The sequence below is a fragment of the Macaca nemestrina genome, chromosome 3 (genome assembly GCF_043159975.1).
Source record: "Macaca nemestrina isolate mMacNem1 chromosome 3, mMacNem.hap1, whole genome shotgun sequence".
NCBI classification, from domain to species: Eukaryota; Metazoa; Chordata; class Mammalia; order Primates; family Cercopithecidae; genus Macaca; species Macaca nemestrina.
This window is the reverse complement of record NC_092127.1, coordinates 73,864,976-74,441,691: the sequence shown is the minus strand read 5'-3', so window position 1 is coordinate 74,441,691 and position 576,716 is coordinate 73,864,976. Positions and strand designations below refer to the sequence as shown.

The window sequence follows — 576,716 nt, the reverse complement described above, 5'->3', positions numbered from 1 at the left end:
ACACCACTGCAAAGGCCCCAGTGCAGAGGTGTACTTGCTGTTTTCTTTCTTTTTCTTCTTTCTTTATTTTCTTTCTTTCTTCCTTCTTTTCTTTCTTTCCTTTCTTTCCCTTCTTTCCTTCCTTCCTTCCTTCCTTCTTTTTTTCCTTTCTTTCCTTTCTTTCCCTTTCCCTCCCTCCCTCCCTCCCTCCCTCCCTCCTTCCTTCCTTCCTTCCTTCCCTTCCTTCCTTCCTTCCTTCCTTCCTTCCTTCCTTCCTTCCTTCCTTCCTTCTTCCTTCCTTCCTTCCTTCCTTCCTTTCTTTCTTTCTTTCTTTCTTTCTTTCTTTCTTTCTTTCTTTCTTTCTTTCTCTCTTCCTTCCCTCCTTCACTCCCTCCCTCCCTCCCTCTCTCCTTCCCTCCTTCCCTCCTTCCCTCCTTTCTTTCTTTCTCCTTCCTTCCTTCCTTCCTTCCTTCCTTCCTTCCTTCCTTCCTTCCTTCCTTCCTTCCTTCCTTCCTTCCTTCCTTCCTTCCTCTTTCTTTCTCTCTCTCTCTCTCTCTTTCTTTCTTTCTTTCTTTCTTTCTTTCTTTCTTTCTTTCTTTCTTTCTTTCTTGAGACAGAGTCTCGCTCTGCTGCCCAGGTGGAGCGCAGTGGCGCCATCTCAGTTCACTGGGAGGCTCACCTCCGCCTCCCAGGTTCAAGTGATTCTCCTGCCTCAGCCTCTTGAGTAGCTGGGACTACAGGTGCCTGCCACCACACCCAGCCAATTTTTGTATTTTTAGTAGAAACGGGGTTTCATGGTGTTAGCCAGGATGGTCTCGAACTCCCAATCCTGTGATCCACCCGCCTCAGCCTCCCAAAGTACTGGCATTACAGGCATGAACCACCATGCCCAGCAGTTTCTGTTTTCAAAGAACAATAAGTACAGTTAGAGTGCAACAAACAATACAGAAAATATGAAGAAATAAGGTTAGAGGTTGGCAAAGGCAGATTGGGGACAGTCTTCAGTCCATATTAGGAATTGCGGCCTTTATTGTCTGAGATACAAAGCCATTACACATTTACAGCAGAAAGGTGATATGGCCTGATTTCCTTCTTCAAGGATTACTCTGGCTGTGTGTGGAGGATAAGCCATAGAAATGACAAAATTGAAAACCAGGACACTAGTCCTGAAGCTACCTGAATACATCATATGAGAGGTGATAGGGTTTGGACTGGGTAGGAATGATAAATATGGTGAGAAGTACTGAAATTCTGATTATCTCTTAAAGGTAGAGTTGATAGGATTTGTAGATAGATGAGCTATGGACAATAAGATTGAGGGGTTCAGTTCGATTCTAAGTAACTGGAAACATAAGGTTGTCATTTATTTAATAAGATGAAAAAGAATATGTTTGTGTGAGTGAGGTGTGTGTGTGTGTGTGTGTGCACTGTGTAAAATGTCAAGTTCAGTTTTAGATATAATATGTTTAGAGTTGCAATTAGACGGCCAAGTCAAGAGGTGAGTAGGAGCTGGACACATTTGTTTGGAGTTCACCTGAGTTTAGTGCTAGAGGGTAAATTTGGGAATCCTCAGCATCTAGATGGTATTTAAAGCCCCGGATGTGGATGAGGTCACTTTGTAGTGAGTAAAGGGGGAGATGTTCAAGGCCTGAGCATAGGAGCATTCTGAGATCTAGAGGTTGAGAGGATGGATGCAGCAAGAAAGAGACTTTGAAGAAAGGGCTAATGATGTAGACAAAAGATAAAAAGTACTAACCATGTCACATGGTTTATCTGCTAGAGATCTAGTAAGATGTGAGATAAGAAAATATCAGCTGGGCATGGTGGCTCATGCATATAATCCCAGCACTTTGAGAGGCTGAGGTGGGAGGATCCCTTGAGCCCAGGAGTTTGAGACCATCCTGGGCAATGTGGCAAAACCCCATCTCTACCAAAAACCCCACAAAAATTAGCCTGGCATGGTAATGAGTGCCTGTGGTCCCAGCTACTTGGGAGGTTGAGGTGGAAGGATCACTTTAGCCCTGGAGTCAGAGATTGCAGTGAGCCAAGATCATGTCACTGCACTCCAGACTGAGTAACAGAGTGTGACCCTGTCTCAAAAAAAAAAAAAAAAAAAGAAAGAAAAAAAGAGAGAAAAACAAAGAAAAGAAATTATCATTAGATCATTAGTTGTGTCAACAAGGAGTTCACTGGTGAGAGTGGCAAGGGCTGTTCCAGTGAGAGACCTGGCCAAAGGCTTACGTGAGTGAACTGAGTAGGGTGGAGGAGATGAAGGAATGATTTCAAGCATGTAAACTGAAAAGATAGGCTATTACTTATTGAGTGCTTAGGATATCTAAGCATCTCTCGAAGGACTTTATATGAATTTACTTTCTATGAGGAAGTTATGTGTATTAGCTACAATTTTTAGACAAGGAAACCAAGTTAACAGAAAGCCTATATTACTTGTATAATAACATATAGTAAGTGATGGAGCAGGGACTTTTTTTTTTTTTTTTTTCTGAGTCTCGCACTCTGTTGCCCAGGCTGGAGTGCAGTGGTGCGATCTTGGCTCACTGCAACCTTCACCTCCCGGGTTCAAGCAATTTTCCTGTCTCAGCCTCCCAAGTAGCTGAGACTACAGGCACCTGCCATCACGTCTGGCTAATTTTTGTATTTTTATTTTTAGTAGAGATGGGGTTTCACCTTGTTGGTCAGGCTGGTCTCAAACTCACGGCCTCAGGTGATCCATCTGCCTAGCCCTCCCAAAATGCCGATATTACAGGCTTGAGCCACTGCGCCTGGCCAGAGCATGGATTTTTAACCCAAGGAGTCTAACTTTAGGAATCTGGCTCTCTGTTATAGCAGAAGAATCTCTACAATTAGTTCCATAACTTCCTGATACTAAGACTACAAAAATGAAGTGTTCCTTTTCATATCATCAATGATGATACTTCCATCAAAATTTTCTGCAACCATTTTTCTTGCAGGTGACGCTTATCTTCACCTTTCTTTTTCTGCTGGAGGGAAACAGGGAAAGTGGAGTGCTATTGCTTGAATGGGTCTCCTCCAAAATTCAGGTGTTCTCAATGTGACTGTATTAAGAGGTGGGACTTTTAGGAAGTGATTAGGTTATCTACGTTCCCCTGTCATGAATGGAATTAAGACCCTCATAAAAAAGACTTCACACAACATTTGGCCCTTTTGCCCTCCTCGCTTCTGCCATGTGAGGACACAGCGTTATCCACTCTGGAGGACACAGCAACAAGGCACCATCATGGGAGCAGAGAGCAGCTCTCATCGGACACCAAATTCCAGCACCTTGATCTTGGACTTTTCAGCCCCCCAGAACTGTGAGAATATATTACCAGTTACAGACATTTTCTTATAGTGGCACAAACTAAGGCAGGAAGTAATATAACAGAAAATGGTAAAATAATACAGCCATGAATGATGAAGTTTAGATGAAGATACAAACATTTAATAATCTTATGGCTTTCTTCTCCTACTAAAAACAAAACACCACAGGAAAATTTACAGTTTAGATTAATTATGGAAGGAAATAAAAAATGCACTGAAAATATTCATGATTACTACTGTTACAGGATGTCTTTGGGGTGTGGATTTTCTGGCCGAAAACTTCTGTGTCTGTGGCGCCTTTGCCTGCATCCAGGAAGAATGAGGTACAAAGACAAGCGAAGAATGAATAAGGGGAAGATGAGCTTTATTGAGTGTTCGAACAGCTAAGAGGAGACGCGCAGTGGCAGTGGGTAGCTCCCTTCTGTAGGCAGGTCATTCACCCAGTGTTCGGTTCTCAGCAAAGGGAAGACCCTAGAGAGGGTGGCTTCTCTCTGCCCACTGGTCATCCCGATGTCTGCAGCTCTCGGTAGAGAGGAGGCCCGGGAGAGGGTGGCTCCTCTTTGCTTGCAGGTCATCTCTGCAGCTCTCAGCAGAGAGGGTAGCTCCTCTTTGCAACTGGTTGTTCCATCCTCTCTCTGCCCTTTTCTTCTCTGGCCATCCTCTCCTGTGCTCTGGCTTAGTCCAGAGCTTTTATGGACCTCAGAGGGGAGGAAGTGCGTGCGGATTCATCCATGGATGGCCACGGACTAGTGGGAAGAGGCACCACGAGTCCCCACTCCAGTCCATGGGACTAGCAGACTGCCCCCACCCTTTAGGCCCTCCCTGGCCTGAATGTGGGGCCTTACTGGGGACCCACCCTTTTCCACCCCTTTTCCATCCAGAAATCAGTCTGCCTCCCGATACCATTCATGGCCCCTAGGACTGGGCCTCAACGCCTGCTCTGAGATCGGAGCACACTCCAGGAGTGGAGAGGGGCCAGGCAGCGGGAGCAGACACCCACGAGCCTGCTCGGGGGATTAGGGGTGTCCTTCTTGGGGCCCCTAAGGGTGCAGGCTGCAGAGATGCCCGGTCTTGCGCCTGGAGGTTGGCTTCAGCTGTACCCAGAAGGGCAGATCCTGCCTGCTCCTGGCCCCCTCCAAGAGCAGAGGGAGGCTCAGACCCACGGCTGCAGTTTGGGTGGGGCTCCTGCCTGTTCCGTAGAGCAGGAGGCCTGGGTCTGCAGCCACAGCTTGGGTGGCTGCAGCGGCACCCGGGGAGCTCCCGCCCCAACTCAGAAGGGCCAGGGCTCCCACCAGCTCCATGGAGTGTGCAGCCTCAGCACACCTCCCTGCTGCGGCTGGCATGATGGCAGCAGCCACTGCCATCACTATGTCCCAGGCATCATGGATACCAAGTACCAGGACAGACAAAGTCATCATTCCCTTAAAGCTTATAATCTAGTGAAAGCAGAAAAAATTAAAATATTATATCACAGTGTGACATTTTGTTGAATATTACATTAGTGCAGGTGCAGGTACAATGGAACACCAAACTGAAGGCCTCAGCTGATCCAGACCTGGGAAGATTTCCCTCAGCAAACATTGTGTAAGTTGAGATAAGAGGAACATATGGACTACTAGGTATATACTCTGTAAAACTCTCAATGTGTAGCCTTTAGATAGATATATGTATAGATTAGAGTGAGAAAACCCATGGGCCAAATCTGGTCTTCCAGGTTTTTGTAATCAAAGTTTTACTGAACACAGCTTTGGACCTGCAATTACACATGACTGCTTTCTCAACACAGAGGCTGAGCTCAGTGTCCATAAGACACACAAAACAGAAAATATTTATTATCTGGCCCTTTATAGAAAAAAATGCCAACTCCTGATATAAATAATTTACTCGTTGCATGTATAATTATTGTAATTAATGTTTTCAAGGAATATTTATAAATATTTGTGATTAAGTTATTATATTTAAAATATTTTTAAATTAGTTTCTCAAATGAATTTTTTTTTATTTAAAAAATATGAAAGCAGTGAGTGAGCTTTTTATAAGGCAATTATTAACCAGTGCTTATTAGCTGTGGCCCCCTTAAGATGGGATGAGCTCTCCAGGTCATCACTGCCCCTGCCACTCCTTGTTTTTCCTATATGTGACTCCTTGTCACTAAATTATATTATTTTTCTGGACCCTCTAGGAATTTGAGTTTTGACCCAATGAAAGTGAATCCAAGATGAAGTATGTCTTTCTAAGCAAATGCCAGGAAAGATAATCAATGGAAGTTCAAAGATTAAAATACAGTCTGTTGTCAGAGGATCTGGTACATGCAAATGATTCTTTTTGTATATTCTAACAAAGTTAAATCCTCATCATTTTTATTATTTGTTTCAGAGAATTACAGGGACTGAGATGGGAGGTTCTTATCTAAGAACAAAAGCAACTCAAAAGTTTCCCAGGAAGGATAGAGAGATAGATATTTTATTGGTTCTCCAACTTCCACAGAAGCAGAAAAATATTGCCTCAGTGAAAGAATAATGTAGGAAGTTAGCAAGAACACATCTAAATTAAGTTTCATTCTAATAAAGATGATAGTTCTCATGACCAATACTGTCTTTGTAATTTTACCATTATCTGTTACATTGTCTCCTCTGTTTCCTTCTAGTTGTTTCAGAGAATAAAGAGTTAAGGGAGGGACAAAAAAAAATCACATTCCATTGTGTAGTGGAGTAGAGGAAAAGTGTCCAGCTGGGAGAAGAATCGCTGCAGAGAAGGAAGCAGAAAGATGAGCTGAGAGAGTAAGGGGGGTGTTAGAAGTCAACATGGGATAACAAAGCCATCTGGGGTTTGACTCACTGCAGGAGGCTGTATATTGCATTGTACATGAACAACAAGAGTAATATTTTGCTGACTCTGGGCCTGAGGTAGGCTCCTTAAAGTCTCTGTGGAGAAAGAGGCCCCAGTGTGTGGGCTGGAAATTAATTGATCCCAGGTGCAAAGAAAATTGCAAAAGTGTAGGACATTGTGCTTTTCTTTGAAAAGCCCAATGTTTGGCATTTAAATTGTGTCATCTGAGATGTTGTAGAAGATATGATTCCTTTATCAAATCAAATACAAGTAAATGGATATCCCTAAAATTGTAACTTAAAGTAATGCACTAAGACACAAGTATCCAGAGTTCACTTGAGCCTAGAAACCTAAAATAATTTTCTTTTGGAAAATGTAAATAACAGCCAATTGGGGAGATAAGGAAATGAATTGTAAGAGTCAAGTCACATGTTTTAACCTGTGAATAGGCTAATGTGTAATTTTTTTAGAACTGCTTTATTCCCTATGTCAAGATAAGAGTGGTAATGCAGATTCATGTGAGAGCTTTCCCAGATTTAGTTACTTTTACTTTGTTAAGAAGTTTTAAGATGTTCCACGATTCTTGCTGATTTCGTGCCTTGTTTCCTTCTCCTTTTATTTAGTCTTCTCATCTTTTACTTTTTTGTATTTTTTTCACCTCTTACTGTAAGAAAGTAGACAGGATATGGAATAATTTGGCAAATTAGTTGACAGAGTAGGAGGTGCATGGGAAAACCAAACCAAACCTAGTCTGGCTATTTTCTCTTCACTTTATCTTTTATATTAAGTTGAACTTTATGAAACTACTGATGTTTTAATGGTTTTGACCTATTAAAGAAAAACATATTCATATGGTTCAACCTACTCAAAAATACACCATGTCATTCCTCTTCCCAAGATTATTTAAGTTGCTTCCTGTGGCTACCAATGTAAAATCCACACTCTTTAGCTTGGCTTTTCAAGAGGACTCATCAACAGGCCACAGCAATTTTCTACAATTCCCTAATCCAGTTAAGTTGGCGGCACTCAAAATCCACTTCCTTTACAAAGCTTCATAGCTCAATGTAGTAACTGATTCTTTCCTTCCCCAAGCACCTAGCATTGTGTATACATGTATGCTGTAGCATACAATGCACAACTAATCATGTGCTTATCTTTTGGTTTTGCAGTACTCTGGAACATGCTATCTCAAATGTTTCTACTTTAATCATAAATTAAAATGCAAACTGCTTATGGGCAGAACCATGTCTTAAGCATTTTTAAAAAATTCTATCTATTCTAATATCTTACAGCACAATTGGAATTTAATTAAATATTTTTGGCTTTTTTGTCAATTTATTTTTGTTGTGGTTGATTAATCAAGATTTAGAGAACCCTGCCCAAACTGATATATTCTGGGGAATTTGAAAAATGTAAAGGTATTATGTGGGCAGTTTCTTTTGCTAATTTATGCTTTTTCTGTATACTTTAAGAAAATATTATTTAAAGTTCCAATACTTTGTTAGAATCTGGATTCCAAACTTCAAATGTAGTTGTTTTTGCTCAATGATCTTAAGCTCAAGGGAATTGTGGTCAAGGTGTGAGAAGTGCATTTGTACTTGTGAGAGCATCTCAGCCTACTATGGAAAGAATTCCTTCACATAAATTATGCAAACTGTCTAAAAGAAGAAAAATAAACCACACCTCATACAAACACTGAACTCAAGGAAAAGAGGCTCTGTGGGGGAAAGTTAATTTTAGGCAACCCACTGAATAACTTTTCTTTGTGTGACAGTGGGATGGATGCACAGGGTACAGGGGCTGCCATGTGGCAGGTAGGGACTGCTGCAGAGCTGGCAGCGGCCCCAGGGTGTGACTGGCATGGGCTGTCTTGAAGCAGCTGGGAGCAACAGGAGGTGGCCGTGGTGGGCGTATGGCTGGCAGGAAGATCGCCATACAGCTGGCAGGGGAAACTGTGAAGCAGTAACCTGGCTGAGGCTGCTGTCAGAAATCCCAACCAGGTACCGACCCTGCTTAGAACTCTGTGAGAAATCAAGGGTTGATATCAACTGATGCTAAAAATAGTCAGCCAGGCCACATGAACTGGAACAGAATATTTCGTGCATGTGTCAAATGACCTTCTTTGCCACGAATACCCATTACTGGTTATTTTCATGGCATCTTGATTTTTTCCTTTGAAAAAAATACCAGGAAACTACAACCATTTGCAGCCTGAGGACAGTTTTCACCGATAGGGACCCTTGAATCTATCCCTGTAAATGCCTAATTAAATGTTACGTCTCAACCAATAATAAGCCAGGGAAGCATCTGGCTCTTTTAACAAAGGTTTAGGATGGCAATGCTCAAAGGTAACTTTCATTTTTATAGAAACAAGGTTGTAATCGAATATTAAAGAAAGGTCACCTTTGCTGGAAATTCACATTGGTGCTTTGCAATTGTTTTAATCCAAAGTACATCCAAATGAAAGAACATTAGGGCAGCCAAGGTTAGTGTTGGGCTGCTCTGGTACACACACAAACACACACACATCCCTTCTGAATGTATCCAGTGAATTTGCAAAATGTTATGTGAAGAACAGTACAATCTAATAACTGAACAAAGAGCTGAGCAAAAAGCACAGTTAGAGAGTGCTTTGCCTTTATTGTGCTTGATACTGTCCACAAAAGTTTCATTTTAAAACATTCATTTTTAGCAATAGGGTGTGGATTAGGAATTCTCATGTTGGCGGTGAAGGGAACCATAGAACAATCCAGAGTTTAAGAAGATGAAACTATTACTCTGAAGAATAACAGCAGCGTTATTTTTAAAATAATTATTTCTCTCTTTATGTCTTCATTTTTCACCATTTTCTTTAGTTTTTTTTTTTTTAATGTATTTGATGTCACCTTAACCCTATCACTAAAATTTTAAGGCATCTCTTCTTGATAATATCACTTAGCCCCGTTTCAAACAGCAAGTAACTCCTAAAATAGTTTTTTGTGAGAAGCAAAGTTTTGGATGTATGAATATGATGAGCAGGGATTTGGGTACATTTTGAAAAAGGGAGCATCTTTCTCATTTCTGGCTCTGCTGGCAATTGAAGTCATTTTGGATATTACCTGCTTTGTGTTTTAATTTATTCTGCAAGATAATGAAGGATATTCTAATATAATATTCCTCTACTATATTCTTAGGACTGATAATATGTAAAACTAGAACTTTCAAATTATCATGGGCTCCTTTAGAGTTTATAAAATTAAATAGCCCATTTTTCTAATACTTTTTATACCACTCAGTAAATAATATACAGCTATAAGATTGTCCTTCTTTAAACTTAATCTACCATTTTTATTAGTGTGTCAGTTATAGACCTGAATATATACATTTGCTTATTTTAGTTTAAAAGTAACAATTATTTGGTTGCATGCATGCTAGAAGAATATTGAAAAAATACGGAGACGATTGCCAGATGTTTACTGCTAATTGCAATTTTTGTTAAAGCCATGTTATTTTATTTAATGTCTTAGGAAGTCCTAAGCAATGCTCACGGCTGAACGACGCATTGCAATATCTACAAGTTTTCCGCCTCCCTCCCCCACCGCCCCCACCTTCTAACTGTAAGAATAGCAGCTTTCTAACATTACTACTTCGGAGGAAAAAAAAATGCCTCTTAAAACGATGTTGTATTTATAAAATGGTTCTTTATAAAATCTTTTCAGATAAATAGTTTTGAAAGCTGGATGAACTGGATTTTGATTATTTCATGGGTCTCCTTTTTGTGTACAATATATGTAAAACTGTTCCCATGAGAACTCATGATCAGGATGACAAAGAGCCTTCGAAAGAGTAAATAGCGGTTAAAGTTGATAACTTGGAGTCAGCGAGTCCTGAAGTGGAAGCCCAGCTCTCCTTACTCGCTGTGCACCTCTGAGAATTCTTAACCTCGCCTACGCGGTTATCACTGACAAAATGGAGTGGATAATAGAAGCCTCATTACAGGGATATTATGACAGTTCAATGATGTAATTAATGGAGGGACTTAGCCTAAAAGCTCACAAACAGTGACACAAGAAAAGAACCGGGCAGCGGTGCTAGGAACCACATCCTTTTCTTCTAAGCCTATGGCCTGTTCCCACATTACAGTACCCGGCTTTTATCTTCAGGAATTCCAATTTCATTTTTCTCAGCCGATGTAGGCTGCTCATTAGTATTTCTGGAAATAATAGTTTCTGTGGAGGCAATTCCCTGAGAAGCAAAATGAAAGAAAGCAAACAAATCAACAATCACAACGGATCTAACAAATCTATGGAAAAAAAATAAAACTGTAACAAATAGCCTGCTTTGTTTTTCAGGAAATTTGCACCAAAATGATTTGTTTTTCCCTGTTACCCAGGCTGGAGTGCAGTGGTGCGATCTTGGCTCACTGCAACCTCCACCTCGAGTTCAAGCGATTCTCCTGCCTCAGCCTCCCGAGTAGCTGGGATTACACGCATGTACCACCACACCTGGCTAACTTTTTTGTATTTCAGTAGAGATGGGATTTCACCATGTTGGCCAGGCTGGTCTCGAACTCTTGACCTCAGGTGATCTGCCCACTTTGGCCTCTCAAAGTGCTGGGATTACAGGTGTGAGCCACCACACCTGGCCATAAATTTTCTTAAATGTACTTTCAGCTTCTTTTATAATGCCTATAGAGGCCTAAAGATGACTTAGGCTATACTATAAACTGTATATAGACATTCCTGAGTCACATTACAAACTTCTTATTGATTTCTTGCATTGTGATTAAGAAGAAATCTACTGAGTTCCTGCCACACCCTGACTCTGGTGCTGTGTGCTGGGGATTAAGCGGTCAGCAGGAAGGGACTTCTCTGCAGTCTTATGGTTTGCAGTGAAGTGGTGGAGTCAGAGATGAATTGTGTAATTATGAGTGTGAAAAGTATGGGAGGGGAAAGACTGATAATATAGGCATGCAGCAAGGGAATTTACTCTAATTCAGCTTGGTCATATATTCTCTCTGGAGTAGGTAATATATGATTTCAACCCTAATAAAGAGACAAACTGCCTCAGAGACAGGTGGCTTTCTTCACTAGTAAAATAATTTTATTGAGCCTTTATCACAAAGAATTACTTTAAAAAAATTCACTGCTGTTATTGACAGAGAATATTGGATTTTTTTTTCTTTGCTAAGCAGGATCGAATAATAACTGGTTTGATGACCAATTGTTTTTGGCTAATAATGTGGTAGGTGCTTTACAGGATTTTAATACAAATTTGTGAAGTATTATTTTCATTTTGTACATAGAGGAAACATGATAGACATAGAATTAAAGAACTTTCTAATGTCACACAGGTAGAAAGTGGTGGCGAAGAGATCTGTCCCAGGTCTGGTACTCCCAACGATGACAAGTTTGTAATCTCAGAATGATAGCACACAGTTAGAGCAAGTGAACTTATTAGCAGGAGGGAACCATTTCTATTGTTCTGTTTTTTAAAATCAGTCTTCATGATGAATATAATAAAGATTAAATTGAATAAAAAACCGTAGGCTCTCAGATGAAAACAATGCTTGAGCTGGTTACTAAATGAGAAGGTGAGAATGTGGACTCCACAAGAGCAAGGACTTTTGCTTGATTTATTCACTGATGAACCCAAGTGACTAGAACACTGCCTACTGCTGAAAATTATTTGTTGAATTAATAAAATGACAAACGATAAAAATTAGCCCAAAATGAAAGAATCATTTATCATTGTGAGGAGAAAAGATGTAGTACTTGTTTGTATTTGAAGTTTTGTTAACTTCTCTCAAATTTTTTGAATCATGTGAGACATAGTGTCGGACCAATTTAATTGGTAAAATTACAGATTTAGAAATTATGTAAAGCCTTGATAAAGGATTTTGATTTATCACTCTCCCACTAATGAATAATGGGAAGAAAAAAAATTGCTTGATATGTAATGGGATAGGTTTATGTTTTAAGTGAAAATATGAAGATGGAGTAGAAAGTTGTGTCTATGTGGAAAAACTGACAATAATTTTAGGGATTAAGAGACAGTTTTATGGGAATGCCTCTTCACACTGAAATATATATATATATTTTTAATATCTCTTTCCTGCATGAAAAATTTGAGGACCTGGGGAAGTTCCAGGAGTAATGAAGCACTCAGAACAACATACTTTCATGGAAAACTAATTAGAAACATAAAAATAGTCCTGCTAAAGTGAAACATTACCATATATATTAGATATACATACCATACATATTATATATACCATATAATACCATGTCACACAGAAAGTGGTGGTAATATTATATATATATTTATTTTACATATACTATATAGTTTGAGACATAGTCTGACTCTGTCACTCAGGGTGGAGCGCAGTGGCATGGCCTTGACTCACTGCAACTTCTACCTCTCGGGCCCAAGCAATTCTCAGACCTCAGCCTCCCAAGTAGCTGAGATTACACGCATGTGCCACCTCGCCAAGCTAATTTTTGTATTTTTAGTAGAGACAGGATTTTGTCATGTCGGCCAGGCTGGTCTCCAACTCCTGGCCTCAAGTGATTCACACACCTTGACTTCTCAAAGTGCTAGGAATATTACCATATTTTAAAGAAAATTATTAATTGCCATTAGAAAGCATGGTCCCAGATACTGCACCTGTATTTATTTCATCACCGATTCATTCAATAAATTGTTATTTGTGACACCTAACATTTGCCAAACACTGATTCAGTCCCTTGAAATAGATCACTGAACATAATGTCCAAAGGTTCCTGATCTTACGGAACTTATATTCTTAAAGGGGAAAACAATATACAATTAAAAAAAAAGAAAATTATATAGAATTTAAAATATGTGTCGTAGAGAAAAGAAAAAGGAGAGTGGGATAAAGCATATTGGGAGAGATAGTGGGCGGGCAGTTACAATTTAAGTAAATTGGTCAGGGCAGACCTTACTGAGAAGATGATATTTAAGAAGAGGAAGGAGAACAACAACAAACACAGTGAGGAAGTCAGCCATGCAAATATCTGGGAAGAGCATTCCAGACAGTGGGAACAGACAGTGGAAGGTTCTTAATGCAGGAGCACACCTGAAATGTTTGAGATAGAGCAAGAGGCTGCAAGAGCAAGAGAGAGAACAGGGGGAGGTGAGGTTTGAGAGGAAGGACAGCCAGGTCAGGACTGTGGCATTGTAAGGCCTCAGGCATTTATTGGGTGCAACCTAGGGAGACATCTGAAAGTCTTGTGGAGTGATGGCATGAGCTGACCTACATTTTTAAAGGATGATTTTGTAGGGCTTCAATAGTGGAAAAGGGAGAACTAGTGAGGAGACTCAGAGTTTGAAGGCAAGAGAGGATGGTGGACAAGGGTGGTTGTGGTAGACATGGTGAGAAGTGATCAGAGTATGGGCATATTTTAATTTATTGATAAATTGGTTGTCAGAATTAACAGAAAGAAAAATTGCTTTCGAAGAACTGATTTTAAGCTTTTGATATTAAATTGAATTTTGGTAAGCATGAAATGTAAAACCAGCATGAACTCTGCTGTGGTTTGAATGTGTCCCCCCAAAAGCATATATTGGAAACTTAATCTGCAATGTGGCAGTGTTGAGAGGTGGGGCCCCTTGGGAGGTGTTTAGGTCAGGAGGGGTCCACTCTCATGAATAGATTAATGCTGATTCTAAAAGGGCTCAAGGCTGGGAGTTTAATATCGTTGTCTCTCTTACCCTGTTTTTGCTCTTCTACCATGGCCTTTGCCAAATGCCGGCCCCTCAATCTGGAGGTTTGACTTCCCAACCTCCAGATCCATTAAGCCAATAAATTTATGTTCATTGTAAATTACTCAGTCTCAGGTATTCTGTTATAGCGGAACAAAATGTATTAGGACGACCACCTCAATTTGTTAAGGAACTTTAATTTTAATGGAAATATTTTAAGTAGTTTAATCATCTCAGATCATTGATTTCACCAGTGATTTTTTAAACACATTTTAATTGTAGAAGGACAAATAGAGTATGCCTAGGATTTAAATCCTGGAGGTAGATTAGTATCAACTTTGGAATACATTTTAAAAAGTATTAGATGTCAGATATTCATCCAGAACAATTGGCTGAGACTCTCTGAAGGTGGTGCCTGGATGCTAATATGTTTTAGTTGAAAAGTTCCCCTGGTGATTCTAATATGTAGCAGATTAGAAAGCTTGAAATATTGCTCATTTGTACTCAGTCAGGAGAAGTATTGCCCCCTGAAGAGGAAGAAGTCCATAACTTGATCTTGGTATTCCAATAACATAGGTTTAATTTTTTCTGAATAATTTAAAAGCAAAGATTCAAGCACCCAAAATATTTTCTTTTCCACTTAGCTCTCATGCCCAGTAACAGTAGCCATTTATAATAGCTTTTTAGCTAGAACTCCTAGAAATTAGTGCTTGCTCTCAGGAGATACACATATTAATTCTGAAAGTGATATTGATGCCAAGCCTAGCGTGAGGAAGGAAGCCATGTTAATCACATGGGTTTCAGGTCCATTAGAAACACCAGAGAGGGAGAGAAATTCCTTTTTGCCAAATGGAAAATGTCAAAAAATCAGCAGGGTAAAAAAGAATTGGATTTTCATGCTTCTAAGAATGAGGAAAATATAAACAAAATGGAGACTAAAAAAAATGCAAGTTAATTCTCCCAAATAAGTTAATTTAGTATGTGTCCATCATTAATTCAAGGATATTACCCTTTTAATATTACCATTTATTTAAAATAAAAATGTCCTCTTCTGCTTCAAGCTTCTTCTGAATCATGTCATCTCTCTACCTGCTGTTCCACAATACTGGTCTAGGCTTGGTAAACCATGAATCTGTCCATACCTGCTGGTTTAAGTCTTTGAATTCAGAGTCCTTCTGTTCTTTTCTGCTGTTAATTCTTTCTACATCCGTCTGCTCACTGGCAATGTTAAAAGATGCTGTTAAAGGAAAAATACAGACAGTGAGATCATTTTTGAAATATTTTTCAGAGCAGAATGCATTTTCCTCACTAAATTATATAAGATATAGTCATTGAAACCATACCTATTACATAAATAAGTTAAATCTTTAGTATGAACAATCTTATTAAGGCTTGACAATCCAAATTTACACCAAGAAGTATAACTTCATAATTACTAAGACAAGGAAATCTAATCATATGAGATAAATGTTTTCTAGCAAAGTGGGTTATATGAGAACTGTTGTACAAAGAACCACAATGTATCACTATCTTTGAGGACAAATAATCAGGATGAACTTATACATATCCATAACATAAATATATAATACAATGACATATACAATGGTCATATACAATGTGATATATACACATTGACTTAGCCGAAAACTTTAATCATAGGAGAATATCATATGGCATTTGACTCTGACGCATATGGGATATTGGAGAATACAACCAATAACACATGTGCTGAACAATATAACCCTCTCATCAACTGAGATTTCCCAGGTATTCTAGAACACTCTTTTCACTGTATTCCTGAGCACCCAATAAATCACTTTTCTGCTTCCCTTAGCTGGGTGTGGCGGCTCATGCCTGTAATCCCAGCACTTTGGGAGATGGAGGCGGGTGGATTGCTTGATCTCAGGAGTTCATGAGCAGGCTAGGCAACATGATGAAGCCTCATCTCTTCCAAAAATACAAAAATTAGCCAGGCATGGTGCTGCGCACCTGGGGTCCCAGCTACTCAGGAAGCTGAGGTGGGTGGATCACTGGAGCCCAAGAAGTTGAGGCTGCAGTGAGCCGCAATTGCACCACTGCGCTGCAGCCTGGATGACAGAGTGAGACCCGATCTCAAAATCATTAATAAGTAAAAGTAAAAGATCTGCTTCACTTTTCCTTCCTTATTAATATATTATAAAAAGTGAATAAAATTGCAGCATTTAACATCAGACTATGGTATCTAATGATACTCCATATAGTACCATATTTAGCATAAAATTATCTGTAAGGGAAAAGCTCCTCAAATTTGAGCTATTAGGCTTCATCATACATATAGATCTGGAAGCAATAACTCATTTAACTTAAAACAAATTGTGCACTTGTGGTTTCAGCCAACTTTGAATCCTGCTTTGGTCACTTAACCTCCCTGGGCCTCAGTTTTACTACTTGTTAGATTGGGATAATAATAGAACTTACTTAGAAGATCGTTGTGAGGAATAATTGAGTTAATATATGTAGAATACTTAGAATAATGTCTGGCATAGAGTAAGTGTCATATAGCTACATGCTATTACAATGTATTTGCTATTATCAAAATTATTAGTTTGGTACTATGTAATGTGATTCCCCAAGAGATCAATTTTGACATTTCATAACAAAAGGAAAAAGAGTTAATTTAGTTATTTAAAAGCTTTACTTGTAGATAATATTGCATTACTTCTCCCATGCCTTGCTTAAGATCTAAAGAAATTAAGCATACCACAGTAAAAAAGGAACATGTAATTAATAAACATATATAAAGAATGTTCCATGGGTTTAAAATATAAGCTTGCCCCAAACTGCATATCTGGAAAATACCTATCAAAATCATTCAGAGAATCTGGCTCTTGGAATGTGATTCATTACAGTTAATTGACAAATAGTGGATGGCATTGCTTGGTTAAAGAAGTGCAAAGATAATTTGAAATGCATTGCCAGAAATGTTCATAGAATGAAATGCATAAATAAAAATGAGGAGTATTGTCAGAGTTTCTCATTTTCTGCATAGAGGAGTTTTAGATTTGATGACATACCTGATAGTCAGTATAGAAAGCTCTAGTTCATATTGAAATTCAAACTCTTTTAAAAATAATTTTAATTAAAATTCAAAGGAGTCTAGGGAATAATATCATTAACCTTTTGCTGCTAGAATTCAAGGGATCACTTTTTAGGTCAATGTGAATAATGAGTTAGCTAGTCTCATCCAAATGTCCATTTATACAGCTCCCCAAGCCAAGAGCAGGATTATTAAATCATCAGCCATTTGGCAGTCTTCGCCAAAAGAAAAGTGCCAAATGGGGGTTTTAGGTCATGACTGTCTTCAATTGACAATGCTGCACGACAAATTTAGTGAAGCATTTTCTTGATTTAATTCATTGCTATCTGTAACTGACTCATTCAAAAAATTCTAGAAATAGTTAAAGGCCTGACAAAGAAAGGAGAGAAACAGACACAAAGAAAAAGGTTGGGAAAACAAAAATGTATTTAAAAACATTTATCAGAGTTCTCTGTAATATGATTGATTGCATCTGTGTTTACACTTTGTGACTGAAAAATAGTTAGGGGACTAGTGGTAATCACTTGTCAAGTTATTGTGAAATTTCAAATTTGAAACAAAAAAAGCCAAAAGAAATTGAAAGAAGTGTGAGTGTTTGAGGAAGACTTTTTTTTATTGGAGTTGATATATTCCTAGATAGCACATAGGAAGTAACCTGAATAAAAGGCAAGAGGGAAAACAAGATTATGAGGAAGATAAAGATTATCAAAATTAGTGAAACTATGCTGGTAACCAGAAAAACTGATGGAGAAGATCAAGGAGAGAAGTTTGAACCAATAGTGCTATAAAGGCAAGTAAGTTTCTTTCCCCCTCAGCACAACTAAGATATTTAATAGAAAATGCAGTCTTTGTTTCTCAGAAATGTACAGAGGATTTTCAGTCATTAGCAGAGTTGAGGAAATCTGTCCCTGGCCCCAAGAAAAGCCGAGGCAATTGATGTCTAGGGACTGAAGTGTCCAGCATACCTTTTGTGGACAGGCTACTGTGAAGAGTGTGGGGTCTAGTCTTCCCATATTCAATACTGCTATTGTGGCAGAGTATCTGATGGCATTTTTGAAATTATCATCTTCCTGTCGATTTATATTGGGACAAATGCCACTGCCAGAGTACAATCTCTGAGAAACTATGAACTTCCAGGTAGAAAACTGAAAGGGGCTTGAATATACAGCTGATTTTATCTTTTTTATAAAAAGGAAGATTAGCAAGATGGCCGAATAGGAGCAGCTCCAGTCTCCAACTCCCAGCGCGAGCGACACAGAAGACCGGTGATTTCTGCATTTTCAACTGAGGTACTGGGTCCATCTCACTGGGGAGTGCCGGACGATCGGTGCTGGTCAGCTGCTGCAGCCCGACCAGCAAGAGCTGAATCAGGGCGAGGCATTGCCTCACCTGGGAAGTGCAAGGGGGAAGGGAGTCCCTTTTCCTAGCCAGGGGAACTGAGACACACAACACCTGGAAAATCGGGTAACTCCCACCCCAATACTGCACTTTAAGCAAACAGGCACACCAGGAGATCATATCCCACACCTGGCCGGGAGGGTCCCACACCCACGGAGCCTCCCTCATTGCTAGCGCAGCAGTCTGTGATCTACCGGCAAGGCAGCAGCGAGGCTGGGGGAGGGGCGCCTGCCATTGCTGAGGCTTAAGTAGGTAAACAAAGCTGCTGGGAAGCTCGAACTGGGTGGAGCTCACAGCAGCTCAAGGAAACCTGCCTGTCTCTGTAGACTCCACCTCTGGGGACAGGGCACAGTAAACTAAACAAACGCAGCAGACACCTCTGCAGACGCAAACGACTCTGTCTGACAGCTTTGAAGAGAGCAGTGGATCTCCCAACACGGAGGTTGAGATCTGAGAAGGGACAGACTCCCTGCTCAAGTGGGTCCCTGACCCCTGAGTAGCCTAACTGGGAGACATCCCCCACTAGGGGCAGTCTGACACCCCACACCTCACAGGGTGGAGTACACCCCTGAGAGGAAGCTTCCAAAGCAAGAATCAGACAGGTACACTAGCTGTTCAGAAATATTCTATCTTCTGCAGCCTCTGCTGCTGATACCCAGGCAAACAGGGTCTGGAGTGGACCTCAAGCAATCTCCAACAGACCTACAGCTGAGGGTCCTGACTGTTAGAAGGAAAACTATCAAACAGGAAGGACACCTACACCAAAACCCCATCAGTACATCACCATCATCAAAGACCAGAGGCAGATAAAACCACAAAGATGGGGAAAAAGCAGGGCAGAAAAGCTGGAAATTCCAAAAATAAGAGCGCATCTCCCCCGGCAAAGGAGCGCAGCTCATCGCCAGCAACGGATCAAAGCTGGACGGAGAATGACTTTGACGAGATGAGAGAAGAAGGCTTCAGTCCATCAAATTTCTCAGAGCTAAAGGAGGAATTACGTACCCAGCGCAAAGAAACTAAAAATCTTGAAAAAAAAGTGGAAGAATTGATGGCTAGAGTAATTAATGCAGAGAAGGTCCTAAACGAAATGAAAGAGATGAAAACCATGACACAAGAAATATGTGACAAATGCACAAGCTTCAGTAACAGACTCGATCAACTGGAAGAAAGAGTATCAGCGATTGAGGATCAAATGAATGAAATGAAGCGAGAAGAGAAACCAAAAGAAAAAAGAAGAAAAAGAAATGAACAAAGCCTGCAAGAAGTATGGGATTATGTAAAAAGACCAAATCTACGTCTGATTGGGGTGCCTGAAAGTGAGGGGGAAAATGGAACCAAGTTGGAAAACACTCTTCAGGATATCATCCAGGAGAACTTCCCCAACCTAGTAGGGCAGGCCAACATTCAAATCCAGGAAATACAGAGAACGTCACAAAGATACTCCTCGAGAAGAGCAACTCCAAGACACATAATTGCCAGATTCACCAAAGTTGAAATGAAGGAAAAAATCTTAAGGGCAGCCAGAGAGAAAGGTCGGGTTACCCACAAAGGGAAGCCCATCAGACTAACAGCAGATCTCTCAGCAGAAACTCTACAAGCCAGAAGAGAGTGGGGGCCAATATTCAACGTTCTTAAAGAAAAGAATTTTAAACCCAGAATTTCATATCCAGCCAAACTAAGTTTCATAAGTGAAGGAGAAATAAAATCCTTTACAGATAAGCAAATGCTTAGAGATTTTGTCACCACTAGGCCTGCCTTACAAGAGACCCTGAAGGAAGCACTAAACATGGAAAGGAACAACCGGTACCAGCCATTGCAAAAACATGCCAAAATGTAAAGACCATTGAGGCTAGGAAGAAACTGCATCAACTAACGAGCAAAATAACCAGTTAATATCATAATGGCAGGATCAAGTTCACACATAACAATCTTAACCTTAAATGTAAATGGACTAAATGCTCCAATTAAAAGACACAGACTGGCAAACTGGATAAAGAGTCAAGACCCATCAGTCTGCTGTATTCAGGAGACCCATCTCACACGCAGAGACATACATAGGCTCAAAATAAAGGGATGGAGGAAGATTTACCAAGCAAATGGAGAACAAAAAAAAGCAGGGGTTGCAATACTAGTCTCTGATAAAACAGACTTTAAACTATCAAAGATCAAAAGAGACAAAGAAGGCCATTACATAATGGTAAAGGGATCAATTCAACAGGAAGAGCTAACTATCCTAAATATATATGCACCCAATACAGGAGCACCCAGATTCATAAAGCAAGTCCTTAGAGACTTACAAAGAGACTTAGACTCCCATACAATAATAATGGGAGACTTCAACACTCCACTGTCAACATTAGACAGATCAACGAGACAGAAAGTTAACAAGGATATCCAGGAATTGAACCCATCTCTGCAGCAAGCAGACCTAATAGACATCTATAGAACTCTCCACCCCAAATCAACAGAATATACATTCTTCCCAGCACCACATCATACTTACTCCAAAATTGACCACGTAATTGGAAGTAAAGCACTCCTCAGCAAATGTACAAGAACAGAAATTATAACAAACTGTCTCTCAGACCACAGTGCAATCAAACTAGAACTCAGGACTAAGAAACTCAATCAAAACCGCTCAACTACATGGAAACTGAACAACCTGCTCCTGAATGACTACTGGGTACATAACGAAATGAAGGCAGAAATAAAGATGTTCTTTGAAACCAATGAGAACAAAGACACAACATACCAGAATCTCTGGGACACATTTAAAGCAGTGTGTAGAGGGAAATTTATAGCACTAAATGCCCACAAGAGAAAGCAGGAAAGATCTACAATTGACACTCTAACATCGCAATTAAAAGAACTAGAGAAGCAAGAGCAAACACATTTGAAAGCTAGCAGAAGGCAAGAAATAGCTAAGATCAGAGCAGAACTGAAGGAGATAGAGACACAAAAAACCCTCCAAAAAAATCAATGAATCCAGGAGTTGGTTTTTTGAAAAGATCAACAAAATTGACAGCCCACTAGCCAGAATAATAAAGAAGAAAAGAGAGAAGAATCAAATCGACGCAATTAAAAATGATAAAGGGGATATCACCACCGACCCCACAGAAATACAAACTACCATCAGAGAATACTATAAACACCTCTACGCAAATAAACTGGAAAATCTAGAAGAAATGGATAATTTCCTGGACACTTACACTCTTCCAAGACTAAACCAGGAAGAAGTTGAATCCCTGAATAGACCAATAGCAGGCTCTGAAATTGAGGCAACAATTAATAGCCTACCAACCAAAAAAAGTCCAGGACCAGATGGATTCACAGCTGAATTCTACCAGAGGTACAAGGAGGAGTTGGTACCATTCCTTCTGAAACTATTCCAATCAATAGAAAAAGAGGGAATCCTCCCTAACTCATTTTATGAGGCCAACATCATCCTGATACCAAAGCCTGGCAGAGACACAACAAAAAAAGAGAATTTTAGACCAATATCCCTGATGAACATCGATGCAAAAATCCTCAATAAAATACTGGCAAACCGGATTCAGCAACACATCAAAAAGCTTATCCACCATGATCAAGTGGGCTTCATCCCTGGGATGCAAGGCTGGTTCAACATTCGCAAATCAATAAACATAATCCAGCATATAAACAGAACCAAAGACAAGAACCACATGATTATCTCAATTGATGCAGAAAAGGTTTTTGACAAAATTCAACAGCCCTTCATGCTAAAAACGCTCAATAAATTTGGTATTGATGTAACGTACCTCAAAATAATAAGAGCTATTTATGACAAACCCACAGCCAATATCATACTGAATGGGCAAAAACTGGAAAAATTCCCTTTGAAAACTGGCACAAGACAGGGATGCCCTCTCTCACCACTCCTATTCAACATAGTGTTGGAAGTTCTGGCTAGGGCAATCAGGCAAGAGAAAGAAATCAAGGGTATTCAGTTAGGAAAAGAAGAAGTCAAATTGTCCCTCTTTGCAGATGACATGATTGTATATTTAGAAAACCCCATTGTCTCAGCCCAAAATCTCCTTAAGCTAATAAGCAACTTCAGCAAAGTCTCAGGATACAAAATTAATGTGCAAAAATCACAAGCATTCTTATACACCAGTAACAGACAAACAGAGAGCCAAATCAGGAATGAACTTCCATTCACAATTGCTTCAAAGAGAATCAAATACCTAGGAATCCAACTTACAAGGGATGTAAAGGACCTCTTCAAGGAGAACTACAAACCACTGCTCAGTGAAATAAAAGAGGACACAAACAAATGGAAGAACATACCATGCTCATGGATAGGAAGAATCAATATGGTGAAAATGGCCATACTGCCCAAGGTAATTTATAGATTCAATGCCATCCCCATCAAGCTACCAATGAGTTTGTTCACAGAATTGGAAAAAACTGCTTTAAAGTTCACATGGAACCAAAAAAGAGCCCGCATCTCCAAGACAATCCTAAGTCAAAAGAACAAAGCTGGAGGCATCACGCTACCTGACTTCAAACTATACTACAAGGCTACAGTAACCAAAACAGCATGGTACTGGTACCAAAACAGAGATATAGACCAATGGAACAGAACAGAGTCCTCAGAAATAATACCACACATCTACAGCCATCTGATCTTTGACAAACCTGAGAGAAACAAGAAATGGGGAAAGGATTCCCTATTTAATAAATGGTGCTGGGAAAATTGGTTAGCCATAAGTAGAAAGCTGAAACTGGATCCTTTCCTTACTCCTTATACGAAAATTAATTCAAGATGGATTAGAGACTTAAATGTTAGACCTAATACCATAAAAATCCTAGAGGAAAACCTAGGTAGTACCATTCAGGACATAGGCATGGGCAAAGACTTCATGTCTAAAACACCAAAAGCAACGGCAGCAAAAGCCAAAATTGACAAATGGGATCTCATTAAACTAAAGAGCAAAAGAAACTAAAAAACTAAAGAGCACAGCAAAAGAAACTACCATCAGAGTGAACAGGCAACCTACAGAATGGGAGAAAATTTTTGCAATCTACTCATCTGACAAAGGGCTAATATCCAGAACCTACAAAGAACTCAAACAAATTTACAAGAAAAAAACAAACAACCCCAGCAAAAAGTGGGCAAAGGATATGAACAGACATTTCTCAAAAGAAGACATTCATACAGCCAACAGACACATGAAAAAATGCTCTTCGTCACTGGCCATCAGAGAAATGCAAATCAAAACCACAATGAGATACCATCTCACACCAGTTAGAATGGCAATCATTAAAAAGTCAGGAAACAACAGGTGCTGGAGAGGATGTGGAGAAATAGGAACGCTTTTACACTGTTGGTGGGATTGTAAACTAGTTCAACCATTATGGAAAACAGTATGGCGATTCCTCAAGGATCTAGAACTAGATGTACCATATGAAAGGATTATAAATTATGCTGCTATAAAGACACATGCACACGTATGTTTATTGCAGCACTATTCACAATAGCAAAGACTTCGAGTCAACCCAAATGTCCATCAGTGACAGATTGGATTAAGAAAATGTGGCACATATACACCATGGAATACTATGCAGCCATAAAAAAGGATGAGTTTGAGTCCTTTGTAGGGACTTGGATGCAGCTGGAATCCATCATTCTTAGCAAACTATCACAAGAACAGAAAACCAAACACCACATGTTCTCACTCATAGGTGGGAACTGAACAATGAGATCACTCAGACTCAGGAAGGGGAACATCACACACCGGGGCCTATCATGGGGAGGGGGGAGGGGGGAGGGATTGCATTGGGAGTTATACCTGATGTAAATGACGAGTTGATGGGTGCAGCACAGCAACATGGCACAAGTATACATATGTAACAAACCTGCACGTTATGCACATGTACCCTACAACTTAAAGTATAATAATAATAAATAAATTAAAAAAAAAAAGAAACCAAAAATAGAAAGAAGGAAAATAAAAGAAAAATTTTAAAAATACTTAGCTTCGTGTAACCCACTCACAACTTTGGTCAATGTATGAGCTAGAAAAAACGGTAAGGGAATTTGAAAGAGTCTTCAAGTTCCCAGTAGAGGATGGGAGCAACCTAGCTTTGGAACTATGAGTGAAGTGGTTCTTTTCTGAGTCTTAGGTGAAGATTACAGTATAATGTTAGATCTTTGCATACACTGAGATTTCTCCATAGTCATAGACTGTTGGTCATATACCCTCAGGACACCAAGAAAACTCTTTAACCCAGCCACAAGATAAATGGATTATTTTTCTTTTTTACAATTTTTACAAATATTGTTTAATAAAGCAGGTACACACTACGTCCATTTAAAATGCATAGCCCAGGCCAAAAATTACAAATAAAATAAAGAAGAACAGTATTCTGTTGTATTCATTTCTGCATGAAAACTTTTTAAATTGTTAATGAAAATTAGAACTGCTCTGGGGTCTTCTGACAAGATTTTTTGAGATGGAGTCTCGCTCTGTCACCCAGGCTGGAGTGAAGTGGCATGATCTCGGCTCACTGCAACCTTTGCCTCCCAGTTTCAAGCGATTATCCTGCCTCAGCCTCCCAAGCAGCTGAGACTACAGGTGTGCACCACCATACCCAGCTAATGTTTTATTTTTTTGTACTTTTAGTAGAGATGGGTTTTGACATGTTGGCTAGGTTTGTCTCGAACTACTGAGCCTGAGCAATCCACCTGCCTTGGCCTTCCAAAGTGCTGGGACTACAGGCATGAGCCACTGTGCTTGGCCCTAACAAGATTTTTAAAAAATCTTAAAATGCCTTTTCTTCTGTGAAGCCATCTTTGGAGTTAGGCATTACTCTCACCTTTTCTGTTGTCTTGACTTCAACCTGATATTCCTCTTCTTTCTTGAAGTAGCTTCAAGTTAAGAAAAGGTCATTTTTCCTCAGTCCAGTTCTCTGAAAAACTTCTACCTGCCACTGAAAGTCATAGTCCAGGAGTAAGCCATCACATGCTAGAACCTCAGGGCCAACTGGAAAGTCATTATGAACCCTTGGATTGATCTATCTCATTTATCACCAAATGCCCCAAAACACATGGTCCTGAGAAAGGTAGCCTCTCTGTGCACACGTGTACTTGTTCAAAAGGAGATGGCAATACGCAGGGGGCTGGGCTTGATCACCAAAAGTCAGCACAATGAAAACAAACAATAATGGATAATGAACATTAGAATTCAAATTAGCAGCTGTTTTAAAAAGATTGGGGTTCCAGTTTTCAATTTCATTTTGAACACCACATTACAAAAAAAAAAAAAAAAAAAAAAATTAAAGATTGAGGGGAGAAGAAAAATAAAAAGAATATCTAAACTGTTGAATGTTGGTTCCTGATAAGCTTCAATCATGTCTTCTTCCTCCACTCCCAGTTCTTTCGAAATATGATTATCAGCGCTTCTCTGACTTTCAAAGAGAAACCCGAGTAAATTCATTGGAACGCTCTGTCTTTGACAGTATAATTCTTTGAGTTTCTTGAGATGTGTTGTCATTTTCTCTTTGAAGTGAATCTCACTGCTATCCTGTCTAATGACTTTGAGTTTAATGTATTTTGTTTCCTTCTTATCCCCCAAGTCCTCAGTTGAAGGTTTTGCCTCCTGGTCAGACATGGTGACAGTGGTTTCACCCAGGGGATCTCCACATGCCAGCAGCCTCCGGTAGGCAGAACCTCACTCCAGGGTTGACAAATCCATTTTCCTTCCCCATGGTACATCGCAGCAGCCATAAATGAATTCTTTCTCTATGTGTCCTTAAGTTCAAATAAAAAGCTCAACTATGAAAAAAAAAAAAAAAAGAAAAAAAAAAAAGGAAGATTATCATGTTGCAAAAGAAAGAAAATTGGGAGTAAACAAATGGCTGCTGAGTAGAAGGACAGGGCTTATTTTCTTTTCCATGATTTAAACATTAAGAATGTGTCCCTTGGTTTGGATTGAATTACTTGGAAAGGATAGAAAAGTGACACAGACACTTGGCAATCTGATAGTAGGATTTTAACCTAAAAGTGGAGAGAGGAGAGAGAGAAAGAGAAACCCTTTGATTCAATGAAAAACAAAAGGCCAGAATACGTTAATTACAAGAACTAAATTTTGTAGAGTACTTTTTATAGACTGCAACACCATTAAGTATTATATGTTTCTTTTATGTATTAGATTGTTCAATCATCTCTACTAAATTACTGGATAGGTTTTTTTCTCTTTCATTTTTTTCTTTTTAAAAATATTCACATATAAAGGAAGAAAGTGGAGTCTGAAGAAATTAAGAAACATGATCAAGATCATACTGCTGATAAAATCTTAAAGTCAGCAGTCCAACTCCCGAGCCCATGTACCTAAATACATGGATAGTACCTAAATACTGTCCTCTCTGATATAGGTATGTCACAATAAAAGGAGCAATAATAAAGTACCAAGTAATTCAGGTAAAAAATGTTGAAAATATTAAGAGACATCCAAATAAGGTGAGCATATAGTAAAATAAAGGTGAAATTTAGTTAGAGTTAGAATTTCCAGCCAGATGGAGGAAATGAAATATACACTTTAAGGAAAAAAATGAAAATGAAAGTGACCAAAAATATACAAGTTTCTACAGTTATGGAATTTTCCAGTTATGTGGATCCATTTAGAAGACAAATTCTAGAAGGGTAGATTTGATCTTTTTATGAGTGATTGTATTGTTTGCTATGACCAGCATAACATGGCCATGTAGATTGGAGTAAACAACCAAAATTTATTGTTTCATAGTTCTGGAGGCTAGAATTCCAAGATCAAGGAAATAGCAGGGTTGGTTTCTTCTGAGGGCTTTTGGGGACAATCTGTTCTATTACTTTCTCCTAACTTCTAGTGATTTGCTGGCAAACTTTGCTGTTCCCTGCTTGCAGATGCAAACTTCTGCTTCATCTTTACATGATGTTCTCTCTGTGTTTGTGTTTGTGTCCAAATTTCCCTTTTTTATAAGAACACTAGTCATAATGTGTAAGAGCCCTACTTTACTTCTGTATGACTGCATCTTAACTAATTACATCTACAATGACACTATTTCCCAGTAAGGTCACATTTTGAGGTACTGGATGTTAAGACTTCAACATATACATTTTTCCTGGGACACAATTCAACCAATAAATATGGGCTTGAATAATATTTTTATTTATCAGAATGCAGAATAAGTTATAATTGGAAATACTACTCTGAACTCAATTGTGACCATCAAATAATGGTGATTACATATGTGTAGTATTGGAAGCAAATGGTGGCACCTAAAGAAGAGAACAATGCATCACATGTGTAGTTGAACATTCAAGAAGGCAGATTTTAATAAGTAATATTAAAGATATTTAAGGAATCTTCTGTCCTGAGACTTTAAAAGGAAAAGTGACTCGGCAAGGATTGATAATGCAAAAAAAAAAAAATTAAAATATTATAATGGATCCCTACATTGAGAGGTAAAAGTTGGCACTGGGGGAGACAGAAATATAATGGCATTACTCTTTCTAGAAAGAGCTTTCTGAAGAACTCAAGTTTACAGCATAGAGCACCAACTAACATTAGATTCTGTTGATTTAAAGTAAAATTTGTCATGTACAAAGCATGGAAATTGGATGACATGACCAAGAACTAGTATTAAAAGTTCTATAAACTTGTATAAATTATGTGAAGAAATCTATAACTGAATAAAATGTGGCTTCAACAAAAAATGTCAAAGGTACCCAAAGGCTTTTTTAAGGCATGTGAAGAGCAAAGAGAAGACAAAAGTATGAATAATTCCTCTGCTTGGGACAGATGGTATAATGTTAACAGACAACAGGGGAAAACAGAAGTCCTTCACTCATGTTGGATTTTTAGCTATTTTGTTATAGAAAACAACCCTTCCACTAGAGAGGGTAGAACATATATTGACAAGTGGGAATTGAATGTCAAGTGAGGTGATACAATTGATAGAGTAGACCTGGTGTTCCACAGGATCCAGACACACTGTATCATAGGTTTCAAGGGAAACTGGGGAAGAGATGTCTACATGTCTGCTTCTGATACATTTTGAAGACTTGTAGGAAATGAAAGAAATGATTAAAAAAAATTGGAGGCAGAAAATAACATCCTGGTTTCTAACAAATAGAGGGCAAATAATGGATTATCTGTATTGCAGATTAGTGAGCTTGAATTAATTCCATAGCAAGATCTACATGACAGAAATTTGACAAACTTTGGTTGTCCATGTCTTATGGTTTTTCAGGCTCTGGGGTTCTTAGCAGAAATCATAAGGGACTGCGGTGATAGTGAGGAAGGATTATCGGGAGAGGCTGAGTACCTTCACTAAGATCCCAATCAAAACATCAATGTTTTCCTTTTTTCAGATAAGACTCTGGCTGGGGAGAACAGTTCTACATTTTTTTTAATTATGAAAAAAAACCCACCACAAAATAGATTACTAAACCCTTGTTTTGTGGACACTTGGAGAGGATTTCAGTAAGCACCTCTACCTATAGTGATTTGAAGGAGGATTGACAATGGGAATTTTTCTTTCCCTTTTTTTCTTTTCCTTCTCATTTTTTTCTTCCTCTACCTTTCCCTCCTCCATTCCTAATTCCATCTTTTGCTTTTGTCTTTCTTCTCCTAACTTATTAAGATTTTGAGGAAATATTCTAAACATGTAGAAAATTATTTCCTGTAAGACATTGACTGTAACTTTTGATAACCTTGTAGATGAGACAGAAGAATGGAAGATGAATGTTTTTATAATTAGGTAAAATTTTAAATAGTTGATTAATTGGATGCAAAGTTTGAAAATTTAATAAGATAACATAGAAAGGTATCTCAAGTAAAGTCCCAGAGCTCTGTTCCCTTTATAGCAATACCCAATATTTTAAATTAATAACTATTTCAATTAATAAAGCATACTGATCAAATTCATGTGCTTTACATGAAGCTGTGAATAATAACAAGTTTATTTTAAATTTACTTCTTTTACAGTTTCTCGGCAAGCTGGAATGGGACTATAACTGATATATCATGACCACACCAGCTGAGGGTGTGGAGTAGGTCACCCATTGGGGATGGAAAAGGGAGGCTTCAGCCATCCCTCTGGAGAAGAAACCAAGTCAGTAATCTGCAGGAAGGCCCATCTGGACACATGAAGGTCACTCTCATGGCCACACAATAAAAGCCAACTTCAGAAGCCATTTATGCCAAGAGAGACTCTAAGGTACCTACACCAGCTGGAGGAGCAGATGAAAGTGAAGAAGTGCTGCGCTACCACAATTATGCCAATGTGCACCCAACCATGAGCAATACTTTCATTCTGTCCTTGAGGCTCCCAGCTTCTGACACAAATAAGCTAGGGAAATTTTAAAATGGGAACAGATGAAGTAAGAAGGAAAGATTTTTGAGAATTGAAATAAGATCTGAAAGGAAGTTGTAAGCATTGATTGAAATATTAATACATTAATTGCATTAGACCATCACCTCAATGTATGTTTTGATCCATAAATGGCCATAACTATAAGTGGCAAGATTAAGTAGTCACTGTCAGTAGGATTAGAATCCCATAGGTAAGTTTAATTTTGCTAAATATAAAAGAATCCTCTCTCTTTCTTTATCTTTAACTTACCTGATTTGATACTGTTCCATTTTATCTATCTCTATTTAATAAGCAAAGCACATTGAACTGTACCTGGAACTTTGTAAGTGCTACATAAATTACAGTTTTTATAAATAGAAGTCCTATTTTATAATATGTTACCTAAATCACACGTGGAAAATTACAGTCAGTTTAAGATGAAAATTGGTAAACCAGGGTATATCGCCCCAAAAAACTGTCCAAGATAACAAATATAATTCTTGCCCTAAGAACAGAGACAGTAACACTACCCAAATGGCTCAACTATACAACTGCTGTGTATAAAGTAAACGTCGGGGAAAGGAGCAATGATGTGGGTGCTGGGAGAGAAAGACAATCCATGGTTTATGATAAATGAGGAGTGAACAAAGCCAGACATCTAAGCATCCAACTTTGTTATGGGAAAGCCAGAAAGAGTGGACTTCCCAGTGTAGCTTAAGAAAGGTGATTATTTTAGAATATTGCATAAATGTATAAAGGAAAAGAAATGTAGTAGAATCAACTACATGCAAAATTAGGGGCTAGTTATGACAATGGGTTTTAGAGTGGCATGATACACAGTGTGGCACTATGCAGATGTGGATTGAAAATCAATAATTATCTTAATACATATCAAGTTGTTTATTAACTATTATTATGTAATGAGTTGGGTTAGAAAATACAAAGGAACAAAGGCAAAATATGTTCTCTGGTAACTTACACTTTAGTAAAAACATAAAATACAGAAATAAATTGCACTATTATAAAGGAAACATGTGCTGTGTTCAACAAAGGCACAGACGGGAAGGAAGTATCAGGAAAGGTTCTCAAGAAAAGGAGGTAATTGAATTTATGTTAAGAAGATGAATATGTTTCCTCCAAATTAACTAGGAAAGGTCTTTCAGATAAGCGGCTATCATAACATAAAGCACAAGAAAGTTATCTTATTATGAAACAGTGTGGAAAATTCAAAATGCCTGGAATTCAGTACTATTGGACTATAAAAGTTTACCAGGCACATTATCTGACTTCAGATTTTACTTCAGATCATGGTGCTGGCATAAAACTGCATGGTACTGACATAAAAAAGACACACAGGCTGATGGAATGGAATCCAGAACCCCAAAATAAATCCATATATACACAGCAAACCCATTTTTGACAAACGTGCCAGGATCATATCATACACTGGAGAAGGAGCAGTCTCTTCAATAAATGGTGCTAGGAAAACGATATTTCCATATGCAGAATAATGAAATGAAGCCCCTATCTTTCACCACATACAAAAATCAAATAAATATGGATTAAAGACTTCAATCTAAGACCTCAAACTATAAAACTACTAAAAGAAAACATTGGGGAAACGCTACAGGACATAGGTCTGGGCAAAGATTTCTTGAGCAACACTTTAAAAGCACAGGCAACTAGAGTAATAATAGACAAATGGAAACACATCAAAGGTGTGGTGGCTCATGCCTATAATCCCAGCATTTTAGGAGGCTGAGGCAGGAGGCTCACTTAAGGCTAAGAACCTGAGACCAGTCTGGTCAACAGAGCAAGACCTTGTTTCTAAAACAACAAAAAAAGCTAATGTGGTGCTGCATGCCTGCAGTCCCAGCTACTTGGGAGGCTGAACTGGGAAGATTGCTTTAGCCAAGAGTTTTTAGGTTGTGGTGAGCTATGATTGTACCACTGCATGTCCAGCCTGGGTGACGGAGCAAGACCTCCATCTCAAATAAATGATATATAGATAGATAAATAAATAAATAAATAAATGAATAAATAAATAGCTTCTGCACAGCAAAGGAGGAAACCAACAAAGTGAAGAGATAATTCACAGAATGAGAGAAAGTGTTTGCAAATTATGCATCTCACAAGGGATTGATAACTAGAATATATGAGGAGGTCAAACAACTTAGTAGGAAATACATCTGATCTGATTTTAAATGAGCAAAAGATGTCAATAAACATTTGTCTAAAGAAGACATACAAATGGCCAACAGGTATGTGAAAAATGATCAATATCATTAATCATCGGATAATTCAAATCGAAACCACAGTGAGATTTGATCTTACCCCAGTTGGAATAGCTTTTATTCAAAAGAAAGGCAACAACAAATGCTGGTGAGGATGTGGAGAAAGGGGGACCCTCATATACTGTTGGTAGGAATATAAATTAGTATACCTACTATGGAGAATGCATGGAGGATTCTCAAAAAAATCTAAGAATAGAACTATTACATGAGTCAGCAATCCCACTGCTAAGTATATACCCAAAAGAAAGGAAATCAGTATATTGAAGATATATCTGCATTCCTATGTTTATTACAGCACTATTCACAATAGTCAAGTTTTGAATCAACTTAAGTACTCATCAACAGGTAAATGAAAAAAAAATGTGTTTTTTTCCCCCAGATATCAGAGTAGAGGCTTTTTAACATGCCTCGGCCACCTAGAAATAGCAAGATAGTTTATAAAGATCAACTCCATGATCTTTAATTAAAGAAGGAAAACAGGCTCCACCAGAATCATAAAGGACAACCCAGATAATGGGGAGAAACCATCTATGACAAACCCAGAGCCGATATACTTAGCAGGCAAAAACTGGAAGGATTTTCCTTGAGAACTGGGGCAAGACAAGAATACCACTCACACCACTCCTATTGAACACAGTAGTCAAAGTGTTAGCTAGAGCAATAAGGAAAGAGAAAGAAACAAAAGGCCTCCAAATAGGGAAGAAGTTAAACTACCAGTGTGTATAATATGATTCCATACCTAGAAGACCCTGAAAACTCTGACAAAACACTCCTGGAACTGATAAATGACTTCAGTAAAGTTTTGGGATACAAAGTCAATGTACAAGAATCAGTAGCATTTCTACCCATCAATATCGTTCAAGTTAAGGACCAAGTCAAAAAAGCAGTCCTGCTTACAATACACACACACACACACACACACACACACACACCCCTAGGAATACATTTAACTGAGGAGGTGAAATATCTCTACAAAGAGAACTGCAAAACACTGCTGAAAGAAATTATAGATGACACAAACAAACGGAAAAGCATTCTCTATTAGTCTGTTCTCATGCTGCTAATAAAGACATACCCAAGATGGGATAATTTATGAAGGATAGAGATTTAATAGACTCTCAGTTCCACGTGTCTGGGGAGGCCACACAATCATGGTGGAAGACAAAGAAGGAGCAAAGTCACATCTTACATGACAGCAGGCAAGAAAACATGTGCAGGGGAACTCCTCTTCATAAACCTATCAGATCTCATGAGACTTATTCACTATCATGAGAATAGAATGGGAAAGACCTCCCCCCCGCTCCATGATTCGTTCATCTCCCACTGGGTCCCTCTGATAACACATGGGAATTATGGGAGTTACAATTCAAGATTGGTTTTGGGTGGGGACACAGCCAAACCATGTTATATTCCATGCTTATGGATTGGAAGAATTAATACTGTTAAAATGTCCGTACTGTCAAAAGTGATCTACAGATTTAATGCTATTCCTATCAAACTTCCAATATTATTTTTTACAGAACTGGAAAAGACTATTGTAAAATTTATATGGAAACAAAAAAGAGCCAAAAGAGCCAAAGTAATCCTAATAAAAAGAACAAACCATAAGCATCACATGACCCAACTTCAAACTGCAGTGTAAGACTAGAGTAAGCAAATCAGCATGACACTAGTACAAAAACAGCCACGTAGATCCATGGAACAGAATTAAGAACAAAGAAATAAAGCCACACACCTACAGACATTTGATCTTTGACAAAGTTGACAAAAATAAACAATGGAGGAAGGATTCCCTATTCAGTAAGTGGTACCGGGATAACTGGCTAGCCAGATGGAAAGAATGAAACTGGACTCCTATTTTTCACCATATACAAAAATTAAATCAAGATGCATTAAACATTTAAATATAAGATGTCAAATTACAAGAATCCTAGAAGGAAACCTGGGAAACATCATTCTGGACACTAACCTTGGCAAATAGTATTTCTCCTCAGCCTGCAGATGGCCTATAAGTTTTGGAGATCAGACTGGCTCCCCTTGCTCCTCAGCCTGCAGGCAACCTATTGGGAAACCTTGTGATCATGTGAGCTAACACTTAATAAACTCCCATATATATGTGTGTGTGTGTGTATATATATATATACATATACACATATACATATATATTCCATTAGTTCTGTCCCTCTAGAGAACCCTGGCTAATACAGATTTTGGTACCAGTAGTGGTTCCAGAGGAAAATAATATTAAGGATTGAATTTTTTCATTGGTTTGGGGGTTTCTGGAGTTGGCTGCTTAATATGATTAGACCCCAAAATGCTAAGGATTCTACTTCTAATAGTATGGAGAACACTGATAGTCCTTGGAGTGAACTGTTTAGAGAGTTACACAAAATAAACGCATTTCACACTCCTGATTCGTTCCTCATGAGAGGCAAGGAGGTTAGTGACTCTATACATAATACTTTTGACCATATGTGGAGAATCAAGGAACATAATGAAGCTGGTTGGTTGCTCCTAAGTTCAGTGGACAAAATGAAAGAAAATGAGGAACTCAGGGATTTTATCTCCTAGCTTCGAAAGCAGATACTGAACCTCTGAACCTCAAATCTGCTAAGACTGCTCTGAGTGAGTCTTATTTCCTGTAAAGAGAGGGCTAAAACTGTGGAAAAACAGACACAAGCTCTTATCATGCAAGTGGCTGACCTGCAACAAAAAGTGCATGCACAGCCTCACCTGGTGTCTACTGTTAAAGTGAGGGCATTGATTGGAAAAGAATGGGACCCTGCAACTTGGAATGGGGATGTGTGGGAGGACCCTGATGAAGCTGAGAACACTGAGTTTATAAACTCTGATGAAGCTCTTTCACCAGAAGAGACAACTTTCCCATCCCCAGTAGTGGCAACATCCCCTTCCTGACCCATGCTGCCAGCAGCCTTTCCACCTTTGTCTGTGGAGATAAACCCTGCACTGCCTGAGGCAACGGCGATGGCCTCCCCTGAGACAGTTGCCAGGCAAGATAATGTTGATTCTCCTCAAGAGCCACCCCCAACATACTTGTTTCCTTCTAGGCCTATAACTAGACTAAAGTCGCAGTGGACCCCTAGAGGTGAGGTTCACAGTGTAACCAACGAGGAGGTGCACTACACTTGAAAAGAACTGCTTGAGTTTTCTAATTCATATAAACACAAATCTGGAGAACAGGCATGGGAATGGGTATTAAGGGTATTGGATAATCATGGAAGGAACATAGAGTTGGATCAGGCTGAATTTGTTGATTTGGGCCCACTAAGTAGGGACTCTGCAGTTAATGTTGCAGCTTGGGGAGTTATAAAATGTTCTAATAGTTTATTTCCTTGGTTAGCTGAAATATGGATTAAAAGATGGCCCATTGTGAGTAAACTGGAAATTGCTGATCTCTTTTGGTTTATTTAATGTAAAGTAAAGGATCCAAAGGCTTAGGGAGATTGGGATGGTGTAGTGGATTAGTCACCTTAGACCTACTCATCCCAGCTGGGAGGGTCCAGAAGACATACCTTTGACCAGTGCCTTGTGAAATAGATTTGTGAGGGCAGCACCTGCATCTTTGAAGAGCCCTGTAATTGCTCTTCTCTGTATGTCAGATCTAACAGTGGGAACCACAGTCACTCCACTACAAAATTTAAGTACAATGGGAAAAATTGGATCCCAAGGTGGCAGGTGCCAAGTGGCAGCACTCAACTGTCAAAGGCAAGGTGGGCTTAGTTATCGTAATGGACAGCAGAGGCAAAGCAGCAATCAGAGTAGTCTTACTTTTCTAGAGCTCTGGCATTGGCTAATTAATAATGGTGCTCCTAGAAGAGAAATTGATAGTAAGCCTACAGCATTCCTACTTAATTTATACAAGCAGAAAATTTCTAGGTTGAATGGACAAAGCACTAATTTGAATTATAAAAACAGAATCAAGGCCCCTTAATCAACTTCCAGACTTGAGCCAGTTTACAGACCCAGAACACTTTGAGTGAAGGGGAGGCTGGGTTCCCTTGAGGAAAGACCCCACTACATTACTGACAATTTATGCAGTGAATCTTTCTTCCATCCTTCCCCAAGGAGACCTCTGGCCTTTTACGAGGGTAACTGCACACTGGGGAAAGGGAAATGATCAGATATCAGATATTTTGGGGACTACTGGACAGTGGCTCTGAGCTGATGTTGATTCCAGGGGGCCCAAAATGTCATTGTGGTCCACCAGTTCAAGTAGGGGTTTATGGAGGTCAAGTAATTAATGGAGTTTTAGCTCAGGTCTGACTTACAGTGGGTCCAGTAGGTCCCCAGACTCATCCTGTGGTCATTTCCACAGTGCCAGAACAGAATGCCTAATTGGCATAGACTTTTCTTAGCAGCTGGCAGAACCTCCACATTGGCTTCCTGACTGGTAGGGTGAGGGCTATTATGGTGGGAAAGGCCAAATGGAGCTTGATCTGAGGTAGAGCTGCCTCTACCTAGAAAAACAGTAAATCAAAGACAATATTGCATCCCTGAGGGATTGTGGAGATTAGTGCCACCATCAAGGACTTGAAAGACACAGGGGTGATGATTCCCACCATTCAACTCTCCCATTTGGCTGTTCAGAAGACAGATGGATCTTGGAGAATGATAGTGGATTACGGTAAGCTTAATCAAGTGGTGACTCCAATTGCAGCTGTTGTACCAGATATGATTTCATTACTTGAGCAAATTAATTCATCTCCTGGTACCTTGTATGCAGCCATTGACTTGGCAAATGCCTTTATCTCCATTTCTGTCCATAAGACCCACCAGAAGCAATTTGCCTTCAGCTGGCAAGGCCAGCAATATATTTTCACAGTACTACCTCAGTGTATATCAACTCTCCAGCTTTTTGTCAATCTTATTCTGAGAGTCCTTGATCACTTTTTGCTTCTGCAAGATATCATACTGCTCCATTACATTAATTACATTGTAGTGATTGAATCCTGTGAGCAAGAAGTAGCAAACACACTGGACTTATTGGTGAGACATTTGTGTGCCACAGGATGGGAAATAAATTCAGGAACCTTCTACCTCAGTAAAATTTCTACGGGTACAGTAGTGTGGGGCCTGTTGAGATATTTCTTCTAAGACAAAGGATAAGTTGCTCCATTTGGCTCCTTCTACAACCAAGAAAGAGGCACAGTGCCTAGTGGTCCTAATTGGATTTTGGAGGCAACACATTCCAATGCCAACCAGGTGACAATACTTCGAAGGGCTGGGGTGAAGTTCTTCAGAAGGCTATGTATGCTGTGAATCAGCATCCAATGTATGGTACTGTTTCTCCCATAGCCAGGATTCATGGGTCCAGGAATCAAGGGGTGGAAGTGGAAGTGGCACCACTCACCATCACCCCTAGTGATCCACTACCAAAATTTTTGCTTCCTGTTCCTGTGACATTAACTTCTGCTGGCCTAGAGGTCTTAGTTCCAGAGGGAGGAACGCTGCCACCAGGAGACACAGAATAATTCCATTAAACTGAAAGTTAAGATTACCACCTGAACACATTGGGCTCCACTTATTTTTAAGTCAACAGGCTAAGGAGGCAGTTACGGTGTTGGTTGGGGTGATTGACCTGGACTATCAAGATGAAATCAGTCTACTACTACAAAATGGAGGTAAGGAAGAGTATGCATGGAATACAGGAGATCCATTAGGGTATCACTTAGTATTACCATGCCCTGTGATTAAGGTCAATGGGAAACTATAACAGCCCAATCCGGATAGGACCACAAATAACCCAGACCCTTCAGGAATGAAGGTTTGGGTCACTCCACCAGGAAAAAAACACGACCTGTTGAGGTGCTTGCTGAAGGCAAAGGGAATACAGAATGGGCAGTAGAAGGTAGTCATCAATACCAGCTGGTCAAGCTGCACATGACCAGCTGCAGAAATGAGGACTGTAATTGTTATGAGTATTTCTTTCTTCTTTTATTAAAAGCATGTTTGTGCATATATACAATGTACTAAGAAAATATCTTCATTTTATTTCTTTTCTCCTTTATTATGTGACATAAGATTTATTGACTTCACATCAGCATTTAAGTATTGTTAACTTTATGTAGCAGTATTTGGGTTGGGGATTGGTGCATTGGTGCATTTCTGGTTTTATGAAGGATAGTTGTACTATGTTAGGCATAATTATGACCTTATTGTTGTCATTATTTGAGGATTATATATGCTCTCAGGAGATGTGTATGGGTGCAAGTTGACAAGGGGTGGACTTGTGATGGTTAATACTGAATGTCAACTTGATTGGATTGAAGGATACAAAGTATTGATCCTGAGTGTGTCTGTGAGGGTGTTGACAAAGAAGATTAACATTTCAGTCATAGAGCTGGGTAAGGCAAACCCACCCTTAATCTGGGTGAGTGCAATATAATCAGCTGCCAGCGTGGCTAGAATACAAGCAGGCAGAAAAATGTGAAAGGAGAGACTAGCTTAGCCTCCTAGCCTACTTCTTTCTCCTGTGCTGGATGCTCCAAGTTCTTCCGTTTTGGAACTCGGATTGGCTCTCCTTGCTCCTCAGCCTGCAGATGGCCTATTGTGGGGACTTGTGATTGTGTGAGTTAATACTTAATGAACTCCCTGCTATACATGTATCTATTCCATTAGTTCTGTCCCTCTAGAGAACCCTGACTAATACAGTTGGTAAAACGTATATCAACAAAGAATAGGTCGAATAACAAAAAGATCCGCCAGTTTCTTCATCAGCACTGTCTATTCTTATATACAAAAGAGACAGTGGGAGCTAATATTTTACTTGAAAACAGTTCAAACTTTGAAATATTTTCATAAGAGGTTCATTTGTCTTTGGAATTATTTTATTTGTGTTAGGAAAAACAGAACATATGTGCATAAAAGTAGAAAAGAAACATATTTGCAAGCCAAAGTACAATCTTTAAATAAATTAAGGAGGACAGAAATAATCAGATATCAATGTCTAACCAGAGGCATCTCCTTATTCTCATATTAACAGTAACATGTGCTCAAATTTACAATGACTGATGTTTGAATCTAATCTGCCAGTACCTTTTGGTATATGTTCCTTGTTTATGTCAACTTAAGTTCTTTATCACAGGAAGAACAGAATAATAGAACAGATTCCCAGGGCAATGCTGAGGTTAATAAAAAATAAGTCATAAATATACAACATGAGGGAAAAATATGACAGGTAGGAGCTATTCTAGTATATAAGCTATTTCTTTCTCATTAAAATGTCCTGAAATTTTAAAGATGAAAATTCTTATTGCAAATGCCTTTTTTTCATTACTAAATAAAGTCTGGTAATTTTACCTTATAAACTGGATTGAAAGGTTCTATGAGTGATCACTGACAGAAACTGTGGTAATGGTTACCACGCGTCTCCTCAGCAGAACCCTAGTGCTACTAAGTGTGATTTTCCTTTCCCTTCTCAGTGATAGAGGTGTTTTCCTAGCTGATGGAATTAAAGGGGAAGAATTGTGAAGGATGTGACACTAATCATCCAGGGAACTGGGGAAAAAAAAGAATCATAGTATTCTTTGCTGCTCAGGGCCATTTTTGCTCACCATGTCTTATATTACATCCATTCTATGATTTACAGGCATCTCGGTTTCATCCAGAGAGCCATCTGGATCAAAACAGTAATATTGCCGTGTTGACAAATGCCACAAAACCGACTTTCTTCACAGGAACCAACTAGAATTTCTGCTTAGTCACACTCAGACCACAAATGAACATGATTAAAATCTCAGAATGATCTTTAAAGCCCACAATGGCTTTCTAAGGGTATTAGCTAGTGTTTCACTGGTACACCAGGATCACGTAACATTCCCCAGCATCCCAGGAGGGACCTCTTGAAGGGAGAAGTGTATGATTCACATGCTCAGCTAGGAGATCAAAAGAGTTTTCTGGATATTGAATATTTGGTAAATTCTAAAAATCTGAGACAGAAAGATGGCCTTAAGGCAATAAAAAACAATACAATTTTGTTCCTCCTCGACATTATATAATCAAACACTTTGGCATTTGTGTGTGAAACCCAGAAAGCTGCTTAAATTTTAGGTCCCTCGAAGGGCTAGGAGCTTAGCATTTCCTTCAGCTACGATCAAGGGAGGAAGAAAATTGAAGGAGCTATTTTTCCTGTGTCATTATTTGTTCCCAATTAATAGTCATAGAGATATGAAAAGGGTCATGTAATTGAAGAAGTCCATGGTATGGAGAGTTACTGAAAGAATTGCCCAGCTTGGAATCTTCATCAGCTTGTCAGATCTCTCTCCCTCTGATGTACTTTCATAGTGTACTCTAAGAGACCACTGTGTAACCTTCACAGGCCAAACATCTACCCAGCAGCACATGATTAAACTCTCAAACATATATAAAAAGAGCTCTGCTGGATATTCTCCTTTCAACCAGCCAGTATTTCAGGCTTCACAATGTAATTTATTTTTATAACAGCTTGCATTATAAGAAAAAGGCCGTATAACTGGAGGAATAACCAGAAGTAGTTGAAGAAAGTGAATATTGCAAACTTCATCTCTTCCTGGAACTAGTAGCAGTTCAAAATTTAGTAATGTTTGTTGCAAATTTACATTAATTCCAAAGTACCTACCTTGATCAAAAGTACAGGTTAAAGTCTAGCCCCAAAGATGATATTGTTGAGTGTTATTTCTTATGTGATATAAGAAGATGAAAGAAGTTGCTTTCTTATAATAATAATAACAACTTATAATTATTAATAAGTACTTGTAGTGCAGGTAGGAATAGCATAATACTTAATTGGAATGTAATCTATAAGAGAGTGGTTAATCACACAGATCCTGGAGTCTGACTCTCCGAATTCAAATCTCAGCTTTTTAGTTTTTACTAGCTGCCTGACCTTGGGCAAGGCATTGCACCTCTCCAAGGCTTAGGTTCTTTATCTTTAAAATGATAATAGCAGGATTTTAAAAATTAGGTACAGGATATTGTGGGAGATCAAGTCTTGCAAAGGATTTTAGGCAAACCTGATAAGTTGTAAGTACTTAACAATCGCTACTATTGTTTTTGATAGCTTAATCACTACCACCATTGTTCTTTGGATATAAAAATGTTTAAAAATGTTATTTAAGAAATAGATCCTTTGAATTGGTTTTCTTTTTTTTTTCTTTTTTCTTTTTTTTTTTAGTGAGGGAGTCATCCAAAACCTTGAAAAGCTAACATTGACATCAGCTTTCAGTAAACAGGGCTACATCACAAAATGTTTTGCAACTATGTTTAGTTTTCATTGTGAAGGCAACTGGAGTTCACTGAAGAGCTTTGAGCAAGGACGTTTTAAGATATCAGGCTGTGAGAGAGGAATTTCAGGGTGGTGGCAGGGAAATTAGTTAGTCATAACCAGAGAGAAAGAGTTAATAGCCAGCTGCTATGGGTTCTTTGGATACTAAGGTTATCAGAGGTTTGATCTTTAACATGCAAATCAAATTAAGTGCAAGAGGAAAACTTGCAAATTGATGGTTAGGTAAATCTTTATAGTCATGATTGCTTATTATCTAAGTATTCATTTTTAAGTCAATTTTTCTGTTCTGAAGTTTTTTTGTTTTTTAAATGTTTATAATGACATTAGAAATCTAAGCAAACAAAATGTGACTTTCTTGCTGGACTACATCAATTAACAAGCATCAAGTTTGCTATTGTTTTTACCAAACCATCTAAAACTGAAATTGCAGAGATATCTCATAATTGATCACAAGTATTTATTATTTTATTTTTGCAATCACAACAATCTCTCAAGGTTGTCATTAAATATTTCTTATTTTAAAGAGCAAACTCAGCTTCAAGAAATATTAAAATTTTTTTCAGAAAAAATATATTAATCATATCGAAGGCAAGGGAGACTGATGACCACTGGCAGAAGCATATGACCAGTGATAGTTTTACAATAAGGTAAGAAAAATAAATTTTCCTTATTAAGGGAATTTTGCTGAAATACTCACATAAAGGCACTAACCTTCATTTTTAATTTTACTCCTGGCATGTGTAAATATTTCCACTTTAAAGAAAATAAAGGCATCCCTAAACTTTGTCCTGGTATCTGGGAATGGGTGGTTTTAATGATTCACAGAATATTTAGGGGTGAACATAAAAACATTGAAAAAATATATGTTACTTATGGAATGCATAGATACATAGGTGTGGCATAAAGCTGTGTGATTGAAACAGATTTAGGATAAATTTATTCAGATAGAATTTGAATGAGGGGACAAGCATGGCAATGGCTTCTAAGCAGCTGTTGAGAACTGTAAGTGTTTTTCTTTCACTGTTGGAGAAAAGAAACGTGAACTAGAAAAACTTAGAACCTGTAAAAATTAAAACTGAATCAATTGAATTACCTGAGCCTAGATTTTACTTGGGGCTTGTTTAACTTAAGATTGAAATCATAATTAAAAAACAAACAAACGGTAAACTCATCATTCTCTTACCTTTCATGTGTGTGGGTGCTCCCTTTTGTTTAAGCATGCTCAAATCTTGATGAGTTTTTAGGACAAAGAAACTTAAAAATCTCTGGGAAATTAATATCAACAGCACAAAGAAAGCATCACAGAGTCTTTGGAATTGATCACAGGATGAAAACTTCTTAGTTTTAGGATTTCTTGAGAGGAGTTTCCTGCCAAAATATGAACAATAAGTTGTTTTAATTAAGGTATAATATGTTCTTATAGTTAGTGAGAGAAGAGTTATATTTTTCTTCAGGAACCAATAAAACTACAAAAAGTATTTCAGATGTAACACAAAAAATTGCACACTGTAATACATTGGATTTATCGAAAGCAGAACAATGATTTGAAATAATAACATATCCTTGAGACAGTGTAGTAAGTTTGTTTTTATACATTTGGGGAATAATGATATTTTTAAAGAAGGCCAGTATTTTAAATGTGCCTGAAATTAGATCTTGCAGTGGTCAACAGTCGATGATGATGTACAGCTCCCCTACTTTTGCACATAGGGAGAAATGCAGGGCTACCCATCTGACCATTATTACATTAAATGGAAGTATGAACATGATTTATGAAGTCTAAGAGCCCCTTTTATCTTCCCTCCCTCCCTTTCCTCCTTCCTTCTTGCGTACATTTTTAAACTGTTGCCTACTTAGAAAAAAATCTTAGTGGATTCTTTTAAAATTGATTTTTCTATTATGAACACTATACTAAGCAATTTTAACTTTATCCTATAGCTAATGGTATCATTAGAGACTATTGAACACGGGAATGTTCTGGCCATGAACTGTTGGGTGGATTGGTGGGATTACAGTCTGGAAGGCAGGAGGCCTATTGTAACTGGCCACACATGAAAAATTGGGGTTTGGATAGATTAGCAGCAGTGAAAATAGAAGGAAGAAATAGTTTTCAAAAGGAAGAATCAAAGGAGCTTGCAAATTGACTTTTGCAGGAGTGAGAGCTGCAGTTGTAGCTAAGGATTCAAGTGTCCCCAGTAAGGAAGAGTAAGTGATGAGAATATATACAATAGAAAAGAAAGAAAGTAAAATATTAAAAAGAGCAGGTAGTGGCATTGGATGTAATGTGAGAGAATAAAAAGAAGGAAGTACATTTTAAAAAGAGACATTGCATTGTGGGGGACCACCTTATTATTTTGCTTAGCTTTTCACATAAGAAGAGGTCTTGGTGATGACTAGGGATGATGCACTGTCAAGATTGGGGAAGCATTCTGTCCTAGGTTATTTTGATTTGTTTCAACCAATATTTATAAGATGTGATAAAAAACGATAATGGTGAAGGTAAAAGGTTGGTACGAGAAGATAAGACCTGGCTGTGTTTTAGCTAATTCTGGTTACTTCTTTTCAAAATAAAGTGCGATTCTTTTCTTACCCCTCTGAGTGTGCATGCATGCATGTCTGTGCCGTGGGTTTTGATTACAAAAATTGCAATCGTAACTAAACCACTGAATGCATACTCAGTGCCAGGAACTGTGCAAATCACTGATAAGCATGATCACATTTATTATTCACAGCAACCTTTAAATGTAGCAACATTATTATTCCAGTTCTATAGATGGGGACCTTGAATCTCAGAAAGATTAAAGAGATTTGCTGAAGTTCCCAAAGTTAATAAATGGCAGAGCCCAGATTGAAATCTAGGCGGACTGACTCCAGAATCTTAGTTGTTAACAAATGTACTTTACTCTCAAATTTTATACTGGCTCTGAAAAAAATGTACATAACCTCTTGTAAAAATTTCAGAAAATAAATATATTTTCATCTTCAGCTTTTTCATATCATGTAGAGAGTAATGGATTTATGTAGCATATTAAAACTTTAATTAATGTAGACAGAATATGTACATAGCCTAGATTTCTGAGGGAAAATGTGATAAAATTTCCTCCTTCCTTTCTAAGAACACATAACATAAAAACATCAAAGCTTCCACGTATGCATTTAAATGAGTAGTAGTTGTCCTGAGATGATTTATTCATTGGGCGGAACGTTCCTGGTTGTATTATTTAGCACAAGGAGGTAAAAGTTTTTTTCCCCATTTTTCTCCGCAAGTTGATCTTTCAGACATGAATTACCTTTTACTCCTTCTCTACAGGCAAATTTCTATTCATTTGACAAGATTTACATCAAATTGGATTCCCTAATAATTCCAGGGAATTAGAGGCTCTCTTTATGGGATTATCTAGCACTCTTCATAAACCTCTCAGAACATGTTACTTTGAGCAATCATATCTTGAGGGCAAAGAACTTCTATCTTATCCATTACTTGATGCATAGTAGAAATGTATTAGAAATAGTTGAACTGATGAATAAATGAAAAATAGATGTATTTCAGAATACTACTGTGAGCATTTCAAGCCTGAGTTTAATAGCCCTTTGTTCTAAAGAGCACAAATGACTTTCGAAATTCCTGAAGTACAATAGAGATTTGGGGAACAAAAGATTTCATTTGTGGTCCAAATGAAACTCTTAAAGTAATTTTACTTGAAAGTCATAATGTGCACTGCCTGACTACGTTTTTTAAAAATACGACTGTTGATGTTGCTTTCTTCAATTTTTTCTTTCCAATTCTGAATCTGTTCTTGATTGCCCTGAGTATCATCTTGCTGTTCAGAGTGAGTGTCCAATTATACTTAATTGCATCACTTTTCACAGTTAAAATTTCCACCATGACCAATTTTTCTGTGTTCCTGGATAGCTTTATGAGTAATCTATTATTTTTCTAATTTCCAATTTGAAATAATGACATGCTCCATTTGCTTCTTATGTTTGTCTAATGTATATGTCTGTGAATATCAATTGCCTTTATTCATTCTAGCAAAATTGTTTAATTCACTTTAATTATAAATTTGCTATGTTTTTGGTTAGACCAAGCACACTATAAGATTCAACAGTTTTTTCTGCTATAACAATTATATTTCTCAGATGGCAAGTTATTGTGTCAGAACAATCAAATGACCTGAGATAGTTAGCCAAGGGGGATAACGGATGCAAATGGAGGGTGTATTTGGCACACATAAGTGATTTGATTGTCTTTCTTTGCATCTCAAAGAGAATAAATTTCATATACTACCAGGCAGAAAAGATGAAAGGAGCCATTTCTACACCCTCCTATTTTAAATAATGTATTAAGTTTAATCCTGCAAATTTAGTAAAATCAGTTTTTCTGAGTGAAGTTATGCTTTTCTACCTAGAAGTAGAGAAGAACCCCAGTTCTGTACTTTCTATTTATGGATAGAAAGGACCTTGTTTAGCAATGGAATTTGAGTCAAGTGTTAGTATATGAGATAGCCACAAAATTGACACTAAATTGAATTCACTGCATCTCAGTGTCTTCAACCTGAGAGGCAAATAACCAACCATGAGGCAGTATATCTGCAGTTAAAGCAGCTTCTCTTAAAGGATTACCTACTGCACATAATTTTGTCCTTTGCCCAACTACATGAATATTAGAGTAAGTTACAATAATTTATAATCAATTATTTCAACAAGCATTTCCTAAACTCTATCTAAATTCCCAGCACTATAGCAATTTGTGGAAGTTATAGCAGTGAATACAGCAGACCGAGCTCTCGGGCGGCTTGGAATCTATAGGATCTTGGGCATCAGACAAATTAACACAAGTGGCATCACTACAATTAGGGAGACATTTAGAGAGCTAATGAAGTCCAGCTAGAGTGACCTACCCAGGGTCACAACTGGGAGGAGGTCAAGTTGTTGGAACCGAACTGTCGATTCCCTCCTGGGCAGGGGTGGCTGCGAAGGACCACTGACACAAGATTCACAGCAGAGAGTTATTTATTACTAGCGCGCTAGGGTCCCAAGCTCTAAGTTGGCCCTGGGACCCTGACTGCTTGTTACAGGCTGTTTATATAGGCAAACACAAGTTCAAACACAGCTTATGGTGCGAAATTCAAACAAAGCTTTAGGCGCGTGGTAATTGGGTCTAGCTATGGCCTGAGCAAGGTGTCTTGTTCTAATTGGTTAGAGCAGGACCTTATGAGGTTTTTTCTTCTGGAGTTGTTGATTCCGGGAACTTCGAGGCAGGGTGGGACCCCCGGAATTGGCAGGGTGGGACCCCATGAGGTTGTTTCCCGGAATTGGCAGGGTGGGACCCTATCAGGGTGGGACCTTATTGAGGCAGGGTGGGACCCTATCCAGAGCCACCTGGTGTTATTTTTTTCTATATGAGGCCAGTTTCTAAGTTTTATGAGGCCTAGTTTCATTCCCTCCTCTTTTTGTGTCAGAGGCTCAATCTTGAGCCTCTTTTTCAGTCCTGAGGGTCTGGTATTGTTGGGTCAGAACCATAGCATGTAATCTATTTTTAATAAGGGTGAGTAAGTGGTTGAGTATGCATGGCCTGAAAGTCAGGATGAGCGTGAGCAGGATGAGGGGTCCTAAGATGGTGGAGATTAGGGTGCTAAGCCAAGGGGATTGCTTGTACTAATTTTTAAATTAACTTTGTTGAGATTTTTTTTCTTTTTTTCTCTTGTCTAATCTTTCTCTCAGTTTTGCCATAGAATCTTTAACTACTCCTGAATGATCTGCATAAAAATAACATTGCTCTTTTAGGGCTGCACAGAGCCCGCCCTCTTTCAGAAAGATAATTTTTAGTCCTTGTCGGTTTTGTAATATAATTTCAGACAGAGAAGTCAAGGACTCTTTAAGTTTTGTGATAGATTGTTCTATGGTTTTAAGGTTTTTATCTATGGCTACTTTAAGTTGTTGCAGATGATGGTTACTATGCACTAGGGCTGCTGTCCCGGTCTTAACTTTAGCCGCTACCTTAATTCTTAATATGTCGGCGAGGATGAGGGAGATTAAGGGCGGGGAAGTGTTTTGAGGAGCTTTTAGTTGGGGCTTCTCCGATATGGAAACCGGGGGCTTTCTAGCTTCTAATAAAACCTGGTCTGGCTTTACTGCAACAGGGGCAGTGTCTGGATTGACTAATAGTCTGATTTGGAGGGGAATTTTAGGCGGGTTGTGCTGGTATAAATAGAGACCTTATATTAATTTTGTTGTTATTTATCTGTTATCAGATTTTGCCGCATCTTTAAACTTGATGCGAACCAGGTTGCAATTTTCTGAATATCGGGTTGTGGTACAGGGCTGGACAAAGGGCATAGTTATATACTAAGGTTTTGTGGCTTATTTTTAATTTTTATTATTAGTAGTTACACAGGACCAGTTTTTGCAATACAAGTGAGTCAGATTTCTACAAGTTTTTTTATTGGTTCTGTCTTGCATCCGGGACAGGCATAAAACCTGTTCCGGCTGATGGACATTTTTCTAGCCTGTCCTTTTTATTCTTGTCTATCCTGAGGAGTCCTAATAGGACTCCTGTGGGACCAGTAAACCGGGGGCCTGTGTCTTTTATCTTTTCTGCTATATATATATATATATATATTTTTTTTTTAGGTTGAAATAGAGGTCTGGAAACTAAGTCTTTATAGGAGTATTCTTGGAGGTCTTATTTAAGACCTCTTGATTACTAAAATTAATTATCTGTCAGGTCAGGCTAAATGGCCGGTGGGGGGTTAGCGTCAAAAACTATACTAGAGACGGTGCAGGGAAGAGGGGCAAACAATAAGCAAGGAGTTAGATACGAGAGAGTCTTATCTTGAGCGGGTCCGCGGAGCATCGGAGTTTCCATGTCTTAAGTGGTGTTGGTCCAGACGTCTCTGGAGCAGCCTTGGCGTGGGATGTGTGGATCTAAGTGGAGATTCCGTCAACCTTTATGGCTGTGGGTGTGGTCAGGAGAACAATGTAGGGTTCTTTCCACCGAGGCTCTAGTCCTTGAGTGCGATGCCGTCTAACGTAGACAGAGTCTCCCACCTGGAAGGGGTGACTGGTCTGTGGATGTCCTGGTTGGTACAGTTCTGCCAAGGGGGCCCAGATTTGGGCCTGTACTGCTTGGAGTCCTTTTAGCCGGGCCTGTAGGTCAGTCTTAGGATCGGAGGGGGAGAAGGAATTAAGCAAGGTTGACAAAGGGGGAGGTCCTCCGTAGAGGATTTCATATGGAGTGAGCCTAAAACGGTTAGGTGTATTCTGGGCCTTTAACAGAGCTAAGGATAGGAGGCATCTCCAATCTTTTAAACCAGTCTCTAAGGTCAATTTAGTAAGGGTCTCTTTTATTGTTTTATTTATTCTTTCTACCTGTCCTGAGCTCTGGGGTCTATAGGCACAATGTAATTTCCAATTAATCCCCAATATCCTGGCGAGCCCCTGACTTACCTGAGAAACGAAGGCTGGCCCGTTATCTGACCTAATTACCTTGGGAAGTCTGAATCTAGGAAAGATTTCTTCTAAAATTTTCTTGGCTACTATGTGTGCCGTTTCTTGCCGGGTGGGGTAGGCTTCTACCCATCCTGAAAAGGTATCTACAAACACCAGTAAGTACTTATATCCAGCATAGTGAGGTTTTATTTTAGTGAAGTCTATTTCCCAATAGACTCCTGGGCGGTTATCACGAGTTCGTTTCCTTTCTGGCACTCGGGTAGCCCCAGCGTTTACTTGCTGACAGACCTTACAGGCAGATGTCACTTGTTCTACGAGGGTACTTGTCTTTGGGAATAGAAAGTCAGTTTTTTTAATCAGTAATTTTAGCTTTCAATTACTCAAGTGTGTCCAGGCATGCATCTGCTGGATCATTGCCAGGGCCTCCTTGGTCAGCATTGGGGGTTCGTCAGTGCTGCCAGCAGTTATGCTCCCGGGATTTTTCTCTTGGCCCAGCCGTGGGGGCTGAGCCTCTTCAGGGACCCCTTCTGGGGGTCCGGCAGGTGACACAGGGCGGCTGGGCTGGGGGCTGCCCTCAGGACTGGGCTCTGTGCCTTTTTGCAGGGAACTTTCCGAATGGAAACTCTGGTTGCTGTTCTCATCATTGAGATCCAGCAGGATGAGAGGGCCACCCCCTCGGGGACTGCGCCCCTGCCCCGACGTTCCCGGCCACGGGATCTCTTTGCCCCGCCACCTGCCCGCCTTCGCTCCTCCTCCTGGGGGTCCACCACTGGCACTCACTTGAAGATACGAAGGGAAGTGTCGCCCACAGTCACTTATTGCTTCTTTTATCTCCGGACCTTCTCGATGGTCGCCATTACCTTCTTGATGTCATCTTCGGCCCGGCTCCGGGTCTCGGCCCATACGGTCCGGCCGGCCATGCTGGCGGGGCTGGGGCCGGAGCCGAGCCCGCGGCGGGGCCGCCTCCTGTCTGGCGGGCTCAGGCTTGGCACCAGGCCCGGGCGCCGCACTCTCGGCCTGCCGTCCCCCCGGGAGTTGGCTGCGCCCTCTTTCGTCCTTAACGCCTCCGCGAGTCCCCTGTTCTTTGCAGTAGGCACACTGGTCTTTTTCCACTTTTGGCCGCCTCCGCTTCTTTCCCTCTTTCCCTGGTCCTTTCTTTCTCACAACTGCCGCCAGGATTTTTGTTAAATGCTTATCTTTTACTTGGTTCTTACGATCCTCTCGCTCTATCTGTTCCTTCGCTAACCTGGCTTCCCTTTCCTTAGGGGTTTCTTTCTTATCTTGGCCAAATTTGTGGGGCGTTTTCCTGCCCCTTTGAGACCTGCCAACAGAGCCTGGCGATAGATTCGGAGACTCTCCCTACCTGGTGCCGTTTCATAGTCCTAGTCCGGGCGGGTGAGGGGAAATCCCTCGTCTATTTTATTGGGAAGTTGGGTTGGGAGGCCACCTGGTCCTGGCACATTTTTCCGGGCCTCCAAGAGGACTCGCTGCCTTTTTCAGTGGTTAAGAGGACCTGCAGGAGTTGCTGGCAATTATCCTAGGTGGGCTGGTGGGTGAGGAGAATGGATTCTATTAACGAGGTTAGGGCCTGAGAGTCTTGGGAAAAGGAAGGGTTATGGGTCTTCCAGTTATAGAGGTCAGAGGCAGAGAAGGGCCAGTACTGGACTGTGTGACTGACAGTACGGAGGGGAAAAAGGGAGGATTGCTAAGTGGAAGGGCCTTCTGGGTCCTCAGTCCGCCGCAAGCGGAGACGAGGAGGTGTCGGCGGCGGCGTCCGAGGGGTGAGCTTGGGCGGGGCTGGAGGAGGAGATGGGGTGGAGGGAGGGGCCGAGGGAGAAGTTGGAGAAAGGGTAGGGGTCGAGGCGGTAGAAGAAAGAGCTGGGGACAAGACAGGGGGCAAGGGTGAAGCGTAAGGTGGAGGTCCCCGAAGGGGGTTTTGAGGTGGAGGAGGCAGGGGGTCGAGAAGGAGGAGGTCCCTCTGGGGTTCATCTGGGAGGACTGGCTTATGCGGGTCCGGATCCCGATTCTTTGGGGCTTCTAAGGCAAGGAGGGTAGATTGGGATGGGGAAGGGGAATGGAGGAAGGGTTTCACCCAAGAGGGAGGATTTCGGACCAGATCCTCCCAAATAATTATGTAGGCCACCTGGTCCGGGTGTCCGAGTGGCCCAGGATCCATCACTGTTGCTTTAACCTGTAAGATAATTGGGAGGTCAAATGTTCCGTCCCGGGGCCACCCAACATGGAGGGTAGGCCACTTGGACGAGCAGAATTTTCGCCATCGTCCCTTACGGACTTCTATGGAGAGGTTGTGGGCTCGAGCCCGAACGTCAGGGAAGTGAGTCAGGGTCAGAGAGAAAGGAGTCGTCAACGTCTGTCTTATTTCGTCCACGTATAACAAGGACAAAACAAAAGTAACAAAAACAAAGACCAGACAAGTAAGGAGAAGCCGCGCGGCCAGAGAGTAGCGCCACAAGATTACAAAATATTCAGACGGCAGGGGCGACCTGCTTACGGATTTGAGGAGGCTGACCGAGTCATCAGCCTTCTCCCAGACTACCGCCAGGGCGTCCCCCAGGGCGTGAGTGGGAAGGTGCCGGACACGTCTGTCCCCCTTCCCCACTTAATTCAGAAGGAGTACTCCCCAGAGTTCAGAGTTAGCCGGCAAGACAGACAGAACAAAACGAAAGTACCTGGTAGGTCCGTTCAGTCAGCAGTCCGTGGCCCGGGCCAGATGGGTCTCCGCCAGATGGGTCGGGGGTCCTCGGACGACCCCACTTCCCGGCCAACGCACCAAATGTTGGAACCGAACTGTCGATTCCCTCCTGGGCAGGGGTCGCGGCGAAGGACCACTGACACAAGATTCACAGCAGAGAGTTATTTATTACTAGCGCGCTAGGGTCCCAAGCTCTAAGTTGGCCCTGGGACCCTGACTGCTTGTTACAGGCTGTTTATATAGGCAAACACAAGTTCAAACACAGCTTATGGCGCGAAATTCAAACAAAGCTTTAGGCGCGTGGTAATTGGGTCTAGCTATGGCCTGAGCAAGGTGTCTTGTTCTAATTGGTTAGAGCAGGACCTTATGAGGTTTTTTCTTCTGGAGTTGTTGATTCCGGGAACTTCGAGGCAGGGTGGGACCCCCAGAATTGGCAGGGTGGGACCCCATGAGGTTGTTTCCCGGAATTGGCAGGGTGGGACCCTATCAGGGTGGGACCTTATTGAGGCAGGGTGGGACCCTATCCAGAGCCATCTGGTGTTAATTTTTTCTATATGAGGCCTAGTTTCTAAGTTTTATGAGGCCTAGTTTCAAAGTCAGGTGTTGAATGTCTGCCCCAAACCTTATCAAAATGAGTAAAAGCACTTAAAGCCCTAATCTACCCACTGCACGCAGTAAAAGACACAAAGGTTCCAATATCTACATATAGTGAAGTGTCAGAAAGACTGAAAGTTAATTTCCTACTTTCAAGACTTAGAAACAAAGTAAACACCACTTTCTGATCCTCAATTTTCTCATCTATAAATTAAAGAAATCTACTGTATAGTGTTCATATATTCAATAGTGTTTTCTACATCACACTCAACTAATGATGGCTATTCATTTTAGCAAGACTGTGTGTGGACTATTCAATAATGCAAGATTTAAAAAAATGTAGAATTTTTGAAACAGATTTTGAACAAGCTCTTTCCTACTTGAATTCAGGTCAGTATAATTTCTAAATTTAGAGCCTATGTTTTGAATAATCTGAGATACCAATACGTAGAAAGCTAGGGAACAGCCTACATGGAATAATGATCATTGTAGCCTCCATCCTTTCCCCATTCCACAACCTCCTTCTCTCTCTCTCTCTCTCTCTCTCTCTCTTTCTGTCCATCTGCCTTCTTCACCCTCTCTGTCTTTCAGCACTTGGAGTACAGTTTTGCTTGTAACTGCTGAGGGAATTATTTGCAGTCTTTTTTGAGGAAAGGGAAACAAGAAGAAAGCATGGAGAAGAAAGGGGAATTTCAAGTTCAAAAGGTCCCTAGTTTGTGCTCATCTGTTCTGAAATTTGAGAAGATTTAACTCTGAGTGTTCCCAACAACCTTTCTGGTAGGCAATGCATGTAGCAAATGAATGCATGAGCAGAAACCATATCCAACAAAACAAAACAAAAATAGATAAACTGAAATTAGAGAAAACCAGATGAAGCCCCGTACAGATTTTCTTTATGATTTTGGTAATATATACCAGGCTACTAGGCACAACTGAATAAGCTGGTCAATTGGTAGCAGCAAAATCTTTATCCTAAAGTCTTTATGTTTAAAATTATTTTCACATAAATGATTTTTTGTCTCTTGATTCAATTTTCAGCGAACATGTTTTAAAGCAAATGTGTTAATTATAAGCAAACAGGGCTTAAAATGCCACTATTATGAGCATATTTTTTTTCAGAAGATTTTTAGACTTTTAAGAGATAACATTTTTTAGGAGATAGAATATATTATTTCAATTTTTCTCTGCTCTTCACATTTTTTTCTCCTTAATGTAATCATAAGACAAATATATAGTGTCAAACTTCGTAGGCTTAAAAACAATCTTTCACCTGTAAATTCTTTCTCAATTTTCTATGCCCAGTAAGAAGAGATTTGGGCTATGTCACCAGGAGAACTGGGATTATTAAATGACATTTTCAATTGTTAGAGTTCTGTGTGAGTTAGAGACACTGAATTTAGTGGGCTCAATTTTAATCTGTTTTATAAGAAAGTGTCACTTTATATCATGTGAAAAAAATACTTCCTCAATTGGGACACAAAACATCAAAGTACTTCTTTGAACCTTTCAATATGTCTCCTAGGATAAAAACAAAAATCCTGTTTTTACTTTTCACATCATACAGACTTTTTTTTTTCAATCTGCCACCTAGATTACTTACCATTTTTATAAATAACTGACTGTCCTAACATTTAATATTCTTGTTTTAATGTTTACATGTCATGAAGACAAAGCATTTGAAATCTGTATTAAAAACTAATCTTTACTTAGGGTACATAAAACGTGTTAACATTTCCAAATAAAATATGGTGCTTGATATACAAGATTCATGTAGAATTGATTATCCAAGAGCATCTTGAAAAACCCTTAGGATTATGATTTTACTTTTCTCTAATCCCTTTTGATAATGGAGATAATGCAAATAGACATTGAAAGTTAATAACATCATCATATGGTAGAGATAGGCAATTTAGCAAAAGCACATATCACTATTTTCCATGAACATACACATACAAAGCATTTGCAGCCTCCACATTACCTGAAATCACTAAAAGCAAAGCAAATAATTTAGGAAAATGTTATGTATTCTACTAATCAGTGCCTTGTTTTCATTGTTTTCCGCAGTTTTTTAAATCTAAATGTCTTTTTCCCATGTAGGATTGATCTTTTAGAGTTAAGTTGAAGACTCTGAAACTGTCTCTTGTTATTGTTTGCTACTTAGAGCTATTTCCCCAAAGGATTGTAATCAGTTTCCTTCTAAAGAATATGTGATGTTTCAAAGAGAATGGCAGACAGAAAATTAAAAAAAAAATACAAAATGGAAATACATAAAGTAGGTTGCAAATTGTCTTATCAACTTTGGCCAATTAGTCTGAAACAAGCTCTAAACCCATGCTCTCAGAAATGTCGAATCTATATTTGTATCAAAAAGTGGTTCAATTTTAATCCATCTATATGCCTGTGATTTAGAAAAATAAATAGAAGACACGTGGCAACAAACATTGCAAAATGACTTTATTTACAGCTAATCAATATTGGGCAACCACATGGCTTTTTATGTTTTCTGTTATACCTGGCTCTAAAAGTACAAATATAGAACAGCCATAGATAGAGTCTGAGTTGATATGTCAATAATAAACATGTATGTGTAACACTGATGACTTTCTGTTTAGAGATAGGTAATCTGGTAAGTTTCTGTACATTTAAATCATTTCTTTAAAATTAATGAAATCACTGGATATGATAAAACTAGTTCATTGTTTCATATTCCAATGTATATGATTCTGTAAGTAATTCTAAGACCTAAGTATATGACCGTCTAAGTAATTCTAAGTAAATAGATATATGTAGTTCTAAGAACCAGCTATATTAAATACTGTCCTAAAAGTCTAATATAATACATTTGCATGTCTATAGATAGAATTTCTATGTGTTTACTTACACTGTGTATACTTATATACACACAGCTGTAAATTGGTAAGTACATTTTGAATAAAATTATTATATTCATATTTCATAAAACTTACCCTTCTTGAGTTTGCTGTGTCAGTGAAATTTTACTTTTGTCAAACTCTTCCAAGTCAGAGTCATTGTTTAAAGGAATATATTTTTCCTGCTTGTCTGCTTCCATCATTTTCATTTCTGAAAGTCTTGATTCAATAATCTCTGAAAGTCTGTGTAAATTCTAAAGTGATTTAAAAGCTATGCCTATAAATTCTATTTGTATCCTAGAATAACATTTAGGAACCAACTTTGGGGTAGACAGCTTGTTAGCCTGAGCTTCCTAACTTAGTGTTGAGCCTGCAGCCCAAGAAGCCTGTGGAGTTTTTCTGCAAAAAGTTCCTCCCACTTTAACTGCAGGTGGGATTTCAGTTTCACCTTCACAGGACTGGATGTGGGGAGGGCAAAGGAGAGAACAAGTCTAGTGTTGCATTGGCCAGGAAGTGGGGTCGTCCGAGGACCCCCGACCCATCCGGTGGAGACTCATCTGGCCCGGGCCACAGACTGCTGACTGAACGGACCCACCAGGTACTTTCGTTTTGTTCTGTCTGTCTTGCCGGCTAACTCTGAACTCTGGGGAGTACTCCTTCTGAATTAAGTGGGGAAGGGGGACAGACGTGTCCGGCACCTTCCCACTTACGCCCCGGGGGACACCCTGGCGGTAGTCTGGGAGAAGGCTGATGACTCAGTCAGCCTCCTCAAATCTGTAGGCAGGTCGCCCCTGCCGTCTGAATATTTTGTGATCTTGTGGCGCCACTCTCTGGCCACGCAGCTTCTCCTTACTTGTCTGGTCTTTATTTTTGTTACTTTCATTTTGTCCTTGTTATACGTGGACAAAATGGGACAGACGTTGATGACTCCTTTGTCTCTAACCCTGACTCACTTCCCTGACATCCGGGCTCGAGCCCACCACCTCTCTGTAGAAGTCCGTAAGGGACGATGGAAAACATTCTGCTCGTCCGAATGGCCAACCCTCCATGGGGAGTGGCCCCGGGATGGAACATTTAACCTCTCAATTATCTTGCAGGTTAAAGCAAAAGTGATGGATCCTGGGCCACTTGGACACCAGGACCAGGTGGCCTACATAATTATTTGGGAGGATCTGGTCCGAAATCCTCCCTCTTGGGTGAAACCCTTCCTCCATTCCCCTTCCCCATCCCAATCTACCCTCCTTGCCTTAGAAGCCCCAAAGAATCGGAATCCGGACCCGCCTAAGCCAGTCCTCCCAGATGAACCCCAGAGGGATCTCCTCCTTCTTGACCCCCTGCCTCCTCCACTTCAAAACCCCCTTCTGGAACCTCCACCTTATGCTTCACCCTTGCCCCCGTCTTGTCCCCAGCTCTTTCTTCTACTGCCTCGGCCCCTACCCTTTCTCCAACTTCTCCCTCGGCCCCTCCCTCCACCCCGTCTCCTTCTCCAGCCCCGCCCAAGTTCACCCCTCAGACGCCGCCGCCAACACCTCCACGTCTCTGCTTGCGGTGGACTGAGGACCCAGATGGCCCTTCCACTTGGCAATCCTCCCTTTTTCCCCTCCGTACCGTCAATCGCACGGTCCAGTACTGGCCCTTCTCTGCCTCTGACCTCTACAACTGGAAAACCCATAACCCTTCCTTTTCCCAAGACCCCCAGGCCCTAACCTCATTGATAGAATCCATTCTCCTCACTCACCAGCCCACTTGGGATGATTGCCAGCAACTCTTGCAGGTCCTCCTAACCACTGAAGAAAGGCAGCGAGTCCTCCTGGAGGCCCGGAAAAATGGGCCAGGACCAGGAGGCCTCCCAACCCAACTTCCCAATGAAATAGACGAGGGATTTCCCCTCACCCGTCCGGACTGGGACTATGAAACGGCACCAGGTAGGGAGAGTCTCCGAATCTATTGCCAGGCTCTGTTGGCGGGTCTCAAATGGGCAAAAAAGCGCCCCACAAATTTGGCCAAGGTAAGGACCATAACTCAGGAAAGGGACGAAAGCCCGGCAGCCTTCATGGAAAGGCTTCTGGAAGGGTTCCGAATGTATACCCCATTCGATCCAGAGGCCCTAGAACATAAGGCTACCATAGCTATGGCATTCATAGACCAAGCTGCATTAGATATCAAAGGAAAACTCCAAAGGCTAGATGGAATCCAAACCTATGGATTACAGGAATTGGTTAGGGAGGCAGAAAAAGTGTATAATAAGAGAGAAACCCCTGAGGAAAAGGAAGCCAGGTTAGCGAAGGAACAGATGGAGCGAGAGGATCGTAGGGACCGAGTGAGGGATAAGCATTTAACAAAAATCCTGGCGGCAGTTGTGAGAGAGAAAGGACCAGGGAGAGAGGGAGAGAAGCGGAGGTGGCCAAAAGTGGAAAAAGACCAGTGTGCCTACTGCAAAGAACGGGGACATTGGATCAAAGATTGCCCCAAGCATCCTAAAGACCAAAAGAAACCTGCCGCTGTCCTCACCCTAGGTGAAGATAGCGAATAGGGGTGTCAAGGCTCTGGAGCCCCCCCCGAGCCCCGGCTAACTCTCTCTGTAGGGGGGCATTCCACCACCTTCTTGGTGGACACAGGGGCCCAACATTCAGTTTTGACAAAGGCAGACGGGCCCCTGTCTTCCCGCACATCCTGGGTCCAGGGGGCAACAGGGGGAAAATTACACAAGTGGACTAACCACCGGACAGTTAATCTTGGACAAGGAATGGTGACACATTCCTTCTTGGTGGTACCTGAATGCCCCTACCCCCTCCTAGGGCGAGATCTTCTGACCAAGCTCGGAGCCCAAATCCACTTCTCCGAGACTGGGGCCCAAGTATTAGATCGGGACGGTCAGCCCATCCAAATTTTAACTGTGTCTCTGCAAGATGAGCATCGGCTTTTCGACGCTCCGGTCATCACTAGCCTCCCCGATGTTTGGTTGCAAGACTTTCCCCAAGCTTGGACGGAAACGGGAGGACTCGGGCTAGCTAAGTATCAAGCCCCAATCATAATTGATTTAAAGCCCACGGCGGTGCCCGTGTCTATCAAGCAATATCCCATGAGCCGAGAGGCTCATATAGGAATTCGGCAGCACATTAACAAATTTCTAGAACTCGGAGTGTTGCGACCTTGTCGCTCACCCTGGAACACTCCTCTTCTGCCAGTAAAAAAGCCTGGTACTCAGGATTACAGGCCTGTCCAAGACTTGAGAGAAATTAACAAAAGAACCATGGACATCCATCCCACGGTCCCCAATCCTTACAACTTACTCAGCACCTTAAAACCAGGCTATAACTGGTATACAGTATTAGATTTAAAAGATGCTTTCTTCTGTTTACCTCTGGCCCCCCAAAGCCAAGAACTCTTTTCCTTTGAGTGGAAAGATCCTGAGAAAGGAATTTCGGGCCAATTGACCTGGACCCGGCTTCCCCAAGGATTCAAGAACTCTCCCACTCTCTTCGATGAGGCTCTTCATTGAGACTTGACTGACTTCCGGACCCAAAATCCAGAAGTGACTCTACTCCAGTATGTGGATGACCTCCTCTTGGCTGCTCCTACAAAGGAAATCTGTATACAAGGTACCAGGCATCTACTCCAGGCACTGGGTAAAAAAGGATACCGGGCATCCGCCAAGAAGGCACAGCTCTGTCAGACCAAGGTAACATATCTGGGGTATATCCTGAGTGAAGGGAAAAGGTGGCTCACCCCTGGGCGCATAGAGACAGTGGCTCGCCTTCCACCACCACGAAATCCCAGGGAGGTACGTGAATTCTTGGGAACTGCTGGGTTCTGTCGCTTGTGGATACCTGGTTTTGCTGAACTGGCCGCCCCCGTTTATGCACTCACCAAGGAGAGCACCCCTTTCACCTGGCAGACAGAGCATCAATTGGCTTTTGAGGCACTAAAACAAGCACTCTTGTCTGCCCCGGCCCTTGGGTTACCGGACACCTCAAAGCCCTTTACCCTCTTCCTGGACGAGAGGCAAGGGATTGCCAAAGAGGTCTTGACCCAAAAATTAGGGCCTTGGAAAAGACCGGTAGCATACCTGTCTAAAAAGCTGGACCCTGTGGCGGCCGGCTGGCCCCCGTGTCTTCGTATCATGGCAGCCACCGCTATGCTGGTCAAGGACTCTGCTAAGTTAACTCTTGGGCAGCCACTGACTGTTATTACCCAACATGCTCTAGAGGCCATAGTGCGGCAGCCCCCGGACCGGTGGATAACCAACGCACGCCTAACCCACTACCAGGCCCTCCTACTGGACACGGACCGCGTCCCGTTTGGCCCTCCGGTCACCCTAAACCCTGCTACGCTGCTGCCGGTACCAGAAGACCAACCAAGCCCACACGATTGTCGGCAAGTACTGGCTGAGACCCATGGAACACGGGAAGACCTTAAAGACCAAGAACTCCCAGACGCGGATCACACCTGGTACACAGACGGCAGCAGTTACCTTGACTCAGGTACCCGGAGGGTGGGAGCGGCGGTAGTAGATGGCCACAACACCATTTGGGCACAATCACTACCTCCTGGCATGTCTGCACAGAAGGCTGAGTTAATAGCACTAACCAAGGCCCTAGAGCTGTCCAAGGGAAAGAAAGCTAACATTTATACTGATAGCCGGTATGCCTTTGCAACGGCTCATACTCATGGAAGTATCTATGAAAGAAGAGGTCTCCTAACCTTGGAAGGAAAGGAAATCAAGAACAAAGTTGAAATAACTGCCTTATTAAAAGCCCTTTTTCTTCCTCAAGAAGTGGCTATAATTCACTGCCCCGGGCATCAAAAAGGACAGGATCCAGTCGCAGTAGGAAACAGACAGGCTGACCAAGTGGCCAGGCAAGCCGCCATGGCGGAAGTACTGACTCTAGCCACAGAACCTGCCGAAACCAGCCACATAACTATTGAACATACTTATACCCAAGAAGACCAGGAAGAAGCAAAAGCCATAGGGGCTATAGAAAACAAAGACACTAAAAACTGGGAAAAAGGAGGAAAAATAGTCCTTCCCCAAAAGGAGGCCCTGGCAATGATCCAGCAGATGCATGCCTGGACACACTTGAGTAATCGAAAGCTAAAATTACTGATTGAAAAAACTGACTTTCTAATCCCAAAGGCAAGTATCTTCGTAGAACAAGTGACATCTGCCTGTAAGGTCTGTCAGCAGGTAAACGCTGGGGCTACCCGAGTGCCAGAAGGGAAACGAACTCGTGGTAACCGCCCAGGAGTCTATTGGGAAATAGATTTCACTGAAGTAAAACCTCACTATGCTGGATATAAGTACTTACTGGTGTTTGTAGATACCTTTTCAGGATGGGTAGAAGCCTACCCCACCCGGCAAGAAACGGCACACATAGTAGCCAAGAAAATTTTGGAAGAAATCTTTCCTAGATTCGGACTTCCCAAGGTAATTGGGTCAGATAACGGGCCGGCCTTCGTTTCTCAGGTAAGTCAGGGGCTCGCCAGGATATTGGGGATTAATTGGAAATTACATTGTGCCTGTAGACCCCAGAGCTCAGAACAGGTAGAAAGAATGAATAGAACAATAAAAGAGACCCTTACTAAATTGACCTTAGAGACTGGTTTAAAAGATTGGAGATGCCTCCTATCCTTAGCTCTGTTAAGGGCCCGAAATACGCCTAACCGTTTTGGGCTCACTCCATATGAAATCCTCTACGGAGGACCTCCCCCTTTGTCAACCTTGCTTAATTCCTTCTCCCCCTTCGATCCTAAGACTGACCTACAGGCCCAGCTAAAAGGACTCCAAGCAGTACAGGCCCAAATCTGGGCCCCCTTGGCAGAACTGTACCAACCAGGACATCCACAGACCAGTCACCCCTTCCAGGTGGGAGACTCTGTCTACGTTAGACGGCACCACACTCAACGACTAGAGCCTCGGTGGAAAGGACCCTACATTGTTCTCCTGACCATGCCCACAGCCATAAAGGTTGACGGAATCTCCACTTGGATCCACGCATCCCACGCCAAGGCTGCTCCAGAGACGCCCGGACCAACACCACCTGAGACATGGAGACTCCGACGCTCCGAGGACCCGCTCAAGATAAGACTCTCTCGTATCTAGCCCCTTGCTTATTACTAGCCCTCCTTCCCTGCGTCTCTGGCAGTAATAACCCCCACTGGCCATATAACCTGACCTGGCAGGTAACTGATTTTAGTACTCATGAGGTCTTAGATAAAACCTCAAAAATTGCTCCTATGGGGACTTGGTTCCCTGACCTCTATTTCAACCTAGACAAAATAGCAAAGATAGATGACATGGAAGGGGGAAAATGGAGAAAACAGGCTAGAAGGGTGTCCGTAAGCCGGAACGGGTTCTATGCCTGTCCCGGATTCAGGACAGGAGAAATGAGAAAAACTTGTGGAGAAATAGATGCCCTGTTTTGCGCTAGTTGGTCCTGTATAACTACTAATGATGGAGAATGGAAATGGGCCACGAAACCCTGGTACATAACCATGTCCTTTGTCCAGCGCTGCACCAGAACCCGATATTCAAAAACTTGCAATCTGGTCCGCATCAAGTTTGAAGATGCAGCAAAATCTGATAACCGTTGGATATCTGGGTTAATATGGGGCCTATATTTATACCAAAAGCCACTGTATGGAATCCCTATCCAAATCAAATTAATAGTCAACCCTATCACAGCCCCTGTCGCAGTAGGACCAAACCAAGTTTTATCAGAAACAAGGAAGCCCCTGGTTCCGGCACCAAGAGAGCCCCAACGAAGAGCTCCTAAAAGCACTTCCCCGCCTTTAATCTCCACCTCCTCTAAATACACACCCTCAGCCCAAAACGTCACCCACGGGCCCCTTGACCTGGGAATAGGTGACAGGCTCCTAAATCTCATAAAGGGCTCCTATTTCACTTTAAACCAGACAAAGCCAGAATTTACCTCCTCTTGCTGGCTATGTCTGGCAACAGGCCCCCCTTACTATGAAGGCATTGCCTCCACTAATAATTTCACTAACTCCGCCAATCCTACTGGATGCGCATGGGAACAACAAAGAAAACTAACCCTGGCTGAAGTTTCTGGGTCGGGAACCTGCATAGGCCAAGTGCCCCCTAGTCATCAGCATCTTTGTAATGTAACCTTGACAGTACCCAGCTCCAATCACTATCTGGTCCCCTCCGAGACGGACTGGTGGGCTTGCAACACTGGGCTCACCCCCTGTGTATCCACAGCCGTTTTTAGCAGTGGCACCCACTATTGCGTGTTGGTACAAGTTGTTCCCCGAGTATACTATCACTCTGGAGACTCCTTTGATCTCCGGTACGAGCAAAAAACTCATACTAGACCAAAGAGAGAACCTATCTCCCTCACCCTCGCCGTCATGTTAGGAATTGGGGTAGCGGCTGGAGTTGGGACCGGGACAGCAGCCCTAGTGCATGGTAACCATCATCTGCAACAACTTAGAGTAGCCGTAGATGAAGACCTTAGAGCCATAGAACAATCTATCACAAAACTTGAAGAGTCCTTGACTTCTCTGTCTGAAGTTGTATTACAAAACCGACGAGGACTAGAAATTGTCTTTCTGAAAGAGGGCGGGCTCTGTGCAGCCCTGAAAGAGCAATGTTGTTTTTATGCAGATCATTCAGGAGTAGTTAAAGATTCTATGGCAAAACTAAGAGAAAGATTAGACAAGAGAAAAAAAGAGAGAGAATCTCAGCAAAATTGGTTTGAAAATTGGTACAACCAATCCCCTTGGCTTAGCACCCTAATCTCCACCATCTTAGGACCCCTCATCCTGCTCACGCTCATCCTGACTTTCGGGCCATGCATACTCAACCGCTTACTCACCCTTATTAAAAATAGATTAAACATAGTACATGCTATGGTTCTGACCCAACAATACCAGACCCTCAGGACTGAAGAAGAGGCTCAAGATTGAGCCTCTGACACAAAAAGAGGAGGGAATGAAACTAGGCCTCATAAAACTTAGAAACTAGGCCTCATATAGAAAAAATTAACACCAGGTGGCTCTGGATAGGGTCCCACCCTGCCTCGATAGGGACCCACCCTGATAGGGTCCCACCCTGCCAATTCCGGGAAACAACCTCATGGGGTCCCACCCTGCCAATTCCGGGGGTCCCACCCTGCCTCGAAGTTCCCGGAATCAACAACTCCAGAAAAAAAACCTCATAAGGTCCTGCTCTAACCAATTAGCATAAGACACCTTGCTCAGGCCATAGCTAGACCCAATCATTTTGCGCCTTAAGCTTTGCTTGAATTTCGCGCCATAAGCTGTGTTTGAACTTGTGTTTGCCTATATAAACAGCCTGTAACAAGCAGTCGGGGTCCCAGGGCCAACTTAGAGCTTGGGACCCTAGCGCGCTAGTAATAAATAACTCTCTCCTGTGAATCTCGTGTCGGTGATCCTTCACGGCGACCCCTGCCCAGGAGGGAATCGACAGTTCGGTTCCAACACTAGCAAGATAAAGGACTCACATGAGGGGAGGTGATGTGAAAGCAAATATCAATCAATAACCAACAACCTGTTTTGTGAATTTTGATCTAAAGTTTCCCTTCATCTGAAACTGTTAATAAAAAAGAGTCAAAAAAATTTTTAAAAGGGGGAATGACAGTGTCACTTTATTATTTAATTAATTTATTTATTTGACGTTTAAGTTCATGGTTACCAGTGCAGGTTACATAGGAAAACTTGTGTCATGGGAGTTTGTTGCACAGGTTATTTCATCACCCCAGTATTAAGCCTAGTACCCATTAGTTATCTTTCCTGGATCTTCTCCCTCCTCTCCCACTCCACCCTCTGAAAGGCCCCAGTGTGTGTTATTCCCTCTGTGTGTTAATGTGTATTACACACCCTAAAAGACACAGGCTTCAGGCTTCCTTTTTGTTTGTTTGTTTTGACGGAGTCTCGCTCTGTTGCCCAGGCTGGAGTGCAGTGGCGCCTTGAGGCTCACTGCAAGCTCCGCCTCCCAGGTTCACGCCATTCTCCTGCCTTACCCTCCCCATTTGCTGGGACTACAGGTGCCCAGAATCACGCTCTGCTAATTTTTTGTATTTTCAGTAGAGACAGGGTTTCGCCATGTTAGCCAGGATGGTCTCCATCTTCTGACCTCGTGATCCGCCCACCTTGGCCTCCCAAAGTGCCAGGATTACAGGCATGAGCCACCGCACCAGGCCGGCTTCATTCTTAATTCTGTGGCCAAACACTAAACAGCATTCTTGAGCCAGATTTTTTTTCTTTCTAGATCAGGCTACTGTAGTCTCCACGTTCTGTGATGTCTTTTATTCAAGTAAGAATGCAAGTCCTTTCAGGTATCTTCAAAATCTTTATTTTGATATGTAACTCTGGCAATAAAGTATTAGTACCTATGTGTTGGATGTAAATAAAGTCCATTAATCATTTGTTTATCAAAAAGATTCAGAAAATTAGTAGGTTGTTCACATGTGGACAATATTCTTATTAATCTATTAGTTCTGTTCATTTTGCAAAGGGTAGTTACTTGCACAGGCAATTGCCATCTCTTCATCTTTCTCTTAGAGAACTGGTTCTCAGGCTGGAACATTACATTCACTTGGGGAGTGTTTAAAAAATATCAATGCCAGGGCCTCAATCCAGATGAATTAAATCACAAATTTTGAAGGTAGAACCATGTTTATATATGTATATATATGTGTATATATATGAATTCATATATGTCTATGAATTTTGAAGGTAGAGCCCATATATATATATGAATTACTCTGAATTATATGTATATATATACACATATAATTTTCTAAGTAATTCTAAGAACTAAGTATATGGCTAAGTAATTATATATGTAATTCTAAGAACCAGTTAGTATTAAAAAATACTGTCCTACAAGTCTATTTTCAGTTTATTCGGTAAGGTTTTTGGTTGCAAAGATCATAACCCTTACTGGCTTAGACAAAGGATTTTAGGTGTGATAGAATTTTGGGACCAAGCTTTTGTCCTTTTCTGGGAATGTGAGCTGGATATGGTGAACTGAATGATTATAGAATGGTACTCCTTGAGTATGAAGTGAGTATGTTCTCTGTGTGAGAGAAGGAATAAAACAGCCATCTGGTGATCTAATCAAAAGGGTTGGCTATGATGGAGACTGACCAGCTATTCACCAAATTGTTTCTGTCTCTCTCGGACACATAGCTAGATGATATGCAGTTATGTACGGCTGTAGGACTGAGTTCCCAATGATGAATGGTGATGAAAAAGTGCTTCCGACACTTTCAAATCTGAGCATAAAGCTGTTTTATCTATTCACTTGCTCCATTGAACACACTGAAAACTTAGAGGAAGCTAGAGTTAGAATATGCAAGGAGTTTGTAAATTTTTGCATAGAAGGCAGCTCCCAGGAGAGCCATCTTACCAAAAACACAATGGGCGACTGTGTGAACAGCAGATACATTTTTACTGTGGTCAGCCACTGAAATTTTGGGAATTCTTATTTTAACATTTAGCCTATCTTCAGTAATACGCAGAAGAAAGTATCAGAAGATGAATGCGATATTCAGGTCTCAGGAAGAGAAAGATTAAGAACTGATGTGAGAATTCTAGTAGCAGCAGTTTGCTGATCTTGAACGTGGAGCACTACCTTTAATGGAGCTCCAACAACTGCCAGCCCCCATGATACTTCATTTTCAACTTCTTTTTTTTCTGGAAGCAAGAATCTGAAGGATTCATAGTTAATCCACTGTCAACTCTGGATCAGTTAGTCAGCTGTGGGTGGTGGAAGAGAGCACACTTTTGGAAAGACAGAGAGAGTCTCCTTAAGTATGTTTCATATACTTAAGTAGGGTCAAGACTCTCCCCTACACATTCATGTAATTTTTTTCTGTTGTATTTCAATTACTGCTTTTATTATTTCTATAGTGCTTCTGTGTAAAATCCCTCAAAGCTTGTATGAAATTACTAGAACAAAAATAAATGTATAGATAATACATAGATCAAGGATTCTATTTCTTTCCTCTTTTTAAGTTAGCAGTGCCATTTATTTCTCCACAGGCCTTTGGCATCATTCATATTCTTCAACCTCTTCATAGGTTTCTAACAGTAGTTCACTGATCTCATTTACACGTTTTTCATATATCCTGAAATATAATTATCCTCCCACCATGAGAATTTAATTCATTTACAACAACCCAGGAATTCTCTTACAATCTCTTCTTACATATTAAGTTTATTTCCTTCTTATCATGCTGAACTTCATTCTCCTTAACAGGGAAGATAGAAATATGATGACAGAGAAAAAGTGCCTCATGTTGTCCATCAACAGTATATCATAGGCTGCTGAAAACCAGCCTTTGTATTTCTTTTTTTTTTTTTTTTTTTTTTTTTTGAGACAGAGTCTTGCTCTGTCGCCCAGGCTGGGGTGCAGTGGCCGGATCTCAGCTCACTGCAAGCTCCGCCTCCCGGGTTTAGACCATTCTCCTGCCTCAGCCTCCCGAGTAGCTGGGACTACAGGCGCCCGCCACCTCGCCCGGCTAGTTTTTTGTATTTTTTAGTAGAGACGGGGTTTCACCGTGTTAGCCAGGATGGTCTCGATCTCCTGACCTCGTGATCCGCCCGTCTGGGCCTCCCAAAGTGCTGGGATTACAGGCTTGAGCCACCGCGCCCGGCCCAGCCTTTGTATTTCATCATCTTTCTTTATTTGAATTTAACCAAAAGAATGGACATTGTTGTTCAGAACAATTCTTTAAAGCCTAAACTCATTAGGAGCTTTAGATACAATAATATTGGTCTTACTGGCTTATGTAATCTTTCTACTGATCTTTAAGAGCACTTTCCCCACCATTTTTATATATAAATTTTACAGTGTGAATTCATCAGAACACATTGTATGTACTTTTTCTGGCTTTATTTAGGTATTTTTTTTTCTATCTTTCTCAATCGGATCATTTATGGTTGAAAAAATAAATATTATACTTCTGAGAATCCCTAAGTCACCATCTATGACAGAATCTCATATCATAAGATCAATACTATCTCTTTCCTAAATGTTTGAATTTCTGCCTTTAAGGATACATGTCTTCATCTTCTCAGTTATTACAAACTCTTAAATCATGTGGTTTCTTTTTCCTTGTTTTATTGTTGCAAAGAGAAGGAATGGCACTGTCTGAGGAAGGAACTATCATTTTTAGATTTTCTGCCTTGGAAATATAATTGTTAATATATTCAGAGTCACTAGCCTAGCTGCAAAACTAGTTAAGAGCATATAAAAATAAAATGTCAAAATGAGAATGACAATTTTTGAATTCACATTCATAGGCCTCCATCAACCAGAATATGTAGATACTTTCATTAAATGATGAGCTTATTCTTCCTCTGCAGTCAAATATATATACAATGTCAAATTATAATCTAATGACATTGGGCAAATTGAAATAAGTTGGGTGATTTTTATTATTAGGATCATCATTCCATAAAAGCCGGATGAGTCAACCTTACCAAGAAGGAAATATCTATATATTTGCTTTGGGAAGCTGAAGAGGATCTCTTGAGCCCAGGAGTCGGAGGTTGCACTGAGCTATGATTATACCACTGTACTCCAACCTGGGTGCACACTGACACCTTGTTTCTAATGCACATATCTGTACCTATATATAAACAATATATATAGACACATATTTCATATATATATGAAATTTTTCAGGCTAGTATTTAGGACCCCCTAAAATCTTTGGATATGTTTGTGGGATTTTGGTTCTATAATTGTATTTTACTTATGCATTTTAACTTATAAATTATAAAAAATTAGTTATAAAAACTAAATTGTATTTTCAAGGAATTGGTCATAGTTGAAAACAATTTTTAATTCTCAAGTTAATGTTCTAAATTGATAAAAACAGACTACAATTTTCAGAAGATATGAAGACAACAGTTTCGTATCTGTCTCTAAGCCATTTATTGCCTTATTAAAAACAAAACCTTTTTGGGGTTATTTCACTAGGCAATCAGTCATAAATTACCTGTAAAGGCTAGTTTTTTATCCAAGTCCCAGGGTCCGATAAGATTTACTTAGAAATCCATAACTATGCAGAAATATGAAAATATTTTCTTGCTTTCCCACACTCCCTAAGGCAAATTTACCTATCTCTGCTTTAAGCATTTATGTGCTGATAGTTTAGCTCTCCAAAAATAATGCTGTTTTTCTATTTTCAAATTTTCTGTGGCTCTATACTCCCTGATTCTTGCGAATTTCACTTCAACACAAATTAATTCTTATGCCTGGAGAATTGGCCTGGAGCAGTGTTGTTTTTGTTTTGTTTTGTTTTCAAGATGAATTTTTCAGCAAAGCATATCAGATATTTGTTAGGAACTATATATTATTAGTGAAATAAACTCCAAGGATTTCCCAGATATTTGGAAGTTGCCAGTGGTTTCTCACTTGTGTACCAAGGGTACATTAGATGGTCTAGAATACTTGCATAATACTATTATATCAATTTATCTTTTAATTTATTCTTAGCCATATATTTACAGGTCAATTTTCATAGGCCCAAAAGAATAAAAAATTTTCATGCAGGTAAGTATCTTCTTGAGATACTGTTTTCTTGTCCAAAACACCTTCTTTTAAATATCAAATGAATATTTATTGCTCTAATCCAGAATTTAGCTCCATTCCAACTAGTCTTAGTAAAACTTAAACAATTTTATTGACTTTCCTAAATTTATACTTGAGATTACAATTACTCTTTGACACCACCTGACAAAACTGCCACATTTTCCTTTTCCTTTTCCTTTTCCTGTTCTCCATGATGACGTTGTCAAACATACTCTACTTTTTTTCAATACTCTCTTGTCTGTATTCACATCACAGAAAATCAAAGACTTAATAGGTGAATAATCCTAACTTGGGGAAGAAAGAAAAAATTGCCTGTAATTGCAATCACTCTTACTTCTTTCCTTTTTCTTACAGTGTTTAATAATTCATTGTTATGTGCCAAGGAACTACTAGATTCTGCTACTGGGTTTACAGTCTAGTAGTCAGGGAAAAATACAGGTAAATCGGAAAGTCCCACATTATGTGATAATGTTCTGACTTATAAGTGGGAGCTAAATGATGAGAACACATGGGCAGATAGAATGGGACAACACACACTGGGGCCTATTGCAGGGCAGAGGGTGTGAGGAGGGAGACAATCAGGAAAAATTACTAATGTGTACCAGGTTTAATACCTGGGAGATGAAATAATCTGTTTAACAAATCCCCATGACACTAGTTTATGTATGTAACAAACATGCACGTGTACCCCTGAACTTAAAACAAAAGTTAAGAAATATTAAAAATACTATATAGAGGTGTGATTGAGTTTAAGATACTACCAGAAGAGAACTCTAATCAGATAGGTAATCCAGGATTATTCTACTGTCTGTAATGCATGAGCAAAATCTTGAAGAATGAGTAAAGATTAGCCTGGAGAGTGGAGTGAGAAGTTCTAACCAGATGACTTGGAATTTGTGTAGTCTTGGGTACAAAGGAGCATGAAAGTTTTCTGTTATTTATTTTTGTCCCTGAAGAATGTAAATATTTATTTATTTAAATTCTCAGTTATTGTTTGACTGAAACAAAGGGAATATATGGGATATTGGTTCCAGTAGATGAAGCTAGAATCCACAGGTGCTGACATAGGTGTTTCACAACTGGAGGAGATGTTCTTTTTCCTATCTAAAGCTAAATCCTCTACCACTATCTTTGATCTCATTTTTCCTATATTGATCAAATATCCCATCTTGGGTCTTTTCTCGTTTTCCTATAATGACTTTGCTTGCTTAGCATAAAAATATACAGTCATGTGCTACCTAACAATGTTTGAGTCAACAACTGACTGCATACACAATGGTGGTACCACAACATTATAATAGAGCTGAAAGGTTCTTATTGCCTTGTGATGTCGTAGCCACTGTAGAAGTGTAGTGCAACAATTCATTCAGGTGTTTGTGGTGATGCTGGAGTAAACAACTGTGCACTGATTTTTACCGTTATTTTAGAGTATACTTCTACTTTTTAAAAGAGTTAACTTTACAGCAGCTTCAGGCAGGTCCTTAGGAGGTATTCTAGAAGAAGGCATTGTTGCCATAGGAGGTGACAGCTCTATGCATGTCATTGCCCCAGAAGAGCTTCTTGTGAGACAAGATGTGGAAGTGGACGACTGTTATTGGTGATCCCGACCCTGTGTAGGCCTAGGCTAATGCATGTTTGTGTCTTTTTTTTTTTAAAGTTTAAAAAGCAAAAAGTAAAAAAAAAAAAAAAAGAAAAAAGAAAAAAGTGTATAGTATGAAGATAAAAAGAAAGAATATTTTTGTACAGCTGTAAAAAAGTGTTAAGAGTCAGAAAGTTAAAAATATTAAAAATTTTATAAAGTAAATAAACTAAGGTCCATTTATTATTGAGGAGAAGAATTTTTAACAAATTTAGTATAGCCTCAGTCTACAGTGTTTATAACATCCACGGTAGTGTACAGTAATATCCAAAGCCTTCACATTCATTCACCACTCACTCGCTGACTCACTCAGAGCAAATTTCAGTTCTGTAAGCTCTATTCATGGTGCACCACTTTAAAAAAATCTTTTATACTATATTTTTAGTGTACATTTTTTATGTTTAGATATGTTCACAAATACCATTGTGTTATAATTGCCTACAGTATTCAGTGCAGTAACATGATGTACAGGTTTGTAACCCAGGTGTGATAGGCTATATTATATACATAGGGGCGTAATAGGCTATACTATATAGGCTTGTGTAAGTACACACTGTAATATTCAATTATTAAATCACTCAACGATGCATTTCTTAGAACATATCCATAGGATTTTTAAATAAGGCTGTAAAGAAGGAAAGCTATGAAGTATTTTTTTTTTTTTTACCCTGACTGAAATCTCTGAAACGTTTGACCATTTTTTTTTCTCTCAATGCTCCTCTGATTTATTTTTACATCTCTACCTTCTCAATTTTCTTGAAGAGACTCCTCTACTTTCACTCACTCACTGAAATCAATACAGCTCAGGATTCTATCCTTAGGCCTTGATCTTTTATTTTTTTCTTCTTCTAGATACATCATCCACATACCATGGCTTCAACTACCATTTATATTCTAATAGCTAGATTCAGCCATTCTGTCTGTCTGTCTGTCTATCTATCTATCTATCTATCTATCTATCTATCTATCTATCTATCTATCTATCTATCTATCTATCGTCTGTCTGTCTCTACCTACATATTCATTGACTACTTCTCATGCACCTCCCATTGTTATATATACCAGGGACATGGTGTAAAAAATGTAAAGTACCAGATCTATGGAAAATTACAATCTAGAGGATGGGAACTAATAAGCACAGCATACAGCATTCCAGGGTCATTAGTGTCATAAAGAGAAAAATGTAGGGGAAGGGGATAGTTATGGGTCGTGGAAAGACTTTGTGAGATAGCATTTTAATAGAGAAATAAATAATACAAGGGACAATTGTATTTAAAAATCTGGCATGAAAACTTTCTAGGCAGGGTGAACATCGAGTTCAATAGGAATATTCTTGGCAATTACCACAAACATCAGGAATGCCATTGTGACTGGAGAATATACATACATAGTGATAAATAATAGGAGTTACGTTGGGAGAGTTAGGTAACTAAGAATCAGATTTTGTATAGCCTTATAGCTCTCTCTCTCTCTCTCTCTCTCTTTCTCTCCATATATATATATATATATATATATATAAATATGTTAATCTCTACATATATGTGTCTGTATTAGGGTTCTCTAGAGGGACAGGACAAACAGGATAGATGTGTATATGAAACGGAGTTTATTATTAAGGATAGATATATATATATATGAAAAGGAGTTTATTATTAAGGAATATTGACTCACATGATCACAAGCTGAAGTCCCACAATAGACAGGCTGCAAGCTGAGGAGCAAGGAAGCCAGTCTGAGTCCCAAAACCTCAAAAGTGGGGAAGCCGACAGTGCAGCCTTCAGTCTGTGGCCCAAGGCCTGAACCCCTGATAAACCACTGGTGTAAGTCTAAGACTCCAAAAGCTGAAGAACTTGGAATCTGATGTTCAAGGGCTTCTATTTTCCTGATTGTCTCCCTCCTTCCACCCTCCGCCCTTCAACAGGCCCCAGTGTGTGTTGTCCCCCTCTATATGCCCATGTGTTCTCATCATTTAGCTTCCACTTATAAGTGAGAACATTATCACATAATGTGGGATTTTCCAATATACCTGTATTTCTCTCTGGCTACTAGACTGTAAATCCAGTAGCAGAATCTAGTAGATCCCTGGCACATAACAATGAATTACTAAACATGGTTAAAAAAAAAAGGAAAAAAGTAAGAGTGATTGCAAATACAGGTAATTTTTTTCTTTCTTCCCCAAGTTAAGATTATTAAGTAGTACTTTAAATGTGACTTTAAACTTCCTTTGAGCCAAATTACCTTCAGGATGTGATTGAGTCCCCAAAGAATGCCTGGTTCATGATTGATACATTACATAATGAAGCACATGTGGAACACGGAGAGAACTTTGCTCCTATTTTCTTGAACTTGTCACTATTACTACTACTTGCAACAACTACTGTGTTGAGTTCCTGCAGTGGTCAAGGAAAACATCTGAAGACTATATGTGAAACCTGACAAACATATAAAAGTATCTGACCATATTCTCCCACGTATATTAGATCTTAACTTTTGTGAATATTCTCCTGTCTCGTACAATATACATTTTTTATGTATTGTATTAAAAATGTAAATCAGAACTTAGAATATGCCTAGATATAGTATCTTAATAAACTTCCCTTGTCAAGTGATATGTCTATTTCTGCCTTGCTTAAAGGGGCTGCAACTATTCCCTGCCATGAGAAAGGTGTTTCAAGAGAAAACACTTTTCCTCAAATGCCAATCCACATTCTTCATTATCTTGAGTTGTAACCACAATCAACCCTTTCTGTGCCTAACATGAATGGTTTTATGATTTAATCAACAGAGACATGAATGCAGGGGTGCTTAGGAGCATTTTAAATGGAAATAATAAATACAGGGCAGAACCCAAGAAGGTTCTGAAGACACAATTAGTTGGTCATTTGGATTACTTGCATTCTCCACATATACTTTACTTTCCATCCCCTAATAAACACCTGTTGTACTAGGAAAGATTCTCATAGCATGAACCATTATAGAATATAAATAAACCAGTCCAGAGAAACTACGTTGGCATTAGGCAATTTTAGAATTTTGTGCAAATGCAGGAAATTGTTGGATTGGTGCAAAAGGAGGAATTGCTTGATACCTGAGTCCTGGATCTAGAGCTATTGAAAACACTTAATCTGAATATCTGAGCAGTGAATGAATATCCTTAAGTTGTAAAAAGGATGGTTATATTGTTAGGATTTGTAAAATATATATTATTTTGTGAAAGATAGAAGGAAGGTTATATTTTAATACTGATCAGCCAAAGCATAGACACTATCAGAGACACTTGTTTGTTTGTTTTCTGTTTTGAGTTATTTTTTGTGGCTATTTTCAGCATCAGTGCGTATTTTTGCTTTGGGAAATGCCTCACTGTGTGCAGTATTGGTAGAAACAATGCCATATCCTCTCAGGAAAAGTCATTATGAGGGAATGATCCTACTTTTCTGTCACTGGTAGAAAGGGCATATGGACCCTAACTGATTGAAAGCTCATGTCTGGGACTTGAGATGCAAAGGTAAAGGATGAGAAACTGGTACACTGAATAGAGTGCTTTTAATAGAGCCTGGTTGCTGTATTTCTTGTTTGTTTATCTTCTAGAGCTGCCCTTGTTCCTGCCTATTTTATAGACCAGTTCTCCAGTCTTCCTATTGATTTTATGAGCTTCCATGTGGTCTTCCTTTACATTTATTCTTGCTTTTGTTTTCATTTAAGACAGCCTGATTGGCAACTTCTTTTCTCATTGTAAAGAAGTCTAAAGACTATCTCTTCATTTCTCCCATATTACTCGACTACCCTACTATCCCCATCCCTTCTCCCTGTAGGGATACTTCTAAATGCTGAAGAATAAAAATCCTGACCTCTCCCCAAATGCATAATATATTTACAAAACAAACTAAAGTCATTAAATTATAAGCTGAGCTGCAATTACTTGGCCCACTCCTCTACTGATCCTCTTTTATTCCCTTTTTTAAGAAACACCTGCTTTTGGTATGAAATATTCATTAGTGGTTGTGACAACACTTTTCACCTGTATAGAAAAGTCATGGATACTTGTGTATAGTTTTAATTTATTTCATTTAAAAGGATAATTATTCCTTGTACTTTCTTCTTTTAATTTTAAAAAAATTGACACATAATAGATCTACATATTTTGGGGGTAAATATGATAAATTGATACATTCATATAATGTATAAAGGTCAAATCAGGATAATTGGATTATCCATCGCCTTAAATATTTATTTTTTGTTTATGCTAGGAACATTCAGATTATTCTCTTCCAGCTATTTTGAAATGTACAATAGATTAATATCAACTATAGTCACCCTGCTGAACACAAGGTCCTCTTACTTTTCTCTAACTGTATCTTTGTATTCATTATTCTACCTCTTTTCTTATCCCTCTCCCCCCCACCTTTCCTGGCCACTGGAAACCACTAATCTAACTCTCTATCTTTGTGAGATAACACTTTTTTTAATCTCCCACATATGAGTGAGGTAGTGTAGTATTTGTCTTTTTGTGCTTGGTTTACTTCACTTAACATAATGACTCTCATTTTATCCATGTTTCTGCAAATGACAGGATTTTATTCTTTTTATGGTGGAATAATATTCTATTGTGTATATATACAACACTTTCTTTATCCACCCATCTGTTAATGAGCATTTAGGTTGATTCCATATTTTGGCTATTGTAAAAAGTGCTGCAGTAAACATAGGAGTGCAGATATTTCTTTAATATATTTATTTACTTTCTTTTGAGTATAGACTCAGTGGTGGCATTCCTGGATCATATAGTAGTTGTAGTTTTTAGTTTTTTGAGGAACCTCCATTCCATTCTCCATAGTTGCTGTGCTAATTTACATTCCCACCAAAAGTATATGTGGGGTCCCTTTTCTCCATATCCTTTCCAGTATTTGTTATTGCCTGTCTTTTGGAAAAAGGCCATTATAAGATAGATAGATAGATAGATAGATAGATAGATAGATAGATAGATAGATAGATAGATAGATAGACTAAATACTTATTACCTATGGAGTGAAAACAGATCTCGTTGTAGTTTTGATTTATTTTTCTCTGATGATTAGTGATTATATAGTTCAGATTTTCATTCCCTCCAAATCTCATCTTGGAATCTGACACCCCAAATGTTGAATGTGGGGCCTAATGGGAGGTGTTGTGTCATAGGAGCAGATCCCTTATGAATGGCTTGCTCTCTCTGTGGTAGTGAGTTCTCACTCTTTTGTTTATGCAAGAGGTGGTTGTTTAAAGGAGCCCAGCACGTCTTGCTCTCTCTCTTGCTCCCTGTCTCACCATGTGCCAAGCCTGCTCCCCCTTTACCTTTTGCCATGAGTAAGAGCTTCTGAGGTCTCACCAGAAGCTGAGAAGATGCTGCTGCTATGCTTGTACAGCCTGCAAGTCTGTGAGCCAATAAACTTCTTTTTTAAAGACAAACTTCTCAGCCTTTAGGTATTTCTTTGTAGAAACACAAAACAAACTAATACAATGACATTGAATATTTTTTCATATACCTGTTTGCCATTTGTGTCTTCTTTAGAGAAAGGTCTGTTAAGATCTTTTACCCATCTAAAAATTTGATTATTTATTTATTTGCTACTAAGGTGTTTAGGCCCCTTATGTATTTTGGCTATTAATCTCTTGTCAGATAGTTTGCAAATATTTTCTTCCATTCTGTGTATTGCCTGTTTGTTGATCATCTCCTTTGCTATAGAGAAGTCTTTTAGCTTGATGTTATTCTATTTGTCTATTTTTGCTTTTGTTGCTTGTGCTTTTGAGGTCTTTCCCAAAAACTCTGCCCAAACCAAGTCTTGAAGTGTTTCCCCACTGGAAATTTCTCCTGGTAGTTTCATAGTTTCAGTCCCTTAGATTTAAGTTTTTAACTCATTTTGAATTAAAGTTTTATATAATTAAAAACAGGAGTCTAGTTTAATTATTCTGCATATGGTTATCCAATTTTCCCAGCACTATTTATTCAAGAGACTGTCCTTTCCCCATTGTATGTTCTTGCCACCTTTGTGGAAAATAAGTTAGCTGTAAATTTGTGGATTTGTGTCTGGGTCCTTTATTTGTTTCTATTGGTCTATGTGTCTGTTTATATGCCAGTACCATGCTGATTTGGTTATCATCACTTTGCAGTGTAATTTGAAATCAGGTAATGTGATATGTCTCCAGCTTTGTTCCTTTTGTTCAAGAGTGCTTTGGCTATTTCAGGTCTTTCCTTGTACCATATACATTTTAGGATTTTTAAAAATTTCTTTAAAGAATTTCATTGGTATTTTGATAGGGATTGCACTGAATCTGTAAATTGTTTGGGGTACTATTGTCATATTAACAATATTAATTTTTTTCCAATCCATGAGCATGGAATATCTTTTCTTTCTTTGTGTGTGCCCTCTTGAATTTTCTTCATCAGTGTTTTATAGTTTTCTTTATATAGATCTTTACTTTTTGGGTTAAATTAATTCCTAAGTATTTAGTACTTTGTAGCTATTGTAAATAGGATTGGTTTCTTGATTTCTTTTTCAGATTGTTCTCTGTTGACATATATGAATTCCACTGATTTTTCTATGTTGATTTTGTGTTGTGTAATTTTGCTGAGTTCATCTACCAGTTTTAACTTTTTTTTTTTTTTTTTTTTTGCTTTGTTTGGTGGAGTCCTTAGGCTTTGCTAAATGTAAGATCATGTCATCTGCAAACAAGGCTAGTTCAGCTTCTTCCTTTCCAATTTGGATGTCTCTTCTCCCCCACCCCCCCCTTCCCTTCTCTTCCCTTCTCTCTTTTACCTAATTCTTTCCCTTCTTTCCTTCTTTTACTTAATTCCTCTGTCAAAGACTTCCAGTATTACATTGAACGAAAATAATAAAAATGAAGATCCTTGTCTTGTTCCAGATCTTAGAGAAATGGCTTTGATGTACTGCACTCAGTATGATTTTGGCTATGAGTTTTTGCTGTATGGACTGTATTATTTTGAAATATGTTCTCTTTGTACCCAGTTTGTTGATTTTTTTTAATCATAAAGGGATGTTTTATTCAATGCTTTTTTCAGCGTCTATTGAAATGATCATATGGTTTTGTTGTTGCTTATGTTAATGTGACATATCAAGTTTAATATTTTGCATATGTTGAATCATTCTTGCAACCTTGATATAATCCCACTTGAGTATGGTGAATGATCTTTTTAATGTGTTGAACTTGGTTTGCTAGTATTTTGTTGAGGCTTTGCATTTATTTTCATTAATTATATTGGTCTATAATTTCCTTTTTTTATTGTGTCCTTTTCTGGTTCTGATATCAGAGTAATTCTGACTTCTTAGAGGAGTTTGAAAATATTCTATCCTCTTATTTTCTTTTGGCAGCATGTAAGTAGAATTGGTATTAGTTCTTCTTTAAGTGTTTGGTAGACTCTATCAGTTTATTTCTCAGATCCTGGGCTTTCTTTGATGGGAGACTTTTTATTATGTATTATGGCTTCTATTTCATTACTTGTTTTTAGTTTGTTTAGATTTTCTAATTTTTCATCCTTCAATCTTGGTAGGTTGTCTTGTGTCCAGAAATTTATGCATTTTTTTTCTAGGTTTTCTAATTTGTTGGCATCTGGTTGCTCACAGTAGTCTGTAATGGTTCTTAGTATTCTGTGGTCTCAGTTGATAAGTCTTCCTTTTTGTTTCTGATTGTATTTATTTGGATTTTCTCTCTTTTTTCTTAGTTTAGCTAAAAAGTATATTTTTAAAACTCAGTTTAAAAATTGATTTGATCTTCTGCAGTTTTTAGTCTTAGTTTTATCTATTTCAGCTCTGACCTTTATTTTTTCTTTCCTTCTATTGTTTGGGGGTTTCATTTTTTTTCTCACTTTTATAGTTCCTTGAGGTGCATTGTTAGGTTGTCTATTTAAAGTCTTTTTACTTTTGGTTATTGCTATAAAACTCCCTCAGTACTGCTTTTGCTGTATCCCATAGATTTTGATAAGTTGTATTTCCATTGTCATTTGTTTCAAGATATTCCTAAATTTCCTTCTTAATTTATTCATTGACTCATTGCTTGTTCAAGGGCATGTTATTTAGTTTCCATGTGTTTGTTTTGTGTAGTTTCCAAGGTTCAAACCCTCTTGTTATTGATTTCTAGTTTTATTTCATTGCAGTTACAAAATATATTTGATATTATTTCTACATTTTTTTTAATTTGTTGCAGCCTAAACTGTAGTTTACCCAGGAGAATGTTCCACGTGCTGATGAAAAAAATGTGTATTCTGTAGCAACTGGGCAAAAATGTTTGTAAAGGTTAATTAAGCCTATTTAGCCTAGTTTGTAGTTTAACACCAATGTTTCCTTGTTGATTTTCTGTCTAAATGATCTGTCCATTGCTGACAGTGGGGTATTAATGTCTCCTACTATTATTGTATCACGGTCTGTCTCTCCCTTTAGATTTATTAATGTTTGCTTTATATACTTGAGTGCTGTGATGTTGAATGCATAGATATTTAAAATTGTTACATCCTTTAGCTGAATTGACACCTTTATCAGTACACAGTGATCTTCTTTGTCTGGTTTCTCAGTCTTTGACATGTAGTCTATTTTATCTGATGTAAGTATAGTTACTTTTGCTCTTTTTTGGTCTCCATTTGTATGGAATAACTTTTTCCATACTCTCATTTCCAGTCTATTTGTGTCTTTATAGATAATGTTCATTTCTCGTAGACAGCATATAGTTGGGTCTTGTTTCTTTATCCATTCAACCACTCTATGTCTTTTAACCTGAGAATTTAGTCCGTTTACATTCAGTATTATTACTGATAAGTAAGGAATTACTGTAGGAATTTTGTTGATTTTTTTTACAGGTTGGTTTGTAACTCCTCCGCTCCTTTTCTCCTTTTTGTTGCCTTCTTTAGGGTTAAATGATTTTCTCTGGAAGTATGCTTCAATTCATTGCGTTTTATTATGTGTGCATCTATTATAGGCTTTTGCTTTACGATTACCATGAGGTTTCCAAAAAAATCTTATAGCTATAAGAAGTTATTTTAAAGACATGATAACATCTTAGATGGCAAAAAAATAATAGAAACAAATGAAATTTTAAAAAATCATCTGCGAATTAACATAATTCCTCTCACATTTTGATTTTTGTGTTGTCTTAATTTGATATTTTTATATTGCCTATCTCTTGATAAGTAACTGTGCATATTATTGCTTTGGATAGATTTGTGTTCTGGGCTTCCTTATGAGCAGATTTTCACCACAACTACAGAATTAGACTCTTCTGGGGTTTTCTGTGCACTTAATTTTACCAGTGGGTTTTATACCATTTTTTGTCGTTGTTGTGTGTTTGTCTTCATGCACATTAGTGTTTTCTTCTTTCAGATTTAAGAACTCCCTTCAATAATTCTTATAAGATCAGAAGGGTGGTGATACATTCTCTCATTTTTTATTTGTCTGGGAAAGACTATCTCTCTGTATTTGAAGGATAGCTTTGCTGGATTTTGTATTCTTGGATGACAGTTTTTTTTTTTTTCCAACAATTTTAAAATGTCATCTTACTCTTTCCTGGCCTGTATAATTTCCTTTGGGATGTCTGTTGCCAGATGAACTGGAAGGATTTAAGAAAATATGTTATTTGCTTCTTTTTAACTTGCTGCTATTAGAATATTAGAATCCTCTCCTTTTCATTGACCTTTGAGAGTTTAAGTATTGCATATCTCGGGGTGGTCTTATTTGGACTTATTTGGGTAGAATCTATTTGTTGTTCTCTGATCTTCCTGTACCTGGATATTTATATCTTTCTCAAGTTTTAGAAAGTTTTTTCTTTGTTATTTTCTCTTTAAATCAACTTTCTTAACCTTGCGTTTGCTCATCTCCCTGTTGAACACCAACAATTCCTAGACTTGGTTTTCTGAGATATTTTTCTATATTTTGTATGTGATATTTGTTGCTTTTCATTCTTTTTCTTCTTTCTTCTCTGTGTATTTTCAATTAAATAGGCTGCCTTTGAGCTCACAAATTCTTTCCTCTCCTTTATCCATTTGGCTGTAGAGAGCTTATAATAATTCTTTTTCAGTTCAGTAAATGTGTCAGTTCCAAGATTTCTATTTGATTTTTTAATTATTTCAGTCTCTTTGTTAAATTTCTCTGACAAATTTCTGAATTAGTTTTCTGTGTTATCTGGAAAATCAAATCACTGAGTTTCCTTAAAACTGCTAATTTTACATTTTTGCTTAGAGAGCTCACATATCTCCATCTTATTAGTCTTCATCACTGGTTTCTTGCTTTGCCTATTTGGAAAGGTCATGATTCTCTGTTTGCTGTTGCCTCTTGCAAATATATGTTTATGCCTTTGCATTGAAGTATTAGCTATCTATTCCTGTCTTCTCTGTCTTATTTTTGACTTTTCCTGGATATGTTTGCTTAGAGACTCTTTGTAATTTTTGAATTTCCTTTCTTTCTTTCCTGCTAGGTCATTACCTCATATTTGGCACTAGATGGTGGCGTAAGCCCAGGTTTGCCTCAGCTTTAGTAAACAATCAGAGCACTCCCTGCCCTGAATGAGGGAGTTCTCAAAGGGGATATCCTGGCAGTGTAGGAAGGCTTCTAGGAGTTTGTGACAAGCGGACCTTTGGAATGTACCTCCTATAGTGTGGTACTATTGAACAGTCACTCTGATTGGATATTTCCTTTACCCAAGTTATAGACCAAATTTTCCAAGATTGGGAATGGTAGTCCCACCTCCACCTTTTGTCTCTGTCTTCAGTGGTATTTCTCACTTCAGGCACTGGTAATGATTTCCATGGGTTGAGGCAACAAAAGGTCTCCTGATATGGGAAACTGGTTGTCCACCTTGGTCTCACTTTTTCCATTGTAGAAATCAGGAGTTGACGGAAATTTTTCTGTGTGCTTGGTACAGGGCAGATTGTGGGGCTGGGCATCAATGGTATAGAAGTTCAGTTCTCTTACCATCTGCTTGGAGTTTTTCTTCACTTTTCTGTGGCTCCAGGAACTGTCTCATCTTTATATTTCAGTTCTAGGATAGTGCTGGTGATAATCTCAGTGTTGTATACTTGGTTTTGGTTTTCTGTGGGGAGGAGCAAAGCCAGCTTGCTTTTATGCTGCCACTGTGGGACTGGAAGCTCCCCACATTGCACACTCTTCAATGCTTTATTACCTCTATGTGGCTGCTCTCTAAGGCTTTATCCTGTCTTTTGGTTTCTAGCTTTTGCTCTTCATGTTCTCCAGGCCACTTCCACAGAGTTCCTTCATTTCATTATTTCAACAATTACCTTCATGCTTTGTCTGAGGCTTATCTTTTCACATGGTATGTTTCTGTTTCCATTTGGGCATTTTCTCATCACCTTTTATTCAGATGTCCAAATCTAAATATGAATTCAATCCCCATAAAATTCTCTCTTCCTAACCACAATTGTAGTATTTGTTAGCTTCATCATTATCCTCCTTATGCTCTGGACTTCTTTGCTCATCACACTTCACCTTAGATTATTTCACATGTATTCTCACCACTTTACAAAAGATAGGACACTGAAGCTGATAACTGGTTCTAGCTGCCTTTGACTCCCAATTTGTGTCTCTCCAATCCATCCTGTTTATTCAGTAAAACTCGTTGTCCTTAAAAGACATGTTCACACTGTTACTGCTCTGTGAAGCCCATAAAGTTATCAGATCCCTACCTCAGAAGTCAGACCACCTCAACAACAGGTGGATGGCACTTACTAGTCTTTTACTTGTAATGACGCTATTTCCTCTTCTGCTAAACAAGAATGATGACAATGTTTTCTCTGCCCTCTGCAAGTAAATGATGTGGGAGTACTTGAAAGAAATGTCCAGAGCCACATTTATAAATTATTATTATCATACTGTCTTTTGGCATCACATTAAGTTTATACTCTTCTTGCTTTTGCTCTATATGTTTTTTTCTGTGTTTCCTAGTCAACATTTCTTCACTACTTCTGATAAGGAACCTTTTAGGAGAAGCTTCTCACTGACTCAAAACTTATAATAAAGGTCTTATCATCCTTTTATTTTTATTTGGTTTTTCCCTTTGTCTGAGTTATTATTCTCTTTTATATACGCTTGCCAAGATATACTGTTATGTTCAGTTCAACCTTTATTTCCTCCATGGGCATTTTCTATAGCATTACTCTCATACATTTCTTCCTTTTTAAAACTACTATTGCTAATCTGTTGCAATACTTATTGTAACAGGTAATTACTCTTTTGTTGTTATTATTATTCTAGTTTTCTCTTTAGCAACTACCACAGTTTGGTGAGTATGGTAGGTGCTCAATGGTAGTTTTGATTGACTGACATAAGTAGCAAGTGTTATATAATATAGAAAATATAAATCCTTCCTTCACGTATTTTATACCTAATTTTTTTTTTTTTTGCACAAGGGATGATTCAAAAATTGTATTACATTAACAAAACAAAAATTATTACATTAGAAATCTGAAATTGCTAAATATAGACATGCCAATCTTTATATTCAAGTGAATCACAAGGACAAATCAGCCTAAATAATAAATTAGAAGTCTACAATGTTCTTGTGCCACTTGGCAATGAGTCTCATAGACACAAATTGATACCATGGACAGATTTCTTATTAATCATGCTTCACCAGGTCATTGGGTTAAACATTTAAATAATAGGCTAATAGGAGTCTTGCTGGCAATTTAATTCCTGCTTTCCAGGCTCTGGAAGACAGAGTCTCTCCCCTCCTTCCCTGGAGGAGGTGAAGTCCATCAAAATGTCATTATTCTACATGTGTAACAGAGTAATTTCTCTTGGTTTCTACATAGGTAAAGTTACAGTTGGCACTTTGTGATGAAGTGTCACTGATTGATCCTCATAGACTGATTCCTTTCCCCTCCTTACAACAAAGATCCCGTTTTTAATCACCTTACTGTGTACTTCCTTTGCCTTATCCATTATGCAAGGAGGTCAGCTAGTAACACTCAATATGACTAATTAAAGAAATAACTCCAAGGTAAAGTGCACAGAGGCACTTTGGTAATTGCTATGATATCCATAAATAATAATGACAACTAATGAGACCCGTAATAGCTTTGTAAATAGTCATTTGCCCACTCACAGGAGGTGAATAACAATTTACACTGAGTGAGGAGAGTCAACTCTCATGGGTCGTTGGCACATTTCTTTTTCTGCTTTCTGTAGCCAACTCTTTTTGGCATTTCAGGAATTTCTGGAGGGGTTTGACTTATAACCCGGCTCTAAATGATAGCACAGTGTTTCAATGCATGGAATGAATAGCATGTTCTTTGCGTGGGCTACTTTATTTTTAAAATATTTAGTTAGGCTAATTTGAAATATCTTTGGAGATGGTAAGAAGAGTGGCCATATTAAAATACAAAAGAAATTTAGAAAGTTGTTACAAATAGAATTTTCTAATTCTATAGCTAGAAGGAGATTAGAGGTTACCTAATAAGAAAACCGAAGTCAAGTAAGGTGAATAAATTTGTGTAAGAACTTAAAACTTGTTTGTGCCAGAGTAGGGACAAGAAGATAGAATCTCTGGACCTGTGCCAGTTATCTTCACAGAGCAGATCTCTGAGGGCTTTGAAAATCATGAGTAGGGGTGTGGCTTGAATTGGGTTGTGAAGCCCCCTTGGTGATGTCATATTACTGTCTAGTAGCTAAACTGACTACAAATAGCACACTGCTAAAATAGAAACATAAAATCAGACAGGTGAAACAAATAGCCAGAAGTACATCAAAGCAGGTATCACAGTGAAAGACCTGAGGATCACTTTCCAAATTCAGGCGGAAGCTTCTCACTCTGACTTAAAAGCAAGGAAACAGACAAATACACTTCGATTCTGGATAGTACTTTGGTGCCTGGAAAATCGCTCTTCCTTCGGGACTGTTACGTCTCTTGAATAATATTCTACTTTCTAAGGATAAAAACCCAATTCCTGAATGTGGTCTTATCTTTTCCCATATGCTCAGAGTCGCCATCTTCCTCCTATTCAGGACTTTGTATCTGCTTAGCTTTTTTTTTTTTTTGGTCTGGGAAAGTTGATCTCATTCCTCTTTTGCTAGTTAATACTTTTTAATCTTTCAAATCTTAGATCAAGTGGTATTTCCTAGGGAATATCTTCCATGATTTTGACAGGTAAAATCCATCCCTTTATTGTAGACTTCGACAACATCGGGAATTTTTGCAGCAGCTGTCACAGTTGCAGTTGAGTACTTGTTGTCCAGTTTATTTGATAAATATGGATCTCCATCATTAGGTGTATTAGTCCGTTTTCATGCTGCTGATAAAGACATAACTGAGACTGGGAAGAAAAATAGGTTTAATGGACTTACAGTTCCATGTGGTTGAGGAGGTCTCACAATCATAGCGAAAGGTGAAAGGCACATCTCACATAATGGTAGACAAGGGAAGAGAGCTTCTGCAGGGGAATCTCCCATTTTTAAAACCATCAGATCGTGTGAGACTTATTCACTATCACAAGAACAGCAAGGGAAAGACCCACCCCCATGATTCAATTATCTCCCACTGAGTGCCTCTCACAACACGTGGGAATTCAAGATGAGATTTGGGTGGATACATAGCCAAACCATATCACTAGGTTTCAAGTCCCACGAGACCAAGACACTGTCTGTTTTTACAAACTGTTTTATTACCCTTCCCTAGAATGTGCCTGACACATTGTAAGTACTTAGTTTGATTAAATAAATACATGTATGAAATGAAATAAAAGAGAGAATCATTTTAGAGAGAAAGAAAAACATTGCACATTGCTTTGTGAGAAATGCTGGATAGATTGTCTAGAGAGAGCCCATTTCTGTCTTACTCACTGCTGGATCTCCAGTATCTGGCTTTTTACAGGTTCACCTGACACCTGAGCTTGCAAGATATATCTGGTTATTGAATGGTTAAAGATTTCTATGTTAGGAGGTAAATGTAGCTGTTGACTAGAGTTAAAATTCTAAAAGTGTTAGCAAGTGTATTGGTCAGTGGGAAATTGATTAGTTTTGTGAGAGGTTTACTTATAAAATGATTCCATATGCCACCTAGACTCTATATGTTGGTGGGAATGGATAAACACCAGCTCAGCTAGTTTCAGAATTACAAGCTTGAGTGAAGTTCCCACACTCTCTGCAAGTTCTAGTTTACATCTGAGGGAGAAGTTTGTGAGTGAGGCTTAGGCAGTCCCATTTGAATTCTATTACCCATTCTCATTTATTAAAACTTAAGGAAGCCTTCAACAAATGGTACTGGGACAGCCAGATATCAACGTGCAAAAAAAGGAAGTTAGACCACTTACCTTATGCCATGTTTGAAATTAACTCAAAATGGACCATAGACATGTATAAGAGCTGAAACTATAAAACTCTTAGAACATAGAAGAGTACATCTTAGTGACTTTGGATTAATCAATAGTTTCTTAAATATGGCACCAAAAGCATAAGAAACAAAGGAAAAAAATAGATAAATTGTACTTCATTGATATTAAAAATTTTTTGCTTCCAAGGAGAAAAGACAAGCCACATAATGGAAGAAAATCTTTGTAAATAACATATCTGATAAGGAAATTGTATCCAGAATAGATAAATTACCCTCACAATTCAACAACAAAAATGCAAATTATTCAATTAAAAATGGGTAAAGTCTCAACAAAGTAGACACTTAAGGACCTTATCCTAAAATAATAAGAGCCAGAACCATGTATGACAAAACCCTTGCCAGCCTCATACTGAAGAGACAAAAGCTGGAACCATTCCCCTTGAGAACCAGAACAAGAGAAGGATGTCAACTCTCACTACTTTTATTAAATATAGTACTAGAAGTCCCAGCAACCAAAATCAGGTAAGAGAAAGAAAGAAAAGTCATTCAGATGTGAAAAGACGTTCTCAAACTATCTCTTTGTGCTGACAAAGTGATTTTATATCCAGAAAACCTGAAATACTCTGCCAAAAGGCTCCTAGAACTAATAAATTACTTCAGTGAAGTTTCAGAATACAAAGGCAATACACAAAAATCAGTAGCATTTCTATACAACAATAACATTCTATCCTAGAACCAAATCAAGAATACTATCCCATTTACAAAAGCCACGAAAAAATTAAATACTTAGGTCTACATCTAACCAAGGAGGTGAAAGATTGCTATGGGGAGAACTAAAAAACACCAATGAAAGAAATCAGAGACACACAAACAAATGGAAAAAACATTCCATGCTTATGGATTGGAAAAATTCATATTGTTGAAATGTCTATTGTGTCCAAAGCAGTCTAGAGATTTAATCCTATTCCTGTCAAACTACCAATGACATCTTTTACAGAAGGAGACAAAAATATTCTAAAAATTTGTATAGAACTAAATAGAGCCCAAATAGTCAACATAATATTAAGCAAAAATAAACAAACAAAAAATAAAAACAAACAAATAAAACCCCCCCAAAAAACTGGAGCCATCACATTGCCCAACTTCAAAATATATTACAAGGCTGTGGTAACCAAAACAGTGTGGTACTGGTACTAAAACAGGCACATAAATCAGTTGAACCAAATTGAGAACTCAGAAAAAAAAGCCACATACCTACAACCATCTGATCTTCGACAAAGTTCATAAAAACAAGCAAAGGTGAAAAGACACTTTAGTCAATAAATCGTGCTTGGATAACTGGCTAGCCATATGACAAAGAATAAACTGGACCCCTACCTATCACCGTACACAAAAATCAACTCAAGATCAATTAAAGAAGTAAATGTAAGGCCTTAAACTATAAAAATCCTAGAAAAAAAATGTAGGAAATACCCTTTTTGGTATCAGCTTGAGAAATAACTTAGGGCTAAGTCCTCAAAAACAACTGCGACATAAACAAAAATTAACAAGTGGGACCTAATTAAACTTGAGGGCTTCTGCTCAGCAAACAAAACTATCTACAAGGTAAACAAGCAACCTACAGAATGGGAGAAAATAAAAACTATTCATCTGATAATGATCTAATAATATCCAGGATCTATAAAGAACTTAAAAGAAATCAATAAGCAAAAAAGCAAACAACTCATTAAAAAATGGGCAAATATGTGGACACTTCTGATAAAAAGACACATGAATGGCCCAAAAACATATTAAAAAAAAAAAAAAAGCTCAGTATCTTTAATTATCAGAGAAATGCAAATTAAGCCACAATGAGACACCATCTTACACCAGTCAGAATGGCTATTATTAAAGAGTCAAAAAACAAAAATAAAAACATACAAACAGGTGATGGTGAGGCTGAGGAGAAAAGGGGACACTTGTATATTCTGGGTGGGAATGTGAGTTAGTCCAGCCACTGTGGAAAGCAGTTTGGAGATTTCTTGAAGAACTGAGTTGGACTACCATTTGACCCAGCAATCCCATGATCAAGGATATACCCAAAATAAAACAAATTATTCTGCAAAAGGACACAGGTACCTGTACGTTCATTGTAGCACTATTCACAATAGTAAAATCATGTAATCAATGCAGGTGCTTATCATGGTGGATTAGATAAAGAAAATGCAGCACATATACACCATACAATACCATGGAGCCATAAAGAAGAATAAAATCATGCTCTTGCAGCAACATGGATGCAGCTGGAGGCCACTATCCTAAGTGAACTAATATAGAAACAGAAAATCAAATACCACAAGTTCTCACTTATAACTTATAAATGGGAGCTATAAACATCAGGTTCACTGACATAAAGATAGGAAGAATAGAAACTGGGGACTAGTAGAGGAGGAAGACAGGAAGAGGGGCAAGTGCTGACAAACAACCTACTGAGTATTGTGTTTACCACCTGGCTGGTGGTTCAGTCACACCCCAAACCTCAGCATCATGCTATATATCTTTTAAATAAACGTGCACAGGTACCTCCTGATTTTAAAATAAGAACTACATAAAAATGGATAAAGGGTTTGAATAAATATTTCTCCAGGGGAGATTTATAATGGTCCAATAAGCAAATGAAAACATGCTCAATGCCATGAGTGATTAGAAAAATAAACAAGCACAATGAGATACTCTCTCATACTCAAAGATAACCAAGATAAAAAAGACAGACAATAACTGGTGTTGGTGAGGATGTGGAGAAAATGGACCCCTCGTACACTGCTTGTGGAATTGTAAAATGATGTAGCCACTTAGGCAAACAGTCTAGCAGTTTCTCAAAATGTAAATAAGAACAGGCGATTCCAATCCTAGGTATATACTCAAGAAATCTGAAAACATACATTCACACCAAAATTTGTAAACAAGGATTTATACAAACATTATTTAAAACACCTCAAAGGTGAAAACCACCCAAATACTCATCAACAGATGAATGGATAAAGAAAATGTGACATATTTATGTAATTAAATATTATTCAGCATTTAAAAAAATGAAGTATTGCTACTACAGTGTGGATAACCCTTGAAAATATTATGCTCAGTGAAAGGAGTCAGATACAAAGTTCACATATTAAATGATTACTTTTATATGGTACATTTCGAAGAGGCAAATCCATAAAGACAGAAAGTAGGTTAAGGGTTGTAAGGAGCTGTGGTGCAGGGGAATGAGAAGTGAATGGTATTGGGCACAGAGCTTCTTACTGCGGTTATGGAAATGTTGTAAATTTAGGGTGTGATAATGGTTGTACATCTCTTTGAATATACTAAAAAACACTGAATTGAGAACTTAAAAAAATGAATTTTATGGGATGTGACTAACCTCAATAATGTTATTAAAAAATGAACTAAAAAACACTCAAGTAAAAACTATAAGAACTTATACCTATGTGCATTATTCACATTATATTCTAAAGTTATCTATAACTGAAAGTGAGAAATGTTATGCTTTAATATAGGCCATTTTTAAACATTCTGGAATTTGCACAAAATTTATTTTTAGATTATTTTTGCTCAATATATTTGCATTTACTACTTACAAAATGAGACATTTAGAACAAAGATTACCAGATATGACTATGAATTACAGTCACATAGAACACTAACATCTAAAAATTTTAATCATGAAGTATTTCAAATATAAATTCAAAAGAGTATGTTACCACACTGATGTATGTTTACCTGTGAAAAGGATTTATCACTCTATGCTTAGCAAAAGAAGTTTTGTCATAAATGGAGGCTGACTTTCATCAAGTGCTTTTTATCTGCCCATATTAATATAATCATGTTTATTTTTCTTCAATCTGTTAACACGGATTCCATTCTTTGATTTTTTTTTAATGGTAAACTCTCCTTGCATTAAAGTTAAAGATTAAACACATCACTGCTCACCAGAGTATAAGTGTGTGCTTTCTTTTATATACTTCTGGTGGATGTTGGAAAGTATACTGGGGAGCACTAGAATGTGACCTCCACGATATCAGAGGCACACTATCTCCAGCCAGCCAGCAATCAGAGTCTTGTCTCTGGTGGTGAACTTAAAGTGTCTTCTTTCGGAGATGATTTTATTTGTGCTTTTTCAGGATACATGAGGCAATCTTAACTAAGGACTAATGAGATTAATTTTTTTTTCTCGGGATTTTGGAGCTTAGATGTAGTATGAATTCTAGTGACAAACTCATATGAGCTTGTGGCTGGGAATTACAACGTGAAGATGATAAGTATTTTCACATTTTCCCCTGGATAGATTTTTTTCAGACTCACTCATAGAAGGCATCACCCTGTTTCTGCTTTTGAATAATAATAATTTGAATAATAATAATAATTTGAATCTTTAGATTCTGTGGTTTCTTAAAACTTAGGCAAAGTTGTTATGGCAGAAACTGACTCCATTACTAAATCACCTCTCTAGATTCACAGTTCTGCATTGTTTTAGCTTTAGAATAATTTCGTTTACTTTCACATAAGGTAAGACATTCACGAGAGCTTTGTTTGTTTTTTCTATTACCCTCATCTAGGATACTTTTAAGTTTCATAGTCCTCTTAGATTAGATATACTGATTAATTATGTGTGCAAAACCTTATCAATACTGACTTTGTTATTAATGGACATTTATACCTTTGCTTCTCTTATATTCAGAAAGATGTAAGATGGAGCCTTGGTATAATCAGAGAAATGCAAAGACCTACGTTCCACAAATCTGTTGCATTTAACACTATTTCTATAAGATACTCTGATAACAGAGGATCTCATCGTGAAATAAAGCTGGGAACCATTGCATACCAGAGCCTAATTTTACATTTACAATGAACATTTGCACAGTAAAAGTCCCGAGAAGTCACACCGTAAATATCACTGTTTTATGTTGCTTAATATTTTTATTAAAGCCTATTAATATTTGAGGAAAATAGTATTCTGTAGAATAAGATTTCTTATTTTACAAGTGAAGAAACAAAATCTTAATCAGACTTATGGATAGATACAATTAGGACAGAGTGAGGAGGAGAAATAAAGTCATGCTCTCAGTTAATTTATCTTGATCCACACTGCACATAGCTTATATCAGAGAAGCAAGTAGGGATGCAAAAGAAATGGGTTACAGATGACATAAATATGCATATATTTGTAATTAGTAAGATAACTTAATAAGTTCCAGCATATAAAAGGCTTTCCAAAAGTGATCTCTAGTATACTTGGACAGTCAGCAGGGCAAGATAAAAACATTACACTTTAGATTGGTGGTAATAAAAAGATCATTCAACAAAGGCAATGGAGAAGACCAGAGTACTCACTTCTCCTCCTTCTTATTTTGACCAATTGACCTATTATTAACTACTTGCTAAGCAGGTATTTGAAAGGACACAAATGACCTCTATCTTAATGGATTCTTCGATGTGGAATTAATGTTCAAAGACATTTAAATTCTGTACAACAGAAAACTACTTTCTTCCTTTTATTGCTTTAAAACCTCTGCTTATAAGCATTAAGGAATTGATTATCTTAATCCCATGAAGACAAAAAATTTAAAGTTAAAAAAAGGAAACTATTCCGTCATATTGTAGAAATCTTTTAAAAGTCAGTCTACCATGACAAACACCTTGACTATTTTACCTTCATATCTTGCCACTGCACAAACTGAATTTTATTTATTTTTCACCAATATTATTTAAACATTCTCACTTAATAAAAAAGATCTGAATTTACTCCTTTTTGTGTCACCGGAGTCTTTTAACAAATAAATTCTCAAATAAAGTCCATATAGAATGCGTTGGTGAAGAAGATGTAGAGAATTTGCAGCTCAATTTTCTTAGCCGTTCTCTTAAACATTTAGCCCCGAGTCATGCAGACACCTCCCCAAAACCCTTAAGACTCCACACAAACACTTTGAAAGACTGTAGAAATCTTACTGGAAAGGGGTCCCAATCCAGACCCCAAGAGAAGATTCTTGGACCTCATGCAACAAAGAATTCGGGACGAGTCCATAGACTAAAGTGAAAGCAAGTTCATTAGGAAAGTAAAGGAAATAAGAATGGTTACTCCACAGGCAGAGCAGCAGTATGGGCTGCTGCACTTAGTATACTTACAGTTATTTCTTGTTTATATACTAAAGAAGGGTGGATAATTCATGAGTGTTCTGGAAAAAAGGCAGGCAACAAAAAAAAAAAAAAAAAAAAAAAGAGGAGCTCTGGAACTGAGGACTCCTCCCCACTTTAGACCATACAGAGTAACTTCTGGATGTTGCCATGGCATTTGTAAACTGTCTTGGTGGGAATGTCTTTTAGCATGTTGATGCATTATAATTAATGTATAATGAGCAGTGAGGGTGACCAAGGTCTCTTTTATCTCCATCTTGATGTCAGTGGGTTTTGGCCGGCTTCTTTATTGTATCCTGTTTTATCAGCAAGGTCTTTGTGACCAGTATCTTGTACCGATCTCCTATTTCATCCTGTAACTAAGAATTCCTAACCTTCTGGGAATGCAGCCCAGTAGGTCTCAGCTTATTTTACCCAGCTCCTATTCAAGATGAAATTGCAATGTTTCAAAGGCCTCTGACAGAAACAGATGAGAAATCTGAAGTTCTATCGATGCTCTCCCTTTCCCTTTAAGGTTCATCTCCTAGTAGTTCTGCATAAAATTGCAGAAGGTGCTATTTTCCATCCACTACTAAGTCAGCCTTCGTTATAATCCCCTCTTAGCTCTTACTGAGTCCTGTCTGCTATTCTCAGTCAAACCTTAGATGTCCATTATTTTCCCTTCATCAAGAGAACCCCAGGACTTAACTCTTTTACAGCCTAGAGCAATACTAAACCCATAGACGGTTCCAGGATTCCACACTACAATGCTACCTAAATTCTATTAACTCACAGCATTTATGTGTATCTGACTTGAAAGACAAGTATAATCTGAAATAAATATGTTACAAGGAAAATAATCACATTAGATGTTAAATATGTCTGTTTTCAGACCAGAGAGGAGAAATGTAATTTATATCTCTGCAAGATTTCCTTAATGAGCACATTATTTTTCCTAGCCTTGTCTATCTGAGTCTACATCTCACCCTGTAATTAGCCCTTCACCCTCTACTCCTTTATCCTTTTACTAGGGAAACCCTTGATTAAATAATTCATCGTCTATGTTCAGAAAAGTTAGAATTGTTCTGGCTAGAACCAACACCAGGGGTGGGCAGACTTCAGCAGAACAGTGAAAACTGGCTTTAGTCATTTCAAGCCTTCATCCCTTTAAAATCTCCATTTCCCTCAGACCCCAGGTTTTTATCTCTTGTTAAATTTTGGAAAGTAAAGACACTCACAGAAATATAAACACTGGCTGGATGTGGTGGTTCACCTCTGTCATCCCAGCACTTTGAGAGGCTAAGGTGGGAGGATTGCTTGAAGCCAGGAGTTTGAGACCAGCCCTGGAAATATAGGGAGATATTTTCTCTCTTAAAAAAAAAACAAAACAAAACAACAACAACAACAAAAAAACCCCGGCCAGGCGCATTGGGTGGATCACTTCAGATCGGGAATTTGAGACCAGCCTGGCCAACATGGTGAAACTCTGCCTCTAATAAAAATACAAAAATTAGCCAGGAGTGGTGGCTAGTGTCTGTAGTCCTAGCTACTCGGGAGGCTGAGGCAGGAGAGTCACTTGAACTCGGGAGGAGAAGGTTGCAGTGAACTGATATCACCCTACTGCATTCCAGCCTGGGTGACAGAGCAAGACTCCAGTCTCTAAATAAATAAATAAATGATAAAAATGAAAAAAAAAAAAAAACCCAAAAACCAAAGAAAGAAATATAAACACTGACAACACACAAGTCATTTCCAGAGACAGAATCTACATTATTATTGAAGAAAAGAAATATTTTCCAGATGACTCTACAATATGACTTTTCCCAGCCCACAATGTATATAACATTTAAAACAATTTTTAAAGAAATTTCAATCTCTCATTCTTAAATATTTCAAACCTGCAGACAATCTATTAAAAATTACTATTTGCTGTAGTGATTAAGATATTTTAATGAAATAAAATATTATAAATACATTTAAAGTCCAAGGTAACAGCTTTGTCAGTGTGTTTATTTCTAGTGAGTGTGTTTATATTTTACTGCATGTGGGTTGAAAAAAAGTCTCACCTTCTCTAATATTCTGGTTCCAGTCCAAGCCCTAGGGCCTTTGGTTCCTATTACTAAACCTTTCCAGACAATATTTACCTCTGGTTTGTTCACAGTTAATTGCACAAAGAACCTAGAAATAGGAGGAGGGAGTATCCAAACTTACTGTGACCCCAACTTGTGCAGGTGCTTTACCCATCTTTTTATATTTCATCCTAATATTCATTATATAAATGGAGAAATTGGGACCCTAAGAGTTTAGGGTCTTAAACCAGACCTCATGCTTGTAAAGAGCCAGTATTTGAAACTTATTTGGCCTTCTTGCCAAGCTGGAAGAGAAATGTGGCATCTCTACTCTCTAGAGTAGGTTTATTATTTAAACTATGAAGTGAGTAATGTTAATGCTAGTATTGTTAAATGAAGGCTAACTCTGTAATGGAATATGTATATCACTTTAACAAGTACCTCACCAATGCATTCTGAATATTGTTCACAATAGAATTTTCCATTTCTAAATGCATGACCAATTCAGAGAGAGAGCTCCAAAATTAATTTGATAGTCATGATGAAAGCTTTGGGACTTTTAATATAAAATATAGATTATCAAGATTGCTACCATAAAAACAAAGAAATTCTTACAGATAACTAGCCACGAATTATGGATGGACCAAATGGGATGTATGGAATGATAAATTTTTAGTAGACTTTGACAATGATATGCACATAATTTTAAAAGATAACATCTTGAAATATTACTATTTTGGGGTCTTCTAAGACTTTGAAATCAGTGTTGGAAATAAGTTAATATTATGTATTTATTCTATTTTCAGGAAAGCAGTTTGTAACATGTTTCTATTGATATTACCCTTAATGTAACTTTCGCAACAACGAGCTATTCACGTTCTGTTGTTTTGATGATCTTAACTAGGATCTAATATCTGATATTCAGAGGATACTGTAATATTGGCCCTACAACTTAATGAAAAACAGCATTACTTACTTTTATTTTTCCAGAGGCAGCTGGAACTCAACAGCTGAGTGACTAATAAAACATGGCATCTACTTTCTAATATAGAAACAAGAAAGTAAAGCTACCAAGCGTTATTGTAAACTGGGTCACAGTCACATAACATGTTATCTGAAAAACCTGAGTGGTGCTGCAATTAATGAATCACCTGGAACTATAACTGGGCTGAGGTATTTTTTTTTTTTTTGACCTAACCTATTTTTCACAAAACTAAATGCAAAGCTTTGCAGAAAGGAAACAAAAATGTCATGCCATCATTATCAACATATACACATCATATAAATCAAGTATTGAGTAGTGGAGGAGAAGGGTAGGTAACAGAAGTAATATGTATTGAGTGCTTATTTTTTTTATTAACATGTACTGTGACTTTTATATAGGTGCCTTATTTAACCCCCACAAAAAAATCTTGTGCATTGATATTATGATTCCCATTTTACTGATGACGAAACTGAGGTTTATAATGTTTAAGTGATTTCAGCAGGTAGTACATTATATGAATGGGGTAAAAAGTCATTCCGTTTGACTCCAGGACCATATTTCTTCCCAACAAACCTCAGTGCCCATGAATGAACAAAACATTTTAAAGGATGAATATTCCTTGGGTTCCCCAAAGAAGACATTTTGACATAGAACATGGCCTGCAAAATGCTTGTTTATACTCTTAAAATTAATGCTTGTGGAAGGGAGAAGATGAAGCAGGAGTGAGCAGAGAGAGAAGTCAAGCTGTGACACAGACCCAAGCTAACGGAGGTCATAGGAGCTTTGGCAAGTTTTTCACTGAAGGAGGGTCTGGGTGGCCTCTCACAGTGTCCACCTCAAAGTTACCAGGTGCGCTAAGGACTTCCCAAGAAAACTGATTAGTTTAAAAATGTATAGAGGATGACAGTTTTTTGCATTTGTGAGATATTTCAATGGATTGGCTAGTTTACCTTTTATAAGCTGAAACTGCAATACAATTGATTCACTGTAATAGTAAGAAACAAGAAAAGGAGGCCAGGTGCAGTGGCTCAGGCCTTTAATCCTAGCACTTCGGAAGGCTGAGGTGGGTTGATAGCTTGAGCCCAGGGGTTCGAGATGAGCCTGGACAATATAGTGAGACCCCCACACGTACAAAAAGTAAATTAGAAAAAAAAAAAAAGAGAAACAAGAAAACATATTTTCTGTTTCATCACAAGTAGATTGTTGAGCTTAAGATAGTGTTGGAAAAAGTATTTTCTAAGATAAACTAGAAAGCTACCTCTCCAAGAAAATTGCCAGAAAGGCAAAGCAATAAGGTGAATAACACTGGCCAGGAAGTGTGGCTATACTGTCAAGAAATTCTGCCTAGCTAAAGAAAATTACCAGGAAATGGTGGAGATACAAGTTCTGAGGATAATGCGAATTTGATTTCAGTTGAGATTTTGGTCCTTGAATGTACAATTATTTTGAAAAATGGCAATATGATACAACCATTATTTATCTGGCAAAATGCATTCTAGAATGAGGATTTTTAAAAATTAGGCATTTCCCGGAATAACATCAAATTCATAAAATGCTTTATTGGTAATGTAAACATGTCTGTTTAATTTTTTACCTGTTAACTTACTGTTTTCTGCTTATGCATTCGTTGTTTTTGCAAACAGTACTTTCAGGTTATTGTATTACTGCTATCTTAAAGTTTCTGTTTCCTCACATATCTGTATTCTTTCATTCTCTCTTATTTCCACTGACTTTAGATCTCCTTCATTCTGAGAGACAAGAGCCATGAAAATGAAAGAAAATAGAAAAGGGTTGACAACAAGATCCAAAGAAATATCTCCTGAACATAAGTAAGTGACAGTTTGGAAAGAGCACCAAGAAATAGGATAGGAATCACTTTGTCTTGTGTTTATTTAACTGCCTGTAAAAATCACTGCAAATGAAAGCTAGGTACCAAGGACAGCTTACATACCTGGCACTCAGCAGACTCTCAGAAAATAGTAAGTGAACACCAATTAAAAGACAAATAAATCCTGTGTATGGCACTATTAGAATGTGTTAAGCATTGTTTATGGCCACAATTCAAAATTATTAGAATCGGGAGGGGACTATTGAGATGTCTGTGGCATTCTCTGTGTGACTTGCAAGTTGAGAGATGATCACCTGTGATAACTGCCAAGGATGTTACACAGATAGTAGCTATGTCTTCTTAGTTAAACTCTTATTTCTTGAGGTATCTATGTTAATATAATTATTAAAGAAATCTACCTACCTAAAGTCCTATAATTGCATTCCATTGTAAACTTTAGAAGAGCTTAGATACCGTTTCTTGAGAATAATCTAGGGACAAAAATTTCTGGTTGTTTTGAAGTAGAAACTGGGGGAAGAAAAAAGCCCAGCTAAAAACAGAACACATCTGTTATTGGGAGCAGAGTCTCTCTTGATCCTCACTGCATCATTTTCCTTGATCTTCGTGACTTGGAAAGCTTAGTCTCAGAGCTGAAGCCACAGCCACTGCACAGAAAGAGATGAAGATGATGAGCGAAAACGTTCTATACTTCTGGTGAAAAATAGACTCATAGAGGAAATTAAAAAACAGGCATTAAAGCTAGAAAAAGGTCAGATAAAAGTTATAAAACTGCTATAGGTAGTAAGGGAATTCTTTTGTAATTGATGAAGGGATACGTTTCCTTTAAAACAGTAGTTGGAAAGAAATGATATCCTGAAGTTTATATGCTACTCATTACCTGGACAAATGGCCATATGGTTAGTATGTTACTGACCAATTCATTCCACTGACTCTTGATTGATGTGCTCTTCTTTAATGCATGCATGCATTCAACAGCTCTTTCTGGGAACATCCCATGTAAGTCAGTAACTGTACTCCATGATGGGAATCTATTTGTGAATGAGACTAAAACCTTTCTTGTCTTCTTAAAACTTGGAACCTACTGCTTGGGTGAGTGTTAGTAATCCTATGAAAGAAAATTGAGCCGTGGACATACTAAGAAATATTATCTTTTAAAATATCAGTTCTGTCTGACTGAGGCTCAAGGTCACCTTGGTTTAGTCATTTCCTTTCTTTGAATCCTACTTACTATGCATATGTCCTTATCTTTCTGCATTTATTAAATAAAAAGACTTTTATGTATATTTAAAATGTTGTATTTTTATTTACTCTATTATCTTAAGTGAATCAGGCTGCTTACAGTGCGCTACCTGGATTTCAGTCTCAACTCTGTAACTTAATATCTATGTGACCTTGATAACATACGTATATCCTCTGAGTTTTGGCTTCCCACCCATTAAAAGGATATAATAATAGTACTTATGCCATGGGTTTGAGTATAGGGTGAGGTAGTGCATGAGACTCGGCATCTTTTCACATGTTTATTAGCTATTTATGATTTATCTTCTGTGGCATGTGTATTCTTGTACTTTGCCAATTTTTTGATTGAGGAATCAGTCCAGTCTCTAAATCCAAGTTGAATTATTTGGGAGATGATTTTCATGCCTACCTTTCTCTTTTTCTAGGTGACTGATGTGGGCCTGAGCCAGGGTGTACGCTGGCTGGTTCTATGAGGAGGGGAAGAGGAAACGAGGGTAACAGATCCACTGTAATACTAGGTTAGGCTGGATTCTGACTCCCATAATGAGGAGATCTATTAGTTTATGTATGATCTATCTATTAATTACCTACCTATTGTCTGTCTATATGCACACACATATAGACATATGTGTATATATACACATACATAGACATATGTACTGTCTATATACATATATATGTGCATATATATGCATCTACAATTATTTTTGCTATTTTAAATTAAGAGAAGGAAATGAACTGTTTCAAAGTAGTATGATAGAGACTTTTGTTGCTAGCCAAAAGGAGAAAAAAGCCTGGAAGCAGGATCAACTCTAACAAGCCCCCACAACACCATTTGAAATTATATGTTGTATTAGGCTGTTCTGGAATTGTTATAAAGACACACTTGAGACTGGGTAATTTATTAAAAATAGAGCTTTAATTGGCTCATGGTTCTGAAAGTGTTACAGGAAACATGGTGCTGGCACCTGCTTGGCTTTTACAGAGGTCTCAGGAAGCTCAGAATCAAGGCGGAAGGCAAAGAAGCAGTAGGCATGTCACGTGGTGAAAACACCAATGGGAGGTGCCACACACTTTTAAATGACCAGTCTCGCAAAAGCTCACTCAATATTGCACCAAGACAGCACCAAGCCATGAGGGATACATCCCCATGATCCAGACACCTCATACCAGGTTTCACCTCCAGCACTGGGGATTGCAATTCAACATGAGATTTGAGCAGAGACAAATATTCAAACCATATTATATGTAATGTTATCATATTACATGTAATATTATCATATTATATCAAATATTATTTATACAGCCAGGCACAGGGCATGCACTTGTATTCCAAGCTACTCAGAAGGCTGAGCCACGAGGATCACTTGAGCCCAGGAGTTCTGGGCTGTTGTGCACTATGCGTATCAGGTGTCTGCACTGAGTTCTGCATCAATCCTGGGAAGGTGGGGGAAGGTGGAAGTGGGGGACCACCAAGTTGCCTAACAAGGGGTGAACTGGCCCCTTTCAGAAATGAACCAGGTCAGAAGTCCTGTCCTGATCCCCAGTGGGATTGCACCTGTGGATAGCCATTGCACTCCAATCTGGGCAACATAATTAGATCCTGTCTCCAATACAGATATACAATTTATATAGATATTCATTTAAGTGAGTGAGAAGTGTATGGAGTAATTTTGGAGTCTTGTTAATTTCCTAAAAATAGGAAATTAATGCAATGTAAAATGAATCTACGTTTTACAATTCTGTTTTCAATTGTCTGTTTGATGGAAGCAATTATAAAATACACTTTGTTTTAATGTAATGGCTTCCTTAGATACCCTATTATAAAAAGAGGCATTATAAGATAGTATTACATTTGTCATTCATTGCCCTTGCTGTTTACATTTTATTATTCTGATTACTTTGAATACTGATGTGGAGGAATATTCTTTACTTCCTTGGTCTAATGCATTAATATTAAGAAGTTTAGCAATATTACATATTTAAAATAGCAGTCTAACATTTGTTACATTGTGTATATGCTACACCAAAGTTTGCTAATTCTCTACTGAGTTACTTCAAAATAAGTATACTAAAATAATATATGAGATCTACAAAAAATATATAGTTGGTAGTAAGAAAGCATTGGTATTTTAAATCCTTAACCCCTTATCAAATATTCTAGACATTTGTGTTTTTCAAAAAAATCTAATCTTCTACTACAACAGAAAGACTTTAATTCATATTCAAGAAAATTTTGAAACCTTCAGTAACATTTTCAATTTTCAAATGCAAAGTTTACTATACCAAACCATATGTTTATTTTTTCACCAAATCGGCTAAATAGGGAACACATTGCTAGCACTAATTTATCCAACTCAGTGTTTAGACTACATAATTGAATTCTTCTCAATCAATTTACAGGTGTGTATAATATATTTATAGTGATTGAAACATTTTAAATGATACACGCTTAGTTTATGAATATAGCTCAGTATGTAATAAACTTTTATTTTTTAGCATTTTTTTTAATCTGGAGGCTGAAGTTTTTATCATTTTAGTATGTTCCTTTCAATTGCACACCTGAAACTTAGTAAATATGAACACATTTTAATCTCCCCTTTGGTTATGTGTTTTATTCTTTAGATGCAACAACGAAGTCTTTAAAAAAATCTCATTTCTGAGCATATAAGCATCTGGAAGACAATTGAGTTTGTAAAAATTGCAGATTTTTATTGTCTACACTTACTACAAATTTATCAACCTAAAATGCACTTACCATTACTTAAGTGAATCAATTGTAAAACTAAATTTCAAAAGTGCCCTTAACGTAGAGAAAAACCACATTCAGTGAGCTGTAGATGACCATTAAAGAGGGCATTTTTCCAAATACTCTTTATGACATTGTGTTCGTGTTCCTTAATGTCTCTTCAGGGTAACTTACTTGCTTATAGTCACTGTAAATTTTTTTTTCTTTGAAATAGTCAGCAGATACAGTATGTTAGATTAACATAATTAATAATATTATATTTTATGTATAGTGCAACTCCATACAAAACCTTTGCAGTAGAATTAACACATTCATGTGCTTAATGATGATAACATACTGTTGGATAATAAACAAGAAAATATTTAATACTTTCCCAAAATGAGAATAATTGTAATAATGTGAACTAAAAGATTGGTAAACAAAGGTTGATATTTTGGTAGATATTTTGTAGATATGTTGTAGATATCTACAAATACAGTAGATACTTTGGTAGAAGTGAATATTAATTTGCATAATATAATATTTGATAAACAGTGGCATTCGTTCCAATTAAGGAACTAAAGGAAATAAATTTAGACAACTAGTATTACCTGCCATGTGAACTGGGGTTTATTGTGTAATAATGGGGAAAAAAGCACCATCATTCTTTCTGCAGAATCAAGTAGTGAAAGACATGACAATATTTGAGATAGCCCCTTTCAAAAAAAAAATAAGTCTAATACATGTATATAATAATGCACTTGGAACAGTTTTATTAACATATAGGAAAACTAACTTGTGTAATACAATTGCTATTTTCTATAATCATACAGCTGCAGAATGGTGTCCATATACACAAATATATCCTAAATAAATGTGTGTTTCTAATCATATATGGATCAGTCAATAAAATATAACAGATATACCAGCAAAATCTGTTTGCTATGTGTTTATTTTGGTTGTCAAGGATAAATAACACTTTTTGTTATATATTTAGTTTCCTTAGTACTAGGAAAAGTGATACTTAGCATAATTTTACTGGTATACCCTGTTAAAGTTTCCCTATGATTTACTGTCTCCAAATTTCTTGTTCAGTCCTGGAATTCTACAATGATCATTGTGATAGAAGGTACTATACCACTTTTTTTTTTTTCCAAAGATGACTGACTAGGGGTATTGGATGCCAGTTCTCCTCAGAAAGAAGATCAAAGTTGTAGGTGGATGGTCATGATCTGAGTGGAAGGCTGAAGGAAGAGGTCCAGGACCTGTTGGAGAGCCCGTGGAAAGAAGCTGGAGGACAGAAAAGGAAAGCAAGAGTCTAGCAGGGATGGACCACTGAGGAACTCAGAGTCCCGTGGAAAGGGTAGGTGGCAGTATTTCTCTGTGCTCCCTGCACCCCTGTGACAATCTACTGACTGCCAAATTGTCTGAGAGTCCCTCTACCCTAATGTTCCCAAGTAAACCTTTTGGTGACAATTTGGGATCTTCTCAGGGACAGAGCACCAGGTGGCCAGCTCCTGAAGGTGTGCTGGCACTCCCCTCAGGTCTGAACTGAGATGGTGGGCACTATACTGATTCTGCACCCATTGTGGGTGACTATCTCACCTGGGAAACCTCAGCCCTTGTTTTGCTGCATCATCAGATTCCCCACAAACACACCCTAGAACCCGCTCTGACTTTGGCAACCATGGGGCACTAAGTGGGTTTCTGGGGAGCGGCAGAATCTCTGGAGATCTAGTGTCAGAATCTCCGGGCAGCCTCAACACGGGCTGCTCCCATGGGAGTGGGTAGTACAACCTGCCAAAGCCTCCCTTGGGACAAAATAAAAGGGCATGGCATCAACAGCTGAAGGGGGTGTAAACGATGGCCAGGAATGAATACGGAGGGGAGGTTCTCTCCCACTCCTCCCAACCACTGTCGCAGACACAGCAGAGACTTTCCTTGCTGGAGGCTGACACGAGTGCATTTTCACTCGTGAGGCAGCCTTTTCAGCACTTTTTGTGGTGGCTGCGCCCCCACTGAAAGTGAGCCCAAGCTGCATGGACTTGCATGAAGGGTGGACCCATTTCCCTGACCTATAGAGAGCAGCAGTGTCTGGGTAACCGAGAGCAGAGAAACCGCACAGCTCTGCTCTGGAATGGAGGAAGTGGCTCTGCGTTGAACCCATTTTGGGGGTAGCCACCAGAGGAGGATTTCGGGGGACCTCAGTTGCACTGCAGCTGGTAGCCAAAGGACAATGTCAATATTAATCAAAGGTCGCAAGCCCTGCAACAGGAGTTTAATGGGGAAGAAGATCGCATTCCTCCCTGGTCAGAACAAGCAGCTGGTGCATCCACCCTCACACCGCCTCTTCTCAACCCACCCCGTGAGACCTCAGTGTATTCCAACGCAATCTCACCCTGCTATCTCTCCTCAACCTCTATCGGGGCAGGTGCCTCCGCGCATTATTGGGCTGCCCCAGGGCAAGCTGGCGCTTACTCTTATACGCCACCTACTGGACTTCACACTGAACTGCACCACCAAATAAGAAACCTTTCAGAAAGGCGTATGCTGGTGTAGAAGATCAGCTTCCTGAGACTTTGGCACTCTCAGCCCTGTAGAGAATAGTGTGTCAGATCATATATTTAATATTTTGCTACAGCAAGAGGCATTTGAGAAAGCCACGGCACAAAAGCTATCCATAACCAAAGAACCCATACAGAACCTTGGCCTTCTGAAAACACCCAGAAACAAAGCCAAGCAATCATACACAATCAATATACACTACAGTCATATGCTCAAGGAAAAAATACATAAACGAAAGTCTCATCCAAGCAATAGCAAATTCAAAAACAATAAGCAAGAGCTTCTTTAGATGAGAAGGAATCAATGCAGTAATTCTGGCAGAACAAAGACTCAGGGTGTTTTGACACCTTCAAAAGATTGCATCAGCTGTCTAGCAATGGATTCTGACCAAAATGAAAATTCTGAAATGACAGATAAATAATTCAATATATGGATTGCAAAGAAGTTCAATGAGATTCAACAGAAAGTTAAAAGCCAAAACACACACAAAAAAACCAGAAAACATGATTCAGGATAAGAAAGATGAAATAGTTTATAGATTTATATATATAAAACAACATATATATAAAACACTTCTGAAATTATATATGCTTTATAATTATTATATCAAATAATTATTGAATTATTACAGTTTTCAATGATATATAATTAAAAAATATAAATGCATATTGAAAGAAACTGAATATTATTGCATATATATGATATATATATTGAAATAACTGAATGAAATTAGAACTAATAAAATCATATACAGAATTAACAAAACACAAAGTTGGTTTTTTGAAAGGATAAACAAAATTGATAGACTACTAGCTAGATTAACCAATAAGAAAAGAGAAGATTCAAATAATGACAATCAGAATTTATAAAGGTGGCATTACAACTGACACCACAGAAATACAAAAGATCACTATAGACCTCTATGAACAGCTCTAAGTACATAAACTAGAAAACCTAGAGGAAATGAATAAATTCCTGGAAACATATAATCTCCCAATATTGAACCAGAAAAAAACTTGAAATTCTCGACAAATAACATGTTATGAAATTAAATCAGTAATAAAAATAATTACTAACCAAGAAAAGCCCAGAACCAGATGGATTAACAGCTGAATTCTACCTGACATACAAAGAGCTGGTACCAATATTTCTGAAACTGTTCCAAAAAATTGAGGAGGAGGGATTCCTCTCTAATTCATTCTATGAAGCCAGGATCATCCTGATACCCAAATCTGGCAAGGACACAACAGCAATAACAAAAAAACACAGACCAATATTCCTGATGAATGTAGATGCAAAAAGACTCACCAAAATACTAGCAAACCAAATCCAACAGCACCTCAAAAAGATAAATTATTATAGTCAAGTAGGTTTTATTCTAGGGATGCAAGTTTGGTTCAACATACATAAGTCAGTAAATGTCATTCACCACATAAACATAAAATAAAAAACATGTGATCATCTCAGTAGAAGCAGAAACAGCATTTAATAAAATCCAGCATCCTTTTCCGATAAAATTCCTCAACAAACTAGGCATTGAAGGAATATACCTAAAAATAATAAGAGCTATCTATGATAAATCCACAGCCAACATGATACTGAATGGGGAAAAGTTGAAAACATTCCTGCTAAGAACTGAAAAAAGACAAACATATCCACTGTCACCACTCCTATTCAACATAATACTAGAAGTCTTAGATAGAACAATCAGGGAAGGGAAATAAAAAGCACCCAAACTGGGAAAGAAGGAATATTAACTCTGTTACAGATGACATGATCTTATACCATGAAAATCCTAAAGATTCCTTGAGAAGATTCTTGGACCAGATAAACAACTACAGTACATTTTCAGAATACAAAATTAATGTTCAAAAATCTGTTGCATTTCTCTAAGTTGACAGTGCAGAAGCTGAGAAACAAATCAAGATCTCAATCCCATTTAGACAACTACATACACACACACAAGCATAGGAAAATATTTAACTAAGCAGGTGAAAGATTTCTGCAAGGAAGAACTAAAAAACTCTGATGAAAGAAACCGTGGATGATACAAACAAATGAAAAAAATCCCATGATCATAGACAGGAGGAATCCATATTATTAAAATGACCATATTGTTCAAAACATTCTACAGATTCAATGTAATTCCTATCAAATTGCCAGCAACATTTTTCTCTGATTTAGAAAAGACAATTCTAAAATTCATATGGAACTGAAAAAGAGCCTGAATACCCAAAGCAATCCTAAGCAGAAAGAACAAAGCCAGAGGCATCACATTACCTGACTTCAAATTATATTACAAGTCTAAAGTAACCAAAACAACATGGCACTCTTACAAAAATGGACACATAGATCAATGGAACCGAATAAAAAACCCAGACATAAAGCCACATATCTACAATCAACTAATCTTAGACAAAGTCAATAAAAATGAATAATGAACATGGGACTCCCTATTCAATAAATGGTGCTGGAAAAACTGGCTAGCCATATGCAATAGAATGAAACTAGACCGTTATCTCTTACCATATAAAAAAATTAACTCAAAATAAATTAAAATTTTAAATGTAAGACCTGAAACCTAAAACTTCCAGAAGCAAACCTAAGAAAATCTCTTCTAGATATTGGCCTAGGCAAAGAATTTATGACTAAGACCTCAAAAGCAAATGCAGCAAAAATAAAAATAGACAAATGTGGCTTAATTAAACTAAATAACTTCTGTACAGCAAAAGAAACTATTGACAGAGTAAACAGACAATCTATAGAATGGGAAAATATATAAGCAAATTATGCATCTGACAAAAGACTCATATCTAGAATCTATAAAGAACTTCAACAAATCAACAAGGAAAAAAATCCCACAAATAATCCCATTAAAAATGGGCAAAGTATATGAACAGACACTTATCAAAAGAAGACATACAAGTGGCCAAGAAACAGAAAAATTGTTCAACAACAGTATGCATCAGGTAAATGCAAATTAAAACCCCACTGAGATACCATCTCATACCAGTCAGAATGGCTATTATTAAAAAGTCAAAAATTAACATGTTGGCTAGGATGCAGAGAAAAGAGTGCTTAAGCACTGTTTTTGGGTTTGTAAATTAATTTAACTGTTATGGAAAACAGTATGGAGATTTCTCAAAGAATTAAAAATAGAACTACAGTTCCACCCAACAATCCTACTACTGAGTATCTACCAAAGGAAATTAAATTGTTTTATCAACAAGATACCCGAACACATATGTTTATGGCAGCACTATTCACAATAGCAAAGTCATGTAATCAAACTAAGTGTCTATCAGTGAATGACTGTATAAAGAAAATGCACTGTTTATATATATATGCGTGTATATTATATATACATTAGATATATATTTATGTCTATCTATAATATATATACACCATGGACTACTACACAGCCATAAAAAGAATGAGATAATGTCCTTTGCAGTAAGATGGATGAAGCTGGAGGCCATTATTCCAAGTGAAATAACCCAGAAACAGAAAGTCAAATACCATATGTTCTCACTTACAAGTGGGAACTAAACAGTGTGTACACATGAACGTAAAGACAGAAACAATAGACAAGTGAAAATAGATACAAGTGAAAAGCTACAAAACATTATCTGCTTTTTTTCCCCTTAGTATTAAAAAAATATGAACAAATAAGGAAGCAAACTAGTTGGCCATTTGGGATATTATTTGCCCAAAGTGGAGAGGGTGGGAGAGGGTTAAGAGCTGAAAAATTGCCTGTTGGGTACAACGTTCACTATTTGCATGATGAGTTCACTAGAAGCACAATCCCCACCACTATGCAATATACCTATGTAACAAGCCTGGATGTGTGCCCCCAAATCTAAAATAAAATTAAAAAAAAAAACCCAAAAAATTACCCCAATTGCTCAAACTAACTTACTTTCTTATTTGTTTGTAAGTGTTTTTAAAACATTGAAGGAAAAAAAACAGAATTTTTTTTGTAGATTTTCACTTGTATCTTTTACTTGTTTTATTTATATATAGAATTCTTTTAAATTAAATTATTGATTGATAGATTATTACTTGGTATATCATGTATGGAAAATAACTATCGCCAATACCAACTAAAAGAAATGTCATTTGTTTAATCATGTAAATGCTATGTTGAAACTTTTATCTCTCTCTTTTTACTTGTTTTACCATTGAATTTAATGATTTGGATTCTTTCTTCTTTCTCATCTGAATCTGAAACCCAGAGCTATGCAGCAGAACACTAGCCTTTGGGAAAATTAATAACCATCAGCGCGACCACGAGTAGGTTCCAGGTCACCAATCCAATCCTCTTTGGTTTCCTCCTAAAAAGACAATTAACAACGACAAAATAACCCCCTTCTAAAATTTAACAACAAAAAATTTAACGACTAAAAAACAAAGCATCTTATTTTGCAACCCTCTTCTGTTTCTTTCCTCGGGCTCTGAGATGTGAGGAGCATCTCTTGTCTTCCTGGGTCCTGCTTCTCTTCCAGGGTTCCTAAGCCTTAAGAATCCTCCACTTGTTCTGGCTGGTCATGCCTCAGGGCCTCCTCTGTGTCTTGAATAATTAGGCTGATTTCTGGGACTTTCCTTGTGTTTTGCTTGGCTTAATCATATACATACTTTCTATAACCAGTACCTAAATGCAGTCCTTTAACATGACCCACATGACCACTGTTTTCCCATGCTGTTTCTTATTGAATCCAATACAGCTTTTCTTACTTGGTTTCTCTGTGAATCCTGGCTTTCTGTAATTCTGAGGGGATATATCCTAGAAGTTTCTGCCTTTAAAAAATGTTGTAAAGGGAAATTGGAAACAATACAATTGGCACCCTTATTGGAACAGTGAAGAGGTCTGCAATAAATCTGTAGAACTTATTGCTGCAGCTTTGAAGCTTTGAAACAGACCAATTTACTTTCCTTTCTGTAGGGTCTAATTCATTAGACTCCCGCTATAAAACTTTTATTGGAGAAGTTGAATCATAAAGTCAACCAGAAAGAAAGGATTTGGTGATGAGTGGTATAAGTGTCATAATGCAAAGGATAAAATGCTATGCACAAAATAAAAGCATTTATTTACTGCTTTTAGAAGTGAAACAGCTTAAAAAAGACAAGACTGCATTCCCAGTGATGATAAATTTATGTTTTGCAAACTTTACAATGGTTTGGCAAAGTGGCAGGCCTGCTGTATTGGAGACATGATTACTATATCTGTACCTCTATAACACACACACACACACATATATAAGCATACATTTTTGTGTGAATGTGCATATATGTGTGTATGCATTTCATATACATATATAGACATACTGTATATATACACACTATATATAATATATATGTATGTTCTAACTAGGGCAGAATACTTGGAAATCAAGAAATTTCTCCCTCTTTTATAAAATTTAGGGTAGATATAAGTCTCCTTCCCACATGCTTCTTGCTTAGCAGATAGATTTGATTAAGATGACTATCTGAATTATAAATAAGTGAATACTTTTAAAAAATAAAGGTAAAACCAATAAATTGGTTTGTTGGTTGACAAATGGATAATCAACCAACCAATCAAATATTAGTTGTAATATCCTGTCAATGGTTATACTCTCTTTCTCTCTCACTTTTATTTTATACTAAATATCACATTCTTTAGAACTGGAAAGGAACAAAAGGCTAGGATTTTAGACTCTTTTATAATTTTCTGGAAAACTCCAGTTATGTCTATTGAAGACTTAAAAATATGTGAAGGTTACTTCTCCAAGCATATCATTCCAATACCCTATTTACTAGAAAATATTTTCCTATTGAAGTATTTTAATGGGAAACATTAAATATTTTTCTATTTCCTATTAAAAGAAAATTTGCCTTTCTATAACTTCTATTCTTTTTTTTTTTTTTTTTTTTTTTTTTTTTGAGACAGAGTCTCGCTTAGTCGCCCAGGCTGGAGTGCAAGGGCGCGATCTCGGCTCACTGCAAGCTCCGCCTCCCGGGTTCACGCCATTCTCCTGCCTCAGCCTCCCGAGTAGCTGGGACTACAGGCGCCCGCCGCCTCGCCCGGCTAATTTTTTGCATTTTTAGTAGAGACGGGGTTTCACCGTGTTAGCCAGGATGGTCTCGATCTCCTGACCTCGTGATCCGCCCGCCTCGGCCTCCCAAAGTGCTGGGATTACAGGCGTGAGCCACCGCGCCCGGCTATAACTTCTATTCTTTTATGCAGTAGATTCTTGATATCAATATGTTCTCAAAACCTTTTCTTCACTTGCTATGACTTCATTTCCCTTGTCTACACTCAAGCTTTTGTTAAAAAACAGTTCAAGTCTTTTCATGTGCTCCTCATTTATGGTTTCCTGATCCTTCACCATCCTGTTTTTTTTTTTTTAAATTCATCTTTTTATTAATATTTGTTGGGAGTCTAATATAATGTGGCAGAGAGCTCCAGGCATAGGAAAAGCAGCAGGGGATAGAAGAGAGTCATTTTCTCATGGAGTTGATAAGATAGAAGAAGCAGAAAAATAATCAAGAAAACCCTCATATGTCAGTTGTTGGTAAGTGGTAGGGAGAAGAATTAAGCAAGAAGAGTAGATGAAAGTATAATGGCGCAGGAGGCTGTGAAGACCTGCCTGATAAGGTGATATTTAAACAAAGACCTGAAGGAAGAGAGAGGATGAGCGATGCATATATCTAGGGAAACTGTGTTTATGCATAGAACAGAGAGCATGAAGGCTCTGGGATAAGAGCCTGCTTAGCATGTTCAGAGAAATCTAAGGAGACTGATGTTGACTGAAGATGGTCACTTGAGGGGGAAGTGATAGGAAAATTGGTCAAAGAATTGGAACTAGTCTATGGAACCAGACTAGTTATGGGAACTAGTCTGTAGGACCTCAAGTTTTAAGCAGAAAAGGCTATTAGTTTATTTTGAAAAAGATGGTGGGGTCTTCAATTAGCATACCAGAGTTGGAGATGACAGGAATTTCTTAGAGTCCGAGTAGTCTTGGAGATAAAGCTGACAGGATTTGTCAATAGACGAAGGTTGTGGAAAGAAGGAGATCATGGCTGACTGAAGTTTTTAGCCTGAACAAATGGACTTGTTCTTTCTGGAAATGGGTAACCCAGTTTTCTTAGGTCAGAAAAATACTAAAGTTGGGCTACAATTCCTTAACAGCTTATTCTTTGATAGTGTAAACTTCACTCAAGAACTTTTTATGTCCTAGGTGTGATCTGTTTGGTACAAAATAAAGCAATCATTTTTTATGATCTAGATTTATTGTTATTTTATCTCATGATCTAGATGTACTGTTATTAGTGTACAGTGATATTACATCATCGTTTGTGGATGTCTACTATTTTTCATGTTGAGTTTACCTTTAGGTTAAATCCTGGTCTAATTTTCAACCCCAATCTGTGTGGCAAGGGATACATAGCTGTTTATCAAATATATATCCAGGGATAGATAGCTGTTTATCAAATATATATCAAATATAGATAGCTGTTTATCAAACAGCTCAACTACAGTTCTCAGCCTCTGTTGTAGTGAAAAGTAGCCAGATGACTGAATTCTAGACAACGGAACATGGGCAGAAGTGATGAACATGACTTCTAAGCTTATCTTTCAAAAATCGTTCACTCAGAAAGCCTCCACTCTTTTCTCTCATAAGGCTTTCTCATTGACACAAGATAATCCAGGAAGATTTTCAAGGCAGATTCTCTGTGTAGAGGAAAACAGTTCTCTCTTCCACTATTTGTAGTATATGTGAAAGAAAAAAAATGATCTTTTGAAAAATGATACTGCTAAGAATTTGGTATTAATCCATTACAGCAGCTAGGAGCACCTTAACTATTTGAAAATTGGTAGCTTAAGAAGGGATGTTATAAATAAAGGTTAACATTTGCAACATTTCCCAGCAGTGAGAGTGGCTGCTAATGAGAACAATGAAATGAGAGATTGGATATTAGTGGCAAAACGTTGGTGAAATTGTCCTTTATGATAACTTGAAAAACAGATCAAATGCCTCCAAGACTGTATTTCTAAGGAGAAAGCTACAGGATAGGATGTTTTTTATTTGTAATAGAAGATATTAGAAGAAAGAAATGGGCTTGCCCAACAATTAGTTGATTTTGTAGGCAAATATATAAAATGAAATAAATACTCCAGATATCTGAGACCTCAAAAGTTTGAAAAATCTAAATTCTCCTAAACCTCAATGGTATAATATCGAGAGAAAACTTTAGTTTAAAGGCCCCATTAAGATTCAGCCTTTTTAAAAGAGTAAAATTGAATATTACTTTTACATATAAGCATGATGCCTCTGGAGGCTGCCATTAAACTGAGGAAGGGAGAGAACTCCAGAGACAGAGAGAGGGAGTAACACAGAGAGAAGGAGTGACTGGTGCAAGAAAATGATGGAAAAAAGTAGATACAAGAGCCAGGGCTTGGAGGATGACCACTGGCCCTCAGAACTAATGGAGGCAACTAGATTAGATACCTGCTAAGTTTTTGAGGTAAGTATATTGGCAAATAAATCATAAGTCCAGATTATAAGGGAAAATGTGCCTAGAAGATAGAGATGGTCATCACTAGTAGCTCCAAATCACCAAACTCCAGATCACCAAATGATCAAGGGAGCTCCTTTCAGAGAGCAAAATCAGCTCTAATCAAGAAAACACATTTCCACTGCAGGCATCCCCTGCCTTGCCAGCAGAAACACATAATAATTATCGTTAATTAACAACCATGTGTTATCCATCCTTCCAATTTCCAAATGGGAATGTCTACTGTGGATATCATGCCCCTGGTCCACCATTGTATACCTGCCTGTGATGAGAGAAGATGACCTGCCCATGGATTGCTAGATCACAAAAAGCCATACCTGGACCTGACAAAGAGGCTGATGTATAACTCAGAGATTTTCTACATTAAGCTGAATGAAGTGGACAGACAGGATTTTGTGCTGTTTTCCTTGAGGAAAGGATGACTGTGTTCTATGTATGGAAGAATGTAATGGATATTTGGTGACTAGAAGGGTGGACTAGGACAGAGAATGTCTAGTTATTTATCAAACCTATTTCCCTTTCCTTTTGGCATAAAGCTAGACTACATTTCCCAACCTCCCTTCAGTAAAGTCTGCCTTATAATCAAATTCTGGTCAATGTGGTATGTTTCAGACTGCTATGAATCATTCTGAGGTCCATAAAATACTCCTGAATGATTCTGATTCCCACTTTCCTTGCCTTGCAGGCTGGTCGAAGTCTAGAGTGACAGTGAAAGCTACATTTGCACTTAAGGACAACGGAGACTAGAGCAGCTTGATTTTCTAAATAACGACATGGAGTAAAATTTCCTCCCTTGCCCATTCTTCCTCCTCACTGATTAGATTTTTATGTGAGTGCAAAGTAAACTTTGATTGTGTTAAGCTATAACTTTAAAAATTTATCTTTTATAAAGGATACTAGTTTGAAAAATCTTTACTAAAACTATAGTACTTGGTTTGTTGGGTGTTTGAACCTAAGACAAATTATTTATGCCGAATCCAGATCATAACATCGCCTGAGATTTATGTCTCTTCCGATATTTTCCATATACAATTTTCTTAATGATAAATTTCAGATCAAGGCCCATAAACCCTAATGCCTTCAGCATCTAGACAGTTATAAATGGAAAATAGAAGGCAGTACATCCCAAGGAACTAAAGAGAACATGCCCTACCTAAAGGCAACACAGTAATTTAAAAAACCTACTGGCTAGTGTACTTCAAAGACTGCAATATTCGGACCTTTGATTTGCTTCTCTATTTGAATATTTTAATAAAAATTTTCTTGCACAAAACTGAAGAGTGAGCCACTCAATTTTTTTTTACACAAACATGTATTCATTAACCATATTCTTTGAGTGTGTTATTTCAACTGTTTGCCAATTTACTGAACTTCATTAGTTTGTGGTTCTTATTTCTCTTATTCATTTATAAAGATATCAAGAGAAACATTGGCTCATGGCTGCTGAAATCCAGAAAGATGACTTACTTACATCTATATATTTGGGGCTCCAAATGTTTGAAATATCTGAAGACCTTCAACATATAAACCACATAAATAATTTGAATATTCTATCTCATCTCAATTTATTCACTCAGATTTCAGGGGAGATGGAACTGTGAATCTGGATTCTTGACCAGCTCCATAAGCGATTTTTATGATTTAGTTCTTCTCATTTATTGTATTTTTCTAATCTAGAATCCTAGCATGTAAAATTAGATAATGTTTACTATAAAATGACTGTGTCTTTAAATTAAAAGTTGCCAATCTCTTTTTTTGTAAAAGATCCCACAGTGAGTATTTAGGCTTTGCAGCCCATCCACAGTTTCTGACTCATATTCTTCTCATTTTACATATTTTAAACATTCTTTTAAAAATATAAAACTATTAGTTCATGATTGTATGTATAAAAAGAGGCCCTGGCCCATGGGCCATGGTTTGCTGATACGAATTCTCTTCAAGATGTCTATGTACCTTTCCTTACATGAATGGTTCCTAAGTTGTATTCCATGAAATTGTAACCCTGAAGGATGTATAAGCCAACAATTCTCATTCAAATAATTGGTGGAAGTACTGTACATTATTTCATCCTTATGAAGATTTACAAAGTAAATCAACATAGTAAATGCTCATATATAAAGATGAGAGTTGTCTGATCAATTAGCTCCATTTTTAGTAGTACTTTTTGAATACAGAATCCTTTTCTTTCTCCACAGAGTTCTCATTAATGTCTTGAAAATTTAATGTTAAATCACATGTATTGAAGAATAGTTGAAGAATTTTAGTGTCTATAAAATACTTCAAATGCTCTTTTCCAGGATCTTAAAATCTTGCCCATGACTAAATATTGTTAAGCTTAATAGTCTACAGTATACAGAAGATACTTTTTAAATCCACTTTCAAAAATTGAGTTGATATTTTTAAATCTCTGGTTTTTAAAAACTTTTTTTCATTTCCATTACTCCTCAATAAGAGCACCTAAACAGTTTTATGCTATTCTTTTTCTGTATAATGATCTACTTTGCAGGTTTTCTCAATGGTCCATCCTTTATAGGCAATTTTAATTTAGTAACAGTTCAGTTTTCTCTTCAATTTCTTTAGTAATTCACCTTAAACTTTGGGTTCACTTATTGGTACTCTATCTTTAAGCTCTTATTCTCAGTGTTTACTCAGGAAAAATGAGATTCAGAATTCCATAATTTGGTCAACCATGTAAAAATAGTTGACAGAATTACAATTTTAAAATACTTATATATTGTAGGTAATCATCTTGTTATTGCTTTGTTATTATCTGTAACTATCTTGTGGTTATAGAATGTTATATTTTTAAATATACTTAATCTTATATATATTTAATTTTATATGAAGCCAACACATTTGGAACATATTTTTAAAAACACATATTTTGTGTCTATAAGTAGAAAAGCAAAAAGTAAATAATTATAGTGAACACTCTTAAAGTAGCTGCTACGTGCCAGCTACTGTTCTGGGTGTGTATTTTAATTAATATAATACTCACAATGGCCCCAAGGGATAGGTGCTTTTATTGTTTGCAATGTTAAGATACAGAAATTGTAGCATAGTGAAGGTAAGCAATGTGCCTGTGACACACCACATATTTAGTAATTGGTAATGTCAGAATTGGAACTGTCACTCTGGCTTCAGAGATCCATAAAATGTGTTATGTTGCACTCCACTTCTTCCAGTTGAAAGCATTTTAAATAACTTGAAGGACCTCGTTGAAATCACAGGAGCTTGATACGAGTTGGTTCATTTCAGAGAGTAGCACAAAAACTGATAAATCCTTGCATTATTTATTTTGATTGAAGGTATTTGAGAATTCTATGTGTTTGTATGTGTGTCACCTGTGACAAAGGCACTATAACTTTTGTTATCTAAATCGATTGCATTATTTCTTTTAGCTTTGCCGTGATGCTGAAATGGGATCCAAGTGGCCTCAGAGTCTCATCTACAGGGAACATTACCAATCTCTTCAAGACATAATTACAGGCTTATATATGCTTAATTTAATTAACAGGTTAAAGACTTCTGTGTAAAAACTGTGATTTCCTGGCAACATTCTGGAAGCATGCAAGAGAGAATTACAATTGATCTGGACTTTAGAGTTTCGTGTATAGACTGCTATCTGAAGGCACAGAGAGAAAATCATGTCTACAGCTTCGCCCTGTAGAGTGAAGTGAGCTTATTTTAGGTAACCCAGACAAATCAAAGTCTGTACATTTTGCACCTCAAATGCCAAGTGGGTTACCATAAGCCCATCACCCTCAATACTCCCCACCACATACTACTCTATCTTTGACTTGTGATCTATTCTCATCAGCAAACAAGATGGGAGAAAAATAAAAATACATGCAAGGTAAGATTTGCTCCCCTGACACACCCTCATATCTTGTTCTGGGTCAAAAACAGTTGAAGTTTCTTCCTGCTTTTCTGAACACATTGCTGATAATTGTACAACTCATAGTAAATTTTCTCTCTTACACCAACACATGTGATCTGGAAATGGCCATTGGTGGTCATAGGAATGCAGTCATTATTCTTCTGTATTCTTGCACATTGGTTTCCGATTTCTCTTTTCTGCTGTGTATTCTTACCGTGTTGCTAGTGTTGTATTTTTGGCATATTATTTAGATTTCTGGAAAGACTTATGAAATTTAAGGATGTGAGAATGGAGCCTTAAATAATTCAGAATATTCTAGAAATAATCTTGTTTACATGGATATACCTGATTATGTGGGGATATTTTAATTCCACTTGAATTCAAATGAAAAACTGCCAAGGCTTTCTGACATAACAATTTCACCTGTCCTTTTTCTTGGCAGTATTTACACAGACATTTTAAACATATCATTAAACAATTAGCATTATTCTCTTTGTCAGTAGAAAAAAATATATGAAACTCAGGGCTTCAATAGTCAAATACTAAGACAGTGATCTTTTATTCCCTTCAATAAGTTGAACTCTTTTTAATTCTAAGCCATGCACTGTCACCACACTAATTGCATTGTAGATAGACAGTTCTTAGCTTTGCTCTGATTATAAACAAATGTATTGGTAGGAAAAAAATGCTGTGAGATCTTTAAATTAATACAAAAGAACAATATCTGATGTAGTTAAATTTTTATGTGTTTAGAGTTGCTTAAATTTGTCTGTCTGGCAAAGTGGGAGCATGGTCTTATTAAGCCAGAATAGGTGACTTAGATATACACACATAAAGACTCACAGAAAACAGTCAATACTCCTAAACCCAAACATCCTTGAAAATGTATATTTTGAGACTGTGAATGACAGAATGACAGTAATTTTTATACTTAGAAATTTGTACTTAGAAATTTTATACTTAGAATTTTATACTTAGAAATTAATATCCCACCAGTGTAAAGATGTAAGATCATTTAACACTCACTTTACTTATTTTGTGCCAGATACTGTGTTCTGCATGAGAGATCCAAAAATGAAAAGACATTTCTCCTTTTTATAACTTACATTTTATCATATAGATAGACATGTAAAATATTACAGTACAATGTAGATTCAACAATAATGGTATAATGGAAGAATATCAAATCACCTTCTGGGATTACAGTTTAAATATATTATCATTAATACCCAGATATTGATGGCCTAATGCCAAGGGAACCGGGAGATTTTTTGAAACTACTTTAAGCTGGAGAGCCATGTGAAATCTTGTAAAGTTTAGAAGCTTGATATTTCTGTATTTTAGATATAAAGGAATAGGGGAGGAAAAGTAAGTGAACTTTCACAGCTAGGTTGCTTGAGGTCCAGTTTTATTATGTAAGTGAATCAGCAACTCCAGTTCATACAGAAAATTGGTTGAGGAAGGGACAAAAAAGTGTTCTAGGCAGCATTACATACAAAGGCCTGAAGATGTAAAAATTATAGTAATTGGAGAATTGCAAATGGTTTGTTGCTACTAGAATTAGGAATGTAATTTTTAAGAGATTGTAAAATAAAAAAATAATAAAAAACAGAATAGTCTGGGCTGGGTGCGGTGGCTCACACCTGTAATCCCAGCACTTTGGGAGGCCCAGGAAAGTGGATCATCTGAGGTCAGGAGTTCACTACCAGCTTGGCCAACATGGTGAAACCCTGTCTCTACTAAAAATACAAAAAATTAGCCGGGCATGGTGGTAGGCTCCTGTAATCCCAGCTACTCGGGAGGCTGAAGCAGGAGAATCGTTTGAGCCTGGGAGGCAGAGGTTGTGTTGAGCCGAGATAGCGCCATTGCACTCCAGCCTGGGCAACAAGAGCGAAACTCTGTCTCAAAAAAAAAGAAAGAGAGAGAGAGAGAGAGAGAGAAAAGAAAGAAAGAAAGAAGAAAGAAAGAAAGAAAGAAAGAAAGAAAGAAAGAAAGAAAGAAAGAAAGAAAGAAAGAAAGAAAGAAAGAAAGAGAGAGAGAGAGAAGGAAAGAAAGAAAGAAAGAGAAAGAAAGAAGGAAGGAAAGAAAGAAAGAAAGAAGGAAAGAAAGACGGAAAGAAAGAAAAGAATAGTCTGGTATACAAAATCTTAGCTTATAAAACACTTCATAGAATATATCGTGGCGTTTTCAAACATTTCATTTGGAGGAAGATTTAGAGTTTTTTAAGGGAAGAAATGTTATAGTCCAATGTACAAGCTATGTAGACTATCCCATCAGTAGTGTGGTGTATGATTTAGAGAGAAGTGAAAGTTCCCGGCTGTAACAAAGGGAGATAATGAGAACTTAGAGAGAGTAAAAGAGTGTTGAGAGGTGCGATATGAGGCTGAAAGTTAAGGCTTAATATTATGTGCTTTCTTGACATCTGGCAAAATCAGAAAGACCTTGAATGGCATACCCACAAGTTTTCTCTTACCTTTCTGCTCCAGTGGATAAGGCTTTCTAGTCAAAAATCCTCCTGATTAAATGGACTCATTGCAGTTTCTGCTTATCCCTGAGTAGCGGGTTTTAGTTCCCTATCTGCAGAGGAATTCAGACAAGCCCATCACATCTTCCTGTGGGAACTAGCAATGACCTCTCTCTATTGGTACTCCAAAACCTGCCTCCCACAGCCCCTAATTGTTCACTGTGTTCCTAAGTGCAAGCCCCTGTGGGTCTGCATGGCATGGGATGTCCTCCTCTCTGGGCTGTGAGTACAGTTGATCTCATCTGTCTTGTGTTGAGTGTTATGTGTTCAGGCATTTTTCACAACCCTAGGGTAGGAATCTCTGTCTCACCAATGGGGTGAAAAGAGGACCTCAAAACAATTACACGTGGAGAGTAGTGGTCAGAGCTGTGATGTCTAGTAGCCTTTAGCCACATGCCACTATTGAATGCTTGATATGCGGCAAGTCCTAATTGTTATGTGCCATAAGAGTAAGACTGAGTATGAACACAATAATATAAATATCTCAGTAAACATTTTTATATTAATTGCAAGTTGGTATATTTTACATATATTGTTGTTGAATAAAATATTAAAATGTTTCATTTTTATAATATTCTAAAGTGATTACTGGAAAACTATAAATTATATATGTGGCTTCCATTTGTGACTCATGTTATATTTGTACTCTGCAACTCTGGTTTAGTGAAATGTATTCAGGAAGAGATGCAGGGTAACTTGGGTGTGTGGAAGAGAGAGATTTCTAGAAAGGACTAAAATGTTGGTCTGGTTGGGTGTAGTCATTAAAAAGACAAAAAGATTGAGGAGGAGCCGAAAGTGGATGATGATTTTGCATGTGCTCATTTGAGATGTCAGGCAGATATTTAGTTGAAGATAAACAGTGTAAAGTGGATAATAGGTCTGGAATTCCCGAGGAAGCTTGGGCTGAAGATACAGATTTGGGAGTTGCTAGCTCTGGCATCTAAAGTCATGAATAAATTTCTAGAGCTAGAATGTAGAGCAAACTGAAAAGGTGGATGGTATATATTAAAATGCATAAAAGGGTTAAGTAAATTAGTACTGCTGAACACACTTGAGTATAGGTTAATTATCCTCTAGTGATTACCTACTAGGTGCCAGGCTTTGGTGATATATGAGATTTTAGACATTAGGAAAACAATAACATTTTTTGAATGGAAATTAATCACTTATATAAATATCTTATTTCAGGCAAGAAATGTTGTGTATCTGCAGTTTTAAAGATGCAGAAAACAAGCCGGGCAGCGGTGGTTCATGCCTGTAATCCCAGCACTTTGGGAGGCCAAGGTGGGTGGATCACCTGAGGTAAGGAGTTTGAGACCAGCCTGGCCAACATGGTGAAACCCCATGTCTACTAACAATACAAAAATTAGCTGGGCGTGGTGGCAGACACCTGTAATCCTAGCTATTCGGGAGGCTGAGGCAAGAGAATAGCTTGAACCCAGGAGGCGGAGGTTGCAGTGAGCCAAGATCACACCTCTGCACTCCAGCCTGGGCGACAGAGTGAGACTGTCTCAAAAAAAAAAAAAAAAAAAAAAAAAAAAAAAAAAAGGCAGAAAACAAGAGTGTTTGATATTAATAAATGTAATGGAAAATATATTTAAATATAATAAATCATTTTTATTTGTGGCAAAATCTTACTAGAAGGAGGTGACATTAGAGATAAAGACTTGTGGAGAATTCCGAAAAATTTTCTTGTAATTTTATAGCACTGATTCTTTATAATATATGCCTCTATTATATATGTGTCTCCATATGATACATATGCTGTCATTAAATTTTGTGACTTTGGTTTGAGGAAGTTGCAGCTCTAGATCTGATATTTTTGATAGAATATGTGTTAGGTTGCAAAGAAATTTAAGAGAGCAATATAAAGAGAAATACAAGGGAGATATTCTACTGAATAGATTGACAAAGGAATAGATAGGAGAAAAAGGAAAGAGACTTCAGTAGAATGGACTCAGATGGCACTATTTTACTGTCAATATTATCAGAAAAACAGCAAGGAGAAGTACAAAATTTATTTTTTGATAGTGATGAGGAAGACAGTTTCCCATTTTGACGATATATAATTATATGTTTAAGATTTATATGTTTTATTTTAAAAGGAGTAGGAAAAACATATTCTTTTTGATAAACAAAGAGAGAATGATTCAAATTTTACATGTTGTTAACACATTCCCACCCAACTGCATCAGCATTGTGCTAAGTTATTTAAATGTATTTTCAATTAATGCCTACAAAAACCCAATGAATAATTATTGTCTATCTTTTACTAACTGGCATAGAAAAGCTCCACAAACTGTCCAAGGCCACACAGCTAGTAGCTAGTAAGAGGTAGAACTGGGGTGAGAATTCAGACATTCAAAGCCTGTTCTCATAACCTTGTGGTTATACTTGTTAAGGGTTTAAAATTCAGGGAGTATGTATACAGTGAAGAAAGATAAAAGAAAAGATAAAGAATCAACGATTGATTAAAGCCTTGGATTTCAGAGGAGAAAAAACATGACTCTAGTGACCATACCAGCAGTAGTATTTATTCCGAGGAAGTGAGAACCAATGATACGCTATGCATGTACTACATCTGTTTTTTTTGTTTGTTTGTTTGTTTTTTTAACAATTTCAGTAAATACAGAGTTCTTTCTCTGCTTTTCCCACCCACCTCACTGGCTGACATAGAAAATATAATTTGGGAGATCAAAAACTAGTTGAAATTTCTCAGACACCATATATATGCATATACATTTGCATTATACACATATAATGTGTGTGTGTGTTTGTGTGTGTGTGTGTGTGTCCATAGCTAAGCTGTGTTCTTATTGTTGAAAGAAAATTCTACTTGCAAGACTAACAGATTTTTTTCTTTTTGGAATAATGGGCCAGCATTATTTTTGAGGTACTTCAATAAACAAAACAATTATGTTTTCTAGCCACCAGAAACTGAGCTTTTAAGATATCTTTCCTCCTATACATGTTTTGTGTTGTCTGTAATTAAAAATAAAGCAGTTCTCATGGTAAGTGTGTCACATTATATTAAAATAGTGAGACAGAACAACAAAAACTACACAGGGTCAATGGATGGGTTTGTTAAAATCGAGAGCTACAAAATCTTGTATTGGACTAAAAGCTATTTTTCTAGAAAAAATGTGATAAAAAGAGTATAATTTTTTCTCACTAGCATTCTTTCTTGTTGTTTATTTAATTCTCATTGGGCCATTGTTAAATACAAACAAAATTTGGTTTGGGATCAGTTTTGTAATATAATTTTTGGAGACTGTTACTTGATATGCATACACATTTTGATAAAGACAATAATCAAATATTGTTTTTGCCTTTATCAATGTGAGGTCATCAGTAATTATATCTGTGAATTAGGCAACTGGATTATAAAAAAAGAAAGGAGAGAAACTAGCTTGCTTTAGAATTTTTAAAGAAAGTATGTCATTTAAAGTGGTGAAGAGAACATATAGGATTCTAAGGTGTTGTTATTTCACAGCGATGAGGTATCTATCCCTTTTCAGAAATATTTATTGAGAAACTTCTTTTGCTTTATGGCCCACCATGCTGTTTTTATTGTGGCTTTTGTCAAGACCCCGTCTCTGTATTTATACTGACTATTGAATAGATAACACTGAAAGTTAGTTTGACACCTTATTTGAGAGATTAATATACTACTCTACTTAATTGCTTTGCCTACAGTTTGTGATGCCTTATATTCATTGGTAGAAATTAAAAGAAAGTTTAAACAAACAGCCTGAATTTAGCCTAAGAACTAAAATTCTCCATTTCTGTAACTTCATTGTAATTACTTTTTTATTTATAGATAGCTTAAATAAATTTCATGACTACTAAAACATATATTATTTAAGACCATGAGATCAAATTTATTTAACATTTTAAATAATTACATGTATTAAAATCTTGAGTCAATAATTCTAAAATAGCCAGTGGGTAAAAATTGGGAAAAAACAGCAAGATATTCTTAAATATTAAATTTTTCCTGATTAACTATAATCTCACAGCCCAGAGCTCCTCCTAGTAGTTTATAGTAAGATGAAGATAAATTATATAATTAAAATTTATTTTGTTGTCTTCACTATCAACCTTCATGAGAAATATGTTCACACTGATTAAAGTAACCAAACTGAAAAGACTAGTTGAGTTTGGGGAAAATTTTGCTCCCAGATATCTGTAGACAGCTAACTGATATTGTATACATTATTTAGAAAACAATGAAAATGGCATAAAATGAGTTACACTTTTAAATGCCAGGTGATGGGTGGGAGAACCTTGAGTTACATAGATGGTACTTGAGATGTAAAAAAGTTTCCCTTTGTTCTATAAATATTACTTTTATTCCACTTGAAAAAAAGTTAATCTCTATTTTTAAAAAGAAATAATTATACATTGGAGGAAACTAATGAATAAATCAATCAAAGGTTAGAGCTCTACATGCAGTTACTGTGATTTTAGTGTGCATAATAAAATGCTGTGAAGCACACACTCACTTACGCAATAATAAGGTGGAGAATTGAGCCTCACAGTTAACAGAGAGGAACAACAAAAGTATATGTGATTGACATTCATATCCATGAAAAGCCTTACATGTTTTGAAGAGGGTCAAGATCCTTTCGCTGAGAAACAACAGGAAAACAAACAATCTTAATGAAGTATAAATGTAAAGTTGGATGCTGACTACCCCAATTAGGACACATAAATTTGATGTGTTTGCTTAAAAATCAACAACAAACAACATACAGAAAAATACAGATCTTTGATTTGCTATTATATTATTGCAAGCATAATTTCTCAAATTACAAGAAAAAGTAGTATTATCTACAGCCAACAGAAAAATTACTCTGGAGGAAGCAGAGGTTGTTGGGTAATGTTACCAAAGTCAGTTTGATTTACTGTTCTGTTGAAATTTTACCTTCATGTATTACTGAAAAGTTTAACAAAATATCAATATACCATCATTGACAAATGAGATAAAAATGCAACTAGCCTTACAATAACCTCCAAATAAGAAAATAACCTATAACTCTAAGACAGAAAGAACATTACTTCTCCAGAAATTAATATTTGGGTGGTGTAGCTGAGAAATTGGGTTTAGGTTAGAGAATAAGTGATGTTTGAAGAGGTAAGATTTGGATTATACTTATTTTTTAATAGGCATTAAAAACATAATCTTCTACAATAGTAGATGTACTGGCATATATGAAAAAATTCATGCTTTAAAAAGATTGACATATACTATGTAGAAGGCACACTGCCTCACTATATATGCAAACACACCTTGGTGTTTTCATTCCATATTTTATCAATAAAGCTTTATTTCTACCTCAGATAGTGAAAAATATATAAATACTATATCATTGTCAAGGTGGAAATATCTAGATTATTAGTATGGTAAGTTTCTGGACCCACTTAGAGATGGCCTTAGACTTAATAGTGGTATTATGCAGCTTCATACTCTTCTTTTTCCCCAAAAACTTTAACAGATTTTGCTGGAATCATAATGACAAATTCAATTGGAAAGACATGTGCTGCCAGATAAAATAATATCAGTGAATATGGAAGATAAAATAATATCAGTGAATATGGAAGCTCTCAGACAGTCTCCTCTTACAGGAGGAAAATAAAACACATGGGAAGCTCTAAGTCAAGAAATTAATAGAGAGGAGTCACTGCAGAAAGAAAATATGTGGGCAGATATAATAAAGAATAATTACTCACAATAAGAGTATGGGGTCACATAATTCCTTCTCATAATAAAAGCAAAATTGTTTTTAAGTTCCCAAGGGGAAAATGTTAGCCCTTACTTCAAATACTGAGTTACGACTAACCTCATTTACAGATACCTCACTCATTTTTTCCTTAACGTTTTAACTGGTCACTTGTATATAATCCAGATTATCAGGCGTATATAGAGCATCTGAAACCTTATGCTTAACATAGGAACTGGGCTGTGCTATGATCTATACACTAGAAACTGGATAATGCCACAAACCCCCACATTATCTCCCAGAAGCTTACACAGGGACTGATGCTAGTAATTGTCAATGCGTGCATATATAACAGTTTTCATTTTATGAAAAAGGCTGAAGGAAATTTATTCACACAGTTCTTTGTTGACAATCACAAGTGCTTAAGAATAAAGGTTGTGGATTTTTTTTTTTTTTTTTTTTTTAACACTAAAAGTATCTTGAGAGGCTTGGTTCTTGTCTCCAGTGCTATCTCACTTTCTGCAGTTCCTGTCTCAGCCATGATGGCAGAGGCTGTCCCAGTCTGTGTAGCAGTTTGGATAGTTCCACGTTATGATCTCGGTAGTAATTAGAGAGGAAAGTTCTAGACTGGAAAGAAAAAAAAAGAACTTGAAAAAAGCTCTTCGTTTCATCAAACAGGATTTTGTAATCTATATTTCTTTTTTTTTTTTTTTTTTTTTTTTTTTGAGACGGAGTCTTGCTCTGTCGCCCAGGCTGGAGTGCAGTGGCCGGATCTCAGCTCACTGCAAGCTCCGCCTCCCGGGTTCACGCCATTCTCCTGCCTCAGCCTCCCGAGTAGCTGGGACTACAGGCGCCCACAACCGCGCCCGGCTAATTTTTTGTATTTTTTTTAGTAGAGACAGGGTTTCACCGTGGTCTCGATCTCCTGACCTTGTGATCCGCCCGCCTCGGCCTCCCAAAGTGCTGGGATTACAGGCGTGAGCCACCGCGCCCGGCCGTTTTTTGTATTTCTTAGTAGAGACGGGGTTTCACAGTGTTAGCCAGGATGGTCTCGATCTCTTGACCTCGTGATCCGCCCGTCTCGGCCTCCCAAAGTGCTGGGATTACAGGCTTGAGCCACCGCGCCCGGCCTGTAATCTATATTTCTTAAGGAATATATCTACTACAATATATGTGTCTACAACATATTATATTTCTTGTATTTTTCCTCAAATATCAGTTATTTTTACCCTTTGAAAATATTTGGCGAATGTGTGGCTACAAAATAGAAACAGGACCAGGTGTATCTTATGCGGCTTATCTGTCATTACAGCACATATTCATTGTGGGATATATGAAGTCTACACAGAAAGAAAAAACGATGACAGGAGTATAATACTAGAGATAAATGAGATAAGGACCGCATGAGGAATGAAATTTATAGAAGTAAGATAGATAAACTGACATACATTTTTTGAAAATTGGCTCATAATATAAAAATTAAATGTGAGCATAATCATAAAAACTAAAATTCACTATTACAAACAATAACTTGCAATATTATGCACAATTTTTATACATTTACTCAGAGCTGAAATATATTTTTTTAGTCACTAAGAGCTTTGGGCTTCCAAAATATTATAAGGTCTCTGAAACCTGATCCTTTTTACAATGCTCATGTTTCTAATCATGTTGCAGAGATGGGCCATTATTAGAGAAATGCTAAAAAAATATAAAACATATGAATGGTTTTAGTTCTATAGTTATCTTTCATCTACACAGATTTCTGGAAAACAGGACATTTGTAATTGGACTTTCTTCCCGGGTGTCATTTATCTCATATTATAGCCCAACTGGCAGCGTTCCATCTGTTTGATAAAATTAGAGATGAACACTTTTTCTGTTGCTGGCATAGGTAACAATGGCTCCTTCATTGTTTTCCGTTTGGTCCAAGTTGCACCATCTCTCTTAATCCCTCCTCAATATTTTAACACAAATGGTCTTTTTCCACATAAAACTCCCTTAGCAACTTTTGTGTATACTGTGAAAATGGATTTAAGACAACTACATTTCATCTTGGACCATTCACCAGGTATTTCATTATGTTTCTTCCCTTAAACCAGATTGTAAACACTTCACATTTCGGATAAGATGTTTATAGTAGTAGTGGGAACATTACATTTATTTCTTGGTAGATTAAAGTGATTTCTGAAACCCTTTTGAAATTATTGAGTTCAAAAATGTAGCTTAAGGACCTTCTGGTACATCTATTTCCATAGTAACCCATGAATCATCTGCATCGCCCTTTGCCCACCTTGCCGTAAGAGAAATATGTATGATACCTGGCTGAGCCAATTGCTGACTGGTTTTCCAAGCCTGTTCTACAAGATAAGGCATTTCTTCTCACATCCTCACTTCTATTGAAATATTTTCCTGCCATTTTCTGGTTTCGTTTGTCATTGTTTTATATTTTTATGTCCCTATTACAAATCAGTGGATATAACTAATTTATTTATCCTGTAATAAATCTGGGTTCATAACTGTTTTGTCTTTGTATTCTTTCCATTGCTTAGTCCAGTTCCACCTGTGATGTAGGCCTTGAATATCTGTATTGAATATATAATAATGATGCTTTAATATTTTATCCAAAATCACTTGTTTAGTAAACTAAGTGCTTTACATTTGGAAATGAGTCACTTTTTAGTAAATATTTATGTTTGAATTGCATTCAAACAGCAAAGAATTTCTAGGAATGTATATTAATCCTTAATACCTATCTATCAATCTATATCTATCTATCTATCTATCTATCTATCTATCTATTATCTATGTATCAATGATCTCTATCATCCTCTAAGTATATACAATTATTAATTGCAAAGAAAGAGCAGAGAAAGAAAGGAAGCAAATTTCTTGTTACTAGTTTTGAAATAGCTGTTTGCAAATATTTTTGCTAGAGTAATTCAAAGATTAAGAAAATATTACCTCTGGATCCATAGGTGGATATTTTCGTCCTTTGCTTTTTCCAAGGCATTTTGTCTTTCCTCCTTCCAGTAATTGACACCAAAAACCCTTTTGGGGATCAAACCTACAATACATAAAACATATAATGATTACAAATTGTGTGCAGAATTTTCAGTGAGACAGCCTCACCAATTGAATAAAGGAAATGTATTTTTGTATGCCCATTGATTTAATTTAATTCATTTTTCCAGATATTTATTTAGCTGATTTGAGAGAGGCTAAACTGAGATGAAAGAAGCTATATATTATGATGCATTTTAAGTAACTATACTCTAATGAAAAAAAGAAATAGATCCTTAGTTTAATTTTACATTAAATTTTTAACAAGTTCCTTAGCTTACCTATGAATCCATAAAAGATCAAAGACCAATAGCTAAAATTACAGCCCATATATAAATGAACTTTAGGATACTTTATTTACTTATGGAGGTGATTTCAAAGATATGTTAACAGATTTATTTGAAATCATTCACTGGTATACATTAAAGGGGTAGAATGTAATGTAGGTATAGTTCTGTGAATATAAATGTGAATTAAAGCTTTCAATTCAGAAAATATTGCATTTTTTTATAGTTCAAAATGCTTACACTTTTCAAAAAACAAATTAGAAGTGTAAAAATAAAGTGGAAGATTAGACAACCTCTTGTTTCTCTTGTTGAACGCAGATACTCTGTTAGATAATTCAGGTACCCATATTCTTAAAGAAAACTAATGCTGTTTTGCTCCCATAGCTGCACTGAGTTACAAAAGAAAGGATGTGTGGCCTAATCCTTTTTTAAAAGTCAAATATATAAGAATTTTTGTTTAGGACTAACAGGAGAGGAAAAACGGAAGAATGAACCAAATAAGAAGGGAAATTTTAAGTTCATTACTACGGGACTTGCTGCATGCATAAAACATCGAAAAGGTTTGCGTTTTTGTTGCTCAGCAGATGTTTTAGAAGGATGAAGCATAATTGACTGGGATGTAAAGTTAATTAGTTGCAGAATATTTTGTTGCCCTGGGCCCATTCCTATAATACCGGTGCACCTGCAATTTGCTTCTGCACATATGTGAATTCATTTAGGGGGAGAGGGAAGTTTTCTTCACAGTTCCCTGCCCAACCTATTATTGGAGACCTGAACCTTGCAGTCCAAGTTGTCCTAGTACATGTTGTAAATTAAAATTAAATACATCACTAGTTAAATGGATAAAAGAAAGACAGAGTCATTTCCAACCTGGACTTTTCAATCTGCTCTCTGCCTATCACAGTCCTTTCTCCTGTTTTCATTAATTTCCCAAGAGGAAAGACAATTCAGCGTGCTGTATAAAATGAGATGAGGAAGTTGGCATAACAGTGCCCCTAAACATTGTTTTCTGCCTCAGGATGAGAATAGTTAACTGCATTAAGGTAAAATACAACCCTGGCAGCAAAGCCAACATATTTATACACATGCTGAGAGCATCTCCTTTGCTCTCAGGTAGGGCCTTGGTCTCAGGATGGGCCGTGGTCTCTCCTTGTTTTCCACAGTAGCTGTTGTGAGGCACAGCTTAATACAATCAGAGAAAGGAGAGCCATCCAGAATACTGAAAGTCATTTTTTTTCTTAGATAGGGTTGTCATAACCTTGAATCTACATGATTTTGCTGTACTGGTTTCATTTATTGCATTGGCAACTTCATATGCCTTACGTCTAACAAAGGACATTTATCCTCTCTAAGTTACATCAATTCATTGCTTTATGGTTTTACTTTAGTAGGCATGAAATTGTGAAATTAACATGCAAAATCTTCCTCAATATAACTGTTAGGCAACTTTTAGCACATGAGTTGGTTGTGGTTTGAGTTTTTTTATTCTATGGTTATTACTTTTTGTGATGTGTGAGACATATTAAAACCATATATTTTGTACTTGTTTGTAATCTCTCCTTCAAAAGTGTAATTTTACAGGTTTATTGAGCCATAAGCAATTATTTGTCATAAACAGGATAGAAACATTACCTCAACTACTGCTGAGAGGCAGGGAAAAAAGGCCAACATCAGTAACTATTAATACAAACATATTATAGGAAGCTTTGTTTACTTAATTAACATGAATATGCCTTGTGTTGTTGTTATTTCCATGTGTAGGTAAAAACTTCATTAAGGTTGTTTTAGTGGATAAGGAACAACCCAATCTTATTACTGCTTTTCCTGTTCCTCTGTTAGCCTCTCTAATTGTCTAATTGCTGATTCTAATCTGCTGTGAAATGGGAAATTATACAATTGCACTTGTTAGAATTTTATCTAAAATTTAACAGGTTGTGTATCAGACTTTGTGGGAGAGGCTTTTATGAGTAAAGTATAATCTCTTTTAAGGTGTCTTTTGGCTGCTTGTTTTTGTTTGTCATTTTTCTTCTTTTACATTTCTCCCCATTTTTAATTATAAACATATATGGTTTTATTTTCCCAAGATGATAGCAATCATATCTCCCATCCCACATTCTTTCCCACTGGTGATGTTGCCCCACCCCATCAAGAGGTGCTGTCTTGTTTTTCTCCCCTTGGATTTAGACTGGCTTTACTGACTATTATAACAAGTAGAATATAGCCTAAGTTAAACTGTGTGACTTGCAGGTCTAGGTTAGAGAAGGACTTGGCTGTCTTGGACCACATGCTCCCTTGACTTATTGCTCCCTCTTGGAACACAGCCACCACAGTGTGAGGAAGCCAAGTCATCCAGGAGGCCTCATGGACAGTCACCAACCCACTGATCTCAGCCTTTGAGCCATGCCAGTCCAGGATTCAGAGATGTGAGTGAAGGAGACTCCAGATGATTTCAGGTCCCAGTCATCTGAGTCAAAGTCAGATATTCAAGTCTTCCAGGCTGTGGCTCTAAACATCATGAGCAAAGACAAGCCATCCTTCTGTATCCTGTCTAATTCCTACCCACAGATTCCATGAGCATAATAAAATAATGGTCATTATAAGCCACTAGGCTTTGGGATGGTTTGTCATGCAACAATAAATAGCTGGAACAGTATACATGATTATATTTGGTTATAAATAATTCAATAAATACAGAATAAAACACGAATATACTCATTTCCCAATTCTGCCCTAAATATTGCATTTCATTTCTAAACTGTAAATTATGTGAAAAAGGAGACAATATCATTTTCACCTTTGTAACCTAAATTTCTAGGACACTTTCTGCACAGGTAGGCAAGTAAAAAATTTACTTAATCAAACTGGTGCAGGGAAAACTCACAAAAAGAAGAATTTACAATAATATAAAATATACTTTATAAAATAAAGTATCTCTGGTATTTAAAAGAGAAACACTACATGGCCGGGTGTGGTGGCTCACGCCTGTAATCCCAGCACTTTGGGAGGCCGAGGTGGGTGGATCACGAGGTCAGGAGATCAAGACCATCCTGGCTAACACGGTGAAACTCCATCTCTACTAAAAATACAAAAAATTAGCCGGGCATGGTGGCGCCCGCCTGTAGTCCCAGTTACTCGGGAGGCTGAGGCAGGAGAATGGCGTGAACCCGGGAGGCGGAGTTTGCAGTGAGCCAAGATCACTCCACCGCACTCCAGCCTGGGTGACAGAGCGAGACTCCGTCTCAAAAAAAAAAAAAAAAAAAAAAAAAAAATTTAAAAATAAATAAATAAATAAATAAATAAAAGAGAAACACTGCATGATTGATGAGGAGATTCCTTTGATTGCTTGTAGGTAGCATAGGATGTATAAATTCCAGCTAGTATTAATGATGTTATATATACACCTACCAGTGATAATTTATGATGGCAAATAATAGAAATGAAATCAAGCATGACAATAGACTCACGTTAGTGCTTCAGAGTAATTATAATGAGGTGTAACTCCCAGAAACTTCTGGACTTCATCCATCACAGTAGCTGGGTCAGATCTCAGCTGCTGTCCATCAATAATTAGCAACTGTAAAGTCAGAAATAATCACTTTCTGAAGAACAAAATTAAATTGAATAGACTGTGATGCCTTCCTTTACCTGGTGTGGCATTCATAAATTAGATCAGTGTGGATGGGAAGCAAATATGCCCTACTTAGAATACATTTGAATGTTTATTATTCTTCCATCTTTCCACATAAACAATAAAGTTTGCCATAGGCATCATTTCTTGTGAATTATCAAGTTATAGCCCTTAACTTGCTTTTTGTAAATCAGAAGTAAACATAGACACTTTCTTGATTTAGTACTTCAGTAGAAACATAATTTTCCATTTGTTGTGTGATCAGATAATCATCCAGCCTACCAAATTCCTATTAGTAACCCTGGAGCTTAGGGCTCAGAAATAGTGGTCATCCAAATGAAAATCACTCATCTAATCTTAAAAAAACAAGACAGAGGGAGGAGGGAAATGTTGGTCCCTGCCTTACTGATCATTGGATCACTGCCCTAGAATATCATAATTGTCAAAGGAATACTGGAAAAGACCAGGCACAGTGGCTCACACTGGTAATCCCAGCACTTTGGGAGGCCCAGGCGAGTGGATCACTTGAGGTCAGGAGTTCGAGACCAGCCTGACCAACAAGGTGAAACCCCATCTCCATTAAAAATACAAAAATTAGCCAGGTGTGGTGGCAGACACCTGTTATCCCAGCTACTTGGGAGGCTGAGACAGGAGAATTGCTTGAACCCAGGAGGCCAAGGTTGCAGTGAGCCAAGATCGCGCCACTGCACTCCAGCCTGGGTGATGGAGCGAGACTCCGTCTCCAAGAAAAAAGAATACTGGAAAAAGGTCAATGGTAAGGCCCAGCTACTAGCATTTCAACTTACCCTGAGCTGGAAGACAGAATGTAAAATTATGCTTTTTTCATTATGTCTCTGCCAGGTTTTGATATCAGGATGATGCTGGCCTTATAAAATGAGTTAGGGAGGAGTCCCTCCTTGTACCTCTGGTAGAATTCAGCTGTGAAGCAGTCTGATCCTGTCTTTTGTTTTTTTGTTTTTGGTATTTTTGGTGGTAGGCTATTAATTACTGCCTCAATTTTAGAACTTGTTATTGGTCTACTCAGGAATTTGACTTCTTCCTGGTTTAGTCTTGGGAAGGTGTATGTGTCCAGGAATTTATCCATTTCTTCTAGATTTTCTAGTTTCTTTGCACAGAGGCATTTATAGTATTCTCTGATGATAGTTGTATTTCTGTGGGATCAATGGTAATATCCCCTTTATCATTTTTTATTGTGTCTATTTGATTCTTCTCTCTTTTCTTCTTCATTAGTCTAGCTAGTGGTCCATATATTTTCTTAATCTTTTCAAAAAACCAGCTCTTGGATTCATGGATTTTTTGAAGGGTTTTTCGTGTCTCTACCTCCTTCAGTTCTGCTCTAATTTTCTAATTTTACTTATTTCTTGTCTTCTGCTAGCTTTTGAATTTGTTTGCTCTTGCTTCTTTAGTTCTTTTAACTATGATGTTAGAGTGTTGATTTTAGATCTTTCCAGCTTTCTGTTGTTGTCATTTAGTGGTATAAATTTCCCTCTTAACACTGCTTTACCTGTGTACCAGTGATTCTGGTATGTTGTCTCTTTATTCTCATTTGTTTCAAAGAATTTCTTTATTTCTGCCTTAATTTTGTTATTTATCCAGTAGTCATCCAGGAGTAGGTTGTTCAGTTTCCACATAGTTGTGCGGTTTTGAGTGAGTTTCTTAATCTTGAGTTGTAATTTGATTGCACTGTAGTCTGAGAGACTGTTTGTTATGATTTCCATTCTTTCGCACTTGCTGAGGAGAGTTTTACTTCCAATTATGTCGTCAATTTTAGAATACATGCTATATGGTGCGGAGAAGAATGTATATTCTGTTGATTTGGAGTGGAGAGTTCTGTAGATGTCTATTAGGTCCACTTAATCCAGAGCTGAGTTCAATTCCTGGATATCCTTGTTAATTTTCTGTCTCATTGTTCTGTCTAATATTGATGGTGCAGTGTTAAAGTCAACCACCATTATTTTGTGGGAGTCTGAATGTCCTGTAGGTCTCTAAGCACTTGTTATATGAATCTGGGTGCACCTGTATTTGGTGCATATATATTTAGGACAGTTAGCTCTTCTTGTTGTGTTGATCCCTTTACCATTATGTAATGTCCTTCTTTGTCTTTTTGGATCTTTGATGGTTTAAAGTCTGTTTTATCAGAGACTAGGATTGCAACCTCTGCATTTTTCTTTTTCTTTTTTTGGCTTTCCATTTATTTTGTAAATATTCCTCCATTATTTTATTTTAAGCCTATGTGTGTCTTTGCATGTGAGATGGGTCTCCTGAATACAGCACACCAATGAGCCTTGACTATTTATCCAATTTGTCAATCTGTGTCTTTGAATTGGGGCATTTAGCCCATTTACATTTAAGGTTAATATTGTTATGTGTGAATTTGAATCCGTTATCATGATGCTAGCTGGTTATTTTGTACATTAGTTAATACAGTTTCTTCATAGTGTCATTGGTCTTTATATTTTGATGTGTTTTTGCAGGGCTGGTGCAGGTTTTTCCTTTCCATATTGAGTGCTTCCATCAGGAGCTCTTGTAAGGCAGGCCTGGTGATGACAAAATCCCTCAGTATTTGCTTCTCATTAAATAATTTTATTTCTCTTTTGCTTATGAAACTTAGTGTGGCTGAATATGAAATTATTTTTTCTGTTTGAAAATTCTTTTCTTTAAGGATGTTGAATATTGGTCCCCACTCTCTTCTGGCTTATAGGGTTTCTGCAGAGATCTGCTGTTAGTCTGATGGGCTTCCCTTTGTAGGTAACCTGACCTTTCTCTCTGGATGCCCTTAACATTTTTTTCTTCATTTCAACCTTGGAGAATCTGACGACTATGTGTCTTAAGGTTGGTCTTCTCATGGAGTATCTTAGTGATGATCTCTGTATTTCCTGAATTTGAATGTTGGCCTGTCTTGCTAGGTAGGGGAAGTTCTCTTGGATAATATCCTGAATTGTGTTTTCCAACTTGGTTCCATTCTTCCTGTCACATTCAAGTACACCAATCAGTTGTAGATTTGGTCTTTTCACATAGTCCCACATTTCTTGGGGGCTTCTTTCATTCCTTTTTATTCTTTGTTCTCTAATCTTGTCCTCACACCTTATTTCCGTAAGTTGATCTTCAATCTCTGATAGCTTTTATTCTGCTTGATTGATTCAGCTATTGATACTTGTGTATGCTTCACAAAGTTCTCATGCTGCATTTTTTCAGCTCGATTAGGCCATTTAGGTTCCTCTCCAAACTGGTTATTCTAGTTAGCAGTTCCTGTAATATTTATCAAGTTCTTAACTTCCTTGCATTGGGTTACAACATGTTCCTTTAGCTGATAGGAGTTTGTTATTACCCACCTTCTGAAGCCTATTTCTGTCAATTCATCAATCTCATTCTGTGTCCAGTTTTGTGCCCTTGCTGGAGAGGAGCTGCAATCATTTGGAGGAGAAGAGGCACTCTGTTTTTTGAAATTTTCATCATTTTTTACTGGTTTTTCCTCATCTTCATGAATTTATCTACCTTTGATCTTTGGGGCTGACAACCTTTGGATGGGGTTTTGTGTAGGAGTACTTTATGTTGATGTTGATGTTTCATATGGAACCAAAAAAGAACCCGTATAGCCAAGACAATCCTAAGCAAAAAGAACAAAGCTGAAGGCATCATGCTACCTGACTTCAAACTATACTACAAGGCTACAGTAACCAAACAAACATGGTACTGGTACCAAAACAGATATACGGACCAATGAAACAGAACAGAGGCCTCAGAAATAACACCACACATCTACAACCATCTGATCTTTGACAAACCTGACAAAAACAAGCAATGAGGAAAGGATTCCCTATTTAATAAATGGTGTTGGGGAAACTGGCTAGCCATATGCAAAAAATTGAAACTGGACCCCTTCCTTACACTTTCTACAAAAATTAACTCAAGATGGATTAAAGATTTATGTGTAAGACCTAAAACCATGAAAATCCTAGAAGAAAACCTAGGCAATGCCACTCAGGACATAGGAATGGGCAAAGACTTCATGACTAAAACACCCAAAGCAACGGCAACAAAAGCCAAAATTAACAAATGGGATCTAATTAAACTAAAGAGCTTCTGCGCAGCAAAAGAAACTATCGTCAGAGTGAACAGGCAACCTACAGAATGGGAGAAAATTTTTGCAATCTATCCATCTGACAAAGGGCTAATATCCAGAATCCACAAGGAACTTAAACAAATTTACAAGAAAAACACAATCTCATCAAGAAGTGGCAAAGGATATGAACAGACACTTCTCAAAAGAAGACATTTATGCGATCAACAAACATGGAAAAAAGCTTATCATCACTATTTATTAGAGAAATGCAAATCAAAACCACAATGAGATACCATCTCATGCCAGTTAGAATGGTGATCATTAAAAAGTCAGGAAATAACAGACGCTGGAGAGAATGTGGAGAAATAGGAACGCTTTTACATTGTTGGTGGAGCATAAGTTAGTTCAACCATTGTGGAAGACAGTATGGCAATTCCTCAAGGATTTAGAGCCAGAGCTAGCACTTGACCCAGAAATCCCATTACTGGGTATATACCTAAAAGATTATAAATCATTCTAATATAAAGTCACATGCACCTGTATGTTCATTGCAGCACTATTCACAATAGAAAAGACTTGGAACCAGCCCCATGCCCACCAATTTTAGACTGGATAAAGGAAATATGGCACATATATACCATAGAATACTATGCAGACATAATAAAGGATGAGTTCATGTCCTTTGCAGGGACATGGATGAAGCTGGAAACCATCATTGTCAGCAAACTAACACTGGAACAGAAAACCAAATACCACATGTTCTCAGTTATAAGTGGGAATTGAACAATGAGAACATATAGGCACAGCGAGGGGAACATCACACACTGTGTCCTGTCAGGGGTGTGCGGCAAGGCGAGGGATAGCATTAGGAGAAACATCTAATGTAGATGACGGATTGATGGGTGCAGCGAACCACCATGACACATGTATACTTATGTAACAAACCTGCATATTCTGCACACCTACCCCAGAACTTAAAAGTTTTTTTTTTAAAGATCAATACAAAAAAAATATATGGATGCCTTTTTTCAAATCCTTATTTCTTGGTCTATCTCATGTTCCTGTAGCCATTATAACACCCCCCATTTGGCAGCCTAGTGAATGACCTTCTTTCCTTATAAGGGTCATACAGAACAAACATCATGTAGTTATCTGCATGTGGTGTTTCATAAAGTTGTTGTCTAACTGGCTGTTGTACTGGTAGTTGAGAGTTGTTGCCTGTAAATCACATGATGTCTCCTGTGGAGAACTTATCACTCTGAGACTAGCTACTATTCAAAAGAAGATTGCAAGAATGTGTTTTAGAGATATTTATCATGTTAATAGTATTAATAAAATTAAAAATGTAAAATGCACACTTCTTCCTTACTTATAATTGTCTCTGATTATAAATCACCGTCTGTGGCAATGTTCATTCACATTTTCTGCTTGTCAGTGCAACACAATCATGATAAGCACAAGAAAGTAATTTCAGGACATTATGATAAAATATAAAATTTCAGGACATTATAATAAAATAAACAGAAGAAAGTAATTTCAGGACATTACCTGAGAAGTAGCAAAGTAAGTTAGCCATCTTTCTATGTGGACTGCATACCATCCAGGTACTAGGCATCTTCTCTGCAAAGTTTTTAAGTCAGATGGAGCCCAATGTCCTGCTGAAATAACTTCATAGAAATTGAACCTCAGAGCAGCTGGATCTTCATGTGATCGTTGGTGCTTTAACAAGAAAGTCAATTGTAAAGTTAGTTTTTTCCATGCCTGTGTAGATATGCATATGTGTATAGGTGAGCACATGCATGTGTGTGCTTGGTGTGTTTGTATAAGTGTGTGTGTGTCCTTTACGTCACAAAAAATAACAAATTAAATACTTAATTTTAGAATAAAAAAATGAACGAAATGAAATAGAAAGACAACTGCATACACTGGAACACCCATTGGCATACTGCTTATTTTAAAGTAAGTTAAAGTATAAGCCTTCACTATATATCAAGTGCTTTGCACATAAACTTGTAGTTATACGTCTAAAGTGGTTAGGTGCAAGGCAGAGATAGGATGTGAGGATTTTCTTCATGGATATTATTAAGAATGAGAAGATGTCAGAGACCAGACAAATCAAGCCTGATGAAAAAATTAGATTTTGCAAAAACAGTCTTTTTAAGAGTAGTCATCCATGTTTCTTGGGCCATCATTTCATTACAGCCATTCCTTCAGATTCTCACATTTTCCCAATACCCCTGTGTAGCAGGTGCTATGGGTACAGAGAAAGCTGCTGTCCATTTCTCATGCTTGTTTAGGTGTCATATTCATATTGATGTCACCCAAGGTCCTTTCTGTTTGCTCTCACATGGGTTTCTACCTAAACCTGCTAATTTACGAATACTGCTTCACTTCTACTTTTCAGTATCAAATCCTGAGTCACATCAAACTATCATTGGTCAAACAGGAGACAGCCCAGCTCAGTGAGAGATAAATTTAACAGTCAATACAATTTAACAAGCATTATTTAAGCTTCTTTCCAGAACAAAGATCTGAAATAGATCCTGGAGATAAAAAGATATAAGACACAACCAGTCTCTTCAAAGAAATCAGATCTAGTGTGGGAGACAACAGATAGGAATAAAGTTGTATATCTGACATATTTGATTAGAGGTGGAAGTTACTTGCTGTGACAGCCAGATCAGTAAGTGATTAATTCTGACTCCAGCATGAAAGGAGTTTTCAATGGTTGAAGCTTTTGAGCTAAAATGTAAGGAGAAAGATTGTGAGAATCAGAAAAAAAACAACAACAAAACACCAAACACAGATGAAAACTAAGAGGACTTCATCATCTAAGGTAAGTTTGAGCGAAGGTAGATGAGGTGTGTGGGAATAAGTGTTGTGAGACTTCTGAAAGTGAATTTGAAGAAATTCTAGCGTAGGGTAAAGGTGGAAGTATACGGGTCCCTGCTTATAACTGTGTAATGGCTGGCCTTATGTGTGAGTGATGGATCTTATGTGCTAGTTAGAAATAAAAATAACTAGAAAAGTAAAGATGATTAGGAAATGGTGAATGGTTAAAGAATAATTAATAAGTGGCACACACTTTTGAAGTCCTCTCACTGTTGTATATTTATTGATATTTTTACATGTGTATACCTTATGCTGAGTATATAGATTATATAACTCATTTTAACAAAATGTGTAGAAATTACATAATTTCAATAAAGAATAAGAAACACACTACACACATATTTAATACAGTAATGCTAAAATGTCTACCTTAAGCAGTGATAATATGAAACTGTGCTTAATCTGTTCTATATTGACTTATGCCAGTTTAGCACCAACTTTTCTTTATTTCCTGCAGCTAAGTAGATTAGCATAAAAATATGACCATGAAGTCACAAAGGGACATATTTTATGGAAAAATAGCACTATAGCTCCTCTGCGAGGTCCATTACAAAAATGTGGGGTAGAAATTACAGTGGCAGGTGACATTTGTAGGAGTTTCTGAATTATACCTGCTGAGCTTTGGATTTATGGTATTTACTGAATAGACGGAACTAGCTAAGTAATAGGCTACATTATTTTGAAATGTGGAGCAGTGTGGGGCCCTACTCACTGCAATACAGCAATAAAAAAGTATTATCAGAAAAAATAATTCCTTTCAAACCTGTATGTATGTTCAAAGAATTTATTTGAAAAAGCAAGCTCAGAGAGGCACACACATCATAAAGATTCGCTTTTATTGAACTGGTTTAATCTATGTGAAAAAAAAGATTCACTTAAATCTGCTCTAAGTGGTGACCATGCTAGCGAAATGTTCGACGTTTTCCTCAGTTGTTTAAATTCAAAACTTTAAGGCTTCACATTTTAATGCTTTTGGTCTACTGAAAAAATAAGTTTATCTTGCTTTGCAATGAGTGTTCACAAAGTGAGAAAGACATAATTCTTGTACCTTGTGGGAAATACTGACTCATGGATTAGATAAATTCTGATGGTAGTTTATAAATTTTGCTTCCAATCTAAGTTTTAGATCCCAACTACTTGCCTTCCAGTTTGCAATGTCACATTTTTCTATACATCAGTATTTGTTTTCAGTAATACATTTTTTATTAAATAAATTTTGAAAAATCAAGAAAAAGAAGGAAAAAAATGAAATTACTTGTTATCCTACTACACCCTTCAAAAATTCCCTTTTAGTATCCTTTACTTTGATATTAATTTGTATATGCACTCAATTTGTGCATACACAAAATGCACTCACAACGTTGGGATTTTGGTATATAATACAGTGTCACCATCATAACTTCAAGATTACCAACTTGTATTAGGCCATCATTGCTGTAGGCAAATTCACATTTCTGTTATCAGCTTTATCCCACCACTGTATGATGATTTCATATCCTCTTTTTTCTCCTCTTCTCAAACTGCTATGTCCTGAAACTATCACCGTCTTTTCATCAGATTAACTCATTCCAGGCTTATCAAAGGAAGGAGAGGCCATCATAGTCACTTCAATTTTTCTATCTCAGGCCTTTGGATTTACCAGTGTCTACATTCTTCCCCTCTTCTACCCCTTAAGTTTCAACCCAGGGATTCTTAAACATAGGCCTGTTGATAGAATACAGTGTGTCTATGGATTTGGATCAGCAAAAGAAAAAAAAGAAAAACGACAAAAATACTCTTTGTGCAGGGCGCGGTGGCTCATGCCTGCAATCCCAGCACTTTAGGAGGCCGAGGCGGGCGGATCACGAGGTCAGGAGATTGGGCAAAACACGGTGAAAACCCGTCTCTACTAAAAAAACAAAAAATTAGCCGGGCATGGTGGCAGGTGCCGTAGTCCCAGCTACTTGGGAGGCTGAGGCAGGAGAACGGCGTGAACCCGGAAGGGGGAGGTTGCAGTGAGCCAAGATCACGTCATTGCACTCGAGCCTGGGCAATAGAGCCAGACTCCATTAAAAAACAAAAACAAAAACAAACAAACAAAAAGCTTTTTGTTTTCAGTAATTACTGAATGGAATGAATGTAGACAACAGCCACAGTATTTATTGTACTGTGGTTGCGATTTTATCACCAATAAAAATCAGTTATTTTATATCCCATTACTGGTGTCTTAGATATATCAAAATGTTGCTTATGGTCACTACTATTTCAAAGTTATTATAGTACTAGACTCATCATTAGAACTTACCATATAATGATTTAATTAAAAAGTTTGTTACTGATTGAAAAAGTATTTCACATTAACATAGCAGTTTATTTTGTATATATATTTAGTTTCATGCTTTTAAAATATATTTTTGAAACACTCGTAGGAACCATCAGACAGCTGGAAGAATCCCAACACAAGAAAAGTTAAGAACTCGGAATGGAGGCAGGGCTGCCACTGGTCTCACCATCTAAGCCATTTCCTATAGCCATTCTTTCCTGTATCTTCACAGAGTTAGTTACCTATTTTCTCCTCTGGGCCTTTAACCTCTCTTTTTCTTTGGAAATGACTTATCAAATCACCACTACCACAGACGATGTTTTCTCAATTCCACTTCTACTTCTATGTAATAAACCAGTGTCCTGTTTTACCCCTTCAAAATCACGTTTTTGGAGTCTTTTCCAAGTGCTGCCTCTATTTCTTCACCCCCAATTACTTCTTTCTTCACCAAAATCCATCTGGCTTTGCTCTTTTTTACTCTTTTGGTAAGGGCTCCACTTCCCTCCACATCTTTCGCTTTGCCTAATGGTTTGATTTTTTAGCAGTTTTTGGAATTGTTGCCACCCCTCCATCTAGCAGTACTCCCTTCCCTTCGATTCAGTGCCACTGCACTCCTGAATATTTTTTTCTTCTATTTTGGCTATATTTTCTTATCTTTCTTGGCACCTCATCCTGCTCTGCACTTTTCATCTCTAAATTCTTTCCTTAGGTGATTTCACCATTTACATGGCCACGGCTTCATACCTCTGCTTCACAAACATCTGTCTCTAACTCAGACCTCTTCCAGAGTGTCAGGTGACTTTACTGTTCTTTTGATAATGAAGGGTTTCATTCACCATGATCATAATCTACCCTTTTTTAGTCCCCACCACCCACCCCACCCCACCCCCTCCTGTATACTGCAATGATTCTTTTTTCATGGGAATGTGTGGCCATCATCTAGGTGCCCAGATTGGAAATTTGTTTCATCCCTGACACTATGTTCTCACCAAATTCTCTTGGTTTTAATGTTTAAATATCTCTGAATACTTATTCTTCATTCAGCTTCTACTTAACATTTTTGTCTACGCCACTTCCATATCTCAGTAGGTCTATTGCAATAGACTCAAGTGTGATTTTTCCAAAGAGTCATTTGTCCTATTCCAGTTTCTTCAAATAGCAGATAATTCTATGTATTGTAAGAGAAAATCTGGTAGTCACACATTGGCTACCGTTTTTCAAAGGCTTTCAGTTGCTCACCAAATGGCAGCAGCCAAATGGTTCTAGCCCTAGTTTGCCTCTCAGCTTTGAGTCCTATAGGTCTCTACCTAGGATTTTCCCACAAGCCACATGAAATTCTTTTAGCTTTTTAAATGTGCCATGATTCTTTATATCCAATGTATTTAACATATACTATATCCTCTACTCCACCTTCCTTCTATTCTCACTCAGGGAATATGTACTTGTCCTTCAGTTTTAGGTCTTAAGTTTATTTTCTTACACCATGCTTTCAGAGCACCTCTACATACTTCCTCACAGTATTTAGATAATGTTTAATTACATATCATCAGGATTATTTAATATCTACATATTAGACAAACAACTTTTAATTACTATTTTGTTAATTAAAACCATAGTTAAATGTTACTGCAGAATATTCCACTTTAATATGACACAAATCTATATTGATGGACACTTTCCTCTTGTTATTATTTTTGTAGATAGTACTGCAATGTTCCTAAATATTTGTCCATCCTTTTGAAGTTTCCCTTATGATCTATTACAGAAGGGGAATCACATCACTGAAAGATCTTTATACCCTTTTATGGAACTACTACCAAATGAATTTTCAGAAAATATCCCAAGTGTACCTTCTATTGGAACACTTGAGAACCTTTGTAATCACTCTCTTGCCAGCATAGAAAAACATCACAATTGTTGTCAAGATATTAAAAAAGAATGGGCTGGACTTGGTGGCTCATGCCTGTAGTTCCAATATTTTGGGAGGCTGAGGTTGGTGGATTGCTTCAGCCCGGGAGTTCAAGACCAGCCTGGGCAACATGGTGAAACCCCATCTCTAAAAAAAAAACAAAACAAATAGGCAGGTGTGGTGGTGTGTGCCTGTAGTCTCAGTTACTTGGGAGGCTGAGGCAGGAGGATCACTTCAGTCCAGGAGGTAGAGGCTGCAGTGAGCTATGATCATGCCAGTGCACGCCAGCCTGGGTAATAGAGTGAGACCTGGTCTCCAATTGGGTTGATTATTTTTCACATAAATTGTTGGACAGTTTTTTGTGTATGTGTGATTGTTTAGCTGTGCCTTTTGTTCATTTTGCTCATTTTTCTACTGTGATATTTTATTTATTTATTAACTTGGAGGAAACTTTTACAAAATAAAGGCACTATGCCATTTACCTTTTATTTGTTACTCTAGATACTGACTTTTAAATTTGTTAACTTTTGATAAATCAACATTCTACATGTTTCTATAGCTTAGGAAATCTATTAATTCTTTGATGATGTGTGATTTTTAAATAATTATTTTATGCCTGAAAGTCCTTATTTCTCATATTTTTTTGGTGGGGGGTTGGGGTTCAGAAATTCTTATACTTGACTTTTCATATGTTTGGGTTCTATTCTGGTTATTTGTCACTGCCTCCATTTAAGCTATAACAAAATGCTTTTAGCAGATTTTTTTACTGACCATACCTGGTACCAAGAGTATGCCCTGTCTGAGGGGTCAATAAGGATGGCGATGATCTTGGCTTTGGGGACAAGAGATGCAGCTCGTTTGGGAGCTTCCTCCGAATGGAAGTAATTAGCACTCTTTTCAAACAGAAAGTCACTTGTAGTATTGGATGGTGTAGGGAAAAAGTCCATATACCTGAAGGCAGAGAAAGACAACTAATTAATCTGAAAATAATTTTTCTTGCCATACTCTGAATGTGAAATAATTGGAACATTTTAACATTCATTTATAGCTATTTCTGATTATTATGCTGTTACAGTTTAAATAATAAACATTATATACACATTGAATGTGAAGACAACCCAAAATATTCCTGTTCTAACGACCCATTTTGGGCGTGGGGAGGAGTGAGGTGAAATACGTAGGCCAATAAGGGTCAAAGGAAAAGTACTATACATTTGGGCTGATCTTCTGTGCTATAAAAAGCCAATTCAAGAAATACCATTTGCCCGTGGCAAACAGCAAATTACACTATACTGTTTAGTTGATATTAAAAAATAGTAAATTTATGTTTGCAAATTTGAATGCAGAAATTCTTCAGTGAGATTAAAGTTCACAAGACAGAAAGATGTGTAAGTCTGAATAGCTATAAAATACCAACCATTTTAGGGCATGGCGGTTCTCTTCCTTCTGAATTTCTTCATAATTTGTAGTATATGTAGCAATGTGAACACAGTATAGTCTATCTAGAGTAATTAAGGGGCTATTTCCTGCCAGTTGATCCTGTGGTGCCTCAGTAGGTTCCCTCCTCCATATGCTGTCAGAATGCTCCTCTGCGTGCGGATTATGGAATCAATATGTTCTGAGGTTAATTCAGTACAAGTCTTTAATTATGTGTGTAACCCTCCTTACAGCTCATCACTTCTCTCACCCTCAAATGTTCTAGAAATAAATAATGAGAGCAATTAAGAATTCATATAAGACACTTATTTCCCTCTTTGACATTTGTTATTATGTTTCCCAAATGCGGAGTGGTGAAGAGTCTCATCTATATTCCTGCTAAACAATTTGTGTTCCATTTGGGCTCACAGATCAGAGAAAATTGCCGTTCTGCTTTTAATAACCTGCATGCAATTCCAAAGGTTATTTAGTCTTTTTAAAGTAAGGTAGGATATAATCTCCTAGATGCAGAGCTGACACATCTCTAACCACAATGGCAAACTTGATCTGCTCACCGGTATTGCACCTGCCCAACCCTGATCCTAGCTGTACCTTAAAAAAATGTGTCTTTCATTGCAAACAAGTTCATGCATGATGATGACACACAAACTTACATGCTGCAGATGTGTGCATTGAGGGGAATTTTCCTCAGGTGAGATTTGCTTTATTTACCTGTGAACTAGAAATTAAATTCAGGACCACGTTTTCTTGAAAAATTGGGATAGAGCTAGAAAAAATCACCAGAGTGAAAATCATTTCTAATATCAGGTTTATTCTATTTTAGTTTAGGGGAAATACTGTGATTTTGTTTTTTTCATAATTTACCACGTTACTTAATATTTATTTTATGTACGTGTGTGACTAGAATTGATATGGTTTTGAAACTGTGCTGTTATTATTTTCATGACAAGTATCAGTCTATATTATAACAAAACTTATAGGTTTATGTGGTTAATGAAGATACATGTCACGAATTATAAAATAAAACAAACTACTGATTTATTTGTTGCCTCAAACATTGTTGTGAAAACAAATTATGTGTTCAGAAAAAAAATTAGGCACAGTTAAATAATGCTATGCTTAAAAAGAATTTTAAATACCCTTATGAATAATTCTGATGAAATATATCCCATAATGTTCTTTATTCAATCATATTAATTTAGCAGAAAAATATTATCATTATTGCACTGTCCAAATCACATTATAGGCAACACTGATTAAACATATCATCATTATAAATTAATTTCTAATTCACTGTGGTAGAATTGAGCATAACAAATTTATCCTGTAATTATGCAGATGCCACACATACATCTGTAATTGCTCTGCAGTGATTGAGCATGTGTTAATAATGGAATTTATTTTTCGTTACTTTTCTTACCAGTCTAATCCCTTGTGATAGTTGTTGCCATTAAAGAACTGAACTTCCTCAAATGTCTTTGGACTAGGGAGATTGCTGATGATTGAAGGATGCATTAGAAGAAATAAATAAAGTGCAGTTGTTCCTATTACAAAAAAAAAAGAAGGTAAAAAGTTATATGGCAATAAGAGACAAAATATTATTTTAGCATATTTTTGCTCAAAAAGGAATATTAAAATAATCAACTATTTCCGGTGTCAAAATGATTTCCTTAAAATCTATTAGGTGCATTCCATGCAGTCACAATCTAAGTGTTCTATTATTAGTCTGACATGATTCTGTTTATCAAAATGCCTGATTTAATATTAACACATGGCCATAGTGAAGCAGAATGATAATGCAGTAGTGTGGCACTGTGGAAGTCATGCAGCTCAACTTTCCTCCTGGAGTCAGGTGAGTGGCTAAAGCATGAAGGGCATGGATCCCTCTGTCTCCAACTTTATCGTTAAGCACAGTACCTTAACTGGTGGGTCTTCAATTAGCATTGAAATTCAGATGAATGAAATCAAACTATTCAACAGAAGTTGACATGCTACTCTGTGTATGATCTGGAAGTAACTCTTGATTAAGAAAACACATTTGCTACCCTCAATGAACTTAAAGTCCATGTGTGGACTTGGACAAGTACACAAGTAATTGTGATGTAGTGTGACAGGTGCCATAATGAGAGAAGACCAGAGTATATTTCCAATATATGAGAAAATGGGTGATTTAGACTTGGGAAATCAGTGACAGATTCTGGGAGGAAATGTACTGTAATACTGTTCCTTAAAACATAAGTGTTACACAGTAAGGTTGAAAGAAGAAGGCAAGACTCTCAAAAGATGGCTGCTTCAATGACTTCTCTGGAAAATATGACAATCAAGTCTGATAATTGGAGCACTAGATGGAACAGACTAGCTGATAGAAACCACCTGTGTGCACATTGCAGAAGTCTCAAATGTAATCTCTGAACCTTATTTCCCTCAGAGCCAGGCCAGAGACTGGTGGTTATAGCAGAAAGAACTCATGAAGTGACTGGGTCATCATAACTCTCATAAATCAAGACTTTTCTTCTTGAAAAGGTAAAGTGTTCTGTGATACATTGGAGTGAGCAGCATTTGTTAGATGTCCTAGCCCTTATGTTAGATGTTAGATATCTGCAGAGCTGCAGACAAGCTACATAGGTGGGCTGGCAGAACAACTATCATTGCAACTGGAATCTGGAAGTAGAGAAGGCCAGCAGGTAATTGGCATTTTGTTCACATATACCTTAAGCTCATATGAGCAAAGGCTACTGCGCTTTGAGTATTAATGACATTGTCGCCCTTTTAGATCCTCACAGCTTTACATGGCCACTAAGAATTAATGAGTAGCTAAAGGAAAGAACGTAACAACAGATCCATGGGGACCAACCACCTTGATGGAAGACATGTTAAAACACCTATAATGAATGACTCTGTGAAATAAGATGGCAAAATTAATAAATGCCCTAGGGAGATGTAATTACCAATTTTAAAAGACTTTTAAGGAATAACAAGTATGAAATTGAATTATACAAACTCGATTAAAAGAATGAAGGAGACAGAACTGGTTAAGAACTAAATTAGAATCCTAAAGTTTAGACAGGAGAAATCTCTCAACCACACTGAAAAATACAGATTTAATAGTTATGAGGGATGAGGGGCATCCTCAAAAGCTCATCTGGTTTACTCCTAAATATAACAGGAGTTTAAAAAGGAGAAAATATGAGAAGAGCAAAACCAAAAAATGTTCTAGGGAAATGAATTAGCAATAGAGTAGAAGCTGGAAGGAAACATGAAATCCAGAAGTGTTCTTTTTAAGTACTTTTTAAGATAACACTTTCATGGGGGGGTGCGTGGAGAGAAAGAGAGATTTGAGACACACAAGACAAATGAGAAAACTGATAGTTTAATATTCTGAAGGTATTAAATGTAGATGAATGCAGGTCACATATAAAAAATATTCTTTAGTTGTTGTTGATTATCTAAATATAGATACTTTATAGCCTCACTCGGTAGTAAGTAGAAATGTTTAATTACCCTGATGGTCACAGAATTGTACCCAGATCTCCCCTGGCCTACAGAAAGTCAAAGCCTTTATGTTCTGAACTCTATACCTTCATGCCTCCAGGATGTTGAGGGACATCAAGAGGCATCTGATAAGGAGGAGAGAGAAAGCACTCTCAAATAGAAATAGAAAAAATGTGGCTTGATATTCATATAATCAGTCATAAAATCTGGGCCCACTACCTCAAAAAGTACATTTAAAAACTTATCACCTAAATTTTCATCTATCCTTGACATTCATTTTTTATCAATTTATTTTACCTCATTTCATTTTATATCAATTTCTTTAATATAAATATTTCACGGAAGAAGAGAAAAAAATCCTATACTAATAGAAACTATTCTATTTTGTATACAATCAACTCCTTATTTCTGATGTACCGAGATAAGCCAGACAAATCATGAGACATTAATATTGACAATGTGAACATTGATCTTCTGAAAGATCCAAGGCCAATGAATTATGCTCTTATAATTGTTGTGCTAAATGTAACCCTATTAGAATCCTCTTCTGCATTGACAATACCAGAATTTGACTCTGAATGATGAAGGATGAATATCTGTTCAAGGGCTCACAAGGGACTATGATTTGAACTTTGAGTCTCTTAAGTCTAAAGTCTCTGAGTCTATGTCTATCATCTCTGCCTGTTTCTCTTCTCCATTTCCTCATTCCCTGACCCAATTTCAGCCCACAGGAATCTATCTCTTCTAGGATTCAGCAATGGCAAAGTGAAATATCACGTCTTTCCATTCTCACCTCATAACAACTGAGTAAATAGCAATTTGGGAACCACTTTTATACCTCATGCTTATTGTAAGAGACGCATGTGCCACGTTTAAGTCATAGAAAGACAACTGTGCATCTAAGGGCAGATTGACAGCATTTAATTGTGAACCCTCCGCTGCAGTGAATTTATAGTCTCTGACTGCACTGGGTGTTTTGCCAACTGAAGCAATAAGAACAACAAACTATGACTTCAGACTTCTACAATTGGATTTTAAGAATACTATAACCATTTTTATATTAGAATAATATTTTCATAGCCTATGAAAGATTATTACCATCTGATTCCTTTGTTTTAACATCTGATTTGTTTGTTTGTCTTAGGAAAGCCAAAACCAGTTAAAAGCTTTATCATTTCCATACTGGTAGGTCAAATATGAAAATCTAAAGGTATAGTTTAATGTCTTTATGAATGCAAACAACAAGAAGGAAAAATAGATTTATAGTTACTAAGCTGTAATTTTCTCACAGAACTAAAATATAATAACATCAATGATGAATGATAAGGGATATGTCTTTCTATTAGATTTTTAACACAATTTTACAACACAGGGTTGTTTTATATCTTTAGTAGTCACTCCAGAGTTAGCAATGCTGTAAGGGAGTTGGTAGAAAATTAATGTACATTTTAAGCAACAACAAAAGTGATCTATCTGAAAATATATGTTGCTCTTTCCCCTCCCTGCACATGTGTTAACTTACTGTTGTAATACAATTTATATTCCTAGAAGAAGAAAAGATTTCAACAACCAATATTTAATAGTCTGGAAATTTTGCCCACAACTTTTAAAATGATCTACTTACTTGTATTACAAATATCTTCATCTGGGCCAGGCTTATTTATTGAGACTGTTTTCTGTTATGGTTTGTGCACTCACTGATGAAAATGCTTCTTCTAGTCAAAGTGGTGAATTCAAAATACAGCAACTCAATAAAAACTTTAATTAATCAGGACATGAGCAAAGTGTATAAAACTGTCACATACTGAAGAAAGTATAAAATATTCTAATTGAAAGTGTCATCTCGTTGGTGAAATACTTTCATTCTCTTTTACTGCATTCTTATGCAGTTGTCCTTCAGTGCATGAGAAAATACCAAGGAAAAAATACTTGATGAACTTCAAGTGTTTCAGAAAGTAAGTCCATACCATGCTAATACCTAATGATTTTTTTTTTTTTAAAAATCACACATGTAAAATATTTGAAAGTAATCATGGCAGTGGCTCTGAACAAAAATCAATTCAGAGGCTGATGTACCAGATAAAATAGTTTGAATCAAGCCAAAACATGTTTTTATAAATTGCTATAGAAATTAATTAAATAAAGCCAGAAAAGTAAAAATTTAAAGATGAAGTACAACTGTGACATATAAGTTCAAAGTTTTCCAAATTTGACATGTATATTGAACAGTTTAAAAATTCATAAAGAATTTAGTGTTTAAGACTAATTAGTGGGCAACATTAAGATCCTCTTGAGGTTCACGGTATAAATGTGATTCATGGAGATGAAAAGCAGTTCGAATAGTAAACTTGCATGGATAGCTAAATATTTCACAAAGAAAAATCTAATCTGATAACTCCATATAACAATATATCTCATAAAATATTTTTAAAAAGGATATAAGTAGCACAATTGGCTCCTTTTACCTGTTTTTTGTGGACCAATTACTAGAAATTTTGGTAAGTGGTCACAAGTTTTCTCTCTGGACCAGATGTCTTTGTGTCGTTTATCATCACATGGATTCTGCAAGAAGGAAGAATAAGTGACCTTACAGAGTAATCACTATCTGGCTCTGTTCTCTAAAAATTGTTCAAAAGATGGAATCGAATTGTTGCCTAATACCTTAGAGCTTGAAGTTAGACCTCACTCTGGTTCTCTGATTTCCAAGTCTTTTAAAAATAAAGTTATTGGCACCTTCCTTATCTCAAGGCTGGGACTCGACCTCAAGTCGCTCCTGGTGTTATCATCTTTCAGTGTTTGGCAAGGCTCTAATCCCTGTGCTACTACTCTATTTCTTGGTTTATGTTTTATGTCCATATATCAGAGGACTTGACTTAACCTGGTTTCATCATAGTTACTCATATTACTGTGTTCTCCCTAATCACTCCTATTTTTTCTTCCTAGAGGCTGAAATGTTATCCTTGAATTCCAGACTTGGCCAACTTTTCTTTTTCATTTCATTTCATGTTTTGATTCAGATACTCCTATAGTTTGGTCACATCTTCTAAGCTGATAGCTTCTAGATCAGTATCCAGCCTCTACCTCCCTCCTGAGCTCTGAACTTAAGTTTTTATATTGCAAATGTATGATTTTTGTATAGATATAGTGAGGAAATTTCATACTCAACATACCCAATGTATCCACTAGTCCAATATTATGCCCATCTAACCTACAATTCCATTGCCAGTTTTTATTTCATTCTATCTGGCTGACTCTAATTTATTATCAAAATCATTACACTTTTGAGAATTAAAAGGGTTTTTAAAATTAAAAAAATAAAATTTTTGAAATATTTATTGACTGCCATATTGGTTTTATTATATTGGTGACCTAAACGATAATAATATTCAAGATGATTGTCACAAGTAAAAGTATTTTTTAAAAACATACACATTGGAAATTAAAACATTCTATTTTTATATTTATTATCCCAATATTAACAATGAAACAAGAAAGCATTTATAGTTCATATTTCTGCATATTTCTGTACTTTAGTCAGTTCCTTTTTCACGTAATTTTTAATTTTGTGGCTACATAGTGGGTGTATATATATATATATGAAATACATGAGATATTTTGATACATGCATACAATACATAATTATCACATCAGGGTAAATAGGGTATCCATTACCTCAAGCATTTATTATTTCTTGTATTACAAATGTTCTAATTTTATGCTTTTGGTTATTTTAAATGTAAAATAAATTATTGTTGACTAGTCACCTTGTTGTGCTATTAAATACTAGATTTTATTCATTCTATCTAACTATATTTTTGCATCCATTGACAATCTCCATTCCCACCACCTCCACTTTCCTTTCCAGTCCCTGGTAGCCATCATTGTACACGCGATCTCCATAAGTTCAATTGTTTTAATTTTTAGCTTTCACAAAAGCATGAGAACATGTGAAGGTTGCCTTTTTGTGCCTGGGTTATTTCACTTAATGTAATATCCTCAGGTTTCATCCAGTGTTGAAAATGACAGAATCTCATTCTTTTTCATGGCTGAATGGTACTCCATTGTGTAAAAGTACCACATTCCCTTCATTCATTTCTCTGTTGATGGATACTTAAGTTGCTTCCAAATCTTGACTATTGTGAATAGTGCTGAAATAAACATGGGAGTGCAGATATCTCTTCAATATACTGATTTCCTTTCTTTTTCCTTTTCTTCTTCTTTTTTTTTTTTTTGACACAAAGTTTTGTTCTTGTTGCCAAGGCTGCAGTGCAATGGCGAAATCTCAGCTCACTGCAAGGTTCAAGCAATTCTCCTACCTCAGCCTCCCGAGTAGCTGGGACCACAGGCATGTGTCACCATGCCTGGCTAATTTTTTGTATTTTTAGTAAACACAGGGTTTCACTGTGTTAGCCAGGATGGTCTCGATCTCCTAACCTTGTGATCCACCCACCTCAGCCTCCAAAGTGCTGGGATTACAGGCGTGAGCCACCATGCCCAACCAATTTCCTTTCCTTTTTACAATATTTTTACTGACCATGCTGTTAGATTGCTGAATCACATGGTATTCTATTTTTAGTTTTGTGCGGAACCTCCATAGAGGCTGTACTAATTTACTTTAGTTCTCTTGTACTAATTTACTAACTGATGTACTAATTTACATCTGTTCTCCATAGTGGCTGTACTAATTTACATTCCCACCAACAGTTTCCAAGTGTTCCCTTTTCTCTACATCTTAACCAGCATTTGTTATTACTTGTCTTTTGGATAAGATATGTTTTAAGCGGGGTGAGACGATATCTCATTGTAGTTTTGATTTGCATTTCCCTGATGATCAATGATGTTGAGAACCTTTTCATATACTAATTTGCCATTTGTATGTCTTCTTTTGAGAAATGTCTATTTAGATCCTTTGCCCATTTTTAAATCAGATTATTAGATTTTTTTTTTTTTTTCCTGTAGAGTTGTTTGAGTCCCTTATGTATTCTGGTTAAAAATCCGTTGTCAGATGGGTCATTGCAAATATTTTACCACAATCTTTGGGTTGTCTCTAAACTTTATTGTTTCCTTTGCTGTGCAGCCTTTCAACTTGATGTGATCCCATTTGCCCATATTTGCTTTGGCATGGACTTGTGGGATATTGCTTAAGAAATCTTTGCCCAGACCAATATCTTGGAGAGTTTCCCCAATGTTTTGTATTAGTAGTTTTATAGTTTGAGATCTTAGTTGTAAGTCTTTAATCCATTTTAATTTTATTTTGTGTATGGCAAGAGATAGGGGTCTAGTTTCATTCTTCTGCATATGGCTATCCAGTTTTTCCAGTACTGGTTACTGAAGAATCTATCTTTTCCCCAGTGTATGTTCTTGGCATCTTTGGTGAAAATGAGCTCACTGTAGAAGTATGGGTTTATTTCTGGATTCTCTATTCCGTTTCATTGGTCTATGTGTCTATTTGCATGCCAGTACCATGCATTTTGGTTCCTACAGCTCTGTAGCATAATTTGAAGTAAAGTAATGTGATTCTTCCTATTTTGTACTTTTTGCTTAAGATGGCTTTGGCTATTCTGGGTCCATTGTGGTTCCATGTTAATTTTAGGATTATTTTTTGTGTTTCTGTGAAGAGTGCCATTGGTGGTATTGATCAATTCTTTAGATACATCTTTCTTTAATACTATGTTGCCAAAGTTCTTCTGAAGAATGATTGTTTTCAATATATTATTATGTTTTGCTTTTCTATAAAATTGTCTGCAATCCTTCTCAAAGCTGCATTTCATAGTTAATAAATGTGAAAATGCGGACACTCAAATTACTCTTCTCTGTAAGCCACTGTATTTTTAACTGGAGAGAGAGTTGAGATAAGCTCCTTCCCTTCCCTTCCCTTCTTTTTTTTTGTTTTCGATGCAGTCTTGCTCTGTCACCCAGGCTGGAGTGCAGTGGTGCCATCTTGACTCACTGCAACCTTCTCTTCTCAGGTTCAAGCGATTCTCGTGCCTCACCCTCCGGAGTATCTGAGACTACAGGCATGCACCACCATGCCTGGCTAATTTTTAAATTTTTTTAGTAGAGATGGGGTTTTCCCATGTTGCTGAGGCTGGTCTGGAACTCCTGGCCTCAAGTGATTCTCTGGCCTCGGCCTCGCAAAGTACTGGGATGAGCATGAGCCACTGTGCCTGGACGGTAAGCTAATTTTCAATTCTAATTTTTAAATATTAAAATATCTAAATATTAGAGACCAGGTATTTTCACAATTATTTTCTGTTAAGAGTGTTTTTCTTTGACAAATACTTTTAAATATAACACTTGTCAAGTGAGTTTTCTCTAATTATGATTCTTTTAACCATTTTGTCAAATATAGGTGCAGCAAAATCATAGACTTCTCAATATCATTTTATTCTAGCACAGAATATAATTTTATCCAATTAAAATAGGGGATCCATTAAGAAATGCTTAGGCTGATTCTTCCCAGTATCACTATGTAGACTAAAGGGACCGGTATCACCCTGGCGTTCTGTAGAACCTAACACTGGCCCACTATATTGATGACATAGTATTTGGACCTGACAAATAAGTGGCAATTACTCTGGCTGCCTTCATAAAACACATGCACCTCAGAGGATGGAAGACAAACATACAAAGTTTTAGGAGCCTGCCACCTTTTAAGCTTTCAGGGGTCCGGACATCTTGAGCACACTGGGACATCCTGTTCATAGCACAAAGTGTAAGTTGTACATTGCAACTCCTACTGCTAAGAGGTAGCACAGTGCTAGGAAATATTTTTCCGTGCATTTATTGAGTGATATAGATAGCTTCAAGTTTAGGATGGAGCCTAGAGCAAGAAAGGGGTATGCAGTAGGTAAGGCTGAAGTACAAGCCACCCTCACACTTGGGCTTTATATGCCAGAAGATTCATGATACTATGGCATCAGTGATATAAATGGATGCCATGTGGAATATCTGGCAAGTACTTGAAAAGAATCACAATGTACACTTCTAAGGTTCTGTAGCAAAGCATACTATCTGAATCATATTTTGCAAACCACAACTCTTGTATACTGCTGTATACAAGAAGAGAGTGCTATGGAAGAGAGTGTTTGTCATGAGTCATTAATGTGATCAAGTGGCCATAACTACCCACCATGAACTGAATAGTGATAGACCCATCAAATAATAAGTTCAGGTATGTCCAGCAACAATTCATTTGAAGATGGGAAAGGCTGATCCAGGGGCCACTTACAAATCAGTGGCCCATGACTCTATGTCACCTGTCACTGTTGCACTGATGCTTCTCCATCAGCTCATTTTTAGTTTCATGAAGGGTTCCTATAAGCTGCTGATAAAGAGGAGAAACCCAGGCTTGGTTTGCCGTATGTTGGTACTTCTATGTTAGTAGAAGACAAAAATGGACTTTGGTGGCACTACAGTTCCATTCAGAGGTGTTTCTAAAAATTGCTAGGTAATGGAACTCTCAGTTGTCAGAGTTGTGGGCAGTGTACCTAGTCATCTGCTTTTTTGTTGATAGACTCATAGCCAAAGGTAAGGATATGACAGACTAATGAGCAGAGATGAATAAATGGCATAGAATGGACAGGCCAGACAACTTGAAGGAACAAGCTAGGAAAATTAAGATAGGAAGTTCTAAGAAAGAGGCATGTGGATGGACCTATGATAGTGTTCAAAATGTGTGATAATCTTTGCATTATACATTAATGTACACCAGAGAGCATTTTATGTAGAAGAGGCATTGACAACCAGGAGAGCAGTATGATTCAGCCAGGTTACAACATTCCTACATGTTGCCTAACCTCTGTTGTCAACTAACCCAGAGCTAATGCAAATGGCTCATGAATAGAATAACCATGGCAGCACAGGTGAAAGCCATGCATGGACCTCTTTCTCCTGTGTCTGTTGTAGTTACAGCCACTGCTGAATATCTGAGCTGACAGTAACAGCAAATACTTTCAAATCTCAAAAATAGCATTATCCTGCCAATTAGTGAAACATTGATTATATTGGATGCTTTGATAATGAAAAGGGCATGATTCACCTACATCATGCTTGTTGGTACTTTCATATCCAGTTATAACTGTAAATGGGAAAGTACGACAATCACTGTCTGGTAAGTGCCACATGGGGGTGCCAGAACAGACTACCACAGTGTACTCCTTATCTTTATCTAAATGCAGCCTTTCTCCTAAAGAAATTTACAAGAGGAGAGTTAGTGAGACATACTACCACTGCTGCTACTTCCTCCATTCCTAAGACTATCTGACCTACCCAGTATTTCTTCTAGGCTAGCAGAAATGCTAGCCAAAGGTGGGGAAATACAGAAAAGGAGACAAAATGGGAGAAAATAATCACCGATTTCACCTTTGGGACCAAAAGCAGCAATTGTGTTATAGTTTCTCACAATAATTCTCCTCTTATAAATTTCCCCAGGCATGAAGTTTATAGAATCATGAGAAAAAATGTGTCTGGATGGACTGAACATAACAAATGAAATTGTGCATTGTAGAATAGAGTGTGGTGGATGCTCTTTTCTCTGAAAGCATCCTCTTTTCAAACTAGTGCAAACTCTCCACTCCTTATCTGAACTTTGCCAGCTGCTATTGTCCCCAGCTGGGGGATTAAGAATTCTCTCTGGTTAATAGAAGCCACCTGACTGCAAATGAAGCTCTGCATCCCCTCTCACTCTCGGGGGATGGCCCACCTCCAGTGGATGCAGGGGTACAGAAGACTGACCTGCTTGCCTCAAGGTGAGACAATTTGCCTGTGACTAGTTTGCTCCCTGCAGATCAGGTAAGGCTAGGCTTTACCAGAGATGACATCCTTGCTCAGCTCTTTTCCCTTCTTTTCAGTTCCACATTTTCCCTTGTAGGTTTTTCCTGAAAGCATTTCTTAAATCATTTGCAATGGCATCTCTATCTCACATTCTGCTTCTAGAGAACACTACCTATGACAATGGCTATTCATATTCATACTCATAAATTAAAAGATACTCTTGACTCAAATACATTTCTATCCCTGCTCTCATTGGAACAAGGCTGAAGTACAATATAAAAGGACCAGTAATGTATAGTGACAACCATATTATGTTAGAATTTACCTTGGAAAAAATTAGGTTACAGATCCTGGATTTTTCTACAAATGCATCTATGGAAACTGTGATAAAAGGAATTAATTACAAGCCAGTAAACTTGACATTCCTTATTTAATTTACATAACTGAAATTTTGTTTTAACTGGTATCTCCATTTTCTGCCATCTTTTTATTCAGTGTTCCATCTCATATACTCCATATGGTATAGTTTTAGTGCAGCTAACCATATTTTTCACTGTGGAACAGAAGGCTGAACTATCTATTCTTTATTTCTTCAATCGACAATGAAACATCCCCTATTTAGCTTATTATACAGATTCCCAGCTAGAGAGTATATGTCACACTCTTTCTTCAATGTAGCTTTCTTCATATTAATTTCAGTCCAATGGAGAGTGAGCCAAAATAATATGAAGTACCCTCAAAGATAAAGCCACACTCCCTGGATTTCTCCCTTCCAACTTACCACCAGTTGTAAAAGGGATAGATTGTAGCATGTAACTGACCTCAAGTGGAAGCCATATATTGAAGAGCCTATCAGTCTGAGGCCCTGGGTGATCATGTGGAGTGGAACTGTCTGCAGCTCCTAGATTACCTGCTTACTTCTGGACAGTTACATGAGTGAGAAATACATTTTCATCTTATTTAGCCAATGTATTTTGAATGGCATAATTGCAGCAACATCACCTAAACGCTAGCTCATTGTGTTTCAAAGTACTTGTCTATGAGAAAGAGCTTGTGCAAGAATGTGAATCAATGCACTGCTTGTTTCAAAAAGAACATTCTGTTACAAGATAAAAACAAAATTTCAAGGAAAGCAACTGGTGTGCTTAGTGATATAGTTGATTTCTACTCTGGCACCAGCTTCTTGTCTCATGGTGAATCAGCAACAACATAATCCAAACAGGCTATTCATGGACCACATTTTGAGTAGCACTATTCTGGGTTAATAATTGCCAACATCAACTTAATGCTTCAGTTATACTGTATTCACCACTGTAGAAATTCTCATGTTTGTACCCTAATCATTGAATTATTTCTCCATGTGATGCTCATATTTTTCCCCAAAACTTTGACTACATTTCTAGCTTAAGCTAATATCTACCATAAACCTTCCCTATTTATTTTAGAGGGGTAGCGTAGTGCAGTCATTAAGAGCTTGAGCTCATGAGGGAGACTGCCTGTGCATTAAGCAATTTTCCCAAATTCTCTGGATCTCAGTTCCTTATTTATAACATAATTATTGATAATATTTATCTCATATGGTTGTTGACAGCATTATATGTTATTTAAAATGGTTAAATAATGCTGTATATAAGAGTAATTATTATTTGATTCCACATTTGCCCTTCTTTTCTTATTGTCCGGATTATTTAGGCAAGATTAGTTAGGCAATTGGAGCAAGAGAAAGAGTAAATCTCACTGATGGATTGCTTTGCTACAGGTGTTCATCTTCAGAGCAGACTTCTTAGTCCATTATCAGAATGTACCAGCACCATGTGTGGCTGTCTGTCCATAGAATAAGTTTTACTTGACATAGTCAGATCACTAGACTTCTGGCATCTGTGAGTTACTTTGTAGAGAAATAGCTTGGAGTATCCTTAGCCGACTTGAGGATATAGGTTGCCTTACTAGATGACCCGAAGACCATTATATAATTCTAATTTAACACAAATCTGTGTATACTTGCTACCTGGTTCCTGTAACTCATAAAGCCAATAGTTTCAGCACCGCTTACCATTCAGATCTCAACACAAATATCAACGCATGAAAAGTGGCCTTCCCTGATGATAATAGTCAAAGCTTCTTCCCACTCTTGTCTCTTTCTGAGTTTCCTGTCATATTTTCTTTGTTACATGTCAGTACCTAAAATTATTTTCTTTGTGTATATGTTTGTAGTAATTTTATCTAAATAAGTATAGTTATAGTTTATAATAATTCTCTCTCAACTAGAATGTAAGTTCTCTGAAGGTGAGGCCTCTGTCTTCTTTATTGCTACAACCCAATACTTAAGAAATGCTGAGTGAATATTTGTAGAATGACTGACTTAGGACAGGCACAGTAAACATTTAGGAATCGACATAGACTAATTTTGATATATGTTTGAAAACAAACATAATGTTAACTGTATAGACATTTAGCATCTAAAACTCCTACAACAAACCATACACAATCCCCAGTGCTTTCTTTCATGGCAATCCCAGAAGCTAGTTAGTGAATACACCATCACTTTAGAACTTAAACATTATTTCTCTCATATTGTTATATAACTACTTGATTTATAAATAACTTCATTTCTGAACTGCATTTTTAGATACAAAGCAATAGGAAGGTGGTTCTCAACCTATACTTCCTGAATTTCCCCACATATAACCCAGCAGAGAAAATCTCAGAGTAGGTGTTCACTTCATTTGCTCAAATGAAGATTTCTTTATGCTTAGCAAAGGCAGAAGAGTGGACTAATTGATTATTCAGTGCCGCTGTTGAAAGTCAAAGTCTTATTTGTGAGATCTTTCTCGGTTCTATATGTTCCGCTCGGCCACTTATCTTCTCTATTGCAGTGCACATGTCTTTGGCATTCTGATTTCTGCTTGCAAAACAGGTGAAATAAAATGTTCACAGAAATAAGCAGATTTAATGTAAGACTTGAAAAGAGTTGTCGTTGTCTCCAACACACAGAGAGAATATGGATAAGCATATTTTTGGGGGGAAGAGGATGACACTAGTTAATATCTATTTATACTTTCCCAGAAAGTTGGGATGCTAAGCTGTTACAATACATGCTGTTCCAAATTTTTTATTACTAACAACTTAATTTACATTACTTCAGGTTCTCCTATCGGTGTGTTCCTCAATCTAGGCGGATTGTCTTTCTTTGTAACTACACTCCTTCTATATTATGCTATTTTAGGGATTTCCAGATGCCCATTTCTGTTTTCACCTCTCTTCTTGGCATATTTTTCCTTTTGTCTGTTAATCAAAATTTTATTAATGGATGTTTGTATTTTCTATTTTCTGGAAATGTTTGTTCAGACTTTTCTTACTCTGACTTTTCTCATACTGTATGAAAATCTGAATACCAGCAAACATAATGTCTAACTTTTATTGATCACCTTCTATGTTCCAGGCACTTGATTGACGTAGATTATTTCTAATCTTCAAAGCAACCTGGCAAGACAGATTTTATTATCCCTTCTTGATAGCTGAGAAAGCTGAGATGCAAGGTGTTTTATTTAGGCCCTGCTGAAGGTCACACAGCAAGGTAGTTTCAGATTTAGAATCCAAATCTGGCATTGTCTCTGCAATTAAATTATGTGTGTGTATGCACGCACACATGTACATGTGAAGTTTTTGACAATGATTATGAAGGGTAAAGGATCTTCTCCCAAAAAAGCTAAGCATTTAATTGCACTTTCTTACTTTGCTCTATTTCTGTTGTTTTAATTTTTAAGTCAGAAAATTAGAAAGCAATTATTTCCCTTTTCATTCTGCAATCTGATTGTTCCCTGTATAAATGAAACTGCAATAGATATTTACTGGTTTAAGTATCTAGCACTGTAGATATATTTAAACTTCAAAAAAGAAATTCAGTTGCAATTGCTTTAGGCAGTCTATGGTTACAGTGCCAGTCCAGTGAAAATGCATGTAGCTCAGCTGTCACACAGGTACAGGCGATGCACGTGGTTTTTGTATGTAGAATATATAAGGCAAATTTACATTTAAGTAAACATAAACAAGCAGGCAGAAGATTTCCTGAAGCAATGAACAAGACTTGGAAAGGGCAGTAAAATCTGATGAAATTATGTTCCTTACAAGGGCAGAAGCATCCTTGGATATTTCCCTCCAAATAAGTAAAAACTGCAAATTTGCAATCAAGCTAAAAAGAACATGGATTGAAAGAATGTCATATCATTTACCTTATTATAATTCCATATTTTTATAGAATACGTTAAAATAACTTTTGTTCTTATTATATCTAGTTACTCAAAGTCTACATTGCCTTTTTGCTACTAAAAATTTGCTTTGCTTACTATTCTCCACATCCTTCACTGGCAAGGACACCATGGAATTATCAATTCAAGATTGATTATCCCATCCAGGTCATGTGCCTATTCTAGATAACTAGGACATTTCTAGACCTTAATATATGAAACTTTAAAAATGTGCAGTGCTCATGATAGAAGGATTATTTTACTAATTACAAACATTTCAGAGGCCATTGGTTTGCTTTTCATTTCCCTTTTGCTATTCTCGACTGTTTAAAGAAGAATGCTATAAAAGGCATCTTTTAAAACATATTTTTCCTTTACAATTGGGCTGTGTTGTTTCTAAATTTTTTCTGGTTATTGAGTCTTGCCCTGTGTATGTCTGTAAAATGCCTTTTCCAAGTTGTATTGTACAGGGTGGTGACTTTCAAGTTTTGTCTTTCAATATCATTTAAGCCTAACATAATCCAGGTACATTGATGAGGAAGTGTAATAGATTAAGGGCGCTTATTCTCAGTGCTCCAATCGACAAATCTTTATGGAAAAACTGAGAGACATCTTTATGAAGGCTTGGACTCTCCTTGTTCTCCATGTAAAATCCATGCAGTCCCTCAACTTCTTGGGAAAGCGTTCGTCGTGTGAGTACACTGATCTATAATAAACGCACTCGTTACAGAACTCCTGTAGCACTTAATAGACTGATTTCTCAAACTTTTCTACCAAGTACCCTGAATTACAGAGGTTTATAATGCCAACCTCTGGGGGTAGGACTGGATGGAAAGGAGAGTGTGGTTCTGTGTCTGTCTAGAGTGACAGCTTCAAGAGTGCTGCTTTAGACACAAAGTGTTTCCAATTTATCCTAAATGTCTATCTATTCTTCACCATATTATACTCATGTTTATTTAAATAAGTTAATACTACTGGTATTTTCCCATGAAGTAGTCTCATAGTAAAATTGACCCCAAGGGAAGGTGGCATGTTTACTTTCTGTAGTTCTATCTTTTTTTTTTTTTTTTCCTTTCCTTTTGAGAAGGAGTCTCACTCCATCACCCAGGCTGGAGTGCAATGGCGCGATCTCGGCTCACCGCAACCTCCACCTCCCGGATTCAAGTGATTCTCCTGCCTCAGCCTCCCAAGTAGCTGGGACCGCAAGCACACGCCACCAGGCCTGGCTAATTTTTGTAGTTTTAGTAGACACAGAATTTGACCATATTGGCCAGGTTAGTCTCGAACTCCTGACTTTGTGATCTGCCTGCCTCAGTCTCCCAAAGTGCTAGGTTTACAGGAGTGAGCTGCTGCACCCGGCCAGTTCTTTCTTTAAACTAATGAGTGTGTACTTTTGAATGTAATCCCTTATGTTATTATTTATGTTTTAATGAATATCCTGGCAGGGAAAAGAAAGCCAACTCAATAAAATGAACTATATTTTTAAACTCTTATGAATCAGTTGTTCTAATATAGTACTATTCACTCATATATGACATTGAATTTATCAAATGTTTCTGTAAGGCACAAACAAAAAATTCAGTTTCCTTTTTCATTATTATACTTGGATTTTTAAGCTCAAATATATTTTATGATGATTTTAATTTAGAAAGTATTGTCGCTTTATTTTATTTTTAAGGGAGCTATCTGCAAGTAATTTTTTTATGACTGAACCTCAATAAGTGGTTTGTGTGGGGAATTTGATACTTGACAAGAACATGTTTGCAATTGATTACCAGGGAAAACAATCCAAGACTTAAGTCATCATTTTTGGATGTCAGAGTGTCTGACAGCCTCATACAATCAAAATGTGGCTTCAGTATAAATTAAAGAATCAAAATCATGAGAAATTATTGCCATCTTTGGTGGAGGAGATATTCCTGAAAGCTATAGAACTTACTATTGTTAAGTTAGGAAGGAAAAGATAACATGGCAAAATATAAATTTAAATTTTGATTAGGAAAAAATATTTAAGATAATAATGAAATCTGTCCTCTCTCATCTGTGATGTGATAAAAACTATACTGACTTAATTTCACTGAAAAGACTAAAAGATGAATGAATTAAAGTGAAAAGTGCTATTACAGAACTCCTATTCCTCAGCAATGGGGGTAATTAGTCACAGATCACTCTTTCGTTATTCTCAGTCTCACTCACTCCTACTTCGAAGGTCTTGCTTTTCACAACCATGAAGCTCTTCTGGGCTTCCCTTTCTCATAGGTAGATATTGTCCTATCTTCAGCACCTCCCTATTCTTCCCTGTCCTGAGAAAAGGCTTCTGGTGTAATCTTCATTGACCAACATTTTTTAAAGTCACTTCACTCTCAACTTCAGAGCCTAGAGCTTGTTGTACCTAATTGCCTACCAAATTCAAATTACACTGGCAGCATTCAAAGCTTCCCCCACTGACTTGTACCTGCTTCTATAGGTTACTTACCATTACATCGCAACTTACTATCTGAGAAACAGATGTACCACTTTTATTGTTCTTTGTACACACAGCCCTTTGCTTTTGGTTATTCTTTAATGATATTTTGAAGACAGTGGCTATTGTACTATGCTAGGTTCCAGGGTGCAAATATGAACCAAAAATGTCTCATTCTTCAAGGTTTGCAGGAACAGGTATATGACAGGCAATACCTTGTGGTAAGTGCAGTAATATAATTATAAATAAGTTACAAGGTGGTAAAAAGAGAAATAAATATCAAGACAAAATTGTAACACTATTTTGTTCACATAACAAGCAGTTATTGTGGCTTATAAGTTCCATGAAGGCAAGAACTTTCTTTTGATTATGTAGGTACTTCAAAAGCATAGGTTGACTAACTGTCAGCTCCTTCTAAAGGAAGGAGTTATCCCTGACATTTCATTCGACATAGAGATTTGATGATAATAGTATATTTGCTTTTTCAATTGTAAAACCATCATCTTTTGGTTGAAGTTACCCTGGAGGAGGAGTCAGAAAGCCTAGGCTTTTGTCCTGACTTGTTCCTAATAAGCCATGTGACTTAGAACAAGGCATTTCACTTCACTGTGTGTCATCCATTTTCTCTCTACAATGAATAGGTTGAGCTAGATGTCCCTAATTTCTCATTCTGCTCTTACAGTCTTTAATTCTCTATGTCAGCATTCCTTCATTGCTTCAACAGACACATACTAATAAAACCTATAGTGTGTAAGTCACTAGATCTTAAGATTTGTTTATGTCACAGTTATTCAAATTTCATCATTTCTAAGCTGGGGCTGGATGTCTTGACAGCTAGAATCAGCAAAGTGATTAACCATCTAAGATTAGTGCTCTGTGATTTACTTTCCCACTTCTTTAACCCTGGAGACATTGGCATGGAGAGAGAAAACTTCAGCTCTTTGAGCATTCTCCTGGTCACACAGAAAAGCAGGACTCCACATCATGTTTGGCATGTTTGTTGATAGTGAGACTCTGGAGTGATGGAGTGAAGACTGGAACTGAGCGAACCTGACAGTTTGAGAGCTTAAAAGCATCGATTAGTTCATGTGTAAGAATCTGACCTTGTAACTTCCTCCATATTGTGGTTTTGGTTCCTATAATGGGAATTATAGGAAAAAAAAAAAAGCAAAAAATAAATAAATAAAAAACAAAAACAAAAAAGAAAGAAACCTTATTCTTTCACCAAAATAATAGTGATTATTCTACCAAAATAATAAGGGACATGAATTAATAGACACCAGTGAGTACAATTTTAAGAATCTTACACACTAAGGACTAAACTGACAAGGATACAGTCTGGGAATTGCATTTCATATGTGTCCTCAGTACACATTCCCATATTAATCACCTTTGCAAGAATCAACTTTCAGTGAGAGATGAACACAAATGCATTTTGTGCCGTACTTATCAGGCTACCCATTGACAGATATTCATATTGCAGTTTTTAATTAGGTGACAAAGCAGCTTCACATATACGGTAGTTGGTGCTAATGAAAATTTACACGAGGAACCAAAGGAAATTAAATAGATGTGAATATTATTATTTTTCACTTTTTCTTTTATTTGTGGTAACAAGAATGTGTGAATTGAAAAATCTAAAGAAAGATAATGGTTGACTTAGTTTTAAACATGAAATATACTGAGTAAGAAGTCACACTGGTAAATACAAAAAAGCACTTTAATGTTTTATTTGACACTTTGTAACAATAACAGAAACACACTATATTTATCTATTCTAGCTCTCTAGCATTGTGATGAATGGGCCATAAAAAAACCTACCAATTGATGCTAAGTAAAATAAAACTAAGTTCATATTTTATAGAGAAAAGGGTGACAATGCCTATTTTAAATGGCCTATTATAGATATGAATATGAAAAGAAGAGATAATCACCAGGGAAACAAACTCAGTATTATGCACTTTATTGTTACTTCACAGCTTGAAGATTTTTTGACACGATGTGTTTGGCGAAGTTTATTGGATTTGCTGCAGTAAGTCAACTGTTCTCAAAATCTCATGTATCTGAATAATTCTCTCTTTAACTTAACTACTCTATTTTCTATTCCTTGTTTTTCTTCTTAAATATATTTGAGAATATATGATTTTTAGTTAACAAAAATGTTTGTAACTTTAAAGTTTCAGTGAAAAGTAACCATATAAATAATATAATTCACATAATAGCAAAGGGAGTCTTTCAGTAGGAAAACATTTGCTTATGTATCATTTAAGTACTCTTATAGAAAACTATATTTTGATAAATTGTATAAAAATTCCTAAACGTATATAAACAACAGCAATGATGAAAATTTGCAAACTCTACGTTATCTTTTCTGAGCTATTCTCTCTGTTATGATGAACTTCCAAGGAACTTACCCCTATGATATCATGTGAAATTAAAATTATCAGCACTGGCAAATTATATATAAATATATATTTCTTATATCTTCCAAGAATGATATGATTTCTGAAAGAATAATCCCATACTTTAATTTCTGATTTCCATTTACACCCCTAATCTACCAGCACTGTATTCCATATTTAACAAACCTTCAATCAATACTTAGAATCATCATGTTTTCCAAATCATATTGGAGCTGGCATATCTTTGATTATATTTATTTTTTAAGAAAAGTGTCACTGATATCCAAACATATTAATAAATACAATTATCTTAAAAAGTTCAAACAATATCAAGAAATTCAGTTCATCATTTAAAAAAAACTTTTTCCTTTTTCTACAGATAGAGGAAGAGTACAGATGGAGCTGGAGGCCATTGAAGGATTCTTTCTATGTAAGCTGTCTAAAATCTTTGTTAATTTGTCTGATTTTTACTATTACTGTACCATAAATATTATAGATATATTTTATATAAACATTTGTGACAAAAGAATTGATTTACCATCAATAATTTATCAATTTCATAAAAGTGTGTGAGATCTTTTGAATAACCACCATTTGTGGGACACATGCTTTGTCTTTATACAATTCTATTTTGTGTGTGGATATATGCTCATAATAATTATGCTTCTATCTATTTATCTGTCTTTCTAAATTGCATATCAAATGGTAGATGGTCAAGTAACTTATTGGAATGGTAAATAGAATGTGTAGTTCAATGTAAACACAAATAGTAAAAAGCTGCTTAATAAATTATCAGAATATAATATGACATATGATAGCAATCAGTTTTAAAACACATTTGAAACATATGATAGTGAATAATGAGAAATCTCTCCACTGGCTTTAAGAAAAAATGTATTTTGTTCTTTGCATGCCCTAGAACATCTAGCCTTACCTTACACATAACAGATAGACAATGAACATGTGTTGGATGCATTTCTGACAGTGTAGACAGAGAGTGGCATGTAATATGATTTATGAAACAAAGAGAAACAAATAGTCTTGAAGAGAGGGAAAGAGGATGACAAAAAGTCTGTTTCACAGTAATTTCTCATTAATGGTGATGCTACTTTCTCAACCGACTGCTTGGCAGGGGATTATCTGATCTGCTCTCTGCAGCCAGCCTATTGATTTTGTGGGTCGATGTAATCTGATGCATAAAGAGGCAAGAAAATGGGAGGCAACATTGTCCTAGATAACTGCCAAGAAGCAGATAGTTTACATTTGATGCATCCAGGCTAAGTGGCCCCATATGAAGTTGAATTATTAGTAAAAACAATCCTAACCCTGACAATTCTCTTTTTCAGTAGTTCTACTGTTAGTGAAATATTTGTTACATTTAAAGAAAAGAGAAGATAGGCTTGAGAGATTAACTCTATATGGATACAAGGTAAAATTGCTTTTCCTTTCTTATATACACAATGTTGTACATATACATATCAAAGTCTAATTATAAGTCTTAGATTCCCGTGGCTCTAGGTTTTTATTTCTCTAGATATCTACTGTCTAACCATTTTACTGCTAGTTAGTGCTCACACTGCATGCAAATTAAAATGATTAGCTTGGAGGAGACACCAACAATAAAACAACATCTTCAAAGCAAAAATTTTAAACCAACCAAGCAACCAACCAAACACCCAGAAAAGCAAGCAAAAAATGCAATTTATAAAATAAGCAAAAATTGTTGAGGAAGAGAATAAAACTATTGTATAAAAGAGGATTTGCAGTTAAATTCCAGTTTTAATATGTCCAGCAGAGTTCTTAACACAAATTATACATTCACAAATTGCTAGTTTCTTTCCTTCCACCCCAGGAGAGAATGTTAAATGTTACCTGCCATAGAGGGTCTTTCTGCTCAGGGAAGAGCTCAAAATACTTGTGGGCCAGCTGCACTGGAGGCAGAGTTTGCAATTTCAGGTTGGTCCAGCTCTGCACAAAGTTGGCCAAGTTCACAAAGGTATACAACCCTAGGCGGTCATTTCCATAGTTTGATAAATGGGTCATGAAAATGCTGATCTGAAAGATAAATAAAAATGACCACAAAAATATCATATGCTTAAGCTCAAAAGTAGCAGTACAAGCCCCAGGCAGCACTTCGCCTCACTTTGGAATTTCACAAGAAGTACAATGATCTTTTTAAGTGGAAAGCCACACATTTAATTTTAATCACAAAATAACACTTAAACTCACTTTTAAAATTAAAATTGAAATTGAGAGTGTCATTTCCTCACTGTTCTTCAGAAGTATAGTGTTACTTTGCATCTCACTTTTGCTTATTGTGGAACAAATACCATCAAATTCAATCTAGTAACTTTCAGACCAGTGAAGAACTAATATTAGACCTGTTCTAAAATTAAACAAATTTTCCAGAACTTTTCTGGTGTAGATATGTGTACAGGTTGAAATAGAATCAGACTCAAGAAAACGTGTTTCTTTGTGGTCTTATTAAACAAATTTTATTGCAGTAGAGACTGTAAATGTTTGCACAGAAACTGATTGCATTTAGCCAGAAACTCTTCCCCATTCATTAATCCTTTTACAACTTTTCATACCCCAATATTAACCCTAAAAATATCATGGCATTTCAGTGTTGTTCTTTTGTGTATCATAGACAAAGAAAAAGTGAAATTAGATTACTTGGTATTGAAAGAGCAACCAAAAATTCAAATGTTATTACAAACATTATCTAATATTTAGTTAATTAGGCATTGTAGCAGGGATTTTAAAAAATACTAAATAAAAGAGAAATTGCAAAATTCTGATTTAAATTGCAGAGATTGTTTATGCAACTCATAAAAAAGAGAGTTCATTACTTTGTGACAAGCATAATTTTGTATTTGTTCCTCAATCTCATAATATTTTCAAATTTAATTATCTTAAAAATTCATTTTACTATTTACTGTATTGATCTATATTGTAAATGTTTTATAACAACCCAAATATTATAATGAAATAATTTATTAACTTTATTAGAAATGCAAGGCTAAAATAAGGTTATAAATAATAATATTAGAACAAATGTAACATCTGAAGATGAACAGAAAAATAATATAGAAGAAAAGTCAAGTGTCTCATGGCTAATATTTTGTATGAAAACTCGCTGACACTTTTTTTAAGGGTTTATGTTTCTTGGTATGGTTATTTGGAAATAAAATGGGTTTGCAGAACTATTCCAATGTTAATTTTATTGACACCTGGTTAGATATTAGCCATGCAATAAAGACTATACGCAGACCTTCTGTTCCCATGATCTAATATGTCACTGGATAATTGTAAATGTCTAAAGAGGAGGTCTTTTATCTTAAAAAATAATAGAAGCATTACCTTGTACCAGAATTTAGAAAATCTACTCTGGCAAGGCACTGTAAGTTAAAACCCCTCTATGCGTTAAAGACACCTAAACGTTAGTTGATAAAATGGTCTTACTTGAGATTCATATGGAATCATTTAAACAAATACAGGCATATATGTCACTGATCAATATTACACTGACCAATCTGATAGATATCAATTCATTGTTTGAATGCCCTTTTTATTGTAGAAAACACATTCTCTATTATGTGTCATACTAGAATACTGAAAAAAATATCTGAAGGAAACCTGTTAAAATGATCAAAGTCACACCTCATCATGGTAGAAGGTAGAGAAGAGAATGTGCCTTTAATGTCCCTAACTTACATAAAATCATAGCTAAAATTCATATAGTGCTTGCTTACTATGTACTAAGCAGGATTACAAGCCCTTCACATAGATGAAATAATTAAATCCTCTCAACGCTGTTACAGGTAACTACTGCTATTGTCTCCTTTTACAGATGAAGAAAATGAAGCACAGAGCAGTTAAGCAACTTGTTCAAGTTCTACATCTAGTCAGTGGCAGAGTAGGAATTTAAACCCAGGCAGCCAGATTCCCAATTCCGACATGTAACTGAAACTTTCGCCAAAATATGTATATACATTGAGTTTGACATCCATCATTTTTTCCTTTTGCCCTTTTCAACAACAACAAAAAAGCAAGACAAAGAACATATTTTTATAGAAGGCAGTAGAAAACTATGTAAGTATTATCTTGGCAGCTTAAAGTTTTTATTTTTCTTTTTACATTGGAATGAAAAAAATAGTTTGGAAACCTTAAATGAAATCTTTTAAGACAGTGAATTATAGCATCTGAGAAGAATATTACTAATAGGCTGCAAATTTATCTTTGAAGACAATATCACTGCTATCATATTTCTATTCCATTTTTTATCCTTGGAATATATTCAAATATTTTATTTGAATCATCAAAAAAGACAATAGATATTTAAAAAATATTATTTATTTAATTTATCTAGGTAGAAATTTAAGTTAAACCCCTTAAGTTAAGCCTCTTAATCCCTTTACATTTGAGTTAAACCTCTAAATATTATTTGACAATGATTTTAATTGAGATTCATATGGAATCTCAAGTAAAATTTAAAACATTTAAAAATTTTAAATGATTCCATGTGAAGCTCAAGTAAAATCATTGTATCAACTAATATTTAGGGGTTTAACTTAAATTTCTACCTAGATAAATTATATAAACATAACACTATCCAATGTCAAATTGGCCAATCTCTCACCCTTAAATTCTTTTATCTCAAATAGAAAGTTCCCTCTTGGCGGGACTTAGTTACAGAGTTTCTGTAACATAGCATGGTATCAGTAGTTGATGACCATATAATTGCCACTGTTGTCATGAGAACTTCTTGATAATCACCACAAAATAATATGCATTTGATCCCATTAAGTATGCATTTATCTCATGTCACTGCTGTAATTAAGAAATAAGACAGTGTAAGTAGCATGCTTCAGGATAATTATGGTTTCCCAGGACTGAAAATAGTATGAAAACCAGGCTGCCAGCTAAATGCCTGAAGAAATATAATAATGTCCTAGAAATCTACCACCTGCCCTCTTAGCATTGTTATTTTAAGAAGGAATTGTAAGGCACCTGTGAGAGTCTAAAGTCTGACAAAATTATAAATAAGAATATTACTTTGAGAGTATCGTAAAGAGTATTTTTATATCATAAGCAGATGTATATTATCATTTCGTTAGGGTATTAATGTAGACTTTTAAAAGATTTTTGTAGCAGAGTGATTTTAAGTCATTTTTCCAGAACATTCTTAGGAGGATAAGCTTTGTTTGATGACAAAAAAAAAAAAAAAAAAGGGTAAAACTGAATGCAGGGCAAATGGAAAATTTGTCTTTGAAAGAAAGCAGAGTCTGGAGATATGTGGTTCTAAGCTGAGGCATGCTGCTGCATTTAAATTTTCCTTTACTGAGAATAAAAACAAGCACCCTGTCCATATTGGTTGCAATCACTGTTGTATGGGACAACATGTGCACATGCCTTACTGGTTAGAAACAAATTAGTGCTGGTATATGGTCAATTGGTTGCACTTTAAGAAAAACAATTCTGCAAGCACAGCTTAACTGTGCATATCTGGCTTGCTAAAATCACCTATTGTGCAGACAGAGCATTTTAAGAGTTTTAGCATTTCTGGGCAAATGGCTTCTTTAAACAAACAAAATAAAACCTATTTCAGAGAGTGTTAAGTGTATAAGACAAATTAAAAATGGATGTTGTTGAGGCATAAATAAGAGAATTCAAAAGACATGTGGTATGAGATAGCAAATAATTTTTCACAGACTTATGTTGCTACTATTTTTTACTGTCTATTTTGTTTTTTAATATATTTATTTTGATTATTATTTTCTTATTGCATATTAAAAATAATCTGTTTCAATAGTGTACTCCCAAAAGTATCATCTGCGGAAAGTATGACAGTACTACATGGATAAAAATGGTTTATATATACAGCCTCCTGAACCTTGAAATATTGCCGCTCAGAGATATGCATTGATTCAAACAAGCAGAGCTTCATCTTTCATATGAAAAGGACAGGAAAGGACATCTTGTTCAATGGACGCATTGGAGAATAAGATATTCAGTAAGTGCTAATTTCAGTAGGCCAATTGCAGCAGGCTTTCCAAGAGGGCACCGAGGTCTGGGTGCCATTGCTTCTGTCATCAAGCACTCTGGACTGCCTTTATCTTGTTGTTGGCACTTCTACCTATGTTTCTCCCTCAACTCTCAAGGCTCTCAACTTCATTATAACCAAACATAAAACAAGTCTAAACTTTCTTATCTGTTGTAAAAATATACAAGCAACGTTATGGGCACGTTCATAGTCTATTCATTAGAAATATAAGCAGTTTTTCATAACCTGATTGTCAGATACAATACATATATTCAAAATGTGGGAAGACATTACCTATGAAATAAATCTGTTTAATGATGTATCTAAAGTTCAAGGAAAAAGGAAGCTTTACGTATTATAATGTATAAATCTTGATGATAGGAAATTGAGTAAATATAATTGAACTTTATGGATAATCCTTAACTGTGGGTAAACACACTGTCATAGGACAAATGGAATGGTGGTAAATAAATTAGGCAACTGGTTATCCCCCTGAGTGTTTAATTAAAAATTATACAATTAATTGTTCTTTTTAACATTTTGTTTTTGTCTTATGAAGCTGCCAATATCCAAAATATAAGAAGAGAAGAAAAAAGGGAAGATCAAAATAAAAGTGAAAGGTCTTATTTTATCCACAGAATGAAGCATTACTCTCCAAGTTGAGTTAGAATATTTTCACTGCCAAGACCAGAAGAGTTTCCTTGCTTTTGCTACTCGTGTGACAAATAGAATGGTATTGTAAACTGTATGATCACGAATATCAGTAGCCAGAATATATTATACAGCATTTTTAAATTGGAATTAAAAATCATTTTTAGAGCATACATTTTTAGTGAAAGTACACATTGAATATTTGGGTATTTAGTCCTGTGCCTTACAGTGCCTTTAAAAGTCAAATCATTTACAGAATAGTCAGATATTTGGTTCCTAGGAAAAAAAAATGCACAATCACAAACACAGAAGGAAACAACAGCTTTGCAGAGCTGTTGGATAGCTGCTTTGCAGAGCAAGGAGAGAGGCACCCTGTTTTAGGGCAGCTTGCTTTGTGCTCATGCTGCAGCACAGTATTTTTCAAGATAGGTATTAAATATTAGCAGGCAGTTTCCATTTTTGCTTCTGTGGCTTTGACAGCGTGCTGCTTTTCAGAATAGTTCAATTGTGTTTAAAAATATGTCCATTAGCTTGTTAAATTATTGATTATGCTTTTAGTTCTCATAAAATGTGAAGGTAGATGGAATATAGGGAAATACATCCCTGATGGCTCATCTGATGGGCTTTGGCATTGTACTCATATTTTTCTTATAAAAGGTAATTTTGTGTCTTTATTTTATTCTAAAAATAGTCTGGAACCACACAAGGGATATTAAGAGTCAGACTAGGCTTAGCATTACTAATATGAGTCCCAATAACACTTCTTGATTTAAACACACATAACTATTGGTAATAATTGTAGGCAACCCAGTTTTAGGCAACTCTTCAGGCCTGGGCAACTAATAACTTGGTAAACGTTAACATCTATGTTCTTAGATATCAAAAGTAAGGAAAGTTTGTCCAAACCTAATATAACTATATTAATCTTTCGCTCAATCTAAAAATGGCTCTCAGCTTGTAGTCTACTATTTGGATACATCACTTTGTTTTTTTAAAAACGAAACACTCCAACGAATCATTGATTAATGATTGATCTTAACATATTATGTTGTTGAATGTTAATGTTAATTTACTTATATAACTTTACAAAGTGGTTTTATGTGCACTTTTGTTGTGTTACTAGGAACTAAGAAACTATCTTATTTATGAGAAAAGGAAATGAGGATCAAGGGTTTCAGGTGGCCTATCTGAGGTTATATAGGGAATTCTAGCAAATCCGGCATTCAAAGTAGTCAACAAGCAGATTGCACACTTAATAATTTGTTAAGAGAATAGTTCTTACATTAAGTGTTATTAAGACACACACACACGTGTGTGCGCAAAGCTGGACATAGGAATTTAGAATCAGTATTCTTTCTTATTCCATGGTTCTCCCAGAACTTTGGTGACAAATTCATCAAACTTCCATCTATTTTCTGTTTCATCTTCTATTATTTTATTTACCTGGTAAATTTTATTTATAACAACTCTATATTGCAACTAATGATATTTCTTCATAAGCTTTTCCTAGAATGGATTAAATCTAAAATATCACTTACATATTTTTACTTTTTTGGAAATGAAAATAAAATTTGATATTTCAATATGTATATCTATGCACACACATACATTTCAGCTGATTACTGACTCTAGACACTTCAAGATAACAAGTACTGAAGAAAGAAATGATTGCTTCACTTGGAAATATTTTAATTCTCTTGCAGCACTAAAAGCAAATGCCAAGCTTTTTCACAATGGAACATAATAATAGATTTCCACTAAGAAATGTGTTCTAAAAATAAAAAGTAACTCTGATCTTCCAATTTCAAAGAGATACACTTTATTAATTTAGGTAGATGTTTCAAGATTTATTCCTCTAAGAACTACATTTAGAAGGAGAAATAGGCCAGGTGCAGTGACTCACGCTTGTAATCCCAGCACTTTGGGAGGCTGAGGCTGGCAGATCACCCAAGGTCAGGAGTTCGAGACCACCCTGGCCAACATGGTGAAACCCCGTCTCTACGAAAAATACAAAAAGTAGCCAGGCATGGTAGTGGGTGCCTGCAGTCCCAGCTACTCAGGAGGCTGAGGCAGAAGAATCGCTTGAACGCTGGAGGCAGAGGTTGCAGTGAGCCGAGATCACGCCACTGCATTGCAGCCTGGGTGACAGCAAGACTCTGTCTCAAAAAACAAACAAACAAACAAACAAACAAAATGAGAAGTAAGAGAAAGAGGAGAGGAAAAAGAAAAAATAAAGAAGGAAAGAAAATGGAAGAAAGAAAGAAAGGAATAAGAGAAAAGCAAGAAGAAAGAAAGAAAGAAAGAAAGAAAGAAAGAAAGAAAGAAAGAAAGAAAGAAAGAAAGAAAGAAAGAAAGAAAGAAAGAAAGAAAGAAAGAAAGAAAAAGAAAGAAAGAAAGAGAGAGAGAAAGAAAGAGAAAGAAAGAAAGAGAAAAAAGAAATGAAAGGAAAAAGGAAGGGAGAAAAGGAAGCGAAGAAAAGCTCCAGAATCAAACACATCTCACCATGTGTAGGTCAGATGAGCAGTAAAAAGGTTAGGCTACTAAGAATTGTTTAGTTCATGTCTTTAAATCTCCACTTACAATAAATTTCAGTTATTGATCTTTCCACTCAGGCTACTTCCCTAAGCACAGGAGCTCTATTGCTCCATGTGACTTTCATTGTGGTTTCATATAAGATGCGCATCATCACAAGCATTTATAATTAATCACTATTCCTAGTTGATGTTGTAACATCCCATATCCTTGACTGTTAAAAGGAAATATTTTTTTGGGTGTGTGAGAAACTAAGTTTTTGGTTATTAATTTGGAGCGGGCTTCATGAAGAAAATAATAGCAATGAAAGAGTTAAAAAATAAAAAAGGATATTGATTAAAATATTCCAGAAGTTTGTATTTCGTAAATCTGAAAATATAAAAAAATCAGACTGCTATAATATTCATATTGTTTTGATTTGCACACAATGGAACAATACAAACATGAAATTTGGAATTAGAATGCCTATGCCTGAGAACTGGCTCTTCATTACTGTATCAATTAACTTCTCTGAATCTCAGACATCTCTATGGCTAAATGAAAACAATAATTTAGTTTACAGGTTTGTTGTGATGCCCAAATGAGTTGAGGTATGCCAAAACATTTTATAAAATGAAAAACATTGTATATTATCACCATGGATATTCAGTTAAAATAAATTTAGAATAATTAATATATCAAATATAATGTAACTTATTTTATTTATATCTAATAGATAATATATTTTGTAAGCAAAACCAGTGTTTCTTTGTTCCTCTGCTGTCATTCGTATATACCAAGGCCTATGATGATATAATTTCTGGTTAAACCAGAAAATTTTGGATACATGTATACCAGAGTGAAAATGACTAACTTTGATACCTAATAAATGAAACTCTTTTGTAGTCTTTGTGTTATTTTTAAGTTTTATTTCATTTTTAATTGATAAATAATAATTGTGTATATTTATGAAGTACAATGTGAAGTTTTGATACATCATTGTGGAATTATCAAATCAAGCTAATTAGCATATCCATTACCTCAAATATTTACCTTTCTTTGTGATTAGTACATTTAAAATCCTCTTTTAGCTATTTTGAAGTATAATATTCATTATTATTCACTATAGTCCCCAGGCTGTGTAATAAGACACTAAAACTTAATCCTAATACATGCAAGTTTTATCCATCAGAATCACCTCTGACAGCTGCAGTTAAAAATCAATATAGGAAGAGATTGTTAAATGGAATCCTTTGTTTCATTTTTAAAAGTTCAATTAGTAGATTTGAGAAGCAGACACTACTCAAGGGTAGTATGATGAGGTGATGCCTTGTTTTGCCCCTCCTCTACACACCTAAATCAAAGAGCACCCCCATCCGTCTTCCCCATTCCCTTGCCCTTCAGGCTACTCACTACCTGACATATTATGTATTTGTTTGGGTATTTATCAGCTATTCTCTCAGTCTCACGTTACATTTTAATCTCCTTGAATACAGGAACTCTGGTGCTGTTGTTTACTGCTGTATCTTCAATGCATAGTAAAATACCTGGCATATAATAAGTATGCAAAAAATATTTATTGAATGAACAAATAAATCCTTGATAACATACACTTCTTTGCCAGCAGAAAATATGGAGTAATTTAATAGCTTTCCAGTTATTCCCCAAGGTCTGAAAACACGAGGGGAAAAACAAAACACTATCCTAAAACCCTGAAAACAGCTGGCATTTAACAGGATACAATGAATTGTTAAATTACATTTTTTATTTGTGTTTGCCATTTCCATTATCAGACTAAATGCAACTGAAGTTCCATTCTGCATCTGATTATTTACCAGTGTCCCAGTTTTCCCATCATAATATTTGGTTAGTGCATTATTAACAAATCAGAACTGTTTTGATTCAAGACCGGCTAGGGTGTAAACACCGATCTTCCTGAATAGAGATGTTGGGCAGTGACTTTGTCAAAGCAGCAGTAAATAGGGCAGCTGTTCTAACTGAGAACAGAAGGCTCCTGCTATATTTCAGTGAGCAGACGCTTTACTCTCCATTTTTCTTGTACATTAATAAAGGCTTAGTCATTAAAAGGCAACACATGCTCACAACCATATAGTTGTTGCATATATTTGTGTTTTGTTTTCTTTTAGTAGGCAAGTCAGAACTGGGATTTTAGATGTCCTGGCAACTGCATTTTAGAATACCCTGATTTTCAACAAAGATCTCCCAATTTTATATGATGGGAGACAACCAAAGCTGCTTTCCATCTGAGTTATTTACCATTACTGTTTTTAAGAGATTAAATCTCCCTTTCAACCATGTTGCAATGATGCCACATAAAAGTCACTGAAGTGCAAATTCATAACCCCAGGAATCATCATGGGCAGTTCAGCCACGGGGTGGAGAAAACATGTCCATTAGTAATCAGTGTAAGCTTCACTGACAGCCTCAAATAGAGTTCAACAGTTTTCAGTGAAGAAAATAATGTCACATTTAGTTATTCAAGCAATCAACCAATTGAGAAACATTTATTAAATGCTTAATAGGTGCCTGACAGTATATAAGAAACTAGAGATATAATACTAAATAAATTATCCATAGTTTTGCCTAAAGATGCTTAGGGTCAAATGGGAATACAAAAAAGAGAACAGCAGATTATGATACAATGTGAAATGGAAATTCTATTGTTCTATAATATCACACAGCTGCTTGGGGCAGGGCACTGATCTAAGACTTGCAGAGGTCTTCTTGAAACAGAAACATGGGAACTAAGGTCTCAAGGAAGAGCAGAGAAACTTAAAGTGAGATGGTGGGTTGGAGTAGGAGTGGGGCTGAGATTATGGATTAGACAGAAACGCATAGTGAAAAGCAATTGGCAACACAGTGCCTTCTAGAAACTAAAAGTTATACAATGTGGTTCATGAAAGGAAAAGAAAGAGACAAGCTCATATAAATCTTTTAAACTGTTGAGGGCTTGGACTTTAATCCTAAGAGCAATAAGGAACCATTGAAGGATTTTGAGTAGGGAGGGATCACAGTCAGATATGGATTTTACAAATTCTTAGATCTTGACTGTCTTATGAAGAAGAGTGAAGACTGGAGGTGGGGAGTCATTTAGAAGGTTGCTGTAGGTGTATAATTGAGAAGTGATGACTAATTGAACAGTGACAATGGGAAAGGAGGGAAATTAAAAAGGAGATTCGAAATATGTTAAGATATTGAATCTCCAATGATCTGTATTTGATTTGATGTCAGGGATGAAAAAAAAAGGAAAGATCAAAGGGATACTCAGGTTTCTGGCTTAGGTGACTGGATAGAAACTGGAGTAATTTCACCTAAATAGAGAACAATAAAGTGATGAACGAAACAAAAGATTGAGAGGAACAGAAACCTCAAAATAGTGACTATCAGGAACCACACAGTGAGCTAACAAGGGAGGACAGAAACATGCTGCGGCTGCTCTGAGGGTCCAGATGAGCCCATATAAATTTATACAGCCTCTAATCTGCATGCTATTCTCCAGCAGTACACCAATGAGAAGCCAGTTATAGGTCTGGAGGAAACAGACAGCTGAATTATTCTAGCCTTGAGTATTTGCCAAATAAATGGAATCAAAGAGCAGTGGCATAAGAGACATGTTTGTAATGATTGGAAGACATGGATTGAAATGATCTCCCAATGTGCTTTCTTTACATTAGTAACAGTTTCAATCTTCCAAAATATACTTTTATAATATTTTAAACAATTCAGTATGACTACAAGTAGATCATACTAAAAATATGTTTACATATTGAAGTGTACATTTTAAAGTTTCTACCAAAGTGCATTAGGAAGCATTGACAATTACTTAGACATTTTTCTTTAATTCTACAAAACTCATATACTTTCTGCTCCCTCAAATGTCAAGGGAGTATTCTGATAAGTGACAACAATGAAGGAAGGGATATGCAGTGTGTTGTTTTAAAAGAAGAAAAAAAAGGATCAAAATTTTCTCACACGTTTCCTCTCTTCCCTCTCCTATTAATAATTTAGAAGGATTTTTTTTTTTTAAGTTTTCCTCTGGATCAAACAGCTTTTCATGACAAAACACATGAATTTCTTGTGGATCAGGGTGACACTAGGGAAAGTATCTTCACTCGAGTTATTTTGCACATAATTTCAAGCAAGAAGATTCCCCTCAAAGCAAGCGATCTCAATGAGTAAGAGGCTTTATGACATGTGGGCCTCAAGGGGGCAAAAAGAGTTGAGTATACTTGTGCGATAGGATATGGGTAGAAAACATCACTGTTATGATTCCTGAAGAACTTCATAGGCCTCCCTGAGAAGTGCAGCATTTGAGTGTCAGCCACACTGGACATATACTTAGTGAACTGGTGTTAACTAGTCAGTCAGTTATTAATAAACAGACTCAACATGACCAGGGAACAAATTAGTGAGTTTGAAGAGAGGTAAAGAGAAACTTCCCAAACTAAAGTACAAAGAGAGAAAAAAAAAAACGAAGAAGACCACAGAAATAAACATACAAGAAGTAAGGGGCAATATCAAAAGTTGTAATATATCTGTAATGCCAGAATAGGAAAAAAGAGAGTGGAGCAGGAGAAAATTTAAAGTAATGACAGCTGAAAATATTCTAAAATTAATGACATAAAGCATATCACAAATCCAGGAAGCTCAGGGAACACCAAGCAGGATAAGTACCAAACAAACATACAAAAACAAACAAACAAATAAACAAACAAAAACATACCTAGAAAGCCAGAGGAAAAAGAAACATTACCTATTGACACACAAGGACAAGAATTACAGGGAATTTTTCATATGAAACCATGCAAGCAATAAGAGAGTGGAATAAAATATTTAAAATGTTAAAAGCTAAAAACTACCAATCTGGAATTCTATATCCAACAAAGTTATTATTCAAAAGAGAATGAGAAATAAATACTCATAGACAAACAAAAAACAGGAATTTCTTTGTCAGTGGACTTGCCCTGAAAAAAGAAAAGTCAGATGAAGCTTTTTAGGCAGAGAAAAATGATACAGTTCAGAAACTTAAATCAACATGAAAGAAAATGTGTTTAAAGGAATAAAGGTAAAATTATATTGTTATTCTTAATCTAAAAGATGACTGTATACAGCAATAAAAGTAATGCATTGGGTGAGTATAGCATACACGTAAGTAAAATGATTAACAGAAATGGCCTAAGAAATGACAAGGAAGCATTGGGGATCTTGAGTTATAAGGGACCTGCACTACAGCACTATCTGGGAAACAGTATACTGTTATTTTAAAGTTGTCTAGGTTAGTTTAAAATGTATATTGTCAACTCTGGGCAATCAGTAGAAAGATTAAAATAATATATAATTGATGTGCTAAAAGAAGAGATAAAATGGAATTCTATAAAATGTTCAATTAAAACCAGAAATGTCAAAACAGAAAGAGCAAGAGCAAATGCAAAAAGTAGAAAACAGATACAACTGGTATAAATAATTCAACCGTATCAATAATCACTTTAATCATAAACTGTCTAAATACATAAGTTAAGAAAACAAACAAGATCCAGATATTTGATGTCTATAAGAGTGGTCCCCAACTTTTTTGACACCAAGGACCAAGAAGACAATTTTGACAACTTTTTCATGGATGGTTAGAGTAGGGGGAAGTAGGGAGTGGTTTCGGATGAAACTCTTTCACCTTAGATAATCGGCAGGCATTAGATTCTCATAAGGAGCCCGCAACCTAGATCCCTTGCATGCTCTGTTCACAATAGGGTTCATGCTCCTATGAGAATCTAATGCCACCACTGATCTGACAGGAGGCATATTTCAGGTTGTAGTGCTAGCTCGCCCTCCACTCACCTACAGGGTTGGGGACCCCTGGTCTGCAAGACACTCCCTACAAAATAAAGACTCATATGAATTAGAAGTCAAGAGTTAGAGAAAGTCATGCCATGCTCACACTGATCAAAAGAATGCCAGGGTGCTTATACTAATTTTAGAAAACCCCACTTATAATGAGAAAGATTATTATGATAATGAGTACATTTGCTGCCCAGAGCTGACGCTGGACTTTGCGCACTCACTCATCTGTTCATACACACATTATTACGCTCTCATATCGAACTTGAACACACTAACTTGCACACTTATCCACACATGCATGTGTGCACCCATACCAACTCCAAGCTGCTGGGGAGGCAGGAAGAGATAGCACTGGGAGGAGAAGAAAAAACTTTATTTGTGTTTATAATTGCAGTTTTTAGCTTGAAACATCTATAATCTTCTTATAACTGAAAACTGCTAGAGAATTATAAATTCTGGCTAAGGGATCTTACAAAATTCCCTACTTTAGAGGAAGTAGGGTTCAATGTAGCACACGTGAGAGTTCTCAACAAACTTATATACCATATACGTTCTAATAATAGTTCTTTAAGTCTCCACAGTGATGTAGCACCTTTAAAAATGTTTTGTCTAAACATCTCAACAGAAATAATGCTTATATCTATGTTAAAACTTGTTTTAAGAAAGGTTACACCAATATTTACTTCTAATGTTGACTTGAATTAATTTTTAAAAGTATTAATTTCTCATTTGAAAGTGCATTTTTTGTCTTTATTGCCTTTTAGTAAAGAAGTCATAGAAAGCATATGAATGGTTCTGCGGCTTATGCTAAATGAAGCATGTTAGAATAAATCATTTTTTGAAATACATGATCGACACTATCAAAATACATATCATGATGTTTAAAAATAGAGGTATTAAATTTTTGATTAAAGTGAACCAGGCGGCTAAAACGAATTTGGTTTGGAGGCCGACCCTATTTTGAGATAGTAAGCTCAGAGTGGTTTTGCACTTTATATATAAGACGATCTGAGAAACTAAAATTGTTTTCTTCTGTATTTCCCTCCTGTCTGCCTTTTTCCTCTTTTCTACTCTCTTGTATGCTGATATAAATATGGGTTTTGCTAGTCTCAGTCTTTTTATTATACTAGCAAAATGTTCGATAATTTCCGAGTTGTCAAAATCTGATCTGTATGCCAACAGGCTATATTTTTAAATACATGAATAGCATTGTGAACAAAAGTGTTCCTGTCAACTGTCCATTTCCCAGTACTAAAACATCTCCATCCTTGGTTATCTGTCACACAAGTTCTTTGAGATTTGAGTGTTGAACATGTGTCACATGCTGACAGTCTACCATTACAGATTATAGTCTGCTATTATAGATTAAAAAACATTGTCCATTCACTGCTGCTGGATCTCCTAGAATATTTGGACATAGTAACTCAACAAACAGCTGCAGTAACAAATAATTGCTGAAAGCTAGATTTTGCGTTGACAGAGCACCAATTTTAATAATGACAAATGGTCTCAGAATTCCATGCTTTTTATAATATATTCATGACCTTACTGGTCCTGAAACAAAGTAATTTGTATGCCTGAAAATTGTTTCTGTGCCTTAATTTGGTGCCCTTATAGATTTCTCGTATTTTTTATGTCAGTTTATTTGACAAAAAAGTTAAATGTTTTCTTAGTAATATTTTTTCAATGAATGGTCATACAGGCAACATATAAGTGGATTTTTTTTCTTTCTCTTCTGTATTCCCATAGGATTTTAAGCATGGATTTCTGATACTGTTTATTGTATTTTAAGTAATTAATTATTTCTTCCACTAACTGTGAGCATATCTGGATCTGAAATAAATTTTATACATTTTTAAAATAAATTTTATACATCTTTATCTTGGGCTCTGTATAGTTTCTAGTGAAAACAGAGCAGGAATCACAAACTCAGTTGCATGTAAGGGACAAGCAATCAAGTTATAACTGAGCAGGTAAAGCCTATGAATTAAAAAAATACAAAAAACAGGTACACATTTCTAGAAAGATCACATTCATGTTTGAGACAATAGGGAGTAGTGATGTCAATATCGAACTAGGGAAGTCACCTTTTGCTCTCTACTCTCCAACAGAAAGTTATGCTATATTTCAAAAGATTTCATGTAAATTTTGCTAATATGTTTACAATTTTAAAATGATGAATAATATATTTGCCAAAGAAAACATGCCTGTTAGGTGAATTCAGGTCATTGGCAGACAGTTTTTCAAACTTTGAAGAAAGTATTTGAAAAATATAAGAATGGCTAGGTGCAGGGCATCACTGTCTTATGTGGTAGAAAAAGTCAAGAAATGCTGAGTTATGTCGCTGTCCTACTTCTTCCTTCTTGGAATATAGTGGAACTGAGTGTACTTCAAATACTTCAAAGTATAGAGGTAATCCTTGAATTCATTGAGGAACTCTTTGGATGGAGGCAGAAAACACTTTACGGTAGCTGTTTATTGTTCATCTGAAAGTTATTCATTATTTCTTGTGAAAATATCAAATTGCCAGTTAATGATGGTGAGAAATAAGTATTTATGATACAGCAATCACGTTTTAAACCCAATATAACAAAAAAAGTTTGTGTACCACCAAGTATTTTCTAATTTGTGAAGTACTATAGACATTTTAAAAAAATCTGTTTACAGTTTGTGGTTGTGCTCATTATCACGTAGTTTTTTATAGAACCAATCTTTGCTGATGGGAAAATTTATTTCTCTTATTCTGAGATACTATATGCTGCTTTATTCAATAAGAAAATAAGGAATAAATAATGAAGAAGTGATGGAGAGAAAAAAAATCCAGCAAGTACATGATGCTGGGTTATTCAGATTTCCTGATCTCCTAGTCTGCTTGTTGGAAAAATAACAAACTGAATTTTTGAATTCTTTTGTGGGAGTAGAGAGGTCTTAGCTTTATGAATTGCTTGCAAACGAACGAACTCACAGGAGAACAGAGAAAACTGAAAAAGGTAAGACGGAGTTATGCCATTTAGTGAATATGTGAAATTATCTAGCAGATATACCTATGTAGTTTCTTTTTAAGAGATACATAATGGCCACTAATCCATTGTGAATTACACTTTGGCTTTCAGATTGTGAAAACAACAATGCAGTAACAAAAGAGGCTAATGTAAAATCCAATATTCCTCAATGTGCTAAAGATTTATTCTTAAAGAATCTGAATTCAAAATCAGGTTTTAAATGAGAGAAATTAGATTATTTATAAAGACCTTTAAGAATATCTGGGTCTAATGTGAGACACTTTGGAAAGCAACAGCAAACTCTTTGTTTAGTGTAAAAATTGATAGACTCAGAAATAAAACATGATTTTTTTGTGATACAGAAAGAAATCAGATAAATAGAAATTAGTACCCCTGTGACTTTTAATCTGAATTATATTAAGAATCAGGGAAGGGAAGATTATAATGCTGAAGAAGAGTTCAGGGCTTAAGTGTCAGAATTGTTTAAGAGGATGTCTGCCTGGTCATACATCTGTAAGTTTTAGTGCTGAGTTTTTGATTAACAAGGATAAACTGACATTCAGCTGCAGCTACACAGAAGAGGTTATGCGATTAAAACTTATAAGCATTGATGTCTGCTTGTTGGCACAAAAACAAACAGACATCCACACACAGATCCACTTAATAATTATTCTATGAAATCCCAAACTATCTAGCTTAAAGTAATTTGGCATTTAAAATCCTTTAAATGTTAGTTAATACATCTGCTCATCTGGAGCACATTCAATTTATTTATTAAAATAGAGTTTGTTTTCCCCATGCAACTTAATTTTTTCACCCTTTAGACTACTGGTAAGCAGGAGAAGGCGACATTTACTAACAAATTTTCCACTTTGCAGTCACTAGATAATTTCAAGTTTTTCTTCACTGTCTTTAATGATAGATAAAAGGAGATAGATTCTTCTTATCGAATTGGTTGTCCTATTAGGTCTTATAATTTTTGCATTTAAATATTGATACCTTCGGCGTGCCGAAGTGGGAGGATAACTTGAGGTCGGGAGTCTGAGACCAGTCTGGCCAACATGGCGAAACCCTGACTCTACTAGAAAAATACAAAAAATTAGCTGGGCATGGTGGCACATGCTTGTAATCCCAGCTACTCAGAAGGCTGAGGCAGGAGAATCACTTGAACCTAGGGACAGAGGTTGCAATGAGCCACGATGGTGCCACTGCACCCCAGCTTGGCGACAGAGGGAGACTCTATCTCAAAATTAATTAATTAATTAGTTAATTAAAAAATATATAAATTGATACCTTTCCTTTGTATATTTCTTCAAGAACTCATCTTAGAATGTAACTAAATCTTACTACAAGTGATACAATTCCAGGGAGAACTAATATACCTGAGAAGTATAAACAGTTTAGTTTCAACCTGCTCATTCAGTATGGCTCAAACTTAAAAGCATTTATTTACCTGGTTACTGATGGAAAGGACAAGTGAAGTTTAAAAATGTCAATTCGCTATCACTCACAAAGTAGCTCTTATATGCTAGTCTTTGCAACTGCCTTATAATGCTCATTTAATGGATGAACTGGTCAAGAAGTTAAAACTCAGAGAAATTGCATAACTTACAGCAATGCATTAGGCTTACAACAGAGCAGTTTGAGATTACAAAGCTCATGTTCTCAACCATAGTTCTAAGTACACTGCACCATTTTTTAATATCTCCTTGTTAATCCATAAATTATTTCTTACATTTGATACAAATTTTATCCTACCTCTTTAATTTTGTTGTCCTTGTCACTGCTTATATCAGTTCAATGAGTAGCCCATGACTCTGGCCGTAAGAAGTACGGTATCAGTATTTCTTCTGTTGAGACCATGGGAGTCTATGATAGGTAGTGGGTTTTAATCACATAGTCATTTTTTTTTCTTATTTCACTTTTTTGATACTTTGGGAATCAGAACACTAACATATTTGCATTTTAGCTTTACTTTCCCTTATTTATTCTTATTTTTTAAAGGTTATTTCCACCTCCAGGTTCTCATCTATACATCCCTGCTTAGCTATCAGTTCCTCATATATATATGTAGGAACACTAGATATTACAATACTTTCTTAAATGACTACTTCCTTGATGGTATAAAATACACACATATGTATTTCCAAACCAAATTTTTATATTTTACAAAAGCGCATGTGTTTGAGCAAAAGAAAAGCTGCCTACTTTGCGACCAAGTTAAATACTTAATTCATAATTCTGTTTTTGGAAAACAGGGATATTCTTTCAGGCTGCCTTCCCAAGATACTTGTGAATTGTTCATTTTAGTGCATTTTACATTAAGTGGATTTTGATCCCACTTACTCTAGACAGGTGATGAATATACAAATTATATAACTGGTTATTGCTTATCAAATATTAAAGAGATGTCAAACAAAGAAGTGGAGAGTAGAATGATGATGACCTTGAAGAATATATTAAGTAAAGTAGTCAGAAGACCATGATCATAAAGTCTATGCTGAACATGAACACACTGGCGGAGATAATAAAACTTGTGTTCACATTAGGTAATAAAGTATTTGAGGTTAGGCCATATTTGGAACAAAGCACAAAACTTTGGTTCAGCAAAGGTGCAGCAAGGTTGATAATCCTTATGGAACTTTACAAAGATTTTTAGAAAATGTCAAAGCAAACATCAATCATAAGCTTCTTTCAGAAACATTACGTGCTGTCTTCAAATAAAGCAGCTGCACCTTTCAGGGAGACAGCCTTGAATGGGGGGAGAAAAGTACAGAGCTTGATATTAGATGCACCTGTGTCTAACTTCTGGCTTCATCGTTTTCTAACTGTTGGCTATGGGGAATTTTTTTTATTTTCTCAGAGCCTCAGAGACTGCATTTGTAAATTGGGGATAATGATACAGTCATAACGCTCTGCTGTGAGAAGGAAAGTACTTGGTTCACAGTGAATATAAAAAATGTGTTTTGGAATGTATAATATATTCACATGATGGGACAAAGTTGGGCCTGAAAAACTCTTGGTGCCTTTCTCAAGCTATTCTTTGGAAACCCCAATGCTTTATATCACTCCAAATTTTTATTTTACCCATGGATAAGTCTTTTCATTATTTTAATGCATGTGTACAAATTTTGAGTAGTTAACAATGGAAAGCTCTGTCTTATAAAGTCTCTTGACATCTTTTTTTGTAGACTCCCCATTTGTACCATTTTCCAGGTTGTATTTTGGAGAATAAGGATATTTATAAATCTAATGCAATTATAGTTATCACAATGACTGTAAGTTAAGAATATAAATAAAATATTAGAGCAACTTTAAATAAATAATAACAGGTGGCAAATCGCATGTTATTAAAACTTCATTAATGCACAAAGCCTTGCATATACAACTGCCTTATTCCTTAATAGGAAATACTTTAGGACAAATCTCTAAACACCTTTTTTTCTCATGTCATTATCACTAATATTTTCACTAAATATATGGAGATTGACTACACTGCATAAACTTTCCTTCCACAAAAATAACAGTTGTTATTCCAATCTTAGTATAGAAAGCAGTGCTAAGCAATGGTTAGAGATTTCTGCAAGTTCTTTCCCAATATGTCCAAACTCTAACTTTATCCTCTCTCTCTTTTTTCCTGCTTCTTCAGAATAGAATAGTGTACTCAAAGTTAATCCTCTGTGTTCTAGTGGTACTCTCATTTGTCCTCAGAAATTTTTTCCTATTAATTAATCACTCCCTGCTCCTTTCTTAAGATACACACAAATTTATTCTCCCACCTCTCCACTATCAATTTGCCTACAATCATATAGTGGCTTTATGCTAAAATAGGCTAAAATTGACTTACGCCCTGGAGCTGTTATGCAAACTTTCTGCTACCTCATTCTGACTGATTTCTTCAAATTCCTTCATGTTTTCCCCAGGAACTGACTCATTAGTTCTTTTGTATTTGGCTTTGGGTTTGACCTTACTGAAACACTCTCCTCATTTGAAAGTCACTAATGACTTCCTAGTTACTAAATTTTGAGGGATTCATCTTACTTGACACTTCAACTCCATTTGACAATGTTGACTTTTCCTTTGTCTTTGCAGTGTTCGTCTGCCACAAGTGATAATAAACTCTCAGTTCACACTTTGGTTCTCCTTTATTGATTCTTCTTCTCTTCACCCAAAAAGTCCTCTGAGTTCTACATATGACTTTTCTTTTTTTTTTTTTTTAATAATATCCTCTCCTAATATTATTATAGGTCTTAGCTTCCATTCCTGTCTTAAAGCATTCACAACTACTTTCAAGGCTAAAAATTGTAGTGTACATGTGCAATCTGAAATGAAGACCTCTTTGACTGAATATCCTTAGATCATTTCACATTCTTCTTAATTTCTTGGTTTTCTTTCCAAACCAACTCTTCCACAAGATCAACCAGTTCAGAATCTCTGTTTTACTCATTTCTTTCCCTTGTTCTAGATGCCCTGTCAGTTACCAGTCCTATTGATTCTACCCTACCATTTTTTCTTGCTGTACTTTTTTCCTTCTTTATTTGTATTTCCATCATTCTAATACGGAGTCTTTTTAGGTCTCTTTATCTCTACTGCAGGAATCTTCTGATTGGTCTCAACTTCCATCTTTATTGTAGAAATTCATTCAGCACCAAACACTGCATTAATCACAGTCAAGCATAACTCTGCCTTTCTCTGACAGAAATGTTCACTGCTTTCAGTACTTTCTCATTAAAGTTGAAGTTGCTTCAAAACTATTTGAGGCCCTTCACGGTCTAACCTTAACCTTGAGTTCCAGGTGTTGACTCTTTGATACAAAAACATTCTAATTGCCATCTTTCAAACATAACATTCTTTACACCTTACACATGCTCTTGTCTGGAAATGTGTGATCACATTTCCAATTTTATTTTTGGAAATACTATATCTTCAAGCCCAACTTATGAATAATTGTAGCACTTCACTCTTCTCTTAATGCCTACACCATACACAAGGTTTTGGGATTTTTGTTATATTAGATGAACCATATAAAATTGCCATTTTGTAGGACAAAAATGGTAGAGAATGGAAAATTTTACCTGGTGAAACCTAGTATTTTTCCTATTGGATTGGAAGCTCCTTGAAATTAGAATTGAGTTTTATCTATCCTTATAAATTCCCTGGCATACTGATATTTATAATCACTCAATATTTATTTTTGGAATTTAAGAGTTGGTAATACATACCAAGTACATTATTTATACTTGGATGTATTGTAAATAATTTACTTAGTACTTTTGGCTTGCTTATATTTTTCTACACTAATTGTTTTTAACATTTTGTGCTTTGATATATAATGTGCATGCAGAAAAGTAAATAAAAATTGTTTCTATTAGCCGTAGTATCTATTTGTGCAAGTTGTCTCAACTTATTCTTTTTTAAGAAACGTAAAATGTTATCTTTCTTTTGCATACAAATTTTACCTAAGTAGCCAATATTTCTGACCATCAAAGATGTCCTATTTTACATCCCTACCACTTAAGTTTTTATGATAATACAAGTAAACTCTTTCACATACATTGTGCCTCTCACAACTAACTCATTATTTGTGTGTGTGTGTGTGTGTGTATGCATTGAGTTAGAAACGGGTATACCAGAGATAAGAGGGGGCCCAAGAAGGAACTGTACCTGCTGAAATGCTGAAATGTGTCTCTATCTACTTCCTAATTTTCTTTTTTTGTTGGGATGGGAGCTGGGAGGGCAGATTATTTATTTATTTCTTCTTCTAAAAAAAGGGATACATTTGCAGAACATGCAATTTGTTACATAGGTATACGTGTGCTATGGTGGTTTGCTGTACCTATTGACTCGTCCTCTAAGTTCCTTCCCTTCACCCCCCAAATAGGCCGTGGCATGTGTTGTTCCTCTCTCTGTGCCCATGTGTTCTTAACGTTCAGCTTCTGTTTGTGAGTCAGAACATGCTGTGTTTGATTTTCTGTTCCTGTGTTAGTTTGCTGAGAACGATGAAGATGATGTTTTCCATCTTCATCCATGTCCCTGCAAAGGACATGATCTCATTTCTTTTTATGGCTGCATAGTATTCCATAGTGTATATGTAGCACATTTCATTTATCCAGTCTATTTTTGATGGGCACTTGGATTGGTTTCATGTCTTTGCTATTGTAAATAGTGCTGCAATAAACATACATGTGCATGTGTCTTTATAGTAGAATGATTTATATTCCTTTGGGTATATACCTAGTAATGGGATTGCTGAGTTAAATGGTTTTTCTGGTTCTAGATCCTTGAGGAATCACCATACTGTCTTCCACAATGGTTGAACTAATTTACATTCCCACCAACAATGTAAAAGCATTCCTATTTCTCCACAGACTTGTCAGCATCTATTGTTTCCTGAATTTTTAATAATTGCCATTCTGACTGGCATACAATGGTATCTCATTGTGGTTTTGATTTGCATTTCTCTGATGATCAGTTATGTTGACCTTTTTTTTTCATATGTTTGTTGGCTACATAAATGTCTTCTTTTGAGAAGTGTCTGTTCAGATCCTTTGTCCACTCTCTGATGGGGTTGTTTTTTTTATTGTAAATATGTTTAAGTTCCTTGTAAATTCTGGATATTAGACCTTTGTCAGATGGGTAGATTGCAAACATTTTTTCCCCTTCTTTAGATTACCTGTTCACTCTGATGATAGTTTCTTTTGTTGCCTGGAAGCTCTTTAGTTTAATTAGCTCTCATTTGTCAATGTTGGCTTTTCTTGCAATTCCTTTTGGCATTTTAATCAGAAGTATTTGTCCATGCCTATGTCCTGAGTGGTATTTCCTAGGCTTTCTTCTAGGGCTTTATGGTTTTGGGTTTTATATTTAAGTCTTTAATACACCTTGAGTTAATTTTTGTATAAGGTGTAAGGAAGGGATCCAGTTTCAGTTTTCTGCATATGGCTAGCCAGTTTTCCCAGCACCATTTACTGAATAAGAGATCCTTTTCCCATTACTTGTTTTTGTCAGGTTTGTCGAAGATCATGTGGTTGTAGATGAGTAGTGTTATTTATGAGGTCTGTGTTCTGCTCCATTGGTCTATATGTCTGTTTTAGTACTAGTATCATGCTATTTTTGGTTACTGTAGCCTTGTAGTATAGTCTGAAGTCAGGTAGCATGATGCCTCCAGTTTTTGTTTTGTTTTGTTTTGTTTTGATTAGGATTGTCTTGTCTATTCGGGGTCTTCCTTGATTCCATATGAAATTTAAAATAGTTTTTTTTTTCCTAATTATGTGAACAATGTCAATGGCAGTTTGATGGGAATAGCATTGAATCTATAAATTACTTTGGGCAGTTTGGCCATTTTCATGACATTGATTTTTCATATCCATGAGCATGGAATGTTTTTCCATTTGTTTGTGTCCTCTCTTATTTCTTTGAGCAGTGGTTTGTAGTTCTCCTTGAAGAGGTCATTACATCTCTTGTTAGCTGTATTCCTAGGTATTTTATTTCTCTGTAGCAATTGTGAATGAGAGTTCATTCACGATTTTGCTCTCTGCTTGCCTATTGTTTCTGTAAAGGAATGCTTGTGATTTTTGCACATTGATTTTGTATCCTGAGACTTTGAAGTTGTTTATCAGTTCAAGAAACTTTTGGCCTGAGATGATGGGTTTTCTGAATATAAAATCATGTCGTCTGCAAATAGAGACAACTTGACTTCCTCTCTTCCTATTTGAATAGGCTTTATTTCTTCCTCCTGCCTGATTGCACTGGACAGAATTTCCAATACCAATAGGAGTGGTGAGAGAGGGCATCCTTGTCTTTTACCGGTTTTCAAAGGGAATGCTTTTATCCATTCCCTTACCCAAATGGCTTTTACTCATTCCATATGATATTGGCTGTGGGTTTGTCATAAACAGCTCTTATTATTTTGAGATACGTTCCATCAATACCTAGTTTATTGAAAGTTTTTAACATGAAGAGGTGTCTAATTTTATCAAAGGCATTTTCTGCAGTGTTAAGAGGGAAATTTATAGAACGAAATGTCCATATCAGAAAGCTAGAATGATCTCAAGTCGATACCCTAAATTCACAATTAAAAGAGCTAGAGAAGCAAGATCAAACTAATCTAAAAGCTAGCAAAAACAAGAAATAACTAAGATCAGAGAAGAATTAAAGGAGATAGAGACTTGAAAAATCCTCCAAGAAAGTCAATGAATCCAGGAGCTGGGTTTTTGAAAAAATTAACAAAATAGATAGACCAGTGGCTAAACTAAGAAAGAAGAAGAATGAGAAGAATCAAATAGACATGATTAAAAATAATAAAGGGGATATCACCACTGACCCCACAGAAATACAAACTACTGTCAGAGAATACTATAAACACATCTATGCAAATGAACTAGAAAGTCTAGAAGAAATGGATAAATTCCTGGAGGAATACACCCTACTAAGACTAAACCAGGAAGAACTTGAATCCCCAGGTAGACCAATAACAAGCTCTGAAATCGAGGCAGTAATTAATAGCCTACCAATCAAATAAAAGCCTAGGATGAGAGGGATTCACAGCTGAATTCTACCAGAACTACAAAGAGGAACTGGTATCATTCCTTATGAAACTATTCCAAACAATTGAAAAAGAAGGACTCCTCCTTAACTCATTTTAAGAAGCCAGCATCATCTTGATACCAAAATCGAGAAGAGACACAAGAAAAAAGGAAAACTTCAGGCCAATATCCATGATGAACATCGATGTGAAAATCCTCAATAAAATACTGGCAAACTGAATCCAGCAGCACACCAAAAGCTTATCCACCACGATCAAGTTGGCTTCATCCCTGGGATGCAAGGCTGGTTAAACATATGTAAATCAATAAACGTAATCCATCACATAAACAGAACTAAAGACAAAAACAATGTGCTTCCTAATTTTCAAAATGATCAAGCTTGCCTGACAGATTTACCTTAAGAATACAGTATCTTATATTTGAAACCTAACAAAGCAATAAAGAATGTGATTCTAATACAAAATATTAAGTAATATCAAAATTCTCCATATATTCACATTCATGGGATTATAGTATGAATTTTTCTGGGAATTAGAGGCTTTGATACCATTTAGCCATTGACAATTATGAACATCAGTCTCTGAACATTGGACTCAAACTTTGAGAGCATTCATCTGTATTTCTTTCAGTAGAGGCTGAGAAAAACACATTAATTAGTGTAGTTTTGTATTATTATTATTATTTATTATTATTATAATGGATTTTTGGGTGAGGGTGAAAGTATCATCACCTGCTGTTAAATTATTTGCTTTTGATAAAATACTGAATTTTAGAAGAACACATATTATTATATAAATCAACCTTGTCTATATAGGAGATGTTCACATTGCATGAAAACTCTTTGCAAGAAAATACAAGCCAGCAGCTATTTTACATGGTATTTTTAGTATCACTGTACTTGTTTTTTTTTTTTTCTATTTGCATGTTTTTGAACATTTATGATTTTGTCACCTTCTCTTTTTGTTTCCCAGAAGTCAACCATGTACAACTCAAGCTTTCTTTCTTCCTTATTATTTTTTCTTAATAGACTATTATTTAGATCAATTTTAGGTTCAGAATATAAATGAGTGGCAGGTACAGAGATTTTCCTTACATCTTCTGACCCCACACTTGCATAGACTATGCCATTATCAATATTCCATACGATAGTGGTACAATTTTTATGACTGATGAACTTACATTGACATATCATTATTACCCAGAGTCCACAGATAGTTTACATCAGGTTTCATTCATGGTGTGGTACATTATGTAGATTTAGACAGATGTATAATGGCATGCATCTACTATTATAGTATACAGAATAGTTTTGCAGCCCTAAAAATCTTCTTTGTTCCACCTTTTCATCCCTATCTTCCCTCTAACCCCTGGCAGACATTGATCTTTTTGCTGTCTCTGTAGTTTTAACCTTTTCTAGAATGTTATGTAGTTGAAAATCATGCAGCCTTTTAAGATTGACCTCTTTCACTTAATAATATACATTTAAGTTTCTTCCATGTCTTTTCATGGTTTGATAACTCATTTCTTTTTGGCACTTAATAATATTTTACTGCCTTGATTTACCACAGTATATTTCACTATCCATCTATTGAATAATATCTCGTTTCTTCCAAGTTTTGGCAATTGTGAATAAAGCTACTGTAAACATTTGTGTGCACAATTTTGTGTGGACAAAAATTTTCAACTTTCAGTGGTAAATATCAAGCAGCATGATTGCTGGATCTTATGGCAACTGTATGTTTAGTTTCATAAGAAACAGATATACTGTTTTCCAATTAGCTATACCATTTTGCATTCCCACCAGCAATGAATGCGAGTTCTTGTTGGTCCACATCCTCACCAGCATTTGGTATTGTCAGTGTTTGATATATGGGTAATTGTAATAGGTGTGTAGTGGTATTAACCTGCATTTCCCTGATGACATGATGTGTAACATCTCTTCATATACTTATTTGCCATCTGAGTATCTTCTTTGTTGAAGTGTCTGGTAAGATCTTCAGCCCTTTTTAAAATCTGGTTGGTTGTTTCTTTATTATGGAGTTTTAAGAATTCTTTGTAATAGTTAACAGTTGTATATTTGATGTGTCGTTTGCAAATATTTTCTCCCAGTCTGTGGCTCATCTTCTTATTCTCTTGATGCTGTATTTCTCATAGTAGTTTTTAATTTTAATGGAGTCAAGCTCATCAATTATTTCTTTCATGAATCATGCCTTTGGTGGTATAGCTAAAAATTTATTGGCATACCCAAGGTCATCTAGGCTTTTAACCATGTTATCTTCTAGGAATTTTATAGTTTTAGGTCTTAAATTTAGGTAGGCCTATAATCCATTTTGGGTTATTTTTGTGAAGGGTGTAAGGTGTCTAGATTTATTTATTTATTTATTTGATGTGCAGTTGTTCCAGCACCAGTTATTGAAAAGATTATATTTTTTCATTGTTTTACCCTTTCTTCTCTATCAAAGATCAGCTAACTATATTTATGAATGTCTCTTTCTGGGTTTTCTATTATCTTCCATTGATCTATTTGTTCTTTCATAAGCTCACTGTATTTGATACCTGTAGCTTTATATTGCGCCTTGAAGTCGGGTAGTGTCTGTGCTTTAACTTATTCCTCCTCCTTCAATATTTAGTGGGTCTTTTTGCCTCCTCATATAAACTTTAAAATCAGTTTGTTATTACTCACAAACCACTTTTGGGGATTTTAATTGGGATTGTGCCGAATCTATAGATCAAATGGGGAGGAACTGGCACCTTGGTAATACTGAGTCTTCCTATACACATAGAATAACTCTCCAGTAATTTAGTTATTCTTTGATTCATTTTATCAGAGTTGCATAGTTTTCCTCATATAAGTTTTGTACTTAGGTTATTAGAATTATACCTAAACATTTCATTTTCAGGGTGCTAATGTAAACAGTATTTTTTTTTCCAAATTTCACTTGTTTATTGATGGTATATAGGGAAGCAACTGACTTTTGTATATTAACTTTGTAACCTGTGACCTTTCTATATTCACTTATTTCCAGGAGGGTTTTTTTTTTGTCAGTTCTCTCAGATGTTTTACATAGACAATCATGCCACCTGCAAACAAAGACAGTTTTATGTTTTATTTTTCCTTCCCAATCAGTATACCTTTCATTTCCTTTCTTTGTTGTATTGGCTGAGCTAGGTTTTCTAGTACAGTGTTCAAAAAGTGTGGTGAGATGGGACATGCTTGCCTTCTTCCTGATTCCTGATTTCAGTTGGAAAGCCTCCAGTTTCTCAACATTAAGAATGATGTTACAGATTTTTATAGATTTTTTTTTTTTTTTTCAGATGGAGCCTCACTCTGTCACCCAGGCTGGAGTGCAGTGGTGCAATCTGGGCTCATTGCAACCTCCGCCTCCCAGGTTCAAGGGATTCTCCTGCCTCAGGCTCCTGAGTAGCTGGGACTACAGGCGTGTGCCACCATGTCAGGCTAATTTTTTTTTTATTTTTAGTATAGATGGGTTTTCACCATGTTAGCCAGGATGGTCTGGATATCCTGACCTTGTGATTCACCCACCTTGGTCACCAAAAATGCTGGGACTACAGTCATGGGTCACCATGCCCTGCCTAGATTTTTTATATTAAGTTGAGAAAGTCTCAATCTATTCGTAGTTTACTGAAATTTTTTTTTTTTTTTTTTTTTAACCATGAATGGGAGATGGCTGTTTCCAAATTCCTTTATTTACATCTACTAATATGGTGTGATCTTTCTTCTTTAGCCTGTTGGTATGATGGATCACATTAATCGATTTTCCAATGATGAGCCAGCATTGCGTACTCAAAATAAATCCCACTGGATCATGGTCTTTTTATACATTGTTGGATTTAATTTGCTAATATTTTGCTGAGAAGTTTTACATCTTTGTTCACAATATATATTGATCTGTAGTTTTCTTTTTTTGGAATATCTTTTTCTGGTTGTGGTACTACTAGGAAAATGAGGGCCTTATTAAATGAATTAGAAAATACTCCCTTTGCTTCTATCTTCTAAAAGGGATTGTAGAGAATTGCCGTGATTTTTTCCTTAAATGTTAGAATTCACCAGTGAACCCACTTGGCCTAGTGAACTTTGTTTTGGAAGATAATTAATTATTGACTGAACTTCTTTAATAGATATATAATCCTAGTAAGATTGTTTACTTCTTCTTGTGTGAGTTTTGGCAGATTTGGTCTTTCAAAGAACTGGCCCATTTTATTTATCTTATCAAATATGTAGACATGGAGTTGTTTACAATATTTCTTTATTATTCTTATAATGTCCATGGTGTCCAAAATGATGTCCCCTCTTTCATTTCTGATATTAATCATTTGAGTCCTCTCTTTTTTTTTTTTTTTCTCAATTAGCCTAACTATAGGCATATTACTCTTATTGATCATTTTAGAGAACCAGCTTTTGGTTTCTTGATTTTCTCTATTGATTTTCTGTTTACAATTTCATTGTATTCAGCTCTAATTTTTATTGTTTCTTCTCTTTTACTTTAAATTTAATATGATTTTCTTTTTCTAGTTTTCTGAGGTAGAAGCTTAGATTTATTCTAGATCATTTTTTCTAAAACAATAATGGACTACATAACAGTGTTTTAGTCAACAACGGACTATGTATACAAGGATGGTGCCTGTGATTATAATACCATATTTTTATATACCTTTTCTATGGTTAGATATGTTTAGATACACAAATATGGACCACTGTTTTACAATTGCCTGCAGTATTCAGTTCAGCAATATGCTGTGTAGGTTTGTAACATAGGAACAATAGAGTATACTATATAGCCTGGGTGTTTAGTAAGCTAGATCATCTAGGTTTCTGGAGATACATTCTATGACATTCACACAAAATCACCTAAAGATGCATTTCTCACAATGTATCCCCGTCATTGTTATACATGACTGTACATGAATTCAACGCTATAAATTTTCCTATAAGCACTGCTTTTGCTGCATCTCACAAATTTTGACCAGCTGTGTTCTCATTTTCTTTTACTTCAAAATCTTTTAAAATTTTTCTTGAAATTTCTTCTTTGACCCACGTGTTATTGAGAAGTGTGTTGTTAATCTCTAAACATTTTGGGGTTTTCTAGCTATCTTTCTATTATTGATTTCTAGTTTAATGCCACTATAGTCTGAGGTCAGACACCACATGACTTTTTTTCCTTAAATTCGGTATGGTGTGTTTTATGCCCCAGAATGTGGTCTTACCTTGGTGACTGTTCCATGTAACCTTGAGGAGAGGGTGTATTATGCTGTTGTTTAATGAATTAGTCCTATAGATGTCCATTATATCCAGTTGACAGATGGTGTAGTTGAGCTCAACTATGTCTTTACTGCTTTTCTGCCTGATGAATCTGTCCATTTCTGATAGTTGGGTGTTAAATTTTCAATTACAATACTGGATTAATCTGTTTCTCTTTGCAGTTCTATCAGTTTTTGCCTTCAGTATTTGCACATGCATACTAAAAATTGTTACGTCTTCTTATAAAATTAATCACTTTTTTATTATGTAATGCCCCTTTTAATCACCGAACAACTTTCTTTGTTCTGAAGTCTGCTGTGTCTGAAGTTAATATATCTACTGCCACATTCTTTTGATTAGTGTTAGAATGATTTATCTTTCTGTATTTATTTTTAATCTATATGCATCTTTAAATTTGAAGTGAATTTCTTGTAGACAACATATACTTGGGGCTTGTTTTTTTATCCTCTCTGACAATCTCTGTCTTCTAGTTGATGTGCTTAGACTATTGAAATTTAATGTGATTACTGATTTAGCTGAAATAATATGTGCCATATTAGTAGTGCTTTTTGTTACCTAGTTTTTTGTTTCTATTTTTGTCTTTCTTTTTTTTTTTTTTTTTTTGCCTTTTCTGGTTTTAGTTAAGCATTGCATATCATTGTATTTTCTCTTATAGCATTTTCCCTCCTGTTTCCACTCCTTCTTTTCTTTTCTTCTTCTTTCTTTCTTCTTCTTTATTTTTTTAGTGACTGCCATAGAGTTTTCAAGATACATTTACAATTAATCCAAGTCCATTTGCAAATAGCATTATTCTGCTTCATGGATAGTGTAAATATCTTTCAAGAAAAAAAATCCTAATTTCTCCTTCCAATACTTGCGTTATTTCAGTCATTTACTAGACTTATATGTAAGCATACATATGTGACACATATATGAGACATACAAATATGATTACATATATGACTAAATACTTTGTTGCTATCATTATTTTGGACCAAATGTTATGTGTTAGATTAACTAAGAATTGAAAAATACATTTTAATGATACACACTTATTTTTTCTCAAATGATGTTCATTTCTTTATGTAGAATCAAGTTTATGACCTGCATTACTTTCCTTCTGTCTAAAAAAATTTTTTCCCACATGTCTAGTAAGGCAAGTCTACTGGCAACAAGTTCCCTCCATTTTTGCTTTTCTTAGAAAGTCTTTATTTCTTCATAAAGGATATTTCTCAGAGTACAGAATTATAGGTTGGTGCTTTTTGTCTGAATGTTTTAGATATTTCACTTTGTTCTCTCCTTGCTTGCATGTTTTCTGAAGCAAAATCAGATGTAATTCTTATTTTTGCTACTCTGTATTTCCCCCTGTAACTTATTTCAGAATTTGTTTGTTTGTTTGTTTGTTTTTTGTTTTTTGTTTTTTGAGACGGAGTCTGTCTCTGTCGCCCAGGCTGGAGTGCAATGGCCGGATCTCAGCTCACTGCAAGCTCCGCCTCCCGGGTTCACGCCATTCTCCTGCCTCAGCCTCCCGAGTAGCTGGGACTACAGGCGCCCGCCACCTCGCCAGGCTAGTTTTTTGTATTTTTTAGTAGAGACGGGGTTTCACCGTGTTAGCCAGGATGGTCTTGATCTCCTGACCTCGTGATCCGCCCATCTCGGCCTCCCAAAGTGCTGGGATTACAGGCTTGAGCCACTGCGACCGGCCTATTTCAGAATTTTTTAACTTTTGTTTTCTGTAGTTTGAATATGACATGCCTAGGTGTAATTTTGGGGGAGATTTATCCTCCTTGATATTCTCTGAGGTTCCTAGATCTGTGGTTTGGTGTTTGACATCAGTTTGTGGAAATTCTCTGTCATAATTGCTTCAAATATTTATTCTCTTCCTTTCTCTCTTTCTCTTTTTTTTGATATTTTCATTAACCATAAGTTAAACTTTTGGTACTTATTCCACAGTTTTTGGATATTCTGGATTTTTTTTTTCAGTCTCTTTTTTTTCTTTGCTTTTTAGTTTGGAAGATTTTACTGAGATATTTTCAAGCCCAGAGATTTTCCCCTCAGCTATATCCAAGCTACTCATAAGCTCATCAAGAGAATTCTTCATTTTTATTATAGTGTTTTTGGTCTTCAGTATTTCTTTTTGATTTTTTCTTAGAATTTCCATCTCTTACATTCTACAACATTCTATCTATTTACATTGCCTTGCTTGCTGTCTAGTTTATTTGGTAGATTCCTTAGCATGTTATAGTTGTCTAAAATTATTGTTCTGAAATTTCCACATCCCTGCCATCTCTGAATCTTGTTCTGATGATTGATTTTGAAACTGTGTTTTCTGCCTTTTAGTATGCCTTGTATGCTTCATAATTTTTTCTTGGCAGGCAGGTATGATTACTGGATAAAAGGAACTACTGTAAATAGGTTCCAATAAAACCCCTGCGGGTTAGGCTCTAGTTAAATATTTTCTCTCGAGGGCAGAACTTGTTAAGAAAAACAGATTCTCTGGCATATTTCAAAATAATTACTTTTCCTCTCCCACTGAAGATAGCAGGGAGAATTATTTTTCTCCAATATTCACTGTAAAAACCTGATCAAGCTTCTGGAGGTAAAAGTCACAGAAGTGTGGGGGGCCTTATGACTGGGTTTCCCTGGAGTTTTTGGATTTCAGACTTGTCTACTGAACCTGTAGCAATTTGTCAAGTACAGTTCAGGTTTTCCTACCCGAGCACTGGTTCCCACGGAGACTTCTGCTTAGGAGGTTTCTATTCCAGTCAATTGTAATTATCTGTATTTGCATTTCTGTCTCCAGTTTTGAGGGCAGAGGTATGTCCTGTGACTTCACTTCTCCTAGAGCTCTAAGAAAAGTTGATTTTTTAGTTTGTTCAGTATTTTACTTGTTAGAACGGAGTTGTGACTGCCGAGGTCCTTAAATGCTAGACCAGAAACCGTAAGTCTCTGGATTGATTTACAATAAAGAAAAACAAAGGAGAAATAAAGAAAAGGCAACTTAGGCACTATTTTTAGTAGTGAATCACTTGTGATCTGAACTCTAGTTTCCTATTTTGAACCCTCCAATATCTGGTAATCTCTAGATTTTTGACTCGCATAGGAATTTTTACTTCAGTTATAGATATCAAAAGTAGAAGTCAATTGAATGAAATAAAATTCTGCAAGGTTTAGTTAGGGATTTCTTTGAGGTTGTCATTATATACCTATTATACTCAAGCTTTTAAAAATGTTAGTCCTGATGTCACATGCCTTTCACAATAATATAGACTTATATGTAAAAAAGTTTGCCTTTTCGTTAATGCAGTTATTAGAAAAAAGGGTAAGAAGTGGGAAAGTGATCCCTCAATTCATAAAGTACTATCCTTTTCCATATTAATTACCTCTTACTGGCAATATTTTTGACCATGAAATAATCACTATTTCCCACTCAAGCAATGTACATTTTTTAACTACCACATACATCATAAATTTCTCATTCATTTTTCCTTTCACAACTAACAGAATAATTATCAAAAATGTGAAGAAATTTGAAACATCAGAATGATAAGCAAAGTATAGGAAGAGAAAACTTTATGCGGTATACTTGTTCTTTTACTCTAGAATTACACAAGTTATTATTAGTAATGTAATTGATATTATTCTCATTAATAACCTAAACTAACAAAATAATTTTAGCATCAATAATACATGTTCTCTTTATTTGCTTATGATACCAGATTGCTTAAAAGTCATAGAATAGAAAGAAAAGAAATGTGTGATTTTATGCCTGCAACTTATTTTTGACAATGTTTAACCAATTGTTTTTGCTGCATAGGTACTAGAAATAGCTGAAAGTTATATGGAATTTTTTAGAATGATTATATCAATATTTCTAAAATATTTGACAGAAGGAATGTTGTGTAATTTGTAGATTTTTTCATAGGGAATAAGAGGTATAAATTTTTAATAGCAATAATATTAGATATACACAAATCCAAGTACATTGATAGGCATGTTATACCTATATTCTCTTCTGTAATTACTGCAGGCCACACTTGTGCTATAGAAATTCTTCCCATAATTAAATAGTTTTGGGACATTGCAATTCTTGCCTATCCATACAATTCACAATTAAAGACTGGAAAAGACCTCAAAGGGAGTATTTTCCTTCTTTGGTAATGGACTATTGAGTTAAAAATTTCTACATAGTATTAAAGCTATTTTGCCTACAGCATAAAACCAGGCTGAAAATGAAAGACAGATGAACAAACAAACAAACAAACAAAAAACAGCCTGTAATGATTTGTTTGAACCCTCTTTCTTCATCTACCCTGTCAAAAATTTAATTGCAAGATAAAAATTCTTCCTTTCCTTTTCTGCAATAAATCAGTGTGTGGTATGTGTGTAGCCTCAACCTAATTAATATACCACCCTATAAAATCCCTACATTATGCATTCCCTGGACCAGTTCATTGCTAATTGGTGGAAATAAAGCTTGTTAAGTGGGTTATCCATCTTGGATAGAATTACACAAATAATATTTAGCTTCTTAAAGCGATTGCGTAGCACACACAAATTGAACCTCTCTGTGATATGTTAAAGGGAATTTCTTATCAATTTATAAGCTACACACAGAGAGGACAATCTGATTTTTTAATCCACACAATTTTAAGTGTAGATAAAGGGTTTTATTTGACACAGAGTAGAAACAGAGTGCTTTTTAAAAAAAAAATTAGTTATAAAAACTAGTGAATTTGAAATATAAAAATATGTTATTTGCCTTTCATGACTTTGTTTTTGTCAAGTTGATTTCAATAACATTTTAAAAACTACTTGCAAATGATAATTAACATCTATTTTTAAGCCTTACTATATGTAAATAAACCTTGAAATTCATTTTATTCACTATTCAGTCAATTCAGTAGAGATTATTATATTTTCAAATTAACCATTATCCAATTAATTTTGAAAGATAAACAGTACAGTTGGAATACTGTTCTTTTTCATTTACTTCATTAAAGATTCATTTTAGGTAATCAGAGAATTTTGTATCAGCTGTTTTTTACCTTAAAGGTTTGCTTCTGACACTTTAATAAATTATTCTGGAGTCTGTGCTGGAAGGTAACTGAATTTTTTTTTGCTCAACAGCCCTCTCTTTGACACATGTTCATTTATTACTATTTCTTCCGTCAGCTGACTCACTTGAGGCTAATTCTGATGAAGTGCTTTCAAACAAGGACCACTATTGGTTTACATTAATGAGGAAGTGGTGAAACGGCAGCTTCGGAACAGGAGAAATTAGAAAAAGAAAAATGATGAACCTTGGGATCAATTTTTCTATGAGTCATAACATAATTAACTATAAAATATGAAGCTGAAAAGTATTATTCTCAGTGCACTTTGATATGTTGCCTCATTTAGGAATGCTGTATTAAAAAAAACAAGGGAGAAAGATTGAAAAGAAAGACTTACAGTCATATTTAGAAAGAAAAATTGTGCAGAAAAGCTTGAGTTAGGAAGAAACAGATTTAATCATATATCTGGAGTTGGATGATAAAAGTCCCTTCTACTTTTATGTTTGCACTCTAATTTTTCTATCATGTTATCTTCTCTAGCGGCATTTTTTTTTGTTATGAAAGGAGATATTTGGGGGAGATTATTCTATAGATAAGCATTCTCTAGTAACATACTGTTCGCTAAGAATGTAATCTTCAAACTCCCATGTTGTAAACATACAGTTGTGGTTAACCCATTCTGTCTCTCTAGCTCAGTTAATTTCGCAGGCGTACCACCAACTCAAAATATATAAAATACATTATTTCTAAAATTTCACTATATTTGTTGAAGAACAATAAAACCATGAACCGTCTTTTTTCAAATATATACATCTTAAGAGATAGAGCTTTTATATCTTGTCTACATAAATGTCATAAATATATCTCTTAAAACATATTAAGTTATATTTATAATGATCTTTTTGTAGACAAAAGGCATGTCTCCAATCAACTTGGACTTGAAGGTATCTAGATCCAGCTCTTCTGAAGGGACCATGGTGTATATATTTTTCACAATTAAGCCTGTTTGTCAAGATTGGAGTCTTTTGCGCATTTTTATAAAATTTGGCTTTTAATAAGTAAAAATAACTCTATGTCCTTTTAGATTCATGATTATATTTTCTTTGAAACTGTATCTTAATTTGACATAAAAGAAGTACTAACACAGCTTAATCTAGTGGGAAAGTACACTAGAATTAGGGAAAGGAGAACTAATAATTCCCAGATATGATCCTAACTAGCAAAAACACATTGGTAAATCATTTACCCCTTCTGACAATCAAATTTTTTGAAACTCAGGGAAATAAAGCCGAGGCAGTGATATACGTCCTCACTGTTTTAATTAGCTATTTTGTTTTAAAGTCCTATCTCGTGCTTGTTCTTGGATTCATTGTAGATGGAGGAAATACATGTGGCCCAGAATAAGGGCACAGGCTTCTCCTCCTGAGGGCTTGCCTTCAGAATATGGCTCCGACATTTACTAAATGTCTTGCTGTCAACACATTGTTTAACCTCACTACGCCTCAGTTTCTCCATTTCAAAATACGGTAAATAATAATAATACCTCTCTTATAAGGTTGTTGTGAAGATTTAATTACGTTAATACTTGCAAAAAAGTTACAGCAACTTCTAGCACATAGGAAAGTTCTTAATAGATGTTATGATTTTAAATTGTATTTAACAAATATATTTATAAGCGATAACCCACATTGTTGAAGCAAAAATAAATCTAATATGCACATTTAAACCTCAAGCTACTTGCTATCTAAACAGGAGACAGACAAGCTAACAGGGGTTTTCAATATGCTCTGATGGGGGATCAGTTATAAGTTTATACAAGCTAACATGGAAGCTTAGCGGGGAGGTACCTTACCTCAACCTGGGATGGGAGTGGTCAAAAATTTTCAAGGAGGAGGTTGTACTTGAAATGAATGTGGAAAAGGATAAAGAGAGAAAAAGAGGGTAAAAGAGAGGGTACTAACTTACAGGCATGAGAAAAAAAAACGGCTTTATTGGGAAGAAGCCAACATCAATATTATTGGATGTTAAAGTCTTCCTGTTGGTGTGAGACCAACTAGAGTCAGATTGTGAAGAAACTTGGAGCTATACTAAGAGGCTTAGACTTTCTCTTGAAGGGAAATCATCTAATATTTTGAGAGCAGTAACTTGAAAAGACTTTTGGCTTAACAAAATATGTCCCTGGTGGCAGCGTTAAAAGGTGAATAAAGTGAGCAATATTGGTAAGAAATATTCAACAACAGAGGAATGATCAAGTGAATATTACCAAAGTCACATTTTTTTTGTCTATAATATAATCATGTATAGGGTAATATAAATAAATTCTGACATCAGGAGAAAATCCCAATGCTATCATACTAAGTTAAAAAGCTAAGATATAAATGAATTGTCTGGTGGTATATGTATTTAAAGAACTTTCTAGTACTTTAAAATAAAATGTTACTTGGGGTGGGAGTTATGTGAATTTTATTATCTGCTTTTATTTTTCTTTATTTTCACATTGTCCTCAATAAGCATGCATTTATTACATTTGTTACCAGAATAATATATACTAGTATACATTTTAAATCATATCAGTTGAATTTAATTCTGGTGAATTTCTCTCTTCCCCTCTGGAACAGTAAAAACAATGCTGACATATTTTTTAATTATGTAGAGTTTGTTAGCTATAAAATGCTTGGCCCTTCCATTTGATATGATATGATATGAAAAGTCATTTTATTGGTTAGCAGCTGCAGGACACGTGCAGTTTGAATTATGAATTATATTTGGGTTTTAAACAATTTTTTGTGTTATATAAGGTTAAATTTTCTTCCCTTGTCTCAGAAAGGAGACTAAAAAATTGAGTAAAATCAAGAAACATGTTAACACACATACATACACAAACACACAGGAGACTTTCGAAACCTTTTTCTTAAACCGATGAATTAATGTTAACTAAGCCTTATTAAGTCCATACTTTAAATATTCTAAAAGAATTTTGATTTAATATTTTCTACTTTCATAATTATAGTAAGGAAAGTAAACCATGGATTGGAATATATATATATTTAGAATTTGTTTAACTAACATGAAATGTGTACTGATATTATTAGTTATAAAGACAGAGAAATTTTACAAAAAATATGTTTCAAGTAAAACACATGAAGTAGAACAAATCTTTTTCTACTACTTTCATATGATGCCTCCTATCCACATTCTAATCAAAATAGTATGGTGATTTGACCAAAATTCTATAAATTGAAATACATCTCTATATTTATTATTTTAAAAATTCATTTATCAAAAATTATCTCCTCTTATTCTGGGATATTTTTCAATATAAAGTAGAGTACATAATGACCAACATAATAAAAAAATTAATGTTTTCTCATGATGATGATGATGATGATGAATAAAGCATATTTAGGATGTGGGGGTAGTTTGGTAATTAAGTACATCTATGATGACGTGGTATCAAGGTTACAGGTCTTAAAATCTCAACTACTGAGACATCTTAGAAAGCTGAATTATTAATATAGATTAATTCAATGGCCATTCAGGGATTTATAAACTAAGATATCACCAGTTTCCTTGGGCAAACCCTTATTGGTTAATAAAGACAATTTTATGGATTAGTATGACATTAAAAGTCTATTGATACGAATAGCAAGATATGTTATTTAAATGCCAGAAGAATTGCTAATATCTCATTTGAAATGTAGATTTTGTTTTTAATTTTGACTTACAGAGAGTTCTTCTTGGTTGGCATAAGGAATTATTTCTGAACAGATAATTATTTGGCTATTGTAAGGGGATGGTATTTAGAGCTGTATTTATTAGCTTATCTTGTCTGTTAAACATTTATCAGCTAGTTCTTTATCATCCAAAATGCCAAGAGAGTAAGAAAGATGAGTTGGAAGAAAGATACTATGAGACCTTGTGGACACTGAAGAGATATTATCACAGGTTGGATTCTGTCTCAGGATGTTTTAAACATGTCAGAGCACATTTTCTCAAGATCCACTCAGAAGCTTGATGAAGGAATAGGGGGAAAATTAAAGGTATTCAATGAGGCATAAACTGCAGTAGGTGAGCAAAAAAGTAAAGCTCATCTCTTTCATTCATCTCCTCAATTTCTCAGAATTAGCATTTCAGGAAATGTACATCTTTATTAAGAAGAAAAAAGAGGCCCTAAAACATCATCGTATTTCAATCTTATGACAGTCATTCTAGAGTGTGTAGCGGTAGTAGCTCATTCTTTGTCCTAGAGAAAATGAGAAGTTTTTCCTTGAAATTATCAACAAGAAATAGCAGTGTCTGAATAATATTTCTAAATACACAAGATAAATTTATGTTATTGAAATGTGTTCTTTTTCTCTGCAGATATATCATTCAGTCCTGTGATTTTATATGCCATCTAGATGCCAGTACATCTCATTGTTATGGAGCTCTTGAGCTACAGACTCACCTAGCCAAATGACTCATGTGTTATACGCCTAAAATTTGTTTCAAAATCAGCATATCAATCCATGTACCCTTAATAGGCCCTTCTCCAAATTGATCATCTCCCAGTATTCCACATCTTAGTAAACATGCTTTCACTCATCTGCTCTTCAGGCTAAAATATTTGATACATCATTGACTCCTCTTTCTTTTACACTTCACATCAAATCCATCAGAAATTAAAACATATCCCATAGTCAATTGTTTCTCATTATCTCTATTATTACCGCCTAGCTGACACATTAATTTCTGCTTTGCAATAGCCTCCTAATTGGTATCTTTGTTCTATACTCGCTGACTACTGATTCTTCTCCATTCAGTAATCAGATTGTCTTAAAACATAAACTGATTCAATCAGATCCCTAGTCAAAATCTCACAGTGGCTCACATCTCACTTACATGAATAAAAAGGCTTTATAAAAATACATAAGAAATATATAAATAGTAAAACAGTTCTTTCCATGGCCTAGTACTCACTGCATGACTTAGTCTTGATACTTTGCTGATTTTATTTCCAACCACTTCTTTTACTCAGTGTGCCTCAGCCAACCGGACCTCTGGAGGTTTCTTAAACATGCCAAACAATTCTACCCCAGAGCTTATGCCATTTGCTACTCTCTGTAACAGGAGCCCTCTTCTTTTATATGGCCACATTAATGATTGCCTCATTACTTAGCTCTCTGCCAAACATTACCTCATCACAGAGGCCTGCCATGCTAAGATATATATATAAATCTCCCATTTATATGACAAAAATAACTCTATTTATTTTCATCACTCCCCCTTATAATATAATCTCATGAAAGCAAGGATTTTTTTTCTTATTTCTCTGTACCTAGGTCCTACTTGGAAGAAAATCCACACTCAGTAAAAACTGTAGAACAACTGAACACTATTGCAGAGAAAGAGGAATGACCTAATATTTCACTTTTCTTAAGTACTTGTGGCTCTTCCATAGAAAAATGGAGAAAAAAAAAATCAAGAAAACATTGTGGGTATTGGGTATTTTTTCCTTTAAAACCTCAAAATAGTATCTTCTAAATTGGTAAGTGACAATTTAGACCACTTTCATGGTCTCCTACAGTAAGTACAGAATTATTATATATTATATTAAAAAGTATTTTATAGCCCCTGTTTCTTTTCACTATTTCAACCATCTAATGCTATCATTTACCTAGTTTGAGAAAGGGTTAATTACTGGTTAGAATAATATACAACATCAACTGAAAGTAGCTGAGAAGGGGAAGTTAATAGGCAGCACATGTAGGCAGGTGTAGTCTAATACAATATATTGGTAATAACCTGCTACCAATGGAACATATATTTGGTGCAAAGCTTTCTAACATCCAAAATGAAAAAGGGAAATCTGTTGTGAAAATTTCCATTTCATAAGACTCTAAGAGACCAATTGCTCAGAAGAAATACTCTAGATGCTAAGTTTTTTCAGGATTTCTTTCAATATCCTCACAGAGATGGCACTATCAATGTGACAAGTGAGGTGATCAAAAAAGCCACTTTGTATAAAGTCTCTGACACACACAATTAAGTTTAAAATTAAGTTTAAAAGCATCTACTATGGTCATGGTGGCTGTGAGGAGAAGCATCCTTGAAGCTTTGAATGGCCTAAGAACACAGCTCTTTTCTTTTCTACTCAAATCCTCAAGTGGATGTTCAAATATCTGGAAAAATAGAGACTTTGTAAATGTCAAACCATTCTCCCCATTTACACATGTTTGATAGATACTGAGTCAGGATGAATTCGAAATGATGTTTTCTGACGTACTTGTAGTGCAGCTTGTCATATTGGCAGTTAAACCAAAATGCAGGTGCCTGAACAAGCATAAAGCATGAAAGGCAAGGAGGAAGGTGGTAGAATTAAACCTTCAATTAAAACTCAGAAGTTTAGCAAGAACCTTGCCATCCCACCTCGACTCAAAAATGGTTATAAGACATTCATTTGGAAGTGGTCATGATTCTCTTATAAAATCATTTTGCATTTAGTTAAATTGTAGGCAAAATAGTGTGCTTGAATCCATTTTGGGTGCAAGAATTATCATGTCTGCTTCACTGCTGATGTCATTAGCATCACAACAACCAAATAACTCATTGTCATATAAAAATCACTTGTTTTTATTTTTTTACATATAGCCAAATTAGGATGGACAGGTGAAAATGTTTATGTATCCAGACCATTTAAAAGTGATAAAATTTTATGAATCAGGCTGTAAAATAAGGGTGGATGCAAATATATCCATCCTTACTCAATTTTATGTTCTCAGTGTTATATCAAGAGACCCTGATAACTGATTCTTTCTCTGTAACATTATGATATGAGTTTGTTTTTAAATGAGCATTAATAAATTATTGAGCTCTTACAACTTAACCCATATCCAATTTTTGACAATGTAGTTACAAGCCTCAGAAAGAAAAATAAAATTATTTTTTTTTTCAAAAATAAAAATACGACAAATATCCTTTTAAAATAATGACTGTATGTTAAATATTGACGTTGTGATGTCAATTCCTCTTTATGCTTCTGGGATTAAAGGGCTCATTTAGAGTGATGGCAAATTTTATTAAAGTTTTTGATTGTAAGCTATGTACATTTGGAAGATAACAGGACATGAAAATACAACTTTCTAAAATTTTCAACAATAGTTATTTTTGCCTAAAGTGGTGCTTCTCAAACCTTAGTATATAAAATAAAATGTCTTAAAATGTTGACTTAGGATTTGCAGAAATATCTAGACTTCAACATTTTGATTTGGGTGATCTTAATAGAGATTATCTGCCATATTTTGAAAAACACGGGCCTAGAGAAAAAATGAGCTTTGTTTTTTAGAATGAGATCATTGATATAATCAATTTCTTTGGTTTTTAAAAGAGAGATTTTAATAACTTGTTTAATTTCTTGGGCATATTTAAGAATATTTTTTCTATCTGTTAATCAACTTTTCAATCTACTACAGTGTTGGTCCCCAGAATGGTATGCAAAAACCCTTGTGGGTTAATAAACCTATCTCCAAGAAAAAAAAAAACAAAACACTTTTATTTCTATTTATTTTGCACTTCAATATAAACACATATGGCATAGTAATGCACTGGTATAGTAGGAATGCATTTAATTTATACATAAATAAACATTTGTGAACATTTTGAGGATACTTGTTCAAAATTATTTTTATTGATGTGTTAAAAAGTGTTGGCTGCTTCCAAGTTTTGACCACTGTGAACAGTAACAGATGAATGGATACAGAAAATCTACTTTCACAATAAAGTACTATTCAGCTATTTAAACAGAATAAGATCTTGTCATTTGCAACAACATGGATGAAATAAGCTAGGCACAGAAAAACAAACATCTCAGTTCTCGCTTACTTGTGGGGTCTAAAAATCAAAACAATTGAACTCATGGAGATAGAGAGTAGAAGGAAGGTTACCAGAAGCTGGGAAGGGTATCAGGGCATTGGGGGGAGGTGGGGATGATTAATGCGTACAGAAAAATAGAAAAATAAATAAGACCTACTGTGTGATAGCACAACAGGGTGACTATGGTCAATAATAATTTAATTGCACATTTTTAAATAACTAAAAGAGTATAGTTGGATTGTAACACAGGGATAAATGAGAGGACAGATACCCTATTTTACACGATGTGATTATTATGCATTGCATCCCTGTATCAAAACATCTCACATATCCCATAAATATATATACCTACAGTGTACCCACAAAAATTAAAATATAAAATTAAAAAGCAATGTAGGATACTACTGCATTAGAAAGAAGTTTTAGTTTACATTACCCATAGGAGGAGAAATAGTAAACATGTCTTAATGCCTATAAATACATTAACTACAAGCTAGGGACTGTGTGTAGACTGTGGGGAACATTTTATTGTTTAGTGAGGTAACGATACTTTTTTTCAGAATCAGTTCTGCTTTTTCAAGAGTTCCCTGAAATTTCAAAAAGTCATGGCATTAGCCTAAATTCAAGTTTTGTTTTTGCTTATATTAAAGGTGAGGTAGAAGGAAATGGAGATGAGAAGTACCTGAATTTCCAGTCCATGCTTTTAATGACTGTTTTTTTAAAACGTAAGAGCAGTTGCTTGTTTTCCTTTAATGTTTCATTAACTTCTTTTTACTTGTGTTGTTGTCAGGCAGAGAATAGGTAATTTGGACTCAAAATAGTGGTAGATGGAAGTGGGGCATCTTTTAATATCTGTTCCTATAATTCTTCTTGTATTATTCAATATCTGATCTTGACTTCCCCTTAAAATATTAAACTGGCACTATTTTTAACGAATTAAAACAAGAAGAAAAAAATTAAATATAGCAGATTGCTTAGCAGAGGTGCTAGATGTGAATAAATAAAAACAAAACCCTGCAGAATTGATAAGATTCCTGAATTCAAATGTTCTCACCAACCTCACTCTGTTCTCCAGCAATCACAAACAGTCAGTTTGTTCTGTGGCCTCTCTGGTCTTCAGGCTAATAACAAAACCATCAAGCTATCAAATAATCAAAAGGAAGCCTGGAAAGATTGTCCAATGCCATAAGGGGCCAGTGAACTTGCTGTACTTGAATTTTATTTTATTTCTTCACAGTTCACTATTATCCCCCCCACTTATACCAGGTAGGACGTAAAAAGGTTAATAAGTCAAATTAGAAGTTAAGATAAATATGCTTTATGTTAAATTCATTCCTTTTTAATAATAATCTTGTTAACAGCCAAAATGTGCAAAGAGTTATAGTAATTTTCATGAATAAAATTATATTGAAAAGTTGTTTTTATTGGGCAGTGACAAAGTCTTAACAATAGTTACCTTTCTGTTTTTTCTTTAACGCAGAAAACACTTCACTTCATTAAAGACACTAAGTAAACTAATATAAATCCTGTGTGCTTTTCTAAATACAAGTTCATTTTAAAATCTACCTCATTGGCTGTTAATTGAAATCTATCACTTTTATTATAAATGCCATTAAAAGTCAGTGGACAGTGTAATATTACTATATATTTTATTATAGTCTAATAGTATAATGATTCTAGAAGCAATGAGCTGAATTTGCTTAATAAACAGAAAAGAAGAAGGAGGAGGTAGTAGAGGAGAAGGAGAGAGGGAGAGGGAAGGGAAGGAAGAGGGTAGGAGAGAAAAAAGGATAAAAAGAAAGAAGGAAGGAAAAAATGCAAAGTCCACCCATTTAAAATCACAATATTCTCATTTGTTACACAGTGTTAAAATCAGTTTGAAAAGACAAATTTTCAGAAGTCCTGAGATCTTTTGTTTTGAACACAGCCTAGGATGAAGAAATGGCACAACCTGTGGGTCTCACATCACCATTTCATTTGTGAGTAATGGACTATCAATATTTATCCTCATGTTCTTTAAGATGAGGACAGTTTTTGGAAAGTTCTAGCATGGAGCTGAGCCATTCTCATGGTTTGGTGAAAGGAAAACTATCCTTTCTCAAGGAAGGTCACCATTTCAATAGAATAGCTTGAATACTAAGAATATGAACATTAACTTTTGTTCTAAACCTGAGTATCATGCCATTCCCTTACGTAAGTGCCCCCACATGTGATCCGTAAAAACCTGCCCAAAGTAGAACCACGTTCTCTTCCAGCCTCTTTCTCTCCTATCACCTTTACCTCTATCTCCTTTTATTATATGTTCTTTCTATAGTCTTTTCCATATATGCTTCTAGCTTAGTAGCTCACTAGCTTCCTCTCAGCATGAAACAATATTCCTCTTCAATTAAAGTAAAAATGTTAAGTACTCTGTCTAGTTCAGATGTCACATTGTCTGGGTAGGCTGTGTGTGTGTGTGTGTGTGTGTGTGTGTGTGTGTGTGTGGCAGTGGAAATGCACTGCCTTTCTGTGTTTTTATGCTTTTTTTTTGGACAGCACCAAGCATCTTCCTATTTTTTTCTAAGTTATATTTTTTACTCTTTTTAGAGACAGAGTCTCACCATGTTGCCCAGCCTGGACTTGAACTCTTGGGCTCAAGCAACTCTCCCACCCTCCCACCTCAGCCTTTACAGGTGCTTGCCACAGTGCCTGTCTTCAGCAAATCTTACCTAAATTTCCTGTTGGATTTTTTTTTTTCTCCCACAGTCCATGAGAACTGTACCCTTAGTTTTTTATAATTTCTCTGGAACACTATAAATCTTTAATAATGTTCAATGAGTGAATCAAATAACCTATTGCTGTGAGGTGAACATGGAATTCTGAAAGGTATACACAGTTGTCCCTTGATATCTGTGGGGAGTTGTTTCCAGGACTCCCTGCAAATACCAAACTTTATGGATGCTCAAGTCCCTCATATAAAATCATTTGGTATTTGCATACAACCATATACTTTAAATCATCTCTAGATTACTTATAATACCTAATACAATGAAAGTTCTATGTAAATAATTGTTATATTCGTATTGTTCAGAGAATAATGGCAAGAACAAAAGAGTTTCTATATTCAGCACATATGTTTTTGTTTTACTGAACATTTTTGATCTGAGATTGGTTGAATCTATGAATGTGGTACTCACATACAGAAGGCCAACTGTATACCTCTGCAATTACAGAAATGCGTTCAACCTTGGAAGTTGATGGAGTCTAGTTATTGCTGCTAAAATTCGTCTCCCTCAAAAAGACATATATCTCCAAGTTATATTAGTATTTTGATAGTAGTGGGCCTTAAAGAGACAGCATACTGTACTGATCAAAGAATAGGGACTTTGGAACTCGACTTTCATGCATCTACAGAGGCTGAGGTGGGAGGGTTGGAGGATTGCTTGGGCCCAAGAGTTCAAGTGTAGGCTAGGCAACATAGTGAGACCCTGTCTCTAAAAAAATAAAATAAAATATATAACTTAGAAAAAAATAGAGAGATGCTTAGTGCTGTCAAAAATAAAAGCATAAAACCACAGAAAGGGAGTGCAGGGGTGCATTTCCACTGCTAAACACACACATACTGTCGTTCACACTGTAACTCTGCTACTCACAAGCTCTGTGATACTGAATTCATTAGTTAATTTCTCTGAATAGTTTCCTCATCCAGAAAATAAAAACAATAATAGTCTCAACTTTACATGGTTGATGGGAGGCTCAAGTGAGTTAATACATAGAAAGCATTTGGAATATTAAATAAGGTAAACACAATAAATGTCATTTATGAATAATCAGAACAAAGAGAGATTTATTACATTAAAAATAATCATGTCAGTACTTGAGTGGATACTGAAGATGGCTTTGGATATCACAGGAATTTTGCAGATTTTGCTGTCATATTCCAGTTTTAGATATATGTTTCTTAGAAAATGATTACAAGGTATCTTTTCTTAATGTTAGACAGATCTTACTATAATTATTTTGAAAAGGTAAAATAAATTTTTTCTTTAAGTCAAACTTGTGCAAACTTTATAAAAAATGTTAAAATATGTCCCCGGCTGACAGACAAAATGGGCTCCTCATGGCTAACTGAGGTGCTCAAAGTTAAAACAGAATTGGGCTGCGATGCTGGGTGAAGGAGCAATCATGTACTGTGTTCTCAGAAAGATGTTGTAAAAGTGTGTCAGGACCTCCCTTTCTAGAATCAAATCAAACAAGTTCCTGTTGTCATTGCCAAGATAAACTGCAGCTGGAAACCTGTCTCACCCCTCCCCTGATCATTTGAAAGAAACATCTGACAGAGACTTCTGGCGTGGGCTTGGAAATCCCCCAGTTGGAGATCAACTATTTTGACCAATCAGAGATGAACAAGTTTGGAGTCTTCATTTGCATAAAAGGACCTGATTGAGAACATAGGGGAGCACTTTCTCTATTTAAGCCAGACTCTCACTTTGTTCTTTGGAGAGCACAATTTAACTTTTACCAAAGACTGTGCCTCCCCAGTCTGCAGATTGTTTTTTGGGTTTTTTTTTTTTTGGTATCTTTTTTTTAGAAAATAAAAATCTCCATTCCTCCTCTGGCAGATATCATGGTCTTTTGTTAACAAATACTTCAGGTATATGCTGTTTCCATAAAAATTATAAAGTTATCTGTGTATGCCAAAACAAAAAAACAATGATCAATACAGAATTGATCTCATTTGCACATTAAAAATTTAAAATCTTAGCTAAAGATTACTTCTAACGCTCACGAAGATATTTATCCAACAACATACAGTGGTTAACATTCAAATCAATTTCTATGCCATCGGTCACCTCCCTGAATTTCCCACAGCAATAAAAATGTGGCTGGGCTTACTGAGCTAATGTGGAGTGGATTATTGGTGATATGAAGGTGGGGAATGAAAGTAGGAAAGGGAGACAGATGACAAACACATAAATAACTTTAGAGAGTGGTAAATGCTATGAAAAAATAAGACAAGTTAGTGATAGAGAGTGACTGGAAAAAGTCGGGCAACCCTTCTCTGAGGAGGTAACTTTTGACCTGAGGCATGAAAGGCAGAAGAAATCAGGCTTCCAAATTCCTGGAAGCAACTTGTTTCAAGAAATTAATGGTAGCACAGAAGCCCTGAGGGACAAACAATCCTGGCATGTATGAAGGCCTGTAAGGAAAGAAGGATGGTGTGGTTATAGTGTAGCAAGTGAAGGTCAGAGTGGAACTTAGTAAATGCAGAGAGGGCGGCAGAGGGCGAGGTCACAGTCCAGAGTTTGAAGTTAATTTTAAGATTAAATGAGAAAGCACTGGAAGACGTTAAGAATGGCTGTGGCATGCTCTATTTTACGTTTAATGATAACATTTTAACTGCTCTAGGGATAACAGATTCTATGTGGCCAGAGAGACAGCAATTTTTCTGGAGGAGAGATAACAGATGCCTTGTCTTGCAGGGTTGTTGCAGAGATGGAGAGAAAATAATTGGGATATAATTTGGAAGGAGAGTTGACAGTACTTACTGATGAATTCATTCATTCAACAGATATATAATAGAACCTACTATAGTTACACACTGGTGAAAGGAATATCTCTTGACATTACTGGGAAGTCACCCATCCTCTAGAAAGTCATTTACAAAACCATAATGATTGAGCCAATGACTGCACACTGCAAGTTACTATCATGGCACTGATGGGCTTCTTTTTCAAAACTTTAAACAGTAAATATTCACAGTCATTATAAACAATTATGTATAAATATATGTTGATATATATATATATTCAAGATGCATTCAGCAAAAGATTTGGTAAAAGCTGCATTAAATTTGGGGCAATGGAATATATTTAATTTCTTTTTTATTTTTCTCAATAGCTCATAATTCCCAAATGCTGTGTATGTGAGCATAACATCTCAGCCCATGTAGGAAGCTCTGTCTGTATAGATTTGATTGCTTGAGCAAGTTAAGTAAATTGCAGAATGGACTTCTAAAAAGAAATTGCAGGAGGATGGCAATTTTCAAGTCACATCTTTTATTCACATTTGATTTGAATGTGTACCTGTGTGTGAAAGAGAGTTTAAGTGGATATAATAACAGCTTCAAAAAGGAGCAAGATTCTGTTACTTACACTTTATACATTGAATGGCATTGTTGAATATCTTAAATTGCCTTACAAGTGACAACTATAAATCAAGGAAACACTTCATGCTTGGAATCTTATCTTTTACATTGTTTAAGCTGGTAATTTCCATACAGTGCTAGAGGAGGCTAGCAGTCATCATGAACTTTCCATTTACAAGAACATGACCTTTTCTTTACTTCTAAATATCTAGGCTGTTTCTCTAGTTTTAGTTAATGTTCTCACAGAGAGGTAATTGAACACTGACTGTTCTGTTAGGTGTGAAGTTCAATGGAGACAGATCCATAGGATCAATAACTGCAGACATGAAGAGTATCCTTTCCGCTAGTGATGGGTGATGAAACCCAGTCTAAAGTTTTCTATTTGATTTCTGGGGTTGAATTTCTTATTTATATTAAATTCATCTCAGCCCTCTAAATTATTTGTAAAAATTAACAACTAGTAAGGGCTTTAAGTTTTCATATCATTAATATATGTTTACCAAACACAGAGGTTGCCATAATTCTATGTATTCCTCATCCGAGCTAAACTTCTGCAACAGTCTGTAATGACAATAAACAAAGAACTTAGTGTTTCCAAAAATGTATCGATTAATACAAAAATTAAAAGACCTTAAAACCAGCAACACTAGCAACTGAAACAAAAACCTTTGCCAAAAACATCTGAGGTATTTTAGTAGAGAACAAAATCAAAGGAAAAAAAAATTGTTTTGACCAACCAAGCAAGCATTGCGTTCAATGACTCCATTTGTTTCACTGGAATAAAAAATAATGATGTAAATGTTATCACTTAAAAATAGCTCAGAAGGCATAATAAACTGATAGCACAAGAATAGTTTCAGAAGCAAACCATGTAATAAACTAAAAGCCTTTGTAATAGAGGATGTCTTTATCACATGATTTATGTGTTCAAGCAGCGAGAAACAATCAAGCAAAATTCAAGCTGTAAATAAACCCAGCGCTCATGGGCTTCTAATACGCCTCAAATATCATTTGATGATAAAAATGACATTTCAAATAACAATTGCAACCAAATTATTTATATTTTCTCTAAAACATAAAATCGCTTGCTTTTTATCACATCATGTACTGTTTGTGTAAAACAGTAAGAGAAACAACATTTATTTCTCTCATTTTACAGACATATTCTGAAGCCCAAGGAAATTAGATGATGTATTCTTTGCTACTTAGTAAACTAGAAAAAAATAAAATAAAACAAGGTTTTCTGAGTTTGGGTTATCAGATGATGCACTAACATTCCTGCTGCCTGTTTGATTTCATGAAAGAAGCAAGAATAAACTTCCCATTTTCTTTTTCCCCCTTCATTTCCCTTTTTCTCCGCTCCCCTCGACTCACTCTCCTGCTGTCCCTTTTTTTCATTTTCTTCCTTTTCTCTCCTCCTCTTCCCCTGACTCCTCTCCCCTGTTCTCTCATTTCCCTTTTTTTTCTGACACAACAAAAACAACTCATGCAAAAGCATTGGTAGTTAGTCAGACACAGGCAGGGCAGGAGATCCCACCGCCCCACACCGCCTTCCAGTCACCAGAAATGTTTGGCCACCATCGGGTGATGGTCAGGCGGTTGTTAACTGTCTCTCTAAAATAATAATCTGTCACAGCAGTGCCAGGGAAAAGTAGTCTCCTGACATATCAAAACACTTGAAACTGGTGATCAGCAACTTCCTGATAAGATCTCAGTAGTGGAGCGAGCAGGCTCAGGCATGCACATTAAGAGGCAAAATGGCAGGGTTTAACTGGTATATGATCTTCCTCTAGAAACTCTTGACTGGTAAGAGAACACCTCAAGTGAGCATGCAGACAGCTTTAGTAAACATACCATGCATGCTCAGCTTCCAAATGTCGGCCGGCCACTGTGTATGTGGACAGCCTCGCCCAGTGGAAAAATCTGGGGAGAAGTAACACAACCCCAGAAGCATGTCAATGTACAAGACCCCACGTCAAAGGTCAAACCACGCACTGATCTCTTACATTGCCTGCTTGGCCCTCATCCAAGTGTAATTTACTTCCTTTACTTCCTGCTCTAAAGCTTTTTAATAAACTTTCACTCCTGCTCTGAAGCTTGCCTCAGTCACCCTTACGCCCTTTGGTTGAATTCTTTCTTATGAGGAGACAACAATTGAGGTTTCTGGAGACCTGTATAGATTTACCACTGCAAACACACTTCAGTGCCATGTGACTCAGATCCATTCCGTAGTGGTAACAAAAGGGCATGTGGTAGACATATGCAGTTACGGCATAATTTTTGTTTGTTAATTTATTCAACCTATTGAGCCCATACTCTATGCCTAGGGATACATATAGTAGAGGTGAAGAAGATAGTCACTAAACAGGTACCACCATGAGCTGTATTATGCATATGACTTTATCTATGTAAACAGCCATGAAATCTGACCCAAACCCATGAGCAGGCTCAGGGGATGAGAAAGAGAAAGCAGAGATGAAATTCGATAGATAAATAGTGAGGTTAAAGTGAGAGTAGTAGATATATTAATAGAAAAGTACTGTAGGCATAAGAAGCTATACATACAAGGCCTTCTGATACAGAATAAGCCCTGACATGTCAAATGGAACTCCAGATCACCATTATTTAGCATTTACATAAATACTTCATATCATATCTGCATATAAGCCACTTAGGGAAAAGCTAAGCCAGAAGTATTTGCTTTCCTCAAATATAAAAATAGGAAAATGTCAACATGTTTTAGAAAACAGTTTGTATTTTTATTTTCACTGTATCTAACTCTGAGGAATAACCAGAGGGACATAAAATAGGAACAAAGAAAGTGAAATAAGTTAAAGTGATCCAAAAAGAGTCTTTCTCATTCACTGTACTTAAAAAAATAAATATTAAGGAAAAGAAACAAGACATATTGCAATATTTAGGTGTTATAAAATTTGTAAAATAGATAATAAAATCTAGAATTTTGAACTCTTCAGTAGAGTGAAACCTCACAAACAAACCAAAAAGAATAAACCAAAAAAGTACACATTTCCGAATTTAATTTTGTAGACTAACCAACTTTTTCTACTTTCTCACCAACTCATTAGTCATATAAACACTGATACAAGGAGTGTTTTCTTTTTTTCTTATTATGAATTCACTGATAATGCTTGCAAACTGTCCCCAAATGTGAAGAGCATTATGTACCTAGTATTTACATATTGCATGCCCCAAAATAGAGAGAAAAAACGTTTTATTTACCGACTAACATCCATATAAACAGGAGGCTGTGATTTTCCTGATGAAAGTTTATTTATGCTAAAGAGCTATTTTACTATCTTTCATTCCAAACTTTGGGAAAACTAAAGTAGCCAGTTATACTAGATGGAAAAGACTGCCCTAATAAAATATTGCAGCTTTCATTTATTTTTCTGTGGAAACAAAATTGGAAAAAAAATGCAATCTTATGGATTTTTTCATGTTCTGGAAATATACAGCAATGCAAATTGTATTCCATCAGAACCTGTAGCAAATATTGTATTAGAAAGAGATATATCTACACAGTAAAATAAATCTCTTATTTCATGAGAAGACAGAGTTCAAGTTTAGGAGACAAAAATATTTTGGTCATTTTTTAGGGCACACTTTACATTCTGAACTACTCATTTTTAAATAAATTCTATTGTGGAAAATTGAAACAAAACTACTACTAAAAATCTAGGGAAAAAACACAAAATTTACCCACATTCTCTACATCTTTATGCTAACTCTGATCCTGATTTTCATTGTGAACGAAAGAATAATATCATATGTTGTGAGGCCATGGATCTTAGCTGACTCTAGATTTTACAAAATCCCTGCTGTGAGTGTGAACCCCTTACAGAAGTGGTGATTCACGTCCTTTTGTAAAGGTTAGTCCTGCAAATCTTTAAGCATAGAAAAAAAAAAATTTAAAAAAAAAGAAGATAAAGGAAAAAAGGAAGTGACTGTAGGTCTTTCAGTGAGTGGAAATAGAATTTTCCACAATCTATATACTCCACAGGGGTCCATTCCTCTCACAGTTGGTGGCTGTTCTCCCCAGCTCTAAGCCCCAGAGCTCCCAATAACATTAATTGCTTCAAAGTCCCTGTCTTGAGAAGTAGATTTCACTATAGTAGGAAAGTTAGAAGTTAATTTCTATAAAAATAAATACCCCTGAGTTCGGGAGAGGGGCTAGGGGGTGAAGAGAGGTTGATTAATGGGTACAAACATACAGTTTGATAGAAGTAAGATTTAGTGCTTGATAAATTAGTAGGGTGGCTATAGTTTACATTACTTGTTATGTATTTCAAAGTAGCTCAAAAAGAATAATTCCAATGTTGCTAGCATAAAGAAAAGACAAGTATTTATGGTAATGGATATCCCAATTACATTGATTTAATCTTTCCAAATTATACAGAATGCATTAAATTATCATATGCACCACCAAAATATGTACATCTATTATGTATCAATAAAAAAGATAAAGAAAAATATAAATCCTCCTGGAACACATGTAGAAAATCTCCTAGGTCTCCAAGTTAGAAATATTAATATACTATTTTATGAAGATGTATATTTTGATGGAATATATAATTGCTTTGCTCTCCGTGGAATATTATCTCATTGTCATAATTTTCTTTGAACCACAGAGTTTATAGGAAATCAAAGCCAAAATCATCAAAGAATACTTGGATACCTTGATATCAGTAATCAGTTCTTTATAATCTGCTACAGACTTGGGATATTGCTTGCATTTTATTTTGTTGCTCTGCACATAAAATAGTTTATTGTAAATTACCTTGCATATCCAGCTCTATATTATTTCAGCATTAAACAGAACTCCTCAAAGTTGGTTTCAGGTTATTTTATGTTGATGTTATCCTGTGCCTCACAGCTGCCTTTTCTCTAACCTGTCTGAAGAGCCGGCACTAATCCATAATGTACTGCACCTGCTATTAGATTCCATGAACTCAGAGATTGATATACACGGAGAAGGAAAGCTCATTAACCAGACTAGGTGTATGAAAGTTCAGCAGACAGCACACGGAGAAGTTTATCATTGCAGTTCCATTATACTCTACTGTCAATTTCAAGTACACCACTCTTTCAGGCACATATTTTTTGTTCACCTGAATTTGCAAGTGGCCAACAGAATAGGTGAGGTTTAGTGAGTCTAGGCACTGCTCTGAACTTTGAAAAGTGTAATAACTTTTCTGGCTCCTGAACTGTTATTTTAGAGCATTCTAGAATCTGAACCTCTTGAAACTTATTTGTCAAGAAAACAGAAAATTCTATTTTTATGTTGCTCTTTGTGTAGCATGAAATTAAAATGAGTAGAAAAAATTAAATCCTGTAGGACATATTAATTGCAAGCTTTTATATTTATTGTGGAAACCATCTCATAAGACTCCCGACTGTTTTGACTATTTTCAGTTGCTGCATATTTTATAGGGTAGTGTCTCAACTTGAATGATGGTGGACTACCTGGTGTAAGCTGTTTCACCTCATACATGATTAAATTATATTTCTTCCTGTCTGAACAAAGATTATTTGAAAATACAGGAAGGATTCGGCACCAGGGAAATACATGTTAGTATTTGACAAGTGTGGAACAGTGCAGAAAAATATCAGTATGTGATGAAGACATGCTAAGAATCTAAGAAAAATAAGAGAGAGTTATCTGAATGTTAAATAGACAGATGTCAAAGATGCCTTTGAAATCCCATTCAAATGGCCCTCAGATCATTTAATTTTCAATTGTTAGGCTCATTTGGGCAAAGCAACTTGGTATCCAGGGAAATCAAGAAACCCCATTCCTTGTAGTTGGCTGAATCAAAAAATATAATACATAATAGTAACAGGAGTTCATATGTGAATCAAGATGTAAAACTTTATTCCAACTCATATTTTCTGTTTTATGGTAGATTACAAAATAATGACATGTTTTGAAATTTGTCAAACTATGAAAACAAGATATATCTCTGAATGCCAGTAAGAGTCAGAATTAAAAAAAAAAAAAAAACTGTTGAAAATGCAGAAAGAAAAAAATATCAGAGACTTTCGAACACAGAATAGATACAGTTGTATTGTAGAAGGGGCCAACACAAAATAATGTGAATCCTCAAACTGGAAGCTGAAGAAGGAAAGAAACAATACTGATTTTGTTGTAGCATTTGCCTTTTGGACTGCAGAGCAAAGTTGCAGATGTTATAAACCAGAAAAACAAAATGTGAAACTTTTCAAGGTTATTTAATCCAGTCTCCTTCCTTTAGGCAGATGAATTCCCAAGGCGATAAGAAAGAACTATAGAGTTGTTGATTCTATTTTAAAGTACTCTAGAGGGGGAAATTCCAGGACATTCCTTCATATATTTTTTCCAGCTTTTATTAACCTCATAGGATCTTACATACATATGAATTCAGTAACTACTAATCAAAATTCAAAATGGTCCTGCAAAATCTGGAAATTATATTTCAGTATACAAGTAATGGGAAGGTCTTTTTTTCTCTACTTCCCTCAATATATCTACCATTAGATATCTTCCAATTTTATCTCATCCTTTAATTATTAAATATGTTGACAAACTACCATTTTCCCATTTCCTCCGATCTTATAATTATAGATTAGATCCAGATTTATAATGCTTGTACTATTTAAAATTAACTTGATTTGTGTGTGTGTGTGTGTTTTACAGTGAGAGAGATGTAGCCACGATTTAATTGTATAAGAACATAGAAATCACATATTCTTAGTATAAGATGAGATATTAGAAGCTCAGTAATAGATTTCACATTTCTACAAAATTTCTGTTTGGACAGCTTCAACAATAAGGAACTTAATATGTCATGATTGCAGCCCACACAACTTTCTGACAGATTTAATTTATCCTTATATAATATTTATCCTTATATAATGGTGAGATTATATTATTATTTTATTTTAAAATGATTAGAGGCTTTTCATTATTTCCTTTTAAATTTCACCTTGTTAGATTTGATTTTTTTATTCTAATATGCTAACCAAAACTAGATATTAATATCATAATCTGTCTGGTGTATTTACTTTCACTGTCAGCTTTGTGTCAAGCTAGTATGTCCTTATTCATCCACTGATAAACATACAAAAACAACAATACTAAGTACAGAAAACTATTAATCATTTTCAAATCCACAGACAAAATTACCATCCAAGAGAGACGTCATACATTGTGCCTATAGCATTTCTATAAGATTAAAGTATAGATGATTAATTGAAAGGGAAATCTAGTATAGATTGACTTTTATGTTTTAGAATTTATCCTAACATTATTGATCACCTCTTCTACTTATAAGTTCCTACAAACATCACTTTTACACACTGAGAGTCAGCTGGGAAAGTAGGTAGAGAAAATGGTAGTCTCTGGGTGATTTCACGTATGTTGAATACTTCCCACTAAAAACACATTTCCCCTGGGACTTTGATGCCTAGAATAATGTATTCATGGATCTCCCCTTTAAAAGTCAGCTCTGTTAAATAGAAATATTCTTCAGAGTCAGCATATTATTTCATATCAATAATTTTAATTTTCAAATTAATTAACTTATAGTTCTTTCTTCAGCATTGGGTGAAAGATATGAAAATATTCTTTACTCTGACAAAGAATTAAGTGATGATTAGAAGAAAAGATTGGAACAGAGAAGCCTGGCTTATTGTTTTCTTTTTCTGGTTACTTCTTTCCTCATACCATTCCTGGCTTCCTCCTTGCCAGCCTTGTTGGAACCTTAAACTCAAAATAGTAACTCATGATCAAGAAGCCGCAATATTTACTTTCTCAACATTAGTGAGGTAAGTATTAATCATAGCCCATCACCTCTCTGTTTATGAGAAGACACTTACACGGAGAAAAACCAAGTGTGCATTGTCTTTTCTTTCATTCACTTCTTCCTTCTTTGTGTTCCCGATTTTCTTTCACTCCAAGTCTGCCTCCCACATTAAGTTCCTCATCTGGTGTGATGGTTAATCTTATGTGTCAACCTGACCACCAGACCATGAAATGGCCAGATATTTGGTCAGACCTTATTTTGGTGTGTCCATGAGGGTGTTTCTGGATGAGAATAACATTTTAATTAGTCCAGTGCACAACCCTTGTATTGGGTAAAGCAGATAGTCCTCTGTAATGTGGGTAGACTTCATTCAAGCTGTTGAAGACACAAATAAAACAAAAAAGCTAAGTAAAAGGAATTTCCTTCTGCTTGACTGCCTTCACTTTGGGACACTGTTTTTTCTTCTCTGCCTTTGGACTCTAACTGCAATCTTGGCTTTCACTGGTCTTGAGACTGCTGGCATTTGGACGGGAACTGTCCCACCAGTTTTCCTGGGTCTCCCCAGCTTCTCGACTGTATATGAGATCTTGGGTCTTGACAGCCCTCATAATTGCATGAGCCACTTCTTTATAATCTCTCTCTCTCTCTCTGTATCTATCTATCTATCTATCTATCTATCTATCTATCTATCTATCTGTATCCTATTGGGTCTGTTTCTCTGGAGAACCCCAACTAAGGCATCTGATAACTTCTCCCTATGAAGGCTGGGAAGTAAGCTCCATTTGGCCTGGGCTCTACCAAATGCTACCTGTAGTCTGTTTCCCTTGAGATCTGAGCAGTATCTACTCAGACTGCTTGAGGCGACACATAGTCCTTGTTTTGAGCAACATTGTTCCTTAAACAGTCATCTTTATGAACTACTGTTTGCTTGATCTATACTTCATCCCATATTAGGATGTGCTATCTTATCCATACTACTGACCCTTTTGACTCTCTTGACCGTCTATTCCTGCTGTGTCTATCCTGGTCTCTATCATTTACCTATGTATCATATTTTGAGCTCACCATCAATTTACAATGACAAAGCAAGTATAGTTTGTGACTGGATAGAAGAAGCCTCCTGAAACTCCCCATCTTTGATTATCCTATTCTGCCTAAAATTAAAATAAATCTGTGTAGCAATGATAAGCTTTTAAAAGTGAAGTTTATAAAACTTAGTATAGTTTGGTTAGTTCACAAGTGGTAAACATGGAAATACTAGAAGCCAAATAGTCTTTTATGTTATTTAAAATCTTGAGATTTATTTTAAGTACAAATCTCCAAATTAGGCTCTATGAGGGACACTGGGTTCAAAATATTTAAAAACAGATGCATAATCTATGTCTTTATTGACAAATAGTCAGACAAATATTCAAGTAATAAACACCAGTAACAATCACACCTGGACAGGAGGTCCAGGGGAGGCAATGGCCAGTGTTCTGAAAATTACTGACTTACCCTAAGGACACGACTAGGGAAGACATGTGTCAGGAATGTAGCCCCAGAATGAAAAGGGTATGATGAAGTGACCCTTACCTCTGCTGAGATTAAATTCTCGCTAAGGAAAGGAATGAAGAGAGAGGTTTCCACTTGCTTTAATTAATGTTTACATCTCAATTGTTAAAAATTATTTTAGAATATCCCCGATTTTTAAAAAATATATATACAAAAGATGTCCATTTTGAAATATGCACAAAAATTGAAATATCTCAGATATAGGTTTGGTAGGAATACTTTTGAGGTACATTGAGGATTAATTCAACTAGCTTGCTATTCAGAAGTACAAGCAAGTTCTGAGAAATGAAGTTTCTTGCTAAAGAGCATAGAGCATCCATGCTCCTGTTCCAAGTGTGGTGCCATTATACCCAACAGACCTTTTGTTTTGTTTTGTTTTTAATAGTCATGCAGTTGTAGGGGAAGACAGTTTAATTACTCATAACCTGGCAAAGCATATTTGCCCTCACTTTCCTATCTTCCCATCAAATTTAGAAGTTTCTATTTTCATACAATGTGAGTTTTTATTTTTTTTAGGAATTTAAAATAGTGTATATGAATTATCTAATGTAATTTATTTTAAACACACCTAGAGCTTTACCATAGCCAACTTAGCTATAGCTTTGTTCAAAGTATATCTTTTTATTCAAGTACAAGACTTTCTTCCATGAAGCAAAGTGGGCATAGCATAAGGTTCACTATTTCGTATTTTCTGTATACACTGGGACATGAATGAGGACATGCTTTCCTAAGACCTCAAAAATGGAATCATTACAGGAGAAGAAATTAGAAAGCTGAAATAATCACAACATTATATAATGTTGGGATTCCCACACTGCTATACCATCGTACCTCTATTTATAACAGGAAATAAAATTACAACTATAAAAGATGAAAAGACACACACACACACAAAAGGGTCAAGCTCTCTATTTTAGATTAAGAAAAATTAGCAAAGATTTAAAAAATGAGCTTCAGGTCATCCAAGTATACAAAGATAATACAAAGCTGTCTAGTTTTAATTCAGCTTTATATTGTGGCCACTTTTAGAAACTGAAATAAGTGTGCCTACTGAGATCTCCAGCCACAAGCAAACTCAACTTATGGGCCTCCTAGGCTCCTCTGATAAAATTACGATTTTTAATTTTTGGCTAGAGATTCACATATCAATATTTCATTACTATAATTAAAAAATAGAAGCCAAATGAGATATTATATAATATTTAACTATTATATTAAACATATGCTTCTTTTTTAAATATTATTATACTTTAAGTATAACGTGCAGGTGCATGTGCATAACGTGCAGGTTTGTTACATATGTATACTTGTGCCATGTTGGCATGCTGCACCCATCAACTCATCAGCACCCATCAACTCGTCATTTACATCAGGTATATGTGGTTTTCCTGACTATCATAAGAGAAACAAATTATTTAGAGATGCAGTCTAATTTCTTTGTAGCAGTGCTAGTATTAACCAACTGGTTTTGTGAAGAAGTTGTGAAATAGCTCTAAGAGGAAAAGAGCACTAAATGCCTACATTAAGAAAAAAGAAAGATATCAGATAAGAAGCTTAATTTCGTATCTCAAGGAACTAGTCAAAGAAGAACAAAATAAGTCCAAAGTCAGCAGAAAGAAGAAAAAAATAAGTATTGCAGCAAAAATAAATAAAATAGAGATTAGAAGAATATAAAAGATCAATGAAACTAAGAGTTGGAATTTGAAAAAGATAAATAAAATTAGCATGCATTTAGCTAGACTAAGGGAAAAAGAGAGAAGACTCAAATAAAATGAGAAAGAGGAGATATTACAACTAATACCACAGAAATGCAAAGGACAATAACAGACTACTATGAACAATGATATATCTAACAGGTTAACCTAGAAGAAATAGATAAATTCCCAAAAAGATACAACCTACCAAGATTGAACCATGAAGAAACAGGAAATCTGAACAGACCAATAACGAGTAAGGAGAATGAATTGTAATTAAAGGTCTCTTAGCAAGGAAAAGCTCAGGACTTAACAGTGTCATTGATGTATTTTACCAAAAATAAAAAAAAAAAGAAAAATTAGAGAATTAACACCAAATCCTTCCCAAACTCTTGCAAAAAATTTAAGAGGAGAGTACACTCCCAAACTCATTTTATGAACCCTGATATCAAAGCCAGTTAAGGGCTCTATAGGAAAAGAAAATTATAGGGTAATATTTCTGACAAACACAGAGACAAAAATTCTCAATGAAATTCTAACAAGCCAAATTCAATAGCAAATCAAAATGTTAATACACCATAATCAAGTGGGATTTATCCCTAGGATGTAAAAATGTTTCAACATATGCAAATCTGTAAGTGCGATAAGCCATATTAATAAGATGAATGAATGACAAAAATCATATGATCATCTCAATGGAAGCAGTAAAAGCATGTAACAAAATTCAACATCCGTTCATCATAAAAAGCTCAACAAATTAGGTATAAAAATGCATCACAACACAATTAGTGCCATATATTACAAACTCACAGCTAATGTCATCTTTACTTGTACAAAGTTGAAAGCTTTTCTACTAAGATCAGGAGCAAGAGAAGGATGTTCACCCCAACTGCTTCTATTCAATATAATAATAAAAGTTCTAGCCAGAAAAACTGGGCAAGAGAAAGAAAAAAAATACACCCAAATTGGAAAAGAAAAAAGTTAAATTGTTTCTGTTTGCAGATGACATGATCTTTTATGTAGAAAACTCTAAATATTCCTTGAAAAAACTGTTAAACTAATAAATTCAGTAAAATTGCAGTACACAAAATCAACGTACAAAAATCAGTAGTTTTTGTACACTGACAAGGTATCTGAAAAAGAGACAAGAAAGGATCCCATTTACAATAGCATCAAAAAAATACTTAGGATTGGAAGAATTAGTATTGCTAAAATATCCATATTACTCACAATGATCTACCAATTCAATGAAATTTTTGTCAAAATATTGATGACTTTTTCACAGAAATATAAAAAACAATTCTAAAATTTCTATGGAACCACAAAAGACCCAGAATAGTCAAAGCAATCTTGAGAAACAAGAAGAAAGCTGAAGACATCATATTATCTAACATCAAACCATACTACACAGCTATAGCAATAAAAACAGCAAGGTACTGACATAAAGAGTGACATAAAGACCACTGAAACAAAGCAAACAGTCCAGAAATAAATCTATGCACTTACAGTCAATTGATTTTTGTCAAAGGTTACAAGAACACAGAATGAGGATATAACAGTCTCTTCAATAAACAGATGTTGGGAAAATTGAATATCCACATAGAGAAGAACAAAATTAGCCCTTTATCTCACACCATATTTAAAAATCAACTCAAAATGGACTAAAGGCTTAAATCAAAGACCTGAAACTGGAAAACTATTAGAAGGAAGTATAGGGAAAAAAGTTTTTGACATTGGACTGGGCATTGATTTTTTCTTTTTCTTCTTCTTCTTCTTTTTTTTTTTTTTTTTTTTTTAATATAAATCCCAAAGCCCAGACAACAGAAGCAAAATAAACAAATGGGATTGCATTAAGCTAAAAAGCTTTTGCACAGCAACGAACATAAATAATAGACTGAAAAGACAACCTATGGAGTGAGAGAAAATATTTAAAACCATATATCTGCAAATGCTTAATATCCAAAACACATATCAGGAACTCAAACAACTCAATAGTAAGAAAAGGAATAACCTCCCTTAAAAATGGGCAAAATATTTGAAAAGATATTTCTCAAAGGAAGAAATACAAATGACCAACAGGTATATGAAAAAATCCTAACATCATTCATCATCAGGGAAATACAAATTAAAACCATAATGAAATATCACCTCACACCTGTTAAAATGAATATTATCAAAAAGATTGAAGATAACAAAGTTGGTGAAGATGTGGAGAAAGGGGAACATTTGACCACCGTTTGTAGAAATATAAATTACTTCATCTATTGTGGAAAATACTATAGAGATTCCTTAAAAACTACCATATGATCCAACAATCCCTTTACTGGGAATATAGCCAAAGGAAATGAAATTAGTGTGTTGAAGACACATCTGCATTCTCATGTTCATTGCAGCATTATTCACAATAGCCTAAATATGGAATCAATCTATGTATCAATTGACAGATGAATTAATAAATAAAATGTGGTGCATGTATGTATCTATCTATATATAAAATAAAAAATCATTCATCCTTAAAAAAGAAGCAAATCTTGTCATTTGTGACAACATAAATGAACCAGGAGGACATAGCTAAGTGAATAAGTCAGGCACGGGAAGACAAATACTTCATGATCTCACTTATATGTAAGATCTAAAAAAGTTTAACTCTTGGGAGGCCGAGGAGGGCGGATCATGAGGCAGGAGATTGAGACCATCCTGGCTAACACGGTAAAACCCCGTCTCCACTAAAAATACAAAAAATTAGCCAGGCGTGATGGCGGGCGCCTGTAGTCCCAGCTACTCGGGAGGCTGAGGCAGGAGAATGGCGTGAGGCGGAGCTAGCAGTGAGCCGAGATCTCGCCACTGCACTTCAGCCTGGGCTACAGAGCGAGACTCCCTCTCAAAAAAAAAAAAAAGAAAAAGAAAAAGAAAAAAAGTTGAACTCATAGATCCGGAAAGTAGGATGCCAGTGGCTCGGGGAAAGTTCGTGGAAGGGAGTAAAGTTCCAGTTAGATGGGATGAATAAGTTAATAGTTAATAATAACATATTTTATACTTAAAAATTGCTAAGAGAATAAATATTTTAAATGTTCTTGTTACAAAAATAATAAGAATGAGAGATGATAGTATGCTAATTAGGTTGATTTAATTATTTCACAATGTCCACATATAGCAAAGCATCATGTTGTACTGTAAAAATAAACAATTTTTATTTGTCAGTTGTACCTTCATAAAGTTGAAAGACCTCACTTGAAAAAAATAACAGTGGAAAACATTGCTACTCTTTTACTGCTAGAAATAAATTTTCACTACCCACATTACAAAGTAAAAACCCTGACTTTGTAATCAAATCTACTGAAAATTCAGTCCCCAAAGTCAAATGTCATCAATAAAAGTATTTTAATGTAGATTTAAATGCATGACCAGTAAGATGTGCTGTAAATAAAGAAAATAAATATTATTTAGTTTAAAAGACAGGAAAATAAAACACATTTGAAAAGGCTAATCTTATTGTAAGATGCATGCATAGAATACATACTGGGTTTAGAAGGATTGTGAGAAAAAGTTCACCTCCTCTGATACTTTTATCCAGTTCTTGGGGTCCTCCTGGATATTCTTTGTAGAAAATAGTGTGAGTGAACAACCCACAAGTCTGTCGAGGGAGGACCTGAGTAAAAGAGGGGAAAAACAGCACCCGGACATGATTTAATTAAGAACTTCACCACTATCTCATAACTTTAGAATCTGCAAATTGTAATTTCCTATTGGATTTTCTTGGTTGCTAAAGTCAAAATCTTATTATAATCACAAGTTGATGCTGGTGTAATTCTGTAAATATTAAGGAAGTTTCCATATCAAAGGCATAAAAAATAAAGGTAAAATAATTTTCAGTTGGTTTTATAAATCTAACCCACCACCTGTGTTATGTTAAATGATTACGGAAAACGCAAAGCCTTCTTAGGGTTAATTTCATCCAAAGATGGAAATTCTCCAAGGTTACATCTTTCATGCCATTAGGCCATCACTCTCCTTGCTTCTAAAATCAAGTCCTGCATTGTAAAGGTATTCAAGTACTGGGATTCAAACAATCGGTTTTCATAACCCCTTCCACACTAACTTTGTTTTCACTACACTCTGAATTTAAATTTTATCACATAACAGTCAAATTATTTAGTGATTACTTCTGGTATATTTTGTGGGTGTTTCTTCTGTAAATCTGAATGTTTAATAAAGAAAGCAAATAAGTAATTTTATTCCAAAATCATATTTTGAATAACAAACTACTGGTAATTTAATGGATTTAATGCATTTAACAAATGCATCTAATTGCCTAGAGTTTTTTTTTTAAATTATTTGCTTAATTATCATAAGGGTTAATCTTACATTTAAAGTAAATAAATGCATATAATATTGGTTAAAAAGAATGCTTTTATTTCATAATATGTTGAATGGTCATTCAAGGCAAGGAATTAATGCCATACAAGATCCAGTGATGTTTTAGACACAGAAGATAAAGGAAGGGTAAAGAGAAACCTGGGTATTTTCATTATGATTTGAAATTATGTGAGTAATTCTGTTTATACCTTCTGGATTTCTATGGCCATCAATGTCACTATTTGCATTACCAATAACTTCTCTTAAATTTGAGGCTTCTTCAGGCCTTCTGGTACCAATTTACAATAAAATAAAGCTTCACGACTAATAAATATTGTGTGTCAGCTCTGGTTAGATATGTGTGTGTGCGGTTGCTTTACTCACAGATAGTGGTTAGATAGAAAAATAAATCATAGATAGATAGATGATGGATTTAACAGCAATATGAATAATGAATTAGGAAGGTGTAAATATTTAAATGAGTGAGAACAGTTTGTAAACCAATGCTCTGATCTTGGCAACTGATTATGAAAACATCATCTAAGTCACTAGAAGTAGGGATACTTGTTTTAAAATAGGCTATTTTATCTCAAAGTGAGTAATACATATTTTTTTACCAATGAATGATTGTAAATTGCCATCTAAAATCCAATTGGTTTTATTGGCGTTTATAGGATTCCTACATCCTATAAACTTTCAATTACTATATCTGAAAAGAAAAACACATACCTCCCTTTTTGGAGTATGCAAGGAAAAGACAAAAACAAAAACAAAAAAAGAGCAGTATTCTTAGATACTTTTGAGTGTCTGAAAGCCAAAATAAACTGAGTGGATAAATTTAACTCTCAGATGCTATTTGTTACATTCTGTCTGTTGACAGAATAACAACTTGAGAGGTGTTTTCTTGATCCGTGGAGCCTTACTCTGCCTGTAAAACTCTCAGTAAAACCACTCAACCAAATAGATAATGAGAAATTTCCTAGGAAAAGTACAGAACCCCCAGGCAAAATTTCAACACTGAAACTACAGTGGATAATCTATACATAATTCATTCGTCTTAGTTTCAGCTTGTTTTAGATTTGCCAAAGCCACTCCACAGCTTAGGAGCAAGCCTATAGCCAAAAGATGTGTTAATGCATAACCAGTCACCATTGAGATATGTTGGTCATTTCTGATTATCATGTAAAAGAGGTTTGAGGTTACATCCTTAGAGGAAAGGGCCCTCTGTTTTCATTCCACATGTAGATATTAACATCTTTTAATATACATGGCTCTTTGTGCTCACCATGATGCTATTGTGAATGAAGCCCTTTCTGTACCGGGCAGGTTTCAGATGTGGATATTCTTCAGTGCTGGTGACTTGAATACCCCAGACCTTCTTCCAAGCTGCATACAGCTGAATGTGAACTGGGTAGACCCCTGAGTGATGTGGGGCCACAGCATAGCCCATGTTGATTGGTATTCCATGTTCCTAAAAGAAAGCCAGAGCAACATCATGATGGAACATGGCCAATTAATTCAGTGAAAATCATTTCCACCAACATCCATTTAGAATACATTGAACTCTATGCTAAATTTGAGAATTAAAAATCCAGCAAGGTAGAGGTTTTATCTTCAAGCAGCTCATAATCTTACAGAACTCTGAAGGCATAACAGATATAGTCATTACTTCGGGCATGTGGTGTGTGGGTGAGATTAATTTAAAATTTTGAATATGTAAAGTTTTGGGGGAAGATAAGAAGTGAAATTAGCCCTTCCTCGGATAAATGTGGGGGGTGGGGAAAGGTGTCATTTGAGGAAGCGCCCAAATATGAAGGATGAAAGTGCATAGAATGCATGTGTACATGTGTGTGTGTTGTGTGTGTATGTGTGTGTGGTGTTGAAGAAAATCAGAAAGGTAAGTATGAATAATGAAGTGGTGAGCTTTTACATTTAAACTGAAGGATTTGGGATTAATTTGATTTCAACAAGGTAGATAAGGAAGCCCTCTGAGCCTGGAGGACCAAGATCTGCTCTGAGTGACAACATGGTAAGATAAACTGTAAGGGGGAGAAAATGAATAAGGGCTATGCATTAGGAAACTACTTCTATGGTGCCAATTAGGTGAAGATAGGTAACTAAATTCAATTATTTATGGTCAGATTCAAAGGCAAGAGATTAATACCATACAAGATCCAGTGATATTTTAGACACCCAGGGTAAAGGAAAGGTAAAGGTTAAGATTTTCTCCTTGGTTTTGAACCTAAACAACTCAATCTGTTTTTATAAAACCTACACTTTACTATGAGATTCCTGGGTAAACTGTCAACTCTAAGAGAAAACAAGTATAAATTTAAACAACAATATAAAAAAAATTGTCAAAGAATGGGATTATATTGCTAGGTACATAAAATAGATCTGCAGTTTTCTAATTTCTGCTTCTTTATATGCCTCCCTTTAAATGCTTATCTGCTTTAAAAGACTCCTTGTAGGATTGAATGTCATCAATTGAGGTTATAAATGACAATGCACAGTCATATATGAAAGCTGATTGAATCAATAAAACAGAACACAAAAGTGTTGACTTGACAATTGCCATTTATATTTTCTATTACATGGTACCCAGCATAGGAAAAGAATTCAGTCTGGTATAATAAGCAAATAGTGAATGGATCACATATCTACAATGCCTTAGTCATACACTACACTCAGCTCAGAAGATGAACCCTAAATTTTTCACAAGTCTCCATCATTCTTCCTTTCATGTAATGACCCTCATTGTATAGCCAAAGTCACCTCTCTTTCTTCAAGACTATGGGTGTTTTCTAACATCTATTACAGTAAATGACTCTGTAGAAGACTGAATTATGAAATCAATGCTGTAAAATGAGCTAGAGTCTTTTGCTAGACACTGGGGAAATTTTCATTTCTTGATCTGTGCAGAAGAAAAATACTTCTTCCTAGCACTTGTGTTTCCAATACAAGGCAAAGCTGGAAAAGTCCAGTAATAAAAGTACTTGGAAACTACCAGAAAGGACAGGCAACAGTTGTTACCCTGATATCATCAGGGGCCATGTACTGGGACAGCCTTAGTTCTCTCAGGTTTGTTCCATGCTCCCCAATGAGTGATCACAAAGTGTTTTGAGGATAAGCAATCCTCCAGCATCCATGACGTTGCAAGCTTGTGGATGCATTGGGTGTGAGACACAGATGTACTTTATGAGAAAAATCTAGAGACAAGCGTGTCCAAACTCCTCTGTCTGGTAAATAGAATTTGTATGAATGTGCCTAGAGAGGTGCTCCTGATTCACAAGAAAAGGGAATCAAACCTGTTATTCTCCTTTTTACTCTCTCAAGTGATTCATACTGAGGTTTTATAAAACTTGTCCCACAATGTGAAAAGTGACAAAATCAACAGTGTACAAATCCTAATAGTCTTTACTAATCACTTCGTTAGTCCTCATTCTCTACAACTGCATAAATTTTACTCTAAATTTGGGGCCTAGAAGGTTAGATAGAGTATGTGAGTGTCCTGGATACAAAACAATGAAAAATAAAATCAGCAAAAAGTTTTGAAATATCAAACAACTATATCCCTCAGGAAAAAAAAAAAAGAGACATTTCACTTTTGATAGGTAATAAAATGAATTGAAGAACTTTCATAAAAAACAAAAGGTAAAAAGCAATTGATTTGGTGAGTAGGAAGGAGGGGGCAGTAAAAAAATTCTACTATATTTATTGATTTCTAGGGGTCCAGTGTTATACTGTTAAAACGTCATCTTATCACACTGGCAACTGGAGCTCAATTAAAATAGTAAATCACACTACATAATTATGAGTTTATGCTTTTTCAATCTAAATGACAACACAAAGTGAGAAGTAATTCCCTAGCAACACTTTAGCTGTTATTATGGGGCTTACTGACCGAGAAGCTTCTATTCTTTACTGTCCAGGGCTTAAAATCTACTTCGCAGAGACTTGACCAACTAGAAAATCAACCAAGCACCATATCTCCACAAGATCACAAAAATTACAAAATTTGAAAAGCCTTCCGGTGTAAATATAGGAAGCACTCGAGACTTCATAAAAATAGACACATAAATGACAGAAAACAAATAAATTCAAATATGGCTTTAATTATTTATTAGAACAATGTCTCTTATAGGATCTACGGAGTCTATACTACAATAAGACATGATACCACAAATATTTAGAGGGATTTAACTTGATCTAATGTTTCCAGTCCATTAAATCCCAGTTGGTTGTGAAATGAGACATTGCAGTAACTTACTATATAAAAAAAAAATCACCATTTTTCAAAAATTAGAATAAAATAAAATGTATTTAGCACTGAAGCTGTAATAGCAACTGAAATATAACGTCATTTAATTTTGCCTTGATAACTCCTACTGATTATATCTTCTTTTAATTGCTTAGTACCTGATATTGAAATGGGATAGTCCCCTTGGGTTGGCTCGTGTACTCAGCCCACAGCTCTGAATTCCTCACAGGACGGGGAGCATGCAGGTGAATGAGCAGGTGCAGAGGCCGGCATGAGTGCTTCTGGGCACCAGCAGGATAGCTGCAGTGTGCTCTTTTAGCTTTGCCGTCCATGGATGGCTTAACAGCTCAGTGGAAGGTCAGGTGACAGCCTTTTGCACCCACCCTCTTCGTACCCAAGTTCTTGTCCAGTGTCGAGGAAGAATCAGGTCGCATGAAGGAATTGAAGGGTGGTGAATGTGGGGGATTTTATTCAGTTTGTCCGTGGCCGAACACTTCGGAGTCCTGCTGTCAAGCCGGCCCTCTGAAGTCAAATTTCTACTCTTTGGCATTCAGCTGCTTTTTCTCTTCTCTCTTCTGCTGCTCGGCTCTGCTGCTCAGCGGCTCTCCGGCTCTGCTGCCCCTCTGCAGTAGAGCCTGGGGTTTTTATGGGTACAGGATGGGGTGCGGAGCAGGCCAAAAAGCAGCATTCAAGTGGGAAATCAGGAATGCATGTTCTCACTTTGCGCCGCAGTCCCAGGCTTGAGGGTGTGGCCCTTGTTCGGAACCTCCCTCTTCTACCTAGTATTTTCCTGCCTCATGTCTGTATCAATATTTATGAAGTACTTTTACATTTATGTCTAATATGATTCTCGTAATCATTCTGTGAGGAAGACTGGATGCTCCTCTAAAATGTGGAAACAGAGGCTCAGAGAAGGCATATAACTGGCTTATATTCACAAGTGTCAGAGCTATACTTCTACCCAATTTGTCTAGATTCATCGTCTTTGCTTTGGCTTTTTCACTAAGTTGCTTCTACTGTGACCCCTCCCCTCCTCAAAGTATGAATGAAGACACTTGACTTACAAAAGGGAATTGATTTTGATATACATGTTTCTAAACTGGATCTCCTGTTCACGTTTTTTCCCTCCCTTGGAGAGGTTATAAAACAAAGTCTACATTTCTCAGACTCCTCTGCAGCTATCATTTTTTATGAAAATGAGTTTCAGCCTACTAGAAGTACTCAGGACCAGTGTCAGAAGGCAGTAGGCAGTCAAATCCTCAATTTTGGCAGCTCCTGGCTCCTGTTGCTGGCAGCAAGTTCTTGCAAATTAGCAGGTTTTTTCCAGCAGTATTTGGTGCCCATTTTCAGGGCAGTGGCAGAGACTTATTGTTTTTAACAGAGCTCCTGTGGTAGTCTCAGAAATGGCAGCTCCCCCAGGGAACCAGTTCTATATGGTTCTGAGAGTCCCTGCAGAGTACAGAATAGAATCTGCTTCACGAGTCCTTCCGAAGATTTTGGAAGCACTGAAATCATTAAATAAAGTCTTCTTGTTTAAAATAACTTAAAGTGGCTCATGTCACTTTAAACGCTTGGCAACCTGACTGCTAGAGCTGATCTTTGTCCATTTCTAATAAGTATAAAAAGATTTAAGAGCTTCTTGTGAGATATCTATTGGTTTAAATTCTAAGAAAACAGAGGAAAAAATTGGTAAAACACTGCTCAATACTTATCCTATAAAGATGATTAACATAGTAAATACCTATTTTGCTAGCTGGATACTATTATGTAATGTATGTGACTGTTAAATGTCATGTATTGAGTAGCCAGTGAATACTGTATAGAAAATAGGAGACTACAGTCATTTAAATGAAAAATACCAAATGCACATCAAAACAATTAAGTTCAACTACATTTGAAATAATTGGTTTTCAGTGCATGACTTATGTCAATCACTTTGCTAAGTACTGGGGATACACTGGGTCTAAGATAGAGCTTCTACCTTCATGAAGTTTGAAACTTGGAGACAATTGTTGAAATCAGATAGAAGTGTCTTAATTTTGGTTGAATTTTAACCTAAGATTATTTAATTTTTAAAAAAATACATTATTAATTTTAACTTGTAGGCATTTTCCTAGCAGAAAAGAATAATATCCTTGACACAAACGTCTATAGAGGTTGAAGTCTTCATCCTACTAACATTTCTTTAATAGATATTGAAATTAAAATAAGAAATTTATATCTAGGGGACTACAATTTTAATCTTCCTCAGGCTATTATTAGTAATTGGATACATGCAATTAAATATAATAAATTGTGTCTAGGAAGCTTTTGATAAGAATGGAATGTGGATAATTACTGCTTGTGTTACAGTCATATTTCTAGTGATATGGCTGCACAAGCAAGTTTTTGACCCACTGACTTTATGTTGGTAAATTTTTCCCATACACAAAATAATCAAATGGAAATTAGTATTGATGCTTCCAATAATGATTTTTGTAATGGATTTTAAATAACAGTTAATAAGTGTGAACTTCAGAATCAAAAGTATTCCAAACAAGGTCATAATCTCATAAAATACGGAAAGGAATAAAGTACTCCTAATCAATGGTTATTATGAAAAAAATGAATATCTTGAATTCTTGAATCAGTTTATTTCAGTTTGTTTTAGTTTCAGATGAGTAGAATTGATATATATATACACATAATTTATATATACTTATATATAATATTTACATTTATTTTTATAATAAAATTTATATAATAAAAATTATATTCTATAATATATGTATATGCTAAGGATAACCTTAAAAGATAACATTACTGGATCCCAAGTATTTCCCATAAAATTCATATAAAAATATTTGAATGTTTAATAATAAGCTTAAATCTTAAAAACAGGACAAATAAGTATTCATTCATACACTTAAATATACATTAATATATACAAATAATTTTTAAATGGCATATTTACACTATAATTTATATCTGCACTTTTACCATCAGAATGTTATTTTAAAAGTAATAACCTAATTATGTAATCCACCAGCATTAACTCATCTAGTGGTTCCTTGTTGTGTTCAGGTTAAAGTACAAATTACTAAACTTTGCCCTCCAAATATCAGTAATGATTTCCTCTTGGGTACATTCTCTGATTCTTTTCTCCCACCCTAGACTGAGGTTGGTTAGGTAGATTTGGGCCCTTATAGTCTTACATGAATATCTCTATATTAAAACTTTCTTTATTACATTTGAGTATCTCTGCCAATAGAACCTAACCTCTTCGTGTAGGGAGATTATTTCCTTTTTCACATAATTATATAGACTATTTTAAGTACATAATAAAATATTTTTTATTCCAAACAGTGTACTAGAGCTTGGGCTGGTTGGCTGGATTTGAATTTTGGCTTTGTCACTTATTAGTTGTATGACCTTGAGAGATTTATTTTTCTGTGCCTCAAATTTCTCATCTATAAATCAGGCTAATAATATTAGGGGATTAAATAGTTGGGGGGAATAGATGAGTTAATAATTCCTCTGCTTGAAATAGTGGCTACTAAGCCATGAACTCTATTTAAGTGTTAATTTGTTGAGAAAAGGTACATAGATCATTTTGGGAAAAATATCAACTTTGTGAAATGAAAGCACAAGGACCACAAACTTCAGCTAAGTATTGAAGCAGAGAGGAGATTTAGACCGACAGCAAAATATATTCCTATTTGGAATGTATATTCCAAAATATATTCCACAGAGATGGAGCAGAGCTAAAATCTGGAATAAGAGTGGCCTGTCCGTTACCACTGCCACCTCTTTCCACCCTGCTGTATAATTTAGGGGCCAGAGTGTGTGAACTGTTTCAAGGGGTTCTCTTGCTTTCTTGCTTCCAGTTGAGTCTGGCAAATGGAGAATCCTAGTAGGAGATCAGAGAGAAGAAAGAGTGAAGCTGAGATGTTTGTTCTGTTAGCTCTTCTTATGCAATGCCATCTAAAGTTGTCAGACTCCTTCAATCAAAGGTTAAAACAACTGTCAAAGTGTCCCCAATCCCACATCACATATAACTCTCTCCATCTCAACCCTGGTGATCTCTTCTCCCCTCTGCCCCTTCAAACTTTGGAATTTCACAGCTCTCCACCTGCACTGTGTTTAGTCCTAGGATACTACTTAAGCATTTCTCTATACCCTACTTATTCCTTTGTAAATAGTCTTCTTATTAAATCCTCTGCAATTGTCATTATCACTTCTAATCTTCTGGCACCTGATATGCTGCAGATAGTTTCTATGAAATCTATCTTAGAGCCTAGGAATACAGATGAACACTATGGTGAAAGCATACAATGTAGGTAACCTCACAAAAGGGGACAAGAACACTGCTCCAATGGATTGATTTTGATTATCACAGCACCTTGGTGCCAGCATGCCTTGCAGTGCTCCTTTGTGAAGATAACCACATCTTTAAAAAATGGGCAAACATAGCCGAAAGCTTCACATGCAGAGGTAGAAGAAATGATAGGTGAGCATAAGAAGCACCCTGGTGCTGCATTTTTGGTCAGGCACTGACAGCTACTTTTCAGGAGGGCCACTCCACAGAGGGCCAGAGAATAAAAGAGGACAGCTGGGTGTGGTGGCACACGCCTGTAATCCTGCACTTTGGGAGGCCAAGGCAGGCGGATCACGTGAGGTCGTGAGTTCGAGACCAGCCTGGCCAACATGGAGAAACCCTGTCTCTACTAAAAATACAAAATTAGCTGGGCGTGGTGTCACATGCCTGTAATCCCAGCTACTTGGTAGACTGAAGCAGGAGAATCACTTGAACCCGGCAGGCAGAGGTTGTGATGAGCCAAGATCGTGCCATTGCTCTCCAGCCTGGGCAACTAGAGTGAAATTCCCTTTAAAAAAAAAAAAAAAAAAAAAAAAGAATGAAAAAAGAAAAGAAAAGAAAAGAAAAATGGAGGTGCAGAGGATTTGGCTCATAAGCATACAGGAATCATTTCCAGGATTTTACACAAATTGCTGGGCAGAAACTTGAAAAGTGGATGAAGGTGTCAATATAAAGAGGGGGAAGAACCAGCAAATGGTATTTTCTCTATTTTTATGATCCTATGTTTGCAATCCAGGAAATATGACTTGTAAAACCAGCCCACAATATATTTGGGATAATATATCCCCAGTGCTTAGCATAGTGCTTGGTACATTGTTGGCATTTAATAAATAATTTTAAAGGAAATAAAAATATTATCAAAGAAACACATCATAGGTGTTTAATAAATTAGTGTGAAAAGAAAAAAATAAAATAATGACCACATAAAGTAATGCACTTGTAGTAAAGAGATAATGCATTAAACAGTACCTTGTTGAACTGAAAGTACTGATTTCTCCTCCTAAATGCACAACTTCTAGGGAGTGCCACTGGTGCTAAAGAGAATAGATCTCATTATCTATTTCTCCTTTTAATAAGGACTTGGATTCATATTGTCAACTTTGAAAATGATCCTAGAATCATTGATTTTCCACTGTGTTTAGGGGACTGAAATTGTCTTCTTGTTTTCATAAGTGATAAAAGTAATGACTATGTGACTCTGGAAATTGGCTAGGTCAGTCTTGACACTTTTTGGACTAAAGCCTAGCAAATGGTGACAAATCTCTGGAGGACTCTGTGTTACAAATGGATTTTTCTTTTGAAAAAAGAAATAGCATAGAAATGGCATTGCCTCTACAGTCTTGAACTTTCCGATCCTAAGTAGAGCTATTTTGGTCAATTGAGACACATCCCTTTAATATTCTTGACCCTGCTGAAGGTCTACTTTGCTGCTTAAAGGAGACTAACAGAAAAACCAGCAAGTTTTCATTCACGTTCTATAAAATGTGCCATTTCTGTTGATTTAGCACTTGCTTTGCTAAATTTTGTGTTCCGAAGTCTTACTTTATTGACAATCAAAATGTGCAGCACATAGCTTATTAATTAATTTTATTGACGGTGAGGATACAGCAGTGAAGAAAACAGCAAAATGCCTGCCTTCAGGGAGCTTACATTTTAGCAAGGTGAGTCCAAGGTCATACAAAAGAAGTGAGTAAATTGTGTAATATATTAGAAGGTGATTAGAAATATGGAGAAAAATAAAGCAGAAATATAGAGTGGAATCAAGGGGTATGGGTTGCAAAATTGAATAGATTACTCAGCCATCATCTAACGGGGAAGGTAGTATTTTGAGTTAAGGTAAAAAGTTGTGATGGATTGAGCTACACAGACAATTTGAGGAAGACTATTCCAGGCAGAGGAGACAGCACAGATAAAGCCTGATCATTTCTGAGGAATAGCAAGGATTCCACTGTTTTTGCAGCAGAGTTAGCAAAGGGGGAGATTAGCAAGAGATGATGTCAAGGGGCAGAGTTCCTTCAAATAGCTTTGAAAATTTTTCACTGAACAACTCCAGTGGGCATCATTCACATTTACCATGCTTTTCCAGAGGCTGTGCAATGCAGCAACACTGAAGAGAAGGAATGGGTACAGATCTTTTAGGTTTTCATATATAAACATTGTTATGATGATTACATTTTTTTCTGTAGATATTTTCACATATTTAAAATTGTGGTTACTATTTTATTTTTATTTTGTTATCATTGTATTGAAGTGGCAGTTGTAATAAGAGGAGTATGTGAAAGGATTTTTTTGTGGGTCGATTTTTTTTTTCATTGAAATAAGAAACAAGATCATCAGCTGAGAGTAGGGATGAGATAATTTGTGTGGCAGTTTGAAGAGAGAGGAAATGATAAAGAAGAGTAGGATTATGAATAAAATAAAACTTGTAATGCAACGTCTGGGCACCATTGGGGGTCCCCTTGGGGTCTATGGCCAGGTTTTAAAGTGAGAACACTTAAACACTGGTCCAAGACAGATTTACTTTCAGTAGTATAGGCCTAAACTTAGAGTCAACCTGGATTTAACCAGGGTTGAGGCTTTATAGGGAAGTAAGATAAAAAGAAAAGTGTAAAGAAATTCAGAGCATATACAAAGGAATGAATGCTTATTATGATTGTCTCTTGAAAGAGGTTGAATAAGGAGGAAAGCAAGTGCCCAAGAAGAGTGAGGGACAACAAAGATGTATCATGATAGCCTGAGAAACGCAGAACTTCATTTTAGCCCTACTCCTTTAATTGCAGGCCTGTGTTACATAGAGAGATGTTTTTAGATTTAATTTAGAAGCAAGAGAAAAGTTACAGGTGTTAAATATTAAGTTTCTGATAGTGCCATTAACCTGGACTAAATAATAACATTCAAAATTCTTCAAGGTGTTAAGTCAGGTGGAAATAAGAATGGTATTATTCTGCCCATTATTACATCATTTCTATAGTACTGTAGGCAGAAATGTGGAAGAGGAAGGTACTCAAAATAATTTTGCTTAACACAAATCATAAAATTTTCACAATGTGACCTTCTGTAATTTCGTCTTAAGTAACTACTACATGTAAATATCTTGGCATATTTCTCTTCATTCTTAGTACTTCAAGTATTTCTATGCAGCACACAAATAAAATATTAGGCTTTAAAAAATCTTCGATCTGATTGCATATTTTCATGGAGTAAAGCATTGATTTCAATGGAATAGCTGGGGATGCCTGTGTATGTGAAGAAGACAAGTGGAAGAGGGATAACTGTCCTTTTCAAAGCTGTGTAAAGTGTGCTTCATTTTCTGATTACAAACATATTTCCAAACTTTTTGGATCCTTCTACAATTATATATAGCAGCTGATGGGTTAGAATCATTAATTCAAAGACATCACTTTGCAGAAAGAGTAGATTAGCATAAACTACTACTTTCTCTTAGCAATGCAATTTTTTAAAATATTATTTTTGTTTCAAGCTGAGATTTCCCTTAGGAGGCATTTTCCCAACTTAATGTCAGCTTAACACATTTATGGGAAAATGTTTTAAACATTTGGTATATGCATGAGCCATCCCTCTGATTGTCACTTCCCTCCCCCGCCCCCCAAATACAAAGTGTTATTACGTTTTGTCCTTTTATGACATCCTATGCCTTCTCTTACTTAAAATAATGATAGTTTGCAATTTTGTGTAACCTTTACTACCAGGCAAAGCAGGTTAAATTTCATCAGTCCCAAAGTAGGTTCCTATTAATAAATGGTATCTATATATTCAAAGAATTACATGAATGATTTCATTTACTTGAGTAACTGACCATATAGATTATTAAATAGTTATATTTTTCTGTAGACATGTTCACACATTTCAAACTAAAATCATACAAATTATTACATTTTCATTTTGCTATCCTGTTGAAGTGATATCATATTTGGAAATAAGGTCATCAATACAGTTTTCATCCCCAAACAACTTTACATTAAAAACCCCAATTCTGCTATGTTCTTAACCAGCTTTAATTCTCTCCACTGTAAACATATTTGGAAACAATTTCTTATATTTGAATATTGCTCAAGTTACTGCAGAAAAGACTGCAGAGAACTGAAGTGTCAACTACTTAAAAAAATCATGGAATGCTGAAAATGTTCAGCTACTATAGATAAAGTAGAAAGGACACCATCAGACTAAAATAATTTTTCAAACTCCAAAATGCAAAAGAGAAAAGAAAAAAGAGAGAGAAAGAGATGTTTTAACTAATAGTTTGGAGGGATTATCCAATTTAAATAGTCATATTTAGTAGAGTAGTTAAATAATAATAATAAAACAAAAGGGGTAAATAATAATGTTTAAAAAATCATTGAAAACGTTGGCTCTTAATTATTTCACATTTAATAATTAAAAACAAGGGTGATCACTGAAACAGTTAAATTAAATTTTTGAGAGCTAATTATGCTATTATTGACCACTTCAAGAATCCAATAACAAAATTGTTATCTAATTATTAATAACTCTCACTATCAATACTTTTTAGACAGTATTAAAATATTACATTTTAGGATATTATTCTATATAAATATTCCTTTGAGGGTCTGCAAATTCTAGACAATGGGAACAACTTGAATATAAGCAAATCTCAAAATAATTTAAGAGAAAAACTCTAAGGGAAAGCATTAGAGAATGACATCGGATAGGGAATGGGTCCAGCCTTTGTACCACAAAAGGAACAATGCCAAAAACAGTAAATTGAAAAGCATAGGAGTTTTATTTTTATTTTTTTCTCTCATGTAATGGGGAACCTGTAGAGTAGTGGTTGCTAGTATTGGTTCAGCAGTTTAAGATTGCCAAAGGTGAGGATTCTCTTGGCATTTGCTCCACAGTTTTATGATGAATACTTTAGTTCCAGCCAATGGGACCATATAGCAGGTTAGAGAAAGAAACAAAAGCTAAGGGCAGAAGGGCAGAGCCCCAGCAATACCTAGCCTCCTTTTTTCTGAAGTTTTCCTGGAAGCCCCATACTGTAAGTTGTGCTTTCATCTGACTGAGCAGAACAGTGTTCAATGTCCACTACCTAAAATAAAAGCTGAGAAATTTGTTCTTTTAACTGGATGGTTTGGCTCCACAAGCAAACTTTGGCTTTATTGAGTGAGGAAGAAAGTAAACATTGGCATTGAGTATACATTTAGAAGTGATGCCCAAGGATTTAAGACATCTGTAGCCTGAAACAAGAAGGCAAAAATGCGGAATCAAATTCCCTGTTTACTAAGCAGTCTGCTTCCTATGTACAAAATATAAAGAATACTGATTTAGAAGATTATAGGAGAGCAATAAATTATGATATATTCATTAGAAACACAAGGAGGTGAGGTGAGAAACTGGAAAACTGTTATTTCAAATGTAGAGCTCTAAGCAAAGGTCATTTATACAGTTGGATTTAGGTTACCTGAAGCTCCAATACCTAGGATAAAAAGTTCCTCCATATTCTGGACCACATGAGCTACTTGATCCCATCTTCTCCTAATTTCCAACACAGAGCTTCCTCTAGAGCCAAATCAATTTATTATTTCTTTCTTCAACATTTTATCCACCTTTCCGAGGTTCATTAAGGCAAGAATATTGGAAATAAAATTTTATTGTCCATAAATTTCATATTTCTAAGGGTATAGTAGGTCACCAATAGTAACTGATGAAAATGTGCATTAGCTAAGAATTTATCATTATGATTCCAATTTTATATACTATCTTCAGAACCGTGTGTAAGTTAAGGTTTGGTAAAGTTTTGCCAGCAACATACTGCTTCTGTCACATATTTCCTTTCTTTGTTTGATACTTACAGCTCTTTAAAAAATGTAAAACTTACTCTTAGCACACCAACCACACACTAAGAGATTGCAGGCCAAATCCCACAGGCAGTAGTTCCCAACGCATAGATAGGTTGTTGCTAAATCTATGTGGATTTTACTGGAGGAGTGCATTAATTGGGCATAGTCTTGTGCTGTTTCTGCTACGGCTCCCTCTGTATAAGGGTTCCCCTCCTGCTTTCTGCCTCATGCCCACCTACTCATTTTTCACAAACGTTATCAACTCAGTTGTTCATTTTTTTTCTTACCCTTATAACAAACCTGTGTCTCTTTTGTGGCTGTATTGTGTTCTGTACATTTCTCTCAAAAACCTAAAATGCCACTTTATTACTCTTCATGCACTCTCCCCTCTCCCATCAACTAAGTAAGTAAAATCTCAGCATCTCGATCATTTTGGCATCCCTAGTGTCAAGTAAGGTGCTCAGCAGATAATGCATATGCATTATCTGTTGAGGAAAGGAAGAAAGGAAGTGAAGAAAGAAAATAAGGGGAGAAGGAGGGAATAAGGTTGAAACGAAGAAAGGAAGAAACAAGCAAAAACAAAGGACTGACAAATGAAAGGAGGGAGGCAGTTTTCACACTGAAAGTGTAAATTCTTGGCCATCATTGGAAAACAATAATTTCAAAGATTCATGTGTTCACATGCACATGAATGAACTCTTTAATTTTTTTACTTTTAAAAAGACAATTTTTACCTCCATGTTCTTTTATCTTGGAACGTTTGTAAAGATATTAGTTTTCTTCATTATTAAATACTTGTGACCATTTTCAGTATGGAGTTATGGATAGATGGAGAATTGAAAAGCAAATTAGAGAATTGAAAAGCAAATTAGAATGTCTTGTTTCTGTTTCCAACTTGAATATTACGTAACCTTGAAAAATTTGTTTGGTTCTTTCATGCATCATCAACTGCTTATTTCGAAAGGAAAGATAGCATACTTCTTGAAGAAACATGGTAAAAGTAATGATAACCATAATGATAAAGGTGACAAATACTTTTGAAAAACTTATGTGTTAAATACTTTGCTAAGAATTATGTATACATTAACATGTACACACAATATCCAATCCTCATAAAAACCTGTGGGGTGGGAACTACTGGCATACTTATTTTACATATTTGAAAATTAAAGCATAGGAATTTTAAGTAATTTGTCAAGGTCATCCATATAATAATTGTCAAAGACAGAACTTGATCCAAGATTGGTCCGAGGCCAAATACAAGGGTTTGACTTCTACACTGAGCAGCTGGGTAATGACTCACATAATGTGAACTCATATCACACAGGAAGTATCCTTTATGTATAAAAGTAGCTAAAATTTTGTTTTCTTCTGAAAAACATGACTTCTTTTGTATTTTGTGCACAGACTATTGTTCTGAATAAGTGAAATAATAGTTGTAGAAAATACTAATTTGCTTAAGCAAGTAAATTAAATATCCCCAAGCACATTAACTAGTTATCAGCCTACCTCCTGGGGGAAAACCTATGTTAAAATTTTCATGTATCAGTATTTGAAAAGAATTGGAGTTCTTCTAGCTAATCTTAGAACATTATTTAAAAGCATAAGACTATAGAATGATCAAGTAAAGCAGAAAGAATGATTTTTAAGGCTTTATACTTACTAAGGCTTTATACTTACGAAAAATAATAATAACAAGGTATCCAGAACAGACAGATGTAAATCTTGATAGATTTATATTAATGAATTTTGAGTGATATAAATAGTTCATTTTTCAATTATTGCTGCTCGATATTGAATTGCATTTTGTAGGGGGCATTTATGTCTTTGAGGTTAAATGTGTTCAGAAACAAAACACTGCTTGACAAGAAAAAGATGCTGCAGTGAAAAAAGCAGTTTAGGGGGGTGGGAGGGCCTGCTATTGCCATCTGCTAGGAAAATCAAATAGATAAATATGTATTGTAGAGATTTTCTGTCTAAGGAAAATTCTTTCATCTACCTGCCAATACCAGACCAGCAAGTCAAGGACTTACCATGATATAACACATGACAAGAAAAGCCATTTTTCTCTAAATCCATTGCTAAGCAGTATGAATATTAATAGCTAATGAAATACCAATTCTAATTTGCAAGCAAAAGGTTCATGCTATCCTTTATGTTGTAAGTTTGGTGGAAATAGGAATTGATGAGAACGTTGGAGACTGCTAGAATAAGCTAGTTAAGAAATTTTTAAAACAATATCCTACTTGTAAAATGGGTAAAAACCTTATCTATTGCCAATGGGTATCTAAAGAAAGAGAAATAAAAATATTTTTTCTTGTTATTCAATATGTGAACCATTATGCCATTTATACACCTCAATTTTCCATGCTAATCTAAGCTTTATGCAATAACATCTCAACACCTAAAGGTGAGTAAGTTTTTCAACAATTACTCGTCTATTCAAAGGTCATTCATATGTTACTTTAATTACCTGTTCTATGACCGAAAAAGGCTTTAAGAAAACCAGGCACACAAGATGGCTCATTTTTTGTGTGTGTGGGAAGGCCTTGTCCATTTCTCCCAGAGACCATCAGCTCTTACTTTGCAGTGCTGCGTGGTACAACTGGCACCACATGGCCGCTTGTGAGTTCTTTGTGTGACTATGCAGAAGTCACATAAACAAGTTTTAGGGCTCGGTTTTCTCATTTGTAAAACTGAGACCTTTCAATATCACTTTAGAAACAAGCCTGAGAAGCTTTCTCCATCTGATTTCCAAACTCAGAACAACTTAGATTTGTATACTTTTAGAAGTATCAGGAGCTCCGATGGTCATCTAGTTTGATCACTTTGTTTCACTGAAGTGAGAATCTGGCTACTAGAATCAAATAACATGACAATGGCTGCAAGAGAAAGTTATCAGTCTTACAAACTTGGACCAGGAGACTGAGAAAGAAGAAAAAGTAGACACATGAGCTCAAAAATTCTAGGAACATAGTTTAGGAGCAAATAGTCCTTATTATATCAGCAGATTCCAAGAACACATCAGGAGCACAGTGCAGTGAAATCACTCATATTAACAATGAAAACTTAGTCTTTGTGAACGATGCAAACTTAGTCTGTGTGAATGTGATGTGATGCCTGGCACGCATTTGTTAATTTAAAAGCAGTAAGTTTTTTGTTTTAGGAAGTTGTTCACTGAAATGAATAAAACAATAAATAACTCAAATGCTGAAGTTTTTAAGTGACAAATGGCTAACTCATTCATTGTAATATTATATTCTATACTGAATAACATAAGAAATGTATGCATATTTAACATCAACAGCAAAACTAATTAACAGACATAGTGACGAAGAGATATTTCTATTAACTATATGGATATAAAAGAATACTTTTAAGCTGCTATAAAATGCCATCTGTAAATAAGTGTTCTATATGCAGTAACGAAATTATTTAATCACTCATATAAATGAGTTTCAAGCTTACTAGCTGATGTTCTGTAATTTTTCCCACTGTGCTTTTATTTTCTTCCTCCCTAAGACTGTTTTACTTATCACAAATTTCTGATAAAGAGAATTAACTATATTCGAGATCATTCACATATTCTATTTTCTAAACATTTAGTAAATTTTCATTGCTCTGTGTTCCAGGGAAATGCTAGTAATATTTTGTTATTATTTGATTTTTTTAACTTAATTTTTTTTGCCTATGCTGTTTTATGACTTAAAAATACTGTTTCAAAAAATCCCAAATATAACGGATTCTATAAAAATAATTATAAAACCACGATGGATTTAATTTAAATTAAATTTAATCTGAATGCCCAGTCTAGAAATTCTAGCATTTCAGGAGAAATTATTAGTAATCCTAAATGCACATCTATCATGAGGCTTAAATGTAAAAGCAGGATGGCAACTTTGGCACATAGTATTAGCAAAATAAATTACACGGATTGAGGTATATTAGAAAATGAGATAAAATAAAAATGATCTCATTCTTGGGAAGCAAGGAGAAGAGGAAATGGAAGATAAGACTAGAAGATAAATAACTTACTTATTTTGTGAAAAACAGATAAAAGCTATACTCTCCCCAAACAGCTTTTTGATATGGAAAAGTTAAATTTTGAATTGATACAAGATAATGTTACTAAAATATTCTTTTATCCTGGCTTTCATAATTTGTTCTTAAAAGTGTATATATAGTGATATCATTTGGATCTGTTCCCTCACCAAATTGTATGTTGAATTGTAATCTCCAGTGGTGGAGATGGAGCCTGGTAGGAGGTGATTGGATAATGAGATCACAATTCTTATGAATGGCTTAACACTATCCTTCTTGGCACTGTCTTTGCAATAGTGAGTGAATTCTCTTCAGATATGGTTGTTTGAAAGTGTGTAGCACCTCCCCCATCCTTGCTTCTGCTCCCACCATGTGAAGACATCTCACTACCAGCTTTGCCTTCTACCATGATTAGAAGCTTCCTGGGACCTCTCCAGAAGCAGAAGCTGTTAGGCTTCTTATAAAGCCTGCAGAACCATGAGCCAATTGAATCTCTTTTCTTTATAAATTCCCCAGTCTTAAGTATTTCTAACAGTGGGAGAACAGACTAATACATATAGTATTTTCATACTATATATGAGAAAAATGGTAGGAAGAGAAACACTCTTCCAAATTCAAGAACTGTACAGCCATGATGGAAGCAGCTCAGCATCAATTTGTAGGAAGATCAGGGGATCCTTGAAGTCAAGGTGAGAGTCACCAAATCAGAAGAAAAAGCATGACACAAGAGTGGCAATGGTGCGGATTGACTGTAGTCATCAGGGAGTAAGTAGCAACTACAGGATTGGAGGCACACTGAAAACATCCAAGTACCAATCATTAAAAAAGCCAGAGGGGAGCTTACAGCATGCGAAACAAGGGGCCAGTTGCTAGGCGCTTGTGGGCTATCTTAAGTTAGCTTAGAAGGCTTTGAGACAAAATGTGACAGAACATAAATTACATGTTAACAGGATCACTGTAGCTGCTTTGCTGAGAATGGACTCAAAAGGCCAAGAGTGGAAATGAAAAGCAATAAAGATGCTGCTGCCATAAATTAGTCAAGAAAGAATAGTAGAATGCAGAGTTGTGCAATGGTGGTATGAGGAGTTCTGTGAACCATCTCCCAGTGAGACACCTATAACTGGTGAAAGTTGTTTTAAAAACAATAAAAATATCTGCAAAGTGAACAAAGGGCATATAACCCATGCAAAACCATTTATTCAAGAAAATCTACTACAAATGGTAAGAATAGTGAGAGTCAATGGCATGTGAGCCATGACCTGCTGCTTTCTGTCCCTGCCCCAGTTTAGAGTAACAGAATTCTTACCTTGGGTAATTGTAACCAAGAACATAGGGCTACATGTCTCTCCAGTGTCAGATGTAGGCTTATGATTTCTCCTTGGGAATGGCAGTTCACAGCATTTCTCCTGTCCGCATCTCTGTGTGCAAAAGTTCTATTCTAGTTAAGAGCAAATTTGAGACCTGGAGTTTTCCTCCACTTGTAGCCCCACTCGTAGAAAAGAAGCTGCACTCTAAGTGCAGAAGGCCAATAATACTGTAATTTTAATTTTCCCTTGCCTCATCTCAATTGTGGAGTGTTGATTCCATTCCAGGAAAGAAAATCGGAGAATAATAGGGGCTACTACCCCAACCCAGGACCCTGCCTATGAATCTGGGTGTTACTTTGAGAGAAGCAGACAATTGTAGTTACCTTTATCTCTGAGCAGTGGCACAGAGATTTTGCCCAGGGAGAGAGGCAGGTCTCAGGAAGAGAGATCTTCAATGTTCCCCCAAGGAAACACTTTATTTGAGACACAGTGTGAAGAAGTTTTAGCCTAAGTTCACTCTCAAACAGTAGAGATTTTAACGGTAAGCAAGTAAGTGGGAGGCTGTTGTTATCATAATTAAGATAGAAAACAAGCGAATCATTGACTAAACAGAAACTTCCTATCTAGAGCGAACCAGATAAAGAGGTAGCTAAGAGGAATACTCTTTGGGTCAGTAAAAGCCTCATAATCTGAGTGCCTTTTGTCAAAAGCAATCAAGTATACAGCTGATAATTAGTACAGGTCCACTTCCGACAAAGCTCTATTTCATAAGTAGACAGTTTAACAAAAATATCAGGAAAAGACAGTCAAAGAGGGCTATGCTAAAACCACTCTTGTCCAAGAGTGACTATGTTCCCTATGAGGAGCAACATTGAGGCCGCACACTTCAAGTGAAAGGGTCACTTAAATTATCCAGCCATTTCATTTAAAAAATAAATAGCTAAATGGCAACAAAAATACTTCCTTAACATGGAGGGAAGGGATCAGTGTGAAGAGTGCTGCAAAAATTATCTAAAATGTCCATAAAAAAATACAAGATATACAAAGAAACAAGATGGTGGAATTCTTCCACAGGAAAATAAAGCGAGCAATTGAAATTGCCTCTAAAGGGCCAAGGTGCCAGACATAGAAGACAAAGACTTCAAATTTGTTCAAAGAACTAAAGCAAACTATGTCTGAAGACATAAACAAAGGTATGATGACAATATCTCATCAAATGAGAATATCAATAGAGATAGAAATATTAATAGTAAAAATTCCAGAGATGAAAAGTACAATTATTGAAATAAAAAATTACTACAAATCTTGTATTTTTCCATTTTTATACTTCTATGAAGAAATACCCAAGTCTGAGTAATTTATAAAGAAAAAGAGGTTTAATGGACTAACAGTTCCACATGGCTGGGGAGATCTCACAAGTAACAGAAGGCAAAGGAGAAGCAAAGTCACATCTTACGTGTCAGCAAGCAAGAGAGATTGTATAGGGGAACTCCCCTTTATTAAACCATCAGATCTCATGAGATTATTCACTATCACAAGAATAGCATGGGAAAGACCCACCCCCATGATTCAATTACCTCCCACTGGGTTAATCCCATGACAGGTGGGAATTATTGAAAATGAGATTTTAGTGGTGATAGAGCCAACCCATATCATTTCTGGCTCTCCCAAATTTCATGTCCTCACATTTCAAAACCAAACATGCCTTCCCAGCAGTCCCCCAAAGTTTTTATTACCTTCAGCATTAACTCAAAGGTCCACAATCCAAAGTATCATCCAAGACAAGACAAGCCCCTTCCATCTATGACTGTAAAATCAAAAGCAAATTATTTACTTCTTAGACACAAAGGAGGGTACACATATTGGACAAACACATCTGTTCCAAATGGGAAAAACTGGCCAAAACAAAGGGACTACGGGCCCACGAAAGTCCAAAATCCAGTAGGGCAATCAAATTTTAGATCCAAAATGATATCCTTTGACTCCATGTCTCACATCCAGATCATACTGACTCAAGAAGTGGGTTCCCATGGTCTTGGGCAGCTTTGCTCCTGTGGCTTTGCAGGGTAAAGTCCCCTTCCTAGCTGCTTTCACTGGCTGGCTTGAGGGTCTGTGGCTTTTCCAGGTGCACGGTGCAAGCCATTGGTGGATCTACCATTCTGGGGTCTAAAGGATGGTGACCATCTCCTCACAGTTCCACTAATTAATGCCCCAGTGGGGATTCTGTGTGGGGGCTACCACCTCACATTTCCCTCCTCACTGCCCTAGCAAAGATTCTCCATGAGAGCTCTGCCCTTGCAGCACAACTCAGCATGGACATCTAGGCATTTCTATACATCCTCTGAAATCTAAGTGGAGGTTCCCAAAACTCAACTCTTGACCAGAGACCCTAAATCATCTCTCTTAAGTTCAAAGTTCCACAGATCTCTAGGGCAGGGGCAAAATGCAACCAGTCTCTTTCTAAAACATAGCAAGAGTCACCTTTATTACAGTTTGTAACATATTCCACATCTCCATCTGAGATCAATCATCTCCATCAAACACCATACGTAGGCTGCAAATGCTTCCGGCTTTCACCATCTGAAGCAACTACTTGAGCGGTATATTGGCCCCTTTTAGCAATGGCTGTGACAAAGGGCAGTAAGTCTCCAGACTGCACAAAGCAGCAAGGCCCAGGTTCCAGTCCGGGAATCCATTTATCCCTCCTATGCCACATGACTTGTGATGGGAGGAGCTGCATGACATGTACTGGAGACATTTTCCCCATTGTCTTGGTGATTAGCATTTGGTTCCTTGTTACTTATGCAAACTTCTGCAGCCAGTTTGAATTTCTCTTCAGAAAATGGGATTTTCTTTTCTACTGCATTGTCAGTCTGTAAATTTTCTGAACTTTTATGCTCTGCTTCTCTTTTAAATGTAAGTTCCAATTCCAAACCATATCTTTGTGAATGAATAAAACTGAATGATTTTAAAAGCACCCAAGTCACATCTTGAACACTTCAGTGCCTAGAAATTTCTTCCACCAGAGACCCTAAATCCTCTCTCTGAAGTTCAATATTCCACAGATCTCTAAGACAGCGGAAAAATGCCACCAATCTCTTTCTAAAACATAGCAAGAGTCACCTTTATTATAGTTTGTAATATGTTCCTCATTTCCATCTGAGACCACTTCAGCCTGGACTTCATTGTCCAGATCACTATCAGTATTTTGGTCAAAACCATTCAACAAATCTCTAGGAAGTTTCAAAATTTCCCACAATTTCCTCTCTTCTTCTGAGCCTTCCAAGCTGTTCCAACCTCTGCCTGTTATCCAGTTCCAAAGTCACGTACGCAATTTTGGGTGTACTTATAGCAGTACTCCACCCTACTAGTATCAATTTACTGGATTAACTCATTTTCATACTGCTATGAAAAAATACCCAAGACAGGATAATTTGTAAAGAAAAAGGAGTTTAATGGACTCACAGTTTCACATGGCTGAGAAAGCCTTACAATGATGGTGGAAGGTGAAGGAGGAGCAAAGTCACATCTTACATGGTGGTAGGCAAGAGGGCATGTGAGACTCATTCACTGTCTGGAGAACAGCATAAGAAAAACTTGCCCCCATGATTCAATTACCTCCCACCAGGACCCTCCCACAACACAAGGGGATTATGGGAGCTACAATTCAAGACAAGATTTGGGTGGGGACACAGTCAAACCATATCAGGATTCAACAGGAAATCTGAGCTAACAGAAGAAAAATTTAGCACACTTGAAAATTGATTATGAGATTATGCAACTGAAGAATAAAGAGGAAAAAAATAGGAAAAATGAATGACCAGAGCCTCAAAGAAATGTGGGGCACTATTAAATGCACCAACATATGTGAGATGGGATCATCACAAGAATGGATGGAGAAAAAGAAACACAAAAGGTATTCAACAAATTATTTCCTAAAAACTTTGCAAATTTGGTGAAAATTATTAATTCACATATGTAAGAAGCTCAGTGAACTAGATCTAAAATAAACAAAGAAATCCATATACAGATATATCATCATCAAAATTTTGAAAACAAAGGCAATCAACAAATCTCGAAAGTAGCAAAAGGAGAAGAACTCTCATCACATAGAAGTGAAACACAAAATTAACTATTCACTTCTCAATAGAAACTGTGGGATCCAGAAGCAAGTGGAAAGAAAAAAGAAAATGGCAATCAGTGATTGTATATCTAGCAAAGCCATCTTTCAAAAATAGCAGTGAAATAAATACATTCACAGATACATCAAAACTGAGAGAATACATTGCCAAATCTCTCATAAGAAATTACAAATGTAGTTCTTCAGACTGAAAGCAAATAACCACACAGAGTAATTTGAATCAACATGAAGAAATAAAGGCTGGGTGCGGTGGCTCATGCCTGTAATCCCAGCACTTTGGGAGGCCAATATGGGCAGATCATGAAGTCAGGACCAGCCTGGCCAACATGGTGAAACCCCATCTCTACTCAAAATACGAAAATTAGCTGGGCATGGTGGCAGGCACCTGTAATCCCAGGTGCTCAGGGGGCTGAGGAAGATTGCTTGAACCCGGGAGGCAGAGGTTGCAGTAAGCTGAGATCACACCACTGCACTCCAACCTGGGCAACAGAGAAAGACTTGGTCTCAAAGAAAAAAGAAAAAAAGAAAAAATAAATAAAGAATGTTGGTAAAGATAATTATGTATTTATGGAAGACAGTATAAATATACATATCTTCTTTCTTCTCATCAGATTTAAAAAACAATGATAGAAAACAATATGAACATAATTGTGTTGCCAGGGCTATAACAGGTGTAAATGCAATATATTTTTAATTACAGCACAAAAAAGGTGGGAGAAAAGCCATATTGAAGTAAGGAAGTAACACCAAATAGTATTTAAATTTACAAGAACAAATGAAGAGTAGAAAAATGTCATAGAAGAAAGTTTGTGTAGAAAATTATAAATATATACTTTCTCCGCTTTCTTATTTCAAGTTTTAAAAGCATATACAATTATATAAAGTATAAACTATAACAATGTATTGCTGAATTTGTAATGTATATGGATGTAATATGCAATAATAACAAAAAAGGAAGGAGGGAGGAATAGAGTTATGTAAATATAATGTTTCTATACTTCACTGGAAAAGTCACTATGAAATTGAAAATGATTCTAAGAAGTTAAAAGGTATATTGCAACTCTTAAGCAACCACTAAGAATAAATCACAAGGGAGATTAGGAAATATTTTGAGATGAATAAAAATGAAGACACAACTTACTAATACTCAGGGAATGCAGCAAAATTAGTGCTTAGAGGGAAATTCATAGCTGTAAAATGCCTTTATTAAAAATAAAAAAAAAGCTTTCAAGTCAATAACCTGATATTTCTCCATAAAACATTGAAGAAAACATATTAAATATAAAGTAATTAGAAGGAAAGAAATAATAAAGATTAGAGAAGAAATTAATGAAATAGAGAAGATAAAAGCAATCTGGGAAGATAATAAAATTAAAATTTGGTTATTTGAAATGATCACCTAAATTGAAAAAACTTTAGATAGACCAAGTTGGGGAAAAGGCTCAAACTGGTAAAATCGATAATGAAAATGCAGACAACACTATTGACCTTATACAAATAATAAGTGCCATGAGGTAGTACCATGAACATTCTATGCTAAATATTTGATAACTTAGATAAAATTAGTAAATATCTAGACACACACAAACATCTGAAATTGACTCAAGTGAAGATAGTAAATATAAATAGACTTATAACAAGTCAATTGAATGACTTAGTAAGTTAAAAACTTCCCACAAATAAAAGCAAGGAACAGGTGAGTTCTACCAAACATACAAAAAATAATTAATGTTTGTAATTCATGACTTCTCCTCCCTTTATACATAAAAAAAGAAGAGCAAAGAATATTTCTCAATTAATTATATGAGGCTAGTATTACCCTGACACCAAAGCCAAATAATTATGTCTAAAGAAAAAGAAATGTACACAGCAGTATCTCTATTAATATAGTTTTAAAAAAACACTCAAAAAGGCACTAGCAATCAAACTCAATAATATACAAAACTGATTATATGCAATAACAAAGTGGGATTTATTATAGGAATGCAAGGTTGGCTTAACATCTAAAAATCAATTAGTGTAATATACCATATCAAGAGAATAAAGGAGGAAAAATACACGATTAACTCAATAGACACTGAAAAAGTATGTAACAAGTCCAACATCCTCCTATGATAAAAATACATACAGATACATACAGAAAAAGAGATTTCTTCAACTTGATAATAGGTATCTATGAAAAATCTACAGCTAATATCATGCGTAATGGTGAAAGACTGCATACTTTCCCCTTAAGACCAGGCATAAAACAAGGATATTTCTTCTTGCCATTTCTATTCAACATTATACTGCAAGTTACAGTCAGGACAATTAGACAATAAAATAAAATAAAATATAGCCAGATTGAGAATGAAGAAGTAAAAGTATTTCTATTTGCACATGACATAATCTTATATGTAGCCAATCCTAAGGAATCCACTGAAAAACTCTAAAAATAATAAATGAGTTTACCAAATTTGGAGGTTTGGATGTTACAAGAGCCATATACAAATACCAATTGTACTTCTATACAAAAAATTAACAATACAAAATTGGAATTTTAAAATATTTTGTTTATAATAGCATCAAAAAGAATAAAATATTTAGGATTGTATTTCATCAAAGAAGTACAAAATTTAAACTGAAAATTATAAAACATTGTTTAAAGAAATTGTAGCAGATCCAAATAAATTAGAAGATAGGCCATGTTCATTTATCAGAAGACTTAATATTGGTAAGATGGCTATATTTACCAAATTGAGTTGCAGATTGACTGCTATCACTGTCAAAATGCCAGTTGTTTATTGTGCAGAAATTGATAAGATGATCCTAAAATTTGTATGGAAATTCAAAAGACCCAGAATAGCCAAAATAATCTTGACAGAAAAGAATCACTTCATATCCACTAGAATGACTATAATAATGGTAGATAACAATAAGAGTTGGTGACAGCAGTTGGAACACTCATGAATTGCTGGTAGAATATAAAATGGTACTCACACTTTGGAAACAGCATGGCTATTCACCAAAATGTTAAACATAAAGTTACTGACCCAGTAATTCCACTTCTGGGTAGATACTAAAGAGAAATAAAAACATATCTCCACACAAAAACTTGTACCTGAATGCTCATAGCAGCATTATAAATACTAGCCAGAAAGTGAAAACAACCCCAAAACAACCCAAGTGTCTATGAACTGATAAAGAATGGATATATAATGGATAAAGAAAATATGATATAGCCATACAATGAGACATTATTTGTCAATAAGAAGGAATGAAGTACTGATATATGTTACAACATGTTTGAACCTTAAAAACATTGTGCTAAGTGAAAAAATTTAGTCAAAAAGACCATGTAATGTATGATTCTACTTATATCCAATGTCCAGTATAAGCGAATCTGTAAAGACAGAAAATAAATTAGTTATTTGTTCAGGTTGAGGGAGTGGGGAGAAATGGAAAGTGATTGCTAAGGGATACTTTTATTAAATGAGTTGATGAAAATGTCCTAAAATTATGGTTAGTTTGCACAGATCCGTGAATACACTGAAAACCATTGAAGTTTACACTTTACATGGTTGAACTTTATGATATGTTAATACCAATATCAATAAAGCTGCTAAAATGATACAATATAACTTGCACTAAATTGATGGATAGTAGAAGTGGTAAGAATTAAAATAGACAATGGATTAGATGAGAGAGAGGTAATAGATGAGTTCAATATTAATGGCTTTGAAGGATGTAATTGACACTAAACTTGAGGAAAAATATCAGATTTTAGTTAATATGCAAATATTTTTAAATTAATGCAATAATAAGTGTGAGTAATATTCATACAGGATCCTCTATATTTCTTATTTCTAGTTAGATACGATCGGCAGCTTCTATAATGTCTTCCAGTTAATTATTTCTGTCTCCTGGTATTCCCTTTATTGTTTATTTTCCCTTTTTTTGAGTGTGTGCTAGACCTAGTGACTGGCTTCTCCTGAAGAGTATATAGTATAAGTGAAGAGGTATTGCTTCTAATATTTATATAATAAAAGACTCTGAATCAATCTGTCTCTTTTTCTCTTCCTCTCTCAGAGCCTTAGCTCTAATGAAGTCAATTACTGTGTTGTGAGCTGCCATCCCGAATGACCCACATGGTAAGGAACACAGGGCAGACCCAGGCAGCAGCTGGTGGGAAATTGAAGTCTTCAATCAATCCAACAGCTTGTGAGGAGCTGAATCTTGCCAATAACCATGTGAGCTTGGCAGCAGGTCCACCCTCCAGTTGAGCCTTGAAATGAGTGCCACCTCAGCTGACACCTTGATTGACATCTGTGAGAAATCCTGAACTGCAGGATCCAGTTTTGTCATAGTCAACTTCCTGACTTACATAAACTGTTAAATAATTAATGTGTGTTTTAGATCTTTATAGTCTAAGTAACGTATTATTAAACAATATCTAAGATATCTGAATGTTCAACTAATACACTCAATTACTGAAGTAATTTACATAGAAATGTGTGCTAAATTGGCAGGTGTTCCATATAATACCTCAAGATCTTGTTCAAGTGCCAAAAAATGTTTTATTATTTTATTTTATTGTGGTAAGAGCAATTAACATGATATCTACCTTTCTGACACATTTGTAAGTACACAATATTGGCTGTAAACACAATGCTGTATGGCAGATCTCTAGAACTTATTCGTCTTGACTAAAACTTAATGTCCCTTGATTATTGAATCCTCTTTTCTCATTTCCCTCAGCCTCTAAAAACCACCATTCCACTCTTTGATTCTACGAATTTGACTATTTTAGACACCTCATATAAGTGGAATTGTACAGTATTTGTCTTTCTGTGACTGACTTATTTCACTTAGCATAATACCCTCAAGGTTCATCCATGTTGTCACGTATTACAGAATTTCCTTCTTTTTTCAATGCCTTGGTGCTTTGAGGTTTTTTATTATTGTGATTTAATCTAAATCTTTCCTGCACATGTGGGTCCACTCTTGAGCATAAATATTGTTTTATTTGTTATTGAAGTTCCAAAATGCACTGTTTGTTCATTGTGAATTTTTGTTGTGTATTTGTTCACAATTTTATTTTAGTGTAAATATCCTTATCTTCTCTAAATTCCCTACCTTTAAATACCCTAGAAGTTATAATCAGTTTTTTTCTGACATCTTGCATTTGTGGCATAATACAAGGCTGTAAACTGGATAATCCAGTAAAAATACTGTAAAGCACTGCCAACATTGAAAGGAAGCTCTCTCTCAGTTTCATGATACTATTAATTTGCTATCATATTACTTTTATTTCTTTTTAATATAACACCTACACAGCTGATTGAGTGTTCAGTCTATTATGACACTTAAGGATTTTCCACAGTCTCTCTTTAATAGATTTGTGTTTTTATGAGAACAATTTAAATGTCAGCATTTTTTACCTCATGAATATTGTGTAATTATGAAAAAAGTTATATAGATTTCATAAATATGTGTAGCATTTTAAAATCAGAATTTAAAATCCTATGTCTTTATTTCAAGAATCTTCACGTAGTCACGAAAAGGACACCAGACTGCTCAAGAACATAGCAAGTAAAATTCACATCATCATTGAAAATGTCAACAGTAAAGGCAAAAAGTTGATACTTATCCCTTCAGGATATTTCATGGTCTGCAACTATTAACGACTGAAAAGCTCTACTGGCTTGAAAACTTTAATGAGTTTATATGTAAAACTTAAAACAACGAAATACAATTTTTAAAATTTTTTTCAAGTATATTGTGGAATAAAATAAACAATTCAGGTTTATGGTATATGCACTTTTCTTTCTGTGATTGGAAAATAGCATAGGTTAAATCGGGAATAATTTTTGGTAATTTTTTTATTAGTGCTTTCATGTTGGCCAATGTTTCTAGTTCTCTTCAGCCTTCGTTTGTCTATTGTCATTAATGAAGCTTTCCATCTATTTATTGACATAGTCAAGCAACTGAACAGCAGTGAGTTACTGAAGGAAAAAGAACCAAAAAGTATTTTTCTCCACCCTACTGCCATACCAAGAAGGGTATCTTGTAACTGCCATATTTCAGTTGCCTATGCTTGTCATTAGACTAACATCCTGTATACAAACACACACACATATACACATGACATATATGTGCATGGAGTAAGCATAATACATCCATACACATATACACCCCCACTGCATACATTTGTGCTCATGGATTAAGCATATACATACACATAACTCCAACAAGCATATACATATACACAAGGCATATGTGTGTGTATGTGTGTGTGTGGATTAAGCAATAACAATAACAATGTTTTATATTAATAAGGTCTCTTCAAACATGATGAAAGGTAAAGAACCAGGTTTGCAATGTGTTTCTCTCATGATGTTTAAACATACTACAAGAGAAAATAAACTCCATCCAGAAAGATTTCAGAGAAATTCCACAAATGAAACCACTCAGATAGATTGTTTGGTTTTCTTAAAAAAGCTAATTTGAAATATCAGTATCAAGCTATTATTAGGTCTGAATATGTTTGATTTGTTTTTGGAACTGCTATGAGAACAAACGTGCTTTTGAGACTGACAATCCTTCTGACAGCCAAGGTCATATCAAGGGATAATGAGGAATGTCAGAACAGAACTTAAAAAAAGGATTTAAAGACTTTTAATTTTTATCTGTATAAGTTATTCATTTAGTTTGAAAATATTTTCCCATAATTACTTCAATTCCAGCTAGATAAGGATTTCACCATGTTCATTCCAAATTTGCGAACCAACGTTGTCCACAAACGATCACAGAATTTTAAAATTGAAATTGATCGGTAGCATTATCTGGTCCAGTGCCTTTGGTTGGCAGATGAGTTGATGTAAATTAATTATCTAAAAACTTTGTAGTTTAGAGAATGAAAAGGCAAGTCATTACTATTTCGAGAGAGGAAAGTGAGGTATAAAGACATTAAATAAGTTGCCAATTTTATCAGAACTTGTTATTAGCTGTCAGGACTAAAACTCACTCCACCAATATCCATTTAGTGTTTCTGCTATTCTATCCTATCTTGACACTGTTGACGGTTCTGAAGTGTCAGCTGGATGTGAAAAGATAATAATTTAATAAGAAAGAGATATCTCTCTTGGCTCTCTGGATAGCACACATATTGTCATGTTATGTTGACAGTAAAGGTGGGGTTCTGAATGTCACTGCTTGAAGAGTCTTGAGTTTTATTGAGCTGAACTCCAGAAGGAAAAGGACAGTGTCATTTCAGTATGATGTATGTTTAACAGACTTCATTTCAGTTGTAGTATTTTGACTATGTAAAATATAGTAAGATTTTTTAAACAATATATTTATAGGAATAAGTGTAGTTTCTGGCCACGCTGGCTAAACAAATGTAATTACTGTGAATGGACTCTAAATACCTTCCAACATTTCATTACAAAGCAATTACATTTGAGTCTTCCCAGAGCTCTCAGCATGGCTTTTAAAAAAGAAATTACACAAACAGGTGGAATCAACCATTATGAAATATAACCTATATCCCTGAAGAGCAAGGCTCAAGAGTGGAAGTGGAGTGGAATGAAGTGGGGGAAGTTTAAGACAGGTGATGCACATGTTTTATTTTCAAGGTAACTGTCCTGAGAGAATTTAGCATGCTTACTCAAGGTAAGTTTATTTTTGAAATGGAAAATATTTACTTAATTTTATAATGCTATGAAGCAGCACAACATTTATGAGACATTTCCTAAAACTTAAGTAAAAAACGACCCCTTGTAATCCATATGTTTTTTTAAAAAGCTGTTTTAAAAGCAAGATGTAACTGCATGCTCCTCTATATTTAGAAAGGTCATAATTGGTTAATTAACACTATTGAATGCTTACTGTGTGCCAGTGGCTGCTCTCAGCACATTATGTATATCCTCCCAGCAATTCCATGAGGTAGTTGTTACCATTATCCTCAGTTTTATAAATGGAGAAACAGACATAGAGAATCTAAGTAATTTGTTCAAGGTCAAGCAACCATCAATGGAAGGTGAGGATTCAAACAGATAATCTGGTGCCTGAGTCCTTGGTCTTACCTGCTTTTTATGCTTTCTACATTTACTACTAAGAATCCTGTGTGCAGATCTGACACTGGTCTGGGGATTTAGAGATGCAAAGAGTGATGACCTATTAGCTTAACAACTGGACATAACTATAAAATATCATAGTATTAATTTGACTTGGGGGCTATGCTTCCAAAGATGACTTTAAAAAATGAAGATATCAGTAATCGCACAGTACTAATGAATAATAACACTTTAAGTTAGGAGCTCCTAACTAGGAACTAGGGTCTTTGGTGGATTCACAAACCCTTTGTGATTGTATGCCCACTGGATGAAGATGTGAGAATGTACATCTGAGCATTTTTCTAGGGAAAATGTTTCTGTCTTTAGTTAGATTCTTAAAGGAATACATGGCTTAATTAATGTCTAGAGCAGAGATAGGCAAACTTTTTCTTGGTAAAGGTTGAGATAAAAATATTTTAGGCTTTGTGGACCATAGGATATCTTTTGCAACCACTCAACTCTGCCATTGAAATGTGAAAGCAGCTGCAGGCAATTCATAAAGGAAGGAGTGTGGCTGTGTTCCAACAACATTTTATTTATGAACATTTAAATGTAAATTTTATACGATTTTTATGTGCCACAAAATATCACTGTTCCTTTTGTTGTTTACCTTTGATTTGAATTATTAAGAAATGTTTTTTAAAAGGCTTTCTTAGTTCAGGGATCATAAAAAGCAAAGGTCATAATTTTCCTGCCCCTAGTCTAGAGCAAGTGATTCTTAGTGTAGAATCACGGGGATCATCTGGGAAGTTTCTGAAATGCAAATTGTCAGCCCTCTCTGCAGATCTACCGAATCAGAAACTCAAAGGACGAAGCAGTCTGTGTTTTAGAAGTCTTCTAGGTGCAACAGATCACACTAAAATATGAGAGCCACTGGTCTAGAGTCATGGCTCCAAACATTCAACTCATTAATTTCTTCCTTCATTCTTGCAACAAATGATTTTTTAAACTATTATTTAAAAAATAGCTCAGGACTGTGTGCAGGTTTATGAAATAGACACATTGTGTCATGGAGTTTCAGTGTACAGATTCTTTTGTCACCCGAGCGATAAGCATAGTATCAGATAGGTAGTTTTTCCATTCTCTCCCTCCGCACTCAAGCAGGCTCCAGGGTCTAGTGTTCCCTTCTTTGTGTCCATGCGTACTCAGTGTTTAGCTCATACTCATAAATGCCAACATGCAGTGTCTGCTTTTCTGTTTCTGTGTCAGTTTGCTTAGGATTATGGCCTCCAGCCCTGTCCATGTTGCTGCAAAGGACATAATCACATTCTTTCTATGGCTGCATAGTGTTCCATGGTGTATTTGGACCACATTTTCTTTATCCAATCTACTGTTGATAGGCATTTCGGTTGATTCCATGACTTTGCTCTTGTGAATAGCTCTGTGATGAACATGAGTGCGCATCTTTATGGTGGAAGAATTTATACTTCTTTGGCATATACCTAATAATGGGATTGCTCAATTAAATGGTACTTCTGTTTTACGTTCTTTGAGAAATTGCCACACTGCTTTCCACAATGGCTATACTAATTTACATTTCCACCAGCAGGCTATAAGTGTTCTCTTTTCCTCTGTAACCTTGCCAACATCTGTTGTTTATGACTTTTTAATAACAGTTATTCTGACTGGAATGAGATGGTATCTCATTGTGGTTTTGATTTGTATTTCTCTAATGATTACTGATATTGAGCAATACATTATTTTTGAATGGTTAATTATATTGCACCACAAATGAAAGTTGTACTATTTTTTTGTCTTCGTAGATACAAGAATAGTCATCTCATAAAATAGGAGTTGAAAGCCTCCTAAAAATAACTTACTTTTTGAAATATATTTTCTACATAATCACATGATGGCCCTATACATATATACACATGCCTAAAACAAAATATCACTAAGTTATATGTACCCTCAATACATGTGATGCACCCTGATATTGTATTTTATTCTCTTTCTATCACTGATTTTACACTTCCACCACAAGATCACAACTTATAGCTCAAAAGATACCACAATAAAATGTGCTCACCAGTGCAAATTCCCTGTTGAGAATCATCTGCTCTACTAAAGATGACTCATTGTGGAAGAGGTGGGGCTGCATGTGGCTCCACATGTGAGGAAACCACCAGAACTCATCCACAGACCGAAGTAAAAGGTCATCTCCTTCATCTTCCTCTTCAGTCCCTATAAAACACCAAGTTAAAAACAGCTTTAGTGAAAATATCTTACTATCCTAAAGGTTATTTTTGGCAGATTTATGTTATTTTTCATGCTGCTAATACATATATCCTATTCTGTGGACTTTTAAAATCAGAATAAAAGACCACAGTCTAAATTGAATCAAAGGCAAGGGGACTTGGGATTAGGACGGGGTGGGTAGGCGTGGCTGGAGCAGGTCAGACAGTTATTCGTTTTAGAATTTAAGGATATTTTATACCCTAACATATATTTTATACCCTTACATGTATTTTATACCCTTATATTTTAAGGGTAATTTTCAAATAATTGAAAATAAATTTTAACTCATAAAATCTGTTATTTTTTTCAGATTAAATAAATATCATATGCTTGTTAAAGAAATGTGGAAAGCACAGACAAGTAGTATGTAAAGTCCAAAAAGAAACACAAAAACAACCAAAAAACCTGTAAGACCGTCTTCTACAGCTAACCAGTAAAAACATTTCTGTATTATTTTCAAAAATCTTTTTCTACTTATATTTTAAAAGTTCAGCTCTTGCTGTATTAATATTTTTGCATGCTTATGTTTTTCACTTAATGTTATACATATCAAATTTCCCATTTTAATATAAATATTTCATAAAAACTAAACAATGGATTTGATAACTGTTTATAATATAAACGTGACTTGAGAATTTAAAACTAGTATTACTTTCTCTTCTTCTTTTGAGAAAATTTGTTAACAGCACCCAATACATAGGAAATAAAACCAAAAAACATTGTTATGCCACAGTTAAGAAAAAAAAACCTTACTTCTAAGAGAATTAATTATATTGCAGCTATCCAAGAATATCCACAAATGAAATGATAGGGTTTTCGTATGATTTTGTACAATTTTACTATATATAGCTCAATTTACAAATGTTGTGAATGAATCAATAATATAAGAATTAATTCCTGCTTGCTCTCTTACTTAACTATACAAGTAAAGTAAAACAATAAGTCCTGGCTTATACTGTGGAGTGTATTATTTGCTTTACTCTTTCATAAAAGAGTTTTTTTTTTTTTTTTTTTTTTTTTTTTTTTTTTTGAGACGGAGTCTCGCTCTGTCACCCAGGCTGGAGTGCAGTGGCGCGATCTCCACTCACTGCAAGCTCCGCCTCCCGGGTTCACGCCATTCTCCTGCCTCAGCCTCCCGAGTAGCTGGGACTAAAGGCGCCCGCCACCGCGCCCGGCTAATTTTTGTATTTTTTTGTGGAGACGGGGTTTCACCGTGTTAGCCAGGATGGTCTCGATCTCCTGACCTCGTGATCCGCCGGTCTCGGCCTCCCAAAGTGCTGGGATTACAGGCAAAAGAGTATGTGTTACAGATGGGGGTTTGATTTTTTTTTTTTTTTTTTTTACTTAAATGCAGGGAATAAATATTAAAGATGGTTATATGGGTTTTCTCTGAATGTTCCGTGTGTGTGTCCTAAAACAAAGATTTCCATGGTGATGAAAGTAGTACCATGAAAGGATTAAAGCATGTATTTGGTGTCATTCAGTACTTGGAGCAGAGTCCCTAGTTTTGCTACTTAATTAACTATGTGATCTCGGACAAGTTAACTTCTCCAGATCTTAGTTCCCTGATTTAAAATGGGATTATAAATACCTATGTTACAGGGTCTTAGTGAAGAGCTGATGAGATCAATTCATTAAAGCACTTAATATTGTGACTTGCAAATAGTAAGCACTTTTCAAATATTAGGATCTCCTTAAAAATTCCATCTATTGCTTTATACTTGCAGCGTTTTGAATTTACATGTGTTCACACTGTTTTAGAAACTTTGCCTGCCTAAATTATAAATTTCTTAAAGGCAGGTACTGAATCCCTTTACCTTGTACTGTAACATGCCACTTCCCCAAAGCAGTGAATAAATGAATAATTTAATTTAGTCTATATTTAACAAAGGCAGTGGATTTAGCAGCTTCACATAACCACCAAAGTATATGGCGACTTATTTCTTTTATGTATATTCACTGTTGCTGGAATACAGTTCGTAATTCATAATCTTCAAAAGGTATAAGGACCTTCAGGTTTAATTAGGGTTTTGGCACCTTCGATGCTACTACACAGAGTAAAGAAATTCTATTTCTATCAGAAATTTAGAAAGTAATAAAGTCCTATAATTAAGATGAGCAGAAGAATTCTTAATTTTTGTTGTTAGCTAACAGTGTTAGTATTACAGACTCATAATTCATTGACTTTTGTTAATATATTAAGAATATAAAAAAAGGATGGGTTCGTGTCCTTTGTAGGGACATGGATGCAGCTGGAAACCACCATTCTCAGCAAACTATCGCAAGAACAGAAAACCAAACACTGCATATTCTCACTCATAGGTGGGAATTGAGCAATGAGAACTCTTGGACACAGGAAGGGGAACATCACACACTGGGGCCTATTGTGGGGTCCGGGGAGTGGAGAGGGATAGCATTAGGAGATATACCTAATGTAAATTATGAGTTAATGGGTGCAGCACACCAACATGGCACATGTATACATATGTAACAAACCTGCGTGTTGTGCACATGTACCCTAGAACATAAAGTATGATAAAAAAGAAGAAGAAGAAGAAGAAAACAAAACCACAGACACCTCATCTGGCACTTAAGAGGCTGTGCTCAACGTATGTTTATTGCATCACTGTTCACAATAGCAAAGACTGGGAACCAACCCAAATGTCCACCAATGATAGATAGGATAAAGAAAATGTGGCACATATACACCATGGAATAATGTGCAGCCATAAAAAAGGATGAGTTCATGTCCTTTTCTGGGACATGGACGAAGCTGGAAACCATCGTTCTCAGCAAACTATCACAAGAACAGAAAACCAAACACCGCATGTTCTCACTCACAAGTGGGAGTTGAACAATGAGAACACATGGACACAGGGAGGGGAATATCACACACCAGGGCCTGTCCGGGGTGAGGGGCAAGCGGAGGGATAGCATTAGGAGAAATATCTAATGTAGATGACGGGTTGATGGGTCCAGCAAACCACCACATCACTTGTGTATACCTATGTAACAAACCTACATGTTCTGCACGTGTATCCCAGAATTTAAAGTATAATTAAAAAAAAAAAAAAAAAGAGAGAAGAGACTGTGCTCTATGCTCCCCCCTAAAAAAAGAATATGAAATATTAAAATTCAAATGAGTAAAATTTTATCACTTCCTCAGATGAGGTGTTTATATTAACGATGTTTCATGTTTCTCATGGTTATATTTTAGCAAACTGAGACATAGATTAGAAAGAGTTACATTATATCACATATGATGAAAGAATTGATAGTTCTCCCACCCTCTTGGAATTATCTTGTTGTGCTTTGAATACAGAATGTTTGAAAAATGCTTCCATACATTTTAAACTCTGCTGATCATTACTGCACGTGGCAGGAAGCACATAATGCACACTTGACCAGGTAGGAGGTCAATTATTCAATTTAAAGAAAATTTTGTGGACTATTGATAGAAACAGATGCATGGCTGATCATAAAATCTTAGCAATTTTTATATTAGAGGTTATGTTAATTTATAAACACCCTCAAAAAGTCTGAGAGTAACGTTTAAAACTTTCCTTTTGTTTGCATCATGGATTAATTTTTGTCAGCTTTTCTCTCGTTTTATGCTGGTCATATAATTCAAAGCCACATGAGGCAAACCTTTGACACTGAAAACAGCTTAATAAAAAATATGATACTAAGCCATACTGAGGGACAGCAGCAGAATCTCAAATGATTTTAAATCCAACTAGATGAAAGTATTACATTTTGGACTTCCTGTAAACATTTATTTTTCTGTACCTGATATATACTTAAATTATACGTGGAACTATCATTTACAGTTTATATGTGACCAGATTAGCACAACTTAGAGACCATTAAAATATCTGTGCTCAAATTAAACCTTTCACTTCTAATCTGATCTAGATCCTGGTCTAGACAATTATTAATGGAAAGATATATTTTGTTCTTATTAAATTTATTTTTTTTATATTTCCTGATTAACAATGAATAAAAAATGTTTTAATTCAGAAGTAAAATACATGAAGAGTTTGTTTCTTTACTATCACTTTTGGAGAATCTGTGTTGTGAGATAAAAGTATGCTTCTAAAATTTCTTTAAGTCTGCCAAAATAAGAATAATTTAGCAAGATCTATAGGTTAATTTCCTTAAAAGTACAGTTATTACATTAAAATAAGATATATATAATTTTAGTGTATGTATTTTCTCTTTTGTAAAATTTCTACCTTATATTTGTGTAATTTGTATAAAATATTATAATTTCTAAATGGTGAGATATTTTCTAATTTTCCTTGTACATTGAACCTGGTATGGTTCCATATATGTGGACATAGAATAAAGCACTTTTAAATATTACATTAAATATAAAGAACTGTGGGATAATAAACATTGATTAAAAGCTACCTATTGTTCCAAAATTAGAAAATAGTGCCATATGAATTGTCTACTATTTACTTTTTGATAATATTTGAATGTTATATGAAAATAATTTTAAAATTAATAATAATAAACATTTACATAGCACTTGTAACATGCTAGGCATTCCCCCTAATAAAAGAGATATTATTATCCCCATTGGGTAGATATATAAACTGAGGCACAGAAAATTTAAGTAAACCGTATTCAAATAGCTGGCAAAATGTCAGAATCTGGATTTGAACATAAAGTTTATTACCAGTATCTGGTCTTTCAACTAATGCTCTATACAGAAAAGCAAAACAAACAAACAAACAAACAAAATCACAAAAGGGGAAAGAATCTAACACTTTACTTACTGTCATACTTGAAAGTTAATGATTTTATAGAAAATGCTATTTTTTCATAAAATAATATCTCATGGAAAAGACCAATGTTAATTCAGTTTGCAAACATTACTCATGAATTAATTATTGATAAGGTCATATTTAATTCCAAAGAACAGCAATGATTGTCACCAAAAATCATGTCCTTCGCAAAGTACAGTGGGTAACTCCTTTTTCAAAGAAGCCACCTGAATACTATAATGTCTCCATTTCTCAATTAAGCTTTTGTTATGCAATTCTATTCAAGCTCTAAATATTTCCAGACTAAGATATTTCATTCTCAACTCCATGCTTTTATTTATTTTTTTCCATTTAATCCGCACTATGTCCTTCCTCTTTCAATTTGGCACCTGTGGGTGAATGACTTTAGGAAAAGCTTAGTGGTACGCCCTTTTGGGTGAGATTGTTTTTAGCATGTGAAGGACAGAGAAACTGAACAGGAAAGAATACATGAAAAATACAAATAAGTGAAGCAGTCTAAGAAATGCAGAATCAATCATTATTACACTGGGCATATGTGATTAAATGTCTTCAAAACAATGAGGCTCATCCATCAGCATCCTCACGCATTGGGAAATCAGATCATTAGAGAACAGAGACAATCAATCCGACAAGGCCATCTCCTCACGGTTACACATCACAGCCAAGTGCACAGATAAGAAATGCACCTCCTTGATTTGCAATTGTTTTTTCTATAATGTGAAATTTCCATATAGAAATGTGACAAGATAGGAATGAGACACGTCTTCCTGATATCTGAAAGGGTATCACTGTTTTGTAACTCAGCTCCAGAAGAAACTTTGATATCCCTAAGTGCATTAATAAGTATTCAATATAATTATGATGGTGCTTGAAATACATTATAGGGGCATTTCAATGATCCTACAAATGAAGTAAATATGTCAATTAAATAAAAATGACATATTTATGTGAAATAAATTAAACTTCTAAAATTTATAAATTTATAAATATTGCTTATTCTCTAAAGTGTACTATCACCACAGTATTACAGCACAAACTATTCTATTATTTTTGTTATACTGGTTCCAACACAAAGAGTCAATAATGTCTGCTTAAAAGATATAATTAAAATACATCTTTCTTTTTTGCTGTTTTTCTTCAATAACTACGCCTGTGATACTGACTAGTGTGCTGCTCATTTCCCAGTGGTTGTGTACTCTGTGCATGTTCAGTGTTTTAAAGAAGAAATGGGAAGTGGTATAACCTCTGTCAACATTAACTTTGCAAATGTCTGGCACATTTAATAGGTCTGAGTATGAAAAGTAAATAAAAACTGAGGCAGTTATCCAGGTACATTTCAGCCAAAAGAATGACTTTACTTAACAATCTACAGCTATTTAAGACAAAATAGTATTGCGTGTGAACTCCAAATAATCCCATAATTTTTCCTCTTGCATGAGTAGACATAGCCTTTAAAGCTATCTGCTTTATAACTTGATAGTTAGAGCTTCTTCGGTCTCAAATCATTTCTTGAGGGAGCTTTTGAAAAAGATTTACAAAACCATGTCTATTTTCAAAATTGTAAGCTGAAATTGCTTTGCCTGTGCAGATATGATGACCCAAATCTCTTTCTGTAAAATATCCTTTTAAGATATGCAATCATTTGATTTATCAACTGGCATACATACTAATTTTCCTTCTATTACTTTAAGCAGATTTACATGTTTCAAAGCAGGAAAAAAAAAGCATCACGGAAAAGCCAATAAGACATTGTTATTTCAATATTCTAACAAACCATATTGAGCTTTTACATTAAAAAGCCTCATTTAGTAAACAAGATGTTTATGAAAACTAAAGACTACCTTTGAATAGAATATTTTAATGAGTCAATAAATTGCATACATGCATACAGAATAAATACTGTGAAGTGTTTTCTCAAAGACGCTGTGAAACAACAGTGCAAAGTTCTAAACAAAGCATTTAGTTCACAGCATGGATGCACAAATAGAAGCAGATTACAGGTATTCCCCTAATACAGGCCCCAACACATAGTTTAGTACTCTTTTTGTCAAAGACAAACGATTTTATTAACATAGTTTTCTCTAAAATGGTACCAGTTATTTCAATGCTACTATTCAGAAAATAAAAGTCAGCATTTTGGAGGTGAGGGTAGGTAAATAAGTAAGGAATATCGGAACACAGTAGCACATGAATAACAATAACATTTTGAGAATTTATTGAGAGGGTGAGACTGCACAGAAGTACAGTTGTGGCTGGATAGAGATGGAAAGAAATACAAGTCTAATTGTGATGGTTTTAGTCTATGTTAGGCCAAATTAGTGGTAATATTGTTTTAGGGAAAAAATCCTGCAAGAGAAGGTAAACTAACAAGATGACCCTTAGAGTCTATTACGTTTCATTGAGACTATAAAGTTTCTCTCTATCATCAGATGTTTTCCAAAGGAAAATAATATGTACAAAAGTATCTATCACATCAACTATTTGATGATTTAAAAATTCTGTCGATTATTATTATTAGTATTTTAATTATCATTATTACTATGCCTTCTACCCATACTGTGCTGAGAAACAAGATGCACAGTCATACTCAGTACAGTGCTTATGCTTTCTATTTTTAAAAAAATGAGTTGAAAACATCAATTCTCTTTCTCTTTTGCCCTTGATTTTAACAGTATTTGCCAAAGTAAATATGCTCATTGATTTTGGATTTGGCTACTCAAATAATGTGCCCAAGTTTTTCCCATAATCAATCTGGCGAATCTATTTCTACCACTTATGGATCATTCAAAATTTTATTTCCTATTTATATGTAGCTGCCTGAGAACACAAAGCTCCTTCTTACCTGTGTGGTAAAACTTCCCTGAAAATCCAAGGTTGAAGGTAAAATTTGCAACCTGAGTGCGCAGTAAATTTTGAGTCTCTAGTAATGCCTGAAATAAATAAGAAATTAACATGATTTTAGAAAAATGAATATGAAGTTTTGGGATGCCTCTTTTGCAAATGTGTATGCATGAGTAAAACAAAATGATATGAGCTTTCTTGTTTTTGATGGGTACTGTTATGTAGTATTCATATTTCAGGTATTGTAATGATTATTGTCATTACTTTTATTGAAGGTCACCATATTATGAACCAGCTAAGTCCTAAGCACATTGTGCATTGCTGAGAGGCAATTGTCCAACTCCACAGCACTGAAATCATTTTTCGTTTCTGTGTGAGACACTTCTTGAACTTTGGATTATTGTATTTCCTTTATGTGATGAAAATGTTTCAGAATTGTTGAATGCAGACAAGTCCTGTTTTCTTGGGAAGCAATAGGAGGAGAACTTTTGTTTGAACTGCAATTTAGTATTGTTTTAATTTAACTGGGCTACCATTCTCATCATGTTTAAAGGCATAATTATTAAATTGAAAGTTTGGGTTTTACCTTACAAACTAAAGAGCAATGTATATTTTATAGGACATTGCTTGCAAATCTAATTATGAAAAAGGGAAGAACACGTAAAAATAGATACCCTTTTTTGTTACTAATTCCATAACAGAAATTCTCTAAATGTGACAAACATTTCCCTAGGTTTTAGATTTGGAATTATACTATATTAAAGTCTGGTTTGTGGACAGGAGAATAACACATTGCTAATAACGACACATCATTCGTTACGTAAATTTGTTGCCAATCCTTTCACCGCCATTACTCCTGTGTCAAAATATGTAGCATAATTCAGAACTCTTATATCCTTGGGCTTTTTAGTTTGCTTACTGGTCTGCATATTGATTCAGAATGCTTTTTCTATTTTTAATGAATTTTTAAATAGGACATACTTTGTTCTGATTAAAATGAGAAGCTAATTTCAAAAGAGAGATATTAATAAGACTGATTTTTGATTACTCCTATCCATCTGTTAAGGAGACTAAGGAGTCAGAGGTTTAAACAATTTTTTTTTCCACTAGTCGTGGTGCCTAAGCATTTGCTTCAAAGACTTGTGAACCTAACTGTTTATTCCTTTACAGTGAAAGGAGTCTCCTGCACATTAGTTTGATTTTTAAAAATGACTAAGTAACTAAAATGTTGATAAAATATATAGTCAATGGTTATCCAAGACCACAATTAGACTGGGTGTTATCATGTTCAACCTTATTAAATATTATTAACTAAGTAGATGAAGGCAAAAATAGAAACACTAGCTTAACTCAGTTCTACAAAATATTAAAATATATTTCTCAGAGAGATTAAACTAAATATTAAAAACAGTTGAGATAAAAAGTGTATTGAACTAGTTGAACATATTGGTGAAACCTTTGGAATACAGCCATAAAATAAGAACATTATGCATTATTTCCCTTAGTGAGTTCCCTTTTCTGACTTTTTTTGGCTGTATTCCATGCATAATTTCTGAGTCTCCTTATCTTGATTTGTAAAAAAATTTCTCCCATTTGCTATTCCCCTCACCACTCCAATTTCATCCACTTAGCTTTCTTCCTCTAAGTTCTTGAAGTCATTCATTTTTCCGCATTTATGTATCTGTGAAATGGGGTACTTTTGAATACTTATTTTATACTATTATTATGAGAATTACATTGGATAAGGGATGCAAATTGTTTAGCTAAGTGTCTGGCAAGTAGCGTGAGCCTAATAAATACTATTGCTGACAACTGAGTCTATCATTCTCACTCCATCAGTTAGGTACCCTTGGTGCCTCCAACACACATTGCTATTTCCTTCAATCACCATGTACTCTGGTTAAACTTAACTATCTCCCACCTCCTACATTTCCCCACGCCATTTCTCTCTGTATTCTCTTTACCTAGAAAGCCTCCCCAGCTCCCAATCCCATTTCCCAAATCCCACCCACTCTTTATATCTCCACCCAAATGCCAACTTTTTGTATAAAGCCTCCTCTAGTACATCAAAGTAGATTTCTAAATTATTTTCTTAAGACTTGCATCATTTCTGACTTTATTGCATCCATGCTGTATCTTATGATTTCCTCTAGTCTATGCACCTGAAGTTCCACCAAACCTTACTCATTTTCATGTATCTCGTTACTGTTTTTTTTTTTTTTTTCATTTAATAACATGAGATACATGAAAATGAGTAAGGTTTGATGTATTCAAAGTATAATAAACGTACATACTAATACATAGCAATAATTGGATTAGTTTCATTTATTTTTAGTTTTAAATTTTTATCAGTAACATTTTTCCAATGGTAATATGATAAACATAGTTCATGGGCCATACCACAAGATGATATCAGAACAATATAGATAGAATCTAGCATTTCACCAGGATGTTTTATAACACAGATGTTTTATAGCCTTGTGTCATAGATCTCCAAAGCAAGTTCAGAGAGGCAAAGGCAGACGGGAGGCTAGTTAGCTATATGAAGAACTTAACCAACCTTTTCACTGTTGAAAAAAAAATAGAGTTGTCTAGTCATGGCCTCCTAACACGTAGTCTGGATTAATGAGGTAGTAAAAATGACAAATACTATTAAAAAAAAAAAAAAAGCAAATCTGAAGAAGTTTTCAAGCCTTCCTTGTTTAGTACAAGCAAATGTTCTTTAGTTTTCAAACTTCAGAGAAGTTTTCATGCTTTTCAATGACAAAGGAAGAGAGAAAAAAATAACAATAAATAATGATTCAAACTAAAAAAAATCAGAAATAAATTTAAAAGAGAAAAGTGCTAAACCGTACAAATTAAGAAGAAAAGTAGAAAGAAGAAATAATTCAAATATAGGAAAAATGTAAAATGTCAGAAGAAATATTAGGGCAATAATAATATGGATATAAATTTAAGAATACATTAAGTATAAATTTAACTTATTCTTTTAAAACCCCTTAATTTTTAAAACCCCTTATTTTGGAAAAACTTGTTAATGAGCTAGAAATAGAGTGTCTCAATTTAGAATACATATAAAATAGTAAAGCTCAGGAAATACACTTTTTTCTACCTGAATATTTTGTGTGGGAACTTTGGCTTTTGAAAATATATAATAAAATATGGCTGGGCGCGACGGCTCATGACTGTAATCAATCTCAGCACTTTGGGAGGCCGAGGCAGGTGGATCACTTGAGGTCAGAAGTTCAGGATCAGCCTGGCCAACATGGTGAAACCCCTTCTCTACTAATAATACAAAAATTAGATGGACGTGGTGGTGCATGCCTGTAATCCCAGCCACTCGGGAGGCTGAGGCAGGAGAATCACTTAAACCTGGGAGGTGGAGGTTGCAGTTAGCCGACGTTGCCCCACAGCACTCCAGCCTGGGAGACAAGAGCAAAACTCCATCTCAAAAAATAAATAAATAAAATAAAATAAAATAAAACAAAAATAATAATATGTGTATATAGTTTTGATAATATACATTATTTATTTAATAGTTTGCATGACATAACAAGCAAGATAAATGACTGAAATTTTTTCTTTTACTGTTTATGAAGAACTCACTATGTAAGTTGATTGTATATTAAAAAGAATAAATATGTAACTTACTTATAAAAATGAATAGTTTATTACTTTAATAAACATTACTTCCATTAATTCAATATCCTCCTAATAAATTTCTCAGTATTGAAGAAAGCAAGTCTAGGCTGATTGTGGTGGCTCATGCCTATATTACTAGCACTTTGGGGAGGCTGAACTGAGAGGATTGCTTGAGTTCAGGAGTCAAAGCCAGCCTGGGCAACATGATGCAACTCCTTCTCTACAAAAAAATATAAAAATTAGCCTGGCATGGTGGGGTGTGCAATGTGCCTGTAGTCTCAACTACTTCCAGGGTGAGAGGATCACTTTAGCCCCAGAGGTTGAGACTGCAGTGAGCCATGTTCATGCCACTCCACTTTGACTGACAAAGTGAGAGAAAGAGAAGAAGGAAGGAAGGAAGGAAGGAAGGAAGGAAGGAAGGAAGGAAGGAAGGAAGGAAGGAAGGAAGGAAGGAAGGAAGGAAGGAAGGAAGGAAGGGAGGGGAAGGAAGGAAGGAAGGAAGGAAGGAAGGAAGGAAGGAAGGAAGGAAGGAAGGAAGGAAGGAAGGAAGGAAAAAGAAAGAGAGTCCAACTTTGCCCCTATATAGCTACATACTGTTTGATAAAGCAGCAATGGTATTCAAACTTTATCGTGTGTACAATTTTCTAGAGAAAATTGATAAAATTGTCAATTCTGGGGCCCACTTTAGGAAATGTGCTTTTGTCTGTCATAGTGCCTAGAAATGTGCACTTCATCATATACTCCAGCTGGTTCTAATAAATGTCAAGCAATTACTTTCAAGTTGCCCACATGAAATGAATCACCAGCATGCTTGTAAAGTATCTACTCCCAGGCTTATCCTCTGGGGATTCTGAATTGGAAACTATAAAATGAAAACTAAAAATCTGTTTTTAACAGTGATTTTTACAGTTTTAATCTGGAGATTATCACCATTAGGATACTAGTGTCCTAATAATATTGTTAGTATATTATTTATATTAATTTCAAGGTGTTATGCATATTTCTTAAACCATTCTGATACTAGGTTGTTACTCTCAGGCTAACCCTTTCTCTAAGTGTACCTAATAAGTCATGTGCATATTCACATTCTGATACAGTATTTGATATGGTTTGGCTCTGCGTCCCAACCCAAATCTCATGTCAAATTGTAATTCCCACATGTGGAAAGTGGGGCTTGGTGGGAGGTGATTGGATCCTGAGGGTGGTTTCTAATGGTTTAGCACCATCTCCCTAGTGCTGTCTCATGACAGAGTTCTCATGGGATCTAGTTGTTTCAAAGTGTGGGGCACTTCCCCCCAACACACTCGCTCTCTTCCTGTGAGTCAATTAAACTTCTTTTCTTTATAAATGATTCAGTCTCAGGTATGTCTTTATAGCAGTGTGAGAATGGACTAATACAGAAAATTGGTATTGGGAGTGGGGCACTGCCATAATGACACCTGAAAATGTGGAAGCAACTTTGGAACTGGGTAATGGGCAGAGGATGGAACAGTTTGAAGGGTTCAGAAGAAGACAGGAAGATGTGGGAATGGTTGGAACTTCCTAGAGACTTGTTGAATGGTTGTGACCAAAATGCTGATAGCGATATGGACAATGAAGTCCAGGCTGAGGTGGTCTCAGATGGACATGGGGAACTTATTGGGAACTAGAGCAAAGGTCACTCTTGCTATGCTTTAGCAAAGAGACTGGAGGTATTTTGCCCCTGCTCTAAAAATCTGTGAAACTTTGAACTTGGGAGAGATGATTAAGGAGATCTGGCAGAGGAAATTTCTAAGTAGCAAAGTGTTGAAGATACGACCTGGCCCTTCCTAAAAGCCTAATTCATTTGCATAAAGAAAGAGATTGTCTGAAATGGGAACTTATATTTAAAAAGGAAGCAGAGCATAAAAGTTTGAAAAAATTGCAGCCTGACCATATGGTAGAAAAGAAAAATCCATTTTCTGGGGAGGAATTCAAGCCCCAGCCAGCTGCAAATACTTGCGTAAGTCAAGAGGAGCCAAATGTTAATCGCCAAGACAATGGAGAAAGTGTCTCTAGGGCATTTCAGAGACCTTCACAGCAGCCCCTCCCATCACAGACCCAGAGGCCTCAGAGAGAAAAAATGGTTTCTTGGGCCAAGTTCATGGCCCAGCTTCTCTGTGCAGCCTGGGGATACGGTGCCCTGCATCCCAGTCACTCAAGTTCTGGGCATGGCTAAAAGGGGCCAAGGTACAGCTCACGTCGTGACTTCAGAGGGTGCAAGCTCCAAGCCTTGGTGGCTTCCACGTGGTGTTGGGCCTGCAGGTGGGAACGAGGTAAGAGTTGAGATTTGGGAACCTTCACCTAGATTTCAGAGGATGTACTGAAATGCCTGGATATTCAGGCAAAATATGCTGCAGGGGCAGAGCCCTCATGGAGAATTTCTACCAGGGCAGTGCAGAGGGGAAATGTGGGGTTGAAATACCCACACCGAATCCCCACTGGGTCACTGCCTAGTGGAGCTGTGAGAAGAGGGAGACCGTCCACCAGACCACAGAATGGCAAATCCACTGACCAGCTTGCACTGTGTGCCTGGAACGTGCAAACTGTCAATGCCAACCTGTGAAAGCAGCCATGGGGGCTGTACCCTGCAAAGCCACAGGGCAGAGTTGCCCAAGGCCTTGGGAGTCCACCCCTTGCATCAGCGTGTCCTGGATGTGAGACCTGAAGTCAAAGAAGATTATTTTGTAGTTTTAGGATTTAATGACTGCCCTGCTGTGTTTCAGACTTGCATAGGGCCTGTAGCCCCTTTGTTTTGGTCAATTTCTCCTATTTGGAATGGGAGCATTTACCAAATGCCTTTACCTGCATTGTGTCTTGGAAGTAACTCACTTGTTTTTGATTTTACAGGCTCATAGGCAGAAGGAACTTAATTTGTCTCAGATGATAATTTGGACTTGGACTTTTGGGTTAATGCTGGAATGAGTTAAGACTTAGGGGAACTGTTGGGAAGGCATGACTGTATTTTGAAATGTGAGAAGGACATGAGATTTGGGAGGGGCCAGGGGCAGAATGGTATGGTTGGGCTCTGTGTCCCCACCCAAATCTCATGTCAAATTATAATCCCCACATGTGGCATGTGGGGCCTGGTTGGAGGGGATTGGATCATGAGGGTGGTCTCTAATGGTATAGCACTATCCCCCGAGTGCTGTCTTGTGAAAGAGTTCTCACAAGTCTAGTTGTTTAAAAGTGTGTGGCACTTTCCCTTGCACTCTTTCTTTCTTCCTCCTCTCACCAAGTAAGATGTGCCTTGCTTTCCCTTTGCCTTCCACCATGATTTTAAGTTTCCTGAGGTCTTCCCAGCCATGTAGAACTGTGAGTGAATTAAACTTCTCTCTTCTAAATTATTCAGTCTTGGATATGTCTTTATAGCCGTGTGAGAACAAACTAATACAATCTTTTTAAAATTAATTAGTTAATTAATTTATTTATTGAGACAGAGTCTCACTCTGGTTGATGGAGTTGCCCAGGCTGGAGTACAGTGGCATGACTTTGGCTCACTGCAACTTCCGCCTCCCAGGTCCAACTGATTTTTCTGCCTCAGCCTGAGTAGCTGGGACTACAGGCACCCACCACCAGGCCAGGCTAGTTTTTGTATTTTTAGTAGAGATGGGCTTTCACCATATTGGCCAGGCTGGTCTCGAACTCCTGACCTTGTGATCCACCTGCATCAGCATCCCAAAGTGCTGGGATTACAGGCATGACCAATGGCACCAGGCCTAATACAGTCTTATATTTTCAAAATTTCAAAACAGCTACCTCAGAGTGATAGTGTTTGTTTCATACGGTCTTTTATTGTACTTAATAGTTCAATTAAAAAGATATCTTATTTATCTTAACTAGATTCTGATATGGGAATCAGAAGAGATAACTTATATTTATAATTTCCAGGTAAAAAATATTGCTTTATGGAAAGATTAAATAGTCCACCCAGATATCACAAGAAGAAGGCCAAAATTGACCGTGCCTGCCTTAAAACTCAGTCTAACCTTAGTAACCTCATGTTCCAATATAGCAAGTTTGTGTGTATCTACCTCGATAAAATGGAGTTGGGATTCCATAAACTTTTGCACACTCTTTGTCAATGTACAAATGAAGATGAATAGAGCTGACCCAGGATGAAAATATGAAGCGTTGGAAATTTGCGTTTTATAGCTCTACCTTTCTTCTTACTCATCTCAATCTCATTTCTTTCTTTCTTTTTTTTTTTTTTTTGATAAACTGTTACTGCCACTCAAGGAGGAATGTGCTATAATGTATACACTAACAAAATACTTATACCAACATACCAAATTTTCTACGTAATTTCATGTTAAACGGTTTAGCTCAGATTGTGAAATGGATAAGTTAATTAATTAAAAATGAGTGAATGCCTCTGATAACAATATTGAACAAGTGTAAGGATATTTATGGGGAGAAAGGTTGAACCGTAGAGATCCTACTTCTGAAATCACACTCAATCTGAAAAAAACCTAGTGAGCCAAAGAACAGCTTGACGTTTCAGAGCAATTTTTTCTTTCCTCTTTCAACCCATCCATCACTTGAGTATTTCATTGCCATTTTTCTTTTTTGGTCTGTCTCCAGGAAGACAGGAATCTAAAAGCTCACTCTCTTTGGGCACTCTTCCCTCCTTTTGCCATCATTCATTCATTCAAACAATATTAATTGGACTGCTATGTTTTAGGTACTCTTCTAGGTACTCAGGATAGAGTGGAGAATGGCAAAAATAATATCTAATATTATCAAGCTTTCGCTATGTGTTAGGTGATGAGAAACATTCTATTTATTTAAATCTTCCAATGATCTTTTTATTAATCCTATCTTACAACTGGAAAAAATAATGCACAGAGAGGCTACATAATTTAAGCTAGGTATGGAGTTAGAAAGTACCTGATAAACAAAACTGGTAAGTTTTCTGTCTTTTGATGGAACCTACATTCTTTTTAGGCACACGGGGGATACACATAACAAATCAATCAAATAATTGTTTAATTACAAATTGTTACTAGTGTTGCAAAATTAATTTTAGTACCTTGCTATTATTGAAAGAAACACAGAGTATCTATGTTTCAACAGGGTAGACAATCAGATCAGTAAAGTCCACCCTGGAAAAGTGGCAGGCCATTTTGTTGGTGCATGGAAAATAACAGACCAGTTATGCCTAAAATGGGACCTGGGGAGTCTGCTCCAAACAAAGAGACCAATGAGAACAGATCTTAGGGTCAGAAAAGAACTTAGTGTCGCTACTTTCAAAACTTTGTTACACAGGATTGGAGGGTAAGTTTCAGGAACTAACTGCACACAAAATGTATATATATGGGTAAGGGTACTGATCTCATTGCATAAGGAGTATTTTTTGAATACTGGAAGTTTAAACATTGATACTGATTAAACATAATAGCAAAGAAAATTAAAAAATTAAAAATTGACTTGACCTTATAAAATAATATTAAATCAAGTCACGTATGTGAAGAGTTTGCATTTTCTGCCTGATTATCAAAGAACACAATGAAGGTTATATAAATCATTAAATTGAAGTGTGTTCATAGTGTTGTAAATTATATTTTATTGCATCAGCAAAACACTCCATGTGTCTTTGACCCCCTTCCTAGTAGATGTGAGTGGATGTGTCTTGTCCCCTAAACGTTGTTACTGGAGAGTGTCCTGGGCATCTCCTTTCCACAGAATTATAAGCCACTGATTTTAGTCCATTCTGAAAGTGTGTGAGACGAGCTTCTGCTTCTGTATTCTGATTGGCACTCTGGCTCTCTTCCTGAGATCAGAACATTTCCTTAAGAATGGTGAAATACTGTTCAGTTCTTATGAGTTCTAATCTCTCTTTCAATTGCATCTTATTTCAGTTCATGAAGATCATCTCAAACTATGACTGTGTCCTGCACTCTTTTCTTCTGGTTTCTATGTTTCCCATCCTCTACTGAATTGATTGGAATTTTGAATCAAGTAAGTATGTTTGAATCAAATGTGATCTCATTATGACCCTTCAAATGGTATCATTTAGGGCATTGGCATTTTTGTTTATAATTTAGTTCCTCTAAGCCTGGCATCCAATTATATATATTTTTAATATACTATTCCTATAAGCTCTTGCTCTCAAGTCTCCATTACAACTTACAAATTTTTTTTTGTCTTATAAAAAGATAAATATATATTTTAACTTCAGAGGTCATTGTTTGTGTGGCATAATTATTTCCTTAAAAGTTTCTTATAAGATAATAACAAAAATGATTTGTATTTCCTAAAGTCAAAGTATTTAAATATGTCATAGAGTAATAGTAGGGTAGAACTCAAACTAGTTAGGATTTCTTTGAAAATAGCGGAATGAATCCATTAGTCAGTCATTTTAATCTCACTGACTTAGAAATGGCTTTAGGAATAGTATGAAATAAAATAGCCGAAACTAACATACATACATATGTACGATAAAAACAAAATAATAAAGTCAAAATCTTTTTTGGGTCAGAGTGGGAGACAAGGAGTTTATAACACAAAATATTCCCAAGAATTATCAGAAAGGATGTGAGAACTCGGTCCAAGTCCTCTTTGCATTTGCTTGGAACTTTAAAATGTAACTTGAATCCCTCTGCAAAATCCTGGCTTTTGTGTTGGAAGGCCAGCTTAATGGAGACACTTTGTATTGCATGTGGAAGCTCCAGAGCAGGTACAGATTTGGTTACCACTGTCAGAAACGGCTTAAGATCTGCAGAATGTGGATGTTTGAGCCGCCTTCTTTTTCAAGTCATCATGAAAGATTTCACTGTGTAAAAAGAGACAACCAGTGAAAGAGAAATATTTACCACAGACAAGTGGTAAACCAAACTACGATCCATGGGTCGCTATAAATTTGGGTCTATAAAATTTAATGTCTGTGAAAAAATAATTGCGTCTTCAAAATGTTTAGGAAACAGTCTGTATCATACACCACTAGAGAGGGTCTCAGCCCACGTTAACATACTGAAGTCCTTCGGTAGGAAAATCTTGCACTTAATGTATCTTATCTTTTACCTCAAATAATCAGCCAGAAACACCCACCTCCACTTGCCTGAGTTTGCAATTTGCTTATTCAGGAAAAAACATAAAGTGAATGGCTAATCATGGGAAAGTAGAGATGTCTTTTGGGGTCATGGCCTCCTCTATTGAATATAGTTTCCTACTTATTATGCAATGCAAATGAAAAATGTAATAGCTGTGATTTTATATGAAATGTGATTCTGAATATGCATGCAGTCAAATAATCACATTAACTCTCTGCAAGTGATCTGTACAAAGGCGTGTTTTTCCATTATTCCAGGATTTGCTATCCTTAAAGAGCTTCAGATAAAGATAAATTCCTTTAGATTATGGAATTCTGAAAATATATTTAGAATTAACAATTATAATGCTGATAAATACTATGGTATATTTCTTGGAGCATCTTATTCTTGCTGAGAAATTATGAAAAACAACTATTAAGCTAATGAAAACAACTTTTAAGTTGTTAATGAAATGTGGATTAATTCAAATTTTCATGATCAATTTCATAAACTTTTTGAAATTTTTCATGATATATAGTTGCATATTTTGTAAGCACACAGATACATACATCTTTAAATGTGTACCCTCAAAACCACTTTCAAAGACTGAATATCAAATTATGAGTCAGTTTACATACACTTGAGGCATTAAGTCTTATTTACTTTTTAAGCTCAAACATACTAGAATTTTCTCAGTGCACTGCCAGTAGGATAAAGATATCTAATTTTAGGTTTTGTAATAAATATGAAAACCATTATCATTCATATAGGACCATAATTGGTTACAGAAACTAGACGGAAAAATATATACTAAAATCCATGGTATAGCAAAATATTTTAAGATGGATTTTCCTTTACTCAGCAGATAAATCTTTTTCTTCTGGAAAGTCTCTCCCTTTGATAAAAAAAAAGTTTCAAAAATAAAAACTCCTGTGAAGTCTGGTTGTCACCTCCTTGACTCAGACCTATTTAAAGCCTAATTATGATGCACATTTATAACAAAGCAAGTGACATAATCTAATAAACACCTACTAGTCTACCAAGTGATTTTGTGTCGATGAAGGGAAACTAGTGAGACACTCACGAAAGAGAAGAGCAAAACCAAAAATGCATGTATGGTAACATTTTCCGGTACAGCTCTCATTTCCCAACAAGAGACTGCAACAGTATGATTATTTTCTGTATGAATGGTATCCTTTGGAGTTCTGTGACTGACATCTTTCACATTATTTCTTTAATAAAGACATTTTGGTGTTATTTGAGTGAACTACATTGCTGTGCTTACCTATTCTTTTTTTTTTTTTTGAGTTTTCTTTTTTTTTTTTAATTATACTTTAAGTTCTGCGGTACATGTGCATAACGTGCAGGTTTGTTACATATGTATACTTGTGCCATGTTGGTGTGCTGCACCCATCAACTCGTCAGCACCCATCAACTCATCATTGACATCAGGTATAACTCCCAATGCAATCCCTCCCCCCTCCCCCCCATAATAGGCCCCGGTGTGTGATGTTCCCCTTCCTGAGTCCAAGTGATCTCATTGTTCAGTTCCCACTTATGAGTGAGAACATGCGGTGTTTGGTTTTCTGTTTTCGCAATAGTTTGCTGAGAATGGTGGTTTCCAGCTGCATCCATGTCCCTACAAAGGATACAAACTCATCCTTTTTTATAGCTGCATAGTATTCCATGGTGTGTATGTGCCACATTTTCTTAATCCAGTCTGTCACTGATGGACATTTGGGTTGATTCCAAGTTTTTGCTATTGTGAAGAGTGCTGCAATGAACATACGTGTGCATGTGTCTTTATAGCAGCATGATTTATAATCCTTTGGGTATATACCCAGTAATGGGATGGCTGGGTCATATGGTACTTCTAGTTCTAGATCCTTGAGGAATTGCCATACTGTTTTCCATAATGGTTGGACTAGTTTACAATCCCACCAACAGTGTAAAAGTGTTCCTATTTCTATTCAAGAAATATTTAAGCAGCTAATATAGTCCAGCTGTCATAGGTGCCGGAGATTCAGTTTTGAATGAAACAAACATTTATTTGGTTTGGAGTTTATATTTCAGTGGGTGACACAAACAATAAACAAATAAATTACTAATACATTGCAGTTGAATGTGTGGGAAACCTTTGCAGTGTTTTGAGCAGATAAATAATGTTCATGATTTATACCTTAAATATTTGGCCACCGTATGAAGAATTGCCTGGGTCAGGACAGGAGAAGAATGGAAGAGGAAAACATGTGGAGGAGAAAAACAGCCAATTGAGAAATGAGGTCTTGGGAGTTTGTAGTAAAGTAGGAAGAAAATGGTCAGATTTGGGATGTAGTTTGAAGATAAAGTTTCTAGAACTCTTAATATCGAATGATACCTTAAATGCAGGTTGTGAAAGAATTGAATGTAGCATGTGATGACTTCTGATTTGTTCCCACACTTTATGTATCAGATGAACATTGTTTGCAAAGTACCAGCTACCTTTATTCTTCAGTAAAGAAGCATCTCTTCAAAACCCCTATCTAGCCTTTAGTGAGTTGACATCATTGGCATAAACCAGGTGTTCTTAATCTATGACATTTTTGACACTTCCAATTTTTTTTTGATGTCTGCATTTTCGTGAGAGCTCAAGAAGTGAGGAAGAGAAGCAATTGTGTTCCAATATTTTGAAGAAAAGATGATAGAATGAGTAATCAAGCAAAATAACTATACTAATTCTTTTAAAATTTGAGAAGCGTAGTAGGTTCATTGTGGAGGAAATATCAAATTGAAACAAATTTCTATTTTTACATAAGGAATCTAAAACAATGAAGAACAAAAAGCATATTATTACCAGTACTTTTATTCCATTCACTGAATTATTGACATAAAACTCTTAATTATGATTTTACTAACTATAGCACATTTAATATTATAAAAAGTCACAAAGTATTCAAATTTATGCATACGACATTCTTTATACTTGTGTAAATGAAGTATAGTAGCTCTTTTAAATATGCTCTTAAGGAATCCCTTGACCAAAAGATATTTTATAAACTACAAGGATGTTTTATTAACTGATTCTTTAGTTTGACATTGCAAATATCTCTTATCTAGGGCCAGCAGTGAGATAAAAGTCTGTTAAAAAAAATCTTACATCCCACATTATTTTACATTAATCACTAGAATTACCTTTAGAAATTTTTGAGTGATCTTTATTTTTCCTAATTGTTGCATATATCAAGCAAGAACCGATATATTTCTACAGTATCTCTGTTAATAATTAATATATCTCATATTTACATAATACACTTTTTGGGGCAATTTCTGTGGTAACATTTCATGGCTAATAGGAAGTAATTTGCTTTTCTTTATTAAGTGCATTAAAACTTTATGCCCCAGACATCGTTGACGGTAAACATTTGATTCTGCTCAAATTTAATGCACCGAGGCATTTCGCTGTGCCATATTAGGTTTATTTATGTGCTGTGTTCTGCATTGTTAGCTGCTAATGAGACTTCAACTCTTATTGCTCTAAGGCCTGAACACTAACCTCATTTTAATGAGTTCATTATTTGCTGTCTTCTGAAAGGAAGACAACAAATTTTCCTTTTAATTAAAGGTCAAAACACCTCTGGCGAAGTAAAGAGAAGAGGTTATCAAACCCTAGGAGAAGATGAGAGATAGCTCTTTCAGATTTCTAAGCTAAGCAGAGTGAGTATAGACTGGTGTAGGCCCTGGTTTCTCAAGACTATAGACAGTTGATCAATCTCTTGAGACCATGGTGCATCTAAATTTAAGTCAAATGAGAACAATACAACATGATGGCTAATGTGCCTAAGACTTTGTAAAAAATGAAAGTCAGCTAAAGTAATTAAAGAGGCTTTACTCCTAACCAAAAGGGCCGTGTGGATCAATACCACTGCAGGAGCAAGACTTCCCTTTTGCACGATGAATGACTTATGGGCTGAAGAGAACAAATGCCACATTAACTGAGCCAAGAAAAACTATTCTCAAATATTTTACCACTGAAAGTAAAGCAAAGGCAAGTAAATATTTTGAAGAACTATTTTTTAATAACATAAAGGCTATGTGGACACAGCATGAGGTATAGGAATACATACTGTATATTCAGAAAAAACTGGCTGCTAAAATGTGACATTCCTGGGAATGTCAGTTATTATTCACATTTGCAGGTAATGCATACCTCTAGCCACAAGAGAAAAGCGAAATCTCAATAATATCAAAACAGATAATATGAACCACTTATTAGTTATATAAAATTTAATACAAATGAAATTAAGAGACTTGAGCACAAAATTAAATGGAGTATGTATACTTAACAAATAATGTGGGCCGGGCACGGTGGCTCACGCCTGTAATCCCAGCACTTTGGGAGGCTGAGGCGGGCAGATCACAAGGTCAGGAGATCGAGACCATGGTGAAACCCTGTCTCTATTAAAAAATACAAAAATTAGCTGGGCGCGGTGGCGGGTGCCTGTAGTCCTAGCTACTCAGGAGGCTGAGGCAGGAGAATGGCGTGAACCCGGGAGACGGAGTTTGCAGTGAGCCGAGATCGCGCCACTGCACTCCAGCCTGGGCGGCAGAGCGAGACTCCATCTCAAAAAAACAAAAACAAAAACAAAAACAAAAACAAAAAAAAACCAAACAAACAAACAAATAATGTGCTTAGATTAAAAACCAAAAATTTTCATGGTGCTCTCATGACATACACATTCTACATATGGATTATTTGAACCTTGTACTACATTGCTTTTTAATTAAAAGTTAAACTAATTCTAATAATATATATATTTTTGTACATATGCCTTCAATAACTTTAGATTAATGTGTGAGATCTGGCATATGCCTTTTTATGTTTCTAGTATTGTTTCTGGTTTAAAGTATATAATCAGTATATCTTTTTCTTCAATGAATTATTACAGAAAAATCTCAAAAATAGTACAGTTTCCATATACACAATACTTATTGCATTATATGTTAGTATGGTACAGTTGTCACAATTAATGAACCAATATTGGTACATTATTGTTAATTGAAGTCCATACTTTATTTTGTTTTTTCAGTTTTTCCCTAATTTCCTTTTTCTGTTCCAGGATCCCATCAGGTTAACACATTTCATTTATTTATAGTTTTTACGTCTCTTTAAGCTACTCTTGCCTGCAACATTTAAAGGTATCTTACGTTTTATAGAGATGTTTTAGGTTTACAGAAAAATTAAGCAGAAATTACAGAGTTTTATGTCCCTTGTCTTCTCATTCCTGCTCCACCACCCAGATTCCTCTACTGTTGACAGTTTCTATTATTGTGATGCATTTATTACAATGTATGAATGAATGCTAACACATTACTCTTAGCTGAAGTTCAGAATTTACATGAGGATTCACTGGGTTGTACAGGTGACCCTTCACAGAACAGGTTTGAACTATGTGGGTCTGCTTATAGGAAGGTTTTTTGTTTTTTTTTCCTCAATAAATAAAGTTGGCCTTTTGTTTCCATGGGTTCCACATCTGCCACAAAACTTAGATAGAAAGTACAGTATTTACAGGATGCCAAACCTGTGGATACTATGCATAATCTCCATTGAGCATTTTACAATTTTCAAAAGGTCATCGTACGGTATTTCATTTAACTTTTACAATAATTCTATGCACTTTTATTTCACAGATAAGGTTAACAATTAATTTAGAAAGGGGTGTTGCTTAACCAGTCTCTAAACTCTAAATCTCTGATCCCAAATCTGTTCTTCACATTTCCTATGAGAACTCTAGCTCCTGGGTAAGGGTAGCATCAACTACTCACTGATGGTCAGCTGAATTGTAAACATTTTATCTGATATCTGTATATTTTACTTAAAAAATAACCACTTCTGTTCCAGAATTCAATGTTCCAAAAGAAAGAATTAAAATTCACAGAAATGAAATAGTATTTAAATAATTATATATCTTTCTAACTTAGTTTCATGGTATACTATAGATAGTAAGTGTTTAGAATTTCAAATAAAGAGATGACACTCATGTTGCAAAGGCTCCATATTTTATTTGTAATTTTAGCTGAGGCATTAAAAATATTTTTGCTTATTATTCTTATTTAGATGGTAGGATCCTAGAAATTTTGGGAATATAGAAATGACATCTTGTGCACTAATAAAGTGGACCTAATTTTAAAAGTTTAGGATTCATCCATTTGGACAATATCTGCATTAGTTGTGTATTTCTTCATGTATCTGTAAGAATTGGAGTAGGCAAAAAACTTACTTGAGTGTTCCTTCACCTTGTAGCCTTAAAATTATTGTTTCTATTTTAAGTAATACTAGTTATAGAGGTAGTGCTGGGTACCAAGTGGAGAAATCAGAAATAGAAAGTAACTCACTCAGCATTAATTGCAGTTTAGTATCACACTTCCCAACTAGACTTATATTCTGTTACCTTTACACCTATTTTTATTGGAGAATATATGTTTTCCTTAAATCTGCTTTTGACAGAGAAATAAATGTAAAATACTTAAAAATATTTTTTAGCCTCTGTTTTAAAAACCAAGTGATGAAGGCAACTGCTCATCTAGGTGTTGTGTGAATCATGGAAACCTGTGCATTCATAACGTCTATCTTCCACTAAGCAATTTTCTAAAAAAGTTCCATCCTTGTCCATAAATTTAACTCCTTAAAGACATTGCTTTTCTAATTTTTGGTTGTACCACTGCAACTCAGGATGCAAAATAAAATTGGAAATTCTGTTTCTATTCATGATTCGTAAGTGGTCATATACATTCCATATCTTCTCTAACAACAGTGTCTATTGACAAATCTTATGGAAATTGAAAAAAATATGATGCTCCCTCTATTCCATTTTTCAAAGCCATATTGAATCCAGATATTTGGCCCAGACATTGATGCCACATTGTTAAAACACATTTGTATAATTTCCAAAAAGAATGTCTGACTTTCTTGATATAGTATTCTACTTGTTAAAAATTCATATTCTTGTTTCTATTTAATGAAATTTGTATTGCTGGAGTACTTAGTACCCACTTAGAACTGCTCCGTGATCTTAGCAAGAACAAAGATAATAAAGTAACTGTTCCTACATTTAAAATATGTAATTTTCTGCTGAACAAACAAAGCAAAATAAAGTTGTCTAAAAAATGTTATTTTCCATATGACTTAACACCTTCTGGTATACCATATAATTTAGCATTATATATCTAAACTTTCTCCCAGCCACTTGAATGAGAGCAGAAAACCTTTCTTTGTTTGCAAGGGTACATACATGCTTGGAATATTTGGCTTCACCTCAAATCTCCTTGCTTTTTTTCTGTCTTTCTTTGTACCATGGTGCATCCCATGAGCCTAAACCTACCTGGAACACAGAGTGATCAATAAATGTCTATGGGATGAAAGCTAGTAGTGTTTGAAACTGATGGAAATCAGTTACAAGGAGGTAGGTGCTCAACATTCATGTCCCCAGGGTAAAGAAATTTCCAGTATGGCTGTAATTACTGTCAGTTGACTGAGATGAATAGGAAATCATGTTCAAATATATAAATGTTTTCCTTAGTTACTGAACCATTGTATACAGCTGGGTTTTGGAGCCTTTGGGGTTAGATATTCAGATGATACAACAAGAATAAGACTGCAATATAAAGAATACTTTGAGCTTGTAAAAAATCTTGTCCCCTTGGGTTTAAAAAACGTTAATGGCTTTCATTTTTCCTGTTAATTAATCAACAAACCATCACTATTTATGATTAACCAGAAAATGACAGGCTGAATGGAGGAAATCATAAAATCTCCACAGATTTCCTAAGCAGCAGAAGAAAAATTCTTGAATAAATTGTCTGCTTTTTTTGGAATAGGTCACTTCAAGAAGCCTGAGATTTTATCTGATTTATAAATATTAGAGATCATTGAACTTGGACGAGAAGTATAAATTTAGATACTAAAATGTGTGTTGAACTGGCTAATTCTCACAGCTTTTCCTCTAGAATCCCAAAGAAGCATTGAAGTTATTATTCTTTCTCATTGTTACTAATTTCACCTAAGCTAGGTAGAAAGCTATGCAGTTATAAACTGTCCATTTAATGATATAACAGGATGAAGCCAGAACTGTCTTACTACTGTGAAGGGAAATGTGAATGTAGAATCATTAATGTGATTCTTACATTAATGTGAATGTAAGTGACACATTCGCATTGACAGGCTGATAATATTCTAATTTGAATTAAGAGATTAGCTAGATTCATAATCATGTATGCTATTGATTCATTTTCAGTTGCCACCTCTATTTTCTGTTTTCACTTAGAAGTAACAAACAGCAAAAGTATTTTGACATCTCTTTTATAGAAATAACTATTATCATTATGATGCTGACATCCTGGCATTGAAATGCAATGTTAATTTGAATAAGCATCTGACTTAGACATACATGTACCGTCATTTTGGGTTGCCTAATGTACTCCATTCAGACCACAAAATATGATTATTTGACATTAAACAATCCTGACACTTCTGTGGGAATTTTATTTGAATTATCCAAAATGATCTTCCCAATTATTCATTTTTATTGGAATGCTTCTGTTTTTATTTTGTTTTTATTTCCTATATGGTGCATTTAATTGTTACAAATGTTTTTTAAAATCTCTCTGTAGCTCCCTGAGCAAAAAAAAAAAAAAAAGTTTGATGTATTAAATGACAACTCAGTAAAGACTTAAAGTAGAAACTTGGGTTGTCCACTGACTGGCTGAGTGAGTTTTCTGAACCTTAGTTTTCTTATTGTTAAGATATGGAGAAAAATACCTACCTTAAAGAATTAATGTGGAATATAAATGAAATGACTCATATGCAATATGTATATAGCATTTTTATTCATGAAGAAAACAAAAACTAGAATGATCGTAATATTGCTGACATTTCCATAGGAAGCTTGTCTTAGAGATCATAATCCAGGTTCTCTGATTTCCCAGTTTATATGATTTGGCTTTGTGTCCCCACCCAAATCTCACCTTGAATTGTAATCCCCATAATCTCCACATGTCAAGGGCAGGACCAGGTAGAGGTAATCAGATCATGGGTGCAGTTTCCCCCATGCTGTTCTTGTGACAGTGAGTTCGTTCTTAGATCTGATGGTTTTATAAGTGTCTGGTATTTTCCCCGCTTGCACTCACTCTCTTTCCTGCTGCCCCTGTGAAGATGTGCCTTCCACCATGTTTGTAAGTTTCCTGAGGCCTCCCTAGCCATGCAGAACTGTGAGTCAATTAAACCTCTTTTCTTTATAAATTAACCAGACTTGAGTATTTCATCATAGCAACATGAGAGAGAAGTAATACAGCAGTTTTCTGTCATGTTATATTGTTATGACTCATAACTAATTCCCAATTTTGTGTATGAGAAGACTTTTTCAAGACAAGAATGCCTTTAAGTAATAGAAACATCCAAGAGGCGTTTTATGGGCTAACCTTAGCTCTCCTCTCTGTTTCCTAAGTTCCAGCTTCTGCATCAAGCCAAGTCCCCTTCCTTGTACCTGTCAGAAAATGGTCAACCAAAAATCAAATAAGCACATCTCATTTTCTTTACAACAAATTGCTTAGGTTATTTAAAGAAGACTGATACTAAAAATTAAAATTTCATTCAGTATGTGGTCCTCTACTAGTTTAAATTGAGAACTCAAACTACTTGCCAATGTACTTCTTTTCATGCAGGCTAAATTAGAAAATGATTCTGGATAATTTCTTTTCCATGTGTTCATAAGTGGCCTCATAGAGCAAAACAAAAATTAAAAAGTCATGTTTAGAAGAATTATCTACTCACTTTTACTCAAATGAGGTCATAAATACCAATAGTGCTGCAGGGTATTGCATTGAACAGGTACTTCTGGTACCTATGAGGCAGCTACCTGACCTAGCAATGTTGTATTTAGTTGCTTAAGTGTTTGTACCATGGACAAAGTCATTTAGATATTTTTCACTTCCTCGCATTTTCCCCTTATCCAGGCTAATGATGTGACTTATTTGCCAATATGATTCATTTTCTAACTTCTGAGTTTTTGCTTATGTGGGGTATTTTTCACTTCTACCAAAGCTCTGTTACAAAACTAATATCCCCACTAACTAGTCCTCTTATAAATCCAAATCTTCCACAATGTGTTCCCAGATTATTTAAGAGGAGAAAATTTATTTATTCATATTGTTTTCTTTCTCCTTCTCATAGCGAGTTTATATCAAGCAGATAGAATGAGAAAAAAACAGAGAGATTTATGTTCCCCAAGTTGCTAAAGGAAAAATATATCTGTCAGATAGGTGATAATATTATCAAAAATTCACAAACCCAGCTCTGAGGAGTGTGAAACTTATCACTGTTTTAATTGTTTGGTGATGAATTTTTTTTTTCAGTATGGCAGAACATAACCTACCACATTGATGTCTAAGTAATCAGAACATTGAATCATAAATATTATGCCCAAGTAAGGCTATGTAAATTAATTCAGTCTTGTATTGTTTTTGTGAAACTTTTCCTAACTTCGTACAAGATAGCAAAGCCTTAGAGAGAAGGAACTGAGTTTTATTTATCTTCATGTTTCTCACATAAACAAACATGCACAATGCCTTATCTATAGTACAGATGCAGAAGGCAATGTATTGAAGTGAATACTCCATTAGCTTGCTCTATACACTCAGAAAGAAATATGACTCATTATAAAAGAATTATGTTTAGCGATGTTCTTTTCCGCCCACTCCAACCATCAAAATCCTGATTCTAATAGACAAGTAATTCCCCCTGGTTCTAGGGGTTTTAAACTTGCATCTTTTTGAAGAGGATTAAAGGATTTGTTGGAAATGACAGGCTATGCTGAAAATTGTATGTAGTCTATGATACATTGGTATATATAATATGTTGTGTGGTCATATCTAGGTTTCCTGTACTGATGATAACTTTTAAGTAGTATGGCTAATGGAATCATTTTGCTTTGTACTTGATTCCCATACTTAGAGGATCTAAGGATTAATCACTACCAGCAGTGGTTCTTATCCCTTGCCTGCTTTCCTGTCATGCCCTCTAGTTTGAGAATTCTTGCAGCTGTCCACAAAACTTGGTGTTTGTTTTGCTAAATGCAAACACGGATGCTTCACACTGTAACTTTCTCTTTGTCTATCTCCATAGTGAGCATCCTATATCTACAGCCTCTTCTGGAGATTAGCTTTCTCTTGCATGCTGTGTGCTATGATAGAGGTTTTCTAAAACCTGTTTTAATGGAAAGAATCACTTCCAGCCTAGAATCCAAGTTGAGAATGAATTCCCCAAAGTGCAGAGATGGGGAGGTCATGGCTCATGCTGTGCAACCCCATTAACTATTCCCTGGGTAACAGATACTCTGGAGTAGCACAAACCTCACCCCTTTGATGAAGGCCTTAGGGAAACATTGTTTTTAAAAGAAAACAGATTCTGGGCAAGAATTAAAAGCAGTCTCATACCATAAGTGCTAGAATTCAGGCTTTTAAGCCTCATTGCTTTCAGATACATCATCAAAGTGACATTCCTGATACAGGAACTATTGTAGTCTGACTATAGTTTTGTAATTAGAGAGTTTCATTTTTTAACATGCCCCTAAACTTTATCAATAGAGTATTTTGTGGTCTTGCCTCTATTTCCCTGATAAACTGCTCTATGGCATGTTGTATTTTCCTTTTCGCAAAGGACTCTTGCTGGTAAATAAATTCCCTGTAGGCCTTGGGTTTGAATCTGGCTTGCCCTTTTCAGAGGAGTTACCTCATCCACCAAGCCTCATGATTAGGCGTGACTTGTGATTTCCCCTATTGTGTGGCCTAAACTTTGGATCAAGCTGACAATGTGTCTTATTTACCTCATATCGCAATCACACAAGATTGAGAAAGTAAACTTCATGAAGATGGGGTCAGGGTCTATTTTGTTTGCTGTTATTTCACAAATACTGAGCACAGTTTCTGGTGTGAATTAAGTACATGATGCATATTTGTTAATGAATGGGTGGATTCATATATCTATTTTTGATTTATTTGCTTCATTGAGATATTTAATTAGCTGTGCATTTTTGTGAATGCCTATAGGTTTGACTTCCATAGGAATTAGCAGGTAATAAAAATTATCCTCTATTGAGCATTTATTATGCACTATTGTAAGCATTATATGCATGTTAACTAATTCAATCTGCACCATTTGGGTGCAGGTTAGTATTACTTTATTTCACAGATTATGAGATTGAAGTACAGAGAGGTTTAAGTATATTGCCCAAAGTAAAACAGCTGGTATGAAGCCCTGTGGATTTAACCCTAAGTAGTCTTGCTTCTGAGTCATTGTAGGAGCTCTAGATTTGTATCCTGGTCCTCTGTGTACTAGTAGTGTGACCACTTAGATTCTCCTTCACCTCTCAATTCCATTGTCTGTAAAATGAAACTAATATTCATATCTACTTCTCACCTGTGAGAAATAATTGAGATGCTACATAGTAAGTTCTTAGGATTGATTCTTCTTGTACAGAAAGGGCTCCATAAAAGCAAGTGATTAATATTATCATGATAAATTTAAAGTTTATCATAATTCTTATCTGGATATTCATTCGTTAAGAAAACTCTTACGGGACACCTGGCTTTTCCAACTAAAGAAGATTCGAAGCACAATAACTGTAAACAAATAATAACATTACCAAAAGTCTTAGCTTATTCATGGAATGGTAAAACATTCTGAGTAGCATTCCTTCCTTCTATTTTCTTGCTAAGAATTTTGAACTTACTTTCTAGGCAATAAGTAATCATGGACGTTTTCCAGAAAAAGTATCCTAAAATATGGAAGTCAGGAGGAAAGGAATTATTGTCATAAGGGCTGTTAGGAGGTATGTAATACCTCACAATCCTGATGAGGTATTTAGTAAACTTGTAATTGTTATGTCTGGAAGGCCCTTGGGGAGGGGATCAATGAAGGACCTACACTTATCAATAAATCCTCTTTTTTCCAATCTTATGTGTCAATGTTGTTATCTTTCAAGAATATCTTCCAAATCTGTAATTTAAGTGTATACTTCTGATTCTTTTATTGAAAGTCAAGAACACCTGTTATTCCATGTTGTAATATAATGCCATAGCATATACAAGTATGTGTTTTGAAATGTTAGCTTTCATAATTGTTTAAAAGCTATATTTTGTCAACTCAATTCACTTCTAAAATGTGATGGCAACTAGATCATCTGACATTAAGAGGAACTGATTTGACTTTTATGCCAGTTCCAAAGAATGATAAAATGAGGGTAAAGTTAAATGACATAAATTACAATGTGAGAAAGTAAAGTATCTTCTTTTATCATTTTAGCTGATTTTTCAGGAATTTAACCTTTCTTTTTTTTATTTTTTGCCTCATGAGAATATCTACATCTTAGAATTCTGCTAAGAAATCAAATATCTCTTTGAATAAACTAATGATGATAAATCACAAAGCTATAACAAATTGTAAGATGTCTTCAGACCCTTTGAATGTATGCAGTGGGGACTATTCAGATATGGACCCAAAAGAATTGTCAGTAATTTAAAAATAAAGCAAAATAAAACAAAACAAACCTAAAATGACATGAGGCAAATACTTATTATCAGCCTTTATTAACAATGAAGTAGTAGTCTATAATCCTTGGTATGAAACTAATTACTATGCAAAATTTCTTACCCTTCTGCAATAATTTTCTGCACTCAACTGTTGAAAACCTTTCTGTCCTTCCAGAATTACATCTCTCCTGACATCTTCATCCAAATCTTTCCATTATGATCTCTGATTGTCCTAGTCCATTTGGGCTGCTATAACAAAAGACCATAGACTAAGGAGCTGATTAACAACAGAAATTTATTTCTTATAGTTCTGGAGGTTGACAAGTCCGAAGTCAAGACAATAACATATTTGATGTCTAGCGAAGGCACTGTTTCTAGTTCATAGATGGCATCTTCTATCTTTGACCTCACATGGTGGAAAGGATGCATGAGCTCCCCTGGGCATCTTTATAAATGCACTAATCCCATTCACGAAGGCTTCATCCTCATGACCTACTCATTATCTCCCCCAAAGACCTCACCTTCTAATATCATCACCTTAGGGGTGACAGTTTTAACTAATATATGAATTTTAGTGACACAAACTTTCAGACCATAGCATTGATTTACTTGTTAGAGTGATCATTTTTGCTTTTCCTGCTAATCATTCATTTTCCTTTTTACTGGTAATAGCATCTTGGTTTTCTGGCATTGCATGAGGTCTCAATGGGATGCTTATGGTTTGCCCTGCCTTGTCCAAGGGGTCAGCATACACTCAAACTAGGCTAGCCAGACTCTTTCTCAGGAATGTAATTATTCAGAAGAGTGACCCAAAGACAGAATGTTAGAGTTGGTCAGCCCACCAGACTAATGCTGTAGAGAGCACAGCCATTATTTTCCCCACCTAGATTATCAGAGCTTGTCCTGCCCCCTATTCTGTGATTTGTGTTTTTTTCCTGCTTTTTATACGAATATATAAGCTGTCTTATGGCTTCCAATAAACTGATTTAAGATACCAGAAGAGAATTCTGTTTGCTTACCAGAGTAGATTTATGTTTGATTACCAAAGAACAGTGACTCCCTATATTAGGTAATTTTTACTATATAATAATTATACACTCTAATATAATATACTATATATATATTATAATGTAATATAGAATCCTTCAGAACTAGAACCAAGTAGCACATTTTATTTTTACAGCATCCCTCAATATAGCACTCTGCTGTATTTTTTGCTTAATAAATAATTGTGTAAATGGTGCCTTGTTTTCAAAAATAACTTGCAGCTTTCAATTTACTTCATGAAAGGAACTTAATTTGTTTTCATATTCACTGTGTGCATTTTCCCAAGGCAGGTATTATAATCATGCCTAAAGGCAGCATGGTAAATATGTAAGAGCCCAGGCAGAGTGAGGTATGAATCCTACTCCATTACTTATAAGCTGTGTCTGCTGGGGAATCGTATTCAATGTCCCTATAGTTTATCTCCTTCTCTATCAAATAATAAATTAAAAAGTTATTTCTTAAAGTTGTGATGCTAGTATATGAAGATGTAAAAGGACTAATATAAAATGGGTACTACAATGGTTGAACTAATTTACACTGCCACCAGTAGTGTAAAAGGGTTCTTATTTCTCCACAACCTCACCAGCATCTGTGGTTTCCTGACTTTTTAATAATTGTTAATCTAACTTGCGTGAGATGGTATCTCACTGTGGTTTTATTTGCATTTCTCTAACGGCCAGGGATGTTGAGCTTTTTTTGATAAGTTTGTTGGCCGTAACAATGTCTTCTTTTGAGAAGTGTCTACTCATATCCTTTGCCCACTTTTTGATGGGGTTGTTTGTTTGTTTGTTGTAAATTTGTTTAAGTTCCTTGTAGACTCTGGACATTAGCCCTTTGTCAGATGGGTAGATTATAAAAATTTTCTCCCATTCTGTAGGCTGCCTGTTCACTATGATGATACTTTCTTTTGCTGAGCAGAAGTCCTTTAGCTTAATTAGATCCCATTTTTCAATTTGGGCTTTTGTTGCAACTGCTTTTGGTGTTTTAGTCATGAAATCTTTTCCCGTGCCTATGTCCTGAATGGTATTGCCTAGGTTTTCTTCTAGATTTTATGGTTTTAGGTTTTACATTTAAGTCTTTAAACCATTGCGGAAGACAATGTGGCCACTCCTCAAGGATCTAGAAACAGAAATACCATTTGACTCAGCAATCCCATTAGTAGGTATATACCCAAAGGATTATAAATCTTTCTTTTTTTTTTTTTTTTTTTGAGATGGAGTCTCACTCTCTCACCCAGTCTGGAGTGCCATGGCACAATTTTGGCTCACTGCAAGCTCCACCTCCTGGGTTCACACCATTCTCAAGACACATGCACATGTATGTTTATTGTAGCACTATTTACAATAGCAAAGACTTGGAACCAACCCAAGTGCCCATCACTGATAGACTGGATAAAGAAAATGTTGCACATTTGTACCATGGAATACTACACAGCCATAAAAAATAATGAGTTTATGTTTTCTCAGGGACATGGATGAAGCTGGAAACCATCATTCTCAGCAAATTAACACAGGAACAGAAAACCAAACACCACGTTTTCTCACTCATAAGCTGGAGCTGAACAGTGAGAATACATGGACACAGGGAGGGGAATATCACACACTGGGGCCTGTTGAGGGCTGGGGGGACAAAGGGAGGGAGAGCATTAGGACAAATACCTAATGCATGTGGGGCTTAAAACCTAGATGACAGGTTGAAGGGTGCAGCAAATCCCCATGGCACATGTATAGCTATGTAACAAACCCTCACATACTGCATATGTATCCCAGAACTTAAAGTTAAAAAGAAGAAGAAAAAAAGAATTCTAGATGTTTAAAATCAAACAAAATTTAAGATTGTCTTTGGCTACTACTGGCCATAGGAATTGTTAGCTTACAGTGATAACAGTGATCTTATTATATATCTTGTTTCTCCAAGAAATGCATGGAAACTGAAGCTGATGCATGATTACAAGGTCATCTCTCACCATGTTCTTAAACCTAGTGTTTATTATTCTCCAGATTTTATGTTGCCTTTACCTAATTGTATGATATATTCACCTCTGCCTGGAAATCTTGTTGAAGTCACTTTCACAATAATTTATTTTATTTTATTTTTTATTATACTTTAAGTTCATGTGCACAACATGCAGTTTCGTTACATATGTATACATGTGCCATGTTGGTGAGCTGCACTCATTAACTTGTCATTTATGTTAGGTATATCTCCTAATGCTATCCTTCCCTCCTCCCCACTCCCCACAATAGGCCCCGGTGTATGATGTTCCCCTTCCTGTGTCCAAGTGTTCTCATTGTTCAATTCCCACCTGTGAGTGAGAACATGTGGTGTTTGGTTTTCTGTTCTTGAGATAGTTTGCTGAGAATGATGGTTTCCAGCTGCATCCATGTCCCTACAAAGGACACAAACTCATCCTTTTTTATGGCTGCATAGTATTCCATGGTGTGTATGTGCCACATTTTCTTAATCCAGTCTGTCACTGAAGGACATTAAGAATAAATTTAAAGACTGTATTCTTTTTTTAAGAAAATGGATACTAGTACTTAACGGTGACTCATGCCTGTAATCCCAGCAATTTTGGAGTCTGAGGCAGACAAATCACTAGGTCAGGAGTTTGAGGCCAGCCTGACCAACATAGTGAAACTCCATCTCTACTAAAAATACAAAAAAAAAATCAGTTAGGCATGGTGGTGGGCACCTGTAATCTCAGCTGCTCGGGAGGCTGAGGCAGGAGAATCACTTGAACCTGGGAGGTAGAGGTTGTAGGGAGCTGAGATCACACCATTGCACTCCAGCCCGGGTGACAGTGTGAGACTCCCTCTCAAAAAAAGAAAAAAGAAAAAGTTAATTATAATTAATGTTGTTTTAAAATAAAGAAAATGAGGCACAGAGTGTTTAAATAGATGTTGCCCCTTCTAATAGTCAATAAGAGGCTGAGTGGGGAAGAGAACTTGGAGTCTGTGTACCTCTAGACCATTGGACATTCCATTCCAGCAAGACTCTGTTCCTTCCTTACTTATTGACATGTGGTCTCCTTTACTTCTAGAAATTAAACAAGTTTCCTGCTCTTTGCCTATCTCTATGGATTTAATCGCCTAAACCTTTGTTTATTTTAATCAAATAGCAAAAAAAAAAAAAAAAAAGATTAAAAATATAAACAGCTGAAAATAATTTGTACCAACTTAATTCCATAACCAATTAAAATCAAAAAGCTAATTATAAGGTTTTTTTTATCCTGACCACACTCAATTATTAGCACTTATTTTGGCTTCAAAATTTGTATCATGATTTACCAAAACAATAAATATATGAGAATTTTCAGTGGAGATCTAGGAAAGGTACAGGCTTGCAAACAACATAATTCAGTTTTCATCCCTGTGAGAGGTAAAGTGAATTTGCAGACTGCTTTTGCAGCTGGTTCATGGTAATACTTTATTTCCCAAGTCTTAAGTTTTGGGTGCACTATGTACAACGAAGGCAATAGGAAGCTTTCTGAGCTGCGGCTGAGAAAAAGCATATCTATTTGTCATTCTGCAAGTAAAGCTGGCCCTGAGCATGAGGTTGGTATAAATATATCTTCATCTTGTTCCTCGTCACACCAACCACCCCTTCTCAATCAACCCCCAATCACAGTACAATTTGAACATATAATAGAAAGTTATTCTACTATAACAGATATATTAGTTCAGTGAGTTGTGTAAGACATGTATGGTGTTTCTTTAGTACTTAATATTTCATCCTTTTCAGGGCTAATTGGGCAAAAGTTCTCAGGGTTTTTCCTAAATTTTTTATTGGAGAAAAAGTGGGAAATAGTTTAGCTTTTTTCACTGTAAAATTAAGTTTGCTACAGCTTACTTTTCAGGTGAACAAACAGGAGTTTAGTTGAATTTACGGGATTGACTACTTTTCAACATTTCCATGATAGGAGAATTTTTCCTCTAATTTTAATAAGGATTGGATTCTTTAATTTTAAAATGTTTTATTTAAAATTAAATAATTCTTTAATTTTAAATTCTTTAATTTTAAATTCAATTTAATTTTAAATTGAATTTAATTATTAAAATTGAACTTCTTAAACATTTTAATTTATTATTAATTCTATAAATATTTATGGGATACTTATTATGTGTTTGTCACTATACTGCCTAAAAAGAAGAATAATTCATCACTCTTTCTATTCATTGTTTGCTCAATATTTTTGAGTGTTCACTTTTTTTTCCAGGCACTGGTGATACAATAGAGAACAATACACACAAATGGCCCCTCTTTCTCGCTTACATTAAACAGAGGAGACAGGCTATAGACCTAATAAATACATCACATAATATCGTAGAGATTAAAATGTAAGGTTGCTGGGCCTGCTGAGAGGGTGGTTTGCAGTTTAAATAGGGTGGTAACAGCAGGTGTTTCTAAGCTATTGGGATCTTACCAGAGTTTTAAAGAGGAGGAGATAGTGAGCCATAGGTATATATGGCAGAAGGGGCAAGCAACACCAATATCTTGGGAAGAAAGCATGTCTGAGGTAGTAGAGGAAGAACTAGGAGGCCCACATGGTTGAGGAGAAGAGAGTGGGAGGTTGAACAGTGAGAGAGAAGTCCTTGTTTTTATTGAGTTAATAGTCCACTGGGAAAAGGCAAGAATTCTGATCCTAAAAGTGCAGGGTTTATTATATTCAAATTAATCTTAGGTATGAATGGGGCTTCTGAATAAGACTGGGGGCATCCTAGAGGGGGTGACCAAGAGATAAGTGATATCTGAAGGTTGAGTACAAGTTAGCTGGATGAGATGGTGGGGGCAATCCAGAAAAAAGAAAATAGAAATAGGTATATGGCCGAGGCAGGCAGATCATTTGAGGTCAGGAGTTCGAAATCAGCCTGGCCAACATGGTGAAACCCCATCTCCACTAAAAATACAAAAATTAGCTACAAAATACAAAAAATAGCAACAAAAATTGTGGTGCTGTGCGTTTGTAATCTCAGCTACTCAGGAGGCTGAGGCAGAGAATTGCTTGAACCTGGGAGGCAGAGGTTGTTGCAGTGAGCCGAGATTGCATCACTGCACTGCAGCCTGGGCGACAGAGTGAGACTGTATCTCAAAAAAAAAGAAAAGAAGAAGAAGAAGAAGAGAGAGAGAGAGAGAGAGAGAGAGAGAGAGAAAGAAAGAAAGAAAGAAAGAAAGAAAGAAAGAAAGAAAGAGAAAGAAAGAAAGAAAGAAAGAAAGAAAGAAAGAAAGAAAGAAAGAAAGAAAGAAAGAAAGAAAGAAAGAAAGAAAGAAAGAAAGGAAGGAGAGAGGGAGGGAGGGAGGGAGGGAAAGAAGGAAGGAAGGAACGAAGGAACGAAAGAAGAGAGAGAGCGAGAAAGAAAAAGAAAGAAGGGAGGGAGGGAGGGAGGAAAGAAAGAAAGAAAGAAAGAAAGAAAGAAAGAAAGAAAGAAAGAAAGAAAGAAAGAAAGAAAGAAAGAAAGAAAGAAAGAAAGAAAGAAAGAAAGAAAGAAAGAAAAGATAGAAAGAAAGAAAAGATAGAAAGAAATATGTATATGTAAAGCCTGGAAAGACAACACAAAACATACATTCAGGAAATGGCAAGAAGTCCTGTATGACTGAGGAAGAGTTGATTAAGAACAGAAGACAAAAATAAAGATATGCTTTGTGTAACAAACTAAAGGATATGAATTTCATCCTCAAAGTAACAGGGTGCCATTTAATATCTTTAATCAAGGGAATGATGATGATCAAACAGATAGCATTCATTGCAGATGAATAGAAGCTGTATCAGCCTATAAGCAGTTAGAATCCTATAACTATAAAAATAATTGTAAAAAACTGAACTTGGGAAAAAAGGGGTAGTAATAAATATGAAAGCTATCAATGTAGTTTAATACACAGGTATTAGATACAGATTTAATATAGGGGAGAAGTCAAAAAGAAGTTGTTAATTTAAATCCCAAATTTTTCTTGTAAACATGTAGAGCCATAGGCATGAGATTCACAGGCAGAGGAAGAACAAGTTTGGGGGAAAAGATGATGGTAGCTTTTTGAGACAGGCTGAATTTGAACTACTTGAGGGATAGTCAGGCTGAGATACCCAAAAGCGTTATATATAAACTGTACATAAGGAGAGGATTCTGGAGTTGTCATGTGTCTGGTGAAGTTGTAACCATGGGTTTGGATAAAGTTTACAAAGAGTTATGTAGAATTAGTATAGTAGAAAGCCAACTACAGCACCCTGGGAACACTTATGGTTATGGCATGAATGGAGAAAGACAGGCAGCAAGAAGACTACTAAGAAACAGCCAGAAAACTTGAGAGATAATAATAATAACAACAGTAATAATAATAGATGTGATCAAGACTTACAATTGTGAGAGTTAAAAATGACAGGGTTTTATGGAATATTTACTCTGTGTACTTTACATTGGTTAAAGCATTCAGCCTCAGGGCTTAATTCCTATATAAAATGAACTATTGTAATTCTCCATTTTATATCTCAGGAAATTGAGACACTGATAGTTAAATTAAACTTGCTGAGCCAGACAGTGCTAATAACACTATATGTAAATAATTTAACTCTTATTACCATATTATCACCTCCTTTTACATACATGATAATCGAGGCACAGCCTATGGAACTAGTAAACATGCAGCTGTAGTATGGTTAAAACTTCCAAATGCTTAACCTTATATTGCTGTTTTGTGAAACGGTGACAAAATTTGTGCCTTTACTTTCACAATGTAAATATGGCTGGGAAATAACAAGAACCATTTCAATGGAGTGATAGTGGCAAAAATACAGACTATACGCAATTGAAAAGTTAAGTGAGAAGCAAATGTAGACAGCACCTTCAAGAGTGAACAGACAAAAACTGATGAAACAGAAGGTAATGATACACGTGGATTAAGAAAGAGATTTTTGGTTCGGTTGTTCTTTGTTGGTTTGTTTAAGAGGAAAGCAGGGTGAGTTGCGAATTCCAACAGAAAGCTGGAATGATGATACAAGAAGGACATAGAAGGACTGATGGAATAAAGTGCTAAGGAAGGTTGGGAGAAATGGGATATGAAGTGCAGGGAATCATTTACCACACAAAAACAAACCAAAATAAAAGATCTCATTAGCTGATATCTGCTTAGATGCTAAAGACAACAGGAAGACTTTCTGGAATATGTTCGGCGGGTCCAAGCATTTCCCCTTGCTTCTCTGAAAGAGAAATGTAATTGTGGCAAAGACCATCCTTTCTGGGCTCTGTTTGCATTGCCCCTGTAAGGATCTGAGGCCTGAGTAAAATCTGGCTCTGTTTCTAAATTGTCCTTGGAATTCAAGTGGTTCAGAAGATGCTAGAACAAAATTTACTTTTAAATCCACCACAGGATGGGCATTACGTTTCTTTATTTGCTTTTCAATTAAATTAGAAACCCTGGGAATGACCTAGAGGTCAGTGAGTCTCTCTGAGGTTTCTAACCCAGAAGAGAATTTGAGTTGACCACCAGAATAGTCTTAGAAATACAATACACCCTGATAGCTCTTTTTGGGGGACAAGAATGGGACAATTAAAATTCTGCCTTTTCAGGAATTTTCTAAACTGTAGCATTTTTATCAGACATGTATCAAATGTATTTACATTAGAGGGATAATAAAAATGATTATATCATAAATATGCCATTCATGTTTCCATCATTTCCATACAGTTACCAATGAATTATTTCACAGCCCTTTATAATTTGATAACTTTTGGTTTCTTAATGAGTAAATTCATTGATATCTAAGTCTAGGTTCATAATTGAATATTTTTAGAAGACTCTTCTTTTACCGAGATCACAGCTTATTCAAAAATCCTTTCAGATGTCAACTACAATTTTAATTGGTAATCTTGACTACAAATTGTTGCATTTATCTTTATGAATTTACCTTTTATATTTCTTTGCAAATGGCTATTGACAATTATGTTATAATTGTCTTTTAAAGACACAGGTCACAGTCAAATAGTGTTCATAAACAGCTTACTTTATAATATTGGAACAATAAAATACCATGCACACATATTAACACCATAGACTTCCATTAATAATGCCTCAAGCAATCGTATACACTTTTACACACACATATGGGTGTTAGATAGCGTACTGTTTTCTGAAGCTGATAGGATTTGCCTATGAGCCCTAGCATAAACTTAAAGCGTCAAATGTTTTGATATGCAGTCACTCCAATTTACTTGATCTTTCAGTGTTTTACTAAATAATTTACTATAGCAACCTTGCAATGAGGAATCCCAGGGGGGAAAATCCACAAATAAAAGTCACTGAATTAAACACTCACTTGCTACTAAATACCTTTACTGCATAAAAAGATCATTGATATATAGAACAGTTTTCTTAATATCATGTACTGTAGTATACTGAGAATTATTTCACAAAAAATAAGCAAGAGAGACATTTCAATTTGGGGGAGACTGGCAGCTGGACTGTCATTTTCAAAATTATTTATTAAAATGTTTGTATTGAGATTAAACTAGTTTAACTCTTTAAGATATAATTCTATTGTATCTTTTTCCTATCTTCTTTTCACCCTACATGACGATAACTTGCTCTTTTGTGACATACTATAGTAGGACACTTTGTACGTTTTAAATCTAAAGTAATATAATTTTGTTGTTTTGTTTAATAAATTAGGTTTTTGAGGGTATAAAGTTTTTCGTTTTTAAAATGAATATAATGTTCCGTATTCTTATTACTTACAATACTTTTAGATATGTGGAATCACAAGAATGATAATCACAGGCAGAAGAAGAACAAGTTTGTGGGAAAAGATGATGTTATCTTTTTGAGACAGGCTGAATTTGAACTACTTGAGGGAGAGTCAAGCTGAGATACACAAAAGTATCTCAAAGAAACACGTACATGTTAAGAATACATACATGGCTCTTTGTGACTTTGAAATCTTAAATGATTATCAGAATATAGACTTGAAATATCAGATAATATGAAAAACAATCACCAGATATGTTCTTGCTTCTTTCAAACACAATTCATTTTTCTTCTAAATTGCTTCTAAAAATGAAGCTGCTGCTAGGTACTTTGGTCACTTACTAATAAAAAATAAATTATTGCTTAAAATTTTTGCAACATATTTATAACCATTTTGATTAAATACAATGTTAAATTTAGCACAGGTTCAGAATTAAACATGGCAAAAATAACTGTTAATAAAGCCTATGTTGATCTTTTCACATTAATAATAATTTGATTTTCATATGCAATATAATTCTAATGCCTTCATTTTCCCACAATTCCCACAATATTGAACACTGACAAATAGATATAAAAAGGAAAATAGAAACATTCATGCTATATACATGCAGTTTGCCTTCAGAAGCTTAGTACTCAGGAATAATATGCTTATCTTATCCTGCTGTATGACTTACTTGTCTCTTGAATGGTTTCTATTCATTTCTATGTAACATGTTTACTGATAGGCCAAACAATTACCTTAACTGTGCTTCGTAGCTGTCATGCCATTCTGGTACTTATCTATATTTCTACAATCTGAGAAAAGTCTTATCACTTATCTCTTCAGATACTCCATTCAAGTGAATTTCTTAACCTTTCTTTATACGTCATGCACCATCAAACTTTCTACTTTTACAATGGAGTTTCAGACTAACATTAAGGCATCACTATTATTTTCCTGCAATCTTTAGCACTCACTTCCCTAAAATGATTGATAGCTTTATGAACTAACATTTCTTGTAGATCCTACCATTGTCAACTTAGACATCTTGTTTTCTAAGTGAAGAATTTATTAGAGAAATAGCAGTTTCAGGTAATAATAAACAGTAAAAATCTATCGTAAGGTCTGTTCATTCAGGAATAATAAGTAATGTAGTGTCTATTTAAATATTAAAAGTTTTTATCTCTGTGAAAAAATATAGAACTTACTTTATTTTATATTCCAATATAGCTTCCTCAAGATAAAATAACTCAATTTCACATGGAAGCCAACTAACAAGAATAGAAATAAAAACATATTTATTCTACAATAGTTACATTGCCCTTGATGAATAATGTTGCAAGTTCATGAAGCAGTGTTAACTTTTTATGTCCATAAATAAAACAGGCTTTGTTAATTTAACAAAAAATATAATAAATTATTTTTAAATTTTACAAATAAGATATATAAATGGCAACATGAGAGAGAGAAAAATGTGTATGTGTGATAGGAGTAAAATGAATAAAGTAAGAGGGGATTCAAAGCCTACTTAGAATGAGTACTAGAGTCTTAGAGCTGACCAATTACTTCACAAAAGAAAACAAAACAATAACAAAAAATTACAAACCAATAAACAGGCAACAATTGATTCCAAGAATCAATGATACCATCATAAAACAAATGATAGTTTATCAACTTTACATCCTAGATATCATGCCTATTAAAGCTAAGTATTTCTGAGACCATTTTTTACAACCAGCAAAACATCTTGTTTTTACATTTATCACTGATATATGGGAGCTTTCATTTATAAATGGCTGAGTTATCTGATGGGAAATTGAACCAGCATCTTAAATTTTCACTACTCGATGTTATGGCTCAATGTCATTCTAAATCAAATGTTTTATTACTTGATGGTTACAAAGTAAAACTATCATCCCAACACCATAGCTTAAGTGATCTCACTAGTTCTCTTTTCTTGCTGGATTTTTTTCACCCAAATTAAGTAAAATAAACAGTTAATATTGGAGTATGTTTTTACTCTACTAATTTTGATATAACGGTTTGATTTAAATGTCTTTTCAATTCCACAATTAATTTTGCCAACTATATTTGGAAATTTGGAGGTTCTCTAAAAAATGAAAAAGTAGAACTACCATATGATCCAGCAATCCCAATGCTGGGTGTATATGCAAAAGAAAGGAAATCAGTACATCAAAGAAATATCTGTACTCTCATGTTTATTGCAACATTATTCATAATAGTGAAGATGTGGAAGCAATCTAATTGTTCATCAGTAGATAAATGGATAAAGACAATGTGGTACAAAATTTTAAAATGTATGCACAATGAAGTACTATTTAGAAGTAAAATTAAATGAGATTCTGTCATTGGCAACAAAAGGGATGAAACTGAAGGACATTGTGATAAGTGAAATAAGCTAGACACAGAAGGGCAAACTTCGCATGTTCTCATTTATTTGTGGGAGCTAAAAATTAAAATTATTGAACTCATAAACACAGAGAGTAGAATTATGGTTACCAGGTTTTAGGAGTGGGTACTGGGGGGGTAGGGGGAAAGTGGGGATGTTTAATATATGAAGATATAGTTATAGAGAATGAATAAGATCTAGTATTTGATAGCACAACAGGGTGACTACAATAAACAATAATTTATTGTACATTTTAATAACCAAACAAGTATAATTGGAATGTTTATAACACAAAGAAATGATTTACAAATGCTTGAAATCCCATTTACCCTAATGTGATTATTATATATTGTATGCCTGTGTCAAAATATCTCATGTACTCCATAAACATATACTTTATGTATAATATATATAAAGTGTTTATATATAATTATATATAAAGTATATATAAATTATATATAAAGTATATATAAATTATTATATATAAAGTAAAACATATACATATATAATATATATACACCTAAAATGTACCCATATATTATATATATAAAATATATATATACACACCTAATATGTACCCACAGAAATTAAAACTTAAAAACTTACAACACCCTATTAATCTTTCTCCCAATCTTCCCCATAAGGATCTACAGTCTTTGACCAGGGAAAATACGTACTGAAGAAAAGAAAATAATCAGATGTTTTAGGGACTATAAAGACTGGCTTTGAACTGACAATAATTCCAGGAGACACCAAATGCTTCTGTGGTCCACCAGTCAGAGTAGGGGCTTATGGAGGTCAGGTGATCAATGGAGTTTTAGCTCAAATCCATTTCACAGTAGGCCTAGTAGGTCCCTGAACTCATCCTGTGTTTATTTCTGCAGTTTCGAATGCATAACTTGAATGGATATACTCGGCAGCTAACAGAATCCTTACACTGGCTTCATAACCTGGAAAGTGAGGGCTACTATGATAGAAAAGGCCAGTGGAAGCCACTGGAACTGCCTCTACCTAGGAAAGTAGTATACCAAAAGCAATTCTGCATTCCTGGAAGGATTGCAGAGACTAGTGTCACTATCAAGAACATGAAAGATGCAGAGGTGATAATTCTCACCATATCCCTATTTAAATAGACTATTTGGCCTGTGCAAAAGACAGAAGGGTCTTGGAGAATGGCAGTGGATTACCCTAAGTCTAAACAGGTGGTGACTCAAATTGCAGCTGCTGTATCAGATGTAGTTTTATTGCTTGAGAAACAACACAACCTCTGGTACTTGTTATGCAGCTATTAATCTGGCAAATGCCTTTTACTTCATCCTTATCAATAAGGCCTACCAAAAACAGTTTGTGTTTGGCTGGTAAGGCCAGCAATGCTTTTGCACTGTCCTGAGTCTCATGGCTATATCAACTCTCTAGCCCTATGTCCTAAATTAGTTTGCAGGAACCTTGATCACACTTCCCTTCTATAACTTATCACACTAGTCTGTTACATTAATGGAATCATATTGATTAGACCTAATGAGCTTATGGGTAAGACATTTGAATATAAGAGGGTAGGGAGTAAATCCAACAAAAGTTCAGAGGTCTTCTACCTCAATAAAATGTTTAGGGACTAATGGTATTGTACACGTTGAGATTTATTTTCTAAGGTGAAGGATAAGTTATTGCATCAATGTATTCCTCATTGATGTGTGTTACTCCATCACATTTACTTAATGACTTGAAAATCTACTGGTTTTTAGATGTTTTTAGTAGGGTCCAGAACAGAAGAAGGCTCTGCAATAAGTCCAGGCTACTATGCAAGCTGCTGTGTCACTTGGGTTATATGATCTATCAAATCAATTGTGCTTGGAGTATCAATGGCAGATAGGGGTGCTGCTTGGAGTTTTTGGCAGGGCCCTTTAAGCGATCACAGCACAATCCCTTAGAATTTTGGAGCAATGCCTTGCCATCCTCCTTAGGTAACTATTCTCCTTTTGGAAAACATCTTTTGGCCTACTGGACCTTATTAGGTCTGAACACTTAACCATTTGCCACAAAATTACCACGCAACCTGAGCATTGACTAGTTGGTCATAGAGCTCCTAAAAGTAAAAGAGATGGCTACTAAATTCTTACTTGGTGTGTATGAACAGATAAGTTCTAGGTTAAGTGAGCGAAGTCTAACCTGGATTATAAAAATAGAGAGTCAAATCCCCACAATACATTTGAACTGGGTATCATCTGACCTATCAAGTCATAAAGGTAGGCAATCCCAGTAGCACTCCACTGGGGTCAAGCTGACATGACAAGATATTTGAAGAAGTGGCCCAAATGCCCATGGTCGTCACACCAATTTCACAGCTTTTGTGTGTAATTGGTGCGAGGACCATGGACATTTCTCTCCCAACCTGTGCCTATAGCTTCATGGGAAAATATCTATGATCATCAAACAGAGAGAAAGAAGACTCATGCCAGGTTTACAGATGGTTCTGCATGAAATGCAAGCAAGACTTGATAAAATTCAGGTGCAGCACTATAGGCTTTTTTTGGGATATCCTTAAAAGATAGTGGTGAAGAGAAATCTTTCCAATTGGCAGGACTTCAAACATTGCATCTGGTTTTTCACTTTGTTCTGAAGGAGAAATGGCAAATTGTGCAGTAATAGACTAATTCATGGTCTGTGACCAATGGTATTTATTTGGATGGTCAGGCACTTGGAGGAAAAACAATTGAAAAATTGGTAGCAAAGAAATTTTGGGAAGTATGTGGATAATTCTCTCTTAAAGGGTAAAATGTATGAACATATTTGTATTCCATATGAATGTTCACTAAAGGGTAACCTCAGCAGAGAGGATTTTAATAATCAAGTAGATAATACTAATTGTTCTATGAATACTAGCTCTTTCTCAGTCTACTGTTGTCACTGTCTAATGGGCTCATGAACAAAGTGGCCATGGTGGCAGGAATAAATGTTATCCATGGGCTCAGCAATATGGAGTCCTACTTACAAAGGCTTACCTGGTTATGGCCACCACTGATGCACAATCTGCCAGAAGCAGAGATCAACATTGAATTCCTGATACGGCATCATTCCCTAAGGTAATCAGTCTGCTGCTTACTGGTATGTTGATTATACTGGACCATTTACAGCATGGAAGGAGCAGTATTTTGTTCTTACTGAAATAGACATTCTGGATATGGATTTGCCTTCCCTCTGTGCAATGCTTCTGCCAAAACTACCATCCATGAGCTTTTAGAATGCCTTATTTATAGTCATGTTAATCCATCAATTATTGCTTCCGATTAAGGCAGTCACTTCATAGTAAATAAAGTGCAGTGATGGGATTTTTATAGAATTCATTGGTCTTACCATGTTCTGCATTAACCCGAAGCAGCTGGTTTGATAGATTAGTGGAAAGGCATTTTAAAAACTCAGCTACAACACCAAGCAGGTGGCAATTCTTTGCAGCTAGGGCAAGGTTCATCAGAAGGCTGTGTATAATCTGAATAATTGTCCAGTATACAGTACTGTTTATTCCACAGACAGAATTCATGGCTCCAGAAATCCAGAAGAGGAAATAGGAATAACATCACTCAGTGTTACTCTTGATGTCTCATTAGCAAAATGTTTGCTCTCTGTTCCGATAATCTTACATGTTGCTGATATAAAGGTTTTATCTCCAAATGGAGGAATATTTCCACCAGGAGACCCAACAATGATTCCACTGAATTAGCAGTGAAGACTACCACTTGACCACTTTGGCTTTTGCATGCCTCTGATTTAACAGGGAAAGAAGGGAGTTATTGTGTTGGCTGTGGTGATTGATGTGACTTAATAGGGGGATATTGGATAATACTCCACAATGGAGGAAAGGGAGAATATGTATGCAATACAGGAGATACTTTAGGACATCTCTTAGTATTAGCATGCCCTGTGATTATCAATGGAAAATTACAACAACCCAATCCAGGCAAGACTGCTAATGACTCAGACTCTTCCAGAATGAAGGTATGGGTCATCCCTCCAGGGAAAGAAGTATGACCCCCCTGAGGTGCTTGCTGAAGGCAAAAAATATATAGAATGGGCAGTAGAAGAAGGTAGTGATAAATACCAGCTATGACCATGTGACTAGTTGTAGAAAAAGAACCGTAATAATCATGAATAATCATGAATATTTCCTCCTTGTTTTGTTATGTGTGTGTGTGTGTGCGTGTGTGTGTGTGTGTATTCAAATTAGGAAAAGATTTTCTATAATGAAATCTAGAAATTTGTAGTGTCGTTAAGACAAATTGTATTGTTCAATTAGTTACTTGATTTTTAATTACAAAATGGTTTCAATTACAACTAAGTCGTTCAAACAGAATGCACATTTAAAAGTTGTCAAATATTTGTTAATTATTATTAGGAAAGAACACACTGTTTAATAAAGCAAACCGACTTTTTGGAACTTCAGCATATTATTACAAAACCTCACAGATGGATTGCTAGGGATTCTCTTTTAATTATACTTTGGGGTTCTACAGAATTCAAATACATTTCATAGAAATTTTTGTTCAATATATGCATTTTCTGTTTCTGTTTTATCCGTCAATCACATTACCCAAATAAAAAAGCCACATCACAGATATTATTTATTCATAAAGCATTGCTACATATAATACTATTTTATCCAGATCACTGCTTTATGCCATTCCTTGTTTCTCTAAACATCCTCAGATTCAAATATCATCTTCTGCCACCTGGCAGGAGATTCTTAGACACCTTGAAGGTGATTTTGGGAAACACCAGATATGAATTTTCTTTTCCTTTGCCATAGAATTCACTATCATTAAAACATTCCTTTATTTTATAAAGGAATGTGTATTAAAACATTCAGATGATAAGAGATCAATCCAATGTTACAATGTGCTAGGTATATTATAAAATGTCTCTGCTATTTAGGAATAAAAAGGCAATTGTTAATAAAAATATCATCTAGAAGAGTGAATTTTACTTTTGGAGAAGAGGTAATCCATAATCAGATCATATGCTGCCCAGTGCCCAACCACATAGCCAGTTCTTGATTGTTCACATGCAGAGGATACTAGAGAAAGTATAACTTGTTAGAAGAATTAGAGATTCTTTTGTATAAAAAATTTGAGAAAACAAATTTATTACACATTTACCATATTAATAAGGGTAAGGAGTTATGATTTATTAATATGGCATACACATGTTAATATGGATATATGTGATTGAACCACAACAAATATCTCTCAAAATCTAGTTACTTTTTGTAAGTCAAAATGCTGTTGGAGCATGCATGTATCACTAAATGCTACTGTAGCCAAAATATTTTAAATTTATAATTATAAATGAAATGAAGCTAGTAGTAATTTATACTCAAAAGTACAAATGAAAACCATTGAGAGCAGAAAACAAATTCACTCCAAATGTACTAATTTCCAAGTGTCCTTAACCCAAATTACAAACTAGTCATTGACTGGTATAACATATGGCAGACAGATTTCTTAGTAGAATAGAGTTAAAATTCTCAGTACAAAATGGAAATATCTTAATTTTAGTTTTGTTTGCAAAATCTCTTTTTTCACACAAACAATATGGGGCTGATTTAAGAATTCTTAATAATATGTATTTTAATATTGATAATGTGTTTTCTTTGCAAACAATCTTAGCTGTATTATATTGACTTTAAATCATTTGTTCACCAATAGAGTAAAAATTATGGAAATCAATTAACTTATACAGAGTGCTTCTTTAACTATTATATTCAAACAAGTGATTTTTATCAGGGATTGCAGGATAGACTGTAGATCCTCCATTATCAAGGACCTTGGGCAGAGTTTCACATGACTACCAGGAACCATAATTAAGCAGCATATGTGACACATGCACATTATTTTGTGTTTTTCTAAGATTTCAAAATTAAGAATATTTATAAAATAATCATGGGGCTAAGCACTTACAAAATTATTATTAGAATTATTATACATGCTTAGTAAAAATACATCAATATCAATACAATAAAAAATGCAAGTTACCAGGACATGAAAATTTCAATCTCCCAAAACTTATCTTCATTTCAGAAAATTGCATCAAAGCTACATTTATTTGAAAATATAATTTTATTGGTGATAATGCAAATGCTAATTTTTGTGGTTAATAATTATCTCAGAGACAAAATTACTTCCATTACTTCTTTATAGCTAACTCATTATCAAATCATCTATTTTCTTTTTTTTAATCTAAATATTCATTTAACCAGCCTACCTCTTATTCTCACTCACCATTCCTTCTGGATACTACATTACCTGGTTTTCATTGAACTAATATAATATTTGGCTTTTACTTAACTATGTTTTAACATATATTGTAAACATGTTATGGCAAGTATATAAATCTGAACATATTGCCTACTTCATTCAATGGGCTTCTTTAGTGTCCCCTCAAAACAAAATATACTATTATAAAAAAAAGTTTAAACTCCATAAAGATATAAATTCCTCTAAACAAGGAGTATGTATTTAAGTGAAGTTAAAGCAGCTGACCTGATATATTTTGTTTCTTCATCCAGGACATACCCCAAAGAAAGAAAAGATGCCAGGTGACCCAGCCTAATCTTTTCATCATCTGGATATTTGGGTAAATCAACTGATTAGACTTGCCATAAGGAAGAGACCTGATCTCTAAAATGCCCTGAGAATAATGCCCTGGCAGCAGATTCTTATTATAAATAGAACTCAGCATGCATGAGGTCTAGTCTCCTGGAGAATGTCATGAAACTTATGAAGTCCTTGGGGCATAAAATGTAAAAGTTTTATAATTTAAATTCATCCTACTGTGTTAGTGCCCTGGTTTCAATGTCCCCTCAAAAACTCATGTTGCAATTTAATTACCATTGTGATGGAATAAAGGAGTGGGACCCCTAAGAGGTGATCAGGGCATAAGGGCTCTGCCCTCATCAAAGGAGTAATGCTAGTATTGGGGGAATGAGTTGCAGATAAAAGGATAAAGTTGGGCTCCCTTCCCAGTCTGTCTCATAAACTCAATTGTGCTTTTGCCTTCTGCTATGGGATGATGCAGCACAAAGGCCCTCACCTCCAGAATCATGAGCCAAATAAATTTCTGTATATTACAAATTACCCAGTCTGTGTTATTGTGTTGTAGCAACACAAGTCAGACTAAGAAAATCTTTTGAGAACTGTCTATTCGTGTCCTTAGTTCACTTTTTATGGGATTTTTTTGTTTTGTTCTTTTCTTTCTAATTTGTTTGGGTAAATCAGTTGATTTACCCAGAGTAGGACTATTGCTGTAACAGCCTGAAAATGTGGATGCACTGTTGGAATTGGGAAATGGATAGAGGCTAGAAGAATTTGAAGAAGCAAGTTAGAAAAAAGCCTAGATTATCATTAATGCAGCATTAAGGGCAATTCTGGTGATGGCTCAGAGGAAGATCCTAGAACTAGGAAGAGCCTAAAACTTCTTAGGTATTACCTAAGTGATCATAATCAGAATGTAGTCAGAAAGACAGACTGTAAAGTCCAATCAATCAAGTCTAAGATGGAACCAAAGAACAAAGTATTAGGAACTGGAGTAAAAGACATCCTTGTTATACAGTTGCGAATAATTTGGGTTAATTGTATCCAAGCCCAAAGGCTTTATAAAAGGTGGAATTTAAAAGTGATGAACTATGATATCTGGTGGAAGAAATTTCTAAGCAAAATATTGAAGAAGCTGCATGGCTACTTTAAATCACACACAGAAAAAACCCTTTTAGACATTGGTTTAGGCAAGGATTTCATGACCAAGAACCCAAACGCAAATGCAGTAAAAACAAAGATAAATAGCGGGGCTTAACTAAACTAAAGAACTTTGCATGGCAGGAGGAACAGTCAGCAGAGTAAACTGACAATCTACAGAGTGGGAGAAAATCTTCACAATCTATACATCTGAAAAAGGACTAATATCCAGAGTTTACAATGAACCTAAACAAATTAGCAAGAAAAAAAAACAAAAAATCCCATAAAAAGTGAACTAAGGGCATGACTAGACAGTTCTCAAAAGAAGATATACAAATGGCCAATATTAGATGAAAAAATGCTCATTATCACTAATGATCAGGGAAATGCAAAACAAAACCACAGTATGATACCACCTTACTACTGCAAGAATGGCCATAATCAAAAAGTCAAAAAACAGTAGATATTTGCACGGACGTGGTGAACAGGGAACACTTCTACACTGCTGGTGAGAATGTAAACTAGTACAACCACTATGGAAAACAATGTGGAGATTCCTTAAAGAACTGACAGTAAAACTACCATGATCCAGCAATCCCACTATTGGATATTTACCCAGAGGAAAAGAAGTCATTATACAAAAAAAGATATTGCACACACGTTTATAGCAGCACAATTCGCAGTTGCAAATGTTGAACCAATCCAAATGCCCATCAATCAATGAGTGAATAAAGAAATTGTGGTATATATATTCCATATATATTTTATATATATATATATTTTATATATATATATATGATAGAATACTTCTCAATACTTCTCAGCCATAAAAATGAATGAATTAATGGCATTCGCAGCAATGTGGATGAGACTGGAGACTTATTCTAAGTGAAGTAACTCAGGAATGGTAAACCAAATGAAATGGTTTGGCTGTGTCCCCACCCAAACGTCATCTTGAATTGTATCTCTCACAATTCCCACATGTCGTGGGAGGAACCCAGTGGGAGGTGGTTGAATTATGAGGGCGGGCCTTTCCTGTGCTGTTCTCTTTTTTTTTTTTTTTTTTTTTTTTTTTTTTGAGACAGAGTCTCGCTCTGTCGCCCAGGCTGGAGTGCTGTGGCCGGATCTCAGCTCACTGCAAGCTCCGCCTCCCGGGTTCCTGCCATTCTCCTGCCTCAGCCTCCCGAGTAGCTGGGACTACAGGCGCCCGCCACCTCGCCCGGCTAGTTTTTTGTATTTTTTAGTAGAGACGGGGTTTCACCGTGTTAGCCAGGATGGTCTCGATCTCCTGACCTCCTGATCCGCCCGTCTCGGCCTCCCAAAGTGCTGGGATTACAGGCTTGAGCCACCGCGCCCGGCCACCTGTGCTGTTCTCATGATCATGAATGAGTGTCATGAGGTCTGATGGTTTTAAAAATGGGAATTTCCCTGCACAAGCTCTCTTTGCCTGATGCCATCCATGGAAGACATGACTTGCTCCTTCTTGCCTTCTGCCATGATTTTGAGGCCTCCTCAGCCACGTGGAACTGAAAGTCCATTAAACTTATTTTTCTCCCCAGCCTTGGGTATGTCTTTATCAGTAGCGTGAAAACAGACTAATATGCCAAACATTATATGTTCTCATTCATAAGTGGGAGCTAAGCTATAAGGATGCAAAGGCATAAAAATGACACAATCAACGTTGGTACCTCAGGAGAAAAGGGTGGGAAGGGGGTGAAGGCTAAAAGACTACAAAATGGGTGCAGTGCATACTGCTTGGGTGATAGGTGCACTAAAATGTCACAAAAAGAACTTATTCATGTTGGCCAGGTGCAGTGGCTCACATCTGTAATCCCAGCACTTTGGGAGGCTGAGGTGGGTGGATCACCTGAGGTCCGGAGTTTGAGACCAGCCTGACCAACATGCAGAAACCCCGTCTCTACTAAAAATACAAAATGAGCCAGGTGTTGTGGCACATGCCTGTAATCCCAGTTACTTGGGAAGTTGAGGCAGGAGAATCGCTTGAACCCGGGAGGCAGAAGTTGCAGTGAGCCAAGATCGCGCCATTGCACTCCAGCCTGGGCAACAAGTGCAAAACTCCATCTCAAAAAAAAAAAGAACTTATTAATGCAACCAAAACCACCTGTTCCCCAATAACCTATGGAAATAAAAAAAAAAAATTAAATCACTTACAGTAAGATGCAAGAGGAAAACAAGTAATTGAAGATGGAATTTATAATTAAAAGACAAGAAGAATGTAAAAAATTATAAAATTTGCAGCTTGACCATGCAAAGAGTAAAAAAGTGTGTTAAGAAGAGCAAACAAGGGTATAGCCATCCATCATTTGCTAAAGAGATTAGTATGGACAAAAGGTATCATGAACACAATGGCAGAATAGCACCAAAGGCATTACAGAGAACTTTAATGCTGCTACTTTTATGACAGGCCCATGCTATAGGAGGGCAGAATGGTTTTGGAGATGGGTCCAGGGCACCTTCTACAAGCTCATTGACCAGATCTGCCATAGACATCTGTACTCTGCCATTCTAGTGCAATGCTTCTTGACCAACCTAGTCATGGCTCAAGTGGCCTCAGGTGTGGCTTGGCCTGCCACTCTGGAAGGTACAAGTTGGCAGTGTTCATATGGTGCTAATTCTGCAAGCTCACATCATTCAATAGCTGTAAAGGCATGATGATCTCCACGTCCATCACTACTTAGGAGCCCAGGCAGACCTCCTCACAGGGGAACAGCCACTTCACACAGCCCCCACTAGGAAAATGCCCAGCAAAAACACAGGAGTGAAGCCACTCTAGAGAATCCTCACTTGAGCAATGCCTAGTGAAGCCATGAAGGTGAGGTCACCTTGAAAACCCCAGAACTGTAGAGTTGCTATCATGCAGCTTCATTTTGGGAAAGCTGCAGACAGGAAACTCTGCCACCTGAAAGCTGCTGAGTGGACTGAGGCCTGCAAAGCCAAAGGAGTGGGGCTGCCTGAGGCCTTGGGGGATGTGGGACATGGAGTCAAAGGTGATTATTCTTCAGATTTATAACTGAATGTTTTTTCCCCTTTTGGGTTTTGACTTACTTGGCAGTACTCATCTTTTCTTACCTATTTCTTTTATTTTCAAATGGGAATGCCTCTCCTATGCTTGTCCCACCATTGTATTTTGGAAGTAAATAATTTATTTTGATTTTACAGACTTAAAGCTGGAGGAAATTTGCCTCAGAATGAATCATGCCTTGAGTCTCACCCATTTCTGATTCAGATGAGACTCTGCTTCTAAATTTTAAATTGGTGCTGGAAGGAATTAAGACCTTTGGGGCTATTGGAATCAAATGAATGTATTTTGAATGTGAGAATGATGAGTTTTGAGAGGGCAGGGGTAGAATGCTACTGTTGGGTTGTCCCTTTCAAAACTTGTGTTGAAATATAATTGCCATTGTGATGAAATTAAGAGGTAGAACTATTAAGAAATTATTAGGCCATGAGGGTTTTTCTCCCACAAACAGATTAATGCTGGTATCATGGGTGTGAGTTAGAAATCTTGGGAGTGATAAAAGGATAAAAGTTGGCCCCATTTTTTCTCTGTCTTGGGAATTCACTTGCTCTTCAGCCTTCTGCCATGGGTAACACGGCACCTAGGCCCTTAGCAGATGCTGATGCTATGTCCCTAGACTTCCTACATCCACAAGCCAAATAAATTTCTGTTCATTATAAATTGCAGAGTCTTATTTCTCTGTAATAGCAACACAAAACAAAGACTGTTAGGGACCCCACAAATCTCCCTTAGGAACCTCACTGTATTGGGTCAGTGTGACACATCCAACATGGAAGGAAGGGAGCTGGGGAACAGCCTCAACAGCCTAGAACATTCTCTGCTGCATCTGAGCCTGACTGCTTGCATCCATGAAATTAGTTAGTAAAGAGTGATACCGAGTAGAATATCAGTGAGTGAGATTTATGTGACTCGGATTTCACAATCTGATCCTGTTGGATAGCTTAGTATCTTACCTGGAGAATGTCTGACTTCAATTAGGTAAGGATATATTTCTTTTTAATAATTCGCTTATGAACATGAGGAAACAAAATATACACTGAAATAAAAACTTAAAATTGAGGAAGATAATTGAGAGTTCCTGATACAATTTACCCTTAAAGGAAAATTTAAATTTATTAGTAGGTTTCTAACTCTGTCATTTGTTCTTCATAATGGCCATAATCAGAGGAGACCTGTTCCATGTGAATTCCATTAGCATGCTACAATGTGAAGAGCATATCTTACATTTCTAGAGTTCATAAATTCTGTAGTGTATATTTATTCACATTAAATGGAATAGAAGTTAATATACAGAGACATAATTTAAAGTGATGCCTGAATTTAAAGTTTCTTTAATTTCAAATGTAGTAATCCTGGGTTGAAATACAAAGATATAATTTTCCAAGGTACATATTTATGCAGTATGATTTTATTGATAATAATTATGTAAATTCTGCAAAAATCTTTATAGATGGAATCATTTTCTTAAGTAATATATGTGATGCTTTTGCCTTTCAATTATGGTGTCACTTGGGTTCATCAACTAATACTTGTATAGCCATTGAACTAGTATTATAGTTTTAAAATTAATATCTATGATTTTTAATTCATGATATTGAACATTATTTAGAGCCCGCCCTTTTCCTCCACATATTCTTTGCTCTAGTTCTAGAATAATTAAATTATATTTCCTTTCAACTCCTTGTGTTGCCAGTTTTCCATTTGATTGCATGTAGTTTAACCTTAAGTTAATTTTCTATGGTAGAAGAAGTGTGTTGTATAATTGGCTTTATTGAAGCAACTGATTTGGGTCAGTAAAAAGCTCTCAAAAAATGTGTTATAAGAAGAAATGATAATTATTTATTTCTATAGAAAACACGTCATGGATAAAGTTAACATTATAGTTAAGTATATTTGAACTATGATTTCTGCATGTTTTTTCTCCAAAACACCAAGATACATACCTACATTCACATGCACTCAAACATTTTCTCATAGTCTTATTTTTTTAAACTACACACACACACATATATATACACATGCATTGTGATTTCTGTGAAACTCAGATTATACACATGTATTTATGTATGTGTATAATTTAATTTTCAAAGAAATCACAATTTAAAGAAAAAAACAATAATACTGACTCTCATCATTTCTGTAATTTACTCTCCAGTCTCCTTGTGCCAGCAGCATTAAATTCCAGATATAGGAGACTTGTTTTTTGCTCAACATTTCCTCATCTTTTTTCTTTTTTTTTTTTTTTTTTTTTTTTTTTTTTTTTTTTTTTGTGGGCAGGGGGGGAATTAACTGAGAATTTGCCTCAGAGAGATAGGCAGGCACAGCGTTGTGGAGGTTATTGTACAGCAAAGGTGCTTTCAGATAAAAGAGCTACTGAAGAGTTTCATGTAGGACTTTAGGTGGGATTTATCTGATTTGTATTTTAATAGATTTTTCTGGTAGTTTTATGGGAGATGAACCTTGAGAAAATCAAAGTAGAATCATGTAAAAGGCTACAACCTGCATTTGAAGAAAGAAGAATGATGGCTTCTGTTCTCTCTGCTGACTTCCATAATTCCAGAATCTAGTTGCTGTTTAACTCTCAGCCTGGGATGACAGAAAAAAGTAGTAACCTGGCAGGTGTTGAAGTTGACACCTTATCTGTTGGAGTGTTCATGGTTCTTTGAAAGTTATCAGCACTATGGATCCCATGATATTCTCAGGCTGCTTTTCTGCATGCTTTGTAGGCACGTTATTGTGTGTCGCTGCTTGACCACTCCTCTTTAGTGAACTTCACAGGTGGGCAACACCACCCATATGGTGGAGTCTTTACATGCTCCCACACATTCCCCTTCAACAGGACTTCATACCATCTGGGATGAAAGATGGAATTCAGCTCTCAGCCTCTCCATTAAAACAGTTTGTCAGCCCATGTATTGATTTCTAGATTTCTGGGTGAGAGCATTGGATCTCAACACTTATTGAGTGTATATAATACAGACTAAGCTCTCCGGGCTATCTCCTTGAAGTGCAATCACTGTATATTTTTAGGTGATAAAGAGGACAACTTACATCTTTCCTTCTCCTTGGAAGGAGACTAGGGATTCACAGGATTTATTTTTGAATAAATTTTCTCAAACTGCTCTCTTGATCTTTTTTATACACTCATAAAAAGTGAGAAGTTTTAAATAACACAGATACAAATTTTGATTATTTCCTTTGACGACCCTTTATATCCTGATTGATTTTGTAATTTCATATCTATTGTAGTTTGGTATCTTGTTGGAAACTTAAACTTTGGCATCATGTTAAAGCACCATTCTTGAGCATTGAACTTTTTTGATAAGCACTGTTATAAGAACTTCACGGCCATGCACTTTGTCTCACGCCTGTAATCCCTGCACTTTGGGAGGCCAACACGGGCAGATCACCTGAGGCCAGGAGTTCGAAACCAGCCTGACCACCAACATGGAGAAACTCCATCTCCACTAAAAATACAAAATTAGCTGGGTGTGGTGGTGCATGCCTGTAATCCTAGCTACTCGAGAGGCTGAGGCAGGAGAATCTGTTGAACCCAGGAGGCAGAGTTTGCGATGAGCCGAGATTGCACCATTGCACTCCAGCTTGGGTGATAAGAGTAAAACTCCGTTAAAAAAACAAAACAAAACAAAACAAAACAAAAAAAACCCGAATGATCCTGAGTGGAAGAAATTAGTAGCTCAATTATTCCTATGAATGTATTTGTAGTAGAGAAGAATAGAATGGCATACATTCTAGGAGATAACAATCAGTGATAACTCTTGATTAGATGTTGGAAGTGATGGAGATGATCAGACATAACTCTTAGGATTCTTACCATGAATGTCTGGTTGTATCAATTTGCTATCAAATAATAATAATAATGATAAACAGGATAAACAATCTTAACAAGGGACAGAGTTCATGGGAACACTTTGGACAGAAACTTCCAGGAGATGGTGTCTGTATTAAAATATGAATGTCAGGAAAGAAATATGGGTACATATATCGATTTAGGATACTTTAACATACATGTGATTGTTGAAACTCTGTCTATTGATTAGTTTTCCTAATATGAAAATGTAGAATAAGAAATAACAATGGGCTGAGTTGGCCCTAGAGGTAGCAACGAAATTCCCAGAGGAGAATACCAAATTAGAAGAGAATACCAAAAAAATACATATTAATCAAAGAAAGAGAGGAGCTACAGTAAGACAAGAAGACTGCTGTACATTTGAATTTGTGAAAATAGCAAGTCACAGGAGAGTGTCACTAGATTTATGGCAATGGCAATATAATAAAAATTGAAAAGACTAATTATGAATAGGAATTAGTAGGTAGCTGGAGCACTTAGCAAGAACAGTGTTATTACAAAAATATGGTAGGAGCCAGATTACATTGGGTGAGAATTGAACATTGCATTAGTTAAGATACTCACAGGAAGCATGCCACATTAAAATTAGATAACTAGAGGCAAATTTAATAACGGGATGATTTACAAAAATGATGGCAAGGAGTAGAAAAACCACAAAGGATAATACAGTAGCTCAGAGCCTAAAGGCAGGACTCTATTACCACTCTAAAACTAAGGTGACAAGAAGGGAGTGTTTACCAGAACTGGAAGAAAAATAATTCTATGTAGAAAGGGTCACTTGGAAAAAGTGAGAGCTTCAGTCAAGAAACTTAGTCAGGGTGCTGCCATCCCAGAGAGAATTAGATGTCATTATCCAGCTTTCAAATCAAGGGTACATTACTGTTTAAAGAAATATCAATAAGGAGGAGAAGAAAAGATCGGCTGCAACCAGAAAGGGATGTGAGGTCAAAGAAGGGTTTTTAAGTTGGATAAGCAGTGAGCATGTTAATAGGGTGTGGAGAATGCCTTAGAGAAGGAGAAGTTGAAAAATAGAGCAGCCAGAGCTGTTCACTAATATCATAGGAGAGAGAGATGGGATTGTGGCACAGGTTAAGGCATTGGTCTTAAACAGGAAAAGGAACTCTTCTTCTTCTCTTACTTTAGGGAATAGATTTATGATTTGTTGACTCAGTAAGTCTAGATTGGAACTGAAAACAAAAAACAAACTTCTTGTCCTCTCAGGTAGCTCTGATGAGACTGGGAGAGGTTCTACTTAGAAGTTGACTTCTAATTTGACATCTAGGGTAAAGTGGGGATTGGGAGGGAAAGGAAGGAGTAAACCCAACTTTTAATTTAAGCAATTTCAGCAAAGTCTCAGGATACAAAATTAATGTGCAAAAATCACAAGCATTATTATACACCAGTAACAGACAAACAGAGAGCCAAATCAGGAATGAACTTCCATTCACAATTGCTTCAAAGAGACTCAAATACCTAGGAATCCAACTTACAAGGGATGTAAAGGACCTCTTCAAGGAGAACTACAAACCACTGCTCAGTGAAATCAAAGAGGACACAAACAAATGGAAGAACATACCATGCTCATGGATAGGAAGAATCAATATCGTGAAAATGGCCATACTGCCCAAGGTAATTTATAGATTCAATGCCATCCCCATCAAGCTACCAATGAGTTTCTTCACAGAATTGGAAAAAACTGCTTTAAAGTTCATATGGAACCAAAAAAGAGCCCGCATCTCCAAGACAATCCTAAGTCAAAAGAACAAAGCTGGAGGCATCACGCTACCTGACTTCAAACTATACTACAAGGCTACAGTAACCAAAACAGCATGGTACTGGTACCAAAACAGAGATATAGACCAATGGAACAGAACAGAGTCCTCAGAAATAATACCACACATCTACAGCCATCTGATCTTTGACAAACCTGAGAGAAACAAGAAATGGGGAAAGGATTCCCTATTTAATAAATGGTGCTGGGAAAATTGGCTAGCCATAAGTAGAAAGCTGAAACTCGATCCTTTCCTTACTCCTTATACAAAAATTAATTCAAGATGGATTAGAGACTTAAATGTTAGACCTAATACCATAAAAATCCTAGAGGAAAACCTAGGTAGTACCATTCAGGACATAGGCATGGGCAAAGACTTCATGTCTAAAACACCAAAAGCAACGGCAGCAAAAGCCAAAATTGACAAATGGGATCTCATTAAACTAAAGAGCTTCTGCACAGCAAAAGAAACTACCATCAGAGTGAACAGGCAACCTACAGAATGGGAGAAAATTTTTGCAATCTACTCATCTGACAAAGGGCTAATATCCAGAACCTACAAAGAACTCAAACAAATTTACAAGAAAAAAACAACCCCATCAAAAAGTGGGCAAAGGATATGAACAGACATTTCTCAAAAGAAGACATTCATACAGCCAACAGACACATGAAAAAATGCTCATCATCACTGGCCATCAGAGAAATGCAAATCAAAACCACAATGAGATACCATCTCACACCAGTTAGAATGGCGATCGTTAAAAAGTCAGGAAACAACAGGTGCTAGAGAGGATGTGGAGAAATAGGAACACTTTTACACTGTTGGTGGGATTGTAAACTAGTTCAACCATTATGGAAAACAGTATGGCGATTCCTCAAAGATCTAGAACTAGAAGTACCATATGACCCAGCCATCCCATTACTGGGTATATACCCAAAGGATTATAAATTATGCTGCTATAAAGACACATGCACACGTATGTTTATTGCAGCACTATTCACAATAGCAAAGACTTGGAATCAACCCAAATGTCCATCAGTGACAGATTGGATTAAGAAAATGTGGCACATATACACCATGGAATACTATGCAGCCATCAAAAAGGATGAGTTTGTGTCCTTTGTAGGGACATGGATGCAGCTGGAAACCATCATTCTTAGCAAACTATCACAAGAACAGAAAACCAAACACCGCATGTTCTCACTCATAGGTGGGAACTGAACAATGAGATCACTTGGACTCAGGAAGGGGAACATCACACACCGGGGCCTATCATGGGGAGGGGGGAGGGGGGAGGGATTGCATTGGGAGTTATACCTGATGTAAATGACGAGTTGATGGGTGCAGCACAGCAACATGGCACAAGTATACATATGTAACAAACCTGCACGTTATGCGCATGTACCCTACAACTTAAAGTATAATAATAATAAATAAATTTAAAAAAAAATAAAATAAAATTTATGATGTGGGGGATGTTAGAAGACAATGGAATAGGCTGAGGTTCATACAGTCAGTTGGCCAGATGCTCAAATGAGGAGCTAGAAACACCATAAATGCCCATGGTGGCAAAGGAGTGATGTTTGGAGGCACCATAAAGCAGGAGGATGCCAAACTTCCCTACTGGCCCAGGCATATTTAGCTACAGAGATAACTATAGAGAAAAAAGTGTTCCTAAGAGATCTAGTTTTCAGTTAAGACAAGATAGGCTAAAAGCATTTTGCAGAAAGGTTGACAATGTATGCAAGTTGGTTTATAATCTAACGAGCATTACAGAGAATTCAGGGAAAAAGTTTGTAGCTGAGGATGGGGCATAATTATGTGATAAACCAGGAGCGAAAGAGCATAAAGTATGCTTGGTTTAATTTTTTTCTTTCAACACAAAGAAGTCCATCTATTTTACTTTATGGTGTAATTTTGTTATTACTGTTTTATGCTATACAGTGAAGAGGAACAATGGAAAAGGAACATTCCTGTGTGAGAATTCATGAGCTAGAGTGTTGAAAACAAGAACATTGAATGCTTATAAATGGATAGAGAACAGAAACAATAGGTTTGTGACAATATATTAGCAGTCACCAGCAAGCCAGAAGATATCAGAGATGCTTTTCTAACACAAATTACAATATAAAAATATACAAAATGTGGTGTGAGTAGAAGTGGTATCTATTGGAATGTATATTATAATTTTTATTCTGTCAATACTGAGCATCTAAAAAATTCATAACAGTATTTGCAGACTTTTGTCTTACTCAGAAGAAAGAAATAATAGAGAAACTGCCAGTTCGAACTTAATTCTGAACCACACAGAAATGCTTCTCTGTAATGTCATCTTGACAGGAACCATAAGTCACAGCAACTGGGTCATCCTGAATTATCTAACAGAGAAAGAAGGGAAGTCTCACAGGCAAGTCAGACTTTTGGGAAGAAATATAATAAAACAGAAACTTTTTTTATTATCCCAGGGTGAAAGATTCGAACTGAAATGTCAACTCAAAAGGGATGAAGAATGTTAAAAATATAATACTGATCATATAGGTGTGTAATCACAATAAAAATTTTAAAGAGAGACAGGATAAACTAATTCAGTTTGGTAGAGTTTGCCAAAGACCTTAAAATTTTAAACATGTGTTTGAGATAAAATGAAGAACATGTTAATGGGGTTGAAGACAAAACTGCATCATGTTCTATCGAGAATAATATTACAATGAGATAAGTATTGGGCCTCAACTTTAATCTAGAAATGGTAGGTAATTCAGAAAAGGGTCATGAGAACACCTCAAAATCTTAATATCACACCCTGTAAACAACTGTAGACAATGTAACTAGTCGAATTCATTATTTCTCTTACAAGGTCATCACCCCGTCTGTATTATCTCCTGCTTCTCTAATCCTCTTTGATAGCTCATAACTTATTTGTTCATTGTCATTGTTAGAACAGTTTAATTTTCAGGGATTAAAAGAAATATATTCCCTTTAAAAACTGATTTGATCACCTATCTGATTTAATACACATCTTTATCTCCCCAGCCCAGATTTAACTTGGTAATGGGAGAAAGGGGAGTGGTCTGTTCATTTGTTATTCTTCCACCTGTCGTTGTTGTTGTCATTGCTGTTTTTATTGCCTCCTGCCCCAAACATGTTGCTCTGACTCCTCCATTGTTCAGAGGATAGATGAGTGGGAAAGGAATAACGTCTGGCTTGACTAAAGGAGATCAATTGCTGAGATCAATTCACTGCTTGGGTGGAATTTTTGCAAGATGAATCTAGCTTGTGCATTCCACTCTGAAAGTGCAGACTCTTCCCAGTAATACCCTCTCTTTACTCTGGTGTGGAGTACTGTCTGGCCAACCTCATCCCCTGGGATTATTCCAGGTAAGAGTAAGGCACCAGCCTTCTTCTTTCTGAACTCCAGGGAACTCTGTTCAAGTTCTTCTAGGAAGTGTTTCTCTACACACACTCAGGTTCCATGCTACCTCTGGGACTCACTAAACTCCCTCATGTAGTTGAAAGCATGCAAGTTGAAAGTAGAAATCACCTCTCTCTCCAAACAGAAGAGAGTGAAAAGAAGGTGTCCCAGTAATTATATCCAAAACTAAATCTTTACTCTGGAGCTTCCTTAGATTTTTTTCTTCCCTTTTACAAACTGGAAGTAAGAAAGGGGCTAAGAGTCTATCTGCCATCCGACACCTATTCTTTATGGGATGTGTCAGCATTTAATGCCATGGTCTTCAACAAAAAAGGAAAAGTCCCATGGAACATTCTGTTATATTTGTTATTCTGAATAAAACTTAGTGTTTATGGTGGCTAGCGGTAACGGAAGACTGGGGCATCAGAAACTTTTTTTTCTGAATTACAGAAAGCAGAATCAAGACCCCCTTCTGCCCCCTGCTAAGTGGCAGTAAAAGCGGGAGTTCTGCCTATTATAAAATTATGAGCTTCTCTTCTCTGGAAACTTTAAAATTGATTTTGGAACTAATTAATGACTTTACAGAAACAAATCACATTTAAGTACACATGATGTTCTGTAGAACCACAGGGTGCTGATGTTAAACTATATATTCTGCTTCCTAGTCTTCAGGAAAAATTGTAATTCTCTAAATAAAAATTAAAATGATCCCAAGAAACAATCCAAAAAATAGTAATAGTCAGCAACAACATTGACTACATTTGTACTTTTATTATCTCTCTTTAAATTAAGTTTTTCAGTGGAATCATGATTAATTTTCATGTAAGAAATAATCTCCATTCTTGTTTATTTGAATACTTTCTCTGATAGCTTAATTGCATAAAATTATATTAAGAGGTTACTTTATGTAGCCAGACTTATTTGAGAAGCTTCAGGGTAAAAGCTAAATACCCATTCATTCAGAAACCAATAAAGAAGAGATAATAATGCCTGTCCCACATTTGAAAGAACTGAGCATTTTCTCTTCTTTGCACTGCCTGCCTCAAAAATTAGAGTAAAATTGTATTAGATTATATAATTAAATGATAGAGCAATACATTGTTTCCACTGTAGTTTTCATGAAATTACCTCAGTTGTATTACATATTATCTATCACAGTCACATTTATTACTGTCTTCTGACCAAAGCTTATGTCCTTGCAAGAGCTTTTGGTAGGTAATGGTTGTTGTTAATGTTATAGAAGTGTGAGGTTTGGTCCCAACTAATGAAATTCATTAGTTGGAAGATCACTAGTGATGTCTTTTGAGTTTCCCAAAAGATACTGTTTTCTTCACCAACTTTCATGATTTGTTCCTGTTTAAATACTGCTAATTTTATAAACAAACATGTTGATTCCTTTGAATTTGTATGTTTTTGATTACTAATAAGGTATTAGTAGTATATCTTTCACCAAGGTCTATTTACCACTAATATTTTATTTTTTATTTTTATCTGATTACTTTGTCAATTTATCTACAGAACTCTAAAGGGGCTTTAATTTTGATAATCTATCAATTAAGTTTATTTTGAATGCAAAAATTATATCTGTTTTGTTTGTTTGTTTGTTTTGAAACAGGATCTCACTCTTTTGCCCAGGCTGGAGTACAGAAGTGTGATCATGGCTCACTGCAGCCCTGACCTCCTAGGCTGAAGCATTCAGCCTCCCAAGTAGCTGGGACTAAAGGCTAATTTCTGTAGAAACAAGATTTTGCCATGTTTTCCAAGCTGGTCTCAAACCCCTGGGCTCAAGTGATCTGCCCACCTCCACCTCTCAAAGTGTTGGGATTACAGGCGTGAGCCACCCTGCATAGTCCTGCTATTAATTTTTAAGTAATTAATTGCGTCTTCAATTTTTATGAAACTTACTTATTCATAATATTGATTAAAATGTTTTCTTTTACATTTTTATCTTAATATTTAACTTTTTGATCTATCTATAATTTATTTGGTAAATTGTGTGGAGTAACAGCTCTCATTTGATTTTTCCCCAAAACCAATTTTATTTATTTAATAATATAGAATGTACTCATCAATTAGGATTATGACATTTATTATTCATTAAATGAGTAGGCATTTGTGACACAGGTATTGAAAGACTGCACAAGATAAACCATTAGTGGCAGGTTGGTTGTTCAGTCTTTTTGAATAGTATTTGAATGATGTTTATCAAGCATTTAAAAATTTTATTTCTTCTGTAATAAAAAACATACTTCTTAAAAGCTACTTTAGAATTAACATAAATTACAAAAAGATTATTCTCAATGTGCTAGTTGCAGAATTACTTAAAAGTTTCGACAGTTTTAAACAACTTAAAGACTCAATATGAAAAGAAATTAATTGTATTTTGACACTAGCAACGTTTATCATATTTTGATCCTAAAATCAATGTTTAATATTATGTTCTGTGTTGACATCTGGTGAAACAGGAAAGGCCTCAAATGCCCTAACTACACGTTCCTCTCCTCACTGTTCTTCAGGGGATAAGGTCCCTAGTCAAAAATCCTCCTTCTTATGGGGACCACACTCGGATCCTGCTTATTCTTGAGTAGCAGGTTCCCACTTCCTGCTGGCTCACAGAAATATTCAAACACGCTAATTACATTCTCTGAAGGGACCGAGGGAAATACAGATGCCGCCTGAGACATCCACTGGTTGTTTACTCTGTCCCAAGTGCAGCCCCCATCTGCCCTGCAAGCTGATGCAGTGTCCTCCTTTCTCCTTCCACAGGTTGTATTATTTAACCAGTATATTGCCATTGATCTCATCTGTCAGCGTCAGGAATTGTGCGTTTGACTATCCTCACAAACTTAGGGCAAGAATCCTTCCCTCACCAATGAGGGGAAGAAGAGGTGATTACAACAATAATAAAATGTTATAATAATTAATAAATATTTACAACAATTTGAGTCATATTTGAAGTGCTCATTATAACATTAAGTTTAAATATGTAGGAATCAAAATTCTATTGCCTTGAAAATATATATTTACCTTGATCTGGGAGAAAGTTTACTAAAAACGTTCATTTTGCTGATGTGGAAGCCATGAAAATGTGCTGTTCTAATCTTTTATAGGGAGTGACATTGGTTGATGACCCCAAGCATGGCCTCTGCCTTGATCCACCACTGCCTTTGCACCAAATGCTCCCCCAGCCTGCTCCAACGTGATTACTGATCATGGCAGTAATAATAATTTAAGATTATTTCTTTAAGATACATGACTATTTCAATAGGTGTCTTTATTTCAAGGATTTATCATCAACCTAGTCTAAACTTTCTTAGATTGTATTGCAATCTGAAACTCTTCCTATCTATCCTTCTTTCTTCTTCCTCTCTTTTATAGAAGTCAGAAGAGCCTTACAACCTGAAAGCTCATTCCACCTTCTCCATCTTCTCCCCCAATCAATAAATTTCTTGCATGTCTAATACCAACTTTACATCTGTTCCTTAATGTACCCAAACTAACACAATTTTTCCAAAATCTTTATATTCAATTGCAGAACATAGTAAAATTATAACTCATTATTTTGTCATTTCATTTGCTTGAAACTTTCATTTGTTTAACATAAATTTAATGTCATCCTATTAAGTGATAGATCTATACCATTAAAGGACTTGTACATTTCTGGAAGAAACAAGATTGGTTATAACTTAAACAATATGTAAATAATAGTAATAAAACAATAATGCAAGAAATTTCATCAAATTGAATTTCATTATGTGATTCAAAACAACAGAAAACAAGTGCTATAAATTGTGGAAAGATATATGTTATAGTTGAAGTAGTAGGTAAAGTCTATATGATCATAGGATTGGAGTTCATTCTTCAAAGTTAAATAATGTAGAGAAACACTATGAATGGCAGAGGTTTTACAGACGAGGGGAAGTAGAAATAATAAAAAAGGCAGCAGAAGAAATGTATTTTAAGAGTAATGAATAACAAAGTGTGGAAACATAATTTGTAATCTCCCTTAATGTTAAATATTAAAATACATGCTGTGTTATTTAAAACATAGTGGCATGTTTTTAGTTTTAAGAGAACATAATGCAATATGTATTCGGTTGACTTTTATTCTATATGTGTACCTATATGACTACAAATTGAGGAGTAAGAACATCTCACTTAAGGTTTTATGCATTATGAATGTTTAAACATAATGAATATATCCGTCACATATGAGATAGAAGTGCCATGTTGATTTCTACTTCTTCCTTTCTCAGCTGCATACCAAGAATGTTAGTAAAACATATAATTCATTAAATGAAAGTCAATTATAGAATTGTACTTATGAGGAAAAATGTCATTACCAGTAAAAATACAGAAAGATAATGATGGCATAACTTGAATTTATCTTTTATCACTTCATGCAGGACAAAATAATAATTGGGACTCTAAGCTTGAGTAATTATCTTTGCAAACAAAAATTCAAATGAAAAATTGGACTGCTTTCTTTGATGTTTATTAAAGCATAGTTGTTTTAATAGGTAATATAATAACACAAAAATTATTTTTAATATGTTTTTTATTGCAAAAGCCTAACTTCTCAAAAGAGAAAGATATTTTTATCTGGTTGGAAAGTGTTTTCTAATTTGACTATTATATAAAGTTTCTTAATACAGTATTGTCTGTAACAGGTATTTATATCAGTTCAAAAGAGAATCTCATTTTACTGTTTACCTTATTATTATTATAATATAAATAATTACTGGTTGTCATGGTTTACAGCTATTAATATGGGGATTTAATTTTTAATATAAATTTAATATAAACTATATATTTATATAATTTTAAGGATAGAAATTATATGTGTGCATGTATGTATGTGTCATATTCAAAATATTATAAACAAAGAAAACTAATAATAGTATCTATAAAGTGATTTAAAATAAATAATTTCATCTAGTCACTTCAGCAGACCAATAAAAGTAAAAATATTCATATATTCTTTATTCCTAGGTGATAATTCGTCAGAGTTTAATAAAATTGCCAAGGTCATATAATGGTCAGATGTCAAACCCAAATTCCACTCTGAGTTTTTTGTTGCAAGTTGGGCATCTTTTCTAAAGGTAGAGAATTGCCATAAAGGCATACTTTAATGGTACATGAGTAATTTACTTTCAAAGTTCTTGACATCAAAGGATGGCCTTAAACATAAAGATATTAAAATAAGATCATTATTCAATAGTATAAAAAATTTTCAAGCATTACATTGATATTAAATAGGGAACACAATTATATAATATCCTTCAAACGCGTTTATTTTCATACTGATAATATATTTTTCTGCAAATAAAATAGGTAAAATAAAAAGCACAAGTTAGTTAAAATATTTGGATAAGACATTTAAAAGAAAAATAGCTTTTTATATATTATTTTGCTTGATAAATTATGTGTTTTAAGAGATAAAAAGATGGGAGAAGGAAACAAAAATAATGTATGTGTGTGCTACAAGAGATTTCATGAAAAGAGGAGCAGGATTTTATAATTAAGATCATGAGGTTGTGATTCCAAGATCATTTCTCCTTTGTAAGGATAGTGGTTGTTAATGATTCTTCCCGAAAGAAAAAAAGATGGAGAAGAGTGAGTAATCTGCAGTCTGGTGAACATTGGTAGAGACCAGTGACCCAAGGAAACAGAGTAAAAGCAAGACAAGTCAAGGCAAATGAGCAAAATGTACCACTTGGGAAGAGAAAGAGACTATAGATGGAGTTTTAGTTGAACAGAAGATTGCTACTCTGAGTTGGCATATGTGAATTTAATTTTGAATTGTACGGATGACTGCTAACTTGTAGATCAAGAGTTGAGTATATAAACTCAAAGTGAGCTAAGAAAGATATAATTTTATCTTTTGACATTTCTGTCTATATATCACACAAATCCTCAGAAGCCAAATTTTAAAATTATTCTTATTGTATTGTTACGTGCATGTGTATGTAAATATGTATGTATTTATCTTTCTCTCCAGAATATTCTCTGTGATCAAGGATTTTTCTTTATGTATCTTCAGAGCATAAATTTAGCATCCAGAATCTTGTACATGTTCAGCAATTTTTAAAAAATTAATGATTAAATAATTGGTTTGAGTAACTCCCAGTAAAAAGCTAAAGCTGAAGGCCAAAGTTAGGGTCCTACTAATTCTAGTCCGTGTCAGTCACAGTCAGCAGTATTGATTCAGGTATTCAACAACATAAGCCATTGATATTATGCCTCCCTCAGTAGCCTACACTTAAATTATAGAAGAAAAATACTGTGAAAAAATATTTGAAAAGAGCAGCAAGAGAAAAGAAAAGTGATAAGGCAAAATAACAAACTTTAAACTTACAGGTGAGTTCTATGTAAAACACATGTTTTGACTATGATTGCAGCTGAAGCAAAAATCAGAAAGAGAGGATGAAAATAGAATTGAGAATATCATCCACAGAGAACACACTGTGCATTTTGTGAGTTTAGAATCAAGCACAGTGCTGACATATAATACATGTTCGATTGATATTTGTTTAGTGAATAAATGAACCCAAACGGGGTTTTCAATTATCTTTTATGAGGAAGTGAGAAACTATAGACAGGGACTACTGTAGTAAATTTTAGAAAGTCCCATAACCTTTCCTGCTTTCTCATGTTTATTACTTTGTTATCCTTAGTTTTTTTAATGTATTGAATAGGAAAATCATTATAATTAGATTTGTTCTTAACTTTAGTGACGACAGAAAGGAGAAAGCTGGGGAAAAGGGTAAGACAATGGAAAAGAGGGCCCTCAGCAAAGGAAAGGATGAGGAAAGCCATCAAAGACAGTAGAAAGACTAAATCCCTCTGGTTTTATGCAGTAAAAGAAAGTCTGGGGAAAAACAGCCTAAGTCTGAGAAAACATCCAGGGGCTTAATATCCACTCACTGAATTTAATATTCAACAAATTTAAAAACCCTTGAGACACCCCATCTCTAATCTCAATATTGTACATTCATAAAATGACTTAACATCTATTTTCAAAGAAGTAAAGGACTTGTAATTAAGAACAGATATTTTTAACATGTGTATTTCCCCTTGAAAAATTAAGTTATAAGAAATGTTGTGGGCTGATCATGGTTGCTCACACCTGTAATTCCAGCACTTTGGGAGGCCAGGAGGGCAGATCGCTTGAGTCCAGGAGTTCAAGACCAGTTTGGGCAACATAGTAAAACCCTGTGTCCACAAAAAATACAAAAATTAGTCAAGTGTGATGGCCCATGCCTGTGGTTCTCGCTGTTCAGGAGGCTGAGCGTGTTAGGAGACTCACTTGAGCCCGGGAGGTCGGGGCCACAGTGAGCTGTGATTGCTCTATTGTACTCTAGCCTGAGTGACAGCAAGATACTATCTCAGAAAGAAAAAAAAAATTCTCAAAATATGTTGTCAGCAGCATGTCTCTCTGATTTTCTTATAAACATAAACAGCAAATACTTTAGAGAAACTAAAAATCATAGACTATATCTATACAACAATCAGGTTAGCAGGCATTTCAGTGAAATCCAAAAAATGAGTGAGTAGGGCCAAACTACATATAGGTAAGAGATTCATGTAGTACCAGCATTTGTAGAGGAGGAAGTGAAGGAAAGAAAGAGGGTGTGTGAAACACCAAGAATAGAACACGAAATCCCTAAGGATGCCCACTGGAAATCATTGAACATCAACCTTAGAAGACCTGCTAGAGCTAGAAAGGGATTTATGTATTTCTTTTCACTAAATTTAGCCTAAAATTTGTAGAGGCTGGAGGGATCTGGATGTATGAACCTCAGAGCTAACTAACAGAAGTGTCTAGTGTGGACACATTCTGCATTGAAATAAAAAACCAACAAATTTGTTGGTCAAATCCAAATTAAGCAAGAAGTGAAAATAGGACAAATAAATTGATATAAAAGATGTGTGTGTGTGTGCATTTATTCCTACATATGTGCAAAATATGACAGAACTGAAGCTATTCATAACAGCTATATCAATAAATGTAAACCACTTAACTCATTTATTAAAATAAAAATTTGCATCGTCTAACAAAGCTAAACGTACACCATGTCCCATGTCTCTCTATGCCTCAATGGATCAATCTCCAGCATATTGTTAAGAAAAAGAAAATCAAGAGTGTGTGGTGTATAATAACATTTACCTAAGAAAAGAGGGGTGTGTAAAGAATACATGCACACACACACATATATATACTTACATTTATTTATGTCTCACATTTATATATCCTTTCTCCCATACTAAGCGTTTTTCAACAACACTGAGAATAATAGAAGGGCTCAAATAATTCATTTTCCATTATCTCATGATAACCCCAACACTTATATGCAACCAATACTAAGATGTAAGTGGTGTGTGTGAATATGTATGCATATTCATACACATATATTCATACATACCCATATATACACACATATACTTTTTTTGATGAATAAATAAATTTCGGTTTATATTGATTTATTATTTATAGCTTTGCAAAGATCAAGTAAAAGGGAGGGCATAGATAAAAACTAGACTTCTTTAAATATTCTTTTTTAGTGAATTTTTATTTGAAAACATGCAACTTTTTTCTGTGATTTTTAAGTTAAATTTTAAAAAGTAATCTATAAATATTAAAAACAAGATATACAATAGATCTAAATATATATCCAGTTAGAGGTATAATAACACAGTAAAGTACTATTCCAAGGGCCTTGTAGGCAAAGCAATTCTTCTCTACATCCATACGAGATACATCTTAAGAAGAAGATGAACTACCAAAAAATCCAAGATTTTATCAATAATCACATTGACATTATTATTCTAAGACTGTTGTATTCATATCATGAGATATGGTAAATAAGTCATCCATATGAGCTCTTCTGTTATCCGCAGTGTCTTTGATCACCTCTTTGTATAGGAGAAAGGAGATAACAAAATATGAGACAGAAATGAAACACTGTGTCTTCCTGTTTGCTTTGGAAGTACAAATATGATGCCAAAGCTGGTAATATATTTTATATTAAAACAATGAGCATCCCTACAGCACAGTTCATAGCCATGAAATGCCTTTACCTTTAACAGCAGTTAGGGCTCTTTGGCAAAGTAGCTAAAACCAGACCTAGGCCAGAAAATTAACAAGACTAAATGGAAACATTTTGTTATACTAATAGTAAGATGAACAGCTTCCCACCAAAGTTAGAATAATTTGAGCATCAATAATATAATACAACATCTTCAATAGGTTTATGTATGTGTGCATATATATACATGTATATATTTAAATGTATTAAATCAAAAGGATAATAAAGCAAACAAAAAAAAAAAAACAAGTAATTGCCTACAGTTGGAGAATGCTAGTTTTCTAACACTCTGTTTTGAAAATTAATAAGTAAAAAGAACTAAGTTTCTTTCACCTTTCCTTTACAAACTCTACCTCTGAGTAACCAAATAGAAGGGAAGTTTCTCTTTATAGAGGTATTCTAGCTATTAAATAAAGAAATACTTGCAATATCACTATTTCACAATCCCTAATGAATTAATGCATATAGGCATTGATCATTGATCGCTGCTAAAATGACACAAAGACAGACTTTAAGTGTCTCCTTATGGAAGAAGACAAGATAACTCCCTTATTTGAAGCAGTCTTACTTCTATATTGAAACTGAAACTGATCTAATCTCTATATCCATCTCTCAATTTACAGAAAATACAGGGCATATTAAAGGACAGACTATTAGACAACTTATTTAACAAAAGACTTTTTTTGGATCTCTTTTTATTACCTAAAAAATAAATCTTTTTAAAAGAGGTAATTATTCATCAAGTGACTCAGCCTTCCAGAAAAATGTTCCCAGTTCATTGATGGCAAACTCAAACAGGTTTGAAAAAAATCTCCATATTAAATATGATACGATGCAAATCAGTTCAAGGTGATTTCTGGTTAGCTGTGTGCTGACAGGCTAGCTAATGATATCCTCTGAGAAGGATTACCTCTGAATGAAAGTGTGTGGCTGAAATATGAATGTAATGTAAAGAAAAAAAGATTAAGTGTCTTTTTTGAAGTTAATTGAATCACAGACCTTTGATATCTTTCTCCTTTTCATTCCAAGAATGTTACTGATCATTATAACCAGAATTTGGTGTGTTGCATTTATTTCTTCCTGACAAGTCACATTACATACCTGTGAGATGTCTGAGTTTCTGCCTATAGGTTTAAGTTTCCTCAACATACATTCAGGAAGGACTATAGCCCTCAGATATTTGTGAAAGTAATTTGAAAAGTAAAACCAAGGTGGTACTTTTCTTCCTTATGAAGAAATGATTTATTGTGGAAGGGTTTATTCTATTATGAATGAATTTCAGTCACCAAATATTTACCAAATGCTCATCATACGCCAACTTCTAAGGTAAGTGCTGAAGATATAATGATTTGCTTATTAAGGTTATTCAACAGATTTATAGTATAGTAGCCCCACCCTTAATATGGTTTCATTTTCCATTTTCACTTACCTAATTCTAACTGCTGTCTGAAAATATTAATAAATGGAAAATATCTGAAATAAACAATTCATAAGTTTTAAACTGCATGTCATTCTGAGGAGTGTGATGAAATATTGTGCTGCCCTGCTTCATCTTGTGCCTGGATGTGAATTATCCCTTTGTCTAGTGTATCTATCATATATAGACTACCCGCCTTTAGCCATCAATGTCATCTACTTCTGAGATCCAGCCATCGACATCCTTATGGCTCAATGATCCAAGATCACCTGAAGCAGATGATTTTCCTTCTGACATGTCGTCAGAAGGATAAATGGTAGTCTACCGCTATGTCACAAGACCTATGTCATTCACCTCGCTTTGCCTTATCACATAGGTATTTTGTCATCTCCCATAATCACAAGGGTAGGTGCAGTACAATAAGAGAAGGAGACAGACTACATCCACATAACTTATATTACAGTATATTTGTATAATTGTCTATTTTATTATTTGTTATTTTTGTTAAAACCTTACTGTGTCTAATTGATAAATTAAACTTTATTATAGGCTTGTATGTATGTATGTATAGGAAAAAGTATAGTATATATAGAGTTCAGTACTATCCAAGGTTTATGGCATCTACTAAGGAAGTATCCCCTGGCAGTGAGGGGAGACTACTGCACTCATTATATACTAGGCATCTTAACAACTGGCGGATCTTCTGTTTGAACTCAGAGAGGTTGTTTCCAGACTCTGCATTAGAAGTTCCCAAACTTTTTCATTCATGACACTTTGAGTGTCTTGGTAATTTATTTCACGACGTTACAAGACCAAAAGAAACATCCTAGTGTTTCATTAGTATGTATTGAGGTCTCCAAACTTAACAATACTAGTATATGTTGTGCCTGACAGATGTCTCTGTGTTTTTTCAAATATTAAAAAAAAAATTTTGGTAGTCGGGGTTTACGGAATGCCTCAGGGTGCTTAGGTACACTAAAAATGCAGATCAACTTATTTACCACTACACATGTTGTTTACATATGAAAGACAGTCTACTCTCAGTCTAGGCCAGCAATATTCATTCATTTTTAAAATTTATTTTAAAGGCTTAAAGTAATATATATATCAAATATAACTTCAAAAATAAAAATGAAATTATGATAAATATGTACAATATTGGTTGTCAATCATGGTCTTTACCGATACATTAGAGTATGTCTCAAGAGTCGACAGAAGTATTATAAAAACATTTTAATATGAGCTAAGGTATCCAAGTTTGGGGGATGATGTACATTTTAAGTTACCACTAAAATATACTTTCTGCATGCTTTAGTTAGTAGAGGGAATATACTCTCATCTGTTTATCCAGCTCATTGGCAATTGTGCATTAATATTTGTATAAATAATGCACTCATGACTATAGGCACTGTACACTGTTCACTGTAAGTCATAGTTTTGCAGAAAAAATGAAGTCAAGAACCACTGTTTAGAGTTACAAAAAGGCATCACAGAGTGAGGAAGATAAGAACATAGGTTTTTAGATATGGGACAGATGGAGTAGAATCCTGAATCAACCAAGGGCTGATTGGTTGATTCAGAGGGCACAATAAATGCACGACTGTAGAAAAGTTACTGATTGTCTCCTGGATGTCAATGCTTCATCTGTAAAATGGGTCATACAATACTCAAATTGCAGCTTGTTATTTTGATTTAAATAAGATGCCTAAAATGCTTACTTTCTGGCATACTTTATGAATAAAATAAATGTTGAATAAATGAAATAAAGAAGGGATATAATATAAACGTTATTGTATGAAGTATCATAGCATTTCAGGGAGGAAACTACTTACCACTGAAGAGGTCAAAAAGATGTTATATGACTGGCTTTTAAGGATAACTTAGAGTAGCAACTTCCAAATTTTGTTACCATGACCAAATAAACACGCGTTTTAGAAGCTTTATTAAAATGTTGTGTTCGTATAATTTTAACAAATTCAAAAGATGCATTTTCTATCTATATTTGGTGCATCTGTTTAAAACCTACTAAATTATTTTTCACGTCTCTTAGTTGGAAAGGTGTTGATTTAAATCTTGGGCAGAGACTGAATTGAAGCCTTAATTTAAGAATCAAATAGTACCTAGGTAGGGACTGATCCTTCCTTCCAAAAGTATGGTGGACTAGGTATGCTACAGAGATTGCCACTGAAACTACTAAGATCTGGAATAAATTACAGTAACATTTATGTTTTACATTAATATGTTCACTAAAATTAAGAGAAGATTGAAGATTCAGGGGCAACAAACAGGCACAACTGTGAGCTGAACCATAAGCAGAGGGCAATAAGGAAGAAACAAGGGAGAAGAAAAGGATATCATGCATTGTGCCTGCCATGAGGGCACAAGCCCATGTTAATGTTAGTGAGGGAAAAACAAAGGATTCTAAAAGCATGACAAAGTGAGAAACGTCCTCCAAAGATTCTGTGAATAAACTGAAGCCCACGGAAAGGCTAAAAATATTCCAGGTCATTTGTAAGTATTGATTGAACAGTAGGATAGAATTCATATTCACTCTGGTGAAAAACACTCCTATGTATTTTGATAGATGAACTTCAAAACCAAATGTACCAGCCGGGCGCGGTGGCTCAAGCCTGTAATCCCAGCACTTTGGGAGGCCGAGATGGGTGGATCACGAGGTCAGGAGATCGAGACCATCCTGGCTAACACGGTGAAACCCCATCTCTACTAAAAAATACAAAAAACTAGCCGGGCGAGGTGGCGGGCGCCTGTAGTCCTAGCTACTCAGGAGGCTGAGGCAGGAGAATGGCGTGAACCCAGGAGGCGGAGCTTGCAGTGAGCCGAGATCCGGCCACTGCACTCCAGCCTGGGCGACAGAGCGAGACTCCGTCTCAAAACAAAAACAAAAACAAAAACAAAACCAAATGTACCAAACATGTTAGGAAACAAGACACCATGAGTAAAAGTCAGCAGGAAGGAAAAGGGAAAACAATACTAATAAAAAAAAGATTTAGACCACCAAGAACATCAGATATTGGAGTTATTAGATAAATAATACAATATAATTATGCATAAATTAATGAGACTAAAAAAGGCAAGGAAAATTTCATGAAAATGGCTGATAAACACATGAAAAGATGTTTAAATTTATTAATAATCATGGAAATTCAAATTTGATTAAAATGAATTCAAATTTACACAAACTAGATAAGGGAGAATTAAGAAGTATGACAATGTTATGTGTCGACAAAAATGTGAAGCAATTGAAACTTTTATACTCTCCTGGTATATATGAACTGCAAGTTGGTAGAGTAATTTTATTAAATAAATGATAGTAACAGAGTTGAACGTGTGAATACAACTTGGGAATTTTACTCTTAGAAAAACTTGAACGATGTCTAATAAGAGAAATCCACAAAAATGAGACCTCAAATTTTGCATCCTCAGTCTTAGGGTAGAGAGGAAATAAACCTTCCATATATAGAAGGGGAAAGAGGAAATTTGTCTAGATGATGGAGAAAATTTGCCTCAGGTGTGAAAAAATACAGAATCAAGCCAATCTTTATATAGGTTTTAAGTTCAAAATCAAGCTGCCAATGGTGTGCAAAATGAAGAACAAAACCAAACAAAAACTTCACTAGCCAATTTAAGTGATCTTTCTGTTGGTAGTCCTCCCATCCCTGCTCATTAGACTTGTATAAGTAAAAGTAGAGCTCTAGAGGAACTTACGCTTCAGTTGAGTCTTCTAGTAGTTTCCACAGAAATGATCTCTGAAAAGACTGGGTATGTTTTCGGTACAGAGGTTTCATGCATGGACTCTCTCTCACAAGGGTGATATTCCCCTTGCCATTGTTGAATGCCTGACCTCCCAGCAGTAGACTGATGTTGAACAACAGATCCCCTACCATTCCTGGAGACCTTTTTCATTCTGGAGAGGCCACTGAGTCTCTCTTACAGAAGGAAACCTGCACCTAATATGGGTTTGCTTTCCCTCCCTACAATACTTTTATTTTATTTGATATTTTCAGTTTAAGATGGGAATATAATAGCAAGTGAGGATGTGATAGGCCTTATCAAGTAGAAGGAAAAACTGATGTGGAAGAAAAATGGGAGAACTGCCACAGTCAAGTCCATGAGCAATGAACTACACATTGGGGTGACTACTAATTCTTGAAATGGCAATGGATTAGGGTTATGAGTAGTTGTAGTGGATCTGGAGGTGTCCTGTCTTAATCATGTTTACCAGAAGGTACGCCCATCCACCAATTGTGGAAGTTTTTTCTGCTAATAGCTCACACCTGTCCCCTTTTCTGATGTGTCACCTGTAACTTAGGCCAAACAGAAGCCTTATTGCCCTGGTAGCTGCACAGATATACCTGCGACTCCCAAGAGCCATCCAGGCCAATGACTGAAGCAACTCATTCCAGAGTTCCTTTCAGGAAAGACTGAAGCTGCTTCCTGGCTGATATTCCTTTCTTCCTTGGCTTTTTGCCCTGCCCCATTCTGCCTCCCTATGGCCTGTTCCCAAGCTCTTCTTCAATCAATCTCTTGAGAATCTCCTTCTCAGGTTCTACCTCTAGAGAAGCAAAACTAAGATGAGAATTTTAAGAGACTTACTTGTCCAGATCCCTATTTAACATAGGTTCTATTTACTAAAAATCTCTTAAGTGCTTGCCTGTATTCATGGCAGTCTTTCTGCCACTAGTAAAAGAAAGCCATAACTTTTATTTCAGTTGAGTCCTATCGTGGTATATTTTCCCAAGGTGAGAAACTGTTTGGAGTATATGCAAGAGTGGAAAAAGGATTAATCATTATACTGATTTCAGGGTAGCCTCTTTTAATCATTATTCAAGGTATCATAAACACATCAGATTTTTATTTTTCCCTGTGTGATGTGTGTGTGTGTGTACCAGATAAATGATTAGATAGATAAGACAAGTTTGGACAAATAGATGATACATAATTTAAGAGTTATTTCTGTTAAGCCTGTGTTTTAGCTTATATTGGAAAATTGTTTATTCAGGAATTTGAAGAATGTGGCGATGAATCACAATTGTTTATTTATCTTCTATCTCTGAATTATTGCCCAATAATTCATTGCACTTGAAGAAAGGTTCACTGAGAGCAAATCAAAGAGAAAATTGTATGAAATATTTACTCTTAAAAATGACTTCCTTTTCATATATTTAAAAATATTGCAGATAGTCTCAAAATTCATCCCAAGAACACTTTAACTGGAGTTAAAAGCACCTTCTAACAGCTTAAGCACTTAATGATGTTCATTCTTTACAGCTGAATTTGAATATTTCCTAAGACTTCTAAATTTTGCAAGATACAATGAACAAAATCCACTTGAAAAAAAATTACAATTCTGTATAGTAAGATGTGTAAAACTTATTTTGTTATATCACAACATTATCCAGAGTCAATTATTATGTTTCCACCTTACAAAATATTTAATATTTTTAAAACCTAGTAACAAAAATAAAAATATGTTTTACGTGTCAAACATTGTGTTTTAACAGTGGATATATTTATTTTAACTACATAGAAATTAATGTAGTAATTTTTGAGTTTTTACAATATTGTTGTTAATCACTTTTGAAGGCCCAAAACCAGACAGACAGGCACACATTTACCACAAGAATACTATAAGTTTTAGCATATTCCTTGCCCTGGTACATGAAAATATTCTAGCATTTATTATTACAAAGTAAATAATAAAAATAGCATATATATTTATCTTCTTATAACTTATTTTTCAAAAGATAATTAAATTACATCCATTTTATTTCAATTCTGATAACTTTGTTTGTAATCTATTTTAAAAGATGCATCTTTTATTTTAGAATAGTTTTAATGCTATTACACAAAATATTTTTTAACTTAATAATGTGGGTGGTCTTTGAGCTAAAATAAGCCTGATTTGGGTGGTAAGTTGACATAAAGATTGCCTTTGCTAATTAGGTTTGATGGCAGATAAATTGAAGAAGTTAATTGAATCAAATCTTACATCTCCACTGTTTTGATGACTATATATCTATGTATCTATATGCTTATTCCCCTGTTATATATCGTTTATCAATCTATTAATTGATCTATGACCTTCAATAAAAGAATATTATAAAAATAATGACTTGGTAAGTTGTAATAGTTGATTTTTTCAACCTTTTATAAATGTATGAGTTTAAATGAGGTGTCATTATGTGAAACTCTTACATGCAGTGTCGTTATTTGATAAGTATGGAAAAGCTATTTTGTGGTCTTTCCTGAAACTTATTACGAGACAAACTTAATGACTGGGTAATACATCCTCTTATACAGCAAGAAGTTTATAATTTTTTTTTGCCTGAAACAGCACCAGACCTGATAAACTTTTTAGCTGATAGATCTTTAAAGGCTTTTTATTTTGTTTTGTTTGTTTTAATGAGAGATAGCCATGTGGGCTTTTTAAGCATCTATTTTGAAGAAGTTAAAAGAATTGAAAAAGAATATTAAAAGAAAACTTCTACTCTGACATATTAGCTAGAAAAACAAGGTTTTTAGCATTTACATTTATAAAAACAAATCATCGAAAGAAAATTGATGCTGAACTTGTCTTTGTAGTGTGTCAAATTCATTCATGAAAATATACACTTATTTAAAAAATCCTTATTTAGCCTCTTTAAGAGACTCATTTCAAATAAAGCATTTTATGTTTACTAATTCCTTTTGAAAGTTTGCAGATTATTGCATTTTGATCAAAAATCATACTATTAGTAATGCCACTTCAGTCTAGGAGAATTTTTAAGGCTTATAATTTTACAGAAAAAGAAAATAGAACACATCAAATTTCAAGGTACTACTTTCTTCTAGAGTTATTTGAGAATACAAAGAGACAACAGATTTCCATGTGTAAGTCACATTATGAATTTTTTTTTTCCTTTGGAGATGAAGTCTTATTCTGTAGCCCAGGCTGGAGTGCAGTGGCGTGATCTGGGCTCACGGCAACCTCCGACTCTGGGGTTCAAGCGATTCTCATGCCTCAGCCTCCAGAGTAGCTAGGATTACAGGCACACGCCATTGCACCTGGCTAATTTTTAGTATTTTTAGTAAAGATGGGGTTTCACCATGTTGACCAGGCTGGTCTTGAACTCCCGACCTCAGGTAATCTGCCCTTCTCAGCCTCCCAAAGTGCTAGGATTACAGGCATGAGCGGCCGCGCCTGGCCCACATTATGAATATTTGTGCGTGCAGTAAATCTAGTGAAATAATTGTAGGAGGAAAACAGCATAAATATTGTGAATGTTAAAGGAGTGCTTTCTCATGGTTACTATGTTTTCCCTCTAGTGCATGATTGAGGATGTTCAATTATTTTTGTTGAAAGCGGTAATTAAAGCCAATTGACTTGTAACAGAATATGTTGCCTCATCTTTACAGTCAGTATATTCTATCAACAACATTTTGAAACTTTTGTTTTGCAGCACAGAGATGATAAACCTTCAGCATGATAAAATTTGGCCTGATGAGAAATAACGTGTCTTTCGTAAATTCGGAAAAGGGTGATCATTAAAGAGAAAATGGAAAAAGAGACCAGTAGGATGTCAGGATCTCAGGCCTTCTCAAGCAGATAATGTATAGAAAGTACGTAGGCAAATTGAGGATTCTGACATTGATTAGCTTAAAACTATGCCCTTGCTAGAAATGTCTTTGTGTACCCCTAGGGTTACACATAAACCAGTTGTTTGTTAGACACCTACCCTAGGATGATCATGTAGGGTGACCAAGCACCCCAGACCAAACATCTTTTTCAGGTAAAAAAGTAATCACTCTAAATTGAACCAACATATAATTGTTTGTTTTCTCTAATACATTTCAGTAACTGAAGTTGCATATAGAGTAACTGGAGAGTTACATTTAAATGGAATGGAGTTTTGCCCTGTGAGAGAAGGGTGGCGATTGAAGGTGTAAAGCAGGTATTAAATCTATAGTGAATTAATCAGGAAATGAGAACATTTCAGTGATGAGGGCAAGTGAGGTAAAAATTGTTGGAGTTGGGATACTGGAGAGAAAATACGAGGTTATGGCATTCAAATGGGAAGTTTAAAATTCAGGTTATGTAAAACATATGTTTTGTGCTATCTTGGTTACATCCACACAAAATAATCAATTTGTGGTTGCACAGAAGACCTTATAGCCCATTAAGGGATCTTAGTTCCTTATGCTCATTTTACAGATGAAGACCTAGCAATATTAATGAGACGATATGGCCTAAAATTCTGTCAGAGGAAGAACCAAAACCAGACCTTTCTGATTATCATGAGTCCTTGCCTTTTTTTTTTTAAAATCTTTCACCTGATACCTTTTACTTTAATATCTTGCTTTCATATTATATATTCCTACCAATCCCCATAGAATTTAAATTTTCCTTCCCATAAGAATACAATTGGAGTGAATTCTTGAAGTTTTATTCTTGCATATGCAGAAATAGCCTTAATGGTAATAGTTTTGGTCTGTTATATACCAATGCCCTGGAGAATCAGAATCCTCAAACATGTCAATATTTTTCATTAAAACTTTTCTGAAAGCATCATCTGCAAATATTGCAAAGTGACCTAATGCATGCAAACAGGTAAGAATCTATATAATCAATCATAAATTATACCTGCCTCCTTGCCCAGTAGTGCTTTGAAAATGAAGTTTTACACACACACACACACACACACACACACACTGCTGTTTGGAATGTAAGACTGTTGGTTTTTAATGGAATTAAATACTCCAGAATTTGCCCAGAAATATTCATGGTGTTTATTGGGAATTAATAGTTTCTAGTTATGTTCCACAAGTGTGATTCTAGATTTCAAAGAAGTTCAAAGAAGATAACTTTGTTTTATGGGAAACCTTGTTTTCATCTTCAATAAAAAATATAATGAAATTATAGTTTGTAACATTCTTATCTTGCTTGATTATTGTGTTCATGAATCTTAGCAGGTACAACTGGGAGGAAACAGGCACAGTTTGTGAGGTCATAAAGAATTCAGTCTTCACTTGCATGTTTCCCACCAAAAGAACAATTATTAGTTACTATTTTAAGTACATGAGACTTTGTACTGCATTAAATTCTTATGACTACAGAAATAAATTGTTCATACGTGGCTTGATGAAATACAATCTTCTTCAAACATAGAAACATTATCGGTTTGTATTGCAGAGAACTCTATTCCAGAAGAAAATCCCCAGACTACTCAGTGAAAATAGCTTCTCAGAGTGACATACTGAATTTCATTTAGATTGTACGCATTTTGATTACACTGTAAGAGTTTCAAGTTAAACAATTGTTGCAGATAGAATTATTTATAAATTTTGAGATTTTAATGAACTAGAAATTTCTTACTACCTTTCCATATTTGCTCTTTTTTCCATGCCAGTTGATTATTATTTATATTTCCTAGTTTTATTGAACTATTACATGCCTTTATGATTTTATGCAGTTTTAAATGTATTCTCAACAGTGGGTCAAATTTCAGTGTCTTCACTGAGTTTATTTAAGTGCATACAAAGAATAAAGATCTGTAAATTTTATATATTTTTTCATTTTGTTTTTTTATTGAGGTAAAATATACATACAAAATTTACCACCTTTACCCTTTTGAAGTATACATTTAAGTAGTAATAACTACATTTACGTTCTTTTGTTTCCCTTAATTTTCCCATCCTTCCTATCCTTCCTGGCCTCTTTTAATCACCAATCTATTCTCTATCTTCAAAAAACCCACTTTTTAATTTGCCACATATGAGTGAAAGCATGAAATATTAGTCTTTCTGTGCTTGGTTTATTTCACTTAACATAGTAGCCTCTAGTTCCATCCATGTGGCTGCAAATGGGAGAATGTCAGTCTTTTTTATGGCCAAATAATACTTCATTGTGTATATGTAGCACATTTTCTTTAACCATTCATCTGTTGGTAAGAACTTAGGTAGATTCCATATTTTGTTTATTATGAATAATGCAGTGAACATGGGAGTCTAGATATCTTTTCAATATGTTGATTTTGTTCCTTTTGGATATATACCCAGTAGTGGAAGTGCTGGATTATATGAAATTTTTATTTTTATTTTATTTTAGTTTAGTTTAGTTTTTGAGGAGTCTCTACACTATTCTCCATAGTGTTTGTACTAATTTGCATTCTCACAATACAGAATTTACATTCTCACAAAATTTACATTCTCAGAAAAGTTTTAATGAAAAATATTGACATGTTCACATCAGAATCTTTTTTCATCCATGCCATTTTAACTGAGGTAAGATGATATATCATTGTAATTTGGATTTGCATTTCTCTGGTGATTAGTGATGTTGAGCACCATTTCATATACCTGTTGGCCATTTATATGACTTCTTTTAACAAATGTCTGTTCAGATCTTTTACCTATTTTTATTTATTATTATTATTATTAATAATAATAATTTCAGATGGAGTCCTGCTCTGTCACCCAGGCTGGAGTGCCATGGCATGATCTCTGCTCACTGCAAGCACCGCCTCCTGGGTTCACACCATTCTCCTGCCTCAGCCTCCCGAGTAGCTGGGACTACAGGTGCACATCACCACACCTGACTAATTTTTATGTTTTTAGTGGAGACGGGGTTTCACCACATTGGCCAGGCTGGTCTCGAACTCCTGACCTCGTGATCCACCCGCCTCTGCCTCCCCAAGTGCTAGGATTACAGGTGTGAGCCACTGCGTCCGGCCTGTCCAGTTTTAAATAGTACTATATATTTAAACTGGTCTTGAGCTTCCCAAATTTTGATGGATTGAATTAATATTTCATAAATTCAAACAGAAACACTTTTCTTTCATCAGGATTTCTTTTAAAATCAGCAGTTGTGTGTTGGTTGTTCCACAAGCCAGCAATGTCAGTAGACAATTAGATTTAAGCACGATTTTACCTCCTAAAACTTTTTTACTTTCAGAAGATACATAACGAAAAGAGGTAGATGCAAATTTTCACCCTTGTAGTTTGTCAGGATAAAGTACTTTATTCACCTATCCATTCATGATATGGTTTGGCTGTGCCCCCACCCAAATCTTATCTCCCATAATTCCCATGTGTCGTGGGAGGGACCTGGTGTGAGGTAACTGAATCACGGGGGCAGGTCTTTCCTGTATTGTTCTCCTGACAGTGAATAAGTCTCAAGAGATCTGATGGTTTTGTAAAGGGCAGTTCCCCTACACAAGCTCTCTTGCCTGCCCTTCTGTAAGATATGACTTTGCTCCTCATTTGCCTTCTTTCATGATTGTGAGGCCTCCCCAGCCATGTGGAACTGTGAGTCAATCAAACCTCTTTCCTTTATAATTTACTCGGGTATGTCTTTATTAGCATCATGAGAACAGACTAATACAATTCACTCATTCATGCATTCAACAAATATTCAGTTAATTCTAGAAACATTGTACAGTGTTAACACCTTCATTCTAGCCCAGTAAGCCTAATTATTAAGTACCTGTCTAGAGGAAGATATTTAAGAAAAAACAATAGTCACTGTAAATATTGTTGTGATTCCTGGTGCAGAAAAGCCACACAGCAAATGTAAACCACATTAAAGAGAAAATAACAAATATTTTTTGTCAAAATTGTATTTATTCTTTAATCAAAAGGTACATGTTTAGAAGGAAATAAGACTGTTAATTCCATGCTAGAGCCTAGTGGAAAAATTAGAGTGGCCAGCATGTGCTGAAATATCAATAAATGGAAGCACCACAATATGTTATGGGAGACATAATGTATTGACTGAAAGTAAAACTGAATAAAACATGTTTCTCTCAGAGCCAGAGAGCAGCAAACACAACTGAAACAGGCAATTAAAATAAAATCGTGTTGTCTTATTTACAAAAAAATCTAGATAGCAACCAGTCATGAACATTTTAACACTAGTAAAGAATTAGTAATGGAATTTCAGAAAAACATACTCAATGTACTTAAGTAGAATGGACTTTTTCTTTTAAATGATGAGCTAATTGTCCCAGGGCTTTACATTTAAGTAATTTTCTAAAACCTAATGCTATCAAATTTCCAAACCTCTTCATCTAGTTTATATAAGTTCATATAAAGTATATATTCCTGCATATATATCCTTTCTCCTCCCATACTCTTTCCTGTGCAATTTCACTGGCCTTTAAATTCTCAGTCCTTGCATTCTGGGGACATTTTATTATATGCTTGTATACCTCTAACATTTGAATGATAAACACAGTCACATACAAAACGATGCTCAAAGATATGGCAATTTTCCTAGGAATGTAAAAATCTGTTAGACTATTTACCAGAATGTGTTATAATAACTACCATCCTAACCTGCTCTTACAACGTGCAGGAAAATAAAGCAGTCAACTCAGAGAGAGAAGGACCATGAATTGGGATGTACGTGGTCCCCTACAAATGTCTCTGAACTTCTGACCTCCTTTATTCTACTGGTTCTCTACCTTCCCGTAACAACACAGTTATGACAATCATACTACCTCTTCTTACACCGAGTGTAAGAAATATATATAAAAATCTAAAGGGTTTTCTTTGTTTAGTAATTCCATACTATTACATATGTTTAGAAACCTAATGGATCTTAATCACTTTGGCTCTTAGTAAAGAGTTTTGTATCTACTAAGCATGTTACCCATGTTACCCACTGTATTTCTCTAAATGATAAGAGGTCACTGTGATGTCCTTCAAAGGAAGAAAATAATGTAAATTATTAAAGTTTTAAAATTTTATAATATTTGATAATAAATATTTACAATATTTAAAGCAATATTTACCTAAAAATGATATAACATATTATAAGAAGATAATATATGGCAGGCTTATTTTCAATATTAAAATTATTGGAAAACTAGACAAAGAAACAGAACTACTGTATCTATCATGAGGCAAGCAATCACTGGAGGGAGTCCTTGCATATCAGTTTAACTAAATAAGGAAGAACTATTAGACAGAAAGTAGTTGAATTGAATTATTTTCTTCATGACTTGGTGTATTTACTTAGAGCAGTATTTTTCAAACTAGAATGAATCTTTGGATATTTACTCTAGTGGACACACAAGTTCTAAGTTACACACACTCATACAATAAGAAATTTTGCATTTTAGAGAAGTAATCATTATAAAAAGTGTAATGCATATTTTAAATCAAGAAGAAATATTGTCACCAATATTTTTATTTTATGTGGATTTTGACACATATAAGACAAAATATAGTTATTGGAAAAGTGAGATAAAGCCTAAAGAGCAGAAATGCTAACATTTTCTTCTGATATTTCAATGGGAGTGCATGGAGCTTCCTTTGTAGACCATTGCAGAGGAATACAAATGGCAGTCAGTGATGTGCTATGAGTTTATTGTATAGACCTGACAATTACAGATCAAGAATTACCTAATATGTTAGTATTATCCTGAAATTTTAGGTCCTTGTTTCCTGATGTGGTTCCTACTCCTTGGAAGATGGTTTTATAAAGTTAAGAAAATCCAAAACCTGTCTTTTGACATGGAACATTGCTTATTTGAGGGTTCCTCCACTCCCGGGCCATAGACCAGTACCAGTTCGCGGCCTGCTAGCAACCAGACCACATAGCAGACGGTGAGCAGTGGGCCAGTGAAGCTTCATCTGTGTTTACAGCTGCTCCCATCACCTGAGCGCCACCTTCTGTCAGATCAGTGGCAGCATGAGACTCTCATAGGAGCGTGAACCCTATTGTAAACTGTGCATGCGAATAATCTAGGTTGTGTGCCCCTTATGAGAATCTAATGCCTGATGATCTGCCACTGTCTCTCATCCTCTCCAAACAGGTCCATTTAGTTGCAGGGAACAAGTTGAGGGCTCCCATTGATTCTACATTATGGTAAGTTGCATAATTATTTCATAATGTATTATAATGTAATAATAATAGAAATAAAGTGCACAATAAATGCTTGAATCCTCCCAAAACCATCCTCCTACCGCCAGTTTATGGAAAAATTGTCTTCCACGAAACTGGTCCCTGGTGCCAAAAAGATTGGGGACCACTGACTTATCCCATTGCTAGGTTGCTAAATATAAAGTTGGCACACATCCTTGAATAAACAGGAAGTTGTATCTTTACGCTTGTGTTACTGATATGTATAAATCATTTTATTGTTTATTCATTTGAAAGCAAACTAAGTGAAAGCAACTTTAACCTAAGTTCAAGTTGTCATTGTTCATATCAGTTCTTGAGTCTGAACAGATTTTGGGGTCTCTTTTAACTTATTACTATGGATCAGTGCTGGTGATTTCAATGTTTAATTTGAGTCTATATTTTAAATCAAATTTGTGCAAAGTAATACTTGACTCTGTAGGTTAATGAGAAACAATAGAGGGATGAGAGGTAAGTGGTAAGCTGGCACCACTTAAAGCCAGCAAGATATACAAATGAGCCAGAAAGAGTAAGCATAAGCAAGCTGAACCGCAATGAATCCCTGTGCAGCAGATAATCCCATATCCATCGTTCATGTTACTCACAGTGTGGGCAACATTTAATTTAAGCAGCAATACCGTTAATCACATTAGATTTCAATTGTCACTGTGTGTCATATTTTTTAAAAGAAACTTGTAAAATGTTCAAATTTGAATAATACTAACAAGGACATGACTAATAATATATATTAAGTTGCATTAAGATTATATTATACTATTAGGGCAGGCGCAATGGCTCACACCTGTAATTCCAGCAGTTTGTGAGACCAAGGAGGGTAGAGGGCTTGAGCTCAGGAGTTCAACACCAGCCTGGGAAACACGGAGAAGCAAAGCCTCTACAAAAGATATAAAAATGAGCCAGGCGTGATGGCTCATGCGTGTAGTCCCAGGTACTTGGGAGGCTGAATTGGGCTAGCTCAGGAGTTCAACACCAGCCTGGGAAACATGGCAAAACCTCATCTCTACAAAAGATATAAAAATGAGACAGGCATGATGACTCATGCCTGTAGTCCCAGTTACTTGGGAGGCTGAGTTAGGAGGATCAACCTGAGCCTGGGAGGCTAAGGCTGCAGTGAGCTATGATCATGCCACTGCACTCCAGTCTGGGCAACAGAGTGAGACCCTGTCTCAAAAAAACGTGTAGTATGAGCTTATAATATAGAGAGTAAAACAGCTATAGGCTCCAAAATTACTTGTAATCATCTAAGAGTGATGATGATGTTGATAGAGCTAACTTAATTTGAAATGACTGTTGATTGGAGGTTACTTTCAATTTAACTTAAGTTTCTCAACCAGGGAAAAACTGAAATGATTCGTAGTTTCATAAAGCATTGTGAAAGGCCATTTCATTGTCCATAGGAAATAAACTTGAAATCGGATTCCCTCTACCAAGTGTATTATAGAATGCCACTTTCACAATGTACCATCCAACTTTTATTAGAAACTACTGTATCACCATAAAACCAAACTCTTCCCTGCATTTTTGGTCATGCTAAAAAAATATATATATATTTTTTACTATGATTTAAGCACAGTTTATAGACTGTCAAGACCATGACTCTTAACATTAATATGGTTTCCTTATTTACAAAGACCAATTGATGTTCTTTTATGAAATTTATATTATAGAAAAAGAAATCCTTCATATTTCTGTATGGTTACGGTCAGAGATCAATTTTGAAAACTGTTATAGTAAGTCCTAGTAATAACAACAAATTTTGGTAAGAAAAAGGACCATTATTTTGGATGATTTTTTTCACTTCGTTGTATTTTTTCTTTCTGTTTCTCTTTCACACATTTCCCCAAACATACATGCTTGTGCACTGTAGTTACTTAAACAGGATGAGTTTACATATGTAAGTAAATTGGCATTATATAATCCCAGAGGCTGATGCTTGTTTTGGTTATAAGAAATGTTTTTCTCTGCAGTAAATGGTCCTTGGTTAGCAAACATATCAATGGAGGTACAGTGGTACAGTAGCCTGCCTGCAGAAGTGCATAGATTGGGAAGGAAGAGAAGATAGCTAAACAAAGATGTTTTGAATTTTTCTTGGTAACAGATTATTTCAAACTGGCATTCTAGAATAAACATTAAGCAACTGGGAGGAGGAAGGAGAAATAGAGTCAGAGAGAGAGAAGAAGGAGAAAATGAGGAAAGAAAGAGAGTGATGAGAAGGCAGAGGGGAAGGAGAAGAGAAGAAGAATGAGGAAAGGAGAGGAGGAGAGAAAGAAGAATGAGAACTGTCCAGCAATATAGCAACCCATAAGCGACTTGCAGAAAAATGCCAATCTGAAAGTACTATTGGCAGACATCAGAAAATGTTGCTTATATTTCTCTATTATTTCTAACGTTTATAACTGAACCTTAGTTTATAGTACATATTGATTCAACCATAGTACTTGAATGAGTAATTTTATACACAAATTTGGCATTGTTACTTGTAGATAGAAATTTTCCACTTAGCAATGCACACGCATGCATGCACACACACACACATACACACACACATATACACACACCAAAAAGGGCAGTGTTCAGATATGAGATTCCCATTTATCTCCATAATGGATGAAACTAATAGATTAAATCATATCTATTTTTGAATGTAAGCTTAACAATAATATATATACTATGTGTGCATGATATTACATCACTGTTGCAAGGCACATAAAAAGTATGGAATATTAAAGATTAATAATACTAGTAGGCAAATGTAAATATGTATATCTATAAGCATGTGCACATGTATATATGTTTTAAAATCATGAAAGGTCACTCAGAAGTCGTACATTGAAAATGCAAAATGGCTTTGAATCTATTTCATGTTCTGTTAATGGAAGATTGCTGACATAAAAAGAAAATCCAGAAAGTATTTATATTTCTTTAAAATGAAATGAATGTAGAGCTCACAAAGGCAATGTGTCTCCTCTGTAAACACAGAGAAATGATACTTTTACCTTTTCATAGCTATCCATCCACCTGAGTCATTACTGTCACTGAGGAATGTGACTTTTTGAAAGTTCCTTGTGTGATGTTAATGATATTCAATCATGTTATTACCCTAAGTGTATATTCTTGTACTTGTATTGGGATGGCAAAGCAACTTCAATTATACTATTGCCAATGGAAATGCAGTAGATCTGACAATTTTTGTAATGGGTTTATTGCTACAACAAGGGCTTTCAAGTTAATCATTATTTTACTGCTTTTTAAGTTTGGATGAGCTAAATATCCTAGCATGATATTTTATCTTCTTTCTATGTGCTGTTTTCCAATATGTAAAAAATTATGTTTGTTTTCTGATAAATGTTACTGTCTGTACTGAATTTTTAGCATATAGTTTAACTTTTCTGCCTCCATTCTTTTTTTTTTTAATTTTAAGAGATTTAAAATAAAGTTGTGCTTTTCTATAGGACACAATGCTTTGAACTGATTTCTCCTGCTTTGAGGTAAAGGCAACAACGTTTGAATGTAACATTTTCAGAACCAGTTTCAATTTCAAGGTCTCTTTCAATTTCCTTTCCTTTCAGTATTAATGATACAAAGTGAAATTGTACTCCACAGGAGCTCCAAACTTTTATTATTTTTTAAAAGGTAGAGCAGTAAGAAAAGCTTAGCATTAAATTATATAATCTTAGCAGGTAGTAAAACTTAATTGTGCTTTTTTATTTAAAAAATTAAATGGTTTCAAAGAGTCAGAACAGATGGGAATAGTTGAAACTGTGGAAAGAGTTCTGAAGGTGCACACGCACGCGCGCACACACACACACGCTCAAAATTAGATTTATTGAGGCCAAAAACCAAATACATATCTTTCTATTATCACATAGCACTGAACAGAAAAGTAGAAGGCTATTCCTTAGTGTAATGATGAGTAACTGTCCAAAATGTAATAACTTTATCCCCAAGAACCAAAGAAAACAAAGCGATCAACTGAATTCTGATTGTACCAAAATGGTAATGTGAGAATTAATCATACCCAAAGTGAACAGATAAGAAACGGATTGGAAGAGACATTAAGTTAGGTATGGAATGAGCAATATGATTTAATGAAATAAATGAAAGTTGTCTTTTGTCTCATTGCTTACAGAACCCCATCTCCATATTTATAGACATGCAAAATATCTCCTCTCCACATTGTGATTACCTTCAAATGGAAAAGGGTTTCATATGGTACACATGTGACTATCCTTGGATGCAATATTTTACGATGAGAATTACAAAGAAATACATTTGGCCTTCTGCAGGCTTGAGAGCTGAGAATAAATACAGATGTGCCCTAAGAACCTACATTTGGGACAAACTCAAAGTTGTGAACAAAATTATTAACCCAAGGAGTTCTATTATTTTTACTTTAAAAAACTCTTCTAGAGACATTTTTCATACAGACAATCTATCTTTTCACCCGCTTTTTCTAGTCTTTCACTTTGCAATGTTATATCTTTTTTTTTTTTTTTAAGGGGGTATGTTCACATGTTCCTCTGTTCTCCACTAGTCCTAGAAGTAAGACAAGTCATTTCAAGGTTTTCTAAACTCTTTAATTAGTAGTAACTAAGGGAAAGAAATTCCACACAGACACATGAGGAGAAGTTGCAATAGCTCTTATGACTTTTATAAGAGTGTTTCTGGTGCTCAGTCTTACTAGGTTAGCTCTCTCTGAAGCTTCAGTATAGGAACTAATTGGCATGTCTTATCTTGAGAGTTATTCCCACTACATCTCTGCAACCCTGTTATTTTTAAATGTTGGTTTTTTTCTGTTTTCTCAGATAGTTCCCATTCCACTGTCCCCATATTGCTCCATAAAAGCAAGCCTTTATTGTTTATATCCTGTAGAGACTAACACGGTGCAGTACTAAATAGTGGCTATTGGGGCATACAAATCATTCAAGGGGAATTAATTTATACTGTAAGGTAAGTGCTATATGGATGCCAATCAATGTGTTCCTTCGTCTTTCTACAAAAGTTGCTAGGTATTCTCTTCATTTGTGCAGCCTAAGAAAAGTTTATGGGCTTTAGGGTGAACAATTCTCAGCAGAGACATTCTGATGTCTCAATTTGGAAAAACTTTTCTCAGAAAGGAATTAACTTTATTTACTATAAACTTCTATAACTCTTTTACATTGTGAAAATGAAAAATGCATTTTCATTTTGAGAGGTCAATACAGTACTCTTTAAGCATCATAAAAACTCTAATTGCAATTAAGTAAACTATTACTGATAATTTGTGAGAGATTTATAACCAAAATTAAAATTCAAAATAGCTGTACATACCTAAACTAAAATTTGCATGAAATATTAAAGTAGGATAGAGTTTCGATATTTAAAATAATTTATACTTTAAAAATTATATCATGAATGCCAGGAGTAACAGGGAAGTAATTGTGATGGTCCGCATTAGATATGTGTTAAATATTATTGGGGAGGACTGCATAAATTTGGGAGTTTATGTAATGATAAGACTGATACCTTTTTTTTCTAGCAGCAGCATTTCAAATGAACATTTACACACACACAAATATACACAAAGAGAGAGAGACACAAAGTTACTTTGTTCAGTGTAGTCCCAACATGGCATTTTTAAATATTTAAATAATTAAAATAATTGTTAAAATTACACAAATGACATTGTAGAAAGAAAATGAGCAAATTTTCTTCTTTCAACTAGTCATTTAGAATAATGTATACTTGAATATATTGAAAAAAGATATTGGAATCTACAAAGAACTTAAATAAATTTACAAGAAAAAAACAAAAAAACTCTCGCCAAAAAGTGGGTGAAGGATATGAACAAACACTTCTCAAAAGAATACATTTATGCAGCCAACAAACATATGAAAAAAAACTCATCATCACTGGTCATTAGATAAATGCAAATCAAAACCACAATGAGATACCCTCTCATATCATTTAGAATGGCAAAATAGGAATGCTTTTACACTGTTGGTGGGAGTGTAAATTAGTTTAACCATTGTGGAAGACAGTGTGCCGATTTTTCAAGGATGTAGAACCAGAAATACCATTTGACTCAGCAATCCCATTACTGGGTATATACCCCAAGAATTAAAAATCAACCTACTATAAAGACACATGCACATATATGTTCACTACAGCACTATTTACAATAGCAAAAACTTGGAACCAAGAGTAATGCCCATCAATGATAGACTGGATTAAGAAAATGTGGCACACATACACCATAGAATACTATGCAGTGATAAAAAAGAATGAGTTCATGTCCTTTGCAGGGACATGCATGAAGCTGGAAACCATCATTCTCAGCAAACTAACACAGGAACAGAAAATTGAACAGCACATGTTCTCACTCATAAATGGGAATTAAATAATGAAAACACATGGACACAGGGAAGGGAACATCACACACTGGAGTCTGTCGGGGGGTGACGGGCAAGGGGAGAGAGAGCATTAGGAAAAATGCCTAAAACATGTGGGGCTTAAAACCTAGATGACAAGTTGATGGGTGCAGCAAACCACCATGGCGCATGTATGGCTATGTAACAAACCTGCACGTTCTGCACATATATCCCAGAACTTAAAGTATAATAATAAAGAAAAAAAGTAGACAGTGTTCAAAATTGCAGGCTAACAGCTAAACTACTTTTAAAAAGTATGGTGCACTTAGTTGAAATTGTAATCTTGAAATAAATGATATTAAATGCTTATATGAGAGGAAAAAAGTGACACTTCATTAATTAATCATATATTTTAGGAAGACATGGAAAGAACATCAGAATAAAATAAAAATTATAGATGGGAGGAACACACAAAGGAAAAAGCAAACATTGAAACAGAAAAGGAAGACAAAATAGTGAGGATTAAGAAAAGGGAAAATGAAGGGAGCTAATTTCTGTCTAATAGATCAATCAAGAGAGAAAACAAAAATGAACAACATTCAAAAAAAAATGTGACATAGTCAACAGGTAGAGAGTTTTAAAGTACAATAATGATCTATTATGAACAACTTAAAACTAGAATTTTTAAGCAAGACAGTTGAGGTATTTTGAGATATTTTTTGAAAATATAAACTGCAAATAACTCATGAAGACAGTAAGAGAAAGAATATACCATAAGCAAAACAACAAAGAGTATACCATAAGCAAGCAAAGTAATTTTAACACATTTCAAAATTAAATTTTCATACTCAGACCATTTCAGAAAATCTTTAAATAATAAATATGGCCAGTATTACATGAACTTCTAGAGGCAACAAAATATGCATACAAAAAATGCCCACAAGAGATGTATGATCATATTGATGTATTTAACTACAATAAATTAAGTTGTTGTATGAATCAAATATCATCATTAAAAGATAAAAAAGACATGAAATATACCATTAGGAGAAGATATATGCAAATATATCAGGCATTAAAATACAGACTATATAAAGAATTTTCAAAAATTAATATAAAATATGAAAATAATTCTAAATTAAAATGAGGAAGAAGACATACAGAGTATGCAAACTGTATAAAAAAGAAATTGTCATTAAGCACAAGAATAGCTATTCATCCACATAATCAGGAAAATACAAAATTTTTAATGTTTGACACTACCAACACTGGAGATAGTAAATACTACAAAGAAAATGAGTTTAGTGAACTAGAGCTATAGGTATCGATGTGGGTGAACCATAGGAGTAAAAGAAAGAGAAAAAGCAATTTGAAGAAAATGTGGATGGTAGAAATATGCTTATATAAATTCAAATTTAAAACATCTAAAATACTAAGCAATTTATTGTTTAGGGATGCTTTCTTATGTGATACAAGTAAAAAGAAAGTTAAGAAAATGATACACTTGAAATTCAGGATATATTTTGCCATTCTAATGGTAGCAAAAAAGTGACGTGATTGGAAAGGTGGTGGTATTATTCTCTATTCTAAACTAAATGGTTTGTGCCAAACTGTTCTTATTATTATCTTTTAAGTTATAGACATTGTTATATATACTCTTTAGAATGTAGGAAATATTTCAAAATTATAAAAATAAAGAAAACACATCAGAAGACTATTTGAATTATTTTGGGGAGAAAAAGTGATGGGTAGAAATGATCAATCCCAGCAACGCTCTAGAGCTAGGCTCAGAGTAGACATGAGTAATGATGAGTTGAATAAAAATAAAAGACAATGTCTATGGCTACATTAACAGTTTAAACTATTTTCTAAATGGTAATAAAATATATTCTAGCTCACTCAGGATTATGTAAACTAGTTGCCATTTTCCATGATAATTTAATGTATTTCAGGGCACCGTGTGTATTTCTATAAGGAGCATGAAAATAGCACATTTTTGTTTTTTTTTTTCTCTTTGGTCATTTTTTAGATATGAAACCATTTTGTGTATCTTTTGCTGGTTATCATTATAGGAACACAGTGGCTTTAACTGAGGAGGCTCATTACAATCTGAGCCAATTAATTGTCTAATTAATTACAATTTATCTCGCCACAGAGAATGACAAAGTATAGAAAACCAATCAGAAAATATCCCAGTGGACTTCCCCTAGGGCTTCTAAAGCATTACCATGAGATTTAAGGACTCTTATAAAAGATTGCTTTTTTACCTTTCTCAGACTTTGTTATCTTCTTACCAAAATATTTCTCAATACTTTCTTTTACCAAAATACTTCTTAATACTTTCTTTTCCTCATGTAGACAATTGCTACAACTTGACTAGTGAAATGGAACTCATGGACTTTAATTGTCTTCTTCCCTGGTGTTTCAAGAAATTGCTCTCAGCTCCCTAATTATCTAATAATGTAAAGTAACCAAAGTCAGCGCCTATATTAGTATTAGACTATTACTATGTAGCTTGTTTTGAGTACTAATAAATTTATGTAATGTCCAATTTGTAAATTAAAATTTAATTTGCATTAAGAACAATAAAAATATTCTGAGCAGAAAATTTTCACATGGTCAGAGGCCTTGTTTTGAAATGCATATTTTTAAAAATTAATAGCTGGTTGGCACACAGGAAAGTGATATACATGAAAGCATGCCTATAAACCACTTGTTTCTAACAAAAAATAGACATATTTGCAACTCTGTCATCAAGAAAATGAACACATAAAACTAAATAAAATTATTTCAATCAATCATAATTTCTAGGCAGAACAACTAAAAGTAAAGATTTAAGTTCCTTTTTGTCTTGACACTTAACCCCTATACGACACTCTAAGTTTAGGAATATCTGTGACACAGTGTCAGTTGGTACATTTCACAGTGATGGTAGGAGGGTCTCATGTTGAAATTCTTATTCATCAAGGAGTCATAAATAGGAAGGGAAAAAAGAGTTCAAAATTCCAGACAAATATTGTAATTTCCCTGTTTCATAAACACTGCTCTCTTTTGAGTCGGGCATTACTTTAATTTTCTTTCTTTGAGGACTTCTTGTACCTACTGAGCATTCATGCTTTCTTCCTTATAACCAATGAAAGGCATACGAGAGCCTCCATTCCCAGTGCATGAGGCATTTTTCCTCTATATGAAACTAACTTGTCATTGGTTTATCACTGAATATTGCAAATAATTTATTCAATCTATTTTCCTTCTTCTTTGATTTATTTCTATTTAATGATTACCATTAAAATTGCAAGTGTTAAGTGTGATGATTTCTCAGTGTACACTGCCAACCTGATGGGGCCAGAAAATCTACATTTATTATTTCAGAAGCCAAATATGGATGCCCACGTTAAATCATTAGACCTTAACCCATTAAAATTATGAGACCGTAAATCAAACTCCTCATCCTTCCAGCACCTTTAACTGTCTGATTCCATACATTTTGATGAACACATCCAGGCTAACAACAGTAGTGATGACATTGCATTTCCAGTTTTCTTTTTGCTCCATTGGGTACATGTTCAAGTTCTGTCAATTCTACTTCTGCATGCACTTTCCTGATCTTCCCTTTCCATCCTGTTTGCCACCAAGATAAGCGGAGTCTATCTTATAGACCAAACTCTGTCTTAGCTACTTTCCTCTCCTTATCTCTTTAATTCTCACCAAAATATTCTGAATTGGGTTGCTTTACATTGGTGTTACAGATATATGGTTTGAGGGTTGATGATATTAGGTTAAGGTAAACTAATAGGTGCAGAAGTTAAGATTCAAACCCAAGCCAAGCCATTGTCTTGTAAAAGAGAGTTTAAACATTCAAGACAGATAGTTCTGGGTTTGTCCCTTGTTCTGCCACTTATTAGCCATATATTAGGCAAGTATCTTAATATTGTTAAGCCTCATTTTATTCATTTGAAGTGTATAAAGCATTACTTCTTAATATTGTTGTGTGCTTGTAAATGATTAGCACCTTTTTAGCATATATTAATATGCTCAATAAATACCTTATTTTAAGTTACAATCATTAGTGTGTTTGTATTATTGTAATAGATTATTTAATTGGTCTCCTCAAAACATCTCCCTGGTTCAAACAACATATTTTCCTTTAATTCCAACTCTGATCATGTCACTTTCTAGCTTAAAAATCCTGAGTGACTCCAGCGGTATCCTATTTTCAACAGAATGAAGGCTAATGTTCTATAACAGGATAGGGGCTTTATATTCTGGCCACAAACAGAACCTACATTTAGTCCAACTATTTCTCATTTACCTTATAATTCAATTAACACAGGCAACTTCCCATTCTCAAAAATATCCTGATATTTTCAGCCAAGTCTGAGCTTAGGCTGATCCACCGGCCTAGAATACACTGCCCAGCTATCTTTGCTACAATTCTGTCCAGTGATCACAGAGGACTCAAATGCCACATCCTCCATTAAACATTCCTAGTTCCTAGAGGAAGAATTACTGTCACCTTGTCTTTGTCCCCATTGTGTACAATAATGTTGGCATGGTATATATTGCATTCTGCCTTGCAATGCAAAAATTGTGAATATGTCCTGTCTATACTACTGAAATCAGGAACTGAATACATATTTGTGTGAACTCTCTAATAAAGACTGATATACAAAGGAAAAGGTATTGCTGGTAAGCATTTTCTCAACTTTTTAATTTTTATTTTAAAATGTATTTTTATACAGTTTTGGTAATTTTTTAAGTGTAGAATAACCCTATTTGCTTCCATAAATGAACCTTTTTAAAACAGATGATTTTTCTTTCCATTGATAAAGTGAAATGTGTGCTGCTACTTGAAAGAATTCAGAAGAAATGAAAACCTAGATTACTCACACTGAGATGTTCAATAAAAGAAGAAAAATCATGATTAAATATAGCCTGTACAGTAACTGTCCTCTTGAAAGTAAATTTGAGGTTGTCCAAGGTCACTACTGATTGCCAAAATACATGATAATAGATCTTCTCTTTTCAAACAAGCCAAATTCTACTTACTAAAACAATTTAATTGACACAGTGATACTCCTTGTTTACATGGAATATAAACCATTCTTATTATAAGCCCTTGATACTGCCTGCTTTTCTCCTTGATCAATTGAGGTGCATCTAATTCGCACAGCTGGGCACCTAAGGATTTCATGATGTTCCAAATGTAATCCCTCCCTGACAAGGGAGACGTAGGGAGTTCTGTATCAGGATATCAAGACCATCATTTCTGGGAAGTATTGCTGATGGCTCCTCTCTCCTGCACAGGCTTGCTGTGACCGAGCTCCTAACTTCCTAACTACCACATTCTCTGTCATGTGCACTATGTCAAACTCCACATTGTGATGTAATTATCCAATCCCACATTTCCTCCAGGAGTAAGCCACTGCTGTCTGTGCCATTTTTCTCAAGATGACTGCTGCCCACAAAACTGAACTCAGACATTTAGTACCTTCTGTCGACTACCGAATATCTTTGATAAATGCTGATTCCCACTAGTCCAGGCCACTGCCCAGCTCTTATGCTACACTTGCTGATTGTATGCTGGGTCACCCGCCTAGAAACTGCCAGTAACTTTCACATACTGCTTGCTTCACTGCCTGGCTGGGTCATCCACCCAATTCTTGCTGCCTGGACTCTTTGCATTGCTAAATCTACACTGGCTGATATGCATCAAATCTGGATTCCATCTACCACAAACCAGACTTTGTTTTTCATCTGTAACTCTGAAAATGATTCATACCTCATTGAGTTTGAAGTATGAAATATTCTAAAAACAGATTTTTTACTAGTTTACCAAATACAACAAACTTATTTATAATCATAAAATATAGAAAACTAATATTTTCATTTACCAAGGTAGCCCCTCATCTTCTGTGCTAATGTTCACAGGATAAATAATGTCTTATTTTCTAAAGGCACCAACTTAGTAATCTTGAGGGTTTTTTTCTCTCTCATCCAACCCTTATTCAAATTAGGAATCAAATTTTTAAATTTTATTTTATACTAGGTTTCTTCTTTGCTGTTCATAGCAACCTGTCTCCTGTTTAATGACATTATAATTCTTAACATATTTTGACCGGAATTTTTTTTTCAGATATTTACATTACTAATGGAAGAGTCCTTCTTAAATATAGTAATCTTATCATTTTCTTGTTTAAAAAAGAGAAGATTTCAAATGGCTGTTGGAACTAAAATTTATTTCCCTGTATTTTCAAGACTCTCTATTAACTGTTTTTTATATCTGTTAACTTATCACCTTTGTTTTCATCATCAAATTTGTACAGTTTATTACTTTTTCACTTTATAGTTTTAAGCATATGGTTTTCAACTCATAAAATATATCGTGAAATAAAGGCATGAAAACATTCCTGTTAAGACATCGGTAAATTACTTGTATCTAGATCAAGTCTTAATACTAGCCTAGGTTCAGATCCATTGAAAACACTACATGGGAAGGAAAACCAAACCAATTAGCTTGCTAGCTACTTATTTTGGACTCCAAGTTTATAACATAGATTTTGTTTTCCACTTTTGTTGTAGATGCAAAATATAAAAATCACTTGCTTCAAGATAAAGTTCAAAACTATCCTCAAATTATTCTTTCTTTAGAAAGTAAATCAGTTCTGGCCGGGCGCTGTGTCTCACACCTGTAATCCCAGCACTTTGGGAGGCCAAGGCGGATGGATCACGAGATCAGGAGATCGAGACCGTTCTGGCTAACATGGTGAAACCTCGTCTCCAAAATAAAATAAATTAAATAAATTAAAAAATACAAAAAAAATTAGCCGAGCGTGGTGGTGGGTGCCTGTAGTCCCAGCTACTCGGGAGGCTGAGGCAGGAGAATGACGTGAACCCGGAAGTGGAGCTTGCAGTGAGCCAAGATTGTGCCACTGCACTCCAGCCTGGGCATCAGAGCGAGGCTCCATCCCAAACAAAGAAAAAAAAAAAAAAAAAAGAAAGAAAGTAAATCAGTTCTGTGACTAAATGGTTCTGCTCTCACAAAAAAAGTTAAAAGACAATATTATAACTGTCAATTAAATATTTTTTAATCATTTGTAAGGTTGCTTATTACATTCTTTAGGGCATAACTAGATGTGTGAGAAAAACTGTTACCTCTTAATTTCGGAGTTGACTTATATACATAAAGATGCTAAGTGAGAATTAAGGTCAGTGATTATGCAGGGACTCAAGTTAAAAAGAAATAACCATCTGCTGGAGTCATTAGGGGATGTGTCACATTCTTATAAAAAGTAGAACTTAAAATATGGGTAGATTCAGGAAAAGTAGTTTAGTAAAGGCACAGAAACTGAGAAAAATAGGTCGTGGTAGACATGAGATAGTCATAGTTGAAAACTATATAGTGGGCAAGTGTAACAAAAAACAGTGTGTATTGAGAAGTGGGAAGGATAGATATTGAAATGTATATTTGAGCTGGCTCACAAGAAATATTGAAATTAGAAATTTGGTTTTATCAGAATAAACAGACAACCTACAGAATGGGAAGAAACTTTTGCAAACTATGCATCTGACAAAGGTCTAATATCCAGTATCTATAAGGAACTTAAGTAAATTTACAAGAAAAAAAAACAAACAACCCATTATGGGCAGATGACATGAACAGACACTTTTCAAAAGTACACATACATGCGGCCATAAGCATATGAAAAAAAGCTCAACATCACTGATCATTAGAGAAATGCAAATCAAAACCACAATGAGATACCATCTCACACCAGTCAGGATGGCTCCATGCCTATAATCCCAGTACTTTGGGAGGCTGAGGAGGGCAGATCACTTGAAGTCAGGAGTTCAAGACCAGCCCGGCCAACATGGTGAAACCCCATCTCTACTAAAGCTGAGTGTGGCGGCACATGTCTGTATTCCTAGCTCCTCAGGAAACTGTGGCAAGAGAATTGTTTGAACCCAGGATGTGGAGGTTGCAGTGAGTCGAGATCTTGCCGCTACACTCCAGCCTGGGTGACAGAATGAGACTCTATCTCTAAATAAACAAATAAATAAAAATAAAAGTAAAAAAATAACAGATGCAGGAGAGGTTGCGGAGAAAAAGGAATGCTTATATACTATTGGTTGGAATGTAAATTAGTTCAACCACTGAGGAAGACAGTGTGGCAATTCCTCGAGGACCTAAAAACAGAACTGCCATTCGACCCAGAAATCCCATTATTATATATATATACCCAAAGGAATGTACATCATTTTATTACGAAGACACATACATGCATACAATCATTGCAGCACTCTTCAAAATAACAAAGATATGGAATTGATCTAAATGTCTATTAACAGTAGACTGGATATAGAAAATATAGTACATATATACCTTGGAATACTATGCAGCCATGAACAAGAGTGAGATCATATCCTTTGCAGGAACATGGATGTAGCTGGGAACAGATATGGAAACTAATATGGAAACAGAAAACCAAAAAACACATGTTCTCACTTATAAGCAGGAGCTAAAAGATGAGAACACATGTCATTCCCCATAGAGGGGAATGACAGATACTGGGGCCTACTGGAGGGTGGAGAGTGGGAAGAGGGTGATGGCTTTAAGGACCACAGTTATATTAACAGGTCAAAACATGACCATATGTCTGACTTAATTGATAGATAATATTTTACCATCTTTAAAAATATAATTAGTTTCTAGGAGCTTATATACATGAGTAATCTTTCTCATATATCTTGAATTTTTAGGTATACAATGAAATTTTATTAATAAAAAAATGATAGTTACTGAAACTGTCTGAATTTAATTTTGATTGCCTTATAAAAGGACATTGATTTTTATCTCAGTAGCATTAGTTGGAGAAGAGAATGATAAAATGAAATAAGGCATGAATAATTCTACAAAAAAAAAAGATATGCAGTAGATAGCTTAGGCCAATTATAACTAAGTATTAGAAATAATGAACACTTAATTTCAGTCAAAAAACACATATTCTGGCCGGGTACAGTGGCTCATGCCTGTAATCCCAGCACTTTGGGAGACAGAGATGGGTGAATCACTTGAGGTCAGAAGTTTGAGACCAGCATGGCCAACATGGTGAAACCTCGTCTCTACTAAAAAAACAAAAATTAGCCAGGTGTGGTGGTGTGCTCCTGTAGTCCCAGCTACTTGGGAGGCTGAGGCAGGAGAATCGCTTGAACCCAGGAGGTGGAGGTTGCAGTGAGCTGAGATTGTGCCACTACATTCCAGCCTGGGCAATAAATAGAGTGAGACTCCATTTCAAAATGAAGAATAATAAAAATAAAATAAAAACTAAAATAAAAACTAGTATTCTTTTCAATGCATTAAAATTCTTTGCCTTAAAAGTACTTACTCTTTAACAGTATAATTCAGAATCTCTATCTCAAAAGAGAAAATTGGGCTCAGATGAAAATATGCCTTCACAAACACACACACACACACACTCACCCAGAGACACACACACACACACACACATTGATAGAGTCAGGTGGTGCTGAGGATAAGGCTATGTCTGAATTTGTTAATGCTCTTGCTATTCCAGTCTAATTGTGGGAGTGGCTGAAGAAGAGTCCAATTACAAACATAACCAAGATTTTTTATCCGTAACACTCCTGCTTTCCTTAATTTGTTTTATTGAGGAACAGAATACCTCTTTCATACCTTGAAATAGGGATGACATTTGAATTTCAAATTCAAATAGGTATTTCATACAAATTGAAATATGTATGAAATACCTATTAAAATACCAACTGAATGCCTCTTTTATACTATTTTGGAGTAATATAGAAAATTGTCAGTAACTATGCAGCACCATTGTTCTAGAATTGGGGTAGAGTTTGAAGGAGAATAAAATTCTCTTTGTGCACTAGTGTATTACTGTTGTACTACCAGAAAAAGAAAAAAAAAAACAAAAACATGAGAGTGGAGAATATGAGACTATCAAAACTTTTTGACACATAATTGAAATTATTTCCCACAAAATTGTATTTATCCAAAAAATAAAGTCAAAAAGCAAAAACTGTGACTAGAACATTTTTTCTTTGGACATATAAGTAACCTAGTATGTAAATAGTTTTCAATTCTCAATTCCAATCAAATTTCTCATATTTATTCATTAATATGTCTGAGGGAAATATTCAAATTACAGAAGTTTAAGAAAAACACAGATAAAATCCAGAAAGCTTATTTAATAAAATAATAGAAGAAAACTGCTCAAACCCAAGGAAAAACACAAATATTCAGGCAGAGGAAGGCCAAACAACACTACACCAAGACATGGTATAGTCAAACAGTAAACAATCAAAGACAAAGGATCTTGAAAGCAGCAAGAGAAAAGCATACAAAATATGCTTGAAGGACTTGAAGAAGGCACCAATAAATGGAAAGCTTATCCCCACTAGTAAGGTAGAAAAATTATTATTGTTGAATGTCTATGATATCCAAAATGATCTACAGATTCAAAACAATTCCTATCAAAATCCCAAGGACATTTTTCACAAAAATAGAAAAAAAAATTTAAAAGATATTAAAATGTATATGAAACTACAAAAGATCCAAATAACCAAAGCAATCTCGAGGAAAACAAATATACTTCAAAATATACTACAAAGCTATAGTAATCACAACAGCATGATACTAGCATAAAAACAGGCACACAGTCCAATGGAATAAAATGGTGAGCACAGAAAAAAATTCTTGCATTTACAGTCAATAGATTTTCAGCAAAGTTTCTAAGAACAGATAATAGGGAAAGGGCAGTCTCTTCAATAAATGGTGTTAGGAAAACCGGGTATCTATATGCAGAAGAATGAAATTAGAGCTTCATCTCACACTATATTAAAAAATCAACTTAAAATTGATGAAAGACTTAATTGTAGGACCTAAACCCATAAAATGACTAAAAGAAACCAAAGAGGAAACCTCTATGACATTGTTCTGGGCAAGTTTTTTTAGATATGACCCCAAAAGCACAAGTAACAAAAGTAAAAATAAACAAATGGAATTACATCAAACAAAAAAGCTTCTATACAGCAATGGAAGCAACAGAGTGAAGAGACAACATAGGAAATGGGAGAAAACATTGCAAACTATACATCTGATAAGAGGTAATAGCTAAAGAACATATCAAATTCAAGTAACTCAATAGTAAGAAAACAAATAACTCACCTAAAAAATGAGCAAAAGGCCTGAATAAACATTTATCAAAAGAAAACATAAATGACCAATAGGCTTATAAAAATACTCAACATCGCTAATCATCAGGGAAATGCATGTCAAAACCATAATGAGATATCACATCATACCTGTTAGAATGGCTGTTATCAAAAGGACAAATGGTAACAAGTGTTGGCAGGGATGTGGAGAAGGGGGAACCCTCATATACACGGGTGGAAATATAATTAGTATAGCCACTATGGAAAACAACATGCAGATTCTTCAAAAAATTAAAAATGGAACTACCATATGATCTAGCAATCCTACTATTGAGTATATATCCAAAGGAAATGAATTCAACTTATCAAAGAGATATCTGTACTTCCTTGCTCATTTAAGCATTATTTACAATATTTAAGATATAGAATCAGCCTGAGTGTCTATCAGTGGATACATGAGTAAAGAAAATGAGATACATATACACAATGAAATATTATTCAGACTTCAAAAAGAAGAAAATCCTGTAATTTGTGACAACATGGATGACTTAGAGGACATTATGTTAATTGAAATAAGCAAGGCAGAGCAAAATAAATACATAATCTCAACTTTTTGTGGAGTCTAAAAAAATTAAACTCAAAGAAACAGAGAGTAAAATGGTAGTTCCCAGAGGTTGAGAGTGAGGAGGTTGGAGAGATTTTGGTTAAAATACACAAAATTTCATGTTGATTGGAAGAATAAGTTGAAGAAACCTATAGTAGATTCTAGTAGTAACAATGTATCATATTTTTGAAAATTACTAAAAGAGTGGATTTTAAGTGTTTTCACCAAAAAATGATAAGTATCTGGGATAATTAATTCCTATGTCATTTTGCTGTATCTAAACATTTCATGATTTACACATATTTCAAAACATCATATTGTACATGAAAAATATATATTGTTTTTGTCAATAAAAAAGTAAAAATAAAAATAATTCTGAGGGACAACCAGAAATAACAACAAAAAAGGCAGTAAAGAGTATTTTCTTCAAAAACACAGTTCAGTTAATATGTGTACATACATAAATACTATACATTACTTCATATACAGGATATAATTCTATCCATAAGAACACACACTAATAAATATATACACACACACATAGCCTTTCTGATTCTCTCTCCATATGTGACACTGCTCAAGCCTTTGTTAAATTTCAATATTATTTTATTCTGTTTGGGGTTATGTCAGTTGAGAGAGCCATCAGCGACTTTTGAATATTATTTTGAGCAGCAGTGAGTAACAATTTGTTTTTCTATTTGAGAAAAAAGTGAAATAGCTGAATTTGAGCTGGTTAAATTCATTTAGACTTGTAAAGAACTTTTTAATTCATATTGTTCTTTAGCCTGAAACTTGGAAATGCTATATTTTCAGGGTGTGAAGAAAGGAAACAACCACTCAGAGAACCTTTTGAAGTAACTGGCCTCTTGTTAAGCCTATGGTTTCAAAATTAAAAGAACACTATCATTTATACTAATTAAAGAGAATAATACATACTAAAAATGTAAAAGAAAAAATGAGAAAAATCTGGATGGAACTCAATTGTCGTCACTTTATCTTTTCTTAACAGTCTTGAAATAAAATATTTGGGTCACAGTCAAGCAGTGCTTCATAGGAACTTATGAAAAACAGAGTTCATTAGTTCACATAAACTTTGAAGCTTTTTAAAAAGTAAACTTATTCTACTGCTTTCAATCATTTTGCTTTTCAGTGGCCATCAGGTCTTATGATGAAAAAAATGCCCTGTTATTTTGAAGAGGTATCCAAATTTTATCTTTGGAAGATAAACACTTTAACAGAAGATCCAAAAAAGTCAATAACACCTTAACACTCTTTGATTCCTTTATTATTCTCAATTGTGTCCTCTAATTTTTGTTTATGTGTTTGCTAAAATTATTTACACACAAAATAAATTTAGTTGTACGTAGGATGAGATAGTCACAAGTAAAAGATCAGGTGAGAGTACTGCATCAAGATTGTTTAAAAGATGATTATCTTCAGAATTGTGCACCTAATCTTGTGTAGCATAGTGGGTTTATTTTTATTTAGTAGCAATCCCAGGCTGAATCTGTTATTCAGTCTCAATTGATCAAAACCTAGAAGTGCTATCAGCAACATTGCTGTGTTTTCCCAAATAATGCAATAAATAAATAATATAGGTATAATAATGAAAGCTACCTGAGGCCAACCCAATGCCACATTCCTTATAAAATGATTTGTTTTTGCTAATATCTGTATTTTCAGATATCTGAACATTTCATATGAGCAAATATTATGCTTGGTTGAGATTGTAGAAAGGTCTTGTGCTGTTTCTCCATTATTCTATTTACACCACAATTTTCAAACCCAAGTTTGGCAGGATTTGGCAGGGTAAATAATCCATAAATAGAGTTATATGGCTATCTTAGTCTCACTGTTACAAACTGCAACATGTGCTATAATAAGGGAGGCTGTTATAAGTGGTTCTAGGTGGGATGGGAAAGACTTAAGAAGAGGCAAGGAGGCCAGACACTGGCTCATGCCTGTAATTCCAGCACTTTGGGAGGTTGAGGCAGGTGGATCATGAGGTCAGGAGTTTAAGACCAGCATAGCCAAGATGGTGAAACCCCATCTCTACTTAAAATGCAAAAATTAGCCAGACCTGTGGCAGGCACCTGTAATCCCAGCTACCCAGGAGGCTGAGGCAGAGAATTGCTTGAACCCAGGAGGCGGAGGTTGCAGTGAGCCAAGATCACATCACTGTACTCCAGCCTAGATGACAGAGCAAGACTCTGTTCTGAAAAAAAAAAAGAAAGAAAGAAAAAGAAGAAGAAAAGAAGAAAGAAAGAAAAATGAGGCAAGGCGATTAAGTTCACTAACTCTTTGGGGTATTTTAGCTCTGTCCCATTCTGAAGCTTCTGGTGTGTGTTGTATGTGTGTGTAAAGAATGGTTAAGTCTTGGTTCAAGATTTTTCTAAATGGCTATTTTATTTCAACTCTACTGCATCTTAAAACTTTAGTGATTAGTAATCTATCATATTTGGAATATTTTACCAGTACCACATTGTGAAATACAAATTTCGATGTTATTTATACATATGCTTACCTTCACATCTTTGACATTCATCCTTGTTCCCTCTTTCCCAACAAATATATCATCAATGTCCACAAGGATGTACCTGTCCAAGGACAATGTCAGCCTCTTCCCTGACAAGAAGGAGATGGCATCTATGAAGATGAGCTTGTGCAGCCAAAAGTTCAAGTTGTTGCCAAAAAGTACTCGCTGAATTCCATCATGAAGCCCCAGATCCTGAATCACCGTTGCAAAGAGTTTTTTGCTAGACAAGGATGAAAGGGATTTTTCTGTCTGTAATTCAGTTAAAAGTACAGGCTGGTAGGTTGAATGATTATATTGGAAAATAGTCCAGTCTTCCCCAGGAAGAGGGCCTTTCTCAACCTTGGGGGCTTTGGTAATATGTAGCAAAGGAGATTGAGGGTTAACAAAACAGTCCTTTAGAGCTAGATTATTGAAAAGGTTTAACGGAAAGCCTTTTAATTGTGTACTTGGTAAGCTGTTCTCATTGGCTTTATGAAAACCGATTATACTAACACTGTATTCCACACAGTATTTTTCTAAAAGCTCTCGATTCCATGAGTCCATGCTGACGTACTTCAGAATATTTTCATAAATAACTAAAGTATATTTCCCTTTGCCATTATCTGTAAGAGGAGGTATATCTCCCTTTCCAGGGGCAATGACCATGTGGTACTGAAATCGGCTGGACTCCAAAATAGCTATGATATCTTGACCAAGTTGAGAGTATTGGCTCTCCACAAAGAGAAGGACAGTAGGGTCAGTTTTGGATGTATCAATAGGTTTCACTGTTTTCAGCTCCATTGACCGATATGGTAGAATTTTGATGTCAGCGCATTCTGCTTCTGCAGTGGTTTCGATAAGTGTCATTTCCTGTTTGTAGCCAGAGTAGAGAAAATAGGCAGAAATGACAATGCTCACCAAGCAAAAGGTAGCTAAGAGAACAATCAATGTTCGAAAACTTCTCCGAAGTTTCACAATAAGATTCATTTTTTAAGATAATGTTTTGGAAGCTTTTCCCCAATTTCTTTTCCTAAAGTGCCATAGTGAATAAAGTATGAGATGTTGCAAATATGACTTCCCCAGAGTTCATGTAACCATTGCAAATCATGTAAAATGTTTGAAGGGAGCACAACTGAATTAAAGCTGGAAGGCAATAGACGGGGAGGACATAAGTTGAGATTTTGAATATGTCCAATATCAAGAATTGCTGCAGAATCCTCTAAGCATAATCTGAAAGAGAGGAGAAACGTAATAACTAAGACAAAAATAGAAATAAAAATATATATTTGTATATAAATGCTGATGCTCAAGAAACATATATAGCAATGATAATTTTAGTGTTTTAATATGATAAAATATTAATAACCTGATGTTTACAGTCAACTTAACTACCAGAGTACGGTAGATTTTTTGATAACTTCCAGAACACAGAATCCAATTTTATTTTTGCCTAAACATCCATATGTATATAGGAACATGTATTGAGATCATTTTCTAACTAATCACACCAAAAAGGAAAAGAAGTAGAAAGTAAGACTTAACCAAGAATGTCAGTTACCATAAAACTGTTCTGCAAAACTGATAACCATTATATACATATAAAATTAGGAAATAAGGAATCAGGGACTTAGAGCAATTAAACATGCTCTTAGGTATCTGCTTGAGTCTCTGGAATTCCCAGCTGACTGAATAAATCTGTCTTAAGTTTAGGGTAGTTACAAGTTTTTCTCTTTAATAATATATCCTTTATCCGGACTGACAGGGAGCCACTTGACCCTCTTCAGCATTACAGCCCAGATACATAGGATTGCTCCTTCTTCATGCAGAAGCAGGCATTCTCATATCTCGCTAATGAAACAGAGGACAGAAAGCTTAGGCGAAAAGAACATTGGCATGTTAGTCTCAAAGCATATTTCCTAATTTTGCCTACTCCTGTAATAAGAATTAAAACTCTTACCCATTGTCAATTTTTATCCAAGAATCAGATGTTCTATTTCTCTATCACTTCCTTTAGTTCAAAAAAAAAAAAAAATGAATGTAGAATGCATTTGTATTCCTTTGTTCTTGCATTGCTCTAAAGAAACACCTGAGACTGGAAAATTTATAAAGAAAAAATGTTTAATTGGCTCATGGTTCTGCAGGTTGTACAGGTAGCATAGCAGCTTCTGCTTCTGGGGAGATATAAGGAAGCTTCCAATCATAGTACAAGGCAAGAGGGAGCCAGGTGTTTCACATGGTGGAAGCAGGAGCAAAAGAGACAGTGTGAGCTCAGAAGACAGGAAGATGAGGATATGTTTGGAACTTTGTAGAGACTGGTTTTAAATGGTAGTGACCAAAATGTTGATAGTGATATGGACAACGAAATACAAGCTGAGGAGGTCTCAGATGGAAATGAGGAACTTATTGGGGGCTAGAGAAAAGGTCATTTTTTGTTATGCCTTAGCAAACAATTACACTACATTGTGCCCCTGCCCTGTGGATCTGTGGAACTTGAATGTGGTGATTTAGGGTATCTGGTGGAAGAAATTTCTAGCAGCAAAGTATTCAAGAAGTAGTGGGTGGATCAAAAGGTCAGGAGTTCAAGATCAGCCTGGCCGGGATGGTGAAACCCTGTCTGTACTAAAAATACAAAAAAACAATTAGCTAGACATGGTGGTAGGAGCCTGTAATCCCAACTACTTGGGAGGCTGAGACAGAGAACTGCTGGAACCCAGGAGGTGGAAGATTAAGTGAGCTGAGATTGTGCCACTGCACTCCAGCCTGGGTGACAGAGCAAAACTGCGTCCCATCCACCACCACCCCACCCCCAAAAAAGTGACCTAGCTGCTTCTAACAATCTATACTGGGGTACACAAGCAAAGAAATGACCTAAAGTCAGACTGATATTTAAAGGAGAAGCAGAACTGTGAGGCAATTAAACTCTTCTTTATAAATTACCCATTTGCAGCTATATAGCCATTTGAGAATGAACTAACACAGCATCAAAAAAAATTTCCCGTGGCCAGGTGTGGCGGCTCACGCCTGTAATCCCACTACTTTGGGAGGCCAAGGCGGGCGGATTACAAGATCAAGAGATCCATACCATCCTGGCCAACATGGTGAAACTCTGTCTCTACTAAAAAAGTACAAAAATTGGCCGGGCACGGTGGCTCAAGCCTGTAATCCCAGCACTTTGGGAGGCCGAGATGGACGGATCACGAGGTCAGGAGATCGAGACCATCCTGGCTAACACGGTGAAACCCCGTCTCTACTAAGAAATACAAAAAATAGCCGGGCGAGGTGGCAGCGCCTGTAGTCCCAGCTACTCGGGAGGCTGAGGCCGGAGAATGGCGTGAACCCGGGAGGCAGAGCTTGCAGTGAGCTGAGATCCGGCCACTGCACTCCAGCCTGGGCTACAGAGCGAGACTCCGTCTCAAAAAAAAAAAAAAAAAAAAGTACAAAAATTAGCTGGGCTTGGTGGCGCACACCTGTAGTCCCAGCTACTTGAGAGGCCAAGGCAGGAGAAATGCTTGAACCCAGGAGGGGGAGGTTGCAGTGAGATGAGATCACACAACTCACAACTGCATGCCAGCCTGGCCAGTCTGGGCAACGAGAGTGAAACTCTGTCTCAAAAAAAAAAAAAAAAAAAAAAAAAAAAAAAAAAAAAAAAATCCCAAACTGCTTCATCACAAATGGACATACTTTTCCATTATTATTAGATGTTTTTCTTTGTATAGATGATTCTGACTTTTATGAATTACTTTCTATACAAGCTTACTTCATTTGTCTCTAAACTGTCAGAGTACTTAAATAATTTTCAATTTCCTAGTTTGCCAAACTTTCCCTAGGATAACTATTTTGGGTGAAAATAGTCCATGTTATCAATGTGTGATATATATATATATATATTTTTTTTTTTAAGATATTTATTATATCAGACATATTACATCAGATATAATTAAATTAGCATGTGTTTTAATGAGCATTATGTTCTATCACACTGGATATTTAATGGATTTATTTTTTTTAATTGGGGATCTGAGTGATTAGTGGTTATTAATGACTTAAAACTTTTTAAATAATTAAACATTACAATATTATGTCACTACTTTTCATTTTCCATTTCTATGTTCTAAAATAATCTCATTAGTAATTTAAATTTTAAAAATCTACATAATGTTGAAATGGTTGTTTTTGTCAGAATATAACTTTTAAACTTTTTCAAAAAATTAAAAATTTATGTCAAATATTTTAAATATTTTAACATTTCAGATTCCAAATATATAAATGTACCTTAGCTTTTCACTGTGAAACATATTGTACCAGTTTGCAAAGTCTCCCCAGTGACTTCACATTGACTTTAAAAACAAATGAATCCCACCTGTTGGGGAATTACTAACACTCTATTTGCAAATTTTATTTGTTTTATTTATTTATTTATTTTGAGACGGAGTCTTGATCTGTCACCCAGGCTGGAGTGCAGTGGCCTGATCTCGGCTCACTGCAGCCTCCGCTTCCCAAGTTCAAGTGATTCTCCTGCCTCAGCCTCCTAGAAGCTGGGATTACAGGCACACACGTTCAAGTCCTGCTGATTTTTGTATTTTTAGTAGAGACGGGATTTCATCATGTTGGCCAGACTGACCTCAAACGCCTGACCTCAGGTGATCCGCCCGCCTCAGCCTCCCAAAATGCTGGGATTACAGGTGTGAGCGACTACACCCAGCCAAATGAAATTCTTTAATAAAATTGTCTGCTTTCCAAAAGTCTTTGTTTCAAAACTCAGCTCCCTTTAAACAAATTGGATTGCATTTTACTAAAAAGAAATGGAATACAGAAATAAAAAGGCTTTGGTTTGGTATGAAACACGTAAAGCAATTATACTATATCCTCTACTTTCATATATGCTTGAAAATTTTCATATATAATTTTTTAAAATAAAAACTCAATTAAAATATATATGTGTATATATATATATAGTGTGAGTGTGTATGTGTGTAATAATAATGAAATTGAAAGATATTTGGAACTTGTCAAAGGAGATTATTAATCTTATATCAATTCTTAGATTTATCCAAGCTCACATCTTTAATTTAAAAATCTATTTAAACGAACATAAAATCAGACCCACCCCATCCACACCACTTCCCTAAATAACCTGATAAGAGCAGATATCTACTTACATGCTTTGGAGGATTGCTTAGTATTTTAGGAATAAATTTAACCAGGAGATTCGGAGAGAAATTAAATGGATGACAAGTTAACACTTTGTTAAATCTTTACTTCTTCTCACATTAAAAATGTGATTTTTATTTTTGAATATACAAAGGAGAATATGTCAGTTTTGCATATTTAGAATATCTCCTCCTAATGCAATAGTGAAAAATAAATTAAAAAAAAAATATGGGGCAAGAATCTGCCAACCCAAAGAATAAATAAAATTTAAATGTGACATTTATTTAACACTAATATGTTCAGAGTTAGAAGAATGACGGATACATATTACCAACATGGAAGACATACGTGTTTTCAATGTAAGTGTTTTAACTAAAGGAGTTATCCTTCCCATTCAATTCTCCCAGTTCTCCTTCCCTGGCAAAACTGGCCAGTGGAGATGAGGAAGCCTGGACCATAAAACATGATATACCATAAATGTTTACTTATGTCTCACACCTGAAGTAAGAAATGGTATTATTACATTGTTTGGGATGCCAAAGAGGTGTAGTCTGTGATTAGTTTGAATCTCTTACCTACTGTGTGACCCTTAAAAAGGTGGGGGAAAAGGCATGCAGGAGTATGGATACGGAGAGCAATCAACGTAAGAATCTTATGTTGTTACCATAAGTCAAATAAGACAATTGAGATTATTTTTCAAAAGGCACGTGTTAAATGAGTCATACAAAATTTAAAACATTACTTCAGGATAATAACGAAGACATTGAACTGCTGCTATAATGGTATAAAAATATGTGGCATTTGTTTTTAAGTAGTCTAAGGTGATAGACCAAAATTTTTATTTTACCTTAATTAGTGTCTTCTTCAGGAAGACCCTGGGACAAGTTAGCAACAAACAGAAACGTTTGAGAGTTCTCCTTTCCCCACTTTCACCTTATATGGTGATGTTGACCTTTCATTATAGAAAGAACTGACAAATATGTGGATTACTGAGTAAACTGCATCTGTGGAAAAACTATTTTATTAACCACCAAACTAAGTAAGTTAAACAGGCTTTGGTCCCAATTCTTCTAAATCTGACTTTCCATATTCTAATAAATCTATTGTTAAAAATTTGGAAGAGAGATCTACGCATTATTTGTCATGACAACCTGTCACAAAATGTGGACTTCATGACCCCTGCAGAGGCTTTGATGAGAAAAAAAGGGAGGCCTTTTTAGGTGTTGCCTTTCTTGTTCTCATTTTTGTTTTCTTGTTTTTACTTTCTATCCTTCCAAATATGGCTTATCACCTAGTTAGCAGTGGAATAAATACCTCCTAGAATCTTTTACTTTCTTTCAAGATTAGAAAATAATTATATGATGATATTAACATTATTGTTTTATATATCTGTTATAAGATTGCTTTTTGACATTTTCAAAATGTGTTTAGAGATTCTCTAAAATACAGTTCGCAAAGTTAATTTGCCACATAATCATGGTAAATTTCTAGTAATCTCTGGTAGCAGCAGAGAAGGGAGTTAGTAAACAAAACAATTATAGGTACTACTGTAGTTATTGCTACTTTTTGGAAAGACTGAAATACAAAAGAAAGCTGGATACTAAATCACATTGCATATAGGTGTGGTTGTTTCTTTGTTTAAGGTGACCTGATGAGCTGTACAAATCACTAAAGAGCCTTATAGAAATTCAGCTGAAATTGAAAACAAGAGCAATGACGTTTACCAGCATTTAATAAATGGCTACTACTTGCTAGTAACTATGCTATATTCTTTTTATTCATCATCCTGTTTACTCTATATCGATCTATTTTTAAAATGACAAAATAAAAATTTAGAAGGTTTAAAAACAGAGCTAAGATTAAACTACTAATGATTTATTATACTAGGATTCTACAGTTGCACTGTTGAGAAGAAACAGAGACTAAATTAAGTGAAGCCAAAAACTTAGCAGTCAGCATAGTTAAATAATTTAACTGCAAATCAGCAAGTTTTATTTCAATTTAAAAGTTCAGATATTCAAAGTCAAAAAATGTCTACTAAAAATGGAGAAAAATTGTAGAGGTGAATTCAATTGATTTAAAAGCAGCTGTGTTATAAATTTGAATGGTTTAAGAATTTGTGATAATTTCACTGACCTTGACTTTTTGCGATGCCTATGAGGAAAACATTTTATTATATACTTTGCTTTTACCTGCTTCATGAGTTTTTTTGTTTGCTTTTAGGAATCATAAAGAATTAGCTCATATTTTATATTAATGAAACAGAATTTTTAATTAAAACTGTTACACAGACTGAGCAGTGGCTCACACATGTAATTCCAGCACTTTGAGAGTGTGAGGCTGAAGGATTGCTTGAGTCCAGTAGTTTGAGACTATCCTGGACAACAAAGCAAGATCTTGTCTCAACACAAAAGAAAATAGAAAAAAAAAAAAGACAGGTGCGGTGGTGTGAACCTGTAGTTCCAGCTGCTTGGGAGGCTGAGGCAGGGAGTTTACCTTGAGTCCAAGAGTTCAAGGTTGCAGTGAGCTATGATTGCACCACTGCGACAGAGGGATACCCTGTCTGGAAACACACACAAACCAGAAAACACAAAAATTATTATATAAACATTTAACAACTTTTAATATACATTAACCGCACCAGTGCTTCTTTGGGGTGAATTCCAAAATTTGTAACCATACAAAATAGTTTGGCTGTGTCTCCACCCAAATCTCATCTTGAATTATAGTTCCCATAACCCCCATGTGATGTAGGAAGGACCTAATGGAAGGTAATTGAATCATCATGGTGGTTACCTCCATGCTGTTATTGTGATTGTGAGTTCTCATGAGATCTGATGCTTTTATAAAGAGCTTCCCTGCTTTGTTCAGCACTCATTCTCTCCCGCCACCCTGTGAAGAGGTACCTTCTGCCATGATTGTAAGGTTCCTGAGGACATCCCAGCTATGAGGAACTGTGAGTCAATTAAACCTCTTTTCTTTATAAATAACCCAATATCAGGTATTTCTTGATAGAAGCGTGAGAATGGACCAATACACTAAACAAGTACCTCAGAGAGTGAGGCACTGCTGTAAAGACCCTGAAAATGTGGAAGCAACATTGGAACTGGGTAACAGGCAGAGGTTGGAACAGTCTGGAAGGCTCAGAAGAAGACAGGAAAGTAAGATAAAGTTTGGAACTTCCTAGAGATTTGACGAATGGCTTTGACCAAAATGCTGATAACAATTTTAACAATGAAGTCCAGGCTGAGGTGATCTCAGATGTTGATGAGGAACTTGTTGGGAACGGGAATAAAGGTGATTCTTGCTATGCTTTAGCAAAGAGACTGGGCCCTGCCCTAGAGATCTGTGGAACTTTGGACTTGAGAGAGATGATTTAGGGTATCTGTTGGAAGAAATTTCTAAGTGGCAAAGCATTCAAGAGGAAACTAAGCATGAAAATTTGGAAAATTTGCAGCCTGATGATACAGTAGAGAAGAAAAACCCATTTTCTGGGGAGAAATTCAAGTCTGCTGCAGAAATTTGCATAAGTAACAAGGAGCAGAATGTTAATCACCAAGACAATGGGGAAAATATCTTCAGGGCATGAGAGACCTTCATGGCAGCCCCTCCCGTCACAGAAAAATATGAATTAATCCACCAGGTCCAGAGTACCCCCCCTGCTGTGTGAAGTCTGGGATTTGGTGCCCTGTGCCTCAGGCTACTCCAACTGTGGATAAAAGGGGCCAACATATAGCTCTGTCTGTTGCTTCAGAGGGTGTAAGCCCCAAGCCTTGGTGGCTTTCATGTGGTGTTGGGTCTGTTGGCACACAGAAATCAAGAATTGAAGTTTTTGAACCTCCGACTATGATTCAGAGGATGTATGGAAATGTCTGGATATTCAGGCAGAAGTTTGATGCAGGGGCAGAACCTTCATGGAATACCTCTCCTTGGACAGTGTGGAAGGGAAATGTGGGGTTGTAGCTGCCCCCCTCCCCACAGTCCCCACTGTGGCACTGCCTAGTGAGAAGAGGGCCACCATCCCCTATACCCCAGAATGGTAAATTCACCAACAACTTGCATCATGTATCTGAAAAAGCCACAGACACTCAATCCCAACTGTGAAAGCACTTGGGAGGGGGGCTGTACCCTGAAAAGCTACAGGAGTGGAGCTCCCCAAGGTCATGGGAGCCCACCTCTTGCATTAGCGTGATCTGGATGTGAGACATGGAGCCAAAGGAGATTATTTTGGAACTTTAAGCTTAATGATTGCCCTATTGGATTTCAGAATTTCATGGGGCATGAAGCCCCTTTGTTTTGGCCAAATTCTCTCATTTTGAATGGGTATATTTACCCAATGCCTGTATCCCCATTGTATCTAAGAAATACCTAACTTACTTTTGATTATATAGGCTCATAAGCAGAAGGGACTTGCCTTGTCTCATATGAGACTTTGGACTTGGACTTTTTGGTTAATGCTGGAATGAGTTAAGACTTTGGAGGACTGTTGGAAGGGCATGATTGTATTTTAAAACGTGAGGACATGAGATTTAGGAGGGGCAGGGGGCATAATAGTATGGTTTGGCTCTGTGTTCCCACCCAAATCTCATCTCGAATTGTAGTTCTCGTAATTCTCACGTGTCATAGAAGGGACCCGGTGAAAGGTAATTGAATCATGAGGGTGGTTATCCCCATGCTCTTCTCATGATACTGAGTGAGTTCTCATGAAATCTGATTGTTTTATAAGGTGATTTCCCCCCTTTGCTCAGCACTCAATCTCTCCTGCCACCCTGTAATGAGATGCCTTCTGCCATGATTTTAAGTTTTCTGGGGCCTCCCCAGCCATGTGGAACTGTGAGTCAATTAAACTTCTTTTCTTTATAAATTACCCAGTCTTGGGTATTTCTTCACAGTAGTGTGAGAATGAATTAGTACCTCATCTTTCAAGAGAGATGTAGTATTTCTCAAATTACATTTCACCAACACGTAAGTGAAAATGAAGTAGACCAGAATAGAAACATTGTCAAACTTCATGTACGGCAGAGGTAAGTAGTGCTTTATGAAACTTTATGTTATGGTGCCCCTGTATGCATGTGTGTGTGTATTTGTATACCAATGTAAGATTATTTCTTATTCTGGGTGATGGTAAAAACTGTTTGAGGAGTGCTACTCAATAGGTCACAGCTAATGCAAATTATTTAATCTGTTGTTAAAATAATTATAAATATCTTAAAGGTTTTAGCTAAAGATCAATGCAGTCTCTTATGAATCTGAGTGGTTTCAGAAAATATCCAATATTGATGAAATAGTAGTTGAGACTATGAAATGGTTGATATCATATGGCTGGTCCCATGGAATTCCTTTCAGCTTCTAGGCCAAAAATATTATGATATTATTCTCAGTAGCAACCACTGCTACATAAATCATAACTTTTTCAAAATAGAGGTACAAAATAATGAGTAATTGTTATATTTAATCAAAATCGAGGTAGTACGTCCAGTTTATAATTTTCTGCAGAAACGATCTTTTCTATACCTATAAATAACCAGTTGATTATCACCTAACTTTCATGCACTTCATATTTTCTTGATTTCAGTGACATAATATAAATTTATTTTAGTCCCCAAAGTGTGGATTTTTACCAGTACAGACTCTTAAAAGTGTCATTTCAAACATAATGATAACATTATTACCATAATACTATATTGTAACATAATATTATACTAGGTACATAGCTCTGAGCTATCAGCTACATTCATACTTCAAAATATTATGAAGTCAACTCAGTAAATAGAAGAGTAAATGTCAGGCGATTTCTTTTATCACCATTTCCTGCAGAGAGATGTGTAGTACCTATTTACCATTTTCTTAGTTCTTATTTTCTAAAGCAAAGAAACAACATGATTTTTTAAATATAGAGTCTAATTTATTAAAATCAACTGCAAATTTCTGTGCATTCATCTTGCTTATTAGAAAAACATGGAGATTTTGGAAATAAGGAAACGTTTATGTGGATATTTGTTCTGCTTTGCCATATAAGATTTAAGTAAAGTAGTAGACATGTTATCCGTGGCCAAGTTGAGAGGTCTGATAATCACTGCTTGGAACTTTCTATTTATATTTATAGCTAAGATTTCATCACTGAATTTTACCATTATACTACTAAAATAATAATCAGATCTCCAGAATGTGTGGACCAGAATTAAATAGGATTAGACAATTTTTGAATGAGTAGATCTGCCTCAGGGTTTCTGACATTCAGACAATTTCCTCAGGACCTTAGGATGACTTTGGGATAAATTTGTGACTCTGTCTCATATTTATAGATTTGGAGGTAATATTTACAATGGGACATTTATAATCAAACTGGAACCAGACAGGCTATCTACAATTCAGTCCAATCCTGGATTTGCTCCTATTTTTCTCTTTCATGTAAGAAGTCAAGGCATTTTCCGACATCCATTCAGCAAATATATGTATTAACATTTATTAAGAGCCTATTTACCAAGTACATGTGCGAATTCGAGTATTTCTCTTATTATCAGCAAAAACATCTAAATTATTTCGTTTTAATCTGTTCTCTGTTTCTTCCTTTTCCTATTTCCCTTTCACCTTTAGAATATTTTTTCTTTTCTTATATTTTTCCTTGACAGTGGATGGTTTTAAAGTTACTGACTTAAGCTTATGCTAATGGAGTTCATGTGAAAAGTGTGGGCATTAATCTGCTAATCTATATAACAATGTTGTGATTTCCTGTCTTGATTTTTGTTCACTCCATATAAACAATGTATATGGAAGCTACAAAAGATGACTGAGGAAATATAACATCATGATATGCCTTCCTGCTTAGATGTAATATTATTAACCATTTTCTTTCAAAAGTAAACAATTTTTCTGTAACTTATCTGCAAGGATGATGTGAAAATGTTTCAGAAACTCAACTGCTTTTTTTCTTAACAAAATGTATATATATTTTATACTTGAAAGTATTATAAATTTTGTAAACCCATAATATTAAAAATAAAATGAACATTAACAGATTCTTGTTTCTCTTTCTATATTTTTCTGTATGTGTTTTTATAGTTTAAAATATAATTTTTATTGTATTTTTATACTTAGAATTATGACAGTTAAAAGGGAAATGTGATTAAGACATCTTTGAAGTATACATCATTATTTTATTTCTATTTCCCCAACTTATACTATTTTGATGATTTCAATAACTTTCTAAGCCACATGGCCTCTCTCCCAAGCTGCACAATCTTCTACTTTACAAAGCAAACAGAAAGCAAAGGTTGAACTGGCTCAAAATTATGCAGGGAGCCAAACTGACTCCCTCCCACTAATGTTTCCCAAACTGAAAAATTCTCACTGTCCTTACCTGCCTCCTGATTCCATAGATAATGTATATCTCTTCTAAAGTTATTTTTTATTTTTTATTTTTTTGCCTCCACCTATTTTCTAGAACTTCAACCTCTCTTTTCTGGGGACTTAAAAAAAATGGTATAATGCTTTGTTAGTAACTGACCATAAACAGCATCTAAATATGTTTCATTTGTAGACCATAAACAGTATCTAAATATGTTTCATTTGTAATTATAATCTTTAGATATCTGAATGGCTTCAGTCCCTACCACTGCCTCACCTTTCCTAGTTTCTGGGTTCTGTATTTATTTCAGTTGGAGACTCCAGGTATCATTTTGTTAACAAGTTTAGCTCATGCCCATGTTCGTAACATTTTCTGTCACACTCAACGCCACCCCCACCCCCACCCCCAATCCAAGCAACTGCCCTAATTTTTCTCTTTAGCTTCAGAGTCAAGCTTTTTGAGAGTTTACTCTTATAAAATGTTTCATCTTGTTATTTCTGTACTTTATGTGTTGAACCATTTACAGTTCTGGAATGACCCAGGTTATCTCTTTTATCTTTAAGTCTAATCAGTTCTTATTCATTTTTAGAAAGATTCAGCTTGGATAAAACTACCTCAAAAAAGTCACCCCTGGCATTACAGAAGTTAGTTTAGTAAGTGTGTCTCCACTATGCTCTCATAGTACAGCCTGTAACACAGACATTTTAATTGAGTAATTATCCATGGATTTCCACTAAGGCAGGAACTGTGATTTATTCAGAATTGAATCTTCTGCATTTTGTAAACTTCCTGCTACCTAATGCACAAAACAATTATGCCAAAACAACAACTGTATTTATGTCTTGCATATATTCACCATCTTTCTCTACCCCAAGGTACAACTCAAATGATCTTTTCTCCAGACACTTGTTGGGAAAGGTGGTGGAGGATGGAAGGAGTCTGAAGTTCAGTATCTTCATTTTCTAAATGGAGGATATAAAAAGGTTGTATTTCTGTTTTCATGTATACACTCCAGGGAAGATTTGGAAGGATGCTCAACGAAATATTGATCGTCTCTGTTTTGTACTTTTCTATCTTATTTCATTTTTTCAAGAATCATGTACTATCTGTATAAAAGCACAAAAATGTAGGGAAAAAATTTTAAATGGGTGAGTTTCATAACTGTAAGTTTGCTTCAAACTATAAAATTCTATAATCTTATGAATAACAAGTCTTTCCTATTCATTTCTGCCCCTGGTAGTCTTTCTTACTCTAAATCTCTGAAGAATATGTTGTCTTTATCTTTTTTATAATACCTTTGCATTTTTACATAACTGCTTTATGTGTCTTCTGCAGAAGACTGTGGGTACATTTTCCATAGCCTAGTCTATATAGAAAGCTTCTCGGTGGCTCAAGCCTGTAATCCCAGCACTTTGGGAGGCCGAGACGTGCGGATCACAAGGTCAGGAGATCGAGACCATCCTGGCTAACACGGCGAAACCCCGTCTCTACTAAAAACACAAAAAATTAGCCGGGCGAGGTGGCGGCACCTGTGGTCCCAGCTACTCGGGAGGCTGAGGCAGGAGAATGGCGGGAACCCGGGAGGCGGAGCTTGCAGTGACCTGAGATCTGGCCACTGCACTCCAGCCTTGGCGACAGAGCGAGACTCCGTCTCAAAAAAAAAAAAAAAAAAAAAGAAAGCTTCTCTTTTCATAATAAGCTAGTTAGTTTATTTTCCTTCAATCTTAACCCAATACTAAATTAGACACACAGTAGATTAGTAACAATCTTGAGTAACTCAGTTAAATTGATGTTCAATGTTATAATGTTTTAATAGATTTTATTGGAACAATGATCTCAGAATCAAGCCTAAGGTTTTGAAAATTGGAAAATCAATTGCACAAAATTATCTCTAAGTTTACTTATTATCAAACAGACCCCTTTTGTAGTCACAAGATATGTAGGTCTGGAGAAATCTGGATTATATTAATATTGGTATATGTCCCCGCAGAATTTATATATTTATTTATATTAATTATATTTTTATTTTTTGGTAAGCACACAAAATTTGATCTACCGTCTTCACCAAGTTTAAGTGTAACACGTAGTGTTATTGTTCCAGTATTATTTAAAAATTGCAGCTTATTATTTTGAAATACAATAGTAAATGTATCATTTCTACCTCAATCATTAATTTTTTATGTTATTTCTTAGAAGACTTTTTCTGATGAATTTTTTACTACTTAATCCTTTCTCTTGTATTTCAGAGAAGGAAATACATATTTTTACTAGGCACAAAACCTAGCTACAAAGGACCTGTAAAGTACCGCTACCAATAGAATAACCTACTCTACAGAGTTATGTTCTTTACTTTAAAAAGGTTTTTAAAAATTATATTTATACCTAATTTTTATTTTTGAAAAATCCAAAATAATTAGAGAAGACAATGTATTATGAAGAATGGATACTTCCTAAAGTTGTAAAATACCCAAAACTAAAATGAAAAAGGATCTAATTAAATTACAAAAAGATAACATAATAAAATGAAATAATTTATTCTCAATCCAGTCACCATTTTTATAACAGAGGCCATAAAACACATTTATTAATTATATTTGATATTTGTTTTTCTATAATTAGGAAATAATAATCTGTCTATTGGTATATCACGTTTATGTGAAAGGAGAAAATAAAAAATTTGCTTTTTTTAATGGGTATTTCTGAACACTCTTTTGGTCTCCTAACTTTTTCAACACTAGAGGGCAATATACTCTCGCTTTTATTGCAAAAATAGGCCAACAGCTCCTGTTCTCCATTGACAGGTTACTAAACTAAAGAAAGTGTTAACTAGGTAAGCCCAAGGAGTATAGTTAACTGAGCTCTCAGGATCAGCATCATGCTGTTGACATGAGGGAAAGATCAATGACTCCATGTTAGAATACTAATTTTGCCACAATTACACACCAAATACATTTTAATCAATTCTCTTCTTCACATTTGTAATGAACAGCCATTTTTATATTGCTTGTATGGTTCCCTGCTTCTGAAGTTTTATTTCTGTTTTTCAATATACATCTTTTTGTTACTGTTGTGCACAAAAGAAGAAGAAAAAAAAACATCAGCTCTGCTTAATATGTTGCTAATTTTTGTGACTTTTAAGATCTAAATCTTTTTTTGAAAGGAAGATAGGTACAATAGCTACAATTCAAATATATCTAAAACAAATTTTGATACACGTTGGTTTCAAATTACCATTTATCTAGTATATATTTATTTTATTTTAAGTGTATACAATAATATGCATTTGTTTTGGCGAAATAAATTTGCTTTTTCATGTTACATTTCTCTGTTATGCATACATGCCTGTATAATAATTTCATTTATAAGAAATGACAACATTTCTGGCCGGGCGCGGTGGCTCAAGCCTGTAATCCCAGCACTTCGGAGGCCGAGACGGGCGGATCACGAGGTCAGGAGATCGAGACCATCCTGGCTAACCCGGTGAAACCCCGTCTCTACTAAAAATACAAAATCTAGCCGGGCGAGGTGGCGGACGCCTGTAGACCCAGCTACTCGGGAGGCTGAGGCAGGAGAATGGCGTGAACCCGGGAGGCGGAGTTTGCAGTGAGCTGAGATCCGGCCACTGCACTCCAGCTTGGGCGACAGAGCCAGACCCCGTCTCAAAAAAAAAAAAAAGAAAAAGAAAAAGAAATGACAACATTTCTAAAGATTCAAATCTGCTAAAATAATTAATCATTTTTGTTTTTCTTTCTTTCTTTTTTTTTTTTTTTTTGAAACAGAGTCTTGCTCTGTCACCCGTGCTGGAGTGCAGTGGCGCGATCTCGGCTCACTGCAAGCTCCGCCTCCCGGACTCACGCCATTCTCCTGCCTCAGCCTCTGGAGTAGTTGGGGCTACAGGCGCCCGCCACCGCTCCCGGAGAATTTTTATTTATTTATTTATTTATTTTGTATTTTTAGTGGAGATGGGGTTTCACTGTGTTAGCCAGGATGGTCTCGATCTCCTGACCTCGAGATCCGCCCGCCTTATTTATTTCTTAAGAATCGAAAATCAACATAAAATAAATAATGTGAACAACTTATATACAAAAGACAAATGTGTACACCATGATTTAGATGATTTCTCCATCTACTCTTCTCAATTATGAGGTAGAAAGAAAAACATAAGAGCTATATTTGAAATAACTTAAAATTGTGGTTACAATTTCCATTTAGAATGGCATTATGATTTATTTGCCAGTTAGGCTTTCTGGATACCAACTTCAGCTGCTCATAGTTAAATCTTAGAGTTGTCACATTATGTGGTTCCATTATAATTTATCATTTACATGAGAATTTGTAAAAATACATGTTCATATGCAGTTGCTTTGCAGCTGATTTGAAAGATAACGTATCATTAGGAGGTTGTGCTTGCAATGAAGTATACTCAAATTAATCATTTTGAGTAAAATGCACGTATATATAACAGATTTTATTTTTATCCATGTTTTGAGATCTTTTCCAAAGTTGCTTTCCCTACATAAGTCATTAAAATTTGTTGAAGTATTTTTTGGTACTAACAAAGCTTCTTCAGCAACTATCACAGAATTTGTCATAAGCGAGTACTAAATAACAGTGTAAGTTGCAAACTATATAACTGGAATGCAAACATCAAGATGATTAAATGCAATTCAAAAAATAGTTCTTAATTAGATTTAGTAACATTACTGATGTTATAGTTAAGGGCACATACACACACATAAATATCAGAAAAGTCCATTTTGAAAAGTGGCCATAGAGCAAATATTGCACGATCAGCCTGGGTAATACTGGGATCTGGGAGTTTTTCAAGTACCACTGCTACTGGTGCCCTTAAAATATGGATGTAGGTGAACACCCCCAACCTAAAAGGATTTTTTTCTGCATCCACGTATTCTGTCATTCACTAGCTTTTGATTCAAAATCTGCTAGAAGTATTTTAGAATAGCTGCTTTTAGTAGGCATGCCCATGACTTGGCTGTGAGGGAGGCTGGAAAACAATTATCTGATATCTGTAAATGAGGTGGAAAGTCATATAATCATGAATTTCTCAAACATAAGAAGCAAGTCCAAGTTGCTGGATATAAGTGAAGTTTAAAAATTGATAAAATGTGAGTTAGTCTAAATGAACTTGAGTATAGAAAATAGCAATAATAAAATCTTGAGGGATTATAATCAAAACCAAATAATTAAAATAAGTAAGAACAATTGTATAAAAGTACTAAGGGAATAAATGGAGTAAAATGTTCTAGAAATGCTGTATTTTCTGGAAAGGTCATAATATCAGATGACTTCACATATTGGTAAATTAAGGGTGTATATTGTGGTTTCTTGTGAAACTAATAAAGAATATACCTATATATCTATATTCTTCAACGTCAAAGCTAGTAGTGGAGAAAAAATAAAATGGGAGAAAAATATTCAATTAAAAATTTTTAGTAGAAACCTACAGCACATAAGACTACTAGAAAACACAAAATAAATAGGTCTGTTTAAATTAGTAATTATGGTAAAAGTAAATTAACTAAATTATCTTTTAAAAACAAAAATTTGCAGATTGAGTGAAAAAATCCAAATATATGCTGTTTACAATGAATATAAAATAATGGGTGAAAGTAGTCATGAAAAAGATATGCAGAAATTATTTTGTAGTGATAGAAAGTTCAATTCACAAGGGATACATTAAAATTTAAATGTGTATGCATCCAATATCATGGCCTCAAATTTACAAAGCAAAAATAGTCAGAACTACAATAAAACATTTATGAATTCCCAATCACAGAGTAAGAATTCATACCATTTCTCAAGAATAATTTTATAATAAAAGTGGATAGAACATTAGTAAGAATAAAGAAGACCTAAATAACATGACTAACAAATTTGGTCTAAAAGACATATTCAAATTGAGATTCTTATGTAAAATATGTAGGGAATTTGGGAATATTTTCAAAAATAAATCATTCCAAGCCTCAAAGGAAGTCTCAACAAATTTTACAGAGCTAAAATCATATGAAGCATATGCACTATGACTGTAATGCCATGTACCCAACAACTAATAACAAAATAACTAGAAAATGCTCCTGTATTCAAAATTTAAGAAACATAATTAAAACAATTCTAAATAAGACATGAGTAAAGTACATTTAGAGTTTTAGAAGCATGTACCTGAAAAAGTCTGAAAATTAATAAGCTAATAATGTAAGCAGTCATCTTAAAAAGCTAGAAAAAGTAATAAAACCATAAAAAGATGGTAGAAGGAAAGAAACAACAAAGATGAGCAGAACACATTCAGATAAGAAATACAATAGAGAGAAAAACAAAGCAAAAAACTGTTTTTTAAAAATGACTAATCAATTTGACAAACCTCTGCTGACATGAAGATAAAACCAGATAAAGCAAACATAACTGATGGAAATGAAAAAGAGAAAGAAAACTACATCTACTTCAGACTTTAAAAAAAGAAAATTATTAATGAATTTATTAAAATATTTTAATCTTAAATAGAATTACATGTGCAAAGTTCCTATAAAATATTGCTTCATTAAAATTTAAGGTTTAGAGAAGCCTAAAAATGAATAAAGCAAAATAGAATTTGAATAGTCGAAAATATTTCCAGAAAGAAACCTCCAGTCACTGATGTCAACAGAAGATCCCATCAAAACTTCAAAGAATAATGTAATTCCAATCTAACACAATCTGTTTTCAGAGAAATGGTAAGAGTAATAGCTGTCAACCTTATTTTATGAGACTAACATAATATTGATTGTAATAACTAATAAGAGACAATAAAAAATAAATTAAAAACAACGCAATTCGTGAATGTAAGGTCTAAAAATTCTAAACAAAACATAAATCAAGCCAGTCATCTATAAAAAGAATAAAACATAATGACAAAGTTGGAAGCAGCCATTATGGGTTGAATTATTTCCCCCCCAAAAAAATTGATATGTTGATTTTCTAACCCCCAGTATCTCAGAATGTGACCTTATTTGGAAATAGGATTGTTGCAGGTGTAATCAGTTAAGGTGAGGTCATGCTGCAGAAGGTAGGTCCCTAATCTAATATGACTGCTGTCTTTATAGAAGGGAGAAATGTGACAGACAAGCACACAGGGAGAATGCCACAAGCCCAGGAACTACCAGAAGCCAGAAAAGAGGCCTGGAACAGATCCTTCCCTACCACTTTCAGAGGGAGCATGGCCCTGTTGTCACTTTGATCTAGACCTTCTAGCCTCCAGAACTGTGAGACAATACATTCCTGTTGTTTAAGGCACTCAGGTTTTCGTGCTTTATTATGGCGGCTCTAACAAACTAATTTTAAAAAATTCATCAAGGCTCCCAACACAATGTTAGAGACAGCTGCTTACCAAGAATTCCAGCCCCTCTTTGCATGTTCCCACCTCATTCAATCCTACAGCATTATCATTGCTATAGGTATTAGGCTCCTTGGGTCTTAACTCACCACACAGGACCTTCACAACTTCCTTCATTATGCCATTTATCCCCGACCGTATCAGTTACCAAAGACGCTCAGCAGTCCAAGGACTTTCTTTCTTTGTCCACCTAGCCAATACTATTTGTGATCCTATTCCCCACCCTCTCTATTTCTTGAAAACTTTCACTGTGCTTAGCAGAAATCATGGTCAATCATGAGAAAAAGTATTTCCTTATATAGTGAAACGATTCTCCAAATGTTTTTTTCATCTTCCTAGCTCTAACTGAAACCTGGCTCTCCCCTTAGGACCTCAGAGCTCTCTGGTATATATTTTCTCTCCCAGTTAGTCTACCATTGGGTCAGGAAATTGGCTAGATGTCCTTTTTATTTCTCATTGTCAATTCTAGCCTATTTTTCTTTTCTACTCCTTAAAATCATCTAACTTTTCATCTTATCAAACCATACCACCTGCCTCTTCTCCTTAAAGCAATTATCAACTAGTACCTTGGTTAAACTCCTTTAATCCTGGAAAATCTTATCTTTTAGAAAACTCTCATGCTTTTAAAAAAGTACTCATGAATAATTATTGGTAATAAAGATATCCATATGAATGATCCTTCCAACAGTATAGAGATTTTTTTTTTTTTTGCATCCTCTCAAATGTTCTTTTCTTTCTCCCTACCATTGTTACCAAGTCCTATAGTCATATGCTAGGTCTTTTCATTATAACTAATCATTGTATAACTGTAAGCAATTAATAATATCTTTATATTGTACTATCCAATCACAATCTTCTATCTCTTTTGCTCAGTTCACCTATTAATCCAACATCAACAATATTTCAAACCTCTAAAATCTTCAAGTCATTTATCATTTAACTTTACACTCTCTCATGGCCTCACAATCCCCCTTACCCAGTTTAAATTCCATAATCAATTATTATATTAATTCTATTTTGTATACTCTCAAATCATTTTACACTCTTTTATTTCATGATGTACATTTTTTAAAACAAAACTGACTAAATCCCTCTGTCCACCAAATCTATGCTTGCAATTCTGATAATGGATAGAACATTATCCAACTGACTTAAATTCATGATCAATAGCCTCAAACGGGCCTTTAATTCTGTGATAAGTCTTGCTATCTCTTTTTAGTTCATTAACTATCTTTTCTCCTAGATGATTGTTTCATATTTTTCTCTATCTTCAAACTTCTAACATTTCTTTCCTTTTCATTACTCTCAGCTGATAATCTTGCTTTCCATTTCATAAAGAACACAGTAGCAAGAAGACAAGGATTTTCATAAGCACCCATTAAACATTTATTCACTATGTGAGTGTATGTTCTCTTTAGGATGAGTTATCCATTCTAGCTGAGGATAACCATCCACTTGTTCACCAGTTCTAATGCATTATCACTAACTCATTGAAGATATTGCTTCAGTAATACTTTACACTCTCCCATGTAGCAATAATATTTTCCTTCTTGACTAATATATTAATTCTAACATACAAGCATTCTGTTATTTTTTATCATGATTCACTTACTTCATAATCTATCGCTACATTTTGCTCCTGTCTACAGCAAAACTGTTTGAAATGTTAAGTCAAATTGTATCTAGGATCTACTCCAATCAGGCTTACCATCACCACTTCATTGAAATTTATTTTATAAATGTCACCAATAAACTTCATGTTGTAAAATCCAGTTATCAATTTTTGCTCCTCATCTCATCTTACTTTACCTATAAGCAGCATTTTATACCCCGATCATCCCCTCAGCCACACAGAAACTATCTTTAATAAGCTTCCAGGAAATCATATATTTGAGTTTCTTTATGACTTAGTCACAATTTACAGTTTTTCTTAATCCTTACTTTCTAAATGTGGAGTTCCCCGGGGCTTATTCTTTAGTCTTCTACTCTTTTCTATTTATATTCACTTCCTTGAGATATCTTACAATGTTCTGGTTTTAAGTGCTATTGATAAAGTTGACTTCAGAGTTTATGTTTCCAGCTAAATCTATTACCAGCTCCTGTTTGTATATCTAACCACATATGTGATATTTTCACTTGGAAATCTAATGGGCATTTTCAACTTAAATGAGACCAAACCTGATTGTCTGATATTTGTATTAATCCTAAAACTTATTCCTCCCACTGTTTCTCCATATAAGTAAATGATGCTTCATTTTTTAATTTGCTTAGGGACTCTATTTCTCTCTATCTCTATTGGGACTGGTCATTGACTCCTCTCTTTCTTTCCCATCAAACATACCAGGCATCCCATCCATTGGCTCTACCTTTAAAATATATCTTGAATCTGAACATATCTTAACGATTCCCATGGCTATCACCTCCATACAAATTAGCATTATTTCTCCACTGGATTATTGACATTTCTTTCTAATTGAAATTTCTTTCTAAGGACTCTGCCTAAGCCCTTGCTCCACATCATTTTTTTCTAATACACTGACCAGGGTTCTCACTTTACAATGTAATTAAGGTTATGTCTCTCCTCTGATCAACTACCCACCACTAAAATTGACCCTAATTTTACTCAGAGTAACAGCCAAATTCACAGAGTGGTCCACACAGTTCTACCAAGTATTCTACTACATCTTCCCTACTGGGCCTCTCTATATTCTCTGAACATGCTGTGTTCTTTCATATGTACTTCTGGGCTTCTGCACTTCTTGTTTCTTGTTGCCTAGAATACTTGTGCCCCAGATATAAACATGGCATATGTCCTCATTTCTTTTAATCTTTTATTCAAATGTACCATCCTCAGTATAGCTGCTTCCAGTTTCCCGGTGCAAAATTCCAGCTCCCTCCTCATACTTCCTGACCTTGGTTGTGTGTGTAATATTAACAATCTATTACACCATATACATAATACTACATTTCTTCTTGTCTATCACTCCAATTAAAATGCAAGCTTTTGAAGTTGGAATATTATTCTGTTTTGTACCTTTTATTCCTAGTTCCTATATCTCTCTTTACAAAGGAGTAGCAAGAAATTAGATTGAAAAAGTAGGTAGGTAACAGAAGATAAAAAGATCTTATTCAAATTTTAGAGAGTTTAAATTGACTTAAAATTGGACAACTATTGAAATACTTCGATATAAAGACTGACATGGTAAACATTGCCTTTTAGAAAGTTATATTTTGAGGAAATAAGAGGATGGATTAAAGCCAGGAGGTAGGAGACCAGTTAATAACTAGTTACAATAGTCCAGAGGAAGACTTAAAAATGAAAATATGGATTAAAAAGAACACACAAAATATATTTGGAAAGCAAAAGACTCAGAGTCGCCAATTCGATATTAAAGGAGAATAACAAAGTTGGAGGACAGATACTAACAAACTTTAAAATTCAAGATTTATTATAAAACTATAGTAATCAAGACAGTGTGGTATAAATGAAAGAACAGACCGGGATAGTGATCCCAAAAATAAACTCTCAAAAATATTGTCAACTAATTTTTTTTGTTGTTGTTGTTGGCAGGTTCCCCTTCTGTCACCCAGGCTGGCGTGTGGTGGCATGATCACAGCATGGCTAACTGCAGCTTAGACCTCCTTGGATCAAGTGATCTTCCCACCACGCCTTCTGCATAGCTGGGAGCACAAGCATGTGCCACCACACCTGGCTAAATATTTTTAATATATATTTTGTAGAGACAGTGGTCTCACTATGTTACCTAGGCTGGTCTTGAACTACTGGGTCAAGCAGTCCTTCCACATTGGGGTCCCAAAATGCTGGGATTACAGGCATGAGCCACCATGCCCAGATGTCAAGTGATCTTCGTCAAAAGAACAAAGGTAATGCAATGCAAAAAGGATAGCCTTTTCAATAAACCCTGCTGGTACAACAGAACATCCACAGGCAAAAAAGTTGATTTACACACAGACTACAACCTTTTAAATAATTAACTCAAATGAATTATAGACTATTTGTAGATATACATTTATTAAAATGTAAATGCAAAATACATAACTATAAGACTCTTAGAAGATCATATAGGAGAAAATCTAGATGACCTTAGTTTTGGTGATAATTTTTTTTACTCAACACCAAAGGAACAATCCATAAGACAAAGAATTGATAAGTTGAACATTATTAAAGTAATAAACTTTTGCTCTGTGGCAGACACTCTGAAGAGAAAGATGACAGGCTATAAACTGGGAGAAAATATTTGAAATAGTCATATCTGAGAAAGAACTGTTATCCAAAATACACAAAGAACTCTTAAAATTCAACAATAGAAAAACAACCCAATTCAAAAATGGGGGAGAAAAAAACCTAAAGAGATACATCCTAATGAAAAAATACAAATGCCCAGTAAGCATATGAGAAGATAGTACACATCATATGGCACTGGAGAGTTACAAATTAAAATATCAATGAGATGCCAGTATACACCTTTTAGAATGGGTAAAATCTAAAACAATGACAACACCAAATGCTGGGGAGGACATAGAGCAACAGGAACTCTCATTCATTGCTGGTGGGAATGAAAAATGATACAGCCACTTTGCAAGACAATTTGGCAGTTTCTTACGAAGCTAAACATAGTCATATCATCCAGCAATCATGATCCATGGTATTTATTCAATGAGTTAAAACATTTACTTTCACACAAAAACTTGCACACAGATGTTTTATTGCAGCTTTATTTATAGATGCCAAGACTTGGAAGCTACCAAAATGTCCATCAACAAGTGAAGGAATAAATACACTTTAGTACATTTGTATGATGAAATATTCAGCTCTAAAAATAAATGATCTATCAAGCCACAGAAATACACAGATGAACATAAAATACATATTAGTAAGTGAAATAATATAATCAGAAAAGGTTGTATACTATATGATTCCACTTATATGAAATTCTGGAAAAGGCAAAACTATGAAGAGAGTGAAAAGATTGGTGGTTATCACAGGTTTGGGAGCAGGGAGAGAGTGATGAATAGGTGGAACACAGACGATATTTAGGGTAGTGAAATTTTTCTGTTTAATACTATGAAAATTAATACATAATTTAAAAGTAATGACAATACAACATTTGTCAAAACCCATAGGTTATAAAACGCCAAGTGTGTGCCCTGGTGTAATCTATGGACTTGGGGTGATAATGACATGTCAATGCTGGTTTCTTGATTGTAGGAGATGGTGGTGGGAAAAGTTGTACACAGGGGAATATGGAAAGTCTTTCTGCTCAATTTTTGCTGGGAATCTTAAACTGCTCTAAAAAGTTAAGTCTATTCAAAAAAAGAGCAAGCTGTTTCATGACATTTATGCATAACTTTCTAGCTCTTACAAATGTGTAGCCCTATGTGGGCTACTATTACACATGCATAGCAGGATACACTTAAGAAGCACAGTTTAAGAGCCACAATAATTTATTTAAAAGGAATTCTGTCCTTCACATATATTTCCTTAATAACATTAAATAGACTGATTCATAAGACAAAATGACACTTCTAAAATATCTGTTTCTCTACTCTTCAATTTCCCTGAACCCCAAAGCAGGGAGGATTTCTGGAAATCCTCCCATTACAATACTTCCTTTCTGCCAAATGCTTCACTCTTTTTTTTTTTTCCTCCTGCTCTCCCCTCCTTTCTCCAAGTTCCTATTGTGTTGATAATTAACCTCACATTCAGAAAGCAAGATGCCCTTATCTTTAAGGGGAAATAAAAAGGGTGGATGGTTATGCTGTTTGTTAAAGAGACAAGGTTGTGAATATTTTCATATGAATTATTTTTATCCCGTCACATACAAAATAGAAGTGCCATGATTTGATGATTGATTGGATGTAGAGAGGAAAAAAAATCACCCAAAGACTTCAGTCATTCATTTAATATTGATTGAATGCTTTCTAGTAGCCAGATGCACTATCCATCTGACAAACACTATCTCTGTTCTTCAAAAGCAATGGAAGTTTATTCTGTGACGTATTCTATGACATAAAAAGGCAATTGCAATAAGGCATAATAAGTGTAATAGTGGGGAATATACAAAGTTATTTAGAAGTAGAGAAGTGTGAGGAGAAAATGAGTAAATTATAATATCTCATTTTTGAAAACTCTGTGAAATATCAAAAATGAAATGTCCACTAGTTTGCTGAATAATAGAAATGGAATTTAAATTCTTTTCAGGAAGTGTAAGCTAAAGGATAGAAAAAAAAAAAAAAAAAAAGACCTGATGCTGAGTAAGAACACTAAGGAACAGGGTGCATGGTAAGATGATAGAGGCTTGCCATGAAAATCTTAGGAAACAACACTAAATAAATGTTGTTGGTGGAAGAGGGTAATAGAAGCTGTAGGGAAAGAATATAAATATTTGTGATAAAAATTGAATACTATTTATGAGTCAAGAAATACAACATGAAATTGATTCTGAGTTTGCCAATCAAGAGAATACTGGTGGTGGTGTTAAAGCAGTCCAGTGTTCTAGTGAAGTCAAGTAAAAGATTAAAGTGAGTTGAAAACAAAGTGGTGGTGAGGAAGTTGAGAATAGTTTCAAGAAAAAGAAAAGGAATCGAAAGAGTTACCAGGAATATAAAACTTTCTGTCATGAGGAATATATGCTTATTAGCAAGTGAGAACTCTGTATGCGATATGAGATTTCAGAGAGAGTGGAGATTCCTATAGACTGACATCATTAGGAGATGGGTTGGAGAGGGATGTAAATTGTTTTGATCATTAAAAAATGAGAGGATTTAGATTTTGAGGAGAAAAGAGAGATTTGAAAAAGAAGAGAAAACACAAATCTAGAACAAGACATGATCAACTTTGTCCTTAGTATTACAATGGAGTATTTATTTTTCTGTGCTTTTCTGTACACTTAAGTTAAATCAACTTATAGCTGGCAGTAATAAAATGATTATCATCAACTGATAATTCTTTGGTTTAGCTCAATAATCATTATTTAAAAGCATTATTATATTTAGTATTGATCTGCACCCTTGGTCATTGTCTCAGAAGACAATCATGGAAGCAGTTATCCATGAAACATAAAATGCTCATTTGACCCTTGTATTCTTACAGGCAAAAAGCTATAAGATATAGAGACAAGTGAATGAAACCAGAATGCAGAAATTTGCTACCTGACTTATGCATAAAGGAGAGAGAAAACTAATTTTGCCTAATATTTAACATTAAAATTTAATTTCAATAAATCACAAAAGAAGTTATTAAAATACCAATGATAACAGTAATCAAATTTTCCATTTTTTAATGTAAATTTAATGCTACTAATAGTATTGCATTTATATCCAGAAGTTACATTAATATCCAGAGGGAGAAGCTATATTTGTAATATTTTAATTATTCTGCTTCTGAATTTAGGTAAGTAGTCACTTCCATCATCATAAATGGAGTTTGCCTGCATCAGATGTAACAAAAGACTACTGTCTCTTAAAATTCATGTCAATAGTCACTTCTATAACATATACCACTGGCTTCCTGTTTTTTTTTTTTTTTTTTTTTGAGATGGAGTTAGGCTCTTTTCACCCAGGCTGGAGTGCAATGGTGCGGTCTTGTCTCATTGCAACCTCCACCTCCCAGGTTCAAGTGATTCTTTTGCCTCAGCCTCCCGAGTAGCTGGAATTACAGGCGCCTGCCACCACGCCCGGCTAATTTTTGTACTTTTAGTAGAGACATGGTTTCACCATGTTGGCAAGGCTGGTCTTGAACTCTTGATCTCACGTGATCCACCCGCCTCGGCCTCCCAAAGTCCTGGGATTACAGATGTGAGCCACCACTCCTGGCCCCACTGACTTTCTTATCTAGAGACACTTATGGTAAATACATTAATGCCATCCAAAAATTTGAATCATTTTTGTGTGATATAATGAGGGTCTATTATCTAGTTCATAGAAAAGTCTAACAAGATGTTTTTCATTATATTACCTTACTATCAAGAAATTATGTGACATTCTGTAATACTGAGTTTGTGTTCCTGGAGATGGAAAATAAACTCTTTCTAAATTGTCACTTTAAATCTGTAATACAAAAAGCTATACATTTTAATTATCAAAATTATTATTCAGAGAACTCAAGTGACGAATGAATGAAGAATTTAATGCCCAAAGAAGTGAAGTGACCAGTCCACTGTTAAACAGCTAATATGAACCCACATTTCTTAATTAATTGTAAATCTCTTCTTTCATTGCTACTGCTCTATATTGGCAACTTAAATATCATGAAGTAAAATTTTCATTGCTGTGCTCAAGACTTATAAAGAATCTTACTGATATGGGAAACACTGGTATTTTCTTTTGATTATTTTCTAACTATATATTTAATAAACCTTATAGTTATGTCCCCACCTTTTATTTACTTCAGAGAATTCTTAGTTTTACACAACACACAAAATGATTGGATTATTCTTTATCATAAGAGGCATACTCCATTCAATTTGACTGGTACACCTGCTATTTTTAATTTAATTTCCTTCTATCTTATGTTATTTTATCTCTTAGATATTAACAAATAAAATGCCAATTTGGCCATAAGCCAGAAATAACATGGATAGTAACATGTAAATATATGCTGTATAGAATATTATTCTCCCACCAAAAACTAATCCAGGTTACACAATTCTCAAACATCAGACAAGCATGATAAAAACTCAAGAGATTTGGAGTGATTTCACATATTCTGCTACTTGTTAGAGACAACATTTCTTGAGATGTTCCTATTTTAATACTTGATGACTGGCATCTAGAATTATCACAATAGTTACTTATGGAGCCTTTAAAAGAATACTAGACACGGTATCAAAATAATTCACTTAGAAAACTTGTTCTGTGGAAAATACTGGGAGATTTAGAAATGTGAAATACCGTGTTTATATTCAAAATGTATTTCGGTAAAAAAAAGAATAGGAGTGAAAGTGGTCTTGTTTTACAGGTGGAAACCATGAGATCAATTTAAAATTTATCAGCACATTTTGACAACACTTAGAATATAGTTTATATCTTTTTACTTTCAGCCTAGGTCGACATTAGCATTAGTAATTAGTAATTTAAAGTAGTTTATTATGTTTTCCAAACTGCTTTTGTGGAAGAAATTACTACTGCCTTGAGTAGGAGACAGATGGTCGCCAGGAAGGTTTCTTGTGTTTACATTGTGTCACTATAAGGGATGTGGATAAAGACTTCGGAATAAATATTCTCTTCACCTACCTCCCAGCTCTAGCAGTTGGTCAGACGACCAACTAGGAAACATTTGCATTCGTTTTTATTCTATCCAGTTCTAGTTTCTGAATCTTTGTCTTTGTCCTCTTCAAATTCCATGTTTCTGCTTACTCCAGCATGACAGAAAATTGAGGAAAACTATTTGGCCCCTTTTTCTAACTTTTTTTTTGTCTGGGATAATATAGTATGTTTCTCTGAAAATTTTGTAATGTTAGTTAATTTTCAAGATCATGATAAATCACATTAAAATGTTGGTGAATGAAATTTAATCCTTTAAGTTAGATTCAATGTTATTAATATTAAAATATATGATCAACAATACAGTACAGACAGTAGAAAAAGGTGACTTAGATCATTACCTCCAAGTGAGAAAGATTGGGAACAGTAAATACTAATCACTCAGGGGTTACTTTAAATCAGTGCAAAATGTGGCATTGCAGGCCAAAGTCAGAGTACTGACACATGTAATTAAAACTTGATACTATTAATTTAAAATCTCTCATGTTTCCCACTTTGTACTGGAAACTTTGGACTTATTGTCACATTTAGCTGTCTCAGCAAGTCTATGAATTATTATTAACCCATCCTAGATCATGAACCTGAAGCAGAGAAGAGTCAGATTTTTCAAGGTTGTATCATGAGTCAGCGCAAAGCAAGGCTTGGAATCCTGATTTGGTGGAAACCAAGGTTAACACCTGCCTTCCAATATGTCACAATATTATCTCATCTTTAAACTAATTCACATTTGTTTACATGAAGGCTTCTACAAAAAGGCATCATAACTAAGTCAATCAATCTCTGCATTCCTTAAAATTTAGAAGTTTATGGAAAGCAAAAGTATGTTTCTTATTCATTCCTCTAATGTTGACATGTTTTCCTTCTTGGACTGACTCAAAAGAATAGTAAAATAATATGTTTACATTAAAAAAATAAACTTTCACTTACTCAAGAAATGTATTATTTCATTTTCTTTGTAAAATTGTACATCTTGTAAATAATTCTATTATGAAAATTTGCTTTTTTACTCTAGGGCATATCCTGAGTAATACATTTCCACTACGTAATTTTACCCAGTGATTATTTACTTGAAGTATGTTGACCAGTCTTCCAGCCAACTGCTAGAGCTGGGTTTTAGGTGGGCAAAGTGCTCATTCTAAAACCTTTGTCCATACTTCTTATAGTGACACAATGAAAAACAACAGGAAACCTTGGTAGCCAGCATTTATTTTCTACACAAGGCAGAAATTCCTTCCACAAAAGTCTTCTGGACAGGTAGCATTCCAGCCTGTGCTGGTTTCTTTGACTGAGTGGAATCTCACTGATTTTTAGGAAGTTTTGTTTTACCTGACATTGCATAGAAACAACTTCCGTACCTTTTGTAGTTTAGTCTGCTAGTTTCACATAACATAAAACAAATTCCTTTTGCATAAAAAAGTATTCAATATATAAAGATAACTATACTGCTCCCTTTTAGCTTTTTCCTTTAATTATTACCGTGTTTTTCAACTGTTACTCATATAGCATAGTTGCCAGATGTCTTCTCACATTTTATACTTATCAAACCCTTAATATCTATTGATTATTGGTCAAGCACTCTGTAAGCATTTCTGCCATCAAAAAGCTTTTGGATAAGTGGGGAGCACTGACACACACACACAGCAATTACATCATAAGATAATAAGTGCCATGATGGAATGGTATGGGGGTAGGGCAAAAATATCTGGTTCACCATGGGGGAAGAGAAAGGTCATAGAAGACTGCTATTAATGTGAGGCATCGGGAAACTGAGAATGATGAACAGGCCAAATAATGTCAGACTTGTATTAAATAGGGCCACAGATAACTGTTTCCTGGATGTTGACACTGTGGTTCTGTTAATGCATTCTAAATTTGTATTAGCATTGTATTAGTGTCATCAAACTTTTGGTTCTTGTTAAATTTGAGGTAATTTTATAATTAGAGAAATTAAAATTTAAAAAAAAGAAAGAAACAGTCATCTCTTGTTATAAGGATTGGTTCCTGGACCCCAAACCCTCCAGGACTAAAATCCAGAGATACTGAAGCCTCTATATAAAATGGCATAGTATTTGCATGTAGCTTACACACATCATCCTGTATACTTTCGCTCATTTCTAGATTACTTATGATATCTTATACAATGTGAATGATATGTATATAGTTGTTACACTGTGTTATTTAGAGAGTAATGACAGGAAAAAATACCTGCACATGTTTAGTACAGACACAATCATCTTTTTTAAAAAAAATATTTTTCATTTGCAGTTAGTTGAATTCACAGATGGACCCATGGATACTAAGAATTACAGCGATCTTTATTTCATTATTTTAGGTCCATCATTCCAGCCAATTGGGTGATGTTTTGGAATATTGGTTCTTACCCCCACTAATTTGGGAGAATTAGATAGGGAGCCAGCTCCCCTGCTACATAAGTTTTAATAATAGCATTGAGACCAGGCACAGTGGCTCACGCCTGTAATCCTAGCACTTTGTGAGGCTGAGGCTGGAGGATCACTTGAGGCCAGGAATTCGAGGCCAGCCTGGGCAACATAGTGACACCCCATCTTTACAAAAAAAAAAATAATAAAATTAGCTGGGTGAGGTGGTGTGCACCGACAGTCCCAGCTCCTTGAGAGGCTGATGTGGAAGGATTGCTTGATCCCGGGAGTTTGAGGTTGTAGTATGCTATGATTGCTCCACTGCCTCCAACCTGGGTGCCAGACAGTGCAAGACCCTATCTCTAAATAAAATTAAAGAAGGAAATAAATAGCATTGAATTTCAGTCTAGGAGAAAAAAAAACCCAATAATTTGAGATAATTTACACACATAATACTTTTTAATACTTAGAAATATAAAGAATAGAAGTAAAGGTGAGACTTCTATTTTCTAAAACTGATTAGTTTTTCTACTTCCCAGAGAAAGTAACACTAAATACTGTGCCATGTCTTAAATTCTCCCAAACAACTTCACAGACCTGAGGAAGATAATCAATAGATAGAGTCAAAATTCAGCTTGTCAGCTTGCAAATTACAAGAAATTGCTACTCCTCATCACATTTTTCTACAAGATAAAATAATAATGTTACTCGATTTGACATCTATGTTTTATATAGATTTACTCAGTTTCTGCTTTATCAGAAAGGCATTTCCTGACCAGTCCTATCACTTTCACATACAGCTTTTAATGTGCCACCTTGACTTATCTTTAGAGCACTCACAGGCACTACCGTGGGGTCTTTATTTAGTTACTGTCAGTTTTCTACCATGAGAATATAAGCCTCCTGAGAGCTATTTTGTTCACCCTAGTAACTTCGATGGTACCTGACACATATTAAAAATAATAGAAAATAATATTCATTATTCTTATTTTTATGAACATTATTGAGCAAAAAGTAAAAAAGCTATTTTTTTCTGTCTAAGGTGAAAAATATGTCCAGACAGATAGAGTAATTTAAGTGCTGAATTGAGTTCAACCTCGATTGATCAATTTTAGCATTATTTCTATTGTTATCAAGAAAATGTCCTGTGCCAAGGAAAGAAACTTCAAAAACTGTGATATCAGGAACCATAATACTTTAGATAATTGGTAGTATGATTTATTGATTGTGTTTTATTTTCCTTTACTTATTGCAGTACATGGAATCTCAATTGAATTGACATAACTATTAGTGAAAGATTGATTGAGAAACCAGATTTAAATTCTGATTCTAATTATTCACTTGCACTTTAGAGTAATGAATAGAATTAGGACTGTTCTATGCATTCACAGGAGCATATGCATCTCTGCATCTGTTACTTTTCCTTGTATTAATCTTTAGTGATGTTATATCTATTTCTGAGGTTTAAATGATTGTTATGTAGGCATGAAAGACTATTCAGTACATCAAGAAGAAGAAGAACTCTTTTGAGATGTCTGATGAACTATGACAAATTCTGTGGATCAGCAGTCTACAATTGAATTTCTGATCCAGGAATGGAATCAAGCCAAAGCATCTAAATGTATGAAATCACTTTCCCTTCTCTCTTTCTCTTCCACTAGCATGGCAGTTGGCCTTTGGGTTGTTTATGAACGTTGATATCCTTAAACTACTAGATATAAAAATGATTTAGGAGATTTAAAATTTCTAAGGAAAAATTATTTATATTTATTATTATTTTATTTTTTACCACTAAGGTGCATTTGCTATATGGAAAAGATGTGACTGATGTTAAAAAGAGAGTGTTGGAAAAGGGAGCAAAGAATTACACTTAAATAATTTAGTAAATTAAATGGAAACTTATAGGTGAAAGAACAGACCATATGTTAAAGTCAACATCACTATTTCTGTGAAATAAATCTTCCACCTTATTTCACTTTTCCTCTATTGCTTATTGCAGTTTAACCCACTCTTTCTCTTTACTTTCCTCACTTACTCTGTGTTCAAACCAGGTTATTAGATTAATAATTGCCACAATACTAAAGATGAGTGATTTGCTTTCCAATTATGCAAGAGATCATGTAAGTTGAAGTGGCAAAAATGAATGGAAATAAAGAAAGGAGGGAAAAGGGGAGGAAGAAAGGAAAAAGGAAAAGAGGAAGGTAGGAAAGCAAGAAGGAAAAAGAAGGAAGGAAAGAAGGAAAAGGGAAGGAGGGAGGAAGGGAGGAAGGACAGAAAAAAGTGGTAAAATAAGAAGTGGAGAAGACGGAAAAGAATAAAGAAAAAGAATAGAGAAAGAAAGAGAGGAAGGGAAGGGAAACAAGAAAAATGAGTAAAAAACAAAAGAGAAGAAAGAAAGGAGCAAGTGAAAAGAGAGATCAAGAAAGCATTTCTCCATTTACTTTTTACTTGAATATCGTGAACCTGGCCAAGCTAACTTTCAACTTCTACGTAGTTATAGTTGACGATGTATTCCATTAAGGACTTTTAAAAAGGAGGTTAAATATTTGCAATAAATCACAACATAAGTTCAATTGATGGTGGAATTTTCAAAATAGAGAAATTCCTCTAATTTGGGAACAAATGAAGCATGTGGCTGCACATTAAACTCATGTGTTTATTAGCTTGCTGAAAGTTGCTTTCTTCATTGAACTTTTCAAATATTTAAAATAATAATTTCTAAACAGAGTACAAATTGGGAGAGAAGTCCCAATTCTATAATTCACTAGAGTCATCACTTTTGTTTCTCAACAAAAGTCTCGCTTTTGTTTTCTGAGTACAATATCAAATTATATTCTCAAGCATTTAGACATAGTCAGTTTTAACCCTTTTTTCCTCAGATTTTTAAAAATTTCAACTAATTACACATAACTATTTATTTAGTGTTAATGAAGTATATAATCTCTCTTAAAAGATATATCTAAAATAGCCTATGTATGTAAATGACCTCAAAGGGTCACTTGCAAACCATTATTTAGCCTGTCATATGTGGTTTATTTTATTAAAACCTATTTCATGGCATGAATTTTCTGAATACTGATGAATATAGACAAACTATAACAACTCAAAGAAAATAAATACATTATGTTATATCAGCAAACATGTTTACCTGTAGGAATGAAGAGTAATTTACTATTCACGTTTCAAAAAAATATTTTTTTCTCGAAATGCGTGAGGCTATTAATGAGTTTGGAATTCATTTTCAGGCTATTTTGGCTTTTGAGGAAATCTGTTTTCAATTCAATATTATTTCTAAAAGGAATTTTAGATTTGTCACCTCTAGAAAGTGGTAGTTTTCCTTAGAAAACTGAGATAAAGAAAGTTTGGAAATAGAACTATATCTATTAGAAATAACTGTATATATGTGTACACATTCTGCATTGCAAATAACACCTCGAACTTCTGAAGCTTGCTTAAAATAACTTTTAAAAATAGTGCATTTAACACCCTGCATAACAGCATAGCTGAAAGTTTCCTGAAGTGTTAAAGAAAAGGCTAGCTAGATGTTTTATCATGATGGCTGAAGGCGGTAGCATCGTGTCTGACACCTGACCCATTTATCTCACTTCATAAACTTCAAATAAATCAACAGACAACATGCTTTTCTCTTTTTCCTAGTTATTTGGGGGTACATAATAAGGGTTTACCTTATGCTTGTTATACCTTCAGAAGATATATACTACAACAGTATTTAGCATGTGTACCTTTACTGTAAATTTTACTAGGCCAGGTATTTTAATAAAACCTTCACATTTCTTTGTTTTGGCATGTATCCATATGTGTCATTTCTGATCTCTCTGACTTTCCAAGATCATGGTTAGATGATGCATCTCATCTTTATTTATTTTTATTTTTCTGAGTATAAGCTGTATTTTATAGGAGTTTCTGCTAGGCTTATTTGCATTTTTTTAATAGAGCAACTTTTAACAAAGAACAAACCTTTGTTAGTTTAAAATTTAGCTCTACTTAGAAAATATATTTGCTGTTTAAATATCCCACAGTTTGTACTGGAGAAAAAAGTAACACTTCAGGTTAGACTCTAAACATAATGCATTATCAATGAATTTTAGCCCAGAAAGAATTAGCCTTCTGGGTGCACAGCTTCTCTGTCTTGGCTTCTGGCCAGGGCTGATATTCTAGCTTTATTTTATGTTTCCCCAGCTGCTTTCTAAATCTGGGGAGGCAGCACCAGCCAGAATCTTCTAGTTTGAACACAGTATGCTAAATGCTTCTCTCTTCTTCCTTAGTAGTTGCTTGTAAATGATGCACACAAAGTTTGATCTTTGGATTTTATTTCCAAAGGCCCCTTTTCCACTCAAACAGAAAATACAAGGCAATCATATGAACACTTAACCTATTGGGGACAACTGTTTTACTGGGTTAGATACATTTATTTAGTACCTTTAAGAACTAATGTTAGTATTGAGATTGAATTAAGTCTATTTTACATCTAAGTACAGAATGCTTTTCTTTGGGAGAAGAAAGAACAGATATAACAGTTTTAATCTCAAATGAAAAATGAAAGATCATTATTTTCCTGAGGTAAACATAAGTGTGAGCACGTATTTCTATTTTGATTGTCAATTATAGAAATTCAAAATTATGACTTAATATATTTATATATAAAACTAGTCCACATATACTTCCTTTTGGTGTTTAGGATAATACATTTAAAATGATACATTTCTTAAATAATAAGCCTATCTTGGAGAAAACAAAATGCAATTTATGTATATTTGCATATGCATTTATTACTTATATATTTACATTAATCAATTTAAAAAATTCAAATTTTCATAAGGTTTTACTTTCCTTTTATTTAAAAACAATGCCTGAGTTTCTAAATTGGATCTAAGGGTGATTTTCATGTTATAGCTAGTAAGTCATATATATTATAATTTTTTCAAAGGGTTTTTAATGTATCAGTCTTAGTGGTTACCAGGTGCCATTCAGATAGAGTTAAAAGGCCCATTCTGCTTAATATTAAATTTCTAAAAATCTTCCCAATTAGCTTATTATGAGATGTCTATCAGTGTAAACATTGCTTAATATTGATCACCATAATGTATTGTCACAGGATTTCTTATTTTAAAAAATGTCAACAATAAGAGTAGGCTTAACTTCCCATTTACATATTGAGATAAATGTAAATGGCAAGTATATTTTGCTTATTAATTAGTTACTTTTTTATGAATTCCAGTTGAAAACTTAGACTGTTGTAGTCAGTAGACTTTATATTTTTCATATAAACTTGCTACTCACATGCACACACACGCACACAAATGACGAGCACAGAGCCTATGTGACACTGGGATATAGCTAACTAGCGTGCTTTTAATAGAGTAAATTGCTCTTTTGCTTTGAAAAAAAAAAACCTTTAAATCTTTGTGGGAAAATTCATTGCTTCCTAGTTTTGGGGAAATTCAACCAATTACAGTAACTTTTGTCTTTATCAATTCCCTCTTGGTGCAGAAACCTCACAGGATTTTAACCCTGTTGTTCGTGAGAAAGTGGAAAACTAAAACCATTCTGCGAGTTACAGAAACACATCAATATGTTGGTATGCAATTCATGTTAAAGCATTTATGATACTGTGTAAATAAAAATATTCTGATAGAAGGCACCATGAAAATAAGCAAGCGTGAGTTTGAAAGAGACATGATAAAGCATAAACTTCAAACTTTCTCAAGCTGTATGAGAACTCACAGTATAATTTATCATAATAAACAAAACACATCATCACTTAAAAAGCTAGGACAGGAATTCTGAATAATACAGTATTTTATTAATCAGGAGAAATTGTAAGAAAAATAAGGTTTAAGTTTCCTTATTTAGCTTCCTCAAACAGAGATATTGAAAAGGGAATGAGTAAAATCATATTGCAATAATATTTCTTATTTTCCAACTTATTCTGTGCTTGAGGAAATTGGAGGTATACCATAAAGCTTTCTGTCCTCCTAGGAAACTATGCTTAGGGCATATGACATATATTGTTCTAAGAATTTATTTTTATTTTCTAATAGGAGGTACGAGGAAAACGCCTATTTCTTTATAAGCAATTTATGACTGTATCATACAATTTCAAATGTCTGTGACAGCTGTTTCTCTAAAGCAGACCATTAGAACAGCATGCCTACAAATCTCAGGTCCAAAGAAGAGGAGTTCCCATCTTCGGTAATTTGAATGCCATGTTTTCAGTAACACTTACTAGGGAAACATTTATAACCCTACAGTTAACTTTGGATGTTGAGTTTGTAAAATTCGTGCTTTTAATATGAAAAGGCTAAAATTGTATCAGATAAGATATTTCCTATGCAAATGTTCCAGCAACTGTTTAAATTTTATCAAGTTGTATCTCTCTCTCTCTCTCTTTTTTTTTTTTTTTTTTTTTAGGCAGGACTGTATTTTCTATTTCCGTGCAAATATAACTTCTATAAAGCATGATGACAGGTAAGCACACACATGAGGAAAAGGGAGATTGAATTTGGTTTTAAAATATTATCTGCTTCTACGTAAATCTTTCACAAATAAAACTTTATTGTGTTCGACTTGTTTACATAGCTAAGCAACGCATATTCATTTATGGTACACGCCTCGATTTCAGCAAATTAAGCAGTAACTTACCTAGAGAAGCATTTCAATATTTTGCCTTTTCCTAACTTGAATTTATCCCGAGTTAGAACATGAGGTATCCAGTATTCAGGTTCACTTGGCTCCAGGTTAATTAGAAGGAGCTTTCAGTTCATGCAATCTGCCTCAACAATATTCCAAGAGCACTCTCTAGCTCCAGTCTTAGTATCTGAACTCTTCCAGCAGAGTCCTTTTATTTATACACACATTGTCCTTTTCAAAACAAGCAGCCAGCTGGAATGATTCAAACCTCTGTTCAGCACACCGTTAAAATGCAGCTTCCTTCTTGGACACGAGAATTACACCAGGGAGCAGACCGAGTACAGCAAAAAGGCTATGAGAACTATTTAATCACCGGAATACCAGCTGCTCCTGCTCTGCTGTTGCTAGTGCTGCTGTGCCTCTTGTTTAGCTGTAGTCGGTCTTTCTCTCCCTCCCTCTCTCTCATATCTCCAGAACTATAAAGGCAGCTTTGCTGGATTATGATTGGCAGAAACAGCCAATTCCTTCAGCTAATCATCCTCAAGACTTTCAAGGACCTGGAGCTGTTGTGATGTCATCCAGTCAGTGGGATGTTACACATGAATACATTCCAACAGAAGCTAATTCAGCGATGGGCTGCATTCCTCTCACACCGCGGTGATTGATTAGATGCTCCTTGAAGATTTGCATAATCTTTCAATGTACAGTTGGACTATTTCCTATGAAATTTGAGGATAGAACTCCACTTTGCAGCTATGACACTATGCCACGAGATTCTATTGGACAAAATAAGAAAAGTTCAAGACAGGATTTTCTGCTGTAAATGTGCTCCAGTTAAACACACAAATTACAAACTCAACAAAAGCCAACAATGAGCAATAGGAAACTCGGACAAGTATTAGTAAGCTACATACTCCCGAAGTTAATAATAGCATTTTAGAACATGATAAATGTTAGAAGGAAAGAAAGAGTATGTGCATGTGAATTTATTGTGTGCATTGTTTTAGTAATTAAGGTAAATTACTGGATTATTATGGAAAAGTTCTGTTCTCCGCACTGACAAAAAATTGTCTCCATTCCCATGTCTCTTTTTTCTTTTTAACTTGGCAATATAAGGTGAAGACTACCTGCTCTTTGTTTTCTATTAATTCATGTAAACACAAGGTTTTGAGGGTTTGCAAGCCACAGACATGTGCTATACAGAGGATAGGGGAAAAAAATCTACCAAGTTAGAAAAAATATTTACCAGTTATTCATAAGCAATAAATACAATCTAGTAACTCATAGGTCATGTACCAATTAGTTTTTCTGGTGCAAAGGAAAAAATATATTAAAGAAAAAAAATATATTTTAGAAAAAATTAAAGAGTTCAGGTACTTCTTACAACCTTTTAAAACATTTGGAATGCAAAAATGAATTAAAATCAAGACAGAATTTTCATAGTGATACACATCAAAATTCAAAATGGATAAATAAACTGCAGTTAAATATTTCAACAATGTCATAATAAAATAATTATTACTAGAATAGCAACATGGGAAACATTATCTGTTGATAAATAAAATAAAATGGTATAAATTGTAAAAGCCAACTGAAGATTTTTATATTGCATGTAGTTTGGCTAACTAATAATGCCTTCTTCTTTATTCAAGTTGGGTGATTATTTTTAAGTCTTAACTTTAGAAAAATAATTTAAATAAAAAACTATTATAAAATGCTCAGCATCTTTATATTACTGACATAGTTCTATTTCACAACTCAATCAAGAATGCCACTTTGATTTATCAGAGTATTTTCGGTTATTGGAACTAAATGGCAACACAGTGATCTGAAGATAAAACCCATCACATTAAAACATGGATCAGGGTTTATGTCATCAGCTCTGGTGATAACCTAGAGTTGATATTCATTGATTACAAGTGAAAAATGTTGATCAATTTCTTCTCTAGCATTAAACTATAAACAAAGTTTTAAGCTGAAGAAGTAAATACTTTCACAATGTAAAAGTACTATATAAAATATTAATAGAAGGTATTCTTATTAAAGGTAAAATTCTTTTAAATATTTGTGAAACATGAAACTTTGAGATTCAAAAAATCCAGAGATTATTAATTAAAATTCAATGTAGGGAAAAAGTACCCAACTTTACTCTCCTTGTCTCATTGTTCATTCAGAAATATACTAAGTACTGAAGGCAGAGGGTCCCACCATATACCTATGTATAAATGAATGGAAACTTACCAAAAAGTGCTTTCTTTTCTATTCCTGGGGAAAACTGGAGAAATTCGCAACACTCACACTAAAACAGATCAAAATAATCCTCAAAGTATTTTGAATATTTTTCTTATAATTTTCTTTGTATATTGTAGTCTCAAATAACTAAAACAAATGTATTTGTGAATTTGTAATCTTTTATCATTTTCTAATCTGTCAGGTTGGGGAAATGAAATAAATGACCTTGGACATTTCTGGGAAGAAATATAATACACAAGAGAGAAAAGAGGAAAGAATTATTTACTCAAAGTGTTTTAAGTTTTTAAATCATTTAACTTGTGTTCCACAATTTACAGGGTTTGCACTTATGTCAAAATGTAGCATCAATTCAGTTTGTTTTGGACAATATACGCAATGCAAAGCATTTACCCAATTGCTTATAGTTGACTTTTAGAGGAGAAAGTAGATGCTTTTATATTTCTTTAAACACTCTATAAAGTGTAATATAATTTTTCCTTTATCTATTAAGGTGTAGGTCCAGACTTATATTAAGACCTGACTGGGTCGTTTAAAAATTGGATTGAACTTGTTGAACTAATAAACTTTTAGAGCTCCATGTATTTTTATTCAATTGCTCTCTTGATTCAGTAAAAGTTCAAGTAGTATTTGCCCACTACAAAACCTTTTCATTCAACTGAATTTATCTTTGAATTTACCTTTTAAATTTTCACTGGCATTTCCTTGGAAGTTCAAAAAATGTGTATGTGTTATATGCATTATTTGGAAATTTTAAAAGTGAAAAACATTGAAAACATTATATAATGTACACTTAAAACATATATATGAGAATATAATATACTTTAAGTTTAATTTATAAATACATATATATACACCTTGTTCTTTATAATACACACATATATCTTTGTATATACTTACTCAATATAAGAAACAAACAAAAAGATATTTATTTAAAAAGGAAGGTCTTTTTTTGTTTGTATGTCAAGTCTTTATTACAGTGAATATGAGAGGGTAGTAATATCTACTAATAAACATCTTAGAAAACTTCAAAAAAACTCAGTAAATTTAATAATTTCAAAAAATTTTCATCGTTTTCTTTCTCATTAACTTTGTTCTGCTAATTGTTACTAATGGTAAGTTTTAAATGCTTGCCTCTAAAATAAATAAAAATTTGCATAGAAAATACTAAAACAAGATTCAAAGTACTTCATAATTTCTACTTTTAAAAAAAATTGTTCATCATGCATACACAGGCTATAAACAGAAGATATTTAGATCTTTAAATGTACATTTTTATTCTTTTCAAGTTTCACCTTTTTTGTTACTTTTACAGCAAAAATAATCTTGAATGAACACAACCAACTAAATTTACAGTTCTCATAATTTTGACTGAATGCATCTAATTTAATTTACAGTCTTCACTACTAAAACTTACAAATACAAGATTCTATTACCACGCTACCACTTTCTGTCTATATCCTTTTCTTGTAATTTTATTTTTTAACATGAGCAATTATCCTGTTGTCCCAACACAAAAGGTTATAACTCTTTTTTTTTTTTTTTTTAAGAAAAAGCATGAATAAAAGAAACTTCTATGTTCAAAGTTTATGCCTTCAGGGAGCAGGGGAAACCTCTAATTGGGCTGTGAGTGACTAATATAAAAACTTTTTATTAAGAGCAAAAAAAATCTTCTGCTGGCAATTATTAGGAAAAGAACTTATGTGAAAAAGAAGGTGCATAAAGTCAGTTTTGCTTCATTGGTATCACAATACATGATTAAAAAAAAAAAAACATAAGTGCCAAATAGCATTACTCGGGTAACAAGCACCCCAGTCACAGACTTAGATGTTATGTTATTACACATCTGGATCTCTTGTTAGCAAGTTATTAGAAAAAGGGGAAAAAAATCGGAAGAGCAGGTTGGAAGAAAGAATCTTTTTGCCAGTATCACTGTAGTGCATTGTTGTAGCAAGAGAGAAATCAGCATGTTAATGCTTCAAATAAATCCTTTGAAGATGCAAAACTTGAAAGGCCAAGTGAGGGAACAAACAAACTTAACAGTCCAATTCCAGTTTGGCTGACAACTACTTAAAGAAACAGATTTTTAATAAATAGCAGTTGTTGGCCAAAACACTATTGCATCACAAGAAATTTTGTTGTGTGCTAAAATGTTAGCATTCAAGTGAGAGACCCACGGTGAGGTGGGGGAGGACAGTAAACATTAAATTTATGATTTTTCCTTGGTCTGATCTTTGCTATGAGAATTTTCAGTGAATTTCTCTTTTAGATGGTACACAAAGGCGAGGAGAATTCATAAAGCGCATTAATTAGGCCCCAACTCCAGTGGGAGTGTCTCATCAGAGTAGGATTTTTAAATACCTTATAGTGGTTATAAGTTTTATCTACACTAGGTAGTTTCAGTTTGTCTTTCTTTGTTTCTCTTTTCTTTGGAATTTTCATTTGCCAAATTTTATTAGGGTTTAATGGTGATTTCCTTTTGACTTACGCCTTACAAGTCAAGTCATTTTACGTTCTCGAATTTGAAGTCCTAAATGTTCGAAGTGAGAAAGCTACTTGCAGACCAGAATCACAGCATCACAGTGATAAGTTTGATAAAAACCTTTTTGTCATATAGGGTATTTTCTTTTATCTGTTACCTAATTCTTTGTATCTTAAATATCCCAATATCGTTTGTTTTCTGCCTGCTCCAGTCCTTCAGGGAAAGGCATCTCATTTACGAACTATTTAGCTAATGCTCTGATCAGCATGGGAAATCTTAATTTGTTACTAAGCCCTAGCAAATCCATTTCTGTCCTTTAGCTTCAATGCCTCACTGTAAATTATCATCACTCTGGGGTAATTCACTGGATGCTGTCACTCTTTCTCCTATTTGATTTAAGCTGTGTGTGTGTGTGTGTGTGTGTTTGTGTGTGTGTGTGTGTGTGTGTTGGGGGACCATGTTGAGATGGTAAGTTGTGAGCAGTGGTATAAGAACATGAAATGTTCTAAAGCAAGTCAACAATGGCTGAAAGTCTCCTTAAGCTTGAGAGGCAATACTTGTGAATTCTAATGACCAGAGTCATGCTGTATTCCAAGACCTGTAAACCCAGTGCTGTCCTCTGTAACCAGCTAACAATTAGGTATACAGCATTATATTGCTATCATTGCCTGATTTGTGGGCACACACATAATGCTAGCAATGAAGTCTTTACTCTTTGAGGACAGAGATCATCTCTCTTTTTTTTTTTTTTCTGTTTGAGGCTTATATCCTTATTACGTGGACCAGTGCCATGGCATAAAGTAGTTACTGATATTTAACAAAATAAATTTATGATTGAATGAATGAATGAATGAATGATGGCAATTCAAAGCTAGAAAATAGGGAGAGGAGTACATTAACATTTCCCATACAAATATATTTTATATGAAACTGTTGCACCAGTTCTGTATGCCACAAAGAGAAGCAATAATTCATTTCAAAAGGAAGATGCAAAGATGCATTATAAAGCAATTTTCCCCATGGATAAGAAAACCCAGATTAGTTTTCCTTTTTAGAATCTATGTGATTTAATCTTCCTAATGTTATTCATGAATAAAAATATTTTGATGAAAATATTGTCATATATTTTAAATAATTTAAAATATTTTATACATTACTGTAATTTGGCTTGCATTTATAGATTCAGAAAAAAACAATTTGTTTGTCTTCCCTATTATAATAAGTATCATTTTATTTTAGAACTTTAATTGGTGTTTCCCTTTTCTGAATAGGAATTATCATAAATGAAATGATTATGAAGTAAATTAAAATATAGTACTCTGAAAACAGTGATATTTTACAAAAGAAAACCAAATAATTAAATATAATGTAAAATAAATAAATAAAGCAAAATGAATTCTGATACTCTAAACCTACTATATAATAAAACAACAATGAATTCATTTGCCAGCTCAGCTGTTTATACCTGTTAGAGGGTGGAAAAGAGCAAAATAATTAAATTAAGAGGAAAGAAAAATGATGTGATGAACACAGGAGTGTATGAAAGAATATACTTATCACCCTGCTAAAATATTCAATATTTTACAATATTCCCATAGAGGGCAATATTGTATAAAAGATGGCGAACCAAGAATCTGCCAATTCATCTCTGTTGATATGCTTTAAAGAAAACTGCTGTTACCATAAATTTGGAGCTGTACTTCCCCTCAAACTCTGACTAATTTATAAACTGATGCACACAAAAACATAGCACAGAGTCTCATCAAAGGCAAAGAAAATTAATTTGGTATCCTACTTACTGGTAGATTACTTGAGTGAATAGCCCCTAGTTTCACCTTTAATTTGATTTAATCACTGCATCTCAGATCTCAGATAGCAGATTACATTCTATTATATAACTTATACATATAGTACACACATGTACACATATATGCACAATACCGTTTAGTTTATTTGAAATATTAATAAGGTAGTGCCTTCTTCAATGCCTGGAAAATGAAGATAAACTACAGGTAACAAATACAGTGAGGTAAATTTTGTAAAATGAAAGTCTTATCAATGATTCAAATATAACTCTAAGGATATAACCATAGAATAGGGCTGGGCCATGGAGATGCAAAATTATACTCAGCTGTATCTCTCAAATTTATTTCTATTATAAAATCATCATGCACTTGTCTACCTTTCTTATTTGTACTCCTTTACCTTCCCCTCTTGTGACTCAAAAATAGATTGCTTCACTGTAAACCCCTTCCTCTCAAAGATGCTAAGTATATTAGAACTTGAAGCATTTGCTCCTAAATGACCTTCATAGTAACTGCTAATTTGCATTTAGCATATACTGAAAGATATGTAGTATCATTAAAACATACTATTATCTTAAACATTTGACTACCTACAGATTTTAATACATACAGTGATATGGGATACATGGAATTATGAAGCATACTATAACGTTCTACCTGTCTGCTATGGCACAGATGCAATTCTACCTTCAGAGAATTCTCCTCAGTTCCCTCGTTATGAGATGTTTTATACAAGATCATTATGATTATGTCCTATAAAAGCTATTTTAAGGCTAATGTAAATAAATGAAAATTAATACAACTATAAGCCAGATTTAGTCGTAAGAAATATAAATCTAGTCCTTTTATTTAGGACATCCAATTTGTACCTGAATATTAAATCAAACTAGAGTAAACTGTTTAGTTCAAATTAAATTATGTGAATCTTTAAAATAACGTTAATTACTTGTCAAGTACAACTTCTCAAGTCTAAATAATTAATATTCTTCAATCTGCCAAAGTAACTATGGTAATCAAGCAATTCTTGCGTGTGTTTGCAATTAAGCGAGAGGTACATTTAGAACAATCTGGTTTCTTGAAATCCCTATCTCAAATTTCCAGATTACTTTGAAAGGAGTTATTCCTCTAGCATAAAGCACTATTTGACTTGTCCCTTCCATGACCACTGTTAGGATGACAAAGGGAAAAGGGCTATTTGTTGAACCTGATACTCTCAGTCACAGCTGATAGTAGAGGTTTGTTCCAATGTGCTTGCTTTCATAATACATTCAATACTAACATTATGTTATCTTCAACTCATTTTAAAATCTTCAGAGTTTTCAAAAGATGTTCTCATAGATGATTTTGTGTGAGTGCCACAATGATCCTATTATTAGTTAGTGTGGTATTATATCTACATTGTATAGGTTAGAACAATGAGACACAAGTAGCAAATCTGGCATCAGCAACAGGACTCACTAACCTTTAACCCTGTGGTATTTCCACTATACCAAACAGTCGTCTGAATGAATGTCCCTGGAGAATGCCCCTTTTCGTTACTCTGTAAGCAGAGTGGACTTTCAGGTGTCCATTCAAAACCCTGTGCTTTATAATGCACTTGGTAATATATAGATAAAACATGAGTCATGGTGTTTTAACCTTTCTATATGGCAAATTATCAATAATTTGGTAGCGTTTAAATTGTGCTATCTGCTCCATGAATATGTTTTATACAAATGCTTATCTATACCAATATCTGTTCTAAAGAATAGTAGAGAAGGAAGGATTTAATTAGGCTTTAGAAATACTAGACAGCACAGGAAATCATAGTCATTGGCATATGCTAAAGGGAGAATTAAAATGAGGGAAAATTGTGAGATTTTGTTTTCTGTTTATTTTTATTTAAATTATACAATGTCTTTTACTGGTTTGAAGAAAAGAGGTGGATCAGAGAATTTCTCAGACCGGTGCTAAGATATCACAATCTAGATCACTGGTTGTCAAATTTTTGTGACCCACAACACAGAGACACTGAAACAAGAGCTTCAGAAAACAATTCTTGCTTCTCACTTTGTGTGCAGTGCATTTGATTTTCTTTTTTGTTCCATTCCATTCCATTCTATAAACATTTTGAAATGCTGACCTAAATCTACTAATGTCAATGCACGTAAAGATCCATGAACTGAATTTTGAAAAATGAATCTAGATTCATTATGTATTTATACAGTACTGAATATAAAAAAGATCAAGTCATTTCCATGGTATAATAATTGGAACTTTTCACTAATTTTTCACTTAGCTATTTTAATAATCTAAGCAGAACACCATTATTATTTCACAAAGTGACTGTCAATAGAGAATGCTATTCTTTGGGAATATACAGGCAAAGGGGCAGACCAGGCTATCATACAAACATGGAATTAAATGGAGCTTTGAAGCATACAATAATAGCACTGGCCTCTTTTCATGTAGACAACACCAAAACAACTAATACGTTAATTCCTTTTAGGACTTTGTTTACAATTATAAATTTATAGATAAACACTTAAAAATTCCAACTTCCAATTAAACAGGAAAAATGAGTTTTCATAAAACTATGCAGTGTAGCGCTCAGTATTTTTTCATGATTACTGTGAAAAAAATCACAGAAATGTTATCACGACCTTAATGCTATCTCGCTGCTGCCTTACATGTCTGGAAGAATTTCAGGATGCTACTATTAAGCTCTTTAGTTGTGTACTGTTTATACAGTGAGAATTTCTGGCCTAATTCAAAAATTTTACAAAGTTCTTTTCTTTTGTGAAATGTGTAGCCATAATTTGAGGAAAACAATCATTGCTTCAAAATGCAGAAGAAAGAAGAAAAAAATGTAGCAGAATGCCTGATTGCCTGATTTGTCTAATTCTTCAGCCATTTGTCATGTGACTTTGTAGTTCCCCTCAATAAGAAGGTTACCATATTTCTCCTCCCCTTTTCTTTTGGTGGTGGTACACGACTCGCTTTGAAGCGGTCATGTACCACCACCAAAGGGGGAAGTGACATTATGCTAATTTCAGGTTTGTGCTCTTGTAATTCTGTCATCACTGTGAGAAGGACATGCCAGGACACACGGACCAACACTGTCCAGCTTAGGTGTTCTGGCCAAGAATAGCTTAGAGCAGAGCCCATAAATGACCTATATGTACATGAGCAAGCCTAGTCAATACCAGCAGAAGACAACCAGATCAGCTGAACTAAACAGACCTGCTGATCCATGAACTGCAAGGAGAACAGAGACAGAAGCAAATTATATTAATGCAATGAACATAAAAATAAGTGGAGCTTTGAGTTATATATATGAATGTTTACCTCTTTATATCAATAATAGCAAGCAATATTAATTCATTTTGGTAGTGCAATTGTTTGGATTTATGAGTTTTCAGATAAAAACTTAGAACTGCAAGTCTTAAAAATTTTAACGACAAAAACATATATTTAAGACATAAATTTTGGATAACTTGTTACACAGTATTACCTAATTTACATAAAGTTGTTTTCTCTGCCGCTAAAGTTGTAAAATACCTTATTCTACCTAATACATAGCTATATGAATTGAAGCAAGAAAAAATAATGATCGTGTTTCCTTATCAGTAGAAATTGTTATATGATTTAAAAATTTTTCTATCTATAGTAAATTTTTTTAAATACTCTTTAAAATGTGAGTAAATTTCAAGATTTTTTTTACCCTGTTTAGGTCTGCCTATTTCCATGGAGCAAACATATTCTATGATTCTTAAACAATTTGCTATTTTATTGTAAAAGTAAAAGTGGAGTTCAAAGCAGAAATGTCATTCACAACTCCACAGCAATGTTTGTTTGTTTCTTTTTTACTTCCAGCAAAGATATAAAATAAAAGTCACGCCTTTTTAAAGTAAATGAACTTTTGGTGCTAAATGATGTTAAATTTATGAAGGAAGACATTTTTGATTGACATTATTTATGAATGAATTATTGGAGTAACATCAATTTTACTGTAAAGCAGCAACTTTGAGCTAAGTAGATTTAACTATAATAAAATATATTCGCTAAAGACACTTAGCATAAGTTTTTAAGTTGATGTTATTTAGTCTGCTTGAAATGAGGACAAATTAATATTTCATTGATTCACACTTACAGAATCATTTCACTTTGCCGAGACAAAAACATAAAACAAAGAAAAAATACTCATAATTTGATTTCCAATTTCAAAAATATAGTTATTGGTTTGCTGTTTCCATTTTCTATTAAAATTAAGACATATTAATGCTTCTGGGTAGGAAATATAAAGATAAATGGCTAGTAGAGTTGGCCGTCCATATCTGTGGATTCCTGACCCATGGATTCAACCAACCACAGATCCAAAACACTTTTTAAAAGAGACTAGTCGTGTGGTTGTGCTGTGCTGAACATGTACTGACATTTTTCTTGTCATTATTCCTTAAACAGTACAGTGTAACAATTATTTACATAGTGCTTACATTATATGAGTTGTTATAAGTAATCTAGATGTAATTTAAAGTATACGGGAGGATATACATATGTTGTATGCAAATACTATGCCATTTTATATCAAAGACTTGAGCATTCTGTGTATTTTGGCATCCACAGGAGGTTTTGGAGCCAATATTCCATGGATACTAAAGGACAACTGTGTACATCAAATCACTTATCTTTTAAGTACTGAGAAATGAGAATAATAATTGCTCAAATAATACTAGCAAGCAGTAATAATGACCACAACAATAATAGTTTCACAACTAATGTTATCAAGTAACAGAAATGCCAAAAATAACAGCAAGTACTATTTTTCAAACCTTGATATGGGTGAGGCAATGTGCTAAATGGTTTGAGTTTCCTTCATAATAATACATTTAAGACAAAGTTGGGATAGGTCTCTGGTGAACCTTATTAGAACGTGTAGATTATGTGTCTGTATGCATTTACAGTTTACAATTTGTTAAGAGTTAAGAATAACAGTAAGAGAAATGGAAGGGGAGGAGCAAAATGAGAATAGAGAAGAAATGAAGCCACAGCCTTATGTTAATGATTATAGCAAACTTTGAGTTAGCCTGGTATCTTCTAAGCCATTTTATTTTATTAAAATTAATGCCCTTGGCCGGGTGCGGTGGCTCACGCCTGTAATTCCAGCACTTTGGCAGGCCGAGGTGGGCGAATCACGATGTCAGGAGATTGAGACCATCCTGGCTAACAGGGTGAAACCCCGTCTCTACCAAAAATACAAAAAAAATAGCTGGGGGTGGTGGCGGGCGCCTGTGGTCCCAGCTACTCGGGAGGCTGAGGCAGGAGAATCGCTTGAAAACGGAAGGCGGAGCTTGCAGTGAGTTGAGATGGCGCCACGGCACTTCAGCCTGGGCGACAGAGCAAGATTCCATCTCAAAAATAAATAAATAAATAAATAAATAAATAAATAAATAAATAAATAAATAATGCTCTTACTCCTCATTAAAAAACCTACCTCATAAGATACAAATGAAGATATTGAAGCACAGAAAGGTTAAGTAACACAATTGAAGCACAAAAGGTTAGTTTGCCCGAGGTAGTTGGCTGGCATATGAACTTGATTGGTCCAGCTTCTAAACCCACAATTTTAACCTCAGACCACACCAATGGGAAGATAAGCAGTACCCAACATAGGTAAATATCAGTACTGTTTGGTTCTTTCACTCCCTACTTTTCAAAGCACTATTAAATCATCTAATCCTTATATTTTAGAATGTCTGAGTTATGAAACATAGATCAGTGTCACAGCGGAAAGTAAAGTAAAACATTAAATTATTACTAAGATACCTTTAGAGGAAATGTGTTCAAAAGGAAGGAAAAGCTCTACCAGATGATAATCAATAAATTGAACAAATCAATAGCAAATTGAAATAAATGACAGAATCAAATGTTAGGATTTATCTGATCATAAAAGAAACCAGTACATAAAGTTACCTATACAACCAGTTTTGGCATGGGCAGTTGTAGCTAATTCCAGTTTTTCAGGCTTAGCCTCTTCCTGATTTTTTTATTTTCTTTGAACTAAATATAGTTGTTAAAAGTTGCATATGCCAGGATGGGGTTGGTAGACTCTCACTTGCCTTTGCCATATTCTCTTCTTGTATTGTATTAGAAACACATGCAAAGCACAGAGTTCTTACTTTAACATGTAGTTAACTATGGAAGATTACCAATAATAACACATCTCTTTTTTTCCTTTTGTTAGATTTTTTTCAGTCTGAACTCCCACCTCTCTTTCCAGCTCAGCACTCAGGATAGTTGTTGATGTAAGGAAAGTACTGGAATACTTGTAGTCAAGAACATACCTCATGCTGAGAGAGGGGCCATGGTGGTGCTGAAGGCTGCCAGATGCATGAAGCCACCAGAACGCATTAGTGGGATCAGTGGGAGGTAAAAGTTCTATTTTTGTGAATGTGAAATATGTGTGGGTAATAAAGAATAAGGAGCTGTACCATAGAGTTTAAAGGGAGTTTATAGAAAGAAGTTCAAATATTTTTTCTTCTGTAGTTTGCAGTATAATTCAATGACATAATTAACTACTATTTATGTAACTATTTGAAATACTTTTTATGTTGCAATAGTACTTCTTTGCAGCAATCCGATTTTTAAAAGTCCGTGTTTAATTTTAAAAAAAAACTATTTTATTTCTCTTTTCAAAACATGTTGATAAAATCACTAAAGGCTATGTGATATTACTTCTTGTGAAGACAACCACTACAAGTCTGCTAAACAAGTTCTAGGAACTAGTAAAAATGTTATAGCTAGTTTAACTAGAATGTGCCCTCAAAGATTTATCATACAGAGCTCCAGAAGGGCACTTACATAACATTTTGTGAAGTATGAGTTTTCAGTTAAATCATATGACTTCTTCTAAATTAACTTTCATTCTTTTCAATTCTAAGGTTTTTTTCTGTATGTATGAAAAATGAAATGAGAAGTTAGTATTGGGCCTTTACAATAAAAGTAGCACAAGAAGATAAAAATAATTTGAAAATAGCACATTCTGAAATTTAAAATATAAATTTTAAATTTCACAAAAATTTAATAATGGTTTGAACATTTTTTCTCTAGTTCTTGGAGTCAAAGAAAGGCTACTGGAAGTTAATCTGACCTTTAGCATCATTGTACGTGTTATTATAAACTCAACTAAAACTTAAAGACAAAAGAAATCAAACTAAATGTCCTAAAAGGAACGGTTTTGTAATTAAAAGTGCAAGTTTTGGTAAAGCAGATAATCATAAGAACAACATTTTCACTAAATAAGTTATCAAGTGGAATTGGAATGTATTGAAATTAGGTGTAGTGCATAAATAATTCATGATTGATTTCAAACAATCTAATATATTTCTAATGCAAGATAAGGTGTGCTTTTAATAATTTTCAAATATTTGTATACATACACAGCTGGAGTTTTGAACTACAATGTTTTTGTAAGGAAGCTGATAGCTAATGTTGAATACATGTATATACATATATATATGTGTGTGTGTATGTGTGTTGAATATATATTTAGCCTAGCAGGATGTGCTTTCTTTGCTGTGATCAATCAGATTTTAGAGGTATTTCATTTTTTTAAGAACTATTTTGTAAATCAACCTAAATGTCCTACAATGGTATTTATTTATTTTTCTTTCTTTAAAAGTGTGTATGAATTTAAAGATTGTAAGTAGAATTTTGTTACCTATATATATTGCTTATTTTTGAAGTCTGTGCTTTTAGCATCACTATTACTCAAATAATTTACATTGTATCCACTAAGTAATTTCTCATCATCCACCTTTCTCCCACCCCCTGAATCACCATTGTCTATCATTTCACATTCTATATTCATGTGTACACATTATGTAGCTCCCAGTTATAACTGAGAACATGAGGTATTCTTCTTACCATTTCTGAGTTGTTTTCTTTAATGATCTCCACTTCCATCCACATTGCTGCAAAAGGCATAATGTCATTCATTTCATGGTTAAGTGGTATTCTACTCTGTATTTATATCACATTTCTATATCTAATCATCCTTTGAGGAACACAGGTTTATTTCACATCTTTACTATTGTGAAGAGTGCTGCAATAAATGTGAATGCATGTATCTTTTTGATATAGTAAATTATTTTCTTCTGGGTAGATACCAATTAGTGGGATTGCTAAATGACATGGTAGTTCTATTTTTAGTTCTTTGAACATTTCCATAATATCTTTCATAGAGGTTGTACTAATTTACATTTCCAACAAGAGTATATAAGCACTCTCCTTTCCCCTCATCCTTGCCAAAATCTGTTATTTTCTGTCATATCTTATCATAATAATAGTCATTCTGAGAAGCTTATGCACGGCAAAATAAATAATCAACAGAATAAACAGAGAAGCTGCAGAATGGGAAAAATATTTACAAACCACTCATCAAACAGGGATTCATATCCAGAATTTACATGGAACCCAAACAACTCAACAACAGCAACAACAAAAACAACAAAGCATTAAAAAGTGGGCAAAAGACAGAAATAGAGATTTTCCAAAAGAAGATACACAAATGGTCAAGAAACATGTGAAAAAAAAAAGATGAACATCACTAATCACCAGAAAAATGCAAATCAAAATGACAATGAGATACTATCTTACTCTAATATTTGAGATGGAGTCTCAGTCTGTTGCCAGGCTGGAGTGTAGTGGTGCGGGCTCTGCTCACTGCAACCTCCGACTCCTTGGTTCAAGTGATGCTCCTGCCTCAGCCTTATAAACAGCTGGGATTACAGGCATACACCGTTTACGTCTTTTCTAATGCATTAAAAAAAACCTGAAACAATCATTTGACGAATGGAGTATCAAAAATTTTTCATTTTCAAGGTTTACTGACTTATCATTGTTAACATCAAAATTTGCAAACAGAAAAAGCTTTGAAATTAAGTTGTATAAAGGCAAAGTAAGTACTGAGTAAATCAAATTATATGATTTCAAGATATGTAGACAATTTAGTTTTTAATTATACAATTGCACTTTGGAATACTTTAAATTGTAGGAAGAAATTCAGAGTATTTTTATTTCATTGTATGCCTTTATATTCCGTATTGGAGTTTTGTAACCCATCATTTTAATTTATATATTATTTTAGTTTTTAAAAAACGTTTATGGATACATAATGGTTGTACATATTTATGGGAAACAGGATATTTTGATACGAGCATACAATGTGTAATAATTAAGTTAGGGTATATTGTTGATGCATAGAAAATGACTTCGTGAATGCTCTTAGTGAAAATTTGGGAGTTTTTTTATATTTAAGGGGGATATTTATTGTTTTCCCAAATATAGATATTTATGCACTCTGGCCTTATCTGCCATCACTCTCATAACAGAATTGTTGTTACAACGCAAGTTGTATATGGTCATTTGGTTCTAGTTCTGAGTGCTTTTAGTGCCAAAAAACTCTGTAGGAGTTACTCAGTTATAGATTTTTGTGGTAGCTTTCTCAAATGCTGGTTATAGCAGTGATGTACTAGGCATGTGAGCAGGTTCACTGCCTCCTGTGGTGCTAGGATAGTGGAGGTCCCAGGAAGTTATCTTATTCCCCTGTGCTGTACACTCATGTCGGCAAATTTTGCATTGAATATGTAGTTCAACCTCTAGGCCAGATGCTTATGGGTAAAAGTTGGTTGTGGCAGAGACCAATGGGTATATGCTTCTTTTTATTTAACAAAAGATGCTCTCTGTGTCCTCAGACAATGGGTTGGTCTGTGGAATGCCCAGTGGCCTCAGATCCATGCTCAGCCCCTGAGGAGGGGACAAAGCTGGGTGGAGCTGGTCCACCAGTCTCACCCTTATATCCTTCAATGGTGAAAAAATGCACCAATCCCGATGGGGGTGGTGGGGAAGGTAATGATGAAATGCACTGAGGGTTTTGCAGATGGTGAGGAGGCTGACCAAGCTCCATGACCTGGGCAGGCAGGAGTCCACTTCAGTGGAACATTCTCCTTCAGCCCCAAACACAGATTTGTGGCTTTCCTGCTCTCTACTGCAGCAATGCTACCACTCTGTGTAGAGGAGGGAGAGGATCTGCATTTCATGCAAACCCAGGCCTGTTGTACACACTGCCAATGGGGACACTGCCACCCCTAATAGTCCTAGAATGGCCATCCACTTGTACACCTATGCCAATCTCCTATCAGAGTACCCACAGCTGTGTCTGTAGCAGTGAGCAAGAAAGAGAAGTTTCTCTCTCCATGTGTGTGTCTAAGTATGTAGGATGCCTGGAGCAAAGCACAATGTCTGCATCTCTAGTGGAAGAGGTGCAGTCCTTCTCAGCCCACAAGCTAGGAGTTCTCAGGTACAGCAAAATACATGCTTGTGTTTCCTCTGTCTCAAGGGATGCTCTTATCCCTTGATGTTCTGTACTTTCCATTCCCTTTGCAGCAGCAGTCCCTGAAGGCTAGACCATTGGAACGCCTGCAGCTCCCCTGGGTCCAGCCAGCTCTGTGTGACTACCACAATCTGAATGGGTGCTGGAGAATGTCTGTGGGGGCATTCAGTGATGTGGAGACACAAAGGCTGCAGGTACAGCAGGGCACAGTCTCACAATTGGTAGGTACCCACTATAGGAGTTTGCTACTATAGCTCAGGTTTGGAGAAAGGGCGAGTGGCCCTATGCAAGTTGGTAGTGTAGCATAATACCCTCAAGAAGTACCCAAATCATTACTCAACCAAGTGCTTGGGCTTGTGAGGGCAGAGGAGCTCTCTGATAGTTTGGAAACAGCAGTCTGCCACTGGGATGAGGGGAACCAAAAACACTCCCATCTAACCTTTTGACAACATACCAAGTCCCTCTGGATTCTATCTCTGCTAGCCTGTTGCTTCCTTCTTTTTCTGTTCCCTAGTTCTTTCTGTGATTTGTCTTACAGTTTTTTGCTTACCTGGTCAGAAGGAACACAATTTTAACAGAGTCATAGTCTTCTCTCAAATAAGAGGGTAAAGGTTGTATATTCATGAGACTTTTGCAGTCTTTCAATGCAGGGATGGAAGAGGGCATTATTGGCACTGGGTAGGGATTATGATGGAATAGTTTAGGATTGTTGGAAACATCAGAGTGAGGGCTTTGAGACAAACATTTTAAAGAATCATGGAGTAAGAAGTTAATTGAAATTACACGTTGACAAGATGAAAAATTTGTTATTCATTAAATGGATCTTTGAGAAGTCCCTGAATAGATAGTAAAGTCATTTGCAACTTTCATCTTGCTAGGCAGAAGTTTCCTGGAGTAGTAGAGTAATATTGCTGTATTGTGGACAGTAAACTGCATGTTAAATGTTTTATTTCCTCAGGAAACATGTTCAAAGTTGTTAAGATCCAAGGTCTAGTTGTTTGCAGATTCAGACCTGGGAATTCAAGTCTTCTGAATCACTAGTTTGGGATTCTACTTTTTCACGACATATTAATATTCCCAATTCTATAACTTATACCAAAAAGGTTGGAATAAGGTCTAACCTCAAGTTTAATTGACTAAGTATGGCATGTGAACATGGAGATAGGTTAATTCTAATGGGAAACAATTATTTCAAGAAATAATTAAATAAAACTTCCCTAGTTTTGTTAGAGATTTAGACCTCTAGATATAGAAGGTCAAAGAACTTCAAGAAGCTACATTGCAAGATGAATTTCACCAACTCATATAGTCATTAGAGTATCGATATGGTTTGACTGTGTCGCCACGCAAATCTCATCTTGAATTCCCATGTATTGTGGGAGGGACTCAGTGGGAGTATCCTGCTAAACTAAGCTTCATAAATGAAGGAGAAATAAGACAAGCAAACACTAAGGAAATTTGTCACCTCCATACAAGACTGATGAGAAATGCTAAAAAATGTTGTAAACATGGAAACAAAGGGTCAATACTCACCATCATTAAAACATACAAAATTAGAAAACTCACAGTCTTATAAAACAATTACATAATTAGGACTGTAAAGCAACAAGGACAAAATTAACATTACAACAGGAGTAAAACATCAATATTAACATTGAATATAAATGGACTAAATGATCCACTTAAAATATATACATTGGCAAAATATATTTAAAAAACAGAATCTAATTATATGCTAGTAAAGACAGTTATAGACTCAAGGTAAAGGGTTTGAAAAAGATATTTCATATAAATAAAAATCAAAAGTGAGAAACAGTAGCTGTAGTTTTATATGTTAAAACAAACTTTAAATAAATAACAGTAAAAAAGACAAAGACAGTCATTGTATAATAATAAAGGTGTCAATTCAACTCCTGGAAATATGCAACCCTCAATATTGAACCAGGAAGAAATAGAAATTCTGAACTGATTACTAGTAAGTGGTAAGATTGAATCAGAAATTTTAAAATTCCGTAACAAAAAAAGCACAGGACCAGATGGATTCACAGCTGAATTTTACCAGACATACAAAGAACTAGTACCAATCCTACTGAAACTGTTACAAAAAATCAAGGAAGACCGAATTCTCCCTAACTCATTCTACAATGTCAATATCACCCTGATACTAAAGTCAGGCAAGACTCAACACAAAAAGAAAACTACAGGATGATATCCCTAATGAACATAGATGCAAAATCCTCAAAAAAATACTAGCAAACCAAATTCAACAGCACATCAAAAGATGATATATCACAATCAAGTGGGTTTTACTCCAGTGATGCAGGGCTTTTTCAACATAGACAAATCAATAAATATGATTCACCACCTAAGTGAAATTAAATGCAAAAACCATATGATCATCTCAATAGATGCAAAAAAAAGCCTGGTAAAATTCAGCATCTCAATATAATAAAAACTTTCAACAAACGAGGCAATGGAAGAACATACCTCAAAATAATAAAAGCCATATGCAACAAACCCACAGCCAAAAGTATACTGGATGGGGAAAAATTGAAAGTATTCCCCCTAAAAACTGGAGCAAGACAAGTATGCCCACTTTCATGACTCCTATTCTACAAAGTACTGGATGACGTAGCTGGAGCGATCAGGCAAGAAAAAAATAAAAGACACTCAAATTTGAAAAAAGAAATTAAAATTATCTCTATAATCTAAATATAATATTTCATGATCTGATTGATACCTTAAAAACCCTACAAATCCTTTTAAGATACTTCTAGATGACTTGATAAATGACTTTAGTGAAGTTCCAGGACGCAAAGCAACATGCAAATGTCACTAACATTTCTAAACATTAATAGTGATCAAACTGAGAACCACTTTAAGTTAAAATAGCTACAAAAAAATCCAGGAATACATTTCACCAAGGAAGTGGAATATCTCTATAAGGATTACTACAAAACACAGATGAAAGTAATTGTAGGAGACACAAACAAATGTAAAACTATCCCATGCTCATGGAATTCAAAAATCAATATAATTACAATGGCCATACTGCCCAAATAAATCTACAGCTTCAATACAATTTCTATCAAATTCCCAATGTGTTTTTTCATAGAATTAGAGAAAAACAATTCTAAAATTCGTATGGAACCAAAAAGAGCCCAAATAGCCAGAGGAATCCTCAGCAAAAAGATGAAAGCTGGAGACATCACATTGCCTGACTTCAAAGTACCTCACAAAGCTATTGTAACCAAAACATCATGGTGCTGGTATAAAAAGACACATAAATCTATTATGGAACAGTAATCTATTCTCTTCCAGGATAAAGGTAAAGAAATAGATTTCTGTTCCAGAATATAGGATCCAGAAATAAAGCCAGTTTCCTACAACCAACTCATCTTTGCAAAGTCAACAAAAACATATACTGGGGAAAAGATCCCTTATTCAATTAATGGTGCTGAGAAAATTGGATAGCCATATACAGAAGAATGAACTGGACCCTTATCTTTCACCATATACTGAAATTAACTCAAGATGGATTCAAGACTTACATATAAGACCCGAACCTATAAATTCCTAGAAGTAAACGAAGAAAAAAATGTTTGTAGACATTGCCCCAGGGAAACAATTGATGGCTAAGAACTCAAAAGGAAATTTTTTAAAAACCCAAAAATCATCAATGGTACTTAAACTAAAAAGCTTTGCACAGCAAATAAATAAGTAAATAAATAAAGAGTGCAAACTGATAACTTACAGAATGGGAGAAAATATTTGCAAACTATGCATCTAACTATAAACTAATATCCAAAATCTATAGACACTCAAACAACTCAATAAGAAAAAAAAATGAATAAACTCATTAAAAAGTGGGCAAAAAGCCTGGCCAACATGATGAAACACTATCTCTGCTAAAAATTAAAATAAAAAAAAATAGCTGAGCATGGTGGCACATGCCTGTGCTCCCAGATACTCAGGATGCTGAGGCAGGAGGATGGCTAGAACCTAGGAGACAGAGGTTGCAGTAAGCTGAGTTTGCAGCACTGCACTCCAGCCTGGGTGACAGAACAGACCCTGTCTGAAGGAGGAAAAAAAAAAAAAAAAAAAAAGAAGAGAGAGAAAAAAAAAAAGGAGGAAAAGGATGAAGACATAAGCAGATAAGCAGACAACATTTAAAAATGCCCAATATCACTAATTATCACAGAAATGAAAAGTAAAACCACAATGAAATGCCATCTTATACCATTCAGAATGGTTATTAAAATGTCAAAAAACCCTAACAGATGTTGGTGAGAATGTCGAGAAAAAGGAATACTTATACACTGTTGGTGTGAATGTAAATTAATACAACCTCCATGAAGAATAGTATGGATATTTCTCAAAGAACTAAAAATAGAACTACCATTTGACTTAGCAATCCCACTGTTGTGTATCTACCCAAAGCGAAAGAAATTGTCACATCAAAAAGACACCCACCCTGATATGTTTATTGTAGCACTATTCACAATAGCAAAGTCATGGAATTAACCTAAATGTCCATAAATCAAGGATTGAATAAAGAAAATATTTATGCTGTGGAATGTTACTCAGCCATGAGAAGAATGACTCTTTTTTTTTTTTTTTTTTTTTTTTGCAAAAACCTGGATTGAAGTAGAACACATTATCGTAAACTAAATAACTGAGAAGCAGAAAGTTCACTGCCACATGTTCTCACTTATACATGGAAACTAAATAATGTGTAAACATAGACATACAGAGTGGTATAATAGACATGATTGGCTCCAAATGTGTGAGGGTAAGAATAGGTGAGTGATGAGAAATTACTTATTGGGTACACTGTTCACTGTTTAGGTGATGGAGATACTAAAACCATACTTTATCACTGTGCAATATATGTAATAAAACTGCAATTGTACTACCTAAAACTACAGAAATGAAAATTAAAAAGATTAATAAAATAAAAAATAATAATTTTCTGGGGGCATATAGTGAAAACATTTCATTTTGAGTGAATTTAAAAGAATTGAAGAGATATTTGAAACAGTGACAACAGACAAGTTTTTCTGGTGAAGAAAACAACAATGGAGTATTAAAATAATAGAAGACTTTATTATTTTAAGATTAGACTAATGACAATATACTTGTAGACTGATAGGAAAGATCCAATGAAAATGAGAAATCATGATAGAAAGGATAAATGGTGAACTAATGAAATAATGTCCTTGAGTAAGAGAGAAGGGAGAAATCTATTAATGAAATGATGACATAGTTATTGATAGCAGCAGAGACGGTTCTTCTAGAGTACTAGAAAGGAAGACAGTATATGTGGAGGCAGTAGATAGTAAAGATGATGTGAGCTTGTGTATGATCTTTTTAATGTCTTCCATTTCCTGGGTGAAGCAAGAAACAAGGTTGAAAGGGAAGATGAGAATGAAATACTTAACATCTGAAGAGATGAAAAAATTAAAAAAAAAAACATCTAGGAGAAAGGTGTAGTAAATAACCCCAAAAATGTAGGTATTGGTCATGAATGTAAAGTATAATTAGTCTGATAATTTTTACCTGCTACTTTCAGCTGCATTAAAGCAAATGAAAATTAAGGAGATATAATCAAAGTTAGCATTTTGTCAAAAGTTTATAATTAAAGAGAGAACAAATATAGAATTTATATTTATTAGGGGTGATTACAATTATTGTACTTCCCATCAAAGGTGGGACAAGAAGACCTGGGGGAGATGAGAGATAGTGAAAAGTTTCCAACATCAATTCGTGGGTCTTAGTAGATCAAAATATTGGAGATGCGATGCTAGAATGAATGAGATTTATTGCGTTCTGCTTTGCTTTGTGCCCTTTAGTAAATAAAAATTTCTTTTCTCAGCATATTTTTCTGGTCACTTTCACTAGTAAAACACCTGGACAACTATTACTTAATGTATTCACATTTCTATTAGGCATAAGAAAATCTTCCCGCCATGTAGATTGGAAAGTCTTGCTATTTTGGAAAAAGGAGGTGTTGGTCAAAGAATGAGATGTTCAAAACTGAAAATGCTGAGGTGTGGTAGGTAGAGCAATGGTCCCCAAGGTTGTCCACATCCTAATTTCTAGAACCTGTGCATATGTTACCTTACAAATCAAAGGGGAATCAAAGTTACAGTGGGATTAAATGATAATCAGCTGAATTTATAATAGGAAGATTATCCTGGGTTATCTGGGCAACCCTGATGTAATCACATAGGTCCCTGTAAGTGAAAGAGGGAGACAGAAAAGAGGATCACAGTGACTTGAAGGGAGAAAGATTTGACCTGTTCCTACTGGCTTTGAAGATTCATGAGGAAGGCCATAAGTTAAGGGAAGCAGGTGACATCTAGCAATTTGAAAGTGCAACAGATTCTTCCTTAGAGCTTCCAAAAGAAATGCAACCCTACTGACACCTGGATTTATGCTCTGTGAATTCCACTTTTATCTATCAGAATTGTAAGGCCATACATATGAATCGTTTAAGCCTCTCAGTTTGTGATAATTTGTTGCAGCAGCAATAGGAAACTAATACAGGAGGAATTGCAAGAATTTGTGAGGATAAGGTTCCGGGTGCAAACATGGAAGTGAGAGGCACAAACTTGGGCAAAGGAAAAGTTATTTGAGGAAAGGAATAGAAAAACCATCAGGCCAGGAGTGGGAGGATATTCATATTTATGTTGAAAGGTGATATGATTTGGCTGTGTCCCCACCCAAATCTCATCTTGAATTGTAGTTCACGTAAACCACATGTGTGGTGAGAGGGATCCAGTGGGAGGTAATTGAATCATGGGAGTGTTTTCCTCTACGCTATTCTGTGATAGTAAGTTCTCATGAGATCTGATGGTTTTTTTAAGGGGCTTCCGCCTTGGTTCATCTCACATTCTTCTTCCTGCCATCATGTGAAGAAGGACATGTTTGCTTCCCTTTCTGCCAGAATTGCAAGTTTCCTGAGGCCCCCCCAAGCCATGATGAACTGTGAGTCAATTAAACCTCTTTTATTTATAAATTACCCAGTCTCTGGTATGTCTTTATTAGTAGCATGAGAATAAACGAATAAAAAAGCACAGGATGGGTAGAGTTAGAGTGACTTTTAAGAAGCCCTCTGATATAGATCTATCCCTTTGTTCATCTGCCTCCTTGTCTCTTTGTGTGAAGAAATGAGATAACTCTCGCCAACATCCCAGCTACTGATCTCCCTAGGCCATTCTTATAGTATTGCTGATAGCTTAGATTTTTTTTCATTCCTTCACCAATAGAAATTTCAAGGAAACCACCAATACACCAGAAATGTGAATGAATGTAAAACATTTTAAGTGGCATGTATTATGCTATCTTTTCTATTCCTTTATCTTTTTACTAACAGGTGTTGGTTTTAGGGACTAAATAGCTTAATTCTACCATCTGTTTGTGAATAAAGCCATACTCTTATTTAGTTTTGTTGTTGCTGTCTTGAGACATGGTCTTGTTGCTGCCCATACTGAAGTGCAGTGGTGCATTCATGGCTCACACAGCCTCAACCTGCTGGGCTCGAGTGATCTTACCTTCTTAGATTCTGCAGTAGCTGGAACTCTAGGTGCAAGCCACAATGCATTGCTTTTTTTTTTTTTAATTTTTGTTTATAAACACAGGGTTTGGCTACATTGAACAAGCTGGCCTCGAACTCCTGGGCTCAAGAACTCCTGAACTCGAACTACATTGCACAAGCTGGCCTCGAACTCCTCGAACTCCTCAGCCTTGGCCTCCCAAAGTGCTGGAATTATAAGCTTGAACCACTGTGCCCGGCCCTACTCAATATTTAAGCCTCATTTTACAGTTTATAAAGAGGGACAGAAAAACTATTAAAATAAATATATAGTTATAGAATAATGAAATCCCTCTGGCAGCTTATGATTGTGTAGATCATCCTTGCAACACGAAGTTCATAGACAGGATTCCAGAAAAGGCATCTGATAAACCACAGTTATAATGCTCCTTCCACCTCCACATTTCTGAAAGGAAGCTTGTTACCGACTGAAGGGAAAATAAGTTTTAATATTTTTATATGTCTAGAATTAATGAAAACAGTTTGGTATAAGCTCTCCATGTATTTGAGGATTTTTCAAGAATACTGCAAGCATGTTATGTAAAGAACACTTTCAGGTGATTGATAGTTGAATATATTTTTATTGTTGCAAGATTGTTCAAACGTACTGTATGTTATGGTTAAAAATTCAAAATATGGTTATAGGTTTCAATATAATAACAAGCAATTTAATAACATCTCTGTTTTCAAAGCTAACCAGCATTAATAATGAAATTGTCCATTATTTCCGAATTGCTTTGTGCTTTGGTTTATGCATTTTAGTAAATTAAAATTTCTTTTCTCACCTTGAGAATTTTTCTGGCCCCTTTCACTATTAAAATACTTGGACAACTATTACTGCAATTTATTTGCATTTCTATTATGCATAAGAAAGTCATCCTGCCATGTACATAGGAAATTCCTGCTATTTGTAGCTTTTTATTTTTTTAAATATATTTTAAACTGACAAAAATTATATAAATTTATTGTATACAACATGCTGTTTTGAAATGTGTACGCATTGTGAAATGGCTAAGTTGAGCTAATTAACATATGTATTGCCTCACAGACATTTCTGGGGTGAAAAAAAAATGCTTCAAATCTGCTCTATTATAAATTTTCAATAATACAATACATTACATTGTTATTAACTATAATTACTATGCTGCATAATAGATCTCTTGAACTTATTCCTTTACTCTAATTGAAATTGTGTATTCTTCCATCAGTATCTCCCCAGATCCCACCCCTCAGTCCCTGGTAACCACCTTTCTACTCTCTACTTCTATGAGATCAACATTTTTACAATTCACCTATGAGTGAGATTATGTGGTATTTGTTTTTCAGTACTTTGGCTTATTTTATCAGAAGAGGATATCTAGTATTACACAGCTAACATTTCAATTAATTTATTTAAAGATAAAGTTCTTTAGATCATACACCAAAATTTTGAAAGAGTTTCAAATGGTGCCAAAGTAGCATTGAAGGTTGAACCTAAATTCTCTAAATTTGATTTTAAAATGTTCAAGTTAATTAAGAGAAAATCATCTCTTAATAAAATATGAGTATTCAGCATTTTGACCGAAGGAAGCCTGGAGCATTATCACTTAAAGGATACCCGTTCATTGATGTGAAAAAACAGCTAATATTCTCAGTAAAGGGAATGAAATGAGACACCTACGATTAAAAAAATGGCTTTGTAAACTTTTTGATGCTTTTTAATTCATTTAAAAATTTTGCTGTGCAGAAGCTCTTTGGTTTAATTAGATCCCATTTGTCAATTTTGGTTTTTGTTACCATTGCTTTTGATGTTTTATCAAAAGCTCATGAGATTCATAAGAACTAAGGAAAGGTGATTTTGTTTATATTTCAGCTAGATCTTAAAGGGAGCAGCGTAACTTTTGGAACTTCATAAAGAGATATTCAATGTGAATGAACACCAAAACAAACAAACAAACAAACAAAAAGGTGCCAGACCTAACGGTTTACTTCCTTCTGCTAAATCTTCTCTACTAAAATATTAATGACTTTGTATTGCATAAAAGCAAAAAAGAAAAAAAGCAAAACACCCAATAAATTTCTCAGTTATCAATCAATTTTGAAGTAACATCTGCATTTAATTATGTTATGTGCATATAAAAGACAATAATAAGTGCTGGAAACTCAATCCTGTTACCATTTCAAAAGAAAACTGTCAGGTCTAAAGTCAAGGTTTCAACAAGAAGAATTTCCCTAAATGTTGCTGTCTGAAGAATACAATACCTGAAAGAAAGACATTTCTGGTAAATATATGCTCATAAATATTTTAAAAAATCAATGTTAAAATTCAAATTACAAAGAAAATCTGTTATTTAGATTAACAGAGAAGAGAATCAATCATTGAAAAGTTCGTATTAGTCATTGTAATAACGACATAGAAACAAATAAGATAATGATAACAAAGCGACTTGTGTTAAAGAGGATGACTTGAAGGAATAGCGATTATTAAATATCTGATTACATATTTTGTCAGTTAAAATATATGTCTTTTTTATATGCGTTTGTTATAAGAAGCAGGTCGGGGTAGTAGTAGCCAGCGCGAGTGAAGAGCCGGGAGAGGGCGCAGTAGGTGAGGAAGGTCAGGTCCAGGAACTCTAGCTCCTTGCCACTCAAGAAATGTCCTCCTTTTCAGAATGTGCTTTGCGCATGTCTCGTCTCAGTGCTCGTCTAATTGGTCAAGTCCCCAGGCCTACTGATTCCAAAGCTATGAAAGTAGCGAAACTTTAGAGAACCGCCCTTGGCCAAGAAGCAGACGTATGACTGGGATCCAGATCACAATGCTTACACGGCACTCACAGGAACACTCCGATTTCTTGGTCTCTACAGAGATGAGCATCAAGATTTTAAAGATGAGCAAAAACGACTAAAGAAGCTTCATGGAAAGGGGAAACCAAAGAAGGGAGAAGGGAAAAGAACAGCAAAAAAGATAGTGTTGGTCCCTCAAGAGGGAGAATTTCTTCCTCAGTGGCAGAGAGAAGAAAGTGCATTTATTGCTTTTCCACATATTGGAGGAATGTCATAATGAAATGAAGGTTATTTGGAGGAATACAATCATCTCCTGGTTGAAATCTATTCCAGTTAAATTGCGACTGGTTTGCTGAACACATTCTAACCGTGCAAAACTCTTTTGGCCTTAGTTGTGTAATGTGAAGTTTACCTAATTCTCTAATGAAATGAATACATAAGCTGTTGTTTAATGATTTGTTTGGGGTGGGGTAGGATGGTGGAGGAATGGAGTGGGGGAACCTCATTAAGTGAGCGTCCTATAGTGTCCTCATTTCTCGATTCTTGCTTACTCAGTCACTCAACCCTAAACTTCTTTCATCTCGGGTCCTTCAGCCACTGTCTCCATCACCAAGCTCACAATTTTTCTGTGTCTCTTCACCTACTCCTTTGAGAAATCTGTTAAGATGAATTTTCATGGTAAATATCTTTTAAAATACTTCCCTTACCTAGAAAGGAAATATTGAATACCTGCTCTATACAAGATACTGGGGCCCTGGTAATACAAGTGATTAGCAAGAGAAATACTCCCTACCTCATATAAGTTTCAGTCTTGTGGGAAGGACTAACATACAACTGTATTACACGCTACAAAGGAAAAAAGCCAGACTTCTATAGGAGTGTGGATGATTGGGGCCGGGTGCGGTGGCTCACACCTGTAATCCCAGCACTTTGGAAGACCTAGGCGGGTGGATCACGAGGTCAGCAGATCGAGACCATCCTGGCTAACACGGTAAAACCCCGTCTCTACTAAAAATACAAAAAAAAAAAAAAAAATAGCCAGCCAGAGTGGTGGGCGCCTATACTCCCAGATACTCCAGAGGCTGAGGCAGGAGAGTGTGGTGAACTCGGGAGGCAGAGCTTGCAGTGAGCGGAGATTGGACACAGCGAGACTTGGACTCAAAAAAAAAAAAAAAAAAAAAAAAGGTGTGGATGGTTGGATGCAAAGAGACACAGCCAGAAGCGCAAACCACATTAGGGAATTTAAAGAAAGCCTCCCTAAAGAAATGATATGTAGGGGCCGGACACGGTGGCTCATGTCTGTAATCCCAGCACTTTGGGAGGCCGAGGCGGGCAGATCACCTGAGGTCAGGAATTCAAGTACAGCCTGACCAACAGGGAGAAACCCTGTTTCTACTAAAAATACAAAAAATTAGCCGGGCATGGTGGTGCATGCCTGTAATCCCAGCTATTGGGAAGGCTGAGGCAGGAGAAACGCTTGAACTCGGGAGGTAGAGGTTGTGGTGAGCTGAGATCGAGATAAATAAGAGGTAGCCAGAAGAAAAATGGTGAGAAAGGTGTTTGAGGCAAGAGAGTACCATTTGAAAAGCCCTAAGATATGAAGAATTTGTGTGTTCAAAGAACACTGACTTGTTCATGGTTGGCCATAAGAAAATAGACGCCAGATCATGAAGGGCTTTGCAAATTCTGTGAAAAAGCTTGAACATAACCAGAGGTTATTTCTGTGAGAGATGACTGTTGTATAGATCTGAGTAGCTAGCTGCTGGTTTTATTGTATTCTAGCAATGAGTTTTCAAAGAAATTGTGAGGGCTTCTCTGATTTTTTTCCCAAGAGTTGTTCTGAATCTTTAGCATGTCCAGTAAATTTTTTTTAAGTATATGTGCTGCCGAAGTAAGCACAATTTTTAATACTTTTTATTACTGTGGTAAAAACATAGAATTAATTATCTTAACTGTTTTTAAATGTGCAATACAATAGTGTCAACTGTATGCATGTTATTGCATTAAAGTACTTTTAACCCCTGTTTCTACCTCTCAGGTAAAGAGAACACAGTGCATAGGCAGGAGTATGTATACCAGTACTCCAGCCACAGTTTTCTTTCTCTGTAACACTGAATGATTCCTGAACTAGAAAGAATCCCAGTACATATGTTTAAACAAATGATCCTTTTAAAGAAACCTAATCCAGATGGTATGGCTAAGGCCTATTTTATAGCCTGTTAAAAAAAAAATACTGAACTAGAATTGGGTGGTTTGTATGTGATAGAAGTGAATTCCAGCAGAAGGCTGAGAATTCATTCATTAGGAACCCTTTACTGGGTACCTGCCATGTGCCTGACACATAACAGTTGTAGAGGATACAGAGACAAATGGACTCAGTCCCTAAGACTGTGTGAATGAGCACGTGTGTGTTACAAAATGTTGGCAAGATCTCAGAAATTTTCTTAAACAGGTGCAGATGCACTGTTACTCTTGGTCAATGCAGCCAAGCCAGGTGTGTGTGGATGATTACCCCAGGAGGTTGGGCTGAGAAACAGCTTCTCAGCCTGAACCCAGTGTAGCTAAGTAGATGTTTGAATTATGTGATCTCCAACAATTGGAAAAGATCTGAATGTAAGAGGAACTTAGGAGTAGCATGATATTTTAAAGAGAATTACTGCAATAAATACTAACAGCAGACCTGAGTCAGAAAACAAGTAAAGAATCAATGTATTGGTTTGCTGATGGAAGCGCTTCAATGAGATCTCAGACTCTGACCCTGCAGTGAGCCTTGGCAATGGTTGATAGCGAGGTTTGTGGATAATGCAGCAATAGATTAGTGTGCCACTGCTCCAGGCTGAAAATCAAAAATGAAAACTAAAATCTATTTGTACATAAGCTATACCTTTAAACCAACTGATGGAGCAAGTTGTGTGACTAAAAACAGCTCTGTACTGAACTAAGACGGACCAACTGGAAACTATTAATAGAAGAAAAGGAAAATTTAACTCTTGACAACAGAGAAGTCAATAAATTTCAGGACACCAGTGACCAAAGGTTAAGATGAAGACTAAATGCAATCCGAAAAAAATTTTAACTCAAAGTTTGGACTAGCTAGTTTGTTTAATTGGATTTCTCTAGTTTGTTTAATTGGATTTCTCTGGCCAAAACTTAAACTATTGGTGCTTTCTAATTGAGTCCATTGTGCATGAACCATTTTGCCCTCAATTTCAGCACTGCATAGTAAAAAGACTGGGTTTTGTATTCAAAAGTCATGGGTTTGTGACACAGTGTACTTACTGGTTATGTGACCTTAAGTCACTTACCTTCTCCGAACCTCTTTCCTTCCCTATAAAATCATAATACTTCATTAGATTAATGAAATATTAAGGTACTTGTGAAAAGGGCTCTAAATTATAAAAGTTAAACACATCTGCTAAAAATATAAAGTTCCCCACATTTACAAGCAGCAATATAGGTTCAGGAAGAGGAGGCAGATGAGAGATAACATCTTATTGTTTATGTAATCATGGGCTTCAGAAGTTTATTTTTCTATGTTCCATATATGTGTGTGTTTCAAAATAAACATAAGGCATCATATATATAAACATATATAACCATAATGCTTGTATTTAAAAATCATCTTCCAAGAAAGAATAAATCAAAATTTGAAATTCGAAAAAAGAAGCAGGTGCACAGTTTTCAGTAAATGAAAAATAACAGAGATTAACAGAAAAAATTACTTGAAATTATATCAAACTTTTCTTAGAAAGGAGAAGTTAGATAGCAGATAGTTGTATTCTTATAATATAACAACAGATAAAATATTATCAATTTGATGAAGTGTCACATTAGCATGACAACAATATACATGTCACCTAGAATATTTATATATCTAATAATATATCTAGAATGTATAGTTTCCAGAAACCTTACGTTTCTCTGGAACCTTAATAAAATCTTTTGAAATTATGAGCATGGCATGTTGATTTAACTGTGACACTTCTTAACAATATATATCTTTAGAACGATGACTGATTCAACTGTTTCCCACCAGTATCATGTAGTGTAATTGGTACTTTCCATAATCAATGATTAGTAAACATTTGTTGAATCAAATAGAAAATATCCAGTACTTTCTAGTTAATCTGTTGAAGTTCTAAGAAAAGAGAAATTAAATTTAATGCTACTACCAAGAGTTCCTGGAGTTCTATGTAGTTTTAATGAGTTACCAAAAGCAGTATAACTGTATAATTTTTCTCAATCTTTTCATTTAATACTAAAAAAGTAATTTTCATGCAATTAAAAGGTGTATATAACAGGGAATTTGGTCTATTATTCAATTCTTATGTGAACAACCTAGTCTCATCATATATACATTTTCACATTCATTAAGCATTCTTTCATTTAAAAACCAACTGGATATATGTTTTACAACATGATAGTTATTGGGGATACAATATGAGTAAGCTATGATAGACCATTATTAAGAAATTCTGAAGAGAAATGCAAACACTCACTGAAATAATAAAATATATAATATGTTAGGTATAATGATAGAGGTATACACAGTGTTCTCTGTGTTATCAAGAATGAGAACCTAATAATAGCAACTAATAACTACCTAATATTAAATGTGTGCCATGTACTGTGCTAACTTCTTTACATATTCACATTTATGACATACAGTTATTGGTTCAAGAATAGACATATGTGAAATAAATGAGAATCTCAGGACTCTTTCTTATCATGCCAGGAGATAATAGAATCTCTTTCTTGGCAAATATTGGTGTACATAGAGTATACCTATTTTGACATTGTAAGAGAAAAACCCCGAGAAGAAAGCCTGTCTGAAGCTGACACAGCTAAGGGAAATTGGAGTGAATTCACAGACATGAAGCCACTGAAGTAAGCTAACTGTGAATCTTGCTCTATTTCTAGACTTTCAATTACTTGAACCAATACATTCCCTTTTTAAGTGAGATTGAGCGAGGTTTTCTAAGACTTGTTACTTGAGTGGAAAAGGACAATTGGTTTAAATACTATGATCTTTTCATATGGTTTTCAAAGCCCTCCCAACCTTTACACATTTCTCCTTTCCCTAATAAATTCTAATCCACCTACTAAGATTGAACTCAACTCTAATAACCTATATTAAGCCTTTCATGATCTCTCCAGTCAGAAGTAATTAATTACCTCTTTTCCTTCCATTGTATCTAGTGGCACTGATTTAACTGTCTTGCATTTTAGTTAGCTGTTTTTCATAAGAATTCCCTTACTGACTTTGTGATTAGAAAGATGAGGTTCAAATGTCAATTTCTCCAGTTATTAGTTGGAAGTTCATTAAACTAATTTGACTTAGAACTTCTTCATATCTGTAAAATAGTGATGATAAAAACTAAATTATAAGATTAAATAGGATGAAATTAGATAACACATACATTATGGATGAAATTGTATCTCCCACAAAAATATATATTAAAATTCTAACTCTCAATAGCTCAAAATGTGACGTATTTGGAAGCAGAGTCATTGAAGATGTAATTGGCTAAGAAAAGATCATACTGGAGTAGAGTGGGCCTCTAGTCAAATATGATTGGTGTCATTATAAGGTGACAGACACGCGAGGAAAGAGAGACACGCAAGGAGAACACCATGTGACAATGAAAGCAAAAAATTGGAATTACGCAGTTGCGAACCAAAGATCAGCAGAGATTGCCTGCAAACCACCAGAAGATAGGAAGAGGCAAGTAAGGATTTCAGGGGGAGCATGGCCTTTCTAATGAGACAGGAAATTGGTCCTGATCCAGGCCCAAAGAGAGAGTTATTGGATTTCACGCAAGAAAGAATTCAGGGTGAGTCTGCAGTGCAAAGTAACCTTAAGTTTATTAAAAAAGTAAAGTAGTGAAATTACAGCTACTCCATAGACAGAGTAGGATGTTTCCAAGAGTAAGAAGACTGACTACCATCTTCATTTTGTACTTTTAGACTTCAGAACTATGAGACAATAAATTTCTGTTATTTTTAGCTACCCAATCTGTGGTACTTTGTGAAGACAGCCCTAAGAAACTAATACAACATGGAACATACTGCTTACTGTTGAGCAAAAAGTTAAACTTATCTGAAACCTACTAGGTAGGCAATGAATACCAGCTAAATTTTAAAAGATTTTATTGATCTCTATATTATTCTCAGTACCTAACACCAACAGATTCACACACATGCATGCACACACGTTTATATAGTATTTATATGTATACTGTATTCATATAAATATACACTAAATATACTGTATATATTTGTGCAACATGTATTTATTTTATTATTTATCTGTATAACAGTTTTTCAATGTATATTAAGATCAACATTGTCCTTTCAGGTCAAGGCTGCATGAACTTCTCTCCCCACCTCTTCTCTTTCTGATACATTGATACTCATGGTCTATCAGTCTTCCATAAGAATAGCAACAGGACAGCAATGACATCTATTTCTTCATGACTCTACACCTGTTTTATCTTGCCACCTGTAGAAGAAAGCTGGCATCACTGAACATTAACGGGATTTATTTTATAAATGGGCCTGCAGCTAACAAATTAAAAAGACAAATTAAACTTTAAGTTAGGGGAGTCAATTTAAGTATCACAGGACTCAATGTTCTCATGGCCTAATAGATCGTAATTATTTCATTTCGTTAATTGTTGGAAGTGTATTAATTGTGGAAGAACATTTTAAACTATATTAAATCATATTTAAAGTACACTGTACATTTAGCCTGCATATAGTATAATTTATTTTGAATGCACAGTATTAAATAAAATATTTTAAAGAAGACTGATAATAGAACTATGTCCTTCCTTTTAACTCAGGTCCAGATTCACACATGACCTTACACCACTGGATTTCATGAGTCTCAAGCCTTTGGGACTCAAACAAAGACTATACCATTGGCTCTCTTGGGTCTCCAGCTTTCCAACTGCAGAACATGGGATTTCTGAGACTCCATAATAATAAAATCCAACCCCTTGTAGTGTATATCTTTGTATATATGTATCCTATTGGTTTTGTTTTTCTGGGAAACCCAAACTTACACACACTATATGAATATTATTTATGAAATTTCTTTCTTGCCTCAGTTTCTTAAAATGGAAGTAATCTGAATTACTTAAGCATGTGAAGCTGTATCCACTAGTGAATTCAGGTATATATTCTGGATATGAGGAAATGTGAATTCTGAGTATTCTATAAATTCTGGCACCTAAAGTTATATATATCATATACACTGGAGTCCTAAATTGTGCACCAAACCATTTATATATGGCTGTGTCAAGTTGTAACCACTGATATAACAAACCACATATTGCATAGCAGCAACTGGAGCCTTGAACACATAGTTTAAAGAGGTACATTTTGCCTGCTTTGAAGTAATGTCTGAAGTTATATACACTGAAAACATGTAATCTGAAATCTTGCACGTTGAACACATTGCCATCTCAAGCTCTACCTTGAAATATTATTAGCCTTGTTTATTTTTGCTTTTTTTAAACACCAGCATGTAAAGCTATGCAGACAGAGCTTTCAATCTTTATTAACTTTTCCCTTTCATCCAGAGGCACAGTTTTAAGGGCCTATGTTTAGGCATATTCACATGTGTAGGTCAACAGTCTGGGTTTTATTTCATTACTGACTTTTAAACATCTGCAATTTTCCATGGCTTATTAGCTTAGGTGGGTAATGTCTGATGTTAACGTGGTCAACGTTGTGCGTTCCATGTCACTATGAAAATGATTTCTGGACCTTCCTTCTTGTTTTTTTTCCTTCCTTTCTCTCATAATTGTATCTACTCAGACAAGTTTTCTCATTAGTATATGCCCAGGTACTAAAAAGGAATCTGGCAAAAAGGATGACTATGTGTACTGAAATTAACAGAACTAATGTTAAAAATCTATAAAGAGTAATCAAATTTCCTATTTCAGTTCAGTTCTGAAAAGCTACAATAGAACTGGGTGATGTGCTATCAAAGGACATAAAAATTAATGGTGTCCAAGTTACCCAAAATTTGCTTGTCAGACAAACAACTATAAAGCAGGCAATAATACCAGTTAGACTATTACAAATACTATAGTGACTTATTAAAACCAGTTGCTTAATATAATTTACATTAAAACTATAACTATTTTGGGGGATTAGTGAAGTAGCACATAGATAATCGCCCTTTGACAGGTCTTTAAGGATGCTGCGAACCTGGATAAGAAGTCGTATATCAGTCAAAGCTCCTGGTCACAAGCCACAGAAATTATCTCCAGTCTAGAGTTTACAAATTTAGCAAGTCTGAATAGGGTGTACTGATACTAATTAATGAATCAATCTATTTGTCAATTAATTAATTATTCTTTTGCTAATCTAGCAATCTTAGAAGTGAAATTAGATGTAGGATAGGGAAAACAATGGCAAATGACCATTGACACACAAAATATTAAGCCATAGACTTTGAATAACTTTAAAAATGAGACTATCAATGTAGTTTTCTTAAAATTCAAATTTCAGTGAAATCTCATGTATAACTTTAAAAGGAATCATAAGATAACAACCTGTACATTTATGTGACCCGAAAGTTTTCTGCTCGTTGTATATTTAAAGATAAAGTACACAAGGTTTTCTAAAAGTAGAGTTCTCTTGTCTTTAAAATGAAAACACAAGAAATACTAAGTTTCTAAATTTAGTACTATTTTTCTGAAACTGTATGGCACACTAAAAAGATCCGTGTGTGAAGTTCTACAGACACTCGCTACCCTACAAGAAATAACTGACATTAAATCTGAAGAACTTATATTCACAGTTTCACAAATCATGTAAGAATAGTCCTTGGGGAAATACTAGATCTTTGTTGAATAATTCTGATAACTTGAATTTCAATCAGATATCAATTTCCTGCCAAAGAATTGTCTCTGTTATCTAATATAGTTACTTCCCTGGCAAAATCTATTAGATTTAAAAGGTCAAAATTTTGGCTACTTCTGCTTTTATTTAATAAGTATTTAAATGGGCTGCTATCTATTGGAACTTATTTTAAAAGGTACATAGACATTTTGTTCCTACAGCTATTAGAGTTACTTTCATAAACATCAGTTTATTTCCTCATAAAGGACATTTGTACTTGTGGATTGTTGTACTTCTGTTATATTGACCAGCCAACCTCTGAAGAACCGCTCTTGAAATGTCCCCCAGATAATGTGTGGGGAAAAAACAACCAATCCAAAATCATCTTTATTAAGGAATTCTGTAGTAAGAAATTACTCTTTTGAGTATTACACATTCCACCCCTCAAATAACACCACATATTATCCTAAAAAGAACAGTACCATAGACTTTACTATATCCCAGGATTTATTATTGGAATTTGTGATAAGAAATATTAAGTCATAGAAACAGTATCTGTAGATAGAAAAGAATAGGTATGTGAAATGAAAATGTGTAAAAACAGACAAGTAATGATATCCACATAGAGGAAGTCACAGGGAAAATGAATCAAGATAACAGTATTATTGTGAGGCATAGAGATACAAGAAAGGCCTCATCAACAAATATAATCTGTAAAGATGAAGAATTTTAATTTTCTTCAACAGTAAATAGCACAGTCACATTCCAGAAAACAGTGAATGACTTTGGTAAGCATGCAGTATCCATGTGAAAAGAAAGAAGCAGTGAAATGAGTTGTGAGGTAAAGCTGTGAGGAGAGACAAGCAGGAGGATAAAAAATTTTGAGCACAACTTATTTTTATATAACATGATAAAAATGAAGAGTCATTATAAATGCTTTGCAAAGACTGGCTTGATAAAATGAAGATGATTCTAATACCTGAGCAGAAGTTAGATTAAACTAGAATTAGCTAACTTTTCAGTTTGGTTGGGAGAGGGCTATAGTTGACTATTTTAATGAAAGCTTTGGAAGAATGAATAATTAATATTTTAGCATACATTACTTCTGAGATGAACCTTAAGAAAAAAAAAAAAAAAGAATAGCAGTGTTAAAAGGTTACAGTATCTCTGGAATGTATTTAGGTTGCTATTTCTTCCAGTAACATCCTCAGCTACAGTTCACCCAATCAACCCTCACAGTGTTGTCCATAGAACTACAGACAAGTACTTTGGGAAACTATTAACAATGACCATGGAAGCAGGCAGACTCATTTAAAAGGCAAAATCAACATAATTTAGTAAATTAGAGAAAAAGAAGTAAATTAATAAGCATAGAGGATGAGAGTGTAGTGGTGAGATTTATGTTACTGTAGACAATATTAAGGGAATAGTTGTTTTGTATGTATAAATGATGAGTTTATATTCACCATATACTTCAAAGTACTTATTTTATATGTTTCTTAAGGACACATTTTGCTATTGCTATTAATTCATTGGTCTATTTTATGTTTTTGATATGATTTCTTTTTCTTTTTAATTAATTAATTAATTTATTTATTTATTTATTTATTTTGAGACAGAGTCTCGCTCTTTCGCCCAGGCTGGAGTGCAGTCACGCGATCTCAGCTCACTGCAAGCTCCGCCTCCCGGGTTCATACCATTCTCTCTCCTGCCTCAGCCTCCCGAGTAGCTGGGACTACAGGCACCCGCCACCATTCTCGGCTAATTTTTTGTGTTTTTAGTAGAGACAGGGTTTCATCGTGTTAGCCAGGATGGTCTCGATCTCCTGACCTCGTGATCCGCCCACCTCGGCCTTCCAAAGTGCTGGGATTACAGGCGTAAGCCACCATATCCGGCCTTTTTTGCTATGATTTCTAGTGACAGTTGGAAATAAAGTGCTGTGCATAGTGGAAAATGTGTGGGATTACAAAACAGTCAAAGACCCCACCCAGGTCCAGTTACAGCTCCCAAATTAATCCTCTGAAACTTTAGCCAAGCCACTCTCTTTCTCTTTGTCCAAATTTGCCATTTATTGAAATTAGGTATAACATTTGGTGGTCACTTAACATATGCAAATGAATAATGGCACTTTTGAGCCTGATAAGATTGTAAGCAGATTTTTACTGTATGGGTTTATATTTGTGCTACATTTCCATTAAAACTCCCTTTCCTCAGTATCCTTCCAAGTTTTGCTCATGTGAACTTCTCAGTGAGGACTTCCCTGAGCAATTCTGCTGAAAATTTAGTTCCTACCCCTCTCCACTATCATCCTTCCTCATGCTTGCCTTTTCTCCACACTTCTTACACATAATGTAACTTACTTACATACATACTTTATACTTTTGTACAACACAGAATATAGCATGAATGATATACCTGGAATTATGCAAAAGGAATGCATCTACCATGCAGCCTGTCATGATTTGAAGATTAGCCACAATGACAAATTGAACTCAGATTAAAAATACTTTTATAGAGTATATTGTTAAACCAGCAATATAAAAGATAGCCATGTGCAGGGGCATAAGTCATTGACTTCTTACCTCCTTCCAGTGACATAAATGGAATTCAATTCATCTTGGCGGCATATAAAGAATAAGAAATCTAAAATTCAGAATAGCCGTGAACTGGGGCTTGTCTATATACAGAAGTGATCCTGAAGGACTTCTCATAAAAAAGACATGAACTAATTTAGAAAAAAAAGGATGTAAGATACTTTGAAAAGAGATAGTATTGGGCCTGCATATAACCTGACACCTATTAAAATATTCATGGAATATTAAAAAGACAAAAACTTTCACAAACTCATAAAACTAAATGTAAGAGTTTTCAACCTTAGCCCTACTGACATTTGGGCTGGAAAATTCTTTGTGGTGAGATGCCATCTGTTCATTCTAGGATGTTTGGCAGCATCCCTAGTCTTTACCCGGTATATGTCAGTAACACTCTCCCTCCACCATTCTCTGCTCACAAGTCACATTAACCAATAGAGTCTTTAGGCATTCCCAAATATCTCCTAGGAAGCAAAAACTCACCTCTGGTTGAGAACCCTTGCCCCATAGCCATAAAAGCAAACAGAGAGTTTCTTATAACAAGCAGACACAAGCAAAGTAAAAATCTACAAAGCATGGAAAAGGGAAGTAAATCTACAACACTTGGATGGAAATACAGGTCTGAAATGGTAATATGCATTACAGCTTTAAAATTTTCTAGTAAGCATAAATTAAATATAACATTTAACCTTAGGAGAGAAAGAAGATACAAAGAAAGTAATAGTAACTAATATTATAATAAAATTAATATCAAAAAACATAATTAAAAGAAATACTACTCAGTGGGATGAGTAAGCTAATCTTATAACAACAAAAAAGTTAACTTCACAAGCCCTTGTACATGTAGAAATATGGCATAAATCGAAACTTTTTAAAAATATGAGAAGACATTGGCAAATACACATGAAAAAGGGAAATTTAACACATGGTACTCTGTATCTGAAAGGAAAATATTAAAACTTGCTGCTGAGGCAGGGGAATCACTTTAACCCAGGAGGCAGAGGTTGCAGTGAGCCGAGACTGCACCACTGCACTCCAGCCTAGGTGACAGAGTAAGACTCTGTCTCAAAATAGAAACAAAAATATTACAACTTGTTATTAATAGAAACCATAGAACAATGAAAGTTAAATTGATATTTTAAAACTTTTTTCTACAAATAAAGATTGCAAGATTTTTCAAAGCTCCAAATATAAATATAATTTACCAAAATTGACTTAAAGTTGGAGAAAAAAGAAATCTAAAATAAATGTGTGTTTGTGCTCACACAATTATATGTGTACATTACAACATAAAGATCACAATCTTTAAAAACACCAAGTAAACTTAAAAAGTATTAGCAAAGACAAAAATAATGATATCAAAAAACGCTGTGTATCCAGAGAAGACACAAACAAGACTCCAACTATCTTGAAATTTCAGCAAGACAAAACATAATACCAAAATGAAAAGTCTGCAAAACAAATAATAGCAAAAGTGACTATTGTTTAACATACGTTCACTGCCTATATATCACATGCTAAGTATCACATATAAATTTATTTAATCTGCAGAATCACCAAGTGAAGTCAGGTCTCTCAATACTGCCACATTACAGAAGGCTAACATTTAGTAAAATGGGTAAATAAAAAAACGAAACATCACATTTGGTCTGTGTGTGGTTGGGGGAATGGATGGGTTCAGGGAGAAAGAATCAGAGATTTCCCTGAGATGTGCTACATTTAAAGTGCATTTGCACTGGTTTCTCCTTTATCCTAGAGAACTTTTCTCCCAGATTTGCATATGACTCACATCCTTACTTTAGAAACCTCTTCATAGGGGCTGTACTGAACACCTTGTTAAAAACAGCACCTCTTGCCACTCTCTTACATGACTTTATTTTTCTGTATGTATACAGTGTTCTAAGCAATTTAGGCAGGGAGTGTTTCTGATCCATCTTTTATGCCCAGTGCCTACTATAGTGTATAAATACTACTGAATAAATATTATTATTTAACAAATTAATTAATGAATAGAGAAAGGATGTGTAAGAACATTCTAGAATAGAATACCGGCAAAACCAGGAAGTCAAATTATGGATATTATTGCTGCCTGTGATTCCACAATTCCAGACATGATTCAGCCTTCTGAGGTGAGTGGCTGAGAGCCATGCATTTGGTGATTTTATGTGGATAATTACGACCAAGAGAAGGTCGAGGGAGAAATCTGAGTTTTAGCAAGCATCATGCAACAGTAAGCCAAGCCCACAGAAGTAGGGATTTCAAGTTGTATTTGTTGCACAGCAAATTTTAGTCTCAATGCTCTACTAACTGAAAAGATTTTTAATGTGGTATGATAGAAGATTACGATTCTTCATAATCTGCTGCTTCCAGAAAGCTGTAACATTCAACACTAAAAATAATTTTTTTTCGTAGCAGAAAAAAAAAGATTTGATATCCATCTAAGGAAAAAATCTGTTATTGTTTTAACTTATCTTAAATTATATGTATTTTTTGCAGCAAGGACACAATGGCTTTTAGTGTTGTGGCTTAAATCCTGCAGTAGAAAACATCCTTTGACTCTGAAACTCACTGACTTTCTTATTATTTCCTCTTGCTAATATATAATTCACTGCTCTCCATTTTTAGCGTTCTGTTTGTTTTCTGCAGATGAGTTCTATTTTAATTCTCTTTACTCAAATCAGATCATGCCTTAATGAAACCTGGAGGAATATTTATTCCTTTGTTGCTGTATAGAACAGTGATCTGGTTAACTTTTAATCAGATTAAATGTTATTAGTTAATCCTAAAAAGTAGAAATTTAATCATTTGTTACTACATTATATATTATGATATGATATTATATTATATTAATGTCACCTGATACTGATACAATCACCTTAATAAGAATTTCGTGCAGTAGTTTTAATTTTTAGATCTGTTCCTTTACCCTTGTTACACAGAATGATTGGTCTTTGCTCCTCTCATGGAAAATTTTCTTCCATGTGTTTCCTAAGTATTTATTTGAGTGCTTTATTTGTTTCCAGAACATATTTATTGTTGCTTCCTGATTTTACGTGTCTTTTCCTTTCTTATATTTTATTTTATGGAATTTATATTTAAAATATAATAAATGTTATCTATTATGTCTCTGGCATATAATAAATTTTTTTGTTAGTACTATTGCTGAAAAATATTAAGTCATAATGTGACAAAGATGGCTGATATAAGCATTAGGAATCCTTCATTTAAAAACTATTTCTAATTTGTATTTACTGCTATGATATGAATCTGCGAGATTATCTCAATGTCTGCATTTTACATTAAAAAAAGAGACTCAAATGAGAAATTATATATTTTAAGCCAAATAGTCTCAGAACATGGATTTGAATGTCATTTTATTTTTGATATGATTCTCTTCTCCTACCCGTTGCCTTTTATTCTATGTCACCAGATCAAAACAAACCATTCATCATCACCATCAAATCACACCTACATATATGTACACACATATTCACTAAGAATGAGCTACCCCTCATCTTCTGGCTGTAACTTTCAATCAAGACTCGATAATGAGAGATGCTTGGAAATTTTATTCTCTTTTCACTTGGACCTCAGTGTAGCTAAATAATTTCTATAATGGGATGGATATGTTTGAAATTTGTTCAACTCTTTTAGCTGAAATAAAATTGCTTCAGAATCTGTTAGCCAAAATAATCTTTCAGTAAAATAAACATAGTGAAAAATGAAAGGAAACATTTCATTATAATTGGAAGTGGTGACAAGAATTGAAAGACCTATATATATATGATTTTTATTTTCTTCATTGTTCATATGTAGGAGTCAAAAGCAAGAACTTCAACAGAATGCTCTCAAACACTTTAAGTGTTCCTGAATGTTGCATTCCAAAGTTGTTCCCTGGGGAGCTAATGTACTTATTACCCCCTGGGATCCCCTTTAGTTAAAATGTTTGCCAGAGATTTTGGGTATAGCTTGGTCTTGGACTCAAAAGTGACTTCTGAACACTCATGATGTGACAGTGACATAATATTTAACCTTACTGAGCTCCAGTTTCTTCATATATACAGACAGACCTTAAAGTATTTTCATAATAATTAAGTCAGATAAATTATGAGAAATCCCAAGTACATAGTAAAAGTTTCATACTGCAAAAGAATATATTCTTGTTTTAGTGGACATTCTACATAATGCAGAATGGTAATATGTAATATGGCGAATCAGCAATTTTCACTAGACTGGGCATACAAATAATGCTGTCAATAGATGCTTTAAATGAAGAGTATACCATCGTAGATTATATAAGGGCTATTCCTACAAGAAATGGGTGCCAGCTTAGCTATTGCCTGATAAGATAGAATTCACCTTGAGCTATGATTTTATCAGAGTGGTACAAAATTCTGATCTGAGAATCACCCTTAGAATTCCACTCTCAGAGTGATGACAGATGTTATGCTCACAAAAAGTTATGTGTAGTTTTGTGAATTCACAAATTTCTAGTCAGTGTGGAAAGCCAGCTTAACATCAAAATGTCACTTAGCAAACTTCCAATCACCATGAGGGCAGCTAGTTTTTAAATATGATGAACATTAATGATATCAAAATATGAATGCCTCCACCATTGTCCTTTCAAAGGACCAGGATGACCATCCCAATTGTGAGGAAAAACTGCTGAAAGTTAAATCCAACATCTTAATCCAAACGTCTGACCCAAATCTCTCACATTAATTATAATCGTCTGAAGAAACATTTTTTCTTCCTTTGTCACTGCCACTAAACAATGAGTAATAAACTAAAACAAATACCAGTTTTAAAAAGAGAACTGAAAATGTTTTGGGAGTATCAGAATCTTGTAAACAAAACTCACAAGAAAAGAATATTTTCTAAAGAAATAAAATATTCAAATACAATGGGCATGTAACCACGAGGAAGAGATAATGCACTTGAAAATGCGTAGCATCTATCTAAAAGTGACAATTATTTTTTAAAATGGGATTTTTCAGTAAGTGGTAAATGATTTTGATATTTCAAAATAGAAAATTCAGGTTACATAGTCAACTTCAACTTTTTAAATGATTTAGTTAATGAGGAAATAGAATGATTACTCAAAGAGGAGTTAAAAGCGAAATTATTATACTGATATGCAAAGAAAATCTTGAGAGGGAATTCATAAAATTCACTGTTATCAACTATTCTGTCAAAAATTGTAAGTGATCTTTTATATTTATATTACAGATATAATTTTTAACTCTGATGTGATGTAATTCCAGTATTTAAAGTTACTTCTTTATATTATGCTATATTATGTTGCATGTGAAAACAAATGTAAGTCAATAGGACTAACCAGAGAAGTTGGGCACAACACCCGTATATTTTATTTTCCACATATGGAGACTGTTCTAAACTTTGCAGTGCAATACACACACACACACACACACACACACAAACACACATACACACACACACACATATATATATATGAACTGTTACATATCAGTGATACTTTAGTATTTTAGTTTTGGAATGACAGAACATGAACTGAATCTTTAAGGCAGGGGACAGGGGACATGGGACTTGGGTGACACCTTTTCTCTTTTACATTACCATTAAGAGTAAGATAGCAGGTAGTGCAAAATGATAATGTAGCAATGTAACATTAAAGCACATGAGCAGAGGGACCTATGCTAGTCATATCTCACACTACTAAAGGATATTTAAGGAAAGAAAGGAGGGGCACACGAAATCAAAAAGAATGTATAAATGAAACCACTTTCCTTCAGGAATAGTATCACTAATCAACCATGGTATCCTGATATAACTTATGCTGTCCTCTTTTTCCTCATATATGTGATGAAAACCTTAGATAATAGGAAGAAAGTAACTGTTTGTGAACTCTCACTAAGTACAAGACACTATTTATTATAATGCACTCATTCAATCGCTCTTCAAAACAAATGTCTTCATTTTGCACACGGTACAGTGAAAAGTGTGCTTTTCTTAAGGTCGCAGAGCTAGGAAGTGTAGGGGACAGGCCTTGGAGCTTGGCAGTGTGACTCGAAAGCCTATGCTTGGCCACTACACAATGTAGACAGTTTCTTAGGTTGATTGCTCATCTGAATGCCAATACTTCCATGATCCTGAAGAAAAGTTATGATATACATTTTATACTGGTGAGCTTTATACTTGGCAACAAAGGACATCAATGAGAAATTACATAAATGTTATGATTTGTTTTTACAAATGGTTTCCATGCACAATATGCATACATATCTTAGACATTGATAACCTCCGAAATCCTAGAATATAGATCATATTGTTTATATACATTAATGCATACTCTTGGCCTAAGCATACCAAAATATATTAATTTATGCTAACATTAAGTATTTAATTTCACATCAATTCCTATAAATTGAAAGTAAAAATAGTGATTGCAATTCTGAAAACTCTAAAATAGTCACCTTTATAAGAAACCAATAATCGGATACCTGTTTAGATCTCTGACAAATTTCATAATTAAATGCTTTTTCAATATTGAGTTGTATTTTCCTTGTCTATAAAATGTAGTAGAGGAGGCCAACTCTTCTGTTTCTACTATTTCAGTTCTTCAAAACAAAACAAAACATAAAGTACATTTTACTCAACTTCAAGTTACCTATTGTATGCCACTGGTCTGAAAGAATATTAACCAAACCATATTCAGTATATCCTAATGTCTCACTGTCAACTCATTAGTGGTTTAGAATGAACAAAATCTGAAGAAAACAAAAACCCTTCACTTATAACTTCACCTTAGCTAACTATTGTTTGACACTAGTCTAAAATAATGTACTAAAAATATAGTCAGAGTATTTCATTGTTTTGTTCTCACATCATCAGTTGCATTAAATGATATCCTGTGCCCAGGCATCTATTTGAGCCATTGGTTATCCATAGAGCCTTTTATTTTAGCCAAAGTATTTTGATGTTATTATGTAACTGAGTGTATTTGTGGACAATAAGGAGGAAAGTGAGTGAAACAGAGAGCAGAATGGGTAGAGTAGCACCTGTTTCCATCCAGAATCTTCGACAAGGCTGAAGCCTCAGTTTGAAGCAAAAGCATATAATAAGTATAGTTTAGGACAGGATGTTTTCTGGGGACAAGTTTTGCTGTACATGCCAAATGACAAAGAATGGCATGAAGTTAGGGGATATTATTTCATTCTATTTTGACTTTGGCACCAACATTGCTCAGTAACTTCCAGGTGAGCAGCAGATGGCAATATCAATCATGACGTAATTTCAAAGTTTTCACAGTAAGGAATGATTGTGTTAGCACCTAAGATGTACAGGAAGAACTTGGCAGATGCCTTCTGTAGGGGGAGGTGAGAATAACCAATTGATTGCTTTGTGCTCTCATAAGGCATCCTTTTGGCACTTTCAGAAATAGACATAAGGAGATGTCATTAGAAGATGAAGAGGATTTTAATGGCCTACATATGCCAATGGGAAAAGTAAAATGCATACTAGAAAATTGACACTAATCTGACTTCATTCGATTTCACTGGGTGTTGAGGTCTGAAAGCACTGAAGTTTCACTTATTTTAAATCAGTTGATAGACACCTCAAGAGTCACATTTATATTTTGAGGTATATAACACAAGTAAATTGGGCATGTGTTATCAGTTTGAATTGATAAATACAATATCTTAAAGTAATCGTTATCTTTCTATGATTGAGATAGTTATTACTCATTTTTCTTTCATCTTGACATAATGGCTAACTAAGCAATGACTGTAATATTCCAGTTTCTTTTCATCTTTCTTGCCAAATATCTTGGGCATAGTGAGACGTTATGTTAATGTGCCTGAATATGCTTTGCGAATGCATAGTGTATCATAAAAGGGAAAATAAAACATATTTTTCACCATTCATTCATTCATTCATTCATTTTCAGAGAAAATATATAGATATAGCAATAGGCCATTTTGTCATTTGTGCACGCATGTTGCATATGTGTAGGCGCTGTAGAGATTAAGTTTGTGTTTACATTTTTTATGTTTGAGACACCTGATTACCATTATATTGGATGTGATGCCTTTTAAATATGTGATAGAAAATGTGATTGTATGCAAATTGTTAAGACAAGTTTTTAGGTTCCAAAATTCCTGACAAGATTCTAATTATTATAACTTTTAAATTAAACATTATGAGTTTAAATTATCTTAGGTTTGGCCTTCATTCTATAGTTGTACAATGTAATCATGTAATTTTAGCTAAATTATGCAATTTTGGCTAAGTTATGTAATTGTGATCTTTTGAAGTCTTCATAACTACAAAAATTCCTGAGAGAGATTTTGTCCAAATTATAGATAGTTGGGCTCCTATTTAATTGTTGATCACATCTTTATTTCCATTATTTAATATTTGCTAATTATGGTCAAGATACTATTTTCAATATGTTATATACATTTTCTTATAATAATTGAAATCTACTTTCTAAAGTAACTGTCTTTGATAGAGTTTGTTCATATTCAATGATAATACGTAGTGAATACCTTTTCTAGACTCCAGGAACCCATTGTAAAAGAAAAGTGGACGTAGCTCATGTCCTCATAGAGCTTATAGCTGAGTAGGGATAGAAATACATTAATTAAAATACAAAGTCTGGGAAATGTTAAAGAAGTACAAGGATATGAAAATATAAGGGGTTGAATCTAGTGATAAGTGAGGTAAAATATGTTTGAATAAAATTAAGTAAGAAAAGTTAACATTAACACTCGTTATAAATAGAGAAAATGGCAGTTATAATGGGAGTGGGATGATGCGAAATGTATATTATGAATAGTAAAAATCCTAATGTGGCTTAAGCCTAAAGAGCAAAGAGGAACAAAGTACAGGAGCTTGGAGTAAGGGCAAGTATAAGTGGGGGCCACATAGTAGTTGAGCCATGCTAGATTTTCTATGCCTTTCCACGGACTTTGGACTTTCAAACTTTCATAGCAATGGAACACAATTTAGCTTTTTCTTTTGTCAGAAAATCCGTATTTTTGGATGCAAAGAGATATTTTAAGAAACAGTTATAACGATCTAGTTAAGAGACAGTGGTTTATAACTTCAGTGACATGGTGGATAGAAACTGATAGAGTTAAACGATGCTGACATAATAAAGTTAGTAAGTCTGGATAAGGAGTAAGGGAAATATGGACTTTTTAATATATAAGATGGAATATGTGTTGATGATATTCACTAAAACATGTAACACTGCAAGATAATATATTTGATGGGAGCAGGGTTGAGGAGTTTAGTAACATTTGATTTTGGACAGCTTAAATTTGAAGTCTTTATTTACATTTTTTAATTTAACTGACAGGTAAAATTGTATGCATTTATTGTGTTCAAAATGATATTTTGAAGTATATATACATTGAAGAGTGACTAAATCTAGATAATTCGCATCTGCACAGTCTCCCATAGTTATTATTTTTGTGGTGAGAAAACTTTAACAGCCACTCTCTTGGCATTTAAAAAAAATACAAAGAAGTCTTTCTAGATATATCAAAAACGTGGTCTGGTAAAAATAAGTGGGATAGGTTTCAAATATGTGATTGACTATACTGATTTGAAACTAAAAAAAGGTATCTAGAAGGGAGATATGGATTTTTATAGAGATGAATACCTCATTTTCATATGAATAATTTTCAAAGAGATGATAACTAAAGCTGTGCTCAAGGTTGAGAACAACAATTAGAAAATATGAGATGAGAAGAAAATAAGCCTAAGGAACAGACTTGAGGAACTCCTGCAATGCTTTGTTATAACAGAGACTAAAATGAAAGTTCAGAGAGGATGTATAATTAAATTTTTTAAAAAAAAAATATGTTTTAGAAGACATGGTAAATACTGTCAGAAGCTGCTGAGATACCAAATAAGATCAGGATTGAAAATATGTCAGTTGAATATTAAGCATAGAGATAATTTGTGTCCCTTGTGAGAACATTTTTTATTGAAATGATCAAGTCAAAATTGAGATCGTGGTTAATTTTGGAATAAATAGGAAGAAAATATATAGATGTAACAATTATATAAAGTTGTTTTCTGGAAATTTGGTTCTAAAGGAAATTCAGGGAGTGCTTTGTATATTTGGTTGATTAAAATGAGTTGAGCATATGTCAAAATGAATGGGAAATATTCAGGTGAAAAGAAAAGTTAACTGATTACATAAAGTTTCTAAGAAGAGGGAGGATTTACATTAGATAGGAGGAGGAAACTTCCTTTAATTTATAGTAGCAGAAGGAGAGATGATAAAATGTTTTGTATATTTGGATCCTGAGGATTTGCAAATCTTTGAGTCAGCATCTTTCTTATAATATTCTATTATCCATACTTCAATAATATCACTAGTAAGAATATACAGTATACATCTTCCAAATAATTTGAAGTCATTCTACCTAAATTTATATAGAGTAGAAGAAACTACACTTGGTCCTGAAATTAAAACAACAAATTTTATCCAGCATTAAAATACATATTTTAAATAAATGTATTAAAAATAGGAAAATCAAAATATAGGTAGGTGGAATGCAAATACTAAAAGTAAATATTGCCTCAACTTTCAGTAATATATGTATTTGTTAAAGAGGGGAGTTAAAATGTAAAATTATTTCTTATTTGTGGGTCATGGGCAAAAACTATTTGACTGAGTGGTACCACAATCAATATATTACCTTTAATAATTTGTTTCCTGTGAATGTGAATTAAGATGTCAATGATATCTTATTATTTTCTAATTTTTAAAATGTCCTAGGCAAATTGTCTACATAATCCTAGTAGAGAAAAAATTCTATAAGTCAAATCAAATATTATCCAGTAACATCATGATTTAAGCTAAGAGTTCTAAAAGATCGCTCTGTTAAAACCTTTTGAAGTAAAAGTCAGTAACAAATCTTTATTTTATTTCTGAAAGCCTTTTCTCATCCAGCATAATGCAGTTTTAATATATGTATCTGTGGTTTGTTAAGATGTTAAAATAAAAGGAGACTTCATCTCCTTTAGTTGGTCTGTAGAGGAAGTTTCTCTTGTACACTAAAAACCCATATGCTTATTAATCATTCTACGGCTTTTGTCAAAAGGAATGTGTGGTTTAGTGATGCAATTACGTCCATGGGTTCTGTTTTCAGTTTTCTGCCTAGGTTATGTTCAGTGATTTAGGAAGTCATTCAGCTTAGGGTAGTTTTATTCTGTGTATTAATCCTATTTACAGATTATTCCAATGGTATAAAATTATGTTATACTAGTTAAGCAATGACTGAATAAAATTTCTATGAGTCCAGAATGAATTCCTGGGGATAATGAACAATGCTTGTTGGTTTTAGATGTATTAACTGTTAGCAACACATGACATAATCACATTTCTTTGTTTTTTAATTTTCAATTTCCGTGGGTACATAGGTGTATATTTTTATGGGGTACATAAGATGTTTTGATACAGGCTTGCAATGTGTAATAATTGCATCATAGAAAATGGGGTATCTGTCCCCTCAAGTATTTATCCTTTGTGTTACAAACAATCCAATTATACTTTTTTAAGTTTTTTTTTTTTTTTTTTTTTTTTTTTAAATAACTATAGTCACCCAGCTGTGCTATAAAATTCTAGGTATTGTTCATTCTTTCTAACTATTTTTTTTTGTACCCGTTAACCATCGTCACCTCCCCCGCAATTCTCAATACCCTTCCCAGACTCTAGTAACCTTCCTTCTACTCTCTATGTGTTCAATTGTTTTCATTTTTAGTTCCTACAAATAAGTGAGAATATGTGATCTTTGTCTTTCTTTTCCTGGCTTGTTTCTCTTAACATAATGTCCTTCAGGTCCATCCATGTTGTTGTAAGTGACAGGATCTCCTTTTGTATGGCCGAATAGTACTCCTTTCATTGTATGTAAGTACCACATTTCTTTTAACCATTTATCTGTTGGCAACCACTTAGGTTGCTTCCAAATTGTAGCTATTGTGAAAAGTACTTTAATAAACATAAGAATGCAGATAGGTCTTCAATGTACTGATTTCTTTTCTTTGAGGCATATACCCATCAGGGGGATTGCTGGATCATATGGTAGCTCTATGTTTAATTTTTTGATGAACCTCCAAATTGTTCTCCATAGTGGTTGCAGGAATTTACATTTCCACCAATGGACTACAAGGGTTCCCTTTTCTCCGCATTCTCTCCAGCATTTATTATTGCCTGTCTTTTAGATAGACATTTCCTAATAACTATACGATTTCTGCTCCTTTTTAAACTCCTACACATTCAACTCTTTCTAGATAAATTGATTCGCATCACATGTGATTGCCATGAAAATTTCTAATTGCTGGCTTATAGAACTGGTTCCAAATCTGTATATGATATGGAATGTGTATATATATATATACACATTTACAAATCACTCATGACTAAGATGCTCAGGGATTTTAAAGGACCAATGTAGAAATCAAAGTAGGATAGTTGAAATGTTACTTGCAAAGCATATAGATGAAGAGTTTTGAGTTTAGCAAGTATTTATGGACTGGCGACTCCTAAATTCATTTGATTTTTTTTGTTTTCTTTGAAGAGTATACGTGAGCACTGCTCGGTTGGTTGCCCTCTAATAAATACTAGAAAGAATGTCCTTTGGAATTCTGTGACTGCATATTGAGTCCTAAGAATGTAAATTTTATAAAATTATTAATAATCACCAAGGAAAAATGCTGCAAAATTGTTGCTACAATATGACAAATTTAGACTGATTCATTTAGCCAGGATATTGAAATGAGAATTCTTCTGAGCAATGCTGGCCTCTATCCACTACCAACATGTCTCACGAATGGGAAGTTAAGTGGTTTTTGTTCCAAGATACTGATATTCTGAGTTATTTGTTACCATAGCTAGCAGAAAATATAAGCAAGCACTCATTGTAAGGGGAGGCATGTTTAATTTCATGTAGCAATAAAACTTTCAATTTGGAAGAAACATGCTTTTTTATCTTTATGTGAAAGGCAAAGACAAACAAAGGAAAGTTTTTTTATCATAAAAATAAAAAAAGTTTGAAAATTGATCCTAAAACTGAAGTTATCTTTATTTAGCCTTCTCTCTCATAGGAAAGTTTCACTGAATATATAATTTTCAGTTGATAGTCCTTTAAGTTGAATGTTTTAAAAATATTGGGCCAATTTTTCTCTAGCCTTCCTGGTTTTGGATGACAACCCCACTGTTAATGGAATTGTTTTACTCCTATAGGCAATGTTGAAATTTCTCTGTGGCTTTCAATATTTTTTTTCTTTACTTTTAAAAGTTTCATTATAATGTCTTGTCCTGCATTTCTCTGAGTTTGCTCAGTTTCTGAAACCTATAAGCTCATGTCTTTTTGCCAAATTTGGGAAGTTTTCAACCATTATTTATTTAAATACTCTTTTAGACTCATTCTCATTTTCCCATACCTTTCTGTACTCCAATTATAGAAAAGTTGGATCTTATTAGTTGCCCCACAAATTCTTAGAAACCTGTTTATTTTCTATTTTTCATTTTGGTTATTGTACTGTATTTGTTTTATGATTTTCGTTTTTTTTAAAATAACATTTCATTGTTGAGATCTCCCATTTATTTGAAGACAATTTGTAATTATTTCTTGAGATATTTTTATTGTTATTTATTTATTTTTTCAGCCAAGGTCTCACTCTGTTGCAGAGGCCGGAGTGCAGTGGTACAATCACAGCTTACTGCAGCCTTAACCTCCTGGACCCAAGTGATCCTTTTCCCTCAGTCTCCCAGTTAGCTGGGACTATACACACACACCACCATGCCCAGCTAACTTTTAAATTTATTTTTTAGAGATGGGGGTCTCACTGTGTTGTTGAAACTCGTTTCAAACTCCTGGACTGTCAAATTGAGGTCCTCCTGACAACACCAATAAGCCTGATAGTATGGGCATGGAGTACCAATCAGAAACTAAAAATAGGTGGCTACACAACACCAGAATTAGTTGTCCCACAAATTCTTAGAGACCTGTTTATTTTCCGTTATTAGTTGTCCCACAAATTCTTAGAGACCTGTTTATTTTCTGTTATTAGTTGTCCCACAAATTCTTAGAGACCTGTTTATTTTCTATTTTACTGTCTCAGGATCCCAAAGTGTTGAGATTACAGGCATGGGTATCATGCTCGGTTTGAGGTATTTTATCATGACTGAGTTAAAATATTTGTCAAATAATTCTAACATCTGATTCATCTCAGTGTTGACATCAGTTATCTTTTTCCATTCCAGTTGTGATTTTCCTGGTTTTTTTTTTTGGTATCATGGGTGAATTTTTTTTTATCGTGTCCTGAACATTGTGTCTATTATTTAAGGAGCCCCCGGGCTCTGTTTGAATCTTTTGTTTAGAAGGCAGTCATCTGCTTGGTTTTATTAAGCAGGCCTTCAGCTACCTTTGTAGGTTTTGGTTCCAGTGACAATTTAATTTTCAGAGGCTTTGTGGGGCTATTTTGGTCTGCTTTGTTGACTTGGTACTTCTGGGTCTCTTACAGGTTCCTGCTGCTGCTGCCTGAAGTTCTTTGGGATAGGCCACCTCGTATCTGTCAGACAGGGAAAGAAATCCCTGATGCATGGGGAAGAAGAGGGTTTGTGAACGAGCCAACTTATTATGGTGAGATCTCCCTCGCTGTTTCTTTTCAGCCATCTGTAGACTCTTGATGGGGAAGAGGAATCTCTAGCCTTTTGGGGAAGGAGAGTACTTCCCAGGTCAGGAGATTGTTGTGGTTGTGTTTCCCTTTCCAGTGTTGTGTAGCCACCTATTTTTAGCTTCTGATTGGTACTCCATGCCCATACTATCAGGCTTATTGGTGTTGTCAGGAGGACCTCAATTTGACATGGTGAAAAACACAAACCTATCTGAGCAGCCTTCTCCGGCTTACTGGAAAGTTGAAAAATGCTGTCTGTAGTGTTTTCTGTTTTGTGGGCTTGTAAATTGTCCTATTGTTATGTCTGTCTTCTAATCCTGGAGATTCTGGTTAGCACACCTTCCTCTTTTCACCTTTTAATATTCTTGTTTGTTTGCCTATGGAATTATTTCCTAAGCTCATAGTGCCTTCATGGAGAGAACCAGGAAGAGATGAGTTGGTGTCATCATGTTGGAATGGAGGCTTTGTAAATGTAATTTAAAAATAGTTTTTAACTTGAGAAACTCCCTTTAATAGCTAAAGACAAATCATTTCATTAAAATTGACCTCTGAATTGCATTGTGTGGCAAATTGGCCAACCTAAAAAATTAATTATTATTATCAACGAAATATTTAAAAATTTTAAACAACTATTATATTTAAAGCTTCTGTTTTAGTCAGAATAGGTAAACAAATGAGTTTGCTTTCCCATTAATTTGCTTATAACTCATGTCATTCCAAAAATAATACCCTATAGGTATTAGTTTCCTAGAGATGACATAACAAAGTGCTTAAAAAAAGAAATTTATCTCCTGATAGTTCTGAAGTCTAGATGTCTGAAATCACGGTGTCAGAGAGTTGTTTCTTTCTGAGGTCTATGAGGTAAGGGTCTTCCCTTTGTGCCTCTGTGTTGAAATTTTCTTGTTTTATAAAGAAACAGTCATATTGGTTTGAAGACTACCTTGATGACCTCATTTTAATTTGATTGCCTCTGTGAAAACCATGTATCCAAGGCTGAATTCTGAGATACTGGTTGTTATGGTTTTAATATATGAATTGTGGGGATACACGTTTCAACCATAGCACCATCTCAGTTAATGTTAACTCTGTTCTTCCAAATCGTTCCAAATCTTGGTATTCCCCTTGACTTATCTCTTTATTTTGCATTCCACATGTGATACATCATTGAAACTGTATCCATCTGGGCCAGCCTCACCCCTGTAATCCCAAAACTTTGGGAGGCCAAGGTGGGTGGATCACCAGAGATCAGAAGTTTGAGACCAGTCTGGCCAACATGGTGAAAACCCATCTCTACTAAAAATTTAAAAAAATCAGCTGGGTGTTGTGACAGGTGCCTGTAACCCAAGCTACTCGGGAGGCTGAAGTAGGAGAACGGCTTGAACCTGGGAGGCAGAGGTTGCAGTGAGCCGAGATGGCACCACTGCACTCCAGCCTGGGTGACAGAGTGAGACTCCATCTCAAAAACAAACAAACAAAAACAAACGGTATCCATCTTCAAATTATGTAAACATTCATCCACTTTCTATTCCCTCAGCAGCTATTACTCTATTTCAAATCATTATTATGTCTGTCCTGAATAATTGCAGTAGCTGTTTAAGTTGTCTTCCTGCTTCTACCCTTAATGTCTATAGACTATTCTCAACATAGCAGCCAGAGTGACGTTGTCAACATGTATGTGAGATCATGTTATAATATCTCCCAGTGGTTTTCATTACACTGGCCTCCTACCTTTACATGATTTCTCTTTGATTCCTTGGACTTCATACCTTTCTGCTCTTCTTGTTGCATCTTCTCCAGTCATCCGGAATCCTTATTAATCTCTACACTTTTTAGGGGTGGTCTTCCTTCAGGGCTTTTTTGCTTGGTTTCTTGGACCAGTATGTCCTTCACTTAGATATCTAAAAGACTATCTTTCTCATTTCCTTTAAGCCATTACTCAAGTCACCTTCTCAGTGAGGACTTTCCTAGCACATTGTCTTAAATGTTACCCTGTCAAGGCATTTCGTGACTTCATTTGCTTCTTTATTAACATAATATGTATTTTACATTTTAATCCATCCCTTTTATTTCTCTTCCATCAGAATGAAAAATGTATAAAGTCATGAACTTTGTATCATTTTTTATATTACCACATCCTTAGTATATTAAAGAATATTGGTCAAATAATGTTTACTTGATAACTATTTGTTGAATGAATGAAGATATGTGAAAAAAATTTCAAGATGCCAGTTATTTAGTCCTAGATACTGGGTAGAATGTCAAAATGGGCAAGGTACAAATAGGGACTATAGTTTTTGCTGACACAGATTAAAAAAGTATGTATCTGCACTTTATAAACAAATGTTGATAAATTACATTAAGAATATTCACCTATATTAAATTATATATTTAAAAATAATTTAAAGTATTATTCGTAACTCTATTTTAATACAACTAGCTACCTTTTATTATACTTAATAACTCTTAGATGTGCTTATCAACTCATGGCTTTTCTCACAGTCAATTCATTCCAAAGGTACAATAGTAAAATGACAATTTATAAATGCTTAAATTGCACGAGTTTGGCTAGTGGAAACATCTTTAAATTGAATTATAATTCTTTCACTTATTCCTTTAACATTTTTGACAATAGGATATTCCCAACCCTTCATTTTTTATACTTCCAAGGCCTGAAATGAGGCATCTTCAAAGGAGGCTTGGTTCCCTTCAGTGGAGTATGTTAGTAGAAGCCGTATGCTCACAGGTCAGTTGGTGGTGGATTAGTGTTTTGCCCCTGATGCTGCTATTAGAGCACTTTTATGAGTGAAATATCTTTAAATATATTTCCTTTCTGGCTATGAGTTCACATTGATCTTCAAAATTTAACATATCATATTACTTGCCTTACTTTTTAAAATAGTGTGTGGTTTCATTGATTACCAGAGTTTTCTCTACATTGACATTTGGCATATCAGATGTCAGGCTGAGTTAGCAATAAAGACAATGCAGGGCATAGGAGGTAATGTGGGAGCCAGGAATGAACTAGACAACTGGAATATCAATGTGCTTTAATAAGTTGTTCTTTTACAAATAACAACTCTGCTCCCCTGCTTATGACACCCACTATGGTTTTTATTTTGCTTTTTTTAATACCAGAGAAAAAAATATTTTACAATTTGCTGTCTGTTTTCTTCACTAGCATCTAATCTCTGTGAGGAGACTATATCTTGTTCACTCTCATGTTCCCATTGCCTGAAAGAGTGCTTGGCATATAATAGTTTTCTAATTATGTGTTGAATGAATTAATACATTTGTTATTCCTTACAAAATCCATAGGTGAGATGGTGTCATCAAAATAAAATGATTTTAGAGAAAAGAGCTGAAGCTGAAGAAAGTGGATAAGTCATATTGTGTTTCAGGGCAAAGAAAAGAAAAATCCAAAATGATGACTAAGAGGAAGACACCAGAGATAAAAGAAACAAACAAACAAAAATGGGAGTGACAGAGACCAGAAAGGAAAGGAATTCTACATTGAGATTTATGGCCAATAATATCAAATATTTTTAGTGGTCATTATGTGTGGCAATAAATAGTCCTGTTTTGAATTTGGCAAGACCAGTTTAAATATTAGTTTCTGAAGGAGTAAATGAAAAGCTAGGCCGTAAAGAGAATGCATATCTAGTATTTAAGAGTAAGACTACAGAATAGTAGATAGATGGGAATGTGGAGTCTCTGAATATTTTGTGTGTGTGTTTTCTTATTAAAAGAGAGTGGTCTGAACATGCTTTATATTTTGAGAATAAAGATTCAGTGAGGGGTTAAAGCTAAGAAAACGAAATAATTTATTGTTCAAGAGTAAGTGGGTATGAAATCTAAAGAATAAGAAAAGAGTAGCTCTAAATCTGATAAAAGTATCTGGAGGTTTTTTTTTTGTTTTTTTTTTTTACCAAAAAGTATTACAGTCTGTTATTTTTTAATACTTTACCAGGTGATTTTAATATGCAGCTATTTTGAAGATCACTGATGACCATAGAAAAACCAAAGTAATCAATGTACAAATTATCATAAATATTAAAATATTAGCAAGATGGCTCAGTTCATGATTAAAGTACAAACTTGAAGAGTATATATTTATATCAGAAGTTATACATTGAAAATAAAAATTGCAATGGAAAAGTGAGATATAATTTGCAAAATCCAGGAACTATCGGGTAATTTGTTAGGTAACTATTACCTTGAGAAAATAATATACTACAAGACTTTCAACTGGGAAAAGCAATTACATTTTATCAAAAGACACAAACAAGACTATTTCTTACTCCTAGTTGAGATGGTCTGATAGTTTGTAAATGTCAGCTTCACAGAAGTATCCCTTAAACTTATTGTAGTCCCAATCAAATTCTGTGGCTAGATTTAGACTTCACCTGAAAATTATTCTGAATTTTTCTAAAACATATTCTAAGAAAAATGTAGAAGAATAAAGTTCTCACATAGCTAAGTCAACTTACATGCAAAGTAGATGGTGTGGCAAAGAAATTGCCCAGCAGATAGTAAGATAAATTATAAGACAACCTTAGTAAAATTTGGATGTTGATGTTATAAGTCCAGGCAACAAGAAGACTAATGGTATAAAAAGAGTTCAGAGACGTACACTTGTATATTTTGGAAATTTACAATTGTATAGTAAATGTTGCTTTGAAACCTTGTTAATATAAGGAGAAAACTAAACGTGTGTATAAGTGGATTTCTGCTGGACTAAAAACCTAAATATGAGAAAGATAACTAGAAAGGTAATACAATTAAAAATAGGAGAAAATGCCTTTCAGGAGGCAATGGTTTGTTTGAGTGGTATTTGATTAGCACCAAGCATAACATAAGAGTTGATTATATCAAAAATGTAAACATTGACAAAGTTAACAGAGAGAAGGCACATTGTGCAAAGATATTTAGAACATTTAAAATTCACATGAGACTAATAGCTAAAATTTATGATAAAATCCTATATAAATCATTGAGGAAAAGTAAATAATAAGTGATGAAAAATTGGGTAAAGAACTTGAATAGACAGCTCACAAAAGGAAAAAAAGCAAATGGCTAACCAGTAAGTAAAATTTATACTTAAATGTATTAATGATCACAGAAATGCCAATTAAAATAGCATAAAAAATTGCCAATAGCATTAATTCACAGAACAAAAACAGAGCATTTAAGTGATACATGAAATTATGTCACTAACATAATATTTGTTAATCTTTACTAGCAATCAAAGTACTACCAGAGACACAGAGGCCCAGAATTAGTTTTGCAACTTCATAAGATCACATAACCATATTTGCCACTAAGAGAATATTAAGACATTTTTATTCGTATATTATGATAAAACTCTTATCAAATTCTTTCTGACAACTTTGTTTGACTACTGTCTCCTATGTTTTGAAAGTTTCATTGGAAATTTCACATGAAGATTGTTTTGCTGGGAACACCTTTTTATATTGTGAATTTTTCTCTTACCTGTTCCTTTAGCCTGTAGACATTATTTAGCTTTCTATTTAATTTTGTTGGCTTACTTATTGATTGTTTCCTATTTTAATCTACTGAATTCTGCTATGAGAAATAATACTCATAAAATACTTGTCCCTCTTTGCAGATGACATGATTGTATATTTAGAAAACCCCATCGTCTCAGCCCCAAATCTCCTTAAGCTGATAAGAAACTTCAGCAGTCTCAGTATACAAAATCAATGTGCAAAAATCACAAATATTCTTATACACCAATAACAGACATGCAGAGAGCCAAATCATGAATGAGCTCCCATTCACAATTGCTTCAAAGAGAATAAAATACCTAGGAATCCAACTTACAAGGGATGTAAAGACCTCTTCAAGGAGAACTACAAACCACTGCTCGGTGAAATAAAAGAGGACACAAACAAATGGAAGAACATACCATGCTCATGGATAGGAAGAATCAATATCATGAAAATGGCCATACTGCCCAAGGTAATTTATAGATTCAATGCCATCCCCATTAAACTACAAATGACTTTCTTCACAGAATTGGAAAAAACTGCTTTAAAGTTCATATGAAACCAAAAAAGAGCCCGCATTGCCAAGACAATCCTAAGTCAAAAGAACAAAGCTGGAGGCATCACGCTACCTGACTTCAAACCATACTACAAGGCTACAGTAACCAAAACAGCATGGTACTGGTACCAAAACAGAGATATAGACCAATGGAACAGAACAGAGTCCTCAGAAATAATACCACACATCTACAGCCATCTGGTCCTTGACAAACCTGATGAAAACAAGAAATGGGGAAAAGATTCCCTATTTAATAAATGGTGCTGGGAAAATTGTCTAGCCATAAGTAGAAAGCTGAAACTCGATCCTTTCCTTACTCCTTATATGAAAATTAATTCAAGATGGATTAGAGACTTAAATGTTAGACCTAAAGCCATAAAAATCCTAGAAGAAAACCTAGGTAATACCATTCAGGACATAGGCATGGGCAAAGACTTCATGTTTAAAACACCAAAAGTAATGGCAACAAAAGCCAAAGTTGACAAATGGGATCTCATTAAACTAAAGAGCTTCTGCACAGCAAAAGAAACTACCATCAGAGTAACAGGCAACCTACAGAATGGGAGAAAATTTTTGCAATCTACTCATCTGACAAAGGGCTAATATCCAGAACCTACAAAATAACTCAAACAAATTTATAAGAAAAAACAAACAACCCCATCAAAAAGTGGTTAAAGGATATGAACAGACATTTCTCAAAAGAAGACATTCATACAGCCAACAGACACATGAAAAAATGCTCATCATCACTTGCCATCAGAGAAATGCAAATCAAAACCACAATGAGATACCATCTCACACCAGTTAGAATGGCGATCATTAAAAAGTCAGGAAACAACAGGTGCTGGAGTGGATGTGGAGAAATAGGAACACTTTTACACTGTCGGTGGTACTGTAAACTAGTTCAACCATTGTGGAAAACAGTGTGGCGATTCCTCAAGGATCTAGAACTAGAAATTCCATTTGACCCAGCCATCCCATTACTGGGTATATACCCAAAGGATTATAAATCATGCTGCTATAAAGACACATGCACACGTATGTTTATTGCAGCACTATTCACAATAGCAATGACTTGGAATCAACCCAAATGTCCATCAGTGACAGACTGGATAAGAAAATGTGGCACATATACACCATGGAATACTATGCAGCCATAAAAAGGATGAGTTCGTGTCCTTTGTAGGGACATGGATGCAGCTGGAAACCATCATTATCAGCAAACTATCGCAAGAACAGAAAATCAGACACTGCATGTTCTCACTCATAGGTGGGAATTGAACAGTGAGATCACTTGGACACAGAAAGGGGAACATCACACACCGGGGCCTATTGTGGGGAGGGGGAAGAGGGGATGGATAGCATTAGGAGATATACCTAATGTAAATGACGAGTTAATGGGTGCAGCACACCAACATGGCACAAGTATACATATGTAACAAACCTGCACACTGTGCACATGTACCCTAGAACTTAAAGTATAATAATAAAAAAATACTATTGTGAGAAAAGTACTCATAAAATATCATAATGAGAAAACTATTTCCGTGGTTTTTCATGGTAGATTTTTCTCTATCATTCTTAAGTGTCCAATATCCAATCCTTTACTGTCCAATATTTCTTCTTTCTCACAATCTCCTTACCTACTTTCACTTTGTTTTCAGTCTTCCCCCTTTTTCTTGCTATTGTTTCCAGTAATGAGAATAGATACTGTGGGCTTTTAATATTAGATTGAGGTCAGATACAGCATTTATCTCCCAGATTATGATATAATCATAGCAGTGACATGTGAGCAGAATTGCAATGAGTGTATAGGACAATTTGTATAGTTCTGCAGCTATTAATATTTCCTTTGCTGATGAGTTGCATTAAACATTAAATACACATTTTATTCTAATTTTTTGATTTTGGAAACATCTCAGTATTAACTATACATTAAATAAATTTTTAGCCTGACTGTAAGAAATAATAAAAATGTTACTAGAAATTTCAATATCCCTTTAAAATGTCTCCTCATTCTAGAATAAAATGAATACCTGGTGATTGCAGGGTAACAACAGCAAGTCATAAAAATTATTCAATGAATTAAATTATTCAATTTAACCTAGTATTTTGACTTCTATTCTGGTCAATCAGTTTTCTCAGAATTTTCTGGCTATTAGTCAATAGTACAGTATTTCTCTATGGCAAAATGTTTTTATAAGTATTTATAATTAAGAATATTGTTAATCAAATTGAGACATTGTTAATCAAAGACAGTCAATCAAGCACAGTTGATCAGATCTAATAAAACACAAGAATGGATAGAAATAAATATGAATGTCATCCTCTAAGCTCCTATAGGGGGCAAAAATGTCCCCAGAAGCAACATTTGTTATTTAAGTCTATAATCACTAATAATACTATTTTCTTATAATTTATTTTACTTTTATATTATTCAAAAATATTACGTAACTGGTGACATGTGCAAGTGAATTAAAAAATACAATAATGAATAGATTTCAGATTTCATTCCCTTTACTTATATCTCATTTGCTTAATTATTTTGGTCTTTGTAAATTTAAGAAGAGACCTTGGGTTATTTTCACTTAAATATTTATATTAAAAAGCTTTTATTCTAATCTTGATATTACTGTTCTTTTTTAGATTTTTCGATTCATATAAATAATATATTATTTTGCTAATGACACTTTTAGCACTTTGCCAATTACCAAAGTTCTAAAAATTACTTAAATCTGTGTTCTTGATTGCTTTGCTCCTGTGATTTCCTATGTTATCCTTGCTAATTCAAAGCAACTGTATTTTGTTTAGCACTGTTGAACACATCATCTGTGTAAAAGTAGCTACAACTTCCAAAATTAGAGTCTGTGCCATGCAGTACAAAGTCAAACTACCTAACCTTTCACAAATGAGAAGAAATGTGAAAAGTCAGTGACACACTGCACAGAAGAAACAGTGAGACCAGCAGGCCATTTAATCTACATTATTCTCTCTTGGCTTTTAAAAATAATTATGCCATTATGTGCTTTTTGCTTCTATTATGTCATAATTGTCTTACATCTCAAATCATTAATTAAAATGGATTTTAAGAGTAAGGAATTGGTTGATTTAGAATAAGAAATTTAAATCTGAAAAGGACCTCTTCCAAAAATATATCAAGGCTAACTTAGAAGTTTTTCTTTCTCATTTACATTGTTTCAGGAGTGAACATGTAGTAGAAAAAATACTGCTATATAAGGGTTCTAAAGCAATAAGGATGATTATATAATTTGATGAAGAAGTATACAATATGTAACTGAAGTATTTTCAGAGAAAATAATTTTTATTTTAAAATATATATTCTGCAATTTAAAAAGAGAAATCATTAAGTATATTAGTTTTAAATTCATAAAAGAATATTTTCCATTTCCACATTGACTTCAATTTTTCTTAATTTTAATAAATATAAAATAAAAATTAATCACTATCCAGTAATGAAGTGTGCTTTGTTACTTACTGAAATCAATTAATGTAACAATAACAAAAAATACAGATGCCTTTGAAATATCTAAAGTCACAATTTCAAAGAGATAAATGTCATCTGATGGGCTTACATTTCAGTAGTGTGACACAGAGAATAACAAAATATACAAGTAAAACAAATTATGTGTCAGATGGATGGTAAGTGCTATGAAGAAAAACAAAACACAAATGGAGCAAACTGCTATTTGAAATAGGGTAGCAAAGAAAATCTTTATTAACTCAAATGTCATTTGAGTAAAGATCTAGAGAAGCTAAGTGTCAAGCCAAACAGATATTCTAGGTAGGAGAATTCCAGGTAGAGGAAGAATGGGTCAACTGGATACCTGCTGTGATTCCAGAACAGCAGGGAGATGGGTTAGGCTCAAGTGTCTATTAGTAGATGATTAAGTCAAAAATGTGTTGATTGTGGTGGTAATGAAAATAGTAATCCTGTATTCCCTTATAAACTACTCTAAAGTCTTTTATGTTTACTCCGATTGAAATGAGACCCACTGGAGGGTTTTATGTCTTCAGTCATAATCAACAGGGTTATATCACTGCTGTGGAAGAGCAGATTAAAGTGTGGCCAGAAACAGAAAAACTAGTTACTAAATATTTACAAATATGTATGAGAGAGATATTGGTGGTTTGGGCAAGAGGAGTAGAAGTGGAGGTAGCAAAGATTCAAAGGCGTCTGGCTACATTTTGAAGAAAACGCTAACAGGTTTTCTGGAAACCGAAAATGAAGTGGAAAGAAAAAAAGACATTAAGAGCCACCCAAGCTTTTAGCTTGAGCAGCTGAGAGGATGAGATTGCCTTTAATGAAATGGAGAGATTATGGGAGGAAACAGTTTTGGTAGGGGGAGGAGGGCATTTAGTGATTAAAAGTTGAGTTTTAGAAATTGTAACTTTCCAATGTTTGCAAGATATCAAAGTAGAAACTCTGGGCAGGTGAATATAAATCTAGAGTTCAGGAGAGAATTCTGGAGTGAATGCATAAACGTGAAAGTCATTCAGATAAAATATAATTTAAAATGATAACACTAGATGATTTCACCAAAGAATTGAATAAACATGGAAAAGAGAAGAGATTAAAGGACTAATTGCTGAGATAGTCCAACACTGGAGATGAGGAGAAGACACTGAAAGAAATTGAGAAAGGACAGGTAGACTGCAGAAAAAGAAAACTGGTACAATGTGGATTTGGAAACCAAGCAGGCAGTGTTTCAAAGCTCAAGGAGTGTCAAATGTTGCTAATAGATCAAAGAGGAAGGGACTGAAAAATAGTAGTTAAGTTTGGCAGAATGAAAATAATGAATTACCTTTTCAGGGACTGGTGGGGTAAATGTCGTATCACAATGATTTCATGAAAATATACTGGAAACAGGAAACTGAGAAGGTTGTGGGGGTTGGCTACAAAGAGATGTGATATGGTATAGAAGATAGAGAAAGAAGTGGAATTGAAATAAAAATGACTCAAATTACTGTGAATCTCAGCATTTCATCCTAGTAAATCAGAGTTCCCAAACCTTAGAGTATAGCATATCAGAATTAAATTAAGATGTGCAAACCATTATTTGATTTATTTGTATTTTCCTTTATTGGTAAGGACCTCAACTTTTAATAACTGAGGTATTTTCAATTGTATATTATTTTTCAATATGTTCTTAAGTGTATTTTTTAAACTAGATCAGTAACTCCATACAATTAGTTACTAACTAAAAGTACATATTGGGTAGCACTGACTCTATTTCTCCCAGGTATATGGAAGCAACTGTAGCAATACCTACACATATCCATGACAATATTTCCCTGGATTGCCTAAAACACGTTTTTCACCCATTCACAATCATCTTTTCAAGCAAACTATCTTTAAAATTTTACACTTGGTGTAAATATAGTAAGGTAAAAGCAATATAAAAAGTAGAAATGTGAGATGAGTTTCTTTACATCAAAGGGATGGTTTTGATTAGTCAAGTTTCATATACATCAAATTATACACTTTCACAGAGTTTTGTTCAGACATGTAAAGAAGAAGTGATGATCAAATGAAAACTACATTTATTTTCACTTCATATGCATCCCTTGTTTTTGCCGTGAGAGTGTTATTGCAAATCAAAATAAAATATAAACAAAATCACACATCTTCATAGGCTTATATTTTATCATCCAAAAGAAGAGGTGAGAACAAGTGCTGTCTTCAAACATTCTAGAGAATGAAAGTGAAAAATGAAAGATTTCAAAAAAACTTTTTTAAAAAAATTGACAGACAAAATTATTTGTACTTATTAGGTATAACATGGTGCTTTGTTGTATGAATTGTGCTTTGAAGTGTGTGTATATCTATATGTGGACATAGATATAGATATACACTCCCACAGGTATAATATATATATGTGTATATATGTATATATGAATTATATATACACATATATGTGTACATACAAGTATGTATATATGGGTTTAATATATAAAATATTAAAATTTATAAAATATACAAAATGTGGTATCCATATATAAATATGTATATATAGTGGAATAGTTAATCTAATTTATTAACAAATGCATTACCTCCTTTGTGGTGAGAACACTTAACATCCATTCTCCGCAGTTTTCAAGAATATTTGATGGCAAGAATAGGCACTTTCAGTTCTATATTCAGTTTTACTTCATGTTTCCCCACAGCTTGAATAAAGTTCAGATAAAATGTTATTATTTAAAATTGTTTACACACCCCCACATGAACCAAATTTTTAACATTTCTAAGTAGTGTGAAAATAGTCTCCTGCTGCTTAGCTTTGACAGCATAAATAGCCTCCAAAATAATACAGGATCTTTATGAAAACATTATGAATTTATCTAATATACTTGCATGTGAACAAATTTCTAAATGTGGTGTTATATTTTTCCCCAAATATTTGAGCAGTTGACATAGTGTTAAAATATTATTAGTTATGAATAAATCAAGGTCTTATTAAGAAAAATATAAATCCCTTAATATTTAAGAATAATATATGCAGAATTATGAATTCAATGAAATTGACTGTTATCTTTCAGTTCAACTGAGAATGCTTATCAAAAATTTTATTATTCACTGTGATAGACATAGACATTGCTTTGGAAGAAAGATAAGAAGAAAAGAGATAACTTTTTTCAAGGTGGTCAACATCTATGAGTGATACCTTATTAACAAAAAAGATATTTGATATTAAGAATAAGAACATATTTCTCAGTCTGAAAAAGAGGACTTCAGAAAGGAGATGATAATTTAGCTGCATCTTAGTACTTCAAAATAAAAGAAAGGTTTTACATGTATAATCGCATAGGACAAGCATGTTCGCTTCTCAGCTCACACTAGTAGAGTTTTCTTTTCAGCCCTTTCATTGAAAGGTCTATGGTAAAGGTCACAAAGAATGAACTGATGAAAAATTTTAATTGTGACTCATGAACTCTGAGCAATACACATGTATTAGTATGTTCTGACACTGCTATAAAGAAATATCTGAGACTGGGTAATTTAGAAAGAAAAGAAGTTTCTTTGACTCACAGTTTCACATGGCTGGGGAGGCCTCAGGAAACTCACCATCATGGCAAAAGGGGAAGCAGGAATGTCTTACATGGTGGCAGGAGGGAGTGAGAGCATGTAACGGGGAAAGAGTCCCTAATAAAACCATCAGATCTCTTGAGAACTCACTTATTATCATAAGAACACCAAGGGGAAAACTGCCCCCATGATCCAATCACCTCCCACCGGGTCCCTCCTCAGCACCTGAGGATTATAATTTGAGATGAGATTTGAATGGGGACACAAAACCAAATTGTATCAACATGGAACAAGTTGACCACCTTTTTCTTCTTAAAATCTTCTCTTTACAAAAAGACTTATTGCTTCTGGGCTACAGATCTGTACAGCATGTTACTGTACTGAATACAGAGACCAATTATAACACAATGGTAAATATCTGTGTATCTAAACATACTTAAACATTAAAAAGGTACAATGAAAATTTGGTATGAAAGATTTAAAACTGGTACACCCATATAAGGCATGACCATGAATAGAGTTTTCAGAACTGGAAGGTGCTTTGTGTGAGTCAGTGAGTGAGTGGTGAGTGAATTTGAAGGCCTAAGAAATTTCTATGTACTAATGTAGATGCTGTAAACACCATAAATTTAGGCAACACAAAATGTATATAAAATGATTTTTATTTCTTTAGTAATAAATTAACTACCTTACTGTTACTTCTCTGCTCTAAAAACATTTAATTTTTAAACTTTTTTACTTTTTAAACCTTTTTCTATTAAAACATATTTTTACTATTTTTTACTTTATAACTTTTTTCTAAAAATGAAGACAGAAACACACATTAGCTAAGGTGTACACAGAGTCAAAGTCATCAATAGCTCTGCCTTCCTCCTCCACATCTTGTTCCACTGAAAAGTCTTCAGGGGCAATAACAGACATGGAGCTGTCATCTCTGAGGAAAATGCCTTCTTCTGGAATACCTCTAAAGGATCTGCCTGGGACTGTTTTACATTTACTGTTTTTTTTCTGTAAGTAAAAGAATTACACACAAAATTTAAAATAAAAGGGTAGTGCAGTAAATACACAAATGGTAAAATAGTTTATTATTGCTATTATGTATTAGGTACTGTACATAATTGTATTCACTATGTTTTTATATGGCTGGCAGTTCAGTAGGTTTGTTTAAAAAGGCATCACCATGAATACGTGAGTACTGCAATACAATAGGACTTTAAGATGGCTATGACATCACTAGGCAATAGTAATTTTTCAGCTCCATTATAATCTTATGGGGCTACCATTGTGTATGTCTGTCATTGACTGAAATGGTGTTATACAGAACATATGACTCACTCTCTCTATATATATATATGTATAATATAAACACATTTTTATATCGATTGCATTTTATTTTTTTTAATTATTTATTCCTGAGCAGGATTGGCCCTTGGTATCCTTTGTTTTTGTTTTTGTTTTTTTCCCTTCAGCTTTTATTTTACATTCCAGGGTACATGTGCAGCATGTGCAGGTTTGTTTCATAGGTAAACATGTGCCATGGTGGTTTGCTGCACAGATCAATCCATCACCTAGGTATTAAACCCAACATCCATCAGCTCTTCTTCCTGATGCTCTGCCTCCCCTCACAAACCCCTGACAGGCCCCAGTGTGTGTTGTTCCCTCCGACATGTGTCCATGTGTTCTCATCATTCAGCTCCCCCTTATAAGTGAGACCATGCAGTGTTTGGTTTTCTGAAGTTTACATAAGGCTTGTACAATGTGTCAAGGAATGTCAAGGAATGTTTCCTTTCTTATTCTTTCTATGCCTTCATTTTTTTGAAGAGCAGTTTTAGGTTTATAGCAAAATTAATAGAAACATAAAGATATTTCATATATAACAGCTGTCTCCACACATGCATAGCTTTCTTCATTATCAACATGCCCAACCACAGTGCGCACATTTGTTAAAATTGATGAGCAATTTTAACATTATTACCAAAGTTATGTTTAATTGATGAACATTGACACATCATAACCCAAGTCCATAGTTTACATTAGAGTGCGTTCCTGGTGCTGCATATTCTATGGGTATGGACAAATATATAATGGCATGTGTCCGTCATTAGAATATCATTCAGAATATTTTTACTATCCTGAAAATCCTCTGTACTTTGCCTATTTATTTTTCCCTTCCTAACTCCTGGCAATCACTGAACTTTTTACTGTCTCTATGGTTTTGTCTTTTCCAGAATATCACATAGTTGAAATCATATAGTATGTAGCCTCCTGCCTCTTCAGATTGGCTTCTTTCACTTAATTATATGCATGTAAGGTTTCTCCATGTATTTGCATGGCTTGTTAGCTCTTTTTTTAAATCAGAATAACAGCTGCAGCTCACTTATTTCTTCTACCAAACAATATTCTATTTTCTAAATGTATCACAGTTTATTTATTCGCACACCTACTGAAGAACTTCTTGCTTGTTTCAAAGCTTTGGAAATTATAAATAAAACTGCTTTCAATATCAGTATACAGGTTTTTGTGTGGACTAAGTTTTCAATTCCTTTGGTTATATATTAAGGTGCATTATTGCTGGATCATATGGTAAGGACATCCTTATTTTTTTAGAAACTGCCAAATTATCTTCCAAAGTGGCTGTATCATTTTGCATTTTTACCAGCAATGAAAGAAAGTTTCTGTTGTTCCACATCCTCTCCAGCATTTGGGGTAGTCAGTCTCTTGAATATTGACTATTCTAATTAGTATGTAGTGGCATCTTGTTTTATTAGCATTTCCTCGATTACCTATGATGTGAAACATCTTTCTATATAATTATTTGCCATCTGTAAATAGTTTTCTCTGATGTCGTAAATATTAAGACTTTTTAGTACTTTTTTAAATTTTTAATTTTATGGATACATAATAGTTGTACATATTTATTGAGTACATGTGATATTTTGATACATACATAGAATGTGTTATGATCAAATCTGGAAAACTGGGATATCAATCACCTTAAGCATTTATCATTCTTTCTGGGTATAAGTCCAAAAGAAAAGAAATCAGTATATTAAAAAGATGTCTGTGCTTCCATATTTTTTTTTGCAGCACCATTAACAATTGTCACAACATGGAATTAATTAAATTGTCCATCAAGGGATAAATGGATAAAGAAAATACAGTACATGTCTACAATGGAATATTATACAGCCATGAAAATGAATGCAATTCTGTCATTTGCCATCTAAATGGAACCGGAGAACTGTCTGTTAAGTGAAATAAGCCAGGCACAGAATGACAGGTATCAAATGTTCTCCCTGACATGTGGGAGCTAAAAAATTATTTTAAAGTCATTTGTATATCTGTATTTGATGAGGTGTCTACTAAGATCCTTTGCCCATTTTTTACTCAGATTTTTTTTTATTATTGAGTTTCTTAAGTTCCTCATATATTTTGCATAATAGTATTTTACCAGATGTGTCCTTTACAAATATTTTCTTTCAGTCAGTAGCTTGTTTTCCCAATTTTTGACCATTATCATTTGCAGAGCAGAAGGTTTAAATCTGAATTAAATATAATGTATCAATTATATTTCATTCATTTTCATTTTCAGAGATTTATATAATGTTAGGATTCTCAGATATATTTGTTGATAATATATTTGTTAAAAGTGTTCTGTCAAATATATTTCCACTGTGGAAAAATTTAAATAATGAATAATTTTGGAAGGCTATATGGCTATATTAATGTTTTATATTTTTCTTGTTAAAAGTAAGATCTTTTGTAGGCTTTTGTTCATATATCTAATTTCAAACTTACTGGCATCGCTATATTTTTAAATTCAAATATCAGTCTTTCTACTTACTTTTCTGTTTGCTAGGAACTCTATTTCCCTAGATTTTATGATTTAGGCCTCAAATCAAATGTAATATCAAAGAAGCCTTCCTTGACCATGCTATATTACTATGTTACAGACATTCATTTTATTTCTGCATTACTAATTTAACTACTAAGAGAAATTATCTCAGTTGTTTACTTTGTTGTTAGAATTTTATCTCCATGAGAGCAGGAACGTAGTCTGTCTCATTTATCACTATATTCTCAATCCCTAGAACAGTGTCTAGAGTATAGTATGCTATATATTTTTTTCTGAATAAATGAATGGTACTTATTCTTGTTAGGGACAATCTTCCATAGTTCTTTAACATTCTGCATATTGTACAGTGAGGCATTAGCCCCCATTTAATTCTGGATGTCTTCTCAAGAGTGTCTAGAGTATAGTATGCTATATATTTTTTTCTGAATAAATGAATGGTACTTATTCTTGTTAGGAGACAATCTTCCATAGTTCTTTAACATTCTGCATATTGTACAGTGAGGCATTAGCCCCCATTTAATTCTGGATGTCTTCTCAAGATTGTTTGCATAATGAACAGCCTTTGAAGATAGATCTAATATTTCCCTCTGGAGCAAAGGGAAATATGCTTATTCTCTAGTATAATAAAGATAATTTATAACTCCCAAGTACAGGATAGGAATGTGTATTACCCATTATAAAATATTTGCTTTCCATATGCTCACAGTTCCTTTCCTGAAACACAATCCACTGTGTGTGCACACATCCATCGACTTTGTCCTTGTGGGATTTGGGAATCAAGGATATTGGCACAAATTTGCCCATGCTAATGATGCTTGCTGTACTGTGTATAATATAGTCCATTGTCTTTGACCCAGAAGTCTCATAGCTTCTCCAAGCATTCATGGAACTCTGGAAGGCTAAATTGTTATCTTGCTTTAGAGTTAAATCTAAAATCTTGGCATTTCCTCACAATGACATACTAGTTGGAGATGAAGGTACGTACTAGCTGAAGAATGTCTGACCACGCTTGGTCTTGAAGACTTACAGATCTTGCCCCAAATTACACAGTAAATAATTAAGGTTTTTGGGACTGGGGCCTATGTGTTCTATAAAAATACCACTAATACTAGAGTGAAAAAACCCAGTGTTTATGAAAAGATGTATTTTTAATCTTTCCTTTATATGACTTCAAAATTTTCTGATATTTCTTTGTTATATTTGTGTTTATATAATTGTTAATGACCAAAATATATGCTATTATGCTCCGCTAAAGCTATTCAAAATTTTATTGTACAAAAAAACAAAAATCTCTTCAATTTCTTATGGTAAAATCGTGCTAAAAAAGAATCACTTTTTAAGTTACTTGCCAAGAGCTCATTTATATTTTAGTTGTATTCAAAATATCTATTTAGATATTTTTACAAGTTTCATTAAGTCTAATTTCCTAAAAAGCCTGAATAAAATATCTGTTTCCAATAGTACATTTTGAAATGTTTTTTGGAGTTGCTACTAAACTCCATTTGTACATTTTTTAAATTAAGAAAATAAATCAGCTGAAGTCTATTATAGCACAGTTATCTTATTTGTTACACTAGCTTTGTAGCTACCAAAATTTCCTTGAATTATAGCCTCAAAATTTAACCAAGGTCCTCCACCCTAACCATCCATGGCTGAAATCATCCTTAATAATTTTCTCTGACTTGATACATAAACAGCAATATATTGGCTTTATAATCCCTCTGAATATGGCTCATAAATTTGGGTTACACAGCTTTAAAATTGTTTTGTGGACATAAAACTCACTTAACTCATCAATTATGTGGTTCAGCCACTGTCATTTGACTTTTTGGAATATAAATAACATGCTACATTTAAGCTACTGACTGTTGTTTTAAAAATTTTATCAGCTGAGAGATTATTGCACATACATGCAATTGTGAAATAAGAGAACCAGTATTCACATATTTCATAAATAGTCATTCTGGAATTTAAGTGTCTTTATAAAAAGATTCCATAAAATGTACAAATATTTGCTGTGGCTTAAATTACTGTATGTGATGTAGTACAATGGCTTTTATCCCAAATAATTTATGCTTTTCAAACAGGTGCCAATCTTCAATGTTAGAGGGCAAAAAAGTCACATAATATAAAGTTATTGTTAAAGAAATATGTGCTCTTCATTAAAAATCACTATTTAACCAGTTATTTTGATGTTTAAATATATGCAGATATAATAAAATTTACTATTAAAATATTAATAGCTTCCAAAACGCAGTTCAGCAAAAGGTAATATTTAGACAGTTAATTTTGGAAAAAAAAGGAGATGCTTGTTTGATTTTTCTTTATCATTTTTACACTGAGGTATGAAAAACACTTTCATAATGTACACAATTTCTCTAACTTTAAAAAGGTAATGGTATTCTCCATATCACTTTAACAAAAAAAAACCTGTTACAGTTAAAGCAAAAAAATTATCTTTGCCTCTATTCTTGACAACAAAAGTAAAATTTTTTTAATTTTTAATTTTTTAATTTTAATTTTTAAAAATTTTCCATAAGTTATTGGGGTACAGTTGGTATTTGTTTACATAAGTAAGTTCTTCAGTGGTAATTTATGAGATTTTGGTGCACCCATCACCTGAGCAGTATACACTGCACCATATTTGTAATCCTCTATCTCTTGCCCACTCCCACTCTTTCCCCCAAGTCCCCAAAGTCCATTGCATTATTCTTATGCCTTTGCGTTCCTCATAGCTTAGCTCCCACATATCAGTGAGAACATACAATGTTTGGTTTTCCATTCCTGAGTCACTTCACTTAGAATAATAGTCTCCAGTCTCATCCAGGTCACTGCAAATTCTCTTAATTCATTCTTTTATGGCTGCATAGTATTCCATCGTGTATTTATATGTATCTATCTATATATGATATATGATATATATGCATACACACGCGCACACACACACATATATATATAATCACAGTTTCTTTATCTATAGTTCTTTACTCATTGATTGATGGGCATTTAGGTTGGTTCCACGATTTTGCAATTGTGATTTGTGCTGTTATAAACATGCGTGTCCAAGTATCTTTTTTGAATAATTACTTCTTTTCCTCTGGGTAGATACCCAGTAGTGGGATTGCTGGATCAAATGGTAGTTCTACCAGTTCTATCATTCTTTAAGATTGTTCTACCATTCTTTCAGATTCTTTAAGGAATCTCCACATTTTTTTCCCATTGTAGCTCTATTAGTTTACATTCCCACCAGAAGTGTAGACGTGTTCCCTGTTCACCACATCCACACCAACATCTACTATCTACTGCTTTTTGATTTGTTAATTATGGCCATTCTTGCTGGATTGAGTTGGTATCACCTTGTGGTTTTGATTTGCATTTCCCTGATCATTAGTGATGTTGAGCATTTTTTCATATGATTGTTGGCCATTTATATGCCTTCTTTTGAGAATTGTCTGTTCATGTCCTTAGCCTACTATTTTTATGGGATTGTTTGCTTTTTACTTACTGATTTGTTTGAGGTCACTGTAGATTCTGGATATACATCTTTTGTCAGATGTATAGATTGTGAAGATTTGCTCCCACTCTGTGGGTTGTCTGTTTACTCTGCTGTTACTTTTGCTGTGAAAAGCTTTTTAGTTTAATTAAGTCCCAGCTATTTATCTTTGTTTTTATTGTATTTGCTTTTAGATTCTTGGTTATGAAATCCTTGCTAAACCAATGTCTAGAAGGATTTTTCTAATGTTACCTTCTAGAATTTTCATAGCTTCAGGTCTTAAGTCCTTAATCCGTCTTGAGTTTATTTTTGTATAAGGTGAGAAACGAAGATCCAGTTTCATTCTCCTACATGTGACTAGCCAATTATCCCAGCACCATTTGTTGAAAAGGGTGTCCTTTCCCCACTTTATGTTTTTGCCTGTTTTGTCGAAGATCAATTGGCTGTAAGTATTTGAGTTTATTTCTGGGTTCTCTATTCTCTTCCATTGGTCTATATGCCTCTTTTTGTACCAGTACCATGCTGTTTTTTTGGTGACTATGGCCTTATACTATAGTTTGAAATCAGGTAGTGTGATGCTGGCTCCAGGTTTGTCTTTTTTGCTTAGTCTTGCTTTGGCTATGTGGGCTCTTTTTCCGTTCCATATGAATTTTAGAATTGTTTTTTTCTAATTCTGTGAAGAATGATAGTGGTGTTTTCATGGGGATTGCATTGAATTTGTAGATTGCTTTTGGCAGTGTGGTCATTTTCATAATATTGATTCTACTCATCCATGAGCATGGGATGTGTTTCCATTTGTTCGTGTCATCTATTATTTTTTTCAGCAGTGTTCTGTAGAGGTCAATTGACTCCTTGGTTAGGTATATTCCTAATATTTTATTTTTTTGCAGCTGTTGTATAAAGGTTGACTTCTTGATTTGATTCTCCACTTGGTTGCTGTTGGTGTATAGAAGAGCTACTGATTTATGTACATTAATCTTGTACCTGAAAACTTTGCCGAATTCTTTTATCCATTCTACTAGCTTTCTGGAGAAGTCCTTAACGTTTTCAAGGTAAACAACTATATTGTCAGCAAACAGGGACAGTTTGACTTCCTCTTTACTGACTTGAATGCCCTTTATTTCTTTCTCTTGTCTGATTGCTCTGACTTGGACTTCCAGTATTATGTTGAAGAGGAGTGATGAGAATGGGCATCCTTGTCTTCTTCCAGTTCTCAAAGAAAACACTTTCAACTTTCCCCCATTCAGTATTATGTTGCTGTGGGTTTGTCATAGATGGCTTTTATTACATTAGATAATGTCCTTTGTATGCCGATTTTGCTGAGAGTTTTAATCATAAAGGGATCCTGGATTTGTCAAATGCTTTTTCTGCATCTATTGAAATAATCACATAATTTTTGTTTTTAATTCAGTTTATGTGGTGTATTGCATTTATTGACTTTCATATGTTAAACCATCTCTTCATCCCTGGTATGAAACCCACTTGATTATGGTGGATTATCTTTTTGATATGTTGTTGGATTCAGTTAGCTTGTACTTTGTTAAGGATTTTGGTATCTTTGTTCATCAAGAATATCGGTCTGTAGTTTTGTTTTATGGTTATGTCCTATCCTGGTTTTGGTATTAGTGTGATGCTGGCTTCATGGAATGAATTGGGGAGGGATCATTATTTCTTTATCTGGTGGAATAGTGTCAAAAGGATTGGTACCAATTCTTCTTTGAATGTCTGGTAGAATTCTGCTGTGAATCTGACTGGTCCTTTTTTTGTTGGTAATTTTTAAATTACTATTTCAATCTCTCTGCTAGTTATTGGTCTGTTCAGGTTATCTAGTTCTCCCTGATTTAAACAAGGATTGTATTTTTCCAGGAATTTATCCATCTCTTCTAAGTTTTCTAGTTTATGTGCATAAAGGCATTCACAGTAGGCTTGAATTGTCTTTTGTATTTAAGTGGTGCCAGTTGTAATATCTTCAGTTTCATTTCTTAGTGAGGTTATTTGGATTTTCTCTCTTCTTTCCTTGGCTAATCTTGCCAATGGCCTATCAATTTTATTTATCTTTTGAAAGAACCAGCTTTTTGTTTCATTTATGTTTTGAATTTTTTTGTTTCAATTTCATTTAGTTCTGCTCTGATTTTGGTTATTTCCTTTCATCTGGTGGGTTTGGATTTGGTTTATTCTTGTTTCTCTAGTTCCTTGAGGTATGACCTTAGAGTGTCAGTTTGTGCTCTTTCAGTCTTTTTGATGTAGGCATTTAGGACTATGAATTTTTCTCTTAGCACTGCCTTTGCTGTATCACAGAGGTTCTCATAGGTTGTGTCTTTATTGTCATTCAGTTTGAAGAATTTTTAAATTTCTACCTTGATATTATTTTTGACCCAATGCTCATTCAGGATTGGATTATTTAATTTCCATGTATTTACATGGTTTTGAAGGCTCCTTTTGGAGTTTATTTCCAGTTTTATTCCACTGTGGTCTGAGAGAGTGCTAGATATAATTTCAATTTTCTTAAATTTATTGAGACATGTTTTATGGCCTATCATATGGTCTATCTTGGAGAAAGTTTCATGCACTGTTGAATAGAATGTGTATTCTGTGGTTGTTGGATGAAATGTTCTGTATGTATCTGCTAAGTCCATTTGTTCCAAGGTATAATTTAAATTCACTGTTTCTTTGTTGACTTTCTGTCTTGATGTGTCTAGTGCAGTGATTGGAGTATTGAAGTCCCCTGCTATTATTGTGTTGCTGTCTGTCTCATTTCTTAGGTCTATTAGTGATTGTTTTATAAATTTGGGACCTCCAGTGTTAGATGCATATATGTTTAGGATTGTGATAGTTTCCTGTTGGACAATACCTTTTATCATTATATAATGTCCCTCTCTGTCTCTTTTAACTGCTGCTGCTTTAAAGTTTGTTTAAATTTCAGACAAAGTTTGTCTGATTTAAATAGCTACCCTTGCTCACTTTTGGTGCCCATTTGCATGAAATGCCTTTTTCCACCCCTTTACTGTATGTGAGTCCTTAAGTGCTAGGTGAGTCTCCTGAAGGTGGCACATAGTTGGTTGTTGAGTTGTTATCCATTCTGCAGTTCTGTATCTTTTAGGTGGAGCAGTTAGGCCATTTACATTCAATGTTATTATTGAAATGTGAGGTACTGTTGCATTTGTTGTGCTTTTTGTTGCCTGCGTACTTCGGTTTTTTTTATTTTTTGGTTTTGCTTTTTTACTTGTATTTTTGTTTTATAAGCCCTCTGTAATTTATGCCTGAAAGAGGTTCTGTTTTTATGTGTTTCCGGGATTTGTTTCAAGATTTAGAGCTCCTTTTAGCAGTTCTTGTAGTGCTGGCTTGGCAATGATGAATTATCTCAGCGTTTGTTTGTCTGAAAAAGGCTGTATCTTTCCTTCATATATAATGCTTAGTGTCACTGGATACAAAATTCTTGGCTGATAATTGTTTTGTTTGAGGAGGCTGAAGACAGGGCCTCGATTTCTTCTAGCTTGTGGGGTTTCTGCTGAAAAATCTGCTGTTAACTTGATAGGTTTTCCTTTATAGGTTATATGATGCTTCTGTTTCACAGCTCTTAAGAGTATTTCCTTCTTCTTAACTTTTGATAAAGTGATGAAAATGTGCCTAGGTGAAGATCTTTTTGTGATGAATTTCCCCGGTGTTCTTTGTGCTTCTTGTATTTGGATGTCTACGTCTCTAGCAAGGCCAGGGATGTTTTCCTAGATTATTCCCCCAAATATGTTTTCTATGCTTTTGGAATTCTCTTCTTCCTCAGGAACACAAATTATTCTTACATTTGATCATTTAATGTAATCCCAGACCTCTTGGAGTCTTTGTTCATGTTTTCTTATTCTTTTTCCTTTGTCTTAGATGTATTGGATTGATTTGAAGACCTGTTATTTGAGTTCTGAATTTACTTTTTTTAACTTGTTCAATTCTATTGCTGAGACTTTCCAGAGCATTTCATTTCCAAAAGTGTATTCAAAGTTTCCTGAATATTTACTTTTTTTTTAAACTATCTATTTTCTTGAATACCTTTACTTTGTGCATCATATTTTGGATTTTCTTTCATTGGGCTTCACTTTTCTCTGGTTCTTTCCTGATTAGCTTAAGAACTAACCTCCTTATTCTTTTTCAGGTAAATCAGGGATTTATTCTTGTTTGAATCCATTGCTGGTGAACTAGTGTGATTTTTGGGGGTTGTTGAAGAGCCTTGTTTTGTTGTATTACTAGGATTGGTTTTCTGGTTCCTTCTTATTTGGGTAGGCTCTGTCAAAGGGAAGGTCTAGGGCTGAAGGCTGTTGTTCAGATTCTTTTGTCTCACAGGGTATTCCCTTGATGTAGTACTCTCCCCCTTTTCCTATGGATGTGGCTTCCTGTGAGCTGAACTGCAGTGATTGTTGTCTCTCTTCTGGGTCTAGTAACCCAGTAAGCCTACCCAGCTCTGGGCTGGTACTGGGGATTGTCTGCATAGAGTCCTGTGATGTGAACCGTCTATGGGTCTCTCAGCCATGGATACCAGTTCCTGTTCTGGTGGAGGTGGCAGGGGTGGGTGCAATGGACTCTCTTAGGGTTCTTAGCTTTGGTGGTTTCATGTTCTATTTTTTTTTGCTGGTTGGTCTCCTGCCAGGGGGTGGCACTTTCCAGAAAGCATCAGCTGTGGTATTATGGGGAGGAACCAGCGGTTGGCAGGGCCCTAGAACTCTCAAGATAATATACCCTTTGTCTTCTGCTACCAAGGTGGGTGAGGGAGGACCATCAGATGGGGGTTGTCTAGGCATGTCTGGGCTTAGACTCTTCTTGGTCACATCTTACTGTGGCTGCCGTCAGGGGTGGGGATGAGATTCCCAGGTCACTGGAGTTGTGTACCTAGGAGAATTACGGTTGCCTCTGCTGAGTCATGAAATTTGTCAGGGAAGTGAGGAAAGCCAGCAGTCACAGCCCTCAGCTAGCTCTCACACAAACTAAAGGGCTGGTCTCACTCCCACCATGCCCCTGCCAACAGCCCTCAGACCTTTTCCAGTCAGAGAGTGATATGGGCTTGAAAAACTGTCCCAGACTAAATGCTTCCCAGCTGTGAAAGAAAAAGCCTTGCTTCTTTCCCTGCCTGTGGAGCCTGCACAACAGATTTGCACCCTCTGCTGAGTCCTGGCCAGGAGGCTTCTCACCCCATTCAAACTGTTACGAAGCTCAGCTAGAGGTTTGCTTCTCCCTGTAGTTTTACCCTCTCTTCCTCCAGCATTGGATCCCTCTGGTGACAGGCAGGAATGGGCTCCTAGGGGACCCTGCGAGCTCCCAGTGCCTTTCTGCTGTTTCCTCAGTGGTTCATGTCTATAATCACAGCACTTTGGGAGGCCAATGCAGGAGGATCTCTTGAGCCCAGGAGTTAGAGACCAGCTTGGGCAACAAAGGGAGATCCTGTTTCTACAGAAAAATAACTGGATGTGGTGGTGTGTACCTGTCCTTTCAGCTTCTTGAGAGGCTGGTGCAGGAGGATTGCTTGAGCCCAGGAGGTAAAGGCTGGATGGTTATGCCATGATTGTGCCACTGCACTCCAGCCTGGTTGACAGAGTGAGACCCTGTCTCAAAATGAATGAATGAATGAATGAATGAATGAATGAATGAATGAATGAATAAACTTGCCAATTAAAATTTAACAAAGCACATAGAACTGCAACACAAGAAACAAACAAACAAGATTTTTTTAAGTGATACTTCAGACCAAATGTCTGGTAAATTTTATACTAAATTACATTAACCGTTTCTGTATGTTTTGTGCTGCTTTGCATTCCAGATAGATACTACTGTTCATTATCAGAATTCTAAGTTTCAATGATCATTATATTTTATTATTTTTAAATGAAAGATATATATATATATGTAGTATTTTCTGTATTTATCTAAGCTTAATATTCATCAGAAAAATGACCTAAACAATATACTGTCTAAGTTGAAGTTGCAAGAAAGTTTTCAGACATATATCAGGCTTCAAATAATGAAAACAATATAAATTCAAAATTCATACTCAAGTTTGAGCTAACTGTATATTTACAAATATAGTAGTTTATTCTTTCCTTTTAAGTTATGTGTAGTATTTATCTATTATAGTTACTGCTTGAGGAAAAAATGAACAAGTTTTTGCTTTGTGTATGCCTAAATAAAATTATCTTTTGAATATTGACTGTTAGCATATTACTAACATCTTAATATAGCAAAAGTAACATTAAATTTTTTAAAAAGTAAAAAATATATATAACCAGACTTCCTAAATGTGTGATCTATTTTTGGTTTAAGTCGATGTGAGAGAAGCTTATCTGAAATAAAGATAGAAATATAGTCAAGACGTAGGTGTCTGTCTGTGGTTTGCTGACTTCTTTACCTAAATATATACCACAACACTCAGCACATCTCCACTGCAAATGCTAAATTAAATATTAACAATGTAAACCCTGGACTAATACAGGTGATAGCTGGGTTTCAAGTTGGAAACTGTTTCAGATGTATACTTAGATGTTCAGGGTTTTTTTTTTTTTTCCCCAATATGCTTTGATGCTGCAAAAATCACTTTTAGTAGAGATGCTGACAGAAACATTATTATGACAGGAGCTTCTAATTTTCCAGCCAGCATATTGTTCTCAAAATAATTTTTATTTTATTCATGGACGTTATATCATAGAGATATGAGAGTTTAAACGAGCAAAGTAAAGATTCTTGGTTGTTTCTGTTTTTCTTAGCTTTCAGAATCCATATGTCTCACTCAGATCATTAAATAAATCATACAGTTTCTGCATTTTTAGCTTTTATCATAAGAAGTATAGGCCAATTTTTAAGAAACTAAAATGCCCCTTCTTTTTTTTAATGTTACCTCTTGTAACATAAAGGAAGAGGTTTACATTAAATAAATTACTCTTACACTAGTACACTGAAAGATTCAGACATAATTATGGAGGATGAAGACATATGGCGGCTCTTCTTTCTTTCAATATCTCTGTCACTAAATTTACTTTTATTGATGGCTGAAATATCCTAAACATGGAAGAACAGGATACTTTCTTTATTTTCTTCTTTCTTCTTCCTTCCCTTTCTCTGTTGTTCCTTGCTTATTTCCTTTCTTCCTTCTTTCTCCCCTTCCCCCTTCTCTTTGCCCTCTCCCTCCCTCTCTCCTTTCATGCTGTCTTCATTTCCTTCTTTTCTACCCTTTCCTTTGTATGCTATGAGCAATTGGTATATTTTGGGGGCATTCAAGCATTTGTAAGTGGATCAAAGTAACTGGTTTTCAAGAGAAGGCAGAATAAAAATAATTTGTGGATGATTTTCCTCTGCAACCTCTGCAACCCAATTATCATATATCACTATCTGGGGAAGAGAAAAATGAATGCTTTGAAAAAATTCCTAGGTGATTTTACTACTATCCCTTACATGCTCCACAACTCCAGTTGGGAAACATAATTTTAGAATATTACAATGATACTTTGCATATGTTATGAATGTATCCGCTTATGATCACATATAAACTTGAAAAATTTTGAAACATTCTAAGACGTAATTACAATGAACTGTCCAAAGAAAATTTGAAGATCAAATAGAAATGTGGAATAACCTCTTATTAACGAAAAATCAATTTTGAATATTCCCTCTGTTTAATAAATATGATTTCCATCTTTTCACATTCCATAATTTTTTATGTGCTGGATTGTGTTAGTGTGACACAAATCTTGCCTCGAATGTTTACTGGTAAGTCTGAGCAAGTTATAGGCTTTATTTTAGCTATGTTCTGGTAATGCCTAGCTAAGATTTTATCTCAATCTTTTTAAAAAAATACTATAATACCCTGGTATTCATATTTTTCAAAATAAATTTAAAAATTGATACTAAGTCTTGCCTGACAGTATCTTGTGAGATTGTTTAGTGGGAATTAACTTTACAAAGTCAGATTACCTCTGAATCAACTATGGTCATATCTTATTATTTAAAAACCAGCAACATATTGCAGCTATTGTGACTTCAAAATGCCTTGCTTGAATCAGTTGACACTCTTTATCCTAAACACTTTAGTATGGCACAAATCCAGTGTTAGCTATTAACAAAGGCTATAATATAGGGAACACATAACTAGAACATTTAGAAGTTTACCATTCAGAGAAGGTTTGTAAAGTTTAGAAAAACTATGAAGCCTAAAAAGTAAAAATAGCAGTATCTAGAATATAATATATCTGTGGTATCAATAGGAAAGTAAGTGCACAAAACTTCACTTATTAAGAAAGTCAGAAATTTAAGATAAAGGAACACAATATTATGGAAAATTGAGTCAGGATATCTATAAATCTAATTGAAGATAGTCATTATTATTGATGGGAGTATTATTATACTTTTGATTGTGTTTTACCCAAGGAAGGTGAAGTTTGCACAGCAAGTTGAAGATCACACCTGTACAATTGTCATGAGGATTTTTTTCTTCTATTTTCTTTGTTTCATTCCTGAAAGGAAAATGCATCAATATGACACAATTAATCAGTATAATTTTAATTTGTGTCTTCAAAGAACTGATTATCCAACATGATTGTATCATAATTCACTTTTTATGCTATTGAACAGGAATATAGAACTTCATTATTGAACAAATAGACTATAGTGCAATAGTGTGCATTGACCCTGCTAAACTGTCTGACTAGAGCTGTATAGCTGATGTGATTCATTGAGGGAAAAATTGTCGTAAGTGAAAATAATTTGAAAGGTGATGACTGTCATTCTTAAAATGCTATAACATATACATTTTTCAATGTTTTGAAATGATTATTTATAATATAAACATTTTGAGATAATTCATGATGTGATGGTCAAAATAGTTAACTCCTCACACACATTAAAGAAAACATGGCATTTAAAATGAAATGATGACAATCAGGTTTCTACTCTACACTGCTCAGATTACATGAATATTGTTATTTTCAGTTATAAGATAATAAAAATAAAACGTGAGTTGAGATGCTTTATTATTAATTAAATGAAGGGATTTAAAAAAGATAGAATCAACATATGAAACATATAAATGAACCAGTCATGCTTTGAACTGAATCAGAGGAGAAAATAATTTATTTTTAAAAATTCTTAAATTGTTCTATGGAAGAATAATAATTTTATAGAAGTTCCAAAAATAGAATTTATTCCAATGGGAGATATATAAGTAGATATAAAAGAATTAATGTATGTAAGAATTTTTTAACAAAGCTGTCAAAAGTGGAATAATTCCCTAAGAGGTAATATGGATGTACAGGCTAAAATATCTATGGCAGGTATGCTCTATAAATAATTATGTAGATAGTTGAACAATGTGACATTTAAATGTCTTTATAATCCCTGAATTCTTGACTTACAATGATTCAACTAATTCATTAGTTTTTCCTTTATTAAATATTTGGTTTTGGTTTGTTAGGTGAGAATGGTTTATCTCTTTTACAATCTAATTCACTTGGATTATTTTTCTATTAGAAAATTTACTTCAGTTCTCTGTATTTGGTTACATCATCTTTTTCTATTATTAATATAATTTTCCCACCTTTTATCTCCCTGTCTTACCCTAGATTCAATTAGTTAGGGTCATGAAAGTCAGGATTTATCATGGGAAAAGAATATGTAGTTTCCATTCTACACTATTGAGCCTCTTTTCAGACAATTGATTTGCTGAGCTGAGGGGAATGTCATGCTATTATCTAAATAAACTTCATATTTTACAACAGTCATAACAGAATGTTCAAAGATAATGTGAAAACAAAGAATGCATCCTCCCTATTATACATGCCATTTGGTTTCTCATGTACCACTATTATGAAAAAGGAAATCCTGGCTGGACCCCATGGCTCACACTTGTAATTCAAGAACTTTGTGAGACCCAGCTGGGAGGATTGCCTGAGGCCAGAATTTAGAGACCAGTCTGGGGGAAAAAAAATAAAATACCTGTAGTCCTCACTACTCGGGGAGGCTGAAGCAGGAGAATCGCTTGAACCTAGGAGTTCAAGGCTGCAATAAGCCATGATTATGCCACTGCACTATAGCCTGGGTGAAGCTAAGCATATTAAAAATATTAGAAATGCTACTCTTACATAGATGCTTCTACCATTGACAATAGCTGTTTGACTAATATCAAGTCAACAAAAATAGTGTAAGAAGTAAAAGTTATTGGCTGGGTACCATGGCATTTGCCTGTAATCCCAGCACTTTTTGAGGTTGACGTGGGCAGATCGCTTGAACCCAGATGTTTGAGATCAGCCTGGGCAATGTGATGAAACCTCATCTCTGCAAAAAGTACAAACATTAGCTGGACGTGGTGTTTTGCACCTGTGGTCCCAGCTACTTGGGAGGTTGAGGTGGAAGGATCACATGAGCCTGGGAGGGCGAGACTGAAGTGAGCCATGATTGTGACACTGCATTCCAGCATGGGCAACAGAGCGAGACCCTGTCTCAAAACAAACAAACAAATAAATAAAAGTTATTTCTGTTATTGCATTCATTTGTAGTTTTAAAACGATTTTAAATTCTAACACATACCTATGTTTGTCTTTTGCCATCAGGCAACATTTAAATATGAAATATATAAAGCACTCTGTGCTGAATCCAACCTATTGTGTGTCAGAAAATTGTGTGAATTTTTTTTTCCTAGATGGTGGTAATTAAGTAGTAAGCACTGACACTGATGGAGTAAAGTTTCCTGTATCATGCTTTTTTTAAATTTATTATTATTATTATTATTATTATTATTATTATTATTATTATTTTGAGACAGGTTCTCCTTCTGTCACCTTGGCTGCAGTGCAGTGGTATAATCACGACTTATAGTTATTGTAGCCTCTACCTCCTGCACTTAATCAACCTTTCCACTTCAACCTCCCAAGTATCTAGGACTACAGGTACATGCCACAATGCCTGACTCATATTTGTATTTTTTGTAGAGACAAGATCTCACTATGTTGCCCAGGCTGATCTTAAAACTCCTGCGCTCAAGGGATCCTCCAGCCTCGTCCTTTCCAAGTGCTGGGATAACAGGCATAAGTCACGATGCCCAACCATACCTACCATATCAATAAATGATAGATATACAATATAATGAAGAAAAAAAACACTGAGTCACTGATCAGCTGAATTGATTCATGTTTGAAATGAAGCTGGAATCCGCAAAATGGATGGTAAATACAATGTATACTAGTGCTCAAAAACATTGTCATGAATTTTCGCCTAATTCTTAAGTGATAATTTTAATATGTAATAAATACAAAGTTGTATACATAACCCAAAGTAAATTACAGAAGTATTTGATTTTGTAAATAAAGCCATAATTGTATTATGTAATTTTATGTATGTAAACAAAGGACTACCACTAATTTTAGTGGTCAAATGACAACCTGTTGCAAGGGATTTTGCTCTATTTGGAGTCAAGTAAAAATAAATAAGAAATCATGTTTTTTTAAAAGTCTTTATTATCATAACTATTATTTGGTTTCAACATATGGAAGGAAAAATAGACATCCTAAAGTGCATAATGACAGCTATCATTAATGAAAAATAAAACAGTAGTAATCTGCAGGTAAAGGGAAAATAGAAGCAGGTAAAGATGCTTATTACAAGGGCATCCAAATCAGTAAAGAGGAAGTCAAACTCACTGTTTTCCAATGATGTAATTGTATACCTAGAAAACCCTAAAGACTCATCCAAAAAGCTCCTACATTTGAAAAATGAATTCAGTCAAGTTTCAGGATACAAAATCAATGTACACAAATCAGTAGCACTGCTATATACACCAAAAATGACCAAGCTAAGAATCAAATCAAGAGCTCAACCCCTTTTACAACAGCTGCATAAAAATTAAAATTTTAGGAATAACCTTACCAAGGAGATGAAAGACCTCTACAAGGAAAACTTCAAAACACTGATGAAAGAAATTATAGACAACACAAACAAATGGAAACACATTCCATGTTCATGGATGGATAGGATCAGTATTGTGAAAATGGCCATACTCCCAAAAGCAATCTATAAATTCAATGCAATTCCCATAAAAATACCATCATTATTGTTCACATAACTAGAAAAAAAGAATCCTAAAATTCATATGGAACCAAAAAAGAACCTACATAGACAGAGCAAGATTAAGCAAAGGAACAAATCTGGAGGCATCACATTATCTAACTTCAAACTACACTACAAGGCTATAGTTACCAAAACAGCATGATACTGTTCTAATAACGGGCATTAGACCAATGGAACAGAAGAGAGAACCCAGAAATAAAGCCAAATAAAGCAAACTGATCTTTGAGAAAGGAAACACAAACATAAAGTGGGGAAAGGACACCTTATTCAACAAATGGTACTGGAATAATTGGCAAGCCACATGTAGAAGAATAAAGCTGGATCCTTATCTCTCACCTCATGCAAAAATCAGCTCAAGATGGATGAGAGACTTAAATCTAAGACCTGAAATCACAAAAAATCTAGAAGATAACATGAGAAAAACTCTTCTAGACATTGACTTTGGCAAAGAGCTCATGACCAAGAACACAAAAGCAAATGTAACAAAAATAAATAGATGAGGCCAGACACAGTGGCTCATGTCTGTAATCCCAGCACTTTGGGAGGCTGAAGCGGGCAGATCACCTGAGGTCAGGAGTTTGAAACCAGCCTGACCAATATGGCAAAACCCTGTCTCTACTAAAAATATAAAAATTAGCCAGGCGAGGTGGTGGACACCTGTGATCCCAGCTACATAGGAGGCTGAGGCAGGAGAATTCCTTGAACCCTGGAGGCAGAGGTTGCAGTGAGCTGAGATAGTGCCATTGAACTTCAGCCTGGGTGACAGAGCGAGACTTTGTCCCAAAAAATAAACAAACAAACAAATAAGTAGATGGCACCTAATTAAACTTAAAAGCTTCTGCACAGCAAAAGAAATAATTCACAGAGTAAACAGACAACACATGGAATGGGAGAAAAATCTTCAAAACTACGCATCCAACAAGGGACCATTAACCAGAATCTACAAGGAAGTCAAATAAATCAGCAAGAAAAAACAAATAATCCCATCAAAGTGGGCAAAGGACATGAATAGACAATTCTCAAAGGAAGATATACGAGTGGCCAAGAAACGTATGAAAAAATGTTCAACATCATTAATCATCAGGGAAATGCAATCAAAGCCACAATGAGATATCATCTTACTCCTGCAAGAATGTCCATAATTAAAAAACCAAAAAATAACAGATGTAGGCATTGATGTGATGAAAAGGGAACACTTTTACACTGCTGGTGGGAAAGTAAACTGGTACAATCACTATGGAAAACAGTGTGAAGATTTCTTAAAGAACTAAAAGTAGGACCACCATTTGATCCAGGAATTCCACTACTAGGTATCTACCCAGAGGAAAATAAGTCATTATATGAAAGAGACACTTGCACATCCATGTTTATATCAGCACGATTCACAATTGCAAAAATATAGAACCAGCCTATATGTCCATCAGCCAACAAGTGGATAAAGAAAATCTGATAGATAGATAGATAGATAGATAGATAGATAGATAGACAGACAGACACTAAATATATGTAGTGATATATAGGTATATAATATATAAATGATTTATATATATATAAAATGTATTATGTATACCGTGTATACTGCTCTGCCAAAAAAAGGAACAAAATAATGGCATGCATATATATAGTGTAATACATATACCATGTATACTGCTCTGACAAAAAAAAAGGAACAAAATAATGCCATTCAGAGCAACCCAGATGGAGTTGGAGACCATTGTTCTAAGTAAAGTAACTCGGGAATGGAAAGCCAAACATCGTATGCTCTCACTTATAAGTAGGAGTTATGAGGATGAAAAGGCATAAGAATAATATAATGGACTTTGGGTACTCAGGGGAAGGGTGGGAGATATGTGTGGAATAAAAGACTGCACATTGGATACAATGTACACAGCTCAGGTAATGGGTGCACCAATATCTCAGAAATCACCACTAAAGAACTTTTCCATGCAACCAAACACCACCTGTTCTTCCAAAACTATTGAAATATTAAAATGCACACATATGTTTATTGTGGCACTATTCACAATAGCAAAGACTTGGAATCAACCCAAATGTCCATCAATGATAGACTGGATTAAGAAAATGTAGTACATATACACAATGGAATACTATGCAGCCATAAAAAAGGATGAGTTCATGTCCTTTGCAGGGACATGGATGAAGCTGGAAACCATCATTCTCAGCACACTATCACAAAAACAGAAAATCAAACACTGCATGTTCTCACTTACAGGTGAGACTTGAACAATGAGAACACTTGGACACAGGGCTGGGAACATCACACACTGGGCCCTGTCGGAGGGTTGGGGGCTGGCAGAGGGAAAGCATTAGGAGAAATACCTAATGTAAATGATGAGTTGATGGGTGCAGCAAACCAACATGACACATGTATACCTATGTAACAAACCTGCATGTTGTGCACATGTACCCTAGAACTTAAATTATAATAGTAATAAAAAAAGAACTTTACGAATTCCATGAACTCTTCTTTGTGCTTTTCCTTTTCTTGTTTTCTGTTTTTTTTTTTTTTTTTTTTCCCATTACTCTCTTTCCTGAAGAAACCATTTTCTAGGGTGAAGCAGAGCAAGTATGAATCAAAAGTGGAAGCAGGTGAGATCTTTGGCCACCCAATAACTTTTTCATAGTGAATTCTGTGAATTCTGCATATTTATTAAATACAACAAACAAATAAGTAAAAATGTATTAGTTCATAGATCCTTGAATATTACTTATTACAATTTCATATTTAGCTTAAAGGTGTCTGAGGCATATTCATTTTGAAATATTGATTTAGGCAACTAGGTTTAGTCCCAATAATTCTGGAGAAAACTTTAAACTGGAATAACTCACTTGTGATTATCAGCACATAGTTCAGTTAATCTGCAGTTACTAAGGGAAAAGTACAGTGCAAGTATCGGGGAGCTACAAATGACCTCCGAGAAGCAATGATGATGATGACGATATTGAAGAATAAATCGTGTTTTGTAAGATATTTCAAGGTGAGTACTAGCTAAGGTCAGTCTTGATGTGCAATTCCACTGTAGTTTATTCCCAGGAAATTATTTTCATAAAAATTCAGAAGCTTGGGAAGTGATAAAGGCAAAGAAGTTTGTGAATTGGTTTAAGAGGACATTTAAACATTGAAAATTAGGAACAAACTCTGGAATGATAAAATGATGCTGGAGACATCTAGCAGCACTTAGAAAGAGATAAAAATGATGGCAATTATCAAATTTTAAAAATAAAAGAATGTTTTTTTTATTTTTGTGAAATTACTGAGAAATTTGTAATAGCTGGATAATATATTCTAGCAGTGCAGATCCTCTCTAACAAATAATGGAGTTAGCAGAGTGAATCTCAGCAGTGTTGAAAGGAAGACGATTGTAGGGACTGCAGTGATTGAGTCATCTCAGAAAGGCATGAAGATAAAGAATTCTGAATAGAAGACCACCCCACCATTACCTCCACTTACTGTAAGCCTGTTGGCAAACATAAAAATTAAGAAATCAGCTATCAAGTGAAATGATAAAAAATGTGCCAGAGTCATGTAACAGAAAGCGAATTAACATTTCTTGGTGTTAATTATACCTATTAATACAACTCTGTTGTAAAAGTCTCTACTCTTTATTTTAGATATCTCAAGAGTGCAAGGAAAAGGAGCTATGTTGGTGAAACTAACTACCTGGTAAAAATTATTTTTAAAAACTTTACTGAAAATGGTGCTTCATTAATATGAATCAATAATGCAATTTGACTGCTGAAAAGGCTAATGCATACTCAAACTTCATTAATTAAACCAGAACATCGAATCACAGGAAACAGTGATTTGATTGTACTTGAGTTTATTAAAAGTTAGTTTAAAATATATGTATCTCAAGGATTTGCACTTCGAGCAAATAAAATCTATGCTAGACTGCATAAGAAAAGAGGAGATTTGAAATCATTCAATAAGCAAAGCGTTTTCTCCTAGTGATTTTCGGTTGAGATACTTTGCCTAGCATTGCCTGAAATGCTTTTTTCCTGAGATCTTCTCACGATAGCCCTTTCTAATCATTCAGGTTTCAGCTGTAATCTCACCTCCCTGTAGATGAATGCTTTGGTTATTCTCTGTACCTAACGCTTCTCTCTCTCAAGGCAACACTTTCCCGTCATCTTGTTTATTTATTTTCACAGTAATAAACATCATTTTATGTTTATATATCTGCATATACTTCATCCAGAGAATATGCTTCATGGTTCAAGAAAATGTCTCTGTACTGATTATTTCCGTATTTCTAGCCAAACTATACCTGACACACAGAAAAACATTGATGTACATGAATTAAGTATATTTTAATATATTGAGAATATTTGGACTAGAGAAGTTTAAAGTAAAATGCAATAGTTTTATGGAAATAGTATGTATTGTTTTAAAATACAGAGTGATAAATAGTTTGAATTTGAAAAAGGGCATATTTCACTTCAGTGCAAGAAACAGCTTCCATACAACTGAAATATCATTCAATGAATGAAGTTGCCTGATTCAGAAAGAAGTGTGCAAACTTTATGTGGAAACTACATGCTCACCTGTTAATTAAATTGTAAAGGTTTAGAATGGTTTAGATGGCCTATAAGAGCCCTCCAAACTCTTAGACCTTATTGTGATATAATCTATAATTTGTTATACATTTTATTTCAAGAAGAAATTATTAAAATGTTACTTAGTAGCATATGTCTCCCCCTATGATTCCTACTAACTTTATATCTGCATTTTTTAGAGCAGGTTGTTCCAAAAAATTTTGAGAAAAAAAAACAAAACTAGTTTTTTTTTACATAATGAGGTATATAAACATTGCAATCAACCCAACCAATCTAGAACAAATTCTAGAGCCAACTGCATTATTAACAAAAATTATTAACCAAAATACTGTGGCATATATGACTGTTCTCCCTCATACTATACTTAGTTTTTTACTTTTAAAACTTAGAACTATAGATAGCTCTGTTACTTAGAAATTAAACTATTTTTTTTAATCCATTTATATTTCTTGTTGCTATTGCCTTCTGAGGAATACATATAAATGTTACATCTGCTCTACTAAATGTAAATAATTATGAGGTATTTTGTCTATTTTCAAATATTTTGTTTGGATTTCCAAATGTACTGTTATTAATCAGGATTATTTCTGTTGTAATAACAGAAAATTACCTACAACTATTTTAAGCATTGAAAAAACAGAACTTATTGCCTCATGTACCTAAAAATCTCTGAGAAGGACCTAGCTTTATAATAGCTGAATTCAGGGGCTCACTCTTTGTCTCCCCATTGCCCGATTTGGTGTTCTCTTTTGTTGGCTTCAACCTAATGCAGGCTCTTTCCCTGGAAATTACAAAATTATGTACCACCAGCGTAACCGTTCCACTAAAAGCGAATTCACTAAATGTAACAGTTCTAGCAATTCCACATCATAGCCTTTCATTGGCCCACATTGGGTTGAATGCCTTTTTCTGGGAAGATTCAAGCCCGAGATACTCTCCGATCATCTCCAAAGTAATACCATCCACTGACAATTCGGGATAGGGGGAAATTGCTCTCAAAAAGAAAAAAAAAATACTCTATTACTAGAAGAAGGGTAGATTCTTTATGGTAAGTAAAAAAATAGTCATTTATTACAGGTCCTCTTCTTCCTGCATTTGGGAAATTGGTGAATAATTCCAAGGTTACCTTACTCAAGGATTCACAACCATGCTTTTGAAATTCTGTTCTTCATCCTTCTCATTTTAATTCTTCATTCTAAATTAGTTCCTCATTTTACTATTTCCTGATATAATCTCCCTCTCATTATGCATTGGCTCTATTTTATTGCCCATTTGTGGTTTCATCATGTGTTTCTTGATGCACAGTAAATGTTACCACACAGCCATATAAAATTGGAGGAGAATTTTCTGTTGGCTTTCTGTTACCTTTCTGAGAAACCAACATGTCATTGACTGTTAAAGGCTAGGGCTGAATTTTAAGCTCATTATCTTAGAGTAAACTTTAAAATATTCCTCAGATGCTTTTTCTTACATTGTTAGCTAGAAATCATCACTCAGTTCATTTTATGTGTTCATTGTACAAATACTTTATATTAGAGTTGTTCTCATGTAAAATATTTTGTATATACAGAAAACAGTTTATCTTGAGAAGACAGAGAGAGAGAAAAAAAGATTTAATCTAGATATATCAAGATACACATGATAGCTAATTACTAAGATATCATGTTAAAATTATTAAGTTACAGGGACATCTCTTAAACCTCTGAGGAATATTGTAGATCTGTATTGTAGACCCCATTAAAGTGGAATACAATATACTCCACAGAAAATTTATTTTTAGGCATTGCTTTCTCTCACCACTCTTTTTCAGCAAACTCTGAATTAGGGACAAACAAACAAAAACCCCAAACTCTGCTCATCTCTATCCTCACAGCCTCTGCCCACACAGTCTGTTTTCTCTCTATCTGCACCTTCATTGCCCCGAATCTTCACACGCCTGTCAGGACTTGGTAGAATCTGTTCTCTGTTTCCAACTGGTACTCTTGAGAAGAAGAAACTTTTTGGTTGCAATGATTTAAAAAACAATAAACAAAAGAACTTCACCTGGTTTTATCACTAGATTTCATAATATTTTAGAATACTTTCAAGCTTGGGAGTTTCATGGTATGTGTTCTTCAGAAAAATGTATTAAGATGTCAAGTGAAATGACAGGTACTAACTACAACTAAGAAATTACATTTAGAAAATCTGCCATCTTACCTCTATGAGGTATATTCTGTTTCCAAACAGATAGCATAAAATCACAGTTGAGATTCCGGAGTTAGAGTGTAGGAATACAAAAGAGTTATTCATGTATTATGCACTTCAGTTGCCTTACCTGTAACATCAAAATGCTGTGAATGAATGTACCTCATAGGATTCTCAAGAGTAAATGGTGTAATGCATGACACATATTAAACACAATAGTTCTAGTTTTAAATATTTCTTATCTGAAATCAACACCCAACTGATTATTGCTCCATCTCATGAACATTCCTGGCAAAAAATTTTAAGAGATAGTATTAAATATTTCCTCTTTATGTTTCCTCTGAAATGACTCTTATTTTTGACATTAAAAATGTTGATTTTTCTAAAATGGGTTGGTTTCTTCAACATACTTTATTATTGGCTTGGCATCCGAAATTGAATTCATGCTCAGTATTCTATAATTTTCTTGATTTGACATAGAGTCTTTCTCATGTTTAAGGACTATAATTTTAATCTTTCCAACCTCTGCCACATCAGTTGTTCATAAAGGCAAGATTGGGTAACAGTTACTCAGTGACATCCTTAAGATCATCCAGTACAGTCAATGAGTGCTGACCCATTCCAATGGGGCTATATGATTTGGTTTATTCAGCTTTCTTTTGTGCTTGCAAAGCACATGTTATTTATTTCTATGTCATTAACTATCATATTTTATTTTAATTATTTATATGACTTATTGTTGTTTTGACTCTGTCTTGAGGATTTTTTCCATTCCTTTATTTCGTTATCATTGCTCTCTAATTTCTATCTCTCAGAACACACACACACGCACGCGCACACACACACACCAGATCCAAAACATATTAAGGAGTTGATATTTAGAGAGCGAGTCTGTATAATATTAAGTACAATTTGATAAAGAATCGTGAGCTTGACAATAAAAACTCTCCTTAACAAATTGCTTACGGAGGCTAAAATTAAGCATTCTGTTGCCATTTTTGCCCTCTCAAATCTTCTCCTTAATCTCAAAATTATCAACAATATATTGAACCATCCTCATTTTGGTGAGATAACAACAAACAAAAGCAAACATTTGTTGGATGACTATCAGAGTATCATCGGACTAGATACTGAACTGGAGAGAAGTGAATTTGGACAAGGTTGAGTTATTGGGAACTACAATTTTGCTTTGAATCAAATAAAAGGAAGCAGTGAATGAAGGTGGCCGGAGAGTTTACTGAGCATACTTAGGTAAAGAAAAGGGCTTGCTGGCTGGGCGCGGTGGCTCAAGCCTGTAATCCCAGCACTTTGGGAGGCCGAGACGGGCGGATCACAAGGTCAGGAGATCGAGACCATCCTGGCTAACATGGTGAAACCCCGTCTCTACTAAAAATACAAAAAACTAGCCGGGCGAGGTGGCGGGCGCCTGTAGTCCCAGCTACTCCGGAGGCTGAGGCAGGAGAATGGCGTGAACCCGGGAGGCGGAGCTTGCAGTGAGCTGAGACCCGGCCACTGCACTCCAGCCTGGGCGACAGAGCGAGACTCCGTCTCAAAAAAAAAAAAAAAAAAAAAAAAAGAAAAGGGCTTGCTGCAAAATTCCAATCAAATTGTTTTATTTGCATTCTTGATATTCCATTTAGATAGGATTGTTTCAAGTACAGACCTATGTATCTTAAGCATAAGAGAGTAGCCCAGAGGGAAGGAATCAAGGGAGTAACTGTGAATAAAACATTTGTGAAAACTTACAAATTCCTTATAGAATGCTTCTTGAATAATTTTGTGCTTTATATATTTGAGTTTTTATATAACTTTTCATAATTAACGAGATTCCTGGACTTGTATTATTTGCATTTGCTACTTATTTAGGTTTTGCCTTAGTTCAGCACTGGGCAGCTAGTTCCTGCAGGGTTCTGATGAGCCAAAATCTATACAACATAAAAACATTTTTTCCCTTTAATATTATTGACTAATTTAGGTTATATTAATATAATATAAACCTAGTTCCACATTTTAAAGTAGATATTTGTGAAAATGTTTCTAGGTTTAAAATTTTTGTAATTGCCAGCATGAAACTACAGATCCCTCAAATCATAATATGAAACCCTGTCAAAGACTAATCAACATAGATACACTATAAGTAAGACCTCTCAGAAATTGTGCTTGAGTGAAAAGCATTAAAATGAGGTTTTAAATTTCATGCTGGCATATTTAACAGGAAAACAAGTATTATGAATGTCCTCTTATGTACCAGTACAGAAGAAGTGTCACAAAGGTAACAGTGAGAGACAGGACTAGCTGGATTTTCTAGACTAAGAATCCTTAAGCCTAGCTGGGAAGGTGACCGCCTCCACCTTTAAACACAGGGCTTGAAACTTAGCCCACACCCAACCAATCACAGAGCTCACTAAACTAGTAATTAGGCAAAAACAGGAGGTAAAGAATAGCCAATCATCTATTGCCTGAGAGACAAGTGGGAGGGACAAGGATCACGATATAAACCCAGACATTGGAGCCCTCAAGGGCAACCCCCTTTGGGTCCCCTACCCTAATATGGGAGCTCTGTTTTCACTCTATTAAATCTTGTAACTGCACTCTTCCAGTCCATGTTTTGTTATGGCTCAAGCTGAGCTTTCCCTCGCCATCCACCACTGCTGTTTGCCGCCTTGGCAGAACCGCCACTGACTTCCATCCCTCTGGATCGGGCAGGGTGTCCACTGTGCTCCTGATCCAGTGAGGTGCCCATTGCCACTCCAGATGGACTAAAGGCTTGCCATTGTTCCTGCACACCCAAGTACCTGGGTTTGTCCTAATTGAGCTGAACGCTAGTCACTGGGTTCCATGGTTCTCTTCTGTGACCCACAGCTTCTAATAGAGCTATAACACTCACCGCATGGCCCAAGATTCCATTTGTTGGAATCTATGAGGCCAAGAACTCCAGGTCAGAGAACACAAGGCTTGCCACCATCTTGGAAGTGACCCGCAGCCATTTTGGAAGCGGCCTGCCACCATCTTGGGAGCTCTGGGAGCAAGGACCCCCAGTAACGACAGAGCTATTGAAGTAAGAATCTATTTCTAACTCAGGTGAGAACCTGTCCTTTTCTCTTCCCAGGAAATGACAACTACCACCATATTTGAAAATTAGTGGAATATCCAAGTAGGATTTATTAAAAGGGTGGTGTATCTTCCAGCTTATAAAGTAAGTTGGAACAACAAAGTAAAATGGTTGAGGTAGGAGTGGGAATTTTTCTCATTGTAACACAGACACACACATACACACACACACTTTAGGGAGACATTTACTTACAGTTCTCTAGAGGGATGGAAGATAAAAGTTGGTGCCTGATACACATTTGGAAAAAGAGGGTGGCTGATTACCTTTTCTAATTACAAAATTTAAAGGAGTAAGCTGAAATTCAGAGCTTATCAGAACGAAGGATGTTCTCACAGTAGATGAGAGCTATCTGAATCAGAGCAACATTAAAGGGATTTGCCTAAAAGGTATAGGAATGTGGTTAAGAAGGGAACAGAGAAAGGCTGAATGAATTGAACATCACAAAATCAGGGACTGATGGGGAACTTATATATGACCAACCAAGGGAAAAATGCATCCCTTATTTTATTAAAAGTATCTCAGAAGAGCATGCTTTAAGACAGAGTTAGCTTTAAAGACCTGCAAAGCACAGAGAAATTCAATACCAAATAATATCAGTCACTTGAAAATAAAATTCCTGTCTTTTACCTCTTTTCTCATTAATCCCCTACTTCCTTTAATCCTGGAGCAGCTTAAGGCAGCCTAGTGAGAGATGGAGAAGAATACAGATATAGGCAAAAAATAGAAAATATATCATGCATTCAGCCATTTCCTTCTGCAAACTTCCCCTCTGGAAGGCTTGATCTGTTAAAAAGGACACGATTTATTTCAAACAAAGTTCTTGAGAGAGATCCTTCTCAGTTGAGTGAAAACAGAAGAGCAACCAAAAGAGTTGAAGAACCTGTTGAAAATTCCATCTAAGGCAGGAAAGTTCCATTCTTACAGAGCAGGTTAAAATGAGTAGGAGAAAGAAGGAAATGGATTTGTTTTCTGACTGCACTCTGAAAACCTGATCCCGATTTGTTCAATAAAATATAGCTACAAAAATTAAAATCACAAAGCATTAACAAACGTTTATTTTTCTGAGAAAGGAAAATCTAAAAGATCAAACATCTAACATAAAATTTCTTAATTTATAGAAAAACAGTTGATTCTACATAAATAAATTTTCTTAATTTGAGGCATCTTCCCAGAAAGAATATTAGGAAATACACAATTAATTGAAATGTCAACAAGCCTTAACATTGTGAAAATTGGAATGTAAATGAAATTATCAGCAATTAATTTTCTGTCATTATCTAACAGTCCCCAATACTGACTATATTATTTTTGTGTTAACATTAAAAAATACATGTCTGTGGAAAAAGTGATTAATGATTGAATAGATGGATAGGTGAATAGCTAGATAAATGCAAGGGTAAATAAAAGAAAATGTTTCTGAAGTTTGAGAAAGGTACCTGAATAAACTTACTTGGCAGTGGTTACATTATTTTTATTCACATATAAAATAATGTGACCCAATAATTTTATGATCTGAGCTGATGGAAACAGTATGGATGAAAATAGCTAAATTTGAATAAATTTATGAATACTATATTTGAATCTGCTTAGAGTATTTAATGCAGCTAATTTATCACTATAGACACTTTTTCTTATTTTCTGAGATTAATATGAATTTGTGCTGCTGCGAAAGCAGAGGGGAAATAAATTCTTCCTTTATTCAACCTTCCATACTGGCTGAGCAGAGAAATAGGAGCTACAGGAGGGATTCCTTGCAGAATTCAGAGTAGGATCTCTCAAGAGAGAATACCGGGTGTTCTTGTGGAGAATGACAGATCATTGTTTACATTCATCACTGACTCCATGGCTTACTCCTGGACAAGTGGCAGGAAGTATACACAAGGGAATGAATGTGTGAAACTTAGTTTTAAAAGGTTATCAAAAAGGAAATAAATGAAAAACATGAAAGCAGAAGTGCCTTTTCCATATTCAATCCTTCACTTGAGCTCACTATTTTTTTTTAAAGTGAAATAATTAGAAAAATGCCATATCTAGATATAAAAATGGAGGAACACAATTTTTTTACAAAAAAATTTAATGGGAATTTTAAAAAATATGAATATTGTTGTTTTGAATTAAGTGAGAATATCAAATAAAAAGCACTGTAATAACATGCTATGTTAACACTTATTTAAACTATCATTAATAGAAATAATTTCACAAGCATTAAGTATATCCAACTAACATTCATTTTTTCAACCTTTTGGAAAGTGCTTTAAGATGGATTCGCTAATTTTAAAGATATTTTATTTTGAAAATTTGCTAAATATGTTGTTCTGAGGTACCTTTTAACATTAGTAACTATTGATTTCACACTGGCTACCAGTCTACTGTTTACTTGACTACATTTTGGCTTATGTACTTTTTTTAGTTACAGGAATCTCAAGGGCTGGAATTTGTTTTTAAATTTCATGCTTTTCTATTTGAAGTAAATATATAAGTAAAGAAAATAGAGCAAAGATTAACTAACCAAACACTGTGTTTGATGAAAACTGTCAGATGGCAAGGAAAATTGGTGTAAGAGCAAATAAATGTATGCATACCTGCAGGCTCCAGGAGACACATCAGTATTTTTACACAATAGATAGTGTATTGAATACACAGTAGGAGTCCTAGTACTCACTCAGGCTTGCCTATTATCAGATGAGTGTGGTAGGTGTATGACAGGTTCAGCCTAATCACAAGAATGAAATTTAAATATAAAGGCGTATTTCAATTCCTCTCAGAGATGCAGTGTGGCAGTTGGAGAGCAGAGCAGGAGCAACACAGGTGAAGAAGTAAGTGACTCTTGGCAATTAATCACACATGTCAAAGAACAGTCAGGAGGCTCTGTTGCATTTGACAAAACAAGGAATTCCTTATACCCCTGAAGAAGAGGGCCTCCAGGTCCTCTTGTCCTGGTAACTATGTTTGTTTTAATCTGAGTGGCACTAGGATGAGACACTAAATGGAAAAATAGAAATTCAATAAATATAAAGTAATTCATGACATTGTATAATCATATTGTTGATTTTGCTATACCTTTAATATTCAGTAAAAACAGCAATAAGCAATCTTAATATATATATATAGAATTACAAAGAGTGTATTTTCTTCTGTTTGCTTTGGCATTTTGGCTCATTTTTACACATGTGCTTTTACTGTATGATAGTTGGAGGCATGTGGAGGCTTCTGATACATCCCCATCTGTGCCTACTACTATTCTGTTGACTCTCTCATTCCTGCTCTCTCTTTGGTCCTCACATTGCTAAAACCCCTGAATCACCATTTACTACTCACTCTCTCCTGTACCTTGCCTCTCATCTGTTCATACTTACACCAGAATTGTTTGTGAAGTATCTTTCTATTCCTGCCCTTTTCCTGGTTCCCAGTTTCTGCTTTTCTACATCTCTTCCACAAAATTACAAGAATTATTTTCTAATGTAGACCTAGTCATACCATTTTTTTCTTAAAGAAAATCCTTGAATATAAGCACAAGAGAATCAGATTTGGGTATTTAAGAGATGTTGTAAAAGCATTCTTTGATATGAATATATTATATAAAACCAAAGAGAATCTATATTATCATCTAACTTGCAAGCTTGTCCAACCTGCCTTATATTTTGTTTTTGTTCTGTTTTTAATTTTTTTTTTTTATTTTATTTTAGGCTTTCAGCAGCCTGAAGCCATGGTTTTTAATTTCTTGCTCCAATGATAAGTGGAAAACAGGGATGAGGAGTGGGTTTTACTGGCCCAACCAGAAACAAAAAGTAAGAACCCATGACAGTATTATCTCCCATGGATTCCCTGAATATGTTTTATTTTAAATAAAAACAATATCTTTTATGTGTTTTGTATATATAGGCTTAAAGGAAGTGCTTCAGCCTATTCACTGTTTGTCTCTAATAAAAATGCATTCTTTTGGTAATGAGATGCCCACTCCCATGCCCAATTCAATACATGACACAATCTTAATGGCAATGTGTACAGCTTCTTTAAGACTTTCCAGGATCTTTTCCAACCTTCTTTCCTAGCTCATAATGTTGCAAATTCTCTTTATCCTATGCCCTGCCTCCAGTCTGCTAAAGCCATATTAGATGCCAATCTTTTCCCAGAGAAGTTTGTGCATTTTCAAGAATTTTTTTCCATTTTACTTATTATTCCTTCTGCCTGAAATTTTCTTCTCTTTCTTGTCTGATTGATGAATTCCTATTTGTTCTTTGGGAGAATTCAAGCTTTATGTGTGTGAAGATGTACCTAACCTCACTGAGGAAATGAATTGTTCTGTCTGGGATATGGTATTAGAACAATCTGAATATATACAACAACTATCAATTATACACTAGGTGTTTTTTAGCTTTCTTGGCTTCCTGATAAATGGTGAACTTTCTTAGACTATATTTTCCATGGGTTGTATTTTATTTCGTATTTTATTCATAATCTTTAGTGAGCCCCTGAGTATTTCTTAAGTCTTCAACAAACGTTTATTCAATGAATGCAAGGAGGAATCTGAGACATAAGAGTTGGTCGCCATAACTTCAAATTTTTAGAAAAATGTTTCTTTTATATATTTGTATAATCTAAGATCCTATTTGAATTTTAAATATCATTTTCTTGATATGTCAGTATAATTACTGCCTTTATTTCTTACCTCTTCCAATCATCCCCACATAAGATACACGTTCAAATACACATTCCTGAATTCCTGAATTATTTCTTTCAGAGATTGGAATTGTTCCTAGGTAGGAAGAATTCCCAAGGAGGGAAAAACTGTAAAATGCAAATTTGGACCTTGACTATTCAATCTTCTCCCCACTCATCCTCTAAAAACTTATGTCGTCAGAACTTTTATAATGGAAAATAAGCATAGGATTGGGCGGGAACAAAACAAAACACAGACAATTATGCCTAGCACTAGAAATAAATAAAAGTTTGACACATAAATGATTTTCAAGAGACATACATGTTATCTCATAGTTTTCTTAAACTTATGTCCTGAGTTCTCAGTAGAAAAATATTAAATCACGGGGTGAGGAAGGAAGAGAATATGTGGATGGAAAGATAGTTGGGGATACACTCCATTTGCTCATAGCAATTTTTATTCAGCACAGCACTGTTCATGCCAGACAATAAATACTCAATCGATTGTTGTTATTTGAAATAATGAATTCCACAAATAATACTTGAACATCTATTTTCATTTGTCAAGCCCTTTTCAAGGCCTTGGGAATTCCTAGTTTAGGGAAGAAATGCTGTATGTTGCTTATCTTATTCTGTAAATATTTAAAGAAGATACAGGCTCTGTCAGACACTGTGAAAGGAAAATAAATCTTGGGGCTCCAAAATCACTAAGCTACTGGGAAAAGTCGAGCTGGGAACTGCTTAGGGCAAACCTACCTCCCATTCTATTCAAAGTTACCCCTCTGCTCACTGAGATGAATATTGTCTCCTTTGGAGAAGCTAATCAGAAACTCAAAATAATGCAACCATTTGTCTCTTATCTACCTATGACCAGGAAGCCCCCTCCCTGATTCCATTTGTCCCACCTTTGCTTCAAGTTGTCCTGCCTGTCCAGACCAAACCAGTGTTCATCTTACATATGTTGATTTATGTTTCATGTGTCCCTAAAATGTATAAAACCATCTGTGCTTTGACCACCTTGGGCACATGTCATCAGGACCTCCTGAGGCTGTAGCTCAGGCATGCATCCTCAACCTTGGCAAAATAAACTTTCTAAATTAACTGAGACATGTCTCAGATATTCAGGGTTCACAATACTAAACAGCGTTCTGGACACAAAGAGAACAAGCCAGTTGTCATTCCTGAATTCATAGAACTCCCAGGCTGAAATCATAATAGAAGAATATTTAAATGATATGAGCTGAAATTGATAAAGCTCTAATTATACCTAAAGGAAAATAAAATAGCTTTCAGAAATGTGTTAAACATTTATTGATGGATATGCCAAGTATTGTACACAGATGTGTCATTTGTACCATCCTGCTGGTTTATGATAGTGCTATTTGTTTCTGAAATGCTTCTATAAATTTGCATGTACTAAAACAGAACAATTTATTTTACTACGATATGTAATTTTATTTGAGCTCTGTTCTGTACTTTCTCTCAGCCAATATTTGTTTTAGCTTGCTTTCATTGAGTTTATTATAAAGTGTGGTTTACATCAGTGTAAACTTTATCTGCCATTTACTTTTTGTTTTGGTTAACAGTTATGACTCATGCCTGACAAAAGGAAAGCAAGTGATAGTGCTCAACTAGCTGTAAAAAAATAAAAGACATACCACACAGGATATGAAATTGGAAGTCGTATAGATTTCCATCAGAAAAGCCTTAGAATGTGATTGAGAAAAAAGATGACAAAGATTATCATACATTTTAGAATTGTTGAATGGGTTTTCATATTATAAGAAGTATCAGGAAATTTAGTGCAACTTGAGAGTATGGCAAAAGAATCATATAAAAGATAGTTGGAAGTGAATATAACAAACTAACAATTGCAAGTTTGCTATGCTGTAAATCCCTGTACTGTGTTGCAAACACATTTCTGTGGGGATAATGCCATGAGGGCCTATGCAAAACAGGTCCATTTAACAAGACCATGTTGAGTGAAGCATCCTCTCCCTATCTAATCTGTGTATGTAAGTATAGTGCCTTTTATATTAGTTATATAAGGACAGGAATAAAACAAAAATAAGTAGCATTGAGCTGGACTTAGAACAACAAATTGTATTTTAATAAGTGGCCAATAAAAAAAAAGAGAAAATCAGTCAGAAGAAGTAACCTAAATACATATGTCATATTCTGGGTCTTGAAAATGTTACAGGATGAGATTAAAACTGGGGAAAGAAAAAAATTAGAAATTTGATGTAAAGCAATTGTAGAAAGTAGTCTGCATTTTTATATTATTAAAGTATGTGTAGTTACTTTAAATAGTTTTGATATGAAGTTGTAAATAGTATTAATATAATCAAAAGGAAATAAAGACAACTGGAGATCATACATTTTACTATAATTGAGCTTAGATTTTTAAAATAATTCCTCTTAACAAGTTTTACAATTTGACTTATTGTATATCTTTCTTACCTGTCAAACTTACCTATCAAGAATATACTCAAGAAATAAGGTAAACATACTATAAATAACCATAATGCTTCCTGAAATCTAATTTATTTTATTGACAATAGAACACTTGACATCATGCTACTTAACAATCCAAACTTCTTACCTCTACTTTACCTCTCAGTTCATAAGAAATCAGAAGCAATAACATTAACAGGTTTTAGAGTTGATATATGCTTGTTGATATGAAGAAGTAGCTTGCAGAAAAAAATGAAACCAGACAAAATGGGATGGAATCATCTGTCTCCAGAGTTGCTAGCCAGGATTTGAGGGAACCTAGTAGAGGTGGGCTGATGTTCTGCAAGATGTACTAGCTAAACTCATTGTATTTGTTGATTCTTAGGGATAACAGAAAGGCTGTGATGTCAGACATAGAGCTATTGAAAGACCAGAATGCCAGTAGAGCTTTCATCAATTTCATAAGTCTGGGGAGAAAAATGGAGCTTAGGGGTGCAATGGCAGGCAAACCTTAGATACCAAGATGTCAGAAAAAGCAAAGCATAGAGAAGACAAAATTTTGTGATTTTCCTTTTGCAGCATTTATTGAAATCTTAATTTACACAGGAGAAGAAGCAAAAAAGTTAAACAGATAGTTGTTCAAAAACATTAGAGAATTTTTTGACAATCTTAAAGTGTGAAAGAGATAATATTAAAAAGAAAAAAAAACTTGAAGGGCATATAAAGAAGAAGGACTCTTGGTAAAGGCGTGAGTTATCTCAGCTGTTGACTAGGGTATGGTAATCTGCCTCATCCTAGCTGCTCAAAAAAAGAAAGACTAGAACCAGAGAACATTATTTAGAGACTCTGAAATTATAAATGTAAGTTGTCCCACAATCAATGAGAAAGTACCCAACATACCAAGAGACAATACCAAGAGAAATAAATGACCATAAAATGTAACCCAAGGAAAACCTTGATATTGTGTTTACTAGGAACATACTTTAAGTGTAATTTAAGTTTAAAAAAACAGATGATATAATGGAGAATTTCACCAGATAATCTGAATCTATAAAAATAAAGGATATAATTTTTACAATTGATAATATCAAAAAACTTAAGAAACAAATAGATAAACTTAATAGCAAATTGTATAGAGCAAAAGGGGTTAAATGACTGGAAGAGAAGGGGGATAAAAACATATTCTGACTAACACATAGAAGGTAAAGAACAAAATACAGAGAAAAGAGAGTGAAAGACTCAGGAGGAAAAAGCAAAACATCTACTTTAGTTGCAGTTTGAGTTTCAGGAGAGAATGAAGAAAACACATCAGAATGGTATTTAATAATGGCCAAAACCTCACCAAAACCTACAAAAACCATAAATCTACAGATTCAAGAAATGTTGCAAAATCCAAGGAGGATAACAAAAAAAAGGAGAACCATAGTCTGGTATATTGTTAACATCACCAGGGTTCTCTATATGGGTAAAGCAAATGTTGGTATCGCTGAAAAAATAGAGATACTTGAGGAAAGATGGGAAAATGAGATAAGGGAAACATGTTGAGCTTGATTTTAGAAATGGTCAGAAAGAAGGAAAGTAAGTAGTAGACATAGGCATCCTCAAAAGAGATCTGTCTGGAGGTGCAGAAAAGAGTCCTTCACCAAAGGTGTCTTTGCCCATGGAGAGGAGAGGGGAGGGACTGCATTAGTAAAGAGAGTTGCAGGAACACATAGAATCCAGGCCCCCATACCAAGTCTGCAAATATTTCAAATTGAACCCCCCTTTGGTTTCACTTGGCTTATATAAAATGAGGAGTTTGGCAGAGATAATTGTTGTTATATGTATTTTGAATTTTAAGATTGTATGCATTTTATGAAGTTTTCATGTATTTTATCTCACTGTAATATGCTATGATTGAAACAAGGCTAATATTTAAAGTCTCCATTACAACCACAGTGGAACTGATCTTGAGAAAAGTTAAATGTGTTGTATGTATGGAATCTCTCTGGCTTTAACTTTCTAGAACTCATCCTCTAAGGCAAAAACGCATGATTTTATGTGAAGTTTAAAATGTAAAATATCTACATTTCAAGGAATTTCAGTTATAATTTAGGAGTGATAATGGGATTGTGATTATGTTTTTAAGAATCCTTTAAGACATATATACTAAAATATTTTTGAGTATGATACTGGAATTTGCAAAAAAATGATACAGTAAATAAAATAGTAATTCTCTATATCTTTTTATTTTATTTTATTTTATTTTATTTTATTTTATTTTATTTTATTTTATAGAGATGGGATTTCACCCTGTTGCCCAGGCTAGTCTAGAACTCTGGAGCTTGAGCGATCCGCCAGCCATGGCCCTTGGCCTCTCAAAGTGCTGGTATTACAGCCCCTATTTCTTGTTTTGGGTGATTCTAAAATACATCTGTACAGTTACCAAAACTCATCCAACTAAAAATTTAAGCTTTTTGCATTTTAGCGGATGCAAATTATGTCTCGGTAAGAAGAACATACAAAAACTAACAAAGATAATGTTGAAGAAAATAGCAAAGCTTAAGGACTTACACTATTACTATCAAAACATGTACAATTACAGTAATTTTAAAAACCATTTTCTTGCATAGGTATAGAGAACTGTACTAATAGAAAGAATAAAAATTAGAAACAGACATAAATAATCACCTGATAGGACAAAGTTCATTTTGTAATGTTATTAGGAAATAATGATCTTTTCAATAGTAATTATGAGTCAACTGAATATATATGTAAGAAAAAAAGAATTGTGCCTTCTACTTAATAATATATTAAAAATTTAATTCTATACAGAAAATAAATGTAAATGTGAAAGACAGAAAAATAAATCTTCCAGAAGAAAACATAGGAGAGTACCTTCATGACTTAGGACTAGACAGAAATTTTTTAACTAGGTCACAAAGGCACTAGTCATAAAGGAAAAACAAAAAGATAAATAGGGCTACATTAACATTAAGACCTTCTATTTATCAAAACATACCACTGAAAATGTGAGCAGATATAAAATAGACTGGGGGACTTTGCAAGGCATGTATTTGCTAGAGGCTTATATACACGATATGTAAGAATGTGTACAATTCGACAACGTAAGAAGCTCCATAAAGTACTAGGTGAAAGTTTTCAATGGGCATTATAGAAAGATATCCAAATGACCAAGCAACATATGAAAAATTCCCAATCTCACTAACTGCAAAAAAGGCAAATTAAAAGGCAATACCATTGTTCACACAATCTTCAAAATGTTAAATCTAAAAGAGAGATAATACCTAATTTTAGTAAGAATGTGGAGTGAATGAACTTTTTGTATACAGGTGATGAGAGTGCAAAATAGTAAAAATAACTTAGAAAATTGTTTGGCAGACCTGGCGCCGGTGTAATCCTAGCATTTTGGGAGGCTGAGGTGAGCAGATTATGATACGGGGAGATCGAGACCATCCTGGCTAACATGGTAAAACCCTATCTCAACTAAAAATACAGAAAATCAGCCTGGCGTGGTAGCACGCACCTGTAGTTCCAGCTATTCGGGAAGCTGATAAAGGAGAATCACCTGAACTCAGGAGGAGGAGGTTGCAGTAAGCTGAGATCGCGCCACTGCACTCCAGCCTGGCGACAGAGCGAGACTCCATCTCAATAAAAGAAAATTGTTTGGTGGTATATACTGACACAGAACATGTGACCCAGTAACTTTATTCCTTGTTATAACAAAGTTTATCCTGAATTGTAATTGGGGAATAATGGTCTTTATAGGTTTTTTAAATGCTTTTTCATTTCTTCTTATCACATACCACGTATTCAAGAAATAGAATATTACTAGTGTCTCGAAAGCCTCCTTTATGCTCTCTCTTAATTATTACTCTCCAAACAGCCACTATACTGACTTCTATCATATATTAATTCTACCTGCTTTTGAACTCTACATAACTGGCATCATATAGTATATTTCCTTTTATGTCTTGGTTCTTTCACTGAATAATACAAATTTGAGATTGAGCCTTCGCGTTTTGCATAGCAGCAATTTGTGTACTGCCATTACTACATGATTCTTACTTTTACAGGTGAAGCACAAGTTATTCATTCTGCTATTGGTGGTCATTTGGGCTATTTATCGTTATTGGATTCTAATACATAAGCTTCTATGAACACTTGTGCATATGTTTTGATTAATTTATGTACATCTATTTGTTAGGTATATACCAAGTATATCAAATACATACTTATATGTTTAAAAAGACTATGAATGGTTAAAAAAATCTGATAATTAAAGCTGTAAACTTTAAATGTACATTCATTGATTTAACAGCTAATTATTAATTGAGTATGATGACATGTGAACAAAGAACATGAGAACATTTAAGATTTTCATACTTTTCTGATTGCATGCTATAAATTAGTATAAAATGTATCCTCTCCAGTTAACACACACACATAATCACACACAATATTTTATCTTATTAAATACCTAGAAAGTATTAGATACTGTACTGGGAATAATGAAAATAAAATATACAAGGCCATATCATCTTAGAACATATTATCTAATAGGCAATTGACAAATTATCAAGAAATTGACATAAACTTGGAAATTGAAACAAGTATTGTGAATGAAATAGAAGCCAACTTCTGAAAGAGAATAACGGAGGTTAGGCAGAGGGGCAAGAAAAGAATAGGCAGTGGGTGGTGTTGAATCTGTTCTCTGAGGTTGTGGTAGTGAAGTTGAAGCCTTTTGTACTAACTAAAAGGTCTTTTTAGTCACACCAGAGCTTGTATATTCAAGGACTTGCTGAGGACGTATGATACCGGATGAGAATGAGAAGTCTGGTAGAAATCACATAATCATAGCCTTAAGGGCTCTTTGGAAATGGTAAGAAAATTAGGTTTTGTTTCTCTTGCACAAATAATTGGGTAGTTTTAATTAGAGGGAGCATAATCTAATTTATGATTTAGAGTAATCTCTAGCTGCTGTATCAAGACAAGCTTGCAGGGGGTGAGTGAGGTGTTAAAAGACTTGGGTTGAGTTCATGTGAGAAATTGTGGACCCCCCCAAACAATGGTTTGACAGAGACAGAAAGAGGTTTTTTTTTTTTTTTTTTTTCTTTATATATATATATAGACTTGATAGCATTTGCTGATTAACTTAATTTGGAAAGGTGGTGGTTGGACAGGGTAGAAGAGAATGATTTCCAGGTCTCTGGCTTGTTCACTTGAATGTATGTATATTCCTTTTATTTATTGAGAAAGAACTTAGTACTGCTCTGGTCTTAGTTATTTCTTGCCTTCTGCTATCTTTTGAATGTGTTTGCTGTTGCTTCTCTAGTTCTTTTAATTGTGATGTTAGGGTGCCAATTTTAGATCTTTCCTGCTTTCTCTTGTGGGCATTTAGTGCTATAAATTTCCCTCTACACACTGCTTTAAATGGGTCCCAGAGATTCTGGTATGTTCTGTCTTTGTTCTCATTGGTTTCAAAGAACATCTTTATTTCTGCCTTCATTTTATTATGTACCCAGTAGTCATTCAGGAGCAGGTTGTTCAGTCTCCATGTAGTTGAGCGATTTTGAGTGAGTTTCTTAATCCTGAGTTCTAGTTTGATTGCACTGTGGTCTGAGAGACAGTTTGTTATAATTTCTGTTGTTTTACATTTGCTGAGGAGTACTTGACTTCCAACTATGTGATCAATTTTGGAATAAGTGTGATGTGGTGCTGAGAAGAATGTATATTCTGTTGCTTTGGGGTGGAGAGTTCTGTAGATGTCTATTAGGTACACTTGGTGCAGAGCTGAGTTCAATTCCTGGATATCCTTGTTAGCTTTCTGTCTCATGGATCTGTTTAATGTTGACAGTGGGGTTCTAAAGTCTCCCATTAACAAATGACTTTCAGAAAAAGCAGAGTTCAATTAAAAGTGTGATAAGTAGTTGAAAGTCTTATATATGGATAAATCAAGTTTACAGTTGCATTAATCAGTTGAGACTTCAAAGAAGTTTGGGTAGGGGATATACTTTGGAGGTTGTCAGGATATAGTTGCTGTATAAAGCTTTGAGAATATGTGAGCTAATGTAGGAAGAAACTGTAAAGAGCAAAAGCCCAGGGTCTACCCCCAATATTCAACCTCTCTGACATTTAGTGTCTGGAATAAAGCCTGAGATGGAGCAGCAAAAAAACAAAACAAAACAAAACAAAAAAAAACAGTGCTTTGTCATAAAATGTAAGTGAGGTAAGTGCACCATGAAGAAGCTAGTAGCCAAATCAGAAATAAGGGCTAAACAAGTTCTCTATGTTTGGTTAAGATCTTTGACAAAAATAGTGTTAGTGGTGGTTTTACGGTTAAAAATCAGACGTGAATGGATTTCAGTCCATAGTGTTCTAAATCTGGCATACAGCAGATTAGAGATCAGAATGATACCTTGGATTTGATTAAAGCAACTCAAATGCTGGATAAAAGTTGAAAACAATTTCAACGCATCACTGAGCTGCACAAAAAGTAAGAAATACACTGAGATTAAAAATGAAATTAAAGCAGGAACCTTGGGAGGTAAGTGAGCACCAAAACTTGTTTTCAGCCAGAGGGTTTTCTGATAAACCCTGGGAACTTGAGGTTTTACTTTAATGAACCTCATTACATAATGAGGTATGAGGCAGAGAAGATAAAACTCAGAGCCTGCCCAAGATTCAGAATTGAGTTACATAAAGCAAACCCCCACAGCTTAATGAAAATTAAACCCCATTGCACAGAAAGGAACTGATTGGAGAATTTAAAAATCTTAACCTTGACAATAAATGAAGAGAAAAATTCATCCTGCATATTTATAATCACAAGGTAGCTTTTACATGGGGTGAACATCTATAAAAATAATGTAATTCATACCAAGCATAGTAGCTCATGCCATAATCCCAGAGCTTTGAGAGGCCAAGGCAAAAGGATTACTTGAGGCTAAGAGTTGAAGACCAGCCTGAGCAACATAGAGACCTCATCTATACACAAAGAGAAAGGAAAAAAAAAATTGTCTGGGTGTGATGGCATGTGCCTGTAGTTCTCGGTACTTGGAAGGCTGAGGCGGGAGGATTGCTTGAGCCCAGGAGTTTGAGATTAGAGTGACTTGTGACTGAACCACTGCACTCCAGTCTGGGTAACAGAGGGAGACCCCATCTCAAAAAAAAAAAATAATAAAAAGTATATTATAATTCAAAAGGCATCAAGTAATTCATACTTTAACATGTTAAATGAAAAGGTAAAGATATATTATCATCTTGATAAAAATGGAAAATACGCAAGAAAATTCAACATTTATTCCTTATAAAGTTATTAGTAAATCTTTTTAAGTGTGTAAATTTTGTACAGAGCAAATTATAAAACTTGACTATATGATATTAAAGAAAACCTAAAAACGATAGAAATACAACTATTTCAAGGATTGGGAAATTCAACATTGTTATGATATAAACAACAAAGTGGCTGCAATTCTAGTAAAATTCTCAGTGTATGGTTTGTTTCACTTAACTTTACATTTTACATTTAATTTATCAGTCTGATTCTAAAGTTTGTATCAAAAAGCAAATGATAAAAAATAGGCAATGGAATGCTAGAAAAGAAGAGCAATGTGAAAAGACTGGCCCTTCCAGATCTTCAGAGCAGCTGTAGAGCTATAGTAATTAACATAGAGAGGGTTAGCACAATAGGAGACACATAGACAAAATGATCTAAAGAGAAAGCCTAAATATAGAACCAGAGCATAGATATAAACCCATGTATATATGGAAATTTTATTTGAGTCAAAAAAAAAAAATGACAGAATGATGCAGAAACAACAAACACATTTCAATGTGACATTGGTAAGGGGATAAATTATCTAAAAGTTTGTCTATATAGGGAACTCTTAATGTTCTAAAATGCTATGTAAGCGAAGCATATTTAAAATGAGACATTGTGACCATGAATTTGCATAGCCCTAGGTTTTCTTTTCCAAGCAGAAAGAACAGACATTAGGAGACATAAACAATCTGTAATATTCCTGGAATAATCTTTTTGACATTGAAAAATGTAAGGCAGACAGAGCAAAATACATGAGTACAGATATGAGACCATAGAAAATAATGTGATACAATTTTTCTTTTCTTCTTGAAATAATTTGAAAGTTATCCTTTTGAGTTTCTTAATCATAGAAAGTATTCTGGGTTTACTAAACTGCTAAGAGCTTATGAATGCTTGTGGAACAGAGGTATGACCAGAGTCAAAGATTTTCTATTTCTTCCTTGATGCGAAACCCTACATATCCATTTCTTCCTGCTTTTTATCCAATCATAAAATGTTGATTCTAATAATAGAAGCAAAATTAGAGAATTATGATTCTAAGTTATATTAATGAACTTAAAATAGTCCAGTAAAAAGAAAAAAAAAAAAAAAAACTTGGTGGATACTACCCCTGTTCACCGAAGTCTGGCCCTTCTGCATTTCTGGGCTCTGGCCATCCTCCTGCCTCAGCCTCCCAAGCAGCAAGGACTACAGGCAGATCATTCCCGCTTGAATTACACAGTGTGATTGTTTCAGTCGATCTAATGTTAGGAGGAGTGAGGTATCTTATTTCTGATGGAAAACAATGATCCGTTATTCAGCCTTGACTCTTCCCTTACTGCAGCTAGTGTGAAAGCTTATATTGCTGTGGAGATACCATAAATTCAGAGCAAAATCACATCTTTATTGAGGTAAGCCAATGAAAATTTGGAGTTGTTACTACATCATAACCTGAACTATTTTGAATGAATTAAGAAGCTAAAGTAGAAGGACTAGCAGGAAAATTAAACCCCAGAAGAAGTAAACGAAACTGGGTAGAAGAAAATCTAAATCTTCAAACTATCCCTAAGTCTTAGGAAGAAAGGAGTTGTGTATGAAAGAAATTGTAGAAAGTGCTATGTCATGGTATAGCTCCGTCTATGTATTCCTTTCTAGCGGAACTGGATTTGAAGGTTATTTCAGTTTCTTAACAAAATTTTACCTCGTTTAAAAAATTATTAAATATTTTAGTTGCCCTGGGACCAGACAGCTAAAGTTGAGGATTTTGAGTCCTAAAATTAGAAAACAGATTATGACTTTGAAAAGTTTCAATTTTTTATCTTACAAAAGTTACAGTGACAATAAAATGGTAATTAAAAATTAAATAGCTGGTCCTGATTCTTAATTTTTTTTAAGAAAATGCAACTTGTCTTTGGTCTTTTTATGTTTATGTGTTGTCTTTACCATTTTATTTTAGGGATCTGGGTCTATCTTACAAGAATTTTCTATAAAGAGAGGCTTAAATTTTGTAACTGAAATTATTCCCACCAAGTGAGCTTAAAACCCCATTTTTTCATGTTTAACAAGACACCCCTGCATATAGCAATGAGAAAAGATTATTTGTCAGTGAATTTCAGGCATGTCTTTAAAAGTGTCACGCGGTGCCTTTCCTGTGCCCTTATTGACTTTTAAATATTAAGTCATACGACAATACTGTTTTTACTCCAAGGGTCAGGTGACCGAAAACAATACACTGGCTAAAAGTAACACAACACTATTAAATAAAATCAAACAAGAAAATATAGCTCTAAGATTCAGGCTACCACTTTGTCCTTACTTCCACTTGCTTATGGGAATTTATTGAAGAAGCTTTTTAAACTTCATCAAAAAAGCCTCATACCAGTTAATGATAGTGTGAGGGAGAAGAGGTTTTGCTATGTTTAAATTCCATTAAAGCATTGTGGGTTTTCACTTCCTAAGTGGACCTTTTAACTTCCGAAGTAAATCCTTTGAGGTTTAAGTTTATTTGCTCTCAGCAATAATATGGCTTCTGTGACCAAAAAAAAAAAAAAAAAAAAAAAAAGTAATACCATAGAAATTTTTACAGCATGCACTTGTGAAATATCTTCCTATCATGAATATATAGCTGAAAGGTATCTTCAAATTAAATTGTATGATATGATGTATAAGTTTAAGTTTTTAATGAAATGGAATACAGCTATACTGAGTATTCAATCAATTACAATTTTAAAAATTTCACTTAAAGGAAGAAACACAAAATAACAAGAAATTAAATAACTCATAACAGCAATATGATTACAACATCATGAGTAATTTCAAACCTCATGATATAATTCTTTCCCAATGTTTCTGCTAGAGTTTAATATAATATGGATCAATTTCTAGAGCCACATGCAAGAAAAATATGTTTAGACTACATAGGGTCATTAATAAATACAAAGTAGATAAATTCATTATTATACGAGATAGAATGCATAAAATAATTTTATTTCATTTATGACTATTTTATTATGTATAATAAAAAATTACACAATGAATATTTTTCTTAAGGATTACATCATTCTAATCCACTAATTTGACTCTTAAGCTTCTGGTTAGACATGGACCATTGATTGATCACTAACATGTATTTCCTCTTTCTATGAAAACACTAAAATAGAAATTCAAAATATACAAAAATGTATAAAGTCAAAGACAACAAGAGAGAAAATAGCATAAAGAGAAGTATGGTTCCTCATTTAGCTGATTTATAAAAAAGTACCTGCAGGGGGCATGCCTGACACAAAATAGAATTGCTTCCACAGTGCCTGGGAACATAAGTTATTGAAAAAGACATAGCTAAAATGGGGACCTGAAAACAGGAGATTGTGTAAGAGGCTGTATTGTATTATATTGACTCCTCACTCACATGTCCCTTTCTTACAACCAATCCATCCTTCAACACTTAAGTTTTATTGTCTAAGAAAACTCAATACGTGAACTACAAGCATAGAAGAGGACAGGGCCAGGCTTGGGACTATAAACAGCCTGAGTGAAAAGCAGAACTCAGGTCCCTTCCCCATTCTGAGAATAAACGCAGCAATCTGGTGTTTATTTGCACAGCAGGGAATTAAAAGATACCACTAAGGAGAGATGGAGTCATTGCAGCTCATCCCACAGTAAATGGCTTCAAACAACAAAGCCTTTACAGAGAGCTTCCAATCAGCTTCAAGTGTTTCATTTTTAATGTAATGGGATAGTAAAAGCTCACCCGATTGTTGCGGAAAGCCACCAACATAAAAAGTGAGCGACCAAAACTAACAAAAAGTGGAAAAATGAGAAAAGAAAGCCAACGGAGAAAGGAGAAATAAAGCAAAAACAAAACAAGACTAATTGTCATATTAAGATATGAGAATATATTACATACTGTAAGTGGTCTGCTCTAAGAATAATAAAAGAAAAAAACAAGTCATGGATAAAATAAAAACATATAATTAATGGGTTAGATAGTAAAGTTGATAACATTTTCTATTATGATCTCAGGTCAGAAAAATGCATCCTGCAAAGCAGTACACACAAGGTACAAAGAAGAAAAATAGAGTTATGGTTCAATTCGCCCATTTTTCTCTTAGGAGACCTGGCACCTAATTTTGATATGCATTTGATTGTAATGCATATCAAAACCTAACTGACAGTAATGACACTTAAAGTAATCATTAATCATTGAGTAACTAAGATCAGATTTGCTAGTATTTTATTTATTAGACATTTGCATCTATATGCATTAGTGAAATAAGGTTAAAGTTTCATTTTTATAAGATTTTGATATAAAGGTTTGTAAATGTTTTAAAAATTTTTTTAACAAAGTGTTTCTTATATTCTGGAAGATTTTGCACAGACTTGGAATGTCCACACAAACCCAAAATATCTGCTATAAAATCACCTGGGTTCAGAATTTTAAAAAGTTAATTATTTCACTATTTTTATTTTCTTATGATTATTATTTTGTCAAAACATGTTTTGTTTTTAGAAAATTTTGGTAAGCATATAATATTCTCTATATTTGAAAACTATACTTGTGTTTTTATCATTAGTCATAAGTGTTCCTAATTGTGTGGTGATTTAATTAAACTTGTAAAAGCTTTATATATTTTATATTTTGATTATATCTACTAAAGAAATATTTTTTGGATTGATTTAGTTATTCTGTTGTTTCTTCTCCTCCTAGTTGATAACATTTTTCTTTAACTTGGCTATTTCTCCACTATTCTTTTTTGAATTTCTCATATCCTACTTTTTTTTTTTCAAGTTCTTAACTTGATGTTTGATTAATTTAATTCATTATTTATATGTAAGTATTTCACTTTATTAACCTCAGAAGCCAATGTGGATACATCCTAAAGTATTTAAAAGTATTCACACTTTCTGGTTGCTTTAGAATTTCATAATCGAGCAAATTTTTTAGAGGAATGCTAATTAATAATCAAATGAATGCTTTATTTGCTTTTTGGTCAATTAATTCATAACTTTATTACCTTTTGAAAGAATATGTGGCTCAAGTAGTTTCTATTTATTGAAGTTTCCTGAGATTTTCTTCATGATCTAATATGTGACTGTGATCAGGGAATAATTTTTAAAACTAAGAACTCTCCTACGTATTAGGCTGTGTTAAATGCGCTTTCAACTCTCTGTATTCTCATTGTGTTTGTGCTGATGAGACTAGGCACAAGCAGGGATTGTATTTTCTATTTATTTTTATGTAAACTATATTTTTACATAAGAAGTGTGGATATATACATATATATATATATATTTACGCTTATTTTGAAAGATTGTGCATGGCATGTTAATGTCCCTTCCTGTGTTTCCTTCAATTTATATTTGTATTTATCAGAATTTCCTTCATATATATTTAAAGTCATGTAGTTCAGCAAAGCCTTTTTTCTATCCAAATTATAGACTTCTTTAATTTACCTTGAAATATACTTTATTATTTATTGCTTATTACTGTCACTAGTCTTGCATCTTTTTGTTTGAATTTCTCTGATAAAATTTTGCTCAGTTATGCATTATTTGCCAATGTTTTACATTTGATCAAATGAATATATGGATCTTGAATTCCAATAAGGTTTTATTTTTTTAAATGTTTAATTTTTTTTTATAGCTTTCATTTTATTTCTTTTTGTTTGTTTTATGATTTCTATTCTCGATGCTCCTAGTGTTTTGTTTTTATTTTATGGACTATGTTTTATTTATATCATTTTTTAACTTTCTAGAAAAGTTGGGCCCTGTGCCTAATATTTTAAATTTCTCTAATGGTGATTTTATGGCTATGCTAATTGCCAAATGCTTATGCTAATCTAATATTTTTATTACTTTTAAGAATGAGGTAGGATCTTGTAATACCTTTGAGAGTTGAGGTTGCATTTAACTATGAGTAACTAGAAATTTAATTACAAGTATCTATAAAAATACTTTATCTTTCTTACAAAATAATAAATCTGGAATCAGTTCATTGCTGGCACTAGCTAAGTAAAAGGGGCCAAGGTCCCCAGTGTTGGCTTGGCCTTTCCCTAATAGTCTTAAGATGCTGGTTTAAGTTCAAGTCCTGAGAAAGTTCTGGAAAAGTAAGAAGACAGAGTCATCCAAAGATTTAACAAGAGCAACCCCTTGTCTGAAAGGAGGTAGTTGCTGGCATTACCTTTTGTAAGATGAGCATCTTTTTCTTGTTACATTTTCCCATCTTCTTCCTAAATTGATTTTTAAATTCTTATTTATTAGATTTTTGTTTAGAGAAAATTTAGTGGTTTGTTTTTAACCTCATCTGTCAGAATTCATTTCTCTGATTTAATATTTATGTTAACTTTTACAAAATTATAACAATCTTTTAGACAAAACATAGCTAAATATTCATGTGACGTCTTCTAGTTGTTTCTTTTGCTAAATCACTGGAGAATTGTGATGTATATTTTATATATTTTATTGTATTAATACCATCATGTTACTTTTCAAATTTCTGAGTCTCTAACTTTTTTTAGTGTCTAGAACATTTTCTTAATGTTGAAAAACTAGAATGGTATTCCACTATTGAATTTTGTTGTTGAGAAAACTTCAGCCAATGTGATTTTTGTGTACTCATAAGTAACCATTTTTTGTTATTTGCTTTTAAGCAGCTGGTTTTTCTATCTAGATGTGTTTATATTATTTTATATTAATTTATTTTTTACACAAAAAGCATACCTTTTAAAGGTGTTGATTTATGTTTACCAATTTTGAGAAATCTCAGTGAGTCATTGTCATTTATAAATTTCAGCAATTTTTAAGATCACTGTTTTTTCATCTGTTCTAGCTTGAATATTGCATCTGCTCCACTAGCTGCGGTTATTTCTAAATATAAATATATTTATATAAATATAAATATAAGTATAAATATATTTAGAAATTTATTGTATTTGTGTGTGTGTGTGTATATATATATATATAATCTCAATCTCCTTGTTACTTACACATTCCATGTGTGGCTCATAAGCTTTTCTTCGGTTTTCTTATTTTATTTCTGCAGCATTAGTTCGGCTCTTTATGATTTATAAAGTTTATTTTAATATTACTTTGAAGGTACTAATTTCCTTATAATATTTTTCCTCCCACATTATCTTTTCTTTTTTGAGATGGAGTCTCGCTCTGTCATCCAGGCAGGAGTGCAGTGGCGCGATCTCGGCTCACAGCAAGCTCCTCCTCCCGGGTTCACGCCATTCTCCTGCCTCAGCCTCCGAGTAGCTGGGACTACAGGCGCCTGCCACCACACCCGGCTAATTTTTTGTATTTTTAGTAGAGATGAGGTTTCACCGTGTTAGCCAGGATGGTGTCGATCTCCTGACCTCGTGATACCCCCACCTCGGCCTCCCAAAGTGCTGGGATTACAGGTGTGAGCCACCGCGCCGGGCCTTCTTCCCACGTAATCTTTTCAAGCATTTTAGTAATTTTCCTTTTCACTTTAATTTGGTATTTTCTATTATTGTAATTATAACCTCCTTTTTGACACATTCTCGGAATGTTACACCTCCAAAAATTAAAATTATATAATTAAGATTACACCTCTCTTATTATATTGAACTCAAGTCCTGCTTCTTTTATCTTGTAGAATCTTTTCACTTGCAAATCTTTATAGCTGGACCAGTAGTCCACAGAATGGTTTTCTGTGAGGCTGCTGACAAACATAGATGACAGTAGCAAAGCTGATCAGACCCCCTCTCATGCCCTATCACCAGCCAGGAATTTGACTGTGAACGTGGGAAATATTTTCAAGTTTTTAAAGTGCCAGTGGTAAGAGAGAGACAATATTAAAAGAGATAAATGAGTAATTTTAAAATTAAAAGAAAAAACTGGAGACCTAAAAAGTACTGTTTGTAACGTCCTTTGAGATACTGTCTTGAATTCAGTACCATTGCTCTATTACAGTTTCTTTCAGGAATGATTATTAGGTTTCTGTAAATTTTCTTTTTATGTGTTATTCCACATAGATTTTCACAATGAAAACTTCTGTCTCATACTGGTTGAATTAGTTTGATTCCTGATTATTATTGCTTTGGCATTATGATTAGAAAGAACACTCACAACCCAAAGTCTAAGAATACTTACTGACATTTGCTGATACACTTGCTGGTATTTCTATAGTTTCAGGTTTTTCATCCTTTGTAAATATTTATTTATTTGGTCGTATGATAAGGTGGTATAACATAACCATTTTTTCTGTTTAAACAACTCACAATTGCCACAATTCTTTAGATTGGCACATCGTACCTCATGCATACAACTTATATGCATTATATATTAATATCATTACTAACACTAAGTAATTGAAATTGAAAATTGGTTGAATTCAAGATGTTTGAGGAAAGGGCATTGTACATTATTTTCTGTCTGAGATACTTTTTCTTACAAGATGCATTTCTAAGGTCACGGTCTTAAAATAAACTCTTTCTACTAGATTAAATATAACTTTTAATTGTAGTGGCATTCATACAATATTTCTAATCAGAACTCTATCTTAGGTTTATACAAATGTGCTTTAAACATGCAGCTTTAACCTCTACTGATTTCAAGGACCCTGTCATTATCCCATTTTCCAGGGTGAGGTGATTTCTAATTACTGCATATCCTGATGTTTAATTTCATGTGATAAGCCAGAAACTAATAAATGAATGGTGCTGTTTATTTCCAAGGACACACTAATTTGAATAGAATGGCAGGAAAAAATAAACACTTAAGAAATGACAAAGTTGAATTTCACAAATAAGATATATACTTAACTGGGATTTATCTATAATTTCCTGACAGCAAAAAATAAAACAAAAGCCTCTTTTGTCCTTTCAAAACTCATAAAAAATAAAATAGACTAAAATGAAAATGACAAACATTTTGCTACTGGTTTACATACAACATATTTTTTTAAATCACAAAAGTGAACAAATTTATTATTCAAAATATGATCTAAAATATTTTAATTTAATTTATTCAAAACAATTATAATTTTAAAATGAGAATTTAAAAATATTTAAATGAACATGCAGAGGTAAACTGAAGCACATCTTTACTATATATCTATTTTTCAAAATTATTTCTTCAATTTTCTCTGTTCTAATTTTTTAAAAAAGATAAGATCTGCTGATGCTTAGTGAATTTTAAATATATATCTAGTTGTGGATCTGTGCATATTTATCAGCAGGATAACGAAGCGTTAACAAAACACCTCTCTACTTTGTGTTGTGTACATTTGTGAAGTGCAGGTGTGCTATTTCTGTTGAAGGAGTCAGAGGTGAGTTGCAAGCTGGCTAAAGAAATGTACATTACATTCAAAAATGGCTTTATATTCCCTGGCTTTTCACTATTTTGAGTGCAAAAAGTGGTTTTTGCTAACTCCATTTTGTGGCTCGTGGAAAACTGAAAAATCAATAGCTTCAGGTTGATGGAACCTAAATCCATTTGATTCCTTTCCACCACTGCCATTATGCAGACAGTCAAGTGTGATGTATTTAGTTCATGCAGTACTTATTACTCTCAAGCACAGCTTCTCATCAGGGAAAAATTAGACCAGATGAGAAGTAATCAAGAAATTCTGGAGAGGTTTCAAAGATCCTCCTTCTAACTGCTTCCTTTAAAAAAAAAAAAAAAAAAAGTCTTTTGCTCTCTCAGTCTTTTGGAAGAAAGAAAAGTTAACATCTCTACCATAAAGCTCTAGAAAGTTCTTTAAAATTGCTTCATGTCACTATTTTCTTTTAATAAAAGTCACAACAATAGATAATACTAGATGAATAAATGCCAAATAAAGGAAATTTTCCCCTTACTAATGGTACCAGGGCCATCATTCTGGCAGAACTAATGCCAAAGCAAAAATAATCACAAATCAATCAGGAATCAGAACAAATAAACAAACTATTTAAACTGATTTGGGCATTTCATTTTTACTGAACTGGCTATTTAATAGAAAAATAATGTTAAGTGGCTGTATAATCAAAAGGTTAAGAAGATTTGGCAATGGATTGCAGTGGTTCAAATACATTCCTATTAATTAGTAGCTTTTTTTATTAGTCTTAAACACATTATATCTTTCCTCTCTAATTATGAATTTTATCACATGTGAAAGGGAATTATAGCAGAATCAACCTCAAAATTTTGGTGAGAGAATGAAATGGATAATCAATATAAAACATTTAGCATGGTTAATATTCAATATGAATTAGTTGTTAATATTAATCTCTTACATAGCAATAATTATATTTGAATATCTGGCACCTCTTTTCTATTTTAGCAATGTTTTGTGACATTCTCATTGAAATTTGGAGATATCTAACTGACAAAATCTCCTATATGATCCTGCAATAATGGAATTATTATAAAAAAATTATTGAATGATCATCTAGGCCAAAATCCTATTTTAGTGTTTGAATCCCTGAAATGTAAGAGAGTGTAAGTGATTTTTCTGAAGTCAAATATCTACTCTTGGTGGAGATCAAAGATTAGGATTTGAGTGTTCTGATTTTTCAAAAGTATCTTCTTCAGTTTATTTTCACGTCTGTGTATACAACCAAGACTTGTTTTTCAGACGGGAGTAGATAAGTTAAGTTCCAGATTACATATACTGGAATTTAAGATAAGAATTTGATCACTAGACTATGCACAAAGATAATTCTTTCTAGAAATAGTGCAAGTGCCTGACCACTTGGATTGAGTTAGTATTTGGCAAAAATCATTGTCTCCTTGACCAATGGGGTGAGAGCCATGATGATAAGAAAAGTCAACTGCAAGATACTGAAATCCCAAGCAGACAAGATAGTCAAATAAAGCAAGGTTGAATCTCAGGAAGAAATTAATCTACCATCATAAACCTTTAGGATATTGGAGATGCGGTCGCTAGCATTTCCATGATCAATTCAACTGTGTTGGTTTTGCACAGTCTGGATAGTTTGTAACACAAGATGGTGGATTACCATAATTTTAACCAAACATGAGCCCCAATCACTTTTGCAGTTCTAAATGAGGTACTTTTACCTAAAGATATCAAAGCAGTCTTGAAAACTTACTGTGTTTCTATACATATAACGAATATATTATTTTCACTATTGAGATTTAAAAAAATGCCTTTTGTGACAAGAATAGCAGGCTAACAATTATTTTATCTAACAGATATATTAATTTTACTTTTGCCTGTTCAAAGATAATATGAAGTACCTCAATTACTTTGGCCTTCTGCAGAATATCACACAGGCTCTATTTTGATTACATCATGAAATTTGAACCTAGTGAGTAGGCAATGGTATGTATTTATTATGCCATGCTAGGACATATAAATGACTCTCTATGTGAAATGAACTGTACAAAGATTCAGAGACATACCATATTAATGAAAGGTTTTAAGGGTTGCTCAGCTAGAATGGCTGGTACATAATGGGGCACTGGTGGAGTTTGTCCAGAATTTAGGAGATTCACTGAATTGTCTCTTTGCACTTCTATGCCTGGTGACAGTGGTGAGCAACAATTTTAATGACAATAGCCTAACAAGGGAAAGACATCAAATAGTTTAATTTTGTGGGATGAAAGAAAAATCAACCCACCATGGAAACAAGCTAGACCTGCTGACTTGCCGATCCAGGCTGAAAAAAATCTAGGATTTATGGGTGAAAAAGAAAAATGATAAATATAACAGTGGAGATTATAGTTTATTTCAGTGACCACTGTATATAGTCTGCTGTACTATATAATAAAAGACTAAAATGATGTAAGTGGTAGACAGTACCCGATGCCTCAGTTACCCCACCATACATCTTCTTTGCCTCACATATAATTGTACCTCTGGTTTCATGGATAATTCTGTATGTGTTTTGAGATACCTGGTCCTAATAGCATCTTGTTGTCTGTGCCAAGTTTTCTCCTGAGCTGCAGACATAAATGGGTGTTACTTCATTATGCTTAATAGTAATCCCAAATCAAAGGGAAATTAATGCCCTTGAGAACAACGCTTAACTCTTAAAGTGGTGGTAGCAGCAGATGCATTTAACCTTAGGTGGACAATTCTAGAAGACATTCTGCACTCTCCTTTGAATCTCCCAAATGAAATGAAGCCTCATTTGCTCATGACAATGTGTATTATTACAAAGTGACTAGATTTTCCTCCTTATCTCTTTCTTCCTTTCCTCCTTTTCCTCCTTTCTTCAGTTCTTCAAGTCTGGAACAAGGATATATATGCAAGCTGCATTTAGGAAATAATCTCAAACAGCTTGCATATAAATCTTTGTTCCACGCTCTACTTCAAGGGTTCCCCAGTCTAAGACATCTTTTGTAAGTAAATCTTGTTTTGTTTTATTAAATCCTGCTTGGCTATAAGAAATATAATTTGATAGAGCAATTACAAGACAACTTCAACTGATAAGTAAAATAATTTATTTCCATTTTATGTTCCAGGATAGCTCCTATTATTTTTCCCACATAACTATTTTCCATAATCAATTTATATACATAAATAGGTGAAAGTTAGACAAATTTATAAGATTCATTCTCTTTTTATAAATCACTCTAATACATTTTAAACCAAGTTTCTTTCTTCCCTTGGTAGCTAGTTCCACCTATACCACTATCTTCTTTAGTTTCAAAATTACTCTGTCTTTGAATTAAATAAATAAATAAATATATACATATATATTTGTAAACATCACAAATAAATTACAGAATAATAGAGAAAAGTCCACTGCTTACAGTTATAGCTTAGGTGGTATGGGGAATTAGATTAGGCAACCTGGGTGGTTTTCTGTTTGAATAATATATTTGAAATGATATTAAATTTAGCTGGATTACACACATAAGATAATTGTTAAATTCATACACAAATTTAGTTACCTCTCATGGTGTATTGTTATTGGAAACATTCTTATTATATTGTGAATCTCTGTGGCATGTATTCATTAGCTTCTTCTATTACATTATAGAAAACCACAAATGCAATTTATATCAATTTGCTTTCCATACTTCTTAAAGAATTTGAATAAGCACGAAAAAGTACTTCTGAGATCCTGTATTGTATACTGTCATTGGGATATATGCCTATACAGCTCACTTGTTAAATTGTCTAACACCTTCAGGTAATTCAGTATAAAATTCAGTACAAAATTCTGCATGCAAGGCTACCATTTACAAATTCACATATTCTAGAAGTATTATTTTTGAATATATATTAACACACACACTTCTTATTTTCTTCTCCACACTTTGGAATTAGGAGGATGAGCTGTGGAGAATAAAAAAAATGGTGGGAAGAAAACATTTACTTGTCTGTGTTTATTCTCTGCTGGGTCTTAGGCCGCAGACTACCTTTGTAGAAGGTCCTCTTTTCTTCTTCTTTTTTGCTCTTTTAAACAAAACTTGGAGAGGTTGCCCCAATTTCTATTCTGGTGAAATCAAAATTCAAATCTTTCTGTCATTTTAAATTTTAATATTTTCATGACTATTTTTATCCTCTTTTGGATGAACTACATTTGGTTTTTGCTTCAACAAATTACTTATTTCGGATTTGGGTACACAATGTTTTGTTTGTGAATTGATATCTTAGATATTGTTCTGTTGCCTTATGTATTTCATTCCCTCTTTTCCCTCTCCAGTAAATACATTTATCATATTATGTTTATGGAAGATTGGCTTCTCTGTAACTCTTTCTGGACTGTATGTACACTGAGAGAAAGAATATGATAAGTTGGATAGTAATGGTGTACATGAAAGACACATAATTATTAAAGATTATTAGTAAATGTGCAAAACCTTATGTCCTTTATAGTATACACTATATATTTGTTTCTTTAATATGCTGCACAAATTTGCTAAAGATATTTATTTTACACCTCTACTTATGTATTTACTTCATAACAGTTACTTAACTTAGGTAAAATATTCAAAAATACAATTTCACTTTAAACACTGAAATGGCCAAGAAGTTGAAGAGATGCAGGAAAAAGGAATACATTGAATATTATGAGAGAAATTTTTGAATTAACAATTTGAAGAAAATAATATATTGAATATATATGGTTTGACTCTATAACTGTCAAATCAAATACTTTTAAAACCAGACTTGGTTAACTATCACTCTACTTGGTTAATTGTTCTTGTCCAAAGACATGATTTCATATGGAACTATATAGACTATTCGTTTCCAAAGGTGGGAATTACTGAAAGGCCAACAGACATCTAAAAATGATCTTTTGCCTTTGATGCTTCTACATTGAAATTATGTGTGCTATTATTAGCAAAGAGGAATTTGGCAAATTATGAGGATCTTTCAACCCTTACTAATTAATTCCATCCATTTGCCAGATATTTCCATATTACCAAGAAGTTCTTCCAAAGGCCTAATATTAAATTGCTTCTATTGTTGTCTAGGACAATTTTTTCTTAACTGTTCTCTGGTTTGTGACAGGTATTATGTTATTAATAGAATATAGCATTTCATTCTAATATTATTCCATGTACTATCCACTGATTTATGAAGGAGACCACCAATACAATTCTATGAAAGTCCCTGTCACTTTGTTTGCTATTTAAATTGTTTCTACATTGAATCAAGTTCCTTTTATTAATTAAATGTAAATTATATTCAATGGTAATTAAATATTTCAATTATTAATACTTAGATTTGAACTTTTTTCATCTTTTACATGAGAAAATGACTTGTTTTATAAAGTTCAAGATTTAGCAATTATTTGTACACTGTTGTTAAATATATATTTTAAAAATACTAAATTGTTCTATTTAATTTGAATTTTTGATTTAGTTAAAAACTCTGAGCAATGCTCATTTATTTTGCCATTCTTCCATTAAGCCAAGCTTTTTTTTTTTTTCCTTAAAAGATGGATTCTACAAGATAAGACATTTCTTACATGGCCTAATCTAAAGTAAAAACTGCCAAATTATATATATCACTTTGAGATATTTTATGGGGTTGCTTGTTGCATTGCTAGATAATTAATGCCACTATTTAATCATGTTAAGTTTATAAAACAAATTATTTAACATAGCTGTTGCCAAAGCTTTATCTATTTTTTTCAGTTCTTCCCTGAAGAAAACTTTATTAATTTAAATCTATGTGAATTCATTTATTTACTTGTTTGTACTTCTCTAGTTTGAATTAACTGTATTTCTACTAAGGGCAGGAACCATCCCTTAATTTGTTAAGTAACATCTGTATCTTACTCAACACAGGTTAGTGTGAACTCAAGCCACAAAGTAAAGGGACTGTATAGTATTAATACAGAAGTAGGGAATATCCTCTCAATTTCTTATATATTTTAGCTTTTATAATCTACTGTTGCTTTATCCTTAATTTGTAAGTACCCCTAAGTAAATCTCATCTGCAAGTCTTATTTCTGGCCCATGTTCCTTTGTATAAAACATTGTGACTCAGTGCTTTAAAAAACATCTATATTTACTGTCTCTTCTAATTCCTCATATTATTCCTTCCATGTGGCTAACCTAAGGGCACATTTTCCATTGGTATTAATTGGCCTCTTTTGTGACTGAGAATCCTGACCGCTGTTGCTCCTACAGCACTGTTCTACTCTCAGCTGTGCCTACTTCTCTAGGGAACCAATTTCAATCTTCATCATGGGCTGCTCTTCTATTTCCTTTCTAGTATTCTGGAAGCTTTCCTGGCTGTGGAGATGTCATGCAATCCTCCCACGGTCTTAACATGACTTGATCTGCCTTCTGCCCGGTTCTACAGGTCCTTCAAATTTAACAGAATTTTTCCCTCACAACTGCTTCTCTTTGTTATTAGTATTTTTGATAAATTGTACCACTTCACATTCAATGAGTCTCCAAGTCCAAATGACAGTCCCTGTGATGCTTAATTTTATGTGTCAACCTGGCTAGGCCATGGTACCAAAATATTTAGTCCAACACTATTCTAGATGTTTCTGTGAAGGTATTTTTGGATAGAGTTAACATTTATATCAGTAGAATTTTAGTAAAGAGATTTACCTCCATAATGTGGATGGGCCTCATCTAATCAGCTGAAGACCTTAGAAAAAGACAGACCTATCCTGAAAAATACAGAATTCTGCCAAAAGTCTGCCTTCAGACTCTAACGTCACCATCACCTCTCCCCTAAGTCTCAGCCTGCTTGTCTACACTGTAGATTTTGGACTTGTCAGTCTCCATAATTGAGTGAGCCAGTTTCTCAAAATCAAGAGAGAAAGGAGATAGATAGATAGATAGATAGATAGATAGATAGATAGATAGATAGATAGGTGATAGATAGATGTTCTGTTGGCTTTGTTTCTCTGGAGAACCCTGATTAATATATTTCCTAGATGCCTCTGAACTATGTCCCTCCATTCTATATTGAGCTATTTTTTCTACATTAAATCATATCTCATTTGTTAATTGAAAAAAAAAATCCTATTGTATGAACTTTAAATTTATCAATTAATAAATTTCAATCTCAAAATAGTTTGATAAGTTGGTCATTCTTGTTTCTATTTTACAGGTGTAGAAACTAAGGCAGAGTTAAGTAACTTAGCAGAGAAGGCACAGTTAAAATTCAATGCAGGCAGATCTAGTTTCAGTGTTGGAGCTCTTACTCTGCTAGCATGTCGTTTTCACTGATTATAGTTCCTCACTCATTTAACCAGAATAAAACGAGAATGTTTTTTGTGGTCTCTAACTTCTGTCAAAATTACTGAATTGATTCAAAAAAATACATTTTTTACCAAAAATTATAATTTGTACTAAAGCTTTTACTAAAATCTCTAGACTGACAGGCTGCTAAGAAAGCCCATTTTTCACATTATTGGTGGCAATTCTTTATTTCTTTTTCTATAGTTCAAAATCTGATACTAAAATGTGAACTGAACTTCTAAAACATAAACTCCTAGCTAGGAAGCATCCAGATTCATTCAATAATATTTATTTTAAAAGAGTATTATTTTATGCAATACTTTTTCAATGTGATTTCAAGTCTAGTATTTCCAACATTATGATATTTAAAAATATTCAACCTTTTCATGACAGTATTGAATACATGGGAATATAAATGAGCAGCACATTTTTTGAGATGTACAATAAATTACATATACACAAATGTGTTAAGCATTTCCTGTTTGTAGTAGTGGTTAAAAGTTGTTATTCCTTTCATTTAACCTAAGATCCTGCAAGATCCTGAAGTATCTCCAAAAATTAGTGATGATTTCTGGATTACTTTGGTCTAGATGTATTGATAAAAGTTTTTTATATGAGTGAGTGTTAATCCTCTTTTTCAAATATTCTGAATAAACAGATTGTTAATATCTAATGCTGCTGAATTATAAAAATGATAGAGATATTGTTAAATGTGTTCAGCTCATTTTTCCTCCACTTTTCATTCATATGTATTTGGAACAGAGGCAAATCTTACCTACAAATCTAGGTGAAATCATGAATGAGTTTTACTCCTCTTTTAAACTGTGTTTGTATTTTGATTACAATTCCAAATTAACCAATCTTTAGAAAGTTATATGACTGTTACTTTTCTAACTTTGACCATTAGAAAGCATATTGCAAATATTCTATTTTTTTCACAGATGTGAAAAATCCATATTTTTATGTTAAAAAAGATAAATTTATCAGTCATAATAAAAACATCAAAAACTCTGTTATATTAAGATTAAGGTTTAAAATCTCACACACATACGTTAAAACATTTAAATATGTATATTGGCATTCTTTTTTTTTTTTTTTTTTTTTTTTTGGCATTCTTAAATCTAGAAATTCCTAGACTTCAAGAATAAAAATGAAAATACTACTTCATAATTTCCAAGTAAACTTATTTTAAAGTATGAATAGATGCATGGAAATACCTTCTAGAAATTAGAAATGCCCATGCTAATTAAGAACCAGTTGAAGTTAAATAACTCTTTTCAAGTGGAAAACTTTCTCTAGTGAACAGGTTAAAATTTACATATCCGTTAACAAAGATGATAATAGAATACTATCTTCTTCATCACTGCTAAGCCCCAGGCATAAGGAAATAACACAACTTGATTGTAAATGAAGCTGCATTCTCTCAGATCTTATTAGTCTTTCGTAGCTAATGTATACCTTTAAAATGAAAATTATCACAGATCAAATATTAAAGATCAGCACAACATTTTGCCTAAAGATAAATCACTTCAATATTTTACATATTCTCTAATATATGTGAGTAACTAAGTTAAATGCTGAATGGAATTTTCGGTGTGAATACTTAACAGTCAGTTTGTGCAGATATTGTTCCTTTGGGAAGGTAAACAATATACTTGGAGCAAAATTCAAACAAATAAATATCTTTTTTTGGTTACCTGATGCGAAGAGTGATTGAGTTACTTGTGGAACCAGGCTTTTGATGTGGGGAGAATACATGCAGACACTCATAAGAAAAATATTTATTATAGAAAAGAGGTTAAAAATGTTGATTCTGAAACTTGACTGGGTTATCCTTATCAGTCTCACTTAACTGGTATTTGACCTTGGAAAATTTCTTAAGCTCTGTGTACCTCCCTTTTTTTCTAAGAAGAAAAACACACACTATTATATAACACGCATATACTACTATAAGTGTGTAGTAGTATACATTTTTATGAACAATGCCTAGCACATAGTAGATGACCCATAAATGTTAGTTATCCATATGATAGGAAATGAGATAAGTGAAGTTAATGTTCAAATATTGATGATTTGTAACTTTTTTTCAGTCGCTGTTATTATTTCATATTTGTATCCTAAAACTTTCCCAATATTCGGAATGACATTTAAGAATTACAACATTGAGTTAATTTTTCCCAAAGAATGTTATAATATTTCTTGAAACAAATGCATCAGGTTATATTTAGCTCATTATTTGAGTGGTATTCATTATGTCATGTTGTATTACTTGAATAATACAGAAGGTTGGAGTTGGAAGGAAACTTAGAGGTCATCATTTAACAAAAGGAGAAATCTTAGATTCAGGTGAACATTATGAGCTTCAGAAAATCACCCAGCAGGGAAGTAAAAGATCTGAGCCTGGAATTCAGGTCTTTTGACATTCAAATCTGTTTTTCTTATGCTTCCCTGTGCTGCTTCTCTGCTCTGAAATTGTAGTGCTTTTTAAATTTTTTGTAACATATACATATTCTCATACGTGTGTGTGTGTGTATATATATATATACACACCTCAGAAATGAGAACTGCTATTATAATTTGTCAAGCTAATTTAAATTCAGGCAGTCTTTTCTTAGCTTTCTGATTCTAAATAATCCTTATACTATTGAACAAATGATTAGGCATTTTTCACATCTCAGGATGTAAGACCAATATTGCTAAATCTTTAATCATGCCCAGAAGAAATACATCAAAGGAATCAACTATTGTAATGATGATGACTTCAATTAACTATTCTGTAATCCAATAATGCATTTCATTAGAGTATTCTAAGAACTTTGTGGCATCATTACCATAATCTTCAGTGTTCCTACTTGGTATGTATTTCAGGACCTAAACATAATAAATAGAAAGGCACAGTCCCTACCGCTGGATAACTTGCATTTGTTAGTGGAACACACTGCAGCATAATATGTGTTGACAAAAGAGATATTTGCATCCAAATTTTACTACTGTGGATTCATAACAGTTCAGTGTTGGTTATTTACCAGAGAAAAGACAAGAGAAACATAAATGAAGAATTTTTTTTTTTTTCTTTTTGGCTCTTGTAACCAGACCATGGCTGTTGGTAAATATTAAGAGTGCTGCAATCTTAAATTAAGGTGAAATATTCACTTACTTAACAAAATACATGTAAGTAAGATAACAAATAGTAATTATGGAATTATGGCTTTTAAATCTGTAGAACTGAGACATGTATTAACAATAGTATAGGGAACTTGGCAATATCCTTACCACTCAAATTAATTATCTTAAACTTAACCTCTATCTCATTTAACTCAGCATCTCTTTCTAAAAGATAATTTTCCATTTAAAAACTCTGTGTTTGCTAGTCTACAATACGTGTTTTCTTTAGCAATGACTGTATTTACTTAAAGAGTATTCGTCAATGCCTGGTAAGCTGAGTGAGTAGATGGACATGTGCTCACATCTCATTATTTTACTATCTGGTGGTCTCCCTAACAGATTCTTTAACATGTGAAGAATCAACAAAAATACAACTACATCTGATCTTTGTCTTAGGCAAAAGGATCCGGCTTGTCTTACTCATAGGACAAAATATATATAATGTTCATGCTCATTTCCCATTTTTCCATACCATAAGATGAACTCCTATAATGGGAGAAAATAGATCTCATTCAAAAGCTATTGAAGGCAATACTATGACCACCTGTGACTAGAATCTCTTTACTCATTTCTGTACAAATTGTGATTTGTCTATACACTTATAATGCATCATTCTTTTATATCTTCACAGTTCTGTCTGGAGAGCATTTTGTCTAAAGCATAGCTTTCTCTTAACCACGTAAATGTGAATCAAAATGACAATGGTGTATCCTTTAATTTTAACTCATTATTAGTTGATAGCTATGATTTTGTCCCATTTAACAGCTAGAGACAAAAACGTATACAGAGCTTGAATAACATGCTATTGATCAAACCTCACTTTGGTATACAAATATTTCTTACTTTCTTAATTGTTTTTTTCACCTTGATGTATCACTAATCGAAATGGTTCTGTTAAAATTGTCCACTATGTTGGTCAATTTGTCAATTTCTTCCTCTCTTGCATATGTATTTATATGTATATATGTGTATGAATATATATGCATAAATATTATGTATTTTAAGGTAATTTTATTAGAAAATAATTGTTCAGAATTTTTTTATTTTTGGTGGAATGAATCTTTAATCATTATATATATAGTGTTCATAATCATGTTTTCTTGATGTTATTCTATATAACATTAATACTGTCATATCAGTTTTTTTATTAGTATTTTTCTGGTGTATATTCCTTTTTCTTTTCTCAGTGTTACATTTTCCATATTTTAGGAAGGTCTCGCAAACATGATACCTTAATTTCCAAAAGTCCAATTTGACAATGTCTTTCAAATGAAGAGTTTATCTGAGCTTCTTCATTCACTTAAATCTGCTTCTAGCATTTTTGCTTTCTATTTTTGCACATTTTTGGTGCTTCCTTCTACTTCCCAGTCTTTAAGAAAAACTATTAGGTATTGTTTGTATATTTATTCCTTTCATTCCATTTCTTCACATTCCTTTAGAAGCTGTATATTTCTTTTCTTATAGAGGTTATAATTTGTAAGCTATACTTAATGTAATATATATATTTTAACATCCCTCCAAAAATATAAGGACTTTAAAATGATTTAATTTTTATCAATAACTTTGAAAATTCTGTCATTTTTATGCAGAGTTTTGTAAATTCCCCCTAATATTATGAGTATTATTATTTATAAAGACAGATTTGACTAGATTTACCTATATTTATTAATTTTTCTCACTACTGGTATTATTTTTCCTATTCCCAAAGTATGTATTTTTAGAACTCTTTTAAATTTAGGTCTATTTTTATTTATTCTCGGTTTTTATTAAAGTTTTTTATTTTAGCCATATTCTTTTAAATTTTTTTAAATTCATACAATTCTAGACTTCTGATATGTTAATCGTTTGTATTTTAAATATCTCATAAACCCAGGTTAACTTTTTTTTTTTTTTTTTTTTTTTGAGACTTGAGTCTCGCTCTGTCGCCCAGGCTGGAGTGCAGTGGCCGGATCTCAGCTCACTGCAAGCTCCGCCTCCCGGGTTCACGCCATTCTCCTACCTCAGCCCCCCGAGGCCACCTCGCCCGGCTAGTTTTTTGTATTTTTTAGTAGAGACGGGGTTTCACCCTGTTAGCCAGGATGATCTCGATCTTCTGACCTCATGATCTGCCCGACTCGGTCTGCCAAAGTGCTGGGATTACAGGCTTGAGCCACTGCGCCCGGGTGCAGTGTATTAGGTATATATTGCATTTCTCGTGCCTGTGGTTTTAGATCTTTCACCCGTTTTTGAATAATTTTATTTTTTCTCTAGTATTGTTTCTCTTCTCTCAAGGCTCTTCTTCTAAAATATGGATTAATTACAGGTATTTAGAATTTCCTACTCTTTTTTTTTTTTTTTTTTTTTTTCCAGAGTCTCGCTCTGTCGTCCAGGCTGGAGTGCAGTGGTGCGATCTGAGCTCACTGCAAGCTCTGCATCTCTAAACCTCTTTTTTTATATCATATTTATCTCTCTGAAGTTCATTTTTAAATTAGGTTTCTCAGAATTGTCTTTCAATTGAGTTACTCCTTTTTAGTTATACCTACTGTGTGCTTACTCCATATTTTTAGTGCTTTTCAACTTATAGTTTTAACTTAAAATCTTCCATTAAAAATGCCTATTGCTTATTTATGTAATTTTCTTTTCTTTTCTTTAAATATCCACTCATAGGAATACATATATACACATTTCAGATAATTTTAATGTCTGAATTAATGAGTAGTCTGAACCTGTTTTTTGTTGAATTCTCATTCATGACATTTGGTTTGATTGAATATTAGCTAGTTTTTTATATTGGGTCGCATGTGATTGATCACAAACTCTGGAAACTGTGGAGGCTAAATTGAAGCTGTTTTTCACAGGAGATTTGCTCTTGCCTTTCTGTGATACCAAGTCCAATGAGGATTTCTGATATCTAGCTTCCCATATTGCTACCAGCAATACCCTTAGAGCAACCCTTGCTTTTCTATTTGCTCACTGCTCACCAGTCTAGTTAAGATCACTTCTTATTGGCCCCATGGAGTTTTCTCTTCTTTGCTGTGAGCCTAAAATTACAATGGCCACTTCCTGCACAACCTGCAGCATGAGGATTCCTTACAGTATCTAGTCCCAAATGCTATATTTTTTACTTTCACAATTTGCTTTTAATCAAGGAGTTAATAGATGGAAGTTTTGAAAATTGTTTAAATTCATCTATATGATGTTAATTATTTGATATTTTAATTAGCAAATATGTATGTGTATGTTTTCATAAAGTTATATGACCTTTTCATTAAATAAGATATAATAGATGTATAATGATACAAACCACAGAACAGTAGTTATTTCTTCACAGACATAATATATCCTAAAATTTAAGTTCTGAATCCATGATGTTAGAAAATTTCTTTTCTTTTACCCCCACTATACGCCTGATTAAAATTTATTATATTTGCTGTTTTAATAAAATAAGGCACTACATTTCTAACAAATGCTTTGGAGAGTATTTATATAATAAGCAAGTCTTCTATCATATGCCCCTTTGGTGGATGCAAGAAATTTTTTATTGGAGGTCATCAACATTAGCCAAAAAAATCAATTCAAATCAAATCAAAGTGTAGCTGCTCACATTTCAAAGTTTTAATATGATTAATATACTTACATTAGGTTTACTCTTAATATATAATTTAAATCTTTAAACAGTGTCTAGATAAATTTTAATATACAATTTTTACTTATACTTTTATCAAAATTACATATGTTATGGAGCACTTTTATCAAAATTACATATATTAAGGAGCCTGAATATAATTTGCAATGATTCCTTAATGTATAATATTGTATATGTTAATTTCCATACCCATAGGATTAAATCTAACATGATGTTTTATAGTGTAGGGGATAGAATGTATTTAAAATCAAGTAGAAACCACGTATTTTATCAGATAGCATTGATAGACCCCAACCAAGACTAAACACGTTATTTTTATTAATAAACAAATGAATATGTAATCAATTATATTCAAAGGCTTTTATATGAGAATGCAACTGTCCCTCCATATTCTGTGGGTTTCGCATCTGTGGATTCAAAAATCACAGATTGAAAATATTCTAAAATGATTAAAAAACAAAAACAGCGCTCCGGTTGAAGATGATTGGCTAGAAGCAGCTAGTGGGTGTCTCCCTCACTGTCAAGAATCAAAACAGTGAGTAAATATTAACACTTCAAGTAGATCATCTAAGAACACACATGGAGTTTATCAGAGAAGCAACAGGAATCACAGAAAATAGGAGCGTGAAGCCAAGCAACCCTCTGAGTTCAGCCTGGCGTGGAGCTGGGAGAGGAGCTGGGAGAATCTCCCCAGTGCAGAAAAGGAATGAGTGATTGACTCCTGGGGCTCCACAATCCTGCGACAGACCTTTGCAATCCTAGCTATGGAAGAACCCCCTGGATTTCCTGGCCCTTCAGAGTAACACGAGTCGCCGCCCGTATACTGTGCAGAGGCATTGCTTGAGCCCATGTGGATTCCTGAAAGGTTTTGATTCCTGAATAGCTGCTACCACCACACCAGGGAGGGAGCATGGATCCCAGGCACTTACACACACCACAAAGATGGATATTACAACTGCTGCCACAGGATGGAGAAATGCACAGACTGTGGATCAGATGGCTGCCTGACTCCACTGCTCCTGCTAGACAGGGACTGCATTCCTGGGCATCATGTCCACAATATAGCTGCCCTGTCCCCACCTGAGAATTTTGGTTGCAGCCCAGCATTCTAAGAGCCTGGCCCTGAGAGGCTGGTGATCCTCCCTAGGTTCCACCACAGTTGCCACCACCACCACTGTCATGATTGCTGCCACCACTATTGCCATCACCAGATCAAGGAAGGCGCAGGGATACCTGGCACCTTTGCATATTCCAACAGTGAAATCTACCACTGCTTCTGTGGGAGGAAAATTTGAGTTTGCCGTGTCCTCCAAAGCTGCCAGGCTTCCCTGCTTCTACTGAAGGGGGACCTAACCTTCTGAGTGATAGGCTCACAGTGTGGTTGCCCTGTTCCCACCTGAACATTTTGGCTATGACCCTGTGCCCTTCTGACAGCTCAGCCCCCAAAGGTCTACATTCTCTCCTGGGGCCCCCACCACCATCATTGCCACCACTGATAGGCCAGGGAGGGAGATACTGGGCACCTTCACATACCCCAGTGAAGGTTACCATTGCTACTCCTCTTGGAGTAAGGCACCCGTGAGCCATGTACCCCACCAACGTCAACCTCCACTGCTCCCACTGAGCCAGGGGCTGCTTTCCCCAGTGACAGGACCACAGCACAGCTGCCCTATTCCCACCTAACAATTTCAGCTGCAGCCCTTCTAAAGCCCCAGCCCCTACAGGCCTGTGATCTACTCTGGAACTCCCACACCCTGAGTGTTCTGCCACCACCTGAGCATTTCATCTGCCCCTACCTGAGAGTTCTGCCAGTGACCTGAGGTCAAGCCTGGCTCTTCCTACTATCTCAGCCAGCAGCGGAACCCTGAGGACCTGAGGACAAGTTCACTGGCCTAGTCTCAGGACTCCTGCACCCCATCCAAGGGGCCATCTAAAGGCCTAAGGATTGAGGGATTAACTAGCCCAGTCCACAACTGCTGGCACTTGATCACTCCCCTTCTGATCTGAGTTCAGGCAAACAAAACCAGTTTATGCCATCACAGCTAACAGACTTCTGCATGTGCGGATAGGTAGAGCCATTCCCACACTCAACAACGAGCAGCAGATTCTCTCATTAGAGAACAAGCAAGCCACAAAGCTGTCTGTATTGAGCTGAGTGGAAAGGTTTTGCCCCAAGGCCACTGCCATGGAGAACAGTGGGATGGCAATTTTCTATGGCTCTAAGCTACACTGTGGCCTGGAGATAAGACAAAGTGTTTGTTGGAACTGACAGTCATGAGACTCAGAACGGAGGTGTGAGAGAGAAACAGATTACGTTCTTGCCTGTCTAGGATGTGTGGTTGGTGCAGGGCTCTCCCTCCCTGCAGAGACTTTGGCACATTTCACCAGGAGCGCCACCGTCAGGGCTTGTCCTGCACTCAACACTGGGGTATTTGTGAGTTGTCCAGTTCTACCCAGCTTTGTCCCTCCACCTCAGTAAACAAGTATCAATTACCCATTTTCTTCGGCTGCAGCAAACTCTTACCTATAAATGCCACCTACTGGCCTGGATGATGAATGGCATAACCCAAAATGAAACCTGCTGACAGCGCACATAGGGCTATAAAAGCAAACCCAGAAGATCCTATCAAACATATGTTACAGTCACACATCAAGGGGGGTCAAATATGAGAAGTTTCAGCTTCTCCAGATGAGAAGGATGCAGCATAAGAACTCTGGCACCATAGATAAAACCGTTAGAGTTGTGACACAGAGGATCACACTAGAGCCCTAGCAGTGGATTCTAACCAAAATGAAAATTCTGAAATGATGAAGACTCAAAACATGGATTGCAAAGAAGCTCAATGAGACCCAAGAAAATGTTGCAAACCAATGAAAAGATATCAGAAAAACCATTAATGGTATGAAAGAAGATGTAGATATCTTAAACAAACAAAAAACAGAAAAATAAACAGAACTTCAGGAAATAACAGATTCACTGAAAGAATTTCAAGATAGAATTGAATATTTTAAAAATAAGATAGACTAAGCAGAAGAATGAATTTCAGAGGTTGAAAATCAGTCTTTCAAGTTAACCTGGTCAAACAAAATACAGAAAAAATGTTGAAGAACAAAGCCTTTGAGAAATATGGAATTATGTAAATCCTTTAAGTTATAGGCATTCCTGAGGGAGAAGAAGAAAAAGTAAAAAGTTTGGAAAATATATGTGAATATATAAATTAGGAAAATTTTTCTGATCTTGCTGGAGATGTAGACAGCCAGATATAATAAGTTCAGAGAACCCTTGGTAGATAATAAGACAAAAATCACCAAAACATATGGTCATGAGACTAGACAAAGTCAACATAAAGCAGTTAAAGAAAAGAGTGAAGTTACCTATAATGAAATCCCATCAGACTAATGGCAAATTTCTCAACAGAAATCTTATAAGCCAGAAAAAATTGAAGGCCTATATTTAGCCATTTTAAAGAAAAAAAAAATGTTGCCAACAATTTTATATCCTGCCAAACTAAAGTTTACCAATGAAGCAGAAAGGAAATCTCTTCTAGATAACCAAATGCCAAGGGAATTTATCACCACTAGGCTGGCACTATGAAAAAATTCTCAAAGGAGTTCTAAACATGGAGACAAAAGGATGATACTTGCCATCATAAAAGTAGACACGTATAAAATGCTTCAGATCCTATAAAGCAATGACATGATTTAGATTACAAAGCAACTAGCTAACAACATTATGACAAGAATGAAACCTCACAGGTTAATAATAACCTTAAACTAAATGGCCTAAATGCCCCATTTAGAGGAAGTATGTTGGCAAATTGTGGAAAAAAAAAAAAAAAAAGATAAAACCATTTGCTCTCTACAAGACACCCACCTAATGGAGAAATATACCCACAGGCTCAGAGTAAAGGGCCGAAAAAGATATAGCATGCAAATGGAAAAATAAAACAGACTTTAAATCAACTACAGTTAAAAATTATAAGAAAGGACATTATATAATGATAGAGAGTTCAATTCAGCAAGAAGATACCGCCATTCTAAATACATATTCATCCAACAACAGAGTACCTAAATTTATCAAACAAATGCAATAGAAATAAGAAAGTAAATAGACAGTAATACAATAATAATGGGGACACTAACACCCCTATCCTCCTGCAGCATTACACATAATTGAGGCAGAAAATCAGTAAATAAATTCTAGACTTAAAATGGACTTAAAGTGGACTCTAGACCAAATAGACTTAATAAACATTAACAGAGCATGCTATCTAACAACCACTATATATATAATATATATAATACATATAATATAATGGTTATATATAATATAGTGGTTATATAATATATATTACATATAATATAGTGGTTTTTAATATATAATATAATATATTATATATTTTTATTGCATGAACTGTTATCCAAAATAGATCATATGCTTGGTCACAAATCATGTTTCACAAACCATGTTTCAATAAATTTTAAAAAATCAAAATCATGTCGAGTATATTCTAAGACCACAGTGGGATAAAGTTAGAAATCAAAACCAAGTGGAACTCTCAAAACTACACAAATACCTGAAAACTAAACAACTTGCTCCTGAATTATCTTTGGGTATACAACAAAAATCAAGTCTGAAATTTAAAAAAAAAAAGTGTTTTGAAACAAATGAAAATAGAAATGAAATGTGAAAAAAAAAAAAAAAAAAACTCTGTGATACAGCAAAAGCATAGATAACAGGAAAGTTTATAGCATTAAATACCTACATAAAAAAGTTCGGAAAATCTCAACTTACTTAACATTATACCTCAAGAAACTGGAAAATCAAGAACCAGCCCAAATCAAAGCTAGCAGAAAAAATAACAAAGATCAGAGCAGAACAAAATGAGATTGAGATAAAAAAACACAAAAGATAAATAAAACTGATAGACCACAAGTTAGATTAACCAAAAAAGGGAGAAAATTCAAGGAAGCAAAATCAGAAATGATGAAATGAAATCATGACTGATACCACAGAAATACAAAAGATCATCAGAAACTATTATGAGTACCTCTACATGCACACTCTAGAACACCTAGAGGAGATGAATAAATTTCTTAAACTTAAAACCTCCCAATACCAAACCAGGAAGAAATAGACTGCTGAACAGACCAATAACAAGTAGTAAGACTTAGTTGGTAATTTAAAAAAAAAAAATCACCCAACAGCAACAACAAAAAGCCCAAGACCAGATGAATTCACAGCTGAATTCTTCAAGAACCATGCAGAAGAATCTGTACCAATCCAAAGTATTGCATATAATTGAGAAGTAGGGCTTCCTCTCTAACTCATCATTCTAAAGAACCAGTATTATCCTGATAACAAAATCATTGAATGGTTTTCTAGTGACTTTCAGAGTAAATATTTGTTCTTACTCATTTAACTTGGGATCTGGGAATAATTGAGGCAAAAGAAAATTTAAAAAAAACTCATATCAAAATGTCACGTTTTTGTGTTGCAATCTCTCAGGCAGAAATTAGGTGCATACTGAAGCACTATATTATAGAAATAATAGTAAAGCATGTATAAAGTTATTGTATCTAAATGGCAAAAGGGACTTAACAAAACAGAAACATTCTCTTTTCGGTAACAAGTATAACTGTAATGGTATAAAAATAGTTTTATAATTTACCTTTTAAGGAGCATTGACATTCAATAAGAATGCATTTTGTTTGTTTAAAAGGGCATTAAAGCTATTTATGATCTAAACTTGCAATTGTAGAACTCTAGATTATAGCTATAATTTATTGACCACCTACAATGTAATTTTCATATGTTTTATAATTTAACTCTTAAAAAATACTTCAGAGAAATTCAGAGACATCAGTAAAACAGAAAAAATCCTCTTTTACTTATGAGACAAATGTAGTTCAAGGAATTTGAGTAACAGTCCCACTGTAACAGTAAATATTAGAACCAAGATCCAACTCAGGCCTTTTTTGTTCAAGACTCATTGTACAATGGAGAACTATCTTTCAATATTATTAATTGTCACTTTAAATAGAATTCATTACCTATTTTAAGATTATTTTGTTTACTGAATAATATTTAATTAAAAGGCATATTAGAAAATATTACTTCAGCTTTGCTAGATCTTTCTGTTTTTTCTTTTTATAGAGATAATGATATGCGTGCAAGTTATTTTTTAAATAAAGTATAAGTAGTAGTATTCTTGTAAAGGATGATATTTTGCAAAGATAAAAGAGTGACAAAGCAGGTAATTCTGAATTCCTGTCTTCCTTGAAGACAGATTTATGATGAAGTGATGATAGTTTTCTTAATGCTTCAAAAGAAATTCATGTGAAAGATATCTGAGCACTTTTTGAACAGTAGAAGAGAAATGTGAGCAATGTCCTTTGCTATTAGTGTATTAACCAAGTATATCAGAACTTTAAATATCTCATATTTATTTCAAGTGTCATTTCAAAAGGCGTAATTCTGCTATTTAAACAAAATAAAAATAATACAGTAGTCTCCCCCCCAGGCTTAAAGATATGAAAAACTACCCTTTTGTCTACTTTTCAGGCTCTTCTGACTTCCTTCTCATATTGGCCTATAGGAAGAATCATTTTCCATATGCTTAGTTCCTAGGGATTGCTATTATGCTTCTTTTTAAGAGATGTAAGGTAACCCATCTTAGAGAAAATGAAAAACTGTATCTGCTGCAAAAAACTTGAAGACGCTGAATTTATGATGCTTGGGAGAAGACTCAAACTGAACAAATTTACATTTGTTTGGAGCCAGTCTTTTTCTTTGAGAATTTATAACCCACCACTGCCAAATTCCAGAGAAAGTGAAAAGTTATGTTCACTTTATATTTTATGCTTTAAAATTTTGATCAAGTAAAAAAATTCATTTTATATTATTTGGTATAAACATGCATATACATGTTTAAACACAGTTGGCTTAAACATTATTTCTTAATGAAAAACTGGAGTCAAGAGATTGAGAAAAATAGAAGACACAGAAAAAAGCCATTTGATATAAAATTATTATAAAATTATAAACAAAAATTTCTTTTAAACCATAAGCAAATTGCAGTATTTCAAGTGAAACTTTTTCCATGATCTTATTATCACTACTACTAATAATAGTTGTTAACATTTATGGTGTGCTTACTATGTCCATTCTCCTAAACGTTTTATACTAATTTTCTAATTTATTTCTCTATACTCAATTTATTTCATATACAGAAGAAATTGAAAATATTTTCTTTTTATAGATAATAAAATTGAGAATTTGCAAATCTAAGTTTCTCACCAAGTTAGACTCAAAATTTGAATACAGTTGTACAACCACCAAAACCTGCATTGTGAACACGGTAGTGTACACCCAGCAAATGGTGCTGAGGCCAATATAGATACACACACATTTCAAGACAAATCCCATTTTATAATTTTTTTCCAACTCTGTTTTTACTGATTTGCATTTTTCAGTTATTATTTATGAACCCTGACCGGCCTCAGAATAAATAAATGTCTTTGCCTTCATTTGACATCTAATAGCCTCTTGGAATTTTCAATCAGAATTGGAGGAAAGCATAATTTCCCAAACTGTTTGTGACAGTTTAAACATGTAGTCTAGAGAGGAAAAAAGAAAAGATTTCCACTAGTTATATAAAATCTCAAACAGTGATACTTATTATTGATATGTTCAGGGCCACACTGGCTATCACTATGCTGTAGCAACAGCAAAGAAATGCAGAGAGTAGTCATCAAAATGATGGAATAAAACTAATTCTTTCTTTAGAAAAAAATATTTCAAGATTATTTTATCCTCTGCCTGGAACTGCAGTATAGCCCTACACAATTCTGTTAACAAGAACATTCATAATTGTGTCCTGCAAATATTTTCTTTGGTGATTCAAATTAACACACTCTGACACTAAAGCCAAATATTGTTCCTGATATACATCCACTAACAGAAAACCACTCACAATTTTTGAATCATTGCATTTTGATTGTTTTCATGTGTTTTAGCGGGAAGATAAAGTAAGTTTTATCAAGGGCTGCTTATCATATATTTTAAATTGGAATGCTTATTGAAATCTCTTGACTAAAGCAAAACTGAAAATAAACACATGAAAATAAACTAGCATGTGACATTGCCTCACTAGATATATCTTTATTCTAAGGTATAGATTCCAATTATATGTTGTTTATATATTTTAGAAAAAGCAAAAGAACTCAGAACGTTTACTGTTCATTTCATATATGTAGAGAGATGTTCAGTCTTGAAGGGTTGTGTCAAAATTACACTTGCAGATTCAAAAATACAGAATACAGATTCTGCAAAATGAAGTTCACCTCAAGAACATATTCAAAATCTATTTCCATGAAGCCAGGTGCTGTCAGTGCAGATGGAATAACCTGACAGCTGGTGGTCATGATATCCTGGTATTCATGATGCTGGTGAAGTTGAATAGATGAACTGTACTTTGAATGGTAAGAAAATGATGTCTCAAGACATTGTATCTCATCCATCATTACTCATTAATTCCCTCTGAAATTTTAGCTAATTTTTAAATGCGAATAACTAATATAGTTTCTACATTGTTTTTTCACAAATGCTTTTATAAAAGGTTTTAAGACTACATATTTTTAAATGCAAAATTTATGGTCCATGCTCCTAGAAGTGCAGTTATACAGTTATTTACATCTTTAAAGCAATCTGATTTCAGAAAAGTGTTGATGAGTAACTTGATTACCTAAGTAAAATAACAGGTTTAAGGGGTGCTCTTTTTTTGTATGTTATTTGCACCCATTTTTTTCTTTACATTGTAAAACTAGATATGAACATTTTGCTGTAAAGAGGTACATGAACATATTGGCTTCTACTCAGATTCCTTTGACTCTCTCTCTCTCTCTCTCTCTCTCTCCCCACCCCCCGCCTTTTCTCTCTCTCTCTCCCCCCCCCCCCGCCCCCGCCTCAGAAAGGCCGGGGGTAGAGAGAGAGACAAAGGGACAATTTGTATGAATTGACTTGCATTCTCTCCCCTCTCTTTCTGAGACAGGTAGAGAGAGAGAGAGAGAGAGAGAGTCAAAGAAATTTGTATGAATGCAAGTCAGTAGTTGCACATACCATTTTAAGTGAACTATGTCTCTCTCTCTGTCTCTCTCTCTCTCGTGTCCGTGTGTGTGTGTGTGTGTGTGTGTGTGTGTGTGTGTGTGTAAAAGATGTAGGGAGAGAGAGAGAGAATACATTTTTCAGTGGCATTGCATTTATCAGTGGACTCAATGGAAAGGAACATTATGTATAACTTTGGAGACTACTAATGCTTTATGAAGTGAAAATTAATCTACTCTAATGTTTATTGACCGGAGTTCTCAACACTCTTCCTAAGCAGAGTCTTGTAAACTTCAATACTTTATATGTTTATTATTTAGTAACTGATGATGCAACTTCTGATAGGTCAATTATTCCTCATCCAAGCCCATTAAAACCCTTGCATTTAGAAACATCAGAGCTCTTATAACTTTCTATCATCATGTAAAAATTTTATCTAAATTTCTCAAATTCTTCATCACTTAACACTTTCATTTTTTTAGTAGGCCTTTAGAAGATACATACTATCAACTAAGTAAATATTAGAGTCAGACAAGGTATTAAGAGGCAAACCCATGCTCCAGGAATTTGTAGTCTAGTACACATATAGCATTGAATTTAGGATCAGACACAATATAATTGCCATCTGTGCTCCAACACTTACTTAGATATGTGACTTAGAGATGTTCTGAAGAAAAACTAGATACTATTTGTAAAATGCTTTTACACTTTAAAGCACAAGATAAATAGTAAACAAATAGGATTTTTAAATGTAGTATTCAATAATTTTATTCAAATATAGATATGCTACTAATGGAATGATCTTAAAAATTCTCGTTTCTTATGAATTCTAAGACAAACATTCTAACCATTGATTTGTCTGTATATATTTTTTATTTAACTTAAAAAGTTACAGAGGACAAATGAACAATAATGTTTCTTACACCACTAACATTGTACAGGTTGAATAATTTTGAATTTGTTTGGCTTTGTAAAAAGACCTCTCTTTACAAGTTAAAAGATTATACTAAAAAGAGAGGGTTGTTACATATTTAAGGTTAAAATTCTTTTTTAACTAAACTTAAAACCAAAAAAAAAAAAATGAAAAGAAATCAACAAATTTTCATAAAGTAATTCCACATGTGTAACCAGTACATAGATCAAGGACAGCAATGTTAGCACTCCAAAGATCTTACACATCCCTTTGAGTCACTCTCTGACAAAGGTAATCCACTGTCCTGATTTATTGCATGATAGAATAATTCCACCTGTTTGAACTATGTATAAATGGAATCATGCAGTATATTATCTTTGAACTCTGTGTTCTTTCACTTGACATTATGATTTTAGATTCCATGATGTTGAACCTACCTAGCAGTAGTTTGTCCATTCGCATGATTGTGCAATATTTCATTACAAGGGTATAGTACAATTTGTTTATCCATTCTAATGTTGATGAACATTTGGTTTCTGGATTTTGATTATTGTATATTATGCTGCTAAGAACATTCTTGTACCTGTTTTTGCTGGAAGTATGGCTGCATACCTGTTTAGAGCAAGATGCACTCTTTTGTGTTTGGCTTTTTTGTCTCAGTATTATGCTTGTGAGATCCACCCATGCTGCTGTTCATAGACATAATTCATTTGTTCCCTTTACCATGCTGCTGTTCATAGACATAATTCATTTGTTCCCTTTACCCTACAGTGTTGGAGCCCTGTGTCTTGATATGTGTGTTTCCTTGCTGGTTTTCCTGTGGTTGCACATTTTTCTGATTTAGGTTGAATTTGCTTAGAATGATGTTTGCCCCAGAGAACAACTGTTAATAGCATACTCATTCTCTGCCTTTTTACTGTCATCTTGAAATAGCACTTTATCAGTTTAACACTTGGCAATCAATGCTTGGGGGCTCAGTACAATGAACTATTACTGTTATCATTTGAAAAGGTGAGAAAATATTCATCTATACAAAGAGTTAAAACTGTTTCAGTATTTTCTAATTTAATAGCCACTGACTTTATAGTTATTTTACTTCATTTTATTTTCTCCTTAAACACTTTAAACAAAGTCAATGCTTAATATACTAAAACATTTACTTTTCCTTGCTTTTGTACCTCACGGCATATATTACTTTCTCATGTGTTTCTAAAGACATAAAAAGTATAGGGTAGGAAGAAACTTTCTTAGATTTGTTCAAAATGAAAGTAGATGTAAAACTGGAAAAAAAAAAAAAGACTCAGCTACATTTGTCCTGTCGGGTGGCTCCAGGATTCTCGCCAGTAAATTGCACGCTGGATAGTTCTTCAGATGTTATTAGTTTTATCTCTATTTTAAACAATCAGCCAGGTCACTTATACTTTATCGCACCTTGGTATTTATTTATTTATTTATTTATTTATATTAATTTATTTTTGAGACGGAGTCTTGCTCTGTCGCCCAGGCTGGAGTGCAGTGGCGCGATCTCAGCTCACTGCAAGCTCCGGCTCGTGGGTTCACGCCATTCTCCTGCCTCAGTCTCCCGAGTAGCTGGGACTACAGGCGCCCACCACCATGCCTGGCTAATTTTTTATATTTTTAGTAGAGACGGGATTTCACCATGTTAGCCAGGATGGCCTTGATCTCCTGACCTCGTGATCCACCCACCTCAACCTCCCAAAGTGCTGGGATTACAGATGTGAGCCACCGCGCCTGGCCTCACCTTGAGTATTTATTTACAGGTACTACGTAAAGTTCTATCTCTTCTTTGTTGCTTAAGGACACTTCTATTTCTAATAAAAATTCTACTACTGAATTACTATGCCTATTTTGCAACCATTTATTTATTTGCATTGTAAAACTAGATATGCAACTGTTGTTGTAAAGAGGTACATGAAAATATTGGCTTCCACTCAAATTCCTTTGACTTTCTTTCTCTCTCTTTCTCTCTCTCTCTCTCTCTCTCTCTCACACACACACACACACACAAAGAGAGAGAGAGAGAGAGAGAGAAAGGGACAGAATCAAATAAATTTGTATTAATGGAAGTCAATATTTGCATGTACCATTTTGCCTTTCTGTTTTTTTGTTTTATTTTTATTTTTTTTTTGCATTTGCATGGCTTTTCTGCTATTAATACATAGTGTTAACATTCCTTAGAGATCTTTAGTACAGATCTATTAGTAAAGAGCTGAAAGTGAAGCTTTACTAAATAGTTTTTGTAGCATGGGATTCTCAAAAATACATACAAAGGCAACTTATGTTACTCAGTGATATTTTAGAACAGGTTTTTTTTTAAAAAAAAAAAACAAATTGTTGTCTTTATTTTCCTCAAATTACTGTTTTTTTAACAAAAGAACTATTGAAGAGGTGGGCTGGACTATTTTAATTCTGGGAGACAAAATAACAAGAAGGACATCTGAGAATAATAAATTAGTATTTAACTGTTCTTTAGGATATTACATGAACTATCAAAGAAAAACTGTACCAGCCAGAGTTAAACAACCAAGGAAGACTTTATTGAAGACTATTGTAATGTGAATAAAGACTGCGAGAGGTTTAATTTAATTCTTCTGAAACGAAAGATGGGAAGATATTTAAAGGATGGTTGAGCTAATGGAAAAGTACAGGAGGACATTAGGGATACCGGATGGTCAATATGAATAGGCCTTCTGTGTTTGCTAATTAGGGCTTATCAAAGGTGGCTCTTACTCTCCCATAAAGACTGAGAGGTAGAAGTACTATCTTTCAAATAAGTAGAGGACAAATTTACATTTACAAGTTTTCCAAAGTAAATGCTCTAAGGAAGATCAGGGGATTATAATGAGGAAGAAACCTGTGTAAAGTTTATTCAAGCCGAGAGGAACATTAAGGCCCTTTTGGTCAATACAAAGTATTCACATGATCATTTACAGGAGTATCTTTCTCTTTTTAATCCAATAACTTGTTTCTTGAAAACCAACCAACCAGCAAAGTTTGTATGTGCTTTTGCTATAAATATCAGAATTGATCTTTCCTATGTATCGTTTTTAGGCAGAGTTATAAAAACAGATAGATATTTATTATGATAGACATAGTAATAATATCCAAAGACATAGTTCCATAGTATTAATAGAAAAATAAAAGTTAATAAGTGTAACTTTTTTCAGGAATCCAGTATTCAACCTTAATACCAGCTGTAGTTTATATTTTTGAAATAAGTCCATTTATCTGATTTTCTATAAAGCAGACCTGATAAGTTTAATTTTTTCTGACTATAAATGAATCCCACAAGCAATGACTTCCTCTGGACCACAGAAAATTTGAAGTTGCTATTAATGTAAGTCAGTGTTCCTGTAAAATAACAATAATAAAAATATTTTAGCTTTTTTGTCTTATGTGCAACTAATATATTTATTCACTAAAACAATGCAATTTTGTAATCAGATGTCCTTCTCATTATTTTATCTCCCAGAATTAGAACAACGGAATTTTATAATCAGAGAAGAAAACATGAAAAAAATCTTAAAATTACCTTTTGCACGTTAATTGCCCACTCTTTGAGGTCTGTTGACACTTAGTGGTTTTGCACAGTCTTATATATATATTACCACTTCCTGTTTTGCTCTTACTTATAGATTTCCTGTCTCCTACATTTACTGTCCTACATACTTTCCCCATATATCTGTCAAACTGCTACTTTTAAAAGTCACATTGTTACATAAAATAAATGATATGAAACACAAATTTCATTAAAATTTATATTTTCTTGAAATGACTTCATACTTTGTATCACAAATAAATGTAAAAGAAGTAAAGCAGTTTTAAAATCACTTTTCCAGAAGTATATTATTTCAAATATAAAAGTTTTCCTCATTGATAAGTCAAAATAAAATAAAACCACAGATTACTGATTTTTTAATTAGTTTGCATACATGATAACTGTTACTATACTTCTCATTATACAGTGTTTCAAACAATTTCTTTCTATAATTTAATCAAAAATAAATATATTTTGAAAATGAATGCATAAATATGTATGAAACTCCTTTAGCCTTCACATGACTTTAACATAAGAGCTGGTTGTAGCTTTGGAACAAAACAAACAAAAAATAAGAGTAAGCTTCTTTGTGGAATTACTTTAAGAGTTTTGTTTTTGTCACTATAAATAACCTTCTGGTTTCCATACATACATTTTATATAAACATGATATTATAAAGACAATGAATCTCAGATTTTAAAACAGCTATTATTTACCTTGTACTATTTTGTTCTAACTTAGATTCTTGTCTATCTCACTAAACCACAGAGTAATCATATGAACCAGAGTGAATGAGAGAAGGCTTAAACTGCTTTTTTAAGTGCATAGACTCTGATAAATGAGTAGGTTCAATTTTAAGATCCATTCTATATGTTTTGTGGAATCTGGAAGAGAAAGAAATAAGAAATAGGAGATTAAAGTGTTATCAAAGGAGGCAAAACTTGATAAACTGTAATGAAAAAAATGTTGGGGCAAGTGGTAATAGCATAAATGAGACTATAATTTCTTGTCATATTTATTATCATAATATTTTCTATTTTTCTGCTCTCTGCTTTCCAAGAACCTGCAGAGACTGGTCAATTGTTGGATAATAGCTGTGTTCTCTTCCTCTTTGGCCCTCTGCTAGACATTTCTCCAGCTGTCACTTGGAGACGTGTGACAAAGCTGTGGCCAAAGCAATGTCAGTTTAAGTGATAAACACCTCTTCCAAGCCTGATTCTTATGACAATAAAATTTCTCACATAATGTCCCAAATTATGTTGCCTTCCTCTCTTGCTGGCAAGATGCAACGGATCTAGTGAATGATTTCAGTTTTCTAAAGAAGCCATATAAAAAAGAGAAGCCTTGATCTTTGAATGACCCTATGAAGTAGAGTCTCCCAAAGATCAACTGCCATTGAACTCCACTGCAAATATGAAATAAACTATGAGAATTTGGAAAGTTGTTAAAATAGTAATTACTGTGATAATACTTAGCATGAATAACATGGATATATTTTGGTTGTTACTTGTCTATAATTGTCATTTCACAGTGTTGAAATATGTTGAACATCACAATAGGGCAAACTTTTCCATTTGTAAAAAGTATTACTTAAATGTTTCGCCTACTCAGTGCACCAGAATCTTGACTAAAATGTGTTCAAAAAGAGATATATGAACCTTATTGGCCTCCGATGAAACGTGGAGCATATTGTAAAAGTTCTTAATCTGGGGATTTAATAGCAGATATAATAGAAATACCTATTTGAATAACAGGATTGAGATCATCACATGACATTACATGTATGTATATATATACATTATACATTTATATTATATAATTTAATGTATAGAAGTATACATTTATTTAACTCATACTAAGTTTATTATATAATTATAGCAAAGTTTGTAAATTATATGTTATATACCTAATAGGCAATTAGTTACAGAAAAAAATCACCATTAAAAACTTGATATGAATGTTAAATATTTCATTTGGAATAGATTTAGAGCAATCCCTTTGCCAGTGTTGCAAAAAGAAAGGTCTTTGTTCTCTCTCAATTTTTTCCTATTATATCGTTCAGTTATAAGAAGGTTCTCTTTTGTTAAATTTTAGTCCAACGTGTGCTGGGATGTTGTCTTCTTATAAAAGACCTTCATAATTTTGGCAAACTTGTTGAGTATTTTAAGCACATGCATTTTTTTGTGTATTAAGTTTTTCAATATTATATTTTAAAAAACAAAATAGAATTTAATACCACTTTCTTGATACCAACTATGATGTGTCTGAGATTTTATTCTGGTAGAAAATAAAAGACTGCCAGATCAGAAACAAAGGAGTTTATTGCTCACACCAATAACGTTAGCCAGACATAGATTGGCAAAATGAAGAATATACCAGACCCAACCACCTCTGGGCTTCAGGACACTCATTTTAGATTTAAGGATACATATATGTTGAAAGTGAAGGGGTGGGAAAAAAATACTCCCTGCAGCTCATAACCAAACATTGTAGGGTTGGCTATTCAGTACTTATATCTGGAAAAAAAAAAAAAAAAAACTTGAAGTAAAAAAATTATCACGAGACAAATCAGTACATTATGTAAAGATAAAATTGTCAGTTCACTAGAAAGATATAACAATTGCAGATGTGTATGCACTCAACATCAGAGCACCTACAAAGCAAACATGCACAGAATTGAAAGGGGGAATAAACAGCAATATAATAGAAGTTACTGACTTCTATTATATTACACTGTTGTAGCAGACTTTCATATCCCACTTTCAATACTGGAAATAATATCAAGACAGAAGATCAGTAAACAGAGAAGTTGAATAAAACTATAGACCAATGGACCTAATAGACCTATACAGAACATTTCATCCAAATAGCAGTAAAATACACATTCTTCTCAAACTCTTGAATATTTCATGAGGATAGGTCACATTTTAGTTCACAAAAATGTCACAAAAAATTTAAGAAGACTGAAACTACACTACATATATTTTCTGACCATAATAAAATAAAAATAGAATTGACTAACCTAAGAAACAGGAAAATTCACAAATAGGTAGAAATCAAACAATACACTCTTGGACAACCATGAATCAAAAAAGACATCAAAAGAAAAGTTGAAAGAAAAAACCTCAAGACAAATAAAAATAAAAAACACAATATTACAGAACTTAAGGGAAGCAGCAAAAGCCACAGGAAAGAGAAGAAAGGTCTCAAGTAAACAACCTAACTTTGTACCTCATAAAATACGGAAAGAACAAATAAACCATAGTTAGCAGTAGAAATAAAATAACAAAGTTTAGAGCAAAAATAAACCAAGTAGAAAATAAAAAAATAAATGAATCTCAGAGTAGGTTTTTTTGAAAAGATAAACATAACTGACAAAACCTTAGCCAGCTTTACTAAGGAAAAAGGAGAGAAGGCAGAAATATAATCAGATATGAAAGAAGAGATACTGTAACTGATACCGGTAATAAGAAAAATCATAAAAAGAGTATAATTATTCATAATTTTAATATATATTATATATAATATGAACAATATGATGTACATTAGACATATATTATTATTGACAATTATATGCTAACAAATTGGATAACCTAGAAGGTATGGATAAACTCCTAGAAACATACAACCTACCAAAACCGAATCATGAAGAAATAGAAAACTTGAACAGATCAAAAATGAATACAGAGATTGAATCAATAATCCAACATTTTCCAACAGTGAAAAGCCCAGGAGCAGGTGGCCTCACTGGAGAATTTAATTAAACCTTTAAAGAAGAATTAACAAGCAATCCTTCTTAAAGACTCATAAAAAATGAAGAAAAGGGCACTTTTCCAAACTAATTTTATAGGTCGCAAGGGTTAGCATTACTACCAAAGACAGAAAAACACTCTAGAATAGTAAAACACAACAACAACAACAACAAAAACACTACAGACCAGCATTCTTGATTAACATAAATACAAAAATCTCGAAAAAATACAAGCAAACTGAGTTTATCAGCACCTTAAAAAGATCATATACTGTAACCAAGTGGGTTTGATCTATGGGATGCAAAGGTGATTCAACATATGCAAACCAATTCATGTGATACACCACATTCACAGAATAAAAGATCATGTGATCATCTCAAAACATTGGAGAATATTCGACACTCTTTTGTAATAAAAACAAAACAAATACTCTCAACTTCTCAAAACACTAGATACAGACATGCTGTCATAAAATGAAGTTTTGGTCAATAGGCTGCCTATAGGATAGTGGTCCCATAAGTTTATAATACCATATTTTTACTTCTTCTGTGTCTAAATATGTTTAGATATGTGAATACTTACTATGGTGTTATAATTGCACACAGTATTCAGTAGAGTAATATGCTGTAAAGATTTGTAGCCTAGGCACAGTAGACTATATTATATAACCCAGTTTTGTATTAGGCTATATTAACCAGGTTTGTGTAAGTGCATTCTATGATATTTACACAATGATGAATGCCTAAGGAGGTATTTGTCAGAACATATCCCCGTGGTTAAGTGACACATGACGGTATAGAAAGAATTTACCTCAACATAGTGAAGGCCGTATGTGACAAACACAGCTAACATCACACTTATAACAAAAAGTTGAAAGCTTTTTTTAAGATCAGGAATAAGGCAGGCATGTCAACGTTCCCCATTTCTACTCAACAAGGAAGTGTAACTTCTACCCAGAGTAATTGGGCAGGAAAACAAATAAAAGACACCCAAACTGGAAAAGAAGAAGTAAAATTATCTCTGCAAATGACATAAGCTTATATATAGAAAATCCTAAAGACTCCATTAAAAAAAAAAAAACAAACAAAAACCCTGTTAGAACTCATAAATTCAGTAAAATGGTGGAATACAGAATCAACATTAAAAAATCAGTTGTGTTTTTTCACACTAGCAATGAGATATCTCAAAAGAAGAATATACAAATAATCTAATTTACAATAGGACAAAAAAAAAAACCCAAAAAAACCTAAAGCTAAACTTCACCAAGAAGGTGAAAGATTTGTACCCTGAAAACTATACTACATCAATGCAAAGAATTAAATAAAATTTTAAAAGTAGATGAAATACATCCTATGCTCATGATTGGAACACTTAATATTGTTAAAATGTTCATACTACTCAAAGCAATCTACAGATTTAATGCAACACTTATCAAACTCCCAATGGCATTTTTTACAGGAATCAAAAATTTTTCTAAAATTCATACGGACACATAAAAGACCTGGAATAGCCAAAGCAATCTTGAACAAGCAGAACAAAGGTGGGACATCATCCTTCCTGACTTTAAAATCTATTACAAAACTATAACAATTAATATAGTATTGTACTGACATAAAACAGATGTATATACCTGTTTTATATATATGAAAATAGAGGTTGTGAAATAAACACATACCTATATGGTCAATTGATTTTTACCATGGATGTCAAGAATACAAAATAAGCAAAACACAGTCTGCTCAACTAATAGTGTTGAGAAAACTGTATATCTGCATGTTAAAGAATGTAATTGAATCCTTACCTTAACCATTCACAAAAGTCAACTCAAAGTGGATTAAAAATTTAGATGTAAGACTAGAAATTAGAAAAATCATGGAAGAAAACAGAATAAAAGCTTTATGACTTTGTACTTGGAAATAATTTATTGAATATGACAGCAAAAGTACTAGCAAAACAGCAAAATTAGACATGTTGTACTATACAAAACTAAAAAGCTTCTTCATAGTGAAGAAAACAATCATCAGTGTAAAAAGGCAATATTAAGAATGAGAGAAAATATTTGCAAACCATATAGCGGATAAGGGATTAATATCCGAAATACTTAAGTCATTTTAAATCTCAATAGCAAAAAAGCAAGTAAAACAATTAAAATGGACAAAAGGATTCAGTATTTATTTAAAGAAGACATACAAATTATTAGCAAGAATATAAAGAGGTGCTCAACACCTCAACATCACTAATAATCAGGAAAATGCAAATCAAAACCACAAGATATCAATTCACACCTGTAAGGATGTTACTGTCAAAATAAAACCCATAAGATAACAAGCGTCAGAGAGGATGTGGAGAAATTGAAACCCTTGTACCACTGTTGGTGACTATCGAAACTAGTATGGAGGTTCCTCAAAAAATAAAAAATAGAAATACTATATGATCCAGCAATCTCATTTTGAGTTATGTACTCAAAAGAATCGAAATAAGGACCTCAAAGAGGTATTTTCACTCCCACGTTCATTACAGGGTTATTTATAATAATGAAGATGTGGAAACGCCCAAATGTCCATTAACAGATAAATGGATAAAGAAAATGTGGTATGCACATAGGATGAACTACTATTCAGTCTTAGAAATGAAAAAAATCCTACCACTTGTTACGTGGATGAACCCGAAAGGACATTATCTACATGAAACAAGCTGGATACAATACTACATAATTCCACTGGCATGAGGTATATAAAATATTCAAACTTATAGAAGCAGAAAGTAGAATGGTGGTTGTTAAGAGTTGTGGGAGAGGAAAATAAGTTTTTCTCAATGGATATAGAGTTTCAGTTACATAAGATCATCAATTATTAGAGAACTACTCTATAACGTAGCACCTATAGTTAAAAATATTGTATTGTGCACTTAAAATTTTGTTAAGATGTTAAATCTCGTTTTAAGTATTCTTACCACAAAAAACAATAACACAGGAAAACTACTGTCTATTACTGTGATTGTGGTGATGGTTTTATGGGTGAATGCATGTGGCCAAACTCATCAAATTATATGTATTAAATGTATATACTTTTATATTTCAATTACACTTTAATAAAGCTGTTAAAAATTCAAATTATATGATTAAAAATACTCTGTGTGAATGTACCTGGACACATTTTTAAATTTTGATCTTTCCATTACATTGGCATGATACATTATATTAATATGATGTAGTAACAAAAGATTAAAGGTCTGGAATCATAGGCTAATGTTCCTACACACTACATGTATGCCCTTGAGTGAATCAAACTCTTGGGTCTTAATCCCCCATATGTAGAAGAGATACACTGGGTTTTATAATTTATGAAGTAATAGCAGTTTTAAAATTCTGCCATTTTATTTAGTCCAAATAAATGGCTAGGGAGAGGAATGGAATATTAACTTTGGACATAGGTTATCAAAACTTTGGAAAACCAATGACTATGCTTTACTACACATGGCTACTATACTTATTTTGTATAGAGTTATGTAAAAATAACCATAAACATTTGTAAATGATATTACATAAAGTATTGTAATAGCATGGAAATCATTTAAAATTATGAGTTCATGTCCTTTGTAGGGACATGGATGAAGCTGGAGACCATCATTCTGAGCAAACTATCTCAAGGACAGAAAACCAGACACCGTATATTCTCACTCGTAGGTGGGAATTGAACAATGAGAACACTTGGACACAGAGTGGGGAACATCACACACTAGGGCCTGTCAGGGGATGGGGGGTGGAGGGCTGAGGGAGGGATAGCATTAAGAGAAATATCTAATGTAAATGAAGAGTTAACGGGTGCAGCACACCAACATGGTACATGTATACATATTTAACAAACCTGCACTTTGTGCACATGTACCCTAGAATTTAAAGTATAATTTTAAAAAATCATTAGAAAAAAAATTATGGGGCTTATGTCATGTTTAGATTTGAGGCTTGTAAGGTGTATCTTTGTCATGTACCATCAAAAATTCTATTAGTCTGTTACATCTAATTCAGAAGTACCTTTTTTTCTTCTTTTCCAAAGAAAACAAGTCAGGTACAATGAAACAAGCAAAATGTAATGGAGAAAAACAATGTATTAAACATGTGGCAGTCTTCCCAGACGCATACATTAACTTGTCTGGCCAAAGGTATTTGTCAATTCATTTAGCCCTAACCGTTTGTCTTGAAAACTCACAGCTGGTTACAAATCCAATCTTTTACAAAGCTACATACCTGCAGGCAGCTAAAAGAAATATTCAAGTGAAACTTCAACTTCAATGGGAAGTTAATCATTAAGTTAACTTTCTGGTTTTCTTGCACAATTGAGTCAATCATGTTGAAATTTTCCTCTTAACATTTTGCCCCTTTCCATGCCTAAAAGTGATTTGGGCCTAGAAGAAAGTGAAAAAACAAAACAAACCATTATTGATATAACAACTGGCTACAGGAATAACTGCTCTGGAACCACAGAGCCTATTATTCCATTGTTGATGAGTCACTGTGCTCAATGAACGTGAGTGTTTTAGGTTTCTGATCTTACCAACATTTCAGATTTCAAAAACAAGTATTTTACTTAGTTTCCTTAACTTTTTTGGCAATATAGTTGTCTGCATGCATTCAATATAACTGTTCTGTCTTCCTTCTCCTCCATTTAACTATGATCAATTATATTACTAGTATATACCAAGTATTATATTTGAGAGTAAATTTGCTTGAATCAAAAGTTATAACAACATTAAACAGTCACGGCTGCATTTTACATGTAAAGACAATGTTTAAAAAAATTAAAATTTCCATGAAACTGGACTGGCACCTAACTTAATCCTAAGGGAACTTGATCTTACTTTCTGGCAAGCTAAAAACTTCAGTGTATTCTGAAAACCTTCAGAAGATAAAAATTTACCAAACTCAACAGGTACTGCCAATGAAATAATAGAGACTTTAAAAAGTCAAATGTGCTATTATTGAAAGCTCCACATAGAAATTAATTATATGGCTATACTCTACTCAATTATTTGTGCATAAAGAGGCTTACACGGGTAGAACTCTTAGCTGTGTCTATATGAAGATTCAGATGAAAACATGAGACCGGCCTCCTTTTTAAATCAAGTGCCTTTGATATTGTTTGTCATGTCACAATGTGAAAGAACCGTTAAGAAAAACTATAAATATTTTGAAAATCAAAAGATACTATGATGGCAGTTTTAAAAACCCCATCCAAGATTTTTTTATTGTTATTTACTATTTGAAGATTACTAAACCACCTGAGTCCAGATTCCAAAACCTTATATACTCTCTTAACCTTCTCCTCCAAAACTAGTAAGAGTCTGTCAAGTTGTATTTTCTCTTATTAAAAAGTCTAATAAACAACTAATTTTGAACAATGGGTTTAACTCTAAGCAGCTTGTTATAGCCAGATGTTCTGTCTGCTGAATCTTTCCTGATCCTGGTATGCTTTGGGACAACTGGTTGTGCTCTTTACTTTGGATTAAATTGCTGGGGAAAATTCTTGTTCCTGTGATGAATTCTTCACCATCCCTATTCTCTCATTTTGTCTACTTCTTCTCATACCACACTTGCTCTTTCCTATGCCATAGAAGACAAGAATTCTTGCCACCTTCTCTCTGAGAACTTGGACTGAGTGGTGGACTGGAGAAATGTTACATTTAAACTCCTGTTATCCTGGGTAATTTTTCAACAGATCCTTACTGTGTTATTTGAAAATTCAATAACTGGCAGCAACTCCTTTCACCTAGATATGTGATGCTAGGCTCTGAATGTTTTTGTCACTCTAATATTTATATGTTGAAAGCTTAATTCCCAAGGTAATGGTATTTGGAAATGAGGCCTTTTGGAGTCAGATCACTCATGATTGGAATTTGTATCCTTATAAAAGATCCCTAAGAGTTAGCCCATCTCTTTTGCCACGAGAAGACCAAGTGAGAAGTTGCTATTTATGAGGAAGTGGCCCTCCCAAGACACAGAATAATTTAGTGTTGGTGCTTGATCTTGGACTTCCCAGCCTCCAGAACTGTGAGAAATACATGTTTATAGTTTATAAGCAACCCAGTTTATGAAACTTTGATATAGCAATCTGAATGGACTGACATGTGAGTAGATATGTCTTTACCTATATGTCACCTGGACACATCTCTCTCCCTTTCTTCCTTCAGGTCACATGGCCCTTTCAGTGAGGTCTTTGATAAGCATCCCAATTCTTTGTTAAACACAAAAACAAAAAAGCTCTCCATATTCTCCATCTTCATCCCTTCTGTTGACTTTTTGTTCTTCATTCCACTTATTATCTATCACATAACATTTTTATTTAGTTATGCTGTTCATTTTCTGTCTTTCTTAGCTAGACTATAATTCTCATGAGGGCAGTAATTTTTGTGTTTTATTTACTAAAAGTATTGCACACAGTAACTTCTTAATAAATATTTCTTAAATGTTGTTCAGCAAATACATTTAACTTTAAGGATGGAGTTAAGTCCTACATTGCATATATTTTCTTAGTATTATTAAACAGAGATTTAAAGAAATTGAAGTTGAATAAAATTTTGAGATAATAATTAAATTAGTCTGCTTTTCTTTCTTAATAGACACATTTAAAAAAATCATAATAACAATTAATGGTGTAGAATTCCAATGCTTTCAATTGCAGAATCTGCCTTTTTAGAAAAAAAGGGTGTTTTGAAATTTTATAATCACAACTAAAACATTAAAAACAAATAGCTTACATCAAACACAGGAGTTGAAGAATACACATATTTATAAGCTAATTTCTTCCTGAAAGACATTCAATTTTTCATAAGCTGCAAGAAATACTAGAAAGTAAGAGAGTAGAACTGGAGTTGGGATAATGGCTAGGAGCTGAAAAAAAATCTTGTTCCCTCAACCTACAATGGGTAACAGATCAGTTTGATGGTAATCTGAGAATGATGGCCCTTGCCTTTTGTTTTCAGGCATTTAAACTCAAGAAGCATCACCTGGAGCAGGGTACTAGAGTAGCATAAGTCCTGGAATCAATATGGGGGAAGAAAACTTGCTGGATTATGCAATGCCCTAGAAAAAAATGCCCTGGTTTTGTGAGCCATGAAATTGTATACAACATAATGATAAGGGATATTTGCTTTTACTTCCCCAGGAATATTTTACTATGTATATACCATGATAATTAGATCTGTAGTTACGTGTCTATTTAATTATTTTGACACAAGAAGGCCAAATGGTTACACAGTGAGCTAGGTTATTAGATTAAGACACAGGTGTTGGAAACAGAAGAATGTTCGGGTTTAAAAGCCTCAGATATCTGGGATTTATTTGAGCATTGAAAAATTGTATTTACATTTCAAAATGTTAGGCTGAGAACCTAGGTTCCTTTTCATTAATCACAAAGAAGTACATTATTTTTTCTTTCTTTTGAAGGATGAGGAGATAGTTAGTTCTTGTCTCCTTTATATAAACAGAGTAGACATATTGCTCTTTATCCATTATTGACAGACTCGCCCAAGGTTGATATCCAGAATAGTATTTCTTAGGTTTCTTCTATGATTTTTATACTAGGAAGTCTTTCATTTTATTCTGTAGCACATCATGAATTAATTTTTGAACATAGTGAATAGTAGAGGTCCATTTTCATTCTTCTGCACATGGCTAGTCAACTATCCCAGCATCATTTATCAAATAAGAATTATTTTACCTATTGCTTATTCTGCTGAATGTTGTTGAAGATCAGGTGGTTTTAGGAGTGTGGCTTTATATCTGGGTTCTCTACTCTGTTCCATTGGTCTATATGTCTATTTTTGTACCAGTACCATACTGTTTTAATTAATCTAGACTTGTACTATAATTTGAAGTCAGGTCATGTGATGCCTTCAGCTTTGTTCTTTCTGCTGAGAGTCATTTTGACAATTCAAGCTCTTTTTCATTTTCATATGAATTTTAGAATAGTTATTTCTAATTCTGTGAAAAATGATATTGGTAGTTTGATAGGAATATCATTGAATCATCTATGATTTCTTTCAGCAGTGTTCTGTGGTTCTCTTTGTAAAGGTCTTTCAACACTTTGGTTAGATATATTTCTAGTTATTTTATTTTTCTGTGACTATTATAAATGGGGTTGCATTCTTGGTTTGATTCTCAGCTTCAACAATATTGGTGAACAGAAATGGTATTGATTTTTGCAGATTTATTCTGTATTCTGAAACTTTACCGAAGTGGTTTATTAGGTCTAGGAGCCCTTTGGTTGAGTCTTTAGGATTTTCCATGTATAGGATCATATCACCAGCAAAGAGATATAATTTGACTTATTTTTCTATTTGAATGCCTTTTATTTCTTTCTCTAATCAGAACAATCAAGCAAGAGTACTTAGGACTTTTAGTACTATGTTGAATAAGACTGGTGAAGGTAATTATCCTTGTCTTGTTCCTGATCTTAAGGGGAATACTTCCAGCTTTTGCCTACTCTTGTGTTGTTAGCTATGGGTTTGTCATTGATGGGTCTTATTATTTTGAAGTATGTTCCTTCAGTGCCTAGTTTGTTGAAGGTGTTTTTTTTTTTTTTTTTGATTTTTTTGTTTTTTTTTAATCACAGTGGAATGTGTGTGTGTGTGTGTCTATGGAGATAATCATGTGGTTTTTGTTTCTAATTCTATTTATGTAGTGAATCACAGTTTTTGATTTGTGTATGTTAAACCAGTGTTGAATCCTAAGAATAAAGCCTACTTGATCATGGTAGATTAATTTATTGATGTGCTGCTGGATTTGGTTTGCTAATATTTTGTTGAGGATTTACGTGTTTATGTTCATCAGAGACTTGGCCTGTAGTTTTCTTTTTGATTGTATCTTTGCCAGATTTGGTACCAGGATTGATGCTTCCTTTGTAGAATGAATTAAGGAGGAGTTCTTCCTCCCTGATTTTTTGAAACTGTTTCAGTGAAGTTGGCACCAATTCTTTGCATGTCTGGTAGAACTCAGCTCTGAATCTGTCTGGTCCAGGGCTTTTTTTGGTTGGAGGCTTTTTATTACTAGTTCAATTTTAGAGCTCGATATTGGTCTATTCATGCTTTTGATTTCTTCCTGATTCAATCTTAGGAGATTGTGTATTTCCAGTAATTTATCCATTTTCCCTAGATTCTAGTTTATATGCCTAGAGGTGTCCGTGGTAGTGACTGAGGCTCTTACGCGTGTCTGTGTGATCAGATGTAATGTCACATGTCATTTTTGTCATTTGTAATTGTGCTTATTTAGACTGTCTCTTTTTTTTATTAACACAGCTAGTATTCTATCAATATTTTTATTCTTTCAAATTACCAACTTCTGTTCATTGATCCTTTGTATGAATTTTTGTCTCAATTTATTTATTTCCTTTCTGATTTTAGTTATTTCCTTTCTTTTGCTAGATTTGGATTTGGTTTTTTCTTCTTTTTCTAGTTCCTCTAGGTGCAATGTAAGATTGTTAATTTGGGATCTTCTAACTTCTTGATATAGGCATTCTAATTTCTTGATATAGGATCTTCTAACTTCTTGAAATGGTATATAGCACTATAAACTCTCCCCTTAACACTTTTTTTTGCTGCTTTCCAGAAATTTTGGCATGTTGTGTTTCTGTTTTCTTTTATCTCAAATAATTTTGTGATTTCTGTTTTAATTTCATTATGTACCCAAAAGTCATTTGGCAACAAGTTGTTTAGTTTCCATATAATTGTGTAGTTTTGAGAGATTGTCCTGATATTGATTTCTCTTTTTATTTCACTTTGGTTCAGGAGTATAGTTAGTATGATTTTGATTTTTTAAAATTAATTGAGACTTGCTTTATGGGTGAGCATGTGGTCAATCTCTTTGAGCTTCCTTACCATCTAGGTTCTGAATTCCATATCTGTCATTTCAGTTGCCTCAATCTGATTGCGATTTATTACGGAGGAGCTAGTGGGAGCCTCTGAAGGTAAGAAACCATCCTGGGGTTTTGAATTGCTGAAGTTCTTACACTGATTTCTTTTCATCTGAGGGGACTGGTATTTATTTTCTTTTCCTTTTTTAAAAATATTGCCGTCATTCGGATGGGGCTTTTTGTTTTTATAGTCTCTTTATGCCTTGAGGATTTGACTGTGGTATTTGTTGTATATAGTCAATTGGCCTCATTTCTGGGTGTTTTCAGAGATCTAAGGCTCTATATGGGTTCCTTATTTGAGGAATGTTTCCTGCATTGGGTTTCATACACATTGCATGCTGAAGGCATTTTTGTTTTGTGGTGTAATTCAGGTTGAGATACAAGATGACACTTAAGAGTAAAGGCAGGAAGATACCTCTTGCTCAGCTAATCACCGGCTTTGTATTTTTTTTTTTTTTTTTTTTTTTTTAGTGTTAAACAGCAACAATGCACGTGTAATAGTGCATGCTTCCCTAGAATGCATTCAAGACCAGGAGCTGGTCCTGACATTCAGTGATACTGAAGGCTTCTTAGCTTCCTCTGTCTTCAATTGAAGTTAGAAAACAATATTGATATTTATTTCAAAAGCATTATATTTTGTAAAAAAAAAAAAAAATTGAGGTTTTTATTTTCTATGCTTTGTATTTAGCATGCTATTTTATCTCTTCTAATCCTTAAAAAATCTGCAGATTTAGCATGTATGCATATATGAAAATCTTTTTCTAAAGCATTTCGTCTATTTTTAAACCTTGGTTAAGTTTTATTCAACTTTTTTTTTTTTTTAACTTGTTAGCTATATTTTATTCAGCAAATATCCACTGAGTGTCTACTAGGAGACATACTTTTCTAGGGATCTGGGAATACAGGAGAATACAAGGAAAAGTTTACATTATATTGGGAGGGAGACAGACAAAAAAAAACACAATTATATAATATTTTAGGAGGTATTATAATGAAAGGGACAAATAAAATAGAGGGGCAAAGTGAATATATAGTGTATGGTGAGGCAATTTTAAATAGAAGAGTCACTGAGACAGCGATACCTGAGCAAAGACTTGGAAGAGGTGAGGAAGTACACTGTGATGGCTCATTTTATATGTATCTTGACTCAGCCAAGAGATGCCCAGATAGCTGGTAAAACGTTATTTCTCTGTGTGTGTGTGTGTGAGAGAGAGTGTGTGTGCAAGCGCGTGCACGTATGTGTTCATCCATGTGGATGTTTCTAGAAAAGATTAACATTTGAATCTGTAGAGTGGCGAAGATCACCCTCACCAATATAAGTAGCCATAATCCAATCAGTTGAGGGCCCAAATAAAAACGTGGAGAAAGTGTAAATTCGCTATCTTTTTTGCACAGGAACATTCATCTTCTCCTGCCCTTGGATATCAGTATTCCTCTTTCTCAAGTCTTTAAAATTAGATTCGTACTTGCACTCTCTGCTCCCTGGTCCTCAAGCTTTTGAACTCAGCCAAAGTCACACTACAGACTTTCGTGTTTATCCAACGTGCAGAAGGAAGACTGTTGGACTTCTTGGCCTTCATAACTGTGTAACTGTATGAGTCAATTCCCATAAGAAGTCTTCTCTTATAGGTATATCCTGTTGGTTCTCTGAAGAAACCTAACTAATACATATACCTTTTCATATATAAGACAAATGCTTCTCAGTAGAGACAAAAAGAAGAGCAAATGCCCCAGAACAAATTATGCCTTGTTGATTCCTGGAGCAGACAATATGGTGGGAGAAGAATAATCTTGGGGATGGGAGCGGTGTTGGGGATAAGGTCAAGGAGTTCAGGGTTAGGGAGGTACAGAACATATGGGACATAGTGAGGCATGTTATAGGTGGTTAGCTTTTAATTTGGGTAGTATGTGGGTAAATTATAGGTTTTAATACAGAAAAGTATCACGATCTTATTTTTATTTTTTAAAAAAGCTTCTGGTCGCTAATTTGAGAACAGCTTGATTCCCAAAAAGGAGAAACAGGGGACCATTTTTTTTTTTCATAGTATTGCAAGAATCTAGGTGAGAAAATATAATGGTTTAGACCAAAGTAGTAAAATGGCAGTGATAAGAAAGCTTGTATATGTTTTAAATGTCCAGTCAGTAGAATTTGATGCTGGAACAGATTGGTCTGTGAAATAAAAATTAGAGTAAAAGAATTAGACTTAGGAGTCTGGAAAGGTGAAGTTAATTGTTGTTTCTCAAAGTCAATGAATAAAACAAGAAACTACTTAAAGAATTATAAATGTTCATACTTTGAGATCATTCATTTTTTTTAGAAACACTAAAGTGTTTCTAAAGAAAACAGTAGGAGATTCAATGGAGTGAATTGTTTCTCATCAAGGACTGAGATTCTTTTGGAAACATCTAGATCAGTTTGTGTCTGAACTATTTTGAGAAACATTTACTTTACATAAATGTAACTATATAGGATTTCTTCAACATTTCTAATATTAAGTCATTTTACACTAAAAATAATGGTGTTTAAGATAATTCTGTCATACAGAATGGACTTTAGATTAAGGTTATGTAGCAATCTTTCAACATCAACTAACATTTAACTTTTTCGGCTTAACTTTTTTTCTGGGTCAAAATACCGCCACACAATTCAGTATTCTATCACGTAAGTAACCAGAATAAATTGAATTTAATTTCCAGTCTTATTTTATAAAAACTATCAATAATCTTTATCATAGACTTTCACCAGAACTAGTTATATCTAATAAAATTAACTTGTTAGTGTATACCCATCTCGTTTTCTATAGATATTGAAATTTCAATGGTTATAGAAATGAAACACCAAAATAAAAAAAGTATAGAGAAGTCATTTGCTGGGTATTTAGCTGCTAAATAGTTAATACTTAGCTGTAAGGTAATTTAAAATCAAATGTGAAAAGTAATATTTAATATGTATTTACTGATCTTGGAAATAGAAATGATGGCAACTTATGCCATTGGAATAGACAATCTTATAGCCCAATAACATCCTTTATGAAATTACAAGTTTAAAGGAATTGCTTGTTAAATGATACTTTTCTGAGATAATTTCTAATTGTCCAATCTCAATTAATACTTAATTTTCAAGGCTAGCAAATTCATGACAAATTTATTTTTTGAACAAGGCATCACACTAAGTAATGAAGACAAAACTGATTTTTTTCAAGTGTATTAAGTGTAAGGAAATCCAAATAGCATAGTGATCACTGTACATTTATATGTTAATGTTGTCAGGTAAGCATCTTGAAAGACTGGGAATGATTAACGTGTTTGAGCATAAACCATAGAAAATGTTCAACATTTGATAGAGACAGAAACATTTAGGAAAATGCAAAAACATCTGCCAGTGAAACTGTTTTCCAAACATT

General features: G+C 35.0%; 2 protein-coding genes, 2 long non-coding RNA genes and 2 pseudogenes across 5 annotated transcripts; 3 read left to right on the top strand and 3 right to left on the bottom strand.

Moving 5' to 3' along the window:
• Positions 1 to 25,533: 25,533 nt before the first annotated feature.
• Positions 25,534 to 25,959, bottom strand: LOC112423374 (small ubiquitin-related modifier 1-like). The gene has a single exon (XM_071092639.1). It carries the CDS (start codon positions 25,957 to 25,959, stop codon positions 25,534 to 25,536), a length of 426 nt encoding a protein of 141 aa, XP_070948740.1.
• A 23,092-nt stretch (positions 25,960 to 49,051) lies between these two features.
• LOC139362177 (B-cell CLL/lymphoma 7 protein family member C pseudogene) lies at positions 49,052 to 49,662 on the bottom strand (annotated as a pseudogene).
• A 51,961-nt stretch (positions 49,663 to 101,623) lies between these two features.
• Positions 101,624 to 115,715, top strand: LOC105486212 (uncharacterized). Its single transcript, XR_011620542.1, has 3 exons — positions 101,624 to 101,820; positions 112,267 to 112,410; positions 115,099 to 115,715. It is a non-coding gene; the product is annotated as an uncharacterized lncRNA (long non-coding RNA).
• A 6,181-nt stretch (positions 115,716 to 121,896) lies between these two features.
• Positions 121,897 to 412,989, bottom strand: LOC105486211 (N-deacetylase and N-sulfotransferase 4). Its single transcript, XM_011748923.3, has 14 exons — positions 412,430 to 412,989; positions 374,227 to 375,447; positions 272,896 to 272,983; positions 265,052 to 265,206; positions 232,286 to 232,471; positions 230,165 to 230,293; positions 166,563 to 166,745; positions 149,268 to 149,364; positions 144,731 to 144,854; positions 142,650 to 142,824; positions 136,319 to 136,489; positions 130,523 to 130,632; positions 126,673 to 126,775; positions 121,897 to 124,335 (listed from the first exon to the last, which is right to left on the bottom strand). Exons 2-14 carry the CDS (start codon positions 375,202 to 375,204, stop codon positions 124,216 to 124,218), a joined length of 2,619 nt encoding a protein of 872 aa, XP_011747225.2. The 5' UTR covers positions 375,205 to 375,447; positions 412,430 to 412,989; the 3' UTR covers positions 121,897 to 124,215.
• Positions 412,990 to 439,557: 26,568 nt separating this feature from the next.
• On the top strand, positions 439,558 to 439,963 carry LOC105486420 (small ribosomal subunit protein mS33 pseudogene; annotated as a pseudogene).
• Positions 439,964 to 508,087: 68,124 nt separating this feature from the next.
• Positions 508,088 to 575,550, top strand: LOC105486208 (uncharacterized). 2 transcript variants are annotated; one of them, XR_011620540.1, is made up of 5 exons: positions 508,088 to 508,202; positions 510,999 to 511,049; positions 511,920 to 512,021; positions 573,313 to 573,366; positions 574,708 to 575,550. It is a non-coding gene; the product is annotated as an uncharacterized lncRNA (long non-coding RNA). The 2 variants fall into 2 exon arrangements; XR_011620541.1 differs by lacking the exon at positions 510,999 to 511,049.
• The last annotated feature ends 1,166 nt before the right edge of the window (positions 575,551 to 576,716 follow it).

What these genes read in the sequence shown, in the direction of transcription:
- LOC112423374 (XM_071092639.1), bottom strand. Translation starts at nt 25,959, where the DNA reads ATGTCTGACCAGGAGGCAAAACCTTCAACTGAGGACTTGGGGGATAAG.
- LOC105486211 (XM_011748923.3), bottom strand. Translation starts at nt 375,204, where the DNA reads ATGAATCTTATTGTGAAACTTCGGAGAAGTTTTCGAACATTGATTGTT. An exon ending in TCAACAGGGAATTTGCACTG is followed by an intron (nt 232,472 to 265,051) that starts GTGAGCACATTT and finishes GCTTTCTTTTAG; the next exon opens with GAACATGGAATACCAATCAA. An exon ending in TATCACAAGGGATTAGACTG is followed by an intron (nt 142,825 to 144,730) that starts GTAAGAAAAGTA and finishes CTCTGCCTTCAG; the next exon opens with GTATATGGACTTTTTCCCTA.